Source organism: Dendrobates tinctorius, unplaced genomic scaffold (genome assembly GCF_039654945.1).
Source record: "Dendrobates tinctorius isolate UK_male_01 unplaced genomic scaffold, ASM3965494v1 ptg000093l, whole genome shotgun sequence".
Lineage (NCBI taxonomy): Eukaryota > Metazoa > Chordata > Amphibia > Anura > Dendrobatidae > Dendrobates > Dendrobates tinctorius.
In genome coordinates this window covers 23,264,098-23,840,813 of record NW_027361761.1, presented here as the reverse complement: position 1 = coordinate 23,840,813, position 576,716 = coordinate 23,264,098, and the positions used below count along the sequence as shown (strand labels likewise).

The following is a 576,716-nucleotide window of genomic DNA, read 5'->3' as shown; positions in this document are numbered from 1 at the left end:
CCCGCAACAATACGAGAGTACAAGTGAATATGTGACTTCTAATCAAGTGCTATCTGACCATTTCTAGATCCCGGAAATACAGAACTTTCATAATGACCTGGAAATCTATGATCCTGGCAGAGATCTGCTTTTCACTTGTGATGTGATTTGATTCAAAAGGAAATTTATTTTGAATAAAAGTTACAATTAAAATAATTTAAAACCAAAGAGATAAAATAAATACGTGCGGAAATCATGGTGATAGAGGTCACATCCCACAAAGGGTGTAGGAGTTAAAAAACCCTCCTCCCATCAAAATTTGTATTATCTTAATATATTGAAGTCATCATATTATTATGGCACTGTGTACTTACAATTGCTCATTTTGCCTTTCTACCCAGTAAATTTTTCTCTTTTCCATGACATCACATGATTAAAAACTGACTAGCTGAATCCTTCTAAGCTCTATGTAGAAAAATAAGTCTTTTTTCCCTGCGTGAGTCATCATTAGAACTACAATTCCACATTGTTGCAAAGTCTCTGGCAGGGGGTAAAAGGGAACAGTTGGGTCGGAAGTTGAAGAGTTGGGGGAGCCCTGCCACCAGGAACTTTGCAGTGGTATGTTTAGATTTACTCCATCTGAGAGCAGCAATATGTTGGGGCAGAGACTCTGATGACTCTCAATGTTCCAAAAGTGGATGTTCTCCAGGACCAAAGAAAGCTAGTTAAATCATATAGAAAAAAATGGCAGATGGTTTTTCTACCCAAAGCAAGTATTATGTTTTTTTTTTTAATATGCGTATATTCTATCATTTTGTTTTAATTATAGCCAAATAGAAGATCAAGCTGACAGCAACAGTGTTAGACAGAGGGGAGACTAAGGAGAGAGTACAGTGAGAGTCAAAGAGGGGAGCAAGATGATAGTGAGAGACAGATAGTGAGAGACAGATAAAGTTGACAACACAATAGTGAGAACCAGAGTGGAGATCAAGATGACAGGAAACAGTGGAAGCCAGAGGGTAGGTTGAGGAGACAGTATAGGGAGAGCCAAAGAAGAGATCATGAAGCCAGCAGCAGCACAGTAAGATCCAGGGAGTAGGTTGAGGTGACAGTATAGTGAGAGATAAAGAATCATAGAATAGTAGAGATGGAAGGGTGGCACCCCTGAGGCTCAGTCTCCACAGAGGTACTGCACCTCCTCCTGAGGTGTGGTACCCCACTATCCAGGTAAGGTGGGGACACCTGACCACACTCCAACACCTGCACCCCACACCACAAAGTAGTGAAGCAAAGCACCTTCGGCGGCTCCCTGCTTGGAGTATAGCAAAGCACCCCTTGGTGGCTCCCTGCTCGGAACACGAAACGTGCTGGGAGGTGGGTGGAGTTTAGTTCGCACCAAAAGAGCGGGAAGAGTTCAGTCAGTCAGTCAGTCAGTCTTTCATTCAGTCAGTGAGTGAAGATGTAGAAGGACAGAGTGTGAGACAGAGAAGATCCCCGGGAGAAGGATGGAAGAGGGAAGTGCTGCAGCAGGCCACAGTGATCTGGGTCTGCTGGCACAGGAAAGAGACAGAGAAAGGAAGCTTGATTCTCCATTGGAAAGAAGGATTAGCACGGAACGTGAGGAGAATAAGAAAACAAGGACCAGGGTTAGAGGAGAACCCTTTTCAAGTTCTAAGCGCAAGGCCGGGGTCCGGTCCCCGAGGTTGTATGGATACTAATGGTCCTGCAGCAGACACCGGAGGAATAGAAGGAGTGACCACTTTATTCCCACACAAGACTTGGGGGGCACAACAGCAACATATTAGTCAGCCGGGACTTAATAGCAAGGAGTCCCCGAAGCAGGCTACAGCTGTCTGCCGTACAAGTAGAGTTCATAGGAACATCTGACAGGAGGAACTCCAGTGTAACTCAGTACTAGGAGTACTGTGGGGAAGGTGACTTGATGGACAGACGTGACTGGTAGAAGGAGGGGACGGTTTGTGCACTAGTGACAGAGATTGACAGGTTAGAAAGGTAACAGCAGGGAAAGACAGAAAAGGGGGTGCAGTACCGTGAAATGACCACAAGATGGCAGGGGAGAGTAGTACAGGACTTAACATCAGCTTAGGGCTTAGGAATCCGCTTAGTCATGGGGGGCGGGGAGATAGGAGCCTGGGTGGGAAATTCCCCTGTGAGAGAGGGGATAAATAGAAGTAGGGGGGCTCCAGGAGAGTTTAGTCCCGGGAGGAGCTCAGAAGAAGACGGAGAAAGTGAGAAGAGCTCGGCCAGGGGGACGGACCAAGGAGAGACAGTCAGGGGGGTGGCCCTGACCCGACGGACTGCAGGACAGGCAAGGAGAAGAGGCAGCCAGGGGGGAGACCATGACTCGACGTACCGCAAGACAGATGAGGTCCCGGGGGTACCGATTGGAAGACGACCTCGGGCAGGTGAAGCGCTGGGGGTAGATTGGTCTAGGACAGCCCCCAGTGAAAGATCCGCGAGGTGCGTTACTGCGACTGGAGCTGAAGAATAGGTACCTGGGCCTGGCGATACAGTGGTGTAAAGAAGCTGCGGTGCGTGTTTGGTTGTCGTCAGGAGGACGACAAATAAATCCGGAACTGTTACAAGTGGAAGCTGTCTCCGTCTCATCTTTGCCTCGTCTGGCAAGCAGTGGCCCACCCCCCCTAGCCCGGCCCCCTACCACAGTACTTCACTCAAAGGCGCTATAAGAGGAGATGTTTGGGAAAGGCACATATGTTGGCGGAGTGTTGGAAGGGAGTATTCCATCTGGCCTGGAAGTTGACTGAGTCCCTGACCCGGAGGACACGGCACGGAAGTGGGCACCTGTTTGCAGAACAGACTGTGAGTAAAGCTTTGGAACTACATGCCCAGGTGTCCTCCACTTATTCCTGCGCCAACCTGTCCAGCACCGCTACATCCCTTGCACCTGACACTACATCATCTAAGTGTCACTTCACCTACACAGCCCTGGGACTACAGCCCTGCCTGTGGAGGGCTATAACATCACTGCTGCACCACACCATCTGTCCCAGAGGATCTGTCTGCAGCGTCGGCTTACATCTCTATTGCCGAATACCACAGGTGGCGTCACGAATCACTTATAAACTTTCACTACCATCAGCACACTGAAACAACCCCTTTTACAATGGGCGCCCAGGGCCACGGGCTGGGTCCCAGCTGCCGTGACATCTCCCATTGAAGCTCATCGGGCCTGGTACCGAGTACCCCACAGCCCTGGGTGTGAGGGCGACCCAGAAGGGACCCCCTGGGTCATCATGTTCAACCCCCTGCTCAATGCATGATTCTCTAAACCATCTCAGACAGATGTCTGTCCAGCCTCTGAAGGCTTCCACTGAAGGAGAACTCACCACATCTCATGGCAGCCAGTTCAACTTATTGATCACTCTCATTGTCAAAAAGTTTTTTTTTTAATATCTAACGTCTGTATTTCCTCCCTTTCAGTTTCATTGTATTGCTTCTCGTGTTTCCATGTGCACATGAGAATGATGATCCCTCTACACTGTGACATCCCTTCAGATATTTGTAGACAGCTATTAAGTCTCCTCTCAGTCTTCTTTTTTTCAAGCTAAACATTCCCAGATCCTTTAAACGTTCCCCGTAGGACATACTTTTCAGTAGCTCACCATTCTGGTAGCTCTTCTCTGAACTTGCTCCAGTTTTTCAATGTCTTTTTTTTAAACGTGGTGCTCAGAACTGGGCAAAGTATTCTAGATGAGACCTGACCAAGGGGGAGTAGAGGGGGATAATTACTTCATGTGATCTAGACTGTATGCTTCTGTTAATACAACCTAGAAATTTGTTTGACTTTTTTGCTGCTTTACACTATTTACGTGAGATACAGCAGCATGAATGGTTATGGTTACTGTCCCATGTTTGATCCTGTTCAGTTGCAATCACGTCTGTGTACGTATGTCCTTCTGTAAGTTGTTAGACAGTGATCTGGTACAGGCAGTGAAATCTGGGAGCTACTGATAAAAATGGCATACAACAGCCAGGTTAAATTGAAAAGTTAAAGGGATTGTTTAAGTTTGTGATGAAAGTCTGCAGTCTATGTGCATTGCATGATGTCAAGATTCTACAGTAAGGCTATGTGCACACGTATGCAGAAAATTTCTGCATTAAAACAGGACTCCTTCCCAAAAAACGTGCATTTTTTTGCAAGCGTTTTTTGCGCAAAAAACTCGCGTTTTTTATGTGTTTTTTTTCCGCACGTCCTCAGACACATAGAAAATAGCTAAGAACGCGGAATTTTCCGGAAAAATAATGAGCATGTTGCGTTTTTTACTGCAAAGTGGTTCTTTCGCGGTATCAAAAGCATACATGTGCACAAAAAGTGCGGAATTAATTAAAATGAATGGTAAGCTTCTTTTAAGCGTTTTTGATGCGGTTTATTTGGTAAAACCGCGGAAAAAACGCGAAAAAACGCAACGTGTGAACACAGCCTAAAAATGGATGCTCATGTATATGATATGCATACTTCTGGCCACATTCAGACTAGACGTATGTGACCTCGCTCAGTACTAGAGAATGAAGCGAAGCCGAGTACAGCTAATTGGCATGTGTTCGCATGTATGCAAATCGCATACTTGCCATCATGAACTTCTGCTCTTGGTGCCAGCACCAAAGAATCTGGACAGCAGGCGCAATGCAGGGATTTATTAGTCTACAGTTGTAGGGTTGGTGGGCCGAGCTGGGGGGTGGTCCCTCTCTTACCGCGCAGAGATGTAACAGAGACACGAATGAGGCAAATGTCGGGTACAACAGGTCCAAGTTTATTATCTTGCGTCCGCCTGACGGCCTCTGAAGTACACCGCACTTCACTTATCGGCCCTCCGTTTTCAGGGCCGTTTCCCGCACACCGTACTTTACACCGGGGACGTACATATACGTACCGTCAACTCTTCACCTGTTGACGCTCCGGTCAGATCCGTCACTGTGGCCGCCTTAGGCCCGTAACCAACAGTACTTTTACTGAACAGTCGTCTCTCTCAATACGTAATGCTTTGCCTCGGTGCCTCGTCTATACTGCGGTACTTTCCTGTCAGGATTACCCCCATGACGTTCTCTCTCCTCAGTCCCCCTGGTTTGGTTTTCCTCAGAGTGCACAAACTGTTGTAGTCCTCCTGTCACTTGAGCTCCCCCTGGGGACTGGAACTTTCTGGAACCCTCCTTCAAATTTATACCTTTCCCGGTCCCTGTAACTCCGCCCCCCATGACTAACGGTTTCCTAAGCCCTAAGCTGATGTCAAGTCCTTTGCTCACACTCCTCCCTGCCCTCTAATGGTCAACCCAAGGTACTGCACGTCCACTACACTAGCTGTTTCCCCACTGTAGTAACTGACACCTACCTAAACTGTGCAAACCTTTCCTTCTCCACTCTGACAAGTCCGTCCGTCCATCAGGTCACCTTCCCTACACTCTCCCTTCCTTTGTCTATTGTCTTCGACAATCGTCATCCCTGCCTTTGTCGTTCTGAAGCTTCACCTACACTCTGTTGTCGGACCAGTTGTTGGGCCAAACCCACTACCTGCGGGGGCCGAACCATACTGGGAGCACCATGCTCTGAGTAGCCTACAGCTACTCACCAGCGTGCACGCCACATGACAACGTCTTTCAAACTGGGCTAGGTACACCCATATTCTCTCTTTGGCGCGTACCTTCCCCTACTCTCCCCTTCTGTTACCTTCCACTGTCTGGTACGCCATGATCGAAGCCTCACACCTACCAGATCATTGCCGGCGTCCATCTTTCTCCTTCAGGGTTGTCCGTGGTGTCGGGGACCTGACCTAGGACGGTTGTCTTTTTCACATCTTCCACCTCTTGTACCTTTCTTTCAATTACATGTCATGGTAGGCGTCTCGGTCTCCCAGACCCTATTCACACATAGACCCCTCTTCGGATCTCACACTTCCCGTTGGTCCCTCAGACCTTCCCTCACCCGCACCTGTTGCATTTTACTTTTGCATATTATACATCAAACAACTTTTTATAATTTTTTTTTTTCATTTTCTTTTGCTTTTAAAATCAACATATAACAATAAAACATCACATGATCTCCTTTTCCCCCCCTTCCTTGGACAAGGACACTCCCTCTTCTTGACATCCCCGCTTTGCCAGGCTTACTACCACAAACAAAAAAAAAAAACAAGCTTCTATATTAAAACCCCTTTTTTTTTTTTAACTTCGACGCAAACTGTCCTTGTAATTTTACAAAACATTTCAACGAAACTTCGAAAGTCCAAACCACTTCCTAGTGGCCGGCAGCAAGGGGTCCAACAGCCGTGGAACTCCCGGGGTGTAAGGAGTGTCCGCTACAGTCCTCTTTACGGGGGTTTGCATTCTTCGGGCTCTGCCAGTACTGCCACCGCATAATATCCGCAGGGGCAGTATTCTTTATAATATGACACTAAGTCCCCCTCCTTCAGAGCCCGGCCGTGATTTATGGAGGCCACGTTAACATACACCTTTTGACCAGTCTGATCTCGGATGAAACCATAGCCTTTTGCCACGTTGGTGTACACCAGCCGTCCCTTCAATCTCTTAGCCGCCATACCTGCCTCTCCCTTTTCATGCAGCTGTTTCCAAATCGCTTGCTCCCGTGCCTTCCCCTTAATAACCTCCGCAACCCAAACGGAGGGTACAGTGCAGGCTCTAGAGTCCAATGGGCGGGGCTCCGCCGAAGAAGAGGGCAGGGCAGAGGCAGCCGATGGTTTCTGCGGCCCAGCAGCCACTGGAGCCGAATGGCGGATGGGGGCAGCCGGGTTCTCGGTGGGTGGGGGCACCGGGCCTACCAAATGGGCCGCAGCCGGTTCCAACTCTGGCATAGCCGCGGCCGCAGGGTAGGCCGCACTCGACGTTTCAGCCGGGGCCGGAGTAGTGACCGATTTGACAAATGAGGTCCCTGGTGGCAGGGGAAGCACAACAGCGCCCTCTGGGATCAGGCTCCACTCCGGCGGCACCGTGTGTGGCGTCTCCGGGCGGGGTGGTTCAGGAATGGAGGCCCCGCTCAGTTCAGCAGAGGAAAGGGCCTCCTGTGACCGGACTCTTGGGTGCACAGGCTGTCGCGTGCTGCAGCCGAATGGTGGGGGCGGCTTGCGGAGCCACTGGCGGGCCTGGAGGATCTCTCACCTTCCCCGGCGCCACGGCCTCCGTTACGTCATCACGCAGCTCCTTCCACAGTTTCTGCTCTTCACCCTGCCGTCCGACGCGGCTAGCCTCCAGGCTTAGGGGCTCCGCGGTCAAATTCTCCGCCGGTATTCTGGGTGGCCGCTCCCGCTAATTCCGCACAGGCGCCGCTTCCCAGCTCATCATCCTGCTGCCTGCTCGTGGCTCCGAAGATGTCACTTTCTGGTGGAGCTCAATATCCCGCCGCCATTGCCACTCCAGGCGGCCGATGCCTCGATAGCCGCAACGTCTCATACTGTCCGGTGGGCAGCACTCGAATGGCGCCAGACAGCCGCAGCCAAACTTTTGTTCTGTGCCACTCCCTCTGCTGGGTGGGGCATTGGCAGGCCTTTCCACCGACTTGTCAGGGTCCAGTATGAGGGAGCATCGGCCTCCCGGGACACAGCACTGGTCCCCGGGGTACATAGGAGGGGGGCCCAGTCCATTGAGAACTACAGCAAACACCTGGATGTCTGCTCTGCACTGAAGCATCACCGCCATCTTGCACCAGTCCTGGTACCTCCCCGGATCTTCTGCTGGTGACGCAGATACACCACAGCGCTCCCAAATTGTAATCCACAGGTGGGTAAATTGTAATCCACAGGTATTTGTAATCCAAGCAGCATTGTCCAAGTCTTTCTCCATCCTTTAGGGCAGGCCTGCCGCAGAAGATGACGTATTAGCGGCGTTGATCCTGCCGACTACGCCAAGTGTAGGGTCGGTGGGCCGAGCTGGGGGGTGGTCCTTCTCTTACCGCGCAGAGATGTAACAGAGACACGAATGAGGCAAATGTCGGGTACAACAGGTCCAAGTTTATTTTCTTGCCGTCCGCCTGACGACCTCCGAAGTACACCGCACTTCACTTCACTTATCGGCCCTCCGTTTTCAGGGCCGTTTCCCGCACACCGTACTTTACACCGGGGATGTACATATACGTACCGTCCCCTCTTCACCTGTTGACGCTCCGGTCAGATCCGTCACTGTGGCCGCCTTAGGCCCATAACCAACAGTACTTTTACTGAACAGTCGTCTCTCTCAATTCGGTATGCTTTACCTCGGTGCCTCGTCTATACTGCGGTACTTTCTTGTCAGGACCACCCCCCTGACGTTCTCTCTCCTCAGTCCCCCTGGTTTTGTTTTTCCTCAGAGTGCACAAACTGTCGTAGTCCTCCTGTCACTTGAGCTCCCCCTGGGGACTGGAACTTTCTGGAACCCTCCTTCAAATTTATACCTTTCCCGGTTCCCTGTAACTCCGCCCCCATGACCAACGATTTCCTAAGCCCTAAGCTGATGTCAAGTCCTTTGCTCACACTCCTCCCTGCCATCTAATGGTCAACCCAAGGTACTGCACGTCCACTACACTTTCCTAGCTGTTTCCCCACTGTAGTAACTGACACCTACCTAAACGGTGCAAACCTTTCCTTCTCCACTCTGACAAGTCCGTCCGTCCATCAGGTCACCTTCCCTACACAGTCACACAGAGTGGCTGTAGACTTCCATCACAAATATGGTCAGCATCATTAATTATGGTGCAGCAGAGGTGGCTTACAGAAGTGGAGGACAAGAATTTCACAAATTACTGAGTGGGCAATAAAGGTTATGGACTGTATAGAGATAGAGGAGAGAAAGGAAAAGGATAATGGATAAGCTGTGCATGAACGGGAAATCCTCGCCTCTCTGTCTTTGCTCTGTAGACAGCAGCTGACAGCTGGCAGATGCAAAGCCCCACTGGTACTTAGTATGATCCGTCTCTGCTTCTTTGTTATTAGAGATGGATTTAACCTAACAACAGGCAGTAGACAGCAAGATACAGAGGTGGGAATCTCCTAGTGAACAACACTTGGGGCCATTTTACAGGGGTATGAAAACTTGTCTCCACATAAAGTGCTTCACAATTCTGCATTTGAGCGCACTGGTTGTCACACGGAGAAAAGTTTATTGCAACAGAGACCATTCAGAAATCTTCTGCAATATCTACCTAATAAAAAACTGCAAAAGCTATAACTAAAGTCCCCGTCTCACATAGCGAGATCGCTAGTGAGTTCGCTGCTGCGTCACCGATTTTGTGACGCCACAGCGATCTCGCCTGCGATCTCGCTACGTGTGACACATAGCGGCGATCGGGCCCCTGCTGCGATGTCGCTGATCATGCTCGAATATCCTGGGCCATTTTTTGATCGCTGGTGTCCCGCTGGCCAGCATGCATCGTTGTGTTTGACAGGGACAACGACGAATGACTTCAATACTCCAGGTCTGAGAGACAGGGTCCCAACGACCGTCATATCGTTCCGCATCGTTGCTGCGTCGCTGGTGAGATCTGACTGTTTGCCATCTCACCAGCGACCACGTAGCGACGCACCAGCGATCCCTACTGGGTCATATCGTTGTCGGGATCGCTGGTGCGTCGCCAAGTGTGACGATACACTAAGGTGGAGTCGGAATTCACCGCCTTCATTCTTATCAATGTCCCTCTGAGAGTGATAAACCTTTGTGACAGTGGCCCCCTTAATTACATAAACACATGGACATCAATTGTCCTTTCTTGTATAAGACCAGATCTTATCTAGCGGCTCTCAGCATTGCAGTGACAGCGGGCTGCTATGTGCGGTCCAGTCCTGCCGGTAATGGCAGCCGGCCACAAACAATATTTATCTTCCTGCCTAAACTCCTGCAGCCACAACAAAGATTTCATCCTAGATCACCAGACTTTTATCTACTGTAGGAGGCTTTAAATGACTTTAAACAGAAGTGATTCTGAATTTTATATATAATTTTATTGAGCTTATTTTACGTTCCAAACAGGTCCAAAAATTTGCGCTTATTATCCCCTTCTGGACCGTCCAGTTTTCCATTTTTCACTTTTCCTTTTTACGCTTTTGCTTTTTCCTCATTTTCTTCCAAGAACCATAATTTTTTTTATTTTTCTGTCGACAATATGTATGAGGACTTGATTTTATTTTGCGGGATGAGTTGTAGTTTTTAATGGCACCATTCATATAACATTATCATATTCCTGAAAAATAGGAAAATAAAATTCCAAGTGGGGGGAAATTTAAAAAAAAGCTGCCATTGTTTTTTTCAGATTCCTGGTCAGTATAATTGTAGTGATACAAAACTTGTATCTTTTTTATATTTATAGTTTACATGTAAATAAATCAGAAATTTGTAAAAAGAAAATTTTATTTGTGTCTACGTGGCGCCCCTGAGGGTCCAGTTGCCACAGAGGTACTGCACCTCATCCAGAGGTATGGTATCCCACCCTCAGGTAAGGAGGGAGCACCACCCAGGACTTGCACCAAGCACACACCAGGCTGGCCAGGAAAGGGTGTTGGGGAGTTAGTAGGGAAGGTAGGTAGAAGGGGAGGAGCTTAGGAAGTGGAGTGATTGATGACATCCAATCAGTGACAGTGAGGTGTCAGTTGATGGGCGGAGTGAAGGCTGAGATAAAAGGAAGATTATTCTAGAAAGAGTCAGTTGGTGATGGGACAGCGGAGGTGCAGGACTGACATGGGAAGAGTAAAGGTCAGAAAGAAACATCTAGAAGGAAAGAAGAGAAGGGGTCCTAGGGGCCCGTATCCTGGAAAGGAAGGACCAGGTCGCAGTAAGGGAGCCGTCCCCTAAGTCTAGTGGAGAATACCGAACAAGGCTCAACTAGTAAGCCGGAGGCTGTAGTGACTGTAGTGCGACAGCCAAATCCACAAGCATTCCTCAAAAAGGCAGCCGTAGAGATAAAGGACCCCGGGGCCTGTCCCACGCCGCTGGGCAAGGTCCGAGGCTGCTGTATTGGGGACACTGCTTGTGAAGGCGCAGGGCAGGAGAGAAAGATGTGGAGAGTAGCGCAAAGAGACGGCCAAGAAAGGAGAACATAACGAGGAGTCCTAGGAGTTCTGAAGCGGTGTCACCAATCTACCTGAGAGTTTGCTGGACCCCTCCCCCGGAGGACACAGTGCCAAGTGAGTAAAAACCCAGAAACTGCACCCAACTGTATCCTTCTTGTTATTAGCATCTCACCTGCTTTACACCGCATTCACCATCACCGTCACCAGCTCAACTGCCCTGGGACACAGCTCTCCCCGTAGAGAGCTTCACAATCTCCGCTGCCCTAACACCATCCCAGAGGATCTGCATTGCAGCGTCGGCTACCCTTGCCGAATACCACGGGTGGCGTCACGATTCCCCTTTTCCTATCATTTTCCTATCATCTTCCCCCTCATTGAACATTCATCTTTACTGGACGCCCAGGGCCACGGACCGGGTCACTGCCACCGTGACACATCCCCCTATAAAGAACCTGACTGGCCCAGTACCAAGTAACCTAAGGCCCTGTTAAGTTATAATAATTGGTTAGGTATGTTTTAGAAGGACTGTGAGGTTATGAACAGTGAATAACCCGAAACTTTTAATTATACATAGTTAGCACTTCTTAATGTGCTCCATTTTGATTTTACATCGGGCCTTCGGAAAGTGCCTTAATAGACCACCGAACAAAAACCCATTTGGCGTGGCCGAAAACATGGTCCAACGTAGGGACCAACGATGCCTTGTAGCCCGCGCCTTGTAGCCCGCTCAAGGCCTACATTGGGGGTTTGACACGGGTCCCCCATATAACACCAAAGAAGAAAATACCCCGGCCTGGGATGAACTGAACTTTGTTGCCTTTGGTTAAAAATGTTTTATTGATAGTATTGATATTGTAATGCAAATGATTTAAATGGAGATGTGTATTTAATGTAATTATTTATATTTACTTTAGATATTTATATTTAATATATAGTATTTTATTAATTTATCTTTAAGAAGTATATATTTATAGGATAGTAATTATTTGTAATGTTAAAGAGAAGTGCCTCCCATAAAGGGAAGAAGAGCTACTTGTTTACATGTTTGACTGTTATACCCGCTGTAATGCTGCATTACAGAAAAGTGTTTTTGTATGTTTCTCTAACACCTGTTTTACTCTGTTCCAGCCCGCAGACGTGCTGTGCTTAACGGGGGGGAGGTAATGTGGCACCCCTGAGGGTCCAGTTGCCACAGAGTTACTGCACCTCATCCAGAGGTGTGGTATCCCACCCTCTGGTAAGGAGGGAGCACCACCCAGGACTCCTAACACTTGCACCCAACACACACCAGGCTGGCCAAAAAAGGGTGTTGGGGAGTTAGTAGGGAAGGTAGGTAGAAGGGGAGGAGCTTAGGAAGTGGAGTGATTGAGGACAGTGAAGTGACAGTTGATGGGCGGAGTTAAGGCTGAGGTAAAAGGAAGATTATTCTAGAAAGAGTCAGTTAGTGATGAGACAGCGGAGGAGCAGGACTGACGTGGGGAGAGTAAGGGTCAGAGAGAAACATCTAGAAGGAAAGAAGCTCCTAGGAGAAGAGAGTGCGAAAGCCAACCATGGGGCCCGTATCCTGAAAAGGAAGGACCAGGCCGCAGTAAGGGAGCCGGCCCCTAAGTCTAGTGCAGAATACCGAGCAAGGCTCAACTAGTAAGCCGGAGGCTCTAGTGACTAGTGCGACAGCCAAATCCACAAGCATTCCTTAAAAAGGCAGCCGTAGAGATAAAGGACCCCGAGGCCTGACCCACGTCGATCGGCAATGTCCGAGGATGCTGGATTGGGGACACTGCTTGTGAAGGCGCAGGGCAGGAGAGAAAGAGGTGGAGAGTAGCGCAGAGAGACAGCCAAGAAAGGAGAACATAAAGAGGAGTCCTAGGAGTCCTAAAAAGGTGTAACCAATCTACCTGAGAGTTTGCTGGACCCCTCCCCTGGAGGACACAGTGCCAAGCGGGTCATCGTGTGCACAAGAATTGTGAGTAAAAACCCAGAGACTGCACCCAACTGTATCCTTCGAGTTATTGGCATCTCGCCTGCTTTACACCGCATTCACCGTCACCGGCTCAACTACCCTGGGACACAACTCTGCCCATGGAGAGCTTTACCATCTCTGCTGCCCTAACACCATCCCAGAGGATCTGCATTGCAGCGTCGGCTACCCTTGCCGAATACCACGGGTGGCGTCACGATTCCCCTTTTCCTATCATTTTCCTATCATCTTCCCCCTCATTGAACATCCATCTTTATTGGACGCCCAGGGCCACGGACCGGGTCACTGCCACCGTGACACATCCCCCCTTTAAAGAACCTGACCGACCTGGTACCGAGTAACCTAAGGCCCTGTGGGGGCACTCCATCTCCATATTCTGAGACCTGCAACTTTATAGAGCTTGTTTTTTTGGAGTATTTTTTTAAGTATATATAGAAAAGCAAGGAGGTTGTTCCAACAGGCTCATTCTGTTAGCTGGACTCAGAAAAATGTAATTTGAATATCAAGACAATACAGCCATTACCTATGAAATTATTTACCCTAAATGCAAAGTACAGCAACTTTCTAATAATCTTTATTAAAAAGTTTCCACTATTTTGCTTCGGCCGTGTCTGTAAGTCCTTTATCCATTTGAATGATCTGAAAAAATATCACAATCTATCAAAGCTCATGTTCCTGATTCTGAAGCTCTCTTTGCTCCCTCTTCCTTCTTTATACAGATCTGAAGAGGAGTGGAGAGCAAGTATCTCAGGAAGAGAAGACAAAACAGGCTATAGATTTGCATGAAAGCACATAATGGGACAAAAATGCAGTATTGGAGCTGTACAGTATTGATACACGTGAGCAAGCAAAGACGTCAGCACCCTGGATACACACAGGTCTCACATCCAGCCTATATTGCTGGAAGAGACACACAGAATTCACCTCCGGCATATATTACTGTGAGAGACCCACACAGACCTCACATCCAGCCTATATAACTGGGAGAGATGCACAGACCTTACGTTGAGTGAGCTTATATTACCATGAGAGACAGACACAAACCTCCCCTCCAGGTTATATTACTGTGCGAGACACACACAGAATTCACATTTGTCCTATATTACCAAGAGAGATACACTCAGACCTCACATACAACCTATATTACCATGAGAGACACACACAGACCTCTCATCCATCCTATATTACTGGGAGAGACTCACAGACCTCTCATCCAGACTATGCTACTGGTAGAGACACACACAAACCTCACATCCAGCCTATATTACCGTGAGTGACACACACAAACCTCACATCCAGCATATATTACCATGAGAGACACATACAGACCTCACATCCAGCCTATATTACTGTGAGAGACACGCGCACCTCATATCCAGCCTATATTATCGTGAGAGACTCACACAGACCTCACAGGAAAGATGTATATCTTTGTACCGTGTTAGCCAGTGGATAGAAAAATATTCAGGATTGAGAGTCCTCAGTAGTTGATACCTTTTAATGGCTAACTGAAAAGATGGTAATACATTGCAAGCTTTCGAGACTACTCAGGTCTCTTCATCAGGCCTGATGAAGAGACCTGAGTAGTCTCGAAAGCTTGCAATGTATTACCATCTTTTCAGTTAGCCATTAAAAGGTATCAACTACTGAGGACTCTCAATCCTGAATATTTTACAGACCTCACATGCAGCCTATATTACTATGAAAGACACACACAGACCTCACATCCAGCCTAAATTATGCGAGAGACCCACACAGACCTCACCTCCAGCTTATATCACCATTAGAGATACACACAGACCTCACATCCAGCTCCCTCTTTGACCAGTTACAATCTGGCTTCCGATCGCATCACTCAACTGAAATTGCCCTAACCAAAGTCACCAATGACCTAGTAATCTCCAAGAGCAAGCGACACTACTCTGTTCTTCTTCTGGACCTGTCATCTGCCTTTGACACTGGGAACCCTTTTTCACATGTAAAGCGCTATGGAATAGATGGTGCTATAAAAATGAATAATAATAATAATATTACTATGAGAGACACAAACAGACCTCTCATCCAGCCTATATTATCGTGAGAGACACTCACAGACCTCACATCCAGCTTATATTACCATGAGAGATACGCACAGACCTCACATCCAGCCTTTATTACCGTGAATGACACAAACAGATCTCACATCCAGCCTATATTACTGTGAAAGACATACAAACCTCACATCCAGCTTATATTACCCTTAGAGACACATAGACCTCACCTCCAGCCTATATTACTGTGAAATACACACACAGACCTCACATCCAGCCTATATTACAGTGAGAGACACAAACAAACCTCAAATGCAGCCTATATTACCATGAGAGACTCACACAGACCTCACATGCAGCCTATATTTCCATGAGAGACACACACAGACCTCACATCCAGCCTATATTACTTTGCAAGACACACACAGACCTCACATCCAGCTTATATTACCATGAGAGACACACACAGACCCCACATCCAGCCTATTTTACCGTGAGTGACACACACAGACCTCACATCCAGCTTATATAACCGGGAGAGACACACAGACCTCACATCCAGCCTACATTATTGGGAGAGATGCACAAACCTCACCTCCGGTCTATATTACCGTGAGAGACACACGTAGACCTCACATCCAGCCTATATTACCGTGTTACCGTGAGAGACAAACACAGACTTCACATTTGGCCTATATTATTGGGAGAGATACACAGACCTCACATTGAGCCTATATTACCGAGAGATATTTTATAAACTAAAGGTAACCAATATAAAATCATGTTTTCCATGTTATAGTTTTCCATAACCTTTAACCCCTTCATGACCTTTGATGAATATTTACATCAAAGGTCATGTCCCTGACTTTCATGCAAGCTTCGATGTTGATCCCACATCTTTTCCCGCACTTGGTGGCTGATTTAATCAGCCGTCTAGTGCCTTTAACAGCCACGGATGCAGATAAGCTCCACCCGCGGCTATCAACCAGTTAAATCCCGCTGTCAATCACTGACAGAGGGATTTAACACGCGCCAGACAGAAGCGCGTCACAAATCCCACCTCTTTGATCCCCTGTCATGTGATCGCGAGGAGCCAATGGGTTGTAATGACAGCCAGGGGTCTGCAGAGGACCCTCATTTCTGTCATTGTGAATCTCCTTCATAAGAGATCATGTTTTTTTGGTATACATGGCAGTGCTGAATCCTGTTATGTGTAGCACAAGCGATCGAAAGATTGCAGCTTCAAGTCTCCTAATGGGATTATTGAAGTCAGGAAAAAGATTTTAAAAATATGAAAAAAACCACACAAAAAGTAAAAATTCACCTCCCTTTTTGCACCATTGAAAATAAAACAATTTAAAAAAAGTGCACATATTTTGTATCGCCGCATTCATAAATGTCCAATATATAAAAATATAAAGTAAAGTAATCTGATTGGTAAATGGTGTAACGAGAAAAAAAAATCAAAACACCAGAATTACATTTTTTTGGCCGCTGCAGCACTGCAATAAAATGCAATAAGGGGTGAGCAATACATCATATATACCCCAAAGTGGTATCAATAAAATGTCAGCTCAAGGCGGAAAAAATAAGCCCTCACCCAGCCCCAGATCCCAAAAAATGAAAACGCTACGGGTGTTAACAAATTACGTAATTTTTTTTATCACTTAAATAAAAAAGAACCTATACATGTTTGGTATCTGCATACTCGCACTGGCCTGGGAAATCATATTGGCAGGTCAGTTTTACCATATAGTGAACATGGTAAATTTAAAAAAAAGCAAAAAAAAAAAAACAATTGTGGAATTGCACTTTTTTGCCATTTCACTGCACTTGGAATTTTTGTCCTGCTTTCCAGTTCACTATTTGGTAAAATGAATAATGTGATTAAAAATTACAACTCATCCTGCAACAAACAAGCCCTCATACGGCTATATTGATGGGGAAAAAAAAGTTATGGCTCTGGGAAGAAGGGGAGCAAAGCATTAATGAAAATGCAAAAATGGAAAATTGCAAGGTCATGAAGGGGTTAAATATGCTAAAATAGTCAATGAATCTTACTGGCTGCGGCTAGATGAATGTTTAATTGAATATGCAAGTGGTAATTGGAAACTAAGCTCTACATGGAGCCAAGAGGATGTGAACCATTGATAGTTGTGTTATTTTATTTGTATGTTTACTTTCTCTTTGTAGAATATTTTAGCAGTCACATGACCTGGATTCATTCACCCAGAAAATCCTAATCTAATCCTGTCACTTCAATTTACCATTATGTCTTCCGAATTCTGTTTTGTCCCGGAAACTAGTCAGAAAAGATGAAAAAGGAAAGAAGTCTCAAATGTGTTCAGACTATGGATCCCTGAGTGATACATTCTTTTGGAGACCGCATTCCCTCCCCAGTGTATGAAAAGACAGTGCCTAAATATATACACTTCTTGTTTTGACTTACAAATACTGATGTAAAATATTGACCAAATACTTAATGTGTGAACATGGCGTAAGTCAGATAAACGCTTCAACAGTTCAAGTACATTTTGCTCACTGGAAGCAACAAGCTTGAAGGTTACTAAGTGGTAAGAGGCTTGAGCAGAGCTGAAAAAGTTGGCTTATAAACCAACAAGTTAACATTGGCAAAACTTTTGATTGATTTACTTGTGTCAAGGCTGCAGGCAAATACCTCAGCAGCACTTCCTTCACAAAGACACAAAACAAGTTATATTATACTCACCCAGGGGAGGTCCGGTCTTGGCCTGATGGGTGTTGCGGTCCGGCGCCTCCCATCTTGTGACATCCTCTTCTTTGCTTCCCATCGTGGCTCCGGCGTATTTTACCTGCCCTGTTGAGGGCAGAGTAAAGTACTGCAGTGCGCAGGCGCCGTACCTCTCTGAACTGGTCCGGCACCTGCACAGTGCAGTACTCTGCTCTGCCCTCAACAGCAGTGCGCCGGAGCCACAATGGGAAGCAAAGAAGAGGACATCACGGCTACAGGATGGGAGGCGCCGGACCAGACCGCGACACCCTCCGGACCCGATTCGGACCCGGACCGCCCCTGGGAGAGTATAATATAACTCATTTTTCTTCTCTTTCAGGTTACATCGGAGGCTTATCTACAGCATTACAGAATGCTGTAGATAAGCCCCTAATGGCGGTGCCGGCAGCTGGTAATCCAAAAATGGGGTGACAGATTCCCGTTAAATGTTGACTTCCTATGTTGCAGACATTTTCTGATGACTGACCCTCTCCTCTACTACAGTCTGCCTTGCTGCTTGTTTGTATATGTCTGCTCATTTTAGGAAGTAACATTGGAGAATCTAGATCTCTTTACACACCCAGGTATGTACACGCTGCATTATTTAGCACAGCAACTCAGTTTGGTAACTCTTTAAGGCCTTCTTTCATCACTTCATTCAGTTCCATGTTGACATACTCCTAAGTAAGTTTTCCATGATCAAATTTGCCTAAAGACATAAAAATACTTAATAAAGTAACAAAGCAAACACTCTGACTGGACCGCCATCAGTGTATTACTGCCCTTACTGCTGTATGGGGCCAGGTGAGCAGAAAGAAAGCGAGGGGGCTCGGATGATTTGAATGGGTCTTTCTAAACTGACTGTCCTTAACTCTAACTTCAGAACCAGTCCTGAATCAATAAACTTAGCAGCAGACCCACAGTCAATGAATGTCAATGTTGATAACACCTGTTTCTCGAAGGAAATCATTGTATTTATCAGTACTTAATCAGAGGAAGTAAAAGGTACCTGGGAGTCAGGGTGACCTCCTTGTTAGTCACCCAGATTCAGATGTTCTCCTGATGGTTTGGTGGCTTGAGGATGAGTTGGGCAATTCTTAAGAAAATGTCCAGAGAGACCACAGTATAGACAGAGTCCGAGATCTTGTCTCCGTCACATGAAGACTGGCAACTCTATCCTCGGGTAAATGGACCTGCTCTTGGGAAGTATCATGGGTCGTCCTCCCAGGGCTGTGGGGTATTCGGTACCGGGCCGGAGTCAGCGGGATGTGTCACAGCAGCGGTGACCCGATCCGTGGCCCTGGGCGCCCAATTAATAGGGGAGATTGAATGGTGGAATGTAGTTAATGAAATAGTTCGTGACGCCACCTGTGGTGTTCAGCAAGTGTTAAGCCGACGCTGCATGCAGATCCACTGGGACTGATGGTATGGTGCAGCAAAGGTGTAAAAGCTCCCCACAGGTGAAGCTGTAGTCCCAGGGCAGTGTAGAAGTGGTTAGCTTGGGGATGTAGCAGTGCTGGAAGGGTAGGAAGCAGACAAAGACACAGCGGGGTGCAATTTCTGTACCTTTACTTGATAAATGCAGTCCAGGGTCCTGATTACAGATGGTACTGGAGCAGGCTAGCCTGGAAGCAGCTCAGGGATTCTCTCTCAGCAGATGGGCTGTGCAGTCTCCTTCTTAGCGCTTATTTGAGTGAGGTACTCCTAGTACTGAGTTACACAGAAGTTCCTCCTAATTCTCTTCTACTAGCACTCCTCGTATGGCAGACAGCTGTAGCCGCTATTCCTCTCTTGGCTCACTCCGTGCTGTTGTGCCTTCGAATCTTAGATGGAGGTAGGGCATTTACAGCCTCCAACTCCTCTGGTGTCTGTTGCAGGATCATTAGTATCCGTACAACCGTGGAGACCAGGCTCCAGTTCATGCGCTCTCACTGTGAGGGAGCTCTCTTTCCTCAGCTCAACCTCCAGCTTCTCTCCACACGTCTGCACATGTGGACCTCCTCACACTAACTGACCACTCCTTCCTCTTGGCCCTCAGAGAGCACTCCTCCCTTCAAATCTGGTTCAGAGTCCCCCCTGCTGGCCTGGAGTGGAACTGTGTTCAATGTATAGGTTAACTGCGAGAGAGACCCTTTACTGCTTCCAAGCATGACCTCACCCTCCCTGGAGGAAGGCAAAGTCATTGTGGCGGCCATACTCCTGGGGGCGCCACAATCACATGCGGCCTGCTGTTCAGCATGTCTCTCACGGATTCTGCGGTCCATTCATATGTAAATAAGTACTGAGTCCATATAGACGAAAAAATATAATAAGACGTAAAGAAGAAATTGCTGAAGCACCTTAATCTTTACCATTGTGGACCCACTGTGCAGGTATTTTTTACAGCTATAGCCCCCTGTATGTTATTCTAAGTTGGTCAGTTTGATATTGTGCTTTTTTTCATACATGGTCAGTTTATATATGGTCTTTTTTAGACCTACATGTGACCAACATGTAGCTCTCTATATCACATGCTTATTGGCCCCCCTCAATAGCATAGCACAACGCAGTTTAGCACTTAATAGTGCATTTCCCTACAGTTATTTAATGTAGATATATAGTGCACTATGGGACTTTATTAAATGTTGGCACAGTTTTGAAGTAAAGATTTATATGCAAACAGCAGTTTTGTGTTGCACATATCACTTCATATATTTTTACACTTTCATTTATTATCTGTGGTAGTTTAGTGCAGGATTTTACACGGCTTTTGCAATTTTTTCAGCACTCTAGTCATTATTTTCTGACACATTTGTTTGGCATAATATCTATATGAATTTGCACTTAGCACTGTATAATTGCACATTTTTGTAATTTATTACCTATATCTTTTGTGCTTTATGTTAAATTCTTGAATCTTGCTGATACTATACTTGTGTGCTATAGTTTACATTGGGAAAAAGCCAAATTAACTAATCTATTTTTTACAGTGGGTTGTATCACATTGATATATTAACAAAGTTTGCATTTATAAAATGCTTATGGTGCTTTTTTAGTGTATACAGTGTCAACCTATTTATAAAAAAGTTTTTTTATCAGCAATTTCTTCTTTATGTCTTATTATATTTTTTCGTCTATATGGACTCAGTACTTATTTATATATGATACCGAATGGTCTGCCATTCATTTTTTCGGTAGAGATACGTTACATTTAAGGTATTTTATTTTTATTTATATGTAGTGTTTCCGCTGCTGTGTTTAATAATGGTCCATTCACATATGGCCTGAGTATTGGCCTCTATCAGAGAACAAGGGGCTTCATGGAGAACCAGAGCATCCTTGAGAGTCTCGGAAAGGCCTCTTTGGAACTGGCACCTGAGAGCAGCATCGTTCCATAGAACTTCAGTAGACCACTGGTGGAAATCAGTACAGTAGTCCTCAGCTGTGCGACCCCCCTGTGCCAGGTTCATGATCTTAGCCTCCACGACCTATATTCTGTTGGGCTCATCATATATCAGACCTAAACTGTCAAAAAAGGCATCAACGGAAAATTCTTCTGGGGCTTGTGGGGACAAAGAAAATACCCAGGTCTGAGGACCCCCTCGCAGTAGGGATATGATTATTCCCACCCGCTGGAACTCCTCCCCTGACAACCAGGGGCGCAGGGTAAAAAATAACTTACAGCTCTCCCTGAATACCATAAACTGGTCTTTGTCTGCTGAAAATTTATCAGGGAGGGATATGACAGGTTCGGGAGAGACCAGCTGTACATCAGAGGGTACTTACCTCACAGCTACTGCCGACAGTGAGGCGCTATGGGAGGGCTTCATCAAGTTATTTATCTGACCCTGCAACTGATATTGCGATGACTCCAGACTCTGGCAATCCTTCACCAGATCCTGAGTCACCTGCATCAAATTCGCCACCTGGTCACAAAGCGTGTTAACAGGATCCATACTGGCGAAAAACAAAAACGTAGCGGACAGACGTAACATAGTAACATAGTTATTAAGGTTGAAGAAAGACTTTAAGTCCATCTAGTTCAACCCATATCCTATCCTAACTTGCCCTAACATGTTGATCCAGAGGAAGGAAAAAAAAACCCATGTGGCAAACAGTAAGCTTCACATTGGGGAAAAAAATTCCTTCCCGACTCCACATACGGCAATCAGACTAGCTCCCTGGATCAACGCAACACTAAGGAAACTAGTGTATATACCCTGTAATATTATACTTTTCAAGAAAGGCATCCAGTCCCTTCTTAAATTTTAGTAGGGAATCACTCATTACAACATCATATGGCAGAGAGTTCCATAGTCTCACTGCTCTTACAGTAAAGAATCCGCATCTGTGAGTATGCTTAAACCTTCTTTCCTCCAGACATAGAGGATGCCCCCTTGTCCCTGTCACAGGTCTAAGAGTAAAAAGATCATTAGAAAGGCCTTTGTACTGTCCCCGCATATATTTATACATTGTAATAAGATCACCCCTAAGCCTTCGATTCTCCAAACTAAATAGCCCCAAGTGTAATAACCTGTCTTGGTATTGCAGACCCCCTAGTTCCCTAATAACCTTGGTCGCTCTTCTCTGCACCCGCTCCAGTTCAGCTATGTCTTTCTTATACACCGGAGACCAGAACTGTACACAGTATCCTAAGTGTGGTCGCACTAGTGACTTATATAGAGGTAAAATTATGTTCTCCTCATGAGCATCTATGCCTCTTTTAATGCATCCCATTATTTTATTTGCCTTTGCAGCAGCTGCCTGACACTGGCCATTAAATGCGAGTTTATCGTCCACCCATACACCCAGGTCTTTTTCAGTGACAGTTTTGCCCAGTGTTTTACAATTAAGCACATAATTATACATCTTGTTCGTTCTACCCAAGTGCATGACCTTACATTTATCCCCATTAAAGCTCATTTGTCATTTATCAGCCCAAGCTTCTAGTTTTCATAAATCCTCCTGTAATATAAAATTGTCCTCCTCTGTATTGATTACCCTGCAGAGTTTAGTGTCATCTGCAAATATTGAAATTTTACTCTCTATGCCCCCTACAAGGTCATTAATAAAAATGTTAAAAAGAAGCAGGCCCAAAACTGACCCCTGTGGTACCCCACTGCTAACCGTGACCCAGTCCGAGTGTGCTCCATAAATAACCACCCTTTGTTTCCTATCCCTGAGCCAGCTCTTAACCCACCTACACATATTTTCCCCTATCCCCATTGTTCTCATTTTATGTATCAACCTTTTGTGTGGCACTGTATCAAAAGCTTTTGAAAAGTCCATGTATACCACGTCCACTGCATTCCCTTGGTCTAGTCCTGAACTTACCTCTTCATAAAAGCTTATCAGATTAGTCTAACAGGAACGGTCCCTTGTAAACCCATGTTGATATTAGGTCATGAGGTTATTCTTCTCCAGATACTCCAGTATAGTATCTCTTAGAAAACCCTCCAGGATTTTACCCACAGTTGAGGTTAAACTTACTGGCCTATAATTTCCAAGTTCAGTTTTTGTCCCCTTTTTGAATATTGGCACAACATTTGCTATACGCCAGTCCTGTGGTACAGACCCTGTTATTATGGAGTCTTTAAAGATTAAAAATAATGGTCTATCTATGACTGTGCTTAATTCCTGCAGTACTCGGGGGTGTATCCCATCCGAGCCCGGGGATTTGTCAATTTTAGTGATTTTTAGACGCCGCCGTACTTCCTGCTGGGTTAAGCAGGTGACATTTAAGTCATTCAGCATATTGGCTTTTTCCTCATCCTCATCCACCATTTCACCCAGACTATTTTTAAGGGGACCAACACTATCATTTTTTAGTTTCTTACTATTTATGTAGTTAAAGAATATTTTGGGATTATTTTTACTTTCTCTGGCAATGAGTCTCTCTGTCTCAATCTTTGCTGTCTTGATTTGCTTTTTACAGAATTTATTTAATCTTCTATATTTAGTTAATGCCTCATCACTACCTACTTGCTTTAATTCTCTAAATGCTTTATTTTTATCTCGTATTGCTGCCCTTACAGCTCTATTTAGCCATAGTGGATTCCTCCTATTTCTCCCATGTTTATTCCCATACGGTATATATTGTGCACAGGTCCTATTCATGATGCTAATAAACGTCTCCCATTTTCTTTGTGTATTTTTATGTCTCAGGATATCGTCCCAGTTAATTGCACCAAGATCATCTCTCATCCGTTGGAAATTTGCTTTCCTGAAGTTTAGTGTCCTTGTAACCCCTCTACTATACATCTTATTAAAGGATACATGAAAACTTATTAATTTGTGATCACTATTACCCAAGTGACCCCCAACCCTTACATTTGATATGCGGTCTGGCCTGTTGGTTAATATTAGGTCTAGCAGTGCCCCCCCTCTTGTTGGGTCCTGAACCAGTTGTGAAAGGTAAATGTCTCTCATAGTTGTCAAAAACCTATTACCTTTGCTGGAACTGCAGGTTTCGGTTCCCCAATGTGAGGATATTCTCTGTTGCTTCCATTATTTTTGGAGACTTATAACAAACCCCTATCAGTAATTTATTATTTTTCCCCCCTCCCCTTATCTCTACCCACAGGGACTCTACATTTTCATTAGATTCATATATATATTATCATGAAGGATGGGTTTTAAGGATGATTTTACATACAGTGGGGAAAAAAAGTATTTAGTCAGTCAGCAATAGTGCAAGTTCCACCACTTAAAAAGATGAGAGGCGTCTGTAATTTACATCATAGGTAGACCTCAACTATGGGAGACAAACTGAGAAAAAAAAATCCAGAAAATCACATTGTCTGTTTTTTTTTTTCATTTTATTTGCATATTATGGTGGAAAATAAGTATTTGGTCAGAAACAAAATTTCATCTCAATACTTTGTGATATATCCTTTGTTGGCAATGACAGAGGTCAAACGTTTTCTGTAAGTCTTCACAAGGTTGCCACACACTGTTGTTGGTATGTTGGCCCATTCCTCCATGCAGATCTCCTCTAGAGCAGTGATGTTTTTGGCTTTTCGCTTGGCAACACGGACTTTCAACTCCCTCCAAAGGTTTTCTATAGGGTTGAGATCTGGAGACTGGCTAGGCCACTCCAGGACCTTGAAATGCTTCTTACGAAGCCACTCCTTCGTTGCCCTGGCGGTGTGCTTTGGATCATTGTCATGTTGAGAGACCCAGCCACATTTCATCTTCAATGCCCTTGCTGATGGAAGGAGGTTTGCACTCAAAATCTCACGATACATGGCCCCATTCATTCTTTCATGTACCTGGATCAGTCGTCCTGGCCCCTTTGCAGAGAAACAGCCCCAAAGCATGATGTTTCCACCACCATGCTTTACAGTAGGTATGGTGTTTGATGGATGCAACTCAGTATTCTTTTTCCTCCAAACACGACAAGTTGTGTTTCTACCAAACAGTTCCAGTTTGGTTTCATCAGACCATAGGACATTCTCCCAAAACTCCTCTGGATCATCCAAATGCTCTCTAGCAAACTTCAGACGGGCCCGGACATGTACAGGCTTAAGCAGTGGGACACGTCTGGCACTGCAGGATCTGAGTCCATGGTGGCGTAGTGTGTTACTTATGGTAGGCCTTGTTACATTGGTCCCAGCTCTCTGCAGTTCATTCACTAGGTCCCCCCGCGTGGTTCTGGGATTTTTGCTCACCGTTCTTGTGATCATTCTGACCCCACGGGGTGGGATTTTGCGTGGAGCACCAGATCGAGGGAGATTATCAGTGGTCTTGTATGTCTTCCATTTTCTAATTATTGCTCCCACAGTTGATTTCTTCACTCCAAGCTGGTTGGCTATTGCAGATTCAGTCTTCCCAGCCTGGTGCAGGGCTACAATTTTGTTTCTGGTGTCCTTTGACAGCTCTTTGGTCTTCACCATAGTGGAGTTTGGAGTCAGACTGTTTGAGGGTGTGCACAGGTGTCTTTTTATACTGATAACAAGTTTAAACAGGTGCCATTACTACAGGTAATGAGTGGAGGAAAGAGGAGACTCTTAAAGAAGAAGTTACAGGTCTGTGAGAGCCAGAAATCTTGATTGCTTGTTTCTGACCAAATACTTATTTTCCACCATAATATGCAAATAAAATGAAAAAAAAACAGACAATGTGATTTTCTGGATTTTTTTTCTCAGTTTGTCTCCCATAGTTGAGGTCTACCTATGATGTAAATTACAGACGCCTCTCATCTTTTTAAATGGTGGAACTTGCACTATTGCTGACTGACTAAATACTTTTTTTCCCCACTGTATAAACACACGCCTCCCCCTCGCTTACTTGTACGGTCATTTCTGAACAGACTATAGCCCTGTAAATTAACCGCCCAGTCATGGCTCTCGTCCAGCCATGTTTCAGATATCCCCACCATGTCATAATTATGTTCCAACATTCACTCCAATTCCTCCATCTTGTTGGCGAGGCTTCTGGCATTAGTATACATGCACTTTATGTATCTCTTTGTACCTCTATTCTTTCTTAAATTATTAACTGTTCTAACCCCACCCCCCATGCCACCCCCACCCCCAATTTCATTATTTACGCCCAGGTCTCTATCTGCACTGTCTTCCCCTCCTATAGAAGGAATACCCTCCCCCCGTCCCTAGTTAAACACTCCTCCAACCTTCTAGTCATTTTCTCCCCCAGCACAGCTGCACCCTACCCATTTAGGTGCAGCCCGTCCCTAGCGTAGAACCTGTAGCCAACTGAGAAGTCGGCCCAGTTCTGCAGGAACCCAAACCCCTCCTTCCTACACCAATTCCTGAGACACTTATTATCCTCCCTAATCTCCCGTTGCCTCTCTGGCGTGGCACGTGGTACAGGAAGTATTTCCGAAAATACCACCTTGGAGGTCCTTGCTTTAAGCTTACAGCCTAATTCCCTGAAATCATCTTTAACCCCTTCACCCCCAAGGGTGGTTTGCACGTTCATGACCGGGCCAATTTTTACAATTCTGACCACTGTACCTTTATGAGGTCATAACTCTGGAACGCTTCCATGGATCCCGGTGATTCTGACATTGTTTTCTCGTGACATATTGTACTTCATGTTAGTGGTAAAATTTCATTCAAATAACTTGCGTTTATTTGTGAGAAAAATGGAAATTTGGCGAAAATTTTGAAAATTTTGCAATTTTCCAACTTTGAATTTTTATGCCCTTAAATCACAGAGATATGGCACACAAAAAACTTGATAACGAACATTTCCCACATGTTTACTTTACATCAGCACAATTTTGGAACCAAAATTTTTTTTTGTTAGGAAGTTATAAGGGTTACAAGTTGACCAGCGATTTCTCATTTTTACAACACCATTTTATTTTTAGGACCACATCACATTTGAAGCCACTTTGAGGGGTCTATATGATAGAAAATACCCAAAAGTGACACCATTCTAAAAACTGCACCCCTTAAGGTGCTCAAAACCACATTCAAGAAGTTTATTAACCCTTTAGGTGCGTCACAGGAATTTTTTTGAATATTTAAAAAAAAATGAACATCTAACTTTTTTTCATAAAAAAAATAATTCAGGTTCAATTTTTTTTATTTTACCAAGGGTAACAGGAGAAATTGGACTGCAAAAGTTATTGTGCAATTTGTCCTGAGTACGCAGATACCTGATATGTGGGGGGGAACGACTGTTTCGGCGCATGGCAGAGCTCAGAATGGAAGGAGCGCCGTTTGACTTTTTCAATGCAAAATTGGCTGGAATTCAGATTGGACGCCATGTCACGTTTGGAGAGTCCCTGATGTACCTAAACAGTGGAAACCCCCTACAAGTGACCCCATTTTGGAAACTAGACCCCCCAAGGAACTTATCTAGATATGTGGTGAGAACTTTGAACCCACAAGGGCTTTACAAAAGTTTATAACGTACAGCGGTACAATTAAAAAATCATATTTTTTCCACAAAAATGATCTTTTCACCCCAATTTTTATTTTCCCAAGGGTAACAGGAAAAGTTATTGTGCAATTTGTCCTGAGTACGCTGATACCCCACATGTGGGGGTAAACCACTATTTGGGCGCATGGCAGAGCTCGGAATGGAAGCAGCGCCATTTGACGTTTTTGGCTAGAATTGAGATCGGACACCATGTCGCGTTTGGAAAACCCCTGATGTACCAAAACAGTGGAAACCCCCCACAAATGACAACATTTTGGAAACTAGACCCCCTAAGGAACTTATCTAGATGTGTGGTGAGAACTTTGAACCCCTATGGGCTTCACAGAAGTTTATAACATAAAGCCATACAATTAAAAAATCATATTTTTTCCACAAAAATGATCTTTTCACCCTCAATTCTTATTTTTCCAAGGGTAACAGGACCCTAAAAGTTATTGTGCAATTTGTCCTGAGTACACTGATACCCCACTTGTGGGGGTAAGCCACTATTTGGGCGCATGGCAGAGCTCGGAAGGGAAGCAGCGCCATTTGATGTTTTTGGCTGGAATTGAGATCGGACACCATGTCGCGTTTGGAAAACTCCTGATGTACCAAAACAGTGGAAACCCCCCACAAATGACACCATTTTGGAAACTAGACCCCCTAAGGAACTTATCTAGATGTGTGGTGAGCACTTTGACCCCCCCAGTGCTTCACAGAAGTTTATAACGCCCGGGCGTGAAAATAAAAAATTCGTATTTTTTCCACAAACATGATCTTTTAGTCACCATTTTTTTTATTTTCCCAAGGGTACCAGGAGAAATTGGACCCCAAAAGTTGTTGTCCAATTTGTTCTGAGTATGCTGATACCCCATATGTGGTAGAAAACTACTGTATGGGCACACGTCGGGGCTCGGAAGGGAAGTAGTGACGTTTTGGAATGCAGACTTTGATGGAATGGTCTGCGGGTGTCATGTTGCCTTTGGAGAGCCCCTAATGTACCTAAACAGTGGAAACCCCCCACAAATGACACCATTTTGTAAACTAGACCCCCCAAGGAACTTATCTAGATGTGTGGTGAGCACTTTGAACCCCCAAGTGCTTCACAGAAGTTTATAACACTCGGACGTGAAAATAAAAAAATCATTTTTTTCCACAAAAATGATATTTTTGCCCCCAATTTTTTATTTTAATAAGGGTAACAGGAGAAATTGGACCCCAAAAATTGTTTTGCAATTTGTCCTGAGTAGGCTGATACCCTACATGTGGGGGTAAAACACTGTTTGGGCGCATGGCAGAGCTTGGAAGGGAAGGAGCACCATTTGACTTTTTCAACTCAGAATTGGCTGGAATTGAGATCAGACGCCATGTTGCATTTGGAGAGCCCCTGATGTGCCCAAACAGTGGAAACCCCCAATTCTAACTCCAACCCGAACCCCAACATGCCCCTAGCCCTAATCCTAACCCTAGCCCTAACCCTAGCCCTAACCCTAGCCCTAACCCTACCCTAACCCTAACCCTAGCCCTAACCCTACCCCAACACACCCCTAGCCCTAACCCTGGCCCTAACCCTAATGGAAAAATGGAAATAAATACATTTTTTTTATTTTATTATTTTTCCCTAACTAAGGGGGTGATAACGGGGGGTTTGATTTACTATTTATGGCTGTTTTTATTTTTGGCAGCTGTCGCACGCTAAAAGACGCTTTTTATTGTAAAAATAGTTTTTGCATCACCACATATTGAGAGCTATAATTTTTCCGTATTTTGACTCACCGGGTCATGTGAGGTCTTATTTTTTGCGAGACGAGTTGACGTTTTTATTGGTACCATTTTCGGGCACGTGACATTTTTTGATCACTTTTTATTCCGATTTTTGGGAGGCAGAATGAAGAAAAACCAGCGTTTCATGAATTTCTTTTGGGGGGGTGCGTTTACACCGTTCCGCGTGCGGTAAAATTGATAAAGCGGTTTTATTCTTTGGGTCAGTACGGTTACAGCGATACCTCATTTAGGTCGTTTTTTTATGTTTTTGTCGGTTTTATGCAATGAAAACTATTTTATATAAAAAATAATTATTTTTGCATCGCTTTATTCTGCGAGCTATAACTTTTTTATTTTTTCACTGATGATGCTGTGTGGCGGCTCGTTTTTTGCGGGACAAGATGACGTTTTCAGCGGTACCATGGATATTTATATGCGTCTTTTTGATCGCGTGTTATTACACTTTTGGTTTGGCAGTATGATAATAAATCATTATTTTTTGCTTCGTTTTTTATTTTTATTTTTTAAGGGGTTCGCTAAAGGGTTTAACTAATGGGAAAGTTTTATAGGGCGGGTCGTTACGGACGCGGTGATACCTAATATGTGTACTTTTATTGTTTTTTTTTTTATTATTTCCAAAAAATGGATTTATTGGGGGAATATTTTTTTTTCTTTTTCTAATTTATTTGGCGATTTTTTTTTAATTATTTTTACACTTTTTTTTATTTTTATTTTTACTTTATTAAATAGTCCCAGGTGGGACATCACTGTCCTGTGACAGATCGCTGATCTGTCACATCACAGATCACTGTGACAGATCAGCGATCTGACACAGGCACTGCAGAAGGCTTCCTCATGCCTGCGCTTTGCAGGCACTGAGGAAGCCAGCTTCCTCAGGCCCCCGAAGGCCCCCGTCGCCATCTTGGATTCGGGGGCCTGGAGGAAAGGAGTCCCCCGCAGCAGCGCTGCACATTGCGCTGCCGTGGAGGGCTCAGGGAAGCACGGAGGGAGCCCCCTCCCTGCCGATGCTTCCCTTTAACTCCCGGTACACCGCGATCATGTTTGATCGCGGTGTGCAAGGGGTTAACGTGTCGGGGGGGGTCCGTGACCGCCCCTGACACATTGTGCCGGGTGTCAGCTGTGATAATCAGCTGACACCCGGCCGCGATCAGCGGCGCTCACCACGTGGGCGCCGCTGATCGCGCCCGACGTACTATCCCGTCCATGGGCATAGGGGCCCAGGTCCCATGGACGGGATATACCGTCGGATGTCAGGAAGGGGTTAAGGACCTTCCACCTACCTCTAACTTTATTTGTGCCAATGTGCACCATGACCACTGGATCCTCTCCAGCCCCTTCCAGTAATCTGTCAACCCGATCAGCGATGTGTTGGACTCGAGCACCAGGTAGGCAGCACACCGTTCAACGATCCCTGTCTTTGTGACAGATTGCCCTATCTGTTCCCCTAATAATTGAGTCTCCCACTACCAGAACCTGTCTGGCCTGCCCTGCTCTCCTATTTCCCCCCTTGCTGGAGCAGACACTCCTCCGGCTTTCAGAGGACATGCCTTGCTGCAGCAGTGCTACTCCTGCACTCACACTCCCTTCATCTGCCAACTTAGCAAACTTATTGGGGTGTGCCAGATCAGGACTAGCCTCCCTGGTGCTCTTCCCTCTACCCCACCTTCTAACTGTCACCCAGCTAGCTGCTTCATTGTCCTGCAGCTCCAACCTACCATACCCCCATCATCTATCCCATTGAGCGTAATGTGACTCTAGTCACCTCCCATGGCCAAGCCATGAGTTAGAGTGGTCAAGGAGTCCAAAGTCAGAAGCCAGGAGCGTAATTCATAAACAGAAGGAAGAGACAAAAGCGTAGTAGGGTAACGGTCTGAGGTCAGAGTACCTGGAGGATAATGGATCAGAGCTGAAGGGGTTAAACAGGCAGATAGTCAGAACAAAGTCCAAGGTTAGGCAACAGATCAATCATATAGAACTCAGGGCACAGAGAGCACAGCACAAACCTCACAAGATAAATGTACGTCTGACAGTGGTCTGGGAGAAGCTGTTCAGTTAAATAGGCATGGCATTTACCCAGGATATTGAACCCCTGGAGACAGCCGACGTCTTTCAGTCACAGACTGGCTAGCCGAGCTGTCTATAAACACACCGACAGCTCAGCATGCCCCTGAACCAGACTGGATGCCAATCAAAGTGTTGACAGTTTCAGCACACCCCTGTAGCAGATTGGACAGCCGAGCTGTCAGTAACTGCATCCCAGTAGAGTTGAGCGACTTTTGGTTTTTTAGGGTCGCGTTTCGTTTCGTGAAACCCGACTTTTCCAAAAGTCGGGTCGAGCAAGATCGGCCGATTATAGGGAAAAGTCGGGGTTGTCCCGAAACACGAAACCCAATGTAAGTCAATGGGGAATAAAAGTCGGCAGTGAAAGGAGGACAGGAAACACACCTACAGTGCCCATTTGAATGCCAAAAGCATCAATTCTTCTTACTTAAGCTTGTCAACCTTAATTAACTTCATAATACAAGTTACGCACTGAAAAATGGGGGTTATTTGGCTAAAGTTGTGGGGGGGGAGGGCTGGCTGCAGGTTTTCATGTGCCCTGGGCGAAAGAGCGCCCCTTTAACACATACCACAACTCATCATGCTCCGATACGGCAGATAAATAGCGGTATAGTACAATGAAAAATACCTCACTTTTTACATCTCATGACGAGGCCCATCTATTTCTCCATACAGAATCATTGGTCCCATATAATGTTTGAAACAGTATATGATGAGCTCCACATAATGCTACAGTATATGTTGGTCCCCATGGATGAAGCTCCACTGTCTTATGGGCCCAAATAATGCTCCAAACATAATGGGCCCCATTTCTAATGCTCTAGTGTATAATGGGCCCTGTAAATGCTGCTCCAGTGTCTGATGTCCACCTTTGGAATGTTCCAGTGTATGGTGGGCCCCATCTATCATTCTCCAGAGTATAGTGCTCCCCAAAAATTGCTGTCCCAACATTGAAAACAATCAAATAAGTCTCCTCGCTAGGGAATCCCTGTACTTGTCTGGACAGGTGCTGTAGCTTGCTTAACAGCTCGCCAGCCGTTCTCACGCCCAGTATGGATTGCACGTGATTGCACAAAGGTTAGAAAGGGTACCGTATCCCTGGATAACATGTATGGATAGCGTACACATTCAAAATATATGTCTCAGGAGGCAGGCTCAGACGGTGTCAGGCCCAGTATGGATTGCACGTGATTGCACAAAGGTTAGAAAGGGTACCGTATCCCTGGATAACATGTATGGATAGCATACACATTCAAAATATATGTCTCAGGAGGCAGGCTCAGACGGTGTCAGGCACAGTATGGATTGCACGTGATTGCACAAAGGTTAGAAAGGGTACCGTATCCCCGGATAACATGTATGGATAGCGTACACATTCAAAATATATGTCTCAGGAGGCAGGCTCAGACGGTGTTAGGCCCAGTATGGATTGCACGTGATTGCACAAAGGTTAGAAAGGGTACCGTATCCCTGGATAACATGTATGGATAGCGTACACATTCAAAATATATGTCTCAGGAGGCAGGCTCAGACGGTGTCAGGCACAGTATGGATTGCACGTGATTGCACAAAGGTTAGAAAGGGTACCGTATCCCCGGATAACATGTATGGATAGCGTACACATTCAAAATATATGTCTCAGGAGGCAGGCTCAGACGGTGTCAGGCACAGTATGGATTTGACGGCCCAGATTACACAGCGGAGGAGCAGGGAGAGGTAAAGATTGCAAATGCTGGGGCCCTGCCCAAGCAAGGGGGGCCCACTCGTGGGCGTCGGTACTGGCACTGGGCCCCTCATAGTACAGCGGTGTGTCTGACGGCGGGTGTGCACCACCACCGTCAGAGACACTTGATTGCACTATGAGGGACCCTGTGCCAGTGCCCGCGCCCAAGAGTCGGCCTACCCACCTGTCCAGGGCAACGGCACTCGCACGGTGTCGTGCGGTAGGTGGTGACCCCGGCCATGGGGGGGGAGGCAGCACAGTTAGGGAGTTTTAGAAAGTGGCATATGTTGATGTTGGACATTCAGCTGATGCAAAAGGTGAAATAGGTGAAGTACCAGGAAGAGGTGGACCAAAGCAAGCCATTTTTCTGTCACCCTATGTGTCATCAGGGGAAGGTGGGACAAAATCCTTGGAAACCCATGCGTGGTTCATTTTAATGAAGGTTAGATCATCCACATTTTGGGTTGACAGACGGGTCCTTTTTTCTGTCAGGATTGATCCAGCTGCACTGAAGACTCTTTCCGATAGCACACTTGCAGCTGGGCAAGCGAGCTCCTGTAAGGCATATTGGGCCAATTCAGGCCAGGTGTCCAGTTTAGCGGCCCAATAGTCAAAGGGGAATGACCTGTGTGGGAGAACATCGATATGGGAGGAAAAGTAGTTTGTAACCATAGTTGACAACTGCTGTCTCCTGTCACTTTCCATCGATGCAGTATTACCAGTTGTGTGAGCGGTATCTGAAAAATCAGTCCACAACATTGTCATGAAACCCCTGTCTCCAACGCCACTTCTGCTGTGTGCACCACGAACACCTCTGCCAAGCTGCCCCCGGCCCGTACGGCTCGTGTGAGAACCATCACAGCTGCTGTGTGCTGGGAATGCCTCAAGCAACCGATTTACCAGAGTTGCTTGTTTATTAGCCAATATTAGGTCAAGGTTCTCCTGTGGCATGATGTTTTGTAATTTGCCTTTATAGCGTGGATCCAGGATGCTGGCCAACCAGTAGTCGTCATCGTTCATCATTTTGGCAATGCGGGTGTCCCTTTTTAGGATCCGCAAGGCATAATCTGACATGTGGGCCAATGTTCCCGGTGTCAATGATGCACTGCGAGTGCTGGGTGGAGGAGCACTTTCTGGCAAATCCACATCCCTCCAGTCACGCACAAACCCTGTACCAGACCTTGCCACGCCAACATTTTCACTTGCCCCACGAGATGCATCCTCCTCCCCTAAGTAATCATCCCCATCATCTTCCTCCTCCTCTTCTTCCTCCACCTCGTCCAGGAGAGGTCCCTGAGCAGACAATGGCTGAATGTCATCAAGGATTCCCTCCTCCTCTTCCTCCTCATCAACATTGGCTGCAGACGCCTGCTCCTTAAGGTGCGTCAAAGTTTGCATGAGCAGACGCATAAGTGGGATGCTCATGCTTAGGATGGCGTCGTCTGCGCTTACCAGCCATGTGCATTCCTCAAAACACTGAAGGACTTTACAAAGGTCTTTCAGCTTCGACCACTGCACGCCTGTCAACTCCATGTCTGCTCTCAAAGTGCCTGGCCGTGTATCCTCCCACAAATGCATTATGGCCTGCCTCTGCTCGCACAGCCGCTCCACCATGTGCAGGGTGGAGTTCCACCTTGTTGCAATGTCGATAATGAGGCGGTGGTTGGGAAGGTGGAGCAATCGCTGCAGCTTCTGCATACGAACGGAGTGTACAGGCGACCGGCGGATGTGCGCGCACAGTCTTCGCACCTTCTGGAGCAGGGCTGTTAACTCCGGATAATTTTTGAGGAAGCACTGCACCACCAGGTTCAAAGTGTGAGCCAAGCAAGGTATGTGGCTGAGTTTTGAAAGGGCTATGGCTGCCACAAAATTACGGCCGTTATCACTAACTACCTTGCCTGCCTCAAGATGTACACTGCCCAGCCATGACTCAGTTTGTCGCTTCAAGTACTCGGCCAGCACCTCGGCGGTGTGTCTGTCGCCCAAACACATCATCTGCAACACAGCCTGCTGACGCTTTCCACTAGCTGCTCGATAGGGGGACACATCGTGTGCAACAGTGACAGCTGTTTTCACACTTTTGGACACTAGACACTTGTGGATTGTGTGAGGCCCACTGATATCTGAGCGCTATGTGACAGGCTCGATGGCACAGCTGTGACAAAAGTGACTAGAGGATAAGGGAGATTGGATTGCTTTTAAAAAAGCAGTTTGCGGAGCAGTGGGTAAACAGCAATGCCAGCGTGTCAGGAAGCCTTAAAAGGCAGCCCAACAACCAACACCACTGATACACCACAATATAGCCTCCCCTTGCACTGCACACACAGTGACTTGTGTGTTGTGCAGGCCAAATCGCTAGCAGCAGAAGCAGTTTTTTTGTCTTCTTCCCTGCCTAACGCTCTCCCTACAGAATCAGCAGCAACCTCTCCCTATACTAAGATCGGCAGAAGTAAGATGGCGGTCGGCGTGCACGCCCTTTTATACCCCCTGTGACGCCCACCAAAGCAAGCCAATCACTTGCATGCCCTTCTGAAAGATGGTGGTGACCCGTGCCTAGGTCATCACGTTGCCCACAGTGTCCGTGGATCCTGATTGGCTGAAAAAGAGCGCAAAACAAACTTTTGAAACGCGACTTTGGCGCGTAAGTCGCCGACCTCGTGGCCGACCTCATCCTAGGGTCGGGTTTCGTTTCATGAAACCCGACTTTGCCAAAAGTCGGCGACTTTTGAATTTTTTCGACCCGTTTCGCTCAACTCTACATCCCAGGCACCCTGAGGGGTGGAACCATGACAGTATTATTCAGTCACTATGTGGTGGTAATATGCTGTCTGGTCATGGTTTGGTGGTATTTGCCCCTTGTATGTGGTATTATTTGATCACTATGTGGTGGTAATATGTTGTCTGGTCACTGTGTGACGATATTTGTTCCTTGTATGTGGAACTATTCAGTCAGTATGTTGTGGTAATATGTAGTCTGGTCATGGTGTGGTGCTATTTGTCACTTGTATGTGGTATTATTCAGTCACTCTGTGGTGGTAATATGCTGTCTGGTCATGGTGTGGCGGTATTTGCCCCTTGTATGTGGTATTATTTGATCACTATGTGGTGGTAATATGTTTGGTCACTGAGTAGTTGAGGCGGAGATTCAGTACTGGACCCAGGTAGGTCAAGTGAAGCAGTCGGCAAAGAGTGGGCTTCCAAGACAGGAAAATCATCTTTAAATGGAATTCTGATTTAATAGGGGAGTCCCACTTTAAGATTTGATACGACTTGAACACGTCGTCATGTGCATAGTTTCAGAAAATAATCTTGTGTAATTCTCTCATCATGAAGATGCCAAGAACAGTTATGTATAAATCCATAAAAGATAACATGGCCAAATGCAGATTCGAAAAATTTTATATTTTTTAAAATAAACCAATTTATTCTGTGTTTACTTTGAGATAAGGAATATCTAAGGAATGGAAGAACACTCTTGTTTGTCTGTCAAAAGGAGCGAGAGTTCATTATTGCCATATGACCCATACTGTTATTTCGTTTTGGAAAAATAGAAAAAAAAATTATGGGTATGTTCACATAGAACCCACATCTAAAAAACACTACTAAAATACACATCATTGTCAATGTATTATTGTAAGAAAATGTAGTTTTGGTGCTGTATTGATGGATGTTTCTAGACACATTTTGCAGCGTGGCTTTCGTGCATTTTTATTTATTATATAGGGCATATCACATTTTGCCATGGTGGGGGAGAGGTTGGCATTAGCAGAGATCCTTCACTGTGGGCTACTTCTTCCCATGTATGATGATGACTAATCATAAACAGTAAACCCCAGAGAAGCTCAGAACAGGCTTTCTGGGACACTTGAATAGTGATGAGGTAAGCAGACTGAAGGCCAGCAGTATGCCAGACACACTTCGTGCTAGCCGTCATGCTTGACTAGGTACTAACCATGCAAGGTGCCCATGCTTTTGTATCGGCCCATTTTCCATTTTGTAATTTTTAAAAATTTAAAAGATGAAAATATATTTTTTTTTTTTACCTAAATACAACTGGAATGTGTCATCTGTAACTTTAGTCCTTTTAGAGATCATTTCATTTTCAACGTGCTTAACTGTGCACAATAACAGTAATTTTGACCAGGGGTGCTCAAACTTTTATATGCCACTGTATAGCTATCAGACAGATCTTTCTGCCAGTTGTAACAACCCTGCCGGCATCACTGCATGGCTTCCCATCTCCCTTCTTACTCACCACTCTGGGCCATGCTGAGTTCTGTAATCTGCCGCCTCCTTGCTGTGGACCTCATGTCCTTGCTTGCTGCATACTTCCTGGCTGTGTGCTTAGGGCAGCGACCCTGGCACTTCCTGGTTCTTACAGAGACAGTGTACACCTTCCTAAGGTGTCCCCTGCCAATTGCCTCAGGTACTTAAAGCATCCCCACCCATAGGGTGATGCCTGAGCAACAAACTCTTTCAGTCTGTCTTTGGCTACTGAGTTTCCAGGTCTTGTCCTGCTATTTCTCTTGTCTCCTCCTCCCAGGGAGCATCATACCCTGGCCCATGCCTGTATTCTGTGTCTCTCATTTCCGCCACCCAGGGGGCTGCATACACTGGCCTGAATCCTTGTTCCTGTACCTGTGCCCGTACCTGACTTTGTCTGAACTGAGTCATATACCTGTATTTTTTTGTATCCTTGTCTGTAGCCTTCCCTACTTTGCTGTTTGTAGCCTTGTGTTTTCTCTTGTGACTTTGCTCTGCACTCTGCTCCACATCCTGTGACTTTGCTCTGCACTCTGGTCCGCATCCTGCGACTTTGCTCTGCACTCTACTCGGCATCCTGAGACTTTGCTCTGCACTCTGCTCCGCGTCTTGCAGTTCTGCTCTGCTCTCCATTCTGCACCTTGCAGTTCTGGGCTGCTCTTCGCTCTGCACCTTGCTGTGCTACTCTGCTCTTCACTCCACACCTTATGGTGCTGCTCTGCTCCTCACTCTGCACCTTACGGTGCTGCTCTGCTCCTCACTCTGCACCTTACGGTGCTGCTCTGCCCCTCGATCTGCACCTTACGGTGCTGCTCTGCCCCTCGATCTGCACCTTACGGTGCTGCTCTGCCCCTTGCAGTTCTGCTCTGCTCTTCGCTCCACACCTTGCCGCTCTGCTCTGCACCTTGCGGTTTTGCTCTGCTCCTCATCCTGCAGTTCCTGTCCCTTTAGTCTGTACTGGCTCCTACCGGTTCCTGTCCCTCCAGTCTGAACTGGTTCCTACCTGTTCCCTTATCCCTTTACCCGTTAATGTTCCTGTCCTACCCAAACCAGTTCCAGTCCCGCCAGCTGTACCCGCCTGCCTGCTAAGAGTGCCAGCCGTGCCCACCTGCCTGCCAAAAGTGCCAGCCGTGCACGCCTGCCTGCCAAGAGTGTCAGCTGTGCCTACCAGAAGTGCCCATCTGTACTTGCCCACACGTGTTATTAGCGTTCAGTCCCTCAGTGGGATCAGCTGCCACAGCCAGACACCACCCTGGAGTGGTACCTGGCAGCTACCTGTCGCACAAGCCTGACCTCACCATCAGAGGCTCAAGTGAACACCAAGGTAGCTGTTTAGTCACGCCCCTTCCAGAGTAGACTGGTTTGTGGCACAGTGGGTTCACAATCCCACGCTCATGCCATCCAGTCTGGGCGCGAGCGTTACCTCAGTAATTACTGTCCAGGGGCAGGAGAGTCGAGCTGGGCATGATTGCAAACACTGCTCTGCATTTTGCCAGGCACTGGGGAATACTGAGCCAGTACTCGAGATAGATCCATCTAACTCATGATGACGAGTCATGGCCTTCTTTATGCCAGAAATCTTACTCCAGTCCTTGATTTGAGTAGTATTTATGGCAAAGAGAACAAGGTGCATGTCACTTTTCGGATGCACGTGATTCGTTAAGAGAAGTGCACTACTTAATGAACCAGGAGCTTCTGACTGCAAAACGAGTCATCATCAAGACCAACTCCTGCCTTGATGAATCAGGGCCAGAGTCTGTACATCTCAAAATATTTTCTCATCACTGAGTCTCAGTCTACGTTTTGCATTTTTGTTCTTAAATTAATATTCCCATCCTCATGCCTTTCTCTGTCACCAACGATATTATGCTTGGCTTGGAGGAGAGTCTTCGCTATTAAATTGATAACAGATTACTCTCATACTGAGAATACTCTCATTCCCTGAGCTTAAACTATCTAATTTTGTTTTGATTTTCTGAAATAACGTAAGAGCAGAAGCACTCAGAAGCATTGCTCTCTTCCAATATTGAACGCAGCCTTAGAAGGGTATTCTTAAGTTTAAAATGTATCCCCTATTTGAAGATCCCCAGCTGAATGGAGTGGTTGTCGTTCATGTGCGCTGTCAATCCATAAATTCAAATAGGAGCACCGAATACAGCTGAATGCAGCTCTCCATTATGTCCAGCACAACTATTATGAGTAAATGGAATAACAGTGATGACCATGATCAACCACCACTCCAAAGGGAATAATTTTCAAAATTGAGAATTCCTCTTTAATTTCTAAGAGACCCACTACCCTTACTCCGATGACAGCTTCACACCCCCTTAGCATTCTCTCCAGCAGCTTCATCAGGTTGTCACCTGGAATGGCTTCCAATGAAGAGGTCACCTCAGTAAGAGTTTATTTGTGGAAACACCAGCTTTTCAGAAAGTGTTTAGGACCATCAAGCATGTTTTGCAGAGGCAGTGTTGGTGTTATGGACTGACCTGAGTTGGAGTAGTGGTATTGCAACCACATAGTCAGGAATAGCCAGACGTCAGTAAACAGGAGCAGCAATATAGTTGGGAGGATAAGCAGGTTGTGTTGTCAGGAGATAGCCAGAAGTAGATACACAGTAGCAGCAGTATAATCTTGAGGATAAGTAGCAGGTGGAAACAAGCTTTATTAAAGGCTGGGAGCTCAATAATCTTGCAAGGAAGGAAGTGCAATGCCAATCAGGAACTCAGAGTGAAAACAATTAGGAACGCAGGGTGGAGACAATCAGGAACAACACAGGTACTAATATCTGTGTAAGTTAAGTCATATAAATCAAAGTTGCCACCCAAGAAAGTCCTACATCATGGGGACTAGGTAAGCAAAGTGAACACTTAGAAAATATCTAAAACAGTATTTTTTGTTACAAAATCACAAAAATAACATAACTGTGGTGTAATGACCACTGTGTCCACAAGGGGGCGCTGTGTGGATGCCCCAAGAGATCGGATGAGTGGCAGAATCCTGAAGGATGGTTATGTATCTCAAAGTGGGTGGCTTTGAGATGGAGACTTGTGTATGTGTGATCAGCAATATCATTGCTGAGGTGTTGGTTCTAAGTATAAGGGAGAAGTCTTCAGGTAACTAGAGAGATGGGCGGGTTCTGGTTACCTACAAATCCACCCAGAGGTGTGTCTGATAACACCTATAGTAAAAGGCTATGTGAGTGTGTGAAGGACCTGTGATGAGGTCATAGTCACGTGACCCGGTGGGCATGGCTATAGACCATATAATGTGGCTAGGGTAGGTCACATGTAGTTGAATGCTGGGACCTGATTGGTCCATTTTGGAAGGTCCCGTGAGGAGAAGGATCTCCTCACTAACAGCCTGTGGAGTGGCTGTGTGTGTAATGGCGGCCAGTGTCTGAGAGTCCCTGAGGAGTGAGTGGATTTCTGCAGCCTGGAGAAACAGCCAGGTGGGAACCATGACGTGGGTGAGATAAGGATGAGGCTGAATAGCCTGTATAATGGATGCTATCCTGTAATGCTGTTTATATTGCTGTGGTTTATGATGACCAATAAACCTCATGGACTATTGTGGCTTATGAAAACCCGAGCTGGATCTGATTGTGTGGCTGCCAAGCGAGTGTCCCCCAACCTTAAATGACAGCGCTACTGTTGGAATAATGCATATTGATCTGTATGTATTGCAACAACTACTACTGTACTGTTTGATATATTGTGCATATTGTGAGATTGTTAACAAAGTTCAGTGACAAAAAAAAAAAAAAAAGGAACAGACAGGATGCCCCCTCCTTCTCTTCCCTTCTTGTTGTTGTAATGCTCCCATGCTGCAAGCCACAGCAGATACCAGACTGATCACATTTCATGCTGTAAGCTGTTCAACCTGGATATGAATAAATCTACATTCTGTGTTGCTGACTTTGGATGTTACGCTGATTAATCCGCTGCTAACAGGTTATGGGCCCAGAGTCCTAGAGTCCCAGATCCCCAGAGCACAGAGAAAAGAAAGGAAGGAAGAGAGCAAAGATGGCCACCAGCAGCAGCAACTCCATGAAGTTTACATTACCAAGTCTCACTAACCAGAATTATCAATCCTGGAAATTCAAAGTGAAAATGCTGCTGATAAGAGAAGGTACGTGGAAATACACACAGGAGCCTAAACCTGACCCAGTATCACAGGAGTGGATAGAGATGGATCAGAAAGCACAAAGTACCATATAACTCGGTATAGATGATGATCAGATTGTGCATGTAGCCGCATTACTGCTTAGTAGTCTTCCAGAAAACTATGACACGCTTGTAACTGCTCTAGATGCGCGCCCGGATGATGAGCTTACATTGGAGTATGTCAGAGGGAAGCTCATAGATGAATATAAGTGGAAAGCGGAAGGTGTAAACAGCAGGACATGCGATGCAGAATCTGCTTTACAGACACAAAATCTAAATGATAACAGAAAGCACCTAAAAGAAACACGTGAATGTTTTGTTTGCAAGAAATCAGGACATTTGAAAGCCGACTGCAGAGTCTGGAAAGCTAGAATGAATCAGCTGAAAAAGGAAAGCAGTCTTCAAAGGGTTAAAAGTGCTGTGTCTGCAGAAAATGATTCTGTGAATACTGAAACTGCATTTACTGTCAGTGTAAATACATCAAAGCATGCATGGTGTATAGACTCTGGAGCAACTAGTCACATGACTAATAACAGGGACTTCTTTTCTAAGCTTAACCAAAGTAAGTCAGAGAAAGTGATTATGGCTAATGGTCAGTACATGACTTCACAAGGTATAGGAGATGGTTATATTGATTGTCAAATCTCACCAACACAAAGCAAGAAGATCCCAGTAAAAGATGTGCTCTATTATTATTATTATTTATTGTTATAGCGCCATTTATTCCATGGCGCTTTACATGTAAGGAGGAGTATACATAAAAACAAATACAATAATCTTAAACAATACAAGTCATAACTGGTACAGGAGGAGAGAGGACCCTGCCCGCGAGGGCTCACAATCTTCAAGGGATGGGTGATAATACAGTAGGCGAGGGTAGAGCTGGTCGTGCAGCCTGTTTGGTTGATCGGTGGTTACTGCAGGTTGTAGGTGTCATGTCGGACGCTGTTCACACCACAGCGTCCGGCAGGCAGCGGTAGTTCCATCTCCGTCCACTATAGCCTCAGTGGCGCCGGCTTGATTTTACTCAGGTTATCTGGGGTTAATCTAGCTGGAAATCAGGTGGGATGTTTGGTCACGCCCACGGTCTTTAAATAGTCGTGCTGGCCTGTGGGCGTCGCCGATTATAGCTTGTGTTTTGTGCCAAGTGGTTCCGGTCTGGAGTGGAGGTGTTGGAGAGAGAAATTCATAGCTGGTGTCGTATGATCCGTTGTTACCTTTTCGTCTTCCTATATTTGTGCTTTGTTTTGCCCTGTTCACATTATAGTATTGTCCTGTGTGGTTGTGGCGCGGTGTGGTTTGAGTTCTCCCTGTCTGTCATTACTGTGTGGGTTTTGGTGGTTTGACAACTCACTGGGTGGAGGGTGGAGGGTTCAGCTTAGGGCTGAGCAGGAGATAAGGAGAGGCTGGAGGCTCAGGCATTTGCACCTTTAGCAAAAACCCTGGGTTGAGGGTCAGACAGGGTTTTCCCTAGTTTGAGGGACTCCGCAGGGGCCCGGGTTTTGTCAGCCTCCTTCGACCTAAGCCTCACATAACATTATAATCGGCCCAACATTTTTCCATGGATTCCATGACTTCCATAAACCGCCAGTTGGCGGCGCTGTCCGTACAGGTCACCGAGTTGAAGGGGGCAGTTCAGCAGCAGGGCCTGGTTGTAGCTAATGTACAAGCGGCTTCTGCTGGTGCAGGTGCAGAGCCTAAGATTCCGCTGCCTGAACGATTTTCTGGGGAACGCAGCAAATTTGTCATCTTTCGGGAGGCCTGCAAGTTATACTTTCGCATGCGCCCGGTCTCCTCAGGTAATGAGGCTCAGCGGGTGGGTCTGGTGTTATCATTACTGAGTGGGGACCCCCAAGCATGGGCGTTTTCCTTACCAGCCGACTCTGCTACATTTCATTCGGTTGAGAATGTTTTTTCAGCACTCGGGCTCATTTATGATGACCCCGACAGATTGGCTTTAGCAGAATCTAAGATCCGCGCCCTCCGTCAGGGGGAACGTATGGCGGAAGACTATTGTTCAGAATTTCGCCGTTGGGCAGTAGACACACAGTGGAACGATCCAGCGCTGCGGAGTCAGTTTATTCATGGGGTCTCAGAAAGAGTTAAACAGGCCCTCCTGATGTATGAGACTCCTGCATCGTTAGAATCTGCCATGAGTTTGGTTATCCGTATTGATCGCCGTTTGCGTCAAGGGGCGCAGGAGACGCTGCCTCTGGGGGAAAGCAGGGGTGCCAGTGTGGTTGCTGCAGGTGAGCCCACGGAACCTATGCAAATCGCTGGGGTATCACATGTTAAGCGTCGCGTTCCTGGGTTCAGGAAGCATGGAGCATGTTTTTACTGTGGTAAAAGAGATCATTATGTAAATGCTTGTCCTGTGCTACCAAAGAAAGTCGCACCGGCGGAAAACTGGTAAGCTCAGAGGGTATGGATATCCTCCATGATGGTATCTCAATGTATGCTCCCTGCCAGGGTTATTATTGCGGGCAGAGAGCTACCAATATCAGTGTTTGTGGATAGCGGTTCAGCCACCAATCTCATGGATGAGGAGTTTGCACGCATGGCAGGTTTCAAGATCGAAAAACTCCCTCATCCTATTCGCGTGGTTACCATTAATGCCGCTCCCCTCCCACAGGGGTAGATTACTGAGTTTGTAGCTGAGGTTAAACTCCACATTGGGGTCCTACATTCTGAGTGGGTTACATGTAAGGTACTCAATAATCTCCCAGCACAAATAGTCCTGGGTTTCCCATGGTTGTCTAAGCACAACCCGGTGATTGACTGGAGAACCCAGGACATAGTCCAGTGGAGCAGCTTCTGCCAGGAAAATTGCTTGGCCACATGTGTGTCCGCCGTGAAGTCCAGCCTTCCGGAGGCATTGCTGGATTTTGCGGACGTATTCTCTGAGAGGGGTTGCTCAGAACTACCTCCACATCGAGCCTATGACTGTCAAATTAGGTTAAAACCCGGGGCTAAATTGCCAAAGGCGAGGATGTTTAGTATTTCTGGTCCGGAGAGACAAGCTCTTAAGGACTACATTGCGGAGAGTTTAAGTAAAGGGCACATCCGGCCTTCATCCTCACCTGTAGCAGCGGGGTTTTTCTTTATTAAGAAGAAAGATGGGGGGTTATGCCCGTGTCTGGATTTCCGGGAGTTAAACCAGATTACGGTCCGTGATCCCTACCCGATGCCTCTGATCCCTGATTTGTTCAACCAGGTGGCTGGTGCGAAGTGGTTTTCCAAACTTGACCTCAAGGGGGCATATAACCTCATAAGGGTCCGTCAGGGGGATGAGTGGAAGACGGCATTTAATACCCCTGAGGGTCATTTTGAAAGCCTAGTTATGCCATTTGGGTTGACAACCGCGCCTGCTGTGTTCCAACATTTCATAAATGATGTATTTGCTCATGTGCTGGGGAAATTTGTGATTGTGTACCTGGATGATATCCTTATTTATTCGAGCGACCAGGACACTCATTTAGAGCATGTCAGGCAGGTGTTACAGCTGCTCCGTGAGAATAAGCTCTATGCTAAGCTTGAAAAATGCGTGTTTTTTGTTCAAGAGTTGCCTTTTTTGGGATATATTGTGTCCGCCGCAGGGTTTAAAATGGATGCCGCGAAGGTGCAAGCGGTGCTGCGATGGGAACGGCCTGGTAATCTAAAGGCGCTCCAGCGGTTCCTTGGGTTTGCCAACTATTATAGGAAGTTTATTAAGAATTTCTCTACTATAGCCAAACCGCTCACGGACATGACGAAAAAAGGTACCAATCTCGCTATCTGGTCTGAGGATGCGGTGCGTGCATTTGAGCTTCTGAAGAACCGTTTTGCTTCAGCCCCCATTCTGGTGCAACCGGACGTATCTAAACCTTTTACGGTGGAGGTCGATGCGTCTGAGGTGGGAGTGGGGGCAGTACTGTCACAGGGCTCGTCCTTGAGCAATTTGCGTCCATGCGCCTACTTCTCCAAGAAGCTGTCGCCGGCCGAACGGAATTACGACATCGGCAACAGGGAGTTGTTGGCCATCAAATTGGCTTTTGAGGAATGGCGACACTTCTTGGAGGGGGCAGCCCACCAGGTCACAGTCATCACCGACCATAAAAACCTGCTCTATCTGGAGTCGGCTAAGCGTCTGTCTCCCAGGCAGGCTCGCTGGGCATTGTTTTTTACACGTTTTAACTTTCTGGTGACTTACCGTCCTGGGGCGAAAAACACCAAGGCGGATGCCTTGTCCAGGTGTTTTCCGGGGGGAGAACCTCGGGAAGAGCCGGTACCCATCCTCCAGGAAGGTGTAGTGGTTTCGGCTCTCACGACTGAGGTAGAGGCGGAGATTGCCGAGGCCCAGGAGGAGGTACCACCAGGACTTCCCGCTAATAAGTCGTTCGTACCCCTTCATCTTCATCTTAAAGTGTTGGGGGAACACCACGACTCGGTCCTGGCCGGTCATCCAGGGGTTAGGGGCACCTTGGAACTGGTATCGCGCCGCTTCTGGTGTGGTTTCCTACGTGACAGCTTGCATCACGTGCGCCAGGGCCAAGTCGCCCAGAACCCGTCCTGCTGGCACTCTACAGCCTCTGGGGATACCTAGTAGGCCATGGACAGAAATCTCCATGGACTATATCACAGACTTGCCTGCCTCGGCGGGGAACACGGTCATCCTGGTGGTGGTTGATCGATTTTCGAAGATGGCGCATTTTGTGTCGTTGCCTTCCTTGCCCAACGCGAAGACGTTGGCTCAGGTCTTTGTGCAGGAGGTGGTCAGACTGCACGGAGTTCCGTCGGACATAGTGTCTGATAGGGGTACCCAGTTTGTGGCAAAGTTTTGGAAAGCTTTTTGCTCACGATTGGGGATCAAGTTGTCTCATTCGTCGGCGTTTCATCCGCAGTCAAATGGTCAAACTGAGCGCATGAACCAAAATCTGGAGCAGTATTTGCGATGTTTTGTGTCTGACAACCAAGAGGAGTGGTCGACGTTCCTTCCCTTGGCCGAGTTCGCATTAAATAATCACCGCCAAGAATCATCGGGAGAGTCTCCGTTCTTTTGTGTTTATGGGCACCATCCTCAATTTTGTAGCTTGCATCAGGGGGGCTCTGGGGGCGTCCCAGAGGAGGACCGGTTAGGAGTTCAACTATCATCGGTCTGGAGGAGTGTGAAACAGCGATTGCTGAGCATGAGTGCAAGATACAAACGTGTGGCTGACTCTAGACGTGTGCCAGGTCCGGACCTGTGTGTGGGTGATTGGGTGTGGTTAGCTACTAAAAACATAAAACTCAAAATTCCATCATTGAAATTGGGTCCAAGGTTTATTGGCCCTTTTAAGATTGCTGCCATCATAAACCCGGTTGCTTTTCGGTTGGAGCTTCCTGCGGTATACAAGATACACAACGTGTTTCACAGGTCTTTATTGAAAAAGGTGGTAGGCTCTGTGGACACGACGCCGATGCCACCTCCTGTCATGGTGGATGGCGATTTAGAGTTTGAAGTCTCCAAAGTGGTGGACTCTCGAGTACTGTGCCGTACTCTTCACTATTTGGTGCACTGGCGGGGGTATGGTCCGGAGGAGAGGTCTTGGGTGCCAGCCTCAGACATACATGCGGATAGGCTGGTCAGTTCCTTTCACCGCCGTCATCCGGACAAGCCGGGTCCTATGAGTCTTGAGGGCCCTGGGGTCCCTTGTAGAAGACGGGGTACTGTCATGTCGGACGCTGTTCACACCACAGCGTCCGGCAGGCAGCGGTAGTTCCATCTCCGTCCACTATAGCCTCAGTGGCGCCGGCTTGATTTTACTCAGGTTATCTGGGGTTAATCTAGCTGGAAATCAGGTGGGATGTTTGGTCACGCCCACGGTCTTTAAATAGTCATGCTGGCCTGTGGGCGTCGCCGATTATAGCTTGTGTTTTGTGCCAAGTGGTTCCGGTCTGGAGTGGAGGTGTTGGAGAGAGAAATTCATAGCTGGTGTCGTATGATCCGTTGTTACCTTTTCGTCTTCCTATATTTGTGCTTTGTTTTGCCCTGTTCACATTATAGTATTGTCCTGTATGGTTGCGGCGCGGTGTGGTTTGAGTTCTCCCTGTCTGTCATTACTGTGTGGGTTTTGGTGGTTTGACAACTCACTGGGTGGAGGGTGGAGGGTTCAGCTTAGGGCTGAGCAGGAGATAAGGAGAGGCTGGAGGCTCAGGCATTTGCACCTTTAGCAAAAACCCTGGGTTGAGGGTCAGACAGGGTTTTCCCTAGTTTGAGGGACTCCGCAGGGGCCCGGGTTTTGTCAGCCTCCTTCGACCTAAGCCTCACATAACAGTAGGCTTGTCGGAAGAGGTAGGTCTTCAGGCTCTTTTTGAAGGTTTCGATGGTAGGTGAGAGTCTGATATGTTGTGGTAGAGAGTTTCAGAGTAGGGGTGATGCGCGAGAGAAATCTTGTATGCGATTGTGGGAAGAGGAGATAAGAGGGGAGTAGAGAAGGAGATCTTGTGAGGATCGGAGGTTGCGTGCGGGAAAGTACCGGGAGACGAGGTCACAGATGTATGGAGGAGACAGGTTGTGGATGGCTTTGTATGTCATGGTTAGGGTTTTGTAATGGAGTCTCTGGGCAATTGGGAGCCAGTAAAGGGATTGACAGAGGGGAGAAGCTGGGGAATAGCGGGGGGACAGGTGGATTAGTCGGGCAGCAGAGTTTAGAATAGATTGGAGGGGTGCGAGAGTGTTTGAGGGGAGGCCACAGAGCATGAGGTTGCAGTAGTCAAGGCGAGAGATGATGAGGGCATGGACTAGGGTTTTTGCAGATTCTTGGGTGAGGAATGAACGGATTCGTGAAATATTTTTGAGTTGAAGTCGGCAGGAAGTGGAAAGGGCTTGGATATGTGGTTTGAAGGAGAGATCAGCGTCAAGGATTACTCCGAGGCAGCGAGCTTGTGGGACTGGGGAGAGTGGGCAGTCATTTACTGTAATTGATAGGTTCGTAGGGGGGGTCACGTGAGATGGGGGAAAGATGATGAATTCTGTTTTGTCCATGTTGAGTTTCAGAAATCTAGCGGAGAAGAAGGATGAAATAGTGGACAGTGCTCTATGTGCCTAGTCTTGAGAGTAATTTACTATCTGTGAAGAAACTCACAAAACAAGGAAATGAAGTTACATTTAAGCATGATAGCTGCATCATCTCAAAAGAGGGCCACACACTAGCAGAAGGAAAAATCACAAATGAACTTTACCAGCTTAAATGCAAAGAGTGTGTGTACACTGCTCAGGAAGAAAGGCACAATAACTGAATTCATGTATGGCATAGGCGCCTAGCACACAGAGACCCAGAAGCAATAAGGAAGTTAGTTCAAAAGCAACTAGCTGAGGACATTACAATTTATCTATGTAACCAGATAATGAAATGTACTAGCTGCATCAAAGGGAAAATGTCTAGAAAAGCTTTTCCTAAGAGAAGTACTACAAGAACAGAACAGACACTAGATTTAATACTTACAGATGTCTGTGGTCCAATGAGCAATCAGACTCCTGGGAAGAAGAGATATTTTCTCACATTTATTGATGATCATTCAAGATATACAGTTGTCCATCTGCTTCACAGCAAGAAAGAAGTTCCAGAGAAACTTGAAGTATATCTAGCTGAGGTATATAATAAATTTGGGAGAATGCCAAAGATTCTACGTGCAGATAATGGGACTGAATACACAAGTAATGAGATACAGAGCATTTTAAAGAAAAATGGAATCCTATTTCAGACCACTGTACCGTACAATCCTGAGCAAAATGGTGTCGCGGAAAGAAGGAACCAAACACTTTGTGAAAGTGGAAGAAGTATGTTGTTTGATGCAAATCTGCCCACAGCATATTGGGGTGAAGCAATCATGACAGCTTGCTATCTTCAGAACAGACTACCAGGTAAAGCTACAGAGAAAACTCCATTTGAGCAATGGAACAGCAGAAAACCAAAACTACATCATATAAGAATATTCGGGAGTAAAGCGCTGGGGGGCGTGGTTTGCAGGGGAAGAGAGCAGACGTGCTTTTAGGAGCTCCTGCTTCTCCCCTAATTTAAGCTACTTTAGATTACTGAATTGTGGACATTTGGATCAAAAAGGAAAAAAGAACATGCCTGGAAAAAGAAACAAGAAGAAAAAGGCAGCTCCCTTTGAAAGAAAACCGCAATCTGGACGGAGAAAAACAAGGAAGGTCTCCCGCATGGGCCTTCATCGCACCGGAGATAAACAAGACAACTCTCCACCTAAAGAAGCCGATCCACATGGTATGGGAGCAAGAGTGAATACATTGGGGGTCCAGTCAGCTCATCAAACTTCGGCGCTGGGGTCTCCTGGACTCAGCACGGCTCCAGCGTTGACTGCCGTTCATCTGAAAGAGGACCGGGAGCTTGCTGTGGAGACCATGGCCGCGCAGCTGCAGGGGTATGGTGGTGACGCATCTCCTGCTCAGACTCTGCATGGAGCCGCCGGGTCTTCTCCTCCCGGCGGGCACAGCAAGGATCGTCATCCACGTGGGGCTGCGGGACTGTCATCTCCCGGCGGGCACGGCGGGGTTCCTCGTCCACGTGGAGCCTCCGGATCATCTTCTCCTGGCGGGCGCAGCAATGATCTTCAATCAAGCGGAGCCGCTGGGCCATCTTCTCCTGGCGGGCATAACAGCGATCCTCCTCGTGGAGCCGCCGGACTTTCTCCCGGTGGGTGCAGCAATCAAGCGGCTGATCCACGCAGCTTGGGAGCGGAGGTGGATTCATCTGAGGTCCAGCGGTCCTGCCGCTCAACAGCGGCGAGTCTCCCGGGGTCAGGTGCGGCCCCAGTTGCAGTTACAGGAGGTCGGGGGTTTGCGGCTGGAGCCGCGGCCAAGCAGCAGCGGAGCGGTGGTGAAGGAGCTTGTGTGGATCCGACGCTGCAGATTCCTACTTCATCATCTCCCTTCGGTGGCTCTGTGTGGGGGGAGGCTGGCATTATCAGCAGGTTCAGCGGCGGGGGCTTCCTCTGATTTCAGCGCGGCACCGGCTTCTGTTAATATAAATCAGGAGAAAGCCCTGAATGCCGTGGCTGCGCTGATGGGGGGGGGGGGAAGGAGAACAAAGAGCCTCCTAAGGTATTACCCTATGGATTTGTAAATCTGTCACCCTCCAGATGGCACCCAAATAGTAAATTAAGAATTGAAGCGCCTGAATTTGTGCCTGCTTTAGTAGATATAGCGGGCATAGATGTTAATCAACAGAAAATGGGGAAACCGGCACAGGTCAAGGGATCTCTGCAGGGGTTTGCCAGCATAAATGGAAATCTTGATAATATTGAAGATACTGTACTTCACAGTCTCAGCCAGTTGGTGCGATGAGTAAAATGCCGCTGTCGTTCTATAATGGGATACAGCTCTTTGCCGGATGTGATATAAATCCAACCTTTTATAATAATGAAGGAGGCATTTCACCTGTAGTCACTTCTCTTAGCGCTAATGGGGAATCACATATAAAAAAACTCTGCAATTATATCGGATGTAGTACAGGAGGGACCAGCCTTAACTTCATCAAAAAAGGAGGAAGCTGTGAATCATAATATGGTCAGTGCTGGTACTTCTGATCTCACTTCAGCTACTTGTAATCATTTCCTAAAGAGCTCTTGTTATGACGTATTTGAGGAAACCGATCGATTGATAAAAAGTTTCCTTGAAAAGCTTCACCAAAATCCCTCTTCTATACACATCCCAAATGGGGCTGAAAAACAAAGGGACCAATCAGATATAATAGATGTGTCCGGTGAAACTGGGGAGGAATTAGAAAACTCATCCCTGGAACAATCTACTAAAGGGACAGCCTCTGTCAATAATTTGGAGAGTGATTTTTCTGATTATGTGGACTCGGACGAAGATTCTTCTTTTTGCTCTGTTTATTCGGAGAACTCTTTTATTTGCAAAGTTCAAACTGACGGATCTAATGGGGATCGGGAGAGTTCTGGTGCGACTTATGGGGATCCTATTGCTGGCATTCTGTCATTGGATGATATCTGTGCTTCGGAAGAATATCCTACTGAAAGCTTCTTGGTCAAAATATCCAAAGTATTTTTGAAATCGTTGGCCAATTGGGAGGAACTTTCCAAAGATGAGGGTCACTCACGATTATCACATGATTTTAAGCATACGAAAATAGTCCCTCAAAAAATAGACAAAGTCAAAGTATCAGAAAAAATGATCAAAAAGCTCTTTAAAGACACATTTTCAACAATAACTGGTGACAATGACATAAAATCTGTTAATATCCCCAAATGTACTCCTCAAGAACAGGAATCTGCAACTGAAAATCAAGAAACATCATGATCTAGGGCAGGTCCGGATCACAACGAACTCTCGAGTTCTCTGAGAGATATTCAGAGAGATATCACCTCTTTCTGATGTTCTCTTTCTAATTTTGAAGATTTAAAAAGGAAAAACAACGTGAAGGTCAGGGGCGTCCCTGATTCAATTCATCCATCTCAGTTGAAAGATTATATTTTAACAATGGTTTGTCATCTTTTTCCAGAAGCCAAGGGGAAGAAATTAATTGAAAAGATTTTTAGGATCCGAAGGCCTTCCTCATTACCGTCTATTTTATCCAGCGACGTAATTGTTTCTTTTTACCCCAATTGGGTTAGAAATGCTCTTTTAGGTGTTTCCAAGGAATCGGTTTTCCTCTCTTCACCATACAAGAATCTAATATTCTTTAAGGACTTACCGGTATCCTGAAATACAATGTTAATACGTAAGTCATTTCGTCAAATAACAAAAGAACTCCAGCGGGCTGGTATTAATTATTTTTCGTCACAAGACTCCACACTGCTTGTGAGATTCGCCTCAAAACTGACTGCTATCCGATCCCCGATGGAGGGTACCGACTTTCTAAAAAAGGCTGGCATAATTTCTCATATATCTCCTCCTGATGCTCCTTTCCTACCTACACAAGATGTTCACCTCGATTGCCCCCAGAGGCCATGGACTGCGGAAGAAATACGCTCTCTACCTAAATGTGGACTCTCGGGCTATGTGCCCACGCTAGCGTTTTTAAACGCTCAGGAAAAGGGTTCCCCTTCCCAGAAAACGCGCGTCTTTTTCCGCGCGTTTTTTGAGCGATTTATGACTCGTTTTTGTCGCGTTTTTGACACGCGATTTCTGGGATCATTGGGGAAGGCTAAAAATGCTCAGCAATGCAGGAATTAATGAGCATGCTGCGTTTTTAGCCGCTAAGCGATTCCTGAGCGGTTAGAAACGCATGCATTGGCACAAAAAGCCAAAAACGCATGCTAATTAATTTGATGCATCTTTTAAGCATTTCTGCAGCGTCTGAGCCGGCTCAAACGCTGCAGAAACGCTTAACAAAACGCATCGTGGGCACACAGCCTCAAAGTCAAGCATCCTTACTAATACTGAAAGCGATTTAGTAACTGATCCAGATTCCACTAGTATAGTTTGAAAAAATAAACCGAACTTTCCCTCCATTTGGTCCTTGGGTACTGGTTACTCGGACCAACTGCGACAAGTTTACATATAACTTACATTGAGTCAGCTTGTTGTATAAGCATTTGTTAGTTAGTAATAATTAAGCGATTCCAATACCTTTTATTTAAGCAATAATAAGTGATACTAATACTTTTTTTTGCAGGTATGTACTAATTATGTGTATGCTTGTCTTTAATTTATAGGGGTTTATTTACTCCTAAAAATACTGCAGGATATATTACTGTTAGTTTTGTCTTGTCTCTTCTTTATGGGGTTTGTTCATTCCCAATCATATTGAAGAGACACGACACGTTAGTTATAGTTAGATTTGTACTTCAACTTATTCTCTATATATAACATTACGGATATATTTCCCTCTCCTTCCCTCCTTTTGTTTTGCCCTTTGTATGTCTTAATAAAGCAACTTAAACCCATTCCGAATCCCTTATCCTTCCTTTCTCTTGTCATATGTATGTATAAATGTAACATCTACACTGAATGTTATTGCAAAACATTACTGTTACTTTTAAAACTTTAATAAAGTTATTTGGAAAACGGAAGTAAAGTGCTTGTACATGTTCCCAAAGAAAGGCGAACTAAGTGGGAATCTCACGCTAAGGACGGGATCCTGGTAGGCTACAGTGAAACCCAGAAAGGTTATAGGATTCTACACCCAGAAACAAACAAGGTCACAATAAGTAGAGATGTAGTGATTGATGAGAACTTTGTGTCCCCCAAGTTTTGGGACATCACGCCAGTAGTCCAGCTGAAATCACAATTACAAGACAACAACAAGGAGGATGTAGAGGTCTGGCAGGATTCTTCAACCACTGAAGAGAATCTTGTTTGCAAACTACAAAAATCCCTTTATGGTCTTAAGCAATCAGCAAGAGCATGGAATACCAAGATGAATAAGGTCTTGTTGGAAGAAGGTTTTAAAAGAGGTCAAGCGGATCCATGCTTATACACAAAATATACAGATGGAAAGTGGATGTATATTCTCTTATATGTGGACGATGTGATTGTAGTTCATCAGGAAGACGCAGAAATTGGAAAAATGGCTGAAATTCTGAACCAGCATTTTGAAACGAAAGACCTTGGAAATGTGACATATTATCTAGGAATCCAAATCCAGAGAGAGGAAGATGGAAGTTTTCTTCTAAACCAAAGTGCAAAAATTAATTCGATTCTGAATCAGTTTGGAATGTCAGAAGCCAAAGGTATATCAACCCCAAAGGAACCATCCTACCTGAAGCTGGAAGGAGAAGATGAAAAAAGCTAGTATTGCCCATCGTTACTAGGTATCCCAATTTCTCAAGCATATTCATTGGGTACTTGAAATCAATCAAAAACAGCCGACCTCTTCTAAAGACATAAAGTACATAGTTCTCAAAATAGTCTCTTGGCTTATCATATCATAGCATTGGCCGTCTTTTATTGGAAACCGGTGTCATGCCATCAATATGTTCCCAAATATGGCATACCCGTTTCCCTCTCCTCATCAGGAGTACTATATATTACAGGGTACAATACTGCTATACAGCATAAAACAGAACCACATAGCCTCAGTTATCGCATTTGCTGCGGGTTCTATGGCACATATATAGTATATCAGATAGAAATGTATCATGTGTCCTAATAAAGATATAATCCCGCATACCCTTCATCTATATCAGTAACAAATCTGAATCCACCAGGTATGCATAAATATCTTAGATAGACCGTCTCTTATATAGTGAGACCAATATCTGGACACCAAAGTATTAAATAAAACACGGAACAATCTCACCCAATTAACAGGGGCATTCTCTGATTGATTGCCATCTCTGTGACTAGTGAGCGCGATACCCCTTTCTCCCGACGCGTTTCGTCCAATCTCATCAGGGGAGTCAAGTGGGGTTCATCTGAATGGTGTATCACGCATGGCCGTTCTATACTTCATCTGACATTATGTGTACATACACTCATGCATGCCTCCTTTTAAATGTTAGCGCCGTGGCGTCTCGGGAAGCTGACACTTCCGGTCCCTGATCCACCTCACATCCTGTGTTCAGGTCGCGCGCATCATCAGTGTGTTCGCTCAACAGAGCGCGTCACACGCTGAGAGCGCGTCTACCACCAACTGGGCATGCGCACATAGCGCTGCCCGCTCCAAAGGGAGAATGATATATATACATTATATTATATTATAATGGCGCTATTTAATTGCGGCATCAGACAGCCCCTGTTGCACTACATATGCGCCTATCATTACCATCCATACAACAACAAAATATCATCTCATACTAATTGTGGGAGCCCCTTTAGAGTTTTAATTCTTGGAGATATTACCATATTTTGGAGTATCCCCTACTTCAATCATGTGCAGGAATTCATATATAAGGGATTAGTTCCATGTTTAATCAGGGGTTTTAGTTAGTACAGCTGCAGAATCAACAGACCCCTTCAGAGATATATCAGTTCTAGAAAAACAGGCAGTTATGAAAATTATTGCTATGACAGTACCGACTAACTTTGACCAGATGGGCCTTATTACCACCGAAAAGTGAAAGGTTGTGCCACTACATTCTCCCTATAACAGTTCCTAGACTACCTCTCCCTACCTACCGCGGAGATTGGCACCCTAAGACCTGCGCAGATGGCGTCCCCACTCAACGTTGGCTGTCCCTCACTGCTGACCCTATTAATCCCTTTGCTAGATGAAAGATACAAAGGATAGTTGATCATTAAGGCCCTTTGGATATGTAGTTTGTAACCAGAAGATCCATTTTGTTTCCTTTTGGAGGATTGTTTCTTAGGGTGCCAATCTCCGCGGTAGGTAGGGAGAGGTAGTCTAGGAACTGTTATAGGGAGAATGTAGTGGCACCCCCTTTCACTTTTCGGTGGTAATAAGGCCCATCTGGTCAAAGTGAGTCGGTACTGTCATAGCAATAATTTTCATAACTGCCTGTTTTTCTAGAACTGATATATCTCTGAAGGGGTCTGTTGATTCTGCAGCTGTACTAACTAAAACCCCTGATTAAACATGGAACTAATCCCTTATATATGAATTCCTGCACATGATTGAAGTAGGGGATACTCCAAAATATGGTAATATCTCCAAGAATTAAAACTCTAAAGGGGCTCCCACAATTAGTATGAGATGATATTTTGTTGTTGTATGGATGGTAATGATAGGCGCATATGTAGTGCAACAGGGGCTGTCTGATGCCGCAATTAAATAGCGCCATTATAATATAATATAATGTATATATATCATTCTCCCTTTGGAGGGGGCAGCGCTATGTGCGCATGCCCAGTTGGTGGTAGACGCGCTCTCAGCGTGTGACGCGCTCTGTTGAGCGAGCACACTGATGATGCGCGCGACCTGAACACAGGATGTGAGGTGGATCAGGGACCGGAAATGTCGGCTTCCCGAGACGCCACGGCGCTAACATTTAAAAGGAGGCATGCATGAGTGTATGTACACATAATGTCGGATGAAGTATAGAACGGCCATGCGTGATACACCATTCAGATGAACCCCACTTGACTCCCCTGATGAGATTGGACGAAACGCGTCGGGAGAAAGGGGTATCGCGCTCACTAGTCACGGAGATGGCAATCAATCAGAGAATGCCCCTGTTAATTGGGTGAGATTGTTCCGTGTTTTATTTAATACTTTGGTGTCCAGATATTGGTCTCACTATATAAGAGACGGTCTATCTAAGATATTTATGCATACCTGGTGGATTCAGATTTGTTACTGATATAGATGAAGGGTATGCGGGATTATATCTTTATTAGGACACATGATACATTTCTATCTGATATACTATATATGTGCCATAGAACCCGCAGCAAATGCGATAACTGAGGCTATGTGGTTCTGTTTTATGCTGTATAGCAGTATTGTACCCTGTAATATATAGTACTCCTGATGAGGAGAGGGAAACGGGTATGCCATATTTGGGAACATATTGATGGCATGACACCGGTTTCCAATAAAAGACGGCCAATGCTATGATATGATAAGCCTAGAGACTATTTTGAGAACTATGTACTTTATGTCTTTAGAAGAGGTCGGCTGTTTTTGATTGATTTCAAGTACCCAATGAATATGCTTGAGAAATTGGGATACCTAGTAACGATGGGCAATACTAGCTTTTTTCATTTATGCGTTCTTCTTTGTTGTGTTTAACGTAATTTGAGCACCTTGCACTTTATTTTATATAAACTAATAAAAGGTATATTTTAAATATTCTATCCATTGACTGGTTATACAATTTGGGAAGTGGATATCCTAGTGCTGTATATATAAGGAGAAGATGACCTGTTGCCAAACAATGAGAAATATCGTCAGGCAGTTGGGGGCACTTCTACACATATCAACTATGACTCGACCGGATATCACAACAACAGCTGGAATCCTTTGCAGATATGTGGAAAAGCCATTGCCACGAGCCAGGTTCCAAGAATTGAGGACCACACTGGGACTAAGAGGATAAGTAGTTGTTGAGTGGGGGTGTTGGAATAATGCATATTGATCTGTATGTATTGCAACAACTACTACTGTACTGTTTGATATATTGTGCATATTGTGAGATTGTTAACAAAGTTCAGTGACAAAAAAACCCAAAACAGAGAGGATGCCCCCTCCTTCTCTTCCCTTCTTGTTGTAATGCTCCCATGCTGCAAGCCACAGCAGATACCAGACTGATCACATTTCATGCTGTAAGCTGTTCAACCTGGATATGAATAAATCTACATTCTGTGTTGCTGACTCTGGATGTTACGCTGATTAATCCGCTGCTAACAGCTACCTCACATAACATATAATTATGTTTAAAAACAGGTGCCTCCTGTCTGAGGGACTGAATAATGTGAGACCAATGCATACGGAAACAGTAATCATACGCATCCATGAAGCAAGGCATGAGGCTAAGTAGGCATAAATAAATCCTATAAAAGGGCCAAGATTCATATAAGCAGAGCTACTCCTACTTTTATATATTACAGTAGATAGTGCTAGATAGGACGGTGAGCAATGTGACAGATGCTGGGAAGAAATTACCCACAGTTACAGAGTATTTCAGATGTCAAAATAAGAAATGGTAAAGTGAAAATGCATGTAAACCATAGCTTCACTATCCTCTTTAGGAAGGCCAAATGGCTATTAAAAGTGTCAATGCTAAGACCCCCTGAGGAAGAGTTCACGAAACGCGCATCGGAGTAGAGGGACGCATCACAGACCCTGCTACAGCTCGCACCAGAAAAGCTCTATATCTTAGGTAAACTATTCTTTGCATAATAACATAGCTCATTACCTCTCTTAGCACTGGCATTTTTGGCTAAGAAGACTAGATTTATAAACGTGTAGAGGGGGAATCATATCTCAGGAATCATATAAAGAAGTTACATATTTATGGTAAATGACAGACTCTCTTTAACATAGATAAATAAAAAAAATTACGTCTACTGCAACTTTACTTCTGGTCAACAGATGGCACAAGCATTCAGTTGCTCTTTCTACAAGACCTTTGTTCACTATGTTAAGGTTTGGTGGATTTACAAAAAGCGGTAAATGTTTTAAATGTACGTACCTAGAATGTTTATTGCTGATCATATGCATGTTGTTTTGTAACCCGACCAGGAGACTTTCTTTACATTTCTAGGCTCTATGAGAAAAAAAATTGTAGTTAAATCCCTTTTTTTCTATTGGCACCACTATAGTTCAAGGGTAGTGATGGACAAATCTGAACGTTAAAGTTTGTGTTGTCCACCTAGTGTCTGTGCATGGAATCCCAACTCTGACGTCTCACGGAAGTCTGTGTTACGCTGAATATTGGCATGACTGTGATTGGCTGATGCAGCAAGTGAAAAAAAAATAATATAAAAAAATGTGGTGCCCTCCTTATTTTTAATAATAGGTGCAGGTAAGGCAGGCAGCTGCAAGCTGAAGCCCTCAGCTGTCTGCTTTACCTTAGCTCATTATCAAAAATAGAGAGGCCCGTATTATTAAACAAATAATTAAAAAAAGGTCCTTGTGGTTTGCCTGGCTCTTCCTGCTTGCCCTGGTGCATTGCCAAACGGTAATATTTTGAGGTTGATGTCAGCTGTGTAATGTCTGCTGACATCAAGCCCAGAGACTAGTAATGGGGAACATCTGTCAGACACTATGTACCATTACTATTATGTACCTGACAAATGAATAGTTAAAAACACAGACACACAGGAAAAAAATACTTTACTTGAATAATGGCTTCCCCACTCCGTCATTTACCAATTTATTAATTAAAAATACAGTAAATCCAGGAAGCTCCGACGGTAATTCAAGAGTGAAATGTCTCACGACATCCATCAAATTCTATGGAGTTTCATTCTGAGAAAATTCTAAGAATGAGACTTCATAGTTCACTCCTGTTCAGCAGCAGGCACCGAAATTCGCATACTCCTGTCTGCCACTGGCTGTGGAGTAACCCTATTGAGTCTAGTTCTCAGAATGTCTCCTGTGTGTCTGTGTTTTTTTAACTATTCACTTAAGAGGTTAGTAATGGGGGTGTCTGATAGACGCTGCCCCATTACTACCTCTGGTCTTGATGTCAGAGGACTGAGAAAAACAGCTCCTAGCTGTCTGCTTTCCCTTGACTGGTGATCAAAAATTGGGGGTTCCCACACCATTTTTTCCATTTATTTATTTATTACTCATAAATGCATAAATAAAAAATACTATTAAATAAACAAATGAAAAAAAAGGATTTGGGTGCCCCTTATTTTTATAACCAGCCAAGGGAAAGCAGACAGATGGGTTTCATTATGCTGAGAAGGGCCAAGGATATTGTCCCCTTCCCAGCCTAATAAGACCAGGCCTCAGCCACCCCAGCAATGACTCTTAGCCTCGGCTCTTCCCGATTGTCCTGTTGCAGTGGCAATCGGAGTAAATGAATAGTGGGATTTATGTCAGCTGTGTGATATTGCTGACATAAAGTTCAGAGGTTAGTAAAGGAGAGGCATTTATTAAACACCCCCATTACTAACCCAGTAAGTAAAAAAGAGAAGAAAACACACTGAAAAGAATTCTTTATTTGAGACAAGTTTACCTAAAAAACTCTCCCCAACAATTTCCCTCTTTCCATCATTTATTAAAAAAAAAAAAATAACGAACAGGGTCCAACATAATTCATATGGAGGTCCCACATTGATCCCAGTCTTCATCCAGTCTATGGAACCTTGTTCAGAGAACTCAGCTCCATAGACTGGAGCAGCAGACACTGCCGGGTCTCTCTCTGTACTTTGCGAGAACCTGGCTGCTGTGAACTGAGGTGAAATCAGTGAGGCTACCTCAATTGACAGTGCCTGTTCTTGAAAGGGCAGCGCAAGTGCCGAACTATTGATTGACCACTCATCAGTCCGGCGCTTGCGCTGCCCTCGTGAGAACCGGCCATTGGGAACTGAGGTAATCTTACTGACATCACCTCAGTTCACAGCAGCCAGGTTCTCATGGAGTGCTGCGTGAGACCTGGCAGAGGCTGCTGCTCCAATCTACGGAGCTGAGTTCTCTGAATGGGTGTTTATAGACTGGATAAAGAACACTAGGATCGTCATGGGACCCTCATTTGGATTAGGGCGGACCTTGTAGATAATTATTTTTTTCCAATTAATGGGGGAAAGAGGGAAATTGTTGGGGAGTTATTTTTCAAACTAAGATTTTTTTCTATGTGTTTTTTTTCAAATGAAGATTTTTTTGGTGATGTCTTTTTTTACTTACTGAGTTAGTTATAAGGGTGTCTGATAGATCGTCTCTATTACTTACCCCGGGCTTCTTAACTGAAGTGAAGAAAACTAAGAGCATGGAGGAATAAGAAATGGATTGGACTATTCTGGACTTTTTGGCCCCGATTCATTAGGAATTGCAATTTGTACACCAATTTTAATGATGGATGTTTAAGAATGAGATGCACCAAACTGACTAACAGTCCATTTGTCACCTTCTCAGAACTGTTACTCATGGTCTGGAGTAACATTTCTGGTGCAATGTATTAAGACGTTATTGATGAATTTGTCAGGCCAGCATTCCTGCCACAGCTCCTCCCCAGCTTCGCCCATTTTCTTGGGGCTTCCCGAAACTGTCCTGTCACAGTTTTGTAACTTTAAAGTGTTTTTCAACAGATTTCTGGAGAAAACACTGATAAATCGGATCCTAAATGTATTTTTATTGGTTTACTTTGGGGTCTATTTGATTTGGGGGTCTGGACTGAAGACTATATTAATGTTGGGCTCTTGTTTGGAGTCTATTTTTATTTTCGGGTCTGGGCCATAGAATACTTTTGACATATGGTCTGGTATTTAATTGGGGGGCCTGAATGATTTTGGGGGCCTCCAGTCTGATGTCTGATATTATTTTGGAGTCTCAATTTATTTGTTGTTTTTTAACACAGTATACTAGACATTTATGGCAGCACTGTGTATATTCCGGGCCACATAGAGTGTAGTGTATTCAGCTCAAATGGCAATATTTTATATCTCTGGTGGCACAAATGGATGCATTGTGTATGTCTGGGGATCAAATGCAAGTACAGTATATCTCTGGTGACACATATGGCAGCACAATATATTTCTGGAAGCACATATGGCAGCACTGCATATCTCTGGAAGAACATGTGTAGCAAAGTCAATTTATATTTCTACTTTTCAATATTATGACTTACTAGCTGAAGAGCCTGGCGCTGCCCGGGCATAGTAACTAACTACGGTTAGTATAACAAACTATAATGATTATATCTATATCTATATCTATATATATATATATATATATATATATATATATATATATATATATATATATATATATATATAAAACTGAGCGTATAGCCCCGGCCACTCCGCATAACCACATTCATTATAATATCCCACATCATCCCGTCAGCCAGAGCCACCGGACTACTACCTCTAATATCCCACATCATCCCGTCAGCCAGAGCCACCGGACTACTACCTCTAATATCCCACATCATCCCGTCAGCCAGAGCCACCGGAGTACTACCCCTAATATCCCACATCATCCCGTCAGCCAGAGCCACCGGACTACTACCCCTAATATCCCACATCATCCTGTCAGCCAGAGCCATTGGACTACTACCCCTAATATCCCACATCATCCCGTCAGCCAGAGCCACCGGACTACTACCCCTAATATCCCACATCATCCCATCAGCCAGAGCCACCGGACTACTAGCCCTAATATCCCACATCATCCTGTCAGCCAGAGCCACCGGACTACTACCACTAATATCCCACATCATCTCGTCAGCCACAACTACCGGACTACTACCACTAATATCCCACATCATCCAATCAGCCAGAGCTACCGGACTACTACCCCTAATATCCCACATCATCCAATCAGCCAGCGCTACCGGACTACTACCACTAATATCCCACATCATCCCGTCAGCCAGAGCCACCGGACTACTACCCCTAATATCCCACATCATCCCGTCAGCCAGAGCCACCGGACTACTACCCCTAATATCCCACATCATCCCATCAGCCAGAGCCACCGGACTACTACCCCTAATATCCCACATCATCCCGTCAGCCAGAGCCACCGGACTACTACCCCTAATATCCCACATCATCCCGTCAGCCAGAGCCACCGGACTACTACCCCTAATATCCCACATCATCCCGTCAGCCAGAGCCACCGGACTACTACCCCTAATATCCCACATCATCCCGTCAGCCAGAGCCACCGGACTACTACCCCTAATATCCCACATCATCCCGTCAGCCAGAGCTACCGGACTACTACCCCTAATATCCCACATCACCCCGTCAGCCAGAGCCACCGGACTACTACCCCTAATATCCCACATCATCCCGTCAGCCAGAGCCACCGGACTACTACCCCTAATATCCCACATCATCCCATCAGCCAGAGCCACCGGACTACTACCCCTAATATCCCACATCATCCCGTCAGCCAGAGCCATTGGACTACTACCCCTAATATCCCACATCATCCCGTCAGCCAGAGCCACCGGACTACTACCCCTAATATCCCACATCATCCCGTCAGCCTGGGGTCAGAACCAGATTGCTGAGTGGCATTGCCCTAATTTCCATACCAATGATCCCTTTAATAGAAGCCTGGGGTGAGAATCAGAGCGCTGAGGGATTTACCCTAACTTCCTTACTGGAGATCCCTTTAAGAGAGTCTGGGGTCAGTACCAAAGCGCAGAGTGGATTTTCCCTCACTTCCGTACCGAGGATCCCTTTAAGAAAGCCTGGGATCAGAACCAGAGCGCGGAGTGGATTTGCTCTGACTTCCATACCAATGATCCCTTTAATAGAACCGTGGGATCAGAACCAGAGCGTGGAGTGGATTTGCCCTGACTTCCATACCAATGATCCCTTTAAGAGGGAAGATGTGCCTACGGGATGGAGGATGTTTGATGTGTATATGGGCACAGGAGGGGGGAAAACTGTTGCTCATAGCAATTGAGGCTTGCAAGAGATGTCAAAAGCAATAATAAAGGATTTTGGGGATATGTCAAAAGTAAAAGAAAAGTCAAAGATGCTATAGGATTTTTACAGGATGAAAATGATGAAATGGTAAGACAGGATGTTGAGAAGGCTGAACTTTTAAATTCCTATTTTGCATCTGTTTTCTCTCAGAAAGGAAATGTAACATCAACTGTTATTCACTGTCCTATTAAGGGAATAGAAGAATCCAGGATATCTATAAACAGAAAGATAGTGAGGAAACACTTAGCTAACCTAAATGAATTCAAGTCTCCAGGTCCAGATGAATTACACCCCAGAGTACTGAAGGAGATAGCAGAAGAAATTTTTGAACCCCTCTCCATAATCTTTGAAAATTCTTGGAGAACAGGAGAAGTGCCAGAAGACTGGAGAAGAGCAAATGTTGTTCCTATCTTCAAAAAGGGGAAGAAGGTGGACCCAGGCAACTATAGGCCGGTGAGTCTGACTTCTATACCAGGAAAGATCTTTGAACAAATTATTAAACAACATGTATGTCAATACCTGGATAAGAATGAAGTGATTAAACAGAGTCAGCATGGGTTTGTAACTAATAAGTCATGTCAGACTAACTTAATTTCCTTCTATGACGGTATCACTGATTGGGTGGATCAAGGAAATGCTGTAGATATAGTATATCTTGACTTCAGCAAAGCATTTGACAAAGTCTCTCATACAATCCTTATTGAAAAACTGACTAAGTATGGAATGGACAAGGCAACTGTTAGGTGGGTTCATAACTGGCTTAGTGATCGGACCCAAAGAGTGGTCGTAAATGGCTGCACATCCAGTTGGAAGAATGTCTCAAGTGGGGTACCACAGGGCTCTGTCCTGGGCCCTGTATTGTTCAACATCTTTATCAACGATTTAGATGAAGGAATTGAGGGTAAACTGATTAAATTTGCTGATGACACAAAGCTAGGAGGGATAGCTAATACTAGAGAAGAGAGAGAGAGGATTCAAAAAGATTTAAATAAACTGGAGAAGTGGGCAGCAACTAACAGAATGGTTTTTAACAGGGAGAAATGCAAAGTACTACATCTGGGCAATAAAAATGAAAAAAGCATATATAGAATGGGAGGAATAGGGCTAAGTGACAGCACATGTGAAAAAGACTTGGGTATACTAATAGATCACAGACTGAATATGAGTCAACAGTGTGATGCAGCAGCAAAAAAGGCAAATGCAATTCTAGGATGTATTAACAGAAGCATACAGTCTAGATCACGTGAAGTCATTATTTCCCTCTACTCCTCTTTGGTCAGACCTCATCTGGAATATTGTGTCCAGTTTTGGGCACCACATTTTAAAAAAGACATCAACAAACTGGAGCAAGTTCAGAAAAGAGCGACCAGAATGGTGACCGGTCTGCAAACCCTGTCTTATGAGGAAAGGTTGCAGGATTTGGGAATGTTTAGTTTGCAAAAGAGAAGACTGAGAGGAGACTTAATAGCTGTCTACAAATATCTAAAGGGCTGTCACATTGTAGAAGGATCAACTTTATTCTCATTTGCACAAGGAAAGACTAGAAGCAATGGGATGAAACTGAATGGGAGGAGACACAGATTAGATATTAGAAAAAACTTTTTGACAGTTAGAGTGATCAATGAGTGGAACAGGCTGCCACGAGAAGTGGTGAGTTCTCCTTCAATGGAAGTCTTCAAACAGAGGCTGGACAGACATCTGACTGGGATGATTTAGCGAATCCTGCTTTGAGCAGGGGGTTGGACCAGATGGCCCAGGAGGTCCCTTCCAACTCTACGTTTCTATGATTCTATGATTCTATGATTCAATCACAGCTCAGCTTCTTTTGAACAGCTCTGGTGAAATGAAAGATGCTTCGTGATTGGTTGGTGATACACACACATTCATTTTTATATATACAGATCTGTCCAACGTGCTCTTATTCTTTACATGTGGTTGGCAAATAATCAGAACTTTGTTAGGGGGCTCTGCAAATTCAGCACAGAATTTCGGACTCCCCAATAATCCTTATTTCTTTCCTTCTTGCCTAATTTCCCATTGAATGGATTATTCAATGATGAGAAAAACCGCAGTAGCTGGCAGATATGGCATCTCACCAATACAATGACCACAAATCTGGAACATCCGGTCAGATTTATTTTAGGCTGCGGATATCGGACCCCACAACTTGAAGACTTTATTTTTCTTGCATAATAATTTAAGCGAAGAAAATCTACTAATTACATATTCCCCTGAGAAAACAATTGCTGCGGTCGGACATGGTAAGAATAGACGTATGAGAAACACACAAGTGGAATTATCTGTCCCCATGTTCTCCCATCACATCAAGTATATGGAAAGTGTGTGCAGCAAAAGCAATAAACAGGACTGATGGAAGAGAAAAATTGCATTATTAGTCATTAAAGGTGCTAAATCTGTCTGAATAGAAAAACGGCAAGAAGGGGTAACAAATACCTCTCCCTTCTGTCGAGGGTAGCAAAGTTCAGCAACACAATCCCAATCAGACATGATCTATGTATTCCATGACTTGTCAATATCTGTTTTGCACACTTCTTCATCTTGCCTCTATAATTTAGAAAAAAAAAAGAGAGAAATTGAGAAAATTAAATATGTCAATTCTATTAACCCCCTTTGTGCCACAGCCAATTTTCATTTTTTGCTCCCCTTATTGCAAGAGCCATAACTTTATATTTTTCATCAATATAACATGTGGGGACTTGTTTTATGTTGAAAGTGCTGTAGTTCTAAATTACACCATGTGTTTTATATATATACTAGCTGAAGAGCCTGGCGCTGCCCAGACATAGTAACTAACTATGTTTAGTTATAACAAATTAAGAGGGAAGATGTGCCTACGGGATGGAGGATGTGTGATGGGTATATGGGCACGGGAGGGGGTAATTCATTTGTCATGTGCTCTGTGCTCCTTTTAGGGCGGCAGACAATGGCTGGGAGCTTATGTTCCCAGGAATGCTAGATTTCTCCCACCATGTCAGTGTCTGCTGAGGTGTTGTCAAGTGGGAAAACTGTTGGTCATATCAACCAATCACAGCTCGTTTCTTTTGAACAGCTCTGGTGAAATGAAAGATGCTTCGTGAATGGTTGGTGATACACACATACATACATTCATTTTTATATATAGAGATGATATGGTGAAAAAAAACCAAAAATTTGTGAAAGAAAAATATGGTTTCTATCTCCAAATCCTGAGACCCGTTTATTTTCCCAGTAGTGGTAGTGGGATTCTGCTAATTCACTAAACTGATAGCTAACTCAGAGAACCAGTAAAATGCCAACTGTGCATTCAGGGGGAATAGTGTAAGGGAACAGTATTTGGGGTAAAGTGTGAGGAGACAGTATGGGGGTTGTTGGAAGGTACAGTATGGGGGATGTGTAAGGGGACAGTATGGGGGAAGTAAGAAGTGATAGTAAGGGGAGATGTCTGAGAGGCAGTATGGGGAGGAAGTGTGAGGGGATAGTATGAGGGAAAGTGTAAGTGGACAGTATGGGGAAAGTGTAAGAGGATAGTATGGGGGAAGTGTGGGAAGACAGTATGGTGGAAAGTGTGACGGGACAGTATGGGGGCAGAGGAAGCAGACAGCATGTGGTAGAAACGTGTGAGGGGACCGCATGGGGGAAATAAGTGAGTTGACAGTATAGGAGTAATTATGACGGGACAGTATCAGGAAAGTGTGAAGGTATAGTATGGGGGAGACTGCGAATGGACAGAATGGTGTGGGAAGTATAAGGAGAAAGTATGGGGAGAAGTATAATGGGACAGTATAGTAGGTAAGTGTAAGATGACAGTATGGGTGGGAAAGTATAAGGGGACAGTATGGTAGGGAAAGTGTGAAGGGGCAGCATGGGAGGGAAGTGTTAGGGGACATATGGGAGAAATCTGACAGAACTGTATGGAAAAATAGTGTGAGGTGACATTATAGGGGGGTAGTTTGAGGGTACACTATGGGGAAAGTGAAAGAGGGAAGTATGGTTGTGTGTGAGTGAACAGTATAGAGAATAAACTGTGAGGAGATAGTATGGAAGAAAAAGTGTAAGGTGGCAGTATGGGGAAAAACCAGTGTGAGGGGACATTATGGTGAGAAAGTGTGATGGTACAGTATATTGAAAGTGTGAGGGGAGAGCATTGGGAGGTAGTGTGAGGGGACAGTATGGGTAGAAAAGTTTGAGGGGACACTGATTAAATGTGTGAGGGGATAATTTGGTGAAAAGTTTGAGAGTACAGTATGGGGAAAGCATGAGGGGATAGTTTGGGATAAAGTGTGATGTGACAGTGTGGGGAAAGTTTGAGGGGATGGTATGCGGGAATATGTAAGTGGACAGCATAGTTTGTAAGTATGGGGGAATTAAACTGTGAGGGAACTGTATGGAGACAAGTGTATGAAGACATAGTTTTGGGTGGAAAACTGTGAGGGGGCAGTATAGGGGAAAAGAGCAAGGGGATTTTAAGTGGGAAATGTGAGGAGAAAAGTGTGAGGAGACAGTATGGGGTAGGGAAGTGTGAGTAAGCAAAATGTAAAGACTAGGCAGTGCAGTGTAGGCAATATAGAGGGGAAGCATCAAAGCATAAAGTAAGTCACAGCAATTAAGGTACACTCTGCAGAGAGGGAGAGTGTAAGAAGGGGGCGCACAGTATAGGAACTAGTAGGTATAAGGGGGTCATAATGTGAGGGAATAGTATGGAAAAGCCCCAGCAATAAGGGTGGAAAGCTAATCAGGGCGGCAGTGTGGCAGTCATTGCTAATAAGGGTGGAAAGTGCAGGGGTTATAGCAAAAACACTGGGAGTTATCATAAGGGAGAACTGCAGAAACAATTCTTTATCGGAGACCCTTGAAAGAACACCTTCAATTGTGGTTGAATTGGCAGCATGACCAGTCTGGTTAGATTGTAAAGGTTAAATTTGGTGCTGTAAATGGGTCGCCCTCCCAGGGCCGTGGGGTACTCGGTACCGGGCCAGTATCAGTGGGACATGTCACAGCGGCGGTGACCCGGACCATGGCCCTGGGCGACCAAGTAATATGAAGATGTGAATGGTGGAATGTAATTAGATGAATAGTTTGTGACGCCACCTGTGGTGTTCGGCAAGGGAGGTGTTAAGCCGACGCTGCAGACAGATCCTCCAGGACAGATGGTGTGGTGCAGCAATGATGTTATAGCCCTCCACAGGCAGGGCTGTTGTCCCAGGGCAGTATAGATGTGGAGACACTTAGATGGTGTAGTGTTTGGCGCAGGGGGATGTAGCAGTGCCAGGCGGACGGACGCAGGAAGGAATGGAGGACACCAGGGCATGTAGTTCCAAAGCTTTGCTCACAGTCTGTAGTGCCCGCTTCTGTGCCGTGTCCTCCGGGTCAGGGACTCAGTCAACCTCCAGGCAAGATGGAATGCTCCCTTCCACACTACGCCAACTTATGTGCCTTTTCTGAACGTCTCCCCTATAGCGCCTTTAAGTGTGAAGATCTCCTAGTACTGAGTTACACTGGAGTGCCTCCTGACAGATGTTCCCAAGAACTCTACTTGCACGGCAGACAGCCTGCTTCTGGGAGTCTCTACTCCTAAGTCCAGGATCTCTATCCGTGTTGCTGTTGTGCCCTAAAGTCTTAGATGGGAGTAGTGCATTTACAGCCCACTACTCCACCGGTGTCTGCTGCAGAACCATTAGTGTCCATACAACCTCGGGGACCGGGCCCCGGCCTTGCGCTTAGAACTTCTAGGCAGGGTTCTTCCTCTAACCCACGTCTTCTGTGTTCCCTTTTACTCCTACGTTCCGTACTTGTCTTTCTCTCCTATGGAAGCTCAGGCTTCAGTTCAATGTCTTTCTCGTTCTTTCCTTTCCCGTGCCAGCTGGCTCAGATCACTGAGGCAGCTGCAGCACTCCTTCCTCCATCCCTCTTCTAGGGATCCCCACTCCTCTCCGAGTGTCTTACTCCCTCAGTCTCTCCGTCTGACTGACTGACCTGTAATCCTAAACCATCCCGCTCTTTTATGTATTCTCAACTCCACCCACCTCCCAGCACGTCTAGTGTTCCAAGCAGGGAACCATCAAAGGTGCTCTGCTACTCTCTAAGCAAGGAGTCGCAATGTGGTTTTGCTGAACTACTCTATTGTGTGGGATGAGAGTGATGGAGCATGGTCAGGAGCCTCCAACTTACCTGGATGGTGGGGCACCACACCTTAGGAGAAGGTGCAGTACCTCTGTGGCGACTGAGCCTCAGGGGCGCCACATAAACACATGCACAATGGTCGTACAAAGAGAATTGTAAAGGCTATATGTTCTGAAGAAATGAAGACTGGTGAAGAAGTAATGGTCAGCTTTTCAATTGGCAGCAATGGAAAACTTCATACTTGAGGGAGGTGATATGTAGTGTGGAGCCACACAGGACATAACTGAAAATAGGCTAGTGATGAGGGGTAAAACTAATTATAATTGATTGCAGAATTTCTTTCAGTTGGCTTTTACAAGTTCCTGATGTATCTTTCATGCTCTTCAATTCAACAATTACATCTCAAAAATCTTAAAGCTCTGTGAGCTCCAGGCCTCAAGCAGACCCATTGCATTCGCTCTATGAGCACCTACACTTATTGTAGGAAATGCCCTGTAGATGTGATGTCAGAGATCTTGAAAGTTAAGTTACATTACAGGTATTACTTGTAGGGCATGCACAGAACGCAGACAACTCTACAAATCTTGTTGACATTTCCTGAGATATATTTTAATGTTGAAAGAACCGTCAAGAAGTTGAAAAACGAACTGAGACTCAATCTGCAATTGTAAATTACAGGCGGGAGCATGAAACATGACATGACCGCATATGGCGACTTCAGTTTTACCTTCTCCTCGATACCTCACCGCCTCCTATCATCCCCCTCTTTCCTTTCTCCTGAGAATAAGACACGGTACAATTTAAATTCTTTGGATAATTTTGGCCACAGCGGCCAATTTTATTAACAAACATTAACAATAAACATTAAATAATTCAAAATTATGAGGGGAGGGTTCTTGGAGCTAGAAAGATCTGGCTATAAACTTATTTCCACCATGTTACCCCCAGCCGTCCAGCCCAGCTCGAGGGCACCGTAACTCCCCTTCTGGGAGACCAACCACCATAGCTCCCGAGGTAAAACCCCGTCCAGAGCCCATACCCAAAAGCCAGATCCCCCATACCATTTTAAACTGTCGGGAATGTTACTTCCGAATCCTTCCCCGACCAATCACCGTCAACTCCAAGAACCCCACCCCCCGCCCCACAGCCACTGTGACAACAGCAACAACGACGCCTCGTATAGACCCTGACAAGAATCTATATACCGATCACCTTTTTTTTTTTTTTTTTTTTTTTTTTTAAAACGAACATCCCCTAGCAGTCCCCAACATGCTACCCAAAACAGGGAGGGTGGGTGGGACTTCTCTCCTCTGCTCCTGGCTGGTGAGTGCGGTTTTTCCCGCACTTTTTCCCTAATACAGGCTGCCCCCACCTTAAACCCCTCCCCCGGCCCCCGTCCCGGCCAACCATTTCAAACTGGCACAACACTAGTTCAAACTTCCCGCCCATAGCAGTCATGGGGGGCTTCCCCTAGGCTGTGCCCTTCCCCAGCCCCCTTCTTGACCGCATATGGCGACTTCAGTTTTACCTTCTCCTCGATACCTCACCGCCTCCTATCATCCCCCTCTTTCCTTTCTCCTGAGAATAAGACACGGTACAATTTAAATTCTTTGGATAATTTTGGCCACAGCGGCCAATTTTATTAACAAACATTAACAATAAACATTAAATAATTCAAAATTATGAGGGGAGGGTTCTTGGAGCTAGAAAGATCTGGCTATAAACTTATTTCCACCATGTTACCCCCAGCCGTCCAGCCCAGCTCGAGGGCACCGTAACTCCCCTTCTGGGAGACCAACCACCATAGCTCCCGAGGTAAAACCCCGTCCAGAGCCCATACCCAAAAGCCAGATCCCCCATACCATTTTAAACTGTCGGGAATGTTACTTCCGAATCCTTCCCCGACCAATCACCGTCAACTCCAAGAACCCCACCCCCCGCCAACCACGAACAGCCCTGACCACCTCAGGCTCGTGAGTGCCCCAAAACCACCAAGGCCCTCTCGATCCCCTCCTGTATTGACAGTGCCCATAAATCAATACCAATAGAATTTAAATGAACCCCATCGGCCAACCAAAAATTACCGGCACCTGTCTCCAATTCAAAGTGACGAACACTAATGCCCCCATTCCTGGACACAAACGCCGACACCGCGCGATTCAATTTCACCCTTGCCCTGTTAATCCCTTTCAACGATCTCGCTTGCCTCCACCTCTGTCTGGGTACCACATCCGACCATACCGTCACCACGTTCGGGAACGATGTCCACAACCTCAAAAAATCGGAACGTATGTCCCTAATTAATTCTCTCACCGGCCTGACCCCTAAATCATTGCCCCCCACATGGAAAACAATAATGTCGGGGGTTCTATCCAAGCGAGAGGACTTGGTTAACTCCAGGAGCACCCTGCTCCATACCATTCCTCGGAAACCCAACCAATGGACCAGCACCTGCTCCCTCCCAAAGCCCAATTGCCTACCATCTGGCCTCGCGTCGGCTCTTAGCGCACCCCAATAAACGTAAGAGTGTCCGAATATCCATGCAAGAAAGGGGTCGCCACCTGGAAAAAACACAACAGAATATAGGAAAAACACATCGAGGACATGCAAACCACGCAGCTAACGCCGAACATACAGTAAATACCGATCCGACTGCCACCTGCCAATTCTCCTAATCGCATCAGCCCCCAACCCAAGGCTGTCCGCTTCGGTCGCAGCACCAATTCTAAATGAATGAGACCCATACTTGTCCTGGGGAAGGCCCAACTCTACCAATCCCTTCTTCAAAACCGCAATGAACTGGAACCGAGACAAATAGGTGCCGTCCGCATGGCACAAGAGAGGACCCGTCCTACCCGCCCATACGCCCCAATATGCTTCCAAACAGCCACTAGGGCACATTAATGCCCCATCAACTCGCCCCAAAACTACCCGTCTGCCCCTACCCTGTTGATCAGTTTTTGAACGCCGAATCCAAAAAACAATGCCCCCCGCCCAAAATTCCACATCTTCTGCCAACACCCCTCCCGCCGAAACCCTGCTGCCTGACACCACCTCGCCAATGCGCATTGCCCCAAAAAAGGCCAAAGAAAAAGCCAGCCGAAACAGGGCCAACTCAAAAACTGACGTGCAAATACCCCCAAGGACTCTGCCTAAGCCTTCCAACGTACTAAACGAAATAGGCCTTCGTTTGTCCCCGGCTTTGTTACCCCTCCGAAACCCTTTTAACGCCTGACTCACTAAGAAGCTCTTTGTAACGTCCCCCACCCCTTGCAACTTGAAACCGAAAGCTAAACCCGCTACAAACTTGTTTACCTTAGCAGCAGACCAACCGCTGTCAGCTGCCTTCCCAATTAAAAACAATACCGCCAACATCCTATCCTCATCACTTTCGACCCCACCCCACTCTGCCAACCAACTCTGCCATACTCGCCACGAAGAATCGTAGGCCGACCATGTCTGCTGCGATAAGGATTCCCGAATCAGTCTTCCTGCTCTTCCGTAATCACCTTCCACAGAAAGGAAGGGCATTCCACGCCCGTGGCATCCACTTCTGGCGCCAATTCTCGAAAACGGCCCCACTGAAAACGAGACAAAGAGTCTGCTATTGAATTCGTAACCCCGGGCACATGCACTGCAGAAATCCCTGCGTTCAAATCCAGACAGCGAAGAACCAAAACCCTAACCAATCTAACTACGGGGGGAGAGGAGGCCGACAAACTGTTAATGACCGCTACAACACTCGCGTTGTCGCAATGAAAGCGCACTCTCCTATTTTCGAACATGGGACCCCACACCAAAACAGCTACCACGATAGGAAACAGCTCCAATAGTGCCAAGTTTTTGGTAAGGCCCAACAACTTCCACGCCTGAGGCCACCGCCCCACACTCCACCTACCCTTACATTAGGCGCCGTAACCAAAGCCGTCTGCTGCATCCGTAAATATTTCAAAATCAAAATTGCTCAATGTCTCCTCCTGCATCAGCGACCGCCCATTGTAATTCCGCAAAAACCGCTGCCAAACCATCAAATTGTCCCTATGCTCCTTCGTCAAGTGAACGTAATGGTGCGGAGCCTTCACTCCCGCCGTCGCGCTAGCCAAACGACGAGAAAAAATTCGACCCATAGGCATGATCCTGCAGGCAAAGTTCAATCTCCCCAATAGGGATTGTAATTCCTTGAGGGTCACTTTGCGCAACTTCGAAATCCTGTCTACCTCCTGTTTCAACAATGCCAACTTGTCCTCTGGTAACCGACACTCCATCCTCTCCGAATCGACAACTATGCCCAAAAAACTTATAACAGCCTTAGGGCCTTCCGTCTTCTAAGATGCCAGCGGCACCCCAAAATGCTCCGCCACCCAAACCATGCCTGCCAACGCGTTCCTACACAACGGCGAATCCGGGGGGCCAATAAAAAGAAAATCATCCAGATAATGAATGATCGACTGCATTCCTGTAACATCCCTTACCACCCACTCCAGAAAAGTGCTAAACGTCTCAAACAAGGAACAAGAAATTGCGCAACCCATCGGCAAACACCTATCGAGGTAGAAATTCCCCCTCCAAAAACATCCCAGCAGCGGGATACTATCTGCATGAACCGGTAGTAACCGAAAAGCGGACTCAATGTCTGTCTTTGCCAACAAAGCCCCTGACCCATAACGTCGCACCCACTTAACCGCCGTATCAAAAGAGGTATACTCCACAGAACACAACTCCCTATCGATACCGTCATTAACTGACAAGCCTTTTGGATAAGACAAATGCTGAATCAAACGAAACTTATTCGGCTCCCTCTTAGGCACAACCCCCAACGGGGAAACAATCACGCCCGCAACAGGAGCCGTGGGGAACGGACCGGCCATCCTGCCCAAATCCACTTCCTTTTTTAACTTCTCATCTACTACCTCCGCATGCATTATTGCCGACCGCAAATTTTTAACAGAAAAAGGAACCACATGGCCAGGAGGTGGAATCCTGAAACCGTCAACAAAACCATTCAAAAGCACGCTGGCCTCTGCCCGAGCCGGGTACCTACTTAGAAAGGGGGCCATCTCTTGAACCCTCACCGGGCTCTCCCCCTTGACCGGCACCCACATTTGGCTTTCCTTTCCCTTTCTTAAAACATTTGGAAGCGCCGTGTGAGCTACCGTTGCAGTGGGAGCACACGTGCTTGAACTTGCAGCCCGCCCCGTACTTGCACTGCCCGTCATTAAATTGCCAGCACGCTCCCGACTTCTCTCTTCCTCCCTGGGTTGCCTGAGCACTGCTACCCTGACCTGCTTGCTGACTGCTGCTGCCCCCGCTCCCGTGAAAGGACTGCCCATACCTCACTGGGGCCATCACCTTCAGCCACAGCCCGATATCCTTTTGATCCCACTTTATCTCCGGCCGTACCGCCTTCCTCTGCCTAAACTGCTCGTCGTATCGCAGCCACGCCTGGCCCCCATAAATACGATGCGCCTCCCCGATAGCATCTAAATAACAAAAAAGGCCAGAACAATTATCCGGAGACTTCTCCCCTATGACACTAGCCAAAATAGCGAATGCCTGCATCCAATTCACAAAAGTCTGCGGGATCAGACGCCACCTCCTCTTTTCTTCCTCCTCGTTTTTACTATCGTCCTTCTTCCCCTTATCCAGGTTAAACTTTTCCAACGGCAGCAATGAAAATATCTCCACATACTCGTCCCGCCAAATCTTCTCCTTCACTTCTTTCTTTAAATGGGCCCCCAGCGGCCCCTCAAAGCACACATAAACCTCTCCCTTAGCCCTATCGTCCAGTTTTATCCTATCCCCCTTATCCGTTTCCGTCTGCACTGAAACAGATACTCCTGCCGCAGCTCCTTCATCGCATTCTACCGCGCGTAACACGTCACCACCCGACTCTGTGCCCGAACCGCGACTCACTATCCATGCCCCCGCTGGGGACGGAGCTGCCTCCCCAATTACCCCCCCCTCCAGTCTCCTCAATATTTGCGACATGTTCGCCAAAATGTCCCTTAGCCCCGGCACCTCAGCCCCGCTAGGCCCACTACGCCCCATCCGCTCCCTACCATCTCCCTGCCTGCCCCCATCATCCTGCAATACAGCCCCTGCGGGCGACAAACACGACATGGAGCCATACTCACATAGCTGCGCGGGTGCTGTGTCCCCGCCAGCTGGAAATCCGGAATCCTGACGTCCTCGAAGATCCTGATGCAGGCACCGCTGCTCCAGGCCCCGCCCCTGGCCTCCTCGTCACCAGGGGGGACCCGAGCATGCGATACCCGCCGCTCCCGAGAACTCCCCCTTGAGCGGGACCCGTGACAGTCCCTGGACCCATGCCCGACTGGCCGGTCCGTAGCACCCTCCGGGCGACTCCCGGATAAATGCCCCCAGGTGCCTGATGCCTCGTCTGCTGGATAGGGGCCAGGCAGGGCGACCACGCTAAGTCGCCTCCCGCCCGTCGACCGGTCCGGGCTCCACGTGCTGCTGGGACCAGGCAGGGCGTCCCCGCTGAGCCCCCCCCTGTCCGCCGATCGGTCGGGGCTTCACATGCTGCTGGGACCGGGCAAGCCGTCCTCGTGCTGCCCCCTCCCGACCGCCGCTCTCACTCTATGGACTGCAATGGGGGAAGGCAGGGCGGCAGCATCCGGCACCCTCCCGCCCGCCTCACCTCCGGTCCTTCTGCTGACGGTGGGGCCAGGCAGGGCGCTGCCGCAACGCCCCCTCCTGCCCGCCGCGCCACGTCTGGCGCCCTGGCTGGCAGACGCCCCCGAGCGGTCCTCATCCCCGGGGGCGCCCTCGATCCTGCCTCCCACCGCTGTGTTGCCCGGCGCCGGCCTCGCCGCTGTGAGGGCCTGCCGCGGCCTTCACTCTCCTCCCTGCTGCGCGACTCTTCGGCTCCTGCCCGCGACGTCACTTCCGGTCCGGCCTGCTGTTCCTGTCCTGCTCCCCCACGCTTGCCGCCCGCTCTGACCGGCCGGCTGGGCGGATTCCTGCCGGGACGGGCGCAGGGAGGGGATGCAGCCCCATCTGTTGCGCCGCCCGCAGGGTCCCTGGAGGGGCTCCGCAGCCGCCGCCTGCTGCGGGCTGACACCTCCGGTGACAGCCTTTCGGGGGGACGGGTCCTCCTTCCACGCCGGCTGGTTCCCTGCTCCGCAGCGCTGAGGAGGGAGGAAAGCTGGGTCTGTAGCCATCCTCCCCTCCTGGACCTGGCCACATCCTGCAGCCTGGCGAAAAGTTGCTGCTCGTCGTCCATCGATTCAGGTAGGACTTCTCTCCTCTGCTCCTGGCTGGTGAGTGCGGTTTTTCCCCGCACTTTTTCCCTAATACAGGCTGCCCCCACCTTAAACCCCTCTTCCGGCCCCCGTCCCGGCGAACCATTTCAAACTGGCACAACACTAGTTCAAACTTCCCGCCCATAGCAGTCATGGGGGGCTTCCCCTAGGCTGTGCCCTTCCCCAGCCCCCTTCTGGAAGAATGTTACTGACATAAAGAGCTGCACGTTCATCTTTATTCTTTAACACCAGAGGCCGACATTAGTTGCACAGGGCGCAGCTTCTACTTTTACTGAAAGGCCATTACTGACCCAACTGACCTGGACACTTAGAGCTCAAACACCCTGTTTCGATCCTATAAACTAAACATTTGGACTTTTGATTGCTTTTTTAGGAAAAGCTATGCCATGTAATTTGGGTGTCTTGTGGTAAGATTTGTTTTAGTTGAGCACCACTGTCGTGACACAGCATGAAGTACGTTTTTTAGTGGTAGACCCAGCTTTCAGGAACATCTTTGGGCCACCAGACTGGTGTTGGTCTTTCCTGTCAAAGCACTGTATATTGTGTCTTCACTCCGCTTTCTGTGAACCTGTTTCTTTTTGTGAGCTGAACCTGGGAAACACAAAAGTGCACTCCTGCATTCATGGCGCCTAAGTTAAAGAGTGAATCATAGAATCATAGAATCGTAGAGTTGGAAGGGACCTCCTGGGCCATCTGGTCCAACCCCCTGCTCAAAGCAGGATTCGCTAAATCATCCCAGTCAGATGTCTGTCCAGCCTCTGTTTGAAGGCTTCCATTGAAGGAGAACTCACCACTTCTCGTGGCAGCCTGTTCCACTCATTGATCACTCTAACTGTCAAAAAGTTTTTTCTAATATCTAATCTGTGTCTCCTCCCATTCAGTTTCATCCCATTGCTTCTAGTCTTTCCTTGTGCAAATGAGAATAAAGTTGATCCTTCTACAATGTGACAGCCCTTTAGATATTTGTAGACAGCTATTAAGTCTCCTCTCAGTCTTCTCTTTTGCAAACTAAACATTCCCAAATCCTGCAACCTTTCCTCATAAGACAGGGTTTGCAGACCGGTCACCATTCTGGTCGCTCTTTTCTGAACTTGCTCCAGTTTGTTGATGTCTTTTTTAAAATGTGGTGCCCAAAACTGGACACAATATTCCAGATGAGGTCTGACCAAAGAGGAGTAGAGGGAAATAATGACTTCACGTGATCTAGACGGTATGCTTCTGTTAATACATCCTAGAATTGCATTTGCCTTTTTTTCTGCTGCATCACACTGTTGACTCATATTCAGTCTGTGATCTATTAGTATACCCAAGTCTTTTTCACATGTGCTGTCACTTAGCCCTATTCCTCCCATTCTATATATGCTTTTTTCATTTTTATTGCCCAGATGTAGTACTTTGCATTTCTCCCTGTTAAAAACCATTCTGTTAGTTGCTGCCCACTTCTCCAGTTTATTTAAATCTTTTTGAATCCTCTCTCTCTCTTCTCTAGTATTAGCTATCCCTCCTAGCTTTGTGTCATCAGCAAATTTAATCAGTTTACCCTCAATTCCTTCATCTAAATCGTTGATAAAGATGTTGAACAATACAGGGCCCAGGACAGAGCCCTGTGGTACCCCACTTGAGACATTCTTCCAACTGGATGTGCAGCCATTTACGACCACTCTTTGGGTTCGATCACTAAGCCAGTTATGAATCCACCTAACAGTTGCCTTGTCCATTCCATACTTAGTCATTTTTTCAATAAGGATTGTATGAGAGACTTTGTCAAATGCTTTGCTGAAGTCAAGATATACTATATCTACAGCATTTCCTTGATCCACCCAATCAGTGATACCGTCATAGAAGGAAATTAAGTTAGTCTGACATGACTTATTAGTTATAAACCCATGCTGACTCTGTTTGATCACTTCATTCTTATCCAGGTATTGACATACATGTTGTTTAATAATTTGTTCAAAGATCTTTCCTGGTATAGAAGTCAGACTCACCGGCCTATAGTTGCCTGGGTCCACCTTCTTCCCCTTTTTGAAGATAGGAACAACATTTGCTCTTCTCCAGTCTTCTGGCACTTCTCCTGTTCTCCAAGAATTTTCAAAGATTATGGAGAGGGGTTCAAAAATTTCTTCTGCTATCTCCTTCAGTACTCTGGGGTGTAATTCATCTGGACCTGGAGACTTGAATTCATTTAGGTTAACTAAGTGTTTCCTCACTATCTTTCTGTTTATAGATATCCTGGATTCTTCTATTCCCTTAATAGGACAGTGAATAACAGTTGGTGTTACATTTCCTTTCTGAGAGAAAACAGATGCAAAATAGGAATTTAAAAGTTCAGCCTTCTCAACATCCTGTCTTACCATTTCATCATTTTCATCCTGTAAAAATCCTATAGCATCTTTGACTTTTCTTTTACTTTTGACATATCCCCAAAATCCTTTATTATTGCTTTTGACATCTCTTGCAAGCCTCAATTCATTTTCAGCTTTAGATAATCTGATTTGTGCCCTGCAGGTTCTGCAGACAGCATTATATTCTTCTTTAGATATGCCTCCCTCTTTCCATTTTATAAACATTTTTTTCTTCCTTTTTAGCATGTGCTTAAGTTCTGTGTTCACCCATCCTGGTTTCCTTAAATGCTTCCTATGCTTCCCTCTTTTCGGAATTGTTAACAACTGTGCTTTGAGAATTTCATTTTTCAAGATTTCCCATCCTTCCTGGACATTTTTGTCTTTAAGGATATCCAGCCATTGGATCCCTCCAATTATCTTTCTGAATCCCTTAAAATCTGCCTTTCTGAAATCTAACCTTGACGTCTGAGTCTTCACAGGTCTTCCGCCTCTAGTTATCCAAAATTCTAAAATAGCATGGTCGCTACCTCCTAGGGTTCCAGCCACTTTTACCTCCTCAACCATTTCCTCCCTGTTTATAAGGATTAGATCCAAGGTAGCAGTTCCCCTTGTTTTCTCCCCTACCTTTTGGAAGATAAAGTTGTCAGCAAGAGAGGATAAGAATTTCCTTGACCTGTTAGTTTTGCCTGAGAGAGATTCCCAACAAATGTCTGGATAGTTGAAATCTCCCATGACAACTATGTCATATTTTTTGGAGAACTTGGCCATTTTGATGCATAAAGAGTTCATCCATATCTTCAGCTTGCACAGGTGGCCTGTAGTAAATGCCTACAATGGTGTCCTTTCCATTGTTCTGTCCTTGTATTCTTACCCAAACAGTTTCCACAGAACTCCCAGTCTCTGAAGCTTCAATCTCTGTGCAGATATACGCGTTTCTAACATACAATGCAACACCCCCTCCTCGTTTATCAAGTCTGTTTCTTGCAAATAAGTTGTATCCTTCTAGTCTTGTATTCCAATCATGTGTATTGTCCCACCAAGTTTCAGTGATTCCAATGACATCATATTTCTTTTCCTGTGTTAGTAGTTCCAATTCTCCTTGTTTGTTGCCCATGCTTTGTGCATTAGTATAGAAACATTTTAGTTTGTGATTGGTTTCTCTTTCTCCAATATTTTTATTAATTAGATTCTTTCGTCTTTGTTCTTCCTTTCCACTTCTAATAGCAGAGTTCTCAATAGCATTTGTCAGGTGTATGGCTTTTTCTGGTCTTTTGCTTCCCTTCCCATGTTGTTCTAGGTTAAAGCTCTCCTTACAAGTGTAGCAAGGCGACTTCCAAATACATGCTTTCCAGTCTTCGTAAGGTGCACCCCATCTCTAGCAAGTAGTCCATCGTATAAGTAGTTCACTCCGTGATCCAGAAATCCAAATCGTTGCTGACGGCACCATCGACGTAGCCAGTTGTTCACCTGCAGAATCTTATTCCACCTCCTTGTTCCATGGCCATCCACTGGGAGGATGGAAGAGAAGACCACCTGCGCTCCCAGTTCTTTCACTTTCTTGCCTAAGTCTTCAAAGTCTCTGCAGATGGTTTCCAGGTCGTTTCTTGCGGTGTCAACATGAGTCAACATGACCACCAAGCTATGTGACTAAACCTGTAACCGCAAATATACGTGCCATTGACTATAACATCAGTCATTGCACTTTACCCAGAGCTACTCCTCATCTTCTGTGCTTCTACACCATCTTCAGTGCTAGGTCTTGAGACCTTGAAGGATGTGAACACTTAACACCTTACATGTTAGTGGAGGCTACCTTTAGCTAATAAAATTGCACTTATTTTCAGGCAGCCAATTTTCTTTCATTCATTTTCAGAACCCCTCATATTCCGCTTGCAGCCTGGTTCAAGAGTCAGATGTTCCTCTTGGTACAGAGTCTCTGCAAGTAATGTAGCCTGAATGTGAGATCTGCATGTATCTCCCAGTAATATAGGCTGGATTTAAGCTCTGAGTTTCTCTCTCAGTAATAAAGGCTGAATTTAAGCATTGTGTGAATCTTCCAGTAATAAATGCTGTATGTGAGCTCTGTGTGTCTATCCTAGTAATATAGGCTGCATTTGAGTTGACTCTCCCAGTAATATACAATAAATGTAAGTTCTTTGTATCCAGGGTGCTGTTGTTTTCATTAGCTCATATATAAGCACAGTTTCTGCTCTGTATGTATTTCCTCCCACTTTCGTCTTTATCTACAACTAGCTGAAGAGCCCAGCGCTGACCGGGCACAGTAACTACGGTTAGTTATAACAAATTATAATGATTATATCTATATACAGTATATAAAGCTGAGTGTAGAGCCACACCCACTCTGCATAGCCACATTCACTATAATATCCCACATCATCTCGTCAGCCAGAACCACCGGAATACTACCCCTAATATCCCACAGCATCCCGTCAGCCAGAGCCAACGGACTACAACCCCTAATATCCCACATCATCCCGTCAGCCAGAGCCACCGGACTACTACCCCTAATATCCCACATCATACCGTCAGCCAGAGCCACCGGACTACTACCCCTAATATCCCACATCATCCCGTCAGCCAGAGCCACCGGACTACTACCCCTAATATCCCACATCATCCCGTCAGCCAGAGCCACCGGACTACTCCACCTAATATCCCACATCATCCCGTCAGCCAGAGCCACCAGACAATTACCACTAATATCTCACATCATCGCGTCACAGCTACCGGACTACTACCCCTAATATCCCACATCATCCCGTCAGCCAGAGCCACCGGACTACTACCCCTAATATCCCACATCATACCGTCAGCCAGAGCCACCGGACTACTACCCCTAATATCCCACATCATCCCGTAAGCCAGAGCCACCGGACTACTACCCCTAATATCCCACATCATCCCGTCAGCCAGAGCTACCGGACTACTACCACTAATATCCCACATCATCCTGTCAGCCAGAGCTACCGGACTACTACCCCTAATATCCCACATCATCCCGTCAGTCAGAGCCACCAGACAACTGCCACTAATATCCCACATCATCCCGTCAGTCAGAGCCACCAGATAATTACCACTAATATCCCACATCATCCCGTCACAGCCACCGGACTACTACCCCTAATATCCCGCATCATCCCGTCAGTCAGAGCCACCAGACAACTGCCACTAATATCCCACTACGGGTCCTTAGCTATATAGCTATATTAACTGTCCCGACGTCCCTCGGCGTCCTGGACGATGGTTCTTTGGCGTAGCAGCCGCTGGGCCCAGCCGCTAAGGATCGGTCATAGTCTTTGAGCGTTCCGACGCTCCGGTGAAGCAGGGGCACAACATGCCCCGGAGGAGTTCTTGGACAGATGGGCCGCAGCCCCTGGATAGGGGCAAGCAGCGGCGATGCGGGGTGGCAGTGGCAGGCCACCTGCGCAGCCAGCGGCTGCAACGGGGTGATCCGCGGCGAGCAATGGCCCGGCCCTTGCCACAGACTGGATCAGGACAGTGGTAGCCGGTGGTGGCACTGAACTAGCCGCAGCCACGGGTGGAAGCGAGGCGGCAAGGGCCCAGAGTGACCGCGGGCAGGCCGCAGCCACGGGATGGGGTGAGGCAGCAACGGCCGCTGGTGACCGCGGGCAGGCTGCAGCCGTGGGATGGAGTGAGGCGGCGGCTGCTGGTCGACACGCAGCAGCGGTTCTCAGATGGTCGCCTCGGCGCCGTCCCACTATTGTCCAGGGTGAGTGTCTCTCCTGCCTCTGTTCTCCTTTCTGGCTCCGGTAAGTTGCTTTGGCTCTCAGTCACTCCCACGGTCTCCTGCTCCTTCTGTCCTGTTCTGCTGACTCACTGTGACTCTCATTCCCGGCCCCTTTTATACCGGCTCCTCCCCCAGCCCATCTGTCAGTCTCACCGGTCCGTCCCTGAACTCTGTCCCCCGGAAACAGTATCCCCCGGAACCTAGGTGACGGTCCCCTTGGTTCCGACCCGGACACACGACGGGGACCCTCTCTCCCACACTCCCCCACCCTGTATGCTCGCCAGTCCTCGGGCGAGGGCTTTAATGGCCTCGAGTTAGTCTTTTGAGATGACAGTTCTTGTCGCCATACGAACTGGTCCTGTTCGTAGCGTTCAGGGGGTTTGCCAGCTGCTGACTGCTCGGAGCGTCTAAGTTCGGTTGTGGTGGAGTTTTCTGGGGTGGTGGATGGTGGTACGTTGGTTGATTCTGGTGGGGTGGCTGGGTCCACTGCGATGTCACTACTTGGATGGCCCGCGGATGCGGCTGGGGAGTCCTCCTCATCATCCAGGTCCCAGACCGTTGACAGGGGGTCGGGGACCTGAGGGATCATCTCGGATCTTAGGGGATCAGGGGACGCACAAGGATGTAGCATGTTATGGTGCACAACACGAGTGACAGGTGCGCCATTTTCTTCAGATTGTATTTCATACACAGGCCCATCGGGGCTTATTCGGCGCAACACTCGGTACGACTTCCCTCCCACCGTGGTTCTAACTTGTTTTGGGGGTGTTGATCTAGTACGAGTACCCGGTCCCCAGTTTGAAAGTCAATAGGTGGCGGTAGCGCTCCCCCCTGGTGTTCTAGGTCCTGGAGCTTTGTATGGATGATTCGGTGGAGGGTTTGTAGTCAGTGCCAGTGGCTTCGGACCCAAGAGGATACCCTGGTCCAGGGTTGGGGTTCCTCCGGGGTTAACTCCACTTCTGTGATTCCTTTGCCTTCTCGTCCAAACAGCAGTGAATAAGGGATATAACCGGTCACCCGGTGCACTCGGTTGTTGTAAACCCACACCAGTTCAGGGATATACTTAGGTCAGCGGGCCTTTCGGTCGCTTTCCAGGGTACGCAGCATTTGAATTAGTATCCGATTAAATCGTTCACAGGCTCCGTTCCCCTGCGGGTGGTATGGCGTAGTCCGAGACTTATCGATACCATAGAGATGATTAAATTCTTCCATGACAATTCCTAGGAAGCACGCTCCCTGGTCTGAATGTATTCGTTGCGGGCAGCCGTACATTTGGATGAAGTTTTACAAATCGCATAGGCGGCCGACTCTGCAGTTTGGTCTCGGGTGGGGGTGACCACGGCGAATTTGGTGAAATGATCCACCATAACGAGACAATATTCATACCCCTGGTATACGGAACCTATGGTCAGATAGTCCACCGTAAGGAGCTCGAGGGGAGCTGATGTTACGATTGTTTGCACCAGGGCTCGTTGTGAGGGTGGTTTAGCAAGCTCGCATGGGCGGCAAGTTCGGCAAACTTCTTCCACGGCGGCGTGCAAGCGTGGGTGGTAGACTATCTGCTGTAACCATTGCAAAGTCTTTTGAGCACCAAAGTGAGCCCCTTTTTTGTGGGCTTCATGCGCCAGTTTGCCTAGGTGGGCTCCGGGCACGACCACCTGCCACGTTGTAGCAGACGTCGTCCGGGACACGGCCTTTCGATATAATAGCCCCTTTTTGATGACTAGTTTTTCCCATTGGCGCAACATCAGCAACATGTCCTGGGTCAAAGTCTGTCTCTGTGAACCAGTGGGCAATTTGCCGGTGGCCACCCATCGGCGCAGGAGTCCAATTTCTCCATCTTCCTGCTGCTGTTGGATCCACCTGTCGCGTGGCTGTTCCAGCATCCCCCGTGGGGGTCCAGGATGGGGCGCTCCCTGCACGGCAGAAATAAGAGCGGCGGTGGTGAGGGCAAACGGCGTCTCTTCTCCTTACAATTCGTCGTCTCGATTTTTCCCTGGGGTGGTGTGTCGGATCCTGGAGAGGGCGTCAGCGTGCACGTTTTCAGCCCCTCTCTTGTAGATGATCTTATAGTTGAACTTAGCCATCCAAGCCACCCATCGCTGCTCCAGAGCCCCCAGTTTAGCATTCTCCAAATGGGCTAGCGGGTTGTTGTCAGTCCGCACCACTACTTTGAAGTCGCTCCGTCATTGCCCACACTACCGCGAGGAGCTCGAGCTTAAAGGAGCTGTAATTGTCAGGGTTGCGTTCGGAGTCATGCAGCGACTGGCTACCATAGGCGATCACTTTTTCTCGGCCGTCCTGAACCTGTGACAACACAGCCCCTAGTCCCTGGAGACTCCCGTCGGTATGCAGCATGAACGGTTGCGAGAAATCCGCATACGCCAACACCGGGGCTTCCGAGAGTGCAGCCTTAAGATCTTGAAACACGTCCTCTTGCGGTTGCTGCCACTGGATCTTCCGCCCTTTCGTCCCAGCGTAGGCCACCCCTGGATGGCGGCAACCTTTTCTAGGGATGGTCTAACTCCCTCTGCCGAGACGACATGCCCCAGATATTCGATCTGAGTGCAAAACAGGTGGCATTTCTGGGGTTTTACCTTCAACCCGTACTTCTGCAGCCGGCCGAGCACCTGCCCCAACCGCCGCAGGTGGTCCTCGAAAGTGGCGGAATAGATGATATCATCCAGGTATATCAGCGTGGCTTCGAAGGTAAGATCTCCTAGACATCGCTCCATCAACCGTTGGAAGGTTCCTGTGACGTTGGCCAGTCCGAACGGTATACGATTGAACTCAAACAGCCCCATGGGAAGAATAAATTCCATCTTGGCTCTGTCATCTTCCGACATCGGCACCTGCCAGTACCCACTGGCCAGGTCTAGAGTTGAGAAGTATGTTGCATTCCTAAGGTGGACAGAGACTCTTCTATGCGGGGCAGTGGATAGGAATCTTTGATGGTGCAGGCGTTCAACTTTCGATAGTCCACACAAAAATGCAGGGTGCCATCTTTTTTGCGTACCGACACAATGGGGGCCGCTCAGTGGCTCTGGCTTTCTTGTATGACCCCCTTCCGGAGCATTTGGACTAGGAGGGTTTTCAGCTCCTGGTATAGCTGTGGAGGGATTTGCCGATATCATTCCCGGATGGGGGCCATTCTTGCCGTGGGTATTTCATGCGTGATGGCTGTGGTGCATCCAAAGTCATCCTCGTAGCTGGCGAAGACACTGTAATACTGTCCGAGAAGTGTCTCCACCTGGAGAAGTTGGCCAAGTATCCTCGGGCTGCACCTTCAACTGGACCGCAGGGGCTGGCAGCACCTCCTCCAAATGCCTTACTAGTTTGGCCATTTCAGCTTGGGGCTTCAAGACGATAGCTTGGTCTTCCAGGTTGACGCAGCGCACCAGGATGGTCCCTTCCCGCACCGTGGCCAGGGAGCGAGCTACCAGTATGCCAGGGCGCAGGCACTCTGAGTAGCATGGCTCCACCTGCATCTCCACGCCCTCCAATGGCATTGGGGCGCGGATCGGCAGGGCCACCACCGTCTGCCCTGGGGGAAGCACGAGCAGGGCAGCCACCGGTGCGATGACTTTGCCCAGCGCCTCGCCCTCCTGGCAATCCTGGAGCACTCGCGCCTCCCGTACCAACCGCTGGAAGAACCGCCCTTGGGCCATGCGGAAACCCCACTGGCTCAGGGTCTCTCATGTGGGGTCAACGAGGAGTATATTGCCGAACTCCTGTAGTATGTTGCAGGCATGGTCATTACTTGCGACCCCGTGTCCACTAGGCACCGTACAGCGTGACCCTCGACTTCTGTCCATACTACTGGGCACTTGGCGACCAGATCTTCGGGACTTCCACCACCCCCAAAATCCTTTATTATTGCTTTTGACATCTCTTGCAAGCCTCAATTCATTTTCAGCTTTAGATAATCTGATTTGTGCCCTGCAGGTTCTGCAGACAGCATTATATTCTTCTTTAGATATGCCTCCCTCTTTCCATTTTATAAACATTTTTTTCTTCCTTTTTAGCATGTGCTTAAGTTCTGTGTTCACCCATCCTGGTTTCCTTAAATGCTTCCTATGCTTCCCTCTTTTCGGAATTGTTAACAACTGTGCTTTGAGAATTTCATTTTTCAAGATTTCCCATCCTTCCTGGACATTTTTGTCTTTAAGGATATCCAGCCATTGGATCCCTCCAATTATCTTTCTGAATCCCTTAAAATCTGCCTTTCTGAAATCTAACCTTGACGTCTGAGTCTTCACAGGTCTTCCGCCTCTAGTTATCCAAAATTCTAAAATAGCATGGTCGCTACCTCCTAGGGTTCCAGCCACTTTTACCTCCTCAACCATTTCCTCCCTGTTTATAAGGATTAGATCCAAGGTAGCAGTTCCCCTTGTTTTCTCCCCTACCTTTTGGAAGATAAAGTTGTCAGCAAGAGAGGATAAGAATTTCCTTGACCTGTTAGTTTTGCCTGAGAGAGATTCCCAACAAATGTCTGGATAGTTGAAATCTCCCATGACAACTATGTCATATTTTTTGGAGAACTTGGCCATTTTGATGCATAAAGAGTTCATCCATATCTTCAGCTTGCACAGGTGGCCTGTAGTAAATGCCTACAATGGTGTCCTTTCCATTGTTCTGTCCTTGTATTCTTACCCAAACAGTTTCCACAGAACTCCCAGTCTCTGAAGCTTCAATCTCTGTGCAGATATACGCGTTTCTAACATACAATGCAACACCCCCTCCTCGTTTATCAAGTCTGTTTCTTGCAAATAAGTTGTATCCTTCTAGTCTTGTATTCCAATCATGTGTATTGTCCCACCAAGTTTCAGTGATTCCAATGACATCATATTTCTTTTCCTGTGTTAGTAGTTCCAATTCTCCTTGTTTGTTGCCCATGCTTTGTGCATTAGTATAGAAACATTTTAGTTTGTGATTGGTTTCTCTTTCTCCAATATTTTTATTAATTAGATTCTTTCGTCTTTGTTCTTCCTTTCCACTTCTAATAGCAGAGTTCTCAATAGCATTTGTCAGGTGTATGGCTTTTTCTGGTCTTTTGCTTCCCTTCCCATGTTGTTCTAGGTTAAAGCTCTCCTTACAAGTGTAGCAAGGCGACTTCCAAATACATGCTTTCCAGTCTTCGTAAGGTGCACCCCATCTCTAGCAAGTAGTCCATCGTATAAGTAGTTCACTCCGTGATCCAGAAATCCAAATCGTTGCTGACGGCACCATCGACGTAGCCAGTTGTTCACCTGCAGAATCTTATTCCACCTCCTTGTTCCATGGCCATCCACTGGGAGGATGGAAGAGAAGACCACCTGCGCTCCCAGTTCTTTCACTTTCTTGCCTAAGTCTTCAAAGTCTCTGCAGATGGTTTCCAGGTCGTTTCTTGCGGTGTCAACATGAGTCAACATGACCACCAAGCTATGTGACTAAACCTGTAACCGCAAATATACGTGCCATTGACTATAACATCAGTCATTGCACTTTACCCAGAGCTACTCCTCATCTTCTGTGCTTCTACACCATCTTCAGTGCTAGGTCTTGAGACCTTGAAGGATGTGAACACTTAACACCTTACATGTTAGTGGAGGCTACCTTTAGCTAATAAAATTGCACTTATTTTCAGGCAGCCAATTTTCTTTCATTCATTTTCAGAACCCCTCATATTCCGCTTGCAGCCTGGTTCAAGAGTCAGATGTTCCTCTTGGTACAGAGTCTCTGCAAGTAATGTAGCCTGAATGTGAGATCTGCATGTATCTCCCAGTAATATAGGCTGGATTTAAGCTCTGAGTTTCTCTCTCAGTAATAAAGGCTGAATTTAAGCATTGTGTGAATCTTCCAGTAATAAATGCTGTATGTGAGCTCTGTGTGTCTATCCTAGTAATATAGGCTGCATTTGAGTTGACTCTCCCAGTAATATACAATAAATGTAAGTTCTTTGTATCCAGGGTGCTGTTGTTTTCATTAGCTCATATATAAGCACAGTTTCTGCTCTGTATGTATTTCCTCCCACTTTCGTCTTTATCTACAACTAGCTGAAGAGCCCAGCGCTGACCGGGCACAGTAACTACGGTTAGTTATAACAAATTATAATGATTATATCTATATACAGTATATAAAGCTGAGTGTAGAGCCACACCCACTCTGCATAGCCACATTCACTATAATATCCCACATCATCTCGTCAGCCAGAACCACCGGAATACTACCCCTAATATCCCACAGCATCCCGTCAGCCAGAGCCAACGGACTACAACCCCTAATATCCCACATCATCCCGTCAGCCAGAGCCACCGGACTACTACCCCTAATATCCCACATCATACCGTCAGCCAGAGCCACCGGACTACTACCCCTAATATCCCACATCATCCCGTCAGCCAGAGCCACCGGACTACTACCCCTAATATCCCACATCATCCCGTCAGCCAGAGCCACCGGACTACTCCACCTAATATCCCACATCATCCCGTCAGCCAGAGCCACCAGACAATTACCACTAATATCTCACATCATCGCGTCACAGCTACCGGACTACTACCCCTAATATCCCACATCATCCCGTCAGCCAGAGCCACCGGACTACTACCCCTAATATCCCACATCATACCGTCAGCCAGAGCCACCGGACTACTACCCCTAATATCCCACATCATCCCGTAAGCCAGAGCCACCGGACTACTACCCCTAATATCCCACATCATCCCGTCAGCCAGAGCTACCGGACTACTACCACTAATATCCCACATCATCCTGTCAGCCAGAGCTACCGGACTACTACCCCTAATATCCCACATCATCCCGTCAGTCAGAGCCACCAGACAACTGCCACTAATATCCCACATCATCCCGTCAGTCAGAGCCACCAGATAATTACCACTAATATCCCACATCATCCCGTCACAGCCACCGGACTACTACCCCTAATATCCCGCATCATCCCGTCAGTCAGAGCCACCAGACAACTGCCACTAATATCCCACTACGGGTCCTTAGCTATATAGCTATATTAACTGTCCCGACGTCCCTCGGCGTCCTGGACGATGGTTCTTTGGCGTAGCAGCCGCTGGGCCCAGCCGCTAAGGATCGGTCATAGTCTTTGAGCGTTCCGACGCTCCGGTGAAGCAGGGGCACAACATGCCCCGGAGGAGTTCTTGGACAGATGGGCCGCAGCCCCTGGATAGGGGCAAGCAGCGGCGATGCGGGGTGGCAGTGGCAGGCCACCTGCGCAGCCAGCGGCTGCAACGGGGTGATCCGCGGCGAGCAATGGCCCGGCCCTTGCCACAGACTGGATCAGGACAGTGGTAGCCGGTGGTGGCACTGAACTAGCCGCAGCCACGGGTGGAAGCGAGGCGGCAAGGGCCCAGAGTGACCGCGGGCAGGCCGCAGCCACGGGATGGGGTGAGGCAGCAACGGCCGCTGGTGACCGCGGGCAGGCTGCAGCCGTGGGATGGAGTGAGGCGGCGGCTGCTGGTCGACACGCAGCAGCGGTTCTCAGATGGTCGCCTCGGCGCCGTCCCACTATTGTCCAGGGTGAGTGTCTCTCCTGCCTCTGTTCTCCTTTCTGGCTCCGGTAAGTTGCTTTGGCTCTCAGTCACTCCCACGGTCTCCTGCTCCTTCTGTCCTGTTCTGCTGACTCACTGTGACTCTCATTCCCGGCCCCTTTTATACCGGCTCCTCCCCCAGCCCATCTGTCAGTCTCACCGGTCCGTCCCTGAACTCTGTCCCCCGGAAACAGTATCCCCCGGAACCTAGGTGACGGTCCCCTTGGTTCCGACCCGGACACACGACGGGGACCCTCTCTCCCACACTCCCCCACCCTGTATGCTCGCCAGTCCTCGGGCGAGGGCTTTAATGGCCTCGAGTTAGTCTTTTGAGATGACAGTTCTTGTCGCCATACGAACTGGTCCTGTTCGTAGCGTTCAGGGGGTTTGCCAGCTGCTGACTGCTCGGAGCGTCTAAGTTCGGTTGTGGTGGAGTTTTCTGGGGTGGTGGATGGTGGTACGTTGGTTGATTCTGGTGGGGTGGCTGGGTCCACTGCGATGTCACTACTTGGATGGCCCGCGGATGCGGCTGGGGAGTCCTCCTCATCATCCAGGTCCCAGACCGTTGACAGGGGGTCGGGGACCTGAGGGATCATCTCGGATCTTAGGGGATCAGGGGACGCACAAGGATGTAGCATGTTATGGTGCACAACACGAGTGACAGGTGCGCCATTTTCTTCAGATTGTATTTCATACACAGGCCCATCGGGGCTTATTCGGCGCAACACTCGGTACGACTTCCCTCCCACCGTGGTTCTAACTTGTTTTGGGGGTGTTGATCTAGTACGAGTACCCGGTCCCCAGTTTGAAAGTCAATAGGTGGCGGTAGCGCTCCCCCCTGGTGTTCTAGGTCCTGGAGCTTTGTATGGATGATTCGGTGGAGGGTTTGTAGTCAGTGCCAGTGGCTTCGGACCCAAGAGGATACCCTGGTCCAGGGTTGGGGTTCCTCCGGGGTTAACTCCACTTCTGTGATTCCTTTGCCTTCTCGTCCAAACAGCAGTGAATAAGGGATATAACCGGTCACCCGGTGCACTCGGTTGTTGTAAACCCACACCAGTTCAGGGATATACTTAGGTCAGCGGGCCTTTCGGTCGCTTTCCAGGGTACGCAGCATTTGAATTAGTATCCGATTAAATCGTTCACAGGCTCCGTTCCCCTGCGGGTGGTATGGCGTAGTCCGAGACTTATCGATACCATAGAGATGATTAAATTCTTCCATGACAATTCCTAGGAAGCACGCTCCCTGGTCTGAATGTATTCGTTGCGGGCAGCCGTACATTTGGATGAAGTTTTACAAATCGCATAGGCGGCCGACTCTGCAGTTTGGTCTCGGGTGGGGGTGACCACGGCGAATTTGGTGAAATGATCCACCATAACGAGACAATATTCATACCCCTGGTATACGGAACCTATGGTCAGATAGTCCACCGTAAGGAGCTCGAGGGGAGCTGATGTTACGATTGTTTGCACCAGGGCTCGTTGTGAGGGTGGTTTAGCAAGCTCGCATGGGCGGCAAGTTCGGCAAACTTCTTCCACGGCGGCGTGCAAGCGTGGGTGGTAGACTATCTGCTGTAACCATTGCAAAGTCTTTTGAGCACCAAAGTGAGCCCCTTTTTTGTGGGCTTCATGCGCCAGTTTGCCTAGGTGGGCTCCGGGCACGACCACCTGCCACGTTGTAGCAGACGTCGTCCGGGACACGGCCTTTCGATATAATAGCCCCTTTTTGATGACTAGTTTTTCCCATTGGCGCAACATCAGCAACATGTCCTGGGTCAAAGTCTGTCTCTGTGAACCAGTGGGCAATTTGCCGGTGGCCACCCATCGGCGCAGGAGTCCAATTTCTCCATCTTCCTGCTGCTGTTGGATCCACCTGTCGCGTGGCTGTTCCAGCATCCCCCGTGGGGGTCCAGGATGGGGCGCTCCCTGCACGGCAGAAATAAGAGCGGCGGTGGTGAGGGCAAACGGCGTCTCTTCTCCTTACAATTCGTCGTCTCGATTTTTCCCTGGGGTGGTGTGTCGGATCCTGGAGAGGGCGTCAGCGTGCACGTTTTCAGCCCCTCTCTTGTAGATGATCTTATAGTTGAACTTAGCCATCCAAGCCACCCATCGCTGCTCCAGAGCCCCCAGTTTAGCATTCTCCAAATGGGCTAGCGGGTTGTTGTCAGTCCGCACCACTACTTTGAAGTCGCTCCGTCATTGCCCACACTACCGCGAGGAGCTCGAGCTTAAAGGAGCTGTAATTGTCAGGGTTGCGTTCGGAGTCATGCAGCGACTGGCTACCATAGGCGATCACTTTTTCTCGGCCGTCCTGAACCTGTGACAACACAGCCCCTAGTCCCTGGAGACTCCCGTCGGTATGCAGCATGAACGGTTGCGAGAAATCCGCATACGCCAACACCGGGGCTTCCGAGAGTGCAGCCTTAAGATCTTGAAACACGTCCTCTTGCGGTTGCTGCCACTGGATCTTCCGCCCTTTCGTCCCAGCGTAGGCCACCCCTGGATGGCGGCAACCTTTTCTAGGGATGGTCTAACTCCCTCTGCCGAGACGACATGCCCCAGATATTCGATCTGAGTGCAAAACAGGTGGCATTTCTGGGGTTTTACCTTCAACCCGTACTTCTGCAGCCGGCCGAGCACCTGCCCCAACCGCCGCAGGTGGTCCTCGAAAGTGGCGGAATAGATGATATCATCCAGGTATATCAGCGTGGCTTCGAAGGTAAGATCTCCTAGACATCGCTCCATCAACCGTTGGAAGGTTCCTGTGACGTTGGCCAGTCCGAACGGTATACGATTGAACTCAAACAGCCCCATGGGAAGAATAAATTCCATCTTGGCTCTGTCATCTTCCGACATCGGCACCTGCCAGTACCCACTGGCCAGGTCTAGAGTTGAGAAGTATGTTGCATTCCTAAGGTGGACAGAGACTCTTCTATGCGGGGCAGTGGATAGGAATCTTTGATGGTGCAGGCGTTCAACTTTCGATAGTCCACACAAAAATGCAGGGTGCCATCTTTTTTGCGTACCGACACAATGGGGGCCGCTCAGTGGCTCTGGCTTTCTTGTATGACCCCCTTCCGGAGCATTTGGACTAGGAGGGTTTTCAGCTCCTGGTATAGCTGTGGAGGGATTTGCCGATATCATTCCCGGATGGGGGCCATTCTTGCCGTGGGTATTTCATGCGTGATGGCTGTGGTGCATCCAAAGTCATCCTCGTAGCTGGCGAAGACACTGTAATACTGTCCGAGAAGTGTCTCCACCTGGAGAAGTTGGCCAAGTATCCTCGGGCTGCACCTTCAACTGGACCGCAGGGGCTGGCAGCACCTCCTCCAAATGCCTTACTAGTTTGGCCATTTCAGCTTGGGGCTTCAAGACGATAGCTTGGTCTTCCAGGTTGACGCAGCGCACCAGGATGGTCCCTTCCCGCACCGTGGCCAGGGAGCGAGCTACCAGTATGCCAGGGCGCAGGCACTCTGAGTAGCATGGCTCCACCTGCATCTCCACGCCCTCCAATGGCATTGGGGCGCGGATCGGCAGGGCCACCACCGTCTGCCCTGGGGGAAGCACGAGCAGGGCAGCCACCGGTGCGATGACTTTGCCCAGCGCCTCGCCCTCCTGGCAATCCTGGAGCACTCGCGCCTCCCGTACCAACCGCTGGAAGAACCGCCCTTGGGCCATGCGGAAACCCCACTGGCTCAGGGTCTCTCATGTGGGGTCAACGAGGAGTATATTGCCGAACTCCTGTAGTATGTTGCAGGCATGGTCATTACTTGCGACCCCGTGTCCACTAGGCACCGTACAGCGTGACCCTCGACTTCTGTCCATACTACTGGGCACTTGGCGACCAGATCTTCGGGACTTCCACCACCCCTTGTTGTGGCTTCCGGCTCCGAGCGGCGTCCCCCCTGCCCCGTGCCCTCTAGTTTTAATGTCTGTCGGGGTTGGTATCTCCCATGCTGCGGACACTCTCGTGCGAAGTGGCCCGGTTCTCCACTCATAACACCGGGGCTGCGAGGCCCGGCCACCCCGGGCATTGAAGCCAGGCCGCCAAGGCGTGGGCTCAGTTCTCTTCTTTACTTCGGCCAGCTCATCTCGGATACTCTTCAGCTCCTGTCTCACTTCCTCAATCCACTTGGGCTCTCCGACAGCGTTCACGGAGGCCTCCATGCCCCGGGCCTTCCCCAAGGGGAACGTCACCCCCTGCTCCTGCTCTTGTACCCGGGCCTGACTCCCCACCTCAGAGAAAGCTATACGTGGGTTCACTTGGATCTGCTCCCGCAAGGCCTGTTTTATTAACGGGTCCCCGAGTCCAGTCACTAATAGGTCACGTAGGGTAATGTCGATGGGTCCTACCCCTACTCCATCCTTCCGCTCGCTGGCTATGTATAACTCCTGGAGGACATTCATATACTGGGTGATGGTCTCCCCCTTTCCCTGCATTCGACTGAACAACCGGGTCCTCAACTCTCCCACGTTTGTTGGATCCCCATGGGTTTCTTCCAGAATCCGCAAGACCCTAACAAAGGTGTTGCGGTGTCCCGGGGGTCCTAACATTACTGAATTCCGGGCTTCCCCATCTAACGCCATGAGAGTTACCTCAGCTTCTAAATCAGGGGTCATTGTGTGCATGCGGAAAAGCCCCCGCATGCGCTCTGTCCAGCTCCACAACAAGGTATTGGAGCCGGAAAACCGTGGCAGGTTGCTTAGCACAGCCCCCAAAGAAATTCTGGACAGGGGGCACCCATTATCGGAGGCGCCTGCGGCCCCACTTTGGTCGGGAGTACCGATGTCTAAGCTCGGAGACTGCATCCTGCCGACTACGCCAAGTGTGGTACTAGCAGGTACGCGGGATGCAGTGATGAGACGCGAGACGGTTTTGTGTTTTTGGTAATAACTTTTATAGGTTTGTAGGTAACTATCCGCAGGGGTAGTCTAAGCAACCGAACAAATACAAGAATTGTCCTCGCAGGGACTCAATACAAGCAAACACGGAAATATAAGAACACGACTACGTCCGGCAGATGCCGGTCACTATAGGGCTGCGGTATGGCCGACTACGGGTACTTAGCTATATAGTGTCACTTAACTGTCCCGACGTCCCTCGGCGTCCTGGACGATGGTTCTTTGGCGTAGCAGCTGCTGGGCCCAGCCGCTAAGGATCTGTCGTAGTCTTCGAGTGTTCCGACACTCCGGTGAAGCAGGGGCACAACAGGCCCCGGAGGAGTTCTTGGACAGATGGGCCGCAGCCCCCCTGATAGGGGCAAGCAGCGGCGATGCGGGGTGGCGGTTGGTAGGCCTCCTGCGCAGTCAGCGGCTGCAACGGGGGATCCGCGGCGAGCAACGGCCCGGCCTTTGCCGTGGACTGGAGCGGGACAGTGGTGGCCGGCGACGGCACTGAACTGGCCGCCGCCACGGGTGGAAGCGGGGCGGCTGCGGGCGGCGGGAGACAGGCCGCAGCCATGGGCTGGGATGAGGCGACAACGGCCGCTGGGACCCGCGGGCAGGAGCGAGGCAGCAACAGCCGGTGGTGACCGCGGGCAGGCCGCAGCCGCGGGATGGAGTGAGACGGCGGCGGCCGCCGTTCGACACGGAGCAGCGGTTCTCGGACGGTCGTCTCGGCGCCGTCCCACTGATGTCCAGGGTGAGTGTCTCTTCTGCCTCTGTCCCCCGGAACCTAGGTGACGGTCCCCTTGGTTTCGACCCGGACACTCGGCAGGGACCCTCTCTCCCACAACTACTACCCCTAATATCCCACATCATCCCATCAGCCAGAGCCACCGGACTACTACCTCTAATATCCCACATCATCCTGTCAGCCAGAGCCACCAGACAACTGCCACTAATATCCCACATCATCCCGTCACACTACTACCCATAATATCCCACATCATCCCGCCCACCAGAACCACCGGACTACTACCACTAATATCCCACATCAGCCCATCAGCCAGAGCCACCGGACAACTACCCCTAATATCCCACATCATCCCGTCAGCCAGAGCCACCGGACTACTTCCTCTAATATCCCACATCATCCCATCAGCCAGAGCCACCAGATTACTTCCCCTAATATCCCACATCATCCCATCAGCCAGAGCCACCGGACTACTACCCCTAATATCCCACATCATCCCATCAGTCTGGGGTCAGAACTAGAGCGCTGACTGGAACGGTCCTAACTTCCATACCGGGGAACCCTTTAAGAGGGCCTTGGGTCATAATCCGAGCGCTGAGTGGATTTGCCCCAACTTCCATACCGGGGATCCCTTTAAGAGAGCCTGGGATCAGAACCAGAGCGCTGAGTGGATTTGCCCTTACTTGCATACCAATGATCCCTTTAATAGAACTCTGGGGTCAGAATCAGCGCTGAGGGATTTGCCCTATCTTCCATACAGGAGATCCCTTTAAGAGAGCCTGGGGTCAGTACCAGAGCATTTGAAGACAATTGCCCTGACTTCCATACCGGGGATCCCTTTAAGAGAGGCCTGGGGTCAGAACCAAAGCGCTGGATGGATTTGCCCTGACTTCCATATCGAAGATCCCTTTAAGAAAGGACTGGGGTCAGTACCAAAGCCAAGCGTGGATTTGCCCTAACGTCCATACCAATGATCCCTTTAAGAGACCCTGGGGTCTCTCTCTCCCCTTTTCCAGAGTTCTGTTCCTTTAAATTTCATACACTGGCTGCTACGACGGATACATCCATAAACCGGATCCGGTGCATCAGTTTTTTGCAAATCTGCAACGGATCCGTTTTTTCACTTTTTGACGGTTTAGTATGGAGGGTGTGTGATGGGTATATAGGCATGGGAGGGGGTATTCATTTCTGTCATGTGTTTGCTGCTCCTTTTTTGGGGGGCAGACAATGGTTGGGAGCTTATGTTCCCAGGGATGCTAGATTTCCCCGACCATGTCAGTGTCTGCTGAGGTGTTGTCAAGTGGGAAAACTTGCTCATAGCAACCAATCACAGCTCAGCTTCTTTTATCCAGCTCTGGTGAAATGAGAGATGCTTAGTGATTGGTTGCAAGGAAAACTGTTGCTCATAGCAACCAATCACAGGTCAGCTTCTTTTGAACAGCTCTGGTGAAATGAAAGATGCTTCGTGATTGGTTGGTGATACACACATACATACATTCAGTTTTATATATATATAGATATTTTGTCTCTGCCCTCTCTGAGATTTTGTTGCTTTTCTCTCTCCACTTCAAATCTGGATACAATCCCGTCCTCTACCGCTAACATCAAAAGAGGGAAGGGAGAGAAAGGACAGAGCCATCAGAACCAGGAATAGGTGCCCGGATAGATTTGCATCATTTTTGCAGATTGCCCAGCTAGACAAAGGACTTACAAACAGTCTGCAGCAGCAAATAGGTAGACATTTTTAGAGTGGTTGTCCAGGTTTGGCATGAAAGTCTACAATCACTGAATGTGACTGCAGACTTGTGAATCCTCAAAGCGCGCATTGTTGAGATTCCCGAGTGCCGCGGCTGAGAGCAGGCGGTCATTTAATATGCATACACCGGGCCACATTCCAACTAGATGTGCAGAGCCTCACTCAATGCAAATGAATAGAGCAAGGCTGCACACGGAATTTGACCGGAAGTCTTGTCACTGGCATTGGAGAATCCTGACAGTGCGTACTCCGAGGATTCACAAGTCTGTAGTCATTAAACCTAGACAACACCCTTAAAGAAGACTATGTAGAAAGTTGTTTAGCCTCTGTGCTTCTGTCACTGGGAAACACACTGTGTCGCCCGAGAAGTTGCCCTGACATCTCTGTTGTCCCCTGGCAGATACTACTATCATATAACAAAAACTTAGTAACATAACCAAATACAAGGAGACAAGCCAACATATGTGACCGCTCCTGAGATCAGGAACTGTCTCACATTTCACATAAACTGGAAATAGACCTGATTTTGGTTGAGTTTTTGGCATTGAGGATTTTTTTTACTTACTTCTTTGCTATAGGAGATTACTAGAAGAATACCCGCGGCTTCGCTCGCGGAAAATATGTTAATTTCTTGGTTATGGTAGCTAAAGTAAAATTTTCAGTGTCACAATCCCACTTTAAATTTGTATTATTTTGGCATTTTAGTAATTTGTCGTAACATTGATGTGAACAGCAACATTTTTTTTACTTTCAACATTTTTTATTTATTTGACACACTAAATACATATTATGTAGTATAAACTATTAAAAAATAGTTAAAAAAATAGTTGTTTCAAAAATGAACTTGCCCAATAGATGGTCGTTTTTTTTGTGTGGCATTTTAAAAAACAGTCCTTAGTATTATGACCCTTTAGTATTCGCCTGACACAGATAAGAGATGTAATGCCACTGCTTTCTACAATGCCAGTCTCGCATCAGCTATTGACACGGTTGCCCCTCTCGTTCATGGCAGAATGCGACATACCAACAGACAACCCTGGCACATTAACACCACTAAATAGCTCCGGCGAGTGTCCAGGATTGCAGAGCGGCGCTGGAAGAAAACAAATTCACAAGATGACTTCACCACATTTAAACAGGCAACACTTTTCAAATCTGCCCTCACCTCTGCTAAACAGGCCTACTTCACAACCCTCGTATCTTCCCTATCTTACAACCCAAAACAGTTATTCAAAACTGTTAACTCCCTCCTCCGCCCACCACTGCCTCCTCCAGCCTCCCTTATCTCTGCCGAGGACTTTGCCACACACTTCAAAAACAAGATTGACCAAACAAGGCATGTCTTCATCACTCAACCACCACAACCCCTTTGTATACCAGACCAATGCCCAAACCCCATAACCTCACTCTCCAACATCACTGAAGGGGAGCTTAATCGCCTCTTCTTCAAAATCACACCTCACAACATGTGCACTTGTCCCCATCCCATCCCACCTCCTCCCCAACATCACCACCACAATTATCCCATCCCTAACCCACCTCTTCAACCTATCACTAACGTCCGGTACCTTCCCTTCTGCTTTCAAGCATGCCACAATCACGCCTATCCTTAAAAAGCCAACCGTCGACCAAACCGCTATGTCCAGCTATCGCCCAATATCATTGCTTCCATTTGCTTCCAAACTCCAGGAACAGCATGTCCACGCTGAACTTTCCTCCCACCTATCATCTAACTTGCTCTTTGACAATCTACAATCTGGTTTCCGCCCCCATTACTCCACTGAGACAGCCCTGACCAAAATTACTAACGACCTACTTACAGCCAAATCAAATGGACAATACTCTATACTTCTGCTTCTAGACCTGTCCTCTGCATTTGACACAGTTGACCACTGCCTCCTACTACAGATCCTCTCCTCCTTCGGCATCAAAGGCCTTGCCCTATCCTGGATCTCCTCATACCTTTCCAACCGCACATTCAGCGTCTCCCACTCCCACACCACCTCCTCATCCCACTCTCTCTCTGTTGGAGTCCCCCAAGGCTTTGTTTTAGGACCCCTACTCTTTTCAATCTATACACTTGGTCTGGGGCAACTCATAAAGTCCCACGGATTCCACTACCACCTTTATGCTGATGACACTCAGATCTACCTCTCTGACCCAGACGTCACCTTTCTGCTGTCCAGAATCCCAGAGTGTCTATCAGCCATATCCTCCTTCTTCTCCTCTCGCTTCCTCAAACTCAATGTAGACAAATCTGAACTCATCATCTTTCCTCCATCTCACAGATCTTCTTTACCCGACCTAGCTATAACAATGGAGGGCACTGTACTGTATAAGGAAAGTGCCCCTGACTGTGGTTCCTTTCCTCCCCTCCCCTTCCCTCATGGGTTAATGGAGCTTGCCACCACGTCGTGCTGGGGCGGGGACTTACTGATATAGGGGCCAATGAGATCAGGAAGGGGTTAGCACAGCCCCTTCCTGTATATATATATATTAGTGGGACTGAGGCCACCCTTCCTCTTTCCTCATGATCGGATCCTGAAAGTGCTTGTGTCTAGCGCTGTCCGGTTTGGGAAGTATGGCTGACCCCCTTGTTGAGGCCCTGAGAGCGAGAGTGGAGCAGGAGGGTGAGCACTGGCTACAGTCTCTGGTTGCGGGGCTCAACGCTCACCTTTCCAGCTCCCAGCCGACGGTTTCTGCGCCATTGCCCAGCCCCGTCCCACTGCACTCAGCTACTGACCTTGCTGCCGCCGCGTCGCTACTCCAGGGACAGGCGGCGGTGGCAAGTGTGAGTGGAGGCAGGCGGTCCGCACGGCGCTCCAGCCCTCCATTGCGGCTGTGTGTCGCATCGCCGGTGTCGGCCGCTGTTCCTCGGCGGCGCGTGGCGAGGCGGAAGTCCTCGCCCCCCAACTTCCGGTCCTGTGACACTGTGCGCGGCGGCGTCTGCACGTGCAGGTAGAGCACGCCATATTGCTGCTGAGCTGTGGCGGGAGCTGGAGCTGACCGGGGGTGCGGAGCAGGCGCCCTCAATAGTGGCGGTAGTAGGGTGTGGGTTGGGCGCACCAGTGGGGGAGTTATCTCTTTTGGGGAGAGGGGGATAAGAATGGGAGGGAGGCACAGCGCGTCCTCCTCTGCTTCAGCGGAGGAGCAGGGAGCTGAGCAGCCCATTGTGGCTAGGGGGGGACAGATAATGCCTGTGGGATCACAGGCACTGGTAACGGGGGTCACTCAGGTGTCACCTTCCCCCACTGGTTTGGGTAAGTTCTAATGTGCTTGCTTCTGCCCCACTGGCTAGTGGTGTGCAGGGGGATTTGGGTCAGAGCACGGCTCCAGCTACTGCTGCTGCTGTTGATAGTAGGGAGGTTGCCAGATCTGAGGCTGTAGATGGTCACCCCTTGACGGGGAGGCGGGACAGGCGTAGATGCCAAAGATCCTCCTCTTCTTCCTCTTCTTCCTCATCCTCGTCGCGTCATCGCGGGCACCATGCTTCACAGAGGCGCAAGAAATCTAGGCATGCAGGCTGCAGTGGGTCTTCGCGTGGTCATCGCCGCCCGCGGTCCTCAAGACGTGGCTCTCCATCTTCTGCGTCAGAGGTGTCAAGCACATCTGTGAGTCCCGAGCATGCATGTGGTCCTCCTCCTGCACGTCGGGAGTCGAGTGTTCATTCAAGGACTTTCAGCCTGGTTGAGACGGGTGCATCTCCCGAGGCTACAAGTCGCCGCATCAATAGTCAAGCGGGTTATCCGGGAGCCGGAGTTCCTCCACCTATGGGAGTCCTTCCTCCAACGGTGAATCCGGGTGAGTGTTCCTTGTTTGGTTCTCCAAGTGTGGATACAACAGCGGTAATATCCGTGTTGAGAGCGCTGATCAGGCAATTGCCCCCCACAGCTGGTTCGGAAAAGGAGTGTAATAAGGTGGATTCCCCGCTTGCGGGGGTGTACAAGGATACTATGTTTTGTGGGGTTAGTGCGCTAAGGTCGCACATTGATGAGGATACTAAAAAGAAGATTTGGAATAATGATTATATAGATATTTGGTCGTTGATCTCGGTGGATCAGCACACCGTGGACAAGGAGCGAAGGCCTGTTGAGAGGTTTTCGGAAAGAATGCGCCAGAAGGTGGCGAAGACTATGAATAATTGGTTGCAAGCTTTTTGCGGTACTGGGTTGCATTATGGGGCAGAAGCATCCGGGCCGATGCTCTGAGTTGTTTATTTATCAGGATATGATCTATAACTCATACAAAGCTCATGGGGGGTTAGCGTGGTGGAAGTATGATGAGGAATTTAGGAGGCGTTTGGCTCTCCACCCAGAAATTGGGTGGGGGGTAAAAGCGACTGAGGTTTGGTTGCGTCTTATGATGACGCCGAAACAATATCCCTTTCCAACAGCGGCTGCTGGACAAGGCTCAACAGGTTCCAATTCAGTGGTTGTTCGGAGACCCGGTACCTGTTGGTTGTTCAATGAAGGACACTGTCGATTTTAAGGTCTCTGCAAATTTAGGTACAAGAGTTCATCGTGCGGAGGTTCTTACCCGGCGTCCCGGTGCTCCCGCCCCGCGGGAAAGCTGCCAGTCAAGCCACAGCAAACTGAGAGGAAAGACACCAGTGAACGTGGTCGCGATGGAGCCGTGGCTAGAATGGTATCCTAACAAGGAGGCTGCAGGTCAGCTGCATTTTGGGTTATCAAGTTTTCATCCCGTTTAAATTGCATAGGTCCCCCGGTTTCTCAGCAAATTTAAAGTCTACTCGTGAGCATCCGGATGTTTTGTTGGCAAAGGTGCAGATGGACGTAGCCCTGGGTAGGATGGCGGGTCCGTTTTTATCCCTGCCTTTTCAGGAATTTAGAGTATCACCTTTGGGAGTGGTTCCGAAGAAAGATCCAGGTTCCTTTCATCTGATTCACCATTTATCGCACCCAAAGGGGATGTCTGTGAATGATGGTATTTCTCCCGACGATGCGTCAGTGTCTTACGCATCTTTTGATAGGGCTGTGTCTCTGATTAGGAATGCGGGGGAAGGTGCATGGTTAGCGAAGTCTGATATCGATTCAGCGTTTCGTTTGTTGCCGGTGCATCCTGATTGTTTTCATCTGTTGGGCTGTCAGGTAAAAGGGGAATTTTATTTTGACATGTGCCTTCCCATGGGCTGCTCCATTTCTTGCTATTATTTCAAACTTTTTAGCTCATTTTTGGAGTGGGTAGTGAGATGGGAATCGGGAATCAGATCCGTCACTCACTACCTGGATGACTTCCTGTTTGTCGGAGCGAATGACTCAGATGTATGTGGCAAGCTGCTTTCCACGTTCACGTCAATTGCGCGGAAATTTGGCGTTCCTTTGTCGCCGGAAAAGACCATTGGTCTGGCAAAAATTTTGTCGTTTTTGGGCATCGAAATTGATACGGTAGCAATAGTGTATCATTTTGCCTGCTGACAAGATTCAAAAATTGGTATCGTTGATTGAGGGTTTCATGTCGGTTCGGAAGGTTACTCTTTTGCAGATGCAAGCCCTGTTGGGGTTGTTGGTCTTTGCGAGCAGAGTCATGCCGGTAGGTAGGGTGTTTTCACGACGGCTGTCATTGGCTACGAGAGGAGCTTCTAGCCACAGGGTGCGGGTTACAAGGGCCATGAAGGTGGATTTGGAGGTGTGGCTTTCCTTCTTACGCACATTCAATGGTCACACCTGCTTCATGTTACCGTGCCGGACGGCACAGGGCTTGAATTTGTTTGCAGCAGGGGATGGAGTTGAGGGTTTCATGACAAGATTTGGAAATCGAGTTTGCCGCGAGACTTGGCTGGAATTTTGGGTCAGGTTAGGTTTTGATCATGACAGGACCCTTTGTGAGAATTTTCCAATCGTCGTCTCAATTGAATTGTGGGGTGATTTGTTGTGCAATCAGGAGATTCATTGGAAGACGGTTAACCCTGGGGTGTCTCGCTGTATCAATCACATGCCGTCCAGGTTTCCGCTGGTTTTGGGCCTTCTTCGGCGGCTTGCTCTGATATGTTTGAAATTCAACATTTGGCTTCGGGCTTACCTTGTACAGGGCTGCTAACCTTTCTGATTTTTCTGACTTGCAGGTTTTCATGGATCATGGCCACAATGCTCTTCCGTTCAGTTGCCCGCCGATTCTGTGGGATGTGGTCGGGAACAGTTGATGTTCCTTGTTCGTGCCTCTGTATCACAGTCGTCATGGCGAGCATATGGTAAGGCATGGATGGAATGGTGCCAGCTGGCGGGGCACAGGCCGATTCAGGCGTGTGAGAACTCGAGATTGCAAGTTACGGTTGAGTATTTGTGTCAGTTAAATAGCAAGGGTTTATCGGGTACATCAGCACAGCAGCGTTTGTCGGATGTTGCCTTTCATTTTTAGTTATTGTTACGAAATGTTTTCTTGTTAGGCAGGCTATGAAGGGTTGGAGGAGGGTCCAGCCTAGTAATGAGTGCAGGCGTCCGGTGTCCCTAGCTCTCCTTAGTAGACTCATAGCTATTGCGGATGGAGTGTGCAGTTCCGCGTTTGAAGCAGCTCTGGTGTCTGCTGCTTTTGGTTTAGCGTTTTTTGGGGCCCAAAGGGTTGGGGAGTTGGTTCCGCGTTCAAAGCTTGATTTGGGGTGTGGTTTGCGGTTTGAGGATGTGGTTTTTTTGGAGGGGTCGGTTCGCGTGAGAATTCGTAAATCAAAGACTGATCCGTTGGGTCGGGGTTCATGGGTATTGCTGCATGCTGCCAAATCCGTGATGTGCCCAGTCGCTCTGCTTAAGGCATATGTGGCTATGAGAAAAGGTGGTAATTTTTTTCTTGCGCATGCAGATTTTTCACCTTTAACGAGGTACCAATTTCCGGCTGTGTTTAACAGATGTTTGAAAGGGTTGGGAGTTCCTGTTGGTGAGTATGGCACGCATTCATTCCGCATTGGGGCCGCTACGGAGGCGGCTAAGGAAGGTCTTCCTGATGCTGAAGTTCAGAGGATAGGGAGGTGGAGATCAGCATGCTTTGCTCGTTATATCCGTCCGGATTTGTTGTCTTTCTTTTCCCGCAGATTCCGTCAGACCGACTGTATGGTTGCTGGGACCCTCCTACATTTTCTGGGCTGCACAGCAGGCTGAGTGTCGCCCAGGTGGACGGCATCTTGGTTTTCGGTACATCGCGTTCATGTGGAGAGGCATTAGGGGCTTGCAGTGGCAGCAAGTTTTACCAGAGGTTGTTTCCATCGCAAGAGGAGCTCGGGGACCGATCATTTTGGTTTTACATGCGGGGGGAAATGATCTGTGCTCATATAAGGTGGCGGAGCTTTTAACCATGATGCGGGCTGATATGGAACGCTTTCATAGTTTTTTCCAGGAACTGGTGCTTGTTTGGTCAGAGATTGTCCCGAGGGTGGTGTGGCAAGGGGCCCGTGATGGTAGGGCGGTTGAACGCACAAGGAGGTCAATCAATGCTCGTATTTCTAGGTTTGTGCGCGAGAGGTTCGGTGTGGTCATTCGACACAGACAACTGGAAGGGGAGAACAGTGCCCTGTTAAGGCCTGACGGGGTGCACTTGAACGATATCGGGCTCGATATCTTCTTATCTGGTCTGCAAGATGGCATAGAGCAAGCTTTGCTTTTGATTGGTGGGGGTCGGAGTCCTGTTTAAAAAACAGAATCCTCCGTGGCGGTGAAAGAAGGTTTGGCACAAAGTTACGGCTCGCTTGCTTACTTGCCTGCGAATACAGAGCAGGGCATTTAGCAGCGAGCGTGTTTTAAGAAAAGTTAAGTGCCTCAAAAAAATGGTTGTTTAAGGAAACATTCAATAAAGCTGTGACCGACCTTCACCCATCATTTGGTTTCTGAGTGTGATCTATTATGGTTAAGTGGGGCAGTGGAAATGTTATTAGTGTTTAACCCTGGGTCACAACAGTCTAGAGGGCACTGTACTGTATAAGGAAAGTGCCCCTGACTGCAGTGCCTTTCCTCCCCTCACCTTCCCTCATGGGTTAATGGAGCTTGCCACCACGTCATTCTGGGGCGGGGACTTACTGATATAGGGGCCAATGGGATCAGGAAGGGGTTAGCACAGCCCCTTCCTGTATATATATATTAGTGGGACCGAGGCCGCCCTTCCTCTTTCCTCATGATCGGGATCCTGGAAGTGCTTGTCCTGCCCTCCCTCCCCTTTTGTTATGCTTGTTGACTAATGTTTATTCTGTTCTGTTTATTGTAGTGTTCGAGTCACAGCAGTGAAAGAAGGTTTGGCACAAAGTTACGGCTCGCTGGCTGACTTGCCTGCGAATACAGAGCAGGGCATTTAGCGGCTAGCGTGTTTTAAGAAAAGTTAAGTGCCTCAAAAAAATGGTTGTTTAAGGAAACATTCAATAAAGCTGTGACCGACCTTCACCCATCATTTGGTTTCTGAGTGTGATTTATTATGGTTAAGTGGGGCAGAGGAAATGTTATTGGTGTTTAACCCTGGGTCACAACAGTCTTAATGACATCACACTTTCCCCAGTACCAGAAGTCCGCTGCCTCGGAGTAACCTTTGACTCTGCCCTGTCCTTCAAACCGCACATCCAAGCTCTTTCTACCTCCTGTCGCCTCCAGCTCAAAAATATTTCCAGAATCCGTCCTTTCTTCAACCCTCAATCTACTAAAATGCTTGTGCACGCCCTCATCATCTCCCGCCTCGACTACTGCAACATCCTTTTCTGTGGTCTCCCTGCTAACACCCTCGCACCTCTCCAGTCCATCCTTAACTCTGCAGCCCGACTAATTCATCTCTCTCCTCGCTACTCCTCCGCTTCTCCCCTCTGCAAATCTCTTCACTGGCTCCCATTCCCTCAGCGTACCCAGTTCAAATTACTAATACTGACCTACAAGGCCATCTATAACCTGTCTCCCCTATATGTCTCTGAACTAATCTCCCGATACCTTCCCTCACGTAATCTCCGGTCCTCCCAAGACCTCCTTCTCTCCTTCACACTTATTCGCTCCTCACCCAGCCGCCTCCAAGACTTCTCCCGAATAGCCCCTATTCTCTGGAATTCTTTGCCCCAAGAAGTCCGACTATCAACCACATTTGGATCCTTCAGACGGAACCTGAAAACCCACCTCTTCAAGAAAGCCTACAGCCTGCAATGACCCCGCTGCCTCCTTCTCTCTCACCACTACTGGTGATATCACCTCAACCAACACCGGAACTGCTGCAACCCACCAACCTACTGTCTCCTTCCCCACCGTCCTGTAGCATGTAAGCCTGAAAGGGTAGGGTCCTCTCTCCCCTCTGTATCAGTCTGTCATTGTTAGCTTGTTTACTGTAAGTGATATCTGTAATTTGTATGTAACCTCTTCTCATGTACAGCACCATGGAATCAATGGTGCTATATAAATAAATAATGATAATAATAATAATAAGAAGAAGAAGATGAATAGTAAATACAGAGCAGCCCTCACATAGTATTACTATGACCTGAAGGAGCTCACATCTCAGTAGTGAAAACCACCTCACAGGCAGACTTGTCTAGTTGCCCATAGCAACCAATCAGAGCTCAGCTTTCACTTTACCTCAGCAGCATCAGTGATGAAAGCTCCCTGCATAGTAAGCAATAATGACAATCTTACTGAGGCATTTTTCGCCTGACCAATATTGCTGCTTGGTATGTTTGTCCGTGTGTGGAGGGTGCATCCATCTGTGTGTGTTTGCATGTGTGTGTGGTCCTTGCGTGTGTGTGCGTGTGTGTGTGTGGTGTGCATGTGGTATTTATGGGGTGGTGTGGTATTTGTGGGGTAGTGTTTGTGCTGTGTGTCAAGAGTGGTCTGGTGTTTGTGTGGTTTGATGTAGCATTTGTGTGGTGTTGTGCTTGTGGGTTGGTGTATGTGTGATGTTTGTATGGTGTTTGTGAAATGTTTGTGTGTTGTGGTGCAGCCCGTTTAGCAGCGACTCTTTGATACCATCGCTATAATCCGTCCCTGTCAGTCACAACTGTTGTTTTCCCCTCTGCACTTACGGTCGCCTTCACATTTCTCCATTGTATGTATAGGGCCTAATTTCAGGGGCCCCAATCTCATGATGGGGGGACGCTAGTGAGATGTAACGTGCGCAGTATTCTGCTCCTGTGGGTGGAGAGGGGGACGTACCAAATTTCACCCAAACCGGGTGAGAACTGTGGATTTGCATAGAGTGGGCTACTACAGATATCACATTTCCCCACATTATATGCATAGGGCACCAATTTCATGAAGGGGGGACACTAGCAAGATGTAACGTGTGCTGTATTCTGCTACTATGCATGGAGACGGGGCGTGCCAAATTTCACCCAAATCAGGCGAGAACTGTGGATTTGTATAGAGCAGGCTACTACAGATTTTGAGTTTTATATATATAGATTTGGACATCCCTCTAGAGCTGTGAGCGCGTCACTGATGACATTGATGACACTCGTGCCTGCTGCAAACTATGAGTTAGACATCCGCAGTCGTATGCGCATCTTTGGCACACGTGTTCACTATTTCAGCAGATGTCAGTGCCTGGGCCCACCAGAGAATTCTCCGGTCCTCTGGTGGGCTAGTCTGACCCTAATCAGAACCCATCTACATTGTGTATAGACCCCAGACCCCATATAGACTAAACAGAAAATAGTTCAGTCCCCAATTTATACAGACCTTAGACCAGACCGCACATGTATAAAGACCCCCAGACCAGAGATCTACTTTCTACAGACACCAAATCCCATGTAAGGGGGTGAAGAGCAAGAAGAGTCAGAAGGGGGCTACCTCCCCTGCTCCATGTCCGGAACCACATAGCTGGGCAGCAGGGTTGCCGGGGGGAAGACTTACTGACTCGGACCGACTGCATCATGTGACCGTCAGGAGCAGTGGGGGAAGAGAAGGGACGGTGGACTGGAAGCTGTGCAGGCTAAGGGCACAAAAGCAGAGGGGTGAGAGTCAGAGCAGCGTGAACCTCAGAGAGCAGGCTGCAGCACTACATTCCAGGAGCGAGAGGACTCCCGGTCAGAGTACTGAGACAGAAGGACGTGATATAGATAACGCTGTCTGTGAGTACGTGAACGCGAAAGCCCTGTTGACCAGAGGAGGCTTTCCCCCGGACAATACAGAGACGGTGATACGTACGCACAGCCCCAATGCCCGTGGTGACAGGATAGAGCCCCTGAGTGTGGCTGAGAGACTTAACAGTGTGTGCAGCATTGTTCCTGCGGAGAGACTGTTAGCTTGGCAAACAGAGACTCAGAGCAGGGGAGACTCAGTTTCCACAGCATCCCCCTGCCTCTCGCTTTAACCACGGAGTTCCCATTTCCCCAAGAGAAGAGAGAGACTGCAGAGACTACAAGTGCCGCTGTTGATGGTGCCTACATTGGAGAAGACGACCCTTCAATCAAGGCTTCATCGGACTGATAAGTTGCAAGAATACCCGTTTAACCCTTATTTCCCTGCTGAACTGTTTGATAACCCTGCTTAGCTTAAGTATACCGTCCTCAGCACCTGCACGTTATTACACCTACACAAGTCATGATCAGACCTCCTATTGATAGTATACAGATTCCAAACATCAATACCCACATTAAAAAAATCTACCCACAAATATTTTTTTTTCACTCAATAATTCAGCATCAGACCTCAGATCTGATTAACATTTTATATATATGGCGGTGAGGTGACATGGTTCTTTGATGCTCCTGTATTAATATCAGAGAAGTTGTAGCGCTCATATGGAGCTGTTCTCAGTGATTAATGAATGGTTCCTGCCTCATTACTTATGTCATCACTATGGGACTCGGGGAAGTCTATCTAATCTGCTCTTCCTGTGTGTTTGAATACAATATGCTGTTCCCTATTATCAGCCATTTCAGAAATAAGATGCTGACAGGACGGCTGAGATAGTGTCAGCACCACCATCATTAATTATCACATATCTCCAGTTCATAAAACCTCCAGAAATATTTACATCCCTATGTGCGATGGCGTCAACAGAGGATGTTAAATGGAGGCCGCAGGGTCTTATAGAAATGCAACTTTCTAATATATTCCATATCGCAGTATCTCACTATCTCTGCTTGCTGTATCCTGTGCACACTTCTAACATCTGATGAAAGCCTATGAAATGAATCTCATGCATGCATAGGGGATAATTCATGGATGGGACTAACCCTTTAAGGATTTATGTGGGCTCATTGTATGTAGGGGGCTGTGTGGGGGCTCATATTGTATGTAAAGGGCAATGTGGGGTCCATTCTGTGTGGCGACTGTGTGTGGGCACATATATTGTAGGGGGCTGTGTGGGGGCTCTGTTTGACAAGGACTTCATATATGTTTGCTCTTGGACTCTGTTAGGGTTTTTTTCTTGTGAGATTGATGAAAATATTAATTATATATACAAACTTCCTTCTCACCCCACTGGGGGTGGTCTTTGTTGTCCTTTCTCATTCTTGGATCCTCTACCAGAGGCCTGGGAGTATGAGGGTTCTGCGCAGGATCTTAGTTGTTCCCAGTATTGCGCTTTTCTGGACAGAGAGCTCAGATGTTGCTCCTGGGATCTGTTGTAGCAATTCATCCAACATAGAGGTCACTGCTCCAAGTGCTCCTATCACCACTGGAATCACTGTTGCCTTCACCTTCCACATCTTCTACAGTTCTCCTTTGAGGTCCTGGTATTTCTCCAGCTTCTCATATTCCTTCTTTCTGATGTTGCTGTCACTTGGCACTGCCACATCTATTATCATTGCTGTCTTCTGATCCTTGTCTACTATCACAATGTCTGGTTGGTTAGCCAACACCTGCTTATCCGGCTGGATCTTGACGTCCCACAGGATTTTAGTCCTTTCATTCTCCACCTCTTTCTCTGGGGTCTCCCACCTGGACTTAGGAGGACTTAGCCCATATGCTGTGCAGATGTTCCTGTATACAATTCCCGCTACTTGGTTGTGGCGTTAGGTATACGCTGTTCCTGCTTGCATTTTGCATCCTGCCACTATGTGTTGGACGGTTTCTGAGGTTTCTTTGCATAGTCTGCACCTTGGGTCTTGTCTTGTGTGGTAGATTCCTGCTTCTATATATCTGGTACTTAGTGCTTGCTCTTATGCCGCTATGATTAGTGCCTCTGTGCTGTCTCGGAGTGCATCTTTCTCCAGCCATTGGTAGGATTTCTCCATGTCAGTCACCTCCATTATCTGTCAATGGTATATCCCATGCAGCGGGCTTGTCTTGCCATGGCGCTTCATGTTACTGTTCTTCCTTCCAGAACTGTTGTTGTTGCTGCCTTAGGCTTTCTCTCAGCATCTCATCTTTTGGTGCCATTCTTCTGATGTATTCCTGAATACTCCTTGTTTCATCCGTGATGGCGGCTTGGATGCTTATCAAGCCTCGACCACCCTCCTTTCTGATGGTATACAATCTTTGGGTGCTAGACTAAGGCTATGTGCCCACGTATGCAGAAAATTTCTGCTTCACAACCGGACTCCGTCCCAGAAAACGCGCGTTTTATTTCCGTGCGTTTTTTGCGCGTTTTCTGTGCAAAAACGTGTTTGATGCGTTTTTTTCTGCCCGTCTTCTGACTCAGAAAATAGCTAAATACGCGGACTGTTCCGCAAAACTATTGAGCATGCTGCGTCTTTTACCGCAAAGCGTTTTTTCAAGGAAAAAAGCACATCAATGTGTACAAAAAGTGCGGAAATTCACTTAAAATGAATGGGATGCTTCGTGTATGCGTTTTTGAAGCGTTTTGACCAGGACAAATGCTTCAAAAACGCGAAAAAAGCGCTTATGTGGGCACACAGCCTTGGGGTGGAGACCTCCATGCATTGTGAGGAGCTTTCATGTCTTCACATCTGCAGCTTCCATCTCTTCTTTTGGCCAGCACACTATGCCAGCAGGGTATCTGATAACTGGAAGGGCATATGTATTGATGGCGTGGATTTTATTCTTCCCATTGAGCTGGCTCTTCAGGACCTGTCTTAGCCTTTGATGGTATTTGGATGTTGCTGCTTTCCTTGCCTCCTCATCATGGTTATGGTATCCCTGTGGGATGCCGAGATAATTGTAGCATCCGTACATCTACTACGTTCCCTGCTGGTAATTCCACACCCTACCCTCCGCAAAGCGCCACAGGCTCCACTTTGGCTTTTAATTTCTTGGTTTTCATACTTGCTCCGTAAATATTATTTATTCAGAGGGTGCGGAAAGTATTCAGACCCCTTTAAATTTTTCACTCTTTGCTTCATTGCAGCCATTTGGTAAATTCAAAAAGTTCATTTTTTCGCATTAATGTACACTAGGGTGACCGGATCTCATATGGGGGGGAAAAATGTCAGAATCTTGTTCGTCTGGACCCCACAAAACGATTCCCCTTTCCAGATATTGAGATAGCCAAAATTTGAGCTCGATCAAACGACGTTAACCCGTGCCGCTCGTCGCTCAAAGTTTGAAAAAATCCAAATTGAGGTATTTTAAGATTTAGGTATTTTGCATAGTCTGTTAGACTATAAAGAATGTGACAACAACATTGCAGAAATAGCCCTGACCAAATTTTCGAACCATTTGTGGTATTTGAATGCAGAGTTGGTGGGATTATCGTTTTTTGATCCCACCATTACAGACAATGAAAAGTTGTTAATGGCTAATAAATTGGTCAGTAGCACAGATGAACCATCAGAGCACGCTAACCTACATGAGTTGATAATTTTGCATAGTTATCTAATCTATTCTAGAGCTTTTGTTAAAGTAGTTTTTGAAACGTCAGAATATAATGCTCGGCATTTGCTTACAACTTGCAGGACATATTGCTTTTGTTCTTCATCTTTTGTCAGAAGTTCGTTAAAGTCGGTTACTTCCTACCTCTTTTAATTTTTCTTTCCTAACTTTTGGATTTACAACCCTAGCGTGCTCTGATGGTTCATCTGTGCTACTGAGCAATTTATTAGCCATTAACAACTTTTCATTGTCTGTAATGGTGGGATCAAAAAACGATAATCCCACCAACTCTGCATTCAAATACCACAAATGGTTTGAAAATTTGGTCAGGGCTATTTCTGCAATGTTGTTGTCACATTCTTTATAGTCTAACAGACTATGCAAAATACCTAAAATCTTAAAATACCTCAATTTGGATTTTTTAAAACTTTGAGCGACGAGCGGCACGGGTTAACGTCGTTTGATCGAGCTCAAATTTTGGCTCTCTCAATATCTGGAAAGGGGAATCGTTTTGTGGGGTCCAGACGGACAAAATTCCGACATCGATTTTTTGCGGTCACCCTAATGTACACTCTGCACCCCATCTTGACTGAAAAAAACAGAAATGTAGAAAAAAAATTTCAGTCAAGATGAGGGGTGCAGAGTGTACATTAATGAGCAAAAAATGAACTTTTTTGAATTTACCAAATGGCTGCAATGAAACAAAGAGTGACAAATGTAAAGGGGTCTGAATACTTTCCATACCCACTGTATAATATATATATATATATATATATATATATATATATAAAATATGTGTGTGTATATATATATATATGCGTGTGTATATGTATATATATATATATATATGTGTGTGTGTATACTGTGGCGGCCCCAGGAGTATGGTCGCCACAGTGGCATTGCCTTCCTCCAGGGAGGGTGATGTCAGGCTTGTAAGCAATGAAGGGTCTCTCTAGCAGTTAACCATGTCATGCAACACAGTTCCCACTCCAGGCCAGCAAAGGGAGCTCTGAACCAGAATGGAGGGAGGAGTGCTCTCTGAGGGCCAGGAGGGGAAATGAGGAGTTAGTGTGAGGAGGGCAACAAGTGTAGACGTGTGGAGATAAGCTGGAGGTTGAGCTGAGGAGAGAGAGCTCCCTGCCAGTGATAGCGCATGATCTGGAGCCTGGTCTCCACGGTTGTATGGATACTGAAGGTCCTGCAACAGTAACCAGAGGAATAGGAAGCTGTAAATGCTCTATTCCAAATTAAGACTCGGAGGCACAACAGCGACGGGTGAGCCAAGAGAGATAGAGGGCTACAGCTGTCTGCCATACGAGGTAGTTCTAAGAGAAGATAAGAAGGAGGAACTTCAGTGTAGCACAGTACTGGATGTACCTCAAGCCAGCGCTAGGAAGGAGACTACACAACCCATCTGATAGAGAGATCCCTGAGCTGCTTCCAGGCTAGCCTGCTCCTGTGCCATCTGTAACCAGGACCCTGGACTGTGTTTGCCAAGTAAAGGTAAAGAAACTGCACCCTGTTGTGTCCTTGACTCCTTCCTGCAACATCCTCAGCACTGCTACATCTCTGTGCCAAACACTGCACCCTCTTCCTAAACATTCCGCTACACTGCCCTGGGACCAACAGCCCTACCTATGGAGAGCTACAACATCATTGCTGCACTACACCATCTGTCTCAGAGGATCTGCTTGCAGCGTCGGCTTAACACCTCCCTTGCTGAACACCACAGGTGGCATCACAAATCACTTATAAACTTTATTCCCAACTCAACCCCTTTTGCATGGGCGCCCAGGGCCACAGACAGGGTCACCGCTGCTGTGACAATCCCCTCTGAGATACCGGCTCGGTACCGAGTACTCCACTGCCCTGGGAGGACGACCCATATACCCCTCCGCCCACAAGTATTAACAGCTCTGGCAAAAATTAAGAGACCACAGTTTTATAAAAATCAGCTTATCTACATGCCTGACAGACATTCCATTCCAGTGTCAGTTGAATTCCAACCAGAGAACACCTCATTCTACTTATTGTGCTTCCGATTAGGAGATCACCTGAACCAAATCTTATTTAACGAAGGAAAGTATAAAAAACCCTGCTGTGGTGCTGACAATCCTCTTGCAATAGGACAAGCTGGATGGCAAAACAAGTGCTAGTAATATCCCAAAAGTAATAGGAATGAAAAAATAACTTGTAACCATTCCAAAGGAGTTGAAAAGAAAAGTCTTGAGTGAGGAAAAGAAGGGCTCAATTCTGGCTTTACTAGCATAGTGATACAGTGAGCGTCATTTTGCCTCCATCCTTAAAATTTCTAAGACGGCAGTCCATTACAACAAGGTCAAGCAGCAGACATCGAGGCAACAAAGCTACAGACCAGCAGAGGGCAAAAACGACTCCACTGACCGGGATGACCGTCATCTTATTCGAATGTCGCTCAGCAACTGCAGGATGATATCAAGTGACCTATGAAAGGAATGGCAAATGGCAGCTGGGGTGAAGTGCACGGCAAGAACAGTTCGTAACAGGCTCCTAGAGGGAGGGCTCAAGTCATGTAAAGCTAGAAAAAAACCTTTCATCAATGAGAAGCAAAGGAGAGCCAAGCTGAAGTTTGCCAAAGACTATAAGGATTGGACCATAGAGGACTGAAGTAAGGTAATCCTCTCCGATCAGTCTAATTTTCAGCTTTGCCCAACACCTGGTCATCTAATGGTTAGAGGGAGACCTGGAGAGGCGTACAAGCCACAGTCTCTTGCACCCACTGTGATATTTGGTGGAGGATCGGTGATGATCTGGGGATGCTTCAGCAAGGCTGGAACTGGGCAGGTTAATCTTTGCGAAGGATGTATAAATCAAGCCACATACAAGGTTATCCTGGAAAAACAGTTGATTCCTTCTGCTCAGGCAATGTTCCCCAACTCTGAGGACTGGTTTTTCCAGCAGGACAATACGCCATGCCACACAGCTAGGTCAATGTGTGGATGAAGGACCACCACATCAAATCCCTGTCATGGCCAGCCCTATCTCCAGACCTGAACCCCATTGAAAACCTCTGTAATGTAATCAAGAGGATGATGGATAGTCACAAATCATCAAACAAAGAACTGCTTACATTTTTGTACCAGGAGTGGCATAAGGTCACCCAAAAGCAGTGTGAAAGACTGGTGGAAAGCAGCCAAGACGCCTGAAAGCTGTGATTAACAATCATGGTTATTCCACAAAATATTGACTTCTGAACTCTTCCTGAGTTAAAACATTAGTATTGTTGTTTCTAAATGATTATGATCTTGTTTTCTTTGCATTATTTGAGGTCTGCAAGCACTGCATTTTTTTGTTATTTTGACCATTTCTCATTTTCTGAAAATAAATACAAAATTTAGTGCTTGGAAATTTGGAGACATGTTGTCAGTAGTTTATTGAATAAAAGAACAATTTACATTTTACTCAAAAATATACTTATAAAGAGAAAAATCAGACAAAGTGAAAATTTTGCAGTGGTCTCTTAATTTTTGCCAGAGATGCATATTGTATATAGTTTTATATATCCATTATCTGATCATCTATAGGGGATGCCTGGTCAGTTACAGTAGTTTTCGGGCTACATGGGGGCAGTGGACAAGGAGTGGGGGCGCCATATCATACAACGTAGGATGCCAACTTCCGCTGTCAGGAAGGGAACTGTGAAGGGCAAAACTAGCTCTGATCTCCCTTGATTTCTGCTCTTTTTATCACTGTTTTCTGTGTAATGTGTGTGCATATATGTCAACATGTACTGAGTATATATGTATTTGTGTGTGCCTAATGGGAATGCTCATATTAATATGTGTGTATACATGAGTGCGGCATTATGCCAGACACAAGTTCTGCACTGGTGGCCTTTGCTAATATCTGCACCAGTTTTTGGGATACAGCGCTGTTCTTACACAAAACACCATCTACAGTATTTGCAAACTTACAGGTACTTCAGTGCTGCAGTTTGCGCCTCCATGGAGCGCGCCGTAAGGTTTGCCACTGATCATGGGCAGGAGACTTCACTACATCATTGTCACATAAAGTATTACTGCAGAGAAAAAACACAAACGTGGACAAGACTATATGTGTCTCCAATAAGTGCATGAATATTTTTGAAGGGCTCGAATGGTTTATTTGTAAGAAATGGGAACCGTGTGAAAGTTAAGGGTGCACAGCCCCGGAAGACCCTTCTGTACCCAAGCCAATGTCACCAGCATTCACCAGGAAGGCCGCAGAAGAAAAGACGCTTCCACATCTCTATGTCAGCGACCTGCGCTTCCTCCTCGCCATCCCATCACTCCCATACACCGGCCCAGACTATGGGAAAATAAACTGAAGGCGCAGACTAAGGTTAGAGGGGAGACATGGCGGGGGAGAATGTGTGTGGGAAACATGGATTTGGGTTTTGAGGGACTTTTATGAAAAGCATATGGCTCCAAATTGTTATTGTTTGAAATAACAAAAAATAGGTTCTCCACTCATATACACTATATAAGTGACCTGGGCTAAACTCCAGAATTATTAACAGCACGAACAATATTGGGGCATAAAAAGGCCAAACTAAAAAGCATATTGTGCACATATATATTTTGTTACAAAATAGAAGATGAAAGATAATTAAATGCTGGCAATGTAATTACCGTAGTTATGGCAAAGTGCTGCAGAAATTGCAAGGGTGCATGCATATAATCCAATATGTATATAAAATATATAATCCACAGATAGGTGAAAGCAGCATCAATAAATAAAACCACTTTATTATCTATTGAAACCATTGTCTGATGCACGTTTGGGTTTAATTTAAATTTTCTTTTCTTCTGAGGTGTTGTGGTTGAGGGTGGTTTGATTTTCTTAGATTTATATACAGTATATATTTGTACCAATAAATGACGGCTTCTATGGAAGATTCTGATACTGGAATTCATCTGTATTCAATATATAGTAGCTATATTCCTGTACATAGGGGCAGTTTTAGTGAAGGTATTTTCTTGTACATAGGAGCAGTATTATACAGTGGGTGCGGAAAGTATTCAGACCCCTATAAATTTTTCACTTTTTGTTTCATTGCAGCTATTTGGTAAATTAACCCCTTCACTACCAAGGGTGGTTTGCACGTTAACTCCCGGGCCAATTTTTACAATTCTGACCACTGTCCCTTTATGAGGTAATAACTCTGAAACACTTCCATGGATCCCGGTGATTCTGACACTGTTTTCTCGTGACATATTGTACTTCATGTTAGTGGTAAAATTTCATTCAAATAACTTGCGTTTATTTGTGAAAAAAACAGAAATTTGGCAAAATTTTTTAAAATTTTGCAATATTCCAAATCTGAATTTTTTATGCCCTTAAATCACAGAGATACGGCACACAAAAAACTTGATAAGTAACATTTCCCACATGTTTACTTTACATCAGCACAATTTTGGAACCAAAAATTTTTTTTGTTAGGAAGTTATAAGGGTTAAAAATTGACCAGCGATTTCTCATTTTTGCAACACCATTTTATTTTGAGGGACCACATCACATTTGAAGCCACTTTGAGGGGTCTATATGATAGAAAATACCCAAAAGTGACACCATTCTAAAAACGGCACCCCTTAAGGTTCAAGACCACATTCAAGAAGTTTATTAACCCTTTAGGTGCGTCACAGAAATTTTTTGAATATTTAAAAAAAAATTAACATTTAACTTTTTTTCACAAAAAAAATATTTCAGGTTCAATTTTTTTTATTTTACCAAGGGTAACAGGAGAAATTAGACTGGAAAAGTTATTGTGCAATTTGTCTTGAGTACGCTGATACCCGATATGTGGGGGGGAATCACTGTTTCGGCGCATGGCAGAGCTCAGAAGGGAAGGAGCGCCGTTTTACTTTTTCAATGCAAAAGTGGCTGGAATTCAGATCAGACGCCATGTCGCGTTTGGAGAGCCCCTGATGTGCCTAAACAGTGGAAACCCCCCACAAGTGACCCAATTTTGGAAACTAGACCCCCCAAGGAACTTATCTAGATATGTGGTGAGAACTTTGAACCCACAAGGGCTTCACAGAAGTTTATAACGTACAGCGGTACAATTAAAAAATCATATTTTTTCCACAAAAATGTTCTTTTCACCCCAATTTTCATTTTACCAAGGGTAACAGGACCCTAAAAGTTATTGTGCAATTTGTCCTGAGTACGCTGATACCCCACATGTTGGGGTAAACCACTATTTGGGCGCAAGGCAGAGCTCAGAAGTGAAGGAGCGCCATTTGACGTTTTTGGCTGGAATTGAGATCGGACACCATGTCGCGATTGAAAAACCCCTGATGTACCAAAACAGTGGAAACCCCCCACAAATGATGCCATTTTGGAAACTATACCCCCCAAGGAACTTATCTAGATGTGTGGTGAGAACTTTTAACCCCCAAGGGCTTCACAGAAGTTTATAACGTACAGCGGTACAAATAAAAAATCATATTTTTTCCACAAAAATGATCTTTTCACCCCCAATTTTCATTTTACCAAGGGTAACAGGACCCTAAATGTTATTGTGCAATTTGTCCTGAGTACGCTGATACCCCACATGTGGGGGTAAACCACTATTTTGGCGCATGGCAGAGCTCGGAAGGGAAGCAGCGCCATTTGTCATTTTTGGCTGGAATTGAGATCGGACACCATGTCGCGTTTGGAAAGCCTCTGATGTACCAAAACAGTGGAAACCCCCCACAAATGACACCATTTTGGAAACTAGACCCCCCCAAGGAACTTATCTAGATGTGTGGTGAGAACTTTGAACCCCCCCCCAGTGCTTCACAGAATTTTATAATGCCTGGGCGTGAAAATAAAAAAATCGTATTTTTTCCAAAAACATGATCTTTTAGTCGCCAACTTTTTTATTTTTCCAATGGTACCAGGAGAAATTGGACCCCAAAAGTTGTTGTCCAATTTGTCCTGAGTACGCTGATACTTCATATGTGGGAGAAAACTACTGTATGGGCACACGTCGGGGCTCGGAAGGGAAGTAGTGACGTTTTGGAATGCAGACTTTGATGGAATGGTCTGCGGGTGTCATGTTGCTTTTGGAGAGCCCTTGATGTACCTAAACAGTGGAAACTCCCCACAAGTGACCCCATTTTGGAAACTAGACCCCCTAAGGAACTTACAGTGGGGCAAAAAAGTATTTAGTCAGTCAGCAATAGGGCAAGTTCCACCACTTAAAAAGATGAGAGGCGTCTGTAATTTACATCATAGGTAGACCTCAACTATGGGAGACAAACTGAGAAAAAAAAATCCAGAAAATCACATTGTCTGTTTTTTTTCATTTTATTTGCATATTATGGTGGAAAATAAGTATTTGGTCAGAAACAAGCAATCAAGATTTCAGGCTCTCACAGACCTGTAACTTCTTCTTTAAGAGTCTCCTCTTTCCTCCACTCATTACCTGTAGTAATGGCACCTGTTTAAACTTGTTATCAGTATAAAAAGACACCTGTGCACACCCTCAAACAGTCTGACTCCAAACTCCACTATGGTGAAGACCAAAGAGCTGTCAAAGGACACCAGAAACAAAATTGTAGCCCTGCACCAGGCTGGGAAGACTGAATCTGCAATAGCCAACCAGCTTGGAGTGAAGAAATCAACTGTGAGAGCAATAATTAGAAAATGGAAGACATACAAGACCACTGATAATCTCCCTCGATCTGGTGCTCCACACAAAATCCCACCCCGTGGGGTCAGAATGATCACAAGAACGGTGAGCAAAAATCCCAGAACCACGCGGGGGGACCTAGTGAATGAACTGCAGAGAGCTGGGACCAATGTAACAAGGCCTACCATAAGTAACACACTACGCCACCATGGACTCAGATCCTGCAGTGCCAGACGTGTCCCACTGCTTAAGCCTGTACATGTCCGGGCCCGTCTGAAGTTTGCTAGAGAGCATTTGGATGATCCAGAGGAGTTTTGGGAGAATGTCCTATGGTCTGATGAAACCAAACTGGAACTGTTTGGTAGAAACACAACTTGTCGTGTTTGGAGGAAAAAGAATACTGAGTTGCATCCATCAAACACCATACCTACTGTAAAGCATGGTGGTGGAAACATCATGCTTTGGGGCTGTTTCTCTGCAAAGGGGCCAGGACGACTGATCCGGGTACATGAAAGAATGAATGGGGCCATGTATCGTGAGATTTTGAGTGCAAACCTCCTTCCATCAGCAAGGGCATTGCAGATGAAACGTGGCTGGGTCTTTCAACATGACAATGATCCAAAGCACACCGCCAGGGCAACGAAGGAGTGGCTTCGTAAGAAGCATTTCAAGGTCCTGGAGTGGCCTAGCCAGTCTCCAGATCTCAACCCTATAGAAAACCTTTGGAGGGAGTTGAAAGTCCGTGTTGCCAAGCGAAAAGCCAAAAACATCACTGCTCTAGAGGAGATCTGCATGGAGGAATGGGCCAACATACCAACAACAGTGTGTGGCAACCTTGTGAAGACTTACAGAAAACGTTTGACCTCTGTCATTGCCAACAAAGGATATATCACAAAGTATTGAGATGAAATTTTGTTTCTGACCAAATACTTATTTTCCACCGTAATATGCAAATAAAATGAAAAAAAAACAGACAATGTGATTTTCTGGATTTTTTTTTCTCAGTTTGTTTCCCATAGTTGAGGTCTACCTATGATGTAAATTACAGACGCCTCTCATCTTTTTAAGTGGTGGAACTTGCACTATTGCTGACTGACTAAATACTTTTTTGCCCCACTGTATCTAGATGTGTGGTGAGCACTTTGAACCCCCAAGGGCTTCACAGAAGTTTATAATGCCCGGGCATGAAAATAAAAAAATTGTATTTTTTCCACAAACATGATCAATTAGTCCCCAATTTTTTTATTTTCCCAAGGGTACCAGGAGAAATTGGACCCCAAAAGTTGTTGTCCAATTTGTCCTGAGTACGCTGATACCTCATATGTGGGAGAAAACTACTGTATGGGCACACGTCGGGGCTCGGAAGGGAAGTAGTGACGTCTTGGAATGCAGACTTTGAAGGAATGGTCTGCAGGTGTCATGTTGCTTTTGGAGAGCCCCTGATGTACCTAAACAGTGGAAACCCCCCACAAGTGACCCCATTTTGGAAACTAGACCCCCTAAGGAACTTATTTAGATGTGTGGTGAGCACTTTGAACCCCCAAGAGCTTCACAGAAGTTTATAATGCCCGGGCATGAAAATAAAAAAATCATATATTTTCCACAAACATGATCAATTAGTCCCCAATTTTTTTATTTTCCCAAGGGTACCAGGAGAAACTGGACCCCAAAAGTTGTTGATCAAATTGTCCTGAGTACGCTGATACCCCACATGTGGGAGAAAACTACTGTATGGGCACACGTCGGGGCTCGGAAGGGAAGTAGTGACGTTTTGGAATGCAGACTTTGATGGAATGGTCTGCGGGTGTCGTGTGCGTTTGGAGAGCCCCTGATGTACCTAAACTATTGAAACTCCCCACAAGTGACCCCATTTTGGAAACTAGACCCCCCATGGAACTTATCTAGATGTGTGGTGAGCACTTTGAACCCCCAAGTGCTTCACAGAAGTTTATAACGCCCGGGCGTGAAAATAAAAAAATCATTTTTTTCCACAAAAATGATATTTTTGCCCCCAATTTTTTATTTTCCTAAGGGTAACAGGAGAAATTGGACCCCAAAAGTTGTTTTGCAATTTGTCCTGAGTAGGCTGATACCCTACATGTGGGGGTAAAACACTGTTTGGGCGCATTGCAGTTTGGAAGGAGCACCTTTGACTTTTTCAACGAAGAATTGGCCGGAATTGAGATCAGATGCCATGTTGCATTTGGAGAGCACCTGATGTGCCCAAACAGTGGAAACCCCTAATTCTAACTCCAACCCTAACCCCAACACACCCCTAACGCTAATCCTAGCCCTAATCCTAACCCTAGCCCTAGCCCTAACCCTAGCCCTAACCCTAACCCTAGCCCTAACCCTAGCCCTAATGGGAAAATGGAAATAAATACATTTTTTTTATTTTATTATTTTTCCCTAACTAAGGGGGTGATAACGGGGGGTTTGATTTACTATTTATTGCGGTTTTTATGTTTGGCAGCTGTCATACGCTAAAAGACACTTTTTATTGTAAAAATAGTTTTTGCATCAGCACATATTGAGAGCTATAATTTTTCCATATTTTGACCCACCGAGTCATGTGAGGTCTTATTTTTTGCGGGACGAGTTGACGTTTTTATTGGCACCATTTTTGGGAACGTGACATTTTTTGATCTCTCTTTATTTTGTTTTTTGGGACACAGAATTTACAAAAACCAGCATTTCATGAATTTCTTTTGGGTGGTGCGTTTACGCCATTCTGGGTGCGGTAAAATTTATAAGGCGGTTTTATTCTTCAGGTCAGTACGGTTACAGTGATACCTCATTTAGGTTTTTTTTATGTTTTGGCGCTTTTATGCTATGAAAACAATTTTATATAAAAAATAATTATTTTTGCATCACTTTATTCTGCGAGCTATAACTTTTTAATTTTTTGGCGGATGATGCTGTATTGCAGCTTGTTTTTTGCAGGACAAGATGACGTTTTCAGCGGTACCATGGATATTTATATGCGTCTTTTTGATTGCGCGTTATTGCACTTTTTGTTCGGCGGTATGATAATAAATCATTATTTTTTGCTTGGTTTTTTATTTTTATTTTTTAAGGGGTTCGCTTAAGGGGTTAACTATTGGGACAGTTTTATAGGGCGGGTCGTTACGGACGCGGCGATACCAAATATTTGCACTTTTATTGTTTTTTTTTTATTTCCAAACAATGAATTTATTGGGGAATATTTTTTTTTTTTTTTTAAGCTATTTAGCGATTTTTTTAAAATTATTTTTACACTTTTTTTTTCTACTTTATTACAATGTCCCGGGGGGCATAACTGTCCAGAAGGCTTCCTCATGCCTGCGCTTTGCAGGCACTGAGGAAGCCAGCTTCCTGCATGCCCCCGGAGGTCCCCGCCGCCATATTGGATCCGGGGACCTGCAGGAAAGGAGCCCACCGCAGCAGCGCTGCACATTGCGCTGCCGTGGGGGGCTCAGGGAAGCACGGAGGGAGCCCTCTCCCTGCCGATGCTTCCCTTTAACCCCCGATACACCGCGATTGTGCTTGATCGCGGTGTGCAAGGGGTTAACGTGTCGGGGGCGGTCCGTGGGCACCGCTGATCGCTGTGACGTAATATTCCGTCCATATAATTAGGTCCAGGGTCACATGGATGGAATATTAAGTCCATTGTAGGTAAGGGGTTAAAAAAAGTTCATTTTTTCACATTAATGTACACTCTGCACCCCATCTTGACTGAAAAAAACAGAAATGTAGACATTTTTGCAAATTTATTAAAAAATAAAAACTGAAATATCACATGGTCATAAGTATTCAGACCCTTTGCTCAGACACTCATATTTAAGTCACATGCTGTCCATTTCCTTGTGTGATCTTCCTTGAGATGGTTCTAGTCCTTCATTGGAGTCCAGCTGTGTTTATTCAAACTGATAGGACTTGATTTGTAAAGGCACACAATATATATAAGACCTCACAGCTCACAGTGCATGTCAGACCAAATGAAAATCATTAGGTCAAAGGAACTGGCCAAGGAGCTCAGAGACAGAATTGTGGCAAGGCACAGATCTGGCCAAGGTTGCAAAAGAATTTCTGCAGTACTCAAGGTTCCTAAGAGCACAGTGGCTTCCATAATCCTTAAATGGAAGAAGTTTGGGACCATCAGAAGTCTTCCTAGACCTGGCCATCCAGCCAAACTGACCAATTATGGGTGAAGATCCTTGGTAAGAGAAGTAAAGAAGAACCCCAAGATCACTGTGGCTGAGCTACACAGATGCAGTAGGGAGATGGAAGAAAGTTCCACAAAGTCAACTATCACCTCAGCCCTCCACCAGTCAGGCCTTTATGGCCTCTCCTCAGTGCCAAACATATGAAAGCCCACATAGAGTTTGCTAAAAAAATACATGAAAGACTCCCAGACTATTAGAAATGTTCTTATAATATCCTGAGGATAGGGAATATAAAGAGGACAACGCCACGCAGGATCTAAGCACAGTATTAAAAATGGCACAAATGAAAATACAAAGCTTGTGCGCTTGTAACAAGGGCGACCAGGAGGGTAGTTGTGGCCAGGTTATTTAAAAACACAGTTCACAGACAGAGTCCACTGAGCAAACGGTCAGCGAGCACCCCTGGCCCCTTGTACATAAATAGACGGTACCGACAGAGCTTTTCCCACAGTTTACCTTGTTCTCTCTCCGGCAACGGTAGTCCAGGCGAAATAGAGTCCAATAAGGCAAACTGCTGTCCAAAAGGCAATAACGTTTAATGAACAGGGATGGAATAGAATGAAAAGAGTACAACACTGGATTTCCGGATCTCTCCCTACACTCTCCACAGCCGCACTCACAGCAGCGGCAGCAGCTGAAGATCTGCAGTAGTCCACGTGCTGGGATCTGAGTGCTTAAGACCCCTTCAGTGGGGCCCTTCCAGAGTCCTGGGGCCCGTGTTGCAGTCCTTAGTCCTCTTTAGTCTTCAGGACCACTCTTGTCCTCTAGAGTCCTTTAAGCTCCTCTGACTCCTTGGAGTCCGGGGCAACAGATCTGTCTCATCTGGGAGTCTGGCAGTGCCCCATCTCTTACTGTACGCCTGCCCTGGACCAACATGTCTGGGCTACTGACAGGAAGCAGTAGCTTCCCTCTCCCCTGAGGCTTCAAGTCCAGCCCACAAAGTTAACCATTAGCTGTTCCTACATAACTACAGGCAGCAAATTGACATCACAGATACAAATGTAATTGAAGGGAACAACCACAATACAAGGTATCACAAGTACAGCACATAGATAATACATTAAGAACATATTTATATAAGGTGCACAGAGGGGCCACACTGAGAAGAAGAGGGCACAATTGAGAGGACCGGCCACTTCCTTACACTCCCCCCTTCCATAAACATGGCCGTCCTCAGCCATGGCAAACTGTGTACACGTTACTTCAGAGTATCAGTCCCTCTGCATATGAGTTGATATTCCACAAGAGCCGGTTGGCCCTTTAACATGGGCGGCCAAAGTCTTTAAAGTGGGCCTCACTCAGACTCGACAGTCCTCCTGTGTAGGGGTCCACATGACCCTGGTCCTAATGAGGACAGTCTCCCTTTCCTCCTTGCGGCAGATCACAGGCCCTTTAACGGTGGTGGGCTGCTTTTAGAAACATGAGGTTAGTCCAAGGATTAAAGTGGGGACAAAGTTCAGGAACATACAGTCCAGCAGCCACATCCGGAGTCCACTGTCATCAACCCCCATGGGGTTCTGCTCCCATGATCCAGTAAGGGTAGCACCAACGGGTGCAAACAAAACTGGGAGGAGGGGTTGCCACATTTGACACCATTGTCCTTGGGCGCCATCTAGGGCTTACTGCCCTCTTAGGGACACGGAACAGTCCCTCATATTTGCTGGGTGCAACTGGCACCAACTAACATCAATCCTTAAAGGGGCTGTTCAGTCTGTACACGGCTGCTGAGTTGCATAGTGGGCCGCATGTGGCCCGTGGACCACCACACACACCAGCAATGAGGACCCACTGGAGGAGGAGGAGCCTCCGCTATTCCTCTGGTTCCGCACTCCCTCCAGTGGTGGGCCTGTAGCTTCTTAAGCCTCTGGCTCTGCTGACACATTTGCGGCCGCCTCACTGCCCTGAGGCACCACTCTCTCCTGTGTGGCTGGAGCAACTGCGGCCACAGTAGCTTGCTGTTCCACATCTGGGGTCTCCGGCAGTGGACCAATCTCCCAGTTTGGAGGCTATTTTTATGGCCACTGCGTAGGACCCCCGGGGTCCTTGCTCCTTTACAAATTCCACATAATCCCCTTCCTGAAGGGGGCCATTGAACATGAGGGTGCCAGCTTTTATGTAGACCTTGGCTCCGGTCTCCAACTCCTGCACAAAGCCATAGTCCTTGCTGCAAGTCAAATACCTGATGAGGCTGTGGATCATACAGCCTGCTGAGGTTCCTCCGTCGTGGCGCTGCAGTTCTGCAAGGACGCAGTGCTCCCACTGCCTTTTCTGGCATATCACTTCATGGATCCATTCGGCCTCCATAGACACCTGGGGCTCTTCCACACGCAGGACTCGGTTGTCATCTGGGATGGGTGCAGCCTGGGGAAGTGCGGGTGCCGATGCGGTCAGAGGCGACGATGGATCAGCGGTCAGGGTGCCTCCGATGAGGCTGGCAGAACAGATAGTCGGAACATCTCCAGAGACGACTGCGGAGCCATGGGAGGTAAGAGGACAGCGGGCAGGGGGCCAGTCGAGCAAGGGTCTCTTATGCTGCAGGTGCTGGTAGTCTTCTTGCATGGCCGCCGACATTAGTGATTGCGGACATCATCATCCCCTGCAGAGCCACCTCCAAAGCCTTCCGGACTCCCGAAGGTTCCCGTCAGGGCATCACCAGGCCCCTGTAATCTTCATCGTCCTCAGGGTCCTCCACCAGTGGCTGACTCGGCAGCGGAAACGGGGGTTGCTCCTCCAATTCTTCTGACCACCAGGCCTCAAACTTCAGGCCTGCCTCCACCAGGACCTTAAAACGCCTCCAATCCTGATGGCCAATGCCACCGCGGTAAGACATGCTGCTTCAGTCCATTTCCGCCGGCAATGGCGTCTCTTTCACAGGCATCCTGGCTAGCTCCTTCGAGTGCCTCTGATTCATATGTGGGGTCATTCCTTGCTGCTCCACCCATTTCTCTAGATCAAACTGCAAGGGCGGCAGCTCCATCTTCAGCCGCACCCATTTAAGTCAGGCATCTCTCACAATGGGGTGCAGCCTTCTCTCTTCTGGTGCCAAATTCACTGCATGACACCCACAAAAGGCGGCAATTTCTTCAGCTTTCGCACCAATGGGTGCCATCTTTTTGGCGGTCGGTGCCATTTCTAAGTATGCAACATCAGCCATCCGCAATCCTGTCGCGGTGGGCAACACGTCACAAGTCCCAATTTCAAAGTCACACATCTCAGGATCACTGTCAGCTGATAGCTCCGTCTCTTCCAATTCGGGCAGCACATCACATATTTCAAATTCACAGTCAGTCAGCTGTCATCTCTGTTTCTTCTATGGTGGACAGCATTCCAAAATCATAAGTTTTAAACATTCCGTCCATCATTCCCAGGGTTACAATGCTGTTCAAATCCATCCTGCCGCACTATGCTAAGCGTAACAAGGGCGACTGGAGGGATAGTTACTTAAAGGCATAGCTCACAGACAGAGTCAACTGAGCAAACGTTCAGCGAGCACCCCCGGCCCCTTGTACATAAATAGACGGTACTGGCACAGCTTTTCCCACAGTTTACCTTGTTCTCTCTCCGGCCATGGTAGTCCAGGCGAAATAGAGTCCAATAAGGCCAACTGCTGACCAACAAGGAAAAACGTTTAATGAACAGGGATGGAATAGAATGAAAAGAGTAAAACACTGGATTTCCTGATCTCTCCCTGCACTCTCCACAGCCGCACCCCCAGCAGCTGCAGCAACTGAAGAGCTAAAGTAGTCCACGCACTTAAAACCCCTTCAGCGGGGGCCATTCCAGAGTCCTTGGGCCCGTTTTGCAGTCCTTAGTCCTCTTTAGTCTTCGGGACCACTCTTGAGTCCTCTCGAGTCCTTTTAAGCTCCTCTGAGTCCTAGGAGTCTGGAGCAACAGATTTCTCCCATCTGGGAGTCTGGCAGTGCCCCATCTCTTACTGTATGTCTGCCCTTCACCAACTTGTCTGAGCTACTGACAGGAAGCAGTAGCTTCTCTCTCCCCTGAGGCTGCAAGTCCAGCCCACAAAGTTAACCATTAGCTGTCCCAACATAACTACAGGCAGCAAATTGACATCACAGATACAAATGTAATTGAAGGGAACATCCACAATACAAGGCATCACAGCACAAAGATAATACATTAAGAACATATTTATATAAGATGCACAGGGGGGCCACACTGAGGAGAAGGCGCATCTGAGGGGACCGACCACCTCCTCACGCACTAACCAGATTACAGATGGAAGAAACAGCGTATTGACCCTGTGGGGATCCCAACCAAGGGCCTGGTTACTCAGTCTGCTGCACGGCTTCTGGTCCAAGAGGTGATCCTCAATCGTCCGTAGGGAAAGGTAGGAAAGATGCAAAAAAACAGTCTGGTGCCGGCGTTCCTAAAAATATATCATGTATTAAAATGGCTTGATTAAAAAAGCTTTTTATTCTACATATACCAAGTAAAGTCAACGCATTTCGGCTTGAAAAGAGCAAAAGCCTTCATCAAGTAAATTAAACAACCATACTGAAAAGATAGCCATTTCTTTTTTTTAAAACCTTTTTTTTTGCAAGGGAAAGGGAGAGATGTTTGCTACCAGTGTGGCGCCCCAGAGGGTTCAGTCGCCACAGAGGTACTGCACCTCCTCCTGAGGTGTGGTACCCCACTATCCAGGTAAGGTGGAGACACCTGACCACGCTCCAACACTCACATCCCACACGCACACCAGTAGTGAAGGAGAGTAACCTTTGTGGCTTCCTGCTTGGAACACGAAGAGTGCTGGGAGGTGGGTGGAGCTTAGACTGCACATGAGAGCTGAGAATATTAGGAAAGGGTCAGTCTGTGAGAAAAGATCCCCTGAGAGGGATGGAGTGAAGGAAGTGCTGCAGCAGACTCCTGTGACCTGGAGCTGCTGGCACAGGAAAGAGCCATAGAAAGCCTGATTCTCCAGAAGGAAGATAGTTTAGTACTGAACGTAAGGAGAAGAAGAGAACTAAGGACTAAGGTCAGAGCAGAGCCCTTCCTCAAGTTTGAAGCACATGGCCGAGGTCCGGTCCCCTAAGATGCGTGGATACTAATGTTCCTGCAGCAGAAACAGGAGGAATAGAAGTCGTCACCACTTTATTCCCATCTAAGACTTGGGGGCACAACAGCAACGTGGGTGAGCCGGGACATGATAGCAAGGAGTCCCCGAAGCAGGCTACTGCTGTCTGCCGTACAAGTAGAGTTCTAAGTAAGATCAAGAAGGAGGAACTTGAGTTTAATACACAACTACAAGTGCTTCAGATTAGGCGCTAGTAAGGAGACGTTCAGAGAAGGCACATGTTGGCGGAGTGTTGGAAGGGTGCACTTTACCTTGCCTGGGAGTTGACTGAGCCCCTGACCTGGAGGACACGGCACCGAAGCGGGCATCTGTGTGCACCAGACTGTGAGTAAAGCCTTGGAACTACATGCCCTTGTGTCCTCCACTTATTCTTGCGCCTTACACCCGGCTCTGCTACATCTACTTCTTTACACCATCACCACCAGCTGTCAGGCCAAAGACCAGGGCAGCTACCACGCCATCAACAGCTGCTGAGCTACCACTGCAGGCAGCCATTCCCCAAGCTCAAAAGGAGGACTATGGACCCTATGTGATGCCACCAGGTAGCGGCCATCCTGAAAGTCTTCCCTGGAAGCAGAAAAAGAAGCCCGCTTCCACCACCCCAGGGGGAGAAAAGCATTAAAAATGATTGCAACTAACAACTGTTACCCAGGAGGGTATGGGCACCGTTGTGCCCTCATTTTCTGTGTTTCCCCAGTTCGCCCAGTTGGCACCCATTTTATTGAACTGAGCGGTCATGATCTTGGAGTGATCCAAAAACTTTGTTGTAAATTGTTTGCGCCTCTTAAGGTGCTCTCTCTTGGCTTTACATGAACAGTCTTCCACAAGGACTACCTCAGACCCGAGTTTTACTTCAGCTGCAGAGACACTACAAGAAATCCCGGCTGGGAGCGGTGTCCAGCCCTAGCAAGAATTATTGCTGTCTTACTGTGAAGTATTTTATAATGTGCCTTTTTGAAAATGTTGGTAGCAATGTTTAGCTGCAGTATTAGAAATGGATGTTTGGCAGAAAGTAGTTTAGAAGTAATCTTTAAAAAAAAATGTGAAGTTTTGAATAAAAATTTGAATCCTGGTGACGAACCAGGAGTCAGCGGTTGTCACCTATGGGTCTAGAAGAAACAGCAGAATGTGAAAATGTGAATAATAAAGGAAAATATGTTGCAGCGGCGATAGTAGGCCCTGAACTGGCAGTGAACTTCTTAGCAACGGTTACTGCCAATAGCACTTTAAATTAGGTAAAATGTTACATTATAGGTTGTCTGTTAACTTGTTCTGCAATGCTTAAGAATCAGTGCCTCCCATATTGAGAAGTTTAGTTTAAAAATTGTTTACCTGTTAAAATGCATTTAAAAATTTTTTTTGTATGTTCCTTATGTGTAACACCTTTGTTTCACTTGCTGCCCGCGGATGTGCTGTGTTTAACGGGGGATATATGGTGCCCCTGAGGGTTCAGTCACCACAGAGGTACTGCACCTCCTCCTGAGGTGTTCCAGGTAAGGTGGAGACACCTGACCACGCTCCAACACTCACATCCCACACGCACACCAGTAGTGTAGGAGAGCAACCTTTGTGGCTCCCTGCTTGGAATACGAAGAGTGCTGGGAGGTGGGTGGAGCTTAGACTGCACATGAGAGTGGGAGAATATTAGGAAAGGGTCAGTCTGTGAGAGAAGATCCCCTGAGAGGGATGGAGTGAAGGAAGTGCTGCAGCAGACTCCTGTGACCTGGAGCTGCTGGCACAGGAAAGAGCCATAGAAAGCCTGATTCTTCAGTAGGAAGATAGTTTAGTACGGAATGTAAGGAGAAGAAGAGAACTTAGGACTAGGGTCAGAGCAGAGCCCTTCCTCAAATTTGAAGTTCCTTGGCGCGGTCCGGTCCCCGAGGTAGTATGGATACTGATGTCTCTGCAGCAGAAACCGGAGGAATAGAAGTCGCCACCACTTTATTCCCATCTAAGACTTGGGGGCACAACAGCAACATGGGTGAGTTGGGACATGATAGCAAGGAGTCCCCGAAGCAGGCTACTGCTGTCTGCCGTACAAGTAGAGTTCTAAGTAAGATCAAGAAGGAGGAACTTGAGTTTAATACACAACTACAAGTACTTCAGATTAGGCGCTAGTAAGGAGACGTTCAGAGAAGGCACATGTTGGCGGAGTGTTGGAAGGGTGTACTTTACCTTGCCTTGGAGTTGGCTGAGCCCCTGACCTGGAGGACACGGCACCGAAGCGGGTATCTGTGTGCACCAGACTGTGAGTAAAGCCTTGGAACTACATGCCCTTGTGTCCTCCACTTATTCTTGCGCCTTACACCCGGCTCTGCTACATCTACTTCTTTACACCATCTCCCCACTTGCCAACCTCATCTACACTGCCCTGGGACTACAGCTCCACCTGTGGGGAGCTTCAACATCATTGCTGCACCACACAATCTGTCCCAGAGAAGCAACCCTGCAGCGCTGGTCAAACTGACCAGAAACCACAGGTGGCGTCACGAATCATCTCAACAACTTTATCCCCATCACTCTACCCCTTTTACATTGACCGCCTGAGGCCATGGACCGGGTCACTGCCACTGTGACATCTCCCATTGAAATCAACGGGCCCGACACCGAGTACCCCACGGCCTCTGGGGGTGAGTCACCAGCACCAAAACTACACGTGATTTGCTTACTCCTCTTGATCAGTTAAATTCATTAGTACAGGTGGATAAGGGGTGTTGTACACTTTGAGACAAAAGGAATTTGTATACAAATATGAACCATATATCTTACATGGCTATCTTTTTGCATCTTTCCAGACTATGAGAAATAATTTTCTCTGGTCTGATGAGACGAAGATACAACATTTTGGTGATAATATGTGTGGAGAAAACCAGGCACTTCTCATCACCTGCCCAATATGATCCCAACAGTGAAACATGGTGGTGGCATCATCATGCTATGGGGGTGTTTTTCAGCTGCAGGGACAGGACGACTGGATGCAATTGAAGGAAACATGAATGCGGCCAAGTACAGAGATATCCTGGATGAAAACCTCTTCCAGAGTGCTCTGGACATCAGACTTGACTGAAGGTTCACCTTCCAACAAGACAATGACCCTAAGCACACAGCTAAAATAACAAAGGAGAGGCTTCAGAACAACTCTGTGACCATTCTTGACTGGCCCAGCCAGAGCCCAGACCTAAACCCAATTGAGCATCTCTGGAGAGACCTGAAAATGGCTGTCCACCAATGTTCACCATCCAACCTGACGGAACTGGAGAAGATCTGCAAGGGAAAATGGCAGATGATCCCCAAATCCAGGTGTGAAAAACTTGTTGCATCGTTCCTAAGAAGACTCATGGCTGTAGTAGCTCAAAAGGGTGCTTCTACTCAATACTGAGAAAAGGGTCTGAATACTTATGACCATGTGATATTTCAGTTTTTCTTTTTTAATAAATTTGCAAAAATTTCTGCATTTCTGTTTTTTTCAGTCAAGATGGGGTGCAGAGTGTACATTAATGAGAAAAAAATAAACTTTTTGAATTTACCAAATGCCTGCAATGAAACAAAGAGTGAAAAATTTAAAAGGGTCTGAAAACTTTCCATACCCACTGTAGATCAAGTGGGTCCTGGGTTCCTCTTGATGCATGACAATGCTAGGCCTCATGTGGCTGAAGTGGGACAGCAGTTCCTGCATGATGAAGGCATTCAGATACAAACCAGACAGACCTAAATGCATCTGCACTAATACAGGGTGCAGAGGACTCAAGTAAAATGGCAGCTGCACAAGTGCAATAATACCAAATGAAACAGCCAGCCTACAATCAGGGATTGGCCGTGTGGTACACCAGTGCAGAAGAAATAATCCCCACGTGGCAGTGTTCACACAGGGAATTCAGGGCTTCTGGTTCACAACCTCTTAGTAACACCATATAGGGGGGCTGCCCAGTGCCAACTAGAATGCATCCCGTGTGAACAGAGGCCACAGTTTGCAGAACCATTTGGGCCCAACTGCACCCTGAAAGAAATATAAAAAGTGCACAAAAAACATATCAATATATGTAAGGTATTGGTTGATATTAAGGCCTTAATACGGAAGCTGGCAAACTGCGTCAAAGTTCCTTACACTTGCCAGTGATGAAGGCATTGATGCTATGGACTGGCCGGCCCATTCCCCAGACCTGAATACAATCGAGCACATCTGGGATATCATGTCTTGTCGCCCCACAGACTGTCCAAAAGTTGACTGATGCTTTAATCTAGGTCTGGGAGGAGATACTTCAGGAGAACATCTGCTGCCTCATCAGGGGTATGCCCCGGTGTTGTAGGCAGGGCATACGTGGCGGCCACTCACTCTACTGAGCATCATTTCCTTGTCTTGAGACATAACCTATAATTTGATTTACCACGCTTTTGAGTATCATTCAAAAACCAGACCTACATGGGATTTACATTGATCAAATGGCACTGCCGCAGGCCCTCGTACCGGAGCGTGCGGCTGCATAGAAATACTTGTAGCCGGTCCGAGTGCCGGCGGCAGTGCCAGGTTTCCATGCGAGAGACTCGTGCGAGTATGAGCCCTTAGTCTAGGTACAGATTAGCCTTTGAAAACTTGGGCTATTCCGCCCTGCAATTCGTAGACAAATATCAGACGAGAGCAGTGTCACGGCCCCCGGTCTTGCCATCACGGCCCCCAATCCCCCTGTCATGCTCCCAGGCCGGCGTCCCCGTGCGCGCGGCTATACTTACCTCGCCCGGCAGCCACGCTCCCTCCAACCCCGCCGTCGGCGTCTCTCTCAGTCCAGCCCGCGGCTGGTGACATCACCGCGGGCCTCGCGCATGCGCTGTAGGCCGCGGCCGGCTCTTCACAGCTGAGCTGGTCTCCGGCGGTGCCCTGCCCCGATTGCGCCGCCGGACCAATGAGGGCACAGCGGCAGCCATATCAGGCCGCCCTCCCCTAGTGGAGGCGCCTGACCATGTTTGTTTCTTGCAGCACCTTAGGCCCTGTGCTCTCGCCTGGTATCAGGCTCCCTGCCTAATCTCTGTGTTTGCTTCCAGCCCTGCTCCAAGTCCTGTGTCCGTGCCTGCTCCAAGTCCGGTGTCCGTACCTGTTTCCAATCCTGTGTCCGTGCCTGCTCCAAGTCCGGTGTCCGTACCTGCTCCAGGTCCTGTGTCCGTACCTGCTTCCAATTCTGTGTCCGTACCTGCTTCCAATCCTGTGTCCATGCCTGCTCCAAGTCCGGTGTCCGTACCTGCTCCAAGTCCTGTGTCCGTACCTGCTCCAGTCTTGTGTCCGTGCCTGCTCCAGTCCCGTGTCCGTGCCAGTTCCAGTCCTGTCTCCGTACCTGCTCCAGCTCTGCCTACCCGAGTCCGTACCTGCCGTCAGCCTCAAGCCCTGCCTGCACGGGCCTCTGTCCTGATTCTATTCTAGGCTACCGGTGTCTGTTCCAGCTGTCCTTACGCAGTCCTTCTTCCCGTCTACCGCTCTGTGATCCATTCCGAGCCACCCCTCTTGGTTCCGGCTGCCGTGGCATTCGAGTCTCTGGACTTGCGCCAAACGGTCCCTGTATATGGTTGCTCGTCCGGGGCCCCTCGGTGCCACGGCCCAGAGGGTCCACTCCAGGGAATTCCGCCTTGCCGTGTGCGGTGCTAACAGTACGGTCAGGCCATGGATCCCGCCGGTGTTTCCACTCCCGGTCAAAAGGAGTCCCTCTTTTTACGAGAGAACCAGGGGCGCATCATGTCGGTCATGAAGGCCATGGAGTCCCGCCTGTCCGCTCTTCAGGCGGCCGATCCGGGGAATGCCGCTCAGCTGGCCGGCCTCCAGCAGGAGTTGAGCCAGCAGCGGGACGCTCAGTCCCATATTTTGTCTTATATGGCCTCGGTAGACAGCCGTCTGGGAGATCTCCAGTCTGCCGCCGCGGTCTCGGCCGCCATCCCCAGTCCCGCTCCGTTTCCCTCTCCTCGCCTTGCCAAACCCCCTCGATACGGTGGGGACCCCAAACAGTGTAGAGGGTTCCTAAACCAGTGTGGCTTGCATTTTGAGCTTCAGCCTCATCAGTATCCCTCCGATAGGGCCAAGGTGGCCTTTATCATGTCCCATCTGGAGGGAGAGGCCTTATCCTGGTTAAATCTGCTCTGGGAGAGGGACGATCCCATAGTCTCTAACATCCCAGTTTTCTTGGACACCTTTCGTAAGGTGTTCGATGAGCCCGGACGGGTAGCCTCGCTTACTGAATCACTATTCAACCTCCACCAGGGCACCCTGACAGTTGGTCAATACGCCATTCGGTTCCGCACCATGTCCTCCGAATTGGGTTGGAACAATGCGGCATTGGTCGGGGCCTTTTGGCGTGGGTTGTCGGGCAGAATTAAGGATGCGTTGGCGGGGCGGGATACTCCCACCTCCCTCGAGGACCTCATCTCCCTGGCCACTCGAATAGACCTCCAGTTCCAGGAGTGCGCCCAAGAATCGGCGAGGGACAGGAGGCCCATTAGGCCTGCCCCGACCGCTAACCGGTCCTTTAATCCACACTCGCCTGGTCCTGTACATACTCCGCCCCCTGAGCCCATGCAGGTGGATCGGGTCCGGATGGCTGAGAGACGTCAGAGGGAGAGACGGGAGCAAGGTCTTTGTCTTTATTGAGGGCGGGCATCCCACTTCATCCGCTCTTGTCCTGAGAGACCGGGAAACTCTTCCACCTAGGCCAGGTAAGAGAGGCCTTCCTAGGTGATTATGATTCCTCTCAGGCCCTCACACTTTCTGTTCTTCTACTTTCAGGGGAGAGGCGTGGGTCCGAGGTGGCCTATGTGGATTCGGGCTCAGCAGGCAACTTCATCCGGCGTGAAGTTGTGGACAAATATCGTATTCCCGTGGTCACCCTGAAGAACCCCCGGATTATCGCTTCCGTTGATGGCCGACCGCTACTGGAATCCATCACCGCGGTCACAGAAGAGGTTGTCTTGCAAGTCGGCGCTCTCCACCGTGAAAAAGTAGCCTTCTACGTGTTGCCCGAATTGTCTCATGCCATTCTTCTTGGTCTCCCGTGGTTACGGACCCACCAGCCGGTACTCAACTGGTCAACCGGGGAGGTCTTGCGCTGGGGAGATCCGTGTCATGGTCGCTGTCTGAATCCCATTCATCCAGTGGTTCCCGTCCGCCCACCTCAGAAGCTCTCTGGGCTTCCTTCAGCCTATTGGGCTTATGCAGACGTTTTCGACAAGAAGGAGTCGGAGGTCCTCCCACCTCATCGTCCTTTGACTGCCCGATCGAGCTAATCCCAGGTTCTACTCCTCCCAGGGGCAGGATCTACCCGCTGTCCCCTGCAGAATCCGCAGCCATGTCTGAAAACGTCACGGAGAACCTCGCCAAGGGATTCATTCGGAAGTCTTCGTCGCCTGCAGGCGCCGGGTTCTTCTTTGTTAAAAAGAAAGACGGTTCGCTGCGCCCATGTATCGATTATAGTGGATTGAACAACATCACTATCAAAAACCGGTACCCACTCCCTCTTATCCCGGAGTTGTTTGACCGTCTCAGAGGGGCACGCATCTTCTCCAAATTGGACCTCAGGGGGGCGTACAACCTCATCCGCATCCGTGCCGGCGATGAATGGAAGACCGCCTTTAACACCCGTGACGGTCATTATGAGTACTTAGTGATGCCATTCGGTCTGTGCAATGCCCCAGCGGTGTTCCAGGAGTTCGTCAATGAAATCTTTCGGGATCTCCTGTACTCCTGTGTCGTAGTATACCTGGATGACATCCTGGTCTTCTCCTCAGATCTTCCATCCCAGAGGAGGACTGTCCGCCTTGTTCTTCGGCGTCTTCGAGAGAATCGTCTATATGCCAAGATGGAGAAGTGCCTGTTCGAGCAGACCTCACTGCCTTTTCTGGGCTACATCGTCTCCGATGCCGGGCTGCAGATGGATCCCGAGAGACTGTCCGCCATTCTCAAGTGGCCTCGCCCCGTTGGCTTAAGAGCCATTCAACGTTTTTTGGGGTTCGCCAACTACTATCGGCAGTTCATTCCGCACTTTTACTCACTCTCCAAGCCGATCTCGGCCCTTACCCGAAAGGGGATCTCTGCTAACTCGTGGATACCCGAAGCTGAAGAGGCCTTCCAGTCGCTAAGGCTGTGTGCACACGTAGTGATTTTTAAGCGTTTTTGCCGCGATTTTCGGTGCGAAAACGCTGCGAAAACGCTTAAAAATCGTGTACAGAATGCCTCCCATGCATTCCTATGGTATTCCGCACATGCTGTGCTAATGCTGCGCTTTTTTCCGCGGCGGAATCGCATCGCGGAAAAAATCGCAGCATGCTCATTCTTTTGTGCTGAATCGCAAAGAATTGCCGCGATTCCGCACCCATAGGAATGCATGAGAATCGCTTACTTCCCGCATGTGGCTATGCCCACCATGCGGGAAGTTAAGCATCTCATGTGCAGTTGGTACCCACGGTGTTGAGGAGATGAGACTGTCCTCCAGGCCCTGGGTACCATACCCCTGTAAAAAAAAGAATAAAAAATAAAAAATCGGGGTATATTTACCTTCCGGTGTCCCGCGCTGCATTCCTGGCCTAGCGTTCCCAGTAAATATACCCCGATTTTTTATTTTTTTTTTTAGCATTTTAACATCCTATCTTTTACTATTGATGCCGCATAGGCGGCCTCAATAGTAAAAACCTGGTCACACTTGTCAAACACTATGTTTGACGAGTGTGACCAACCTGTCAATCACTTTCCAAGCGATGCTTCAAATCGCTTGGAAAGTGCTTGAATAACGCACGCGAAAATCGCGGCAAAATCGCGATCATAATCGCGGTGAAATCGCGCGGGAAAAAACGCGATTTCTGGGAAGGAGTCCGGTTTTTAGTGAGCGTTTTAAAACGCTACGTGTGCACATAGCCTAAAACAGGCTTTTTCCACGGCTCCCGTGTTGATCCGTCCTGAGTAGAGTTGAGCGATACCAGCCGATACTTGAAAATATCGGATCGGAATGGATCGGCCGATCTTTAAAAAAAGTATCGGTATCGCCGATTCCGATACCGGGAACCAATGCAAGTCAATGGGGCCAAAATATCGGAATTAAAAAAAACCCTTTCTTTCCTTGTAGGTTAATTCTACATGAAGAAAAACAACTAAGAATAATGTAGAATGTATTGTGGGAGGTGGAGGAGACATTAAAGCCATAGAGGTTTAGCCCAATCAAATGGAATAGCAGGAATTAAACTTTTTTTTTTAAAGATGTTAGGAGTTACAAAGATATTGACTATGTTAGCCTCATTTATATTTTGCCAGACATGTATGTCTTCTTCTTCTACTTCCTTTTATTACATTCTTCTTCTTCTTCTTCTACTTCCTTTTTTTACATTCTTCTTCTTCTTCTTCTACTTCCTTTTTTTACATTCTTCTTCTTCTTCTACTTCCTTTTTTTACATTCTTCTTCTACTTCCTTTTTTTACATTCTTCTTCTTCTTCTTCTACTTCCTTTTTTTACATTCTTCTTCTTCTTCTTCTTCTTCTTCTTCTTCTTCTTCTTCTTCTTCTTCCTTTTCTTACATTCTTCATATTCTTCTTATTCAACAATTATTATTCTACATATTCAGCTTCTTCATCTTCTTCCTATTCTTCTTCATCATATTCTTGTTTGTGTCAGGCATTCCTGTAGTTGTTATCTAGAAAAGTTAGAAGTTTACACCTTCCGTTCTGCCTGTCACAAAAGATTTACAACAGGATTTGTCCGCGTTCAGTTTGGCCTGCAGAAGCAGGCCTTTTCCAGGGGCACCACGAGGAGGAACGGACTCACCCCCATACACTGCTTAGTCTTCTTCTGCTTATAAATAAGATAATATCATTTGCTCAGAGTATTAGTCTTATGCTTAATGTTCTTCTGCTTTGTTTTTTTTATGCTTCTTTGTCTTCTCTCTCTTGTTGTTCTGCATCTTGGTGGTTGTCTTCCTGTTCTTTGTCCTCTTGAACCAGCTGACGGTACTGGCACCCGGAGGGGCAGCAGAAGGAACAAGAGCCAATGGCACTACCGAGGACCAGCTGACGGTGCTGGAACCCGGTTACTAAGCAGGAGGTACCTGTGCTACAAAGCACTACCAAGGACCAGCAGACGTTGCCGGAACTCGGATACCGAGATGGAGGCACCTAGGCCAAAGGCTCTGACGAGAACCAGCTGACGGTGCTGGAACCCGGAGGGGTAGCATAAGCTGCAAGAGCAAATGGAAATAGCGAGGACCAGCTGACAGTGCTGGCACCTGGAGGGGCAGCAGAAGGAATAAGAGCCAATGGCACAACCGAGGACCAGCTGACGGTGCTGGAACCCGGTTACTAAGCAGGAGGTACCTGTGCTACAAAGCACTACCAAGGACCAGCAGACGTTGCCGGAACTCGGATACCGAGATGGAGGCACCTAGGCCAAAGGCTCTGACGAGAACCAGCTGACGGTGCTGGAACCCGGAGGGGTAGCATAAGCTGCAAGAGCAAATGGAAATAGCGAGGACCAGCTGACAGTGCTGGCACCCGGAGGGGCAGCAGAAGGAATAAGAGCCAATGGCACAACCGAGGACCAGCTGATGGTGCTGGAACCCGGTTACTAAGCAGGAGGTACCTGTGCTACAAAGCACTACCAAGGACCAGCAGACGTTGCCGGAACTCGGATACCGAGATGGAGGCACCTAGGCCAAAGGCTCTGACGAGAACCAGCTGACGGTGCTGGAACCCGGAGGGGTAGCATAAGCTGCAAGAGCAAATGGAAATAGCGAGGACCAGCTGACAGTGCTGGCACCCGGAGGGGCAGAAGAAGGAATAACAGCCAATGGCACAACTGAGGACCAGCTGACGGTGCTGGAACCCGGTTACTAAGCAGGAGGTACCTGTGCTACAAAGCACTACCAAGGACCAGCAGACGTTGCCGGAACTCGGATACCGAGATGGAGGCACCTAGGCCAAAGGCTCTGATGAGAACCAGCTGACGGTGCTGGAACCCGGAGGGGTATCAGAAGTTACCCCTGAAAAGCAAAGTTGGCATGCCGCAAGCTGGCCGCAGTTACCGAATCACACAGTCCTACAGGGGGTGCTTGTCCTACTGGCACTATGGAACAAACCTTTCTTACCAGAACCCGCAGTCCACATAGGAAGCACCTAAACTGCTGGCACCCTAGCCTCGGCTAACCCAACCGCAACACGACATGGCAACTTGGGGTGGCAAACTGACATTGACACTTCCCGGAAACAGCAGGCAGGGCTGGAACCAAGCTGGGCAGGAGGGAGTACCCGTGCCAAAGTCAGTTATGAGCAGCAACTGGCGATGTTGGAGCCCAGGACAAGCACTTAGCAGGCTGAGGCCTGATGTGCTGTCAATTGGGAGGCAGCAGGACAGATTGCCATCAAAACAGCAGGGGAACAGCTGACGTTACTGAACCCCACAAACACAGGAGCTAGTGTTTTACTCTGTGAAGACGGTACTTCCGAGCAACAACTGGCTGTGTTGAAGCCCAGGGACAAGCACGGAGCAGGCTTAGGCTGCATTGAAGAAATTTTAAGATCGGTTGTAGACTACTAATTTGAACCAAGCTCCACTTAGGCCTGTGGCTTCACTGATTTTCGTATTTCCCCTGTCCTCCAACCCCGCCAGTTACAGCTCCGAAGTGGCGTCTGCACAATCCACACTTGTTCCTGTGTTACAGGTGTTCAGTCCGGTCAGTTAATCCCCTGATGTGTGTCCGGCAATGTCGCCTGCTCTGTCCACATTCCGATAATGGGAATGTGGACAGAGCAGGCGACATTGCCGGACACACATCAGGGGATTAACTGACCGGACTGAACACCTGTAACACAGGAACAAGTGTGGATTGTGCAGACGCCACTTCGGAGCTGTAACTGGCAGGGTTGGAGGACAGGGGAAATACGAGAGACAGTGGAGCCACAGGCCTAATTGGAGCACGGTTAAAAATCAGTAGTGGTACGACTGTGTAGGCAGCAGGAGACTTTGCCATCCACACAGCAGGGGATCAGCTGACATTACTGAACCCCACTGAGACACGGGAGCAAGTATCTCTTTCCGTGTGGACGGCACTTCCGAACTACAACTGGCTGTGTTGAAGCCCAGGAAATAGGAGGGTGTAGGCAGAGGCCTACTGTATTTTGAATGAGGTGACAGCAGGAGAGACTGCCATCCACACAGCAGGGGATCAGCTGACGTTACTGAACCCCACTGAGACACGGGAGCAAGTATCTCTTTCCGTGTGGACGGCACTTCCGAACTACAACTGGCTGTGTTGAAGCCCAGGAAATAGGAGGGTGTAGGCAGAGGCCTACTGTATTTTGAATGAGGTGACAGCAGGAGAGACTGCCATCCACACAGCAGGGGATCAGCTGACATTACTGAACCCCACTGAGACACGGGAGCAAGTATCTCTTTCCGTGTGGACGGCACTTCCGAACTACAACTGGCTGTGTTGAAGCCCAGGAAATAGGAGGGTGTAGGCAGAGGCCTACTGTATTTTGAATGAGTTTACAGCAGGAGAGACTGCCATCCACACAGCAGGGGATCAGCTGACGTTACTGAACCCCACTGAGACACGGGAGCAAGTGTCTCTTTCCGTGTGGACGGCACTTCCGAACTACAACTGGCTGTGTTGAAGCCCAGGAAATAGGAGGGTGTAGGCAGAGGCCTACTGTATTTTGAAAGAGGTGACAGCAGGAGAGACTGCCATCCACAAAGCAGGGGATCAGCTGACGTTACTGAACCCCACTGAGACACGGGAGCAAGTGTCTCTTTCCGTGTGGACGGCACTTCCGAACTACAACTGGCTGTGTTGAAGCCCAGGAAATAGGAGGGTGTAGGCAGAGGCCTACTGTATTTTGAATGAGGTGACAGCAGGAGAGACTGCCATCCACACAGCAGGGGATCAGCTGACGTTACTGAACCCCACTGAGACACGGGAGCAAGTATCTCTTTCCGTGTGGACGGCACTTCCGAACTACAACTGGCTGTGTTGAAGCCCAGGAAATAGGAGGGTGTAGGCAGAGGCCTACTGTATTTTGAATGAGGTGACAGCAGGAGAGACTGCCATCCACACAGCAGGGGATCAGCTGACATTACTGAACCCCACTGAGACACGGGAGCAAGTATCTCTTTCCGTGTGGACGGCACTTCCGAACTACAACTGGCTGTGTTGAAGCCCAGGAAATAGGAGGGTGTAGGCAGAGGCCTACTGTATTTTGAATGAGTTTACAGCAGGAGAGACTGCCATCCACACAGCAGGGGATCAGCTGACGTTACTGAACCCCACTGAGACACGGGAGCAAGTGTCTCTTTCCGTGTGGACGGCACTTCCGAACTACAACTGGCTGTGTTGAAGCCCAGGAAATAGGAGGGTGTAGGCAGAGGCCTACTGTATTTTGAAAGAGGTGACAGCAGGAGAGACTGCCATCCACAAAGCAGGGGATCAGCTGACGTTACTGAACCCCACTGAGACACGGGAGCAAGTGTCTCTTTCCGTGTGGACGGCACTTCCGAACTACAACTGGCTGTGTTGAAGCCCAGGAAATAGGAGGGTGTAGGCAGAGGCCTACTGTATTTTGAATGAGGTGACAGCAGGAGAGACTGCCATCCACACAGCAGGGGATCAGCTGACATTACTGAACCCCATTGAGACACGGGAGCAAGTATCTCTTTCCGTGTGGACGGCACTTCCGAACTACAACTGGCTGTGTTGAAGCCCAGGAAATAGGAGGGTGTAGGCAGAGGCCTACTGTATTTTGAATGAGGTGACAGCAGGAGAGACTGCCATCCACACAGCAGGGGATCAGCTGACGTTACTGAACCCCACTGAGACACGGGAGCAAGTATCTCTTTCCGTGTGGACGGCACTTCCGAACTACAACTGGCTGTGTTGAAGCCCAGGAAATAGGAGGGTGTAGGCAGAGGCCTACTGTCTTTGTAATGCGGAGACAGCAGGAGAGACTGCCATCTCCACAGCAGGGGAACAGCTGGCAGTGCTGAACCCCACTAACACTTGAACGAATGTGTTTGGCTCTGTGGAGACGACACTTCTGAACACCAACTGACGTTGTTGGAGCCCAGGATTAGGCGAGGAGCAGGCTGGGGCCTACTGGATTTTGGCAGGTGAATGCAGCAGGAGACTTGCCATCTCCACAGCAGGGGAACAGCTGGCAGTGCTGAACCCCACTAACACTTGAACGAATGTGTTTGGCTCTGTGGAGACGACACTTCTGAACACCAACTGACGTTGTTGGAGCTCAGGATTAGGCGAGGAGCAGGCTGGGGCCTACTTGATTTTGGCAGGTGAATGCAGCAGGAGACTTGCCATCTCCACAGCAGGGGAACAGCTGGCAGTGCTGAACCCCACTAACACTTGAACGAATGTGTTTGGCTCTGTGGAGACGACACTTCTGAACACCAACTGACGTTGTTGGAGCCCAGGATTAGGCGAGGAGCAGGCTGGGGCCTACTGGATTTTGGCAGGTGAATGCAGCAGGAGACTTGCCATCTCCACAGCAGGGGAACAGCTGGCAGTGCTGAACCCCACTAACACTTGAACGAATGTGTTTGGCTCTGTGGAGACGACACTTCTGAACACCAACTGACGTTGTTGGAGCTCAGGATTAGGCGAGGAGCAGGCTAGGGCCTACTGGATTTTGGCAGGTGAATGCAGCAGGAGACTTGCCATCTCCACAGCAGGGGAACAGCTGGCAGTGCTGAACCCCACTAACACTTGAACGAATGTGTTTGGCTCTGTGGAGACGACACTTCTGAACACCAACTGACGTTATTGGAGCCCAGGATTAGGCGAGGAGCAGGCTGGGGCCTACTGGATTTTGGCAGGTGAATGCAGCAGGAGACTTGCCATCTCCACAGCAGGGGAACAGCTGGCAGTGCTGAACCCCACTAACACTTGAACGAATGTGTTTGGCTCTGTGGAGACGACACTTCTGAACACCAACTGACGTTGTTGGAGCCCAGGATTAGGCGAGGAGCAGGCTGGGGCCTACTGGATTTTGGCAGGTGAATGCAGCAGGAGACTTGCCATCTCCACAGCAGGGGAACAGCTGGCAGTGCTGAACCCCACTAACACTTGAACGAATGTGTTTGGCTCTGTGGAGACGACACTTCTGAACACCAACTGACGTTGTTGGAGCTCAGGATTAGGCGAGGAGCAGGCTGGGGCCTACTGGATTTTGGCAGGTGAATGCAGCAGGAGACTTGCCATCTCCACAGCAGGGGAACAGCTGGCAGTGCTGAACCCCACTAACACTTGAACGAATGTGTTTGGCTCTGTGGAGACGACACTTCTGAACACCAACTGACGTTGTTGGAGCCCAGGATTAGGCGAGGAGCAGGCTGGGGCCTACTGGATTTTGGCAGGTGAATGCAGCAGGAGACTTGCCATCTCCACAGCAGGGGAACAGCTGGCAGTGCTGAACCCCACTAACACTTGAACGAATGTGTTTGGCTCTGTGGAGACGACACTTCTGAACACCAACTGACGTTGTTGGAGCCCAGGATTAGGCGAGGAGCAGGCTGGGGCCTACTGGATTTTGGCAGGTGAATGCAGCAGGAGACTTGCCATCTCCACAGCAGGGGAACAGCTGGCAGTGCTGAACCCCACTAACACTTGAACGAATGTGTTTGGCTCTGTGGAGACGACACTTCTGAACACCAACTGACGTTGTTGGAGCCCAGGATTAGGCGAGGAGCAGGCTGGGGCCTACTGGATTTTGGCAGGTGAATGCAGCAGGAGACTTGCCATCTCCACAGCAGGGGAACAGCTGACAGTGCTGAACCCCACTAACACTTGAACGAATGTGTTTGGCTCTGTGGAGACGACACTTCTGAACACCAACTGACGTTGTTGGAGCTCAGGATTAGGCGAGGAGCAGGCTGGGGCCTACTTGATTTTGGCAGGTGAATGCAGCAGGAGACTTGCCATCTCCACAGCAGGGGAACAGCTGGCAGTGCTGAACCCCACTAACACTTGAACGAATGTGTTTGGCTCTGTGGAGACGACACTTCTGAACACCAACTGACGTTGTTGGAGCTCAGGATTAGGCGAGGAGCAGGCTGGGGCCTACTGGATTTTGGCAGGTGAATGCAGCAGGAGACTTGCCATCTCCACAGCAGGGGAACAGCTGGCAGTGCTGAACCCCACTAACACTTGAACGAATGTGTTTGGCTCTGTGGAGACGACACTTCTGAACACCAACAGACGCTGTTGGAGCCCAGGATTACGCATGCCGCATGCAGAGGCCAATGGGCATCGGTTTTTATGGAGGTTGTGGACTACTACTGATTCTAACCATGCTCCACTTAGGCCTCTGGCTCCACTGTCTCTACTATTTACCCTGGCCTCCAACCCCGCCAGCTACATCTCTGAAGTGGCGTCAGCACAATCTACACTTGTTCCTGTGTTACTGGTGCTCAGTCCCATCAGTTGATCCCCTGATGTTTGTCCGGCAAGTTCGCCAGCTCTGTCCTCATTCCCACTACTGGTTATGGGAATGTGGACAGAGCAGGAGACCTTGCCGGACACACATCAGGGGATAAACTGATGGGACTGAGCCACAGGAACACAGGAACAAGTGTAGATTGTGCTGACGCCACTTCAGAGATGTAGATGGCGGGGTTGGAGGTCAGGGGAAATAGTAGAGACAGTGGAGCCAGAGACCTAAGTTGGGCACGGTTAAAAATCAGTAGTGGTTTGAATGTTGATGGAGCTGGTGACTCTGCCGTCCACACAGCAGGGGATCAGCTGGCATTACTGAACCCCAGTAACACAGGAGCTAGTGTGTTTCTCTGTGCAGACGACACATCTGAGCGACAACTGGCTGTGTTGAAGCACAGGGATTATAGTTCAGGTGGTAGAAAAATGAACACACCAGCAGACCTGGATACAGTTGCCAACCACTAATTTAGTCTGTAAGAGGAATGGCAAAGTCTTTGGAGATCCAGGCCTTGTTCATTTTCAGAAAAGTCAGCCGGTCAACATTATCGGAAGATAGTCGCGTGCGACGGTCTGTTAGTACACCACCTGCGGCACTAAAGACACGTTCCGATAATACACTGGCAGCAGGGCAAGCCAGCACCTCCAATGCATACTGGCTAAGCTCTGGCCATGTATCCAGCTTAGAGACCCAAAACTTGAAGGGGGAAGAGCCATCTGGGAGTACAGCGACAGGGCAAGACATGTAGTCTGACACCATCTGACGGAAGCGTTGCCTCCTGCTGACTCGAGGCGTCGCTGATGGTGTAGACAATTGTGGTGGACACACAAAACTTTGCCACATTTGGGCCATAGTGGTCTTGCCTTGTGCTGCGGCACTGCCTCTGCTCCCTCTTTGTGCAGAGTTTCCTCCACTGCCTCGACGCACAGAGCTGCTTTGTAAAGCACTAGCAACAATGCTGTCGGGTGGAATGGAAAACATTATGGACTGCACCAGTGACTCTTCGTACTCCCGCATTTTACGCTCCCGGTTCAACGTTGGTATGAGCCTTTGTACGCTGTCCCGGTAGCGAGGATCTAGGAGGGTGTACACCCAATAATCAGCCGAGACGAGAATGTGGGCGATGCGGCGGTCGTTTCTCAGGCACTGCAGCATGAAATCAACCATGTGCTGCAGACTCCCAACTGCCAAAGAACCGCTGTCCCCTGTTTGAGGCGTGACCTCGACCTGCTCTGCATCACCCCACCCTCGCTGTACATACTGAGTAGAGGTTTGTGTACCTCCCTCCTCTGGAGAGATGTCTTCCTCCTCCATCGACTCCTCCTCATCCTCCTCACAAAGTGTCCCCTGCCTAGGCCTTTGTGAGGAAACACGTAGCGCAGACTGTCCAGAAGCAGATGGCATTTGGGACTCCTCATCCTCCACCTCTTCTGAAACCTCATCCCTTAGTGCTTGCAGTGTTTGTTGAAGCAGGCAGATAAGGGGGACAGTCATGCTGACTAGTGCATCATCTGCACTCGCCATCCGCGTGGATTCATCGAAGGCACGCAAAACGAGGCAGATGTCCTTCATAGAGGCCCACTCAATGGTGCTGAAGTGTGAACGGCGCACAGTGCGACTTGTTTGCGCCTGATGCAGCTGGTACTCCATGACTGCTGCCTGCTGCTCACACAACCGCTCCAACATATGTAACGTTGAATTCCACCGGGTGGGTAGGTCACATATGATGCGATGTTCCGGAAGGCCAAATCGTCGCTGCAGAGCAGCGAGGCGCGATCTTGCCGTGCTGGAACGTCGCAAGTGAGCGCACTCTATGCGGACCTTGTGCAACAGTGCATCAAGATCCGGATAGTCCCTCAGAAAGCTCTGCACGACCAAGTTAAGAACATGTGCCAGACATGGGATGTGTGTGAGGTTGCCTAGGCCAAGAGCTGCCACCAGATTTCGGCCATTGTCACACACTACCAAGCCCGGCTGGAGATTCGCTGGCCCAAACCACACATCGCTCTCCAGCTTGATAGCATTCCAGAGCTCCTGCGCTGTGTGGCTTCGATTCCCCAAAGAAATTAATTTGAGTACAGCCTGTTGACGTTTGGCCACGGCTGTGCTCATATCGGTCATAACAGGCTCCTGCTCTGCTGTTTCTGAGGAACTTGAGTAGGAGGAGGAGTCTATGTGTACAGACTGGAGTCCTGCAATCCGTGGCGTTGGAAGAACACGTACAGCGCCACTCTCCAGATCCGTACCCGGCTCCACAACATTGACCCAGTGGGCAGTGAGGGAAAGGTATCGTCCCTGTCCATGGTTACTGGTCCACGCATCGGTGGTCAGGTGGACCTTGCTACTAACGGCGTTTAGTAGCGCATGTTTTATTTTGCCCTCAACATGTTTCTGCAGGGCAGGGACGGCTCGCCTGCTGAAATAAAAGCGGCTGGGCACGTTGTATTGGGGGACTGCCAATGCCATTAAGTCCCGGAAGGTGTCAGTGTCCACCAGCCTGAATGACAGCATTTCAACTGCCAGAAGTTTGGCAATGCCAGCATTCAGAGACTGTGCTCGGGGATGGTTTGCCGAGTAAGGGCGCCTTTTATCCCATGCCTGTGCTACCGATGGCTGTGATGGATGGGAACGTGCTGTTATGGGTGGAATCTGACAGGGTCTCCGGACAACAGTGGCAGAGGTTCTTCCTTGGCGATCCTGTGAGGAAGCCGAACCAGCAGTGTGTGAGCTGGAGGAAGAGGGCCCAACACGAACTGAAGAGGTGGTAGGTGGTGCTGTACGTTGGCCTACGTCTTCAGGGTGTCTCTGCAACTCCAACTCGTGCTTGGTGCGCACATGTTTCCACATATTTGTGGTATTGAGGTTGCTGACATTTCTCCCTCTTTTGACTCTCTGATGACACAGCTTGCATTTGACAAAGCAAATGTCATCTGCAACTGTGTCAAAAAAGGACCACGCACTGCAACTCTTGTGAGCGCCCGGTTTGCCTTTGGAAGGAGGAATGCTCCTAACGGGTGCCGAAGTGGAGGGTACAGGCAACCAAGTCTTCCCCCTCCCTCTGCCTCCTGTTTTGGCCGGTAGGGGAATCTCTTCCTCCGAGCTGCTCCCACCACCTTCCTGTTGCTCACGCCATGATGGGTCAAGGACCTCATCATCTTCCCTCCCCTCTTCAAACAGCTGCTTCTCCGGGGTTGTCTCGCCAGCACCGTACGCACCAGAAAGTGGCAACTGAGTCTCGTCATCATCTGATGCGTACTGAGGTGTGCTGACCATAGGCACTGGCCCACTCGCCTCTTCAGATTCAGAGGGACAAAGAAGTTGCGCATCACTGCATACTCCCTCTTCTTCACATTCAGGAATGCTGCTTGGCTGGCCCCCTCTTTCCAAGCCAACAGATTCCGAGAACAGAAGTAGAGACTGTGATGGCTCCTGTCCATGTCTCTCTGACTGCCTGGGCACTTTGGCAGGTGGTGAAGAGACAGATGGTTGCTCTTCGGGGCTCTGACCCTGAGAGGATGCGGAAGTAATTGAAGTCGATGCGTTAGCTGCCATCCATCCGACAACGGCTTCAATTTGTTCCTCCCGCAGCAGTGGGGTACGTTGAGGTCCTACAAAGCTGCGCATAAAGGACTGTTGCCTGCTAAAACTGGGGGATGCTGATCCACTGGTGCCCACAGCAGGCCCAGAATCCCCACGTCCTCTACCTGTAGAATCCCCACGTCCTCTCCCTGCAGAATCCCCACGTCCTCTCCCTGCTGAAACTCCACGCCCACGCCCACGCCCCCGCGCCTTACTCCCTGCCTTCTTCATCTTGCAAGACTGCTTAAGATAGGCAAAAAAGTACAAAGGGGGGCCTTAGTGTGCTTATTCCTGAACAGCTGGTTACAGGTACAAGAAACACTAATTTTATGAAGTGTGTGTGTGTGGACTAGACTTTAATAGGAGCTGATGTGGCCTACACAAGTTCAAAATGTAGTGTTTGGTGAACTTTTTATGTGGTTTCTTTGTTTGAAACAAACTCAAAGTATGAGAACAAAGAATTGAAACTGATAGTATCACCAACTTTTTGGAGCTATTACAATGCAGGCAGGTAACCTACAATGCAAAAGATGAGGCTCCAAAAAAATTGGGTAATACTAATCTGGCTGCGCCGGCAGGGCACAAGCCAGAAAAAAAGGCTCCTCTATCTACTCCTATATAGTGTTTGCAACCAACCAATGTTGATGGATACGGATGGATGCACACTAATAGGAGAAGAAAAAATGAGCTGCACTCAGAGACAAATATGTGTGAGGCAGTGACGCACGTTGAGCGTCCTACAACCAGACGTAGCTGCAGGACACTCTACTCAGCGTGAGCTGCACTCACACACAGTCAGAGACCTCTCAGACAGCCGTCAACAGTGCAGCTAAGTGGGCACTGGCACTGACAGGCTGCAGAAAGGCTCCGCTGTGTACTCCTATATAGTGTTTGCAACCACCGTAGATGGAGACGGATGGATGCACACTAATAGAAGAAAAAATGAGCTGCACTCAAATAAAAATATGTGTGAGGCAGTGACGCACGCTGAGCGTCCTACAGCCAGACGTAGCTGCAGGACACACTACTCAGCGTGAGCTGCACTCACACACAGTCAGAGACCTCTCAGACAGCCGTGAACAGTGCAGCAAAGTGGACACTAGCACTGAAAGGCTGCAGAAAGGCTCCGCTGTCTACTACTAGTGTTTGCAACCAACGTATATGGATACGGATGGAAGCACACTAGATTGAAATTATTTAAAAAATGCAGCTCAAAAAATAAAAGATGTATGAGGCAGCAGTGATCACACTGGGTGGCCTACAGCCTGACGTGGCTGCAGGACCCACTCCACAGCGTGAGCTGCACTCACACAGCCCTTGCAGACAGCTGTGAACACTGCTGCTAGGGCAAAGAAGGCTACAGTGGTGGTTTATGTAGCCTGGGTAAAGCACTAGATGTTTGGTGGAATCGCTATTTCTAACTGTCCCTCACAGTCTTCTACAGCAGCCTGTCCCTAACTGAATTCACAGCAGAGTGACCAGAAATGGCGGCTGCGGTGGCTTTTATAGTGCATCATGACATCATTTCGGCAGCCAATCACAGCCATGCCAATAGTTAACATGCCTACATGCCTAACAGGATGTGCCCACACTTTGGAGGATTCCCATTGGCTTAATCAAAGCAAGCAGGCTCATAGCATGATGGGAACTTCCTATTCCGATTCCGATCCCGGAATCCGATATGAAAAAAGTATCGGAATTAAGTATCGGAATTCCGATACCGCTAATATCGGCCGATACCCGATACTTGCGGTATCGGAATGCTCAACACTAGTCCTGAGAGCAGCAAGCCTTTCGTGCTGGAGATGGACGCTTCCTCGACTGGCGCCGGGGCTGTCTTATCCCAGAGGACTGGTTCGGGCTGCCTACGCCCTTGTGGATTCTTCTCCAGAGCCTTCTCGCCCGCTGAGTGTAACTATTCGATTGGCGACCGCGAGCTTTTGGCCATCAAATTGGCATTGGAGGAGTGGCGTCACCTTCTGGAAGGAGCAGTTCACCCTTTTGTTGTTTACTCTGACCACAAAAATCTAGCCTACCTCCAGACCGCCCAGAGACTCAATCCTCGACAGGCTAGATGGTCCCTGTTTTTTGCTCGCTTTGATTTCGAGCTGCACTTCCGCCCTGGAGACAGGAACGCTAAAGCCGATGCTCTATCCAGACTCTTTCAACCAACTGAGTCTGGGGAGGAACCTTCCCATGTTATCGAGCCAACGAGGATAATCACAGTGGCTCCGTTGTCTCTGCTTTCTCCACCTCCGGGCAAGACTCTCGTGCCAGAGAACGTCAAGAGGAGAGTTCTTCTGTGGGGGCATTCCTCCAAAGTGGCTGGTCATGCCGGAATTGGGAAGACCCTGGCTCTCATAACACGGTATTATTGGTGGCCCACTCTTCGTCAAGATGTGGCAGACTTCATCGCCTCCTGTTCCTCCTGTGCTAGGAATAAGACACCCCGTCTTTCTCCATTTGGCCTGCTGCTTCCCTTGCCGGTACCGAAGTCGCCTTGGGAGAATATCGCCATGGACTTTATCACGGACCTGCCCCGCTCGTCTGGCTGTACGGTGATTCTTGTGGTGATGGACCGCTTTTCTAAAATGGCGCATTTCATTCCGTTAAGCGGCTTTCCTTCCGCACCGGGATTAGCCAAGATCTTCGTCCATCAGGTTTTCAGACTACATGGTCTACCTCTACGAATTGTCTCTGATCGTGGAGTACAGTTTACGGCTAAATTTTGGAGAGCGCTTTGCAAACTTCTGGATATTTCCTTGGATTTTTCTTCTGCCTATCATCCACAGACCAATGGGCAAGTGGAACGAACTAACCAGACCCTAACTGCATACCTTCGGCATTTTTCCAACGCCCACAAGGATAACTGGGTTGATCTGCTTCCTTGGGCGGAGTTCGCCTACAAAATCATGTCGGCGAACCCTCTACTAAATCGCCCTTTTTTGTGGTATTCGGCAAACATCCTAACATACCTCTTCCTGTCACCCCAAACTCCGAAGTACCGGCAGCCAACTCCCTGTTCCAGGAATTCTCTGAAATCTGGTCTGAGACCAACTCCGCCCTCAAAAGGGCCAGTGAGCGAATGAAGAACCACGCAGACAAGAGGAGGCTGGATCCTCCACCGTTTCACATTGGGGATAAGGTCTGGCTTTCATCCAAGTACATCCGACTAAAACTACCCTCTTACAAGCTGGGTAACCGGTACATAGGTCCTTTTGAGATCCTGGAACGAGTCAACGAAGTCGCCTACAAGTTGAGGTTGCCTGCTTCGCTCCGTATCCCGAACACCTTCCACGTCTCTCTCCTGAAACCTGTGGTCCTGAATCAGTTCCATCCTTCACCTACTCCAGCCCCTCAGCCGGTGGGCTCGGATGACACTTTCGAGGTAAGGGATATTCTCGCCATGAGGAGAGTTAGAGGGAGGACCTTTTTCCTTGTTGACTGGGAGGGTTTTGGTCCTGAGGAGAGATCCTGGGAGCCCCGGGAGAACATCAACGCCCCCCACATTCTCAGGAAATTTTTTGCCAACCGCAGCAGGGGGCGGCTTAAGGGGGAGGGTACTGTCACGGCACCCGGTCTTGCCATCACGGCCCCCGATCCCCCTGTCACGCTCCCAGGCCGGCGTCCCCATGCGCGCAGCTATACTTACCTCGCTCGGCAGCCACGCTCCCTCCAGCCCCGCCGTCGGCGTCTCTCTCCGTCCGGCCCGCGGCTGGTGACGTCACCGCGGGCCTCGCACATGCGCTGTAGGCCGCGGCCAGCTCTTCACAGCTGAGCTGGTCTCCGGCGGTGCCCTGCCCCGATTGCGCCGCCGGACCAATGAGGGCACAGCGGCAGCCATATCAGGCCGCCCTCCCCAAGTGGAGGTGCCTGACCATGTTTGTTTCTTGCAGCACCTTAGGCCCTGTGCTCTCGCCTGGTATCAGGCTCCCTGCCTAATCTCTGTGTTTGCTTCCAGCCCTGCTCCAAGTCCTGTGTCCGTGCCTGCTCCAAGTCCGGTGTCCGTACCTGTTTCCAAACCTGTGTCCGTGCCTGCTCCAAGTCCGGTGTCCGTACCTGCTCCAGGTCCTGTGTCCGTACCTGCTTCCAATTCTGTGTCTGTACCTGCTTCCAATCCTGTGTCCGTGCCTGCTCCAAGTCCGGTGTCCGTACCTGCTCCAAGTCCTGTGTCCGTACCTGCTCCAGTCCTGTGTCCGTGCCTGCTCCAGTCCCGTGTCCGTGCCAGTTCCAGTCCTGTCTCCGTATCTGCTCCAGCTCTGCCTACCCGAGTCCGTACCTGCCGTCAGTCTCAAGCCCTGCCTGCACGGGCCTCTACCTGCTGTCCTGATTCTATTCTAGGCTACTGGTGTCTGTTCCAGCTGTCCTTACGCAGTCCTTCTTCCCGTCTACCGCTCTGTGATCCATTCCGTGCCGCCCCTCTTGGTTCCGGCTGCCGTGGCATTCGAGTCTCTGGACTTGCGCCAAACGGTCCCTGTATAGGGGTCACACCTGGTTGCTCGTCCGGGGCCCCTCGGTGCCACGGCCCAGAGGGTCCACTCCAGGGAATTCCGCCTTGCCGTGTGCGGTGCTAACAAGCAGGAGCTCTCCACTATTTACATGCCCTAGTCTGGAGCCCACATCAAAGGGAGGGAGTCTGATGTCAGCATACTATTACGCCTGATGTCGGAATCGGGTTAAGGAAAAATAAAACTTAACGGTAAGCCTCCCACTCAGCTGTTTCTGTTTCAGTTAATGACTGTATTACAACTTACATACAGTATGACAATGATGATTATTATCACCGGTCTGGTATAATTGGTTACTAGGAATGATCGAATAGCTTTGGATAAATGCTTATCTGAATAGCTATAGCGTTTAGCGAATAGCTGCATCAGATCCCGGATACCTGGAGCGCTCCCGATGATCAGCTGTTCGGCGCCGCAGCTGCATGTGTCACGGCTGTGTGACAGTCACAACACACAGGCTCTCCCTCTCCAAAGCTATTCGATCATTCCTATTGGTTATTCATGCAAATTGCCTCTACACAGGGAAAGAGGACTTGAGCTCTATAGCGCCCCCTTTCGGAAGTAGTGATCCTACTAGTCACAATCAACCCTTTAACGAGTCTTGTAATATGACTTAGGATAAAAGCCAAATCAGATTCTCAATTTGCAGACACTGTGTTTAGGGCTATTGGCCCTCATCAGTGCAAAGCATGAGAACTGATTTGGCTAGGTGAGAAGCTCTGGACTGAGGTCTAAGGGGTAAGGTTTCTCCTTGTGGAGAGTGACATACCAGCTCTGGCAGGCCAAGGTAAGGAGGCTTATTCACCGTGTAGTGCTCCTCTGGGAAATTTAATATGCAAATTGCCTCTTCAAATTATAGATTGTGTTCTATTCTTCTATTGGTTACTCATACACCTGACTATAATCCTACAAAATCCCTGACTTTATACCTGTGTATCTAGAAGACGTGATGACGGTAAAGGGCGAGCGATCGCTGGATACTGCTGGGATTTAGATTTCCCTTTTCTTTATTCACTTTGCATTTTGTTAATTGATACAAATAATCTTCTTACTTTTTTGCAGCCTTTTTTCCACACCCGCCTAACACTTTTGCATAGGACTGTAGCTAGACGGTAGGACAGCAGTGCACTTAGGACTCATGCTCCTCCATCGGCGTCCCCCTCACCGGAGGTGTGGTCTTCCCCTGGATATTAAGGATACAGCAGACCCTGCAGGAATCTGCCAGAGCTTAGCAGGACACACTGCGATCCTGGAGCCGGGATTAGGAGAGGAGACTCGGAAAAGGTAGGAATTCCCCTATCGCGTCTGCAGACGTCGAATTCTACGTTTTCGGCCGCAGATTCTGTTCTTCTTTACATTCTCGGGTAAAATTTATGGAACAGGACAATTTTTTTTTTTTTGCCGCATTTCATCTCCCTGTTATTTTGTGTATGAAGCTGTGAGGACGTCCAGCGACAGGAGTATACAGCACTATACGGCGGAGCGTTGCGTTACCATGTGTTTGCGGGGCAGTTGTTAATCATAGTCCGCAGGGATTGAAACGTTTTCCTATGTGTTTTTCCTCCATTGACACAAATGGGTGCATTGTACGTTTTTCTGTATACTCATGCTGTAAATGTATGGTTGTTCAATAGTGGGGAACTACAAGTCTCAGCACTCTGAGAATAAAATGTGATCTTCTTGTGCACAATATTCTATGAATTCCTCCTATTTGTATAGTAAAGGTCTGGAGTCTTTGAAGGTGCCACTGGGGGACTATAAGTCTCAGCAAATACAGTCAGGTGGGACAAAGCTGGTCTTGCTGGTCAGTCAATGGAAAGTTTTGCTGGGACTTGTGGTTCCTATGTAGACACAGGTTTCTTGACATTATGGTGATATAAAATGGCTTATGGGTACAGTGGAAAAAGAGGTAAAACATTGATTCTTGGGGGTCCGACGCCTGCAGTTTTAGCCCCCCATCTATGAATGATTGCTTGTATTTGTGGCTCGCTCGCCATCTGATGTGGCCACCAGAAGTGATAAGTGGTCAATCACTGGTCCAAGTTACTACAAGTTTGGGAAAAGTGAGAGGGAGCCCCGAAGGTCCTGAACATTGGATCCTGCCACCATTACATGCAACCAAAGCCCATCCTGACGGTCCATGGGGGGGTCCCAATAACTGTACCTCACTAATCAAGGTATCTCCCATCCTAGCTTATATTTCTGGCCAGTGTGGGGCACAAGGCGGCCCCGAGGCAATGAGACAATTTACAGGTGGAGAGAAAGTCTTATTCCAACAGAGAAATTATAAATATTCCAGTAATCAAGCACCTGATGGTTTGGAAATTTTGGAAATCAGTATCCTCAAGTACTCAACACAGTCTTTACATAGGAATTAAGGCACCAATTCATTATTCCATCTGCACCTTTTTTGTCTGTCTCGTTTTTAGCGTTTTCACCTTCACGCTGACTCGTCCGCCTGGTTTTTCATTTTGTTTGCCAATGTCGACGCTTTTGTTTTACACTTCTTTACATCCAATTCATCAATTGCGACTTTAAAAAAAAAAAAAAAAAAAATAGCAAATTTGTGATGCAAATTTTACCCCAGTCTCCACCATTGGAATAATGGACCAGGGTGAGCCGGTGTGAAGAATTTCGCACAAAATTCCTAACAAAGACTCCAAAAAAATTGTGACAAAAATGCAAAATCTATAAAAAGTTATTTTTTTGCCTTCTTTTTTATCCTCTGACAGATTTTGGGGTAAAAAAAAAAATCGATGCACTTTTGATAAACTAGAGCAGATTTTTTTTTTTTTTTGTGGTTTTGTTTTTTATGCCTTTTTATGCCATTTTCACCCATACGGTACACTTTTTTTTTTAATACAGGTACAAAAATACGCAGTCGCAATCTACTCTGAATATTGTGGGTTTTTTTCCCCTGCATGTTCAGATGCCATTTTTCCCATTTTTGTTGCAGAAATCTCTGCATCCGGAAGTAATTTCCATTTAGGTGAATTTTTTTTGTTTTTTTAAGGTTGAAATGGGACATTCTGCAATAAAAGCTGCAGCAATTACGCAACGTGTGAACTTTCCCTTAGATAAAAAAAAAATCGCACAGTCCTTTCACTATGGTTTAAAATGTTGCCTGATAATTTTCAACTGCATGTCGAAATGAAGAGAACCCTACGATTAGGAATTTGCAAAAAAAGTGGCTGCGTTCACACATAGTGGCTGCCGTGCGTTTATTGTGGTGTTTTTAAAAAATGTCAGAAAAAAAAAATTCTTGAAAAACAATGCACCATGACCGCAACGTGTGAACGCAGCCTAAGATGGTTAGTCCACGAAAAACATGATCTCCTATCATCTGTGTATGATGTCAGGGGGTCCACTTAGGCTTTCTGTTGGGATTTTTGGGCACCTGCGGTGGCGCGGGACCACCCCAGATTCCCCCGTCCTCTACCTTCTGGATTGCAGCTGTGTTTGGCTCACATAGTTGATGCTCTTCACATCTAATGTCAGAAACGTGCTGGGACCCTTCCCTTGTGGGCAGGAAATGGAAGTGACTGGCGGGACACCCTGCTGTACAGGAAGGCAGGATATTATGTGCTGAAATCCTCTGTGACCCCTGCGCCGCTCCTATCTGTTCTCTCCATTTCATCATCGTACAGGACAACGTTGGTCACCGTAACATCATACCGCAGAGCTAACATGTATAATTTAATAAACTACTCTCCCAATGTGTCCTGCGGATGGGTGTTGTCCATCTTCGCAATCTGTACTTGGGAGGGAAAAATGAAGCATGGTAAATATAATGCTGCCATATAACTGCAAAATAATAGCACCATATTGTGCAATTAGGCCAAAACCTAAAAGTGAGAGCAGAATACAAGTTCACGTAACAAGAGCATCCATAATACACACAAATGCTCAAAGAGTTAACATCCAGCTGCAGCAGGAGTAAATAACAGCTGATTAGTGGGGGAGTCCTGTGTTGGACCCCCACGATCTATCCTCTGCAAATTATGGCAAGGAGGAGACAACTCACACTGTTGTGCCTTGTGCAGTATTTAATTTTATTTCTATATTTTACAGAGCTTTCACTGTTTAATGTAATGTTAAACCATAATGCCACACAATGCCCAAATACACGACCATACTGCGCATAACTTATGGTGCCTACATATTGGTACTATAAAGTACAAAAGTAACAGTGCCAGTCAGTGCCCAAATAACACCACCATACCATGCCTAAATAGCAGCACTATACAGTGCCCAAATAACACCACCATACCGTGCCTAAATAACAGCGCTATGCAGTGCCCAAATAACACCACCATACCGTGCCTAAATAACAGCGCTATGCAGTGCCCAAATAACCCCACCATGCCATGTCTAAATAGCAGCACTATGCAGTGCCCAAATAACACCACCATACCGTGCCTAAATAACAGCGCTATGCAGTGCCCAAATAACCCCACCATGCCATGTCTAAATAGCAGCACTATGCAGTGCCCAAATAACACCACCATACTGTGCCTAAATAACAGCGCTATGCAGTGCCCAAATAACCCCACCATGCCATGTCTAAATAGCAGCACTATGCAGTGCCCAAATAACACCACCATACTGTGCCTAAATAACAGCACTATGCAGTGCCCAAATAACCCCACCATGCCATGTCTAAATAGCAGCACTATGCAGTGCCCAAATAACACCACCATACTGTGCCTAAATAACAGCGCTATGCAGTGCCCAAATAACCCCACCATGCCATGTCTAAATAGCAGCACTATGCAGTGCCCAAATAACACCACCATACTGTGCCTAAATAAGAGCACTAAGCTGTGCCCAAATAACACCACCATACCGTGCCTAAATAACAGCACTATACAGTGCCCAAATAACACCACCATACTGTGCCTAAATAATAGCGCTATGCAGTGCCCAAATAACCCCACCATGCCATGTCTAAAAAGCAGTACTATGCAGTGCCCAAATAACACCACCATACTGTGCCTAAATAGCAGCGCTATGCAGTGCCCAAATAACCCCACCATGCCATGTCTAAATAGCAGCACTATGCAGTGCCCAAATAACACCACCATACTGTGCCTAAATAACAGCGCTATGCAGTGCCCAAATAACCCCACCATGCCATGTCTAAATAGCAGCACTATGCAGTGCCCAAATAACACCACCATACTGTGCCTAAATAACAGCACTATGCAGTGCCCAAATAACCCCACCATGCCATGTCTAAATAGCAGCACTATGCAGTGCCCAAATAACACCACTATACTGTGCCTAAATAAGAGCACTAAGCTGTGCCCAAATAACACCACCATACCGTGCCTAAATAACAACACTATACAGTGCCCAAATAACACCACCATACTGTGCCTAAATAATAGCGCTATGCAGTGCCCAAATAACCCCACCATGCCGTGTCTAAATAGCAGTACTATGCAGTGCCCAAATAACACCACCATACTGTGCCTAAATAACAGCGCTATGCAGTGCCCAAATAACCCCACCATGCCATGTCTAAATAGCAGCACTATGCAGTGCCCAAATAACACCACCATACCGTACCTAAATAACAGCGCTATGCAGTGCCCAAATAACCCCACCATGCCATGTCTAAATAGCAGCACTATGCAGTGCCCAAATAACACCACCATACTGTGCCTAAATAAGAGCACTAAGCTGTGCCCAAATAACACCACCATGCCATGCCTAAATAACAGCACTAAACAGTGCCCAAATAACACCACCATACCGTGCCTAAATAATAGCGCTATGCAGTGCCCAAATAACCCCACCATGCCATGTCTAAATAGTACTATGCAGTGCCCAAATAACACCACCTTACCGTGCCTAAATAACAGCCCTATACAGTGCCCAAATAACAGCACCAAAACGAGCCTAAATAACAGCGCTATGCAGTGTCCAAATAACACCACCATACTGTGCGTAAATAAGAGCGCTAAGCTGTGCCCAAATAACACCACCGTACCGTGCCTAAATAAGAGCGGTATACAGTGCCCAAATAACACTACCATACAGTGCCTAACTAAGAGCGCTATAGAGTGCCCAAATAACACCACCGTACCGTGGCTAAATAAGAGTGCTATACAGTGCCCAAATAACACTACCATACCGTACCTAAATAACAGCGCTATAAAGTACAAAAATATTACCAGACCATGCCTAAATAAGAGCGGTATACAGTGCCCAAATAACACCATCATACAGTGCCTAACTAAGGGCGCTAAGCTGTGCCCAAATAACACCACCATACTGTGCCTAAATAAGAGTGCTATACAGTGTCCAAATAACACCACCATACCGTACCTAAATAACAGCGCTATATAGTACCCAAGTATCACCAGACCATGCCTAACTAAGAGTGCTATAGAGTGCCCAAATAACACCACCGTACCGTGGCTAAATAAGAGTGCTATACAGTGCCCAAATAACAGCACCATACCGTGCCTAAAAAACAGTGCTATACAATGCCTAATTAGCAGTGGTTTACTGTGATTAAAGAAAAACATCATAAAGTACAGAAGTCTTACAGTGCCCAAATAACACCATCATACCGTACCTAAACAACAGTGCCATAGTAGTGTCATATGGGGAATGAAGAAGACTAGCACAGATTGATAAGTAGCAGTTCCATATATCATATCACTAGCAGCGGCAAGCAATAAATTAACACTACTGCCATAGTATTGGACAGCACGGTCGCTCACTGGTTAGCACTATTACCTTGCAGCGCTGAGGTTCAAATCCCACCGAGGACAACATCTGCAAGGTGTTTGTATGTTCTCCTCATGTGTGTGTCTGGTTTCCTTCCAGACATACTAAGGCCTCTTTCACACATCCGGTTTTCAGCATCAGGCGCGATGCGGCGAAAAGTGTAAAAACCGGATCCGGCGCCGGTTGCCACCGGATCCGGTTTTTCCCCCATTCAGTTTCATTATTGCCGCATCGCGCCGGATACCTATGCGGCGTATCCGGTTTTTGCCTGATCCGGCAAAAACAGCCTGTACGGCGTCTGGAAAAAACGTTCCATGTAACGTTTTTTTGCAGCGCCGGACCGGCTTTTTCCACAGCGCATGCCCGGACTCTGTGAATGTTAACCCCACAAGTGCCCGGCGAGAGAGAGATCTCTCTCTGTCACCCGGACACTTGTGAGAGATCTCTCTCGCCGGGCACTTGTGGGGTTAACACTCACAGTGTCTGGGTGAGAGAGAGAGATCTCTCTGTGGGGTTAACCCCACAAGTGCCCGGCAAGAGAGAGAGATTCTCTTGCCTGGACACTAAGTGTTAACCCCCCATGTCTCTCTATCTCCACCCCCCTCCCCTCCCCTCCCCTCTCCTCCCCTCACCTCCCTTTCAGCAGCTGTCTCATTGGCTGCCTCTGTCCACCTCGTCCTGCGGCTCCTTTAATAATGTCCGAGCCGTATCGTCTCGCCGCACACACATCCGGTGTCACGGCTGCAGGCCGGATCCGGCGGCCCGGCTTTTCGCCGCACGCCGCCGGACCCCACACACCGGATGTGTGAAAGTAGCCTAATACAGAAATTAGATTGTGAGCCACAATGGGGACGGTGATGATGATGGCTGTAGAATATAAGCGAGGTAAGTAAATACAAGGCAGCAGAAGTAGCAGTGCCATTCAGTGCCCAAATAACGCTTCAGCACTGTGCCATGCTGTGCCTAAAGACCACTACCAGAGTGCATGTGCGTGCATGTGTTCACAGCCCTTGCCCCGTGTGTGTGCGTGCTTGCTCTGCCCTCGCCCCATGTGTGCGCGTGCGTATGCTCGGCCCTCGTCCTGTGTGCGCACGGAGCCCTCGCTATGTGTGTGTGTGCGTACGCTCAGGCCTCGCCCCGTGTGTATGCGTGCGTATGCTTGGTCCTCGCCCTGTGTGCGCATGGAGTTCTCGCCCCGTGTGTGTGCGTACGCTCGGCCCTCACGCCGTGTGCGCGCGCAGCCCTCGCCATGTGTGTGTGCACGTTTGGCCCTCGCCCCTTGTGTATGCGTGCGTATGTTTGGTCCTCGCCCTGTGTGCGCACGGAGTCCTCGCCCCGTGTGCGTGCGTGCGTATGCTCGGCCCTCGTCCTGTGTGTGCACGGAGCACTCGCTATGTGTGTATGTGCGTACGCTCAGGCCTCGCCCCGTGTGTATGCGTGCGTATGTTTGGTCCTCGCCCTGTGTGCACACGGAGTCCTCGCCCCATGTGTGTGCGCACACTCGGCCCTCACGCCGTGTGCACGCGCAGCCCTCGCCATGTGTGTGTGCACGTTTGGCCCTCGCCCCTTGTGTATGCGTGCGTATGTTTGGTCCTCGCCCTGTGTGCGCACGGAGTCCTCGCCCCGTGTGTGTGCGTGCGTATGCTCGGCCCTCGTCCTGTGTGTGCATGGAGCCCTCGCTATGTGTGTATGTGCGTACGCTCAGGCCTCGCCCCGTGTGTATGCGTGCGTATGTTTGGTCCTCGCCCTGTGTGCACACGGAGTCCTCGCCCCATGTGTGTGCGCACACTCGGCCCTCACGCCGTGTGCACGCGCAGCCCTCGCCGTGTGTGTGTGCACGTTTGGCCCTCGCCCCTTGTGTGCATTTTTCAAGTTTTGCTCCCTCACATCATGAAGTTTCATTGTTTTTTTTTAGGGTTTGCATCAGTTCATGTAAAGAACATGTCTACAGCTGTGAACATTCGGTTTTCTTTTTATTGTGCAACAAGCACAATATTGTGACATGGAGGAAAAATTCCGCACAATTTTCTCCCGTCTTCGAACTGAAAAATGCAGAAGATTCATAAAGAGGCGAATCAGTGTGCAATACCTTAATAATACTGCCAAACAGTATCAGAATAGTGTGTAGTACAGTTCCTAAATAATACCACTATACAATGCAAAAATGGTGGCATTCGGCTGTAAACAATTGAAAAATTGCAGTCAGCGCTCTAGTTTTCACGGGATACTTCTTCTGAAGCGTGCCCAGTGCCAAGCCATGCCATCTTTCCACAGTAAAGCTTGATGGGTCGCCCTCCCAGGGCTGCGGGGTACTCGGTACCGGGCTGGTGTCAGGGGGATATGTCACAGCAGCAGTGACCCGGACCGTGGCCCTGGGCACCCAAGTCAATGGCGGAATGTATATGTAGTCAATGGAATAGAATAGTTTGTGACGCCACCTGTGGTGCTCGGCAAGGGAGGTGCCAAGCCAACGCTGCAGACAGATCCTCTGGGACAGATGGTAGGATGCAGCAGTGGTGGTATAGCCCTCCACAGGCGGGGCTGATGTCCCAGGGCAGTGTAGTTGTAATGGTTGTGGAAAGGCGCAGGCAGTGTAAAGAATGGTACCCAGATGTAGCGGTGCTGAGCAGGTTGGCGCAGGAATGAATGGATGACACCGAGGCTTGCAGTTCCAAAGCTTTTCTCACAGTCTGCGGTACACAAGGGTGCCTGCCTCCGGGCCGTGTCCTCCGGGTCAGCGACTCAGCCAACCTCCAGGCCAGATGGAAAGCTCCTCTCCAACACTCCGCCAACATGTACCTTTCCTGAACGACTCCTCTATTGCGCCTTAAGGTGTGAAGATCTCCAGTACCGTGGTACTCTGAAGTTCCTCCTGTCAGATGTTCCTAACAATTCTACTCGTATGGCAGACAGCTGTAGCCTCTCTCGGGGACCCCTTTCTCCGGAGTCCTGGCTCTCTATTCAATTGCTGTTGTGCCCCAAGTCTTAGTTGGGAGTAGTGCATTTACAGCCAACTACTCCACCGGTGTCTGCTGCAGAACCATAAGTGTCCATACAACCTCGGGGACCGGGCCCTGGCCTTGCGCTGAGAACCTATAGGCAGGGTTCCTCTTCCAACCCACGTCTCCTCTCTGTACTCCTACTCCTTCGTTCCGCACTGATCTTTCTCTCTTATGGAAGCTTAGGTTGTAGTTCTACGTCTTTCTCCTTCTGTTCCTTTCCCGTGCCAGCTGGCTCAGATCACTGAGGCAGCTGCAGCACTCCTTCCTCCATCCCTTCTTCCAGGGATCCCCACTCCTCCCGAGTGGCTTCCTTCCTCGCTGACCTTCTGTCAGACTGAACCCCTAATCCTACACTTTCCCACTCTTTTATATATCTAAACTCCACCCACCTCCCAGCACATCCAGTGTTCCATGCAGGGAACCACCAGAGGTGCTCTGCTACTCTCTAAGCACTGAGCCGCAATGTGGTTGTGCAGAACTACCCTGTTGTGTGGGGTGCGAGTGTTGGAGCGTGGAAAGGAGTTCCCACCTTACCTGGATGGTGGGGCACCACACCTTAGGAGAAGGTGCTACCTCTGTGGCGACTGAACCTCAGGGGCGCCACACTTGACATCAATGAATTTTGTGGCTCGCTCCTTTCTATCACCGCGGTGGATGTCTCTGCACATTCCTTTTGGGTGTTCTAATCTTCGGTCCTTCCAGTTCACTGTCAGAAGAGCTGTTACTAATCTGCTAATGCCTCTCTACGTGCTCACAGTCCAGGATGATTTATGGCCGATCCTTTGCTGAACACCTTGTAAATTCGCCATTTCCTTTGTGGACAAATTACAGATGGAAGAAAAAAAAATCCAGTAAATGCCGAGCACAAAACTCTCCAGGAACCAGAGACCTCTGTGGAGAAGACAGTGAAGTATGAATCAGTAGATCGGGGGGTGTACAGAACAGACGGCCAAGATGGTCCCCCCACCGCGTGTGCTGCCGTCATAACACTCCCTTGTGAACCATTCACCTCTTTTTCTCGGCAGGTGTTTGCTGGTGTTTAATGTCTACAAAGAGAGAAGTTCTGCTCTGGTTCTCACCACCCAATACAAAAAGGATATAATTAATTTGATTCTTATTTATCTGTGCCCATTTATTTATTGGCTTATGCAGTGCCTTGCAAAAGTCTTCACCCGCCTTGTCATTTTTCTGTGTTTTGCTACCTCACAAACTGGAATTTCAGTTTTTTTAGGGTTTGCATCAGTTCATAAAAAGAACGTGTCTACAACTGTGAACATTTGGTTTGCTTTTTTGTGAAGCAATCAACAAATATGACAAAATAACTGAAAACTCAAGTGCGCATAACTATTCACCACCCCAAAGTCAGTACTTTGTAGAGCCTGCTTTTGCGATTATTTGTCGCCCGCCAGGGCAGTGGGGTACTCGGTACCAGGCCGGTATCTCAGAGGGAAGTATCACAGTAGCGGTGACCCGGTCCGTGGCCCTGGGCGTCCATGTAAAAGGGGTTAAGAGTGGCTGGTTAAAGTTTATAAGTGGATGATACGTGACGCCACCTGTGGTGATCGGCAATGAAGGGGTTAAGCCGACGCTGCAGGCAGATCCTCTGGGACAGATGGCATAAGGCAGCAAGATGTAATAGCTCCCCACAGGTAGAGCTGTGGTCCCAGGGCAGTGGTAATAGGTGTTGAGGAAGAGGGTGTAGTGTCTGGCACAGAGATGTAGCAGTGCTGGAGGATTTGCAGGAAGAAGGCAATGACACAACAGGGTGCAGTTTCCGTTACCTTTACTGTGCTTTGTAAGTGCAGTCCAGGGTCCAGATTACAGATGGAACAGGAGTTGGAAGCCTGGAAGCAACTTAGGAATCTCTCTATGCAGATGGGTTGTGTAGTCTCCTTTCTAGCGCTTATCTGAGGCACTTGCAGTACTGTGTTACACTGAAGTTCCACTCGCTTGTTCTGTTTTAGAACTCCCTCATATGGCAGACAGCTGTAGCCTTCTTCTTCTGGCTCACACGTTGCTGTTGTGCCTCCGAGTCTTATGTGGGAACAGAGCATTTACAGCTTCCTATTCCTCCGGTTTCTGCTGCAGGAACATCAGAATCCGTACAACCTTGGAGCCCGAGCTCCAGACCATGCGCTACAGCTAGAAGTGAGCCTGAACTCTGCTCAATCTTCCAGCTCCTCTCCTCACGTCCACACACGTTTCCCTCCTCACACAAACTCACTAAATTTCCCCTTCCTGCCCCCAGAGAGTAGCTCTCCCCCCAGTTTTGGTTCAGAGCTCCCTCTGCTGGCCTGGAATGAGAACTGTGTAGTGTGTTGTGATTAACTGACAGAGAGACCCTTCATTGCTTCCAAGCATGACATCACACTCCCTAGGAGGAAGGTAATGCCACTGTGGCGACCATACTCCTGGGGGCACCACAATTACATCTGCAAGTCTCTTTGGATAGGTCTCTATGAGTTTTCCACATCTTGCTACTGGGATTTTTGCACATTTCTTAAGGAAAAACTGCTCCAGCTCCTTCAAGCTAGATGGTTTCCTCTGGTGAACAGCAATCTTCAAGTCTGACCACAGATTCTCAATTGGATTAAGGTCTGGGATTTGACTCGGCCACTCCAAAACATATACACATTTCCCCTAAACCACTCGAGTGTTCCTTTAGCAGTATGCTTTGCGTCATTGTCTTGTTAGAAGGTGAACCTCCATCCCAGTCTCAAATCACTATCAGACTGAAACAGGTTTTTCTCAATAATATCCCTGTATTTCACACCATCCTTACTCCCATCAAGTTGGACCATTTTTCTTGTCAATACTAGTGAAAAATATCACACAGCATAATGCTGCCACCATGATGTTTCACTGTGGGGATGGTGTTCTTGGGGTGATGAGCTTTCTTGGTTTGGCACCACACATAGGATTTACCTTGGTTGCCAAAAAGTTTAATTTTGGCCTCATCTGACCACGACACCTTCCTCCATACATTTGGGGAATCTCCCACATGTCTTTTGGCAAACTCAAAACGAGCCGTACCATCTTAATCTGTAAGTAAAGGGTTTTTCTGCCCACTCTTCCATAAAGGCCACCTCTATGGAGTGTATGGCTTATTGTGGTTGTATGGACAGATACTCTGGTCTCTGCTTGGGAATTATGCAACTCCTTCAGGGTTACCTGTGGTCTCTGGGCTGCCTCTGATTAATGCCCTCCTTGCCCGGGCTGAGTGTTTTGATGGGCGGCCCTCTCTTGGCAGGTTTGTTGTGGTAAAAAAACGCACCAAATAGCAGGCAAAGATGCTTACCTGTCTAGGCCTCAAGACAAATGCACTATCAGGGTGCAGCAGACCCAAATAAAGATGGCTACTACACAGGTGCAGTAATACCAATGAGACAGCCAGCCTACAATCAGGGATTGGTTGTTTGGTACAACAGTGCAAACAAATAAAATCTGTATGCAGCACTGTTCACACACAAGGTATGCAGAGCATTTGGCTTACAGCCTATTAATAACGACACATAGCAATATATGTAAGGTATTAGTTAATATTCTGGCCAAAATATGTAAGCTTGCAACCCACGTCAAGGGCCCCCACTTTTTGGAAGTCCTACTTTAACAACAAAACCACAAAAAGAGGACTTGAAAATACTCCAATAATCTAGAAAATAATAATCTAGGCCTAGACAGGTAAGCATCTTTTCCTGTTTTTTTGTGTGTTTATCTAGATTATTGGAGGTTTTTCAAGTCCTCTTTTTGTGGTTTTGTTGTTAGGCCTCTTTCACACTTCAGTTTTTTACAATCAGTCACAATCCGCCAGGTTTTGAAAAAAACGGATCCTCAATTTTCTTTAGAGGATCCGCTTTTTTCCCCCATTGACTTCCATTATTGGCGGATTGTGACGGATTGCCGTCCGTTGCATCCGGTTTTTTTGCGTATCCGCCAAAAGTTCCTGTCCGTTACCATCCTCAAAGATTTCAAAACGGAGCTTGCAACGTTTTTTTCTGTGGCGGATCCTCCAGACACTCATTTAACCCGAAATTCTTTCTGGGTGCCGGACAAAAAAAATTCTCTCTCTCTCTCTCGGCTGCAATTCCTTTAAAATTCTTCATTTGTCGGGTCCGTCAAAAAAACGGACGGGTGCCATCCGTTGTCATCAGTACTAAAACGGATCCGCCATCCGTCCTTTTGGCGGATTTTGACTGATGCAAAAAACTGAAGTGTGAAAGAGGCCTTAGTGTAAGACTTGCAAAAAGTGGGCACAGTCATGGGGAACAGAAAATGGCCTTACCTAGACTCGTCCATCAGAAGCCAGTTAGAGAAGTGTGATCCGTCACTGCTTAGATCACATCTCCTCCAGAGTACAGTGGTAGCAGCTTTACATCACTCCATCCGATCCTCGGCCTTGTGCTTGGTGATGTGCGGTTGCATGCAGCTGCTGGGCCATGAAGCTCCCAGTGGGGGTGCAGTGTTTGTGCCGATGTTATACCAGAGTAGGTCTGGACTCTGTAGTTATGGAGTCAGTTCTGATATGGCCAGCAATGAGTCGGGATCTAAATCCCATTGAACACCTGTGGAGAGATCTTAAAATTCCTGGTGGGAGAAGGCGCCTTCACATACGAGAGACCTGGAGCAGTTTGCAAAAGAAGAGTGGCCCAACATTCCAGCTGAGAGGTGTAGAAGGCTTGTGGATGGTTATAGGAAGCTATTTTTGGGGTTTTATGTGAAAGTTTGTCCAATTTGCCTTTCTTTTGAGCAATTTTCAGGGTGCCAACACTGACGGCCAAGTTTATATATATATATATATATATATATATATATATATATATATATATATATATATATGTGTATCTACAACCCGTCAGGTCAGTTCCCGTCCTGTCTCCCGCCTTCTATGTGGAGTTTACGACTCATTTCCACAGGGTTCTTGGATTATCGGCACTACTTACTTTTTTATTTAGAGGCTCCTTTATTATTTAGGGGCTCCTTTATTATTTAGGGGCTCTATAAACAAATAAGCTACAAAAAAATCTGAAAGAAAGATTGGCTTTTTGGCTGTTTTTGCATGTGTCTGTGGCGGGCAGGTGGCACAGCTCTATCTGAGGACACCATTAGAGAATTCCCCGTTAAACGAAATCTGAACCTTCCAGATGGAAAAATCTGAATATTGTTTATATAAAACAAAGTTTTTTGCTTGTGACATTTTCTAAAGGACTGAGGGAAATTTCATGTGAGATGTGAAGCCATGCGATGTGAGAGCGTCACCAGCCCTTATCTCGTGTGTGCAGTTATGGGGACACAATTCTCCGCCGCTGCCGTCTGTAATGTCAATAGTTTCACAGGGAGATATTGCTGGTTACGTAGAGATTGTCTACCACATATTGTCTACACTTCCGCTCCAGATGAATGCTCTATTTTTATCCCCTCTTTCATTGTATACACCGAGCTGGGACATGGACCCTCCGAAATAAATTTCTCATAAGGTAACGGCCATGGAGAGACCAGATTCATGAATTATGGCAATATTTAGACTTTTTTTTCAGCAAACAGCGCCACCACAGCCTGCAGGCTGTATGTGGTATTGCATCCAAGCTCTATTCTGTTTAAAATAGCTTAGTCTGCAATATTTACTTAAAAAAAAAAAGAAAACAGCCACTTTCTTTTATTTTCTTCATTTTTGAGATTTTTTTTTCCCCCTGCCTTTTTCCAAACCACTGTATCTTGCCATTGAAACAGTCGACCAAGGACTTATTTTTCATAGGACAAGTTGTTGTTTTGAACGACACCATTCATTTTACCTTGTAATGTACTGGAAAAACAGAAAAACAAATCTATAAGGGATGAAATGGTGGGAAAAAAAATCCTCTCTATATCCACTACTGTCAAAATGTACATACACTAAGATTAACGTGCCTTTAAACCATTCTGGACTGCCCATATGATCATGTCATGTGTTTAGAAGCTTTTTTGGCAACATCTGACTTAGAGACACACCTGTGGATGTATTTTAATGCACACCTGAAACACACTGCTTTTTTGTGTAGCATCATGGGAAAGTCTAAAGAAATCAGCCAAGATATCAGAAAGAGAATTGTCTCATTCTCTATAAATTACTGCCTCCTTACCCTGTAAATCATGTAACTACAGATAGTTTTTTTGTCTCATTCTCTAAATTATATAGGAGTAGACAGAACTGTCTCATTGTCTTCCCCGTTAAATCCTGTAACTGCAGCTAGCAGTACTTTACTTTCCCATCCTCTAAATTATATAGGCACAGGCAGTACTGCCTCCTTGGCTTTCCCGGTAAATCATGTAACTACAGTTATTAGTACTTTCCTTTCTCCTCCTCTAAATTATATATGCAGAGACAGTACTGCCTCCTTGTCTTCCCCTTATAAATCATGTAACTACAGATATCTCTAAATTACATAGGCACAGAAAGTACTGCCTCTGTTAGGAGTCAGATTTCTGCCTCTCCTTTGCTGAAATCTAGATCCTCACATTCTGCAGCCTCCTGCTTTTCACCTGCTGTAGAGGAGACTGCAGAGGAGATTGCCTTGCAGCAAGAGGCTAAGTCCTCTACTCCTGCATCTGAGCATGCTCATGGGACGAACTCCCATTGGAGTTCGGGAGTCAGGTGTTCAGGTCCTGTGTCGGATCCCATTGGCTCCTCCCCGAGACCTGGAGATTTCCGGAAGGTCTCGTTCGCTATAAAAAGTGCGCATGGCTGTTCCGCCACGCGCTAGTATAGTCGTACTTGCTGCTGTGTGTATGTGGATGGATGCAAGGACTGATGGATGACTCATTTGAAACCCCCTTCCTTTGATATTACGGCTGTGTGAGGGAATTAGTTATAGCCGGTAGTCAGCGCCAGCGCGACATTGCTCCACTATAGCACCTGCTAGCGTCTAACATCGCGCTTGCGTTACTGCGTTGTTACCTTGCGGCAAGTCTCATGCCGCGCTGCTGTAGCAGTTATTACTTGTGTCTGCAGCTACAGCACAGTTTTCCACGAGAGTACGGTAGGTCTTTGCGGAGTGAGTGCCATCGCTGAGTTCCTGCGCTCTGAACAGGCTCAGCGCTGTTATATTTGCTTTATTGTCTCTGAGCATTTAACAGAGATCCCTTTGTGCACCTTGGTGCTATCTAAACCCTGTGCACATTACCGCCAGATTGCTCTGCGTCACTTAGCTTAGGTTTCTCCATCTACTGCACAATGGACCCCGAGTGGCGAAGGCACTTCATTTATATTTTTTATTTAGTGCATTCCGCCACTCCTAACATTATGCTAGCGCCAGGGTCTGGCTAGTAATGACAGATCAGTAGCAAAAGTGCATACGGCAGCTTGAGAACCGCTTAGTTACCCTTGAGAAGGCTCTCGCCGCTGCACATGCTACTGATGCTGCTGTACAGGCTCTAACTGATGCGGTAGGCCGTATGTCCATGTCCTCCGCCGCGCCGACAGTTACCCGCCTCCCGTTACCCGATAAGTTTTCCAGGGATGGCGCCTCCTGTAGGGGCTTCATCAGCCAGTGCTCAATCCACCTGGAGCTACTGGCCATGCAATTCCCTACGGAACGGGCCGAGGTGGCATTTGTTATTTCCCTACTGTCGGGCAAGGCCTTGGAATGGGCTACGCCTTTGTGGGAGCGTGGTGATCCTGATATTCGGACCGCAGGTCACCTGTTAATGACTATCAAGCAGGTTTTCCTCGGCCCACAGGTCATGCACGACACTTTGCTGCAGTTACTCGCTCTTACTCAGGGATCCCTCTTGGTTAGCCAGTATGCCGTCCGTTTTCGGACACTGGTGTCCGAGTTGGAATGGTCTGATAAGGCCCTTATTCCTGTTTTTTGGCGAGGGCTAGCGGAGCATGTCAAGGATGCTCTCTCTACTAGAGAGATCCCCACTACCTTGGAGGAGCCAATTTCTGTCTCCTCACGCATTGACCTTTGTTTTTCGGAGCGCGGTATGGAGCGTGCTCACTCCAAGCGGAGAGCCAGTCCGGCTCTCAAATTTTTTGAGCCTCTGGAGCTGTCTGAGCCAGAGGTTCTACCCCCAGAGCCCATGGAGGTGTCTTGTACCAGTTTTGATACAGCTGCGGCTCAAGTCTCCATTTGTGGTTGTCATCATGTGTGTGCTGCTTCTCAGGAAGCCAGCTCCCCGCAATGGTCGGACTCTGAGCCGGTCGACGAGACCTTTGTCCCTCCTCACCTTAGGGCTCAGGTTCTCGCCTGGGCACATGCGTCCAATGCGCATAACCATCGGGGCTATATGCAAACTGCGAAACTGTTGGCCGGCGCGCATTGGTGGCCCCATAGGGCTCGGGACATCAAAAAATTTATTCAGGCCTGCGCCTCATGTGCTTAGGATAGCCTTCCTAGGCGGAGAGTGGTGACGGCCGCCGACTCTCGGCGGCGCTCTGTTGCATCGCCCACTCCCGCTATCTCCCAGGTGTCCCTTCTGAATCCTGGTGACCTGGCCTCCACTGATGCCTGCCATGTGTCCCGGTTCACTGTATCACCCACCAGGACACCAAGCTCGCCTTTGGGCGAGTTTGAGCGCTATGCCACTGTAGGGCACAGGCTGTTGGTCTGGAAGGCTCAGGGAGGGGGGGACCCTAGGAGGGGGGTAATGTTAGGAGTCAGATTTCTGCCTCTCCTTTGCTGAAATCTAGATCCTCACATTCTGCAGCCTCCTGCTTTTCACCTGCTGTAGAGGAGACTGCAGAGGAGATTGCCTTGCGGCAACTCTCTCCAGAGGCTAAGTCCTCTACCCCTGCATCTGAGCATGCTCATAGGACGAACTCCCATTGGAGTTCGGGAGTCAGATGTTCAGGTCCTGTGTCAGATCCCATTGGCTCCTCTTGGAGACCTGGATATTTCCGGAAGGTCCCGTTCGCTATAAAAAGTGCGCATGGCTGTTCCGCCATGCGCTAGTATAGTCATACTTGCTGCTGTGTGTATGTGGATGGATGCATGGACTGGTGAATGACTCAATTGAAACCCCCTTCCTTTGATATTACGGCTGTGTGAGGGAATGAGTTATAGCCGGTAGTCAGCGCCAGCGCGACATTGCTCCACTATAGCACCTGCTAGCGTCTAACATCGCGCTTGCGTTACTGCGGTGTTACCTGGCGGCAAGTCTCATGCCGCACTGCTGTAGCAGCTATTATTTGTGTCTGCAGTTGCAGCACAGTTTTCCACGAGAGTACGGTATGTCTTTGCGGAATGAGTGCCGTTTTTAACTACTCCGGTGACCATATGCCGCTCGTGCACCGCTGAGTTCCTGCGCTCTGAACAGGCTGAGTGCTGTTATATTTGCTTTATTGTCTCTGTGCATTTAACAGAGATCCCTTTGTGCATCTGGGTGCTATCTAAACGCTGTGCACATTACCGCCAGATTGCTCTGCGTCACTTAGCTGTGGTTTCTCCATCTAACGCATGGTGGACCCCGAGTGGCGAAGGCACTTCATTTATATTTTTTATTTAGTGCCTTCTGCCACTCCTAACAGCCTCCTTGTCTTCCCTGTAAATCCTGTAACCACAGCTAGCAGTTCTTTCATTTCTTATCATTTAAATTATATAGGCACAGACAGTACTGCTTCCTGGTCTTCCCCTGTAAATCATATAACTAAAGATATCTCTAAATTATATAGACACAGACAGTACTACTGTAATGGGTGTGTCAGAGGCTGCAGACAGTCGCACTGTGTCTAGCTGCAGAAGGTCTCAGCGGTTGGCTTCGCAAACTCCTTCCTAGTCCTTCTGACTTTAGGACCCAGTGGCAACCTCCCTCGGCTCTAGTTGACACACCTGCATAGGGGCGTTTATAACTCCCAGCTGGCTGCTGGGAGTTGCCAGTGATATTTCCATTTCCATGTTAAGGCTTGGAGCTATAACAGTTGGCTAGCTTTCTCTTTGGTGTTTGGTTGACATCTGTCTTCCTCTCTGAGTCTACTCAAGCTAAGTGTTCCCCTTGATTGTGTATCCCTTCTGTCTTTAGTTATAGTGGGGATTGACTAGTGGTATCCTGTCCTTCCCTATGCAGGGCTTACTGCTAGGGTCAGGCAGGGGTTAGGTATCCTACTCGGTGATGGGTGCAGAACCTATATAGGGACGTTAGGGCAAACAGCATGATGTTAGCTCTGCCTAGGGGTCTCCAATCCCCCCTTATCCCTTTGTGTTGCACTTAGTCTTTCCTACACTGTGTGTGACAACTGCCTCCTTGCCTTCTCCTGTAAATCTGTAAATCATATAATTACAGATATCTCTAAATTATATAGGCACAGACAGTGCTGCCTCCATGCCTTCCATTGTAAATCATGCCATTTTACACATAGTAGTACTTTCTTGTCTCATCCTCTTAATTATATGGGTACAGACAGAACTGCTTCATTTTCTCTCCTTACAAAGCAAGTTGTCCTTCAACCTGCTGAGAAACTAGAGAGAAAAATGACTTGGGGTAGTAAATAAAAAAAAAAACAAATTTTTCAGAAACAAGAAATTTCTAGATATAAGGAGATAGGATTTGCTCTCTACATGTAAATGTAAAATGGCACATTTATTTGGTGAGGTGTACAATTTTCTTTCGGTGTAAATGATACTATGATCGGCGTAAAGGACACGTAAAGGACACACGTGGCAGTTTCCAAATTCTTATATCTATAATTGTGAAGAGAACAGACAGGGCTCCGTATGTTTCCGTACTTTGTCGTAGCCATGAGTGTTGCTTCGTGGCAATCACTCAATATAAGATGTACAGTAGTTACCTTTGCCATCAAAAACATAAATGTTAAATCAAAGTCGTCTCGGAAATCCTCTGTTGTGTTAAACATGAGTCATAAAATGAAGATTTCATATCAGCCCAAATTTCAAACATACAAACATAGTAAGGTAAAATAATATACACAAAGTCCACGAAGTAAACAAGGAAAATACGTTAGCAATGCTTCTAAATAAGATGATTGAGTTCAGACTCGGTTAATAATGAGCCAAGTTGTCAAACACTCGCCTGCGGCCGTGTGCTACGCTTGTTATCCTTTTGGCCATCTTCTCTAACGTAGGAAACATCACAGCTCGTCATTAGAGTTGAGCGATACCGTCCGATACTTCAAAGTATCGTATCGGATGGTATCGGCCGATCTTTAAAAAAAGTATCGGTATCGCCGATTCCGATACCGGAAGTCCCATTCAAGTCTATGGGACTTCCGGTATCGGAATAAGAAAAACCCTTTCCTGCCCTTGTACAGCCTCTCTGGGGTCTGTACGGGCCTTTCGGGGGGCTGTGCCGGCCTGCCAGGGGGTCTGTGCAGGCTCCGGTGGTCTGTGCCGGCCTGCCGGTGGTCTGTGCAGGCTCCGGGGGGCTGTGCCGGCCTGCCGGGGGGCTGTGCAGGCTCCGGGGGGCTGTGCCGGCCTGCCGGGGGGCTGTGCCGGCCTGCCGGGGGGCTGTGCCGGCCTGCCGGTGGTCTGTGCAGGCTCCGGGGGTCTGTGCAGGCATCGTCCGATGGGGCTACAAGTCCCATCGGGCGATGCCTGCTACCATGACAGTGATTGACACATTAGCCAATGATGGGACAGTAGTAGTCCCATCATCCGGCTAATGTGTTAAATGTAAAAAAAAAAAAAAAAAAAAAAAATTACATGCTACATACATACAACATGCATACTACATACATGCTACATTCATACTACATACTACATACATGCTACATTCATACTACATAAATACTACATGCAACATACATACTACATATATACTACATGCATGCTACATACATACTGCATGCTACATACATACCACATATATACTACATACATACTACATGCATGCTACATGCATGCTACATGCTACATACATAACACATATATACTACATGCATGCTACATACATACTACATGCTACATACTACATGCATGCTACATACATACTACATGCTACATACTACATATATACTACATGCATGCTACATACATACTACATACATACTACATATATACTACATGCATGCTACATGCTACATACTACATGCATGCTACATACATACTACATGCTACATACTACATATATACTACATGCATGCTACATACATACTACATGCTACATACATACTACATATATACTACATGCATGCTACATACATACTACATGCTACATACATACTACATATATACTACATGCATGCTACATACTACATGCTACATACATACTACATATATACTACATTCATACTACATACTACATATATACTACATACATACTACATACATACTACATACATACTACATGCATGCTACATGCATGCTACATACATACTACATGCATGCTACATACATACTACATACATACTACATGCATACCACATATATACTACATACATACAATACATTCATACAATACATACATAGACATACAGTACATATAACATAGAGTAACATACTTACCAATACTTGTCACATTGTTCCCCGAAGCCATTGTCTATTCCGGGATAAATATTAACATAACAAACCACAAAAATACTCACCCACGATCCGAAGCAGTCCACGAGTGTGTCCCACGACGATCTTGGGTAGAGAACTGCAGCATCAGATGATGCTGCCGTTCTCTACGGGCTGCAGGAATCCAATGACGGAAGGTAGGTATCCTTCCGCACTGTATTCCTCCGCCACTTAAAAAAAAAAAAGTCCCTAGTCTCACTTTATGCCATTGCTGTGTGGGAATTTCCCACACAGCAATGGCATAAAGTGAGACTAGGGACTTTTTTTTTTTTAAGTGGCGGAGGAATACAGTGCGGAAGGATACCTACCTTCCGTCATTGCATTCCTGCAACCCGTAGAGAACGGCAGCATCATCTGATGCTGCAGTTCTCTACCCAAGATCGTCGTGGGACACACTCGTGGACTGCTTCGGATCGTGGGTGAGTATTTTTGTGGTTTGTTATGTTAATATTTATCCCGGAATAGACAATGGCTTCGGGGAACAATGTGACAAGTATTGGTAAGTATGTTACTCTATGTTATATGTACTGTATGTCTATGTATGTATTGTATGAATGTATTGTATGTATGTAGTATATATGTGGTATGTATGTAGCATGTGGTATGTATGTAGCATGCATGTAGTATGTATGTAGCATGCATGTAGTATGTATGTAGCATGCATGTAGTATGTATGTAGCATGCAGTATGTATGTAGTATGTATGTAGTATGTATGTAGCATGCATGTAGTATGTATGTAGTATGTATGTAGCATGCAGTATGTATGTAGCATGTATGTAGTATGTATGTAGTATATATGTAGTATGTATGTAGTATGTATGTAGTATATATGTAGTATGTATGTAGCATGCATGTAGTATGTATGTAGTATGTATGTAGCATGCAGTATGTATGTAGCATGTATGTAGTATGTATGTAGTATATATGTAGTATGTATGTAGCATGCAGTATGTATGTAGCATGTATGTAGTATGTATGTAGTATATATGTAGTATGTATGTAGCATGCATGTAGTATGTATGTAGTATGTATGTAGCATGCAGTATGTATGTAGCATGTATGTAGTATATATGTAGTATGTATGTAGCATGCATGTAGTATGTATGTAGTATGTATGTAGCATGCAGTATGTATGTAGCATGTATGTAGTATATATGTAGTATGTATGTAGCATGCATGTAGTATGTATGTAGCATGCAGTATGTATGTAGTATGTATGTAGTATATATGTAGTATGTATGTAGCATGCATGTAGTATGTATGTAGTATGTATGTAGTATGTATGTAGCATGCATGTAGTATGTATGTAGTATGTATGTAGCATGCAGTATGTATGTAGTATGTATGTAGCATGCAGTATGTATGTAGTATGTATGTAGCATGCAGTATGTATGTAGCATGTATGTAGTATATATGTAGTATGTATGTAGCATGCATGTAGTATGTATGTAGCATGCAGTATGTATGTAGTATGTATGTAGTATATATGTAGTATGTATGTAGCATGCATGTAGTATGTATGTAGTATATATGTAGTATGTATGTAGCATGCATGTAGTATGTATGTAGTATGTATGTAGCATGCAGTATGTATGTAGCATGTATGTAGCATGCATGTAGTATGTATGTAGCATGCATGTAGTATGTATGTAGTATTTTTTTTTTTTTTTTAACATTTAACACATTAACCGGATGATGGGACTACTACTGTCCCATCATTGGCTAATGTGTCAATCACTGTCATGGTAGCAGGCATCGCCCGATGGGACTTGTAGTCCCATCGGACGATGCTTGCACAGACCCCCGGACATCAGCACAGCCCCCCGGCAGGCCGGCACAGCCCCCCGGCAGGCCGGTACAGACCCCCACAGGGTGCACAGACCACCGGCAGGCCGGCACAGCCCCCCGGCAGGCCGGTACATACCCCGGGCAGTCCACACAGCCCCCCGGCAGGCCGGCACAGCCCCCCGGCAGGCCGGCAGAGACCCCCGGAAGGCCCGAAATGACGGCGCATCATGATGCGCACACACCGCGCATCATGATGACGTCAGGCCGTCAATCAACTGAACTTCCGATTCCGATGCCGAATTCCGATATTGAAAAAATATCGGAAGTCGGTATCGGAATTCCGATACAGCAAGTATCGGCCGATACCCGATACTTGCGGTATCGGAATGCTCAACACTACTCGTCATGAATTAGACGAACTGAGTCATTACCCCTTCCCCCACACGGCTCTACCGAGACACACCACCTTTGCGCTAAAATGCCTAAAGACACCAAATTTTGCCGCAACTCTGAGTTGCGCCAAAGTTTTGAGACTTTTCAAAGTTTTAGGCCACTTTTTCGTCATAAATGTCATAAATGTATCGATGAATCGGGGACCAAAGTGTTCTACTTTGTCTTTGTGTGGCTTGGCATTACTTACCATGATATTGAGTGTTCTGCTTTATATACATCGGTTTACTATTTTATTAAGTGTTGTGCTTTGTACATGAGTGTTTCTGCATTGTTTACTATGTCATTGAGTGTTTTGTTTACGTGTGTTTTATCATTGCTTACTATGGTATACACTTTTATGCTTTGTACGTATGTCTCTGCATTGTTCACTATTAGGATATGTTTACATGTATTTTTTTTTTTTTTTGCTGTGCACATGTAAAATGTCAGTTTCTTACAGTATCAGCATAATTAATGAGATATCTGATATCTCATACACACGCTGCTCTTTTTTCCACATGTATTTTTAGCCCTGCTGCTTTTTTGCCAGGACACAGCATGTCAATTCTTTCAGCATTTTTGCAAGGGCTTTTCATCCATTCAATATAAATGCTGCAAAAACGTACGTAAAAACATGACAAAAATTAGCATTTTTCCACTTCAGTGTCGACGAGATCATGGGAAAAGCTTGGCCCCAGGAGAACTTTTTGGCACTTCTGAATGGTGGTCTGCCTTGTTTGTTATTCATAAATGTAATGCAAGGGTGGACAAAATATTGTAAAGCTATAATCATATTTTTGTGTACTGTATACAGATTATACATTGAACTCAATGTTAAACTTGTCTGCAGTGAGCTCCCTCTAGTGGTGGCTGCAGACAGATTAATATTTACATCTATTCCTACGCAGGGATTTTTGAAGCTTTGTATCAGACAGAGTGGTGATCACTATAGCCCATGTAAGATCTTTGAAGCTAAATATATATTTTTTTATAATGTCTCAAATCCTGTACCACGGCCTGCAAAATATGACACACATATATTTTAATATTTTATTATATGTTTATATTTTTATATTTTAATGACATCCTCCTCCTTATTTCTTTACCCACGATGGGAAGACATTCCGCAAGTAACATTTGGTTGTCATCAGTTAAGAAGTTATTTATCTTCCAAAAGTTTTCTCATTTTTTTTGCTCCTTATCTTCTATTTATAAATCACTTAGATTATTTATTGCAGCCATTAAAATGTTCTTAAGCTGCTGTTGGGAAATGTAAAAAAAAAATAAATAATAATCTCGGGAGGTTCAGGGCATGACATGTCTACAAAAGACATTTTAGATTTCAAATGGGGATGTTCTGATTTATGATGGGAAGAATCAATAATACATTCAAAGAGGCTCTTTGCGCTAAGTATTGAGCTTCTAGGTAAAATTAGTGACCCCTCCTACCGACTTCCGCCGTACATGAGCCGGGAAATTCCCGGCAGATAAAGGCTGCGTATTAGGCTGGTGTCACACACGACGTATAAAAAATCTGTCCGTTTTTCATGCCCGAGAATCGCACAAATGTTTCATGAACAGTGATCCCTATGTCATCCGTGTGCAATGCGAGCATGCGATTTTCTCGCATCTAAGCATCCGTGTGACATCAGTATGGCATCCGTATGCCGAGGTTTTCTCCCCAGCTTGCAAAATGGATCCCAATGACAGGTTAAAAAAGAAAAGAAAGAATAGATATATACACATAGAATACATATATATATATATATATATATATATACATACATACATACATACATACATACACTGCTCAAAAAAATAAAGGGAACACTTAAACAACAGAATATAACTCCAAGTAAATCAAACTTCTGTGTTATCAAACTGTCCACTTAGGAAGCAACACTGATTGACAATCAATTTAACATTCTGTTGTGCAAATGGAATAGACAACAGGTGGAAATTATTGGCAATTATCAAGACACCCTCAATAAAGGAGTGGTTCTGCAGGTGGGAACCACAGACCACATCTCAGTACCAATGCTTTCTGGCTGATGTTTTGGTCACTTTTGAATTTTGGTTGTGCTTTCACACTCCTGGTAGTATGAGACAGACTCGACAACCCACCCAAGTGGCTCAGGTAGTGCAGCTCATCCAGGATGACACATCTATGCGAGCTGTGGCAAGAAGGTTTGCTGTGTCTGTCAGCGTAGTGGCAAGAGGCTGGAGGCGCTACCATGAGACAGGCCAGTACACCAGGAGACGTGGAGGGGGCCGTAGGAGGGCAACAACCCAGCAGCAGGACTGCAGGAATAGGAGGAGTACTACCAGAGCCCTGCAAAATGACCTCCAGCAGGCCACAAATGTGCATGTGTCTGCACAAACGGTTAGAAACCGACTCCATGAGGATGGTCTGAGTGCCCGACGTCCAGAGATGGGGGTTGTGCTCACAGCAGGACGCTTAGCACTTGCCACAGAACACCAGGATAGGTAAATTCGCCATTGGCACCCTGGGCTCTTCACAGATGAAAGCAGGTTCACACTGTGCACATGTGACAGACGTGACAGAGTCTGGAGATGCCATGGAGAGCGATCTGCTGCCTGCAACATCCTTCAGCATGACCGGTCTGTCAGTGCGTTGTAATAGTGTGGGGTGGCATTTCTTTGGACGGCTGCACAGCCCTCAATGTGCTCGCCAGAGGTAGCCTGACTGCCATTTGGTACCGAGATGAGATCCTCAGACCCCTTGTGAGACCACATGCTGGTGCTGTTGGCCCTGGGTTCCTCCTAATGCAGGACAATGCCAGACCTCATGTGACTGGAGTTTGTCAGCAGTTCCTGCAAGATGAAAGCGTTGAAGCTATGGACTGGCCCGCCTGTTCCCCAGACCTGAATCTGATTGAGCACATCTTGGACATCATGTCTCGCTCCATCCACCAATGTCACGTTGCACCACAGACTGTCCAGGAGTTGGCTGATGCCTTAGTCCAGGTCTGGGAGGAGATCCCTTAGGAGACCATCCACCGCCTCATCAGGAGCATGCCCAGGCATTGTAGGGAGGTCATACAGACACGTGGAGGCCACACACACTACTGAGCATCTTTTACTTGTCATGAGGCATTTACACTGAAGTTAGATCAGCCTGTAATTTGATTTTCCACTTTGATTTTGAGTATCATTCCAAATCCAGACCTCCTGGGTTATTAATTTTGATTTAAATTGATAATTGTTATGTTTTATTGCTCTAAACACATTCCACTATGTAATGAATAAAAATTTGCAACTGGAATATTTCATTCAGAGATATCTAGGATGTGGTATTATAGTGTTCCCTTTATTTTTGTTAGCAGTGTATATATATATACTGTGTGTGTGTGTATATATATATATATATATATATATTTCATAGACAGATACATAGCAGAATAGCCGATAATTCAATTGCCGGCTTCTGTAAAATCATTACAGAACCCGACATGAAATGACACATGGTTTACATACAGTAAACCATTTCATTTCATTTAGATTTATATGTGTATCGGACTAATAATTAGACTAGTGTGTGTGTAAAATTTGGGACATGTAGGTGTTAAATTATCGGGTACAGTCGTTGAAAAAAATTGCGTGGGCTCCAGCGCAATTTTCTCCGCCAGAGAGGGAAAACCAGTGACTGAGGGCAGTTGAGTGCATACATATATTCTATCTATTCTTTAACCCCTTCACGATCCATGACGCCTATGTAGGCATCATGAAAAGTCGTGCCCAAACGACCCATGACGCCTACGTAGGCGTCATGCTATAAATCGCTCTCCTGCGGGTCGGGTGACCTTTCAGTGACCCTGGTTAGAATTAGGGTTAGGGGTGGAATTAGGGTTAGGGGTGGAATTAGGGTTAGGGCTGGAATTAGGGTTAAGATTAGGAGTGGGTTGGGTTTGGGATTAGGGTAAGGCTTGTGGTTAGGGTTAGAGTTGGGATTAGGTTTAGGGGTGTGTTGGGGTTAGGGTTGTGGTTAGGGTTATGATTAGGGTTGGGTTAGAGTTAGGGGTGTATTGGGGTTAGAGTTGGAGTTGGAATTGAGGGGTTTCGACTGTTTAGGCACATCACGGGGTCTCCGAACGCGACATGGCGCCATGATTTATTCCAGCCAAATTTGCGTTCAAAATGTCAAACAGCACTCCCTCCATTTCGAGCCCCGACGTGTGCCCAAACAGTGGTTTACACCCACATAAGGGGTATCAGCGTACTCAGGAAAAATTGCACAACTTTGGGGGTCTAATTTCTCCTGTTACCCTTGGGAAAATAAAAAATTGGGGGCTAAATAATGATTTCTGTGAAAAAAAAAGATTTTTTATTTTCACGGCTCTGCGTTATAAACTTCTGTGAAGCACTTGAGGGTTCAAAGTGCTCACCACACATCTAGATAAGTTCCTTGGGGGGTCTAGTTTCCAAAATGGGGTCACTTGTGGGGGTTTCCACTGTTTAGGCACATCAGAGGCTCTGCAAATGTAACATGACACCCGCAGACCATTACATGAAGTCGGTATTTCAAAACGTCACTATTTCCCTTCCGAGCCCCGACGTGTGCCCAAACAGTGGTCCCCCCCACATATGGGGTACCAGCGCACTCAGGACAAACTGGACAACAACTTTTGGGGTCCAATTTCTTCTGTTACCATTGTGAAAATAAAAAATAGCGGGCTAAAAATCATTTTTTGAGGAAAAAAAATTATTTTTATTTTCACGGCTGTGTTATACACTTCTGTGAAGCACCTGGGGGTTCAAAGTGCTCACTATGCATATAGATAAGTTCCTTAGGGGGTCTAGTTTCCAAAATGGGGTCATTTGTGGGGGAGTGCCAAAGTGTAGCCAGACAGGGCCTCTCCAAACACGACATGGTGTCCGCTAAGGATTGGAGCTAATTTTTCATTCAAAAAGTCAAATGGCGCTCCTTCCCTTATGAGCCCTGCCGTGCGCCCCAAACAGTGGTTCCCCCTCACATATGGGGTACCAACGTACTCAGGACAAACTTTAGGGGTCCAATTTATCCTGTTACTCTTGTGAAAATAAAAAATAGCGGGCTAAAAATCATTTTTGAGGAAAAAAAATGATTTTTTTATTTTCATGGCTCTGGGTTTATAAACTTCTGTGAAGCACTTGTGGGTTTAAAGTGCTCACCACACATCTAGATAAGCTCCTTGGCGGGTCTAGTTTCCAAAATGGGGTCACTTGTGGGGGCTTTCTACTGTTTAGGCACATCAGGGACTCTGCAAACGCAACATGATGCCCGCAGAACATTCCATCAGTCTGCATTCCAAAATCGCGCTCCTTCCCTTCTGAGCTCTCCCATGCGCCCAAACAGTGGTTCCCCCCACATATGGGGTACCAGTGTACTCTGGACAAATTGCACAACAACTTTTGTGGTCCAATTTCTCCTGTTAGCCTTGTAAAAATAAAAAATAGCGGGCTAAAATATTATTTTTGAGGAAAAAAAATGATTTTTTTATTTTCACTGCTCTGCGTTATAAACTTCTGTAAAGCACTTGTGGGTTCAAAGTGTGCACCACACATCTAGATAAGTTCCTTAGGGGGTCTAGTTTCCAAAATGGTGTCATTTGTGGGGGTTTTTCACTGTTTAGGCACACAGGAGCTCTCCAAACACGACATGGTGTCCGCTAACGATTGGAGCTAATTTTCCATTCAAAAAGTCAAATGGTGCTCGTTCCCTTCCGGGTCCTGCCGTGCGCCCAAACAGTGGTTTATGACCACATATGAGGTATCGGTGTACTCAGGAGAAATTGCCCAATTTTAGGATCCATTTTATCCTGTTGCCCATGTGAAAATGAAAAAACTGAGGTTAAAAGAAAATTTTTGTGAAAAAAAAGTCCTTTTTCTTTACGGATCTATTTGTGAAGCACCTGGGGGTTCAAAGTGCTCACTATGCATCTAGATAAGTTCCTTGGGGGGTCTAGTTTCCAAAATGGGGTCACTTGTGGGGGAGCTCCAATGTTTAGGCACACAGGGACTCTCCAAACGCGACATGGCAACCGCTAAATATTCCAGCATATTTTCCATTCAAAAAGTCAAATGGCGCTCCTTCCCTTCCGGGCCCTGCCGTGCGCCCAAACAGTGGTTTATAACCACATATGAGGTATCGGTGTACTCAGGAGAAATTGCCCAACAAATTTTTGGATCCATTTTATCCTGTTACCCATGTGAAAATGAAAAAATTGATGCTAAAATAAAATTTTTGTTGGAAAAATTATAATGTCCATTTTTTCCTTCCTCTTTGCTTAAGTTGCTGTGAAGCACCTGAAGGGTTAATAATCTTCTTGAATGTAGTTTTGAGTAGCTTGAGGGGTGCAGTTTTTAGAATGGTGTCACTTTTGGGTATTTTCTGCCATATAGACCCCTCAAAGTGACTTCAAATGTGAGGTGGTCCCTAAAAAAAAATGGATTTGTAAATTTTGTTGTAAAAATGAGAAATCACTGGTCAACTTTTAACCCTTATAACTTCCTAACAAAAAAATATTTTGTTTCCAAAATTGTACTGATGTAAAGTAGACATGTGGGATATGTTATTTATTAACTATTTTGTATCACATAACTCTCTGGTTTAACGGAATAAAAATTCAAAATGTGAAAATTGCGAAATTTTCAAAATTTTTGCCAAATTTCCATTTTTTTCACAAATAAATGCAAATATTATCAACCTAAATTTACCACTAACATGAAGCCCAATATGTCACGAAAAAACAATCTCAGAATCGCTAGGATGCGTTGAAGCATTCCTGAGTTATAACCTCATAAAGGGACACTGGTCAGAATTGCCAAAAATGGCCAGGTCATTAAGGTCAAAATAGGCTGGGTCATGAAGGGGTTAATAACATGTCAGTGTGATTTTACAGTATAGGGACATGAATTGCCAGCTTTTCTAAAGGACACCGGTGCGTATTTCTCGCAAGTCACACGAATGGTCCGTGTGTAATCCGTTTTTTTCTCGCACCCATAGACTTGCATTGGCGAGTCTCGGGCGTAATACGGTGCTGCGATTTCACCCACACGTATAATATGTGCGAGAAAAAAACGGATTATGCAAGCTGACCCATAGATTAACATTGGGACGAGTGCTATGCGATTTTTTTTTTTCTCGCGTAGCACTGGTCCGTATTTCTCGCTAGTGTGACTCCGGCCTTACAGCCGGGATCTGCCTCTAACAAGCTCTGCTCCACCCGCCATTATTAACCTGTTAAATGCCCCTGTCAAACTCTGACAATGGCATTTAACAGGCGCCAGCATGGGCGCGCGTCATTCCATTCGCCCATCGGTGCGCCGGTGACATGATCGTGCATCGCCGATGGGTCGCTATGACAGTTTGGGGTCCGCTGAAGTCCCCTCATGCTTGTCTTGTCATTATGGAACTCCCTTGATGCCCTACCTGTGACCGGGCTTCCAAGGAAACCATGACTTTTACTATATACACCAATGCTGTGGAATTGCTGTATATAGGAGAAGCGATCAGACGATCACAGCTTTCAAGTCCCCTAAGGGGACTATTAAAAATAGTTAAAAATAAAAAAAATTGCTGAAAAAAATAGGAAAAAAAAATTAAAAATACATAAAAGTTCAAATCACCTCCCTGTTCCCCTCATAAAAACAAAGATGTTACAAAATGTAAAAATAATACACATATGTGGTATCGCCGAGTTCAGAAAGATCTATTGCAATATAAAAATAATTACCGTAATTCAATCGGTAAACACCGTCGGGAGAAAAAAAAAGAATGACAACAAAAACATTACAGGTCTCGGAAAATGGAAGCACAACCTCCAAAATGGTTTTTTTTTGCGAACTTGTGATTTTTTTTCACCACTAAAATGATAAAAAATAACTGGACATCTTTGGTAATTTTGTAATCGTATTGTCGAGGAGAATCATATTACAAGGTCATGTTCACCACAAAGTGTACATCGTAAAAATAATTCTCAAACAACAATGTCAGAATTGCATTTTTTTTCCCCAATTTCTTACCACATGGAAATTTTTTTCCCGTTTTCTAGTACAAGATGTGATAAAATGAATGGTGTCATTCAAAAGAACGACTCATCCCGCAAAAAACAAGCCCTCATATGTGTATGTGGACAGAACAATAAAGCTGTGTGCCCACGTATGCAGAAATTTCCTGAGAAAAACCGGACTCCATCCCAGGAAATCCACAATTTTTGGGGGGCGTTTTTATTGCGTTTTTATCGCGTTTTTTTTGCACATTTTTTCCGCATTTTTTTTCCAGAGCTTCCTAATACAATGAAATCTGCAGATTTTCTGCAAAATTAATGAACGTGCTGCTTTTTTTCAGCAATGCGTTTTTTTGGCGGAAAAAATGCATCATGGGCACAAAAATTGCTGATTTCATTCTAAATTATAGGATGCTTAATGAATGCGTTTTTTAAACGTTTTTGCAGCGGAAAAACGCAGCAAAAACGCAAAAAATCCTGAACGTGTGCACATAGCCTAAGAGTTATCGCTCTCGAAAGAAGGAGAGACCGAAAAACGTAAATTTGCCCCATCATGAAGAGGTTAAATGACAATACTCTATGTTGCCACTAGGGGAGCTCACTGCAGATTAATTTCTAAAGTTCTCATTTAACCCCTCATGGCAGCAAGAATTTTATCAGATTCCTCTTCCGACAAGAATTTGACAAAGAAAGCTTCTGCATCCCATTTTTCATTGGTGCTGGCTCACCGCTCATTTCAGTAGCTAAGGCCTGTTTCACACTTCCGTTTTTTCGACTTCAGTCAAAATCCGCCAATTTTTGAAAAAAATGAATCCGCCAAAAAAGGGGCAGATCCGTTTTTACCCCCCATAGACTTACATTAGTGGCGGATCTTGACTGACGGTTGTCCGTCCCACCCGTCTTTTGATGGATCCGCCAAGATTTTAGCTTCTCCCGGGCGGATGAGACGGACCCTGTAACAAAACGTTTTTTTCTTTCACGGTCCGCTATTTTGAGCTGCGCATGCCCGGAAGCTTTACTCCGAGAAGAATTTTAACCATGAAATGCCGTTCCGGGAGCGGCGAATCTCTCTTTCTCTCTCTCTCTCCCGCGATCACTTTAAATTTCCAGCACATTTCATCTTCGCTGGATCTGACCAATTTAGCGGCCGCTGACATCCATATGTCACATACCAGAGGCGGATCCGCTACTTTTAATTTAGGCGGCTATAAGCTGTCCGCCAACAACGGAAGTATGAAACAGGCCTAAGCCAGACCCTTTTTCTTTCATGGCCGATGCATAGACAATTCATACACATTGACAAATATTTTTTTTTCTTCCATTGGAAAACCCTTCTTCAAAGAGGTTCAGAAAATAAAAGTAAAACAAGGCTTTTATCCCCCCCCAAAAAAAAAAAAATGGTGCAGCTTATAAGTACAGGAGTACTTGTGTCTCAGCAATATTACAAGGAAATATATATTTTTGTAATTTCCTTTACACCAGACTGTTTCCTGCATGTAAACAAAAATCACATCTAAATTTCGAGAAATCTATATTATGAATTACCTGTATGCCTTGTATCAATTTTCTCTAGTCACATCCAATGCTGCATTAAAGAGAATCTGTTAGCAGTTTTTTGCTATTTAATCTGAGAGCAGTACAATATAGGGCACAAGAGTCTGATTCCATAGATGTGTTGCTTACTAGGCTGTGCATTGTAGTTTCAATACAATCAGTGTTTTATTAGCAGGAGATTATGACTACAGGACTAGATCTCATGTGCAGGCCAGTCCAGCTAATCTTTAACTCCGCCCCCACCACTGATTGGCAGCTTCCTGTGTCAGCAGCTACCAATCAGATGTGTGGGTGGGGTTAAACACAGCTCAGCATTTATAGCAGAGAAAACTGGGATTCTATCAAAACTAAACAAAGCAGTCCAGTAAATGATACGTCACTGGAATCGGGGTCTCTGCCCCTTCATTATGCTGCTCTCAGATTGTATAGCAAAAACCTGCTGACAGATTCCTTTTAAGAATTCTTCTTGCGTATGGTTCACAGTTTTATAATACAATGATTTCTTCTACTCTATATCGGTGTCCTACAATCACAAACAGAATCCTTCTCAATAAAAACTGTTTTTTTTAGGAATTTCTCCTGTCTTTCTTAGTGAGAAGCTGAAACGTAACACCTCTGAGTGGGAGCTATCCGTTTCCTGTCATATTTACACCCATTAAGACGTCTTCCTAGAACAGTCTGTACTGAGAGCGGGTCATGAACTGATAGAAAAGTCATTATTTAGCTGCAATCAAATCCTTTCTAGGTCTTCACCAAGATTTACTCTTAGTGGATGCACCAATCTACGCATGAAAAAAAACTGGATTTTACGGATGCCAAAAATGTACATATTAAAAGGAAATCCAGTAAGAAGTGGAAAATGGGTCCAGCGCCCTCCTACCTAAATTAAAGTCTGATACTTTTGTTCTTAAACTGTTTAGAACTGATATATTCTTTGTTGTGACCATTGATTGTTGCGGTGGAGATATCAACAGGTTGTCAAAGATGCTGTAATACTGATCAAAGATGCCATTATTACATCACTATATGCTTTGCTGCATGAAAAATGGTGTATCATACGTTAAAGCTGACTACTATCTAGCAGATATGCTCCTGGTTTAATCATGCTTTTACAGGATGTGTAAAAGTAGTGGGAAGGAGAAATGTGGCTTATGCTGTGTCTGTGCCGTGCTCCTAAAAATTTTCTAGTGAAAAAAGATTCCAAACACACAACATAGACCTTGCAAACAAACAAAGGAGAATCTGTGAAGCCCAGTAGTGTTTGCATCATAGCTACCTAGTAAGTGGGGGTGAGTAGAATTCATTACTCATAATGCAATAGTGCTGTAGTTAGGACCATAAAGGAGAATGCATAAAGCTCCAGCTTTAATGGCAGTCAGTGTAGCTTGTACCTGGTGAAGGAGACCATCACACCTGCGGGAGAGTGCCCTCCAGGCAAAGATTAACCACACACAAGAGGTGAGGAGTTGCCACACCAGAGTGAGTCAGTAAGCTAATACCTGTATGTGAAAGAGTTTACCCACTCCATGACTGTGAAGAACACAGCTGAGCATAAGGGTTGATGGTGGTATCTATGTGAATGGGTAACTGGAATGTGCAAATTGTCAGACAAGCTACCGCAGTGCATTTCTGCAAAGAAAAGTAACAAAGAAAGGGGCCATGACAGGTACTGAGAGCATGTGCTGTGCTGCATTATGTGGAAAACCTAGATTATGCTAGAATAGAGAAAAAGCTGCTGAAGAGTTTGCCAGCAGGCTATGTAACGTGCCTCAAGCACCAGCTCACAGGTTTTGTAAACACCAACCCTCTGCCCTTGCTAAAGCTGTTGAAGGGAACCTGTCACCAGGTTTTTCCCATATAAAATAAGGCCTGCACCTCATATGCAGCATTTTAGAGTGCTGTATTTACAGTGGGGAAAAAAAGTATTTAGTCAGTCAGCAATAGTGCAAGTTCCACCACTTAAAAAGATGAGAGACGTCTGTAATTTACATCATAGGTAGACCTCAACTATGGGAGACAAACTGAGAAAAAAAAATCCAGAAAATCACATTGTCTGTTTTTTTTTCATTTTATTTGCATATTATGGTGGAAAATAAGTATTTGGTCAGAAACAAGCAATCAAGATTTCTGGCTCTCACAGACCTGTAACTTCTTCTTTAAGAGTCTCCTCTTTCCTCCACTCATTACCTGTAATAATGGCACCTGTTTAAACTTGTTATCAGTATAAAAAGACACCTGTGCACACCCTCAAACAGTCTGACTCCAAACTCCACTATGGTGAAGACCAAAGAGCTGTCAAAGGACACCAGAAACAAAATTGTAGCCCTGCACCAGGCTGGGAAGACTGAATCTGCAATAGCCAACCAGCTTGGAGTGAAGAAATCAACTGTGGGAGCAATAATTAGAAAATGGAAGACATACAAGACCACTGATAATCTCTCTTGATCTGGTGCGCCACGCAAAATCCCACCCCGTGGGGTCAGAATGATCACAAGAACGGTGAGCAAAAATCCCAGAACCACGCGGGGGACCTAGTGAATGAACTGCAGAGAGCTGGGACCAATGTAACAAGGCCTACCATAATTAACACACTACGCCACCATGGACTCAGATCCTGCAGTGCCAGACGTGTCCCACTGCTTAAGCCTGTACATGTCCGGGCCCGTCTGAAGTTTGCTAGAGAGCATTTGGATGATCCAGAGGAGTTTTGGGAGAATGTCCTATGGTCTGATGAAACCAAACTGGAACTGTTTGGTAGAAACACAACTTGTCGTGTTTGGAGGAAAAAGAATACTGAGTTGCATCCATCAAACACCATACCTACTGTAAAGCATGGTGGTGGAAACATCATGCTTTGGGGCTGTTTCTCTGCAAAGGGGCCAGGACGACTGATCCGGGTACATGAAAGAATGAATGGGGCCATGTATCATGAGATTTTGAGTGCAAACCTCCTTCCATCAGCAAGGGCATTGAAGATGAAACGTGGCTGGGTCTTTCAACATGCACACCGCCAGGGCAACGAAGGAGTGGCTTCGTAAGAAGCATTTCAAGGTCCTGGAGTGGCCTATCCAGTCTCCAGATCTCAACCCTATAGAAAACCTTTGGAGGGAGTTGAAAGTCCGTGTTGCCAAGCGAAAAGCCAAAAACATCACAGCTCTAGAGGAGATCTGCATGGAGGAATGGGCCAACATACCAACAACAGTGTGTGGCGACCTTGTGAAGACTTACAAAAACGTTTGACCTCTGTCATTGCCAACAAAGGATATATCACAAAGTATTGAGATGAAATTTTGTTTCTGACCAAATACTTATTTTCCACCATAATATGCAAATAAAATGAAAAAAAAAACAGACAATGTGATTTTCTGGATTTTTTTTTCTCAGTTTGTCTCCCATAGTTGAGGTCTACCTATGATGTAAATTACAGACGCCTCTCATCTTTTTAAGTGGTGGAACTTGCACTATTGCTGACTGACTAAATACTTTTTTTCCCCACTGTATATCCCCAATGCACTCTGCATGACAGTCCAATCCGATGGGTGTAGCTGGTCTTGATCCGGCACCTCCTCTCTTCTTGAGATTGCTAACCTCCGCCTTGCTTCTTGTGGATGATGCATCCTACATTATTCACAGTGTCCTCCATCATGCTCCTGTGCTGGCACACATCTCTCTGTCCTGCTCAGGGCAGAGCAAAGTACTGTAATGCCCATGTGCGGGGAAAGGTCGAATAGAGCGCGGCAGGGTAGAGAGAAGAGCGCCTGCGCGGGAGTGTGATGGAGGACATTGCGTGGATGATGTAGGATGTGACGGTGAGAAGGGTCAGGATGCAGTGACAGACAGGAGGCAGAGCAAGGGTTACAATTTTTAACCGTTTTAATTAAACAGTTGGTTAACTCCTCGCAAGGAGATGAATGTTTAAATGAGGGAATAAACAGTTCAATGGAAAAGGATATGCAGAGTTAATGAACAAGGTAACGCCAGTTCTTTTGTACACTTATCGTGCAAGAAGTTCCTCAGACTGCAGATACTACTTTGAAGTCAGTAGCGCCAACAACAGCTGATGCGTTGCTTGTCCAAGAGGGTCCTGATAGTAACGGCGGTCCGTCTTCTTGGGGCAGCGATCGCTCTCCGACACCTGCTGAGCCCCTAGTCCATAAGCATGTGCATCCAGAACAAACAAGGCCACAGCACTATTAGGGTCAACGTGAGCTGGCAAGTATAAACTGGCAAGGTAGGCCGCAAATGTTTGTCCAGCACTCGGTTTTCTCTATGTGGCACATGCGCTGTACTCACGGTCACGAAGCACACGGCAACTTGCTCTCCGGCAGTCACTGGGCACACCACACCTCTCTCTCTGGAATCTCCGTTGGTGACTGCAGAAGTACACGGATGCGGGCCGGTTGCAATCCTGGTGCTCAAGGGACGGAGCACTCCTCTCTCTGCTGTGTGCTGCCCATTCCCGCCAAGACTAACTACGTCGCGCGCTATGTCTGCTGCTGCTTAGCGTGACTACGACAGCTACCTCGGTCTTCACTGGAGCCTCTGATGGTAAGGTCAGGCTTGTGTGACAGGTAGCTGCCGGGTGCCACTCCAGGGTGTCGTCTGGCTGTGGCTGCTAATCCCACTTGGGGACAGGACACTTGGTTAGGTGCAAGTGACAGGTAGGCTGAGACACAGGGCAAGCAGGCACGGCTTGGAGACACAGGGCAAGCGGGCACGGCTTGGAGACACAGGGCAGGCGGGCATGGCTTGGAGACACAGGACTGGCGGGCACGGCTTGGAGACACAGGACCGGCGGGCATGGCTTGGAGACACAGGACCGGCGGGCATGGCTTGGAGACACAGGACCGGCGGGCGTGGCTTGGGGACACAGGACAGGCGGGCACGGCTTGGGGACACAGGACAGGCGGGCACGGCTTGGGGACACAGGACAGGCGGGCACGGCTTGGGGACACAGGACAGGCGGGCACGGCTTGGGAACAAAGGAGAGGCAGGCACGGCTTGGAGACACAGGACAGGCTGGTGTGGTATGCGAAGAAACAGGTAGTGGGCCTGTTCACACAGCAGGTGCAGGTATCGGTATAGACAGGAAGGAGTGGAATATGAAGGGACAGGTTTGAACCTGTTCACACAGGTGTATGTATGGATACAGGCAGGAGTGCGGAGTAGGCGGAGCCGCAGGAGTGCGGAGTAGGCGGAGCAGCAGGAGTGCAGAGTAGGCGGAGCCGCAGGAGTGCAGAGTAGGCGGAGCCGCAGGAGTGCGGAGTAAAGCTGAACCACAAGGTCTGCGGAGAGAAGCTGCAGCAAGAGGTTCTGCAGCAGCAGAGCAAGCTGAATCACAAGGTCTGTGGAAAGAAGCTGCAGCAAGAGGTTCTGCAGCAGCAGAGTAAGCTGAACTGCAAGGGTGCAGAGCAGTCAGCTGCAAAGGCACAGACAGAGCCGCAAGGCTGCAGAGGCACAGACAGAGCTGCAAGGGTGCAGAGGCACAGACAGGGAGGACACAAGGAAAGACACAGCAGGGAAGGAAGCCACAGAAAAGGAGACAGTACAAGACAAGGTACAGGGACAAAGACTCAAGGACCAGGATATTCTGCCTCCTGGCAGGTGGAAGGACAAGTAAACACAAAGCTAGGACCAAGACACAGAGACCAGGATATGCAGCCACCTGGAGGGCAGACAAAGAATACAAAGCAAGGCTAGGAGTATTCCTCCAGAGAAGGAGATACACAGAACAAGGCCTGGCTTCCTCAGCAGCAAAACACTGAGTTTTAGACATTGCACAGGGGGCAGTGGGTGTGGTGACCCTATATAGTAAAGGGCTCCAGGTGATTGGTCGGAGACAGCTTAGACCAGTGCACCCTAACTGCATAAGAAGCAGAGAGTTCAGGCGCTGCCCCCTATACACACAGTCAGGGAACATGAAGAGAGAAAGCAGGAAAACAGGCATAGCGCATGGAGCTGGCAGCAGACAGAAATCACCGCATGACCTGGAACAGTGAGTAAGTTGGTGTGCGGGGATGGGAGACCATGCAGTGATGCCAGCAGGGTTGTTATATTTTCAAAGATAAGAGTCATGACAATGCACGGACGCCTCTCTTCCTCAAAAGGATAGTTTTGCAGAACAGGCAATGGGGACGTCCATTTTCCTGTACAATGCATCCAATGACAGTAGAGCAGCTAGAAAATGTTGGGTGGGAGGTTCGAGGACTGGGTGGATGGTGGGAATATCTTAGGTCCTCAACATACTGGAGACCCCAGAGTACATGTTTTCTCTGTAGTACAGTACAATTTGCAGTTTATGATGCCAAATCATTGTTACTTGTGATGTTCCCCTTGGACATGTTCACAAAATGGTGAAAAATTTGTCCTAAATATGCAAAATTGTCCAAGCTTCATCTGCTGTGTATTGTCCATAATATATTGACTCTACAATACTACTACATGGACACTTATTACAACATCTGCTTAATGCTTGCACTTTATCACGTGTACAATCCTTAAGTCCAGGAGAAGGTTCCATAGAAAGCTATTGGGTACAATCTGAGCATGCACTCAGAACAAGAATGCAACAAGGGCTACAAGAGCTCTGCTTGAGAATTTCCTCTTTATTAAAACAATTCAGCATTTCCGATAATTGTCAAAAGCCAAAATTCATCTTTACAAAGGTTCCTGAGCGTTTCCATACAGGACCTGGCCCGTACATCAAATGACTTGCTGAGTATCTTATGCAAGGCTTCTCAGAACTTGGCCTTATTCCAAAAGCCGAATATTTAGCTGCCATTGTGCTGCAAGGTTACACATTCCGACTTGTAAGAATGGGGTGTACCGACATGACTAACAAATCCCATAAAGGTCCACAGTTTTACTACGACACAAGCAACACCGCGACACTTCTCATGTGACACCCACTCCTAAAAATATTGCATCGCTACAAACTTGTGCGATTTGTCTCAAGCAAGTGAAAAGTTCCATCAAAAGCCATATGAAACGTTGTAAATTAGAGATAAGGGAGTTAATTCAATCTACGTCAAATTTTTAAGGGGTATCGTTTCTCCTTATGTAGAGTGACATACCGGCTCTGACATGCCAATGTAAGGAGACTTATTGGCTGTGCAAGAGGCAACATGCAAGTCAAATTTTAAGGAATTCATTGAACCCGGCAAATTAAAAAAATATGCAATTTGCTTTGGGTGAATCCTCTACAATACCTCGGTGGTACATGAACCCTACATTCCCATGTTCTACCTTAAAAATACCATAGATGTTGATAATTTTTGGTAAATTTGAGTACATTTTGACGAAAATTGAATAAAATTTTGAGTTAATGTTAGTATCAGGTTTCACTAAATGGAGAAAATACGGTGTTATATGTCGGATGTAAGAATACCAACATCAAAATATTCATAGAAATATGAGCAACAAAAACTAAAATAAGCTACAAAGCAAAGCAAAAATTTCACATATGCTGCATGTTTTTAACAAAGTGATGCTAAAATTGAAGCTGTCATTGGTTGGTTTCACCAAGGCATAGGCATAGAACAAGGTAATTCCACCACTTAACCATTTCTTTTCTTGCAAAAGTGCTGAAAGTGTACATATTGTACATGTACAGCTCGAGGTCAGGTGATGAGCCAACACCATCATCTGCTCTAACATACAGTTTGGTTAATACTTGTCCGGATTGTTTACGGTTGCATAATTAATTGCAACCGTAGCATCTACATTTTAGAGGTGAGGGCTCCTTCTATCACCCCATCACACCAATGCAAAGACCCTCACAGACCTGTCACCATTAAACCCCATTTATGGCTAAAAATTAGAAAATATGCTTTCAGTGGCTTGTGAAAGTATTCACCCTCTTGGCATCAGGACTAAATAGTCTAAGTTGAAGTGAAATAAGAAAAATATAGGCAAAAATTAAATTTATGGGATCAAATAACTACAAATTGGCATGTGCAGATGTATTCACCCCTTTTGCGAGGAATCCAGTTAAAGTTTCTTATGCAAGCAATTACCTTCATAAGTCACATGTTTAGTGACAGGACTTCCCCTGTGTTACATGTCTGTCAGTATACACACCTTTTCTGAAAAGCCACAGAGGCTGCAACACCATTAACAAGAGACATCACTAACCAAACACCATGAAGACCAAGGAGATCTCCAAATAAGTCAGGGACAAAGTTCTTGAGAAGTACAAGTCAGGGTTGGGTTACAGAAAAATATCCAAATCTCTGATGATCCCCCGGTGCACCATCAACTCCAGTATCATCAAATGGAAAGAACATGGCACCACAACAAATCTACAAAGAGAGAGCTGCCCACTAAAACTCTAAGCCCTGGCAAGGAGGACAGTAATGAGAGAGGCAGCACAGAGACCAAAGGTAACCCTGAAGGAGCTGCATAGCTTCCAAGCAAAGACTAGAGCATCTGTCCATACGACCACAATAAGCCGTACACAACATAGAGGTGGCCTTTATGGGAGAGTGGGCAGAAAAAAACTTTACTTACACACAAAAATTGTAAGGTTCATTTTGAGTTTGCCAAAAGACATGTGGGAGACTCCCCAAATGTATGGAGAAAGGGGCTGTGGTTAAATGGGACCAAAATTGAACTTTTTGGCCACCAAGGTAAACGCTATGTCTGGAACCAAACCAACAAAACTCATCACCCCAAAAACACCATCCCCACAGTGAAAAATGATGGCATCAGCAGGATGTCAGGATGTTTTTCAACAGCAGGGACAAGAAAAATGGTCCAAGTCGAGGGGAAGATGGATGGTGCAAAATACAGGGATATTATTGAGCAAAACCTGTTTCAGTCTGTCAGGGATCTGAGACAGGAACAGAGGTTCACCTTCCAACAAGACCATGACCCAAAGCATACTGCTAAAGGAACACTCGAGTGGTATACAGTGGACTAGTCAAAGCCCAGGCACTAATATTCAATTGAAAATATGTGGTCAGACGTGAAGATTGCTGTTCACCAGAGGAAGCCATCTGCCTTGAAGGAGCTGGAGCAGTTTTTCCTTGAAGAATGGGCAAAAATTCCAGTGGCAAGAGGTGGAAAACTCAGAGACTTATCCGAAGCGACTTGCAGCTGTAATTCCCACAAAAGCAGGCTCTACAAAGTACTAACTATAGGTGTGAATAGTTATGCACACTGAAGTTTTCAGCTATTTTGTCCTAATTGTTGTTTGCTTCACAATAAACAGAAAACCAATTGTTCACAGTTGTAGGCATGTTCTGTACATGAACTGATGCAAATTGTAAAAAAAAACAAACATGAAATTCCAGGTTGTGAGGTAGGTAGCAAAACACAAAAAATGCCAAAGGGGTGAATACTTTCACAAGCCAATGTATGTGTCTCGCCACACTGTACAGTATGCATAACAGAAAGTCAGCTGTATTGGTTGATACTCTTTAAGAAATCCTCCAAAAAGGATTTGTAGACCCGTCATACCTCTCACCTACTGACAAAGGTTTCACAGAACTTGCCCATCCTCCTCTTCCTCTAAAGGATTACCACCTCCATAAGAACTAACTGTCCACACACACGCTGACATGAGAGGGACTCTTCTAGGAATTTTAGCTAGTGTGAAAGTTTCCTTTGTGAGCATATTTGCCTCCGAGCAAAAACAGACATAGGCATTAACAATTGTGATATTTTACGAGGTTTATTGGAGGTGACCTTAACCTTGCCCTTGACCGTCTACTTGACACCTCAAGACAGCTTTACTCTATCGCAGCCTCATTTAAGCCACTTACGAAAAATCCTCAGCATTGGATTAATAAAGGTTATTTTTGTGCCTTTTTTTAGCTTCAAATATCCCTTAGCCCTAGTAAAAAGTGTAGACAGCCTTGATAACTCTGGTCAGGAGCTCACGTGACTTCTTTGATCTTAGTAATTTACCCTGAGGTCCTAGACGTGGAGGCTCAACTAGACTCTCCATCAACTTGGCAATGGAGAGACATCCAATTTGAGAAGCTAAAAAGTCAGTTTGTCCAAAGGGAATTCATTAGCACTAAAAGGAACTTTCAAAGTATAAAGAATAAAATCTAATGTTGAAGATCAGTAGCAGAAGAACCAGATAAAAGAATTCCATAAATGAGGGGCGCTGACTTATGGAAGGCTCCTGTGGACACCACTGATATCCTCTTATGAAGTTTCCTAATCTTCAATCTGTTGCAATATGAAGTGCTAAGAATTATGAAGAAACTTCTGCGTAGTTCAGATATTTTTTGGACTTTATTGCCTTCTTCAGTCACGTTTTATTGGGTTCACCCTGTATATAGACAAGGTGTAGGTTATCACAGTAATGATAGTGAAGAATTCTAGTAATGCATGGTATAAACACGCTGTAAACTGTTGCAATGCATATCTGCAAGGTACGTTTTAGAAAGGAACGTGAGACACACGAAAGGATATATACTTATGTCCGGGAAATGAATGTAAAATGAAGACTATTGATTATTTTGTGACCATGGCTTCTGGCAATGGGGAAGATATATTTGGCTGGGTTTCTCGAGTTGTTTTTTCTTTGCCCTAAATCATGATTTTATCACGTTCTTGTGCTTTTTAAGTACATCAAATATGCATGTTAAAAATAATGCATAAATAAGCAAAATGCTGCCTATTCATCGAGTGATTGGATTGTTTATGACGGAACAGAAATCATTGTTCTCAGCAGCACATCGCCGGTGCAAACTGTAGATGTGCTGCTGATAACATGATACTGTATGGTGATCTGTTAGTGATCCATTAGTGATTGTTCTGTTCCCATCATTCTTTCTCAGTTGGTGTAAAGAGACCGGGACACAAGGGTCGAACGACTTCAATATTGTCGATCACACTCGTTTAGCGGCCTGATCTCTGCGCAAGTAAATACAACAAAAATGCTTGTGTGATGTGCAATATTTTAGCATTTGGGACCCCATTTTAAACTTTTGCCTAGGGCCCCACTTTGCCTAAAACCGGCCCTGCCCATAAGTGACCATTTTTCATGCTGCTACTGAATCTCCACTCTCCTATCCTGACTGACAGGTCCTCAACATCTCAAAATCCCTGCTGAGATCTCGCACTGCTCAGGACAAGCAACAAATGTCAGTCAGACTGGGTGAGAAAAAACTGAATACACTTGGACTCATCATGGGTTCTCTCATTCTAATACTAGAGAAAAGAGAGAGGAGATTCAAAAAGATATAAATAAACTGGAGAAGTGGGCAGCAACTAACAGAATGGTTTTTAACAGGGAAAAATGAAATGTACTACATCTGGGCAATAAAAATGAAAAAAGCATATACAGAATGGGAGGAATAGGGCTAAGCAACAGCACATGTGAAAAAGACTTGGGTATACTAATAGATCACAGACTGAATATGAGACAACAGTGTGAAGCAGCAGCAAAAAAGGCAAATGCAATTCTAGGATGTATTAGAATCATAAAATCATAGAATCGTAGAGTTGGAAGGGACCTCCTGGGCCATCTGGTCCAACCCCCTGTGTTGCGAGTTCATTTTTCCCTTCACCATTGAGGTCAGATGAACTGCCTCCTCTGGTGAAGGAAGGTAGTGAGGCTGATTACCAAACACCTGGGCAGCTAGATGATGACTGGGTGGCTGGAATTGAGGACTGGATATAAGGCAGCCAACGCCCTTCTGCCTTGCTGGTGATCCTGCTGGATTCTTGGAGACCAGTCTGATTCCTGCGTCTCAAAGCTAAGTTTTTCTGCTCTGCTTTGTACTCTTCAGTTTTGTTTTTGTTTTGCCTTGTTTTTTGGGAGTTCTGCCATCCCCGGCCGGGGGTGAGCTGAATTCCATTTTTGTCTTTGATCTGTTGATCTTTTGCTCTGTCTTCAGAATATACCTGAGTGCTGATATAGTCTTTTGAAGCCAAGCGACTTCATGGCCTGTTTTTCCTATCAGTTGGTTGGCTCATTTTGGATAGGGTTTTTGCGGATGGCAGACAGCAGCTTTCCTATCCTGTCCTATTTAGTTAGCTTGGGCCCCATCATTTGCTCAACCTATCTTTCTATCTGTGTTAGTGTTTTCATCTTGCTTCACCGTCATTATATGTTGGGGGCTGCCTATTGCTTTGGGGTCTGCTCTGGGGCAGTTTAGTTTTTCCCCCTTCTGTCTTTAGGCTATGTAGTTCTCTGGCTGTGATCGAGGGGTCTAGGGCACCGTAGGAACCCCCCACGGCTACTGCTAGTTGTTGTGGATAGGTTCAGGGGTCTGCAATCCGATAGCTGCCAACCTCTCTGGTTTTTCTGGACTTAGCTAGTATTTTATTTTTTCCTCCTTCGGTGACTCATCATAACACCCCTGCTCAAAGCAGGATTCGCTAAATCATCCCAGTCAGATGTTTGTCCAGCTTCTGTTTGAAGACTTCCATTGAAGGAGAACTCACCACTTCTTGTGTCAGCTTGTTCCACTCATTGATCACTCTGTCAAAAAGTTTTTTCTAATATCTAACAGAAGCATACACTCTAGATCACGTGAAGTCATTATTGCCCTCTACTCCTCTTTGGTCAGACCTCATCTGGAATATTGTGTCCAGTTTTGGGCACCACATTTTAAAAAAAGACATCAACAAACTGGAGCAAGTTCAGAAAAGAGCAACCAGAATGGTGACCGGTCTACAAACCCTGTCTTATGAGGAAAGGTTGCAGGATTTGGGAATGCTTAGCTTGCAAAAGAGAAGACTGAGAGGAGATTTAATAGCTGTCTACAAATATCTCAAGGGCTGTCACACTGTAGAAGGGTCATCTTTATTCTCATTTGCACAAGGAAAGACTAGAAGCAATGGGATGAAACTGAATGGGAGAAGACACAGATTAGATATTAGAAAAAACTTTTTGACAGTTAGAGTGATCAAGGAGTGGAACAGGCTGCCACGAGAAGTGGTGAGCTCTCCTTCAATGGAAGTCTTCAAACAGAGGCTGGACAGACAGCTGTCTGGGATGGTTTAGTGAATCCTGCTTTGAGCAGGGGGTTGGACCAGATGACCCAGGAGGTCCCTTATAACTCTACGATTCTATGATTCTACAGATCAACTGTTTATGAAGGGAAGTTGAGGCAAAGTATTTGAGCCAAAGAGCTCAGGCTGCATTCCCTTTAAGAGTACACCAGATTATATAACAAGAGTAACTTTAAGAGAATCTACATGACTTTCACTGATGTCCATTCACGGCCTAGATTTAGAAGATTCTGTGATTCTAGACACAGGCATTACTGGAATGGTAACGCTCTGTGGTGACCACTTGTTACTTGTCAAGACTTTTCCATTGTTCATATACAGTAGGTTTATAGTCATTTATATGAAATATTTCAAGCATGAATTCATGTTCTTTCCATGACTAAACATCTACTGTGCTGTCTGGTGCTATATTAGGCGCTGGCGCTGGTACAATACACAGTCGGGTTTATAGCGTTTATCTTAGTGGAGTGATGTGTGACGCGTCCTAAATCCTCATGGTCAATCCATCGTCAAGATACTTATATCTCACACCTAAAGTCCCAAATAATGATGGTAAGGTATCAGATATCTACAGTGAAATAACTATCCTTTAAAGGAAACTAGGAATAGCATTGTAGTGACTACAGTCATGAGAAAAACTAAGTACACCCTTTTCGAATTCTATGGTTTATTGGGACTTGATACAAAAATCAACATCTCCTCCTTAGAAGATTTTAAAATCAGGTAACTACGACCTGAGATGACAAATTACACTGTCACTAATTATTGACCAAACATTAGACCAAAATGCAGAAGATATGAGTGAAAAATTAAGTACACCCCATAAATGAATCACTTATAGAACCAGTAAGCAGCCATAACTTGAAGTAATGGTTTTCTGGAAAACTTTATCATTCCCTCACATTGTTGAAGAGGAATTTTGGCCCACTTTTCTTACTTAAGTGCTCCAGACCAGAAAACTGCCAACATTTCTGCTTTTGTAGAGGTGGTCACACTTGCTGATGAACAATAAATCAATGGCACATAATTGCTAGCACCTGACATGCTCGTTTTGGCCTAGTTTTGCTAACTAAATCATGAAAATTTGTCATGTGTTGCTCACATCAGAGGTTGTAGTTAACTAACTCCAAGACAGTTTTAGGACCAGATTTTTTTTATTATGATCTGATATGTAAAACCATAGAATTCAAAAAGGATGTACTTAGTTTTTCCCATGACTGAATGACTTTTTAAGTAGGGAATAACAAAAGTGATTAAATTAAAGATGTCTCCAAGGAGTTAGAAGATGGGCAATAAATTATGTGGTTAACAGAGGCCATGACTCTTCATGGTTGCACACATGTGACGGGCATTGTAAGCTTGATAGTTGCAGGATACCGGAATTCTCAACCTTAAAGACTAATCGTTATTTTAATTTTAACCTAATAAATCAATAATATAGATGAAAATAATTATCTTTTTAATACATCTAAGGGCCCCGTCACACATAGCGATGCACCAGCGATCCCGGCAACGAAATGACCTTGTCAGGATCACTGGTGTGCCTGCCAAACAGGCAGCTTCACCAGCGATCACACCAGTGACACAGGGGTAACAAGTGACGCACGTCGCTTAGCTACCCACTGTGTACCTTAGTTACCAGCGCGCTGGTGCAGGGAGCTGGTAACTAAGGTACACATCGGGTTTCTAAGCGCTGCGTGGTGCTTAGAACCCTCTGTTCACCTTAGTTACCAGCTCCTGCTTGCTGATCGCTGGTCTCCCGCCTGCCACACGCAGCGATGCCTGCTGGCCAGCGGGAGACTAGCGATCAAAAAAATGTCCTGGCCATTCCAGGACGATCAGCGATAACCGGCAGGGGGGCGGTCGCTGGTAAGTGTCACACACAGCGATCTCGCTGGTGAGATCGCTGTTGCGTCACAATACTTGTGTGATGGGGGATTTAGAGAAATCTGCTTTTTTCTCCTCCTGGACTGATCTATCATTATCAATATTCTCAAGTCGCAGGTAAAATCTGTATTCAGTGAAGCCGTATTTTCTCATTACCGAGATAGGAGATGACAGCTGCTACTGATAAGATTCTATTTAGACTGGAGGTGGAGGACTAGGAGGGAAGAGGAGAAGGGAGAAGGATCTCTGCCTCTAGCTCCTCTCTCCTCCTTCTTCCTCTCCCTGGGGTTTCTAAAGACCCTAGAGCATAGTAAGGGGCATTAAATTCACAGAGAATAACTTTTCTTCAAATTGAATTGAAAAAACTCACAAACTTTCAAATTAGAACTTCGCCTGATCCGCTTGTATCGGCTCCACATGAATTCATTTCTAGGTCCCACTGGTCAATAATACAAAACTTGAACCTGCCATAGATTAGTAGCTCCTCATAAAATGGAGTGTACCAGTCGCACTATAACGGTATACAGCGAGATCTTCTCTAACTCACTTCCACTTATAGGGAAGCCTAGATTTTGTCTGATCATTCCCAACGAGTCCATTTGGTTACAGTACCGGAACATACTCAGGACATTTTGTAGGCCATGACGTAGTCAACTACGTGCCACTTGGACACTTTTAGGACTGAGGATCTCACACAATCCATTTTGATTTCAACATGGAAGTATCATACATCTCAAGACTGAGACTCTTAGCCCTGAAGTTATCATGCGTTCCACACAGTTGTTCAGAGTTGGGCTTTCCTCAGGGACTCCCTAAGAGCTGTAGTCTTATACTGCCTTGTACTTCATGGAACTCTCAACTAGTTCTTCTCCAACTTTGGGTCCCTCACAAAACTTGAGTAGACCAATTGTGTAATTTCTACTTTGGCACACCACTGCTCAACCCAGCTTCCAGCCCGGTAATGGACAAGCTCAGGCCAAATCTATCTTGCGTCTCCCATTGGAAGTAGTATTCCTAAAAGCCACTATCAACTCTTTAGCAAGCTTTGCCATATGACTTAGTGTAAGAGCTAAACCAGAATCTCAGTCTGCAGACATGTGTTTCAGGGTGTTTGCCCCTCCTCAGTGCAAATCATGAGATCTGATTTCGCTGTATGAAAGGCCTCTATCGGATGAAGGGGGTAACGTCTCTCCTTTCGGAGAGTGAAATGCCTGACATGCCAGTGTAAGGAGACTTATAGGTCATGCAATGCTCCTCTGGGAAATTCAATATGGAAATTGTGGAAGAGGCGATTTGCATAGGAGATAATAATTAATTGTCCATCCTATGACTAATGTGCCAAACTTCAGGGCAACGGGTGGTGGGGTGCAGTCTAAAATGACCAATTGAGATTGTCCTGCCCGTGATAAGTACAGAGTGTGGAGTTTTGAGAGCGATACGCTTAATACTCCTCCCGTGTGCAGCGTCTCATCATTATAAGGTTTCATGGCATTATTACAGCTCTGTTACATAGTTACCTTTCACAGGAGGTCGCGTCTTGGTTTACAGTCGGCCAGAACCCGTTCTTCGAGTTCGTTATCTCTTGTGTATTGTAAAAAAAAATGAAAAGACAATTGCACGCCTGGACGCATCAGTATTCACATTTATCCATTTATTGCATAGGTCATGGCGCTGTTACTACTTTTACCGACCAGTCAGAATGGAGGAATGATTAACTAGGGCCATACAGAAGATTTGAAAGGCGGTTACTGCAGATCAGGTGAGGGTCTTATTTGCAGCAGATCTTCAAAAAACCTGAAAAATTACATCCCGATCCCCGCTGATCATGGTATATACTAGCGATATACACCTCCCCAAACCATTATAACGTCATCATATTTAAAATAATGCCACTAAGCCATAGGAATAACATACCTGCATAAACCGTGTTCAGCGTAAACTTTGAAAAGATTTTAATCAATATCTCACTCAGCGCATGAACAATTTCCAAGATTTTGACGACACCGAGTTTCCTAGAACTGTATTTTTAATGCATAACACAAAAGTATGATTAATATAACTTTTCAGTTTTACGCAAATTATTTAATGCAAAAATGAATACACCCCACATCAAAAACTACTACATCTAGTATTGTGTATGACCGCCATGATTTTTAAGGACAGCACCAAGTCTTCTAGTCATGGAATGAACAGGTTGGTGACATATTCCAACTTCTTTCATCTTCCATTCTTCAAGAACGATCTCTTTTAGAGCCTGGATGCTTGATGGAGAGTGATTTCCCATAGATGTTTCGGTTGGGGTCATATCAGGAGACACTTGACCACTGAATTACTTTCACCCTTTTCTTCAGAAATGCAACAGATGTGTGTTTTGAATCATTGTCATGTTGTATAAGTGCACGTCTACCGAGGGCACGGAGTGATGGCGGCATCTTCTCATTCAGCATACAGTAGTACATCTGTGAATTCATGATGTCATCAATGAAATATAGCTCCCAACACCAGCAGCACTCAGCAGCCTCACATAAGGACACTGCCACCACCATGTCGTACTGTAGGCACCATGCAATTTTTCTTTGTACTCTTCACTTTTGTGATACTATACATTTCTGCAGCCATCAGTGACAAAAGCATTTGTCTTGGTCTCATCACTCCAAAGTATAGAGTACAAGTAGTCTTCCTATTTTTCAGCATGGACCCTGGCAAATGTAAGCAGCCTTTTTGTGCATGAGCTTTAGTAGCGGCTTCCTCCATGGAAGACCTCCATTCATGCCGTTCCTCTGCAGTGTACACCATAATGTCTCACAGGAAACACTCACCCCGGTTCAGCGTTCTATTTCTTTAGCTACCTGCAGTGAACTTGCATGTCCATTTTCTTCAACTTTTGTCATCAGAAGACCCTCCTGTTAGGTTTTGACTTTCATGGTCGGCCTGGACATCTCTGTGAGATGGTTGGAGTTCCATCTTTTTTACATTTTTGTATCACTTTTGTTCTCAGGTTCTAAGGTCTTGTGACATTTCTCTTCCATGTGGTGCCATTGCTGACAGTATGTGAAAAATGAGGATGAATGAACTCATGGAGATCAACATCCAACACTGCGGAGACACCATCACATGTTTCTCAACGCAGTGATTCTAGAGCAATGCCCTCATCCCTTATGGGAAATATGTAAAAACATGCAAAACACAAGCCGCGGAGACACCATCACATGCTTCTCAACACAAGCAATGACTAGCCAGGTCTTTCCCCGGGAAGGAACACCCACGGGAAGGGCAGTCTCCAATGAAGGAAACCACCTATGCCAAAACATGGTGTCCATCCACAGACAGCTGTTTTGGGGTATTGCCCCTCATCAGTGTGGAGTAGGAAACTGGCCAGTAGGAGCAATACCTAGCAGAAGACTGTGAAAAATGAGGATGAATGAACTCATGGAGATCAACATCCAACACTGCGGAGACACCATCACATGTTTCTCAACGCAGTGATTCTAGAGCAATGCCCCCATCCCTTATGGGAAATATGTAAAAACATGCAAAACACAAGCCGTGGAGACACCATCACATGCTTCTCAACACAAGCAATGACTAGCCATGTCTTTCCCCGGGATGGAACAACCACGGGAAGGGCAGTCTCCAATGAAGGAAACCACCTATGCCAAAACATGGTATCCATCCACAGACAGCTGTTTTGGGGTATTGCTCCTCATCAATGTGGAGTAGGAAACTGGCCAGTAGGAGCAATACCTAGCAGAAGACTGTGAAAAATGAGGATGAATGAACTCATGGAGATCAACATCCAACTCTGTGGAGACACCATCACATGTTTCTCAACGCAGTGATTCTAGAGCACTGCCCCCATCCCTTATGGGAAATATGCAAAACATGCAAAACACAAGCCGCGGAGACACCATCACATGTTTCTCAATGCAAGCAATGACTAGCCAGGTCTTTCCCCGGGAAGGAACAACCACGGGAAGGGCAGTCTCCAATGCAGGAAACCACCTATGCCAAAACATGGTATCCATCCACAGACAGCTGTTTCGGGGTATTGCCCCTCATCAGTGTGGAGTAGGAAACTGGCTAGTAGGAGCAATGCCTAGTAGAAGACTGTGAAAAATGAGGATGAATGAACTCATGGAGATCAACATCCAAAACTGCGGAGACACCATCACATGTTTCTCAATGCAGGGATTCTAGAGCAATGTCCCCATCCCTTATGGGAAATATGTAAAAACATGCAAAACAGAAGCCACGGAGACACCATCACATGTTTCTCAACGCAAGCAATAACATGTGATGGTGTCTCCGCAGTGTTGGATGTTGATCTCCATGAGTTCATTCATCCTCATTTTTCGCAGTCTTCTACTAGGCATTGCTCCTACTGGCTAGTTTCCTACTCCACACTGATGAGGGGCAATACCCCGAAACAGCTGTCTGTGGATGGATACCATGTTTTGGCATAGGTGGTTTCCTTCATTGGAGACTGCCCTTCCCGTGGTTGTTCCTTCTCGGGGAAAGACCTGGCGAGTCATTGCTTGCGTTGAGAAACATGTGATGGTGTCTCCACGGCTTGTGTATTGCTGACAGTATGATATGGGAAGGGATTTTCTTTAAGTAGTGCATTTTCATATTCACCTGTCTGCTGGACACATGTGTAACAAATAATTAGACTAAATTGTTGTTAGTTATGATTTTCTAGTCTAAACTTAAGCTTTGCTCATAGAATCATAGAATCATAGAATCATAGAATCGTAGAGTTGGAAGGGACCTCCTGGGCCATCTGGTCCAACCCCCTGCTCAAAGCAGGATTCGCTAAATCATCCCAGTCAGATGTCTGTCCAGCCTCTGTTTGAAGACTTCCATTGAAGGAGAACTCACCACTTCTCGTGGCAGCCTGTTCCACTCATTGATCACTCTAACTGTCAAAAAGTTTTTTCTAATATCTAATCTGTGTCTCCTCCCATTCAGTTTCATCCCATTGCTTCTAGTCTTTCCTTGTGCAAATGAGAATAAAGTTGATCCTTCTACAATGTGACAGCCCTTTAGATATTTGTAGACAGCTATTAAGTCTCCTCTCAGTCTTCTCTTTTGCAAACTAAACATTCCCAAATCCTGCAACCTTTCCTCATAAGACAGGGTTTGCAGACCGGTCACCATTCTGGTCGCTCTTTTCTGAACTTGCTCCAGTTTGTTGATGTCTTTTTTAAAATGTGGTGCCCAAAACTGGACACAATATTCCAGATGAGGTCTGACCAAAGAGGAGTAGAGGGAAATAATGACTTCACGTGATCTAGACTGTATGCTTCTGTTAATACATCCTAGAATTGCATTTGCCTTTTTTGCTGCTGCATCACACTGTTGACTCATATTCAGTCTGTGATCTATTAGTATACCCAAGTCTTTTTCACATGTGCTGTCACTTAGCCCTATTCCTCCCATTCTATATATGTTTTTTCCATTTTTATTGCCCAGATGTAGTACTTTGCATTTCTCCCTGTTAAAAACCATTCTGTTAGTTGCTGCCCACTTCTCCAGTTTATTTAAATCTTTTTGAATCCTCTCTCTCTCTTCTCTAGTATTAGCTATCCCTCCTAGCTTTGTGTCATCAGCAAATTTAATCAGTTTACCCTCAATTCCTTCATCTAAATCGTTGATAAAGATGTTGAACAATACAGGGCCCAGGACAGAGCCCTGTGGTACCCCACTTGAGACATTCTTCCAACTGGATGTGCAGCCATTTACGACCACTCTTTGGGTCCGATCACTAAGCCAGTTATGAATCCACCTAACAGTTGCCTTGTCCATTCCATACTTAATCATTTTTTCAATAAGGATTGTATGAGAGACTTTGTCAAATGCTTTGCTGAAGTCAAGATATACTATATCTACAGCATTTCCTTGATCCACCCAATCAGTGATACCGTCATAGAAGGAAATTAAGTTAGTCTGACATGACTTATTAGTTACAAACCCATGCTGACTCTGTTTAATCACTTCATTCTTATCCAGGTATTGACATACATGTTGTTTAATAATTTGTTCAAAGATCTTTCCTGGTATAGAAGTCAGACTCACCGGCCTATAGTTACCTGGGTCCACCTTCTTCCCCTTTTTGAAGATAGGAACAACATTTGCTCTTCTCCAGTCTTCTGGCACTTCTCCTGTTCTCCAAGAATTTTCAAAGATTATAGAGAGGGGTTCAAAAATTTCTTCTGCTATCTCCTTCAGTACTCTGGGGTGTAATTCATCTGGACCTGGAGACTTGAATTCATTTAGGCTAGCTAAGTGTTTCCTCACTATCTTTCTGTTTATAGATATCCTGGATTCTTCTATTCCCTTAATAGGACAGTGAATAACAGTTGATGTTACATTTCCTTTCTGAGAGAAAACAGATGCAAAATAGGAATTTAAAAGTTCAGCCTTCTCAACATCCTGTCTTACCATTTCATCATTTTCATCCTGTAAAAATCCTATAGCATCTTTGACTTTTCTTTTACTTTTGACATATCCCCAAAATCCTTTATTATTGCTTTTGACATCTCTTGCAAGCCTCAATTCATTTTCAGCTTTAGATAATCTGATTTGTGCCCTGCAGGTTCTGCACACAGCATTATATTCTTCTTTAGATATGCCTCCCTCTTTCCATTTTATAAACATTTTTTTCTTCCTTTTTAGCATGTGCTTAAGTTCTGTGTTCATCCATCCTGGTTTCCTTAACTGCTTCCTATTCTTCCCTCTTTTCGGAATTGTTAACAACTGTGCTTTGAGAATTTCATTTTTCAAGATTTCCCATCCTTCCTGGACATTTTTGTCTTTAAGGATATCCAGCCATTGGATCCCTCCAATTCTCTTTCTGAATCCCTTAAAATCTGCCTTTCTGAAATCTAACCTTGATGTCTGAGTCTTCACAGGTCTTCCGCCTCTAGTTATCCAAAATTCTAAAATAGCATGGTCGCTACCTCCTAGGGTCCCAGCCACTTTTACCTCCTCAACCATTTCCTCCCTGTTTATAAGGATTAGATCCAAGGTAGCAGTTCCCCTTGTTTTCTCCCTTACCTTTTGGAAGATAAAGTTGTCAGCAAGAGAGGATAAGAATTTACTTGACCTGTTAGTTTTGCCTGAGAGAGATTCCCAACAAATGTCTGGATAGTTGAAATCTCCCATGACAACTATGTCATATTTTTTGGAGAACTTGGCCATTTGATGCATAAAGAGTTCATCCATAGCTTCAGCTTGCACAGGCGGCCTGTAGTAAATGCCTACAATGGTGTCCTTTCCATTGTTCTGTCCTTGTATTCTTACCCAAACAGTTTCCACAGAACTCCCAGTCTCTGAAGCTTCAATCTCTGTGCAGATATACGCGTTTCTAACATACAATGCGACACCCCCTCCTCGTTTATCAAGTCTGTTTCTTGCAAATAAGTTGTATCCTTCTAGTCTTGTATTCCAATCATGTGTATTGTCCCACCAAGTTTCAGTGATTCCAATGACATCATATTTCTTTTCCTGTGTTAGTAGTTCCAATTCTCCTTGTTTGTTGCCCATGCTTTGTGCATTAGTATAGAAACATTTTAGTTTGTGATTGGTTTCTCTTTCTCCAATATTTTTATTAATTAGATTCTTTCGTCTTTGTTCTTCCTTTCCACTTCTAATAGCAGAGTTCTCAATAGCATTTGTCAGGTGTATGGCTTTTTCTGGTCTTTTGCTTCCCTTCCCATGTTGTTCTAGTTTAAAGCTCTCCTTACAGGCTCCTAAGCCTTTCATTGAGATATGCTCATTTTTGCAACATGATCTTGAATAAACTTGTTATGTTACATACATGCGGTCACATGTCAACTAGACGTGCACAGCATCACCCATTACAAGTGAATTGAGCGAGGCTGTACAAGTCTAGTCAGAATGTGTCCAGAAATATAAAAATCACTCACATGACCGGTCGCATCCTGCGCCGGTACCAGAGGGCTGTGAGCATTCACAAGTCTGCAGTCACAAGGTTGTACAACCCTTTAAACAGGTTTTTCTCACCAGCCACACCTGCAAATCATTCATACCCGTCTATTGTGTGCGGACTTCAAATAACATATCCATAATGGTCGATCACTTCATCACGGTAGATCGTGGATTGTCATTCTTCTTATCGGCTGTCGTACGATACTCGAAATAACTTGAAATTTGTTATTTGGAAGTGAGACAATCAAGTGCCTGTAAAGCAACTGATTGGGGAATAGATGTATAGAGTGAAGTTCCCCTTTGGTACCTGCATGGACATATTAATTGCTTGAATAAATTGGGATTAATTTCACCGAACAAGAAGCTGGAATCCCTTCCTTTATTACATTGCTCGTCACACCTGTCAGAGCATATTTCGCTGCTTCTTGGATCTACATATATGGTGAGCAGGCTTTTCCTTTTTACACCTGTCAGAGCATATTTCCCTACGTATTCAGCTCCCCTGTTGTCTGATACCCCTAAATAAAATCCTGAATGTCCAAGAAATAAAAGCTATTTTTGAAAGCATGCCATAAGATGTTGCATTTTCAGTTTGTAAAAAGCCATGTAGGGGACACAGCAAGCATGTGGAAGAAGTTGTTCTGGTCTGATGAGACCAAAGTAGGACTTCTGAGGCTAAAGGCAAAACGTTTTGTGTGGTGGAAAACTAACACTGCACATCACCCTGAAAACACCATCCTCACTGTCACGCATGGTGGTAGCAGCATCATGCTGTGGAGAGACTTTTCTTCAGCAGTGACAGGGAAGCTGGTCAGAGCTGATAGGAAGCTGGATGGAGCTAAATACAGGACAATGATGGAGGAAAGCCTGTTAGAGGCTGTATAAAACTTGAAACCTGGGCGTAAGGTTCCCCTTCCAGCAAGACAACAACTCTAAGCATCCTGCCAGAGCTGCAGTGGATGGTTTACATCAAAGTATATTCATGTGTGTGAACTGCCCAGGCGCAGTCCATACTGAAATCACACTGGGAATCTGCGACAAGATGTGAAAATTGCTGGTCACAATCTCACTGAGCGAGAGCGAGTGTGCAAAGAAAAATAGGTAAAAATGTCACCTGTAGATGTGCAAAGATGGAAGAGAGACTGCAGTAGTAATTGCAGAGAAATGTAGTCCTACAAAGTATTGACTCAGGGGGATAAATACACATTTTCAGATTTATCTTATTAAAATATTTAGAAAGCCCATGTATCATTTCCTTTACACTTCACAAATACTGGCTACTTTGTGTTGGTATTTCACATTCCATGTAAAATACATTTAAGGTTGTGGATGTAACGTCAAAAAACTTCACGGGGTATGAATACTTTTCAAGGCACTGTATATACAGTTAGGTGCATATTCCTAATTCTGCTAAGTTATTGACGTCTTGAGTTTATGCTATAGATGTTTTTTTATCTTGGGTGTCTGTCTGATTTTCATCCCTGGAACCAGTCAGTAAGGTATTTATTCCTCTTTATTGTGCCAGCGTCTGATTTTGCGGCAATTAGTCACATCTCACTATCTTAATTTCAGCATTTAATGTTTTTTTTATCTCCGGTGTGAGTCAACTCTCCGGCTCTCCCCGGCAGAAATGAATTTTTCACCTTGTCTTACTGCAATGTGCGGTGATTAATGTTTTAGAGTTAAAGTAAATGAAGACAAGGAGGAGAAAACAAGGTGGATATGTTAGGAAGTCGGGAAGGTCTGTACTGTAAAGGCCCCGTCTTATATAGCGAGATCGTTGTTGCGTCACTGATTTTGTGACGCAACAGCGACCTCAGCAGCGATCTCACTACATGTGACACATAGCGGCAACCAGACCCCCGCTGCGATATCGCTGATCAAGCTCGAATGTCCCTGGCCATTTTTTGATCGTTGGTGTCCCGCTGGCCAGCATGCATCGCTGTGTTTGACACCACCATAACAACAACGAGCGACCTCGTTGGCGACTCAGAACTTACGCCTATCAAGGTCTGAGTCGTCAGAATAGCTGCTGTGTGACAAGGTCCCAACGACCGCCGAGGTCGTTATACGGATCGCCGTATCATTGCTGCGTCGTTGAGTAGATCTGCCTGTTTGGCAGCTCACCAGCGACCATGTACCGACGTACCAGCGATCCTTACCAGGTCGTATCATTGTCGGGATCACTGGTGCCTTGCTATGTGTAACGGGACCCTAAGCCTAGGGGCACAATCAGCATCTGGATAAGTCTGACTGTAGGAAGAAATGTTACTATTTACAAAAACAAGTCATTATAAGAATTCCATCTATATTTCCGTCCTTCACGTCTAACCTTAGGAACCTGATCACCAAAAATGGAGAAAATGCAACATTTTATTAGTGTTTTTTTTCATGCTAGAAGCTGCCGCTGCTTTCCTCTACTTGCCGGAGGGTCAGATTGTTTCCCAGTTTCTTCTCCCTCGATAAGATGTAAGCCAGGAACATGATAGATTAAATACATGTACCCTTCATACTTTGTCATGGGGCTGACTTTGTCTTGTCTTGTGGTTTTAGTTGCCATTTTTTGCACTAAACTCTTCAACATGGTGGCAAAATTCCTAAAATGAACCTTTTCTCTTTTGTCTTCGGAAAATGTCGCAAGGATTTGAACAAAATACTGCCGTACTCCAAAAACACATGGGGTGGAAGTGGAAAGGGGGGGGGGACTGGAATGGAGCTGCGAAAAATTTTGAAACTTTTTAAAAAGGTTTTGCACATAAGGAATTTACCGAAAACATCTGTAATCACGAAGAAAAAAAAATAGCGCATAAAAAAAAATTCTAAAAAGGCGCACAAAGAATAATTGGGTGCAAACAAAAAAAAAAGAGTTATACACACAAAACAAAATGCAAAAAGTGCAAAGGCAATGATGAATCATAGCCAATGTTTTTTTTTGGTAAATATTTAATTTGCCCGGGCTCGGGGTTAAAGTCTGCAGTCACTTTATGTGCACACAGCTCACATTCAGGATTCTCCGGTGCCTGGAGCGAATGGGCGCATGATTGCAGGTATGCGGTCACGTGCCAACTAGAGGTGAGGGACCTTGCACAATACGAGTAAATTGAGCAAGTCCAGACGCGTCTAGTCAGAATGTGGCTGGAAGTGTGCAAAACGCACCGCGGAATCCTGACAGCGTACACTGTGAGGATTCACAAGTCTACAGTCGCATTATCCTGGACAACCCCTTTAGGCCGGGATCACACACAGCGAGATACGGCCGAGTCTCGCAGGTTAAAACCAAGCTCTGGCACCGACACTCCGGAGCGGAGCGTGCAGCTGCACAGCAATACATGGAGCTGCACGCTGCGCTCCGGAGTGCCGGTGCCAGAGCTTGGTTTTAACCAGCGAGACTCGGCCGTATCTCGCTGTAGTGTGACTCCGGCCTTAATGTTAAACTTTACTGCTTGTATATCAGATTACTGGAGAGAAGGGGGCTTCATTCCCTTTCAATAACATAAGTTAGCAAAGTTGATAAAGATAAAAGTAGTATCATCCATAGCAGAGAGATTTATCTTTGTTGCACAACTTTTCTTTCAGTGAGTCATTGCTTCGTATGATTAATAGGTCAATTATTATTTTTATGATTGAGCATCAAAAACGAATTCTTACTAGATTGAACTATATGAGCAAAATGGACCTGAGGTTTCAAGAAACACATAGTAAAACTTAATATCTTTATTCATTTTGCGGGTTTTGACCACTTTTCGATTGGTTGGAAACCATCAACAAGCAGGGTTACTTAAAATAATAGAATTATTATTATGCTTATACAAAGCTGTAATAGGATCCATCAACAGCAGGCCGGCTGTTGCCTATGGATTTAATTTGGGATTTTTGCTAATTATAAGTTTTGTCATTTCTAAAAAGAACATTAAAACATGACATACAAAATGTTTTAACATATTTTGCGTGTTCGTGAAGTAATGAGCCAGAAAGTATCATGGTGATGATAAGACAATCGGATGCACAGATTACTCACACAGGAACAACATTAGGAACTCGGCAAGAATAACCCATCAATCAACATCAGCTTGTCGCTTGCTTCCTGGAAGGCAAAAGATTCTTCAGATTGCAATAAGTGAAAAAATGTTAATCACACATAGAACTTCACATTCATGTAAAGCAAATTTAGTAATAACTAAACATCCAGAGCTTAAACATGTGCTATAGGGCTGTGGAGTCGGTAAGCCAAACCTGCGACTCCGACTCCTCAATTTCCCTTACACCGACTCCGACTCCTCAATTTCCCTTACACCGACTCCTCAATTTCCCTTACACCGACTCCCACATATATTGCTTATATTTAAGTGAAAATGTATTGTAGTACAATGTGAACATCAGACATTTAATCATTTCTATGATCCAATAATCAAGATATTTAGATAGAACATAATATCTATTTATTGGAATACAACTTTAGAACACAAAAAACTGTAATAAATTGTAAATATGTAATACACTGTATAATATCGATTACATACATACGGTACAGACCAAAGTTTGGACACACCTTCTCATTCAAAGTTGTTTTCTTTATTTTCATGACTATGAAAATTGTAGATTCACTCTGAAGGCATCAAAACTATGAATTAACACATGTGGAATTATATAATTAACAAAAAAGTGTGAAACAACTGAAAATATGTCTTATATTCTAGGTTCTTCAAAGTAGCCACCTTTTGCTTTGATTTCTGCTTTGCACACTCTTGGCATTCTCTTGATGAGCTTCAAGAGGTAGTCACTGGAAATGGTCTTCCAACAGTCTTGAAGGAGTTCCCAGAGATGCTTAGCACTTGTTGGCCCTTTTGCCTTCACTCTGCGATCCAGCTCACCCCAAATCATCTCGATTGGGTTCAGGTCTGGTGTCTGTGGAGGCCAGGTCATTGGGCGTAGCACCCGATCACTCTCCTTCTTGGTCAAATAGCCCTTACACAGCCTGGAGGTGTGTTTGAGGTCATTGTCCTGTTGAAAAATAAATGATGGTCCAACTAAACACAAACTGGATGGAATAGCATGCCGCTGCAAGATGCTGTGGTAGCCATGCTGGTTCAGTATGCCTTCAATTTTGAATAAATCCCCAATAGTGTCACCAGCAAAGCACCCCCACACCATCACACCTCCTCCTCCATGATTCACGGTGGGAACCAGGCATGTAGAGTCCATCCGTTCACCTTTTCTGCGTCGCACAAAGACATGGTGGTTGGAACCAAAGATCTCAAATTTGGACTCATCAGACCAAAGCACAGATTTCCACTGGTCTAATGCCCATTCCTTGTGTTCTTTAGCCCAAACAAGTCTCTTCTGCCTGTTGCCTGTCCTTAGCCGTGGATTCCTAGCAGCTATTTTACCATGAAGGCCTGCTGCACAAAGTCTCCTCTTAACAGTTGTTGTAGAGATGTGTCTGCTGCTAGAACTCTGTGTGGCATTGACCTGGTCTCTAATCCGAGCTGCTGCTAACCTGCGATTTCTGAGGCTGGTGACTCGGATGAACTTATCCTCCGCAGCAGAGGTGACTCTTGGTCTTCCTTTCCTGGGGCGGTCCTCATGTGAGCCAGTTTTTTGTAGCGCTTGATGGTTTTTCCACTGCACTTGGGGACACTTTCAAAGTTTTCCCAATTTTTCGGACTGACTGACCTTCATTTCTTAACCCCTTCACTACCAAGGGTGGTTTGCACGTTAACTACCGGGCCAATTTTTACAATTCTGACCACTGTACCTTTATGAAGTCATAACTCTGGAACGCTTTCATGGATCCTGGTGATTCTGACATTGTTTTCTCGTGACACATTGTACTTCATGTTAGTGGTAAAATTGCATTCAAATAACTTGCGTTTATTTGTGAAAAAAACGGAAATTTGGCGAAAATTTTGAAAATTTCGCAATTTTCCAACTTTGAATTTTTATGCCCTTAAATCACAGCGATACGGCACACAAAAAACTTAATACATAACATTTCCCACATGTTTACTTTACATCAGCACAATTTTGCAACCAAAATTTTTTTTTGCTAGGAAGTTATAAGGGTTAAAAATTGACCAGCGATTTCTCATTTTTGCAACACCATTTTATTTTTAGGGACCACTTCACATTTGAAGCCACTTTGAGGGGTCTATATGATAGAAAATACCCAAAAGTGACACCATTCTAAAAACTGCACCCCTCAAGGTGCTTAAAACCACATTCAAGAAGTTTATTAACCCTTTAGGTGCGTCACAGGAATTTTTTGAATATTAAAAAAAAAATGAACATTTAACTTTTTTTCACAAAAAAAATACTTCAGGTTCAATTTTCTTTATTTTACCAAGGGTAACAGGAGAAATTGGACTGCAAAAGTTATTGTGCAATTTGTCCTGACTACGCTGATACCTGATATGTGGGGGGGAACCACTGTTTCGGCGCATGGCAGAGCTCAGAATGGAAGGAGCGCCGTTTGACTTTTTCAATGCAAAATTGGCTGGAATTCAGATCGGACGCCATGTCACGTTTGGCGAGCCCCTGATGTACCTAAACAGTGGAAACCCCCCCAAGTGACCCCATTTTGGAAACTAGACCCCCCAAGGAACTTATCTAGATATGTGGTGAGAACTTTGAACCCACAAGGGCTTCACAGAAGTTTATAACGTACAGCGGTACAATTAAAAAATCATATTTTTTCCACAAAAATGATCTTTTCACCCACAATTTTTATTTTTCCAAGGGTAACAGGACCCTAAAAGTTATTGTGCAATTTGTCCTGAGTACGCTGATACCCCATATGTGGGTGTAAATGACTATTTGGGCGCATAGCAGAGCTCGGAAGGGAAGCAGCGCCATTTGACGTTTTTGGCTAGAATTGAGATCGGACACCATGTCGCGATTGGAAAACCCCTGATGTACCAAAACAGTGGAAACCCCCCACAAATGACACCATTTTGGAATCTAGACCCCCCAAGGAACTTATCTAGATGTGTGGTGAGAACTTTGAACCCCCAAGGGCTTCACAGAAGTTTATAACGTACAGCAGTACAATTAAAAAATCATATTTTTTCCACAAAAATGATCTTTTCACCCTCAATTCTTATTTTTCCAAAAGTAACAGGACCCTAAAAGATATTGTGCAATTTATCCTGAGTACGCTGATACCCCACATGTGGGTGTAAACCACTATTTGGGCGTATGGCAGAGCTCGGAAGGGAAGCAGCGCCATTTGACGTTTTTGGCTGGAATTGAGATCGGACACCATGTCGCATTAGGAAAGCCCCTGATGTACCAAAACAGTAGAAACCCCCCACAAATGACACCATTTTGGAAACTAGACCCCTCAAGGAACTTATCTAGATGTGTGGTGAGCACTTTGAACCCCCCAGTGCTTCACTGAAGTTTATAACGTCCGGGCGTGAAAATAAAAAAATCGTATTTTTTCCACAAACATGATCTTTTAGTCCCCATTTTTTTATTTTCCCAAGGGTAACAGGAGAAATTGGACCCCAAAAGTTGTTGTCCAATTTGTGCTGAGTACGCTGATACCTCATATGTGGGAGAAAACTACTGTATGGGCACACGTCAGGGCTCGGAAGGGAAGTAGTGACGTTTTGGAATGCAGACTTTGATGGAATGATCTGCGGGTGTCATGTTGCGTTTGGAGAGCCCCTGATGTACCTAAACAGTGGAAACCCCCCACAAGTGACCCCATTTTGGAAACTAGACCCCCTAATGAACTTATCTAGATGTGTGGTGAGCACTTTGAACCCCCCAGTGCTTCACAGAAGTTTATAACGACCGGGCGTGAAAATAAAAAAATCGTATTTTTTCCACAAACATGATCTTTTAGTCCCCATTTTTTTATTTTCCCAAGGGTAACAGGAGAAATTGGACCCCAAAAGTTGTTGTCCAATTTGTCCTGAGTACGCTGATACCTCATATGTGGGAGAAAACTACTGTATGGGCACACGTCGGGGCTCGGAAGGGAAGTAGTGACGTTTTGGAATGCAGACTTTGATGGAATGGTCTGCGGGTGTCATGTTGCGTTTGGAGAGCCCCTGATGTACCTAAACAGTGGAAACCCCCCACAAGTGACCCCATTTTGGAAACTAGACCCCCTAATGAACTTATCTAGATGTGTGGTGAGCACTTTGAACCCCCCAGTGCTTCACAGAAGTTTATAACGACCGGGCGTGAAAATAAAAATATCGTATTTTTTCAACAAACATCATCTTTTAGTCCCCATTTTTTTTATTTTCCCAAGGGTAACAGGAGAAATTGGACCCCAAAAGTTGTTGTCCAATTTGTCCTGAGTACGCTGATATCTCATATGTGGGAGAAAACTACTGTATGGGCACACGTCGGGGCTCGGAAGGGAAGTAGTGACGTTTTGGAATGCAGACTTTGATGGATTGGTATGCGGGTGTCATGTGCATTTGGAGAGCCCCTGATGTACCTAAACTATTGAAACTCCCCACAAGTGACCCCATTTTGGAAACTAGACCCCCCACGGAGCTTATCTAGATGTGTGGAGAGCACTTTGAACCCCCAAGTGCTTCACAGAAGTTTATAACGCCTGGGCGTGAAAATAAAAAAAACATTTTTTTCCGCAAAATTATATTTTTGCCCCCAATTTTTTATTTTCCTAAGGGTAACAGGAGAAATTGGACCCCAAAAGTTGTTGTCCAATTTGTCCTGAGTACGCTGATATCTCATATGTGGGAGAAAACTACTGTATGGGCACACGTCGGGGCTCGGAAGGGAAGTAGTGACGTTTTGGAATGCAGACTTTGATGGATTGGTATGCGGGTGTCATGTGCATTTGGAGAGCCCCTGATGTACCTAAACTATTGAAACTCCCCACAAGTGACCCCATTTTGGAAACTAGACCCCCCACGGAGCTTATCTAGATGTGTGGAGAGCACTTTGAACCCCCAAGTGCTTCACAGAAGTTTATAACGCCTGGGCGTGAAAATAAAAAAAACATTTTTTTCCGCAAAATTATATTTTTGCCCCCAATTTTTTATTTTCCTAAGGGTAACAGGAGAAATTGGACCCCAAAAGTTGTTTTGTAATTTGTCCTGAGTAGGCTGATACCCTACATGTGGGGGTAAAACACTGTTTGGGCACATGGCAGAGCTTGGAAGGGAAGGAGCACCATTTGACTTTTTCAACGCAGAATTGGCTGGAATTGAGATCAGACGCCATGTTGCCTTTGGAGAGCACCTGATGTGCCCAAACAGTGGAAACCCCCAATTATAACTCCAACCCTAACCTCAACACACCCCTAACCCTAATCTGAGCCCTAGCCCTAACCCTATCCCTAACCCTAACCCTAGCCCTAACCCTAGCCCTAACCCTAACCCTAGCCTTAACCCTAGCCCTAACCCTAGCCCTAACCCTAGCCCTAACCCTAGCCCTAACCCTACCCTAACCCTAGCGGGAAAATGGAAATAAATACATTTTCTTTTAGTTTTATTATTTTTCCCTAACTAAGGGGGTGATAACGGGGGGTTTGATTTACTATTTATGGCGGTTTTTATGTTTGGCGGCTGTCGCACGCTAAAAGACACTTTTTATTGTAAAAATAGTTTTTGCATCACCACATATTGTGAGCTATAATTTTTCCGTATTTTGACCCACCGAGTCATGTGAGGTCTTATTTTTTGCGGGACGAGTTGTCGTTTTTATTGGTACCATTTTCGGGCACGTGACATTTTTTGATCGCTTTTTATTCCGATTTTTGGGATGCAGAATGAACAAAAACCAGCTTTTCATGAATTTCTTTTGGGGGGTGCGTTTACACCGTTCCGCGTGCGGTAAAATTGATAACGCGTTTTTATTCTTCGGGTCAGTACGGTTACAGCGATACCTCATTTAGGTCGTTTTTTTATGTTTTGTCGGTTTTTTGCAATGAAAACAATTTTATATAAAAAATAATTATTTTTGTATCGCTTTATTCTGCGAGCTATAACTTTTTTATTTTTTTGCGGATGATGCTGTATGGTGGCTCGTTTTTTGCGGGACAAGATGACGTTTTCAGCGGTACCATGGATATTTATATGCGTCTTTTTGATCGCGCGTTATTACACTTTTTGTTCGGTGGTATGATAATAAATCATTATTTTTTGCTTCGTTTTTTATTTTTATTTTTTAAGGGGTTCGCTAAAGGGGTTAACTAATGGGACAGTTTTATAGGGCAGGTCATTACGGACGCGGCGATACCAAATATGTGTACTTTTATTGTTTTGTTTTTTTTTTATTTTCAAAAAATGGATTTATTGGGGAATATTTTTTTTTTTTTTAACTAATTTATTTAGCGATTTTTTTTAAATTATTTTTAACACTTTTTTTTTTTTTTTTTTAACTTTATTACCTTGTCCCAGGTGGGACATCACTGTCCTGTGACAGATCGCTGATCTGTCACATCACAGATCACTGTGACAGATCAGCGATCTGTCACAGGCACTGCTGCAGACTTCCTCATGCCTGCGCTTTGCAGGCACTGAGGAAGCCAGCTTCCTCAGGCCCCCGAAGGCCCCCGTCGCCATCTTGGATTCGGGGGCCTGGAGGAAGGGAGTCCCCCGCAGCAGCGCTGCACATTGCGCTGCCGTGGGGGGCTCAGGGAAGCAAGGAGGGAGCCCCCTCCCTGCCGATGCTTCCCTTTAACCCCCGGTACACCGCGATCGCGTTTGATCGCGGTGTGCAAGGGGTTAACGTGTCGGGGGCGGTCCGTGACCGCCCCTGACACATTGTGCCGGGTGTCAGCTATGATAATTAGCTGACACTCGGCCGCGATCAGCGGCGCTCACCACGTGGGCGCCGCTGATCGCGATGACGTAATATTCCGTCCATGGTAATTAGGTCCATGGTCACATGGACGGAATATTACGTCAATTGTAGGTAAGGGGTTAAAGTAATGATGGCCACTCGTTTTTCTTTACTTAGCTGCTTTTCTCTTGCCATGATACAAATTCTAACAGTCTATTCAGTAGGACTATCAGCTTTGTATCCACCAGACTTCTGCACAACACAACTGATGGTCCCATCCCCATTTATAAGGCAAGAACTCCCACTTATTAAACCTGACAGGGCACACCTGTGAAGTGAAAACCATTTCCGGTGACTAACTCTTGAAGCTCATCAAGAGAATGCCAAGAGTGTGCAAAGCAGTAATCAAAGCAAAAGGTGGCTACTTTGAAGGACCTGGAATATAAGACACACAGTATTTTCAGTTGTTTAACACTTTTTTGTTAATTATATAATTCCACATGTGTTAATTCATAGTTTTGATGCCTTCAGAGTGAATCTACAATTTTCATAGTCATGAAAATAAAGAAAACGCTTTGATTGAGAAGGTGTGTCCAAACTTTTGGTCTGTACTGTATATATATGTATATATATATATATATATATATACACACACACACATACACACACTATGACTTATCTCAGCTAAGATAAAGCCTAGATCCTCAGGCTACATTCACACTATGGGCGTAGCCAGGATCAAACCTGGGGGGGGGCAGAACCGCATACTGTTCTGCAGAACTTCATACTGCACACCTCAGCTGCTGCAGAACCTCATACTGCACACCCCTACACTTGAAAATAAAGCCTGCACCTTAAGAAGATGTGGTGGTGAATGCAGTCTATTTATTCCAACTATCAATTGATGTTGATGTGTTACTGAAGACGAGCAATTCCTGTCCTGGGCGCCCTTTTGGGCAGCTATGAGGTGTTCCTGACTGGTGCTAAAAAAAAGGAGTGTTAAGGCCCTATTACATTTAGCGATGCACCAGCGATCCGACCCATTCAGGATCGCTGGTGCATCGCTAAATGATCGCTAGTGAGCTGTCACACAGGCAGACCTCACAGCGATGCAGCAGCGACGCAGCGCACGATACTCACCTTTCACACACAGCGATCCTGGCGTCCTCCCTCCCGCCTCCACGCGTCGCTCGTCGTCACAGCAGGAAGCCCCAGCAGGAAGCAGACGACGAGAAATGGAGCCGGACATTCTCGCGCGTTTAGCGATGGACAGCGGGGGAGCCGGTCGGAGGTATCACACATAGCGATATCGCTAGCGATTTGCAACTGAAAAACGTATACTCAAAAAACGCAGGAAAAACGCTGTGTGTGAATGTAGCCTTAGATCAGGAATAGAACAGTCATTTATAGGACATTTCATAACTTTCCCAAATTCCTATGAAAAAATATTCAGCATATTCTGCATTGAACTACTGTACCCAATTTATTATATATTTTAGGAGTCGGAGTCGGTCCATCTTATACCGACTCCAACTCCGACTCCACCAAAATGAGCACCGACTCCGACTCCACAGCCCATTAAACAGAGGTAATTTTGGGTCACCAGGGTGCAAACTAATTTGAGCAATCAAATTATTTTTTGCCCTTACACGCTGTTCACATGATCAAGAATATATAAACATGAATGTATAAGAATATAACGACTATAGTCACATAGCCATCAAGGCCAAAAAAAGACATTAGTTCATCCAGTTCAGCCTATATTCCGTCAGAATAAATCCCCAGATCTACGTCCTTCTAAAGAACCTAACAATAACTGTAAGATACAATATTGTTACGCTCCAGGAAGACATCCAGGCCTCTCTTGAATCCCTCGACTGAGTTCACCATCACCACCTCCTCAGGCAAAGAATTCAAGATTCTCACTGCCCTAACAGTAAAGAATCCTCTTCTATGTTGATGGAAAAACCTTCTCTCCTCCAGACACAGAGAATGCCCCCTTGTGACCATCACCTTCCTAGGTATAAACAGGTCCTCAGAGAGATATTTGTTGTAACAACCCTGTCGACATCACTGCATGGCCTCCCATCCCCCACCTGCCTTACACACCAACTTACTCACTACTCCAGGCCATGCTGTGAGTTCTGTCTTCTGCCAGCTCCATGCTGTATTGCCTCTTGCCTGCTCTCTAATACTTCCTGGCTGTCTGCATAGGGGGCGGCGCCACAACTCTTTGGCTTGTACTGAGTCAGTGTGCACCTGCCTTTTGTGTCCCCGGCCAATTTTCAAGAGGTCTCCAGTACTTAAGACATCCTCACCCATAGGAGGATGCCTGAGCAACACATTTACTCAATTAGTGTCTTGCTACTGAGCTGCCAGGTCCTGTATTTGGTCTTCTCTGGAGGCTTGCTTCCCAGACCTGTATCTGTATCTGTATGTTCTGCCATCCAGGAGACAGTATATCCTGGTCTCTGTGTCCTTGTTCCTAACCTTGTCTCATACCTGTCCTCTCTGCCCTCCAGGAGGCAGTATATCCGGGTCACTGTGTCTTTGTTCATGTACCTTGTCTTGTACCTTTACCTTGTCTTAACTCAGTCCTACCTCTGTCTGTTAGTCTCCTTGTCTGTGGCTTCTGTACTGGTTCCTAGTCAGTACCGGCTTCTCCAGTGTGAACAGGTCAAAACTGTTCCCTCATACCTGTCTTTATTTCCATACTTCCTGAACCAGTTCCTGCACCTCCTGTGTGAACAGGTCTCTACCTTTTCCATACACCACTCTTTCTTGCCTGCATCCCTGTGCCTTCCCAGTCAGTTTCTGCCCCTTGTATCTCAGCCATGCCCCGCCTGCCAGTGTCTCAGCCGTGCCCCGCCTGCCGATGTCTCAGCCGTGCCCACCTGCCAGTGTCTCAGGTGTGCCTGCCTGCCAGTGTCTCAAGCCGTGCCCGCCTGCCAGTGTCTCAAGCCATGTCCGCCTGCCAGTGTCTCAAGCCGTTCCCGCCTGCCAGTGTCTCAAGCTATGCCCGCCTGCTCATCCGAGTATCAGTCGTGCTCACCTGCCTGTCTGCCAGTCGTGCCTGTCACCCGCACCTGCACTAGCGTTCTGTCCCCCCAGTGGGATCAGCAGCCACAGCCAGACACTACCCTGGAGTAGCACCTGGCAGCTACCTGCCGCACAAGCCTAACCTCACCATCAGAGGCTCCACTGAATGCCAAGTTAGCTGCTTAGTTACGCCCCTTCCAGGGTAGTCTGGTTTGTGGCACCGTGGGCCCACATCCCCACACTCGCGCCAACCAGTCAGGGCGCGTGCGTGACATTTGTATTATCCCCTTATATTCTTATACATGGTTATTAGATCGCCCTTCAGCCGCCTTTTTTCTAGACTAAATAATCCTAATTTTGCTAATCTCTCTAGGTCTTGTAGTTCCCCATCCCCTTTACTTGCACTCCTTTGTACTCGCTCTAGTTCCATTATATCCTTCCTGAGCACCGGTGCCCAAAACTGTGCACATGTGCGGCCTAACCACATGTGCAGCCTAACCAGGGATTTGGACAGAGGCAGTATAATGCTCTCATCATGTATATCCAGACCTTTTTTAATGCACCCCATGATCCTGTTTGCCTTGGCAGCTGCTGCCTGGCACTGGCTGCTCCAGGTAAGTTTATCATTAACTAGGATCCCCAAGTCCTTCTCCATGTCAGATTTACCCAAAGGTTTCCTGTTCAGTGTGTAATGGTGATATTGATTCCTTCTTCCCATGTGTATAACCTTACATTTATCATTGTTAAACCACATCTGCCACCTTTCGGCCCAAGTTCCCAACTTATCCAGATCCATCTGTAGCAGAATACTATCTTCTCTTGTATTGACTGCTTTACATAGTTTTATGTCATCTGCAAATATCGATATTTTACTGTGTAAACCTTCTACCAGATCGTTAATAAATATGTTGAAGAGAATAGGTCCAAACACCGACCCTTGCGGTCCCCCACTGGTCACAGCGACCCAGTTAGAGAATATACCATTTATAACCACCCTCTGCTTTCTATCACTAAGCCAGTTACTTACCTATTTACACACATTTTCCCCCAGACCCAGCATTCTCATTCTCTATCATACTGCTCCTATGTACAGGAATATAACTACTATAATATTGCCCCCAATGTACAAGAATATAACTACTATTATACTGCCCCCTAGGTACAAGAATATAACTACTATAATACTGCTCCTATGTACAGGAATATAACTACTATAATACTGCCCCCTATGTACAAGAATATAACTACTACAATACTGCTCCTATGTACAGGAATATAACTACTATAATACTGCCCCTATGTACAAGAATATAACTACTATAATACTGCTCCTATGTACAAGAATATAACTACTATAATACTGCCCCTATGTACAAGAATTTAACTACTATAATACTGCTGTATGTACAAGAATATAACTACTATAATACTGCTGTATGTACAAGAATATAACCACTATAATACTTGCCATTATGTACAAGACTATGTCACAGATGTATCAGAGGCTGCAGACCGTCGCTTTGGTAGTGGAGATTGACTAGCAGTCATCCTGTCCTTCGCAGTGCAGGGCTTATCGCCAGGCTCAGGCAGAGATTAGATATCCTGCTCAGCGATAGGTGCAGAACCTATATAGGGACGATAGGGCAGACAGGGTGATGTTAGATCTGTCTAGGGGTCTCCACTCCCCCTTCACTAGTGTTTGGTTTCCTTTCCTTTATTCCTTCTTGTTGCACTTAGCCTTTCTTACACATGTCACATAATCAACCGTCTTTCACGCTTGCAAAAGAAAAAAAAACAAAAACCTGACACTGGGTTGTTTTTCTCTGGTGTTTTTTCTGTATGGGTTTTTTTGTTTTTTTTGCTGGGTTGATGGATCCTGTTCCTATGGTAGCAGAGCAGCTGCAGAGATTGCCACTGGAGGTGACTGACCTTTGTTCTGAGGTACAGCAGCAATGGCTGCAGGCTCCTATTGTGGGGGACTCTACGTGTAGGCTGGTCCAGCTTGAACCCAAAATTGCCCTCCCAGGATTTCTGTGGGTAGGGACAGCTTTTTTGTGTTTAAAGAGGCATGTAAGTTGTACTTTGAAACTTCGTATTTACTCCTCGGGAGATGAGGAGCAACGAGTAGGAATTGTTATTTAACTGCTGCAGGGGAAACCTCAGTCCTGGGCTTTTTTTTCTACCACAGGATTCTATGTGTCTCTAGTCTGTGGAGGAGTTTTTCAAGGCACTAGCACTTATCTATGATGAGCCTGAACGTATTTCCTTGGCTGAATCCAAGCTGCGTTGCATTCAGCAAGGAAATCGTTCAACAGAGACTTATACCATTGAATTCCACAGGTGATCAACTGATACCAAATGGAATGACCTGGCTCTCAGTAGCCAATTCCTTCCGGGCCTCTCTGAAAGGCTAAAGGACGCATTAGCAGTGTATGAAACTCCTGTGTCACTGGAGGCAGCCACGTTCTTGGCTATTCCGGTGGATAGACACCTGAGGGACAGGTGGGTAAGACGATCTGCTTCTGCTACCTCTTTCCGGGACAAGATCCCGCTGTTGGAGGAAAGGTCCAGGGTTGAACCTATACTTGTGGAGTTAAAGGAACCCATGCAGTTTGGGGGTGCATTCACGCTGTATGTTTCCCTGACATTTGCAAGAAAAAGGATGTATGTTTTATTTTTTTTGGGAAGGGACATTTTATTGGGGCCTGTCCTGTAATTCCAAAGCAAATAGACTCTATTAACCCTTGGTAGCCTTGAGCTTGATAATCGTCTTGAATCTGCAATTCTTGTTTTGTCCTGAGAGCAGAGATGGTGCTAGAGCGCGGGTCTGAAAAAATTTCTGTGTTTGTAGGCAGTGGAGCTGGAGTCAGTATGGTGGATGCTGAGTTTGCTAGAACTCATGGTTTTGTCTGCTCTAACTTGGCTAAACCTATTCCTATTTGAGCCATCAATGCAGTACGACTTGCACAGAGAAGGCTGACGCAAATTCTTAACAACATAAGACTGAAGGTGGGGTCTTTTCATTATGAAGTAATCCCTTGTTATGTCCTGAAGGGTCACCTCACTCCAATGGTTCTTGGTTTGCCCTGGTTGGTGAAGCATAATCCTACTGTGGATTGGCAATCCTGAGAGATTGTAAAGTGAGGAAATTACTGTCATTGTAACTGCCTAAACGTTTCCACTTCTGCTGTATCTACAGGGTCCTTAGTGGCATTTTTGTCTGCCTTTGAGGACCCTGCCCCAATTTTGCAGAAGTGGGTAGGCATTTCATCCTTGTACACTGACCTGGAGGGTGAGATGTTGGAGGCTCAGGGGGACACCCCTACTTCCTGCCCTTCAGGGAGATTGTTTGTGCCATCTACATTGCGCCGCAAAGTAACTAGAGAATATCATGACTCTGTACTTGCTGGCCACCCAGGTAAGGCGGCAACCATGGATTCCTTTCTCATCATTTTTGTTGGCTGCGGTTGCATCGGAATGCGTCTACCTCAAATGTTTGGTCACATTCTAAAGTACCGCATAACCATCCATCTGGTCCTATTTCGCCACTACCTATTCCTAACTGGGTTAGGAGAGACAGGTATACACGTATGACTATCAGTAAACGCATGCCAGGTCCAAACCCGAATGTGAAAAATTCGGTGTGGTTGTCTATCAGGAATTTCAGGTTGGGGGTTCCTTCCTGAAAGTTGGGATACAGATTCATTGGTCCAATGAAGATAACCGCCGTCGTTGGTCCAGCAGCGTTTCGTCTTGAGCTACCTCAGGGTCTTAAGATCTACAACATTTTCCCAGGTCTTTGCTCAAGAGATATGTGGAACTCCTTGAGCCCCCACCCCTACCGTCTCCCCCAATAATGGTTGATAGAAACCTAGAGTTTGAAATTTCGAGGATTGTAGATTCTCGCCTTCAATGTCGTTCCCTACAATACTTGGTGCACTGGAAGGGTTATGGTCGAGAGGAAAGGATGTGGGTTTCTGCATCAGAGGTAAACGCCCCCAGGTTGGTTTGTTCATTCCACACCTCTTATCCTGAGAAACCTGGTTCTGAGTGTCTGGAGGCTACTCGTAGAAGGGGGGTTGTTATGATTGGGTCACCGAGGAGGAAAGCAAGACCAAGCTAAGCCACAGAAAACCAGAGAGGTTGGTAACTAAGCGGATTGCAGACCCCTGATCCTATCCACACAACTAGCAATAGCCGTGGAGCGTACCTACGATGATCCTAGACGCCTCGACACAGCCAGAGAACTAAATAAGCCTAAAGCAAACAAGGGGAAATCTAAACTGCCCCAGAGCAGGCCCCAAAGGAATAGATAGCCCCCCAAACATATATTGTCAGTGAGACAAGATGAAAACACAAACGCAGGTAGGAAAATAGACTGCACAAACGATGGGGCCCACACTAACTAGACAGGACAGGAAAGGAAAGACACTGTCTGCAATCATGCAAAAAAACCCTGCAAAAAAATGCCGATCACGTCTGATAGAAAAATACTGAAGTCACTATACTTCGCTCACTATATCAGCACTCTGGTATATTCTGAAAGCAGAGCAAAAAGAGGCCAATCTAATAAGGGACAAAAACAAGCTGGCACAAGCAGTAACATAAGGATGGAAATTCAGCACAGCCCCAGCTGGAGCTGGCTGAACACACAAAACTGAAATAGACAAAACCAGATCAAATGTGAACAATAGCAAAAGAACACTTAGCTGAGCATGCAGGGACTGAGCTGGAAACTAAGACCTCAGGAGGCAGGAGAAAATCACCAGCAGGGATAGAGGGAGTCGGCTGTCTTAAATCCAGTCAGAAACTCCAGATCTCCAGTCATCCTCCTCATTATCAGGTGGCAGGCCTCTGTTAATTAGATCAGCTCCGATACCTCCAGTAACTACCAGAGGGAGCCCGGAAAGAGAACTCGCAACCCCTCTGTCAATATAACCAGCTCCACTACCTTCACTAGTAACCAGAGGTAGGCCAGAAAGTGAATTCACAACAGGGGGTACTGTCATGGGTGTGTCAGAGGCTGGAGACCGTTGCTCTGCATCTGACTGCAGAAGGTCTCAGCAGTTTGCTTTGCAGACTTCTTCCTTGGCCTTCTGACTTTAGGTCTCAGGGGCAACCTTCTCCGACTCTAGTTGACACACCTGGACCGGGATGTATATAACTCCCAGCTTGCTGCTGGAAGGCGTGGTTGATATTTCTATTTCCAGTTCCCTATTGCAGCTTGGAGCTATAGCCGTAGGCTATCTTCCTCTCTAATGGTTGAAGAACGTCCCTGTTTCTCTCTGAGTCTTCTCAAGCTAAGTGTTCCCCCTTGTTTGTGTATCCCATCTGTCTTTAGTGGTGGTGGAGATTGACTAGCGGTTATCCTGTCCTTCTCGGTGCAGGGCTTATTGCCAGGGTCAGGCAGGGATTAGGTATCCTGCTCGGCGATAGGTTAGGAACCTATAAAGGGACGATAGGGCAGAGGTGTAACGTTAGATCTGTTTATAAGTCTCCACTCCCCCTTCACTAGCGTTTGGTTCCCTTTCCCTTATTCCTTCTTGTTGCACTTAGCCTTTCCTACATATTGCATGACAGAATTTAACTACTATAATACAGCCCCCTATGTACAAGAATATAACTATTATAATACTGCCCCCTATGTGCAAGAATGACTACTAAAAGTTTGCTCCTATGTACAAGAATATAACTACTATAATACTGCCCCTATGTACAATATAACTACTATAATACTGCTCCTATGCACAAGAATATAACTACTATAATACTTCCCCTATGCACAAGAATATAACTACTATAATACTGCCCCTATGTACCAGAATATAACTACTATAATACTGCCCCTATGTACAAGAATATAACTACTATAATACTGCCCCTATGTACAAGAATATAACTACTATAATACTGCTCCTATGTACAAGAATATAACTACTATAATACTGCTCCTATGCACAAGAATATAACTACTATAATACTTCCCCTATGCACAAGAATATAACTACTATAATACTGCCCCTATGTACCAGAATATAACTACTATAATACTGCCCCTATGTACACGAATATATCTACTATAATACTGCCCCTATGTACAAGAATATAACTACTATAATACTGCTCCTATGTACAAGAATATAACTACTATAATACTTCCCCTATGCACAAGAATATAACTACTATAATACTGCTCCTATGTACAGGAATATAACTGCTATAATACTGCCCCATGTACATGAATATTACTATAATACTGCCCCTATGTACAAGAATATAACTACTATAATACTGCCCCTATATACAAGAATATAACTACTATAATACTGCCCCATGTACTATTATCGCATCCTCATAACCACTGTGATACTCTCCCACACAGACATATGGCTACATGTCTCTCTAGAGTCAGCAGTCAGCTTTATGATATGATGATATACGTCGCATTCACTGACCAGCTCTATCTAATAATTCCAGTATTAACTGTTCCTTTCTCTCTTTGTATCTGATGATTCGACAACTTCCCAGAATTTAGTTCTTGTTTTTAGAACAGCAGATTCCAAGAATTTTTTGTCCCCTCTGGGGTTTTGTGCCAAAAAGCTACAGGAGATTTTCTTCAATTTATGAGAAGTCCAAAGTAGGAAACTGGGACTGTTGTCAGGTGTGACTGCATGGAAAATGATGTTGTACGTGAGGCCCATTGTTACATAACTGTGTCACTGTATTGTGTGTTTATGCCTCTTATCCCACCACGGACACTGCCCAGTATCGGCAGACTTTATTTGACATTCCAGCCAGGCATGGGGTTTGAGTTAGTTTGGGTCCCCACCAAACTGCTCGTCATTACTCTGCTTCCTCGATCTTTGCTGTGTCATAGACATTGAACATCACACTGTACACGAAAAAAGGTTTTCAAAATTCACTTGTTTTCAACAAGTGTTAAACATAGTGATTTTAAAAGTGGGTATGGACTATTATCCATTCGCTCCCCCTGTAGTCACAGCAGTGCCTTCACCTCCACTTCCCCTATAGACATGAAGCGATGGCCGGGGGACCACCACAATGCAGGGAGACTACGGTACACGATGAGAAGCAAACAACAAAGAGTTAATTTATTTACAGGCAAGGAATGCAGTGTTAGGAAAGTGTAAACGGGTATGCAATGACATAAAACAATTTACAAAAGTGATAATCTCTAGCTGGGCCATACAAATGGCACGGTGCACCAACTATTACAGATCAGTGTATTCTTTCAAAAGGCAAAACAATACAATAAAGTATGCTGCTACTCTAACTATAGCCTGACTGGCCGCTGCTACTTCGGCCGCACGGCTACCGTGCTCTGTCTATTGCAGCCTATCCTAAGCCCTAAACATGTGCTTACAGGGTTAACACTCACGGTAAAGTTGGTGTCTCAGTTCCTTCCTGGGGGCCAGCTGCAGTTCTCTGCAAGATGATGCAATGTCCTCCCTGGAAGCTCTGTGCAAGGTGGTCTTGTCCTTGTGTGACGATTCCAAACCTGTTCCTAGAAACGATGAACTCCCTCTTCTGAATTCCTTCCTTGTAGATCTTCGTGGCTCCTTGCAGTAACACAGGAAAACCACCTTCGTTATCCCCAGAAGGGTATACACAATCCCACAGGTTCAGTCAGTTCTAAGCGGCACGTTTTTCTCCTCACGTCAGTCTCATGCAGACTCCCAGCTCCAAACACTCACTGGGAAAACAGCCCCTCCCCGTTCCATAGCTGGAAGAGCAAACCAAAGCAGTCTTTTGAAGGGTAGAATAGACTGTACCATCGCATCAGCCAAGGGGGTGCTGTCTCTTAAAGGGGCAGCTTGTCTCTGCTGTCCATAGCAATGTCAGCCCCTTAGAGACACAGCAGTGCCTTCACCTCCAATTCCCCTATAGACACAGCAGTACCTTCACCTCCACTTCCCCTATAGATACAGCAGTGCCTTCACCTCCACTTTGTGGTGCCCCTGAGGCTCAGTCGCCACAGAGGTACTGCACCTTCTCCTAAGGTGTAGTGCCCCACGATCCAGGTAAGGTGGGAACTCCTTTCCATGCTCCAACACTTACACCCCACACACCAGGGTAGTTCTGCACAACCACATTGCGGCTCAGTGCTTAGAGAGTAGCAGAGCACCTGCTTGAAACACTGGACGTGCTGGGAGGTGGGTGGAGTTAGAATACATAAAAGACCGGGAAGGTTTAGAATTAGGGGTCAGTCTGCGAGAGCAGTCCATTAGGGGAGTCCAGGAGGGAAGTCGGAGGAGAGCCACTCGGAGAGGGGTGGGGATCCCTGGAAGAAGGGATGGAGGAAGGAGTGCTGCAGCTGCCTCAGTGACCTGAGCCAGCTGGAACGGGAAAGGAAAGAAGGAAGAAAGACACTGATCTGTAACCTAAGCATCCATAAGAAGGAGAGAATAATACGGAACGAAGGAGAATAGAACAGAGAGGACGTGGTTTGGAAGGAAGCACCCTGCCTATAGGTTCTAAGCGCAAGGCCGGGGCCCGGTCCCCGAGGTTGTATGGACACTTATGGTTCTGCAGCAGACACCGGTGGAGTAGTTGGCTGTAAATGCACTACTCCCATCTAAGACTTGGGGCACAACAGCAATTGGATAGAGAGCCAGGACTCAGGAGAAGGGAGTCCCCGAAGCAGGCTACAACTATCTGCCATACAAGTAGAGTTCTTGGGAACATCTGATGAGAGGAACTCCAGTGTAACTCAGTACTACGAGATCTTCATACTTTAAGGCGTTATAGAGGAGGTGTTCAGAAAGGTACATGTTGGCGGATTGTTGGAGAGGAGCCTACCATCTTGCCTGGAGGTTGACCGAGTCTCTGACCCGGAGGACACGGCCCGAAGGCAGGCACCTGTGTGCCCTACTGACTGTGAGTACAGCTTTGGAACTACAAGCCCCAATGTCCTCCATTCATTATCGCGCCTACACCCTCAGCACCACTACATCTGGGTACCAGCTCCTACACTGCTTGCGCCATTCCTCATCCATTACACCTACACTGCCCTGGGGCTACAGCTCCACCTGTGGGGAGCTTCACCATCTTGGCTGCCACATACCACCAGCCCCAGAGGATCTGCAAGCAGCGTTGACTTAACACCTTACTTGCCGAACACCACATGTGGCGTCACGAACTGTTCATTCAAACTAACTACAATACAAATTCCCCCATTACTTGGGCGCCCAGGGCCACGGACCGGGTCACCGCCGCTGTGACGCATCCCGCTGACACCGGCCCGGTACCGAGTACCCCACAGCCCTGGGAGGACGACCCAACTTCCCCCTACAGACACAGCAGTGCCTTCACCTCCACTTCCCCCTACAGACATAGCAGTGCCTTCACGTCCACTTCCCCCTATAGACACAGCTGTGCCTTCACCTCCACTTCCCCCTATAGACATAGCAGTGCCTTCACCTCCACTTCCCCCTATAGACACAGCTGTGCCTTCACCTCCACTTCCCCCTATAGACACAGCTGTGCCTTCACCTCCACTTCCCCCTACAGACACAGCTGTGCCTTCACCTCCACTTCCCCCTATAGACACAGCAGTGCCTTCACCTCCACTTCCCCCTACAGACACAGCTGTGCCTTCACCTCCACTTCCCCCTACAGACACAGCTGTGCCTTCACCTCCACTTCCCCCTACAGACACAGCTGTGCCTTCACCTCCACTTCCCCCTATAAACACAACAGTACCTTTTTTCTTTCCCTCAGTTGTCACAACAGTATCCTCTCCAGTAGTCATCAGCTTCTCCTTCGATCACAGCAGTTTCCTTCCTTTCCTTTAGTTATCACTACAGTACCCTCTATTTTCTCCTTCACAACAGTGCCTAATCACTCAGTAGTTTCCCACTCTCCCTTTCATCAGAGAAATTCCTCTACCTTCTTTTAGCCTAGTAGTCACAGCAGAGCCACCTTCTTTTCCCTCAGTTTTCACTGTAGTGTTTTCTATTTTGGTTGTCAAACAGTGCCTCATCGTCCAGTAGTTACAGGCTTCTCCTTCCATCACCATAGTGCCTCCCCCTTCAATTCCCTATATAGTCACAGCAGTGCCATCACCTTCTTACCTCTGTACTCACAGAAGTGGCTTCGCCTTCACTTCCCCTGTAGTCAAAGGAGTACCTTCACCCTCTTCCCTCTGTCACAGCAGTGCCTTCAACTTCACTACCTTATGTAGACATAGCGGTTCCTTCATCTTCACTTCCCTCTGTAGTCACAGCAGAGACTTCACCTTCTCTCTGTAGTCACTGCAGTACACTCACCTTCACTTAACCCTGTAGTCACAGAAGTGCCTTCACCTTCTTTATTCTGACTCATGGATATGTAGAACGTATGGTGCCTGGATAGACCTCTCTTTCTGGGCCCCTTCCGTATCGACCTGTACTCACGTTCATACCGATTAATCAGACAGCTTAACTCAGCCACGATCTCATGTAAGAAGACTCCAGGAAAAGAGGGATGCTTTAACTGAAATTCTTGTATTATGATGAAAGCAGCAGGTAAAAAGGAATATTCTTCAGAGGACATGTAAGAAGATGCATACAGATGGAGGGACGATCACAAAATGGAGAATAAAGGAGGGACCAAACATACATCACAGGACTACAGGGAGAGAGTTGGGACAAAATACAGGGAAAGGCAAACTTCTGCCTAGCAACAGATGATGCAACACAAGCAATGCAAATATTAAATGATTTCCCAAGTCGTGGGACATGACATTCTTCCCTCTGTAGATACAGCACTGCAGTTACCTTCACTTCCTCTGTAGTCACAGCAGTGCCTTCACCTTCACTTCCCTCTGTAGTCACAGCAGTGTCTTCACCATCACTTCCCATTGTAGTCACAGCAGTGTCTTCACCCTCTTCCCTCTATAGTCACAGCAGTGCCTTCACCTTCACTTCCCTCTGTAGTCACAGCAGTGTCTTCACCTTCACTTCCCTCTGTAGTCACAGCAGTGCCTTCACCTTCACTTCCCTTTGTAGTCACAGCAGTGTCTTCACCCTCTTCCCTCTGTAGTCACAGCAGTGCCTTCACCTTCACTTCCCTTTGTAGTCACAGCAGTGTCTTCACCCTCTTCCCTCTGTAGTCACAGCAGTGCCTTCACCTTCACTTCCCTCTGTAGTCACAGCAGTGCCTTCACCTTCACTTCCCTCTGTAATCACAGCAGTGTCTTCACCATCACTTCCCTTTGTAGTCATAGCAGTGTCTTCACCCTCTTCCCTCTATAGTCATAGCAGTGCCTTCATCTTCACTTCCCTCTGTAGTCACAGCAATGCCTTCACCTTCACTTCCCTCTGTAATCACAGCAGTGTCTTCACCATCACTTCCCTTTGTAGTCATAGCAGTGTCTTCACCCTCTTCCCTCTGTAGTCACAGCAGTGCCTTCACCTTCACTTCCTCTGTAGACACAGCAGTGCTGTAGTCATAGCAGTGCCTTCACCTTCACTTCCCTCTGTAGTCACAGCAGTGCCTTCACCTTCACTTCCCTCTGTAATCACAGCAGTGTCTTCACCATCACTTCCCTTTGTAGTCATAGCAGTGTCTTCACCCTCTTCCCTCTATAGTCATAGCAGTGCCTTCACCTTCACTTCCCTCTGTAGTCACAGCAATGCCTTCACTTCCCTCTGTAGTCACAGCAGAGACTTCACCTTCTTCTCTCTGTAGTCACTGCAGTACAGTCACCTTCACTAAACCCTGTAGTCACAGAAGTGCATTCACCTTCTTCCCTCTGTAGATACAGCACTGCAGTTACCTTCACTTCTTCTGTAGTCACAGCAGTGCCTTTACTCTCTTCCCTCTGTAGTCACAGCAGTGCCATCACCTTCACTTCCCTCTGTAGTCACAGCAGTGCCTTCATCTTCACTTCCCTCTGTAGTCACAGCAGTGCCTTCACCTTCACTTTCCTCTGTAGTCACAGCAGTACCTTCACCATCACATCCCTTTGTAGTCACAGCAGTGTCTTCACCCTCTTCCCTCTATAGTCACAGCAGTGCCTTTACTCTCTTCCCTCTATAGTCACAGCAGTGCCTTCACCTTCACTTCCCTCTATAGTCACAGCAGTGCCTTCACCTTCACTTCCCTCTGTAGTCACAACAGTGCCTTCACCTTCACTTCCCTCTGTAATCACAGCAGTGTCTTCACCTTCACTTCCCTCTGTAGTCACAGCAGTGCCTTTGTGGGAGGAACGGCCCCCGTAGAGTGTCCGGGCCGGAACCAGAGGAGCCGTCATCTGGGTTCCGGGGGAAACTGTTCCCGGGGGACAGGATTCCAGGACGGACCGTTGTGACTGACAGGTGGGCTGAGGAAGGGACCGGTATAAAGGAGGCGGGGAATCCCCCAGACGATGAGTCAGCAGACCAGGACAGGGAGAGCAGGAGAGCGTGGGAGCGTCTGCCAGCTAGAGCAACTGACCAGCGCCAGGGAGGATGCCGACTGAAGACTCCAGGGGGACGGTATCCAGAGAGCCATCCGAGACTTGTTGCCCCTGCCCAGACCGCGGCCACTGCGGCCATCACAGCTTGCGGCCGCTGCCACAACCTCTCTGCCCTGCCTCCCCTGAGCCCGTGACCGCAGCCTCTTCCCTGCCACCCGCGGCCGCCCTGCCTTCACCAGTGGCCACGGCCAGCACCGCGCCGTCGGCGGCCACGACTGCCACGCTCCGGTCCGCAGCAGGAGCTGGGCCTCTCTTGATCGTGGACTCCCCGTCGCAGCCATTAGCTGCGCAAGTGGCCTGTCACACGCCACTATACACCGCTGCTGCCTGCCCAGGTCCGGGCACTGTAGCCCATCCGTCTAAGGACTCCGCCGGGGCCTGTGGGGCTCCCGTGTCCTCAGCGCGCCAGAGAGCGCGAAGACTACATCACTGTCTCAGCAACTGGGCCCAGCAACTATTTCGCCAAAAGACCACCAGCTCGAACGGCGAGGGACATCTGGACGGCTAAGTAGACTCTAGACTTAAGGACCCGTAGTCGGCCAAACCGCGCCCTATAGTGACCGGCCGTTGCCGGGAGTAGTCGTGCGCTGCGTTATTCTGTTTGCTTGTTTAGAGCCCCTGCGCAGGCAATCTGTGTTACCCCTGTTTCGGTGATCAGGCCGTGACTGAGGAAAGTCCCATAGACGTATTCATAAAAAAGGCACCGTAGTCGTCTCGTGACTCGACACTGCATCCTGCACACCTGCTGGTACTACACCTTCACTTCCCTCTGTAGTCACAGCAGTGCCTTCACCTTCACTTCCCTCTATAGTCACAGCAGAGACTTCACCTTCTCTCTGTAGTCACTGCAGTACACTCACCTTCACTTAACCCTGTAGTCACAGAAGTGCCTTCACCTTCTTTATTCTGACTCATGGATATGTAGAACGTATGGTGCCTGGATAGACCTCTCTTTCTGGGCCCCTTCCGTATCGACCTGTACTCACGTTCATACCGATTAATCAGACAGCTTAACTCAGCCACGATCTCATGTAAGAAGACTCCAGGAAAAGAGGGATGCTTTAACTGAAATTCTTGTATTATGATGAAAGCAGCAGGTAAAAAGGAATATTCTTCAGAGGACATGTAAGAAGATGCATACAGATGGAGGGACGATCACAAAATGGAGAATAAAGGAGGGACCAAACATACATCACAGGACTACAGGGAGAGAGTTGGGAGAAAATACAGGGAAAGGCAAACTTCTGCCTAGCAACAGATGATGCAACACAAGCAATGCAAATATTAAATGATTTCCCAAGTCGTGGGACATGACATTCTTCCCTCTGTAGATACAGCACTGCAGTTACCTTCACTTCCTCTGTAGTCACAGCAGTGCCTTCACCTTCACTTCCCTCTGTAGTCACAGCAGTGTCTTCACCATCACTTCCCATTGTAGTCACAGCAGTGTCTTCACCCTCTTCCCTCTATAGTCACAGCAGTGCCTTCACCTTCACTTCCCTCTGTAGTCACAGCAGTGTCTTCACCTTCACTTCCCTCTGTAGTCACAGCAGTGCCTTCACCTTCACTTCCCTTTGTAGTCACAGCAGTGTCTTCACCCTCTTCCCTCTGTAGTCACAGCAGTGCCTTCACCTTCACTTCCCTTTGTAGTCACAGCAGTGTCTTCACCCTCTTCCCTCTGTAGTCACAGCAGTGCCTTCACCTTCACTTCCCTCTGTAGTCACAGCAGTGCCTTCACCTTCACTTCCCTCTGTAATCACAGCAGTGTCTTCACCATCACTTCCCTTTGTAGTCATAGCAGTGTCTTCACCCTCTTCCCTCTATAGTCATAGCAGTGCCTTCATCTTCACTTCCCTCTGTAGTCACAGCAATGCCTTCACCTTCACTTCCCTCTGTAATCACAGCAGTGTCTTCACCATCACTTCCCTTTGTAGTCATAGCAGTGTCTTCACCCTCTTCCCTCTGTAGTCACAGCAGTGCCTTCACCTTCACTTCCTCTGTAGACACAGCAGTGCTGTAGTCATAGCAGTGCCTTCACCTTCACTTCCCTCTGTAGTCACAGCAGTGCCTTCACCTTCACTTCCCTCTGTAATCACAGCAGTGTCTTCACCATCACTTCCCTTTGTAGTCATAGCAGTGTCTTCACCCTCTTCCCTCTATAGTCATAGCAGTGCCTTCACCTTCACTTCCCTCTGTAGTCACAGCAATGCCTTCACTTCCCTCTGTAGTCACAGCAGAGACTTCACCTTCTTCTCTCTGTAGTCACTGCAGTACAGTCACCTTCACTAAACCCTGTAGTCACAGAAGTGCATTCACCTTCTTCCCTCTGTAGATACAGCACTGCAGTTACCTTCACTTCTTCTGTAGTCACAGCAGTGCCATCACCTTCACTTCCCTCTGTAGTCACAGCAGTGCCTTCATCTTCACTTCCCTCTGTAGTCACAGCAGTGCCTTCACCTTCACTTTCCTCTGTAGTCACAGCAGTACCTTCACCATCACATCCCTTTGTAGTCACAGCAGTGTCTTCACCCTCTTCCCTCTATAGTCACAGCAGTGCCTTTACTCTCTTCCCTCTATAGTCACAGCAGTGCCTTCACCTTCACTTCCCTCTATAGTCACAGCAGTGCCTTCACCTTCACTTCCCTCTGTAGTCACAACAGTGCCTTCACCTTCACTTCCCTCTGTAATCACAGCAGTGTCTTCACCTTCACTTCCCTCTGTAGTCACAGCAGTGCCTTTGTGGGAGGAACGGCCCCCGTAGAGTGTCCGGGCCGGAACCAGAGGAGCCGTCATCTGGGTTCCGGGGGAAACTGTTCCCGGGGGACAGGATTCCAGGACGGACCGTTGTGACTGACAGGTGGGCTGAGGAAGGGACCGGTATAAAGGAGGCGGGGAATCCCCCAGACGATGAGTCAGCAGACCAGGACAGGGAGAGCAGGAGAGCGTGGGAGCGTCTGCCAGCTAGAGCAACTGACCAGCGCCAGGGAGGATGCCGACTGAAGACTCCAGGGGGACGGTATCCAGAGAGCCATCCGAGACTTGTTGCCCCTGCCCAGACCGCGGCCACTGCGGCCATCACAGCTTGCGGCCGCTGCCACAACCTCTCTGCCCTGCCTCCCCTGAGCCCGTGACCGCAGCCTCTTCCCTGCCACCCGCGGCCGCCCTGCCTTCACCAGTGGCCACGGCCAGCACCGCGCCGTCGGCGGCCACGACTGCCACGCTCCGGTCCGCAGCAGGAGCTGGGCCTCTCTTGATCGTGGACTCCCCGTCGCAGCCATTAGCTGCGCAAGTGGCCTGTCACACGCCACTATACACCGCTGCTGCCTGCCCAGGTCCGGGCACTGTAGCCCATCCGTCTAAGGACTCCGCCGGGGCCTGTGGGGCTCCCGTGTCCTCAGCGCGCCAGAGAGCGCGAAGACTACATCACTGTCTCAGCAACTGGGCCCAGCAACTATTTCGCCAAAAGACCACCAGCTCGAACGGCGAGGGACATCTGGACGGCTAAGTAGACTCTAGACTTAAGGACCCGTAGTCGGCCAAACCGCGCCCTATAGTGACCGGCCGTTGCCGGGAGTAGTCGTGCGCTGCGTTATTCTGTTTGCTTGTTTAGAGCCCCTGCGCAGGCAATCTGTGTTACCCCTGTTTCGGTGATCAGGCCGTGACTGAGGAAAGTCCCCTCAAGTCCCATAGACGTATTCATAAAAAAGGCACCGTAGTCGTCTCGTGACTCGACACTGCATCCTGCACACCTGCTGGTACTACACCTTCACTTCCCTCTGTAGTCACAGCAGTGCCTTCACCTTCACTTCCCTCTATAGTCACAGCAGTGCCTTCACCTTCACTTCCCTCTGTAGTCACAGCAGTGTCTTCACCATCACTTCCCATTGTAGTCACAGCAGTGTCTTCACCCTCTTCCCTCTATAGTCACAGCAGTGCCTTCACCTTCACTTCCGTCTGTAGTCACAGCAGTGCCTTCACCTTCACTTCCCTCTGTAGTCACAGCAGTGCCTTCACCTTCACTTCCCTCTGTAGTCACAGCAGTGCCTTCACCTTCACTTCCCTCTGTAGTCACAGCAGTGCCTTCACTTTCACTTCCCTCTGTAGTCACAGCAGTGCCTTCACCTTCACTTCCCTCTGTAGTCACAGCAGTGTCTTCACCTTCACTTCCCTTTGTAGTCACAGCAGTACCTTCACTTCCCTCTGTAGTCACAGCAGTGCCTTCGCCTTCACTTCCCTTTGTAGTCACAGCAGTGTCTTCACCCTCTTCCCTCTATAGTCACAGCAGTGCCTTCACCTTCACTTCCCTCTGTAGTCACAGCAGTGCCTTCACCTTCACTTCCCTTTGTAGTCACAGCAGTGCCTTCACCTTCACTTCCCTTTGTAGTCACAGCAGTGCCTTCACCTTCACTTCCCTCTGTAGTCACAGCAGTGCCTTCACCTTCACTTCCCTTTGTAGTCACAGCAGTGCCTTCACCTTCACTTCCCTCTGTAGTCACAGCAGTGCCTTCACCTTCACTTCCCTCTGTAGTCACAGCAGTGTCTTCACCCTCTTCCTTCTATAGTCACAGCAGTGCCTTCACCCTTTGTAGTCAGAGACGATGGTGGCTTTGGGGTTGTCTTGCAACCAATGGCGCGGGGAACATTTCACGGGTAGAGGGAAGAATGGATTCAATGAAATTTCAACAAATTCTTGATGCAAACATAACACTATCTGTAAAAAGCTGAAGGTGAAAAGAGGATGGCTTCTACAAATGGATAATGATTAGAGTTGAGCGATACCGTCCGATACTTCAAAGTATCGTATCGGATGGTATCGGCCGATCTTTAAAAAAAGTATCGGTATCGCCGATTCCGATACCGGAAGTCCCATTCAAGTCTATGGGACTTCCGGTATCGGAATAAGAAAAACCCTTTCCTGCCCTTGTACAGCCTCTCTGGGGTCTGTACGGGCCTTTCGGGGGGCTGTGCCGGCCTGCCAGGGGGTCTGTGCAGGCTCCGGTGGTCTGTGCCGGCCTGCCGGTGGTCTGTGCAGGCTCCGGGGGGCTGTGCTGGCCTGCCGGGGGGCTGTGCCGGCCTGCCGGGGGGCTGTGCAGGCTCCGGGGGGCTGTGCCGGCCTGCCGGGGGGCTGTGCCGGCCTGCCGGGGGGCTGTGCAGGCTCCGGGGGTCTGTGCAGGCATCGTCCGATGGGACTACAAGTCCCATCGGGCGATGCCTGCTACCATGACAGTGATTGACACATTAGCCAATGATGGGACAGTAGTAGTCCCATCATCCGGCTAATGTGTTAAATGTAAAAAAAAATAAAAAAATTACATGCTACATACATACAACATGCATACTACATACATGCTACATTCATACTACATACTACATACATGCTACATTCATACTACATAAATACTACATGCAACATACATACTACATATATACTACATGCATGCTACATACATACTGCATGCTACATACATACCACATATATACTACATACATACTACATGCATGCTACATGCATGCTACATGCTACATACATAACACATATATACTACATGCATGCTACATACATACTACATGCTACATACTACATGCTACATACATACTACATTTATACTACATGCATGCTACATACATACTACATACATGCTACATACATACTACATATATACTACATACATACTACATGCATGCTACATGCATGCTACATACATACCACATACATAACACATATATACTACATGCATGCTACATACATACTACATGCTACATACATACCATATACATACTACATGCATGCTACATACATACTTCATGCATGCTACATACATACTACATGCTACATACATACTACATATATACTACATGCATGCTACATACATACTACATGCTACATACTACATGCATGCTACATACATACTACATGCATGCTACATACATACTACATGCTACATACATACCACATACATACTACATATATACTACATGCTACATACATACCACATACATACTACATATATACTACATGCATGCTACATACATACTGCATGCTACATGCATGCTACATACATACTACATACATACTACATGCTACATACATACCACATATATACTACATACATACAATACATTCATACAATACATACATAGACATACAGTACATATAACATAGAGTAACATACTTACCAATACTTGTCACATTGTTCCCCGAAGCCATTGTCTTTTCCGGAATAAATATTAACATAACAAACCACAAAAATACTCACCCACGATCCGAAGCAGTCCACGAGTGTGTCCCACGACGATCTTGGGTAGAGAACTGCAGCATCAGCTGTTGCTGCCGTTCTCTACGGGCTGCAGGAATCCAATGACGGAAGGTAGGTATCCTTCCGCACTGTATTCCTCCGCCACTTAAAAAAAAAAAAAGTCCCTAGTCTCACTTTATGCCATTGCTGTGTGGGAAATTCCCACGCAGCAATGGCATAAAGTGAGACTAGGGACTTTTTTTTTTTTAAGTGGCGGAGGAATACAGTGCGGAAGGATACCTACCTTCCGTCATTGGATTCCTGCAGCCCGTAGAGAACGGCAGCATCATCTGATGCTGCAGTTCTCTACCCAAGATCGTCGTGGGACACACTCGTGGACTGCTTCGGATCGTGGGTGAGTATTTTTGTGGTTTGTTATGTTAATATTTATTCCGGAAAAGACAATGGCTTCGGGGAACAATGTGACAAGTATTGGTAAGTATGTTACTCTATGTTATATGTACTGTATGTCTATGTATGTATTGTATGAATGTATTGTATGTATGTAGTATATATGTGGTATGTATGTAGCATGTAGTATGTATGTAGTATGTATGTAGCATGCATGTAGCATGTAGTATGTATGTAGCATGCATGTAGTATATATGTAGTATGTATGTAGCATGCATGTAGTATATATGTAGCATGTATGTAGTATGTATGTGGTATGTATGTAGCATGTAGTATGTATGTAGCATGCATGTAGTATATATGTAGTATGTATGTAGCATGTAGTATGTATGTAGTATGTATGTAGTATGTATGTGGTATGTATGTAGCATGTAGTATGTATGTAGTATGTATGTAGTATGTATGTGGTATGTATGTAGCATGCATGTAGTATATATGTAGTATGTATGTAGTATGTATGTAGTATGTATGTGGTATGTATGTAGCATGTAGTATGTATGTAGCATGCATGTAGTATATATGTAGTATGTGGTATGTATGTAGCATGTAGTATGTATGTAGCATGCATGTAGCATGCATGTAGTATGTATGTAGCATGCATGTAGTATGTATGTAGCATGCATGTAGTATGTATGTAGTATGTATGTAGTATGTATGTAGCATGCAGTATGTATGTAGTATGTATGTAGTATATATGTAGTATGTATGTAGCATGTAGTATGTATGTAGCATGCATGTAGTATGTATGTAGTATGTATGTAGCATGCATGTAGTATGTATGTAGTATGTATGTAGTATGTATGTAGCATGCAGTATGTAGCATGTATGTAGTATGTATGTAGTATATATGTAGTATGTATGTAGCATGCATGTAGTATGTATGTAGCATGTAGTATGTATGTAGCATGCATGTAGTATGTATGTAGTATGTATGTAGTATATATGTAGTATATATGTAGTATGTATGTAGCATGTAGTATGTATGTAGCATGTAGTATGTATGTAGCATGCATGTAGTATGTATGTAGTATGTATGTAGTATATATGTAGTATGTAGTATGTATGTAGCATGCATGTAGTATGTATGTAGTATTTTTTTTTTTTTTTTTAACATTTAACACATTAGCCGGATGATGGGACTACTACTGTCCCATCATTGGCTAATGTGTCAATCACTGTCATGGTAGCAGGCATCGCCCGATGGGACTTGTAGTCCCATCGGACGATGCTTGCACAGACCCCCGGACATCAGCACAGCCCCCCGGCAGGCCGGCACAGCCCCCCGGCAGGCCGGTACAGACCCCCACAGGGTGCACAGACCACCGGCAGGCCGGCACAGCCCCCCGGCAGGCCGGTACAGACCCCGGGCAGTCCACACAGCCCCCCGGCAGGCCGGCACAGCCCCCCGGCAGGCCGGCAGAGACCCCCGGAAGGCCCGAAATGACGGCGCATCATGATGCGCACACACCGCGCATCATGATGACGTCAGGCCGTCAATCAACTGAACTTCCGATTCCGATGCCGAATTCCGATATTGAAAAAATATCGGAAGTCGGTATCGGAATTCCGATACAGCAAGTATCGGCCGATACCCGATACTTGCGGTATCGGAATGCTCAACACTAATAATGATCCTAAACACACATCAAAATACACAGTAGACGCCCTCAAAAGGCGCAAGCTGAAGGTTTTACAATGGCCCTCACAGTCCCCCAATCTGAACATCATGGAAAATCTGTGGCTAGACCTCAAAAATGCAGAGGATGCAAAACGACCCAGGAATCTCACAGAACTGGAGGAATTGTTGAAGGAAGAATGAATGAAAATCCCTCAAACAAGACTTGACAGACTCTTGTCTGGCCACAAAAATGTTTACAAACTGTGATACTTTCAAAAGAGGATGTTATTAGTACTAACCATGCAGGGTGTCCATACATTTGTGGGTCGCCCTCCCAGGGCTGGCGGGGTACTCGGTACCGGGCCCGATGAGCTTCAATGGGAGATGTCACGGCAGCTGGGACCCGGCCCGTGGCCCTGGGCGCCCATTGTAAAAGGGAATGTTCAGCATGCTTATGGTGATGAAAGTTTATGAGTGATTCGTGACGCCACCTGTGGTGTTCGGCAATGAAGATGTTAAGCCGACGCTGGAGACAGATCCTCTGGGACAGATGGTGTGGTGCAGCAATGATGTTATAGCCCTCCACAGGCAGGGCTGTAGTCCCAGGGCAGTGTAGATGAAGTGACACGTAGATGGTGTAGTGTCAGACGCGGGGGATGTAGCAGTGCTGAGGAGGTTGACGCGGGAATAAGTGGAGGACACCAGGGCATGTAGTTCCAAAGCTTTACTCACAATCTGTTGTGGTACAAAGGCCCGCATCTGTGCCGTGTCCTCCGGGTCAGGAGCTCAGCCAACCTCCAGGCAAGATGAAGTCCTCCTTTCCAACACTCCGTCAACATGTGCCTTTTCTGAACGTCTCCCTTATTGCGCCTTTAGTGAAGTACTCACAGTACTGAGTTACACTGGAGTTCCTCCTGTCAGATGTTCCTTTGAACTCTACTTGTACGGCAGACAGCTGTAGCCTGCTTTTGGGACTCCTTACTACCTAGTCCCGACTCACTCATGATGCTGTTGTGCCCCCAAGTCTTGTTTGGGAATAAATTGGTGACAACTTCTATTCCTCTGGTGTCTGCTGCAGGACCATTAGTATTCAGACAACCTCGGGGACCGAACCCCGGCCTTGCACTGTGAACTTGGGAAGGCTTCTCTCTTCCAACCCTAATCCTTAGTTCCCTTCTTCTCCTCACGTTCCGTACTAATCCTTTCCTTCTGATGGAGAGTCAGGCGTTCTATCAGTGTTCCTTTGCAGCACTTCCTTCCATCCATCCCATGTGTGGATGTCCCAGGAGAAAGGATGAATGGCAGAATACTGAATGGCCGTTATGTATCTCAAAGTGGGTGGCTTTGGGATGGAGACTTATGTGTTGATCAGCAGTGATACTGCTGAGGTGTTATTTCAATGTGTAAGGGAGAAGTCTCCAGGTAACTAGAGAGATGGGCTGGCATGGTTACCTACAAACCCACCCAGGGGGTGTGTTTAAAGCACTATTGTAAAGAGTGTGTAAAGGCTTGAAGGACCTGTGATGAGGTCAGAGTCTTGTGACCCGGTGGGCGTGGCTATGGACCATATAATGTGGCCAGGGTAGGTCACATGGGGGTGAATGCTGGGACCCGATTGGTCCAGTGTGGAAGGTCCCGCTGAGATGGGGCTTCCTGCCTGACAGCACATGTGGACACTGTGTTTAATGGCTGCACGTGGCTGAGAGTTCCCAGGGGAGGGAATGAACGTCTGCAGTAAGCTGAAGCAGCCATGAGTGACCCGGACGTGGGTGAGATAAGTGAGGCTAAGAGAGCCTGCATGCTGGACACTGTACAACCTGTGTGACCACAGGGTTTACAGAGTGAAGCTTTGTCATGGACGTTCTGCTGTTTCCAGTTGCTGCTGTAGGTTTATGATGTTGAATAAACCGCATGGACTATGCTTGTTTTATGGAAAACCCATGCTGGATCTAGTTTTGTGGCTGCCAAGTGAGTATCCCCAACCCGAATGACAGCGCTACCTCACAATATATATATATATAATTTGTTTTTGCCTAAAATACAAAGGACATGTGTCATCTTTGCCTTTAGGCCTTTTAGAGATCATTCATCTTTAACCCCTTCCTGACATGAGACGTACTATCCCGTCCACGGTACACGGGCCCGTATGACCGGGGACGGGATAGTACGTCTACCGCGATCAGCGGCGCCCACGTGGTGAGCGCCGCTGATCGCGGCCGGGTGTCAGCTGATTATCACAGCTGACACCCGGCACTACGTGTCAGGGGCGGTCACGGACCGCCCCCGACACGTTAACCCCTTGCACACCGCGATCAAACATGATCGCGGTGTACCGGGGGTTAAAGGGAAGCATCGGCAGGGAGGGGGCTCCCTCCGTGCTTCCCTGAGCCCCCCACGGCAGCGCAATGTGCAGCGCTGCTGCGGGGGGCTCCTTTCCTCCAGGCCCCCGAATCCAAGATGGCGACGGGGGCCTTCGGGGGCCTGGGGAAGCTGGCTTCCTCAGTGCCTGCAAAGCGCAGGCATGAGGAAGCCTTGTGCACTGCCTGTGACAGATTGCTGATCTGTGATGTGACAGATCAGCGATCTGTCACAGGACAGTGATGTCCCACCTGGGACTATGTAATAAAGTAAAAAAAAAATAAAAAAAAAAGTGTAAAATTAAATTTAAAAAAATCGCCAAATAAATTAGTAAAAAAAAAAAAAAATATTCCCCAATAAATTCATTTTTTGAAAATAATAAAAAAAAACAATAAAAGTACACATATTAGTTATCGCCGCGTCCGTAACGACCTGCCCTATAAAACTGTCCCATTAGTTAACCCCTTTAGCGAACCCCTTAAAAAATAAAAATAAAAAACGAAGCAAAAAATAATGATTTATTATCATACCGCCAAACAAAAAGTGCAATAACGCGCGATCAAAAAGACGCATATAAATATCCATGGTACCACTGAAAACGTCATCTTGTCCCGCAAAAAACGAGCCACCACACAGCATTATCAGCGAAAAAATAAAAAAGTTATAACTCGCAGAATAAAGCGATGCAAAAATAATTATTTTTTATATAAAATAGTTTTCATTGCATAAAACCGACAAAAACATAAAAAAACGACCTAAATGAGGTATCGCTGTAACCGTACTGACCCGAAGAATAAAACCGCTTTATCAATTTTACCGCACGCGGAACGGTGTAAACGCACCCCCCCCAAAAGTAATTCATGAAACGCTGGTTTTTGTTCATTCTGCGTCCCAAAAATCGGAATAAAAAGCGATCAAAAAATTTCACGTGCCCGAAAATGGTACCAATAAAAACGTCAACTCGTCCCGCAAAAAATAAGACCTCATATGACTCGGTGGGTCAAAATAAGGAAAAATTATAGCTCTCAGTATGTGGTGATGCAAAAACTATTTTTACAATAAAAAGCGTCTTTTAGCGTGCGACAGCCGCCAAACATAAAAACCGCCATAAATAGTAAATCAAACCCCCCGTTATCACCCCCTTAGTTAGGGAAAAATAATAAAATAAAAAAAATGTATTTATTTCCATTTTTCCATTAGGGTTAGGGCTAGGGTTAGGGCTAGGGGTGTGTTGGGGTAGGGTTGGGGTAGGGTTAGGGCTAGGGTTAGGGCTAGGGCTAGGGCTAGGGTTAGGGGCGTGTTGGGGTTCGGGTTGGAGTTAGAATTGGGGGTTTCCACTGTTTGGGCACATCAGGGGCTCTCCAAATGCAACATGGCGTCTGATCTCAATTCCAGCCAATTCTGAGTTGAAAAAGTCAAATGGTGCTCCTTCCCTTCCAAGCTCTGCTATGCGCCCAAACAGTGTTTTACCCCCACATGTAGGGTAGCAGCCTACTCAGGACAAATTGCAAAACAATTTTTGGGGTCCAATTTCTCCTGTTACCCTTAGGAAAATAAAAAATTGGGGGCAAAAATATCATTTTTGTGGAAAAAAATGATTTTTTTATTTTCACATCCGAGTGTTATAAACTTCTGTGAAGCACTTGGGGGTTCAAAGTGCTCACCACACATCTAGATAAGTTCCGTGGGGGGTCTAGTGTCCAAAATGGGGTCACTTGTGGGGAGTTTCAATAGTTTAGGTACATCAGGGGCTCTCCAAACGCACATGACACCCGCAGACCATTCCATCAAAGTCTGCATTCCAAAACGTCACTGCTTCCCTTCCGAGCCCCGACGTGTGTCCATACAGTAGTTTTCTCCCACATATGGGGTGTCAGCGTACTCAGGACAAATTGGACAACAACTTTTGGGGTCCAATTTCTCCTGGTACCCTTGGGAAAATAAAAAAATGGTGACTAAAAGATCATGTTTGTGGAAAAAATACGAATTTTTTATTTTCACGCCCGGGCGTTGTAAACTTCTGTGAAGCACTGGGGGGGTCAAAGTGCTCACCACACATCTAGATAAGTTCCTTGGGGGGTCTAGTTTACAAAATGGTGTCATTTGTGGGGGGTTTCCACTGTTTAGGTACATTAAGGGCTCTCCAAAGGCAACATGACACCCGCAGACCATTCCATCAAAGTCTGCATTCCAAAACGTCACTACTTCCCTTCCGAGCCCCGATGTGTGCCCATACAGTAGTTTTCTCCCACATATGGGGTGTCAGCGTACTCAGGACAAATTGGACAACAACTTTTGGGGTCCAATTTCTCCTGGTACCCTTGGGAAAATAAAAAAATGGTGACTAAAAGATCATGTTTGTGGAAAAAATACGAATTTTTTATTTTCACGCCCGGGCGTTGTAAACTTCTGTGAAGCACTGGGGGGGTCAAAGTGCTCACCACACATCTAGATAAGTTCCTTGGGGGGTCTAGTTTACAAAATGGTGTCATTTGTGGGGGGTTTCCACTGTTTAGGTACATTAGGGGCTCTCCAAAGGCAACATGACACCCGCAGACCATTCCATCAAAGTCTGCATTCCAAAACGTCACTACTTCCCTTCCGAGCCCCGACGTGTGCCCATACAGTAGTTTTCTCCCACATATGGGGTATCAGCATACTCAGGACAAATTGGACAACAACTTTTGGGGTCCAATTTCTCCTGGTACCCTTGGGAAAATAAAAAAATGGTGACTAAAAGATCATGTTTGTGGAAAAAATACGAATTTTTTATTTTCACGCCCGGGCGTTGTAAACTTCTGTGACGCACTGGGGGGGTCAAAGTGCTCACCACACATCTAGATAAGTTCCTTAGGGGGTCTAGTTTCCAAAATGGTGTCATTTGTGGGGGGGTTCCACTGTTTTAGTACATCAGGAGTTTTCCAAACGCGACATGGTGTCCGATCTCAATTCCAGCCAAAAACGTCAAATGGCGCTGCTTCCCTTCCGAGCTCTGTCATGCGCCCAAATAGTGGTTTACCCCCACATGTGGGGTATCAGCGTACTCAGGACAAATTGCACAATAACTTTTAGGGTCCTGTTACCCTTGGAAAAATAAGAATTGAGGGTGAAAAGATCATTTTTGTGGAAAAAATATGATTTTTTAATTGTATGGCTTTATGTTATAAACTTCTGTGAAGCCCATGGGGGTTCAAAGTCCTCACCACACATCTAGATAAGTACCTTAGGGGGTCTATTTTCCAAAATGGTGTCATTTGTGGGGGGTTTCCACTGTTTTGGTACATCAGGGGTTTTCCAAACGCGACATGGTGTCCGATCTCAATTCCAGCCAAAAACGTCAAATGGCGCTGCTTCCCTTCCGAGCTCTGCCATGCGCCCAAATAGTGGTTTACCCCCACATGTTGGGTATCAGCGTACTCAGGACAAATTGCACAATAACTTTTAGGGTCCTGCTACCCTTGGGAAAATAAAAATTGGGGTGAAAAGATCATTTTTGTGGAAAAAATATGATTTTTTAATTGTACCGCTGTACGTTATAAACTTCTGTAAAGCCCTTGTGGGTTCAAAGTTCTCACCACATATCTAGATAAGTTCCTTGGGGGGTCTAGTTTCTAAAATGGGGTCACTTGTCGGGGGTTTCCACTGTTTAGGTACATCAGGGACTCTCCAAACGTGACATGGCGTCCAATCTGAATTCCAGCCAATTTTGCATTGAAGAAGTCAAACGGCGCTCCTTCCATTCTGAGCTCTGCCATGCGCCGAAACAGTCGTTCCCCCCCACATATCAGGTATCTGCGTACTCAGGACAAATTGCACAATAACTTTTGCAGTTCAATTTCTCCTGTTACCCTTGGTAAAATAAAAAAAATTGAACCTGAAGTATTTTTTTTATGAAAAAAAGTTAGATGTTCATTTTTTTTTAAATATTCAAAAAAATTCCTGTGACGCACCTAAAGGGTTAATAAACTTCTTGAATGTGGTTTTGAGCACCTTAAGGGGTGCAGTTTTTAGAATGGTGTCACTTTTGGGTATTTTCTATCATATAGACCCCTCAAAGTGGCTTCAAATGTGATGTGGTCCTAAAAATAAAATGGTGTTGTAAAAATGAGAAATCGCTGGTCAACTTTTAACCCTTATAACTTCCTAACAAAAAAAAATTTTGGTTCCAAAATTGTGCTGATGTAAAGTAAACATGTGGGAAATGTTAGTTATCAAGTTTTTTGTGTGCCGTATCTCTGTGATTTAAGGGCATAAAAATTCAAAGTTGGAAAATTGCGAAATTTTCAAAATTTTCGCCAAATTTCCGTTTTTCTCACAAATAAACGCAAGTTATTTGAATGAAATTTTACCACTATCATGAAGTACAATATGTCACGAGAAAACAATGTCAGAATCACCGGGATCCATGGAAGCGTTCGAGAGTTATGACCTCATAAAGGTACAGTGGTCAGAATTGTAAAAATTGGCCCGGTCATGAACGTGCAAACCACCCTTGGGGGTGAAGGGGTTAACTTGCATAACTGTTCACAATAACTGTAATTTTGACCAGGGGTGCCCACACTTTCACATGCCACTGTATGACAGTATTATAACCTGATATTGTGACAACACTGCCGCATTTCTCCATTGTTTCCTTTTATCATTTCATGAATTCCTGACTTACATGACTCACAATAATACAGTATCATTATCTGCATAGATATCTAGCGAATCCAGTTTGCTTCTTATTGAAAAATCCCCCACAAGGTGACACTAAGAGAACGTTTCCTGGGTGTGAGATTAGAGATTTCTATATGCAAATCAGGAATTGATGGAATGAAAAAATAGTAGTGAAGAGCAGGATTACTGTCAGAGCTTTGTCCCTGGGCTCATAGGACGCCTAGCCACATAGGAGATGGACGTCGGTGAAAGGTTGTTCTCCTACATACGTTGGATTGTGCCATCTTAGTGTCACATGGTAAGAATTACACAATTCCCCTGAGTACCAAACGGCGCACCCTGAGTGTCATGGATTGTGCTCTTATATGTCAGTGTCCCCGTAGTGTCACCTTCTGCTGGTGTCACACAGTGTCCTCTCAGTGTCATACACTGCCCCCTTAGTGTGACAGTGTCCTCTTAGATGAATACGTGTGACATTATGGGGGCTTTATATGGAGCTAAGTTCCGTACAGTTCCCCTATCGTGCCAAATTGCATCATAGTGCTATATAGTAGAACCTTTGTGTCCAATATTGCACCTTCAGTGCCACATAGTGCCCCCCTAGCATCCCATAATGCCCCCTAGCGTCTCATAGTGCCCTCCAAGTGTCACGCAGTGTCCTCCTAGTATCAGTGTCCTCCTAGTGTAACACAGTTTTGAGGCTTGTCTCTGTGCTGTTTTGTGTATTATAGGTGAGATATTTTGTGGTATGTGAGCAGTAATGGTTTTCTTCTGGCGACTCAACCATGCAGCCCATTTTTCTACAAGTGTCTCTGTAGCGCCCCTGAGGATTCAGTCACCACAGAGGTACTGCACCTCCTCCTGAGGTGTAGTATCCCACTCCCCAGGTAAGATGGTAACATCTGACCAGACTCCAGCACCTACATCCAGCACAGACACCTTAGAACAGCAGATCACACTTTATGGCAGCTGCTTTGGTTCATGAAGGGTGTTGGGTGGTGGGTGGAGCTTAGACACACTAGAGGGGAAAGTTGAGAGGAAGTTAGTCAGTTCCCTGCAGGGGGAAGCAGGGAGAAGACCTCTCTGCAGTTAGACTCCCCTACTGGGGATGGAGAGAGGACGTGTTTGCAGCAGCCTCCTGTAAGCTGGAGCTGCTGTCAAGGAAAAAGAATGAAAGAAGGGTCAGTTGTTCAGAAGGAAGATAGATAAGAACGGAACTTCAGAAGGAGAGAGACTGGGGACTAGGGCCAGTGGAGAGTCGTTTACTAAGTTTAAAGCGCCAAGGCCGGGCGCCGGTGTCCGAGGCTGTGTGTGATACTAATGATCCTACAGCAAAAACCTGAGGAGTAGAAGTTGAGACCACTTTATTCCCACCAAAGACTCGAAGACACAGCAGCAACGTGTGTGAGCCGGGACACGAGTGTATGGAGTCCCTGAAGTAGGCTACCGCTGCCTGTCATACGAGTGGAGTTATAAGTAACATCAAGAAGGAGGAACTTGAGTGTAATTCAGAACTACAAGTACTTCAGGTTAGCGCTAGAAAGGAGACGTTCAGAACAGGCACACGAAAGGGAGTGCTGGAAAGGTTAATTCCATCTGCCTGGGAGTTGGCTGCGCCCCTGATCTGGAGGCTGCGGGCACCTGTCTGTGCCAGAAACGTGAGTAAAAGAATTGGAACTGCACTCAGCTGTGTCATTGCCTTCTTCCTGCGCCAACCTACTCAGCACTGCTAGATCTCTGTGCCTAACACTACACCATCTACCTCAACAGCTATTACTACTGCCCTGGGACTACAGCTCCGCCTGTGGAGAGCTATTCCATCTTTGCTGCCTTATACCATCTGTCCCAGAGGATCTGCACCGCAGCGTCGGCTTAACACCTTCATTGCCGAGCACCACAGGTGGCGTCACGTATCATCTACCTATAAACTTTATTCATCTCCATTCCATCCATTTTACATGGACACCCAGAGCCACGGACCGGGTCACTGCCACCACGACACATCCCTTTGAGACACCGGCCCGGTACCGAGTAATCCCACAGCCCTGGGGGTGATCCACCTCCTTATTGCGCATATTGAAGCAGCCGCACCACTAGTTTTCAGCTGATGTTAGTTGTGGGTTTTTCTTTGCATCTTGAACAATGTTCCTGGCATTTGTCACAGGTGAGGATGTTTCCTTTAGTAGCCAGTCAAACCCCTTTGTGTCAACTTCTGTGCATGTTATTATCAGGTCACAATCACCAGGGTATGTAAACTTTTGATCAGGGTCATTTGGATGTTTTGGGTTGTCATTATGATTTAAAAAGAGGAAACACAGTAGTTTGACAATAAATGGCTTCACCCAACCACTGACCATGAGTGGAGAAAAAAGGCCAAGAAAGCAAAAATTCTGCCGGGGTATGTAAACTTTTGAGCACAACTGTATTTGATCCCATATATTTAATTTTTGCCTATGCCTTTTCTCACTTCATTAACTTCTGTTTAGTGTTGACGCATCACACACAATTGTAACAAAATAGATAACATACCAGGGGGGTGAATACATTCGCAAGCCACTTTATATAGATACAGTAGATACGAGATGGATAGATAGATAATGGATGATATATATGAGATTGATTGGGCCAGGGATGGTCTTGCGGAGGCGCCGCTCATCCCTCCTCTCGTCTGACCTGATCCTCCAGGTACCTATCTTACACCTTCATCTTTTGTGTGGGGCAAAGAACATAAAAGCCAAAAAAACGAGTTCTTCCAGCCGTAGTGAGGCCGTCAGTGTGCAATCATTCCTGGCCCGGCACGTCATCAGGAAGTACTGTCAGTAAAATATGAAGAGGCTTGTAGTCTGTGCTCAGCCCGGTGTCCGACCACACGCCGTGCGAGGACGCTCAGGGTCGCGCATTTCTTCCAGGCGTCTTATGGAATATTGCTAAAAAACCATGCGCCTCCCTCCAGAGCAAGGACCAGGCAAACCCACCTAACCCTGATCACAGGAGGCAGGTCAGTGCTGCGCTTCTCCCGTATGCTTCTGTAGAATGTCAGCGATGTAGCAGAGCTGGGTTTGTTACTATCTCGTACGTTTGTGCTTTTTTTTTTTTATATCAAAGATCCCTAGAAAACTTTAAATGGATTCAGCCCTATGTAAAGTCGCAGGTGTGTGGTCTGCTGAGGTCTTGAGCAGATGACAAGGTCCAATCTACAATAGATGCAGGAGAGTCGGATTTGTCATTGTTATCAAAATTTCCTAACGAGTTAAAATAAGAAGACACTGATGACGAAGCGAAAACCGTGATCCTAATGATGTAGCAGAGCTGAGTTATTCATTATGCTCTTTGGGAGATGATTCCTCTTCTGCATGGCAAACAATATAGTGAGCACCACTACATAGGAAATATACAGATCTAGCAGAGCTGAAATTGCCATTTCCCTTATTCAGGGCTGCGTGCTTAGTTCACCAAGACTCTGCTTTCCTGGCAGTCCTATGTAAGACGCATCCTTTCCTTTTTTTTGTCCAGTTCATTTATTTAGATTTGACTATGATAAGATGAGGATGCCAATGATCCCTCGTGTGTTTTGTACCAAAACGTTATTATCACCTGTACCCAACCAAAACGCTTCTGAGAATATATCCATAACGCGAGTCTCTACTTTTTCTCCAGGAAGTTTGAAATGTAAAAAAAAAAGTGCTCGTCTGACAAAAATATATATAATTCTATTTTTTGTGTGAAGTTCAATCAATTTTTCTGTGTGTTTTTGCAGTCTGCTACCTGAAAACCATCAGCAAGCAGGCTTCTTGCTACTATTCCATCCTTATTTTCATTCTGATTATGGCTTAAGTAAATATCCAGCACAGTTCTGCTACATTATACACTAATATTTCATAAGTGTGATTGATGTAGGAGATACACAGACAGTACTGTATGTGCCTATAAATACACTTTATATAAAAAAGAGACCGATAGGAAGCACTATCTGTGCCTGCAATACACTGTTATCAGTGCCTACAGTGCACTATATAAAAGAAACAGAGGCACTACTACCTGTGCCTACAATATAATGTTTATAAAGAAAGACAGAGAAGTACTATCTGTGCCTACAGTATAAAGCTTATAAAAAAAAGAGGCTGTACTATCTGTGCCTGCTACACATATACTGTATATATATATATATATATATATATATGAACAGAGAGACACTACTATCTGTGCCTACAGTATAATGTTCATAAAAATACAGAGAGGAAGTACTATCTGTGCCTGCAATACACTGTTATCAGTGCCTACAGTGCACTATATAAAAGAAACAGAGGCACTACTACCTGTGCCTACAATATAATGTTTATAAAGAAAGACAGAGAAGCACTATCTGTGCCTACAGTATAAAGCTTATAAAAAAAAGAGGCTGTACTATCTGTGCCTGCTACACATATACTGTATATATATATATATATATATATATATATATATATATATGAACAGAGAGACACTACTATCTGTGCCTACAGTATAATGTTCATAAAAATACAGAGAGGAAGTACTATCTGTGCCTGCAATACACTGTTATCAGTGCCTACAGTGCACTATATAAAAGAAACAGAGGCACTACTACCTGTGCCTACAATATAATGTTTATAAAGAAAGACAGAGAAGTACTATCTGTGCCTACAGTATAAAGCTTATAAAAAAAAAAGAGGCTGTACTATCTGTGCCTGCTACACATATACTGTATATATATATATATATATATATATATATATATATACGAACAGAGAGACACTACTATCTGTGCCTACAGTATAATGTTCATAAAAATACAGAGAGGAAGTACTATCTGTGCCTGCAATACACTGTTATCAGTGCCTACAGTGCACTATATAAAAGAAACAGAGGCACTACTACCTGTGCCTACAATATAATGTTTATAAAGAAAGACAGAGAAGTACTATCTGTGCCTACAGTATAAAGCTTATAAAAAAAGAGGCAGTACTATCTGTGCCTGCTACACACATATATATATATATACGAACAGAGAGACACTACTATCTGTGCCTACAGTATAATGTTCATAAAAATACAGAGAGGAAGTACTATCTGTGCCTGCAATACACTGTTATCAGTGCCTACAGTGCACTATATAAAAGAAACAGAGGCACTACTACCTGTGCCTACAATATAATGTTTATAAAGAAAGACAGAGAAGTACTATCTGTGCCTACAGTATAAAGCTTATAAAAAAAGAGGCAGTACTATCTGTGCCTGCTACACACATATATATATATATACGAACAGAGAGACACTACTATCTGTGCCTACAGTATAATGTTCATAAAAATACAGAGAGGAAGTACTATCTGTGCCTGCAATACACTGCTATCAGTGCCTACAGTGCACTATTTATAAAAGAAATAAAAGAAACAGAGAGGCACTACTATCTGTGCCTACAATCTAATGTTTATAAAAAAAGACAGAGAGGAAGTACTCTCTGTGCCTACAATACAAACAGAATATATATATATATATATATATATATATATATATATATATATGTATAAAGAAACAAATAGGCACTACTATCTGTGCCTATAGTATAACATTTATTAAAAAAAAAGAGAGAGGCAGTACTATCTGTGCCTGCTATACACTTTACATATATAACAAGGAACAGAAAGACACTTTCTGTGCCTACAGTATAATATTTATAAAGAACAGAGGCACTACTATGTGTGTACAATACAATGTTTATAAAAAAAAGACAGAGGGACAGTACTATCTGTGCCTACAATGGACTAGTTATAAATAAAATGAACAGAAAAGCACCACTATCTGGGCCTATAGTATAATGTTTATAAAAAGACAGGTAGTATTATCTTTGCCTACTATACACTGTTTATAAAAGTAGACGGAGATTTAGTACTATATATCTCTTTTTAAACTTCAGTGTCCTTTTTTGGGGTGTCTGGGTAGCTAGACGGTTCAGGTTAATACTATATGGAGACAGAGAGACTGGATAGTTGTGCCTACCATCACTTCTAAAAAGAAAACTAAAAAATACTTGAAATACATGCAAACAAAAGGAGGCAGTACATTAAATACTTGTATCATTTATGAAGAGAGACAGAGAGGGAGTACAGCCTGTGCTTACACAATTTATAATTGGAAACTGGGATATAGCACTATTTGTGCCTGCATAAATTGCTTGGATAGAGGCAGTACACTCCGTGCTCACATAATTTATGTTGAGACAGATATGCAGTAGTATCTCTGCCTACATCATTAATGAAGAGAGGAAGGAAACTACTAACTATGCCTGTGTCAATTACATAGACTGACAGGGAGCTAATATTCTCTGTGCTATCATCATAAAGTACTATCTGTGCCTAAACCAATTGCACAGAGAGAGAAAGCACTATCTCCCTTTAAAATCACAGTGGGAACAAGGAGGTAGAAAGGAAAAGACCATGAGGCAGTAATATCTACATCTAACGTATTTACATAGGGACAGGTAGTACTGCCTTCTAGTCTCTGTAAGTCATTTAGTCATTTACATAGAGAGAAAGGAAGACAGTGCCATCTTTTACAGGATAGTCAGAGATGCAATGCTCTCTATATACATACACCACTTCTGTTATCTGTGTCTGCATGATTTACATGTGGAGATGGAGGGGGACGGGCAGTCTATATATAGTACTATCTGTGCCTACTTGGAGAGACAGAATCAGGGCTATCTGTAGCTATATGGAGACAAGGAGGCAGTACTAGCTGTATACTTATAGAATTTACATTTGAGGGACGTGAAGCCAGTAATATCTGTACCTTCATTGTTTATAGAAAGAGGCCTGGAGGCAGCACTACCAAAGTAGTTAACCAAGACCAATTTAAGAAGGTTTCTAGTTGGGACCAGATTTTTCTACAGAACAAATATGAGCCTTTGAGATCTTCAGGGGAATTTCCCCATGTAGGGGGGTGCAGGCTGCACAATTCTCAGCATTACACTTCAGCCTCTTGTGCAAGTACATCCATGAAGTGATTCCAGGTACTTCCCACCTGCACATTATTAGTCTTAAACTCTCAAATCTAATTCCACAAGTGCCCTGAGCCTCTTCACACCAGGCCAGGGGCTTTGTGCTACTCAGGGCACAGGTGGGGCAAGGGACTCTGACATTGGGTGTCAAGGCAGCAGGTGCTCCAGGCAGGGGAATTTAGACCAGACCAGGTGTCCTGACACAATGCAGCAAACCTCCTACAGTGCATTCCTTATCTGGGCTAAGAGGACTCAGAAATCCATCTGCCCTGTACAAATATTGCCCATGATGGTGCGGACTGGGCACCAAGGACTGATACAAGGCAGGTTCTTGCCTTAAGAAACTCTGCTCGGGGGACTTGGCACAAGACCATTGGGTGCTGGGTAAAGGGGGATATGTCCGCAGCTCCTCTGATCGTAATGTCTGATGAGCCCTTGAATCATCTCACCATCAGGAGAGCTGGAGAAAGAAAGGAGACACCCACCTGAGGACCACTAGATCAAATATACAGACTATTCTGGCACCTTCATGTTTTTGTACACTTTATTTAATTTGCTTCCTCTTTCTTTCTTTCTTTCTTTCTCTCTTTCTTTCTTTTCTTTCCTTCCTTCCTTCCCTTCTTTACTTTCTTTCCCTCCTTCCAAGAAAGTGAAGCAGACTAAGCAAAAGTGCAGGTACAGGCACCAGCCCACAGACTACAGCCCACCACCCTATGGTACATAGAAAAGCCAGAGTAGTGGGCAGAACTCAATACCAAATTCCATGTATAGAAAAAAAAACCTGGTGTATTTATTGGCCCATGTGAACAGGTGGTAACGTTTCAGATCAAGAACAAGTGAGCCCCTATCTATCTATCTATCTATCTATCTATCATCGATCTATTATCTATTTATCTATTATCTATCTATTATCTATATCTCTATCATCTATCTATTATCTATCCATTATCTATCTATCATCTATCGATTATCTATTTATCTATCTATTATCTCTCTATTATCTATCATCTATATATTATCTATTTATCTATTATCTATTACCTATCTATTTATCTATCTATCTATTGCAAAAAAATGGAACAGCACAATACTAATAAGCAGGTGCTCAGGCCTCCTCAGCAAAGCATCCGATACTTGCCCCAGTCCAGATTAAAAAAAAATCTGGATTGGGGCAATCTGAATAGAATTCACATTTTTTTCACCTTAAAAGTCTATGGAGTGCTGCCTTCCTTTTTACTTTTTTATCTATCTATTATCTATCTATCTATCTATCTATCTATCTATCTATCTATCTATCTATCTATCTACCAGTAGAGAGCAGGTGTACAGAGTATTTCTTGCTGTCGAGGACCTGGTATATCAGTGCAAAACAAAAATTGAAAACCTGCAAATATGTAATTCTCCCTTTTGCCTGCTGTGGCGCTGTAGGGATGATGAACATTTGCTACCAGAACAAACTGTGATTGGCTTATTTTTCAGACGCCTCTTACAGGATGCGACTATGTATTCAACGTTTACATGTACAACTCGTTATTATCTGTGATTGGAAAATCTCAAAATATGGTGATCAATAATCCCCTGGGTGCACAGACCTAACATAGGACGGCCTGGAGGGGTAGGAAACTGTCCACTAAAGGAAATACTCTGCCTCCATAGGTTCCTACATGCCCTCCTGCCTCCTGAGATAAGTACCTGCACAATAGTCAGTGACATTGCCCCAAATATGGGAAAATATTGCATTTTCATGAATTTATTAGATGTGGCCAGCAACAGCTCTTAATGGCGTCCTCCACCTACTGCCGGGGCCAATACTCCATGCATTCAAGGTGTATAATCAGCATTGTTAAGGGTTGTTTGTTTTTTTTGGTAAATTGCCCCATGGTCCCTATTGGGGTGCCCTCTTAATTACAATCGTGTGGTGTCGCTTGGTATGATGGGGTGTTCCCACAAGACTGATGAAGCCATTGTCAGTCCCAGCTGCCCGTGAAGCCCCGGCCGCGCTGCCTGTCCATACCCATTTACCCAGGTAACACTCATTTTGGAAATTCTCTTAAACCTGCAGCAATAAATGATGAGAACCTCTCCTAAGGACCATTCTCTGTGTAGTGCTTCTGCTAAGCTTTATATCATGGGGTCATTTTCTAATTTTGTATTTTCCTTCCCAGAAAGGGTCAAAAGAAGGAGAAATGTCCTTTTTGACCTTGACAAAGCTCACATGACCTCAGAGAGGTATATAAAGGTCATATAAATTAATGTACCTTAGATTAAAGTGATCAACCCAGAAAGGGTCAGACCAAGACCCCCATCCTCGCACCACCACTAATCACAGATGTTGGTTTTGCCGCTAGTGTGACCATATGGGGAGCCGGAAATGTGAAATCACCCGTCTGCACACTCTTTATGTGTCCACAGATAAATTCCTTTCCATCTGCATGTCATAAAGCCAATGTAAATCACATTCCTCTTCTTCTTACCATACTTCACACCATCAGATTGCTTTGTATTCATCAGGAGAATCTAGTACATTTCTTTTAGGAAAAATTTTTCCCGCCAGTTGCCTCCCCGCTCCGGACATGTAACGCTTTCAGTCCTGTAGCATACAAAATTAGATAGATTGTTTTTGATTCTTTATTATATTATACATGCAGCCACAGAGTGCCTCAATACCACCATGCTGTGCTCATATAATACCCCACCATACATTGGTGAAGTAATACTGCAATACTGTGCTCAAATGTTAGCCACAGATTACACTATTATATTCACAATACCACTGCCAAGTGAAATCATACCACCATTATGTGCTCACATAATACTACCACTATGTGCTTAAATAATAACATCATAATGTGTATACAGTGGATAATACCACTATTATGTGCTCAAATAATGCACCATGTAGCGGTCAAATAATACCATAATTATGTGCTCAAATAATGCTATACTGCCATAATGTGATAAAATTATACAAACATGCAGTGTTCAAATAATACCACCATAATGTACTCAAATAATACCACCATACAGTGCTCAACTAATACCACCATAATGTACTCTAATAATACCACCATACAGCACTCATGTAATGCCAACATAATGTGCTAAAATGTTCAAATAATACCACCATAATGTTCTCAAATAATACCACCAAACAGAGCTCAAATAATACCATCATAATGTACTCTAATAATACCCCCATACAGCACTCAATCAATACCACCATAATGTGCTTAACCCCTTTACAATGTTCGGCGTAATAATATGCCCACGTTGGAATCCCTCCCTTTGATGTGGGCTCCGGCGCTAAGCCCACATCTTTCCCGGCACATGTCAGCTGTTTTGAACAGCTCACATGTGCCTCTAACAGCTGCAGGTAGAATCGCGATCCACCCATGGCTGTTAACCTGTTAAATGCCGCTGTTAGTCTCTGACAGCGGTATTTAACTCGTGCTTACTGGGAGCGCGGCAGAAATACCGTCCATTGGTGATCCCGTCACGTGATCGCCAGGCACCGATGGGTTGACATGACAACCAGAGGTCTCCAGCAGACCTCTATGGTTGTTATAGCCAGATTGTTATGAGCTCCGCCCAGTGGTCGGCATTCATAGCAAGTGAGCAGTTCTGCTACATACAGGCAATCTGATCATTGCCTGTATGTGGCAAAGCCGATCGGACAACTGCAGCTTCTAGTTTCCCATAGAGACTATTGAAGCATGAAAAAGTAAAAAAAAAAAGTTTTAAAAAATTATCTAAAAAAAATATATATATACAGTAGATATATATGTTCAAATCACCCCACTTTCGCCCCATTGAAAATAAAACAATAAAAAAAATCAAACATGCACATATTTGGTATTTCTGGGTTCAGAATCGCCCGATCTATCAATATAAAAAAAAGAATTAACCCAATCGGTAAACGTCGCAGCGAGAAAAAAATGGTATCAATAAAAATGTCAGCTCGGCGCGCAAAAAAAAGTCCTCATCCAGCCCCAAATCATGAAAAATGGAGATGCTACGGGTCCTGGAAAATGGCGCCAATTTTTTTTTTTTTTACCAAAGTTTGGATTTTTTTTTACCACTTAAATAAATAAGAACAGGAATGTTTGGTATCTGTGAACTCGTAATGACCTGGAGAATCATAATTGCAGGTCAGTTTAAGCATTTAGAGAATATACAAATTCTTTGTAGATGGTGTCCTTGAACCAAGAACCCCAGCACGGCAAAGCTACAGTGCTAACCACTGAGCCACCTTACCATAGAGCACCCATATAATACCACCATTATGTGCTTAAACAATGCCACCATACAGCGCTCGATTAATTCCAATGCAGTGTCCAAATGATTCCACCGCAGTGTTCAGGTCCATTATGTGCTGTAATAATACCGCCATTCAGTGCTATCAACACCATATTGTGCTCAAACAATATCAGCAATCTAATAAATGCTAGGAGACGTCTATACAATGTATGCCTGATCCAGCCGGGGCGGTGGATGCACCCCGTGTGACCCCGCACGTTCTCCACCCTACGCTGTCCATGAGAAGTGACTGTTCTGTGATTGGATGGACACAATGAGCCGAGCGCTGTATTCGGTCCTTCCAGGACAATACTGATTCCATTCACTGTCAGTAAGCAGACGTACTGACAATGATGGGAAAGAGGATCCCACAGTTCGGTGCCGGGCTTTTTATTATGTGTTTGGGTGGGTCCTTCTTATGTTGTTATGGCTTTTTATTGTTTATCGAGACGTGATTGTTGAAGGGACGGATCAAGAGTATTTAATGTCAGGATTACAGGGGACGAGTGACAACACCTGAGCTCCATTTCACGTTGACTCCGGGCCAGACCCATGGCCTCAGGCGCCGGGTACTTTCCTTGACGCGCGCTGGAAACTTTTTTTGTATTTGTTCTTGTGTTTTATGTTGTGTTTTGTTTTCCTTTGGTTTGCTGTTTCGGTTGTGTGCGGCGGGCACTCCGGGGAGGTGGGATCCATTCACTAACTGGCCTTTCACATACCACGCGTCTGTCTAACGTTTCAGCTACATGTAATGGTTTTGTAACAAAAACAATAGTTGTCATGGTAACTGGTATTATAAAATGTATCCTGATCCATGAGTCCGGGCTCAGCAGATGTAGCAGATCCGACTGTGAGATTTCAGTCGTGTTGTGTCCCCCAAAATAGCTCCATGCGTTAGGTCAGTGGTCCTCAGCTTTTCTAAACTTAAGAGACAATTTCAGCTCTGAGAGATTGTCATGAGCCCCATCCAAAGCCCCTCAAGTTGTGACACTCAATGCCCCTCATTACTGGTATAATGACAGCCTTATGACCCCACTAATAAACAGTACAGTTACAGCCGGGGTTCCTACCGTTTGGTATTCGTGCATCATGGCACATCTCTACACTATTGCATCCAGCAATACAAGTTGTAATGCCAAAACAAGGCAGGAGAGGGCAGCATAATATTAAATAATTTACCTCCTCCCAAGGCAAGACGGGGAGTCGGTGTCACAAATGTAATCATGTAAGGAATGGAGAACACACCATATGACATATAACATACATTAGTAACGTTTTTTCTGGTCACAACAAGAGCAGGGGCTATGCATTTTTATGAAGCCTCATTGACTCTGTGACTAATTAGCCATGGAAGCACTGGACGCTCTCAGAGTGCAGCAGCAGATGTCCGCTCCGCATGTCGCATGCAGCACACAGTATTAATACTTGTAGTATTACTGGTCCTGTTACTGCACAGTCTACATGGAGGGTTTGCGTCTGTGTGATGTTTGCTTGCAGTGAATTATATGCTGGGGTTTTGTTTTTGCAGAGTTTTTTTGTATCGTGCCAGTAATGTATTGAATATCCGGTCTGGCCGGTGGAGGTGACGTACGCCGTACGCCAGCATTTAGCCACGCTCCCGTACTCACATTGTCCAAACTTGTAAAGATGTCACTGTTCATTTCATGCATTGTCAGTCGCTGTTATCTAAGCTGCATGCCTGGGAGGTAACAGCATTAAAGGTTATGTATACTTTTGCAACCCTCTTTTTATTGCTCCAGTAGACCTAAAGTAAAAAAAAAAAAAAAAGCAAATAATTTTGATTTGATCCGTCCAAACCTAATGTGTACACAGCTCCCATGCAGAGCTATGTGCCTCTGACGTTAGAGGCCACCAATAAAAAAAAAATGCTTGGATGAGGCTGCACAGATAACGTGTAGGGATACATTGGTCTGCATTGGAGCTGTATACATAAAACGGTAAGAGACGTTTAATCGAACCTACTTGAAGGGTTACTTTAGTTTTAGTTTCAAAATGTTTGAAAGGTTTCAGCTCAGGTTATGGTTCAGCTGAGAAGACCAAAGATGCCCAGATATTGATGTGTCCACCCTTAACGTTACATAAATGTTCTAAAGGACTTCTTATTTTTCACTACATGATTGCACCATGCTAGAAAAAAACAATAATTAAAGCAATTATTATTATTATTATTATTATTATTATAACATCACAACCAGAAGGTGGCCATATGCAAAAAAAACACAAAGCATAAACGTCTCCTGACAGAGAGCTGCAAAAGCAGAATTTCTGTTTGTTTTTTTTTCATATACCTGGTTATCTTGCCACAAAAATCTGACCCGTGCAACTGATTGGCGTCCTGTGTGCTGCTGTGAATAAAGTATAGTAATAAGATCATCTATAACATCTATGGAACTGGGTTGTAGCAATAGTGCCCACTTCTGTGCCTTCATATAGTAATAGTGCCCCCTTCTGTGCCTCCATATAGTGATAGTGCCCTCTTCTGTGCCTCCATATAGTGATAGTGCCCTCTTCTGTGCCTTCACATAGTAATAGCCCCCTGTTCTGTGCCTTCATATAGTGATAGTGCCCTCTTCTGTGCCTTCATATAGTGATAGTGCCCTCTTCCGTGCCTTCATATAGTGATAGTGCCCTCTTCTGTGCCTTCATATAGTGATAGTGCCCCCTTCTGTGCCTTCATATAGTAATAATGCCCTCTTCTGTGTCTCCATATAGTGATAGTCCCTCTTCTGTGTCTCCATATAGTGATAGTGCCCTCTTCTGTGCCTCCATATAGTTATAGTGCCCTTTTCTGTGCCTTCATATAGTGATAGTGCCCTCTTCTGTTCCTTCATTTAGTGATAGTGTCCTCTTCTGTATCTCCATATAGTGATAGTGCCCCTTTCTGTGTCTCCATATAGTGATAATGCCCCCTTCTGTGCCTTCATATACAGTAGTTATAGTGCCCTCTTAGGTGTCTCCATAGACTGATAGTGCCCTCTTCTGTGTCTCCATATAGTGATAGTGCCCTCCTCTGTGCCTTCATATAGTGTAATGCCCTCTTCTGTGCCTTCATATAGTAATAATGCACTCTTCTGTGCCTTCATATAGTGATAGTGCCCTCTTCTGTGCCTTCATATAGTAATAATGCACTCTTCTGTGCCTTCATATAGTGGTAGTGCCCTCTTCTGTGCCTTCATATAGTAATAGTGCCCTCTTCTGTGCCTTCTTATAGTAATAGTGCCCTCTTATGCCTTCATATAGTAACAGTGTCCTCTTCTGTGCCTTCACATAGTAATAGTGCCCTCTTCTGTTCCTTCATATAGTGATAGTGCCCTCTTCTGTGTCTCCATATAGTAATAGTGCCCTCTTATGCCTTCATATAGTGATAGTGCCCCCTTCTGTGCCTTCATATAGTGATAGTACCCTCTTCTGTTCCTTCATATAGTGACAGTGCCCTCTTCTGTGCCTTCTTATAGTAATAGTGCCCTCTTATTTGTCTTCTTATAGTGACAGTGTCCTCTTCTGTGTCTTCATATAGTGACAGTGTCTTCTTCTGTGCCTTCATATAAGGATAGTGCCCTCTTCTGTGCCTTCACATAGTGATAATGTCCTCTTCTGTGCCTTCATATAGTGATAATACCCTCTTCTGTACCTTCATATAGTGACAGTGCCCTCTTCTGTGCCTTCATATAGTGACAGTGCCCTCTTCTGTGCCTTCTTATAGTAATAGTTCCCTCTTATGTGTCTTCATATAGTGACAGTGCCCTATTCTGTGCCTTCTTATAGTAATATTGCCCTCTTATGTGTCTTCATATAGTGATAGTGCCCTCTTCTGTGTCTCCATATAGTGATAGTGCTCCCTTCTCTGCCTTCATATACAGTAGTAATAGTGCCCTCTTCTGTGTCTCTATATAGTGATAGTGCCCTCTTCTGTGCCTTCATATAGTGATAGTGCCCTCTTCTGTGCCTTCATATATTAATAGCGCCCTCTTCTGTGCCTTCATATAGTGATAGTGCCCTCTTCTGTGCCTTCATATAGTAATAGTGCCCTCTTCTGTGCCTTCTAATAGTAATAGTGCCCTCTTCTGTGTCTCCATATAGTGATAGTGCCCTCTTGTGTGCCTTCATATAGTAATAGTGCCTTCTTCTGTACCTTCATGTAGTGATAGTGGCCTCTTCTGTGCCTTCATATAGTGATAGTGCCCTCTTCTGTGTCTCCATATAGTGATAGTGCCCTCTTCTGTGCCTTCATATAGTGATAGTGCCCTCTTCTGTGCCTTCATATAGTGATAGTGCCCCCTTCTGTGCCTTCATATAGTAATAATGCCCTCTTCTGTGTCTCCATATAGTGATAGTGCCCTCTTCTGTGTCTCCATATAGTGATAGTGCCCTCTTCTGTGTCTCCATATAGTGATAGTGCCCTCTTCTGTGCCTCCATATAGTTATAGTGCCCTTTTCTGTGCCTTCATATAGTGATAGTGCCCTCTTCTGTTCCTTCATTTAGTGATAGTGTCCTCTTCTGTGTCTCCATATAGTGATAGTGCCCCTTTCTGTGTCTCCATATAGTGATAATGCCCCCTTCTGTGCCTTCATATACAGTAGTTATAGTGCCCTCTTAGGTGTCTCCATAGACTGATAGTGCCCTCTTCTGTGTCTCCATATAGTGATAGTGCCCTCTTCTGTGTCTCCATATAGTGATAGTGCCCCCTTTTGTGCCTCCATATAGTGATAGTGCCCTCTTCTGTGTCTTCATATAGTGATAGTGCCCTCTTCTGTGCCTTCATATAGTGATAGTGCCCTCTTCTGTGTCTCCATATAGTGATAGTGCCCCCTTTTGTGCCTCCATATAGTGATAGTGCCCTCTTCTGTGTCTTCATATAGTGATAGTGCCCTCTTCTGTGCCTTCATATAGTGATAGTGCCCTCTTCTGTGCCTCCATATAGTGATAGTGCCCTCTTCTGTGTCTCCATATAGTGATAGTGCCCTCTTCTGTCTCCATATAGTGATAGTGCCCTCTTCTGTGCCTCCATATAGTTATAGAGCCCTTTTCTGTGCCTTCATATAGTGATAGTGCCCTCTTCTGTGCCTTCATTTAGTGATAGTGCCCTCCTTTGTGCCTTCATATAGTGTAATGCCCTCTTCTGTGCCTTCATATAGTGATAGTGCCCTCTTCTGTGTCTCCATATAGTGATAGTGCCCCCTTCTGTGTCTCCATATAGTAATAGTGCCCCCTTCTGTGTCTTCATATAGTGATAGTGCCCTCTTCCGTGTCTCCATATAGTGATAGTGCACCCTTCTGTTTCTCCATATAGTGATAGTGCCCCCTTCTGTGTCTCCATATAGTGATAGTGCCCTCTTCTGTGCCTTCATATAGTGATAGTGCCCCCTTCTGTGCCTTCATATAGTGATAGTGCCCCCTTCTGTGTCTCCATATAGTAATAGTGCCGTCTTCTGTGCCTTCATATAGTGATAGTGCCCTCTTCTGTGCCTTCATATAGTAATAGTGCCCTCTTCTGTGCCTTCTTATAGTTACAGTGTATCTTCTGTGTCTCCATATAGTGATAGTGCCCTCTTCTGTGCCTTCATATAGTAATAGTGCCTTCTTCTGTACCTTCCTGTAGTGATAGTGGCCTCTTCTGTGCGTTCATATAGTAATAGTGCCTTCTTCTGTGCCTTCATATAGTGATAGTGCCCTCTTCTGTGCCTTCATATAGTAATAGTGCCCTCTACTGTGCTTTCATATAGTAATTGTGCCCTCTTCTGTGCCTTCATTTAGTATAGTGCCCTCTACTGTGCCTTCATATAGTAATTGTGCCCTCTTCTGTGCCTTCATATAGTAATTGTGCCCTCTTCTGTGCCTCTATATAATAATAGTGCCCTCTACTGTGCCTACATATAGTAATAGTGCCCCGTCTGTGACTTCATATAGTGATAGTGCCCTCCTCTGTGCCTTCATATAGTGTAGTGCCCTCTTCTTTGCCTTCATATAGTGATAGTGCCCTCTTCTGTGCCTTCATATAGTGATAGTGCCCTCTTCTGTGTCTCCATATTGTGACATCGGCGGCTATGCCCGCCAATGCCCCTTCCAGAGCAACGCGCACCGCAGCGCTTCCCTACCTGCGCGCCCCCGTCCGGCCTCGCGCCCGTCGTCCACGCTCCCTCACGGCGGCTCCTGGCTTCCGCTCTCTGTCACGCGCGCGCCTCCTCCCCTCCTCTGTCTCCAGCGGTGGGCGGCGCTGAGGGGTCGGCCTGGCACACGCACTTCCGGGGGCTGGTATATTTCAGGCGTCCTCGCTGTTAGGAGGACGCCTGATGATTGTGTAGCAATCTGGCCCCTACAGTTCTTCTGTAGTTTGTCCTATCTCTGCCCACTCTTCCTGCCTGTCTCTGTGTCTTCCTCCCCGCTCTCCCCAGGCGGTCCAGGTTCTCCGGTTCCTCCATTCCTCGTCCCGTCCCCTGTCTCCAGTTTGCCTTGTTTCCTCCTCTAGCCTTTCCGTATCTAGCCCTTCCCTGAGCCACCTGTCCCTGCTAGTATATTGTCCGCTGCTTCCTTAGGCCTTTTGTTTGTGGAGCCGTCCCTCTTGGTTCCGGCTGTCGCGCCTCCGTCCTCTGTGGTCCTGCCCCAAACGGTCCCTGTATAGGGGTCGGTCTTCACCTGGCGTGCTCGACCCGGGGGCTCCGGATCCGCGATCCAGAGGGTCCACTCTCTGACATAGTTTTCCTCAGCACTACAGTATCATCAGGCCATGGACCCCGCCGGTGCCGCGGCGGCCACTCAAAAGGAACTGCTTTTCCTAAGGGAGAATCAGACCCGTATCATGTCATTCATGAAGTCCATGGACACCCGGCTCTCCGCCTTGCAAACCGCTGACCCAGCGCATGCACCTCTCTTAGTCAGTCTCCAGCAGTAGCTCGCACAGCAGCGCGATGCGCAATCTCACATTTTGGGGTATATGGCGTCCGTGGATGATCGGCTGCTCTCTTTGCAGTCCTCTGCGGCCGCTTCTAACCAAGCCCGGGACGCTGTCTCTTTCCCTCCTCCCCGTCTTGGTAAGCCGCCTAGGTACTGTGGGGACCCAAAATTATGTAGGGGATTTTTAAATCAGTGCAGATTGCACTTTGATCTTCTTCCCCAACAATACCCCACGGACCGTGCCAAGGTGGCCTTTATTATCTCCCATCTAGAAGGGGAGGCGCTGGCTTGGGTGAATCCGTTGTGGGAGAGGGATGACCCGGTGGTGACTAACATCCAGAGTTTTTTGGAAACGTTTCGTAGGGTTTTTGATGAACCCGGACGCCTTGCTTCCTCTACAGAGGCCCTTTTTAACCTCTGCCAGGGGTCCCTTACTGTAGGGCAATACGCCATCCGTTTCCGGACCCTGTCCTCGGAGCTGGGGTGGAATAACGAGGCCCTGGTTGGTGCTTTTTGGAGAGGCCTTTCTTGTAAAATCAAAGACGAGTTGGCCGGGCGTGACCTCCCAACCACCCTGGAGGATCTCATCTCCCTGGCTACCCGTATTGACCTGCGTTTTCAGGAACGCGCTAGAGAGTCAGCCAGGGAGAGGAGGTCCTTTAGGTTATACCAAGCTCCCATTCCGCGCTCCGTTGCCCTTCCTAGTAACTCTGTTCCCGAGCCTATGCAGGTGGATCGCATCAAGCTGTCCGAACAACGCCGTAAGGAGAGGATGACTAAGGGACTCTGCCTATATTGCGGAGGGGCCAATCACTTCGTTCGCACTTGTCCTGAGAGACCGGGAAACGCATCCGCCTAGGCCAGGTAGGAGAGGGCCCCCTAGGTAATCTGACCCCCTCTCTCCCACTTACTCTTTCAGCTCTGCTTATTGCAGGTCGGGGGCGTGGCTCTGTGGAGGCGTATGTGGACTCGGGCGCAGCAGGCAACTTCATCCGCCAGGAGGAGGTTGACAAACTCCAGATTCCCGTGGTCGTCCTAAGTAACCCTCGAGCAATCACCTCCGTCGATGGCAAACCTCTTCCTGGGCTCATTACCACGGTTACCATTGAAGTAAAGCTACAAATTGGCGCACTTCATTCTGAGAAGATTGCCTTCTATGTCCTGCCTCAATTATCCCATGCCATTCTCTTAGGACTTCCTTGGCTTAGGCGGCATGAGCCAGTCATCGACTGGCGCTCCGGAGAGATCCTACGTTGGGGGCACCCCTGCCATGCCAGCTGTTTACGTACCCTGGTTCGTTCCCATCCTCAGCTTAGGCCAACGGACCTCCCCGGCCTTCCTGCTCCATACCACGCCTACGCTGATGTTTTCTGCAAAAAGGAGGCGGATTCCCTGCCTCCGCACCGGCCCTACGACTGCCCCATCGACCTGATTCCTGGAGCGGTTCCTCCCAGGGGTAGAACTTACCCTCTTTCTCCTGCCGAAACCTCTGCCATGACGGAATATATCCAAGAGAATCTGTCCAAGGGGTTTATCCGGAAATCCTCCTCTCCTGCGGGCGCAGGTTTCTTCTTTGTCCGGAAGAAAGACGGATCACTGCGGCCTTGCATTGATTACCGGGGCCTAAACAATATCACCGTAAAAAATCGTTACCCCCTTCCGTTGATTCCTGAGCTCTTTGACCGTCTGAGAGGAGCCCGGATCTTCACGAAGTTGGATCTGCGGGGAGCCTACAATTTGGTCCGGATCCGTGCAGGGGATGAGTGGAAAACGGCCTTCAACACCCGTGACGGGCATTATGAATACCTGGTTATGCCCTTCGGCCTCTGCAACGCCCCCGCTGTATTTCAAGAATTTATCAACGAGGTATTCCGGGATCTACTCTACTCCTGTGTGGTCATCTATCTTGACGACATTCTCGTTTTCTCGCCTGACTTGTCCTCCCATCGCAAAAGCGTACGCTTGGTCTTGCACCGCCTTCGAGAGAACCAACTCTACGCCAAGATCGAGAAATGCCTCTTTGAGCAGTCGTCACTGCCCTTCTTGGGATATGTCGTTACCGATTCCGGCCTAAAGATGGATCCCGAAAAACTCAGTGCGGTACTCAAGTGGCCCCGTCCAGTGGGGATTAAGGCCATCCAGCGATTTCTTGGGTTCGCAAATTATTACCGTCAGTTTGTGCCTCACTTTTCTACGGTTACCAAACCCATCACGGCCTTGACCCGCAAGGGAGTGAAGCCCAACAGCTGGTCCCCTGAAGCTGAAAACGCTTTCCAAGCCCTGAAACGTTCCTTTGCGTCAGCACCCATTTTGCATCGGCCTGTGACCAGCAGGCCCTTCGTCCTGGAAGTGGATGCCTCCTCCACTGGAGCTGGAGCAGTCTTGTCCCAGCAGGCTTCTTCCGGACGGTTGGTCCCTTGCGGCTTCTTTTCTAAAGTCTTCTCACCGGCGGAGTGCAACTACTCCATTGGAGACCGAGAATTACTGGCCATTAAGATGGCTTTGGCTGAATGGCGGTATTTACTCGAGGGGGCTGTACATCCCTTTACCATCCTCACTGACCACAAGAACCTGGCGTACCTACAGTCTGCCCAAAGACTCAATGCCCGGCAGGCCAGATGGGCCCTGTACTTCTCCCGCTTTGACTTCCAGCTTCATTTTCGTCCTGGTAATAGGAACATCAAGGCCGATGCCCTTTCCAGGTCATTACAGTCATCGGAGAAGGAAGAAGTCCCATCCCATATTATCGAGCCCACCAAAATGATCACCGTGGCCCCTGTGAATTTTGCTATTCCTCCGCCCGGTAAGACTTTCGTCCCTCAAAACAGACGTACGGAGGTGTTGGGCTGGGGGCATTCCTCCAAGATTGCAGGGCACGTTGGGTCTAAAAAGACTCTCCTACTGCTGTCTCGGTATTACTGGTGGCCCACGCTTCGCCAGGATGTGATGGACTATGTTGCCTCGTGCACAATCTGTGCCCAGAACAAGGTGGCTAGGACCTTGCCCGCCGGTCTTCTTCACCCATTGCCAGTTCCTGAGGCCCCCTGGCAGCAGATCGCCATGGATTTTGTAACTGATTTACCCCGCTCAGCCGGATGTACCACCATCTTAGTCGTGGCAGATCGTTTTTCCAAAATGGCCCACTTCATTCCCTTACCAGGACTACCATCCGCTCCGAAGTTGGCCGAGATCTTCATCCACCAGATCTTCAGGCTGCATGGTCTTCCTCAGCGGATTCTGTCTGATCGGGGGGTCCAGTTCACCTCCCGCTTCTGGAGGGCTCTCTGCCGGCTTATGGGAACATCCCTCGACTTCTCCTCCGCATACCATCCTCAGACCAACGGGCAAGTGGAGCGAATTAATCAGGTGTTAACCACCTACCTACGTCATTTCGCCAACGCCCATCAGGACAATTGGGTCGCGCTCCTACCTTGGGCTGAATTCTCGCACAACAATCATCCCAGCGAATCTACCACCAAGTCACCTTTTTTTGTGGTAACCGGTCAAAACCCAAGCATTCCGTTACCTTTCTCCACGTCTACAGGAGTACCCGCAGCCGATTCTCTTGCTAAAGAATTCTCGCAGATTTGGAGAGAGACCAGGGACGCGCTCAAGGGTGCCAACAACCGAATCAAGAAGCATGCAGACAAAAGACGGAGGGACGTGCCTCCGTACCATCCAGGTGACAAAGTCTGGCTTTCTACTCGACATATCCGTCTGAGAGTTCCCTCTTATAAGCTGAGTCCTCGGTACATTGGGCCGTTTGAAGTAATTGGACGCATTAATGAGGTGGCTTACAAACTGAGGTTGCCTGCTTCGCTCCGGGTTCCCAACGCCTTCCATGTCTCGCTCTTGAAACCCGTAGTCCTGAATCGGTTCCAACCAGTTTCCATCGTCCCTCCTTCACCTGTCATCTCGGACAACGTCTTCGAGGTCAAAGACATCCTGGCTATGAAAAGAGTCCGGGGTAAGACCCTTTTTCTTATCGATTGGGTGGGTTTTGGTCCCGAGGAACGGTCCTGGGAACCCCGGGAGAATGTCAATGCTCCCCGGACTCTGAAAAGGTTTTTTGCCAATCTCAGTAAGAAGGGACGTAAGGAGAGGGGTACTGTGACATCGGCAGCTATGCCCGCCAATGCCCCTTCCAGAGCAACGCGCACCGCAGCGCTTCCCTACCTGCGCGCCCCCGTCCGGCCTCGCGCCCGTCGTCCACGCTCCCTCACGGCGGCTCCTGGCTTCCGCTCTCTGTCACGCGCGCGCCTCCTCCCCTCCTCTGTCTCCAGCGGTGGGCGGCGCTGAGGGGTCGGCCTGGCACACGCACTTCCGGGGGCTGGTATATTTCAGGCGTCCTCGCTGTTAGGAGGACGCCTGATGATTGTGTAGCAATCTGGCCCCTACAGTTCTTCTGTAGTTTGTCCTATCTCTGCCCACTCTTCCTGCCTGTCTCTGTGTCTTCCTCCCCGCTCTCCCCAGGCGGTCCAGGTTCTCCGGTTCCTCCATTCCTCGTCCCGTCCCCTGTCTCCAGTTTGCCTTGTTTCCTCCTCTAGCCTTTCCGTATCTAGCCCTTCCCTGAGCCACCTGTCCCTGCTAGTATATTGTCCGCTGCTTCCTTAGGCCTTTTGTTTGTGGAGCCGTCCCTCTTGGTTCCGGCTGTCGCGCCTCCGTCCTCTGTGGTCCTGCCCCAAACGGTCCCTGTATAGGGGTCGGTCTTCACCTGGCGTGCTCGACCCGGGGGCTCCGGATCCGCGATCCAGAGGGTCCACTCTCTGACATAGTTTTCCTCAGCACTACACATATAGTGATAGTGCCCTCTTCTGTGCCTCCATATAGTGATAGTGCCCTCTTCTGTGTCTCCATATAGTGATAGTGCCCTCTTCTATGCCTCCATATAGTTATAGTGCCCTTTTCTGTGCCTTATATAGTGATAGTGCCCTCTTCTGTGCCTTCATATAGTGATAGTGCCCCACTCTGTGCCTTCATATATTGTAATGCCCTCTTCTGTGCCTTCATATAGTGATAATGCCCTCTTCTGTGTCTCCATATAGTGATAGTGCCCCTTTCTGTGTCTCCATATAGTAATAGTGCCCCCTTCTGTGTCTTCATATAGTGATAGTGCCCTCTTCTGTGTCTCCATATAGTGATAGTGGACCCTTCTGTGTCTCCATATAGTGATAGTGCCCCCTTCTGTGTCTCCATATAGTGATAGTGCCCTCTCCTGTGCCTTCATATAGTGATAGTGCCCTCTTCTGTGTCTCCATATAGTGATAGTGCCCTCTTCTGTGCCTTCATATAGTGATAGTGCCCCTTCTGTGCCTTCATATAGTAATAATGCCCTCTTCTGTGTCTCCATATAGTGATTGTGCCCTCTTCTGTGTCTCCATATAGTGATAGTGCCCTCTTCTGTGCCTCCATATAGTTATAGTGCCCTCTTCTTTGCCTTCATATAGCGATAGTGCCCTCTTCTGTGCCTTCATATAGTGGTAGTGCCCTCTTCTGTGCCTTCATATAGTAATAGTGCCCTCTTCTGTGCCTTCATATAGTAATAGTGCCCTCTTCTGTGCCTTCATATAGTAATAGTGCCCTCTTCTGTGCCTTCATATAGTGATAGTGCCCTCTTCTGTGCCTTCTTATAGTAATAGTGCCCTCTTATGCCTTCATATAGTGACAGTGTCCTCTTCTGTGCCTTCACATAGTAACAGTGCCTTCTTCTGTTCCTTCATATAGTGATAGTGCCCTCTTCTGTGTCTCCATATAGTAATAGTGCCCTCTTATGCCTTCATATAGTGATAGTGCCCCCTTCTGTGCCTTCATATAGTGATAGTACCCTCTTCTGTTCCTTCATATAGTGACAGTGCCCTCTTCTGTGCCTTCTTATAGTAATAGTGCTCTCTTATGTGTCTTCTTATAGTGACAGTGTCCTCTTCTGTGTCTTCATATAGTGACAGTGTCATCTTCTGTGCCTTCATATAGGGATAGTGCCCTCTTCTGTGCCTTCACATAGTGATAATGTCCTCTTCTGTGCCTTCATATAGTGATAATACCCTCTTCTGTACCTTCATATAGTGACAGTGCCCTCTTCTGTGCCTTCTTATAGTAATAGTTCCCTCTTATGTGTCTTCATATAGTGATAGTACCCTCTTCTGTGCCTTCATATAGTGACAGTGCCCTCATCTGTGCCTTCATATAGTGACAGTGCCCTCTTCTGTGCCTTCTTATAGTAATATTGCCCTCTTATGTGTCTTCATATAGTGATAGTGCCCTCTTCTGTGTCTCCATATAGTGATAGTGCTCCCTTCTGTGCCTTCATATACAGTAGTAATAGTGCCCTCTTCTGTGTCTCTATATAGTGATAGTGCCCTCTTCTGTGCCTTCATATAGTGATAGTGCCCTCTTCTGTGCCTTCATATAATAATAGCGCCCTCTTCTGTGCCTTCATATAGTGATAGTGCCCTCTTCTGTGCCTTCATATAGTGATAGTGCCCTCTTCTGTGCCTTCATATAGTAATAGTGCCCTCTTCTGTGCCTTCATATAGTGACAGTGCCCTCTTCTGTGCCTTCATATAGTGACAGTGCCCTCTTCTGTGTCTTCATATAGTGACAGTGCCCTCTTCTGTGCCTTCATATAGTGACAGTGCCCTCTTCTGTGCCTTCATATAGTGACAGTGCCCTCTTCTGTACCTTCATATAGTGACAGTGTCCTCTTCTGTGTCTCCATATAGTGATAGTGCCCTCTTCTATGCCTTCATATAGTAATAGTGCCTTCTTCTGTACCGTCATGTAGTGAAAGTGGCCTCTTCTGTGCCTTCATATAGTGATAGTGCCCTCTTCTGTGTCTCCATATAGTGATAGTGCCCTCTTCTGTGCCTTCATATAGTGATACTGCCCCCTTCTGTGCCTTCATATAGTAATAATGCCCTCTTCTGTGTCTCCATATAGTGATAGTGCCCTCTTCTGTGTCTCCATATAGTGATAGTGCCCTCTTCTGTGTCTCCATATAGTGATAGTGCCCTCTTCTGCGCCTCCATATAGTTATAGTGCCCTTTTCTGTGCCTTCATTTAGTGATAGTGTCCTCTTCTGTGTCTCCATATAGTGATAGTGCCCCTTTCTGTGTCTCCATATAGTGATAGTGCCCCCTTCTGTGCCTTCATATACAGTAGTTATAGTGCCCTCTTAGGTGTCTCAATAGAGTGATAGTGCCCTCTTCTGTGTCTCCATATAGTGATAGTGCCCTCTTCTGTGTCTCCATATAGTGATAGTGCTCCCTTCTGTGCCTTCATATACAGTAGTAATAGTGCCCTCTTCTGTGTCTCTATATAGTGATAGTGCCCTCTTCTGTGCCTTCATATAGTGATAGTGCCCTCTTCTGTGCCTTCATATAATAATAGCGCCCTCTTCTGTGCCTTCATATAGTGATAGTGCCCTCTTCTGTGCCTTCATATAGTGATAGTGCCCTCTTCTGTGCCTTCATATAGTAATAGCGCCCTCTTCTGTGCCTTCATATAGTGACAGTGCCCTCTTCTGTGTCTTCATATAGTGACAGTGCCCTCTTCTGTGCCTTCATATAGTGACAGTGCCCTCTTCTGTGCCTTCATATAGTGACAGTGCCCTCTTCTGTTCCTTCATATAGTGACAGTGTCCTCTTCTGTGTCTCCATATAGTGATAGTGCCCTCTTCTATGCCTTCATATAGTAATAGTGCCTTCTTCTGTACCGTCATGTAGTGAAAGTGGCCTCTTCTGTGCCTTCATATAGTGATAGTGCCCTCTTCTGTGTCTCCATATAGTGATAGTGCCCTCTTCTGTGCCTTCATATAGTGATACTGCCCCCTTCTGTGCCTTCATATAGTAATAATGCCCTCTTCTGTGTCTCCATATAGTGATAGTGCCCTCTTCTGTGTCTCCATATAGTGATAGTGCCCTCTTCTGCGCCTCCATATAGTTATAGTGCCCTTTTCTGTGCCTTCATTTAGTGATAGTGTCCTCTTCTGTGTCTCCATATAGTGATAGTGCCCCTTTCTGTGTCTCCATATAGTGATAGTGCCCCCTTCTGTGCCTTCATATACAGTAGTTATAGTGCCCTCTTAGGTGTCTCAATAGAGTGATAGTGCCCTCTTCTGTGTCTCCATATAGTGATAGTGCCCCTGTCTGTGCCTTCATATAGTGTAATGCCCTCTTCTGTGCCTTCATATACAGTAGTTATAGTGCCCTCTTCTGTGTCTCCATATAGTGATAGTGTCCTCTTCTGTGTCTCCATATAGTGATAGTGCCCCTTTCTGTGTCTCCATATAGTGATAGTGCCCTCTTCTGTGTCTCCATATAGTTATAGTGCCCCTTTCTGTGCCTTATATAGTGATAGTGCCCTCTTCTGTGCCTTCATATAGTGATAGTGCCCTCCTCTGTGCCTTCATATAGTGTAATGCCCTCTTCTGTGCCTTCATATAGTGATAGTGCCCTCTTCTGTGTCTCCATATAGTGATAGTGCCCCCTTCTGTGTCTCCATATAGTAATAGTGCCCCCTTCTGTGTCTTCATATAGTGATAGTGCCCTCTTCTGTGTCTCCATATAGTGATAGTGCCCCCTTCTGTGTCTCCATATAGTGATAGTGCCCCCTTCTTTGTCTCCATATAGTGATAGTGCCCCCTTCTGTGTCTCCATATAGTGATAGTGCCCCCTTCTGTGTCTCCATATAGTGATAGTGCCCCTTCTGTGTCTCCATATAGTAATAGTGCCCCCTTCTGTGTCTCCATTTAGTGATAGTGCCCTCTTCTGTGCCTTCATATAGTGATAGTGCCCTCTTCTGTGCCTTCATATAGTGATAGTGCCCTCCTCTGTGCCTTCATATAGTGTAATGCCCTCTTCTGTGCCTTCATATAGTGATAGTGCCCTCTTCTGTGTCTCCATATAGTGATAGTGCCCCTTTCTGTGTCTCCATATAGTGATAGTGCCCTCTTTTGTGTCTCCATATAGTGATAGTGCCCCTTTCTGTGCCTTATATAGTGATAGTGCCCTCTTCTGTGCCTTCATATAGTGATAGTGCCCTCCTCTGTGCCTTCATATAGTGTAATGCCCTCTTCTGTGCCTTCATATAGTGATAGTGCCCTCTTCTGTGTCTCCATATAGTGATAGTGCCCCCTTCTGTGTCTCCATATAGTAATAGTGCCCCCTTCTGTGTCTTCATATAGTGATAGTGCCCTCTTCTGTGTCTCCATATAGTGATAGTGCCCCCTTCTGTGTCTCCATATAGTGATAGTGCCCCCTTCTTTGTCTCCATATAGTGATAGTGCCCCCTTCTGTGTCTCCATATAGTGATAGTGCCCCCTTCTGCGTCTCCATATAGTGATAGTGCCCCTTCTGTGTCTCCATATAGTAATAGTGCCCCCTTCTGTGTCTCCATTTAGTGATAGTGCCCTCTTCTGTGCCTTCATATAGTGATAGTGCTCTCTTCTGTGCCTTCATATAGTGATAGTGCCCTCCTCTGTGCCTTCATATAGTGTAATGCCCTCTTCTGTGCCTTCATATAGTGATAGTGCTCCCTTCTGTGTCTCCATATAGTGATAGTGCCCCTTTCTGTGTCTCCATATAGTGATAGTGCCCCTTCTGTGCCTTCATATACAGTAGTTATAGTGCCCTTTTCTGTGTCTCCATATAGTAATAGTGCCCCCTTCTGTGTCTTCATATAGTGATAGTGCCCTCTTCTGTGTCTCCATATAGTGATAGTGCCCCCTTCTGTGTCTCCATATAGTGATAGTGCCCCTTTCTGTGTCTCCATATAGTGATAGTGCCCCTTTCTGTGCCTTCATATAGTGTAATGCCCTCTTCTGTGCCTTCATATACAGTAGTTATAGTGCCCTCTTCTGTCTCCCTATAGTGATAGTGTCCTCTTCTGTGTCTCCATATAGTGATAGTGCCCCTTTCTGTGTCTCCATATAGTGATAGTGCCCCCTTCTGTGCCTTCATATACAGTAGTTATAGTGCCCTCTTCTGTGTCTCCATATAGTGATAGTGCCCTCTTCTGTGTCTCCATATAGTGATAGTTCCCTCTTATGTGTCTCCATATAGTGATAGTGCCCCTTTCTGTGCCTTATATAGTGATAGTGCCCTCTTCTGTGCCTTCATATAGTGATAGTGCCCTCCTCTGTGCCTTCATATAGTGTAATGCCCTCTTCTGTGCCTTCATATAGTGATAGTGCCCTCTTCTGTGTCTCAATATAGTAGTGCCCCCTTCTGTGTCTCCATATAGTAATAGTGCCCCCTTCTGTGTCTTCATATAGTGATAGTGCCCTCTTCTGTGTCTCCATATAGTGATAATGCTCCCTTCTGTGTCTCCATATAGTGATAGTGCCCCCTTCTTTGTCTCCATATAGTGATAGTGCCCCCTTCTGTGTCTCCATATAGTGATAGTGCCCCTTCTCTGTCTCCATATAGTAATAGTGCCCCCTTCTGTGTCTCCATTTAGTGATAGTGCCCTCTTCTGTGCCTTCATATAGTGATAGTGCCCTCTTCTGTGCCTTCATATAGTGATAGTGCCCTCCTCTGTGCCTTCATATAGTGTAATGCCCTCTTCTGTACCTTCATATAGTGATAGTGCCCTCTTCTGTGTCTCCATATAATGATAGTGCCCCCTTCTGTGTCTCCATATAGTAATAGTGCCCCCTTCTGTGACTTCATATAGTGATAGTGCCCTCTTCTGTGTCTCCATATAGTGATAGTGCCCCCTTCTGTGTCTCCACATAGTGATAGTGCCCCCTTCTTTGTCTCCATATAGTGATAGTGCCCCCTTCTGTGTCTCCACATAGTGATAGTGCCCCCTTCTTTGTCTCCATATAGTGATAGTGCCCCCTTCTGTGTCTCCATATAGTGATAGTGCCCCTTCTGTGTCTCCATATAGTAATAGTGCCCCCTTCTGTGTCTCCATTTAGTGATAGTGCCCCTTTCTGTGCCTTATATAGTGATAGTGCCCTCTTCTGTGCCTTCATATAGTGTAATGCCCTCTTCTGTGCCTTCATATAGTGATAGTGCCCTCTTCTGTGCCTTATATAGTGATAGTACCCTCTTCTGTGCCTTCATATAGTGAAAGTGTCCTCTTCTGTGCCTTCATATAGTAATAATGCCCTCTTCTGTGCCTTCATATAGTGAAAGTGTCCTCTTCTGTGCCTTCATATAGTAATAATTCCCTCTTCTATGCCTTCATATAGTGATAGTGCCCTCTTCTGTGCCTTCATATAGTGAAAGTGCCCTCTCATGTGTTTTCTTATAGTAATAGTTCCCACTTTTGTGCCTCCATATAGTAATAGTGCCCCATTCTGTGCCTCTATATAATAGCACCACCTTTCTGTTCAGTCCTATATTGATAGAGCCCTCTTTTGTGCACCCATCTCCATTCCTCCACATAGTAATAGTTCCCCCTTTTCTGTGCACCCATATACTAATAGCGCCCCTTCTGTGCACATATGTAGTAATAGCACCGCTCTCTGTGCCTCCATACAGTTATAGCGCCATACTGGTATCAGCGCCCATGAGGAATGTCTCCTTACTAACCAGTAACCACTGTTCCTAAGGTGGCACCAGCACTAGACGATGCACCTTGTTTACAAGACCACATTGTATCATTAGACACTTTGAAGCATGTTATATACTCACCAGGCCCGCCACTCCTATGACCGCTTCCTTATACTCCTTTTACCACACTATTTTGAGAGATATCGTTATTACAATGCTTAACATTCATGTCGTTAGGTGTCTTAAAACTTGGTCAGCCTGTGTAGTCATTACAGCATGAGTCACTGGGGAGGATTGCCAGGACAATTCTCATTTATGACATTATTTATCAGAAGAACATGACTGCTTCCTCAAAAGAGCGCCACACTTGTCCATGGGCTGCGTCTGGTGATACCGTCCAGCCCCAACAGCTGATTACCCGTGCTCCCATAAGCAGTGAATGCAATGGTGGTCATGCATGCACACAACTACTGCATTCACAAGGGCTGCCAGCTGTGCGGATAATTATGACCGTAATTATCATCATTTTACAATTCCAAGTGAACACAGCCAATGTCTTCATATCAAAATTATGGGCTGTACACATGTATCACTTAAAATCTTAAAGGGAATTTATCAGTGGGATCAACTCTCCTAAGCCATCTACAGTATATGGGCACGTAGGACATAAAAAGTTGAATAAAATTATTCCTTAACATCTGTGATCCAATGTCTTGATCCAGAGAAATCTACGTTTTTCTTAATATGTAAATGATCCGTTAAGATCTATGGGCGGGGCATAGATATTCCCAAGAATCTGCCTCCAGAGATTATTATAAATGAAAGGTGGTGTTTCCAGTGTGAGACATGTAATGACTGACACGTCTCACACCAGTAACGCCCCATTTCATTTAATATAATTTCTGGTGGAAGATTCTTGGGGAGATCTATGTTCGGCCCATAGATCTTAACAGCTCATTTACATATTAAGAAAATGTGGATTTCTCTGGAACAAGACTTCAGATCGCAGATATCGAGGTATCATGTTGTTCAACTTTCCATTACCTACATGCTCATATAGATGGCTTAGGAAGGTTCATACTTACTACTGACAGATTCCCATTAATGATTTATTACGATTTTCCAAAGCATCCGTATAAAATGCAAGTTGTCCGTGATATTTTGATAAGTTTTCCACATTAACAATATTTTTCTAAGAGAACTTTACAAAATTGTGATCCTATTTAGATTTCTTAAAAGTGGCATTTAAGGAAGGGGAGAGAGAACACTTACTGTCATCTGATATTTTCTACATAAATGTGACTCTCATGGACATCGTCCACCACGTCAGCAGAGTGACACACATTCTAGAGGTTCTCATTTTCGTGAAGCTCTACCGAATGTCCGCGTCTTCCATATAGACAGTTCACGGTATGCAGCATTTTCATACGTAGTATTTCTAGTATTTAATCATCTCATGAGAGTGCAAACACTCGGTGCTGTATTCATTCTTCTGCTTACATAACTGTTATGTAATTCTCAAACCACTACACATGAAAGGCGAGCCCGATGAACCACAGGTGACTTCAACAAGGTTCCTTTATTTTTTTATGTTATGACTCATGACCTTTCCCATAACTGTGCATTTGTGCTGTCAACTCTTCTCTCCGTCTACCCTTTATTGCAGCCACTGCCAAACTATGAGGGTCACAGGACCCACAGTTTCACATGACCTGAGGTTTTCCCACATATCACAATTTTTGGCTTATTCTAGACTTGCCAGAATATGGTCATGAGGATGTCTTGTCCCACCAGAAGACCTGGAGTTAGATGGTCACGTCGGGTAATGAATCGCTGGTGTGATTTGAGTTGGATAATAAATTGATTTAGTTTCCTCTGGTGCTGAAGAGGTTAACAAACTTTTATTTGCTGGTCAGAAGCATGCACTTCCATTTCAGTTGCTTCGGATCTTGTTATTACCTCTTCCTATAAAAACTGGTCAGACCTTCTTGTCCCTGCCGGTGAAAGATTTGTCTTCCTGTGCTACGTATTAAAGCTAAGTGGTTGGAGTGGAGTTTTTGTAGTAGTGTTCTTTGGTTTGCTATTGTATATATGTGTTTATTTCCTTGTCCTTGTTCCTATTTAGTTTATTCCTCCCTGTCCCTATCCTCTCCCCTATTGTTGGTTATTACTTTTGTATGATAGAGGTTTTCTATTATCCCTGTTTTGTCTTTGTGTCTTGCTAACCTTACATTTCTGCCCCATGCCTCATGGGTTTGGGGAGGGGACAGATCAGGGTTTAACAGGAGCACAGTAAGATCGGAACCTCAAGCCTCGTAACCTTCAAGAGTGCTCCTGTGACAGGGATAGTTAGAGTCCCAGTTCCAGGAACAGTTTGAGGCCCCCCCTTCCTACCGAAGACCATCACAGCGTGACAAATATTCCATTAAAATTAAACTATACAAACTTTGAATAAATGAATAGTACACAAAAATAAGAAACTTTCTTTAATATTTTAGCAAAGAAGTCAGCTTCTTTTCCCACTTATCAGACATTTCTTACCATCCTGAACTTGTAATCCACTATGAAAACCCCCAGCTCAAATACATCTTACTTAGACAAGACGGACTGCAAGCTCATGTCCATTATATTCTATAGAGAGTGAAGGAAGAGTGAGGAGCAGGGAGAGGAAACAAGCAGAAGGAAACATAGAAAGATAGTGGTGAACTGTCTAACAAGTCTTTTACCTCATCCCAAAGCTGGTTCACATCCAGACAGCCATCAATGCTGCACAATTTCTTCCATATTTCTGTTGCTTGTCTTTCTGTACACAAAAAAGTGAATGAAGAGTAGGATTCCCACTGTTTAACCCCTTAAATACCACAGTCAAAATCAATCACTGCACATATGTGGCTCAAAGGGCGGTGAGTCCTTGCAGAAGTTGTCCTTTGTGGATCTAGAACCCAGGACCTCAGCGCGTCAAAGCAACAGTGCTAACCACTGAGCAATTGAACCACTTTGCTATTCATATGAGTCTTTTGAGTGTTTTTTTCCACTTCTGGTTTTGAAACTTGGTGGGCAATAACAAAGTTCGTGTCACTTCTTTAAAGTGGTTCCTTATAAAAAAAAAATAAATAGATGCTTCAAAACTAGATATTGTCCAATTCATAGGCTGCGAAAAGAAACACTTCAAGAAAAAAAATTCATAACATTTCAAAACTGCTTCCAGAATAAAAAAAGTCTCCAAAATCGTCCCAAAAAAGGAACGTTTCCTCAAGAAGTTTTCACTTGAAAATACTTGTTTTTTGACCGCCTTATGTACAGAGCATAATTTTTTGTTCCATAATGGAACTACAAATACGATCGTTAAAAAAAAAATCAATTAAAGAGAAGAAAAATAAAACTATTTTCTTGCAAAATGCTTTATTCCAGAAATAAACAAATCAATCGGCACAATTGATAATGTCCCAAGGACCCAAACACTTGCCCTGATGAAGCTGCTTGCAGCGATACGCGTACGCCTGCCCCCGCACGCCTCATTTGCTCTCTGCCTCCTCTACTTGCTACCACGATTATAGCAGCCTGATACCTCGCTTCCACTCTCTGGCTCCAAGGTGTATTGCAGCCTGTTTTGTAGGGCATGGACCCTTCTTGCAGTATATTGTTTTTGCTCTGCACTTGTTCAGGTCTTATTAGCTTGTCTATAAGAGCCCATCAGTCATGACTCATCCCTCTTGAAACCTTGTTTCCCTAAAAGAGCCCATCAGTCACGACTCATCCCTCTTGAAACCTTGTTTCCCTATAAGAGCCCATCAGTCACGACTCATCCGTCTTGAAACCTTGTTTCCCTAAAAGAGCCCATCAGTCATGACTCATCCGTCTTGAAACCTTGTTTCCCTATAAGGCTAGTTTCACACTAGCGTTTTTTGCCAGCAGCGCACACCGCCGCTAAGCCCGGCCCCCTGCCCGCCTCCTCCTCCTCCGGTCATCTCCGCCTAGTATTGAACACGTCTGCATGCGATCTGCACACCCTATCTTTAGCATAGGGTGCTCAGACCATGCGCTAGTAGAATTTAGCGTGCGCTGCGCCCTTTTGACGGTACCATGTGCAGATCGCATGCAGCCGTGTTCAATACTAGGCGGAGATGACCGGAGGAGGCGGGCAGGGGGCGGGGCTTAGCGGCGGCGTGCGCTGCTGGCAAAAAAACGCTAGTGTGAAAATAGCCTAAGAGCCCATCAGTCAGGACTCAACCCTCTTGAAACCTTATTGTTTCCCTTGGGGACACCCTGGATCTACACTGTTTTCTAACACTGTTTGCTCACATTTGAGCCTCATATACCTGACTTTACCAGATGCTATTTTATTGTGTGTCTCGGGTTTCGCCATATTTCATTACACCTTGTTGTGATGTGTGTCCATGTAGATTTTCCATGCTGCACACCTATTTGGAACATGTAGGAGGCTCAATATACAATTCTCATGAGCGCATTATCCACTGTGCTTGTTATTCCTATTGCTATTGTATCGCGTCATTTATGTGGATCTTTCACATTGTCATGCACAGGGCTGTGGTTTGTTGTCTTTTATGTGTAATTCTAAATGATTTTACCCATTTTGCGTGCATATGTGTTAATAAAAACGTATCTCTATGGTTCTTCAGGTTGCGCGTCCTATATGTATCGGAGCTTTCTCCTCTTTTAGTCACTAGCCTAAACACACCCTACAAAACATGTAGCACCCATGCATAATTTGTGTCCATGTAATGCTATATAGTGCTCCCTATCGCTCATACATAGCATCAAGGACCCAAACTATTACTTTATAATATTTTTTTGTAATGTAAAGAAAAGAGCCTAAACTCAAATGGCAGAATTGCTGTCTTTTGCTCATCCTACTGTCCAAAATGCAAGATAAAAAAAATGAGCAAAAAATGTACATAAAAAGTCTAGCAACAAAATTAATCCACCATACAGCTCAGTTGATGGAAAAATTAAGTTATTATGGATCTCGAAATGAAAAATACGAAAGAAAAAAGTGTTAAACCCACAACCTAACACAAATGTAAAAAGACAAAATAAGGGAAAAAAAAGCATATAAACTCGGAGGCCCACCATGAATTATAGATAATTAACTGAATCAATAAAAGATAAAAAAAAAATTAGATAAAAATGCTTAAACAAGTCACAATGTTATAATGGATCAAATGTAGGGGGTTTCCTTAAAAAGACAATCGCCCCATAGTTATAATAAGGTCCCATTAATTAGGGAGATAAAATACAAATAAATGACTTCAAGCAATCAATAGACCAATGATTGGAGCTGCAGTATCCTCCTCTTAGCACCATTGCCGAAGCAATAAATAATAAAATCATGTGATAAAATACAGATAACACAATCCAGGCTACGTATTAACATAATAAAGTGTACGGATACAATAAATGCAAAGCACTAAAGTGCAATAAGTCGGTAAACACCATGTAAATAACCTTATATAAAAAATAAGAAAGACATATTCGCCAGAAGACTTGCCACACTCCTCAGGAGGGCTTTAAACTAGAAGAAGAGGGGATGGGAGGAAAAACAGCAGACAAGAACATGCAGCAGAAGGACAAACTAATCAAGGATACTAGATGTGGTAAAGAGGACCCAAGACAGGGTACTCGGAAGAAAGCTAAGAAAAAGGAAGCAAAACTTCTTTCCTGCATGCTGACCAACGCAAGAAGCCTGACCAATAAGATTGAAGATCTGGAGTTGGTAATGTATGAGGAAAAATACCACATGGTTAGACGACAGCTATGACTGGGCGGCTAACTTGCAAGGATATGATTTGTTTAGGAGGGATCGTAAAAAAAGGAAAGGGGGTGGAGTCTGTCTATATATAAAGTCCACTTTAAAGCCACACTAAGAGAAGATATACAAGAGGGAAATGAAGAGGTGGAGTCTCTATGGGTGGAGATACAAGGAGAGAAAAGTAATAAAATCCTCATAGGGGTTTGTTATAAGCCACCAAATATAACAGAAACCACTGACAATGTATTATTGAAACAAATAGACAAAGCAGCAAATCACAATGAGGTGATTATTATGGGGGACTTCAACTACCCCGACATAGACTGGGAAACTGAAACCTGCGTATCTCAGAAAGGAAACCAATATCTGTCAGTGACCAAGGATAATTATCTGTCACCACTTGTGCAGGGCCCAACTAGAGGGACAGCCCTTCTGGACTTAATTTTAAGCAACAGGCCGGATAGAATAACAGAAGTCCGAGTCGCTGGGCACCTAGGGAACAGTGACCACAATATAACACAATTCCACTTGTCCTTCAGTAAGGTGCCCTGGAAGGGGGTTACGAAAACGCTGAATTTCAGGAAAGCAAAGTTTGATCAGCTTAGAGAGGACCTTCGCTGAATTGATTGGGACAATGTCCTCAAAAATAGGAGCACAGAAAATAAATGGGAAATATTTAAATCAGTTTTACACACCCACTGCGAGCTAGCCATACCGTACAGAAATAAAAGGGCTAAGAACAGGAGAACACTAATGTGGCTAAATAAGGATGTAAAAAGGGCAATAAATAACAAGAACAAGGCATTTAGGAAGCTAAAACAAGAAGGCAATGAAGAAACATTAAAAAGTTATAGAGAAAAAAATAAAATGTGTAAAAAAACAAATACATTTAGCAAAAGTGGAAACTGAGAGACTCATTTTCTAAGGAAAGTAAAACAAACCCCAAACTATTCTTTAATTATATAAACAGTAAAAAGATTAAAATTAATAGTGTCGGCCCTTTAAAGAACAATGAGGGTGAAATCATAGAGAGCGATGTGGGAAAAGCAAATGTTTTAAATACTTTTTTCTCAACAGTGTTCACACAGGAAAAGGATTTACCAGGGGAAATGCAGAGTGATAATGTAAACTCCCCATTAAGTATTACCTGCCTAACCCAGGAAGAAGTGCAGAACCGCCTTAGTAAGATTAAAATGGACAAATCACCAGGCCCTGATGGCATTCACCCTCAGGTATTCAGGGAGTTAAGTAATGTGATAGACAGGCCTCTATTCCTTATATTTAAAGACTCTATAGAAACAGGGTCTGTTCCTTTTGATTGGCGGCAAGCAAATGTGGTACCAATATTCAAAAAGGGGTGTAAAAGGGAACCTGGAAACTATAGGCCGGTAAGCTTAACATCTGTTGTGGGTAAAATTTTTGAAGGGTTTCTAAGGGACACCATTATGGAATATCTCAATGTTAATAAATGTTTAACTCCATATCAACATGGATTTATGAAGGATCGCTCCTGTCAAACTAACCTGATCAGCTTCTATGAGGATGTAAGCTCTCAAATGGACCAAGGAGAATCATTGGATGTCATTTATCTCGACTTCTCTAAAGCATTTGACACTGTCCCACATAAAAGATTGGTAAGTAAGATGAGAAAGCTTGGGCTAGGGGAAAATGTGTGTAGCTGGGTAGGTAGCTGGCTTAGTGATAGAAAACAAAGAGTGGTTATTAATGGTGCATACTCAGATTGGGCCAGGGTTACTAGTGGGGGACCACAGGGGTCTGTATTGGGCCACCTACTATTTAATCTATTTATTAATGATCTAGTGGATGGCTTACACAGTAAAATATCAGTATTCGCAGATGATACAAAACTATGTAAGGTAGTTAACACAAAGGAGGACAGTTTGCAACTACAGACAGATTTGAGTAAATTGGAGAATTGGGCTGAAAAATGGCAAATGAGGTTTAACACAGATAAGTGTAAGGTTATGCACATGGGAAGGAGAAACAGATGCTACAATTACCTACTAAATGGGAATCTGCTGGGGAAATCAGACATGGAAAAAGACTTAGGCATCTTAGTCAATAAGAAGCTAAATTGGAGTGCCCAGTGTCAGGCAGCTGCCACCAAAGCAAATAGGGTCATGGGATGCATTAGAAGAGGTCTGGGGACACGAGATGAAAACATAATTCTCCCTCTGTACAAATCACTCGTCAGACCACACTTGGAGTATTGTGTGCAATTTTGGACGCTGGTGCTCAAGAAAGACATTACTGAACTTGAAAGGGTTCAAAGGCGGGCTACTAAAATGATAAATGGAGTTGGTTCACTACAATACCCAGAAAGGTTATCAAAATTAGGTCTATTTACTCTAGAAAAGAGAAGACTTAGGGGAGACTTAATATATATGTACAAGTATATCAGAGGGCAATACAGAGATCTCTCCAATGAACTGTTTGTACCAAGGACTGTGCCAAGAACAAGGGGGCATTCTCTTCGTTTGGAGGAAAGATAATTTCTGCACCAGCATAGAAGAGGGTTCTTCACGGTAAGAGCAGTGAGGCTCTGGAATTCTCTTCCTGAGGAAGTGGTGATGGCCAACTCACTGAATGAATGTAAGAAAGGAATGGATGCTTTTCTTGTGAGTTACAGTATAGAAGGTTATGAATAACAGAATATTATAGGTAGATGGTTGATCCAGCTTAGGGGGAAGGAATTTTTTTCCCTATGGAGAAAATTGGCTTCTACTCTGTGGGTTTTTTGCCTTCCCCAGGATCAACAATGCAGAACAGCTGCACTAAAAATAGGCTGAACTAGATGGACACAAGGTCTTCCTTCAGCCTTCAAAACTATGTTACTATGTTATATGAGTATCACAAACCACAAGAAAAAGGGAGAAAAAGAGTTGAAAGTGGAAAAAGAAAACCGATTGTATGACCCTGATGTAAGACCTGTATGATGGCGAAAAAGTCAAAGATGGATGAATCAGAGCAGGATGAAGAGTCTGACCTCACGCGTATCGCCACCAAGGTTGAGGCTTCCTCAGGGGTATGAAATGCAGCAGAAAAACAAGGTCTTAATTTAATAGTTTTTATGGTTCAAAAGCAGCAAAACAGTAAAGAAAAATGATAAATTTGGTCTCACTATAATGATGTCAACCCTGAGGATACTTTATTACGATACTTACACAGACAAACAAACAAGCAATGACCAAATTTCTTACACTCCCCCGAAGAAAAGTCAAACAGTAGTAAAAGTTATAGATGATATGTACCCTAAAATTGTGCCAATAGTACAAAAAAAAAAACTAGCCTTGCAAAAAAAAAAAAAAAATCAAGCCACAGATATCATCAGAGCACAGTAAAGGGATCTAAACTGTTTTTTTTTTAAAAAAAATTGGTCCAGATTTCAGTGAAAAGCGAAGTTCAGACATTGTGTAATGAGCTCTCCGCGGACGCCCTGCGCGGATCCCTACGCATCACGGAGTTGTACCATTTCTGTAGCTCCCAATTATCAGTGTTTAGTGTTGTCGCTTTCGGTTTCTGATTTTCTATAGATGATTTATCGCTTGCTTGTCCATAAAGAGATAAGTACAGAAGGTTGTGCAGAGGCTCGAAGAAAGCAATGTATGCAAACTGTAACGCGTTTCTTCCACTTTCTTCCTTGATGGTTCAGTGCCGAAACGCGCCGCCCTATGTGTTTGTAATTAAACTATTTATTTGTATGTATTTACCTTTGTTACTATTTATGTTATTTTTGAGCAGCAATTAGAGATTTTCCCAATTTTTTCCAATTTTTTTAAGCTTTGGTTTCTTTTTATTACGGCGGTCTCTGTCTTCGTATGGCTTTTACAGGATGATACTTATCAGACCTCATTCATCATATTTCCAAAGAGAGTAAATAGCGATGAGTGAACGTTCTCGGATACGGTGTTAAGGTGTTCTCCGAGCAGGTCTATTTCTTTGCTAGATGAATTTATGGTCCATAACGAATGTAGAAAAAAAGCTGTGACAAAAAAGAAAATCATAATCTGTGGCAAAGGAACAGATACGGCAATTGCTAATTTATTAGTGGGTCAAAATTGGTTAAAAATAAATTAATGTAAGCATGTTGGAACATATATGTGCAAAATTGTTCCGACATAGTAAAAAAAAACAAAAAAACAATTTGTAACGAAAAAACTACGGTCCATAATTGTGTAATTTCTTCACCCGACTGCTTGTAATTCTGATAGAAATGAATAGATCCTGGATTAATGTTCATTTTATTTCTCTCATTTCTGATTATTCAGCCTTTCCACAAATTAAATATACTATTTTTTTTAAATAAAGCCAAAGTTGTAAAAATATATTTTCCTGTGTTGAGACAACTGAACTTTGTTACTTTTCTTTGCAGGTTCATAGAATGAGGAAAAAGATGCGTCTGCAGTGGATATTTATTTGTTTTCTGCTGACTTGTTGGATAACACCAACAGAAGAGACAGAGGAATCATGGGACCTGTCTTCACTTCTGTCCACTTTGGTGAGTGGAATAGTGACAAGAATGTTTAAGGAAAACCTCTAGTTAAACTTCTTTACTATGGCTCTTTGGAGAAAGCTGCCCTAAATGCACAAAAATAGAACTACTATAATCCTGCTCATATGTACAAGAATATAACTACTATAATACTGCTCGTCTGTACAAGAATATAACTACTATAATACTGCTCCTATATACAAGAATGTAACTACTATAATACTGCCCCTATGTACAAGAATATAACTACTATAATACTGCTCGTCTGTACAAGAATATAACTACTATAATACTGCCCCCTATGTACAAGAATGTAACTACTATAATACTGCCTCTATGTACAAGAATATACCTACTATAATACTGCCCCTATGTACAAGAATATAACTACTATAATACTGCCCCCTATGTACAAGAATGTAACTACTATAATACTGCCTCTATGTACAAGAATATACCTACTATAATACTGCCTCTATGTACAAGAATCTAACTACTATAATACTGACCCCATCTACAAGAATATAACTACTATAATACTGCCCCTATATACAAGAATATAACTACTATAATACTGCTCCTATGTACAAGAATATAACTACTATAATACTGCTCCTATGTACAAGAATATAACTACTATAATACTGCCCCTATGTACAAGAATATAACTACTATAATACTACCCCTATGTACAAGAATATAGCTACTATATTACTGCCTCCTATGTACAAGAATAAAACTACTATAATACTGCTCCTATGTACAAGAATATAGCTACTATAATACTGCCCCTATGTACAAGAATATAACTACTATAATACTACCCCTATGTACAAGAATATAACTACTATAATACTGCTCCTATGTACAAGAATATAACTACTATAATACTGCCCCTATGTACAAGAATATAGCTACTATAATACTGCTCCTATGTACAAGAATAAAGCTACTATAATACTGCTCCTATGTACAAGAATATAACTACTATAATACTGCCCCTATGTACAAGAATATAGCTACTATAATACTGCTCCTATGTACAAGAATGTAACTACTATAATACTGCCCCTATGTACAAGAATATAACTACTATAATACTACCCCTATGTACAAGAATATAACTACTATAATACTGCTCCTATGTACAAGAATATATCTACTATAATACTGCCCCCTATGTACAAGAATATAACTACTATAATACTGCCCCTATGTACAAGAATATAACTACTATAATACTGCTCCTATGTACAAGAATATAGCTACTATAATACTGCCCCTATGTACAAGAATATAATTACTATAATACTGCTCCTATGTACAAGAATATAACTACTATAATACTGCTCCTATGTACAAGAATATATCTACTATAATACTGCCCCCTATGTACAAGAATATAACTACTATAATACTGCCCCTATGTACAAGAATATAACTACTATAATACTGCCCCCTATGTACAAGAATATAACTAATATAATACTGCTCCTATGTACAAGAATGTAACTACTATAATACTGCCCCTATGTACAAGAATATAACTACTATACTACTGCTCCTATGTACAAGAATATAACTACTATAATACTGCTCTTATGTACAAGAATATAACTACTATAATACTGCCCCTATGTACAAGAATATAACTACTATAATACTGCCCCCTATGTACAAGAATATAACTACTATAATACTGCTCTTATGTACAAGAATATATCTACTATAATACTGCCCCTATGTACAAGAATATAACTACTATAATACTGCCCCCTATGTACAAGAATATAACTAATATAATACTGCTCCTATGTACAAGAATGTAACTACTATAATGCTGCCCCTATGTACAAGAATATAACTACTATAATACTGCCCCCTATGTACAAGAATATAACTACTATAATACTGCACCTATGTACAAGAATATAACTACTATAATACTGCCCCCTATGTACAAGAATATAACTACTATAATACTGCCCCCTATGTACAAGAATATAACTTCTATAATACTGCCCCCTATGTACAAGAATATAACTACTATAATACTGCTCCTATGTACAAGAATATAACTACTATAATACTGCTCCTATGTACAAGAATATAACTACTATAATACTGCTCCTGTGTACAAGAATATAACTACTATAATACTGCTCCTATGTACAAGAATATAACTACTATAATACTGCCCCTATGTACAAGAATATAACTACTATAATAATATAACTACTATAATACTGCCCCTATGTACAAGAATATAGCTACTATAATACTGCTCCTATGTACAAGAATATAACTACTATAATACTGCCCCTATGTACAAGAATATAACTACTATAATACTGCCCCTATGTACAAGAATATAACTACTATAATACTACCCCTATGTACAAGAATATAACTACTATAATACTGCTCCTATGTACAAGAATATAACTACTATAATACTGCCCCTATGTACAAGAATATAGCTACTATAATACTGCTCCTATGTACAAGAATATAACTACTATAATACTGCCCCTATGTACAAGAATATAACTACTATAATACTACCCCTATGTACAAGAATATAGCTACTATATTACTGCCTCCTATGTACAAGAATAAAACTACTATAATACTGCTCCTATGTACAAGAATATAGCTACTATAATACTGCCCCTATGTACAAGAATATAACTACTATAATACTACCCCTATGTACAAGAATATAACTACTATAATACTGCTCCTATGTACAAGAATATAACTACTATAATACTGCCCCTATGTACAAGAATATAGCTACTATAATACTGCTCCTATGTACAAGAATAAAGCTACTATAATACTGCTCCTATGTACAAGAATATAACTACTATAATACTGCCCCTATGTACAAGAATATAACTACTATAATACTACCCCTATGTACAAGAATATAACTACTATAATACTGCTCCTATGTACAAGAATATAACTACTATAATACTGCCCCTATGTACAAGAATATAGCTACTATAATACTGCTCCTATGTACAAGAATGTAACTACTATAATACTGCCCCTATGTACAAGAATATAACTACTATAATACTACCCCTATGTACAAGAATATAACTACTATATTACTGCCTCCTATGTACAAGAATAAAACTACTATAATACTGCTCCTATGTACAAGAATATAGCTACTATAATACTGTCCCTATGTACAAGAATATAATTACTATAATACTGCTCCTATGTACAAGAATATAACTACTATAATACTGCTCCTATGTACAAGAATATATCTACTATAATACTGCCCCCTATGTACAAGAATATAACTACTATAATACTGCCCCTATGTACAAGAATATAACTACTATAATACTGCCCCCTATGTACAAGAATATAACTACTATAATACTGCTCCTATGTACAAGAATGTAACTACTATAATACTGCCCCTATGTACAAGAATATAACTACTATACTACTGCTCCTATGTACAAGAATATAACTACTATAATACTGCTCTTATGTACAAGAATATAACTACTATAATACTGCCCCTATGTACAAGAATATAACTACTATAATACTGCCCCCTATGTACAAGAATATAACTACTATAATACTGCTCTTATGTACAAGAATATATCTACTATAATACTGCCCCTATGTACAAGAATATAACTACTATAATACTGCCCCCTATGTACAAGAATATAACTAATATAATACTGCTCCTATGTACAAGAATGTAACTACTATAATGCTGCCCCTATGTACAAGAATATAACTACTATAATACTGCCCCTATATACAAGAATATAACTACTATAATACTGCACCTATGTACAAGAATATAACTACTATAATACTGCCCCCTATGTACAAGAATATAACTACTATAATACTGCCCCCTATGTACAAGAATATAACTTCTATAATACTGCCCCTATGTACAAGAATATAACTACTATAATACTGCCTCTATGTACAGGAATATAACTACTGTAATACTTCATATAGAAATGTGGAAGATATCCAGACTGTTTTCATTTACCGTATGTAAAATTCACCTTCCAAAACTTTTCATGCTCAGAGATCAACTCTTGTTTTCTTCAAAGTAGCTAATTTAATAAACTTCAACAATCGGTTTGGCTCTCTCACTGGAAAGTAGCTGAAACCTCACATTTCTCTTTATAAGGCTAGGAGAATGGTGATACAAAGAATCACTTATACTCGGTGTTTGGTCTAGGTTTGAAGAAATATGTCATATAGCCCCAAGCAAATCCGCAATATTTACCAAGCTATGGAACAAGAAATTTGAGTTTCTTAGCTCTTCACTGCCGGAACTGAATTTTGTTGGTTTTTATCCTTCACTTCCCGCCACCAAGTCTAGAGAGAAGATCATGATAATTTGGTTATCACGCTCTGAGAGTAAATTTAAACTTTGCTATTTGGTTTTGGAATCTGTGTTTGTTATCAGGATATAACTTACCATGGGGAAGATTTGTCAATTTTTCGAGATGTTTGATGACATTTTAGAATTTTGTATATGGGACGTTTTGCAGGTCCCTTATTTATATTGTGTAATATCAAAGCAACCTGGGCTTCCATAAACCCTCAGCAGTGCCACAGGCTGATCACCTCCATGCCACGCCACATTGATGCAGTAATTGATGCCAAAGGAGCCCCGACTATATAATATATGAGTTTCACTTTTTGTATTGAAGAACTGAAATAAATCAAATTTTTGATGATATTCTAATTTTATGAGTCAGTGGGGTAGTCCCAAAGGGCAGAGAGGAAGGCTCCTGCTGCAGCCAGTTGTCCTACAGCTATCCTACAGCTACACACAAGAAAGTAATGAGGAGGAATATTAGGATTATTAATAGGATAATAAGGGATATTTTAGTACATTTTCTGTTTTTAGCATTCCTTTTGGTGGTCTAGTTTATGAAATTATTTTTCTTGTACTTTATTAGGTGTTTCACAGTTAATAGAGAGGGGTCCTCTGTTCAGAACCTTTTTCTGTTGACCAACGTGGAGAGCAGTTACAAAGAACGTCTCCCCCTCCAGAGGATCTGACTTGTCCTGCGTTACATGGGCAATCAAATGATTAACATCGGCACTGTCGCTCATTTACCCCAGTGGAAGCGCTGAGTGTTTTTCATTTTTCAAACTTATCGTTGTGTTTTCATTACAGCTTCACGGAGACCATGAAATCGAATCTGAAACAGTTCTCGAAAGACGTTTGTCAAGAAGAAAGCGTGAAACCAGTAATGTATCATTATTATTACACTTCTGCTAAGAACTGGATGTATTCAAGCTCCGTTATTGCATGTATGCCACAAATAGGTCCCTAATGGGGCAGAGAACTGGCTGCCCAAATCCAGTTATTGCAGTATTGTTTGAGTTTTCTTCTCAGTGATAACCCTTTTAAAAGCATGGATGAAAGGATGATGAGATGATCGGGTCTTAGCATTGTGAGCTATGTATATTCCATGCAGTGGCCACTACAGGAGAAATGTAGTATTACATGGTGGCCACTCCGGCAAAGCGGGAGCCTCTTTCACAGAGCAGCTCTCCATTCTGTATCATTGGTTGATAGAAGATGGGAAAATTACTCTACGGTCTACATATGCCCTAATGGTGCAAATGACAGAGGTTCTTTTTACTGTATGAGACAACCCTTTTACCTGTTGGTAGAACAGTTTCTGTCTTCAGCGCCATTGCTTCTCTTCCTCCCTGCATCATGGTTACCAGAGGGTGGTATGTTCCTAAAAATTGACAATTCGGAGGAGCTGCATGGCCCAACTGCTTGTCAGAAGAGTCTGATCAGGAGCTGGTGGGGAACCAGCCAGTTTCAGAGTAGTGCTTACCATCGCATTCTCATTGCCTGGGAAGCTTGGCACATTAATGACTTAAAAATCTATCAGTGCGCCTCTAAAGCCGGGAAGCATACACCCGGCTGTACGCTAGTGTGCGCGAACACTAATTCAATATTTGTGTTCCTTTCTTTAAGTTAACTTTATTGGTTTTGTCTGATTTTTTTTTTTTTTTTCAACGTGGCCATGATTTTCCTGATTCGGATGTTTTAGTCTCACTGTATATGGATCACCCCCAGGGCTGTGATTTGGGGGGATCACTCGGTACCGGGCCGGTGTCTAGCAAAGGGATGTGTCACGGTGGCGGCGACCCGGTGTGTGGCCCGGGGTGTCCATGTAAAATAGTTGCAATGGAATAGAGTTTGTAGGTAGGTAGTTCGTGAGGCTACATGTGGTATTCGGCAAGGAAGGTGTTAAGCCAATGCTGCGGTGCAGATCCTCTAGGACAGATGGTGGGGCGCAGCAAAGATGTAATAGCTCTCCACAGGCAGAGCTGTAGTCCCAGGGCAGTAGTAATAGGTGTTGAGGTAGAAGGTGTAGTGTTAGGCACAGAGATATAGCAGTGCTGAGTGGGTTGGAGCAGGAAGGAGGCAATGACACAGCTGAGTGCAGTTTCAATTCTTTTACTCACGTTTCTGGCACAGACAGGTGTCCGCTTCAGTGCCGCAGTCTTCAGGTCAGGGACTCAGCCAACTCCCAGGCAGATTTATTTATTTATTTATTTATTTTTATTTTTTTTATATAGCGCTAACATATTCCGCAGCGCTTTACATTTTTTTTTTTTTGCACACATCATCATCACTGTCCCCGATGGGGCTCACAATCTAAATTCCCTATCAGTATGTCTTTAGGCAGATGGATTAACCCTTCCAGCACTCCCTTCCAAATGTGCCTTTTCTGAACGTCTCCTTTCTAGCGCTAATCTGAAGTACTTGTAGTTCTGAATTACACTCAAGTTCCTCCTTCTTGATGTTACTTATACCTCCACTCGTATGACAGGTGGCTGTAGCCTGCTTCAGGGACTCCACACAATCATGTCCCGGCTCACACTACATTGCCACTGTGTCTTCGAGTCTTTGGAGGGAATAAAACGATCACAACTCCTACTCCTCCGGTTTCTGCTGTAGGATCATTAGTATCATACACAGCCTCGGATATTGGCGGCCGGCCTTGGCGCAATGAACTTAGGGAAGGGCTCTGCACCATCCCTCATCCCCAGTCTCTCTCATCCTCACGTTCCATGCTTATCTATCTTCCTTCTATCTTCCTTCTGAACAACTGATCCTTCTCTCTTCCTCTTTCCTTGGTAACAGCTCCAGCTTACAGGAGGCTGCTGCATCTCTTCCTCTCCTTCCCCAGTAGGGGAGTCTGACCTAACTTCCTGTCAGCTTTCCCCTCTTAGTGTTTCTAAACTCCACCCAGCACCCTTCATGAACCAAAGCAGCTGCCCTATAGGGTGCTCTGCTGTTCTAAGGTGTCTGTGCTGGAGTATGGTCAGGTGTTACCATCTTACCTGGGAAGTGGGATACTACACCTCAGGAGAAGGTGTTGTACCTCTGTGGCGACTGAACCCTCGGGGGCGCCATATATTCTCATTATTTTTTTGCACAAGTTGTGCTCCCACATCCTGGTGGAGTCTTTGACTTTGTGCAAAATTTGGCAATCCGTTAGGAAGAATTTACAGCAAAAATCAGCCAAAAAATTTGACCAGACAAAATTGAAATGTCACTTTAAAAAAAAAACAAAAAAACGCAAATGATGAGTCAGGACCAAAGTTTATTGGAAACTTGTAGAACTTTTGATGTGGCGATGTAACTTTATTAATCTCTTCATTTTTGAGTTATCTGAGTATTTATGGCAGCGGATCAGAATCCGCATGTTAGAGCTAGTCATTAGAAAGGTCGTACACGGGTTGCGGCAGAGGTGCTTTCTTCTTTGTATAGTAATGAAAACTACTCAGACAAATATATACAAAAGAAAAGAAGTTAGTGATACACACAAAGCAAATATTGGCCGAGCTGATCACATACTTAGCTGTGTAAACATCCATATAAAACCGAATCAGCAGCAGACGGACAGTAAAGTTACCGGGAAGCCGAGGGTGGTGCATGGATGTAGTAGGGCGGTATATTCAGAGGAAATAAAGGGGAAGAATAAGTATTTACTCATTATCACTGGTGACCCAAATCGGCACCACTTGTCACATCAAAGGGTGAATGTCTGATGATGAGATGAAGGCTCAGTACCTGGGGAAGACATATCACTCAAATATTATATTTACTTAGAGGAGAGATGTAGCTATGGGGTCAGCAGATGAGGGGGGCGAAACTCAAAATTAAGTCCTTTACTCAGTTAATGCAAGATAACAACCGCAGAGGCGCACATTAATTATAGCGGGCACGCCAGCAGTAATAACGTCACTTGAGTGTGCTTTTCAGTAAAAATAACCAAGAGTTCTCTTCCAAAAAAAGCAGTCATTTCCAATTTTCCCCTTTAATAAAAAAGCATGCCTAAACTAAACTAATAAGTCCCCAAGTGTTCCCTTAAAAAAGCAACAATACCCCATTAGTACCCTTGAGAAAGAAATAATGCCCTCTTTATGACCTTTTAAAAATATACTATGCCCCCTTAGTGCCGTCTTCAAAGTAATTGTGTCCCATTTAAAAAATAATTAGCTCTATTGTGCCCCTTAAAGAAGATGTTTAATTGAGTTAAATACTTAGTAAAAATTCTTGAGTTCTTCTGATTCTGTTGCACTTTTCCGTTTTGCGCTGCGTCGCTCCCTTTCAAAGATATTCACTTTTGTTGTTTTTGGAACGCAATATTTGTTGCTTGAAGCTCAACTGGGCATTTCTTCATGGTCTTCTCTGTGGGCGTGTGCTATCACTCCTTCCTTTCAGTCTTCATGGTCTTCTCTGTGGGCATGTGCTATCACTCCTTCCTTCCAGTCTTCATGGTCTTCTCTGTGGGAGTGTGCTATCACTCCTTCCTTCCAGTCTTCATGGTCTTCTCTGTGGGCGTGTGCTATCACTCCTTCCTTGCAGTCTTCATGGTCTTCTCTGTGCGCGTGTGCTATCACTTCTTCCTTCCAGTCTTCATGGTCTTCTCTGTGGGCATGTGCTATCACTCCTTCCTTCAAGTCTTCATGGTCTTCTCTGTAGGCGTGTGCTATCACTCCTTCCATCCAGTCTTCATGGTCTTCTCTGTGGGCGTGTGCTATCACGCCTTCCTTCCAGTCTTCATGGTCTTCTCTGTGGGCGTGTGCTATCACTCCTTCCTTCCAGTCTTCATGGTCTTCTCTGTGGGCGTGTGCTATCACTGCTTCCATCCAGTCTTCATGGTCTTCTCTGTGGGAGTGTGCTATCACTCCTTCCTTCCAGTCTTCATGGTCTTCTCTGTGGGCGTGTGCTATCACTCCTTCCTTCCAGTCTTCATGGTCTTCTCTGTGGGCGTGTGCTATCACTCCTTCCTTCCAGTCTTCATGGTCTTCTCTGTGGGCGTGTGCTATCAAACCTTCCTTCCAGTCTTTATGGTCTTCTCTGTGGGCGTGTGCTATCACTCCTTCCTTCCAGTCTTCATGGTCTTCTCTGTGGGCATGTGCTATCACTCCTTCCTTCCAAATGTTGCTCATCACAGCCCTCAACCTTAAATAATAGTTAACAGTGTTAGATGTTGCTCAGATATGATTGGCAGCATCTGAAAAGGAGGGCTATAAGTGCATACTCACAGAGAAGACGCCAGATGAACCACAGAGCATAGATTTCACATAATGCACTCCAAATGAAACAAACGTGGATATCTCTGAAATGGAGCGACACAGCGTAAAACGGAAAGAAGCAGCAAAATCAGGGGAGCTCAGAGATTTTTGCAATGTATTTAACTCAATTTTTTTAGCAAGTGACAGGTCTCGTTCAAGTGTTCAATACACAATTAAAATTTCCAATTTTGCAACCCTGAAAAAAATAAATACTTATTCTCCCCTTAACGCCACACAAGTACTCTTTTCTACAGTCACCTGCTAGGTGCAGTTGATGCCTGTGCAGAGAGGCTGAAGACCAGAAAGTTACCCCAATGTTGTGTAGACTGGAGACCAGAAACAGACTAGGGCACGGAGCCTATCGCTCCTCAAATTTTCATAATCTTTAGATGTTTCAAAGTTGGATGCTGCTAATTAGAGTTGATCAAAGAGATTCACAGGACTCTAGTATTTCATTCACGCTGGTAGTCTGAGGCTCCTGGACCCGAGTCCTGCAGACCTCTCACTATCTGTGTTGTTTTTGATCAGTAGTCACAATGCAACATCATGCAATGGAATAACGTCACAAGGTTCTTGAATCAGAAGTGGCGCCGAAGTTGGCAGAGGTCATAAGAGGTTCTTAGGGTTCTGATCTGGTAGCCACAGAGCTAAGTGGCTTCTCAATGAGGGTCTTGCAAAATTATGGTGTAACTGGGTTGTTGCAAATATCAGTCAGAGCAAGGGAAGGAGAAGATCACCAAATAACTTTGCAAGTTGCACACTAGTGTTGGAGGTCACCACCAGGAGACCTTTGACGACTCGGATGATTCTTTGACCTAGATGGGTGGTGGTAGTCCTAGAACATGGGTGGGTGAGGGGATGCCCTCTACTGCGAGTCTTGGAAGGCTTTGTGAGTAAATAGGGTAAAATAATTGTAGTTCTATGTTAGAAAACAATTGTGGAAAACCTGCTGCAGACCACAAGTCCCACCATAAGGGACTTTTGGAGAGCACCCATTTATTATTATTATTATTATTATTATTATTATTTATTTATACAGCACCATTGATTCCATGGTGCTGTACATGAGAAGGGGTTACATACAAATTACAGATATCACTTACAGTAAACAAACTAACAATGACAGACTGATACAGAGTGGAGAGAGGACCCTGCCCTTTCGGGCTTACATGCTACGGGATGGTGGGGAAGGAGACAGTAGGTTGGTGGGTTGCAGCAGTTCCGGTGTTGGTTGAGGTGATATCACCGGTAGTGGTGAGAGAGAAGGAGGCAGCGGCGTCATTGCAGGCTGTAGGCTTTCTTGAAGATGTGGGTTTTCAGGTTCCGTCTGAAGGATCCAAATGTGGTTGATAGTCGGACTTGTTGGGGCAAAGAATTCCAGAGAATCGGGGCTATTCGGGAGAAGTCTTGGAGGCGGTTGGGTGAGGAGCGAATAAGTGTTGGGGAGAGAAGGAGGTCTTGGGAGGACCGGAGATTACGTGAGGAAAGGTATCGGGAGATTAGTTCAGAGACATATGGGGGAGACAGGTTCTTCTAGGTCAGTATTAGTAATTTGAACTGGATACGCTGAGGCAATGGGAGCCAGTCAAGAGATTTGCAGAGGGGAGAAGCGGAGTAGTAGCGAGGAGAGAGATGAATTAGTCGGGCGGCAGAGTTAAGGATGGACTGGAGAGGTGTGACGGTGTTAGCAGGGAGACCACAGAAAAGGATGTTGCAGTAGTCAAGGCGGGAGATGATGAGGGCATGCACAAGCATTTTAGTAGATTGAGGGTTGAGGAAAGGATGGATTCTGGAAATATTTTTGAGCTGGAGGCGACAGGAGGTGGAAAGAGCTTGGATGTGCGGTTTGAAGGACAGGGCAGAGTCAAAGGTTACTCCGAGGTAGCGGACTTCTGGTACTGGGGAAAGTGTGATGTCATTAATTGTTATAGCTAGGTCGGGTAAAGAAGATCTGTGAGATGGAGGAAAGATGATGAGTTCAGATTTGTCTACATTGAGTTTGAGGAAGCGAGAGGAGAAGGAGGATATGGCTGATAGACACTCTGGGATTCTGGACAGCAGAGGTGACGTCTGGGCCAGAGAGGTAGATCTGAGTGTCATCAGCATAAAGGTGGTAGTGGAATCCTTGGGACTTTATGAGTTGCCCCAGATCAAGTGTATAGATTGAGAAGAGTAGGGGTCCTAAAACAGAGCCTTGGGGGACTCCAACAGAGAGAGGGTGGGATGAGGAGGTGGTGTGGGAGTGGGAGACGCTGAATGTGCGGTTGGAAAGGTATGAGGAGATCCAGGATAGGGCAAGGCCTTTGATGCCGAAGGAGGAGAGGATCTTTAGTAGGAGGCAGTGGTCAACTGTGTCAAATGCAGAGGACAGGTCTAGAAGCAGGAGTATGTGTGGGTCATGGGGGTTGTGCTGTTTATGGGGGTGAGAGGCTGGATGGGCACTTCCAGAGAGACATAGAGACGCTGGGTGTTGTAGGGAAAGAGGTGGTGGGGTGAGAGATGACGGGTGGAAGCGTTGACTGGTGCAGATATCCAATGCTAGGCTGGCTCACTATTCCATGGTTTATTACACCTTTATGGCCGGGTCTTTATGCGCTTAATGTTCTATTATATTCAGTCAATTTTGCTTAACTTTTTACATAAAAAGTAAAAAAAAATCATGAACAGCAGTTTACAGCAGCACGACACAATAAAAGATAGAAAATCAGGGTGATCATTACCCTTTATAGTCACAGTATGCAGGAGTAAGGGTGTCCAGGAGGATACGGCAGGGAGACTAAAGAATGGATAGCTAAATCCATCCTTTTTTACAAGACATCCATACACTTACAGTGGCTTGTGAAAGTATTCCGCCCCCTTGCCTTTGTCCTACCTCATAACCTGGAATTTCACCACCATGTTTCACTGTTGGGATGTTGTTCTAGGGGTGATGAGCTGTGTCAGTATGGCGCCAGACATAGTGTTTACCTAGGTGACCATAAAGTTCAATTTTGGTCTCATCTGATCACAGCACCTTCCTCTGTACATTTGGGGAGTATCCCACATGTCTTTTGGCAAGCTTAAAATGAACCTTACAATTTTTATGTGTAAGTAAAGGATTTTTTCTGCCCACTCTTCCATAAAGACCACCTCTATGGAGTGTACGGCTTCAGGGACGGTTTTAGACAAAGTGGGGCCCTGTGCATAAGTTTAAAGTGGGGGCCCCAAATGCTGACATATTGCATCGTCACACAGAAACATTTCTGTTGTATTTACAAGCGCCAAGTTCAGGCCGGTAAACAAGCGTGATGAACAGTACTGAAGCCGTTCGACGCTTGTTTCCCGGCCCCTTTAGGGTATGTGCACATGTTCAGCAATTGGCAGCGCTTTGGATGCAGCACATGTCCGCTGCGTCCAAAGCGCTGCCGGCTATTGATCGTAGTTGAATCCGCATGTGTTCATTGAACCGTGTGGAATCCCCACGTCTAATACATTGTATGGGTGAAATTTATCTTGCGGAGACTCACAATCCCATCCACTATGCTGTAACATCTGTACGGCGCACAAGTACGCAGCGTCCAATCCACATCGTTTACTGACCATGTGCACCTACCTTTACTCCGGCTGAGGAAGAATGATTGGTACAGATAGTCCTCAATACAGTATAATGCAGGTCCCATATAGTACATATTGTATAATGCACTCCCCATGGTCCTTGATAGAGTATAATGCAGCCCCCATCAGAGTATACTGCAGCCCCCCTCAGAGTATACTGCAGCCTCCCTCATAGAGTATAATGTAGTCTCATCATAGAGGATAATGCAGCCCCCTCAGAGTATAATGTAGCCCTCTCAGAGTATAATGCAGCCCCCCACACACAGTATAATGCAGCCCCCTCAGAGTATAATGCAGCCCCCTAAAAGTATAATGCAGCTCCCTCAGAGTATAATGCAGCCCCACACGTACAGTATAATGCAGCCCACACAGTATAATGCAACCCCCTACACAGTCTAATGTAGCCCCCCACAAACACACACCGTATAGTGTAGCCCCCTCACACACAGTATAATGTAGCCCCCACACACAGTACAATGCAGCCCCCCACAGTGTAATGCAACCCCTTCAGAGTATAATGCAGCACCCTCAAAGTATAATGCAATGCCCTCAGAGTATAATGCAGCCCCACACACATACACACAGTATAAAGCTGCCCCGTCAGAGTATAATGCAGCCACACACACATTATAATGCAGCCTCCCACACACAGTATAATGCAGCCCCCGCACACACACAGTATAGTGCAGCCCCCCACACACAGTATATTGCAGCCCCCACACAGCATAATGCAGCTCCCCACACACAGTATAATGCAGCCCCCTCACACACAGTATAATGCAGCCCCTCACACACAGTATAGTGCAGCTCCCCACACACACAGTGTAATGCAGTCCCACACACACAGTATTGTGTAGCAGACACACACACTATAATGCATACGCACACACTATAATGCATACTCACACACACACACACACACTCACACACACACTATAATGCATACACTCACAATACTTACCTCTCCTCCTCATTCCCCAGCAGCTCTGGCTTCTGCAGAGCGTCCCATCAGCTCCCCTGCTGGCACATGCTGCTGAGTCAGATGCAGAGGGGGAGTGATGGGAGAGGGAGTGTCACATGACGCTGTCTCCTCCATCACTCTTTTCAACTGTATCGGCATCTATGATGCTAAGTTGAATGCACGATGCGGGGGGTTGGAGGTTGGCGCAGCGCCGGGCCCCTCTTATTGTTAGCGGCATGCCACTGGCAGGGAGCCCCTGGAGGAGCGGGGGCCCTAGACGCCTACCTGGTCTTCCTGCCCCTATCACTGGCCCTGTACGGCTTATTGTGGTCGTATGGACAGATACTCCAGTCTGCATGGGAACTCTGCAGCTCCTCCAGGGTTACCTTTGGTCTCTGTGCTGCCTCTCTGATTAATGCCCTCCTTCCCTAGGCTGAGAGTTTTGGTGGGTGGCCCTCTCTTGGCAGGTTTGCTGTGGCACCATGTTCTTTCCATTTGATGATAATCGATTTGTTGGAGCTCTGAGGGATCAGCAGAGATTGGGATATTTTTTTTAAAACCCAACCCTGACTTGTACTTCTCAACAACTTCGCCCTGACTTGTTTGTTCTTCATGTTGCTTGGTTAGTGGTGCCTCTTATTAATGGTGTTGCAGGCTCCGTGGCCTTTCAGGAACGGTAAAGTGCATATACTGACAGACATATGACACTTAGACTTATGAAGAAAATTCCTTGCTCCAGAATATTTTAGGGCTTCATAACAAAAGGGTGTGTGTGTATATATATACAGTATATACACTCACTGGCCACTTTATTAGGTACACCATGCTAGTAACGGGTTGGACCCCCTTTTGCCTTCAGAACTGCCTCAATTCTTCGTGGCAGAGATTCAACAAGGTGCTGGAAGCATTCCTCAGAGATTTTGGACCATATTGACATGATGGCATCACACAGTTGGCGCAGATTTGTCGGCTGCACATCCCTGATGCGAATCTCCCGTTCCACCACATCCCAAAGATGCTCTATTGGATTGAGATCTGGTGACTGAGGAGGCCATTTGAGTACAGTGAACTCATTGTCATGTTCAAGAAACCAATCTGAGATGAATCGAGCTTTATGACATGGCGCATTATCCTGCTGAAAGTAGCCATCAGATGCCTGTTCTTAGCTGAGAGGAGTGGTACCCAGTGTGGTCTTCTGCTGCTGTAGCCCATCTGCCTCAAAGTTCGACGCACTGTGCGTTCAGAGATGCTCTTCTGCCTACCTTGGTTGTAACGGGTGGCAATTTGAGTCACTGTTGCCTTTCTATCAGCTCGAACCAGTATGCCCATTCTCCTCTGACCTCTGGCATCAACAAGGCATTTCCGGCCACAGAACTGCCGCTCACTGGATTTTTTTTCTTTTTCGGACCATTCTCTGTAAACCCTAGAGATGGTTGTGCGTGAAAATCCCAGTAGATCAGCAGTTTCTGAAATACTCAGACCAGCCCTTCTGGCACCAACAATCATGCCACGTTCAAAGGCACTCAAATCACCTTTGATTGTCTTGACCATGTCTACATGCCTAAATGCACTGAGTTGCCGCCATGTGATTGGCTGATTAGAAATTAAGTCTTAACACACAGTTGGACAGGTGTACCTAATAAAGTGGCCAGTGAGTGTATATATATATATATATATATATATATATATATATATATATATGTATGCACATGACAATTTTTAGTTATTTGATCCCACAAATTTTATTTATCCCTTTATTTTTCTCACTTCACTTAACCAACTTAAGACTACTTAGTGTTGATGCATCACACACAAATTGGATTACTAAAATATTTAAACACAGGTTGCAACAGATAAAAAGCCAAGGGTGAATACTTTTGCAAGCCACTGTATATGTATTTTATGGGGATTCTATGTGATATGCCATCACAAAGTGTCAAGTGTTTGTGAAGTATAAAGGAAATAATACATGGTTTTCCAATTATTTTAAAAAATATTAATATGAATATTGTGACATACATTTGTATTCAGTCGGCTGTAGTTTGATCCCCTTAAATAAAATGCTGAGTGGCCAATTGCCTCCAAAAGTCATATAATTAGTAAATTGAATTGAACTGTGTGTGATTTATTCTCAGTATAACGCCAGCTGTTCTGTGAAAGTCTCATTATGAAAACCAAAGAACACACCAGACAGGTCAGGGATAACGTTATGGAGAAGACTAAAGCAGGGTTAGGATATAAAAAATAGCCCAAGTGGTGAACATCTCACGGAGTACAAGTCAATCTGTCATCCTAAATTGGAAGGAGTATGGCACAACTGCAAATCTACCATGACATGGTCATCCACCCAATAAAATGCATTTAAGTTTGTGGGTGTATTGGGAAAACATGTGGAACAAGTTCACAGGGAATGAATAGTTTTTCAAGGCACTGCAGATAGATCGGTATGAGTTGTAATGTGTCCCTCTATGTATTCTTCTCACCTACAACTATAAAAAGACACAGTGTGATCCGCACGTTACAGAGTGAAGTCACGTGCGTCATGTCACTAATACAATCGCACAATTGCTCATTTGTATTGGAGTTAATCTATTACTACTGATACTTGGCCCTTTGTCTCCAAACAAGACTTACTCATCTAAACAAATATATAATTCACTAAGGGTGGTTTTATTCTGGCACTTCCTTGCCGATCTTGTTGGTGTAGTTCCACTAACCAAAACCATAATCTCATGTAGACAAGGATAGCCGTCACTAAGATTTATTTTCAAGAAGATCATTCACTGCATGTAACATATACAATAGTGTAAGTGATCGATCTGCAAGGCAGCATAGAATGTCCAAAAGAAGGAGGCCAAGCTCCACATTATACATTACAGGCCCCCTAAAACAGCAACCTGGATGTGTAGTCTGGAGACCCCTATAACAGCAGTCTGGATGTGTGGTCTGGAGCCCCCTATAACAGTAGTCTGGATGGATAGTCTGGAGCCCCCAGTAACAGCAATCTGGATGTGTAGTCTGGAACTACCTATAGCAGCAGTCTGGATGTATAGTGTGGGGCCCCCTATAACAGCAGACTGGATGTGTAGTCTGGAGCCCCTTATAACAGCAGTCTGGATGTGTGGTCTGGAGCCCCCTATAACAGTAGTCTGGATGGGTAGTCTGGAGCCCCCAGTAACAGCAATCTGGATGTGTAGTCTGGAACTACCTATAACAGCTGTCTGGATATATAGTGTGGGGCCCCCTATAACAGCAGACTGAATGTATAGTCTGGAGCCCCCTATAACAGCAGTCTGGATGTGTAGTCAGGAGCCCCCTATATCAGCAGTTTGGATGGGTAGTGTGGAGCCCCCTATAACAACAGCCTGGATGTGTAGTTTGGAGCACCCTAAAACAGCAGCCTGGATGTGTAACCTGGAGCCCCCTATAACAGTAGTCTGGTTGTGTAGTCTGGAGCCCCCTATAATAGCAGTATAGATGTGTAGTCTGGAGCCCCCCTATAACAGCAGTCTGGATGTGTAGTTTGGAGCCCCCTAAAACAGCAGTCTGGATGTGTTGTGTTGGAGCCTCCTATAACAGCAGTCTGGATGTGTAGTCTGGAGCCCCCTATAACAGCAGTCTGGATGTGTAGTGTGGAACCCCCTATAACAGCAGTCTGGATGTGTAGTATGGAGCCCCATATAACAGCAGTCTGGATGTGTAGTATGGAGCCCCCTATAACAGCACTCTGATGTGTAGTCTGGAGCCCTCCTATAACCACAGTCTGGATGTGTAGCCTGGAGCCCCCTATAACAGCAGTCTGGATGTGTAGTCTGGAGCCCCCCCATAACAGCAGTCTGGATTTATAGTCTGAAGCCCCCTATAACAGAAGTCTGGATGTGTAGTGTGGAGCCCCCTATAACAGCAGTCTGGATGTGTAATCTGAAGCCCCCTATAACAGCAGTCTGGATGTATAGTGTGGGGCCCCCTATAACAGCAGTCTGGATGTGTAGTCTGGAGCCCCCTGCAACAGCAGTCTGGATGTGAAGTCTGGAGCCCCCTATAACAGCAGTCTGGATGTATAGTGTGGGGGCCCCCTATAACAGCAGACTGGATGTGTAGTCTGGAGCCCCACATAACAGCAGTCTGGATGTGTAGTCTAGAGCCCCCCTATAACAGCAGTCTGGGTGTGTAGTCTGGAACCCCCTACAACAGCAGTCTGGATGTGTGGTCTGGTGCCCCCTATAACTGCAGTCTGGATGTGTAGTCTGGAGCCCCCTATAACAGCAGTCTGGATGTGTAGTCTGGAGCCCCCTATAACAGCAGTCTGGATGTGTGGTCTGGAGCCCCCTATAACAGCAGTCTGGATGTGTGGTCTGGAGCCCCCTATAACAGCAGTCTGGATATGTAGTCTGGAGCCCCCTATAACAGCAGTCTGGATATGTAGTCTGGAGCCCCCTATAACAGTAGTCTAATGTGTAGTCTGGAACCCCCTATAACAGCAGTCTGGATGTGTAGTCTGGAGCCCCCTATAACAGCAGTCTGTGTAGTCTGGAGCCCCCTATAACAGCAGTCTGGATGTATAGTGTGGGGCCCCCTATAACAGCAGTCTGGATGTGTAGTCTGGAGCCCCCTGTAAGAGCAGTCTGGATGTGTAGTCTGGAGCCCCCTATAACAGCAGTCTGGATGTATAGTGTGGGGGCCCCCCATAACAGCAGACTGGATGTGTAGTCTGGAGCCCCCTATAACAGCAGTCTGGATGTGTAGTCTAGAGCCCCCCTATAACAGCAGTCTGGATGTGCAGTCTGGAGCCCCTTATAGCAGCAGTCTGGATGTGTGGTCTGGAGCCCCCTATAACAGCAGTCTGGATGTGTGGTCTGGAGCCCCCTATAACAGCAGTCTGGATATGTAGTCTGGAGCCCCCTATAACAGCAGTCTGGATATGTAGTCTGGAGCCCCCTATAACAGCAGTCTGGATGTGTGGTCTGGAGCCCCCTATAACAGCAGTCTGGATGTGTATTGTGGCGCCCCCTATAACAGCAGTCTGGATGTGTAGTCTGGAGCCCCCTATAACAGCAGTCTGGATGTATAGTGTGGGGGCCCCCTATAACAGCAGACTGGATGTGTAGTCTGGAGCCCCCTGTAACAGCAGTCTGGATGTGTAGTCTGGAGCCCCCTGTAACAGCAGTCTGGATGTGTAGTCTGGAGCCCCCTATAACAGCAGTCTGGATGTATAGTGTGGGGGCCCCCTTTAACAGCAGACTGGATGTGTAGTCTGGAGCCCCCTGTAACAGCAGTCTGGATGTGTAGTCTGGAGCCCCCTATAACAGCAGTCTGGATGTATAGTGTGGGGGCCCCCTATAACAGCAGTCTGGATGTGTAGTCTGGAGCCCCCTATAACAGCAGTCTGGATGTATAGTGTGGGGGCCCCTATAACAGCAGACTGGATGTGTAGTCTGGAGCCCCCTGTAACAGCAGTCTGGATGTGTAGTCTAGAGCCCCCCTGTAACAGCAGTCTGGATGTGTAGTCTGGAGCCCCCTATAACAGCAGTCTGGATGTATAGTGTGGGGGCCCCCTATAACAGCAGACTGGATGTGTAGTCTAGAGCCCCCTATAACAGCAGTCTGGATGTGTAGTCTGGAACCCCCTACAACAGCAGTCTGGATGTGTGGTCTGGAGCCCCCTATAACAGCCGTCTGGATGTGTAGTCTGGAGCCCCCTATAACAGCAGTCTGGATGTGTAGTCTGGAGCCCCCTATAACAGCAGTCTGGATGTGTGGTCTGGAGCCCCCTATAACAGCAGTCTGGATGTGTGGTCTGGAGCCCCCTATAACAGCAGTCTGGATATGTAGTCTGGAGCCCCCTATAACAGCAGTCTGGATATGTAGTCTGGAGCCCCCTATAACAGTAGTCTGATGTGTAGTCTGTAGCCCCCTATAACAGCAGTCTGGATGTGTAGTGTGGCGCCCCCTATAACAGCAGTCTGGATGTGTAGTATGGAGCCCCCTATAACAGCAGTCTGGATGTATAGTGTGGGGGCCCCCCATAACAGCAGACTGGATGTGTAGTCTGGAGCCCCCTATAACAGCAGTCTGAATGTGTAGTCTAGAGCCCCCCTATAACAGCGGTCTGGATGTGTAGTCTGGAACCCCCTACAACAGCAGTCTGGAACCCCCTACAACAGCAGTCTGGATGTGTGGTCTGAAGCCCCCTATAACAGCAGTCTGGATGTGTGGTCTGGAGCCCCCTATAACAGCAGTCTGGATGTGTGGTCTGGAGCCCCCTATAACAGCAGTCTGGATATGTAGTCTGGAGCCCCCTATAACAGCAGTCTGGATATGTAGTCTGGAGCCCCCTATAACAGTAGTCTAATGTGTAGTCTGGAACCCCCTACAACAGCAGTCTGGATGTGTAGTCTGGAGCCCCCTATAACAGCAGTCTGTGTAGTCTGGAGCCCCCTATAACAGCAGTCTGGATGTATAGTGTGGGGCCCCCTATAACAGCAGTCTGGATGTGTAGTCTGGAGCCCCCTGTAAGAGCAGTCTGGATGTGTAGTCTGGAGCCCCCTATAACAGCAGTCTGGATGTATAGTGTGGGGGCCCCCCATAACAGCAGACTGGATGTGTAGTCTGGAGCCCCCTATAACAGCAGTCTGGATGTGCAGTCTGGAGCCCCCTATAACAGCAGTCTGGATGTGTGGTCTGGAGCCCCCTATAACAGCAGTCTGGATGTGTATTGTGGCGCCCCCTATAGCAGCAGTCTGGATGTGTGGTCTGGAGCCCCCTATAACAGCAGTCTGGATGTGTGGTCTGGAGCCCCCTATAACAGCAGTCTGGATATGTAGTCTGGAGCCCCCTATAACAGCAGTCTGGATGTGTGGTCTGGAGCCCCCTATAACAGCAGTCTGGATGTGTATTGTGGCGCCCCCTATAACAGCAGTCTGGATGTGCAGTCTGGAGCCCCCTATAACAGCAGTCTGGATGTATAGTGTGGGGGCCCCCTATAACAGCAGACTGGATGTGTAGTCTGGAGCCCCCTGTAACAGCAGTCTGGATGTGTAGTCTGGAGCCCCCTATAACAGCAGTCTGGATGTATAGTGTGGGGGCCCCCTATAATAGCAGACTGGATGTGTAGTCTGGAGCCCCCTGTAACAGCAGTCTGGATGTGTAGTCTGGAGCCCCCTATAACAGCAGTCTGGATGTATAGTGTGGGGGCCCCCTATAACAGCAGTCTGGATGTGTAGTCTGGAGCCCCCTATAACAGCAGTCTGGATGTATAGTGTGGGGGCCCCCTATAACAGCAGACTGGATGTGTAGTCTGGAGCCCCCTGTAACAGCAGTCTGGATGTGTAGTCTAGAGCCCCCCTGTAACAGCAGTCTGGATGTGTAGTCTGGAGCCCCCTATAACAGCAGTCTGGATGTATAGTGTGGGGGCCCCCTATAACAGCAGACTGGATGTGTAGTCTAGAGCCCCCCTATAACAGCAGTCTGGATGTGTAGTCTGGAACCCCCTACAACAGCAGTCTGGATGTGTGGTCTGGAGCCCCCTATAACAGCAGTCTGGATGTGTAGTCTGGAGTCCCCTATAACAGCAGTCTGGATGTGTAGTCTGGAGCCCCCTATAACAGCAGTCTGGATGTGTGGTCTGGAGCCCCCTATAACAGCAGTCTGGATGTGTGGTCTGGAGCCCCCTATAACAGCAGTCTGGATATGTAGTCTGGAGCCCCCTATAACAGCAGTCTGGATATGTAGTCTGGAGCCCCCTATAACAGTAGTCTGATGTGTAGTCTGGAGCCCCCTATAACAGCAGTCTGGATGTGTGGTCTGGAGCCCCCTATAACAGCAGTCTGGATGTGTAGTGTGGCGCCCCCTATAACAGCAGTCTGGATGTGTAGTATGGAGCCCCCTATAACAGCAGTCTGTGTAGTCTGGTGCCCCCTATAACAGCAGTCTGGATGTGTAGTCTGGAGCCCCCTATAACAGCAGTCTGGATGTATAGTGTGGGGGCCCCCCATGACAGCAGACTGGATGTGTAGTCTGGAGCCCCCTATAACAGCAGTCTGAATGTGTAGTCTAGAGCCCCCCTATAACAGCGGTCTGGATGTGTAGTCTGGAACCCCCTACAACAGCAGTCTGGATGTGTGGTCTGGAGCCCCCTATAACAGTATTCTGGATGTGTAGTCTGGAGCCCCCTATAACAGCAGTCTGGATGTGTAGTCTGGAGCCCCTTATAGCAGCAGTCTGGATGTGTGGTCTGGAGCCCCCTATAACAGCAGTCTGGATGTGTGGTCTGGAGCCCCCTATAACAGCAGTCTGGATGTGTGGTCTGGAGCCCCCTATAACAGCAGTCTGGATGTGTAGTGTGGCGCCCCCTATAACAGCAGTCTGGATGTGTAGTCTGGAGCCCCCTATAACAGCCGTCTGGATGTTTAGTGTGGGGGCCCCCTATAACAGCAGACTGGATGTGTAGTCTGGAGCCCCCTGTAACAGCAGTCTGGATGTGTAGTCTGGAGCCCCCTATAACAGCAGTCTGGATGTATAGTGTGGGGGCCCCCTATAACAGCAGACTGGATGTGTGGTCTGGAGCCCCCTATAACAGCAGTCTGGATGTGTAGTCTAGAGCCCCCCTATAACAACAGTCTGGATGTGTAGTCTGGAACCCCCTACAACAGCAGTCTGGATGTGTGGTCTGGAGCCCCCTATAACAGCAGACTGGATGTGTAGTCTGGAGCCCCCTGTAACAGCAGTCTGGATGTGTAGTCTAGAGCCTCCCTGTAACAGCAGTCTGGATGTGTAGTCTGGAGCCCCCTATAACAGCAGTCTGGATGTATAGTGTGGGGGCCCCCTATAACAGCAGACTGGATGTGTAGAATAGATCCCCCCTATAACAGCAGTCTGGATGTGTAGTCTGGAACCCCCTACAGCAGCAGTCTGGATGTGTGGTCTGGAGCCCCCTATAACAGCAGTCTGGATGTGTAGTCTGGAGCCCCCTATAACAGCAGTCTGGATGTGTAGTCTGGAGCCCCCTATAACAGCAGTCTGGATGTGTGGTCTGGAGCCCCCAATAACAGCAGTCTGGATGTGTGGTCTGGAGCCCCCTATAACAGCAGTCTGGATATGTAGTCTGGAGCCCCCTATAACAGCAGTCTGGATATGTAGTCTGGAGCCCCCTATAACAGTAGTCTGATGTGTAGTCTGGAGCCCCCTATAACAGCAGTCTGGATGTGTGGTCTGGAGCCCCCTATAACAGCAGTCTGGTTGTGTAGTGTGGCGCCCCCTATAACAGCAGTCTGGATGTGTAGTATGGAGCCCCCTATAACAGCAGTCTGTGTAGTCTGGTGCCCCCTATAACAGCAGTCTGGATGTGTAGTCTGGAGCCCCCTATAACAGCAGTCTGGATGTATAGTGTGGGGGCCCCCCATAACAGCAGACTGGATGTGTAGTCTGGAGCCCCCTATAACAGCAGTCTGAATGTGTAGTCTAGAGCCCCCCTATAACAGCGGTCTGGATGTGTAGTCTGGAACCCCCTACAACAGCAGTCTGGATGTGTGGTCTGGAGCCCCCTATAACAGCAGTCTGGATGTGTAGTCTGGAGCCCCCTATAACAGCAGTCTGGATGTGTAGTCTGGAGCCCCTTATAGCAGCAGTCTGGATGTGAGGTCTGGAGCCCCCTATAACAGCAGTCTGGATGTGTAGTCAGGAGCCCCCTATAACAGCAGTCTGGATGTATAGTGTGGGGGCCCCCTATAACAGCAGAAAGGATGTGTAGCCTGGAGCCCCCTGTAACAGCAGTCTGGATGTGTAGTCTGGAGCCCCCTATAACAGCAGTCTGGATGTATAGTGTGGGGGCTCCCTGTAACAGCAGACTGGATGTGTAGTCTGGAGCCCCCTATAATAGCAGTCTGGATGTGTAGTCTAGAGCCCCCCCTATAACAGCAGTCTGGATGTGTAGTCTGGAACCCCCTACAACAGCATTCTGGATGTGTGGTCTGGAGCCCCCTATATCAGCAGTCTGGATGTATAGTGTGGGGGCCCCCTATAACAGCAGACTGGATGTGTAGTCTGGAGCCCCCTGTAACAGCAGTCTGGATGTGTAGTCTGGAGCCCCCTATAACAGCAGCCTGGATGTATAGTGTGGGGGCCCCCTATAACAGCAGACTGGATGTGTAGTCTGGAGCCCCCTATAATAGCAGACTGGATGTGTAGTCTGGAGCCCCCTGTAACAGCAGTCTGGATGTGTAGTCTGGAGCCCCCTATAACAGCAGCCTGGATGTATAGTGTGGGGGCCCCCTATAACAGCAGACTGGATGTGTAGTCTGGAGCCCCCTGTAACAGCAGTCTGAATGTGTAGTCTGGAGCCCCCTATAACAGCAGCCTGGATGTATAGTGTGGGGGCCCCCTATAACAGCAGTCTGGATGTGTAGTCTGGAGCCCCCTATAACAGCAGCCTGGATGTATAGTGTGGGGTCCCCCTATAACAGCAGACTGGATGTGTAGTCTGGAGCCCCCTATAACAGCAGTCTGGATGTGTAGTCTGGAACCCCTATAACAGCAGTCTGGATGTGTGGTCTGGAGCCCCCTATAACAGCAGTCTGGATGTGTGGTCTGGAGCCCCCTATAACAGCAGTCTTAATATGTAGTCTGGAGCCCCCTATAACAGCAGTCTGGATATGTAGTCTGGAGCCCCCTATAACAGTAGTCTGATGTGTAGTCTGGAGCCCCCTATAACAGCAGTCTGGATGTGTGGTCTGGAGCCCCCTATAACAGCAGTCTGGATGTGTAGTGTGGCACCCCCTATAACAGCAGTCTGGATGTTTAGTATGGAGCCCCCTATAACAGCAGTCTGTGTAGTCTGGATATGTAGTCTGGTGCCCCCTATAACAGCAGTCTGTGTAGTCTGGATCCCCCTATAACAGCAGTCTGGATGTGTAGTCTGGAGCCCCCTATAACAGCAGTCTGGATGTGTAGTCTGGAGCCCCCTATAACAGCAGTCTGTGTAGTCTGGAGCCCCCTATAACAGCAGTCTGGATGTGTAGTCTGGAGCCCCCTATAACAGCAGTCTGGATGTGTAGTCTGGAGCCTCCTATAACAGCAGTCTGGATGTGTAGTCTGGAGCCCCCTGTAACAGCAGTCTGGATGTGTAGTCTGGAGCCCCCTATAACAGCAGTCTAGATGTGTAGTCTAGAGCCCCCCTATAACAGCAGTCTGGATGTGTAGTCTGGAACCCCCTACAACAGCAGTCTGGATGTGTGGTCTGGAGCCCCCTATAACAGCAGTCTGGATGTGTGGTCTGGAGCCCCCTATAACAGCAGTCTGGATATGTAGTCTGGAGCCCCCTATAACAGCATTCTGGATATGTAGTCTGGAGCCCCCTATAACAGTAGTCTGATGTGTAGTCTGGAGCCCCCTATAACAGCAGTCTGGATGTGTGGTCTGGAGCCCCCTATAACAGCAGTCTGGATGTGTAGTGTGGCGCCCCCTATAACAGCAGTCTGGATGTGTAGTGTGGCGCCCCCTATAACAGCAGTCTGGATGTGTAGTATGGAGCCCCCTATAACAGCAGTCTGGATTTGTAGTCTGGAGCCCCTATAACAGCAGTCTGGATGTGTAGTCTGGAGCCCCCTATAACAGCAGTCTGGATGTGTAGTCTGGAGCCCTCTATAACAGCAGTCTGTGTAGTCTGGATCCCCCTATAACAGCAGTCTGGATGTGTAGTCTGGAGCCCCCTATAACAGCAGTCTGGATGTGTAGTCTGGAGCCCCCTATAACAGCAGTCTGTGTAGTCTGGAGCCCCCTATAACAGCAGTCTGGATGTGTAGTCTGGAGCCTCCTATAACAGCAGTCTGGATGTGTAGTCTGGAGCCCCCTATAACAGCAGTCTGGATGTGTAGTCTGGAGCCTCCTATAACAGCAGTCTGGATGTGTAGTCTGGAGCCCCCTATAACAGCAGTCTGTGTAGTCTGGAGCCCCCTATAACAGCAGTCTGGATGTGTAGTCTGGAGACCCCTATAACAGCAGTCTGGATGTGTAGTCTGGAGCCTCCTATAACAGCAGTCTGGATGTGTAGTCTGGAGCCCCCTATAACAGCAGTCTGGATGTGAAGTCTGGAGCCCCCTATAACAGCAGTCTGGATGTGTAGTCTGGAGCCTCCTATAACAGCAGTCTGGATGTGTAGTCTGGAGCCCCCTATAACAGCAGTCTGGATGTGTAGTCTGGAGCCTCCTATAACAGCAGTCTGGATGTGTAGTCTGGAGCCTCCTATAACAGCAGTCTGGATGTGTAGTCTGGAGCCCCCTATAACAGCAGTCTGTGTAGTCTGGAGCCCCCTATAACAGCAGTCTGGATGTGTAGTCTGGAGACCCCTATAACAGCAGTCTGGATGTGTAGTCTGGAGCCTCCTATAACAGCAGTCTGGATGTGTAGTCTGGAGCCCCCTATAACAGCAGTCTGGATGTGTAGTCTGGAGCCCCCTATAACAGCAGTCTGGATGTGTAGTCTGGAGCCTCCTATAACAGCAGTCTGGATGTGTAGTCTGGAGCCTCCTATAACAGCAGTCTGGATGTGTAGTCTGGAGCCCCCTATAACAGCAGTCTGGATGTGTAGTCTGGAGCCCCCTATAACAGCAGTCTGGATGTGTAGTCTGGAGCCCCCTATAACAGCAGTCTGGATGTGTAGTCTGGAGCCCCCTATAACAGCAGTCTGGATGTGTAGTCTGGAGCCCCCTATAACAGCAGTCTGGATGTGTAGTCTGGAGCTCTCCCTATAACTGCAGTCTGGATGTGTAGTCTGGAGCCCCCTATAACAGCAGTCTGGATGTGTAGTCTGGAGCCCCCTATAACAGCAGTCTGGATGTGAAGTCTGGAGCCCCCTATAACAGCAGTTTGGATGTGTAGTCTGGAGCCTCCTATAACAGCAGTCTGGATGTGTAGTCTGGAGCCCCCTATAACAGCAGTCTGGATGTGTAGTCTGGAGCCCCCTATAACAGCAGTCTGGATGTGTAGTCTGGAGCCTCCTATAACAGCAGTCTGGATGTGTAGTCTGGAGCCTCCTATAACAGCAGTCTGGATGTGTAGTCTGGAGCCCCCATAACAGCAGTCTGGATGTGTAGTCTGGAGCCCCCTATAACAGCAGTCTGTGTAGTCTGGAGCCCCCTATAACAGCAGTCTGGATGTGTAGTCTGGAGCCCCCTATAACAGCAGTCTGGATGTGTAGTCTGGAGACCCCTATAACAGCAGTCTGGATGTGTAGTCTGGAGCCCCCTATAACAGCAGTCTGGATGTGTAGTCTGGAGCTCTCCCTATAACTGCAGTCTGGATGTGTAGTCTGGAGCCCCCTATAACAGCAGTCTGGATGTGTAGTCTGGAGCCCCCTATAACAGCAGTCTGGATGTGTAGTCTGGAGCCTCCTATAACAGCAGTCTGGATGTGTAGTCTGGAGCCTCCTATAACAGCAGTCTGGATGTGTAGTCTGGAGCCCCCTATAACAGCAGTCTGGATGTGTAGTCTGGAGCCCCCTATAACAGCAGTCTGTGTAGTCTGGAGCCCCCTATAACAGCAGTCTGGATGTGTAGTCTGGAGCCCCCTATAACAGCAGTCTGGATGTGTAGTCTGGAGCCCCCTATAACAGCAGTCTGGATGTGTAGTCTGGAGCCCCCTATAACAGCAGTCTGGATGTGTAGTCTGGAGCTCTCCCTATAACTGCAGTCTGGATGTGTAGTCTGGAGCCTCCTATAACAGCAGTCTGGATGTGTAGTCTGGATCCCCCTATAACAGCAGTCTGGATGTGTAGTCTGGAGCCCCCTATAACAGCAGTCTGGATGTGTAGTCTGGAGCCCCCTATAACAGCAGTCTGTGTAGTCTGGAGCCCCCTATAACAGCAGTCTGGATGTGTAGTCTGGAGCCCCCTATAACAGCAGTCTGGATGTGTAGTCTGGAGCCCCCTATAACAGCAGTCTGGATGTGTAGTCTGGAGCCCCCTATAACAGCAGTCTGGATGTGTAGTCTGGAGCTCTCCCTATAACAGCAGTCTGGATGTGTAGTCTGGAGCCTCCTATAACAGCAGTCTGGATGTGTAGTCTGGATCCCCCTATAACAGCAGTCTGGATGTGTAGTCTGGAGCCCCCTATAACAGCAGTCTGGATGTGTAGTCTGGAGCCCCCTATAACAGCAGTCTGTGTAGTCTGGTGCCCCCTATAACAGCAGTCTGGATTTGTAGTCTGGAGCCCCTATAACAGCAGTCTGGATGTGTAGTATGGAGCCCCCTATAACAGCAGTCTGGATGTGTAGTCTGGTGCCCCCTATAACAGCAGTCTGGATGTGTAGTCTGGAGCCCCCTATAACAGCAGTCTGGATGTGTAGTCTGGAGCCCCCTATAACAGCAGTCTGGATGTGTAGTCTGGAGCCCCCTATGTCGGTGAATATTTTTCCTTCCCTTTCTGGATTGTCCTCGTCTTGTTCTTGCGTCCCCTGTGTTCCTGTGTTGTAGACCCTTAGAGACGACACAGGGGAATGAGTGTCCGGTATTTGGTGTTTCGTCTCCGGCTCGGTACCGGATCCCGCTGCCTGTGGCGGTAGATGACGCCTCACCACGCCTGGTGTTATCGGGATCAGTGCTCGGTGAATGGCGCTCATCGTCTTCTTTCTGACGTCATCACTGCAGATTGGAATCCCATTCCTTAGAAATCATGCAGAAACCTGCGCCGCCGCTCAGCATTATGTGCAGGACGTCGGTGTCAGACCGTTACGGTAGCGGCGCGCTCACACAATGGCGTTACAGATTGTATCTCCGTCTTGTTATTATAGCATCTCCTGACCTTCCAGACACCCGGGGGCGCCGCTCTACTCTGAGTCTACAGAGCTAAAGTCTAACTTCACTTAAAGGGAACCTGTCGGCATGTGCTTACAGACGGCAGCAGAGATCCGGCTGTGCCGGTGCAGGGATCACTGTGCAGATTATACTTCTTATTATAGAGATCCAATGTGTCAGTGATGAGAAAGCTAGAGAGGAAGTCACATGTATATCAGGCTGAAAGTGCGCAGGGGGCGTGTCACAAGTGGCCTAAGTGCAATGACACGCCCCCAGTGCTCTTCCAGCCTGATTTCTTTCTTAAACGTATAGGCAATAATGCTCCCTGGGGAAAATACTATGCAAATTAGGTCTCTACCCAAAGGGAGAAAACTTGCTCTCTAGTGCCACCTATTGGTGGGATCTACCCTATATACCCCCTCTAAAAGATAACACCCCCATCTGCAGGCTGCTGTTTCAGGTTCTTGCCCCTTGTTAGTGCAGGGTTGGGTTCTGATTGACTGGTGAGAACCCTTGGATATTGGTCTAGGGGAAACCGTTTCTCCTTGTGGGGGCTGCCATGAAACTACTCAGCTCTCAAAAAAAGCTGCCTCTGCACTGCCACCTATTGGAGGTCCTATGTGTGACACACATGAATTAGGATAATAGCCAAGCCAAATGGAAGAGACCTCCAAATGCTGGCCACTGTTTCAGGATTTTTGCCCCTCATTAGTGCAGAGTAAGGTTCTGCTTGGCTGGGCGAGAAGCTCAGGATATTCATCTAGGGAGATATGTTTTTCCTTATGGAGGCGGCCAAAGTATCCCTTGCCAATAAGGTATGCAAATTGTCTCTCTAATGCCACCTATTGGAGGAAGCTGCCCTATAAGTCTCATCTAAAAGGAAAATATACCCATGTTCTGGCAGCTATTTCATGTTCCTGCCCCATATCAGTGCAGGGCAGGGATTTAATTGACTGGTGAGAGGCCTTGGATATTTGGACTAGGGGGTAGTATGTTGTCTTTTGGAGATGAAAAAGATCTAGCAATGCTTTCTGGGAAAAAAAGATATGCAAATTAGCCCTCTTACAAGAGGAAGAAAGCTAACTCTATAGCGCCACCTATTGTAAAATGTCACCCTACCAGCCTTGATATGACTTACGATATTGGCCAAACCATAAGTAAGAGACTGCTGTTTTGTTTTTTTTCACCCTCATCAGTGCAGGGTAAGGCAATTGATAGCTGGAAGAGAGGACTTTTAGTAGAGGTCTATGGGGGGATACTCAGTTGTCCTCCTTGTCTGAGCCTGAGCTGCGCTACGACATAGGATGCAATCTGACGACGATGATGATGATGTCTGTGTATATCGTGTTGTTAGCAACAGTTTGCCCCCCTGGCACAGAGATGGGTACAGCTCTCATAAAATCCCCTGCAGCCCCCGCGTCAGACTGCAGTGAATGAAAACACCAATGAATCTCAGCCTGACAAGAGAGCGCTTTACTCAGATTTCAGAAAAAAACTCTTTAGATGTTCTCCAATATTCTGAAGACTCGTTTGCTGTGAAAATCCCAAAAGATGAGTGAGTAAATAAATACAGAACCGTTATTTCAGGAATCTGCAGTAGCCTGCAGTCCACTCTCGGACAGTAAGGCTGTGTGCACACGTTGCGTTTTTTCAATGCAGATTTGTCACAAACCTGAAGGGATTCCTGGTTCCAGCAAAGTGAAAGAGAATCCTGACGTCTCATGCACACGTCGCTTATTTTTTCCCTGCAAATTTGGTGCAGATTTATCAATTCTTTCAGCATTTTACAGAAAAATCTGCACCAAAAATGAATGTAAAAAAGCATGAAGAATGAGCCTATTTTACGCAGCGTTTTTGCAGAAATTTTTGCGCCAAGTACTTCACTTCCCTTATAGAAAACACTCAGCTATGAGAAATGTTAGGTTGGTACAGGTTTTCTAACCCAGGATTTATACATATTCCCCCTGTCGACACTCATTAAAAAGTTCACTTGCCCAAGTTTTATCTAAAGAAAACTAGAATCTTCCCCTGACGTGTCTGGCCCTTCATCTGTTATTCCTCCTGTTACTATTACCTTTGTCAGAGGAATCCGTTAGTGTCGCAAAAGGAAAATGATATCCAGCAATTTATTCATATTTTTCCAGGAGGAATAACAAAGAAACGACACTACAGCAATTGATCCTTATCTAAAAAAGAACAAAAAAAAGCTGGAATCTTCCCCTGACGTGTCTTGCCATTTCTCTGTTATTCCTCCTGGAAGTGTAAGCATATATGAACAACTCGCCGTCAGTAGGATCTGTCAGGTCGGATTTGAATAGTGTCATAGAAGGAGAAGGATAATCAGCAATTAATCAGATATTTCCAGGAGGAATAACAGAGGAGCCGCACAATAGAGATTTCTAAAAGAAAAGCTGATACCTAAAATATTTAAAATGTAAGCTAATTATTCCAATATTGCTACTTTATGGAAAATGCTAGTATTTCTCATTGGAGAGCGGATCCGTCCTCTCTAACATACGCGGTAACAGACAGGACCAAATTAATTAAAGGGGTTAATCTTGCTCTGACAACTGACAAATTCCTAACACTTATTTGTTACATTCCAGCAATGTCATGTTTAATCCTTAACAATGTTGTGTTATAAGGGATCATGAATGTCCTGGATGAGGAAGGGTAATTAGGGTACTTAGTTGTGCAGCCACAGATGTAGTGTTATAAGGGATCATGAATGTCCTGGATGAGACTGGGTAATTAGGGTACTTAGTTGTGCATCAGCAGATGCAGTGTTATAAGGGATCATGAATGTCCTGGATGAGGCTGGGTAATTAGGGTACTTAGTTGTGCAGTCGCCAATGCAAAGTATTATGTGAAATCATGAATGTCCTGGAAGAGACAAGATATTTTGGGTACTTAGCTGTGACGTCGCCGATGCAAAGTATTATAAAGAATCATGAATGTCCTGGATGAGGCAGAGTAATTAGGGTACTTAGTGGTGCAGTTGCGATGGAAAGTATTATAAGGAATCATGAATGTTCTGGATGAGGCAGGGTAATTAGGGTACTTAGTGGTGCAGTCGCCGATGGAAAGTATTATAAGGAATCATGAATGTCCTGGATGAAGCTGGGTAATTAGGGTACTTAGTTGTGCAATCGCCGATGGAAAGTATTATAAGGAGTCATGAATGTCCTGGATGAAGCTGGGTAATTAGGGTACTTAGTTGCGCAGTCGCCGATGGAAAGTATTATAAGGAGTCATGAATGTCCTGGATGAAGCTGGGTAATTAGGGTACTAAGTGGTGCAGTCGCCGATGGAAAGTATTCTAAAGAATCATGAATGTCCTGGATGAAGCTGGGTAATTAGGGTACTTAGTTGTGCAGTCGCCGATGGAAAGCATTATAAGGAGTCATGAATGTCCTGGATGAAGCAGGGTAATTGGGGTACTTAGTTGTGGAGTTACCGATGCAAAATATTATAAGAAATCATGAATGTCCTGGATGAGACATGGTGATTAGAGTACCTAGTTGTGCAGCCGCTGGTGCAAAGTTTTATAAGGAATCCTGTATGTCCAGGATGAGGCAGAGTAATTAGGGTACTTAGTTGTGCAGCCACCGGTGCAGACCACCACTCTGATCCTCTGGTAAAAGGGCTCATAGCAGATCACAGAGTTGGTACAGCCTCTCCCTGTAATCTTACCCCATAAATCCTGAGACATGAGACCGATATACCCGATAACGGAGTGATCAATGTTATTCTCGCGCTTCAGCTCCTTAAAGATTATTACAGATTGCTTTGGGGACATTTTTTATATTTATTTAAATGTATGTTTTTCGGGCTTAAAAAAAATTTTGCAATTCATTTTTATTAAAAAAAATGTGCAGCATTTTCCTGTTAAGACCCATTGTTTGCTTGCACATTGCTGGCTGTTGAATGAGTTAACTGAGTCTCCATCAATGAGCTCGTACTGTTGTGCAGTTACAATGCCTTTCAACGTGTTTTTCTGAGCTCCTCTGTGCTGATAATAATGAAAACATCCACTCTTTATTTTGTCATCTTAAAAATATGTAAATTATAAAATGCACAGCACACGGAGAACTGTTGATGTATTTTGAATCAGTTGGTTCTTAAAGGATATGTTCACCTTATGGGGCATTTTTTTTAATTAATTGCATGCATTTTTGGCTAAAAAATACTTTTTGCCATTGGGTTTCATAAAAAAAAAATTGCACCCTTTGGCTTTTACAGGCTCTTAGTTTGCTATACATTGCTGCCTCCAGAATGAGAGAACTGAGGATACATCAGTGACTCTGTTATCTGTCTTTTTCTGAACTCCTCTGACTACAGAACACATCTAGAGCTGAACTTGGATGTCATAAATAAAAGGAGGTCAGGAAAACTGACAGATAAAAGTGATGCTGTCCAAACTCCCCCATCAAAACGAGCTGACTGAAGGGTACTCAGTTAACTCAGGGGAAAAAAAAGAGACATTTAAGCAAAAGTCAAACGGTGCAAAATTTTTAATGCAAAAAGTATTTGTAGGCCCAAATACAGGCATTTAAATTAAATAAATTGGGTGTGTATATCCCTTTTACATTGTCAATGATCCTTCCCGATCGCTGCCCAGTGTAAACATGCCGAGAGGTCAAATTGCAAATGCACTGTTTATAATATTTGTGCATCGCCATAACACAGATAAGATAACTTAGTTTCACTTGCAGTCCTATGCAAAACTCCTACTAAAATGTCTTGAGTGTGCCAAAAAGGGGGAATTACATTACAGTTGTGCTCAAAAGTTTACATACCCCGCAGGAATTTTTGCTTTCTTGGCCTTATTTCAGAAAGTATGGATGATAACAACAAAACTTTGTCTCCACTCATGGTTCGTGGTTGGGTGAAGCCATTTATTGTCAAACTACTGTGTTTTATCATAATGACAACCCAAAACATCCAAATGACCCTGATCAATAGTTCACATACCCCATTTCTTAATACCGTGTATTGCCCCCTCTAACATCAATGACAGCTTGAAGTCTTTTGTGGTAGTTATGGTTGAGGTTCTTTATTTTCTCAGATTGTGAAGCTGCCCACTCTTCTTGGCAAAAAGCCTCCAGTTCCTGTAAGTTCCTGGGCTGCCTACCATGAACTGCCCGCTTGAGATCTCTTGGAACACCTGAATCAGTTAACTAACAAATGGGTATACTTAGTTGCTCCACCATAACAAAAACCCATGACATTTTATTTTTTTAAAAATTCAACTACTACTGAATGTATATATAACCAAATATTCCACCTAGGATAGGTCACAAAAGCAATATACACTGACCCAACAGGAAAGTTTAGCACAATGTACCCTCTCCACTACATAAAAACAGTAATTTTATTATAATAATATAATAATGGGCCCAGCTCAGAACATAATAGGTCATTATGGACTGCTCCTAATCTGTGTCCCCTGATGAGCCCTGATATCTGGAGGGGGTGAAACGCGTCAGGACGATGCTAATGGCACCGGATTCAGATAAGTAACCTATTATGGTCTGAGCTGGGCATGCGATTTCTTTTATGCTAACTGTGGACTTTCAGATTATGACATAGTATCCCCACATCTAATGGGGACTATGAGCCATTGAGCATGCTTAGATATTTATTGACTGAGTGGCTTTGTACTTTGAGTTTATTTATTTCATGTGCAGTTTATTGCAAAAGCCCATTATTTTGAGGGAAAGCTTTAGAATAGTAATCTTTCCAGGTAGTGGAACTCTTGGCCAATTAGTATTTTATATGGCCCAGTTTGCGGGATAACTACTTGGCGAAGAATACCTCTGATTGAGGGTCAGTCTTTATGGGCATGTTTACAATTGATATGTGCAATAAATAAGTGAGCCATTTTTGAACTCATTGTGTCCTATTTTTGGTAATAGCATTGTCTTCTTTTTAAAAAAAATCCTCATTGTCCACTTAGTCTTCCTCTTTTTTGTTTGGGTGGTGATAGGTTTTGTAAATTTTGTTTTGATCTCATTCCAACAGGATTTTTATATGATGAAATAAAATTACTGTTGTTATGTAGTGGTGAGGGTACATTGTGCTAAACTTTCCTGTTGGGTCAGTGTATATTGCTTTTGCGACCTATCCTAGGTGGCGTTAGTTAAAATATTTGGTTATATATACATTCAGGCTATTAAGGTAGTTGAATTTTTAAAAAAATAAAATTTCATGGGTTTTTGTTATGGTGGAGCCGCTTGAGATCTCCCCAGCGGCTCCACCGCTGTGTTTTGGATTGTTGTCATGTTGGAATGTCCAAGTACATCCCATGTGCAGCTTCCAGGCTGATTATTACAAATTTGCCTCCAGAATTTGCTGATAACGTGCTGCATTCATCTTTCCTTAAACTTTGACCAAATTTCCTGTGCCTTTGTATCTCACACATCCCAAAAACATCAGCGATCCACCTCTGTGCTTTACTGTAGGAATGGTGTTCCTTTCATCATAGGCCTTGTTGACCTCTCTCCAAATGTAACGTTTATGGTTGTGTCAAAAAAGTTAAATTTTGGTCTCACCACTCCAAATTACCTTGTTACAGAAATTTTGAGGCTTGTCTCTGTGCTGTTTTGTGTATTGTAGGCGAGATACTTTGTGGCATTTGCTAAGCAATGACTTTCTTTTAGCGACTCCACTATGCAGACCATTTTTCTTCAAGTGCCTCCTTATTGTGCATCTTGAAACAGTCACACTGCTAGTTTTCAGAGAGCCTAGTATTTAGGCTGATGTTATTTGGGAGTTTTTCTTTGTATCTCAAACAATTTTCCTGGCAGTTGTGGATACAATTTTTGTTGGTCTATTTGACCGTGGTTTTGTTTTTACAGAGCCTCTGATTTTCCATTTGTTAATCACCGTTTGTACGCTGCTGACTGGCATTATCAAATCCTTGGATATCTTTTTGTATCTCTTTCCTATTTTATACAGTTCAACTACCTTTTCCCGTAGATCCCTTGAAAATTCTTTTACATTCCCCATGACTCACAATTCAGAAACATCAGTGGCTGGATGAAAGATGCAAGAGTCTGTCTGGATCCCAGAAACTCACTCAGCTTTTATGCACACACACTGATTACAAGCAAACAGGTCACAGGTGAGGATGTACCCTTAGTAGCCATTCAAACCCATTTGTGTCAACTTCTGTGCATGTTATCAAACCAAAATCACCAGGGCATGTGAACTTTTGATCAGAGTAATATGGATGTTTTGGGTTGTCATTATGATAAACGAAAACACAGTAACACAGTAGTTTGACAATAAATGGCTTCACCCAACCACTAACCATGAGTGGAGGAAAAGGTTTGATGTTATCATTCAAATTATCTGAAAAAAGGCCAAGAAAGCAAAAATTTGCCCGGGGTATGTAAAATTTGGGGCACAACTGTATGTGTGACTGTAGATAGCACCACCTGCTGGTGACTACAAGTAATTGCGTGAGCCTGCACTTGATCAATACCTTAGCCTTAAAGGGGCTGTCGAGAATTGTTTTTAAAACGTTGCTGCTTTCTTTTAAAAAAAAAACAGCGCCCCTTCTATACTCTGGTTGTGTGTGGTATTACAGCTCAGTCTCATTCAGTTACATGGAGCAGAATTTTAATACCAGACACTATAATGTCATATTTGCTTAATCTGACCCTATAGGTACCACTTTGTAGCCGTGTGTAATATGTGTTTAACGTACAGCGCTGCACACATTATATTATAAGTCACCCCGCTTTTTCCTTATTATTGCACAGATATATCGGAGTACACAGTGGATATCGAGATCAGCTTCCCAGACGCTTCGTTTGTAAACCAGATAAAAGAGTTGGTGAAGAACCAGACGTTTCTCATCTCGCTTGGCGTCGGCGATGTCAAAATTGACAGTATAGAGGTGACAACAGGTAAAAAGATCATCTGCGTGCGAGCATAGATATATTATCATCTATAGTCGGGTGCGAATGTATTAAAGTCGTCAGATGAATAAATAGAAGATAGCCTACTTGATGACAGTTTCCAGGTAGTCCACTCAGGAAAAGCAACAAGCGGAAACCTGAGAATGGCAATGAAGATCTGAAAGAAGCTGCAATATATGTGAAAAACCTAAGCAGCACTCCCACCTAGTGGTCACATGGTGGTATGACAGTCTACCCCGTGCTGTATTCCCAAAGTTCTTGGCTTCATCCATTACTATAATACTACTGCAATGAAATAAGCAAGGGTGAATATGGATAATATTGTACATTACGTATTTGTGGAGCCAATAACTGTACTTTAACTCCACTCCTCCAATACAGAAACCGGGGAAATGTAGGCATTCTTAGCTAAAAAATATTTTACACTGAATCTGTCAGTAGGATCATCTATCCCAAGCCATCTATATGGGCACGTAGGTCATAGGAAACTGAATAAAATGATACTTTGATAACTGTGATCCGATGTCTTATTGCAGAGAAATCCACGTTTTTCATAATATGTAAATGAGCCATTAAGATCTATGGGAGGGGCATAGGTCTCAACTGAGAATCTGCCTCCAGGGCTTTTTATAAATGAAAGGCAGCATTACCAGTGTGAGACATTGTACATCAGGAGAGCAGACTGTCAGTCATTACATGTCTCACACTGGTATCTCTCCCTTTCATTTATAAATTCTCGGGGAGATCTATCTCCGGCCTATAGATCTTAACAGCTCATTTACATAGTAAGAAAAATTTGTTTTTCTCTGGAATAAGACATCGGATCATAGATATGAAGGTGTCATTTTATTCAGTTATCAATGACCTGCATGCTCATATAGACGGCTTAGGACAATAGATCCTGCTGATAAATTCCCTTTAAACTCATGTTCTATTAATAATTTTGGACCTTTTATATTCAGCATCCTCTATGCATGACAGTGCAAAACAAAATGCAGAATAAGGTAGTCTGGTCATCCGTCCGTCTGCAATCACTATCTCTCTTCTCCCGAGCTCCTCTAGGCTGATTTTTGATCAACTTTCATCTGGCCACAAATCTGCTTACAATTCCCAGATACCTCATTCTGCAATCTTCTATGCACTGTGATACATAGAGGCTGTAGAAGACAAATAATCCAAAATTTCCAACAAATCCCAAAATATATGCTTCTAGGTAAAAAAATTGGCTTTACTTTGTTATCGTGGACTTCAGATGGGTACCATAAAGGCGATCTCTACAGATTCTGTGGACTCCATGGTAAAGGGGGCTCCTGAGCACAGTCTGATTCTTGCACATCATGCTGTACAATATTCCCGCGAGTGTTCACTGACCATTGTTGCTCTTTTTTTTCTTCTAGCTTGTAACCAAACCGGCAGCGATGTGCATTGTGCCTGTGAGAGTGGCTACCTATGGGACGACGCTGTGTGTAAATCTTATGGCAACTGCCCCGGGTACAGCGCAGGCAACTGTGACTGCATCAAAGGCACGAGTATCCCAGAGCAGTACTGTCAGCCCAAGCCAGGTGAGAAGGCCACGCTCCGATGACTCCACTACGGACCCTTGTGGATAATCGAGCCTTCCTGTTAATTAACCTTTGGTAAAAAAGATTCAGCCGTTTTGCGTATACAGCTCCCATGCATAACTATGTGTCTCCAAGGTTAAAGACTACAAGCGCAGGGGACTTATAGTCCAAAGAATTGAATAGAGTCGGTCAAGCAAATGCACTACTGCTCCATTTACATAGAGGCTTCATAGATTAAAGGGCTGGTTCACCTTTTAAAGACATTTTTTTTTACTTAAATGAATGTATTTGAGGCTAAAAATAAATTTTGCAATTGAGTTTCATTAAAAATGTTTGCTTTCTATAGTCTCCATGGTGCCTATTGCTAGATTCAGAATGAGTCAACCCAGAATCAGTCAGTGAGTTCGTTTCTGATAGTCAATGGGAGGCTTTATAACTCTTATCCATCTTTTTTTTGAGCTCCTCTCAGCGGTTTGATGACCACAGACCACATCAAATTAGATTGTGTGGTGAAACAAAGTCTATAAAAGCCAAAACGGTGCAACATTTGTAATGAAACCTAATTGCAAAAATGATTTTTAGCCTCAAATACATGCACATAAGTAAAAAAAATGTTCCCAGAGGTGGATAGGCAACTCATTTAAGTGATGTCATATACTAGTGAAAGTTCATCACTTACTAAGAAGGGAATACCCTTTATGTACAATACGCACCTGACACATCACTTACTAAGATGGGAATACCCTTTAGGTACAATACGCACCTGACACATCACTTACTAAGATGGGAATACCCTTTAGGTACAATACGCACCTGACACATCACTTACTAAGATGGGAATACCCTTTAAGTACAATACGCACCTGACACATCACTAAGAGGGGAATACCCTTTAGGTACAATACGCACCTGACACATCGCTTACTAAGATGGGAATACCCCTTAACTACAATATGCACCTGACACACCACTTACTAATATGGTAATACCTGTTGTGAGATCATCTGTTCATTCATCTTTTGTGTTCGAGGATCTCCCTCTTTTGGTGAAGGAAGGTAGTGAGGCTGATTTAGATGAAAGAAACCAAACACCTGATCAGGTGGATGGTGACTGGGTAATGGGAACTTCAGACTGGATATAAGGCAGCCGACGCCCTTCTGAGTCGCTGGTGATTTCTCTGCTGGATTCTTGGAGACCAGTCTGATTCCTGCTTCCCAAAGATAAGTTTTTGCTCTGCTATTGAACTTATTAGTTTTGGTTTTGTTTACTTTGTTTTTTGGAGGTCAGCCTTCCCCGGCCGGGGGGTGTGCTGGATTCTTTTTCCTTGATCAGTGTTCTCTTTTGCTCTGCTTCCAGAATATTCTGAGTGCTGATATAGGGTTTGAAGTCTAGTGACTTCAGGGTCCTTTTTGCTTATCAGTTGTGTTGGTAATATTTTTAGCAGGGTTTTCTCAGATGGCAGACAGCAGCTTTTCTGTCCTGTCCTTTTTAGTTAGCTTGAGCCCCATCGTTTGCTCAACTTATCTTTCTAGCTGTGTTAGTGTTGTAATCTTGCTTCACCGTCATTATATGTTGGGGGCTGCCTATTGCTTTGGGGTCTGCTCTGGGGCAGTCAGTTTTTCCCTTTTCTCTCTTTAGGCTTATGTAGATCTCCGGCTGTGACGAGGTGTCTAGGATCACCATAGGAACACTCCACGGCTATTGCTAGTTGTGTGATAGGATTAGGGGTCTGCAATCCGCTAGTTTCCAACCTCTCTGATTTTCTGGGCTGAGCTTGTGTTTTGTTTTTCCTCCTCGGTGACTCAATCATAACAAATACCCCTTAACTACAATACGCACCTGACACATCACTTACTAAGATGGGAATACCCTTTAAGTACAATACGCACCTGACACATCACTTGCTAAGATGGGAATACCCTTTAAGTACAATACGCACCTGACACACCACTTACTAAGATGGGAATACCCTTTAAGTACAATACGCACCTGACACACCACTTACTAAGATGGGAATACCCTTTAGGTACAATACGCACCTGACACATTACTTACTAATATGGGAATACCCCTTAACTACAATACGCACCTGACACATCACTTACTAAGATGGTAATACCCTTTAGGTACAATACTCACCTGACACATCACTTATTAAGATGGGAATACCCTTTAAGTACAATAGACACCTGACTGATTGTGATTGATTGTCCATGATCTTGCGTTTCTTCTGCCTCAGTAATATTCTCCTCCATCTTTACTGAGAACATCATATTTGTTCTTTCCTTCCAGTCTCTATACACATGAGCCTGAGACTCCTGGAAACATTTACAGCGGATCTCAAGGACAACACATCGACCAAATACAAACGCTATAAGGCAGACCTGGATTCTCAGGTACGAGGAGCAGAGCGCTTGTTACTTTGTATCACTGCAGGTAGGACTGATACCTTGTATTATGCGCAGATTTGGGGTCGTCTCTTCTGCCACCTACTGAAAATCGAAGAATGGAAAAAAATCCATCCCAGAAATTATTTAAAAAAAAATCCATTCTTTATTTCTTTATCTTTAAAAAATATCCATAAAAAATACAGGACACATTTTTGTACTAAAATTAATTTTGTAATTTGGTTTTATTGAATATTTTTGCTCCATTTGGCTCTCATAGGCTCTGCATATCTGCTGTCTGTAGATTGAGTCTACTGAGAATCCAGCAGTGAGCTCATTCTGAGTTTAAAAGTGTTGTATCCGTCTTCTTCGGAAGTCCTCGGTTCAGATTTAATCAACTGGACTGAGCTCAGAAAAATAAGATGGATAAATATTTCAAATTCCCTATCGGAACAGCTCACTGGCAAGTTCTCAGCTAACCCGATCATCAGTCAGCAACAACATTTTTAATGAAACCCAATTGCAAAAATTATTTTCAGCCCAAAATACAGGTATTTAAATAAGAGGGGAAAAATATCCTTTTTTTTTAGTTTCTTTATCTTTAAAATCTATCAATTAAAAAAATACAGGGCACATTTTTTACGGCAAAATGCATGTATTTAGTAATTATAATTACTATTATTTATAATAATAATAATGATAATAAAACAATAAATAATTGTTTTATTATTAATAATAAATGTAACGATAATAAATATATTATTATTAAAAAATGTAATAATACAATAATAATAATAATAATATTATTATTAATAATAATGAATGTCTATAATAATAAATGTAACAATAATAATTTTAATATATAACCTAATAATAATGCAATAATAATAATAATAATAATAATAAATATAATATTTAAATTACCGTTGAAATTAACTAGTTATGTAAGTAGACTAATTAACGCAGAGTTTTTATTAACTCTTTGTGTAAACAACATGGCCAGACATGAAAAGACATTACACCGACCCAATGTAGTGGTAAAAAAACCCTTCGAGTTTTGTAGAGGAAATCGCCTCAGTAAATACTCCTTATTTGCGTACTTTTTAGAGGAATTTTTCATTTACTGAAGCCCAGAGCGTTTCTTCAAGAGGAATATATTAGAGATGAACGAATTGCTTAGAGGATTTGAGGCAAATTAAATTAATTTAGAATTTTGTAACCGAACCAGAATATTTTTTTTTTAAATTCCATACTCTCAAATCAAGCAAAAATGTTGCTATTTTCCTTGGTAATGGTTATCCTATCTCCGCAGCTCTCCGACCGTTCCTACGTTGCCTCACTTCCTACTTCCGACTCTTCACACTTCTGAGCCTAAAGCGTCATCATGACATTGCGGGGTAATGCACAGCATGACGTCTTGTGAGGTCGTCACGACTGGAGGCGCAGAAGAGCGAAGGCGACTGAAGAAGGAAGCGAGGCAACGGAGGAATGGACGGAGAGCTGCAGCACCAGGACAGGGAAAGGGTCAAGTATTTCTCTCTAACCCCCCGTTCATTGTACTCTGGGTTCTGCGGAGCACAATAAATGCTTCTTAACAGTCGTGTTGAACAAATCGAGTTTCCCGGCCAAATTGGAGCGATTCTGGCTATTGGAATGTTCGCTCATCATCGGAATGTCGTTTACTTCTGTTGAATAAACAACGACGCTGATTGGTAAATAGTTCTGATCACCGTTTTTGGTACGCAGCTCTAGTGCAGACCCATGAGGGTTGGAAAGTTGGTTTTCCCATAGTCTCCTACAGCATTAAGGTCATGGATATTGCAGATCGGATTGATGATGTTCTTTTTTTTTTTATTTATTTTTCTTTGTGAAATTTCAATTCGAAATTGGAAAAAGTGAAAATTCTGAAACGCAAATTAATTTCTATATTCCAGATTAATAACGCTTATAAAAGCCTGAGCGGGTTCAGATCGGGAAACGTCACCGGCTTCAGGTAAGAGGGGATCCCACTGCTGGCTGTAGTGTCTGTGATGCCCCCTTCATCATCAACTCTCGGACCCCGAAGTCGATCAATTACAAGTTCCAAAAAACCAAAAAGGGTTGTACGGGATTAGAAAATAAGATCGGGCCGTGCCATACTTACTCATAGGCTGCGCCTGCGATTGTAGCTCGGCTCCATTAATAAAATGAGGCTCAGCTGCAATACCGGGATCAGCCTGATGACAAGGGAGGCGCTGTTTAAAAAAAATGTTTTGGCTTAGGTTATATTTTTGTACAGTGTGATTGTTTATTCTTGATTTTAGGAGTGGGAGTGTTGTCGTTGATTACACGCTGGTCACCGAGCCAGCGTCTACTACTGCCATTACGACTGCCAACCGGAACCTGCTAGATAGCTTAGCGGCAACTTACAGTGTGGACCCTGTGATAAAAACCATAATAACTGGTGAGACATTTTCATTTAAAGCCTACATTTTCATTTTAATTAGAAGAATTATTTTTTCTTCTTTTGCCTGGAATTAGCGCCACTATTGGTAACAGGCTGTGCCTGGTATTGCAGCTCATCCCCAAAGTTGTAAAACCTTTTAGGCATGATATAATCTGCCACAGTAAAGAGTAATGCTAACAGTAATTTACTTTATTGGTTGTTTGTCAGTTCTTACTTTTTACATGTTTTCTCCAATCACATCCAGAGCTGTTTCTAGTAACCCTGAAATCCCACAATTCACATCTCTATGGCCCCTCTGTAACTTTTGTGACTTAAGAACATGTGTATTGGTGACTGTCTGCTGTCTGTGTGCAAGAGGAAGGAATACAATGATAGCATTCATATATTCTTTACATAGGTATGAAAGTGCTGCATATGTACAAAGCAGGATAGTGAGTGCAGCTCTGGGGTATAATACAGGAGGTAACTCAGGATCAGTAATGTAATGTATGTACACAGTGACTGCACCAGCAGAATAGTGAGTGCAGCTCTGGAGTATAATACAGGAGGTAACTCAGGATCAGTAATGTAATGTATGTACACAGTGACTGCACCAGCAGAATAGTGAGTGCAGCTCTGAAGTATAATACATGATGTAACTCAGGATCAGTAATGTAATGTATGCACACAGTGACTGCACCAGCAGAATAGTGAGTGCAGCTCTGGAGTATAATACAGGATGTAACTCAGGATCAGTAATGTAATGTATGTACACAGTGACAGCACCAGCAGAATAGTGAGTGCAGCTCTGGAGTATAATACAGGATGTAACTCAGGATCAGTAATGTAATGTATGTACACAGTGACAGCACCAGCAGAATAGTGAGTGCAGCTCTGAAGTATAATACAGGATGTAATTCAGGATCAGTAATGTAATGTATGTACACAGTGACGGTACCAGCAGAATAGTGAGTGCAGCTCTGGAGTATAATACAGGAGGTAACTCAGGATCAGTATTGTAATGCATGAACACAGTGACTCCACCAGCAGAATAGAGAGTGCAGCTCTGGAATATAATACAGGAGGTAACTCAGGATCAGTAATGTAATGTATGTACACAGTGACTGCACCAGCAGAATAGTGAGTGCAGCTCTGAGGTATAATACAGGATGTAACTCAGGATCAGTAATGTAATGTATGTACACAGTGACTGCACCAGCAGAATAGTGAGTGCAGCTCTGGAGTATAATACAGGATGTAACTCAGGATCAGTAATGTAATATATGTACATAGTGACTGCAACAGCAGAATAGTGAGTGCAGCTCTGGAGTATAATACAGGATTTAACTCAGGATCAGTAATGTGATGTATGTAAACAGTGACTGCACCAGCAGAATAGTGAGTGCAGCTCTGGAGTATAATACAGGAGGTAACTCACGATCAGTAATGTATGTACACAGTGACTGCACCAGCAGAATAGTGAGTGCAGCTCTGGAGTATAATACAGGATGTAACTCAGGATCAGTAATGTAATGTATGTACACAGTGACAGCACCAGCAGAATAGTAAGTGCAGCTCTAGAGTATAATACATGATGTAACTCAGGATCAGTAATGTATGTACGCAGTGACTGCACCAGCAGAATAGTGAGTGCGGCTCTGGGGTATAATACAGGATGTAACTCAGGATCAGTAATGTAATGTATGTACACAGTGACTGCACCAGCAGAATAGTGAGTGCAGCTCTGGAGTATAATACAGGATGTAACTCAGGATCAGTAATGTAATGTATGTACACAGTGACTGCACCAGCAGAATAGTGAGTGCAGCTCTGGGGTATAATACAGGATGTAGCTCAGGATCAGTACAGGATCAGTAATGTAATGTATGTACACAGTGACAGCACCAGCAGAATAGTGAGTGCAGCTCTGGAGTGTAATACAGGATGTAGCTCAGGATCAGTAATGTAATGTATGTACACAGTGACTGCACCAGCAGAATAGTGAGTGCAGCTCTGGGGTATAATACATGATGTAACTCAGGATCAGTAATGTAATGTATGTACACAGTGACTGCACCAGCAGAATAGTGAGTGCAGCTCTGGGGTATAATACAGGATGTAACTCAGGATCAGTAATGTAATGTATGTACACAGTGACTGCACCAGCAGAATAGTGAGTGCAGCTCTTGGGTATAATACAGGAGGTAACTCAGGATCAGTAATGTAATGTATGTACACAGTGACTGCACCAGCAGAATAGTGAGCGCAGCTCTGGGGTATAATACAGGAGGTAACTCAGGATCAGTACAGGATCAGTAATGTAATGTATGTACACAGTGACTGCACCAGCAGAATAGTGAGTGCAGCTCTGGGGTATAATACAGGATGTAACTCAGGATCAGTAATATAATGTAGGTACACAGTGACAGCACCAGCAGAATAGTGAGTGCAGCTCTGGAGTATAATACAGGATGTAACTCAGGATCAGTAATGTAATGTATGTACACAGTGACTGCACCAGCAGAATAGTGAGTGCAGCTCTGGGGTATAATACAGGATGTAACTCAGGATCAGTAATGTAATGTATGCACAAAGTGACTGCACCAGCAGAATAGTGAGTGCAGCTCTGGAGTATAATACAGGATGTAACTCAGGATCAGTAATGTAATGTATGTACACAGTGACTGCACCAGCAGAATAGTGAGTGCAGCTCTGGAGTATAATACAGGATGTAACTCAGGATCAGTAATGTATGTACACAGTGACTGCACCAGCAGAATAGTGAGTGCAGCTCTGGGGTATAATACAGGAGGTAACTCAGGATCAGTACAGGATCAGTAATGTAATGTATGTACACAGTGACTGCACCAGCAGAATAGTGAGTGCAGCTCTGGGGTATAATACAGGATGTAACTCAGGATCAGTAATATAATGTATGTACACAGTGACAGCACCGGCAGAATAGTGAGTGCAGCTCTGGGGTATAATACAGGATGTAACTCAGGATCAGTAATATAATGTATGTACACAGTGACTGCACCAGCAGAATAGTGAGTGCAGCTCTGGAGTATAATACAGGATGTAACTCAGGATCAGTAATGTAATGTATGTACACAGTGACTCCACCAGCAGAATAGTGAGTGCAGCTCTGGAGTATAATACAGGATGTAACTCGGGATCCGTACAGCATAAGTGATGTTTGATTATATTGGAAATTGACAATCCTAATACTTTTCTAAAACCTATATTTGTTTTTATCACTACAGACAAGAGTAATATCACAGTCAGTCCCAGCAGTATTTTCATTAAAGACATCGTGGTCCTGAACTGCACTGTGAACATCACCTCGTTCTCAAATGTCTCCTGGTTTCTCAATGACACAGAAGCCATGCCGAGTTCTTCATATACAGCACAGGTGGTCGGCAGCAGCGTACAGTCCATCCTAACCATCAATGGTGCATCACTGAGCTCGGCCGGTAAGAGCTTCCCATCTGTGATATCTATTGGGGGCAGACGTGAGCCCCTCTAACACGTTCAGCAAGTGCTTGCACAGTTGGTGTAAGTGGCAGGAAGGTCTCCATAGTACACCGCATCCTCTGCTCCTGTACTTGACATATGGACTTTTACAGGGAGTGTTGTGGGCATGCTCTGGTACTGTGAGGGGAGAAGGACAGAGGGGCCAAGACCCCATTAGGTCTCCCTTTCTCCAGCTTTTTAGGGCTGTTACCCTTCAAGGTTAGAATCATAGAATCATAGAATCGTAGAGTTGGAAGGGACCTCCTGGGCCATCTGGTCCAACCCCCTGCTCAAAGCAGGATTCGCTAAATCATCCCAGTCAGATGTCTGTCCAGCCTCTGTTTGAAGACTTCCATTGAAGGAGAACTCACCACTTCTCGTGGCAGCCTGTTCCACTCATTGATCACTCTAACTGTCAAAAAGTTTTTTCTAATATCTAATCTGTGTCTCTTCCCATTCAGTTTCATCCCATTGCTTCTAGTCTTTCCTTGTGCAAATGAGAATAAAGTTGATCCTTCTACAATGTGACAGCCCTTTAGATATTTGTAGACAGCTATTAAGTCTCCTCTCAGTCTTCTCTTTTGCAAACTAAACATTCCCAAATCCTGCAACCTTTCCTCATAAGACAGGGTTTGCAGACCGGTCACCATTCTGGTCGCTCTTTTCTGAACTTGCTCCAGTTTGTTGATGTCTTTTTTAAAATGTGGTGCCCAAAACTGGACACAATATTCCAGATGAGGTCTGACCAAAGAGGAGTAGAGGGAAATAATGACTTCACGTGATCTAGACTGTATGCTTCTGTTAATACATCCTAGAATTGCATTTGCCTTTTTTGCTGCTGCATCACACTGTTGACTCATATTCAGTCTGTGATCTATTAGTATACCCAAGTCTTTTTCACATGTGCTGTCACTTAGCCCTATTCCTCCCATTCTATATATGCTTTTTTCATTTTTATTGCCCAGATGTAGTACTTTGCATTTCTCCCTGTTAAAAACCATTCTGTTAGTTGCTGCCCACTTCTCCAGTTTATTTAAATCTTTTTGAATCCTCTCTCTCTCTTCTCTAGTATTAGCTATCCCTCCTAGCTTTGTGTCATCAGCAAATTTAATCAGTTTACCCTCAATTCCTTCATCTAAATCGTTGATAAAGATGTTGAACAATACAGGGCCCAGGACAGAGCCCTGTGGTACCCCACTTGAGACATTCTTCCAACTGGATGTACAGCCATTTACGACCACTCTTTGGGTCCGATCACTAAGCCAGTTATGAATCCACCTAACAGTTGCCTTGTCCATTCCATACTTAGTCATTTTTTCAATAAGGATTGTATGAGAGACTTTGTCAAATGCTTTGCTGAAGTCAAGATATACTATATCTACAGCATTTCCTTGATCCACCCAATCAGTGATACCGTCATAGAAGGAAATTAAGTTAGTCTGACATGACTTATTAGTTAGAAACCTATGCTGACTCTGTTTAATCACTTCATTCTTATCCAGGTATTGACATACATGTTGTTTAATAATTTGTTCAAAGATCTTTCCTGGTATAGAAGTCAGACTCACCGGCCTATAGTTGCCTGGGTCCACCTTCTTCCCCTTTTTGAAGATAGGAACAACATTTGCTCTTCTCCAGTCTTCTGGCACTTCTCCTGTTCTCCAAGAATTTTCAAAGATTATGGAGAGGGGTTCAAAAATTTCTTCTGCTATCTCCTTCAGTACTCTGGGGTGTAATTCATCTGGACCTGGAGACTTGAATTCATTTAGGTTAGCTAAGTGTTTCCTCACTATCTTTCTGTTTATAGATATCCTCGATTCTTCTATTCCATTAATAGGATAGTGAATAACAGTTGATGTTGCATTTCCTTTCTGAGAGAAAACAGATGCAAAATAGGAATTTAAAAGTTCAGCCTTCTCAACATCCTGTCTTACCATTTCATCATTTTCATCCTGTAAAAATCCTATAGCATCTTTGACTTTTCTTTTACTTTTGACATATCCCCAAAATCCTTTATTATTGCTTTTGACATCTCTTGCAAGCCTCAGTTCATTTTCAGCTTTAGCTAATCTGATTTGTGCCCTGCAGGTTCTGCAGACAGCATTATATTCTTCTTTAGATATGCCTCCCTCTTTCCATTTTATAAACATTTTTTTCTTCCTTTTTAGCATGTGCTTAAGTTCTGTGTTCATCCATCCTGGTTTCCTTAAATGCTTCCTATTCTTCCCTCTTTTCGGAATTGTTAACAACTGTGCTTTGAGAATTTCATTTTTCAAGATTTCCCATCCTTCCTGGACATTTTTGTCTTTAAGGATATCCAGCCATTGTATCCCTCCAATTCTCTTTCTGAATCCCTTAAAATCTGCCTTTCTGAAATCTAACCTTGACGTCTGAGTCTTCACAGCTCTTCCACCTCTAGTAATCCAAAATTCTAATATAGCATGGTCGCTACCTCCTAGGGTCCCAGCCACTTTTACCTCCTCAACCATTTCCTCCCTGTTTATAAGGATTAGATCCAAGGTAGCAGTTCCCCTTGTTTTCTCCTTTACCTTTTGGAAGATAAAGTTGTCAGCAAGAGAGGATAAGAATTTCCTTGACCTGTTAGTTTTGCCTGAGAGAGATTCCCAACAAATGTCTGGATAGTTGAAATCTCCCATGACAACTATGTCATATTTTTTGGAGAACTTGGCCATCTGATGCATAAAGAGTTCATCTATATATTCGGCTTGCACAGGTGGCCTGTAGTAAATGCCTACAATGGTGTCCTTTCCATTGTTCCGTCCTTGTATTCTTACCCAAACAGTTTCCACAGAACTCCCAGTCTCTGAAGCTTCAATCTCTGTGCAGATATACGCGTTTCGAACATACAATGCGACACCCCCTCCTCGTTTATCAAGTCTGTTTCTTGCAAATAAGTTGTATCCTTCTAGTCTTGTATTCCAATCATGTGTATTGTCCCACCAAGTTTCAGTGATTCCAATTACATCATATTTCTGTTCCTGTGTTAGTAGTTCCAATTCTCCTTGTTTGTTGCCCATGCTTTGTGCATTAGTATAGAAACATTTTAGTTTGTGATTGGTTTCCAGATTCATTTATTTTTTCTGGACAGCTTCGCAAAAAATCACAGACAGAAAACTTTTTTTTTTTAGGGACGCATTAGATGACCATAATAAATCATTAGGATAACAAGTGATAGTCGCCTGCAGCCCATAAATCCTACATGAAGACGTTTTCTGCATTCACTGTGAACGGCAAAGAAGTGATCAATACAGTCATAAAAATGGGAAAGTCCCTGAAACTCACGGACAAGTCAAAGTAAAAAGTATGCCATTTTTACGGACTGTCCAGGAATGTTTGGCCTGCTGGCCGCCCTGACTCTGCCCCGTGATGATATCGGGCTGCATTTTGACCCTGTACATGGCCACCCATTTCCCTAAAATGCTTGCTCGTCCTGACTGTCCATATTTATCTTTTTGATGCTTGTAGGAACCTATCGCTGCACAGTAGACAACGGCTCAAACTCTTACCCAACGGAGACGACGATCGCTGTTCAACCGCTGGATATTACCATTTTGAACACGAACATTGGCTGTAGCAACGTAGAGATTCCTGTTCTCCAATGCTGCACACAAGGCTCAAGCGGGGACTTTCAAATGACATGTAACAGCGGGAAGGAAGGTGAGTGCTGACAGTCCCATAAATAGACACATATGACGGTATTATTTGGCTCTATGTGGTGGTATTATTTGAGCACTGTAAAGTGATGCAGCTGCACAGTTCTCTCTCTCCATTGCCCGCAGATATGTCACATTGGAGCCTGCAGAGGTAAGTCACCCACCTGACCTCAGGTATACTGGAATAAAATGAGCATCCAGACAAATGAAAATTTGGCACTCTTTAGGGGAAAGTCATCAAAACTTTTAACCTAGAAAACTTCTTTACAAAGTCATAATTTCTTTGTGCAATGTGGAGTTGCGCAAAAGTGTAGTACATTTTTGGTGTTTTCATGCCAGTGTGAAGCAGCTCTGTCAAAATGAATGGAGCTGGGAAAGAGCAAGGGTAAGACAGGGCTTGGCTATGCCTGCACATTAAATTTTGCAAAAGTACCGGATACCCCAGTCACTAATGGAGTACCATTTCTGATCAGGCACATCAAAGGCGGATGACACTGACTGAGGAACATGACCCCGATTGATGAGCATGACCCCGATTGATGAGCATGACCCCGATTGATGAGCATGACACTGATTGAGGAGCATAACACTGATTGAGGAGCATAACACTGATTGAGGAGCATGACACTGATTGAGGAGCATGACCCTGATTGATGATCATGACCCTGTTTGAGGAGTATGACACTGATTGAAGAGCATGACACTGATAAGAGGAGCATGATACTGATTGAGGAGCATAGCACTGATTGATGAGTATGACCCTGATTGATGAGCATGACCCTGATTGATGAGCATGACCCTGATTGATGAGCATGACCCTGATTGATGAGCATGACCCTGATTGAGGAGCATGACCCTGATTGAGGAGCATGACACTAATTGAGGAGCATGACACTAATTGAGGAGCATGACACTGATTGAGGAGTATGACCCTGATTGATGAGCATAACACTGACTGAGGAGCATGACCCTGATAGATGAGCATGACCCTGATTGATGATCATGACCCTGATTGAGGAGCATGACACTGATTGAGGAGTATGACACTGATTGAAGAGCATGACACTGATAAGAGTAGCATGACACTGATTGAGGAGCATAGCACAGATTGAGGAGCATGACCCTGATTGATGAGCATGACCCTGATTTAGGAGCATGACCCTGATTGAGGAGCATGACACCTATTGAGGAGCATGACACTGATAAGAGGAGCATGACACTAATAGAAGAGAATGACATTGATAGAAGAGCATAACACTGATTGAGGAGTATGACCCTGATTGATGAGAATAACACTGATTGAGGAGCTTGACCCTGATTGAGGAGCTTGACCCTGATTGAGGAGCTTGACCCTGATTGAGGAGCATAACACTGATTGAGGAGCATGACCCTGATTGATGAGAATGACACTGATTGAGGAGCATAACACTGATAGAGGAGCATGACACTGATAAGAGGAGCATAGCACTGATTGATGAGAATGACACTGATTGAGGAGCATAACACTGATAGAGGAGCATGGCACTGATTGAGGAGCATAACACTGATTGAGGAGCATAACACTGATTGAGGAGCATAACACTGATTGAGGAGCATAACACTGATTGAGGAGCATAACACTGATTGAGGAGCATGACACTGATTGAGGAGCATGACACTGATAGAGGAGCATGACACTGATAGAGGAGCATGACACTGATAGAGGAGCATGACACTGATAAGAGGAGCATGACACTGATTGAGGAGCATGACCCTGATTGAGGAGCATAACACTGATAGAGGAGCATGGCACTGATTGAAGAGCATGACCCTGATTGAGGAGCATGACACCTATTGAGGAGCATGACACTGATAAGAGGAGCATGACACTAATAGAAGAGAATGACATTGATAGAAGAGCATAACACTGATTGAGGAGTATGACCCTGATTGATGAGAATAACACTGATTGAGGAGCTTGACCCTGATTGAGGAGCTTGACCCTGATTGAGGAGCTTGACCCTGATTGAGGAGCTTGACCCTGATTGAGGAGCTTGACCCTGATTGAGGAGCATAACACTGATTGAGGAGCATGACCCTGATTGATGAGAATGACACTGATTGAGGAGCATAACACTGATAGAGGAGCATGACACTGATAAGAGGAGCATGACACTGATAAGAGGAGCATAGCACTGATTGATGAGAATGACACTGATTGAGGAGCATAACACTGATAGAGGAGCATGGCACTGATTGAGGAGCATAACACTGATTGAGGAGCATAACACTGATTGAGGAGCATAACACTGATTGAGGAGCATAACACTGATTGAGGAGCATGACACTGATAGAGGAGCATGACACTGATAGAGGAGCATGACACTGATAAGAGGAGCATGACACTGATTGAGGAGCATGACCCTGATTGAGGAGCATAACACTGATAGAGGAGCATGGCACTGATTGAGGAGCATAACACTGATTGAGGAGCATGACCCTGATTGATGAGAATGACACTGATTGAGGAGCATAATACTGAGTGAGGAGTATGACCCTGATTGATGAGAATGACACTGATTGAGGAGCATGACACGGATTGAGGAGCATGACACTGATAGAGGAGCATGGCACTGATAGAGGAGCATGACACTGATAGAGGAATAGAGGAGCATGACACTGATAGAGGAACATGACACTGATTGAAGAGCATGACACTGATTGAGGTGCATGACACTGATACAATGCACCAAATTAATGAACCTCCTAATGAATTTGGCGCATTGTACTCCTGCTTAGCCTTCATTAACATTGACATATGATTTTGGAATGAGGGGCCATCTTTTTGAACTTTAATCTCCCCTAAGAATACCCCTATGTCACTCATTCTAAGTAGCTGAGGTCCAGCACCTGCTATCAGAGATGCAGGAGGCTGTTGGTCGACCATATTGCGTCTCTGTATGGCCATAGCAGTGGCTTAGTGACAGCTCCAGGGGGTCACTTGGTGGATAATATCAGCTCCATTGCCTATATACTGTACATTTACTGTATTGGCGCCAGGTGATAATGGGCGCCAGTTTTTCACACTGAAGATGCCGGACATTTTTACAATTGTCTCGATTGCTTTTTATTATATCATTTGCCCCCTCAGAATCCTTCTTTTTTTTCTATTTAGCAGGGATTGTAAGAAATAGCCCTCTATGTAAAACGTTCCTAGTTGCGGTGAATGAAACGACCTGTGCCCGGTTAAAGACAGGCAGCTACGACTGCACATGTTACACAACAAACGGGGCAAACGAGACGCGCAACGTCAAGGTGATATATCAGGCTAATTGTAAGTATTATCCGAATTTATGGAGCAGAAAACTCATAAACTGCCATGCTAGGGTGTAGAGAGAGGGAGGAGGTGAGCTTTCCCCATTATCTATCGCCAAGGGCTGACACTGACAGTGAAGGGCACCGATGCAGGGTTCTATACCCAGCTCTTGTCAGATCCAACCTGCATGGACCCACGCACTTTATATGCATATTCACATTAGGCCCTGTTGTGAGCTCATTTTCAGGTTTGCCTCTGGCTTCTGGTGAGGGTTATGGAGCTGGCTGTGCTGACAGAGGAGTAGTGAGTTCTCTATCTGGACTCCCTCTGTTGGTGAAGGGAGGTAATGAAGCTGATCTAAGTGGCAGAGACCGGCCACCTGAGGAAGAGGACTGCGATTGGACATCAGGAGTTTCTGATTGGATTTAAGGCAGCCGACTCCCTAGTTTCTTGCTGGTGATTTTTCCTGACTGTGGCTCCTGGTTTCCAGTTTGGTTCCTGCCTTCTTAAAGCTAAGTTTTCTCTGCTATTGTTCATATGAGTTTTTGTCTGGTTTACTTAGTTTTGGTGTTCAGCCAACCCTGGCTGGGACTGGGCTGAATCCCCATTTTGTCTCTGATCAGTTGATCTTTTTTGCTCTGTCTTCAGAATATACCTGAGTGCTGATATAGTGTTTTGAAGTCTAGCGACTTCAGGGCCGTTTTCTAACAGACGTGTTGGACATTTTTTTTGGCAGGGTTTTTTGCGTGATTGCAGACAGCAGCTTTTCTTTCCTGTCCTTTCTAGTTAGTGAGGGCCCCATCGTTTGCTCAGCCTATCTTTCTATCTGTGTCTGTGTTTTCATCTTGTTTCACCGACAACACATGTTTGGGGCTGTCTATTGCTTTGGGGTCTGCTCTGAGGCAGTTTAGATTTTCCCTTTCTTTCTTTAGGCTTATTTAGTTCTCCAGACATGACAAGGCGTCTAGGACCACCGTAGGTACGCTCCACGGCTACTGCTAGTTGTTGTGGATAGGATCAGGGGTCTGCAATCTGCTAGTTACCAACCTCTCCGGTGTTCTGGGCTTAGCTTGCTTTTTGTTTTTTCCTCCTCGGTGACTCATTCATAACAAGGCCCAATGGAATAAGATCTGCACATGCTAGTACATCCTGCATTGAGGAATGCAAGTCGTTACAATTACAGGGATATCCGTATGTCCATGTTATTTACTGGTTTGTGACATTTATTTCTAAAACGCGTATAGACAATGTGATTATTATAATTAATTGTTTTTCACAATAGTTTAATACTTTCGTAGGGACAAAAAATAACAGACTTGTATTTTACCTCCAATGTACAGGTCTATAGAGATACACAGGTATATAGATCTGTATATCTCTGTACGAGAACAATATGCCTATAAAGGAAAACAATGCAGCTGATCCATCTGCACAGGCGCTATCTCAATGCCTCTTTTCCTTAGCATCCAGTTTTCATTTTTCCAGAGCAGTTTATCCCTTTCCTGACATAAGGCGTCCTATGTCAGACAAAGATGTAGGGAGCGCGGTCTAAGGCTGGTTTCACATTCGCGCTTTTTATAACACAGATGTCACATGTCTGGTACGGAGGGGGCTCAGGACCTTAGGCTGGTTTCACATTCGCGCTTTTTAAGCGCACGCACGGCCGGGGGTAGCTCCGCCCCCGAGCCGGCTCTCTGCCCGGCGTGCCCGCCCCTTCCTTGTAGCGCCGCCTCCTAGCGCACAGCGGCGTCTGCGATCGGCGCACCCTATCTTTAGCATAGGGTGCGCAGATCGTGCGCAGGCCGTGCGCTAGTTGCACTTTTGACGGTGCGCCGTGCGCGCCAAAATCCGAAAAGTTTGATTTTGGCGCGCACGGCACCGTCAAAAGTGCGCAGCGCAGGTCAAAGCGCAACTAGCGCACGGCCTGCGCACGATCTGCGCACCCTATGCTAAAGATAGGGTGCGCCGATCGCAGGCGCCGCTGTGCGCTAGGAGGCGGCGCTACAAGGAAGGGGCGGGCACGCCGGGCAGAGAGCCGGCTCGGGGGCGGAGCTACCCCCGGCCGTGCGTGCGCTTAAAAAGCGCGAATGTGAAACCAGCCTAAGGTCCTGAGCCCCCTCCGTACCAGACATGTGACATCTGTGTTATACAGCCACTAACAGCAGCAACCAGAGGGAGCTCCAATTGTCGCTGCTTAACCACTTAAATGCCAAGGCCGGTCCTGATGGGTCGTGTGCAATAACTATTCTTATTTTTTTTCTATTAGTTGGAGCCTCCTTGACTTCAAAGAACAATATATCAGAAGGAAAAGAACTGACCGTAGAGTGTAATTGTAACACCACCAATGTGAAATCCATCACCTGGTTCTTTAGCAATACCAACATTCCTTCCATGTACTACACATATAATCGGGACAACTGCTCCTCTAAGCTGACGATCCCAAGTAATGTGACTACAGTGGCCTGGGATGGTGAGTATCAATATACAGTACATATCAATGTTCTATCTATCTATCTATTATCTATCCCATATCTATCTATCTATTATCAATCTACTATCTAGTAATAATAATAATCTTTATTTATATAGCGCCAACATATTCCGCAGCGCTTTACAGTTTAACAGTTTCAAAACACAACAGTCATAAGTAACAACGTTAACAATACAATAATTAAAGTAAAATAAGCCGCCCCTGCTCGTGAGAGCTTACAATCTACAATGAGGTGGGGGAGATACAGAGTACAGGTGTGTATTTACAATGGTGTACTTACAATGATGGTCCAGCCATCTTGAGGGAGTGAAGGATGGATGGAGATAGTGAATGGGCTACACACGCACACTTACACATAGAATGACTTTGATTAGTGAACGTGATAGGCCGCTCTGAACAAATGTGTTTTGAGGGAGCGCCTGAAACTATGCAAATTGTGGATAGTCCTAATTTCTAGGGGTAGAGCATTCCAGAGGATTGACGCAGCGCGGGATAAATCTTGGAGTCAGGAGTGGGAGGTGCGGATTAGTGCGGAGGTTAGTCGAAAGTCGTTTGCAGAGCGCAGCGGTCAGTTAGGCTGATAGACAGAAATAAGGGAGGAGATGTAGGGGGGTGCTGCACTGTGGAGAGCTTTGTGGGTGAGAACAAGTACTTTGAATTGGATCCTATAATGAATGGGCAGCCAATGTAAGGATTGGCGAAGAGCGGATGCGTCCGAGTACCGATTAGTCAGATAGATGACCCTGGCTGCTGCATTAAGGATGGACTGAAGAGGGGAAAGTCGAGTAACGGGGAGACCAATTAATAGAGTGTTGCAGTAGTCCAGGTGGGAGTGGATCAATGCTACAATGAGAGTTTTTGTTGTTTCCATGGTGAGAAACGGGCGGATTCTAGAAATGTTCTTTAGGTGTAAGCGGCAAGAGCGGGCAAGAGATTGTATATGGGATGTGAAGGAGAGATTGGTGTCAAGCATAACACCCAGACAGCGCGCCTGCTGACGGGGTGTTATTGTGGTACCACCCACGGAGAGGGAAATGTCAGATTTAGGGAGGTTAGTAGACTGCGGGAGCAGAAGAAGTTCAGTTTTTGAGAGGTTGAGTTTCAGATAGAGAGTGGACATGATGTTGGAGACTGCGGACAGACAGTCACTGGCGTTCTGTAGTATAGAGGGGGTAAGGTCGGGGGATAATGTGTATAGTTGTGTGTCATCAGCATAAAGATGGTGCTGAAAGCCAAATCTGCTGATGGTCTGTCCAATTGGGGCCGTATAGAGAGAGAAGAGAAGGGGGCCAAGGACTGAGCCCTGAGGTACCCCGACTATCTATCTATGTAACTATTATCTATCTATTATCTATTTCATATCTTTCTCTTATCACTATTACGTATATTGATCTATGTAATATACACACGTGGTCAAAATTCTTCGTACCCCATGTGTAATGAGAGAAAAACCCACAATGGTCATAGAAATAATAAATAAAAAATCTATGAAAATGAACAAATGAAAGTCAGACCTTAAAAAAAAAAATAAAACTCATGTAATAGGCCTCGACAGAAATGATGGTACCCTTAGGCTATGTGCCCACGTAGCGTTTAACAGGCAGAATATTCCTGAGCGGAAACACACACCCTCCTCCCGGGAAAACGCATGCGTTTTATGAAGCGCTTTTGTTAAGCGTTTTCCTATGCGTTTTTGCAATACAATTGAATGTATGCGGAATGAACATGCTGCGTTTTTTTCCACTTAGCGTTTCCGCAGCGGAAAAAAACGCACCATTAACACAACATGTGTGTTTTCCATTATAATTACATTGGATGCTTTTCTTAAGCCTTCCCGCAGCAGAAACGCGCGTCTAAAAGAGCTGCGGAAACGCTTAAAAAATGCAACGTGGGCACACAGCTTTAAGTTAATATTTTGTTGCACAACCTTTTGAGGCAATCACTGCAATCAAACGATTCCTGCAACTGTCACTGAGACTTCTGCACCTTTCGACAGGTATTTTGAAAAGCAATGTCTGACTTTCATTTGTTCATTTTCATAGATTTTTTATTTATTATTACTTTTGTCAAATTCAAGTTATTTCTGTCACCATTGTGGGTTTTTCTGTCATTAAACGAGGGGTACCAACAATTTTGACCACGTGTGTATGTAACTGATCTCTCTATATCCCACTTAGTAATCCATCTTTCTGTCGTTCTTTCTCGTGGCGTTTGTACTTGCAGAATTTATTTCCGCCATATTGAATGGGTTTCCAGTGTAAAATTCCTTCCTCTCATTTCCATGTTTCCCGGCCCTGGACTATTCTCGTTAGGTCTTCTACAGAGCAGTGCTCCCAATAACCACTAACCCCTGATCGTCACCCGGCTTGTAATACTTGTGTTTTATTTTTCAGGAAATTACCAGTGCTCCGTGGACATAGGCAGTGCTGGCGTTGTGTCGGCAAGCAAAGTAATAACGATTGTCAGACTCGCCAAGCCGTCTCAGATCAGCCGGAGCCCGGTGGTCGGGAGCTTCCAGTGTAAACAGAGTATTAGTTTTTCATGCTGTATAAGTGATGTGACCGGTTACAATAAAACAGCTACGGTTTTGGAAATTTTTACAACATCAGGAAACCATCTGCACACGATAGGTAATAACGAACTGCGATATTGGAGTTTTGTGGGGGGAAAAAATAAGTGTTTAGAAAAATCTCAACATTTTGACCAAATTGAATTCTGTGCTAGAAACTACCATTCTGTATAACAGAAAGACATTTTCAACCTCTCCCATCAACAAAAAAAAAAAATTCTGTAACACATCTCAGGCAGATGTCTGTCCAGCTTCTGTTTGAAGACTTCCATTGGAGGAGAACTCACCACATAACAGCTGCTTATTGTATAATTAGTGGGGGACTGATACCACCATGGATCCCAAAAGCAAGGCTTTGTGTTCCTGTGAACAGTTGTGTCCGTAAAGGTCTGAGTTGAAAATAAAGTAACTCCATGAAGAGGAAAAAAAATGAAATATCAGAATTGCCATTTTTTGGGGAGTAAAATGCCATAAAAAGTGACTGTAAGATCCTACGTACCGGAAAATAATAACAATAAAAACTACAGCATGACCCACGCAAAAAAAAAAAATAAAAAAACAGCCGTCACACCGTTATATAGATGGGAAAAAGTTCTAAAAATTTGCTGGATTCAGAACACGGCAACATAAATCTTTTTCTTTTACAAGTTTGAACCACTAAAACCTAAAAAAATAAATATTATAAGTTTGCAATCTCCGTAATTGTACTAACGTGGAGAATCATTTTACCAGATTATTTTTTTTACAGTAAAAACAAAAACCCAAAAATCAGTGGTGGAATTGCAATTTTTTTTCCATTTTTCAGTACATTCTATGGTAAAATAAATAATTTCGTTCAAAACTACAACTCATCTTTCAAGAACAAAAAACCCTCATGCATCCATGTTGATGGCAATAATGTAAAAAAGCATATTAAAAAATTATATATATAAAAAAGTATTTTTTTAGTAAAGCAAAGGACACAACCACAGCGCCCGGTGGACTGTATTACAATATGTCCGGGTCCATCAGGCGCTTCTGGTGTCGTCATGTGAACCATTCATCAGAGTTTGAATTATTTATTTTTTTTGCCTTTGATGAAACAAAAAAAATGGATTTTTACAGTACAGTGCATGACTCAGGATTTTCTTGTATACCGGATGTAAACCATCTTTTCTCCTCTTTCTTCACAGCTATGCCATTGTCTACTACAGGACAGTGCTTTAGGGCTTTGTACGCTCCCACTACTTCTGCCGAATGTGTGGATTTCGTTGCTTATTGCACTCTTACTAATCAGATTTTTGATACCGTCTCAAGCGAAAATATGACCCTAAAATATGTGACAGGTATGATATTTGTATTATTTAGGGGAGGTGATAGGACCTTACCAAGAAAACATTCATTGCGTGTAGGGGAAAGGTGAAATAGAAATCTGTATAGGAAAGGGTTCTTTACGGTTAGAGCATTCCAAGTAATGCCGGATACTATAGCAATAAATAGGTCTGGATGCCTTTAACTAAAGAGGGTTATGATTAATTTGGACATAGTTCATGTATAATTAATTGAGAAAGGTAGGACTTGGTGGATCAGTAAATTGATTTAATGCAAATCAAATTCATGTTGAATTTTTAGAAATTATTTGAAGTTGGTTAAATTTGAACAAAATGCAGTTTGCTTCTCCTACAGGGGCTACACATTGAAGAAGATAGCATCAGACCAAGATGAATCACGTGCCATCAGCCAGACATTTAGTTAGCACACAGTGTAACACAGCTAATCTGGAGAGACACAGCCTGTATAAAAGCAGAGGCAGGGAATGCAGCGACCATTTTTTTGTGGTGAATCTGGATAGTGAAAGAACGTCACAGCTGAGCCATAGAGATTGGGAGATAAAGCCAAAAAAACACAGAAGAAATAGGACAGATAGTGTGTGGCAGCAGCACAGAACTGAAGATTAGAGTGTGAATAAAATATAAAGACTTAATTGAGAAGGAGAAAAAAAATTAGGAAAGTCACTTTCTGTAAGGCAGAAGGAGGGAGGGACACATAATTGGCAGCTGCTGCTTACCTGATCAGTGTGGTTATAGATCTGCTGTAATTCAATCATACATACACATATATTAATACAGATATTTTGGCAAAATTTTGCAAAACTGGCTAACTTGAGTTTCAAAAAATTGGTTGATCTCAAGACCAAGGCCTAGTTAGTTAAAGTGACTTTCCAGGAAGACTCTCAACTGTGTGCAATCCATTAATAACTAAGAGCCACTGATAGTATACATACGGTAAAGGAAGCATACTTGCCAGTAGGGATGGTTATGTCTCATCCTGGAACACCCCAACTTGAGTGAGACCACCCAAATTCAGGACTGTTGTAACAAAGGATCCACTTGCCTTTAAGGCTTTTTTGATGTGGAGTAGGATGCAATGGGACTATGCTTTAATAAAGCCTTTATACAGTATGGGTTATAGGAAACCCCTCTCTAGCCCTAGATGTATGAAGGACCCTTTTACATTCTCTTATAGATCCAAAGTGCACATCACCTTATGTCGGAGGCATAGGTTCTGTTACCGTTGTTTCCTGTCAAGAAGAGGATTCAAAGTTAACGGGAATGAAGAATTTCACCTGTGTGATGACTGATATTGGCGCCATATGGAATCTTACCTACTACGGCTGCGTGTCCGCAGCTCTGGACAACATTAAAAATCAACTGGACGTAAGTCTACCAACATTCATACCAGGACAGACACCGCAGAATTGCCGACCGTCTACAGATTCCTAAACAGTCCAAAAAAATTGGGCACTATATTCATATTTGCTCATAAAAAAACCCCAAAACATTATTTAGTGATTTTTTTTGAAGTTGGGGAACCTCATGCAGATTATGATGGTAATCATCATTGTTCTACAGTTAATAATGAATGCAGATAATATTTTCATTTCAGAGTGATAAGCTGTAGACAAATGGCATGTCATTGATAATCGTAATGATTTATTATGGTGTTCTAATATGTCCATAAAAAATGTTGTCTGGCCGACAGCTGAGCTAAGCATGCGAGCAACGGGAGAGCAGTAATTCACTGCCATGCGCCCCCAGTCACGTGCTCGCCAACGTCAGCTACTGGCCTCTAAGTGTCCGGCAGTGTGTATTGCAGCGCACAGACTCGGAGGGTCCCCTGCATTGCAATGCACTTCAGCTGAATGTACATCTGAGGACGCACATCCAGTTGATGATTCTGCTGACGTCGGCGGGACCCCCACTCGCACAGGCCTAGTTACGGTAACTACCTCTGCATCCGCCATTGTTATGCCCCTGACAGTACACAATTTAAGACATTTCCACTACTCATCTGCAGGTCACCGCTCAGTAACATGGCCCCCTGCATCTGACACTGATCCTCTGCATCTGACACTGATCCATAGAATCATAGAATCATAGAATCGTAGAGTTGGAAGGGACCTCCTGGGCCATCTGGTCCAACCCCCTGCTCAAAGCAGGATTCGCTAAATCATCCCAGTCAGATGTCTGTCCAGCCTCTGTTTGAAGACTTCCATTGAAGGAGAACTCACCACTTCTCGTGGCAGCCTGTTCCACTCATTGATCACTCTAACTGTCAAAAAGTTTTTTCTAATATCTAATCTGTGTCTCCTCCCATTCAGTTTCATCCCATTGCTTCTAGTCTTTCCTTGTGCAAATGAGAATAAAGTTGATCCTTCTACAATGTGACAGCCCTTTAGATATTTGTAGACAACAATTAAGTCTCCTCTCAGTCTTCTCTTTTGCAAACTAAACATTCCCAAATCCTGCAACCTTTCCTCATAAGACAGGGTTTGCAGACCGGTCACCATTCTGGTCGCTCTTTTCTGAACTTGCTCCAGTTTGTTGATGTCTTTTTTAAAATGTGGTGCCCAAAACTGGACACAATATTCCAGATGAGGTCTGACCAAAGAGGAGTAGAGGGAAATAATGACTTCACGTGATCTAGACTGTATGCTTCTGTTAATACATCCTAGAACTGCATTTGCCTTTTTTGCTGCTGCATCACACTGTTGACTCATATTCAGTCTGTGATCTATTAGTATACCCAAGTCTTTTTCACATGTGCTGTCACTTAGCCCTATTCCTCCCATTCTATATATGCTTTTTTCATTTTTATTGCCCAGATGTAGTACTTTGCATTTCTCCCTGTTAAAAACCATTCTGTTAGTTACTGCCCACTTCTCCAGTTTATTTAAATCTTTTTGAATCCTCTCTCTCTCTTCTCTAGTATTAGCTATCCCTCCTAGCTTTGTGTCATCAGCAAATTTAATCAGTTTACCCTCAATTCCTTCATCTAAATCGTTGATAAAGATGTTGAACAATACAGGGCCCAGGACAGAGCCCTGTGGTACCCCACTTGAGACATTCTTCCAACTGGATGTGCAGCCATTTACGACCACTCTTTGGGTCCGATCACTAAGCCAGCTATGAATCCACCTAACAGTTGCCTTGTCCATTCCATACTTAGTCATTTTTTCAATAAGGATTGTATGAGAGACTTTGTCAAATGCTTTGCTGAAGTCAAGATATACTATATCTACAGCATTTCCTTGATCCACCCAATCAGTGATACCGTCATCGAAGGAAATTAAGTTAGTCTGACATGACTTATTAGTTACAAACCCATGCTGACTCTGTTTGATCACTTCATTCTTATCCAGGTATTGACTTACATGTTGTTTAATAATTTGTTCAAAGATCTTTCCTGGTATAGAAGTCAGACTCACTGGCCTATAGTTGCCTGGGTCCACCTTCTTCCCCTTTTTGAAGATAGGAACAACAGTTGCTCTTCTCCAGTCTTCTGGCACTTCTCCTGTTCTCCAAGAATTTTCAAAGATTATGGAGAGTGGTTCAGAAATTTCTTCTGCTATCTCCTTCAGTACTCTGGGGTGTAATTCATCTGGACCTGGAGACTTGAATTCATTTAGGTTAGCTAAGTGTTTCCTCACTATCTTTCTGTTTATAGATATCCTGGATTCTTCTATTCCCTTAATAGGACAGTGAATAACAGTTGGTGTTACATTTCCTTTCTGAGAGAAAACAGATGCAAAATAGGAATTTAAAAGTTCAGCCTTCTCAACATCCTGTCTTACCATTTCATCATTTTCATCCTGTAAAAATCCTATAGCATCTTTGACTTTTCTTTTACTTTTGACATATCCCCAAAATCCTTTATTATTGCTTTTGACATCTCTTGCAAGCCTCAATTCATTTTCAGCTTTAGATAATCTGATTTGTGCCCTGCAGATTCTGCAGACAGCATTATATTCTTCTTTAGATATGCCTCCCTCTTTCCATTTTATAAACATTTTTTTCTTCCTTTTTAGCATGTGCTTAAGTTCTGTGTTCACCCATCCTGGTTTCCTTAAATGCTTCCTATTCTTCCCTCTTTTCGGAATTGTTAACAACTGTGCTTTGAGAATTTCATTTTTCAAGATTTCCCATCCTTCCTGGACATTTTTGTCTTTAAGGATATCCAGCCATTGGATCCCTCCAATTATCTTTCTGAATCCCTTAAAATCTGCCTTTCTGAAATCTAACCTTGACGTCTGAGTCTTCACAGGTCTTCCGCCTCTAGTTATCCAAAATTCTAAAATAGCATGGTCGCTACCTCCTAGGGTTCCAGCCACTTTTACCTCCTCAACCATTTCCTCCCTGTTTATGAGGATTAGATCCAAGGTAGCAGTTCCCCTTGTTTTCTCCCCTACCTTTTGGAAGATAAAGTTGTCAGCAAGAGAGGATAAGAATTTCCTTGACCTGTTAGTTTTGCCTGAGAGAGATTCCCAACAAATGTCTGGATAGTTGAAATCTCCCATGACAGGTATGTCATATTTTTTGGAGAACTTGGCCATTTGATGCATAAAGAGTTCATCCATATCTTCAGCTTGCACAGGCGGCCTGTAGTAAATGCCTACAATGGTGTCCTTTCCATTGTTCTGTCCTTGTATTCTTACCCAAACAGTTTCCACAGAACTCCCAGTCTCTGAAGCTTCAATCTCTGTGCAGATATATGCGTTTCTAACATACAATGCAACACCCCCTCCTCGTTTATCAAGTCTGTTTCTTGCAAATAAGTTGTATCCTTCTAGTCTTGTATTCCAATCATGTGTATCGTCCCACCAAGTTTCAGTGATTCCAATGACATCATATTTCTTTTCCTGTGTTAGTAGTTCCAATTCTCCTTGTTTGTTGCCCATGCTTTGTGCATTAGTATAGAAACATTTTAGTTTGTGATTGGTTTCTCTTTCTCCAATATTGTTATTAATTAGATTCTTTCGTCTTTGTTCTTCCTTTCCACTTCTATTAGCAGAGTTCTCAATAGCATTTGTCAGGTGTATGGCTTTTTCTGGTCTTTTGCTTCCCTTCCCATGTTGTTCTAGTTTAAAGCTCTCCTTACAAGTGTAGCAAGGCGACTTCCAAATACATGCTTTCCAGTCTTCATAAGGTGCACCCCATCTCTAGCAAGTAGTCCATCGTATAAGTAGTTCACTCCGTGATCCAGAAATCCAAATCGTTGCTGACTGCACCATCGACGTAGCCAGTTGTTCACCTGCAGAATCTTATTCCACCTCCTTGTTCCATGGCCATCCACTGGGAGGATGGAAGAGAAGACCACCTGCGCTCCCAGTTCTTTCACTTTCTTGCCTAAGTCTTCAAAGTCTCTGCAGATGGTTTCCAGGTCGTTTCTTGCTGTGTCATTTGTCCCCACATGTAGTAGCAGGAATGGGTAGTCATCTGTAGGTCTGAAGAGTCCTGATATCCTGTCAGACACATCTTTAATTTTTGCACCTGGAAGACAGCACATTTCTCTTGAAGTTATATCTGGTCTGCAGATAGCGGCCTCTGTTCCTCTCAACAGGGAATCCCCCATGACCACCACTCTCCGTTTCTTCTTCACAACATTTTTCTTTCTCCATCCAGGAGGACTCTGAAGGCGTACAAGGTTGCTGTTTGTTGGCAAAGTCTTATCCTGATGTATTTCTTCATCATTTTCCTGCGTGAGAGCCTGGTACTGGTTTCTGAGCAGTATGGGTGCTGACTGCCTCCTGATCCTCCTGCTTCTCTGGGTCACATGTCTCCATTCCTCTGTTTCTTCAGGTGCACTTCGAATTTCTTCTCTTTCTGTAACATGAAGAGATAATTCTGCTCTGTCCAAGAACTCTTCACCTTCCTTAATGATCTTCAACGTAGCCAACCTCTCTTCGAGATTTTGCAACTTTTCCTCCAACAGGGACACAAGCTTGCATTTGTGGCATGTGAAGTTTGGCTTTTCCACTGGTAAGTCTGTGAACATGTAGAAAGAAATGCAGCTCACCAAATGGCTCCTGGCCTCTTCCATCTTGAGATTTCTTAAAAACGATGAAAGATGAGCCAATCTCATCGGCGCGCGGTTTTTCCGATTTCCTCTTTTCAGCTGCAACGGCCAAAACCCAGTGATCGTTGAGCTCGCGGAGACTCTTCACTTATCCCAGAAGGCACTGGGAATATGCAAATGATCTCCTCAAGACTCTTCCCCTGGTTTTCCGATTTCCTCTTTTCAGCTGCAACGGCCAAAACCCAGTGATCGTTGAGCTCGCGGAGACTCTTCACTTATCCCAGAAGGCACTGGGAATATGCAAATGATCTCCTCAAGACTCTTCCCCTGGTTTTCCGATTTCCTCTTTTCAGCTGCAACGGCCAAAACCCAGTGATCGTTGAGCTCGCGGAGACTCTTCACTTATCCCAGAAGGCACTGGGAATATGCAAATGATCTCCTCAAGACTCTTCCCCTGGTTTTCCGATTTCCTCTTTTCAGCTGCAACGGCCAAAACCCAGTGATCGTTGAGCTCGCGGAGACTCTTCACTTATCCCAGAAGGCACTGGGAATATGCAAATGATCTCCTCAAGACTCTTCCCCTGGTTTTCCGATTTCCTCTTTTCAGCTGCAACGGCCAAAACCCAGTGATCGTTGAGCTCGCGGAGACTCTTCACTTATCCCAGAAGGCACTGGGAATATGCAAATGATCTCCTCAAGACTCAAGACTCTTCCCCTGGTTTTCTTCATCCTCTGCATCTGACACTGATCCTCTACATCTGACACCGACTCTCTGCATTTGAGGCCGGGATCAGACTTGCGAGAAATTAAGACAAGTCTCGCATGTCAATACCCGGCACTGCCGCCGTCACTCAGATCGGAGCGTTCAGCTACATAGAAATACATGCAGCTGAACGCTCCGATCCAAGTACCGGTGGCAGTGCTGGGTATTGACATGCGAGACTCGTCCGAGTTTCTCGCAAGTCTGACACAGACACTCTGCACCTGACACAAGCCCTCTGCAACTGGCACAGGCTCTCTGCAAATGACACAGGCTGTCAGTAATTGAGACAGATCCTCAATAGACACAGACTCTCTGCATATGATACAAGCCTTCTGCAACTGACACAGGCCCTCAATAACTGACACTGCAACTGAAACTGAAAGGAAAGAAACCAATCCCTAAACAGAACTCTGTCTGCCACTTGCGTCCTTTGCCCAGCCTCTGTCGGTCTCTGTCTGCCACTTACATTCTTTGCCCAGCCTCTGTTGGTCTCTGTCTGCCACTTACATCATTTGCCCAGCCTCTGTCGGTCTCTGTCTGCCACTTACGTTCTTTGCCCAGTCTCTGTCGGTCTCTGTCTGCCACTTACATCATTTGCCCAGCCTCTGTCGGTCTCTGTCTGCCACTTACATTCTTTGCCCAGCCTCTGTTGGTCTCTGTCTGCCACTTACATCATTTGCCCAGCCTCTGTCGGTCTCTGTCTGCCACTTACGTTCTTTGCCCAGTCTCTGTCGGTCTCTGTCTGTCACTTACATCATTTGCCCAGCCTCTGTCGGTCTCTGTCTGCCACTTACATCATTTGCCCAGCCTCTGTCGGTCTCTGTCTGCCACTTACGTTCTTTGCCCAGCCTCTGTCGGTCTCTGTCTGCCACTTACATCATTTGCCCAGCCTCTGTCGGTCTCTGTCTGCCACTTACGTTCTTTGCCCAGCCTCTGTCGGTCTCTGTCTGCCACTTACATCATTTGCCCAGCCTCTGTCGGTCTCTGTCTGCCACTTACGTTCTTTGCCCAGCCTCTGTCGGTCTCTGTCTGCCACTTACATCATTTGCCCAGCCTCTGTCGGTCTCTGTCTGCCACTTACGTCCTTTGCCCAGCCTCTGTCGGTCTCTGTGTGTCACTTACGTCCTTTGCCCAGCCTCTGTCGGTCTCTGTGTGTCACTTACGTCCTTTGCCCAGCCTCTGTCGGTCTCTGTCTGTCACTTACATCATTTGCCCAGCCTCTGTCGGTCTCTGTGTGTCACTTATGTTCTTTGCCCAGCCTCTGTCGGTCTCTGTCTGCCACTTACATCATTTGCCCAGCCTCTGTCGGTCTCTGTGTGTCACTTATGTTCTTTGCCCAGTCTCTGTCGGTCTCTGTCTGTCACTTACATCATTTGCCCAGCCTCTGTCGGTCTCTGTGTGTCACTTATGTTCTTTGCCCAGCCTCTGTCGGTCTCTGTCTGCCACTTACATCATTTGCCCAGCCTCTGTCGGTCTCTGTCTGCCACTTACGTTCTTTGCCCAGTCTCTGTCGGTCTCTGTCTGTCACTTACATCATTTGCCCAGCCTCTGTCGGTCTCTGTCTGCCACTTACATCATTTGCCCAGCCTCTGTCGGTCTCTGTCTGCCACTTACGTTCTTTGCCCAGCCTCTGTCGGTCTCTGTCTGCCACTTACATCATTTGCCCAGCCTCTGTCGGTCTCTGTCTGCCACTTACGTTCTTTGCCCAGCCTCTGTCGGTCTCTGTCTGCCACTTACGTTCTTTGCCCAGCCTCTGTCGGTCTCTGTCTGCCACTTACATCATTTGCCCAGCCTCTGTCGGTCTCTGTCTGCCACTTACGTCCTTTGCCCAGCCTCTGTCGGTCTCTGTGTGTCACTTACGTCCTTTGCCCAGCCTCTGTCGGTCTCTGTGTGTCACTTACGTCCTTTGCCCAGCCTCTGTCGGTCTCTGTCTGTCACTTACATCATTTGCCCAGCCTCTGTCGGTCTCTGTGTGTCACTTATGTTCTTTGCCCAGCCTCTGTCGGTCTCTGTCTGCCACTTACATCATTTGCCCAGCCTCTGTCGGTCTCTGTGTGTCACTTATGTTCTTTGCCCAGTCTCTGTCGGTCTCTGTCTGTCACTTACATCATTTGCCCAGCCTCTGTCGGTCTCTGTGTGTCACTTATGTTCTTTGCCCAGCCTCTGTCGGTCTCTGTCTGTCACTTACATCATTTGCCCAGCCTCTGTCGGTCTCTGTGTGTCACTTATGTTCTTTGCCCAGCCTCTGTCGGTCTCTGTCTGTCACTTACATCATTTGCCCAGCCTCTGTCGGTCTCTGTGTGTCACTTATGTTCTTTGCCCAGTCTCTGTCGGTCTCTGTCTGTCACTTACATCATTTGCCCAGCCTCTGTCGGTCTCTGTCTGTCACTTACATCATTTGCCCAGCCTCTGTCGGTCTCTGTCTGTCACTTACATCATTTGCCCAGCCTCTGTCGGTCTCTCTAGCAACAAACTTTTAACTCCTTAATGCCGCAGCATTAGCAAGACTCACAGGCACACACACAAAATGCCTACCTACAGTATTTAATGTAATGTAATTATTTTCCTTACATGCTCTATTTAAAAATTCCCTACCTTTCTCTCTCTAATCTATCTAATTTTTTTTTACCAACTTCCTGTTTAATGACATTTTGTTTGAGTATCCCAGCATGCACTGGGGATTTTCAAACAAGACGTCATCAGTGTACAGAGGCTACAGTCACTGCCACAGCATCTGACCCACCCTGAATCAAAGTGCCATCAGTGATATCACTGTGGGGCCATGGCTGGTCTCTACTATTCCTGCTTGCCGGGTTCTCCCTTACAATGCACACTGACAGTGCACTCTCTTGCTCGTCACTTTTCATCAGAGCTGGCGAGGGAGCGCACTGTCACTATGCATTAAAAAGAACATTGCACAGTGACAAGATCCTACTGAGCAGTTGTTGGAATTGACAACCAAGACAACCAACACATGCTCAGTACAGCAGGTACTGGCCCAGCCCCTGAAACGGACGTCACTGATTACGCTTCATTTCAAGGTGGGGACAGAGGCTGCGACAGTGATGTCTCTTTTGAGTATCCGAACATGCACTGAGGATTTTCAAATGAAATCTCATCAAACAGGGAGTTGACAAAAAAATTAATAAATACAGCAGTTACAGTAGAGAGGGAATAGTAGGGAACTTTGTATTAAAGTATAGTAGAAAACCAATTAAATTATTACTTTGTATAGATACACATTTGGGATTAAATCAGTGCTAGTTTCAGACCACCCCTTTAAATCATAGACAAATGCTCTGAACATAAGTCTGTTTGAGTGCTAATAACACACAAATCTCATAGACGAGCGGACCTGTGTATGTTCGGGTTTGAGCGAACGTTATTCTAAAGTTTGGTTCAGATACCAGAACTCTGCCCAAACTTGAACCCTATACCCAAACCCTATACAAGTCAATGAGGACTGGAACTTGGGTGCTGAAAAATCATTATAGTAAGGGCTAGGGGGCTGCAACATTTTCTCTCTCTCGCACTAAAACAGACTTTACCAAGAAGTCCTTGTTCGGAGTTCATCACCGTGTCTGGTACGATCCCCGAACTTTACAGTTCAGGTTCGCTCATCTCACAGTCATCAATCTATGTTGTCTCTTTAGACCTTGACAAGTCCCACATCTAGAGACTCGGTTCCCCTCGTCCTTGGGAATCTAAGTTCTGCCGTAATTGCAGAGAAGGAAGCAATAACAACATCGGCCAATGATATAACACTCGTGGTCAACTTATTACAAAGAGTGGAAACTGCCATGGACAAGGTGGAGACATCTGTGATGACGGTAAGACTTTACCACACGGTTCCTTTTCGATAGATTGTGCTGATTTATTATGTCTGTATTATTCGGTACTTCTGAGCTGTACTCGAATGAAGCAGTGCACCAATTCCCTGCACAGCTGGTGGGCCAGGAGAACTTCTGCACAGTGCCATGATCTTTTAAAAGTCTCTGTCACAGGAGCGTATAACGCGTGCTCTCCGATGTTTAATTCAAATAGCACCCGGCCCATTGTTATACTATGGGGCAGTGCGGATCTGCTATTTTTTTCTCATGCTGATTCAGCAGGGAAAAAAAAAACGCAGCACGCTGCGAGTGGCTTCAGAATTCAGATCACGCGCACCTACTCAAGTCTATGGGTGCGTGTGAAAATTCAGACTACACTTGAATATCAAACTAAAACCAAAGATATTCAGAGTGCTGACTATTTTTATTATTATAGTACACATCCAAATAAAAGATACTAAAAACAATACATTGTCACAAGAATTTTATTTGTATCTCACAATTTTTTATATAAAAATATAATTAAAAACCAATGCACAAATGGTGTGCAGGGGGCACGAAGAGACACAATATGGCCAACAAGAAAACACACATAGCATTCAGTAAATGTTAGAAAGTCAGTGATATGATCCAAATCAATATATATAATGAAAATAAAGTACATATATATTCACCCAAATATGCAGAAAACATACAGTGTTTGAGCCGAGTGTCATTAGCATATTCAGCCCAAATCTCTCACATGAGAGACCCTGGCCTAATCGTAAAATCGGTGGAAGCTCCAAGAAGTTAGACCCTCACCAAACATAAACTATTGGCATATCCAAATCTGTGCTCAGAATACCCCTTTAGTCAAAAATTAGAGCTCTCATAGGACGCAGGAATAGAGACAAGCGGATTTGCTGAGATTCGAATTTGGCAAATCACAAGGATTTTATAGGGAAATTTGATTCACGGTGAATTTGTTCTCTGCTAATTGCATGTTCCTTATTATGTTTTGGGGTCTCACTAAACCCCAGAGCATAATAAAATTAGGGTGAATAAAAAAAAGGATGCTCACCTCACTGCTTACTTGTCCCGCTACCCTCGCAGCCGTTCCTCGGCACCTGTTTTTCTTCTTAACGCCGTCACAAACATTCTGTTCAGATTCTTCACTCCGGGTCCTGGCTTCCAATTTGACAAGGCCTCTGACTGATATCATTGTTCACCATGTTGTCACTTTGGTGATGCGCATAGTAGCGCTGTGACATCACGATGTTTGCTGCGTTGGTGTGGCGCACATTGAAGGCCAAAGCCATGTTCAACTGGAAGCCAGGGCATAGAGAGACAATTCAGACGAAAGTACACGCCACAAAAGAAGGAGAAAAGAAGAGGCGCCAAGGAGTGGACAGTGGGTGGCAGGTGCAGTGGCACAGATGAGTGGTATTATTTTTTTGAGGTAAAGGAAGGCCTCAATTGGCCACCATTTTGCTAAATTTTATGCAGAGCAAAATTTTTCTCTAATATATTTCCTGCAGTGTTTCAGAGAAAAACATCATTTAAAAACCTCCAAGGACTAAGCAGTGCTGGAGACTAGTCAGACGGGTGGGTCTGCTCCCAGCTCCTTTCCTGGGATCGACAGTTCTCGGCCTACATGCGCTTATAGGCAGAGACCTGTCAATCCAGAGCAGCGGGCAGGGAGCAGCCGGCGGGTACCCGCCTGTCCAGCTAGTCTCCTGTGCAGCTCGGTCCCCGGAGGATTTTAAAGTAAGTTTTTCTCTAAAACAGATTGTTTCAGAGTCAGAGATATGTGACCATCAATATTTAATCTGTCTGACCTATGGCAGCAATGCTTTGGTGAGCACCATCATGTCTTCATTGGATACATTAGCTTAGTGCCACATTTACATTGGTGACTAGCATTGTGTTTAAGTCCAATCTAAGTTGGCAACCTCATGGCAAATGCGTTCGCAGTTCGTGTGGTTGATTCCTACCAATTAATGACTTATACTAAGGATGTCGCTCTTCATTTCCCCTAATAAGGATAGACCCTCAACGTTTATGCTCCTGGTGACAGTCCTTTTGGAACGGTATCCTTCTGAGTTTCCCAAAATTGGGACCTCTTGCTCCAAATACCTAGTTTGATCACACATTGTGTATGACTCTCGATTTGTCATTAACTTTATTATTTCTTTTTAACTTTCAGAATTTTCTCCAGACGGTCAACATCGTCGTGGAGAACACAACCACTTGGAATCAGGTTCCCCACAGGGTCCAACAGAGTTCAAATCTTCTTCAATCTGTGGAGCAATTTGCAGAGAAGCTATCAATCTCCGGACCGGTCAATATTAATAACAGCAATGTTCAACTATTCGGCAACATTATAAATAACTTGAACGATTATACGGCAAATTTCAACTTTAGCCATACGAACAACTTAACGGGAAATATTTTAATTAATAAAACGGCCCTACGAGATTTCTCAGAAAATTCCACCGTTGTTAGCGTTGCCTATTCTACATTGAAGGACATTTTAGGCTCAACTGGCAATAACTCTTCCACACTAGGGGTCATCAATGGTCTGGTCATGACAACGACGGTGACGGGCAACTACACCAACTTCCAGATTGGGATGGACTTCAAAAAGAGCAACGACAAGTTGAATAAAACTTTGTGCGTGTTTTGGAATTTTAACATCCAGGACTGGGACAGTACAGGCTGCCAGGCTAAGAACAATAGTGACAGCACGATGGTCACATGTGTCTGTGATCACTTGACTTCATTCTCCATCCTTATGTCCTACGACTACAATATTAGTCCAGAAGAAGAATTAATATTGACATATATTTCCTATATCGGGTTGGGCATCTCCATCTTAAGTCTGGTCATCTGCATCATAATTGAGGCTACAGTCTGGAAGTCTGTGACTAAGAACAAGACCTCCTACTTGCGTCACGTCTGCATCATGAACATTGCTGTGTCGCTGCTGATGGCAGACATCTGGTTTATCATTGGTAGTGCTGTGTCTGACTATGGAAACGTAGATGCTTGTGTGGCAGCAACTTTTTTCACGCATCTCTTCTACCTGTGTACCTTTTTTTGGATGTTAACCATGGGGCTCATCCTCTTCTATCGTCTCATGTGTGTGTTCCATGACTTAAGCAAGACGATCATGATGGGGATCGCATTCTTCTTGGGTTACGGATGTCCTATCATTATTTCAGTGATAACGGTGGCGGTCACCCAACCCAGCAAAACGTACACCTACGGTAAAGCATGCTGGCTCAACATGAAAGAGAGCAAGGCATTTCTTGCTTTTATTATACCAGCGCTAACCATTTTACTGGTAAATTTCATCACCTTGTTTGTGGTGATCATAAAAGTCCTCCGGCCTTCTGTAGGCGACAAGCCGAAAAAAGAAGAGAAGAGCTCCTTAAATCATATCGCAAAATGTATATTGATCCTGACTCCACTTCTCGGACTCACTTGGGGCTTTGGAATAGGAGTAATGATCAACGGCAGCGTGGTAATACGTGGGATCTTTTCGGCACTGAATGCGCTCCAGGTAAGGAGAAAGTGGTCTCTCACATTTCTCCAAAAAGAGTTGCCCCATAGACAACTTTATCACCGTTTCACTATATAGAGGTATGATGGCTAGGGGTCCCACTGCTGGGACCCTTATTGTTCCTGGAAACAGTTTTCCTAAAGTCCCATATGTGAATGAATTAATGAACATGTGCAAACACCAAAAGACAGTGATGACCGGAGAGGTGGTCGCATATGCTCACTACTTCCCCATTCACACAGAGGATTTTGACCCCCCTGTTCTCGGGAGCAATTAGGGTTCTAGCAGTGGTCTTGTAATATTGGGGTTCCAGTGTTTGGACCCCCAGAGATCTTACATTTATCAGCTATCGTGTGGACGACACATTATGTAGCCACTAATTAACAATAGTTTAATGACATCGTGGACGGAATGTTACAAATCTCTGTAATCTGCTTTTGTTTTGTCTTTTAGGGATTATTTATTTTGCTATTTGGATGTTTGATGGACAAAAAGGTAAAATGAAAAACATATCTACAGTGATTTTTATACATATCCTTGCCGATCACATCGACATCTTTACGATATGTATTACCAATTTCTAAATGTCAGTATGGCATTTAATAGCGTGAGCCCTGCAAAAACAGTTGTCCGTTTGGTAAAACTCCAGTGGGCCAGGCTTAGATCCTAATGGTACATCATGGGATTACCACGTTTGGAGGTGTCTTTGGAGCCAATACATCTTCACTAGGGTCTACTCCTATCACTGCATTATATATTTTCCTCCTAGTCATTTATCCTTATTGTCCCAAGTTAACGTAGTCTAAAATTGGTTTCCGAATTGTTGCAGAACCAATTTTAATGACCAGTCTGGAAATTTTAGCCCAAAGCTAGGACTTCATCAATGACTACTACTACTACCAGTTGCCGTTGAGATTCCACCTTTTTGATTTTATTGTTTATCAGCAGCAGTCAAGGCCGATCCATAGAAGACGATATATAGGTCCTTGTTGACTTGAATATTAACCATTCATAGGTCAACTTGCTGTTGGCACCAACAGAAATTATTTCTCCCCCTTTGATAGTGATATGGCATGACCCATACCTCAAAAACCCGTGTGTCCATAAATTCCCTTCATGGTTGTCAGTCATGAGGCTTATACTCATATACTGCAAACCATGTCCTATGAGGAATGGTTAAAGGATCTGGGAGTGTTTAGTTTGCAAAAAAGAAGGCTAAGAGGAGACTTAATAGCTGTCTACAAATATCTGACAGGATGTCACCTTGTAGAAGGATCACATTTATTTTCATTTACACATGGAAACACGAGAAGCAATGGAATGAGACTGTAAGGGAGAAGATACAGATTAGACATTAGAAAAAACTTTTTGACAGTTAGAGTGATCAATGAGTGGAACATGCTGCCAAAGAGGTGGTGAGTTCTCCTTCAATGGAAGTCTTCACACTGACAGACATCTGTCTGAGATGGTTTAGTGAGTCCTGCATTGAGCAGGGTTTGGACCCTAGAGGTTCCTTCCAACTCTGACATTCTGTGATTTCTAATGTTATATCCTGGAATAGTCATCGAACCACTAGTACAATATTCTAACACCAAATCTCTCTCTCTCATATCGAAAAATCCAGGTGCGAGACGCCTTACTCAGCAGATTTTCGGTCTCCAGATGGTCTTCACAGCAGACAAAGGTATGAAAACTTTCCACATGACAAAAAAAAATTGGCAATTAAATTTTCATAGCAATGAACGTTAGTAAGTCATCACCTCCAACCACTGTTATAGGTAATTGGACTTACAGGTTGTCCCATCTGGCTTCCTTTGGCCATAACAGTTAACGGCATATGGATGACAACTGAGAAGAAATAGTCCCGTTCCGGGATGAGAATGGGACGGATTTTTTTTTATATGCTAGTGTGAGCGTACACTAAAAAAATCTATTCTAAAGTTTCCCCTATACTTTGCAATGTTAAACACTTACAGCACACGCACGGCACATGGATGACACATGTATGTTACCCATGTGCTGTTCGTGTTTTTCATGGACCCATAGACTTGTATACATCCTTGTCATCCGTGCTTCTGGTAAAAATACGGACACGTCTCCATGTAGATGCCTTGACACACGGACATGTGTGCAGCACCCTAGATTGGTGTCCGTGAAAAAAATGGATGCCATGCGTACCGGAAACACAGACATGTGAAGGGGGCCTAACATAAAGTACAATGTGTCACAAAAAAATAAAACCTCTAAATCACTGGGATATGTTGAAACTTTCCAGAGTTATTGCCACATAGAGTGACACTGGACAGATTTTTAAAAAATGTAGCTTGGTCACTAAAGGGGTTAATGATTTCTGAATGTTTGCTGTATTTTCAGACATCCAATCTCAGTTCTTCAGATCCTGTGTTTTCAAAAGGGGTTATCAATTTGTTTGCCAAAAGAGGTGAGTAATAAATAGCCCCCCCAAAAAAGCGCCAAAATAGCCCCCTACCTTTTTTTGTTTATACATCTCCTGTGCAAACCTGTGTGTCTCCATGGCAACAGACTACAAACAAGCCCTGTGTAGTCTGGTCTTGTAGTCATGCTTCAGTATTGCTTTTCATTAAATTAACCCTGGAGACACATTGGACTTATATAAATTTTCAACTATGCAAGACTATTTAATAAATTGCTTCATTTTTTTTTTGTTTGTTTTTAGATGCAAAAAGACAATAAAAACATGGTAACGAAGGTGGGCATGGGTTTTAAATTTAAAGATGGCAGATATTGGCATCTTTATATTTATGTTGGTAATATAATTATATATCACTATAAATATAATTATATTTACCTCCTATATGTAATATAAATGATCAATAGGGAAATAGACAGATGTAGTAAAGGTTATAATGACTCACAATTCACCATCTAGGTAATTTCACTTAAAGGGAACCTATCAGCTCCTTCTCACCACCTTTCAATCTGATCACATCTATGTGTAGGTGAAAAGAACGCAAGTGAACCCATCCATAGACGTTATATGAAAATGAAGCTGGAAGTGCTCTGGGTGGGGCAGAGCTCTTCCGCTGCCTCAATTCTCAACTCCCCCCTCAGCCTAACTCCGCCTTCCTCTAGGTGACTGACAGTTAGCGCTGCTGCAGTATTTCAGTCACCTGGCGAAGATAGGCTGAGAAAAGAGGCAGGAACTGAGAGAGCGGAAGTTCTCTGTCCCGCCCAGAGCACTTGCAGTGACATCTAATCAGCTTTGGGGAGTGAGCGATAGAAGATCTGATCTAACCGATTCCCCATAAAAGGAATTTTTTAACATTACACAAGACAATGGCAAGATAGATGTTGAATTTTTTTGCCCCATGAAATCCCAATTATCTGAGTCAGGATAACCTTTGTGAGATCTGTAGCTCGCTAAATGGAGTAGATAAAGAGATTGATTGATTGATTTGTAGTTGAATTATATTGTATATTAGATATGAAAATTATGGATAAACTGATATTAGACATGAGACAGAAGGTAAGTAGATATAGTGTATCTGATCTAATTGATTAGAGTTAATTTATAATTTATGATAGAGTAAATAATGTAGAATTAGATGCAGTAAATAGAAAATTGACAACTTATAAATTATGAGATTGATTAACTGGTAGATGAGATTGATTAAATGCTAGTATGTACGTACAGTATGTCTATATATATAAAAATGAGTGTGTGTGTGTGTGTATCGACGATGATGTCATAAAGGTTGCCATGGCGAAGATGATGGCATAATGGTTGCCATGGCAAAGATGTATCCTGATTTTAAAATGTATGATGTCATTAACTGCCCACTGCCCCTCATTGATCACTATTCCTTTAAATATTTGTTCCCTGTCTAATGTCTGTACACTGCCACGTGAGGAAGACAGCTTCTGTCTGTCGAAACGCGTTGTGGATATTTATTAACGGACTGTAATTTTTTACTTCTAACACCCTTACAGTGTGTGTGCTCCTTTAGACCGGGTTCATTTCTAGCATGGCAAAGATGATGTCATAATGGGCTTATGGGCACAGAACTATGGGATGGCGGATATGTATGATGGGTTTATGGGCTCGGGACTATGGGATGGAGGATGTGTGATGGGTATATGGGCACGGGCCTATGGGATGGAGGATATGTATGATGGGTATATGGGCACGGGCCTATGGGATGGAGGATATGTATGATGGGTATTTGGGCACGGGACTATGGGATGGTGGATATGTATGATGGGTACATGGGCTCGGGACTATGGGATGGTGGATATGTATGATGGGTACATGGGCATGGGACTATGGGATGGAGGATATCTATGATGGGTATATGGGCACTGGACTATGGTATGGAGAATTTGTATGATGGGTCTATGGGCACAAGACTATGGGATGGAGGATGTGTGATGGGTATATGGGCACGGAACTATGGGATGGAGGATATCTATGACGGATATATGGGCATGGGAATATGGGATGGAGAATTTGTGTGATGGGTCTATGGGCACAGCATTATGGGATGGAGGATGTGTGATGGGTATATAGGCCCTGGACTATGGGATGGAGAATATGTATGATGGGTATATGGGAACGGGACTATGGGATGGCGGATATGTATGATGGGTATATGGGCTCGGGACTATGGGATGGAGGCTATGTATGATGGGTATATGGGCTTGGGACTATGAGATGGAGGATATCTATGATGGGTATATGGGAACGGGACTATGGGAAGGAGAATTTGTATGTTGGGTCTATGGGCACAGGTCTATGGGATGGAGGATGTGTGATGGATTTATGGGCACTGGACTGTGGGATGGAAGATATGTATGATGGGTATATGGGAACGGGGCTATGGGATGGCGTATATGTATGAAGGGTATGTGGGCATGGAACTATGGGATGGAGGCAATGTATGATGTGGATATTGGCACGGGACTATGGGATGGAGGATTTGTATGATGGGTATATGGGAACGGGACTATGGGATGGGGGATATGTATGATGGGTATATGGGCACGGGACTATGGGATGGAGGATTTGTGATGGGTATATGGGCACTGGACTATGGGATGGAGGATATGTATGATGGGTATATGGGCACGGGCCTATGGGATGGAGGATATGTATGATGGGTATATGGGCACGGGCCTATGGGATGGAGGATATGTATGATGGGTATTTGGGCACGGGACTATGGGATGGTGGATATGTATGATGGGTACATGGGCTCGGGACTATGGGATGGTGGATATGTATGATGGGTACATGGGCATGGGACTATGGGATGGAGGATATCTATGATGGGTATATGGGCACTGGACTATGGTATGGAGAATTTGTATGATGGGTCTATGGGCACAAGACTATGGGATGGAGGATGTGTGATGGGTATATGGGCACGGAACTATGGGATGGAGGATATCTATGACGGATATATGGGCATGGGAATATGGGATGGAGGATTTGTGTGATGGGTATATGGGCACTGGACTATGGTATGGAGAATTTGTATGATGGGTATATGGGCACGGAACTATGGGATGGAGGATATATGATGGGTATATGGGCACGGGACTATGGGATGGAGGATATCTATGACGGATATATGGGCATGGGAATATGGGATGGAGGATTTGTGTGATGGGTCTATGGGCACAGCATTATGGGATGGAGGATGTGTGATGGGTATATAGGCCCTGGACTATGGGATGGAGAATATGTATGATGGGTATATGGGAACGGGACTATGGGATGGCGGATATGTATGATGGGTATATGGGCTCGGGACTATGGGATGGAGGCTATGTATGATGGGTATATGGGCTTGGGACTATGAGATGGAGGATATCTATGATGGGTATATGGGAACGGGACTATGGGAAGGAGAATTTGTATGTTGGGTCTATGGGCACAGGTCTATGGGATGGAGGATGTGTGATGGATTTATCGGCACTGGACTGTGGGATGGAAGATATGTATGATGGGTATATGGGAACGGGGCTATGGGATGGCGTATATGTATGATGGGTATGTGGGCATGGAACTATGGGATGGAGGCAATGTATGATGTGGATATTGGCACGGGACTATGGGATGGAGGATTTGTATGATGGGTATATGGGAACGGGACTATGGGATGGGGGATATGTATGATGGGTATATGGGCACGGGACTATGGGATGGAGGATTTGTGATGGGTATATGGGCACTGGACTATGGGATGGAGGATATGTATGATGGGTATATGGGCACTGGACTATGGGATAGAGGATATGTATGATGGGTATATGGGCACTGGACTATGGGATAGAGGATATGTATGATGGGTATATGGGCACAGGACTATGGGATTGAGGATTTGTGATGGGTATATGGGCACTGGACTATGGGATGGAGGATATGTATGATGGGTATATGGGCACTGGACTATGGGATAGAGGATATGTATGATGGGTATATGGGCACTGGACTATGGGATAGAGGATATGTATGATGGGTATATGGGCACAGGACTATGGGATTGAGGATTTGTGATGGGTATATGGGTATTGGACTATGGGATGGAGGATATGTATGATGGGTATATGGGCACTGGACTATGGGACGGAGGATAATCATTATTATTTGTTATAGCTAACCACAGTTAGTTACTATGCCCGGGCAACGCCGGGCTCTTCAGGAAAAAGAAAAAGCAAAGCAGCACCAATCTACCAATGCCAGTACAAGCCTCCCGATCCACTGGCCATCAGAGACCAGAAGAGTTGCAAATATGGAAGCAGCTAATCATTTAATAAAATCATCACTAAATATTCCTTCTGTTCTTAAGGGATGGCTCTTAACACTGGGCCATGCACAAGTGATGCTAAGTGTTAGGCTGTGTTCACACACAGCGTTTTTTTCGCGTTTTTCCCGCGGATTTACCAAAAAATCAGCTCAAAAAACGCTTAAGTGAAGCTTCCCATTCATTTTAATGCATTTTGCACTTTTTGTGCATATTGATGCGTTTTTTTACACGAAAAAAACGCTTTGCAGTAAAAAACGCAGCATGCTCATTAATTTTGCGGAAAATTCTGCATTTCTAGCTATTTTCTATGTGTCTGGGGACGCGCGGCAAAAACGCACAAAAAACGCACATTTTCTGGGAAGGAGTCCGGTTTTTATACAGAAATTTTCTGCATACGTGTGCACATAGCCTTAGGGCGCAGTCAGACGGCTGTATAAAACGGACGACGATCGCATCGCAGTTCATGGACTGGTCGGCGGCTCTCATCACCCAAGTGTGACAGCATGTATTACTATGCAGCTGTCACGCTCGGGTGAGGAGAAACACCAGCCAGTCCGACCATTGCAATGCAATCATCATTCTTGTTATACGGCCGTTTGACTGCACCCTTAGAGCCGAAACATGGCATACCTTGGCTTTGGGTATGGATTCATATTTTTCTACGTTTTTATTGAAGGAAGTGCTGCCTTCGCTTTTGCTAATTAAAGTTAATTGATGATTGATATTTATTAAATTGATTAACTAATTAGATACATGGATAGATCTGAGATTCTGAGATAGATAATAGATAGATAATTATAGATAGATGATCGATAATAGATAGATAATATATACATGAGAGAGATGGTAGAGGGATAGATGGTAGGGGGATGGATGGTAGGGGGATGGATGGTAGAGGGATGGATGGTAGGGGGATGGATGGTGGAGGGATGGATGGTAGAGGGATAGATGGTAGGGGGATGGATGGTGGAGGGATGCATGGTGGAGGGATGGATGGTAGAGGGATGGATGGTAGATGGATAGATGGTAGATGGATGAATGGTAGAGGGATGGATGGTGGAGGGATGCATGGTGGAGGGATGGATGGTAGAGGGATGGATGGTAGATGGATAGATGGTAGATGGATGAATGGTAGAGGGATGGATGGTAGGGGGATGGATGGTAGGGGGATGGATGGTGGAGGGATGGATGGTGGAGGGATGGATGGTGGAGGGATGGATGGTAGAGGGATGGATGGTAGAGGGATGGATGGTAGAGGGATGGATGGTAGAGGGATGGATTTAGACACATCTGATAAATCTCCCTTTTCTCTCAGGTGTTTACAACATTTCCTCGGCCCAGGCCAGCTCCTCCAGTGAGATGTCAAACTCCTATTCCCTCCTCACCTGATTGCAGAGCTGCTCCATTATCATCCGGTCTGTTCAGTCTACTGTATGCACTTTACACCGTCTCGGCGATGCTGTCACTCTCAGTGTGTTGTAGCCGGACTCACTGTGGCACATTTACCATGTTGATAAACTCGTGCAGCCGCCTCACCACGGCATCTGCTTCTGCTACAAGTTTTCCTGTTTATTCCAGCGTAGAGGAAAACATGACTTAAGCTTGGAACGTTTTGTCACATATCATTGATAATCCAGACTGACGATTCACATGGACGCAGTGACTTCATGCGGAATTCATGCTATACTGTATCTGATCTTATTATATTACTCTATAGGCTGCAACCAGTCTGTAAGGACACAGCGTCGTCACTGAGAACACAACCTTCTTCCTTTACTGGGACAAGGTAGCGTCAGTGAGCAGGCTGCCTATCAATTTCTATCAGGACTCGGTGACATCAATGGACATGCAGGCCAAAAAATTCACATGAGCATGGTGACATTACTGAGGAGGCGCCTTATGCACAAGATGTGGCGACATAAATGGAAATGCAATCCCCACAGTTCAAGAGAGTATTATGACATCACTGAGAAAATAGCCTATTAATGCAAAGAAATGGTGACATCAATGAGAATTCAACCCCCATAATTTAAATGAGCCTTGTGACATCACTGAAAAGGCATAACAATGCGCCGACTATGGTGACATCAATGGGTCTGTAACCCAAGGTATACAGCATAACATCAGGTTGCCTATTAATGCGAAAAGACACAATGACATAATGGTGACATCACTGAGAGGGCATCCTATCAATGTACAGGACATGGTGACATCACTGAGAGGGCATCCTATCAATGCACAGGGCATGGTGACATCACTGAGAGGGCTTCCTATCAATGCACAGGACATGGTGACATCACTGAGAGGGCATCCTATCAATGTACAGGACATGGTGACATCACTGAGAGGGCATCCTATCAATGTACAGGACATGGTGACATCACTGAGAGGGCATCCTATCGGTGCACAGAGCATGGTGACATCACTGAGAGGGCTTCCTATCAATGCACAGGACATGGTGACATCACTGAGAGGGCATCCTATCAATGCACAGGGCAACGTGACATCACTGAGAGGGCATCCTATCAATGTACAGGACATGGTGACATCACTGAGAGGGCTTCCTATCAATGTAGAGGGCACAGTGACATCACTGAGAGGGCTTCCTATCAATGCACAGGACATGGTGACATCACTGAGAGGGCTTCCTATCAATGCACAGGACGAGGTGACATCACTGAGAGGGCATCCTATCAATTTACAGGGCATGGTGACATCACTGAGAGGGCATCCTATCAATGCACAGGACATGGTGACATCACTGAGAGGGCTTCCTATCAATGCACAGGGCAACGTGACATCACTGAGAGGGCTTCCTATCAATGCACAGGACGAGGTGACATCACTGAGAGGGCATCCTATCAATTTACAGGGCATGGTGACATCACTGAGAGCGCATCCTATCAATGCACAGGACGAGGTGACATCACTGAGAGGGCATCCTATCAATGTACAGGGCACAGTGACATCACTAGGAGGGCTTCCTACCAATGTACAGGGCAAAGTGACATCACTGAGAGGGCATCCTATCAATGTACAGGGCACAGTGACATCACTGGGAGGGCTTCCTATCAATGTACAGGGCAAAGTGACATCACTGGGAGGGCTTCCTATCAATGTACAGGGCATGGAGACATCACTGAGAGGGCTTCCTATCAATGTACAGGGCATAGAGACATCACTGAGAGGGCTTCCTATCAATGTACAGGGTATGGAGACATCACTGAGAGGGCATCCTATCAATGTACAGGGCAAAGTGACATCACTGAGAGGGCATCCTATCAATGTACAGGGGATGGAGACATCACTGAGAGGGCTTCCTATTAATGTACAGGGGATGGAGACATCACTGAGAGGGCGTCCTACCAATGTACAGGGCATGGAGACATCACTAAGAGGGCATCCTATCAATGTACAGGGCATGGAGACATCACTGAGAGGGCTTCCTATTAATGTACAGGGCATGGAGACATCACTGAGAGGGCTTCCTATCAATGTATAGGGCATGGAGACATCACTGAGAGGGCTTCCTATCAATGTATAGGGCATGGAGACATCACTGAGAGGGCTTCCTACCAATGTACAGGGCATGGAGACATCACTGAGAGGGCATTCTATCAATGTACAGGGCACAGTGACATCACTGAGAGGGCTTCCTATCAATGTACAGGGGATGGAGACATCACTGAGAGGGCTTCCTACCAATGTACAGGGCATGGAGACATCACTGAGAGGGCATTCTATCAATGTACAGGGCACAGTGACATCACTGAGAGGGCTTCCTATTAATGTACAGGGGATGGAGACATCACTGAGAGGGCGTCCTACCAATGTACAGGGCATGGAGACATCACTGAGAGGTCTTCCTATCAATGTACAGGGCATGGAGACATCACTGAGAGGGCTTCCTATCAATGTACAGGGTATGGAGACATCACTGAGAGGGCTTCCTATCAATGTACAGGGTATGGAGACATCACTGAGAGGGCTTCCTATTAATGTACAGGGCATGGAGACATCACTGAGAGGGCTTCCTATCAATGTATAGGGCATGGAGACATCACTGAGAGGGCTTCCTATTAATGTACAGGGCATGGAGACATCACTGAGAGGGCTTCCTATCAATGTACAGGGCATTGAGACATCACTGAGAGGGCATTCTATCAATGTACAGGGCACAGTGACATCACTGAGAGGGCTTCCTATCAATGTACAGGGCATGGAGACATCACTGAGAGGGCTTCCTATTAATGTACAGGGCATGGAGACATCACTGAGAGGGCTTCCTACCAATGTACAGGGCATGGAGACATCACTGAGAGGGCATTCTATCAATGTACAGGGCACAGTGACATCACTGAGAGGGCTTCCTATCAATGTACAGGGCATGGAGACATCACTGAGAGGGCTTCCTATTAATGTACAGGGCATGGAGACATCACTGAGAGGGCTTCCTATCGATGTATAGGGCATGGAGACATCACTGAGAGGGCTTCCTACCAATGTACAGGGCATGGAGACATCACTGAGAGGGCATTCTATCAATGTACAGGGAACAGTGACATCACTGAGAGGGCTTCCTATCAATGTACAGGGCATGGAGACATCACTGAGAGGGCTTCCTACCAATGTACAGGGCATGGAGACATCACTAAGAGGGCTTCCTATCAATGTACAGGGCACAGTGACATCACTGAGAGGGCTTCCTATTAATGTACAGGGCATGGAGACATCACTGAGAGGGCTTCCTATCAATGTATAGGGCATGGAGACATCACTGAGAGGGCTTCCTATCAATGTACAGGGGATGGAGACATCACTGAGAGGGCTTCCTATCAATGTACAGGGTATGGAGGCATCACTGAGAGGGCTTCCTATCAATGTATAGGGCATGGAGACATCACTGAGAGGGCTTCCTATCAATGTACAGGGCACAGTGACATCACTGAGAGGTCTTCCTATCAATGTACAGGGCATGGAGACATCACTGAGAGGGCTTCCTATCAATGTATAGGGCATGGAGACATCACTGAGAGGGCTTCCTATCAATGTACAGGGGATGGAGACATCACTGAGAGGGCTTCCTATCAATGTACAGGGTATGGAGACATCACTGAGAGGGCTTCCTATCAATGTATAGGGCATGGAGACATCACTGAGAGGGCTTCCTATTAATGTACAGGGCATGGAGACATCACTGAGAGGGCTTCCTATCAATGTATAGGGCATGGAGACATCACTGAGAGGGCTTCCTACCAATGTACAGGGCACAGTGACATCACTGAGAGGGCTTCCGATCAATGTACAGGGGATGGAGACATCACTGAGAGGGCTTCCTATCAATGTACAGGGCATGGAGACATCACTGAGAGGGCTTCCTATCAATGTACAGGGGATGGAGACATCACTGAGAGGGCTTCCTATCAATGTACAGGGTATGGAGACATCACTGAGAGGGCTTCCTATCAATGTACAGGGCACAGTGACATCACTGAGAGGGCTTCCGATCAATGTACAGGGCATGGAGACATCACTGAGAGGGCTTCCTATTAATGTACAGGGCATGGAGACATCACTGAGAGGGCTTCCTATCAATGTATAGGGCATGGAGACATCACTGAGAGGGCTTCCTACCAATGTACAGGGCACAGTGACATCACTGAGAGGGCTTCCGATCAATGTACAGGGGATGGAGACATCACTGAGAGGGCTTCCTATCAATGTATAGGGCATGGAGACATCACTGAGAGGGCTTCCTACCAATGTACAGGGCACAGTGACATCACTGAGAGGGCTTCCTATCAATGTACAGGGCATGGAGACATCACTGAGAGGGCTTCCTATTAATGTACAGGGCATGGAGACATCACTGAGAGGGCTTCCTACCAATGTACAGGGCACAGTGACATCACTGAGAGGGCTTCCTATCAATGTATAGGGCATGGAGACATCACTGAGAGGGCTTCCTACCAATGTACAGGGCACAGTGACATCACTGAGAGGGCTTCCGATCAATGTACAGGGGATGGAGACATCACTGAGAGGGCTTCCTATCAATGTACAGGGGATGGAGACATCACTGAGAGGGCTTCCTATCAATGTACAGGGGATGGAGACATCACTGAGAGGGCTTCCTATCAATGTACAGGGTATGGAGACATCACTGAGAGGGCTTCCTATCAATGTACAGGGCACAGTGACATCACTGAGAGGGCGTCCTATCAATGTACAGGGGATGGAGACATCACTGAGAGGGCTTCCTATCAATGTACAGGGTATGGAGACATCACTGAGAGGGCTTCCGATCAATGTACAGGGCACAGTGACATCACTGAGAGGGCTTCCTATCAATGTACAGGGCATGGAGACATCACTGAGAGGGCTTCCTATTAATGTACAGGGCATGGAGACATCACTGAGAGGGCTTCCTATCAATGTATAGGGCATGGAGACATCACTGAGAGGGCTTCCTACCAATGTACAGGGCATGGAGACATCACTGAGAGGGCTTCCTATCAATGTACAGGGCATGGAGACATCACTGAGAGGGCTTCCTATTAATGTACAGGGCATGGAGACATCACTGAGAGGGCTTCCTATCAATGTACAGGGGATGGAGACATCACTGAGAGGGCATCCTATCAATGTACAGGGTATGGAGACATCACTGAGAGGGCTTCCTATCAATGTACAGGGCACAGTGACATCACTGAGAGGGCTTCCGATCAATGTACAGGGCACAGTGACATCACTGAGAGGGCTTCCTATCAATGTACAGGGTATGGAGACATCACTGAGAGGGCTTCCTATCAATGTACAGGGCATGGAGACATCACTGAGAGGGCTTCCTATTAATGTACAGGGCATGGAGACATCACTGAGAGGGCTTCCTATCAATGTATAGGGCATGGAGACATCACTGAGAGGGCTTCCTAGTAATGTACAGGGCATGGAGACATCACTGAGAGGGCATCCTATCAATGTACAGGGCATGGAGACATCACTGAGAGGGCATCCTATCAATGTACAGGGCATGGAGACATCACTGAGAGGGCATTCTATCAATGTACAGGGCACAGTGACATCACTGAGAGGGCTTCCTATCAATGTACAGGGTATGGAGACATCACTGAGAGGGCTCCTATCAATGTAAAGGGCACAGTGACATCACTGAGAGGGCTTCCTATTAATGTACAAGGCATGGAGACATCACTGAGAGGGCTTCCTACCAATGTACAGGGCATGGAGACATCACTGAGAGGGCTTCCTACCAATGTACAGGGCATGGTGACATCACTGAGAGGGCTTCCTACCAATGTACAGGGCATGGAGACATCACTGACAGGGCTTCCTACCAATGTACAGGGCATGGAGACATCACTGAGAGGGCATCCTATCAATGTACAGGGTATGGAGACATCACTGAGAGGGCTTCCTATCAATGTACAGGGCACAGTGACATCACTGAGAGGGCTTCCGATCAATGTACAGGGCACAGTGACATCACTGAGAGGGCTTCCTATCAATGTACAGGGTATGGAGACATCACTGAGAGGGCTTCCTATCAATGTACAGGGCATGGAGACATCACTGAGAGGGCTTCCTATTAATGTACAGGGCATGGAGACATCACTGAGAGGGCTTCCTATCAATGTATAGGGCATGGAGACATCACTGAGAGGGCTTCCTAGTAATGTACAGGGCATGGAGACATCACTGAGAGGGCATCCTATCAATGTACAGGGCATGGAGACATCACTGAGAGGGCATCCTATCAATGTACAGGGCATGGAGACATCACTGAGAGGGCATTCTATCAATGTACAGGGCACAGTGACATCACTGAGAGGGCTTCCTATCAATGTACAGGGTATGGAGACATCACTGAGAGGGCTCCTATCAATGTAAAGGGCACAGTGACATCACTGAGAGGGCTTCCTATTAATGTACAAGGCATGGAGACATCACTGAGAGGGCTTCCTACCAATGTACAGGGCATGGAGACATCACTGAGAGGGCTTCCTACCAATGTACAGGGCATGGTGACATCACTGAGAGGGCTTCCTACCAATGTACAGGGGATGGAGACATCACTGAGAGGGCTTCCTATCAATGTACAGGGCATGGAGACATCACTGAGAGGGCTTCCTATCAATGTACAGGGCATGGTGACATCACTGAGAGGGCTTCCTACCAATGTACAGGGGATGGAGACATCACTGAGAGGGCATCCTACCAATGTACAGGGGATGGAGACATCACTGAGAGGGCTTCCTATCAATGTACAAGGCATGGAGACATCACTGAGAGGGCTTCCTACCAATGTACAGGGCATGGAGACATCACTGAGAGGGCTTCCTACCAATGTACAGGGCATGGAGACATCACTGAGAGGGCTTCCTACCAATGTACAGGGCATGGAGACATCACTGAGAGGGCTTCCTACCAATGTACAGGGCATGGTGACATCACTGAGAGGGCTTCCTACCAATGTACAGGGCATGGAGACATCACTGAGAGGGCTTCCGACCAATGTACAGGGCATGGAGACATCACTGAGAGGGCTTCCTATCAATGTACAGGGCATGGAGACATCACTGAGAGGGCTTCCTATCAATGCACAGGGCATGGAGACATCACTGAGAGGGTTTTCTATCAATGTACAGGGCATGGAGACATCACTGAGAGGGCGTCCTATCAATGTACAGGGCATGGTGACATCACTGAGAGGGCTTCCTACCAATGTACAGGGCATGGAGACATCACTGAGAGGGCGTCCTATCAATGCACAGGGCATGGAGACATCACTGAGAGGGCGTCCTATCAATGTACAGGGCATGGAGACATCACTGAGGGCATCCTATCAATGTACAGGGCACAGTGACATCACTGAGAGGGCTTCCTATCAATGCACAGGGCATGGAGACATCACTGAGAGGGCTTCCTATTAATGCACAGGGCATGGAGACATCACTGAGAGGGCGTCCTATCAATGTACAGGGCATGGAGACATCACTGAGAGGGCTTCCTATCAATGCACAGGGCATGGAGACATCACTGAGAGGGCGTCCTATCAATGTACAGGGCATGGAGACATCACTGAGGGCATCCTATCAATGTACAGGGCACAGTGACATCACTGAGAGGGCTTCCTATCAATGCACAGGGCATGGAGACATCACTGAGAGGGCTTCCTATCAATGTACAGGGCATGGTGACATCACTGAGAGGGCGTCCTATCAATGTACAGGGCATGGAGACATCACTGAGAGGGCATCCTATTAATGTACAGGGCATGGAGACATCACTGAGAGGGCTACCTATCAATGCACAGGGCATGGAGACATCACTGAGAGGGTTTTCTATCAATGTACAGGGCATGGAGACATCACTGAGAGGGCGTCCTATCAATGTACAGGGCATGGAGACATCACTGAGAGGGCTTCCTATTAATGTACAGGGCATGGAGACATCACTGAGAGGGCATCCTATCAATGTACAGGGCACAGTGACATCACTGAGAGGTCTTCCTATCAATGTACAGGGCATGGAGACATCACTGAGAGGGCTTCCTATCAATGCACAGGGCATGAAGACATCAGTGAGAGGGTTTTCTATCAATGTACAGGGCATGGAGACATCACTGAGAGGGCTTCCTATTAATGTACAGGGCATGGAGACATCACTGAGAGGGCTTCCTATCAATGTACAGGGCGTGGAGACATCACTGAGAGGGCTTCCTATCAATGTACAGGGCATGGAGACATCACTGAGAGGGCTTCCTACCAATGTACAGGGCATGGTGACATCACTGAGAGGGCTTCCTACCAATGTACAGGGGATGGAGACATCACTGAGAGGGCTCCTATCAATGTACAGGGCATAGTGACATCACTGAGAGGTCTTCCTATCAATGTACAGGGCATGGAGACATCACTGAGAGGTCTTCCTATCAATGTACAGGGCATGGAGACATCACTGAGAGGTCTTCCTATCAATGTACAGGGCATGGAGACATCACTGAGAGGGCTTCCTATCAATGCACAGGCCACGTGACAATAACTGGAAAGAAGCAGAATTCTAGACTGGACTTATGACATCACTGGTAATGTAGCTTGTCAGTTACGAGGGAACTAATGACATCACTGGGAGTTTAACAAATGAATTATACCAGGATTTTGTCACATTTCTGAAAACATAACCAAATGATATTGATCATTGAGGTCACTAGGAAAGTAGCAAGTAAATACTCATGGATTTCTTATTTTAGGTTCCTTTTATATTTCCACCAAGTCACAAATCCCTGCTATAAATAATGAGCCAACTAGCAATTTTTGTGGGATTGTGGAAATTATTTTTCACCCCATCCACATCTATACCTCATAGTCCAACACAATCTAGGCCTATAGGACAACCAGACCTTGACTATAATTAGTGGGTTAACTTCAGGCATGTCCGCCCCAATGCAAAATCTCCAACAGGGCCTCTAACTATCTCCAGGCTTTGATGAACTTGGCCTTCTCGTATGATCCACAGAAAATTTTTGGGACTCCCTAAACTACAGAGTTGGTTGCTCTGCCGACACTAGAGTTTCACCCCTGACTTAAGATCCTACTGTTTCAGAAGGATTTTCTCAACCCCCTACAGGACCCTCCTACAGTCTTCACCTTTGAACTTGCCATTCTCTCCTCACCCACATTGGTTCCCAATATTATGTAGGTCCACCTACAATACGACTTGACACTATCAGTCACAGACCACAGAAGATTAGATGTTAGCTCACCATCCTCTCCTGAAATCCATCTTTAGGTTGTACTAAACAAGGCAATTAATTTGTCTTTATGTCCATGGTGAATATTAGTTCCAACAGGGGACCTTGATCCTGGAGCTCCTCATAGGCCTTTCCATGACGTCTCACTACCCATGGTCTACTAGTCAAATCCAGATACTTTCCAGTTAATCTCTGCCTCACAACAGAAAGAAAAGGTGCCACCATCTGTGGGAAAGGTCTCAGCTACCAAGCGCAGACCAACGTTTTGTCACTTTCTCAAACCAGTTGCACCCTTGTCTACCTAATTACCCTGCTCAATGACAACAAAACCTTCACAATTTCTGGGCTCCATCTCGACCTCTCCCATTAGGGCATTATTAAGCTTCATGCCCTCAGCGACCATGAGGTTCTTCCGCGGTCATGCTGGGACTTTCTTTAAACCTTCTGGAAACTTCTTATACTTTTGCCAAATTACAGCAGCACTCACACAAGTGACATAATGTTCTTCCTTCTCTGGACTCTGAAAAACAGAACATGTGCATCGAGCAACAAAACATATGCATGTATGTACACAGTACAAATAAATAAAACCTCTCAGCCATCTGTAGTCCTTAAAGAAGACCTGTCACTTGCCATAATAATGTAATTGCCACTGTTCTCCTAGATCCAGTGTTGTTTTTCTTTTGTTCCTGTGCCTCTCCATTCCGTTGATATGTCTTACTCTTCCCGGTATAGAAACAGGGAATGGTCCTCAAGAAGATACCCACAGAGAAGTTTTATGACCATGCCCATTTGGCTAATGGAACTAAATTTACAGACAGGGAAGACGAGGCCATATCTAAGGAACAGCGAGGCATAGGAACGAAAGAAAACATTGCTGGATTCAGAACAGTGGCATTTACACCAAGGGAAAAAAATTTACATATTTATTACCAGTGACAAGTCCTCTTTAAAGGAGCAAGCAATATAACCAAAAAGTATGCCCAGAGCAGTCCATATCCCGCAAACGCACCTCTTACATACTGTATAAATGAACTTATTTTAAGGGCACCTGTGCTGGGACGTTTGCACTCCTGATACAAGTAATCTAGTAGCTTTTCCATATCTGTCATGATTCCCTTGTAAAGCAGATCTCTATATAGATTTCTTCACTGTATAATATGACGTTATTCTCGCTGTATTATAAATATTGTATGACACACACTGTTTTTTTTATTACCACTTTAACTTATTTATTTCATGTGTGTTTAATGCAAAGAATGTCAGTTCAATATCAATTGTAATATAAGACTGTAGTCTGCATCCTGTATCTCTGAAGCTGCTGTTAACTACAACTTCCAGCATGGCCAGGGGTAATAGCAGGATTTTTGTAGGAGGCTTCCAAGTGCATTGGTGCCTAACAAAGAGATGGTAAAATGATTTTGCATTCATTACATTATGCATTTTACCTAGGGTGGCTTAGAGGTAATCCTATTGGCCTAGAGTGAGTTAGTGGCTAATACCTGCAAAATCTGGTAGTCTAAGAAAATGAAGGGGTTAATATTGAAATATATCATGCATGGCAGTTTAGGGTGGTAATAGGTTAAAATCGAATATCCATGCAGGTCTAGAAGGGCTAATATGATATAATTATAGTTTTTATATACTTAGGTCAAAATTCATTTGCCCTAGAGTTACATGATGAAATTCTGTCTGCCTGCAACTGCCACTAGATGGAGCTCACTGCAAAGAAATGTATAAAACTTTCAATAATTGAGCTACACCTAGTAGCCTCAATTGGAGTTTTTTTTTTTATTTATTTCAATATTTTCTCTTGAATTGCTCAGAGGGAAAGTTTCCAGATAACTCTAAGGGCATGCTGGGAGATGTAGTTTATAACAGCCAGAGATCCATAGGTTGTCTACTACTGATGTAATATATTGTTTAATCTTAAATTCCACTATCTGTTTTCCTACAAAATGTTTATTAAAATAAAGAATTTAATACAAAAAAAATAACAGATGTTTATTGTTTTCCATGTCCAGGTTTACATTTTATATGTATGTGTTGGATTTAAGTGTTATTAGAAAAATTTACACTGAACAACCTTATACATTCACTTCTATTGGAGGACAAACAAGGAAAAACTGTGCAGCTTAAATGTTACAAGAATGTCATCATACAAGTGCAACCGCCGATGTTCAAGGGTTTAGGATTAGAAAATATAAGGGCTTTCCTTCTCTGTGGCTGTATGTGGTATTGACGGCTCTGTCTCATTCATTTGAATACAATGCATGCATTACCAGACACAACCATGGACAGGAGGGGCGACATTTCTGGGAATCAAAAAGCATTTTTTTATTCCAATCTCATTCACCTGCTTAGAGAATGATGAATATAATAAGGACAACACTGGTCTTGATTGATCAGTCCCAATGTGTAAAGGAAAACGTGTGAAACAAACCAGAATGTGTGCGAAACCTTGGATTCCTCCTAGTTCCCCCTTTTGCTCTGATTACAGCTTTATACTGTTTATGCTGGGCACTTGGTGCTTTTCCTTCACTCAGCCTCCATCTCATTCCGAACCACCTTTATTACGATGAGGTTGGATGATTGTGAGGATTGCGTCATCTGAAGGGACGCTGTGTCTCTCTCTTTCTTGGTCAGGTAGATATGACAGATAAATGCTGCACTGTTGATTTAGAATCATCCAGCAACTATAGGGGTTAAAATTGTTATAGCAGACAGGGAGGGGTTAACTCAACCCCAGGGGATATTGGGAAAGTTGTTATTGTGTCCTGGACATCCAAGAGTAAGGTGGGTGCTAGAGAGTCTCCTGTCAGTCTGAAGTCAGACAAGCTGTATAGACCAGTTCTTCCTGGGAAGCGATTGCTATAATCATAGAAACAGTCAGGAGCATTTCTATAACCTCAAGACAGAAGTGAAAGAGCTATAGCACCAGACTCATCCCCCTCCTCCTCACCTCACTGCATGAACAACGTACAGTTCTGCTCAGGTTAAGATAACTTTTCTTCACACAGGGTATCTGTAAAAAGACTTTCCTATATCTTGATGAAGCATTGAATGAAGAGAAGTGATTCTGTGTGATGAAAAGAAGCTTGAATAAAACCCAAGTGAAAAACTTCAGTTCAGAACTGCGTCCTAGCTGTGTGCCTGTAAACCGTTACCTTCCATCTACTGTGAAGAATTATAATTAATGGTCGCCCGGAGTAAGATTTCCCCAGAATTCCAACAAGAACTTGTGTTTCCTTTGTATCGCCTACATATACAGAGTGGTGTGCATGCAACAAAGAGCCTGGAGAAGTGTCTGTTTTGGGTCATTATCCTTATGATGGTCCCACTAAGTGCAAACCAGATGGATGGCATGTTGTTATGGAACGTTGTGGTGGCCTTACTGAATAAGTGAGCCATGAATTTGGAATAAATCATCAACAATGTCATCAGCAAAGTGCCCCTACACCATCACACCTCCCCTCCATGTTTCTCTTTGGGCATGACATATTTAGAGACCGTCCACTCATCCAGTGTCTAGTTGCTTTACCTAGAAGAATGCAGAATATCAAGTTACCCAGCCAACTCTGGTTAACTCTGCTTTTCATGAGATTGACAGAGTTTCTAGATCAATCATTCATTGCCTTCTATACGAATGCCATTCCTACAGGTGTACCCTGCGCCGGCTGGTCGTGGAGTATGCCATATTCACAATGTAGGGTGCTAAACGCACAAATGCTATTTACACAGCGTGGCCGAATTAACACTATGTAACAGACATGATTTGCAGGACCCTTTTCCAGTAGCCACATCAATAGTGAGTGCTGGAGAGGACTCGTGCGAACCTCCTTCTACTTGTCGGCATCCTGAGCTCCTTGTTTGAGCTGTCCTGATGTGATGTCATGTTTGCATTAATTACATCACACTGTGCCTAGAAATCAGAAGAGGCGCTGTTAATGCCGGCAGATGCGAGAAGGTTAGCAGGGCTCCCATCCATCATAGCCATTGGATCTGATGATCAATTATGTGAGTGGAGCACAATGGTACAGGACAAATGTTTTCCATAGCTTGCCTGCTCTCAATGTACAGTAAATAAGTCTTTCCTATATTGATGGTGGCACCTTCCTTACGCATTTTATAAGGAAAAATTCCCCTGAAATAAATAAATCATGCTCGGGTTCTTGGGTTCCACTACTCGTTGTAAGAAACACCTCCAAGTGTCGAGAAACAGAAGATATCTGGTGTATTTTACGTCCTTCACAAAACTGGACAAACCGGCTCCAACTAGGAGAGAAAAAGAACGAGGAGGCCCCGGAAAAGGATGGTAAAAAAATCTCACATCAGCATTACTGGTTTGAAAATTAGCTATACAAAAAATCCTGACCAGCACCTCCCAAGTGTGAATAGGTGCAAGCTGTAAAGACTGCAAAATATGTATAAAGAAGCACAGCAGCACCCTGTGAATGCCAAGACATATAGTGTCAATGGAAATAGCAACTTCCAACCGCATTGTCCCTCAGCAAGATGTACTTACAAAAAAAGTGAAGGTTCTTATCGCATAAATTGGCCAATTACATCCTGTAGTCACTACATCTACCACCTATTCACAAGTCCTCAATAGCAGATTATATAGTAATGTAGCCATGAATCTATATTCTTACATCTGCTTGCTATCAACATGGAGAAAATGGCGTGCCAATGGAAACTTCATGAATGTTCTTTGGAAGATAATTTGAGAACATTGTTATGGGCAGACTAAATGAACCAGCTGGGTCAGTAAATAAAGAACCATTATCCCCAAAAACTAAATCCAGTAAACCAATCTCTAAATAAAGGAGTTAAAGACAAATGTTCCAAGGAATATGCCATTCCATGCGCTCATTGATCCCCACCGAGACAATTTCACGGGGTTCCAATGGGTTGCATGGCATCCAGTGGACAGTTGAAGACTCCCATGTCTGCTTCTGGGTAGGCCAAAAAAATATTCAAGTCCAACACGTCTAATATATAAAGCTCAAGTGTGTGTATGTATGCGTGTATGTCCGGGATTGGCCATCGCAGCTACAGCCACAAAATTTGGCACAGTCACACGTCTGGACCCCGAGAGCGTCCTAGGCTATGTTGTGAGGTGAAATTTTAACCCCGCGCGTTCCAATTCACCAAACAATTTTGCCCCTATCTACATAATGGGGAAAAAGTGTGATGTCATAATGGTTGACTATGGGATAGAGGATGTGTGATGGGTATATGGGCACTAGACTATGGGATGGCGGATATGTATGATGGGTATATGGGCATGGGACTATGGGATGGAGGATGTTGAATGGGTATATGGGCATGGACTATGGGATAGAGGATGTGTGATGGGTATATGGGCACTTGACTATGGGATGGAGGATATGTATGATGGGCATATGGGCACAGGCCTATGGGATCGTGGATTTGTATGATGGGTATATGGGCACGGGACTATGGGATGGAGGATAATTATAATTTGCTATAACTAACCACAGTTAGTTACTATGCCCAGGCAGCGCCGGGTGTTATGAATCGGTCACCGAGGAGGATAAAACCTAAAAATGCTAAGCCCAGAAAAACCAGAGAGGTTGGTAACTATGCAGATTGCAGATCCCTGATCCTACCACACAACTAGCAGCAGCCGTGGAGCGTGCCTACGATGAACCTAGACGCCACGTCACGGCCGGAGGACTAAATAAGCCTAAAGCAAGAAAAGGGAAAACTAACTGCCCCAGAGCAGACCCCAAAGGAATAGACAGCCCCCACACATGTATTGACGGTGAAACAAGATGAAAACACAAACACAGGTAGGAAAATAGGCTGAGCAAACGATGGGGACCAAACTAACTAGAAAAGAGAGGAAAGGAAAGACACTGTCCGCAATCTGTAAAAAACCCTACAAAAATAATGTCCAACACTTCTGATAGCAAAATTAACCCTGAAGTCACTAGACTTGTCCCACTATATCAGCACTCTGAGATATTCTGAGACAGAGCAAAAAGAGGCCAATCTAATAAGGGACAAAAAGCAAATTGGCAAATACAGATAAATTAGAGATGGGAAATTCAGCACAGCCCAAGCCGGGGCTGGCTGACCGACCACAAAAAACTGAATAGACCAACAAAATCAAGTGTGAACATTAACAGAGAAACTTAGCTTAAGCTGACTGGAACAGAGCTGAGAACCAAGACCTGACAAGCAGAAGGAATCACCAGCAACTGAATAGGACGTCGGCTGTCTTAAATCCAATCTGAGTCTCCTGAGGTCCAATCGTCATCCTCATTCTCAGGTGGCAGATCTCAACCGATCAAATCAGCCTCACTACCTCCTGTTACCACCAGAGACCCTACAACTGGTGAACCAGAGAATGAACTCACAACAGCCGGGCTCTTCAGCTAGTTAAAATATAAAATCATTAAACCCTAAACATTAGAAAGTAAAAACAGCATAGAAACTCTGAAATTGCCACATTTTGGTTGACAGCATATAGATAGATAGATAGTTAGATAGATATACAGATGCATCTCACAAAATTAGAATATCATCAAAAAGTTAATTTTAGTTCTGCAATACAAAAAGTGAACTTCACATATTAGAGTCATTACAGAGTGATGTACTTCATGTGTTTATTTATGTTAATGTTGTTGATTATGGCTTACAGCCAATGAAAACCCAAAAGTCATTATCTCAGTAAATTAGAATAATTAACAAAAACACCTGCAAAGGCTTCATAAGTGTTTAAAAAGGTCCCTTAGACTGTTTCAGTATCTCCACAATCATAGGGAAGACTGCTGACTTGACAGATATCCAGAAGGCAGTCACTGACACACTCCACAAGGAGGGTAAGCCACAAAAGGTCATGGCTGAAGAAGCTGGCTGTTCACAGAGTGCTGTAACCAAGCATATTAATGGAAATTTGAGTGGAAGGAAAAAGTGTGGTAGAAAAAGGTGTACAAGCAACCAAGATAACCGCAGCCTTGAAAGGATTGTTAAGAAAAGGCCATTCAAAATTTTGGGGTAGTGTCATGATCCAGGCCGGGTTTTGTATCCTGTCTCTTTCCTTTTCTGATCATGTCATGAGTTAACTTTTCTCTGCCTCCTTCTGGCGTCAGGCTGACTATTTCTCTCCACTGCATCCTGCAGGCGGTGTCAGTTATAGTTTCTGCCTACGGCGTGTGTAGCTGACTCTGCTTGCCCTGATGCGTCCTGCTGCTTAGGCTAACTGTACTCGTGTCTGTTTATTCCCCTCTTCCCGTCCTGAATCTGTGTTCCCCTTTCGTGTATGGACTCCCTGGTACTTGACTTGGCTTGGACTCTGACCTGCTCTTTTGTCTATTGTCTTTGGCATATCTGCTTCTGACCAGTACTGACCCTTTTGGCTTGTTTCTGACTCTGTGTTTGCTTATTCCTTTCTTACTGCGCTCCAGACTAATATCGACCCAGCTTGTTTGACTATTCTACTGCCACCTGGTGCTGCGCTGCAGGTCTGGTCTTGTTGTGTGCAGTCCTCCCTCCACTCTATTGCCATCTAGTGGAGCTTGCTTCTACCTGAATTGCAGCAGCATGACAGGGAGATTCACAAGGAGTGGACTGCTGCTGGAGTCATTGCTTCCAGAGCCACCACACACAGACGTATCCAGGATATGGGCTACAAGTGTCACATTCCTTGTGTCAAGCCACTCATGACCACTAGACAACGCCAGAAGCATCTTACCTGGGCCAAGGAGAAAAAGAACTGGACTGTTGCTCAGTGATCCAAGGTGATGTTTTCAGATTAAAGTAAATTTTGCATTTCATTTGGAAATCAAGGTCCCAGAGTCTGAAGGAAGAGTGGAGAGGCCACAATCCAAAGTCAAGGTGCAAGTGTCTAATATAGAAAAAATCAGCCAACAGCACTTCAATATTTGGATGTAAGTTCAAGGTCCAATGGCCCAATTGGAGAACAAACTGTCAGAATAAGAAAAGAACATTCCATCCGGGTGATTAAGAATTTCATGAAGACTTTATTCTGCCATGATGCAACGTTTTGACCCTGACGGGTCTTTGCCAAGCATACACATTTCATAAAATGTCAGTCTTATATAGTGTGGTGGCACAAGCACACCAATCACTTACAAGATACCGCCCACTTTCATCATATACAAAATATACAAATAATAAAACATTCATTACTTCAAAAATCACATTTACCTTTTAAAACTACTAACAATAGATATAAAGATTCTCAAAATTAGAAAGAAATAACATACAAAAATTACAACTTGTATCAAGCATCCAATCAAATGATACAACTAGGCCTGTTGTTATAGAAACCACAGTCCAATCAAGACTTCACCCATTGTTTATTGATGCTTATAACCAATCCTCATTCGTTCCCCCATTTGCACCAAAAACGCTAAGATCTGTAGCAAATCACAATCGCCAACAACATTGTGTCATTTCTAACAACAGATATTATTCGTCACTCTCCATGTGATATCCTGCGCGTATTGCGCGTGCGCACTAAAGCGCTGACATGAACCCGACATCACCTGACGTCTAACATGCTCTTTGTACAGTCATGGCCAAAAGTTTTGAGAATGACACAAATATTAATTTTTACAAAGTCTACTGCTTCATTTTTTCCAATGGCAATTTGCATATACTCCAGAATGTTATAAAGAGTGATCAGCTTAACAGCAATTACTTACAAAGTCAATATTTGCCTAGAAAATGAACTTTATCCCCCAAGACACATTTCAACATCATTGCAGCCCTGCCTTAAAAGGATCAGCTAACATCGTTTCAGTGATTGCTCCATTAACACAGGTGTGGGTGTTGATGAGGACAGGGCTGGAGATCAATCGGTCATGATTAAGTAAGAATGACACCACTGGACACTTTAAAAGGAGGCTGGTGCTTGGCATCATTGTTTCTCTTCTGTTAACCATGGTTATCTCTAAAGAAACACGTGCAGTCATCATTGCACTGCACAAAAATGGCCTAACAGGGAAGAGTATCGCAGCTAGAAAGATTGCACCTCAGTCAACAATCTATCGCATCATCAAGAACTTCAAGGAGAGAGGTTCCCTTGTTGCCAAAAAGGCTCCAGGGCGCCCAAGAAAGACCATCAAGCGCCAGGACCGTCTCTTAAATGTGTTTCAGCTGCGGGATCGGGCTACCAGCAGTGCAGAGCTTGCTCAGGAATGGCAGCAGGCAGGTGTGAGTGCATCTGCACGCACTGTGAGGCGGAGACTCTTGGAGCAAGACCTGGTCTCAAGGAGGGCAGCAAAGAAGCCACTTCTCTCCAGAAAAAACATCATGGACAGACTGATATTCTGCAAGAGGTACAGGGAGTGGACTGCTGAGGACTGGGGTAAAGTCATTTTCTCTGATGAATCCCCTTTTCGATTGTTTGGGACATCTGGAAAACGGCTTATTCGGAGAAGACGAGGTGAGCGCTACCACCAGTCTTGTCTCATGCCAACTGTCAAGCATCCTGAAACCATTCATGTGTGGGGTTGCTTCTCAGCCAAGGGAATGGGCTCTCTCTCAGGCTTGCCTAAAAACACAGCCATGAATAAAGAATGGTACCAGAATGTCCTCCAAGAGCAACTTCTCCCAACCGTCCAAGAGCAGTTTGGCGATCAACAATGCCTTTTTCAACATGATGGAGCACCTTGCCATAAAGCAAAGGTGATAACTAAATGGCTCAGGGAACAAAACATAGAGATTTTGGGACCATGGCCTGGAAACTCCCCAGATCTTAATCCCATTGAGAACTTGTGGTCAATCATCAAGAGACGGGTGGACAAACAAAAACCTTCAAATTCAGACAAAATAAAAGCATTGATTTTGCAAGAATGGACTGCTATCAGTCAGGATTTGATCCAGAAGTTGATTGAGAGCATGCCAGGGAGAATTGCTGAGGTCCTGAAGAAGAAGGGTCAACACTGCAAATATTGACTTGCTGCATTAACTCATTCTAACTGTCAATATAACCTTTTGTTACTCATAATATGATTGCAATTATATTTCTGTATGTGATAAAAACATCTGACAAACACACATAAAAACCAGAGGCCAGCAGATCATGTGAAAATATAATATTTGTGTCATTCTCAAAACTTTTGGCCATGACTGTATAAACTCCTGCGTATACCACTCATGCGCACTAAAGCGCCGACGTCAGAGAACAGCAACCTGACTAAGTCACATGACTGCTCTCCGACACGGCCATCTGAATATCAATGCATTCTAAGAGAGCAAAGAAAGCCCAGCGTTTCTATCGTGATATAATCACATGACCATATCCATATTGTACTAATCTCTCTATTTCCCATATGTGAAGTTAATACAGCTTAAGCTACAAGAAAAGCATTTTATAATGCACAAATAACTCATTTAAAGGTTAGTCTATTAGGATGCAAAAAACATTTTTTATTTATTAAAAAATAATTTTTTAACCCTATATCCGCAAATGACTCTGTGGAGAGAAAAGAAGACATGGGGTAATATATGAATAAACAAAATATCTTGCCAGGTCTTCATCCAAGGTTCCAAATCCCAATGTTAGCTCCTCACTCCCCATTGTCTGCGAAGATATCTAGAAAATAAACAAAAAAAGAAAGAAAAAAAATACAAAAAAATAATAAAAATTAAAATTAAAAGAAAAAAGAAAGAAAAAGAAAAGAAACCATATACAGTACCTCAGAAGACACCCTAAAAAAGGGGGGGGGGGAGAAAGGGGCAAGAAAAGGAAAAGAGGAAAGGGAAAGGGGAGGAAAAAGGAAAGAAGAGAAAAAAAGGGGGGAGGGGAAAAAAAGGGGAGGGGGAGAGGAGAAGAAGAAAAAAATCATGATGTACAAATTTGCAAATTTTAATCCAAGTTCAATTCTCTTTAATATAGTGCATCAAGAGTGGAAATCCATCTCAACTCTTTTTTCTTTAAAATCTTTAATCTATCTCCACCCCTCCTTTGTTCCGGTACACCGTCTATCACCCTAAATCTAAGCTAGTTCGCAGAATGCCTAAGCTCACAAAAATGCTTTGATGCAGGCAGATCCAATAATTTAGTCCTAATTGTGCTCTTGTGCTTGCTTATTCTAGACTTAACTTCCATTGTTGCCTCTCCCACATACATCAGCCCACGAGGGCATACCAATAGATAAATTACAAAACTCGAGGTCCATGTATACCTATCTCTAATATGATATATTTTACCAGTATGGGGATGGAAAAAGCAGTCACCTTTTAACATATTGCTACAGCACGCACAACTCAGGCAGGGAAAATTTCCCTGTCTGGGAGGACACAAAGTGGTCTGAATTGAATTCTTAAAAGATCCCACATCTGACTTCAACAATTCATCCTTTAAATTTCTACCCCTTCTGTATGAAAGAATAGGAAAAGAAGCGAAATCTGGTATGGATGGTAAACCTTTCTGGAGTAAACCCCAATTTCATCTCAAAATGTTGCCAATCTGCCTACTGGCAGGACCATAGGTAGAAACAAAAGGTACCCGTTTAGAGGCAGAATTAACTCTTTTCTCAAATACTGCCTCCCTTGATGTATTTCTTACCTTTTCTTTATATCTTGTAACCTCTTTTTTCGGATATCCTCTCATAGTAAACTTCACATCTCATCTAGTCTACAATCCACTCTCTCTTCATCCGATACTATCCTCCAGGCCCGAAGCAATTGACTCCAAGGGAGGGAGTCCACCATTCTCCTAGGATGATTGCTACTATATAGGAGTAAATTATTTCTATCGGTGTCCTTGACCAATAAGTCTGTACCCAAAAGTCCATCTTTTTTATATACCATTGTATCCAAAAATTGAATCCTTTCAGAAGAACTATTCAAAGTGAACATCTACATGGCGGTATTCGAGGACCAGCATGTGTACAAGTCCATCTATTGGCGCCACGTCCGAGCCTGGTGGCGCTACATCGACGATATTTTTATCATCTGGGAAGGTGGGTATGAGGATCTCCTTTGTCTCCAAAGAGAGATTAATGAGGTCTTTGTTGAACTGAAATTCACTTTGAGTAGTTCTTCTGAAATTTTTGGATACAATGGTATAGAGCTATCAATTAGCAGGTGGTTGAATCACTTCCTGGAACAACTCATTAAAAAAAGTATGCGTATAGAACCCATGTGCGTACGACTGTTCTTAGCGTACTCATGTGTTCCCATAGACATTAATTCACATATTTGTCTTATTTTTGCCGCTTCCAAAAATCTAACATGGTGCGTTCGCCGGACCCCGCCACACACCGAACAACAATGCATGCGTACACTGACGCATGCAAACTGATGCAAATGCATGCCCCTGCGTACACCATGTTAAAGATATAAAAACATGACATTCACGGATTGCTGCAGATGAAACGCTGCGCAAACAGACGCAAATGTGAAACCAGCCTAAAAGAGAAATCAGGTCACAGGCGAAGAGTCGAAGTCCAGGAAGGGAAGAAAGTCAGGCTGGGTCAGGCACAGAGGGATCAGTCTTAAACAGGCAATAGCAAGTGTACGATTGACACTGGATGGAGGAGCTAGCATGCTTAAGTAGAGGACTAATCAAGTGAAATGAACACAGATGATTGCAGCACAGACCCAGCACTACCAAAACAGATCGACAGCCTCTACACAAAGTAACATAGCAGACAGGAACAGATCGTGACAGAAAGTCATTACAGACGCCCCTCTCACATGGCAGCCGGAGACTTGGTGAATGCCCCCCCATCCCTACATTACTGCCATCTTCATGCTCCTATGAAGCCCAGGCAAGTTCATAGGTGATTGTCACTTCATCTACATATTGAAATACTATGGTATTACTGCATAAAGTACAAGCGATCAAACAATCACAGGTCTAAGTCCCCTAAAGGGTCTAAAGAATAAAGCAAAAAATAAAAAATTAGAAAAGTTTGGGTCACCATATTTTAACAGTTCAAAAATAAAGAAATACAAATAAAATTAAAAATAAAATAAAGAAAAGAACATCTGGTATCGGCACTTCATAAAAGTCCGATATGAAATGAATTAACCTATATTAGTTAAAGGCACAAAGAGAAAAAAAAATCAAAAGGTCTGGATTCCTTTTTATTTCAGTCTCCACTTCAGTAAAAATGCAATAACAAACTACCAAAATGGTAACGATAGAAACAACAAAAAACATATAAAAATAAAACAAACGTCTTAGAATATGGCGGCACATGCAAAAAAAAAAAAAAAAAAAAATTTGACAAAAGTTCAGAATTTTTTTTCAACCCTAAAATAGAATGTAAAAAACATAGACATTTGGTATCACCGTAATCACATTGACCAGGATAATCATGTGATGGGGACAATTTTTTTGCCGCATAATGATGGTCATTGAAAACGAACTCCAAAAATGAATGGCTGAATTGCTGGTGTTTTTTTTCACTATTTCACCCCACTTAGAATAACTGTTTTTCTGTTTTTCAAGACACAAAATAAATGGAGTCGCTGAAAACTACATATTGTGGAAGAAAACAAAACCTCATACAGCTATGTTGATGGAAAAAAAAAAAACAAAGCTGTAGCTCTTGGAAAAAAAATTAAGAAAAAACAAAAGCATAAGAAAACCTAAAATTGACAAGTTACGAGGGGGTTGAATGAATTTTTTTTCAAGTGCATATTGTATGATTAGCAACTTAGCAAATAGTCTGAATTAAAAAAAAATAAAACTATTCTGTTTTATGTATACAGCTCCACTGCAGACAGAAAACCATTTATTGTATATGTTCCATTTCCCAACTTTACTTCTGTGTGTAAAATTGGAAACAACGGGACATACAGTGGGTACGGAAAGTATTCGGACCCCTTTAAATTTTTAACTCTGTTTTATTGCAGCCAGTTGGTAAATTCAATAAAGTTCATTTTTTTCTCATTAATGTTCACTCTGCACCCCATCTTGACTGATAAAAAAAAACAGAAATGTAGAAATTTTTGCAAATTTATTAAAAAAGAAAAACTGAAATATCACATGGTCATAAGTATTCAGACTAGAGATCAGCGGATCAATTCTCAGAGAATCGAGTTTGAGTCGAATTTTCTGAAATTTAAAGTTTCACATGATTGAGAAGAGTGTAAGCTCTTATGGACAGCAAGGTCTTCTCTCTTTATCCTGTAGAGTGTATGCTCTTATGGTTAGTGGGATCCTCTCTCTCTCCTGTAGAGTGTAAGCTCTTATGGTCAGCGGGGTCCTCTGTCTCTCCTGTAGATTGTAAGCTCTTATGGTCAGTGGGGTCCTCTCTCTCCTGTAGAGTGTAAGCTCTTATGGTCAGTGGGGTCCTCTCTCTCTCCTGTAGAGTGTAAGCTCTTATGGTCAGCGGGGTCCTCTCTCTCTCCTGTAGAGTGTAAGCTCTTATGGTCAGCGAGGTCCTCTCTCTCTCCAGTAGAGTGTAAGCTCTTATGGTCAGCGGGGTCCTCTCTCTCTCCTGTAGAGTGTTAGCTCTTATGGTCAGTGGGGTCCTCTCTCTCTCTCCTGTAGATTGTAAGCTCTTATGGTCAGCGGGGTCCTTTCTCCTGTAGAGTGTAAACTCTTATGGTCAGCGGGGTCCTCTCTTTGATGTAGAGTGCAAGCTCTTATGGTCAGCAGGAAATAAAGCAGCACTCTGTTGTGCTATAGCATGCAAACATGAAATATGAAAATTGAATTGCATTACTGCATTAGAAATATGAAAAATTAAGAATGCATAGCGCATAAATTGGCCAATTCATGTGTACCTGGCAGCCACGATAAGGCGATTCTCGTTGCCAGGACCTAATGCCAATCCTCTCTTAGACTGAAGTCTACATCTCTATGGGAGCCTAATGTGAATCCTCTCTTAGACTGTAGTCAATATCTCTGTGGAGGGTTAGCATCCTGCTGTAATTAAAAACGCCAGAGTTCTGCTTTATTTGTTCGACTGCATATGAGTTGCCTACTCTTAGTAAGCACCTGTCCAGACCTAATTTATGTTTGGATGTGACAGTCAGTCTTTTAATATTTGTATGCATTAGCCTTCTGACTGAGCACTTCGCCCCTTGGCCTTAGGCATTTTTAATTACAGCAGGATCCTACCCCTCCACTCTAGTAAGCGCCTGTTGAGACCTAATTTATGTTTGGATGTGACGGTCAGTCTTTTGATAATCTTATGGTCAACATGGTCCTCTCTCTCCTGTAGAGTTAAAGCTCTTATGGTAAGCAGTGTCCTCTCTCTCTCCTATAGAGTGTAACTCTTGTAGTCAGAGGGGTTCTCTTGCTCTCCTGTAGAGTGTAAGCTCTTATCGTCATCAGGATCCTCTCTCTCTCCTGTAGAGTGTAAACTCTTATGGTCAGCGGGGTCCTCTCTCTGATGTAGAGTGCAAGCTCTTATGGTCAGCAGGAAATAAAACAGCACTCTGTTGTGCTATAGCATGCAAACATGAAATATGAAAATTGAATTGCATTACTGCATTAGAAATATGAAAAATTAAGAATGCATAGCGCATAAATTGGCCAATTCATGTGTACCTGGCAGCCACGATAAGGCGATTCTCGTTGCCAGGACCTAATGCCAATCCTCTCTTAGACTGAAGTCTACATCTCTATGGGAGCCTAATGTGAATCCTCTCTTAGACTGTAGTCAATATCTCTGTGGAGGGTTAGCATCCTGCTGTAATTAAAAACGCCAGAGTTCTGCTTTATTTGTTTGACTGCATATGAGTTGCCTACTCTTAGTAAGCACCTGTCCAGACCTAATTTATGTTTGGATGTGACAGTCAGTCTTTTAATATTTGTATGCATTAGCCTTCTGACTGAGCACTTCGCCCCTTGGCCTTAGGCATTTTTAATTACAGCAGGATCCTACCCCTCCACTCTAGTAAGCGCCTGTTGAGACCTAATTTATGTTTGGATGTGATGGTCAGTCTTTTGATAATCTTATGGTCAACATGGTCCTCTCTTTCCTGTAGAGTGAAAGCTCTTATGGTAAGCAGTGTCCTCTCTCTCCTGTAGAGTGTAACTCTTGTAGTCAGAGGGGCTCTCTTGCTCTCCTGTAGAGTGTAAGCTCTTATGGTCATCAGGATCCTCTCTCTCTCCTGTAGAGTGTAAGCTCTTATGGTCAGCGGGGTCCTCTCTCTCACCTGTAGAGCGCAAGATCTTATAGTAAGCAGGGTCCTCTCTCTTCTGTCAAGTGTAAGCTCTTATGATCATCAGGGTCTTCTCTCTCTCCTGTAGAGTGTAAGCTCTTATGATCATCAGGGTCTTCTCTCTCTCCTGTAGAGTGTAAGCTCTTATGGTCAGCGGGGTCCTCTCTCTCACCTGTAGAGTGCAAGCTCTTATAGTAAGCAGGGTCCTCTCTCTTCTGTCGAGTGTAAGCTCTTATGATCATCAGGGTCCTCTCTCTCCTGTAGAGTGTAAGCTCTTATGGTCAGTGGGGTCCTCTCTCTTTCCGATAGAGTGTAATCTCTTATGGTCAGCGGGGTTCTCACTCTCTCTCTCCTGTAAAGTGTAAGCTCTTACAATCAATTGGGTCCTCTCTCTCTTGCCTGTGAAGTGTAAGCTCTTATGGTAAGTTCTCTCTCCTCTTCTAACCAAGTATATTTTACAAACAATTACAAGCTTTCTAGTATTGAAATCCAAGAAAATTTATTAGCCGCAGAAAAATTTGGCAAATTTGAATTCAAAAGATCCGCTCATATCTACTATTCACCTATATGGTAGAGACTTCCACTAAATAGAAGTTCACAGAATAATAATCAAACTGATTGGAAAGTCCAAATGTGATGGGTCTGGATTTTTTTATATTTTGTTTTAGCACTTGGAATGTCACCTGTAATACATAGCACGTAAGTGATAGCATCTACCGATGGTAAGATAGGAGGAAATCGGCTACAGGGTAAATACTTCACAAGATGTGAGGAATCAGGAAATACACACTGCTAAATATCAAAATATCACCTCTACAGAGCAAACTGGCCAGGAAGAACCTACGGAGAAGACCAAGAGCCACAACATAATGAAGTAACATAGAAAAGTGAGTATTGATTCATTGTGCAATATTGATTCTTAATAGATAGAGAGATAAGCAGATTTGCAAAAGTTTTGCAAAGTTACGGTATTCAATTTCCTTTCGTTTGCATAGAAACCTGAAACATATATATATATAGAGGGAGAGAGAAGAAGGAAAGTTAGCAAAGATATTCTGTTTTAAATATATATGAAGTTGCAATCAAAATAATTCACCTCTTATTGAAGACTTGGTTTATTAGCAAAATCTACAAACTTTCTACAATAAACTAATGAAAAAAAGAACAATGTAAACATCTGAACACAACTACTATAAGAAGTGGTTTCTCTAAATTCACGTCAAAATGTCATATTTACGGACTTCTGGAGTCTCAGAATTATTCACCCCTTAATTGCAAGCATCTTTAGTACTTAGTTGAGCTCCTCTGGCTGTAGACATTATGCATAGCCAACGTCCAGGTGGGCACTTGGACCACGAGCATCGGTGCAGCAGGTTGGTGAGTAGAGGGACTGGAAACCATAGGTAGACAGGTGGAATGCCTGGAAATGAAGGCAGGTGGAGGACATCAGGAAACTGCAGGCAAGTAGAGGATGTCAGGAAACCGCAGGCGAGAAGGAGGAGTGCAGGAAACAGGCAAGAAGGTGAAGTGCAGGAAACCACAGACAGTCAGAGGACACCAGGAAACTGAGGCAACCTGCAAACCCTGCACTAGAAAGTTAAATGGACCGGGTCAGATGGAGCAGAGTCCAGACCAGAGACAGGTGTGTAACACCAGAATTATCCAGGACTTCTTCTGAAACCAAGCCTTGGTGGACTGTGAGGTGTACTTGAGATTATATGCCAGTTGGAAGTTCCAATGACACCCAAGCTTCAGCTCACTCACAGAAGGTCTGATGTTTTCTCCATAAATGTATTGATATTTGCTAGAATCCATCTTGCCTTTCACAAGCTGCAGGTTTCCAATGGCAGAGAAAACAAAGCAGCCCCAGAGCATCACTGAGCCACCGGCATAATTTACTGTAGTCATCACCTAGCCGTCATCATGTGTTTAGTAGGTGCCTTACTATGCAAGCTTAAACCTCAGTGCTGCTGTCAGTAGCTCTTTCTTCAGATGTTTCACAGTCACTAGGGGGAATTTTTCCACCTGCCACCTGAGGAATCTGGTGGCAGCCGGTGACAGCATCCTCTTTGTCACATGTCCAGTTAGTGTAGCTGGTGTTCCTATGACTATGAACTTGTAAACTCTGCTTCCAGTTGTATCTATAGGAACATTCACTGTCTTTGAGTCTTCTTAAATCCTTGTCCTTGTTTGAGCAATGCAATGATCTCTTCATGGGATTGTCAAGGCTTGGGGGCTCAAGTCTGAAGTCACTCTATGTCATAGTGTGCACGCGGTGAGGATTCTCCGCGAATATGTGATTTGCATACATATGGTCACGTACCGACTAGACATGAACAGCCTCCCTCAATGCAAGTGTATTGAGCAAAGCCAGACTTGTTGGAAAGTGTCCAGAAGTATGCAAATATCATACATGCAATCACATGACTGCCCGCTCCTGGAGCCTTCACCAGAGAATCCCGACGGTGCGCACTGTGCAAACTGTGCAGATTCACAAGACTGCAGACTTGAGTTCCCAAGCCTGGAAAAATTTTTGGTCCACTCTTTTGACAACTCTAGAATATTAGTGACCTACAGGCCATTGCCCATGATAAATGGGCTAAAGATAAGTGTACACTGCATTTGTGGAGTTAGTCTACACTGTATGTTTGAGAACTTTCCCAATGTATACTGTAACATTGCCATATGCCACCATTCACCAGACAGAGGTCAAAAGCATGTTCATTTGGCCTATGACCAGTATGTGCCTGCGTACTGTTTGTTTAGCTGTATAGGAAAGCATAGCAGATGGCTCTTTCCTGTACAGATGGCCACTGCAGAGTAAAGTATACTATGTGGGTCCGTTTGGTGGACACATGCATTGAATTCCACCCAAGACAGTGACTACTGTTGGGCACATATTTTCTGAGTGTATGCGTCCAAGATCGGCAACAAATGCAATGAGCTTTTAGCTGATACTTTAGTACCCAATTTTGTGGGTCTATTCTTTCCTGAATACGAAGACACTCCATATGTGGTCAGAAACTGAAGGAGCGCTACTTGATTTTTGTAGGACAATTTTGACTGTAATATATTGTGGATGCCATGTCACATGTGTAGAGCCCCCAAGGTGCCAAAACAGCAGAAATCACCCACAACTGATCCCATTTTAGAAACTAGACGCCTCAAGGAAATCATCTAGGAGTGTACTGATCATTTTGGAACCACAGGTGCTTCACAAAAGTTTACAATATTGGGATACAAAAATGAAAATTTTCCTTCTTTTCACGAAAACATTTGTTTAGCTCAAATTTTTCATTTTCACAAGGCTGACCGGAGAAAATGGACCACACAATTTGTTGTGCAATTTCTCCTGATTACTCCTATATCCCATATGTGGTTGGAAACTAAGGCTTGCGCGCCCGGCAGGGCTCGGAAGGGAAGGAGTGCCATTTAACTATTCTACACCAATTTTGGTACCTTAAATAGATTGTGGACATCATGTCACATTAGCATAGCCCTCAAGATGCAAAAACAACAGAGAAACCCCATGCATGTTTTGTAACGCAATTTCTCCTGTGGACACCAATACCTCATCTGTGGTCAGAAACTACTGTTTGTGCACAAGTCAGGGCTCAGAGGGGAAGATTTTACTGAAATGGTTTGTTGGTGTCCCGGAACCGAAAGGGCTCTGCTATTGTGACATAATAGCAGAATCCATAAAAAAGCCCCCATTTTACATACTACACCCCTCCGTGAATTCATCTAGATGTGTAGATTTTTTTTTACTGTGTTTAAAAAATGTCACAGATTTGTTGCCTGGGTCGTTCGAAACGCTAACCAAAGATACAAAATACGGTATGCATTTTTTTTTTTTGTATAATTTTTTTTTTTACATAAGAAATGAAGTTTTAATGGCAAAACATTTTTCTGCTATTTTTTCATACTTTTTTCTTTTCTTTTTTCCATTTTTACAATTGTTCTAACTTTTTCAAGTTTTTTTTTTACTTAGTTCCTGTGTGACACTTATAAATACACTGCTCAAAAAAAATAAAGGGAACACAAACAACAGAATATAACTCCAAGTAAATCAAACTTCTGTGAAATCAAACTGTCCACTTAGGAAGCAACACTGACTGACAATCAATTTCACATGCTGCTGTGCAAATGGAATAGACAACAGCTGGAAATTATTGGCAATTATCAAGACACCCTCAATAAAGGAGTGGTTCTGCAGGTGGGGACCACAGACCACAGCTCAGTACCAAGGCTTTCTGGCTGATGTTTTGGTCACTTTTTAATGTTGGTTGTTCTTTCACACTCGTGGTAGCATGAGACTGACTCTACAACCCACACAAGTGGCTAAGGTAGTGCAGCTCATCCAGGATGGCTAATCAAAGTGATAATAGATAGAAACCAAAAAGAGGAAATACCGAACAAAGGTCAGAAAATAAAAGGACAATTAAAATTAACTCCTTACTGCCATTGGACATTATTGTACGTCCAAAGGCAGTACCCCTCGCTTTGATGAGGGCTCCGGCGGTGAGCCCACATCAAAGCCGCTACATGTCAGTTGTTTTGAACAGCTGACATGTACCCGCAATAGGCACGAGTGGAATAGTAATCCGCCCCGCAGCTATCAACTAGTTAAATGCCTCTGTCAAACGCTGACAGTGGCATTTAACGCGCACTTCCGGCCATCGGCCAGAAATACGCGCACCGCTGACCCCCGTCACATGATCGGGGGTCATCGGTGCATCGGCATAACAACCAGAGGTCTCCTTGAGACCTCTATGGTTGTTGTTGCCAGATTGCTATGAGCGCTACCCTGTGGTCGGCGCTCATAGCAATGCTGTCATTCTGCTACATATAGATCTGCTCATTGCCTCTGTGTAACAGAGCCGATAAAGGTATGGCAGCTTATAGCTTCCCATGGAGGCTATTGAAGCATGCCAAAATTAAAAAAAAAAGTTTTTAAAAATATGAAAAAAAAGAAAAAAAAAGAAAAAAGTTTAAATCACCCCCCTTTCGCCCCATTCAAACTAAAACAATAAAAAAAAAATCCCACATACACATATTTGGTATTGCCACATTCAGAATCGCCTGATCTATCAATAAAAAAAAGATTAACCCGATTGCTAAACGGCGTAGCGGGAAAGAAATCCAAACGCCAGAATTATGTTTTTTTTGGTCGCCGCAATATTGCATTAAAATGCAATAACAGGCGATCAAAAGAACGTATTTGCACAAATGTGGTATCATTAAAAGTGACAGCTCAGCACGCAAAAATAAGCCCTCACCCGACCCGAGATCACGAAAATGGAGACACAACGGGTATCGGAAAAGGGCGCAATTTTTTTTTAGCAAACTTTATCACCACTTAGATAAAAAAGAACCTAGACACCTGTTTGGTGTCTATGAAATCGTAATGACCTGGAGAATCATAATGGCAGGTCAGTTTTAGCATTTAGTGAACCTAGCAAAAAAGCCAAGCAAAAAACAAGTGTGTCATTGCACTTTTTTTTGCAATTTCACCGCACTTGGAATTTTTTTCCCGTTTTCGAGTACATTACATGCTAAAACCAATGATGTCGTTCAAAAGTACAACTTGTCCTGCAAAAAATAAGCCCTCACATGGCCATATTGATGGAAAAATATAAAAGTTATGACTCTGGGAAGTAGGGGAGCGAAAAACGAAAATGAAAAACAGAAAAAAGCTCTGGTCATTCAGGGGTTAAGGACCCCTTGCATGTAATAGTGAATGGAGGAACAAATCAATTTATATTGCAGAGATATAACCAATATGGCCACCAGAGAATAAAATAAATTGAGCCATCCTATAAATCAAGGGGCAATGCGATACCTGGGTGTAGTGGTTACGGTGCGGAGCACACCCCGACGCGCGTTTCCGAACCTTGTCCTTTGTCAGATAATAGACAGATAATAGATAGATAGATAGATAGACAGATAATAGATAGATGATAGATAATATAGATAATACATATATGATAAATAGATAATAGATAGATAGATAATAGATAGATAATAGATGATAGATAATAGATAGATAAATAGATATATAGATGGATAATAGATGATAGATAGATAATAGATAGAGATATTGGATGGATAGAAAAGATGAAAAAACACCAGTTTTTTTACTCACACTTCAAAGAGTTATGCTAAAAGCAGCAAAGTGGCATTAAACACCCCTGGTAGTGTAAGGAGGTAAAAAACCAATAAAGTAAAAAAATATATATTTATGTCACTGTGCTAAATGGATATACAACAACAGACACAAATATTGGAAAAATGAAAAATAACCAAAAAATAAAATAAAAATACATGAAGAAAAAACAACAAAAAACAAAACCAGAAAATGAGGACACCAAAGACAGCACAGAACTGAAAATCAAGGTGCCTATATAAAAGTGAAGGACAGTTATGCAATTGTTAGCTGGTCTTCAGTGTGCCTCCTGCAAATCATATCATATCCCGAGTTTTTCCAGTTTTTTGTCAAGGAGTTCATGTTCTTTATTTTTCATATGTTGCAGAGCATTGTTAGTAATGCTTGAGACCTCTTCTATGGCCGGGATCACACATGCGAGAAACTCAGCCGCATCTCGCATGTTAATACCCGGCACTAGAGTTGAGCGACTTTTGGTTTTTTAGGGTCGCGTTTCGTTTCGTGAAACCCGACTTTTCCAAAAGTCGGGTCGAGCAAGATCGTCCGATTATAGGGAAAAGTCGGGGTCGTCCCGAAACACGAAACCCAATGTAAGTCAATGGGGAATAAAAGTCGGCAGTGAGAGGAGGACAGGAAACACACCTACAGTGCCCATTTGAATGCCAAAAGCATCAATTCTTCTTACTTAAGCTTGTCAACCTTAATTAACTTCATAATACAAGTTACGCACTGAAAAATGGGGGTTATTTGGCTAAAGTTGTGGGGGGGGAGGGCTGGCTGCAGGTTTTCATGTGCCCTGGGCGAAAGAGCGCCCCTTTAACACATACCACAACTCATCATGCTCCGATACGGCAGATAAATAGCGGTATAGTACAATGAAAAATACTTCACTTTTTACATCTCATGACGAGGCCCATCTATTTCTCCATACAGAATCATTGGTCCCATATAATGTTTGAAACAGTATATGATGAGCTCCACATAATGCTACAGTATATGTTGGTCCCCATGGATGAAGCTCCACTGTCTTATGGGCCCAAATAATGCTCCAAACATAATGGGCCCCATTTCTAATGCTCTAGTGTATAATGGGCCCTGTAAATGCTGCTCCAGTGTCTGATGTCCACCTTTGGAATGTTCCAATGTATGGTGGGCCCCATCTATCATTCTCCAGAGTATAGTGCTCCCCAAAAATTGCTCTCCCAACATTGAAAACAATCAAATAAGTCTCCTCGCTAGGGAATCCCTGTACTTGTCTGGACAGGTGCTGTAGCTTGCTTAACAGCTCGCCAGCCGTTCTCACGCCCAGTATGGATTGCACGTGATTGCACAAAGGTTAGAAAGGGTACCGTATCCCTGGATAACATGTATGGATAGCGTACACATTCAAAATATATGTCTCAGGAGGCAGGCTCAGACGGTGTCAGGCCCAGTATGGATTGCACGTGATTGCACAAAGGTTAGAAAGGGTACCGTATCCCTGGATAACATGTATGGATAGCGTACACATTCAAAATATATGTCTCAGGAGGCAGGCTCAGACGGTGTCAGGCACAGTATGGATTGCACGTGATTGCACAAAGGTTAGAAAGGGTACCGTATCCCCGGATAACATGTATGGATAGCGTACACATTCAAAATATATGTCTCAGGAGGCAGGCTCAGACGGTGTTAGGCCCAGTATGGATTGCACGTGATTGCACAAAGGTTAGAAAGGGTACCGTATCCCCGGATAACATGTATGGATAGCGTACACATTCAAAATATATGTCTCAGGAGGCAGGCTCAGACGGTGTTAGGCCCAGTATGGATTGCACGTGATTGCACAAAGGTTAGAAAGGGTACCGTATCCCCGGATAACATGTATGGATAGCGTACACATTCAAAATATATGTCTCAGGAGGCAGGCTCAGACAGTGTTAGGCCCAGTATGGATTGCACGTGATTGCACAAAGGTTAGAAAGGGTACCGTATCCCTGGATAACATGTATGGATAGCGTACACATTCAAAATATGTGTCTCAGGAGGCAGGCTCAGACGGTGTCAGGCACAGTATGGATTGCACGTGATTGCACAAAGGTTAGAAAGGGTACCGTATCCCCGGATAACATGTATGGATAGCGTACACATTCAAAATATATGTCTCAGGAGGCAGGCTCAGACGGTGTCAGGCACAGTATGGATTTGACGGCCCAGATTACACAGCGGAGGAGCAGGGAGAGGTAAAGATTGCAAATGCTGGGGCCCTGCCCAAGCAAGGGGGGCCCACTCGTGGGCGTCGGTACTGGCACTGGGCCCCTCATAGTACAGCGGTGTGTCTGACGGCGGGTGTGCACCACCACCGTCAGAGACACTTGATTGCACTATGAGGGACCCTGTGCCAGTGCCCGCGCCCAAGAGTCGGCCTACCCACCTGTCCAGGGCAACGGCACTCGCACAGTGTCGTGCGGTAGGTGGTGACCCCGGCCATGGGGGGGGAGGCAGCACAGTTAGGGAGTTTTAGAAAGTGGCATATGTTGATGTTGGACATTCAGCTGATGCAAAAGGCGAAATAGGTGAAGTACCAGGAAGAGGTGGACCAAAGCAAGCCATTTTTCTGTCACCCTATGTGTCATCAGGGGAAGGTGGGACAAAATCCTTGGAAACCCATGCGTGGTTCATTTTAATGAAGGTTAGATCATCCACATTTTGGGTTGACAGACGGGTCCTTTTTTCTGTCAGGATTGATCCAGCTGCACTGAAGACTCTTTCCGATAGCACACTTGCAGCTGGGCAAGCGAGCTCCTGTAAGGCATATTGGGCCAATTCAGGCCAGGTGTCCAGTTTAGCGGCCCAATAGTCAAAGGGGAATGACCTGTGTGGGAGAACATCGATATGGGAGGAAAAGTAGTTTGTAACCATAGTTGACAACTGCTGTCTCCTGTCACTTTCCATCGATGCAGTATTACCAGTTGTGTGAGCGGTATTTGAAAAATCAGTCCACAACATTGTCATGAAACCCCTGTCTCCAACGCCACTTCTGCTGTGTGCACCACGAACACCTCTGCCAAGCTGCCCCCGGCCCGTACGGCTCGTGTGAGAACCATCACCGCTGCTGTGTGCTGGGAATGCCTCAAGCAACCGATTTACCAGAGTTGCTTGTTTATTAGCCAATATTAGGTCAAGGTTCTCCTGTGGCATGATGTTTTGTAATTTGCCTTTATAGCATGGATCCAGGATGCTGGCCAACCAGTAGTCGTCATCGTTCATCATTTTGGCAATGCGGGGGTCCCTTTTTAGGATCCGCAAGGCATAATCTGACATGTGGGCCAATGTTCCCGGTGTCAATGATGCACTGCGAGTGCTGGGTGGAGGAGCACTTTCTGGCAAATCCACATCCCTCCAGTCACGCACAAACCCTGTACCAGACCTTGCCACGCCAACATTTTCACTTGCCCCACGAGATGCATCCTCCTCCCCTAAGTAATCATCCCCATCATCCTCCTCCTCCTCCTCTTCTTCCTCCACCTCGTCCAGGAGAGGTCCCTGAGCAGACAATGGCTGAATGTCATCAAGGATTCCCTCCTCCTCTTCCTCCTCATCAACATTGGCTGCAGACGCCTGCTCCTTAAGGTGCGTCAAAGTTTGCATGAGCAGACGCATAAGTGGGATGCTCATGCTTAGGATGGCGTCGTCTGCGCTTACCAGCCGTGTGCATTCCTCAAAACACTGAAGGACTTTACAAAGGTCTTTCAGCTTCGACCACTGCACGCCTGTCAACTCCATGTCTGCTCTCAAAGTGCCTGGCCGTGTATCCTCCCACAAATGCATTATGGCCTGCCTCTGCTCGCACAGCCGCTCCACCATGTGCAGGGTGGAGTTCCACCTTGTTGCAATGTCGATAATGAGGCGGTGGTTGGGAAGGTGGAGCAATCGCTGCTGCTTCTGCATACGAACGGAGTGTACAGGCGACCGGCGGATGTGCGCGCACAGTCTTCGCACCTTCTGGAGCAGGGCTGTTAACTCCGGATAATTTTTGAGGAAGCACTGCACCACCAGGTTCAAGGTGTGAGCCAAGCAAGGTATGTGGCTGAGTTTTGAAAGGGCTATGGCTGCCACAAAATTACGGCCGTTATCACTAACTACCTTGCCTGTCTCAAGATGTACACTGCCCAGCCATGACTCAGTTTGTCGCTTCAAGTACTCGGCCAGCACCTCGGCGGTGTGTCTGTCGCCCAAACACATCATCTGCAACACAGCCTGCTGACGCTTTCCACTAGCTGCTCGATAGGGGGACACATCGTGTGCAACAGTGGCAGCTGCAGATGGAGTGCTCGTACGACTGCGCTCTGTGGACGAGCTTTCGCTTCTGGAGGAGGAGGAGGAGGAGGAGGAGGGTCGAACGCCTACAGCCAACTGTTTCCTATACCGTGGGCTAGGCAGCACTGTCCCACCACCGCTGTCCCCTGTGGACCCTGCATCCACCACATTAACCCAGTGCGCAGTGATGGACACGTAACGGCCCTGGCCATGCCGACTGGACCATGCATCAGTTGTGAGGTGCACCTTTCCGCTCACTGACTGCTTGAGTGCATGGACAATGCGGTCTTTCACATGATGGTGGAGGGCTGGGATGGCTTTGCGAGAGAAGTGGCGACTGGGTAGGTCATAGCGTGGTACTGCATAGGCCATGAGTTCGCGGAAAGCTGTGCTTTCCACCAACCGAAAGGGCATCATCTCAAACGAGATTAGTTTGGCAATGTGGGCGTTCAAACCCAGTGTACGCGGATGAGAGACTGAGTACTTTCTTGACCTACTCATAGTGTCTGGGAGGGTGAGCTGGACTTGAGAGCTGCATATGGTGGAAGTAGCGGTGGACAGGGCGGACTGAGAGAGGGTTGATGATGGTGATGGAGTTGGTGTTCTTTCTGATGGCCTAGAATCAGTCTTTCGTTGATATAACAGTGGGATTCCCTGACTGCTGTGGTCTTGCAACGACACCTCAACATTTGCTGCTGTGCTAACCGGTGGGCTTACAGTGGGGGAAACAATGTAGCGTTGCTGACTACCTTCGTTGTGATCAGTTGCACATGTGGCACTTGAGGTTTGGTGTTGTGTCCACGCTTGCAAGTGCATGCTGGTTAAATGTCTAAGCATGCAACTGGTATTCAAATTTTTCAGATTTTTCCCTCGGCTAAAGGTCTTTGCGCACTTCTTACAGATAACCTTGGCCTGATCATGAGGATTTTGTTCAAAAAAGTGCCACACTGCACTCATCCTACTTTGGCAGACATTTTGCGGCCTAGCACGCTGTGATCTTTTGACCCTCTAGACAAGCTGTCCAGCAACTCTTTTGATGTTTGGAACCTGTCTTTGGAGTGCTCCGGGCCTGCCAGATAACAGCTGTTGCGATGTCGATGTCTGCTGTGGATGCTCCTCATCTGAGCTATTGGAAGCAGCACCCTCTTCCCCCAATGGATGCCAATCTGGGTCAACAACTGGGTCATCCATCACCTCCTCTTCTATGTCATGTGCACTTTTCTCTGTGTCACCGTGTATGGTGGTATAGTGTGCGGGAAGGGGAACCTGAGTCTCATCAGGGTCAAAATCTGGCTCTGTACACTGCGAGGACAATGTAGTGCTCTGAGTGAATGTACCAGCAGAATCATCCATCAGCGGCTGTGCATCAGTGCACTCCATGTCAGATTCATCTTGGCCTGGGTAATTCACCATTTCACTTGATAATCCAGGCATGGTATGTGAAAACAGCTCCATGGAGTAATCAGTAGTATGGCCTGCGTCATCCTTCAATCTTGGTTGGGGTGAAGGACACAAGGAAAGGTGTGGTTCATGAACATGAGCCTCCAATGACGACTCAGTGCTTTTACTTTTTACAACTGAAGAAGAGGAGGCGATAGAGCTGGAGGCTGAGTCAGCAATGTAAGACAAAACTTTTTCCTGATGCTCTGCCTTTAAAAGCGGTTTGCCAACTCCTAGAAAACTAAGCGTTCGAGGCCTTATGTAGCCAGACGATGACGCAGGGTCAGCACCTCCTGCATTCGGTCCTATTTTGCTCTTGCCACTACCATCAGATCCACCACCAACACCATCATTACCAGCTGCCAACCCCCGCCCAATTCCACGGCCTCTTCCACCAGCCTTCCTCATTTTTGGTAGAAATGTAGACAAAATCCAACAAACTATATAGTAATGTAAAACAAGGTACAAGGTGTCTATAGGACAGGGGAGATTTAGAATTTCTGCACACACTTGTGGACAGTGGACACTTTTGGATTGTGTGAGGCCCACTGATATCTGAGCGCTATGTGACAGGCTCGATGGCACAGCTGCCTGTGACCAAAGTGACGAGAGGATAATGGAGATTTTGAATCTCTGCGCACACTTTTGGACACTGGACACTTGTGGATTGTGTGAGGCCCACTGATATCTGAGCGCTATGTGACAGGCTCGATGGCACAGCTGCCTGTGACCAAAGTGACGAGAGGATAATGGAGATTTTGAATCTCTGCGCACACTTTTGGACACTGGACACTTGTGGATTGTGTGAGGCCCACTGATATCTGAGCCCTATGTGACACGCTCGATGGCACAGCTGCCTGTGACCAAAGTGACGAGAGGATAATGGAGATTTTGAATCTCTGCGCACACTTTTGGACACTGGACACTTGTGGATTGTGTGAGGCCCACTGATATCTGAGCGCTAAGTGACAGGCTAGATGGCACAGCTGCCTGTGACCAAAGTGACGAGAGGATAATGGAGATTTTGAATCTCTGCGCACACTTTTGGACACTGGACACTTGTGGATTGTGTGAGGCCCACTGATATCTGAGCGCTATGTGACACGCTCGATGGCACAGCTGCCTGTGACCAAAGTGACGAGAGGATAATGGAGATTTTGAATCTCTGCGCACACTTTTGGACACTGGACACTTGTGGATTGTGTGAGGCCCACTGATATCTGAGCGCTATGTGACACGCTCGATGGCACAGCTGCCTGTGACCAAAGTGACGAGAGGATAATGGAGATTTTGAATCTCTGCGCACACTTTTGGACACTGGACACTTGTGGATTGTGTGAGGCCCACTGATATCTGAGCGCTATGTGACACGCTCGATGGCACAGCTGCCTGTGACCAAAGTGACGAGAGGATAATGGAGATTTTGAATCTCTGCGCACACTTTTGGACACTGGACACTTGTGGATTGTGTGAGGCCCACTGATATCTGAGCGCTATGTGACACGCTCGATGGCACAGCTGCCTGTGACCAAAGTGACGAGAGGATAGTGGAGATTTTGAATCTCTGCGCACACTTTTGGACACTGGACACTTGTGGATTGTGTGAGGCCCACTGATATCTGAGCGCTATGTGACAGGCTCGATGGCACAGCTGTGACAAAAGTGACTAGAGGATAAGGGAGATTGGATTGCTTTTAAAAAAGCAGTTTGCGGAGCAGTGGGTAAACAGCAATGCCAGCGTGTCAGGAAGCCTTAAAAGGCAGCCCAACAACCAACACCACTGATACACCACAATATAGCCTCCCCTTGCACTGCACACACAGTGACTTGTGTGTTGTGCAGGCCAAATCGCTAGCAGCAGAAGCGGTTTTTTTGTCTTCTTCCCTGCCTAACGCTCTCCCTACAGAATCAGCAGCAACCTCTCCCTATACTAAGATCGGCAGAAGTAAGATGGCGGTCGGCGTGCACGCCCTTTTATACCCCCTGTGACGCCCACCAAAGCAAGCCAATCACTTGCATGCCCTTCTGAAAGATGGTGGTGACCCGTGCCTAGGTCATCACGTTGCCCACAGTGTCCGTGGATCCTGATTGGCTGAAAAAGAGCGCAAAACAAACTTTTGAAACGCGACTTTGGCGCGTAAGTCGCCGACCTCGTGGCCGACCTCATCCTAGGGTCGGGTTTCGTTTCATGAAACCCAACTTTGCCAAAAGTCGGCGACTTTTGAATTTTTTCGACCCGTTTCGCTCAACTCTACCCGGCACTGCCGCCGACTCTCGTATCGGAGCGTCCTGCCGCACAGCAATACATGGAGCCGCACGCTCTGCTCCCGAGTGACGGCGGCAGTGCCGGGTATTAACATGTGAGACTCTTCTGAGTTTCTCGCATGTGTGATCCCGGCCTATATGTTGAAATGGTTGAAGTCTATTGAAAAGATCTCTGTTAATGCGATCCATTTTGCGCACATTATCTCCTCTTTTATGAATAATGAATAGAACACTTTTTTTTTCCCATTCTTGTTCAATAGTGGGGTTTCCAAAGTGACCTGCCAGATTGTTTTGGATAATCCTTTTGGAATCTGTTTTAAGTAGTGATTCAATAAGGCTGCTTCCCATATATCTTTCATTTCTGAGAATAGAGATTTTTCTAATTCTCTTAGCATGACTCTCACATGTTGCATATTGTCAAGACAGTGTTTCTCGGCTATATTAATACTTTTGCGAACATTTTGAATGCGTGTTCCAAGATTCCATGATTTTCAATTTGTTGATTTTTTTTCTTTTTCATATCATATCCCCTTTTAACCCTTAATACACTACAACAAGAGGCTACAGAAATCATATGTTTAATTCTATGTGCACCAAACAGGTTTTCTTCTGTTGTCCCCTTTTTTAATTTTACCTTAACGCTGCTTACCTTGCGGAATATATTTTACAACCTGGTTGGTTTGTAGCTCTTTCCTCATTTAATGCACATCCTATGTTTAGGCTTCTGCTTAATTGATTGATTAGAATTTCTCTTGATATGAGTTGCAGGAGGCACACTGAAGACGAGCTAACTATTGCATAACTGCCCGTCACTTTTATATAGGCACCTTGATTTTCAGTTCTGTGCTGTCTTCGGTGACCTCATTTTCTGGTTTCATTTTTTGTTGCCGTTTCCTCATTTTTTTTTATTTTATTTTTGGTTATTTTTCGATTTTCCAATATTTTTGTCTATTGTTACATATCCATTTAGTGCAGTGACAAATATATTTTTTACTTTCATGGGATGGATTGACAGATAGATAAAAGATAGATAGATAATAGATAGACTATAGATAGATATATTATAGATAGATATATAATAGATAGATATTCTGCCACTGATATACGTGGGTGAGATGTGTCTGAGGGATGTGAACACGGTTCTCTGTGTAAGCAATGACAGGTAGCGTTACTCTCCAACTCGTGCTTCTATTTCTGATGAGCTGCACGTGACTAGTCTGGAAGGATGATGCATTGATGAATTCAACAGGTTTTATTCACACTACCTTGATGAGATGAAGTGAGAAACCAGGGATGATGAAGGGATGAAGACAGTGTCAGACTGAACAACATTGGGCTTTATCCCCCACTGAAGAGCCCCTTAGCAACTGAAAAGTTTGCACTATGAACTCTCCTTAAGGAGAAGTCTGAGCCCACCGGAGGATTCTCCGGTTCTCTGGTGGGCCAGTCCAACCCTGGATGAAGATGAGGTAGAACTTAGTACTGCACGTTAGAAGCACGAAGTTAGGAGTAACAAGAGAATCCTTTCTCCGGTCCTGTAGCATGTGTTATCCAAAATGGCACTGACTACAAGAAGGAAGTGAGATAAAGATGGAAGGATTTGCAGAAAGGAATTATGGGTAAAGCCCAGTAATACTTCAACAACATAATATAACTACGGCCAGTAGATGGCAGCAAAGTACACAAATACAATAGATAGAATTAAACTATATATATATATATATATCTCAGATAATGTCCTGCGATGACTGAAAGTCTTTGCAAAAGATTTAGCTTACAGCCCAATAGAATAGATAATAGATAGAAAAATAGACATTGAAGACAAGAAATAGAGCAGCACAAAAATACAAAAGAGAGTCCAGGTGCAACGCTCCCAAAGGCATGTACCAAACCTTTATGATGCTAAAAATCCAGAAAGGAGGAACAGCACACCGTTTTTTTCAGGGTTAAATGAGAGCTGTTTATTTAGCCCATAAGTGCAACGTTTCGGTGCAAGTGGCGAACCTTTTTCCAGCCACTTGAAGCGGTGTGCTGTTCCTGCTTTCTGGATTTTTTAGAAAAATAGATAGATGATAGATATATACTGTAGATAGTAGATAGGTGGATAATAAATATATGATAGATAGATATATACATGGATAATAGATAAATAGATAGATAGTAGATGGGTAATATATAAATAGATAGATAATAGATAATAGTAACTTAGTAACGTAGTAACATAGTTATTAAGGTTGAAGGGAGACTTTAAGTCCATCTAGATCAACCCATATCCTATCCTAACTTGCCCTAACATGTTGATCCAGAGGAAGGCAAAAAAACCCATGTGGCAAACAGTAAGCTTCACATTGGGGGAAAAAATTCCTTCCCGACTCCACATACGGCAATCAGACCAGCTCCCTGGATCAACGCAATATTAAGGAAACTAGTGTATATACCATGTAATATTATACTTTTCAAGAATGGCATCCAGTCCCTTCTTAAATTTTAGTAGGGAATCACTCATTGCAACATGAGTTTGCTGACCCCCACTGACGCAAGGACTGCACGTATTGCCAGGGCTGCCACTAGGAATTTTGGGGCCCCTTGAGACTCCACCCTGGCTCCATCTCAGCCCCATCTCCATCCCTCGAACTGTCCATAGTCCTCCTGCTCTCACTTGGAAAAACTCCACTTCTCACCAATCACACATTAAGGCCACATGCACAAATTCAGTATTTGGTGAGTTTTTTTACCCCAGTATTTGTAAGCCAAAACCAGGAGTGGGTGAAAAATGCAGAAGTGGTGCAAATGTTTCTATTATGATTTTCCTCTGACCGTTCCACTCCTGGTATTTGCTTACAAATACTGGGGTAAAAAAATCACCAAATACTGAATGTGTGCATGTAGCCTAACAGTTCCTATCACCAGATCACACATATAGCCAGCAGCTTTTGTTTTTGCCAAAAGTTTTTTAAGCCACCACCACGACAAGGTAGACTCCTCTGGCTGAGCTCTACTCTACTCTAACCTTTTAAAAATTTGTTAAAAGATCCAATGCAATTTAGGTATACTTTTATTTATTTTCAGTTTTTAAAATGACCAATAATATCACACCGAAAGGGACAAATATCACCACACCATGTCCAGACACAATATTACCACCAAATATTGACCTATAATATCCACATACAAGGAACAAATACAGCCACACTACGACCAGGCCACATATTACCACCACAGTGACCGAATAATAACACATACAAGGGACAAATATCACCACACCATGATCATACCACATATTACCACCACATGGTGACTGAATACTACAAAACTGATCATTAATAAAAAAAGCACAATACAGTGTACAGGTAATACAGTGATCACTGGTGACATTGTACACAGAAACTCTGTATATAGTGTATAGTGTCAGTGTACAGGTAACACACTGACTCACCAGTGACATCTCTAAGTGAAGTCCTTCATCTTCATCCAGCACAGACCGCCATCACATCTTCCAGCCAGATCTTGTCTCTGCACTTAATAACACAGTTATCTAGAGCTCCATTTGCAGAACACATTACTTATTTTTTTCCCAACTTCTACACTACACCAGATGAAGAAAAAAAGGTGACATAGCTCTGCACAGTAACAGGACCGACACCTTTTTAAAACAGTATCCTCAAAAAAATAAAATATATCACTGCAGTAATAATATCCCTTAATTAGCCCCTATGGTAATAATATCCCCCATCCTGGCTCCAGCCATATGTTCTCCCATCCTGCCCTCATGAGTATCCATTCTGCCCACATATGATCTCCCAGTCCTGCCCCATCTATCCCATGATCCTGTCCCATCTGTCCCATGATCCTGACCCATCTGTCACAAGATTCTGACCCATCTATCAAAAGATCCTGCCCCATGATTCTACCCCATCTGTCTCCATCATATCCATCCTGCCCCATGATCCTGCCCCACCTGTGTCCATCCTGTCCCATGACCCTGCCCCATCTACTCCATCCTGCCACATATTCCTGCCCCATCTGTCTCCATCCTGCCCCATATTCCTGCCCCATTTGTCTCCATCCATCGCCCGTGTCTCCATCCTGCACCATGTGTCTCCCATCCTGCCCTGTCTCCATTCTCTCCGTGTCTCCATTCTCCCCCATGTCTCCATTCTCCCCTGTGTCTTCATTCTCCCCCGTGGCAAATGACAATGACATCATACATCGGCAACGTATGCGCTGATGTCAGCTGCCAGCCTCCGATTGGCTGGCGGCTTTTAACTATTGCCGTGTGGATCTCGGACGCAGGTTCAATTTCTGCATCGGCAGAAGCCTGCCCCTGGGGTCCAATGACCAGAAGAGACGGGACCCGATGCGGGCCCCCTCTGATCATCGGGCCCCATACACCAGTCAGGGCAAGAATGCCCTGATGGTGGCCCTGTGTAGCGCTACCGTTTTGTTGTGCTGTTTTGCCCAGAAGGCCATGTTTATTTTGTGCTTAAACCTTAGTTTATGCTGTAACTAATAAATTAAGTGTATCCTTAAACACACAGTGTTCCCGTGACTACCTCTGCGTGCAGCTGAGTGAGCCGATCTACATAGATAGATAGATAGATAGATAGATAGATAGATAGATACAGTTGTGCTCAAAAGTTTACATACCCCAGTAGAATTTTTGGATTCTTGGCATTTTTTCAGAGAATATAAATGATAACACCAACACTTTTTCTCCACTCATGGTTAGTGGTTGGGTGAAGCCATTTATTGTCAAACTACTGAGTTTTCTCTTTTTAAATCATAATAACAATCCAATGTAAAATCAAAACCATGGTCATGTAGACTAACAAAAACTTTGTCCACAACTGCCAGGACTCTCTGAAAATTAGCACCGTGGCTGATTCAAGATGCACAATAAGGAGGCACTTGAAGAAAAATGGACTGCATGGTCGAATTGCCAGAAGAAAGCTGTGGAGGAAAGACCAGTTCCTCCCACATCACCAATGTGACGTAACTACACAGGCACAGCTCTCCGGCGCCCCCTTTGTCTCTCAGGTCAGTAAGGAAATTGCACCTAGAGCAAATGGCCGCCGGGGAGGATGTCCTGTTACCCGCTGGGTATTCTAAGATTCGTAATCAGAGTAAAAGCATCAGCCCAAGATTAATTTTATGGTTTAATTGCCTTAAGGGTGCACTAGATAATTACAGAAATATACAGTAAGCTATACAATGGAATTACAATGGATTTGCAGTCAGAGTAAAATATAACAATAAGGGTACAAGACTTAGAGATATTAAGCTGGAGGTCAATTTTTCCAGATTGAAGGTTGCATGTGGGTGCCGGGAGCTCTGCAGTCCACAGATACAAGAATCTTAGTTGCCGGACAGACCCCAAAGCACGAGCCACTGCTCCCCTTGGCAGATCTGTCCCCAGTTCCTTCTTAGATCATCATCGTCTGGTTCTTCTGTGAGAGAGTGAGTGTCTCTGCCATGTGCTGGAAGTTCTTAAGTATGCTGGGCTCCTCCTCCTGTGTCAGAGAGTGGGCTAATAATCTCCACCCTTTAGCTCCCTGCAGAAAGGGGGTAACTTTCTACAGCATGATTGGATCAGGACACGAGAGATACCAGTGAATGCGGTTTGTTTTGCCTGTCGTGTGGAGAGCAAACATGGCCCCATTGGGTTGCTGTGGAGGGCCAATCTCTATATCTCAGGTCCCAGAGCCGTTACCGACTCAGGAGTCGCACTGCCAGATGCGCGATTTCCTCATGGTCACACGGATATTTTTTATGAGTCTTTAACTCGAAAGGTGTGCTCATAATCCATGATCCTAGGATGGAGTCGAAGCGGCTGGGAGAGACAATAGATGTTTATTTCTGTGTCCAGCTGACAGGTATATTCTAATTGAAGCCCCCAGGCACCTTCCTGCCCCATGCTGGCATGGCTCCTACTCAAACTTTGAAGTTCTGCTTTGGCTTTATCTCATCATACTAAAAGACCTTGCTATTCACCATTGGAGCACTAAATCCTGTTTTCTTCAATATGCTTACAGGCCCTGGTGGGGTAGGAGCAGTTAACTCCTTTAAAAAAAGCCATTGCTGCTCAAATGTCACAAAGCATCTTGCCTACAATACGCAAAACAGCACAGAGACAAGTCTCAAAACTTCTGGAACAAGGTAATTTGGTGTGATGAGACTAAAATTGAACTTTTTGGCCACAACCATAAACATTATATTTGGAGAGAGGTCAACAAGGCCTATGATGAAAGGAACATCATTCCTACAGTAAAGCACAGAGGTGGATTGCTGATGTTTTGGGGATGTGTGATCTACAAAGGTACAGGAAACTTGGTCAAAGCTGGAGGAAAGATGAATGCAACACGTTATCAGCAAATTCTATAGGCAAATTTGCAATCATCAGCCCGGAAGCTGCGCATGTGATGTACTTGGACGTTCCAACATCACAACGATCCAATACACAAGGCCAATTCGACCTGTCAATGGCTACAGCAGAACAAAGTGAAGGTTCTGGATTGACCACCTCAGTCTCCTGATCTCAATATCATTGAGCCACTCTGGGGAGATCTCAAGCTCACAGTCCATGCTAGACAGCCCAGGAATTTCCAGGAACTGGAGGCTTTTTGCCAAGAAGAGTGGACAGCTATTTTGATCAGTGTTGTGACATCGGCGGTCGTGCCCACCGCCGTCCCATCTGCAGCGGGGCCCGCCGCTGCCTCCTCTTACCCAGCCACGTCCTGCCGCGCTGTTCCCAGCTCTCGCGCGCCCCCACCTCCTTCCTCTCGGTCAGCTGAGGTGCCGCGCATGCGCCCTGCGGCTTCCTTAACCCGGCGGTGGGCGTCTCCAATGGGCAGGTCTGCCAATCACTTCCTAACAGGGCATATATCAGGCGTCTCCTATAATGGGAAGACGCCTGGTTATCGTGTGTTATTTCCTGCGCTAATCTGGCCGCCTATAGAGTATCTGTTGTCCTTTCCCCTGTCCTGTTGTCCCTCCTGTCCCTGCCTCGGGCGTCCCTGCCTAACGTGTTCTATCACCTGCCATCCTGCCTTGCCTCTGGTTCCCCTGTCTTAGTCTCTTCTGATCTCCGTCTCGTGTCCCTCCTCCAGTGTAAGTCCCGGACTCTACCCGGGTTCTCCTGCCTGCTGGCTGTTTCTTTTGGTCTCTGGTGCTAACCCGCTCCATACCTTCCTCCGCGCTTACTGCATGGAGTCCTGTGTCCTAGTCCTGTTTCCTCCTCTCAGTATCCGCTGTTGGTTCCTTCTACACCGGCCTTCGTCCAGTCCTCCTTGCCTCTGTACCTTGGGCCCTGTCTGGTATCCTGGTCCAGCCCGTAGCTTAACCCAGTCCTTCGAGCCGCCCCTCTTGGTTCTAGCTGTCGCGGTGTCTGACTCCTGCGGGCCTGCCCCTAACGGTTCCTGTATAGGGGTCAGTTCCACCTGGCGCGCTCGCCCTCGGGGGCCTCAGTTCCGCGACCCAGACGGTCCACTCTTTGACGCTGCCAATCCCTGAAGCGTCACAAGTGTCATTTGGATGTTTTGGGTTGTCATTATGATTTAAAAAGAGAAAACACAGTAGTTTAACAATTAATGGCTTCACCCAACCACTAACCATAAGTAGAGAAAAAGGTTTGGCATTCTCATTCATAGTCTCTGAAAAGAGGCCATGAAAGCAAAAATTCTGCCGGGGTGTGTAAACTTTTTTACCATAAACTAGTTAGGTATATAAACTATTGAGCACAACTGTAGATAGAAGGATAAGATAGGTACATAGATAAAAGATGGATATGAAAATAAATAGATGGATGGACAGATAGATAGAAAGGAATCCAAAATGTGTTTAAAAATATTGCGCTAAAAAGGCTCCTTCTTACCGTACTTTCTATTGTGACGCTTTATTCCAGCTTCTCATCCACAATGACGCCTTTCTCACCAATTCCATACTTATTCATTATTCATCTTTCCTTGCACATTTCCCTGGCAGCAAAGACTGAAGATCTGGAAGGTTTTTCGTATCCAGCTGTAAGTGATCATCACAAATTATTCCAATAGCAGCTTTGTAAGGTTTATTACATCCTCCTGCTCACCCCTTTTGGGGCCCCGCGTGCACCCGAAGGCCCCCAAATACCACTGTAGGCTGAAATCTAGCAGTGTGCGGTAGTATTACATGAAGAATTGAATTACAAGGTTAAGTGGTGACTATATGGCAGTAATATCAGCATTATGCGAGCGTTTTACGTATTATTGGAGTCACAACATTTTGCACAATTAATAGAGATATTATCTATAATGTGTAAGGAAATATTATATTGGCATTGTAAGGTATTATTCGGTCATTGGATGATAGAATTCATTGAATACTAGATTGTGGTTTTATTTGGAACTGGTAAATCGGTATTATGCGTTTTGGCAATATATGTTAGTATTATTTTGGTAGTATGTGATATATTTTTAGGTATTGTTTTGCATTATTATTGGTCTCCAAATAGTTGTATTACATGGGCATTGTGTGGAAGTATAATTTGCCACTATCAGACAGGATTTGGGTAAAAAGCTAAGTGCTATATTCCTCAATTACTTGGAGGTTGAAAATGGGGGAAACAGGACCCCCATTCTTGTGAGTGGCGCAGGTCACAGCAGCGAGGTCCCTGTAATGAGACACTTATCACATTTTTGGTGAATAGATGATAGACATCGATTCTGGGAAAACACCTATGACTTATTTTGCTCTGTGCATTTCCCCTGCAGGGAGAATGCATTCCTTAAATTGTGGCATTTTTCAATACTTCCTCGAAATCGCAAAACCAGTATGCAAATTCTTTTTTAGAAATTCAATAAAAAACTAAGGGATTCTTTTTTTTGCAAGAAATAATATTTCACTTTTTTTATCGCGCTTGGATATTGATCTGTGGGTTTTCGGCGCCCCATCAATATTACGCCCTACGTCTTGGAACACCCTATTAATATCATATGATATATAATAAATATCTGAATACATACATGAATAAATTAACTTTTTCTTAGAATTTCAGGATCGACAACCCCGGATTATTGGTTCGACATAAACGTGCAGGTAAGTAATGAATTTAGCGCATCTTACTCCAGCGCACATCAAGACTGGAGTATAAAACATCAGACTTTATGACTTAGGGTGTTAGTTTTTTTAAGGCTCTCTGTATACTCCAGACTTTGTTGTTGTCACAAATCATAGATCCATCCATGATTTGTAGCAAAGGGCTTAGCTTATACAAGGAGGGCAATTATTCCTTGAGTTCCAGTCATTTATGGACCTCCTTTATCCCCTAAATAGTCCATCCATGTTACCTTTATTCCGTGTTGATAATAATGGACGCTCACTGCATAAGGATTAATACAACTCCTGTTAAACTCAATGATTAGTCAGTAAACAGTGAAGTTGTAGGAGTTGTAATGGAAACACAAGTATGTGATTTTACAGGTAATTTTGTTTTTTTTCCCTGCAATGATCTGGGGTGGTATTTCCAGTAATAGGAACCACCCCCTAGATTGTCCCCTACATTGCGCAGGGGTGGGGTTTCCAGCACTAAGTACCACTCATAGGTTTTCTCCTACACTGTTTAGAGGTGGAATTTCCAGTACTAAGAAGCTCACCTTAAGTTTTCTCCCGCACTGCTCAGGGGTGGCATTTCCAGGACTATAGACTATCAGGAAGTTTCCTCCTACACTGCTCACGGGTGGGATCTTTGCACTTGGAACCACCCCTAGTTTTTCTCATGAACTGCTCTGAAATGTGATTTCAAACATTAAGGACCATGATATAGATTTTCTCCAGTACTGCTCAGGGGTGGCGTTTCCAGTGTTAAGGAACACCCCATTTTTTCCTGCAGTTATCAGGGCTAAAATTTCCATCACTAAGGATCACCCCATAGATTTTCTCCTGCATTGCTCAGGGGTCTGGATTCCATCACTAAGGATCACCCCATAGATTTTCTCCTGCATTGCTCAGGGGTCTGGATTCCATCACTAAGGATCACCCCATAGATTTTCTCCTGCACTACTCAGGGGTGGGGTTTCCATCACTAATGATCACCCCATAGATTTTCTCCTGCATTGCTCAGGGGTCTGGATTCCATCACTAAGGATCACCCCATAGATTTTCTCCTGCACTGCTCAGGGGTCTGGATTCCATCACTAAGGATCACCCCATAGATTTTCTCCTGCACTGCTCTGGAGTGGGGTTTCCATCACTAATGATCACCCCATGGAGTTTTTTCCTGCACTGCTCAAGGGTGGAGTTTCCATCACTAATCATCACATATAGATTATCTCCTGCACTGCTCAGGGGTGTAGTTTCCATCACTAAGGATCACCCCATAGATTTTCTCCTGCACTGCTCAGGGGTCTGGATTCCATCACTAAGGATCACCCCATAGATTTTCTCCTGCACTGCTCAGGGGTGGGGTTTCCATCACTAATGATCACCCCATAGATTATCTCCTGCACTGCTCAGGGGTGGGGTTTCCATCACTAATGATCACCCCATAGATTATCTCCTGCACTGCTCAGAGTGGTAGTTTTTATCACTAAGGATCACCCCATAGATTTTTTCCTGCACTGCTCATGGGTGGAGTTCCCATTACTTATGATCACCCCATAGATTTTCTCCTGCACTGCTCAGGGGTGGAGTTCCCATTACTGATGCTCACCTCATAGATTTTTTCCTGCACTGCTCAGGGGTGGAGTTCCCATTACTAATGATCACCCCATAGATTTTCTCCTGCATTGCTCAGGGGTCTGGATTCCATCACTAAGGATCACCCCATAGATTTTCTCCTGCACTGCTCAGGGGTCTGGATTCCATCACTAAGGATCACCCCATAGATTTTCTCCTGCACTGCTCTGGAGTGGGGTTTCCATCACTAATGATCACCCCATGGAGTTTTTTCCTGCACTGCTCAAGGGTGGAGTTTCCATCACTAATCATCACCATATAGATTATCTCCTGCACTGCTCAGGGGTGTAGTTTCCATCACTAAGGATCACACCATAGATTTTCTCCTGCACTGCTCAGGGGTCTGGATTCCATCACTAAGGATCACCCCATAGATTTTCTCCTGCACTGCTCAGGGGTGGGGTTTCCATCACTAATGATCACCCCATAGATTATCTCCTGCACTGCTCAGGGGTGGGGTTTCCATCACTAATGATCACCCCATAGATTATCTCCTGCACTGCTCAGAGTTGTAGTTTTTATCACTAAGGATCACCCCATAGATTTTTTCCTGCACTGCTCATGGGTGGAGTTCCCATTACTTATGATCACCCCATAGATTTTCTCCTGCACTGCTCAGGGGTGGAGTTCCCATTACTGATGCTCACCTCATAGATTTTTTCCTGCACTGCTCAGGGGTGGAGTTCCCATTACTAATGATCACCCCATAGATTTTCTCCTGCACTGCTCAGAGGTGGGGTTTCCAGTACTAAAGATCACCCCTAGGTTTCAACCTGCACTGCTCAGGGATAGCGTTTCCAGAATTAAATATAACCCTTCGGTTTACCAATGGTTTTTAGTCCAGTGTTTTGCTTAACTCTGTGTTGCATTTATTGTGTCCCCATGTAAACTATTTGTGTTCTTACAGCCGCAGCAACAAATTATGAAGTTGACATTGAAATAAGTTATCCAGATGCCAGTATGGCAAAAGGCATTTCAGATTTCCTCACGTCAAAAATAAACACTTTAAATCTGGGGAGCAATACTAATTTATCAAGTATTGATATCGCTCCAGGTGAGTTCGATCAATGCTCCTTAATGCGAGTTTATGAACAATACCTTGTATTTACACACATCCCCAAGATCCCTCCTAAATGAAGGGTTCCCATATTTCAGTAGTGGTAAGCAGAAATGTCTCCAGTGCTCGAATTACTACAATGTGTAAGCGCTGGCAAAAAGAAAAAACATCAGCCTGTATAAATACAAGAGGATAGTCTACACTACTGTAGATACAACTGCAAAAAACCCTCCACTCTCAGACAGATTAGCTCTGTACACACATATCGGCCAACAGTCTTGCGAGCCAAAAAAGGGGGTGGGGTGTGCATAAACCACTCTTCCCCCTTTTTTGGCTTGGGTTATGGGACTACCAACTGTCGTCATAATGCTAGGAAAATTCCATAACCCAATCCAACAAGGTATACAACCTTGGCCAAAAAGTGTCCCGTTTAAGAACATTGGTAAGTGTAAATAATTAGTTTGGTGCAACTCATGATTTCAGCCAAAAAAAACAACCCACATTCAGGGCCAGCAACACCAATGACACCCAGGCTTGAACTTGGAACATCTACCATTCATTGTACATACATACCCTTCCATATATAATGTGGATATCAATTTTTTTTATACAGCCAGTACCGAAGCCTATCTGAAACAGTTTAACCTCTTGGATGCCGCTGTAAATTGTGACCCTAGCATCTAAGTGGTTTGAAATGGGTGAAGATTTCTGTTAAAGTTACAATTGATCCCTTATGACTGCAGGATGCCGATGGCAACCTCATGGTAATGGGGGGGATGTAATAAAAGACCCTGTGTTTCCCATATTTATCAAGCTTTTCCTGTGGTTGAGCGTCATATGAGAAAGGTAATATTACAATACACTCCAGTGTTACAGTATTCCAGTGTATTATATAAGTCATCAAGTGATCAGGATCCCTAGAGGAACCAATAAAAAATGTGAAAAAAACGTATACCATACATATTTTTTAATCATTGCTTATATCACTACACTTTTTCCAAGAAATAAATAAAATCTAAAAAAAAATAAAAAAAATACATAAAGTAATTAGTATTGCAATATGAGTACCTTTCCAAACGAAAAAACATATTATAACATTTATCCCATATAGTAAACAGTGAAATAAATAAAATGAAATGGCAGAATTCACTTCAGTTTCTCAAAAAGAAACTAAAGAGAGATCAGACAGATATATGGATCCCAAAATAATAATAATGAAAACTACAGATCTACCAACCAAAAAAAATAAATTAAGAAAAAAATTAAGAAAAAATCTATAGCAAAGAGGAGCTCACTAGGACTCTGCCTCCTTAAGTCCACAAAAACCTGCGGCCGACCCTGACCACAATTATGACGTTCTACCTTGTATATGTGACTAATTTCTCTTTTTCTATTTTTCAGGCTGCAGTCTGAGTGGATCATTAGCTACCTGTAGCTGCAGCAAGTGGTACGACTGTATTGGGACTCTGGGAGCATGTACAGATACTGAGTGCATATGTACCACCACACTTCCGCTTCAGAAATACTGCATACGTAAGGCAAACATCACATCAGTAATTTATCTTTTATTTTACCCTCTCCACACATTTCAGCTGGCTAAGAGATAATCGTCACAAGCCGTGTCCTGGAGTGAGGTTCTTTATATACTAAGGAAAACTGCAAACTAAAGTTATGAAAGCATCGAAACTAGACTAAGGGGGATCCGTGACCAAACTCCGCATAACTTTGCTTCTATAACTATATTTTTTATACATATTTTTACAGATTTATTATTCTGTCTGCAGTATATTGTTAAGGAGCGGTTAACAGTAATTGTATGAGGTCAAAATAGCTTTTGTTAAACTTTAGCTACATAGGAAAGACCCTTCATATCACAACAGTACAAATAAATCTGTTCTACAGTGTGAGGACCACAATATGGCCCCATATCATAGACATCTTAGTGAGAGGTGCATGTGATTGACAAAGCTGTTGAGTGGAGTTAGGCCTAAAGGTCAACGCTGACCATGTTATGAGGGATTATGACGTCTGGCTTCGTAGATCCTCATTGCTAGCATAACTCCTCTTACACCAAATGTTATTCTGGCCCGCCCTTGATAAGTATGACATGTGAGTGTAAATTTTTGTATGAGTAACTTTAGTTGTATGCGCATAAACGAAAATGATAATAGACAAGTGGCCTGCAGGAAAATACACCCCACAACACAAGACAGGATAACACAAAGGGCCGAAGGGTTGCTTGGGACCTTTGTAAATTTAAGACAATTGCCTGTGGTTCTACCTTCTTAGGATTGTGGCGTCACATACTGGGACAAAAGTCTTAGTCAATGGATTCAGACATTTTTGTCCTACTGCCCCAGTGTCTAACATCAGGCCCATCGCCCCCAGTGTATAACATACGGCACCATTGCTCCTGATGTAGATTATCTGGACCACCCTCCCTCTGGTGTATAACATCGAGCTCCTCAACACCAGGGTATAACATCCAGCCCCTCGTCCCTGGTGTATAACATATGGCTCCATTGCTCCTGATGTATATTATCCGGACCCCTCTCGCCCTGATTTATAACATCCATCCGCTCGACACGAAGGTATAACATCCGGCCGGCCTCTAGCCCCGAAGGTAAAACGTCCGGCCCTATAGCCCCCCCTATGTCTAACAGCTGGCCCCAAATGCCCTCAGTCTATAACATCTGGCCCCATAGCCTCCCAGTGTATAGCATATGGCCCCATAGCCTCCCAGTGCATAACATCGGCCCCATAGCCTCCCAGTGCATAACATCGGCCCCATAGCCTCCCAGTGTATAACATCTGCCCCATAGCCTCCCAGAGTATAACATATGGCCCATAGCCTACCAGTGTATAACATATGGCCCCATAGCCTCCCAGAGTATAACATCTGCCCCATAGCCTACCAGTGTATAACATATGGCCCCATAGCCTACAAGTGCATAACTTCTGCCCCATAGCCTCCCAGTGTATAACATCTAGCTCCATAGCCTCCCAGTGCACAACATCGGCCCCATAGCCTCCCAGTGTATAACATCTGCCCCATAGCCTCCCAGAGTATAACATATGGCCCCATAACCTACCAGTGTATAACATATGGCCCCATAGCCTACCAGTGCATAACATCTGCCCCATAGCCTCCCAGTGTATAACATCTGGCCCCATAGCCTCCCAGTGTATAACATCTGCCCCATAGCCTCCCAGTGTATAACATATGGCCCAATAGCCTCCCAGTGCATAACATCTGCTCCATAGCCTCCCAGTGTATAACATCTGGCCCCATCACCTGTGAGAGATATAATTGAGAAGTGGAAGGAATCGAAGCAACTGAGCAGCGAAGTGGAGACCATGGAACGTTACTCCATAATTGCAGAGTCGAGATCTCCTCTGGTATTAACATCAGCACAAAAACTGCACCCCCAACTGAACCTACATGGCCGGGCAACTGCATGCAGCCTTACATCACCAAGCACAATGTCGAGCGTCGGATGGAGTAGTGTAAAGCCACCACCACTGTAATCTGGAGGAAACATGTTCTGTGAAGTGACAGATAACAAATCTCTATCTGGAGTCTAATGGAGAAGTCTGTGCTTGGTGACTACAGGAGAACATTACCGCCTGACTGCATTGTGCTCACTGTACAATTTGGTGAAGGAGGATTAATGCTATGGACTTATTATCAGTGCTCGGCATGAGTTCCAGTAATGGAAATCTTAAAGCTTTAGCACAAGATATTTTGGACAATTGTAGATTTCTGCTTTGTAAGAACAGTTTGAGAAAGGCCCTTTTCTGTTCCCCATTACTGTACTCAGTGGTCAAGGTCTACGTTGGCATGGTTGGGGACATTTAGTGTGGAAGAACATGATCGGCCACACAGAGCATGGACCTCAGCCCCATCTAACACTTATAGGATGAACTAGAACAGAGACGTTGAGCCTGGCCTCTCCCCAACATCAGTGTCTGACCTGATCTCTTTATCGCGAAGAGATAATAATTGTGCCCAGTGCACTAGGTCCATACAGACATAATTTGAGAAGTTTGTTAGAAGAACCTGACCGTTCACACACAGTCCAGTTGACAACCGCCATCCAACACCCCTGGGATGAACTAGATTGAAGATTGTGAGCCCGGCCTCTCCCCAACATCAGGATCTGACCTCACAAATGCTCTTCTGGTTGAGGGGGCAAAAATTTCCAGAGACATCTCAAAAACGCTCCCAGGAGATTGGAAGATATTTTTGCTCCATATTAATGTCTATGGATGTAGAATGCACTAATTTTACAAATCATTTTTGCAAGCTTGTGTTATAAAGTATTCTAATTTACTGAGATAATGACTTTTGGGTTTTCATTGGCTTTAAGCCATAATCATCAACATTAACAGAAACAAACACGTGAAATAGATCACTCTGTGTTTAATGACGCTATATAATATATGAGTTTCACTTTTTCTATTAAAGAACTGAAATAAATTAACTTTGTAATGATATGCTAATTTTGTGAGATGCACCTGTACATGTGCTCTACTCCCCCACCTCTCCCTGGGCTGTGCACCATTTTATACCCAGCTTCCCATAGGTTTTAACCACTTTCCGACATCGGGCGTAATAGTATGCCAATGTCTGACTCCCTCCCTTTCATGTGGGCTCGGGCGCTGAGCCCACATCTTTCCCTGCACATGTCAGCTGTTTTGAACAGCTGACATGTGCCTCTAACTGCTGCTGGTGGAATCGCGATCCACTTGCGGCTGTTAAATGCCGCTGACAATCTCTGACAGCGGCATTTAACATGTGCTTCCGGCAAGCACGCCGGAAATCCCGCCCATCAGTGACCCCATCACATGATCGTGGGTCACAGATGGTTTGGCATGACAACCAGAGGTCTCCAGCAGACCTCTATGGTTGTCATAGCCAGATTGCAATGAGCGACCCCCGGTGGTCGGCGTTCATAGCAAGTGAGCATTTCTGATACATACAGGCAATTTGACCATCGCCTATATGTAGCAGAGCCGATTGGACAAGTGCAACTTCTAGTAGCATGCAAAACGTAAAAAAAAAGTTTAAAAACATTAAAAGAATAAAAAAGTTCAAATAACCCCCTTCAAAATAAAACAATAAAAAAAACCTTGAACATACACATATTTGGTATCGACGCATTCACAATCGCCCACTCTTATCAATAAAAAGAATTAACCTGATCGCTAAATGGCGTAATGATAAAAAATTGAATTATGGTTTTTTTGGTGTCCGCAACATTGCATTAAAATGCAATAACACGTGATCAAAAGATCGTATCTGCACCGAAATAGTATCATTAAAACGTCAACTCGGCATACAAAAATTTTTGGAATTTTTTTTCACCACTTATATGAAAAAGAACCTAGACATGTGTGGTGTCTATGAACTCATAATAAACTGTAGAATCATAATGGCAGGTCAGTTTTAGCATTTAGGGAACATGGTAAGAAAAAAAAAACTAAAAAACAACTGTGGGATTGCACTTTTTCCGGATTTTTTTCCCGTTTTTCAGTACACTATAGCCTGTGATTTCCGCAGCAGGCGCTGGTTGACAGCAAATTTCATATTTTACATTTCTCACATCACTTTGGGCCCATTACCTTTTAAAATGGTGGATGTAATCTTTAACGGGGAAAGGAGTTGTTGTTTTCTTCATGCAGATGATAGGCAACCATTGTGAAGACGATCAGGAGCAGCTCCTAACACTTCAAGAATTCACATCGGGATTCCTGTCTCTTGGGCCAAAAAGTGCCACCATGAGATTTAGAACATTTTTTGCCTTACTCCCAATGAAAAACACAATCCAATGAAGACACAAACATCTTTTCTTATAGTTATGATGCAAGACATCTTTCGTTAAAGATCATGAAAATATTCTCTTTGTTGCCTTTGCAGAAAGACCCAACATCACAGTGGCTCCAGACAAACTATTCATCGGAGACACGGCAACGATTACGTGCAGCTTCAGCGATGGATCCAATATTTCCTGGTACCATAACTCCAAGAACATTTCTAATAATCCAAGGTATTCCACTAACTTTACTAAACAAGGACTCGTAACTTTATGTGAGCTGAAGATAAAGAATCTTCTGGATTCCGATAGAGGTGAGTACAACCGGCAGCTTATAGATGTCACCACCATTACCTTTTTGGCAAATTTCATTGCAAACTCGATATCTGACAATAAAAGTTGGTAAAGCTTTAAAATTCTGAAGTGTTGAAATACATATTGCATTCACATTGTGGTCAAACATAGACACATATAAACACCACCCAACAGAGTATCACAAAGTTGCTAAACTTACGCTTCACATTTCAGTATATGTCTAGTGTAAGTATCTGTATTACTTTGGCACCAAAAAAAATAATCCCTTCATCAGAAAGCCAGGATGTTCTTCTGAAAAATACAATATGGTAAGTCAAAAAGATGAAATTTCAGAAAGCCTCCATAGATTACCGTACATCTTATTCCTACTTGCCGACTTTCTAGAATGTACAAAAATTCAAAAATCTTTATACAATTACCAATATAAATTAAACGACATTAAGGCCGGAGTTACACTAGAGAGGAATACGGACGAGTGCTATGGAAGAAAAAATCCCATAGCACACGGACCGCTGTTAATCTATGGGGCAGCTTCCATCATCCGTTTTTTTTCTCGTCCATATTATATGTGCGAGTGAAATCGCAACATGCTGCGATTTGCACCGCATATCAGCTGAGACTCGACAATTCAAGTCTATGGGTGCGACAAAAACTCTCACAACACATGGACCATCAGTGTGACTTGCGAGAAATAAGCACCGGTGTCCTTTGAAAATCCGGCAATTCATGTGCGCTGTACAGTAACATCACACTGACAGCTTACAATAGGATAGAATAGATATATACACACAGTAAAGGTGTGTATATATATGTAAGTGACACACATTTATATCTGCCCTCAGTCACTGGATTTCCCTCTATGGCGCAGAAAATTGCATGGGGGCCAGTTTTTTCCATGAATACATTCTTTTAGTAAATAAATACAGGTCCCACATTATACACACACATACTACTAACAGTATTAGATACTGACACATATAAATCTAACTGATCTGCATGGGTTTACTGTATGTAAACCATGTCTCCTATCCTGTCAGGTTCTGCAATGATTTTACAGAAGCCGACAAATGAATTATCGGCTATTCTGCTATCTATCTCTGTATGAAATATAAAGACATATATACACACCTGGTCAAAATTGTTGGTACCCCTCGTTTAATGACAGAAAAACCCAAAATGGTGACAGAAATAACATGAATCTGACAAAAGTAATAATAAATCAAAAATCTATGAAAATGAACAAATGAAAGTCAGACATTGCTTTTCAGCCATGCTTCCACAGAAATTAAGAAAAAAAAACCTCATGAAATAGACCTGGACAGAAATAATGGTTCCCTTAACTTAATATTTTATTGCACAACCTTTTGAGGCAATCACTGCAATCAAACGATTCCTGTAACTGTCTATGACACTTCTGCACCTCTCGACAGGTATTTTGGCCCACTCCTCAAGAGCAAACTGCTCCAGTTGTCTCGTGTTTGAAGGTTGCCTTTTCCAGATGGCATGTTTCAGCTCTTTCCAAAGATGCTCCATAGGATTTAGGTCAGGGCTCATAGAAGGCCACTTCAGAATAGTCCAATGTTTTCTTCTTAACCATTCTTGGGTGTTTTTAGCTTTGTGGTTTGGGTCATTATCCTGATGCAATACCTGTGACTGAGACCAAGCTTTCTGACACTGGGCAGCACATTTCTCTCTAGAATCCCTTGATAGTCTTGATATACTGCATATATGTTTAGATGAATATTTGAGGCCATAGATCAGTTAAATGTCCATTTTGCAAATCTGTGAGAAAATAACAGCATACATGTAGTGGGGTGGTTCTGTTATGGACAGTAAGGAACACGCTGCCACTTTAAGAGACAGCACCCCCTTGTCTGGTGTGATGGAATGTTCTGCTCCCCCATGCAATAGACTGTGTTTATAGACTGCCCTGTGCTGTGGGGAGGGGTTGAGCCTGAAGAGTGTGTGAGCTGCAAGCTGCTGCAGAGAACGTCTGTGCTTGTACAGTTGTGGCCAAAAGTATTGACACCCCTGCAATTCTGTCAGATACTCAGTTTCTTCCTGAAAATGATTGCAAACACAAATTCTTTGGTATTATTATCTTCATTTAATTTGTCTTAAATGAAAAAACACAAAAAGAATTGTCCTAAAGCCAAATTGGATATAATTCCACACCAAACATAAAAAGAGGGTGGACAAAAGTATTGGCACTGTTCGAAAAATCATGTGATGCTTCTCTAATTTGTGCAATTAACAGCACCTGTAACTTACCTGTGGCACCTAACAGGTGTTGGCAATAACTAAATCACACTTGCAGCCAGTTGACATGGATTAAGGTTGACTCATCCTCTGTCCTGTGTCCTTGTGTGTACCACATTGAGCATGGAGAAAAGAAAGAAGACCAAAGAACTGTCTGAGGACTTGAGAAACCAAATTGTGAGGAAGCATGAGCAATCTCAAGGCTACAAGTCCATCTCCAAAGACCTGAATGTTCCTGTGTCTACCGTGCGCAGTGTCATCAAGAAGTTTAAAGCCCATGGCACAGTGGCTAACCTCCCTAGATGTGGACGGAAAAGAAAAATTGACAAGAGATTTCAACGCAAGATGTTGGATAAAGAACCTCGACTAACATCCAAACAAGTTCAAGCTGCCCTGCAGTCCGAGGGTACAACAGTGTCAACCCGTACTATCCGTCGGCGTCTGAATGAAAAGGGACTGTATGGTAGGAGACCCAGGAAGACCCCACTTCTTACCCCGAGACATAAAGCCAGGCTGGAGTTTGCCAAAACTTACCTGAAAAAGCCTAAAACGTTTTGGAAGAATGTTCTCTGGTCAGATGTGACAAAAGTAGAGCTTTTTGGGCAAAGGCATCAACATAGAGTCTACAGGAGAAAAAAAGAGGCATTCAAAGAAAAGAGCACGGTCCCTACAGTCAAACATGGCGGAGGTTCCCTGATGTTTTGGGGTTGCTTTGCTGCCTCTGGCACTGGACTGCTTGACCGTGTGCATGGCATTATGAAGTCTGAAGACTACCAACAAATATTGCAGCATAATGTAGGGCCCAGTGTGAGAAAGCTGGGTCTCCCTCAGAGGTCATGGGTCTTCAAGCAGGACAATGACCCAAAACACACTTCAAAAAGCACTAGAAAATGGTTTGAGAGAAAGCACTGGAGACTTCTAAGGTGGCCAGCAATGAGTCCAGACCTGAATCCCATAGAACACCTGTGGAGAGATCTAAAAATGGCAGTTTGGAGAAGGCACCCTTCAAATATCAGGGACATGGAGCAGTTTGCCAAAGAAAAATGGTCTAAAATTCCAGCAGAGCATTGTAATAAACTCATTGATGGTTACCGGAAGCGGTTGGTCGCAGTTATTTTGGCTAAAGGTTGTGCAACCAAGTATTAGGCTGAGGGTGCCAATACTTTTGTCTGGCTCATTTTTGGAGTTTTGTGTGAAATGATCAATGTTTTGCTTTTTGCTTCATTCTCTTTTGTGTTTTTTCATTTAAGACAAATTAAATGAAGATAATAATACCAAAGAATTTGTGTTTGGAATCATTTTCAGGAAGAAACTGAGTATTATCTGGCACAATTGCAGGGGTGTCAATACTTTTGGCCACAATTGTAGCTGTGAGAGAGGTCCCACAGCCTGGGACAGATTGGACTCGTGAAATTGGACAGACTTTTCGGGTGTAGCAAGGGTGGCCATACTAGACTGTTGGGGGACCCCGGGACTGGACCTGAGTCCCCAACATCACCGTGAGTTTGTTCCCGTTTGTGCACATGTCAGGGCCTAGTGTAGGCTTCAACAGACAGAACATGGCAGCTGTGTGGCCTGTTTAGTAGAGGCCGGGGAGGCTATACGTAGAGTAGCCTCATTCTTTGCTTATTGTTTGGATTTGCCTGTGTGATATATATTTTGATCCTGTAATAGTTGGAGCACCGTGCTATTTGACGGCCCAGCTAAAGAATACAACTCTTGTAAATTATCTTTTGCCATTGCATACCCCTGTTTGCACCTTTCTCATCCACTTCATTCCTTGCCTTCCAATAAGTTTACCCTTTGTTGTTTGCACCCCATCTTGTGTACGGTAGTCTCCCTGCACCGCGGTGGTTCCCCCGGCCATCGCTTCATACGCATGCCATACAGATGTCACACAGATACTTAGATGTGAGGAAATCGCATCCTCACATTACAAACGGATTACATACATACATACATTCACAAAACATTGATGTGACTCTCGTCCGTCAAAATCGGACCTATTTTTTTCTACGTTAAGTGTGACTCCAGCCTAAATAGCATAAAAACAAAGGAGATGACAACACATGCTATGCAGAATACGAAAGACACTGTGCAAAGACGATCATTTGTAAGGCATATGATATTAGAGAACCCCTTTAAAGGGTCCACTGTTGCAAATCTAACTCTGAGTAAATATACTTTTGGGTTACCCTCCCTAAAATATGTTATTTATATAAGTACTCCCTGGCCTGCTTGCGGACATAGGGTTCAGACTAATGCTACTACAGCTTCATTCCTGACATCCGTCCCTTCTGATCTACAATACAGGTTCAGGACAGCCTCCAGCATCACTCTGCATTATCTCGGCATCTCAAGCATTTGACACTTTTACAATACTCCTCTGCACTTTATATATTATGCTGCTTTCTGAAGTGTTTAACAGGATATTTGTCATTTGTTAGTAGGTTACTGCTGCTACACTATTTAGCTTTACCCATTTCTCTAATATCATATGCCTTACAAATGATCTTCTTTGCACAGCGCCTTTCGGATTCTGCATAGCTCCTTTGTTTTTATGCTATTTAATGTGTTTTTTTAATTTATATTGGTAATTAAATAAACAATTATGAATTTTTGTATGTATTTTTGGTTTTGGAGGATCCTTTCTCTTTTTCTTGTTTTTTCAGCTCTTACGGTCCTCTGTAGCATTATGATTATTATATAGGGCACCATAGGCTCTTAACTTTCTAGAGTGGCCTTCCAATTGCAGAAGCGCGTGATAATTTTTCATATCTCCTTTTCGTGCCCCTGCCATTTGGTAGACAAATTCTGCTTTCTATCAGATATCAGGAGACTTCTCAACACCAGGAAGATTTGTCAGCTTCCCTGGGAGTATTTCAAGGGAACCTCTTGGACATTCTGGGAGAGATACCAACTAAGATTTTATTTCTGGGGATTACAAATTAGTAATACTTTTTAGGTGTAAACAGTGGCATAGCGTGGGGTAGTAAAAGTCCTAGGGATGCAAAATTTTAAAAGAAAAACAAAGACGGTCTCAGTGGCGTCTCCAGCACCAAAAATCCAGGGCAGTGCACATACTTTTGTCTCTGAGACGAGCTCCACTTTGAACTACATCAGTATTGATATGGTGCCAATATACTGTAGTTAGATCCTGTGGTGCCCTTTGGCGGTAGACACAATGATGTCTCTGCATTGCACCACCTGCACCAATCCCATCTCTCTGTATGAAGGAAAGAAGATTACTCCATCACTCTGAATGGGTAAGTGCAAACTTTATTTTTTGGCGTGAAGTGGGACATAGATGGCAATATTAACTTTGTTGGGTACACTAAGGGGCATCATCACTTTTTAAGTGGGCATTAATACTTTCTAAAGGAGAAACTCAAGAGCCATTATTCTTTGCAAGAGGACACACAGGAGGGGTAATTTTTAGTGGGTTAGGGAGTTGCGATGCTGAGTCACTTCTCGCGGACAAGCCGTGAGTTGGGATAGTCACGGAGTCCGAGGTCAAAAGCCAGGAAGGTACTTTATAAAAAAAGGGAGGGACAAAGGCGTGGTCAGGTAACAGTCCGAGGTCAAAGTACCAGGAGGATAGCTGATCAGAGCAAAGGGGTTAAATAGATTTAGGGCCAAAAGAAGTCCAAGGTCAGATAACAAAAGATCATCAAGCAAAACATTGAGCACAGAGAAAGCCAACCACACTTTGCTAAAGTTATGTCTGGCAGAGGTCTGGGACTAACAGCCCAGCTAAGTACTTTGGCAAGGAACACCTGGAGACAGCCCAGCACCTCCCAGTCTCAGACTGGACGGCCAAGCTGTCAATCAAAACACCAGACTGGATGCTGAGCTGTCAAACAAAGTGCTGACAGCTTCAGCATGCACCTGTACCAGATTGGACAGCTGAGCCATCAGTAACTGCATCCCTAACACACTGACGGGTGAAATCATAAAGGAGCACAACTTTTGCCTTGTCCATGGTGCTGGTGTCCTATCTTACACCACTTTTACAGTCAATTTATTACTACTTATGTTCCTTTTTCTTTACCATTATAAATTAATGATCAGTAATTCCTCTTTAATACCCCCTACAGGTACTTACAACTGTTCTTCTACTATAAATGGGACAACACAAAACACAGGCACCGTTCTCAATATTTCCAATGTTAACATTGTTGCATCAAGTAATATTGATACCTTCTGTGATAACTCTAAGTGGACTATCTATTGCTGCAGTGACAACTTTGCCCTGTTTAATGTGACATGGCAGACTGATGGTGCAGCAGGTAAGTTACAACCTACGTCAAATGTTGGGTCACTTAGCAAATCTACATTCAACGTGTTTTCTTTTCCCATTGAACGTCTCAAGCTAAATTCAGAATCTGTCAGGTTTTCTGTTACCGAAGATCAGTGCATTGTGAGAAATTAAATGATATAGATCAGCTGTTTCTGTAGATCAGATGTGACAACAGGAAACAGATAACCTGCAGTATATTTTCACAAGCAACCAGAAGTATTTTGAAATTAAAGGATTAATTAATTTGAATGGATAATATATTTAAAAAGAAGCAAAACTGTTTACGATAAGTTTATTTAAATATTGATCAGACTTTGCAGTGTTATAATATACTCCATTACCTTATCTTACTTCCCTTTTTTTTTCCAAAACTCAATACTGAAAGTGCTGTTTCCTCTGCCTTGTTCATGCACTCAGAGTAGCTGTTTTGAACTGCAGGTCAGACAGATATCTATACTCACGTGTGTCAGCTTCTCTGCTCCTCTCCAGCATCCTCAGACAGTTTGTAAATAGTGTTTGAGCTTGGGGGACAGGAGCAATAAAGCTGACATGTAAGGGAGGGCCAGGACCGTGGTCGTTACCTGTACTCTGGTGGCAGCTGCGCCCAGCCCTTCCCCTACATGAAACAATACTATGCTCCTCGGCATAACTGCATCTCCAGTCCCATCTTCATCCAGGCACATCCCAAGCCATAACGGTCCCTCTTCTAGGCGACTCACATTAAGGGAGACACAGTCCGTGACAACTTTAACACTTTCTTTACTTCGGATTTCGCACGATATATCCACAGTTGGTGCATCATCACATTTACTTGCTACTGATCTTTCCCTTGCTTGCTGTCACTTCTGTGCAGTACACACCCGGACCGTACTAGACTGCTTCCAAGTTCCTTCCAGGTCTGACCTCACTACAATGATATTTCCCTCAGCCTGTTTCTCCCCAGTACTGAATTCATCAGTCACTACGCTTGGTGACCCCCGGTGAAGCATCCAGCTCGTCAGTACCGATCTTGTCAAAGTACCAACTCCTTTCATCTCTTTAGTCCAGCCATCTTCTGCCCTAAAAGCATTGGCCCAGGCGGTAAGATGCCACATCTTCTTTATCCTGTTCTGACGCACTGCTAAGACCTACAGTGGCCATGGGTAATGTGGACAATAACCACTTAACGTTACGTGATTTCCAAGCTGTCTGGGCTTATAGCTCATGTGGACTGTTGGGTGCCCTGGCCCCGTCTGTCTTAACTTTCTACAAGCTCCCCTTTTAGTACCCGGCAGCCCCTTCTATAATTAACCCTCTATGAACCTCCTAACAGGTCCCACTAGTATACCCCCACCTAGTGGCCTGCATCATAATTACAACAACTACCCAGTCTATGGGGAAACTATATACTAAGAGTGCCCTCCTCTAATGTCCCAATAAAGGATGCACCAGCTTTCCCTAGCTACACATACACAAATGACATACAATATACAAGCAGTTTTTATCCTACAAGAACATGAGACAACATATACACTTGTCCATACAATGGTAACACATTAAAGTGGCAGTACCATAAATAATGAGCGGTAAATACATAATTATACATGTAGCAGTACCGCAGGCAATAATCATAGAGGCATGTTTGTAAACATTAAAGATAGGCAAACAATCAGAGGGAAGGGAGGCATAAGAGACATCATACTCCACTCCCTTACATTCACACAAGAGCCCCAATTTTTGTTAGAACTGCAGTTTATACTAGTGTGAGGGGTTGACTCGCTGCACTGCGTCACAAGGGTAGACACAGGAACAGTCGTAGTAGAATTTCACCTGCTGGTTTATTTTTGACAGCATAAACCTTCGCAGGATTAAGAAAATAAACAGTCTTTCTGGCAAAAAGTTAAAACAAAGATAAAGTCTCTCAGCGTCCTTTTACTGCAGACTTCACTGCAGATAATGCACACTGCATCCTTAGCTCCTATGGGAGCCATGTGGGAGTTCCACCTCTCTCCCAACACCCACCCAGACTGAACCACAGGTCCAGGTATATATCACATGGTCTAGTCATGTGATCATGACATCACTACAGGTTCTTATAAACCTGAAGGTCCTGCAGGGAAAATGGGTATGGTGAGCAAAATCCCACCCTCACTGTGGGTGCTCACATGAAACCGGCCCATTAAACTCTGTACTGACCTCTCAGCACCTAGTGTGCTGGAAACACAAAAACATTCCGGCTTCACGTCACTGACCACTGCATGCCCAGTGACACAAACCTTCCCTTCCTCCACAAAGCCAGTGACTCTGTCACACTAGATATTCTAAGTGCATGAACAAGGCAGATAAAACAGCACGCTCAGAGTGTAGTTTGGGAGAAAAAGGAAGAAGAAATGGTAATGAAGTATGGTATATCATAAATATTCATAACTTTGCAAACACTGATCAATATTTAAATTTAAAATAGTTTAGTTACTTTTAATGAACTATATATATATAGTATATATACACTCACTGGCCACTTTATTAGGTACACCATGCTAGTAAGGGGTTGGACCCCCTTTTGCCTTCAGAACTGCCTCAATTCTTCGTGGCAGAGATTCAACAAGGTGCTGGAAGCATTCCTCAGAGATTTTGGACCATATTGACATGATGGCATCACACAGTTGGCGCAGATTTGTCGGCTGCACATCCCTGATGCGAATCTCCCGTTCCACCACATCCCAAAGATGAAGATCTATTGGATTGAGATCTGGTGACTGAGGAGGCCATTTGAGTACAGTAAACTCATTGTCATGTTCAAGAAACCAATCTGAGATGATTCGAGCTTTATGACATGGCGCATTATCCTGCTGAAAGTAGCCATCAGATGTTGGGTACATTGTGGTCATAAAGGGATGGACATGGTCAGCAACAATACTCAGGTAGGCTGTGGCGTTGCAACGATGCTCAATTGGTACCAAGGGGCCCAAAGAGTGCCCAGAAAAAATTCCCCACACCATGACACCACCACCACCAGCCTGAACCGTTGATACAAGGCAGGATGGATCCATGCTTTCATGTTGTTTATGCCAAATTCTGACCCTACCATCCGAATGTCGCAGCAGAAATCAAGACTCATCAGACCAGGCAACGTTTTTGCAATCTTCTACTGTCCAATTTCGATGAGCTTGTGCAAATTGTAGCCTCAGTTTCCTGTTCTTAGCTGAGAGGAGTGGTACCCAGTGCGGTCTTCTGCTGCTGTAGCCCATCTGCCTCAAAGTTCGACGCACTGTGCGTTCAGAGATGCTCTTCTGCCTACCTTGGTTGTAACGGGTGGCAATTTGAGTCACTGTTGCCTTTCTATCAGCTCGAACCAGTCTGCCCATTCTCCTCTGACCTCTGGCATCAACATGGCATTTCCGGCCACAGAACTGCCGCTCACTGGATTTTTTTTCTTTTTCGGACCATTCTCTGTAAACCCTAGAGATGGTTGTGCGTGAAAATCCCAGTAGATCAGCAGTTTCTGAAATTCTCAGACCAGCCCTTCTGGCACCAACAATCATGCCACGTTCAAAGGCACTCAAATCACCTTTCTTCCCCATACTGATGCTCGGTTTGAACTGCAGGAGATTGTCTTGACCATGTCTACATGCCTAAATGCACTGAGTTGCCGCCATGTGATTGGCTGATTAGAAATTAAGTCTTAACACACAGTTGGACAGGTGTACCTAATAAAGTGGCCAGTGAGTGTATATATATATATATACAGTGGGGAAAAAAAGTATTTAGTCAGTCAGCAATAGTGCAAGTTCCACCACTTAAAAAGATGAGAGGCGTCTGTAATTTACATCATAGGTAGACCTCAACTATGGGAGACAAACTGAGAAAAAAAATCCAGAAAATCACATTGTCTGTTTTGTTTTCATTTTATTTGCATATTATGGTGGAAAATAAGTATTTGGTCAGAACAAAATTTCATCTCAATACTTTGTGATATATCCTTTGTTGGCAATGACAGAGGTCAAACGTTTTCTGTAAGTCTTCACAAGGTTGCCACACACTGTTGTTGGTATGTTGGCCCATTCCTCCATGCAGATCTCCTCTAGAGCAGTGATGTTTTTGGCTTTTCGCTTGGCAACACGGACTTTCAACTCCCTCCAAAGGTTTTCTATAGGGTTGAGATCTGGAGACTGGCTAGGCCACTCCAGGACCTTGAAATGCTTCTTACGAAGCCACTCCTTCGTTGCCCTGGCAGTGTGCTTTGGATCATTGTCATGTTGAAAGACCCAGCCACGTTTCATCTTCAATGCCCTTGCTGATGGAAGGAGGTTTGCACTCAAAATCTCACGATACATGGCCCCATTCATTCTTTCATGTACCCGGATCAGTCGTCCTGGCCCCTTTGCAGAGAAACAGCCCCAAAGCATGATGTTTCCACCACCATGCTTTACAGTCGGTATGGTGTTTGATGGATGCAACTCAGTATTCTTTTTCCTCCAAACACGACAAGTTGTGTTTCTACCAAACAGTTCCAGTTTGGTTTCATCAGACCATAGGACATTCTCCCAAAACTCCTCTGGATCATCCAAATGCTCTCTAGCAAACTTCAGACGGGCCCGGACATGTACAGGCTTAAGCAGTGGGACACGTCTGGCACTGCAGGATCTGAGTCCATGGTGGCGTAGTGTGTTACTTATGGTAGGCCTTGTTACATTGGTCCCAGCTCTCTGCAGTTCATTCACTAGGTCCCCCCGCGTGGTTCTGGGATTTTTGCTCACCGTTCTTGTGATCATTCTGACCCCACGGGGTGGGATTTTGCGTGGAGCACTAGATCGAGGGAGATTATCAGTGGTCTTGTATGTCTTCCATTTTCTAATTATTGCTCCCACAGTTGATTTCTTCACTCCAAGCTGGTTGGCTATTGTAGATTCAGTCTTCCCAGCCTGGTTCAGGGCTACAATTTTGTTTCTGGTGTCCTTTGACAGCTCTTTGGTCTTCACCATAGTGGAGTTTGGAGTCAGACTGTTTGAGGGTGTGCACAGGTGTCTTTTTATACCGATAACAAGTTTAAACAGGTGCCATTACTACAGGTAATGAGTGGAGGAAAGAGGAGACTCTTAAAGAAGAAGTTACAGGTCTGTGAGAGCCAGAAATCTTGATTGCTTGTTTCTGACCAAATACTTATTTTCCACCATAATATGCAAATAAAATGAAAACAAAACAGACAATGTGATTTTCTGGATTTTTTTTTCTCAGTTTGTCTCCCATAGTTGAGGTCTACCTATGATGTAAATTACAGATGCCTCTCATCTTTTTAAGTGGTGGAACTTGCACTATTGCTGACTGACTAAATACTTTTTTTCCCCACTGTATATACATACAGATTTGCTCAGAAGTTTACATACCCCGGCAGAATTTTTGCTTTCTTGGCCTTTTTCCAGAGAATATGTATGATAACACCAAAACTTTTTCTCCACTCATGGTTAGTGGTTTAGTGGTTGGGTGAAGCCATTTATTGTCAAACTGCTGTGTTTTCTCTTTTTAAATCATAATGACAACCCAAAACATCCAAATGACCCTGATCAAAAGTTCACATACCCCATTTCTTAATACCATGTATCGCCTCCTCTAACATCAATGACAGCTTGAAGTCTTTTGTGGTAGTTGTGGATGAGGTCCTTTATTTTCTCAGATGGTAAAGCTGCCCACTCTTCTTGACAAAAAGCCTCCAGTTTCTGTAAATTTCTGGGCTGTCTAGCATAAACTGCGTGCTTGAGAGCTCCCCAGAGTGGCTCAATAATATTGAGATCAGGAAAATGAGATGGCCACTCCAGAACCTTCACTTTGTTCTGCTGTAGACTTGGTCTTTTGGATTGTTGTCATGCTGGAATGTCCAAGTACGTCCCATGCACAGCTTCGGGGTTGATGATTGCAAATTTGTCTCCAGTATTTGCTGATAACATGCTGCATTCATCTTTCCTTCAACTTTGACCAAGTTTCCTGTGCCTTTGTAGCTCACACTTCCCCAAAATATCAGTGATCCACTTCCATGCTTTACAGTAGGAATGATGTTCCTTTCATCATAGGCCTTTTTGACCTCTCTCCAAATGTAACGTTTATGGTTATGGCCAAAAAAATCAATTTTGGTCTCATCATTCCAAATTACCTTGTTCCAGAAGTTTTGAGGCTTGTCTCTGTGCTGTTTTGAGTATTGTAGGTGAGATGCTTTGTGGCATTTGCTCAGTAATGGCTTTCTTCTGGCGACTCGACCATGCAGCTCATTTTTCTTCAAGTGCCTCCTTGTTATGCATCTTGAAACAGCCACACCGCTAGTTTTCAGAGAGTCCAGTATTTCAGCTGATGTTATTTGTGGGTTTTTCTTTGCATCCTGAACAATTTTCCTGGCAGTTGTGGACAAAATTTTTGTTGGTCTACCTGACCATGGTTTTGTTTTTACAGAGCCCCTGATTTTCCATTTGTTAATCACAGTTTGAATGCTGCTGACTGGCATTATCAATTCCTTGGATATCTTTTTGTATCCCTTTCCTGTTTTATACAGTTCAACTACCTTTTCCAGTAGATCCGATAACAATTCTTTTGCTTTCCCCATGGCTCACAATCCAGAAATGTCAATGGCTGGAAGAAAGATGAAAAAGTGTCTGGATCCCAGAAACTCACTCAGCTTTTATGCACACACACTGATTACAAGCAATCAGGTCACAGGTGAGGATGTTACCTTTAGTAGCCATTCAAACCCATTTGTGTCAACTTCTGTGCATGTTATCAGGCCAAAATCACCAGGGTATGTGAACTTTTGATCAAGGCCATTTGGATGTTTTGGGTTGTCATTATGATTTAAAAAGAGAAAAAACACAGTAGTTTGACAATAAATGGCTTCACTCAACCACTATCCATGTGGGGAGAAAAAGTTTTGCTGTTATAATTCATATTCTCTGAAAAAAGACCAAGAAAGGAAATTATACAATAATGCAATGTATGTACACAGTGATTCCACCAGCAGAATAGTGAGTGCTCTGGAGTATAATACAGGATGTAACTCAGGATCAGTACAGGATCAGTAATGTATGTACACAGTGACTCCACTGTGGGAGAAGGGGCCCCCGTCGAGTGTCCAGGCCGGAACCAAGGGGACCGTCATTTAGGTTCCGGGGCAGGTTGTTTCCGGGGGACAGAGTTCAGGGTCGGACCGTGGAGACTGACAGATGGGCTGGGGGAGGAGCCGATATAAAAGGGGAGGAGAACGCTAGTCACAGTGAGTCAGCAGAATGGTGACGAAGGAGCTGGAGACCGTGGGAGTGTGCGAGAGCCAGAGCGACATACAGAGGCCAGAGAGGAGGACAGAAGCAAGAGGGACACTTCCACTGGACAGCAGAGGGATGGCGCCGAGTCGGCCGTCAGCAAACCGCTGCTCCGCTTTAACCCACGGCCTGCCCGCGGATACCTGCGGCTGCTGCCTCCTCACTCCAGCCCGCGCCTGCTGCCTGCCCGCGGTCACCCACAGCTATTACCGCCTCACTCCAGCCCACGGCTGCGGCCTACCCCATGCCACCCGCAGCCGCCCCGCTCCCGACCGCGACTGCGGCCAGTTCATTGCAGACGGCAGCCACTAGTTCCCCGCTCCAGTCCGTGGCAAGGGCAGGGCCGTCGCCCGCCGCGAACCCCCTGTTACAGCCGCTGCTGCGCCGGTGGCTTGCCAATCACCACCCCACTTCGCGACCGCTTACTCCTGTCCGAGGATTGCTGCCTATCTCTCCAAGAACTCTTCAGGGGCCTGTTGTGCCGCTGCTTCACCTGAACGTCAGAACGCTCGAAGACTTTGCCAGTTCTTCAGCAGCTGGGCCCAGCGGCTGCTACGCCGAAGAACCATCACCCAGGACGCCGAAGACGTCGGGACGGATAAGTGACATTATATAACTAAGGACCTGTAGTCGGCCATACCGTGGCCCTATAGTGACCCGCCGTTACCGGAGTAGTCATATATATCCATGCTTGCTTGTGTTGAGTCCCTGCGAGGACAATCCCTGTTACCTGTTTGGTTGCTTAGACTAGTCACCTGATCTATACTTATAAAAAGTAATTACCAAAAGCATAAAGTCTCGCATCTCGTCACTGCATCCCGCGTACCTGCCGGTACCACATTTGGCGCAATCGGCAGGATGCAGTCTCCGAGCGTAGACAGCGGCACACCCGACCAAGTCGGGGCAGTAGGTGAAGCAGGTAACCATCCAGCATTTCTTTAGGGGCTATGCTAAGCAACCTGCCATGGTTTTCGGGCTCCAATACCATGCTGTGGAGCTGGACCGAGCGCATGCGAGTGCTCTTCCGCATGCATCCGATGACCCCTAACTTAGAAGCCGAGGTGGCTCTCATGGCCTTAGATGGGGAGGCCCGGAATTCAGTAATTTTGAGGCCCCCGGGACACCGTAACACCTATGCTAGGGTCTTGCGGATTCTGGAAGAAACCCATGGGGATCCAACCAATGTGGGAGAGTTGAGGACCCGGTTGTTCAGTCGAATACAGGGAGAGGGGGAGACCATCACCCAGTATATGAATGTCCTCCAAGAGCTATACACCGCCATCGAATGGAAGGACGGTGTATGGGTAGGACCCATCGACATTACCCTACGTGACCTGTTAGTGACTGGACTCCGAGACCCGTTAATCAAGCAGGCATTGCAGGAGCAGGTCCGGATGAACCCACGTATAACCTTCTCTGAGGTGGGGAGTCAGGCATGAGTACGAGAGCAGGAGCAGGGAATGACGGTCCCCGTGGGAAAGGTCCGGGACATGTCGGCTTCCATAAGCGCTGTTGAAGAACCCCAGTGGATCGAAGAGATGAGACATGAGCTGAAGAACATCAGAGGCGAGTTGGCCGAAGTGAAATGGAGAACCGAGTCCACAACTGGGCGGCCTGGTTTCAATGCTCGGAGTGGCTGTACCTCGCAGTCCCGGTGTTATGAGTGCGGGGAACCGGGCCACTTCGCACAAGAGTGTCTACGGCGTGGAAGATACCCACACTGACGGCCATTAAACTAGAGGGCTCCAGGCAGGGGGGACGCCGCTCGGAGCCAGAAGCCACAACGAGGGGTGGTGGAAGTCCCGAAAACCTGGTCGCAAAATGTCCAGTGGTATGGGCAGAGGTCGAGGGCCGTGCCGTACGGTGCCTAGTGTACACGGGGTCGCAAGTGACGACCATGCTCGCAACTTATTTTCGGCAGCATTTCCCTGAAGCAGCAAGGCCACAGTGGAGATCCATGATAAGACTGGTAGCCACTAACCAACTTCCAGTACCTGTCGCCGGAGTGGTATGGCTACAATTGACGCTGTGTGGTAAATCCCTCGGCCGCCGGGGAGTGGTCCTGACCCAAGGAGAAACTAACCACCATCATCCAGTTATCCTGGGCATGAATGTACTGTGGGAGTTTGGCAATCTACTCCTCAATGACCCCACTCAAGAGACCCTAAACCAGTGTGGTTCCCGCACAGCCCAAGGGCAGGTCTTCCAGCAGCTGGTGCGGGAGGCGCGAGTACTCCAGGACTGCCAGGAGGGGGAGGCGCTGGGCAAAGTCATCGCGCCTGCGGCTCCCCTGCTCGTGCTCCCCCCAGGCAGACAGTGGTGGCCCTGCCAATCCGTGCCCCGATCCCATTGGAGGGCGTGGAGATGCAGGTAGAGCCATGCTTCTCGGAACACCTGCACCCTGACATACTGATAGTTCGCTTCCTGGCCACAGTGTGAGAAGGGACCGTCCTGGTGCGCTGCATTAACCTGGAAGACCAAGATATCATCTTGAAGCCCCGGGCCAAAGTGGCCAAGTTAGTAAGGCCTTTGGAGGAGGTGCTGCCAGCCCTGGCAGTCCAGTTAAAGGTGCAACCCGAGGATCCATGGGCAGTAACGATACGAACCATACAGACTGCCGAATCCTCGAGCCAGGAGAAGGGTCGAACATCCTGGAAAGAATGCGGGCCGAACACTCCGTACTGACATGAGCCCAGCTTCTCCAGGTAGAAACCCTTCTTGGACAGTATTACGAAGTATTCGCTAGCCATGAGGATGATTTTGGGTGTACCACGGCCATCACACATGGAATCCCCACGGCAGGAACGGCCCCAATCCGGGAAAAATATCGGCAAATTCCTCCACAGCTATATCAGGAGGTGAAAACTCTACTAGCGCAAATGCTCTGGAAAGGGGTCATACGAGAAAGCCAGAGCCCCTGGGCGGCTCCCATCGTGCTGGTCCGCAAAAAGGATGGTACCCTCCGGTTCTGTGTGGATTATCGGAAGCTGAACGCCAGCACCATTAAGGACTCGTATCCGCTGCCCCGCATAGAAGAGTCTCTGTCCGCCTTGGGAAAAGCAACGTACTTCTCTACTCTAGGCCTGGCCAGTGGGTACTGGCAGGTGCCAATGTCGGAGGAAGACAGAGCCAAGACGGCATTTATTTTCCCTATGGGACTGTTTGAATTCAACCGAATGTCGTTTGGTCTTGCCAACACCCCGGGAACTTTCCAGCGATTGATGGAGCGGTGTCTAGGAGATCTCAACTTCGAAGCCACTCTGATATACCTGGATGATATCATCATCTATTCTGCCATGTTTGAGGACCACCTGCGGCGGTTGGGGCATGTGCTCGGCCGGCTGCAGAAGTACGGGTTGAAGGTAAAGCCCCAGAAATGCCACCTGTTTCGCACCCAGATCGAATATCTGGGGCACGTAGTCTCAGCTGAGGGCATTCGGCCGTCCCTGGAAAAAGTTGCCGCCATCCAGGAGTGGCCTACCCCCGAGACAGTGAAAGACATGCGGGCCTTCCTGGGGTTGGCCGGCTATTACCGTCGGTTCGTGAAGAATTTTGCACGCTGAGCCCGAGCCCTGCAGGACCTGCTAAAGGGGGCTCCTGCTGGGGCGATTGGATGGAAAATTCAATGGCAGCAACCGCAAGAAGACGCGTTTCAAGACCTTAAGGCTGCACTCTCAGGAGCCCCGGTGTTAGCGTATGCCGATTTCTCTCAACCGTTCATACTGCACACTGACGGGAGCCTCCAGGGACTAGGGGCTGTGTTGTCACAAGTTCAGGATGGTCGAGAGAAAGTGATCGCCTATGGTAGCCGATCGCTGCATGAGTCCGAGCGTAACCCTGACAATTACAGCTCCTTTAAGCTCTAGCTCCTCGCGGTAGTGTGGGCCATGACGGAGCGGTTCGCAGAGTACCTGGCGGGATCCGAGGTAGTAGTGTGGACGGACAACAACCTGCTAGCCCATCTGGAAAATGCCAAATTGGGAGCCCTGGAGCAACGGTGGGTGGCTCGAATGGCCAAGTTCAATTATAAGATCATCTATAAAAGAGGGGCCGAAAATGTACATGCTGACGCCCTTTCCAGAATTTGGCATACAATTCCAGGGAAAAGTTGGGACAACGAATTGGAAGGGGAAGAGACGCCGTTCGCCCTCACCCACGCCGTGATTACAGCAGGCGCACAGAAGGCATCCCATTCAGGACCCTCACGGGGGATGCTGGAGCAACCACAGGACAAATGGATGCAACAGCAGCAGGAAGATGGAGAAATTGGGCTCCTGCGCCGATGGGTGACCACCGGCAAACTGCCCACTGATTCACAGAGACAGACTCTGACACAAGACATGTTGTTGATGTTGTGCCAATGGGAAAAATTCGCCATCAAGAAAGGGCTATTGTACCGTAAAGCAGTGTCCCGGACGACGTCTGCTAGAACTTGGCAGGTGGTCGTGCCCGGAGCCCTAATAGCCGAACTGGCTAGGGAAGCCCATGAAAAGGGGGCTCACTTTGGTGCTCAAAAGACTTTGCAATGGTTGCAACAGATCGTTTACCATCCGCGCTTGTACGCTGCCGTGGAAGAAGTTTGCTGGACCTGCCGCCCATGTGAGCTCTCCAAACCAACCGCACAACGAGCCCTGGTGCAAACAATAGTGACATCAGCTCCCCTTGAGCTCCTAACGGTGGACTATTTAACCATACGTCCCGCATACCAGGGTTATGAACATTGTCTCGTGATGGTGGATCATTTCACTAAGTTCGCCGTGGTCACCCCCACCCGAGACCAAACTGCGGAGTTGGCCGCCTATGCAATTTGTAAAAACTTCATCCAAGTATACGGCTGCCCGCAACGAATACACTCAGACCAGGGAGCGTGCTTCTTAGGAAAAGTCATGGAAGAATTACATCAACTCTATGGTATTGACAAGACCAGAACTACGCCCTATCATCCGCAGGGAAACGGAGCCTGTGAGCGATTCAATTGGACATTAATCCAAATGTTGCGCACCCTGGAGAGTGACCGAAAGGCCCGCTGGCCTGAGTATGTCCCAGAGCTGGTGTGAGTTTATAACAACCGGGTGCATCGAGTGACCGGGTACACCCCTTACACGCTGCTATTTGGACGAGAAGGCAAAGGAATCACGGAAGTGGAACTAAACCCGGAAGAACCCCAACCTTGGACCGGAGTATTATCATGGGTCCGAAACCACCCGCACAAGCTGCAAACCCTCCACCGAATCATCCATACAAAACTTCAGGACCTGGAGCACCCGGGGGGAGCGCTGCCTCCACTCACTGACTTCCGAACAGGAGATCGAGTACTCGTTCTAGATCAGCGTCCCCAAAACAAGTTAGACCCACGGTGGGAGGAAAACCCTTATCGAGTGTTGCGCCGAGTAAGCCCCGATGGACCTGTGTACGAAATACAATCTGAGGACGGCGTACCTCTCACTCGTACCGTGCACCGTAATATGTTACGCCCATGTGCATCCTCCGACCCCACGCGACCCGAGCCTATCCCTCAGGTCCCCGACCCTCAGCCAATGGTCTGGGACCTAGATGACGAAGAGGACTGCCCAGCCATATCAGCGGGCCCTCCAAGTAGGGACATAGCAGTAGACTCAGTCGGCCCACCAGAGTCGACCAGCCCACCATTCTCCACCACCCCAGAAGGCTCCACCACAGTTGAACTCAGACGCTCCGAGCGGTCACCAGCTGGCAAACCCCCCGAACGATACAAACAGGACCAGTTCATATGGCGACAAGAACTGTCATCTCCAAAGACCACTACAAGCCGACTAAGGCCCTCGCCAGAAGACTGGCAATCATACAGGATGGGGGAGTGTGGGAGAAGGGGCCCCGTCGAGTGTCCAGGCCGGAACCAAGGGGACCGTCATTTAGGTTTCGGGGAAGATTGTTTCCGGGGGACAGAGTTCAGGGCCAGACCGTGGAGACTGCAGATGGGCTGGGGCAGGAGCCGATATAAAAGGGGAGGAGAACGCTAGTCACAATGAGTCAGCAGAACAGGGAAGGAGGAGCTGGAGACCGTGGGAGTGTCCGAGAGCAAGAGCGACGTACAGAGGCCAGAGAGGAGGACAGAAGCAAGAGGGACACTTACACTGGACAGCAGAGGGAAGGCGCCTAGTCGGCCGTCAGCGAACCGCTGCTAGGCTTCAACCCGCCGCCTGCCCGCGGATACCTGCGGCTGCTGCCGCCTCACTCCAGCCTGCGCCTGCGGCCTGCCCGCGGTCACCCGCAGCCATTACCGCCTCACTCCAGCCGGCGGCTGCGGCCTACCCGACGCCGCCCGCAGCCGTCCCGCTCCCGACCGCGGCTGCGGCCAGTTCATTGCAGACGGCAGCCACTAGTTCCCCGCTCCAATCCGTGGCAAGGGCCATCGCCCGCCGTGGACCCCCTGTTACAGCTGCTGGCTGTGCCGGTGGCTTGCCAATCGCCACCCCGCTTCGCGACCGCTTACTCCCGTCCGGGGATTGCGGCCCATCTCTCCAAGAACTCTTCCGGGGCCTGTTGTGCCACTGCTTCGCTTGGGCGTCGAAGACTTCGCCAGTTCTTCAGCAGATGGGCCAAGCGGCTGCTACGCCGAAGAACCATCACCCAGGATGCCGAAGATGTCGGGACGGATAAGTGACATTATATAACTAAGGACCTGTAGTCGGCCATACCGCGGCCCTATAGTGACCGGCCGTTGCCGGAGTAGTCGTGTTCATACTGTATATATCCGTGTTTGCTTGTGTTGAGTCCCTGCGAGGACAATCCCTGTTACCTGTTTGGTTGCACCTGATCTATACTTATAAAAAGTAATTACCAAAAGCATAAAGTCTCGCGTCTCGTCACTGCATCCCGCGTACCTGCCGGTACCACACCACCAGCAGAATAGTGAGTGCAGCTCTGGAGTATAATACAGGATGTAACTCAGGATCAGTACAGGATCAGTAATGTACTGTATGTACACAGTGACTCCACCAGCAGAATAGTGAGTGCAGCTCTGGAGTAAAATACAGGATGTAACTCAGTATCAGTACATGATCAGTAATGTAATGTATGTACACAGTGACTGCACCAGCAGAATAGTGAGTGCAGCTCTGGGGTATAATACAGGATTAACTTAAAATCAGTACAGGATCAATATGTTATGGTATATGCACCATAACTCAAATTTGGAAGTAAGTTAATTATATGTTAAATACATGTTGTGTAAGGCTGGTTTCACATTTGCGTCTGCTTGCGCAGCGATTTATCTGCAGCCATCCGTATGCTTCTTGTTTGCCTATCTTTAATATGGTGTACGCAGGGACATGCGTTTCGCGGTGCGGCGATGTCCGGCGAACGCGACCTGTTGCATTTTATGTCGGGTGAAAAATCCGTCAAATATGCGCAGGCATGTACATGCGGATGAGTGCATAAAAAACGCATGTGTACGCAAGGACATGCGTACGCATGCGTTTGAAATGCATGCGTTTTTCACATAATCATGTCCGGGAAATGAGACACGCCTATTTGGTGTGGCTTGTACCAAGGAAATTCTCGGAACGCATGCGCTAAAAAAAACCGCAAATGCAGCTTTTTTTGCCGTCATGCGTAAGCTGATGCGGATAAAAAACGCTGCGCAAACATGCGTTTGTGTGCGTTTTGACATGCTTTTGCGCATGCAGACGATATGCTGCGCACACAAACGCTAATGTAAACCTAGCCTAAGCTATAACATATTCTCAATGTGTTTCAGTGGAAACATAAAAAAGGAGAGCAAATTACCTGATCTTCACTCTAATAATGTACATAATTTCCCATCCTATTGAAAAACTCTTTGTTTGGGGGTGGGGTAGGACTGCTCTAATATCCCCTTGATTCCAGGTATGCTTCTCTCATTATTCATGGATGGCTCCTACTGTTACTTAAATTTGAAAATAGACTCCTGTCCTGCACGTGCAGGAAAAAATAGTATTCTCGCCGAGGAATTATACCAAAAAATGCTGATCAAGAAATGTTATACAGCTGTCAAAATGCTTCGGGTAGCAGTGCTCTTTGCTTGTGTACTATAGCATAAGGGTAATATATTTTCTAATAAAATATGGCTGCTCATTCATAATTCTCCTCTTATTATCTATCACAGGAACAGAAAGCCGCAATTCTACCTGTATCATGCACACAGTGACTGCAGACAGTGCACAATGTCCATCTGCTCAGAAGCACACTTGTACATTTAAAAAAAATGAAGGCGCAACGGATTCAAAAACAATTACTATTAACTATATAGGAAAAGGTAATAAATCACAAGAACCTATCTACAGTATGTATCTAATCTACAGTGGCTTGCAAAAGTATTTACCTCTCTTGACATTTTTCTTGTTTTGCTACCTCACAATTTGGAATTTACCGTAATTGTTTTTTGTGAGGATTTGCATCAGTTCATGTACAGAACTTACCTACAATTGTGAACATTTTTTTTTATTGTGACGTAAACAACAAATAGGGCAAAATAAGTAAAAACTTCAGTGTGCATAATCCCCTAAGGTCAGTACTTTGTAGAGCCTCCTTTTGCGGCAATTACAGTTGCAGGTCACTTTGGATAAGTCTCTATGAGTGTGATGGTGTGATATGTTATGTGGATGCCATTTTTTGTATATTCCTATTTTTAACAATTCCAGTTATTTTCATAGTGTTTTTCTTATTACATTGTAAGTCTACAGCCTCACTGTATCTGTCTCTTGATGACCCCCTGTAGTGCATTATTCCCTAAGGCCTTTTGTTCTCCTCTGGGAGGCAACTTGTTTGACTACCCCTGGACAAGGAAGGGGGTGGGGGGAAGAACAGCAGCTGGACAGGTCAGTTCCGGTAGAGACAAGATGATGAAAAGGCTGCATTTCAGAGAGAAGGATCCATTTTTATCCTCTGGATGCTAGAGTTTTGAATTCTCGTTTCCCTGGACATTTTATCCTGATACTGGACTGCATTCTTATTCTGGACTATCTTATCCTTTGTGTGGTGGACTGAATATGGACCTTTTCGTATTTTTGCCTGAATAAAGGTCTTGGAATTGTTCACTCTTCGCTTGCTCTGTTGATTGTGTGATACCAGAGAAGGACCCCGTGACAACTGGTGGCAGCAGTGGGATCAACAGAGCATCACCCAATGGAGAACCACCCACAGAGTGAGTACAGAAATTGGACTGTATGCAGTTTAAAGGAGAGAGCCAGAGACCTGGGCCTGAACTACCAGGGACTGACTAAAGAGGCCTTAATCGATCTACTGGTGGGCGCTAGCCCGGCCACCTCCTCCCAGATGTCTGAAGGACGAGCACTGGAGACAGGGATCCCCATCCAGAAAAGCCAGTGGTTGGTGTGGTATGAAGAAGAGATGGCGGTTCTGGGCCCCGGCGTCTCTCAGGAGTACAAGGAGGAGGCTGCCCGCCGGGCACAGCGGAGACAGGAAGCAATGGAGCTGGAAAAAGGGAGTAACTCAATGTGGAGTGTAACCCCAACAATCCGGGAGCCTGTACGGATCACCCGGACAGAGTTTAAGCCATTTGATGAGGCTTCCGGAGATGTGGAGGGGTTCTTCAAAGACTTTGAGCAGCAGTGTGCTGTGATGGAGGTGCCCCACTCTAGCTGGATGCGTTTGTTAGTGGGGCTCCTGAACGGAAGCTTGGCGGAGGCTTACCGAATCATTGATGCACTGCGGAATCGGGATTATAACATTGTAAAGTGGACTATCCTGGATTACCATGCTATCACCCCAGACTCATATAGGGCCAAGTTCCGAGATCTCCCATGCACCACGGGGGGATCGTTTAGGATGTATGCACATAAGATGTCCGAGGCATGTCGGAGATGGCTGGAAGCAGAAAACGCCTTTACTGTGAAAGATGTTATACAGGCGTTCCTTATAGAACAATTTCTTGCCAAGTGCCTTGCAGAGGTACGGGAATGGGTCCGGGAGCGCACGCCATGTACCGTGGATAGAGCTGCAGCCCTGGCCGATGAAGCCCTTACTATCCGGCCGCAATGGAGGAGGCTTCTGGACAATGAACCACGGCCTGCTCCCGCGCCCCGTCCCCCTCCAATTATATCTGCCCTTCCACCTAGTCGCAAGCCGATGACAATCACGCCTCACAATCCTAGGCCCCAACAGTTCCGACCACGACCTGGGGGTATCACAGAGAGGAGGTGTTATGGGTGTGGGCAACCTGGACATTTGCAGTCTGGCTGTCCCTCCAGGATTCGGAGGGAGCCCCACGCAGCCCCACCTCGTCCAGTGCATCTTGTACATTCCACCACACCTGAGGAAGAGCTACCACCACCCCCACCAGAGTGGACCACCGACCACGGCACCATAGACACCCCTCCTGGAGTGTACGGACTACGGCCTCTGTCCTTTAGCTACTCAGAGCAACGGCAACGCCACCTGCAGGATGTCTTTATTGATCGATACAAAGTGTCAGGATTTAGAGACACGGGGGCATTCTTGACTATCGCTGACCCCCGTGTGGTTCTGATAGGGAGAGAGTTAAATTAACCCTTCACGGTTGAGCCAGTGATTTCCAAATTATTCCAGTGTTGCTAGCAACTCAAATGACCACACGGAGACGGGGTCTCTGTACGGGAGGATCGAGGCAGATCACCAAGCCCCTTTATTTTAGTCACATCTTTTATAATCTTTTGCTTAATTATGCAAGGTTCTCAAGTACCAATAGCATCATTTCACTTTATAAGCCAATAATATTGCAAGAAAACCGGAAACTACATATATGTCCGTATCCAAATAGAAAGTAGTATAATGGCATATTCAGAGCAATACACTCCCCCCCCCCAGCCCCTTATCTTGCACCTGATGGAAACAGTCTGGTTTCATGACAGGCCATGCCAATTATAAAAATTTATCTTGCAGTAACAAAAATGAAGAAACGAAACCTTCACAGAAATGGAGAAGCGAAACTTAAGCTCTGATTTTAGTATTAACCCTTCACAGTTCGACCCGAGGCAATTTACCAGGGTCCGGGAATTCCCATTGTCCTGGTGGGCGGTGCCCGCAAATATATACAGCGAGCTTCTGTGCGTTTGGATTATGGTTGTGGAGAAAAACTGTGTTGGATTGGAGTTATGGGAGGACTTCCTGCAGATATCCTCCTTGGGAACGACATTGGGGAGTTACAGTGCTAATTTGTGGGAGCAGTCACCCGACTACAGGCCCTTCAAGCACTACGTCATCCGGACCCCACCGGGGAGCAACCACCTCGAACCGCATCAGAGTCGGTAAGCAATACTTTCGCTGCTTCCACATTGGGAGAGTCTTGGGACAGAGAGGAGTTTAGGAGAGAAATAGAGGGTGACACTACCTTAGCAGCCCTTAGGCGAAAGGCAGAAACTGGGCACATGGGAGATAATGGGGATGGCTTCACTCGAGAAAACGGACTGTATTATGGTGTAACAAAGGGCAGTGACCAGGGCAACCCTGACGCAACGACCAGGCAACTCATTGTCCCTCAGAAGTACAGGGCACAGCTACTTCAACTGGCCCATGATATCCCCTTGGCTGGGCATCAAGGGAGAAAAAGGACTGAAAAGAGACTCACCCAAAGTTTTTACTGGCCGGGCGTCTCGCAGTCGGTAGCCCATTATTGCCGCACCTGTGATGTGTGCCAGCGAATGCGGCATCCAGGAGCTCGACATAAGGTACCCCTGCAATCCCTGCCCATAATTGAGGAACCATTTCAACATGTAGCCGTCGACATCATAGGTCCTCTGGCCCACCCCAGCAGGTCGGGGAAAAAATATATCCTGACCGTGGTGGACTATGCCACTAGGTATCCTGAAGCTGTGGCCCTGTCCAGTATTACAGCAGTAAAGGTAGCCGAGGCCCTTGTTACCATCTTTACCCGGGTAGGGTTTCCTAGTGAAATATTGTCGGATCAAGGCACTCAGTTCATGTCAGATCTGGTCCAGTCCCTATGGCATACCTGTGGTGTTCAAACCATTCGCACCACCCCATACCACCCGCAGACCAACGGACTATGTGAACGCTTTAATGGAACCCTAAAAAATATGCTGAGGGCTTTTGTTGACGTTGAAAAAGACTGGGAAAAGTACCTGCCACATCTCCTCTTCGCCTATCGGGAGGTTCCCCAAGAGTCCACAGGGTTCTCTCCCTTCGAACTACTGTTTAGCCGGAAGGTCCGTGGGCCTCTCACTCTTCTGAAAGAACATTTGGAGGGAGACATCTCTGATACCGGAATGCCCATCGTTCCCTATGTTCTAGAGCTCAGAGACCGTCTCGCCCAGCTAGCTACCTTCGCTAAAGAACATCAGCGAATGGCCCAGTCCAGACAAAAAACCTGGTATGACCGTAATGCCAGGAACCGGGAATTTATGGAAGGACAGCAAGTGCTCATGATTACTGCTTCCCCTGCCAACAAGCTTCAAGCAGTGTGAGAAGGCCCTTATCAGGTTGTCAAGAAAATTAATGACACTAACTATGTTATTGCCCTGGACTCTAGTGGTCGACGACAGAAAACCGTCCACATTAGCATGCTGAAAGACTACCACGACCGATCTCTGCCTGTTCTAGCTGTCTGCCACCCCCCTAGTGATACCGCCGACAACGAGTATCTCCCAGATCTCCTCCAGGTTGCCCAAGCGGGAGGATAACTGGAACAAGTGCCCCTGGGCTCCCATTTATCGGATATACAAAAGGACGATATTGTCGCCGTACTAAGGCCCGAGGGCTGCTGCTTTCTCCTCAAAGCCGGGGAAGACTACCCTCACCAGTCACCATGTGGAAACCCCCGGACAACGCCCCATCCAGCAGGCTGCCTACCGGGTTCCAGAGGCTGTTCAAGACATGATAAAGAACGAACTGGAGGAGATGAAACAACTGGGAGTTATTCAGCCATCTCACAGTTCTTGGGCCTCTCCTGTCGTCCTGGTCCCCAAGAAGGATGGTACAACACGATTCTGCGTTGATTACAGACGACTAAATGATTCCACCACGAGTGATGCTTATCCCATGCCCAGGATTGATGACCTATTGGATCGTCTGGCCAGTGCCCAATTTGTGACCACATTAGACTTGAGCAAGGGGTACTGGCAGATACCCCTAACGGAGGACGCTCGGGAGCACTCAGCCTTCATTACTCCATTTGGGCTTTATGAGTTCCTGGGAATGCCCTTTGGGATGAAAACTGCCCCCGCTACTTTCCAGAGACTGGTGGATCGACTTTTACAACAATGTCAGGACTTTGCCTGTGCTTACTTAGACGACATCGCCATTTTTAGCACAACCTGGGAGGAACATCTTAAACACTTGGGCATAGTGCTGGACTGTATCCTTACTGCAGGACTGACCATTCGCCCTGATAAGTGCCAAATAGGGATGGCTGAGGTGCAGTACCTCGGGCATAGAGTAGGGGGTGGGACACTAAGGCCTGAGCCTGCCAAGGTGGAAGCCATTAGCAACTGGTGTAGACCCCAGACTAAAAAGCAGGTACTTGCGTTTTTAGGAACTGCGGGTTACTATCGCAAATTTGTTTCTAATTTCAGCACCTTGGCCAAGCCCCTAACCGTCCAGACCCGCAAGAACATGCCTAGGAATGTGACGTGGACGACGGCATGCGAGGATGCCTTTTAAGCGTTAAAGACTGCCCTCGTCACTGCTCCTTTCTTGGCTGCCCCGGATTATAAACGCAGGTTCCTCGTGCAGACAGATGCATCCACCTTTGGGATTGGGGCAGTACTTAGCCAAGTGAACGCCGCCGGAGAAGAACATCCTGTTGCTTTTGCCAGTCGGAAACTACTGGATCGGGAAGTTGCCTTTGCCACTATTGAAAAGGAGTGCCTTGCCATCGTATGGGCGCTAAAAAAATTGTAGCCCTACTTGTATGGCAGAGACTTTACAATTGTTACAGACCACAACCCCCTCACATGGCTGAATCGCGTATCAGGGGACAATGGAAGATTGCTGCGGTGGAGCTTGTACTTACAACCCTACAGCTTCTCCATCCAATACAAGCGAGGAAGCCAACACCAGAACGCCGATGGACTGTCTCGACAAGAAGAACCATAGGCTCCCCAGGCCGACCTACCCCTGCCACTGTACAAGGAATTATAAATAACTGAGCAATGTGGACTAAAGTGAGCAGGCCAGAGGTCTGTGTAGACCTCATGGCGTGCTCACTTATTATGGGGGGGAGGAGAGGTTGTGATGGTGTGATATGTTATGTGGATGCCATTTTTTGTATATTCCTATTTTTAACAATTCCAGTTATTTTCATAGTGTTTTTCTTATTACATTGTAAGTCTACAGCCTCACTGTATCTGTCTCTTGATGACCCCCTGTAGTGCATTAATCCCTAAGGCCTTTTGTTCTCCTCTGGGAGGCAACTTGTTTGACAAGGAAGGGGGTGGGGGGAAGAACAGCAGCTGGACAGGTCAGTTCCGGTAGAGACAAGATGGTGAAAAGGCTGCATTTCAAAGAGAAGGATCCATTTTTATCTTCTGGATGCTAGAGTTTTGAATTCTCGTTTCCCTGGACATTTTATCCTGATACTGGACTGCATTCTTATTCTGGACTATCTTATCCTTTGTGTGGTGGACTGAATATGGACCTTTTCGTATTTTTGCCTGAATAAAGGTCTTGGAATTGTTCACTCTTCGCTTGCTCTGTTGATTGTGTGATACCAGAGAAGGACCCCGTGACAATGAGCTTTCCACATTTTGCTACTCGGATTTTTGCCCATTCTTGAAGGCAAAACTGTTCCAGTTTTTTCAAGTGAGATGGTTTCTTTTGGTGAACAGCAATCTTCAAGTCTGACCACAGATTCTCAATTGAATTAAGGTCTGGGCTTTGACTAGGTCACAAAAAAAAATTACATATTTCCTCTTAAACCACTCGAGTGTTGCTTTAGCAGTATGCTTTGGGTCATTGCCTTGTTGGAAGCTGAACCTCCATCCCAGTCTCAAATCACTGACAGACTGAAACAGGTTTTGCTGAAGAATATCCCCGTATTTCACACCATCCATCTTCCCTACAACTTGGACCATTTTCCCTGTCCCTGCTGCCGAAAAATGGTGTTCTTGGGGTGATGAGTTGTATCAGTTTGGCTCCAGACATAGCGTCTGGTGGTCAAAAAGTTCTATTTTGGTCTCATATGACCACAGCATCTCCCTCCGTACACTTGGGCAATCTCCCACATGTCTTTGGCAAACTCAAAATGAGCATTACAATTTTTCTGTGTAAGTGTAGGGGAGAGTGCCCCGGAAAAAGGGCCTGCCGTGTGTCTGGGTCCTAACTAGGGGGGCTGTCACCCGGGTTCCCAGGGAGTACGTTCCCGGGGGGAATGATTGCAGGCCAGGACCGACATTCGATCAGGAAACGTGGGGGCGGGTCAAAGAAGGGGGTGGGGCGACTATAAAATGAGCTGTGGAAACCAGCAGGACTCACTCGTCGGGGAGAGAGACGAGGGAGACGAGAGACAGGAGAAAGGAGTCTAAGTGGCATCCAGGAGGGAGAGTGAGTCAGCACTTTCGACACAGGGGAGACAGGGGCTCACCTGACGAGGAAAGCGGACGGCGCTGAGCAGCACGAGGATATCAAGAGAGACCAGTGGCCTGTACAGCGAGACCCGTGGCCGCCACTGCCTCGCTCCATATGGCTAACTGAAAAGATGGTAACACATTGCAAGCTTTCGAGACTACTCAGTTCTCTTCATCAGGCATAGACTAATACAAAATCTGAAGAGTCACATATTTATGCACAATACAGCACAGAAAAAATGCAATAGATGAGACAAGTGACGTGAAGCAGAATTATGATTATGGGAGAGGGAGAAACATAAATATTGGACCAGTTCATAGATAAGAAGTCCGGATGTTTTATTGTCCTCTGATTGGGGTCTCCTAATGTGTTGTGATGCCCCCACAAGGTCTTAGGAGCAAATTGCTTAATTGATGTAAAAAGACATAAATCCATGCGACACATTCATTCCAGCATTGAGAGTGTCAAAGGTCATCATAAATTTATACTCACAGACTCTTCTCTCTCTCTGAGATGTGAAGTTACCTTTCAATACCAGTAATTTCATATCCCTGGTGCTGTGGTCCATCATACAAAAATGTTTTGCCACAGGTAGATCCATTCTTTTTTCTCTTATTGTGTGACGATGAGCATTCATCCTTGTTCTAAGCTTTTTCCCTGTCTCCCCCACATACAGACCCCCAGTTGGACATTTAGTACAAATAATTAAGTACACCACATTAGATGTAATGCAGCTGAAAGTACCTGGGATCTTGTAGTCCTGATATGAATTGGGGATCTTTATCTTGTCCGTGGTCATTATAGATGGACAGGTTTTACATTTTTCTGGTTGCAAGGAAAGGTTCCTCCAGCTGTTGGAGAGGACAGGGAGCTTCTGACAATGATGCTTCTTAGATTTGGGGGCTGCCTAAAGCACAGTAGTTTGGGGTCTGGAAAAATGGATTCTAATCGGGCATCTTTTTGTAGTAAAGGTTGTAATTTCCATGCAGCTCCCCTTAGCACTTCCAGATTTGGGTTGTAGGTGATTACTAGAGGCACCCGGTTATTTTCTTCTTTAGCTTTGTAATGTAGCAGGTGATTCCTTGACATTCTGGTGGCTCTTGTAATTTGGTTTTCAATTGTTCTTGGATGGTAGCCCTGATTCAAAAATGTCTTTTTGAGGCGACCAAGGTGTTTGTCTCTATCCATGGGGTTGGAACATATACGATTGTATCTGATGGCTTGGCTATAGATAATAGAGTTATTTATGTGTTGTATGATGGACCACAACACCAGGGATATGAAATTACTGGTATTGAAATGTAACTTCACATCTCAGAGAGAGAGAAGAGTCTGTGAGTATAAATTGATGACGACCTTTGACACTCTCAATGCTGGAATGAATGTGTCGCATGGATTTATGTCTTTTTACATCAATTAAGGAATTTGCTCCTAAGACCTTGTGGGGGCATCACAACACATTAGGAGACCCCAATCAGAGGACAATAAAACATCCGGACTTCTCATCTATGAACTGGTCCAATATTTATGTTTCTCCCTCTCCCATAATCATAATTCTGCTTCACGTCACTTGTCTCATCTATTGCATTTTTTCTGTGCTGTATTGTGCATAAATATGTGACTCTTCAGATTTTGTATTAGTCTATGCCTGATGAAGAGAACTGAGTAGTCTCGAAAGCTTGCAATGTGTTACCATCTTTTCAGTTAGCCATTAAAAGGTATCAACCACTGAGGACTCTCAATTCTGAATATTTTTCTATCTACTGGCTAACACGGTACAAAGATATACATCTTTCCTGTATGAAAATTGTGGTACTGTGTTATTTCTGTTTGATGATAATGGATTTGTTGGTGCTCAGGCATATCATCAGAGATTGGGATATTTTTTTATAACCCAACCTTGACTTGTACTTCTCAACAACTTTGTCCCTTACTTGTTTGGAGATCTCCTTGGTCTTCATGGTGTTGTTTGGAGATCTCCTTGATCTTCATGGTGTTGTTTGGAGATGTCCTTGGTCTTCATGGTGTTGTTTGGAGATCTCCTTGGCCTTCACGGTGATGTTTGGTTAGTGGTGCCTCTTGTTAATGGTGTTGCAGCCTCTGTGGCCTTTCAGAAAAGTGTATATACTGACAGACATGTGGCATTTAGATTGCACTCAGGTGAACTTCCTTTCACTAGGCATGCAACTTATGAAGTTAATTGCTTGTGGATCACCGCCAGAGCAGGTGTGGGGATTACTCGGTACTGGGTTGGTGTCTCAAAGGGATGTGTCATGGTGGTGGTGACCCGGTCCATGGCCCTGGGTGTCCATGTAAAATAGGTGGAAAGGAATAAAGTTTATAGGTAGGTAGTGCGTGACGCCACCTGTGGTACTCGGCAAGGAAGGTGTTAAGCCGACGCGGCGGTGCAGATCCTCTGGGACAGATGGTGGGGCACAGCAAAGATGTAATAGCTCTCCACAGGTAGAGCTGTAGTCCCAGGGCAGTAGATGTAGCTGTTGAGGTAGACGGTGTAGTGTTAGGCACAGAGATGTAGCAGTGCTGAGTAGGTTGCGCAGGAAGAAGGGAATGACACAGCTGAATGTAGTTCCAATTCTTTTACTCACGTTTCTGACACAGACAGGTGCCCGCTTCAATGCTGCAGTCTTCAGGTCCAGGACTCAGCCAACTCCCAGGCAGATGGATTAACTGTTCCAGCATTCCCTTCCAAATGTGCCTTTTCTGAATGGCTCCTTTCTAGCGTTAATCTGAAGTACTTGTAGTTCTGATTTACACTCAAGTTCCTCCTTCTTGATGTTACTTAAACTCCACTCGTATGACAGGTGGCTGTAGCCTGCTTCAGGGACTCCATACAATCATGCCCTGGCTCACACACGTTGCTGCTGTGTCTTCGAGTCTTTGGTGGGAATAAAGTGTTCTCAACTTCTATTCCTCCGGTTTCTGCTGTAGGATCATTAGTATCACAGACAGCCTCGGATACCGGCGCCCGGCCTTGGCGCAATGAACTTAGGGAAGGGCTCTGCACTAGCCCTCGTCCCCAGTCTCTCTCCTCCTCACGTTCTGTTCTTATCTATCTCCCTTCTGAACAACTGATCTTTCTTTCTTCCTCTTTCCTTGCAAGCAGCTCCATCTCACAGGAGGCTGCTGCATCTACGTCCTTTCCCTCCTTCCCCCGTAGGGGAGACTGACCTAACTTCCTGTAAGCTTTCCCCTCTAATGTTTCTAAGCTCCACCCACCACCCAGCACCCTTCATAAACCAAAGCAGCTGCCATAAAGGGTGCTCTGCTGTTCTAAGGTGTCTGTGCTGGATGTAGGTGCTGGAGTATGGTCAGGTGTTACCATCTTACCTGGGGAGTGGGCTACTACACCTCAGGAGGAGGTGCAGTACCTCTGTGGTGACTGAACCCTGAGGGGCGCCACATACCCCTCCGTTAACCGCAGCACATCTGTGGGCTGTAAACAAATGAGAATACAAGAAGATGTTACTGGAACATACAAATTTTTGCTTTTTAATTTAACAATATAAAACAGCTTCTCTTAAGGAGAGGACTAAAGCTTCAACGTTACTGAGCATATTAATAATAACCTATGTCCTAATACTATCTAATTCTCATCATAAAGTGCTACTGGGGCCACCGCTTTTGCCTACCAGGTTCACCACCAGATCTGGACATTCTTGGTCCCTGTAACAACACCCTTCTTTGTTACCTCATTCATCCTATCATAGCCTTAATACTATATACCTTACAAATATATCAAAACATTCCTATCTTACTTATAAGACATTCTTGAGTGACAACCACCAAACTAAGGTTATCCACTGCTATAAACATTCTTAATTAACTATCTATACACATATATCTATCTATCTATCAAAAGTGCTTATATTTTCTTCATCCTACAGTAAAAGGTTTTTGGTTATCAAAAAGTTATCAAAAATTCTACACTTATCAAACATTCTATACTTAACATACATATTACAGTTATATTAACATTTTTATTGATTACAATAAGATACGATGATCAGCAATGATAAATGGCAGATATTCTCCCAGCCGATGTATCTTCTACTGTCCTTGTAGTGTGTGGAGGACCCGCTCCAAACCTCCAACGTTGCTCCTGGCTGGGCTGCAGGACATGCCAGTCTTCCCGCTTAGATCCTGTCTTCGGCCACACCCAACGGGTTTTTGTTCAGGTCTGTAATTTTTTGGCGCAATGATGGATTCTTATCTGTCCTAAAGATATATGTAAAACCAAGAGGGAGCACCTTAATAGGCACTAACTATATACAAATGGAGTGTCCGGATCATTCAGTGTTCATGATCTCCATAGTTTATATTTACTTATCCTAATTTGCCAAAAAGGAGCAATTTGCCAAAACCCACCTGGGGTTTAAACTATTTGCAAAAAAAGTTTTAAAGTGTACTGTTCACACTGATGGGAAAACCCTCCTGGGTAACTATGTGCAAAAAGACTCACTGGAGAATCAGTTCAGTCATCCTGATTAGCATTGCCTTAAGCATCAGGTTTTGGTTGCTTCCAGGGCATTACTTGTGTATCCTTCTTGGTAGGGTAAAACAAACTAATATTGTCTGCTAAGAGTTGCTGGAGAGCTTCAGACAACTGATCTGTAGTAAAGGTTGCCAGCCTTGGTTCTACAGGAACAATTTGTGAAGTTGCAGCCTGTACTGGGGTTGCCGCTGTTGCCCCCTGCTGCTTGGACAAGATTGGTTCCAAGCTTTGCTTTAGTGTCCCCTGGTGGGCAGGCGAGAATTGGGGTTTTAGTCACGTCTGGTAATTGTGCTGTTGCAGGTTCTTGTGTGTCATGCGCCCCCTGCTGGGCAATTAACTTGGAGGGGTTTCCTGTGGATGTTGAGGGAATTCCATCCCCTGTCTCCTAGATGGTGTGTAAAGGACACATAGTCCCCCTCATACAAATCACGCTCCGGGTGTCCGTGGACTAGATGGGCCTCCATGTCCCGCCGGTTTACAAACAGATCAGGACCCCTCCTGGAGTCCTGGATGAATCCGAATCCCCGGTCATTGTCAAACCGGAGGACCAGTCCCCACCCCATAGGGTTGCGGTGCTCGAGCTGCCCCCTCCTGACTTGTTGTTTGTGGAAGAGGTCCCGCTCCGCCAGGGCCTGCTTCTGCTGCTGACGCTCCCTCTCCTCCTGTTCAAATTTGAGGATCTGCTGCCTGAAGAACTCCTCCGTTGTCAAGGGGAACACTCTGGCTTCAGCTCCCTTCACTGCCTTGCTGTGGACCTCTAGCCTGCTACCACCGGTGGTATGGGCCTACACGATGGGAGCGGGTTCTAGTACACCCCCCGGGCGCCATCCTCCGGTCCCAAGTTACATCTAATATGGCCTGACCAGCTTTCGGGGTTGGTGGCGTTGCGATGGGGCCTAGCGGGGCCTCCCATGTCCCAGGGGTGTCGGATGTACCTGCTCCTCCAGGGCCACAGTCTTCTTCTTCAGCCTCCGGTGATGGGGAGACTGGCAGGGCAGCGGGTACCGATGACAGTGGTACCGGGGAAGTGCTGGTGGGTACCGATGGTGAGGGTACCTAGGTGGTAACTGTAGGTACCGGTGGTGAAGGTACCAAGGTTGTGGACTCCTCCTGGGCAGCCTAGCGCTGCCTTTCCAACAGCCTGCTTGCCCTGGAGTTTCCTGTGCAGCTCCGTGATTTCCTCCTCCAGCTGCAACAGGTTAAGGTGCGGTGAGCGTCCAGAGCCTGATTCCCCGGAGCCAGGAGACACTGACTCTTCTCTGCTGTGCTCCACAGACCTCCTGCTGCTCACCATCATGGCCTCCTGGTAATGTGGCTTCCTCTTCTCTTCCGCTCCTTTTCCCGCCGTTCTCTCCACCCCCGAAGGGTGGTGTCTTTTTCCTTTGCCGCCATACCAGGCTAAGATCTGGACCCCTCTCTTGGTCGGCCATGACGCAGTAGCATAGAAGTACAGGCAGGGGAGGTTCATGTCGTTTCGCGCTCTTTCTTGGGTGCCGCCCACAACGGCAAACCTTACTTCACTGCCATGACGGCCATCTTTACAGTCAAAGTCACAGTTCAATAAATCGATTCCTTTGCACATTTCAGGTTTAACATTTCTCAAATCAGTCAAATCTTCGGCACACAGGACCCGGTGGCACGGGGCTTTGTAATCCTGTTTCTGACACCAAAATGGATCACCCCCAGGGCAGGTGTGGGGATTACTCGGTACCGATCCAGTGTCTCAAAGGGATGTGTCACGGTGGTGGTGACCCGGTCCATGGCCCTGGGTGTCCATGTAAAATAGGTGGAATGGAATAAAGTTTATAGGTAGGTAGTTCGTGACGCCACCTGTGGTACTCGGCAAGGAAGGTGTTAAGCCAACGCTGTGGTGCAGATCCTCTGGGACAGATGGTGGGGCACAGCAAAGATGCAATAGCTCTCCACAGGTAGAGCTGTAGTCCAAGGGCAGTAGCTGTAGGTGTTGAGGTAGATGGTGTAGTGTTAGGCACAGAGATGTAGCAGTGCTGAGTAGGTTGCGCAGGAAGAAGGCAATGACACAGCTGAATGCAGTTCCAATTCTTTTACTCACGTTTCTGGCACAGACAGGTGCCCGCTTTAATGCTGCAGCCTTCAGGTCAGGGACTCATAGAATCATAGAATCATAGAATCGTAGAGTTGGAAGGGACCTCATGGGCCATCTGGTCGAACCCCCTGCTCAAAGCAGGATTCTCTAAATCATCCCAGTCAGATGTTTGTCCAGCCTCTGTTTGAAGACTTCCATTGAAGGAGAACTCACCACTTCTCATGGCAGCCTGTTCCACTCATTGATCACTCTAACTGTCAAAAAGTTTTTTCTAATATCTAATCTGTGTCTCCTCCCATTCAGTTTCATCCCATTGCTTCTATTCTTTCCTTGTGCAAATGAGAATAAAGATGATCCTTCTACAATGTGACAGCCCTTTAGATATTTGTAGACAGCTATTAAGTCTCCTCTCAGTCTTCTCTTTTGCAAACTAAACATTCCCAAATCCTGCAACCTTTCCTCATAAGACAGGGTTTGCAGACCGGTCACCATTCTGGTCGCTCTTTTCTGAACTTGCTCCAGTTTGTTGATGTCTTTTTTAAAATGTGGTGCCCAAAACTGGACACAATATTCCAGATGAGGTCTGACCAAAGAGGAGTAGAGGGAAATAATGACTTCACGTGATCTAGACTGTATGCTTCTGTTAATACATCCTAGAATTGCATTTGCCTTTTTTGCTGCTGCATCACACTGTTGACTCATATTCAGTCTGTGATCTATAAGTGTACCCAAGTCTTTTTCACATGTGCTGTTGCTTGGCCCTATTCCTCCCATTCTGTATATGCTTTCTTCATTTTTATTGCCCAGATGTAGTACTTTGCATTTTTCCCTGTTAAAAACCATTCTGTTAGTTGCTGACCACTGCTCCAGTTTATTTATATCTTTTTGAATCCTCTCTCTCTTCTCTAGTATTAGCTATTCCTCCTAGCTTTGTGTCATCAGCAAATTTAATCAGTTTACCCTCAATTTCTTCATCTAAATCGTTGATAAAGATGTTGAACAATACAGGGTCCAGGACAGAGCCCTGTGGTACCCCACTTGAGACATTTTTCCAACTGTATGTGCAGCCATTTACGACCACTCTTTGGGTCCGATCACTAAGCCAGTTATGAATCCACCTTACAGTTGCCTTGTCCATTCCATACTTAGTCATTTTTTCAATAAGGATTGTATGAGATACTTTGTCAAATGCTTTGCTGAAGTCAAGATATACTATATCTACAGCATTTCCTTGATCCACCCAATCAGTGATTCCGTCATAGAAGGAAATTAAGTTAGTCTGACATGACTTATTAGTTGCAAACCCATGCAGACTCTGTTTAATCACTTCATTCTTATCCAGGTACTGACATACATGTTGTTTAATAATTTGTTCAAAGATCTTTCCTGGTATAGAAGTCAGACTCACTGGCCTATAGTTGCCTGGGTCCACCTTCTTCCCTTTTTGAAGATAGGAACAACATTTGCTCTTCTCCAGTCTTCTGGGACTTCTCCTGTTCTCCAAAATTTTTCAAAGATTATGGAGAGGTTTTCAAAAAGTTCTTCTGCTATCTCCTTCAGTACTCTGGGGTGTAATTCATCTGGACCTGGAGACTTGAATTCATTTAGGTTAGCTAAGTGTTTCCTCACTATCTTTCTGTTTATAGATATCCTGGATTCTTCTATTCCCTTAATAGGACAGTGAAGAACAGTTGATGTTACATGTCCTTTCTGAGAGAAAACAGATGCAAAATAGGAATTTAAAAGTTCGGCCTTCTCAACATCCTGTCTTACCATTTCATCATTTTCATCCTATAGCATCTTTGACTTTTCTTTTACTTTTGACATATCCCCAAAATCCTTTATTATTGCTTTTGACATCTCTTACAAGCCTCAATTCTTTGTCAGCTTTAGCTAATCTGATTTGTGCCCTGCAGGTTCTGCTGACAGCATTATATTCTTCTTTAGATATGCCTCCCTCTTTCCATTTTATAAACATTTTTTTCTTCTTTTTTAGCATGTGCTTAAGTTCTGTGTTCATCCATCCTGGTTTCCTTAAATGCTTCCTATTCTTCCCTCTTTTCGAAATTGTTAACAATTGTGCTTTGAGAATTTCATTTTTCAAGATTTTCCATCCTTCCTGGACATTTTTGTCTTTAAGGATATCCAGCCATTGGATCCCTCCAATTCTCTTTCTGAATCCCTTAAAATCTGCCTTTCTGAAATCTAACCTTGACGTCTGAGTCTTCACAGGTCTTCCTCCTCTAGTTATCCAAAATTCTAAAATAGCATGGTCGCTACCTCCTAGGGTCCCAGCCAATTTTACCTCCTCAACCATTTCCTCCCTGTTTATGAGGATTAGATCCAAGGTAGCAGTTCCCCTTGTTTTCTCCCCTACCTTTTGGAAGATAAAGTCAGCAAGAGAGGATAAGAATTTCCTTGACCTGTTAGTTTTGCCTGAGAGAGATTCCCAACAAATGTCTGGATAGTTGAAATCTCCCATGACAACTATGTCATATTTTTTGGAGAACTTGGCCATGTGATGCATAAAGAGTTCATCCATATCTTCAGCTTGCACAGGCGGCCTGTAGTAAATGCCTACAATGGTGTCCTTTCCATTGTTCTGTCGTTGTATTTTGTATTCTTACCCAAACAGTTTCCACAGAACTCCCAGTCTCTGAAGCTTCAATCTCTGTGCAGATATACGTGTTTCTAACATGCAATGCGACACCTCCTCCTCGTTTATCAAGTCTGTTTCTTGCAAATAAGTTGTATCCTTCTAGCCTTGTATTCCAATCATGTGTATTGTCCCACCAAGTTTCAGTGATTCCAATGACATCATATTTCTTTTCCTGTGTTAGTAGTTCCAGTTCTCCTTGTTTGTTACCCATGCTTTGTGCATTAGTATAGAAACATTTTAGTTTGTGATTGGTTTCTCTTTCTCCAATATTTTTATTAGATTCTTTCGTCTTTGTTCTTCCTTTCCACTTCTATTAGCAGAGTTCTCAATAGCATTTGTCAGGTGTATGGCTTTTTCTGGTCTTTTGCTTCCCTTCCCATGTTGTTCTAGTTTAAAGCTCTCCTTACAAGTGTAGCAAGGCGACTTCCAAATACATGCTTTCCAGTCTTCGTAAGGTGCACCCCATCTCTAGCAAGTAGTCCATCGTATAGGACGGCACCATCGACGTAGTCAGTTGTTCACCTGCAGAATCTTATTCCACCTCCTTGTTCCATGGCCATCCACTGGGAGGATGGAAGAGAAGACCACCTGCGCTCCCAGTTCTTTCACTTTCTTGCCTAAGTTTTCAAAGTCTCTGCAGGTGGTTTCCAGGTCGTTTCTTGCAGTGTCATTTGTCCCCACATGTAGTAGCAGGAATGGGTAGTCATCTGGAGGTCTGAAGAGTCCTGATATCCTGTCAGACACATCTTTAATTTTTGCACCTGGAAGACAGCACATTTCTCTTGAAGTTATATCCGGTCTGCAGATAGCGGCTCCTGTTCCTCTCAACAAGGAATCCCCCATGACCACCACTCTCCGTTTCTTCTTCACAACATTTTTCTTTCTCCATCCAAGAGGACTCTGAGGGCGTACAAGGTTGCTGTTTGTGGGCAAAGTCTTATCCTGATGTATTTCTTTATCGTTTTCCTGCGTGAAAGCCTGGTACTGGTTGCTGAGAAGTATGGGTGCTGACTGCCTCCTGATCCTCTTGATTCTCTGTGTCACATGTCTCCATTCCTCTGTTTCTTCAGGTGCACTTTGAATTTCTTCTCTTTCTGTAACATGAAGAGATAATTCTGCTCTGTCTAAGAACTCTTCACCTTCCTTAATGATCTTCAACGTAGCTAACCTCTCTTCGAGATTTTGCAACTTTCCCTCCAACAGGGATACAAGCTTGCATTTGTGTCATGTGAAGTTTGGCTTTTCCACTGGTAAATCTGTGAAAATGTAGCAAGAAATGCAGCTCACCAAATGGCTCCTGGCCTCTTCCATATTGAGATTTCTTAAATCAGCCAACTCCCAGGCAGATGGATTAACTCTTCCAGCACTCCCTTCCAAATGTGCCTTTTCTGAACGTCTCCTTTCTAGCGCTAATCTGAAGTACTTGTAGTTCTGAATTACACTCAAGTTCCTCCTTCTTGATGTTACTTAAACTCCACTCGTATGACAGGCGGCTGTAGCCTGCTTCGGGAACTCCACACAATCATGTCCCGGCTCACACACGTTGCTGCTGTGTCTTCGAGTCTTTGGTGGAAATAAAGTGGTCTCAACTACTATTCCTGCGGTTTCCGCTGTAGTATCATTAGTATCACACACAGCCTCAGCCTTGGCGCAATGAACATAGGGAAGGGCTCTGCACTAGCCCTTGTCCACAGGCTCTCTCCTCCTCACGTATTGTTCTTATCTATCTTTCCTTTGAACAACTGATCCTTCTTTCTTCCTCTTTCCTTGCAAGCAGCTCCAGCTCACAGGAGGCTGCTGCATCTACATCCTTTCCCTCCTTCCCCCGTAGGGGAGACTGACCTAACTTCCTGTCAGCTTTCCCCTCTAGTGTTTCTAAGCTCCACCCACCACCCAGCACCCTTCATGAACCAAAGCAGCTGCCATAAAGGGTGCTCTGCTGTTCTAAGGTGTCTGTGCTGGATGTAGGTGCTGGAGTATGGTCAGGTGTTACCATCTTACCTGGGGAGTGGGCTACTACACCTCAGGAGGAGGTGCAGTACCTCTGTGGTGACTGAACCCTGAGGGGCGCCACATACCCCTCCGTTAACCGCAGCACGTCTGTGGGCTGTAAACAAATGAGAATACAAGAAGATGTTACTGGAACATACAAATTTTTGCTTTTTAATTTAACAATATAAAACAGCTTCTCTTAAGGAGAGGACTAAAGCTTGAACGTTACTGAGCATATTAATAATAACCTATGTCCTAATACTATCTAATTCTCATCATAAAGTGCTACTGGGGCAACCGCTTTTGCCTACCAGGTTCACCACCAGATCTGGACATTCTTGGTCCCTGTAACAACACCCTTCTTTGTTACCTCATTCATCCTATCATAGCCTTAATACTATATACCTTACAAATATATCAAAACATTCCTATCTTACTTATAAGACATTCTTGAGTGACAACCACCAAACTAAGGTTATCCACTGCTATAAACATTCTTAATTAACTATCTATACACATATATCTATCTATCTATCAAAAGTGCTTATGTTTTCTTCATCCTACAGTAAAAGGTTTTTGGTTATCAAAAAGTTATCAAAAATTCTACACTTATCAAACATTCTATACTTAACATACATATTACAGTTATATTAACATTTTTATTGATTACAATAAGATACGATGATCAGCAATGATAAATGGCAGATATTCTCCCAGCTGATGTATCTTCTACTGTCCTTGTAGTGTGTGGAGGACCCGCTCCAAACCTCCAACGTTGCTCCTGGCTGGGCTGCAGGACATGCCAGTCTTCCCACTTAGATCCTGTCTTCGGCCACACCCAACGGGTTTTTGTTCAGGTCTGTAATTTTTTGGCGCAATGATGGATTCTTATCTGTCCTAATGATATATGTAAAACCAAGAGGGAGCACCTTAATAGGCACTAACTATATACAAATGGAGTGTCATGCTGTTTGATCTTATCAATGCTCCCGCTATATTTCAGAATTTCATCAACTTGGTATTCTCGGATCTCATTGGTCATTTTGTTGTTATCTACTTAGATGATATTTTGATATACTCCTCCGACAGGCATTCTCATCTGGAACATGTACGAACTGTTCTCCAAAGACTGAGAGAAAATCATCTGTTTGCCAAATTGGAGAAATGTGTATTTTGTGTTCAAGAATTGTCTTCTTTGGGATTAATTGTATCCTCTGAGGATTTTCGCATGGACCCCAGGAAGGTACAGGCCATTGCGGATTGGGTGCCACCCCGAGACATTAAGGGTCTTCAGCGCTTCTTGGGGTTCGCCAATTATTACCGCAAATTTATCAGGGGGTTTTCGCAGGTGGTCAAACCACTCACGGATCTAACATGCAAAGGTGCAGATGTGAGAAATTGGTCCTCGCTCGCAAAAAGAGGCCTTTGCGACTCTGAAAAAATGTTTTATGTCTGCTCCTGTGTTGGTACAGCCAGATCCGTCCAAACCATTTGTGGTGGAGGTGGATGCCTCCGAGGTGGGGGTGGGGTCAGTGTTGTCCCAAGGGCCTGCCACTCTTACCAACGTCAGGCCATGTGCTTTCTTTTCCAGGAAGTTCTCTGCTGCTGAAAGAAATTATGATGTAGGCAATAGAGAGCTTCTTGCGGTCAAGTTGGCGTTTGAGGAGTGGAGGCACTTTTTGGAGGGGGCCAGTCACCCGGTTACTGTGATCACTGATCACAAAAATTTGTCATACATTGAGTCTGCTAAAAGACTAACGCCTAGACAGGCTCATTGGTCGCTTTTTTTTTCTCGTTTCCAGTTTACTATTGCATTCCGTCCAGGGTCAAAGAATGTCAATGCTGACGCCTTATCTCACAGTTTTCATCCTGTGTCTGCCCCTGAGCCACCGTCCTCCATTCTGCACCCTGGGGTGGTGTTAGCAGGGATCTCATCTGAATTGGAACGGGAAATTGAGAGGGCCCAGTCGTTGGCTCCTGCGGCCAAGCCAGGGGGCAAGTTGTTTGTCCCGGAGCAACTTTGCCTTAAGCTCTTGCAAGAGTTCCATGAATCCAAGCTGTGTGCTCACCCTGGTATATCAGCCATGCGACTGGCAGTGGCTAGGATCTTCTGGTGGCCTACCCTTGGTTCTGATATAAAGAAATTCATTTCTGGTTGTGGGGTCTGCGCTCATTCTAAAAGCTCTCATAGCCAGCCGGCAGGGGGAGCTGATGCCCTTGGCAGTTCCCGAAAGACCATGGACCCACCTGTCCATGGATTTTATTGCCAATCTTCCCTCTTCCAGGGGTAATACGGTGGTATGGGTAGTGGTGGACAGATTTTCAAAGCAGGCTCATTTTGTACCCCTGTCCGCATTACCTTCTGCTGAGACCTTATCCAGGTTGTTTGTGCAGCATGTGGTCCGCTTGCATTGGGTACCCCTGAATGTGGTGTCTGATCGTGGTGTGCAGTTTGTGGCTAAGTTTTGGCGTGCTTTCTGCAAAAAATTAGGATATCTCTGTCCTTTTCGTCTGCATACCATCCCGAGAGTAATGGTCAGACGGAACGCACTAATCAGTCTCTGGAACAGATCCTCAGATGTCTGACTTCTGCTAGACAGAATGATTGGTGTGATAAACTGCCGTTGGCTGAATTTGCCTTCAATAGTCGTGTGAGTCAATCCACTGGTATGTCCCCTTTCTTGAGCAACTATGGGTTCAGTCCTCATTTTGGCGGGTTTTCTCGTCTAGATTCGGGGTGTCCCGGGGCTAAGGACTCTGTTCAGCGGTTAAAAGATACATGGGCAGAAGTCCAGCAGCATATATCTAGGTCTCAAGGCAGGTATAAGTTTTTTGCGAACAGGAAACGAACACCCGGTCCCATGTTTCAGGTTGGAGAGAACGTTTGGCTCTCCACGCGAAACATTAAGTTAAAGATTCCGTCAGCCAAGTTGGGCCCCAAATTCATTGGCCCGTACAAGATTGTGGAAAAAATCAACCCAGTGGCATACAGGCTGTGCCTTCCACCCTCTTTCAAGATCCCTAACGTCTTCCATAGATCTCTATTGAAACCGTTTGAAGCAGTCCGGGGAGAATCCGAGTCCGCTGCTCCTCCGGTTTTGGTTGAGGGACATGTGGAATATGAGATTGGTCACATCGTAGATTCCAGGTTGGTATGGCGGTCAGTACAGTGCCTAGTTCATTGGAAGGGGTATGGGCCGGAGGACAGGTCCTGGGTGCCGAACCGGTTGATGCATGCGGATCGCCTGGTTCGGGCTTTCCATGCTAGGTACCCGGGCAAGCCTGGGGGTCCAGAGGCCCCCCGTTGAGAGGGGGGTACTGTCATAATACCAGTGCTGGTGGACCTGCACAACTGGGGTTAATGTTTTGATCTCAGTGCAGACTCTTACCTGCACACCTGGGACTTATTATGGTGGCCTCTCATTGGTTCTGGGAAAGCTACTTATAGCCTCAGGAAGCTCCCATCCCTGTCAGTTATACTTTCGCCCTTGGCATAGTGTGGTGACCCCTGAGTGTGTTTGTGCTGTGTTCTGGTTGCTTGATACTCTGTGTACAACTCGGTCTGTTCTCTGGATATTGCTTGTTGGATTCTGCTTGGTACCTTCTATGTCTGTTTGGTTTTGACCCCTGCTTGGCCCCGACTATCCATTCTGTCTCATCCCTGGTACTTTTCTGCTATCTCTGTGTATGACCTCCGTTTTGCCTGGCTCTGAGTATTTCTGCTTAGTGTCCTGCCATCTCTGGAAGCAGGATGCTAAGCCCTGCCCCTTGCAGTCACATGACCGTAGGTCCTTCACTGCTTGCTAAACTTCAGTGTCCCCAGGTCCTGTGTGTACTCTCCGGCTGTACCTGGCCCCGGGTCCCCCTACAGTGCGGGTGAGTCCCTGCTCAGCGGAGGCTACACGCCGGCGCTGACAGTACCCTGACATTTTGTTTCATGTTACCCGATCCGACCAAAGTCGCTCAACTCTACTCCTGGCCACATTCCGACTCTATATGCTCAGCGTTGTACCATTTACTTTTATTGACCGAGTTCATATACATCTAATCAGCACGTGACCGCACATATGCAAATCGCATATTTGCAGTCAAGTGATTGCCCTCTCCCGCAGCCGATAACCCTGAATGTGTGCAGTGTGCAAGCTGTAAGGATTCACAAGTCTGCAGTCACATACTGTGATTGCAGACTTTAACACGCATGCCTGGATAATCCCTTCAAGGGAGAATTTGTAGATCTTTCATTTGTCTTTTTCCTCTCAGCTGATTGATTCCCACACACTCCAGCAAAGTTGAAAGTACAGGGAAACAAAGTGTTCGGGGGCGTAATTATATTAGAAAAGAACTCTTGAACTAAAAAAATGGGGGATGTACTCCCTTATAGTGATAATGGAGGTGGCAGGTGCACCTAAACCTTATAATGGGCTTGAAAAGGACCTATACCCAGGTCAAAAGTATTTTTTTTTTTTATTTTGCCACACGGTTCCAGAGATATGGGCCTTTTTATGTAATGTTCACGTTTATACTGTTTACTAAGAAGGTGTGGCTTAAAGAGTAATTATGCAGAGCAAACTAAAGACATGCCCTAGAGGATTGTGTAAGCCATGCTGACTTTGTACAGACCATAGAGATTATTAGCACTAATTGGAAATGCTCATATCTATGGTACTGCATGGTGGATGTAAAAAAAAAAAAAAACGCAAAAACACCCCAAAATACTAAAGGCAGCAGCGGGAATAAATTAAGAGGTCCTCTGTAAATTATACCCTATCAATCTGGGTTTTATGACATTGATCTCAGCACTGACGGGCAGTAAAGTCACATGAAGGGAACCTATCTCCTACAATATTGTCAACTTGTCGGAAACGTATCTGTAATAGTACAGGATAAATATGCACTTACATTTCCAAAACTTTTTTTTTCTTTTTGCTTGTCTCTTTACAGCCAACATAAACTTTCCAAACGTGCCGCCTTCCTCTGCGTACGGATCGCTAACTATAACTTGTAACACTGATATCGCTGTAGATAACATCACATTGATAAAGGAAAATAACGTTCTAAAAGGACCAACTACACAGAGCGTGTCTTACACAATAGACAAAACGACAACGAGGTGGTCAGGTAAGTACAAACATCAACTTATCTACAACCAATAATATAAAACCACTGGGTGATGTTTGAATTCTATGGTTCTACTTAGAACATAATTTTAAAAAATTAATCTGTTCCTTAGAAGGTCTTCAAAGTAGGTAACTACAACTTCAGATGAATAACAACACATGACAAATTATAGTGACGAGCTAAAGGGTGTTTTGAACTTTTGACTTTCAGGCTTCATATCTACCATCCACTACTGGTTTGAACGTGAGATTACCATCATTTTATAGACAATCGTCTTGGCTATCTCATACATAAATCTGACTTACAACTATTTACCAAATGATTAGTTATGCAGATTCATGTCATGTCACTGCATTGTTACTGTTTTGCTCCTAAAAATCTAAATTTTTATTATTTTGCTAGTATTTGTAAATCCTCCTTTGGCTTTCAACACTGCCTGAATACTTCTGGGCATTTTCTTGATCAGATTCAAGTATGTCTCAACCTAAATCTGACCTCAGGTCTCTTCTACAAGTTCCAAAAGTTAGTGTATACAGCTTCTTTTTCAACTCTACCCACAAGTGTTTGATTGGATTGAGGTCTGGGGACTGTGGGGGCCAATCCAGCACCTCTACTTCATTTTCATTGAACCATGTATTCTCCAGTCTTGACGTATGCTTCGTGTTGTTGTCCTGCTGGAACACTATGTTGTCCTTTTCATACCCATAGAACTCGAGTGTCCAAAGTAATTCATCTTGTAGGATACACACATATAGCTCCGCATTGAGACCACTAGAGATGGGCGAACCCGTACAGTAAAGTTCTTCGTTCATACCGAACACCTACTGTTCAGGCACGGACACCGAACACGGACTTCACCAGAAAATCTGCGTTACTGATCGGGTTCAGCTGCCCAAACACCAGGTGTCATGTGCATGGCAGCGCGGCAAACACTGCTTCTGATAGGCAGTGAAATCATCCCCGCCGGACAGAGAGTCGCGGTTCCCATGTGAGCGCTCAGCTGTGATCGGAGTTATAAAGTTTACCTCCGTTCACTGGTGTCAGCTGATAGGACTACTGATCCCATCATCGGACACCTGCTTCTGCTAATTACAGTGAGAGCAGGAGCAGCGGATGGGAGTATTCATCAGACACTCCAGCTCTGTAAATAAAATCATTTTTAAAAAACGGCGTGGGTTCCCCTGTATTTTTGCTAACCAGCCAGGCAAAACTCACAGCTGGAGCCTGCAACCCTCAGCTGTCAGCTTCAGCAAGGCTAGTTATCAAGAATAGAGAGGTCCCCACGCTGTTTTTTTAATTTAAAAAAACGGCATGGGGTCCCCCCCATTTTTGACAACCAGCCTTGCTAAAGCAGACAGCTGGGGGCTGGTATTCTCAGGCTGGTAAGGGGCCATGGATATTAGACCCCCAGCCTAAAAAATGGCAGCCTGCAGCTGCCCAGAAAAGGCACCTATGTTACATGCGCCAATTCTGGCGCTTTTCCCAGCTCTTCCTCCTTGCCTTGAGGCAGTGGTAAGTGGGGTGAGAGTTGGGGAGGTTGATGTCACCTTTGTATTGTCAGGTCACATCAAGCCCACGGCTTAGTAATGGAGAGGTGTCTATAAGACACCTCTCCATTACTATTCCGATTGTTGTATGGTAAATTCTGATGAGCGTCAGCTTATGCTGAGTCGTTTTCCTTTTCAGAGTGGACCCTCTGGACCGTGGCACCCACCCACCTAAGGCGAGCTGACCTAGTGAGAATCCACCCCTTATACAGGGAGTGTCAGGGGCAAGACCAAGGGGGTGAGCCACCACAGCAGCTGGACAAGACGGCCGGCTCAGGAAGACACTATTGAGTGTCTGGCAACAGGACGGACAGGATACGAAACACAAAGCGAAGTCGCAGGGTTTCTTCTGCAAAACGTGTTTACACACTTTATTCAGGTGCAAGGCATAAACAGGGAATCAAGTGCAGGGCATAAATGGTGAAACACGTCAAGGTGCGTGCACGGGCACGCCAAATGTTCCAGACATAACACGTGCAGAAAACATACCAGGGTCCAGGGCAGGGTACGTGTTAGGGTTCACACCAGAGTTCCTAGGAAGGATGCGTGCTAGGACACGCTAGAGTTCTAGGCAGGGTGCGTGCTTAGGAGACACGCCAGGGTCCAAGGCAGGGTGCGTGCGTAGGAGACTAGCCAGGGTCCAAGACATGGTACGTGCAAGATGGTAGACAAAGGCACGCTGGCATCGGACTCCGGACATCTGGCAACGATCGACATGATCAGGGCATCAGGCTGCGGACATCAGCTCCGGACATCAGGCCGCAGACATCAGGCTTACGATCTCTGGCAGCGATCGGCAGGTTCCGGGCATCCGGCAGGCAAACCAGAGTTCCATGCAAGGACACAAGACAGGTTAGCAACACGATGCGTGTTAAGGAACACGCCAGGGTCAGACTCAAGGACGGAGGCCTGCGCGTGCAGAGGGACACGCCAGGGTCAGGCAAGACAGAGCCCTGCGCGTGCAGAGAGGCACGCCAGGGTCAGGCGAGGCAGAGTCCTGCGCGTGCAGAGAGGCACGCCAGGGTCAGGCGAGGCAGAGTCCTGCGCGTGCAGAGAGGCACGCCAGGGTCAGGCGAGGCAGAGTCCTGCGCGTGCAGAGAGGCACGCCAAGGTCAGGCGAGGCAGAGTCCTGCACGTGCAGAGAGCCACACCAGGGTCAGGCGAGGCAGAGTCCTGCGCGTGCAGAGAGGCACGCCAGGGTCAGGCGAGGCAGAGTCCTACGCGTGCAGAGAGGCACGTCAGGATTCAAGGACAGGGATAGGGCCTGTGCATGCAAGAGGGCACGACAGGGGACATGGCAAAGCCTGCGCGTACTTTTACAGAAGCACGGGGAGGAATGCCATGGGCAGGCGAGGGCCTGCGCGTGTTTTAGAGAGCACGGAGAGCACAGTGCGGAAACAGCATGAAGTGCAAGGGAGCACAGAGAGCACGGCTGGGGCACTGGCTAGCTGATCGGGCTGCGGCACTGACAAACGGGCAAGACTCCAGCGAACCCGGCTGAGGCATAGCAGGCGACACAGCTGTCACTGACTGACGAGCACGGCTGAGGCACAAGCAGGCGGGCACGGCTATGGCGGGCACGACTGAGGAACAAACAGGAGGCTAGGAAGGCCAGGCGCATGCAAAGGGCACATGAAGCAGCAAAGCAAGGCAAGAAGAGAAACAGGGCAGAGTAAGACCAGAGTATGGAACACGGAACGGAAGCATAGCCAGAAACACGGAACAAGAACAGAGCAGGAACAGGGCTAGCAGCGGAGCGCAGGCCAAAGTCCAGAGCCGGGCCAAAGTAAAGCCTTGGGACTAGCCAGGGAACGTGCTAGAGAGCACCCTAGAACAGAGGGCAGGAATAGCAGACAGAGAACAGAGAGGAAACACAAGGCAGAGCATAGCGAAGACAAGACATGGCAGAAACAGGCAAGGCAGAGAATAACAGATGGACTACAAGTCCAAGCAGGACAAGGACGAACATGGCACAACGGACAAACATAAGACAACGCATGGGACAAGAGACGGAGTACGAGCACGGAGCGTGCAGAGACGCATGACAGAGCAAAGTGCAAGGGCACAGAATAGAGGGAGCGACCCAGCAGACCAAGCAGCCATGCAGGGAAGCAACACAATACTCAGGCCCTGAGCATAGGAAGGGGCGGTCTGATATAGGGCATTAACACCTCCACTTCCGGGTCAGGACCAGGGGAGAACTTCCAGTTCAGATCCTCCAGGATCACAGAGAGCGGTCACATGATCAGGGGTTTCAGACATGCAGAGATGATTGCAGAACCAGACAATGATGGAACCTAGGAAGGGTCACATGATCAGGGGTTTCAGACATGCAGAGACGATTGCAGAACCAGACAATGCTGAAACCCAGGAAAGGTCACATGATCAGGGGTTTCAGACATGCAGAGATGATCACAGAAGGCAGAACAGAAACGCAGGCATCTTGCAGCCCAACAGTCATGAGGTGAGTGTGCACACTGCTCTAGGGAACATGCAGGATAGCAGACATGAGATGTGCGTGCACACCGCTCCAGGGGTCATGAGGCAAAACAGACATGGCGGACATGACAGACATGGCGAGCATGACATAAATAAAGGCACAGCCAGAATAAAGTCCTTTCATTGAAAGAATGACACAGACTCCTTCAATAATCTTAATTAAACCATACTTATGACCTCGCCTAATTCCACTGAAGCCCTCGATCTCCAGTAATAAAACTAAAATAAAAAACAATATATCATAACTGTCCGTCGTTCTGTCCCACACCGTAATCCATGTCTGGGGGATAAACAGTTTTCAACCTGGACGGTGACAAGATGCGACCGTCTAGGCTGATAACCACTGGTGAATGAGCTGCTGCGAGAGCAGCCTCAGTGACCGGTGGTGACATCATCGAGGTTACGTCGGGTCACTGAGGCTCCGTTCCCAGCTGGGCTGAACTGCAGTGACCTCGTAGAGATCCCCGCTAGCAGCGTGAGAGTTATCAAAAATAGGGGGACCCCACGACGTTTTTTTAATTGTTTATTTAAATAATTTAAAAAAACAGCTTGGGGGCCCCTCTATTCTTGATAACTAGCCTTGCTGAAGCTGACGGTTGCAGCCCCCAGCTGTGAGTTTTGTCTGACTGGTTAGCAAAAGTACAGGGGAACCCACTCCATTTTTAAAAAAAATATATTTATTTACAGTGCAGGAGCGGCTGATGAATACTCGCATCCACCGCTTCTGCTCTCACTATAATTAGCGGCAGCAGGTGTCGGATGATGGGATCAGTAGTTCCATCAGCTGACACCAGTGACTGGAGGTAAGCTTTATACCTCCGATCACAGCTGAGCGCTCACACTGTCTTTTGACAGCGTGGGAACCGCGGCTCTCTGACCAGCGGGGATGATTTCACCGCCGATCAGAAGCAGTGTTTGTCGCGCTGTCATGCACATGACAGCATGGCAAACACTGGATGTTTGGGCCCCCCATTCAAGTGAATGGGGTCGGGGTTGGGGTCCGGGTTGGGGTTGGGGTCCGTGCACTGTCCTGGTACCCGAACATTTTGTAACTGTTCAGCCGAACCCGCTGGACCTGAACATCCAGATTTCCGCCCATCTCTAGAGACCACCATTGATCCTGGTCAAGTATCCAATGCCTTTGGCTGTGAAAGAACCTCATATCATAAGGCTTCCTCCACTGAACTTGACAGTTCCTTCAATTTCTCGATCCGATATCCCCTTTTTCCTTGTTTTTTCCAGACCCATTTGCATCCATCAGAGCCTAGTCTATTGATTTTATATAATCACTCCAAATCACCCGTTTCCAATCCTCTACTATCCACTTTTCATACTTTTTTGCAAACTTGAGCAGACGCTTCGTATGACGATATTGAAGTTTTGACTTCTTCACCTTTTTTCGGGCTACCATTGCAGACTTGTGTAATGTGCTTTGCATGGTGCTTGCATGGACGTCTGTGATCTATTACAAAGCATACAAGCCACCTCCATTGGTCGCACCAGAACTTATAGACCTTGTGATGAGCCCACTTGTTGATTCCAACATTTGCCTGGATGTCCACATCTTGGCTTTTGAATGGATGGATGGACTTCATTTTGAGTTCTTCTAACTGTCATGGCACTAACACGATGCAGTTCGGCAATTTTCTTGACAGAAAGACTGCTATCGATGAGCTGGATGATGCTCTTTCTCTATTATTGGGAAATTTTCTTAATGGCTGCTCCTCAATTTGAACCAGTGACTTTTTGCTTAGGAATCAACCAACTAACACACTGAGATATTACAGAATGTGAGAACAGGTTGTATTTTATAGTATAGATGTTGTATTTTATAGTATAGATGAAGAAAAAGGAGCAAACCAGTGGCAATGCAGTGACATGACAACAATCTGCATAAATAATCATATGCTAAATAGTTACAGGTCAAATTTATGTATGAGATAACCATGATGATTGTCTATAAAATGATGGTAGTCTCATGTTCAAAGCTGTAGTGGATGGTGAGATATGGAGCCATCCTGTTATATGCTCCCCCATTCTGGTATATGATTGCCCATCCTGTTATATTGCCCCCATCTTGGTATATGGCCCCCATCTTGGCATATGATCGCCCATCATGGTATATGCTCGCCCATCCTGGTATATGGCCATCTTGTTATATGGCCCCCATCTTGGTATATGATTGCCCATCCTGGTATATGCTCGTCCATCCTGGTATATCGCCCCTATCTTGGTATATGGCCCCAATCTTGGTATATGCTCCTCCCATCCTGGTATATGCTCGCCCTTCCTGGTATATGGCCCCCATCTTGGTATATGGCCCCCATCCTGGTATATGCTCGCCCATCATGGTATACGTTCGCCCATCCTGGTATATGGCCATCTTGGTATATGGCCCCCATCTTGGTACATGCACCTGGGTCGCCCTCGCACACCCAGGGCAGCGGGGTACTCGGTACTGGGCCGGTGTCAGGCGGGAATGTGTCACAGCAGCGGTGACCTGGTCCGTGGCCCTGGGTGCCCAGTATCAATGGCGGTGATGTAGTTAATGGTAGAATAGTTTGTGACGCCACCCGTGGTGTTTGGCAAGTAAGGTGTTGAGCCAACGCTGCATGCAGATCCGCTGGGACTGATGGTGTGGTGCAGCAGAGATGGTATAGCTCCCCACAGGTGGAGCTGTAGTCCCAGGGCAGTGTAGGTGCAATGGATGAGGAGAGGCGCAGAATGGTATGGAGGCTGGTACCCAGGTGTAGTGGTGCGGGAATAACTGGAGGACACCAGAGCATGCGGTTCCAAAGCTTTACTCACTGTTTGCAGTTCACTCAACTGCCTGCCTCCGTACCGTGTTCTCCAGGTCAGGGCTCCAGCCAACCTCCAGGCAGGATAGGATTCTCCTTTCCACACTCCACCAAAATGTACCTTACTGAACGACTCCTCCAACGCGCCTTTAGGTGCGAAGCACTCCAGTACTTAGTTACCCTGGAATGCCTCTCTCTAGGGATTCCTAGTCTTTACTTGTATGACAGACAGCCGTAGCCTGCTTCTGGGACTCCACTCTGCATCCCGGCTCTCTATTCAGTTGCTGTTGTGTCCCAAGTCTATGATGGGAGCAAGGCGTTAGCGGCTCACTACTCCTCCAGTGTCTGTTGCCGGACATAAAGATCCAATCAACCTTGGGGACCGGGCCCCGGCCTTTGCGCTCTCTGGACTGGAAGGGTTCTCTCTCTTTCTCAACCTTCTTCCCACCGTCCTTCTATTCTCCTTCGCTCCGATCTGTTCTATCTCTCTTATGGAATCTGTAATCTCCAGTCTACGTCTCTTTCTCTGGTCTTTCTCCTTCTCTTCCTTCCCTAGGGAGCTCGTTCCACTAAGACCAGTCCTCAGCCTCTCCTGACTGACTGCCTTCCTCCGCCTTGAGCTCCTCTCAGGCTGACCTGCTGTCAGCCTGCTCTCTCTCTCTGGGACTCACCCCAGACTGACCTGAAATCCTACACCTTCCCTCTCTTTTATATCTAACTCCACCCGCCTCCCCAGCACCTCTCATGTTCCGAAGCCAGGGACCACAAAAGGCACCCTATGACCTTTCCAGCATAAAGCATGGATGGGTCCCTGCTGAACTATCCTGTGTGTGGGGTGCAGGTGTTGAAATGCAGAAAGGAGTCCCCAGCCTACCTGGATGGTGGGGCACTACACCTTAGGAGAAGGTGCAGTACCTCTGTGGCGACTGAAGCCTCAGGGGCGCCACATACCCCCCGTTAAACACAGCACGTCCGCGGGCTGCAAGACAACAAAAGGTACAATACAGGAACACACAAAAATTTTAAATGCTATTTAACTATACTTATCTAATCTTCCTAATGTAGGAGGCACATTTCTTAAACGTTACAAACAGGCTAACTTCCTATCTTAGTATGAAAAATTTTCTTAAGTGCAATTCTTAATTCCAAGTGCTATACTCAACACATTTTCTTTATTACATTTTCTATCAATTATTCTCTTTTTCTTTCTTTCTTCTACTGGACGCAAGACACTGACCATCTACTCTTGGCCTGTCACCTGTCACTTTCAATTCTTCAGTCTTTATTCAATTCTCACATTCTATCTCAAACTTTTCTAATTCTCTGTATCAAATATTCTATAAAAGACATTTACTTTTCACAAGACACAACATTATCAAATACGTTATCATAAAACATTCAAAGATTCTTGCAAAGTGCTGAACACTGCTCCCAGCCAGGCTTTCTTGCAGTGTCCCTTGAGGTAGACGTCATTCTTCGAAAAGTGTCCATGCAAAAACATTATCTTCGCAAAGTGTCTTTTTTATGTAAAACCAAGAAAGGGCACCTAAAGAGGTGCAACTATTTACAATAAAAGTTTTTGGATCAATCAGCATCTATGATCTCCACAGTTTCATTTCAAAAACAACGCTGCCAATCAAAAACTGGGCAACCTGATGAACAAAAAGGCAAAGGCACAACTAGTGCAACAAACCCTCCTACAAGATTTAAATTTTTAGTGCTAGTCCCCTCTTGGGGTTGGTATCCCGGTCTCAGACCAGATCTAGCACGACCTGGCCAGCAGCTGTGATCGTGGTGCACCCCAGGGCCTTCCCAGTTGTCAGGACATCAGACGTACCTGAGGCCTCCTGGCGGTGTGGGCTCTGCTCCAGTGCAGCGGTGACAGGTACCGGTGGCAAGGGTACCAAGTTCAGGGGCGCCGGTGGTGTAGGCCCCTCCGGGGCGTGCGGACTGCTCAGTCTCCATAAGGCCTCCTGCCTCAGTCGCAGGCGGCACGACAGCTGGGCGATTCCATCCTCCAGCTGCTGGCGGTTCATCGCAGAGACGGGGTCGGAGTCTTCAGCCATGGAGCCAGGGAGATCTCTTTACCCGCGCTCCGCATGCCTCCTTCCCTCACTCTCCAAAATGGCGTTCTGGCCTTCTTCCTCTTGCTCCGCACTTCTGCTCGCCACTGGCTTTCTCTGTCCCTCCTTCCGGGGGCGGCGTCTTCTTCCAGTGCCTCCATACCAAGCCAGTATGCGAACCCCTCAGGGGGTGGGCCATGCATCGGTCACATAGTAATTCAGGCAGGGACGGCCCAAGACTCTTCGCGGTCTTTTCTTAGGACCTCCCATCTCTTCACGCCCTTCTTCTCCGCGCCAGAGGCCATTTCAAATGTCCATTTTACAGTCTATTAAATTTGGTCTTCTGCACATTTTCAAAAGTTGTAAATCCAAGGCACACAGAACCCGATGGCATCGGGTCTCGTCATTTTGTTTGTGACGCCAAAATTGGGTCGCCCTCGCACACCAAGGTCAGCGGGTACTCGGTACTGGGCCAGTGTCAGGCGGGAATGTGTCACAGCAGCGGTGACCCAGTCCGTGGCCCTGGGCGCCCAATATCAATGGCGGTGATGTAGTTAATGGTAGATTAGTTCGTGACACCACCCGTGGTGTTTGGCAGGTAAGGTGTTGAGCCAACGCTGCATGCAGATCTGCTGGGACTGTTGGTGTGGTGCAGCAGACATGGTATAGCTCCCCACAGGTGGAGCTGTAGTCCCAGGGCAGTGTAGGTGCAATGGATGAGGAGAGGCGCAGAATGGTATGGAGGCTGGTACCCAGGTGTAGTGGTGCGGGAATAACTGGAGGAGACCAGAGCATGCGGTTCCAAAGCTTTACTCACTGTTTGCAGTTCACTCAACTGCCTGCCTCCGTACCGTGTTCTCCAGGTCAGGGCTCCAGCCAACCTCCAGGCAGGATAGGATTCTCCCTTCCACACTCCGCCAACATGTACCTTACTGAACGACTCCTCCAATGCGCCTTTAGGTGTGAAGCACTCCAGTACTTAGTTACCCTGGAATGCCTCTCTCTAGGGGTTCCTAGTCTTTACTTGTATGACAGCCAGCTGTATCCAGCTTCGGGGACTCCACTCTGCGTCCCGGCTCTCTATTCAGTTGCTGTTGTGTCTCAAGCCTATGATGGGAGCAAGGCGTTAGCGGCTCACTATTCCTCCGGTGTCTGTTGCCGGACATAAAGATCCAATCAACCTTGGGGACCGGGCCCCGGCCTTTGCGCTCTCTGGACTGGAAGGGTTCTCTCTCTTTCTCAACCTTCTTCCCACCGTCCTTCTATTCTCCTTCGTTCCGATCTGTTCTATCTCTTATGGAATCTGTAGTCTCCAGTCTACCTCTCTTTCTCTGGTCTTTCTCCTTCTCTTCCTTCCCTAGGGAGCGCGTTCCACTAAGACCAGTCCTCAGCCTCTCCTGACTGACTGCCTTCCTCCGCCTTGAGCTCCTCTCAGGCTGACCTGCTGTCAGCCTGCTCTCTCATTCTCTGGGACTCACCCCAGACTGACCTGAAATCCTACACCTTCCCTCTCTTTTATATCTAACTCCACCTGCCTCCCCAGCACCTCTCGTGTTACGAAGCCAGGGACCACAAAAGCACCCTATGACCTTTCCAGCATAAAGCATGGATGGGTCCCTGCTGAACTATCCTGTGTGTGGGGTGCAGGTGTTGGAATGCAGAAAGGAGTTCCCAGCCTACCTGGATGGTGGGGCACTACACCTTAGGAGAAGGTGCAGGACCTCTGTAGCGACTGAAGCCTCAGGGGCGCCACACTCCTCCATCCTGGTATGTGCTCCTCCCATCCTGGTGTATGCTCCTCCCATCCTGGTATATCCTCGCCCATCCTGGTATATGGCCCCCATCCTGGTATGTGCTCCCCCATCCTGGTATATGCTCGCCCATCCTATTATATCCAGACAGAAGGACTCATCTCTGGTTAAATTATAGATATAATAAATGCAATTGTTTGTGGTCCCCTTCTTTTATGTGCAAATTTATTACATACATTCATATGTTTCTATCCCTCTGTATTTTTCTAAAAAGGTGATTTCATGTGTAAGGTGTACCAAAGTAGTCTGACAACTTCAAAGAATATAACAGTGAAAGTTGCAGCATTACCTCAGCCTGAAGCGATACAGGTGTCCCCCCCTCAATATGTGACATGTGAAAATCCAGCAACGCTGACGTGCTGCGTATTTGATGAAAATTATGAAAACTATGCAGTATATTTCTACAATGGCTCCAAAATACTTGGTAAGAAATCTGAGTACAGAGGTAATACAAGGAAAAATAGACAGAAAGCTGATGGATAGTTAGATAGATAGATAAATAGCTAGATAAAGTGGGTACAGAAAGTATTCAGACCCCTTTAAATTTCTCACTCTTTGTTTCATTGCAGCCATTTGGTAAATTCGAAAAAGTTCATTTTCTTCTCATTAATGTGCACTCTGCACCCCACCATGACTGAAAAACCCCAGAAATCTAGAAATTTTTGCAAATGTATTAAAAAAGAAAATCTGAAGTATCTCATGGTCAGAAGTATTCAGACCCTATTCTCACTCATATTTAAGTCACATGCTGTCCATTTCCTCGTGATCCTCCTTGAGATGGTTCTACTCCTTCATTGGAGTCGAGTTGTCTTTAATTAAACTGATAGGACTTGATTTGTAAAGGCGCACACCTGTCTATATACAGTTGTGGCCAAAAGTATTGACACCCCTGCAATTCTGTCAGATAATACTCAGTTTCTTCCTGAAAATGATTGCAAACACAAATTCTTTGGTATTATTATCTTCATTTAATTTGTCTTAAATGAAAAAACACAAAAGAGAATGAAGCAAAAAGCAAAACATTGATCATTTCACACAAAACTCCAAAAATGGGCCAGACAAAAGTGTTGGCACCCTCAGCCTAATACTTGATTGCACAACCTTTAGCCAAAATAACTGCGACCGACCGCTTCCGGTAACCATCAATGAGTTTCTTACAATGCTCTGCTGGAATTTTAGACCATTCTTCTTTGGCAAACTGCTCCAGGTCCCTGATATTTGAAGGGTGCCTTTTCCAAACCGCCATTTTTAGATCTCTCCACAGGTGTTCTATGGGATTCAGGTCTGGACTCATTGCTGGCCACCTTAGAAGTCTCCAGTGCTTTCTCTCAAACCATTTTCTAGTGCTTTTTGAAGTGTGTTTTGGGTCATTGTCCTGCTTGAAGACCCATGACCTCTGAGGGAGACCCAGCTTTCTCACACTGGGCCCTACATTATGCTGCAAAATTTGTTGGTAGTCTTCTGACTTCATAATGCCATGCACACGGTCAAGCAGTCCAGTGCCAGAGGCAGCAAAGCAACCCCAAAACATCAGGGAACCTCCGCCATGTTTGACTGTAGGGACCGTGTTCTTTTCTTTGAATACCTCTTTTTTTCTCCTGTAAACTCTATGTTGATGCCTTTGCCCAAAAAGCTATACTTTTGTCTCATCTGACCAGAGAACATTCTTCCAAAACGTTTTAGGCTTTTTCAGGTAAGTTTTGGCAAACTCCAGCCTGGCTTTTTTATGTCTCGGGGTAAGAAGTGGGGTCTTCCTGGGTCTCCTACCATACAGTCCCTTTTCATTCAGATGCCGACGGATAGTACGGGTTGACACTGTGGTACCCTAGGCCTGCAGGGCAGCTTGAACTTGTTTGGATGTTAGTCGAGGTTCTTTATCCAACAATCTTGTGTTGAAATCTCTTGTCAATTTTTCTTTGCCGTCCACATCTAGGGAGGTTAGCCACAGTGCCATGGGCTTTACACTTCTTGATGACACTGCGCACGGTAGACACAGGAACATTCAGGTCTTTGGAGATGGACTTGTAGCCTTGAGATTGCTCATGCTTCCTCACAATTTGGTTTCTCAAGTCCTCAGACAGTTCTTTGGTCTTCTTTCTTTTCTCCATGCTCAATGTGGTACACACAAGAATACAGGACAGAGGTTGAGTCAACTTTAATCCATGTCAACTGGCTGCAAGTGTGATTTAGTTAATGCCAACACATGATTTTTCGAACAGTGCCAATACTTTTGTCCACCCTCTTTTTTATGTTTGGTGTGGAATTATATCCAATTTGGCTTTAGGACAATTCTTTTTGTGTTTTTTCATTTAAGACAAATTAAATGAAGATAATAATACCAAAGAATTTGTGTTTGCAATCATTTTCAGGAAGAAACTGAGTATTATCTGACAGAATTGCAGGGGTGTCAATACTTTTGGCCACAACTGTAAGACCTCACAGCTCACAGTGCATGTTAGACCAAATGAGAATCATGAGGTTAAAGGAACTGGCCAAGGAGCTCAGAGACAGAATTGTGGCAAGGTGCAGATCTAGCCAAGGTTACAAAAGAATTTCTGCAGTACTCAAGGTTCCCAAGAGCACTGTGGCCTCCATAATCCTTAAATGGAAGAAGTTTGGGATCACCAGAAGTCTTCCTAGACCTGGCCGTCCAGCCAAACAGCAATCGTGGGAAAAGAGCCTTGGTGAGAGAGGTAAAGAAGAACCCCAAGATCACTGTGGTTGAGCTCCACAGATGCAGTAGGGAGATGGGAGAAAGTTAAACAAAGTCAACTATCACTGCAGCCCTCCACCAGTCATGCCTTTACGGTGGAGTGGCCCGACAGAAGCCTCTCCTCAGTGCAAGATATATGAAAGCCCGCATAGAGTTTGCTAAAAAAAACACATGAAGGACTCCCACACTATGAGACATAAGATTCTCCAGTCTGATGAGACGAAGATAGACCTTTTTGGTGATAATTCTAAGCGGTATGTGTGGAGAAAACCAGGCAATGCTCATCACCTGCCCAATACAATCCCAGCAGAGAAACATGGTGGTGGCAACAGCATCATGCTATGGGGGTGTTTTTCAGCTGCAGAGACAGGACGACTGGTTGCAATTGAAGGAAAGATGAATGCAGCCAAGTACAGAGATATCCTGGATGAAAACCTCTTCCAGAGTGCTCTGGACCTCAGACTTGGCCGAAGGTTCACCTTCCAAGACAATGACCCTAAGCACACAGCTAAAATAGCAAAGGAGTGGCTTCAGAACAACTCTGTGACCGTTCTTGACAGGCCCAGCCAGAGCCCTGACCTAAACCCAATTGAGCATCTCTGGAGAGACCTGAAAATGGCTGTCCACCAACGATCACCATCCAACCTGACGGAACTGGAGAGGATCTGCAAGAAAGAATGGCAGAGGATCCCCAAATCCAGGTGTGAAAAACTTGTTGCATCATTCCCAAGAAGACTCATGGCTATACTAGCTCAAAGGGTGCTTCTACTCACTACTGAGCAAAGGGACTGAATACTTATGACCATGTGATATTTCAGTTTTTTTTTTTTTAATACATTTGCAAACGTTTCTACATCTGTTTTTTTCAGGCAAGATGGGGTGCAGAGTGTTCATAAATGAGAAAAAAATGAACTTTTTTGAATTTACCAAATGGCTGCAATGAAACAAAGAGTGAAAAATTTAAAGGGGTCTGAATACTTTCCATACCCACTGTAGATAGATAGATGATAGACAGATAGATAGTGTCACGCTCGCGCCTTGGCTGAATGGCGCGAGCCGGGGGGTTGTGGCCCCACTGTGCCACAAACCAGAATACCCTGGAAGAGGCGTAACTACGGCAGCTACCTTGGTCTTCACTGGAGCCTCTGATGGTGAGGTCAGGCTTGTGCGGCAGGTAGCTGCCGGGTGCCACTCCAGGGTGGTGTCTGGCTGTGGCTGCTGATCCCACTCGGGAACAGGACACCTGGACAGGTGTGAGTGACAAGCAGGCTAGACAGGCAGGCAGGTAGACACGACAGGCACGGCTGAGACACAGGACAGGCGGGCACGGCTTGGAGACGCAGGACAGGTGGGCACGGCTTGGAGACGCAGGACAGGCAGGCACAGCTTGGAGACATAGGACATGGCGGGCACGGCTTGGAGACACAGGACAGGCAGGCACGGCTTGGAGACACAGGACAGGCAGGCACGGCTTGGAGACACAGGACAGGTGGGCATGGCTTGGAGACACAGGACAGGTGGGCATGGCTTGGAGACACAGGAGAGGCGGGCACGGCTTGGAGACACAGGACAGGCGGGCATGGCTTGGAGACACAGGACAGGCGGGCACAGCTTGGAGACACAGGACAGGCGGGCATGGCTTGGAGACACAGGACAGGCAGGCAAGGCTTGGATACACAGGACAGGCGGGCACGGCTTGGAGACACAGGACAGGCGGGCACGGCTAGGAGACACAGGACAGGCGGGCACGGCTTGGAGACACAGGACAGATTGGCGTGGTATGAGAAGGGGCAGGTACGGACCTGTTCACACGGCAGGTGTAGGCAGGAGGGAGTGGTGTATGAGAGAACAGGTTTGGACCTGTTCACACAAGAGGTGCAGGTATGGATATAGGCAGGAAGGAGTAGAATATGAAGGAACAGGTTTGGACCTGTTCACAAAGGAGGTGCAGGTAGGCAGAGCCGCAGGAGTGCGGGGCAGGCAGAGCCACAAGAGTGCGGAGCAGGCAGAGCCGCAGGAGTGCGGAGCAGGCAGAGCCGCAGGAGTGCGGAGCAGGCAGAGCCGCAGGAGTGCGGAGCAGGCAGAGCCGCAGGAGTGCGGAGCAGGCAGACAGAGCGGCTAGAGTGCAGATGCACAGATAAAGCTGCGAGGGTGCAGATGCACAAATAAAGCTGTGAGGGTGCACAAGCACAGATAAAGCAGCGAGGGTGCAGATGCACAGATAAAGCTGGGAGGACACAAGGAAAGACACGGCAGTGAAGGAACCACAAACAAGGAGACTGACAGACAGACAGACAGAGGTAAGACTGAGTTCAGACAGAGACACCGGGACAAAGACACAGGGACCAGGATATTCTGCCTCCTGTCAGGTGGACAGAGAACAGACAAGGCACTGGGAAACAAGACTCAAGGACCAGGATATTCTGCCTCCTGGCAGGCAGACAGGATACAAAGCGAGACAAAGAGTATTCCTACAGAGAAGGAGATACACTGAACAGGGCCTGGCTTCCTCAGCAGCAAGATACTAACTGAGTATAGACATTGCACAGGCAAAGGTCAGTGGGTGTGGCGAAACTAAATAGTCAAGGGCTCTAGGTGATTGGTAAGGGACAGATTACACAGGTGCACCTTGACTGCATAAGAAACAGAGAGTTCAGGCGCCGCCCCCTATACACACAGTCTGGAAACATGGAGAGCAGAGGCACAGAGCTGGCAACAGACAGAATTCACAGCATGGCTTGAAGCAGAAAGTAAGTTGGTGTGCGGGGGATGGGAGGCCATGCAGTGATGCCAGCAGGGTTGTTACAGATAGATAATAGATAGATAGTTAATAGATAGATAATCGGGAGATAAATAATAGATGATACATAGATAGATAGATGATAGATAATAGATAGTACATGCATGTACTATCTATTATCAATCTATCTCACTGACTGCAAACTATATGAAACCTGCAGAAATAACCATAATAAAACCCTTTGTTACAATAATGTAATGCATTTTGTTCTAGGCACCAAGACTTTACGCGTGGGAAATATGGACTGCTTCAATTACACACAGTCGATTGATTGTAAGGTTGATTCCATCTCTGTATATTGCACAGTCACCAATGATTTGAGTGCCAGCGTCAATAGTACCAGGCCTATGACAATACACCGGATAACAAGTAAGATAATGATTACCGAGAGGGAAGAAAGAGAAAGGGAAGCGATGGAGGGGCTGGTTCCATTGTAAATCAGTATGTGGGGGAGTATTGACAAAGCTATGTTCTGTGCACTAGGGAGGGGCTGCCCTTAACTCATCTTCTGATTACATTGAATGGATACACAGCACATAGTTATAAAGATTGGGGAAGCCAACAAAACAACTCCCATATCTCATACAAAGTGAAAAATGCCAGATAAGCCCCCCTCGTCCTTCCACCACTTTCCCCAACAGAACAAGGTTCCATCAACTGCCCATTGTATTATAATGGTGATCGTCCTCCAAGTCCATATGTAAGTGGGTGAAGAGGAAGAAAAGCCTAAAAGGGGTTACCTCTCCTGCTCCGTGTCCAGATCCACCTAGCCAGACAGCAGTGTTGCTGGGGGGAAGACTTTCTGGCCCGGACCGACTGAACCATGTGACCGTGGGGGGCAGTGACCAAAGGAAAGGGGCAGTGGACAGGAAGCTGTGCAGGGTGAGGGAGCAAAAGCAGAGTTAGTCAGACAGAGAGCAGAGTGCGCGGGACAGAGAGCAAGCTGCAGCACCGTGCTCCCAGAGAGAGAGAGAACTGCCCGTCAAAGGACTGAGACTGAAGGACAAGGCATTGAAAGCGCCGTATGTGAGTACGTGGACTTGGTAGTCTCCATGACTAGAGGAGATTTCCCCCCTGACAGTGCAGAGACAATGACACGAGCGCGCAGTCCTGGGGACTGCAGTGACAAGCTGGAACCCCTGAGTGTGGTAAAGAGACTTCATAGTGTGCGCAGCATCGTTCCTGCAGAGAGACAGATGGGGCATCATACAGACACTCAGAGCAGTGGAGACTCAGTTTTGCATCGTCTCCCTGCTCCTTGCTTTAATCCCTGGAGGCCCCAACTTCATACAGAGTAGAGACTTTAGAGACTGCAATCGCCGCTGTTGTCGGTGCCAACGTGGGAGAAGTAGACTCTTCAATCAAGCTTTCCCCGGACTGATAAGTTATGATTATTTGAGTTTAACCGTTTCAATGCTGCATAACTGTTTTTTTGCTTTCTTCAGTTCCATTGTGCTGCTTTACCGTTTTACACTGTCACATTTAACCCCCTACTGCTCCTCCCTGAGTGGAGAGAAAAATCCCTATAAATAAACCTTTAACTCTTGGTCTGTCTTGGATCCGTGGCGACATCCTCAGTATCTGCAGTTTATTACACATACGTAGACATATACCAAATGGCCACTTTATTAGAAACACCTGCTCTTTCATGAATGCCCTCTAAGATTAGATACGTGATGCCACACTGCAGCACAAAATCAGATGAACTAGTTTTTTGTGTACCACTTTCAGAGAGAATTGACATTAGAACATTGGAGTGCCTTCCATCAAGGCCTACACATTGGTGCTAGACTATCCAGGACTAGTTTTTGCTAGACTGGAAACCCTATGGCGTTTTCTCGTGCCTCGGTGTGGGGAGTTTACCGAGAGAAGTCTGATCGAACAAAGACACCCAACTAAATAAGATTCTATGGACTGAAATGTAATGAGGATGTGAAGAATCTTTATAATGAAGGGATCAGAAGAGAATGTGAAGGATTGCTATGATTAAGGGATCAGAGGAGAAAGTGAAAGTGTTGTGCGTTCATTTTCCCCTTCACTACTGAGGCCCGAGGAACTCCCTCTTCTGGTAAAGAAAGGTAGTGAGCCTGATTATCAAACACCTGAGGCTGATGAGGATGACTGGCTGAGTGGAGTTACTGACTGGATATAAGGCTGCCGACGCCCTTCTGCCCTGCGGGTGATTTCTCTGTGGGATCCTTGGAGACCAGTCTGAATTCCTGCTCCTCTAAAGCTAAGTTTGCTGCTCGGCTTTTTGCATTTGTGCTTTGACTTTGTTTTGCTTTGTTTTTCTGGATTTCTGCCATTCCCTGCTGGGGTGTGCTGAATTCCTTTAGCTCTGTCTTCTGAAAATACCTGAGTGCTGATTTAGTTTTTGAAGCCTAGCTGCTTCAGGGTCTTTTTCATATCAGCTTGTTGGCTTATGTCTTTGATAGGGTTTTTGCAGATTGCAGACAGCAGCCTTCCTGTCCTTTCCTATCTAGGTAGTTTTGGGCCCCGGCTTTGCTCAGTCTATCTTTCTGTCTGTGTTAGTGTTTTCATCTTGCTTCACCGTCATTATATGTTGGGGGCTGCCTATTGCTTTGAGGTCTGCTCTGGGGCAGTTTAGATTTCCCCTTTCTTTCTTTAGGCCTATTTAATTCTCCGGCTGTGATCGAGGGGTCTAGGGCATCGTAGGAACCCCCCACGGCTACTGCTAGTTGTGTTGATAGGTTCAGGGGTCTGCAATCTGATAGTTGCCAACTTCTCTGGTTTTCTGGACTTAGCTTGTATTTCTGTTTTTGCCTCCTACGGTGACTCAATCATAACATGAAAGATTCTTATGATTAAGTGATGAGATGAGAATGTGAAGAATTGTTACGAGGAAGGGATCAGACAAAAATGTGAAGAATTGTTATAGGGAAGAGATGAGAGGAGAATGAGAGGAATTGTTATGATGAAGGTATTAGAGGTGGATGTGAATGAAGAATTGTTTTGATGAAAATATCTCAGAAAGATGTGAAGATTCATTCTGATGAAGGAATCAAAGCAGTGTGTGAATAATTGTTATGAAGAGATCAGATGAGTAAGCGAAGAAGTATTATGATGAAGGGATCAGAGGAAGATGTGAAGATTCGCTAAAGTGAAAGTATCAGAGGAGGATGTAAAAAATCCTTCTGATAAAGGATCAGGAGATAAAGTGGGGAATCATTCTCATAAACAGGAGGTGCATATTCAAGACCACCATAGATGAATACTACTCTGGTAATCAGCTAACATAACGGAACCTACTGCTCATCACTTCTCTGTAGAAATAGACAATAATAGTGAACAATCAGTTCCAAAGCCATTATTATCTGAGAGTAAAAGAGGCAACTCGAGTACAAAAAAAAGCCAAGAACGTGGAAAAACATTGCTTGGTTGCGTGAATCCAGGTTTCTGTTGCATCAGGAGGGTCAGATTTTGGCACAAGCCTCCTGTCAGATGTCCAGCGTTTAGGCTAGAGGATGAGGAAAAATGGTGTGGCTGAGATGGGGGGTGTAATATGAGACTTGATTGGACATGAGATGGGTGGTAGTGGGGATCCACTGGCGAAGGCTTCTAGTCATTGAGGTTAACCCAACTTGTTTTAAACTTTTTGAAACTCCCTGACACAGATGTTTGTTGCTCTGTTTAGGTAACACATGCCCAACAAAGGATAATCGTCCTGAAACACCGGTTGGATTTAACTATTCTGTGCCGTGCCAGAACACCGACTCATCTCAACTAGGCAACAAAATTTATCCCTGTAATAAGGATGGCTGGGGTAATGAAATTAATGAATGTTATTCGGCCAAGATATTTACACAGCTGCTGGCTGTCCAGGTATGAACTGCTACATTTTTGTCATTAAGAGATATGCAATAATTATATCCAAGTCACTGTATATAATGACACCTGCTCCATCCTCCAAAAGTAGATTCTAGAGGTGTTCTGTATATTATGGGTCATAAACTCCCAGCTATTGGCTGGGGACACTTTAGGACAGCATGCTCTGGTGCTTTAAGAGGGTGGGACCGAGTGTGTGTAGTAATGGCAGGTACGCGGGATGCAGTGATGTGGCGGGAGACGGGGTGAACTTTAAGATGTAACTTTTATATAAATATATAGATGCCTATAGGGGCTATCTCGAGCAACCAAACAAGCTAACAGCAGCTATCCTCGCAGGGATCAACACAAGAATACACTAGTAACTAGTGTTGAGCATTCCGATACCGCAAGTATCGGGTATCGGCCGATATTAGCTGTATCGGAATTCCGATACTTAGTTCCGATACTTTTTTCATATCGAATACCGGAATCGGAAGTTCCCATAATGCTAGGAGCCTGCTCGATTTGATTCAGCCAATGGGGATCCTCAGAAGTGTGGGCATATCCTGTTAGGCATGTAGGCATGTTAACTACTGGCATGGCTGTGATTGGCTGCTGAAATGATGTCATGATGCACTACAAAAAGCGCTGCAGCCGCCATTTCTGGTCACTCTGCTGAGAATTCAGTTAGGGACAGGCTGCTGTTGAAGACTGTGAGGGACAGTTAGAAATAGCGATTCCACAAAACATATAGTGCTTAACCCAGGCTACATAAACCACCACTGTAGCTTGCTTTTCCCTAGCAGCGCTGTTTTCACAGCTGTCTGCAAGGGCTGTGTGAGTGCAGACCCACGCTGTGTAGTGTGTCCTGCAGGCACGTCTGCTTGTAGGCCGGCCAGCGTGTGTCTCTGCCTCATACACATTTTTCTTTTATTGCTGCTTTTTTTTTCTCCTGTATAGTGTGCTTCCATACGTATCCATATACGTTGGTTGCAAACACTAAAGGAGTGGACAGCGGAGCCTTTCAGTGCTATAGCCCATTTCTCTGCACTGTTTTTGGCTGTCTGATAGGTCTCTCTGTGTGTGAGTGCAGCTCATGTTGCAGTGATTTCTACAGCCACCGCTAGCTGTAGTCCGCTCAGCGTGCGTCACTGCCTCATACATAGTCCTTTTTTTGCAGCTAATTTAGCCAGATTTTTGCTCCTATATTAGTGTGCTTCCAACCGCATCCATTGTCATTGGTTGGTTGCAAACACTATATTGGATTAGATAGAGGAGCCTTTTTGCTGGCTTGTGCCCTTCAGGGCCAGCCAGGCTAGTATCACCCTATTTTTTGGAGCCTCATTAATTGCATTGTAGGTTAGCTTCCTGCATTGTAATCGCTCCAAAAAGTTTGTGATACTATAGCTTTCAAACTTTGGTCACATCCTTTCCTTTCCCCCCACCCAAAAAAAAGGAAATAAAGTTCACCAAACACTCCACTTTACAGTTGTCTAGGCCACATTAGATCATATTAAAGTGTAGTACACACACTCTTAGCCAAATTAGTGTTTCTTATACTGGTTAGCAGGTGTTCAGGAATAAGAACACTAAGCCACCCCTTTTTTACTTTTCTGCCTATCTTTATCAGTCTACCAAAATGAAGAAGGCAGGGAGTAAGGCACGTGGTCGTGGCCGTGGAGTTTTATCAGGGAGAGGACGGGGGGATTCAGCAGGGAGAGGACGTGGGGATTCGGTATCTGCTGCGGCCACCAGTGACCCGGCATCCCCCACTTTTACCAGGCAACAGTCCTTCATGCGCAGCTTTGTAGGACCTCGCCGTACCCCACTGCTGCGTGACGAACAAATTGAAGCCGTTGTCAGATGGATGGCAGCTAACGCATCCATTTCAATGACTTCCGCATCCTCCCAAGGCCAGAGCACTGAAGAGCAACCATCTGTCTCTTCACCACCTGCCAAATTGCCCAGGCAGTCTGAGAGCCCTGGACAGGAGCCATCTCAATCTTTACTTCTGTTCTCAGAATCTGTTGGCTTGGAAAGAGGTGGCCAGCCAAGCAGCGTTCTAGAGCGTGAAGAAGAGGGAGTATGCAGTGATGCGCAACTACTTTGTCCCTCTGAATCTGAAGAGGCGATTGGGACAGTGCCTATGGTCAGCACACCTCAGTATGCATCAGATGATGATGAGACTCAGTTGCCAATTTCTGGTGCGTACGGTGCTGGCGAGACAACCCAGGACCAGCCGGTGCTTGAAGAGGGGAGTGGAGATGATGAGGTCCTTGACCCATCATGGTGTCAGCCACAGGAAGGTGGTGGGAGCAGCTCTGAGGAAGAGATTCCCCGAGCGGCCAAAAGAGGAGGGAGAGGGCGGGGGCAGACTTGGTTGCCTGTAGCCTCCACTTTGGCACCCGTGAGGAGCAATCCTCTTCCAAAACACAAAACGGGCGCTCCCAGGACTTTCAGTGCGTGGTCTTTTTTTGACACAGTTGCAGATGACATTTGCTTTGTCAAATGCAAACTGTGTCATCAGAAAGTGAAACGAGGGAAAAATGTGACCAACCTCAATACCACAAATATGTGGAAACATGTGCGTACCAAGCACGAGGTGGAGTTACACAGACACACTGAAGATGTAGCCCAACCTTCAGCAGCACCTACCACCTCTTCAGCTCGTGTTGGGGCCTCTTCCTCCAGCTCACACACAGCTGGTTCGGCTTCCTCACTGGAACGCCATGGAAGAACCACTGCCACTGTTGTCCAGAGACCCAGTGAAATTCCACCCACTGAACCACGTTCGCAGTCATCAGCACACTCCCAGGCCACTCACCAGCAATCGGTAGCACAGGCATGGGAGAAAAAGCGGCCATACTCGGCAAACCATCCCCGAGCACTGGCTCTGAATGCCGGCATTGCCAAACTACTGGCCCTTGAGATGCTGTCATTCAGGCTGGTGGAGACTGACACCTTCCGGAACTTTATATCATTGGCAGTTCCACAATACAATGTGCCCAGCCGCTTTTATTTCAGCAGGCAAGCTGTCCCTGCCCTGCAAAAGCATGTGGAGGGAAAAATTAAAAATGCGCTACTAAATGCCGTCAGTAGCAAGGTCCACCTGACCACCGATGCGTGGACCAGTAGCCATGGACAGGGACGATACCTTTCCCTCACTGCCCATTGGGTCAATGTTGTGGAGCCGGGTACAGATCTGGAGAGTGGCTCTGTACGTATTCTGCCAACTCCAAGGATTGCAGGAATGCAGTCTGTACATATTGAGTCCTCCTCCTACTCTAGTTCCTCGGAATCAGCACTGCGTGAGCCTGTTAGGCCAGATATGAGCACAGGTGTGGCCAAACTTCAACAGGCCGTCCTTAAATTAATTTCTTTGGGGAATCGGAGCCACACAGCACAGGAGCTCTGGAATGTCATCAAGCAGGAGAGCGATGTGTGGTTTGTGCCAGCGAATCTCCAGCCAGGTTTGGTAGTGAGTGACAATGGCCGAAATCTAGTGGCAGCTCTGGGCCTAGGCAACCTCACTCACATACCATGTCTGGCACACGTGCTCAATTTGGTCGTGCAGAGCTTTCTGAGGGACTATCCGGATCTTGATGCACTGCTGCACAAGGTTCGCCTAGAGTGTGCTCACTTGCGGCGTTCCAGCATGGCAAGATCGCGCATTGCATCTCTGCAACGCCGATTCCGCCTGCCAGAACATCGCATCATATGTGACCTCCCCACCAGGTGGAATTCAACGTTACATATGTTGGAGCGGTTGTGTGAGCAGCAGGCAGCAGTAATGGAGTACCAGCTGCATCAGGCGCAAACACGTCGCACTGTGCGCCGGACACACTTCACCACCACTGAGTGGGCCACTATGAGGGACATCTGCCAAGTTTTGCGTGCCTTTGATGACTCCACACGGATGGCCAGTGCAGATGATGCACTAATCAGCATGACTGTCCCCCTCATCTGTCTGCTTCAAAAAACCTTACAAGCACTAAGTGAGGAGGTTTTTGAATAGGTCGAGGATGAGCAGTCAGAAATGCCATCTGCTTCTGGCAAGTCTGCGCAACGTGCTTCCACACAAAGGCCCAGGCAGGGGACACTTAGTGAGGAGAATGACGAGGAGTCAATGGAGGAGGAGGAACACATCTCTCCAGAGGAGGGAGGTACACAAGGCTCTAGTAGTCAGTGTGTACAGCGAGGGTGGGGTGATGCTGAGCAGGCAGAGATGCTGCCTCAAGCTGGGGACAGCGTTTCCGGTCCAGTTGGCAGTCTGCAGCACATGGTTGATTTCATGCTGCAGTGCTTGTTAAATGACCGCCGCATCACCAACATTCTCCACACAGCTGATTATTGGGTGTACACCCTCCTAGATCCTCGCTACCGGGACAACTTACAAAGCCTCATACCACAGTTGAACCGGGAGCGAAAAATGCGGGAGTACCAAGAAACACTTGTGCAGGCCATCATGTTCTCCATTCCCCCCACAAGTGTTGCTGGTAGTGCTTTTCAAAGCAGCCATGTGGGTAGAGGCAGTGGAGGAAGCTCTGCACAAAGAGGTAGCAGAGGCAGTGCCGCAGGACAAGGCAAGGCCAGTATGGCCCAAATGTGGAAAAGTTTTGTGGGACCGCCACAAGTGGCTACACCATCACAGACGGCTCCAGTCAGCAGCAGGCAACGTTTCCGTCAGATGGTGACAGACTACTTGTCGTGCCCTGTTAGTGTTCTCCCAGACGGCTCTTCCCCGTTCAAGTATTGGGTCTCTAAGCTGGATACATGGCCAGAGCTTAGCCAGTATGCATTGGAGGTGCTGGCTTGCCCTGCTGCCAGTGTATTATCGGAACGTGTCTTTAGTGCTGCAGGTGGTGTGGTAACAGACCGTCGCACGCGACTATCCGCCGATAATGTTGACCGGCTTACTTTTGTGAAAATGAATAAGGCCTGGATCTCACCTGAATTTGCCAGTCCTCTTCCAGAATAAATAATTGGCTGGCAACAGGATCCAGGTCTCCTGTTGTGTTCATGTTTCTATGACCTGAACTTTATTTCCTGGGCTACAGCAACGCCCGTTGTTGCTCAGAAGTGCTTTCCGCACAGACAAAACACTCGCTCATGTGTAAGTGGGGTTCGGTAACGTCAGCTGATCCCCTGCTGTGTGTACGGCAAACTCTCCTGCTGCCTACAACTTCTGACTACCTCTGATTTAATATGTTCTCTGATTTGCCCTCTGTCTCCACTCTGTTTTGAGTATTTCCTCCGGCCTACAACACTGCCTGTTTCTGCTCTCAAGTGCCGTCTGCACAATCCACACTTGTTCCTGTGTTACCTGGGTCCTGTAACATCTGCTCATCTCCAGAGTTGAGCACGGCAATGTCTCCTGCTTTGTCTACATTCCCACTACTTGTAAGTGCTGTCCACACTCAGATTTACACCTGGCTCCAAGTAGGCCTCGGCCTACTACCTCATTTTCCCTGGGCTCCGACAACGCCAGTTGGTGCTCGGAAGTGCTGTCCACACAGAAAAACACACTCGTTCATGTGAAAGTGGGGTTCGGTAACGTCAGCTGATCCCCTGCTGTGTGGAGGGCAAACTGCTGCTGCCTCCAAATTTTAGCTACTTCAGATTTAAACATTCTCTGATTTGTCCTCTGTCTCCACTCTGTCTCTAGTATTTCCCCTGACCTCCAACACCGCCAGTTCCTGCTCACAGTTGCCGTCCACGCATTCCACACGTGTTCCTGTGTTACTGGGGTTCTGTTACGTCAGCAGATTCCCCAATGTGTGTCCGCCACTGTCTCCTGCGCTGTCCACCTTCCCACTGCAAGCGGTGGGAATGTGGACAGAGCAGGAGACATTGGCAGACAAACATCAGGGGATCTGCTGACATTACAGAACACCAGTAACACAGGAACACGTGTGGATTGGGCAGACGGCTACTGTACACATAAACTGGCGGTGTTGGTAGTCACGTGAAATCCTGGAAACAGAGTGGAGACAGATGCCTAATTGGAGCACGTTGACAGTCTGTTGTAGCCTACAAACAATCTAAAACTGCCACCAAGTAGGCCTCGGCCTGCACCCTGGTTCTCCCTGGGCTCCAACAACGCTAGTTGGTGCTCAGAAGTGCTGTCCACACAGAAAAACACACTCGTTCATGTGAAAGTGGGGGTCAGTAACGTCAGCTGATCCCCTGCTGTGTGGAGGGCAAAGTGTCCTGCTCCCTCCAAAGTCAAAATACCTCAGCTTTACACCTGGCTCCTAGTAGGCCTCGGCCTGCACCATGATTGTCCCTGGTTTCCAACAACGCTAGTTGGTGCTCGGAAGTGCTGTCCACACAGAAAAACACACTCGTTCATGTGAAAGTGGGGTTCGGTAACGTCAGCTGATCCCCTGCTGTGTGGAGGGCAAAGTGTCCTGCTCCCTCCAAAGTCAAAATACCTCAGCTTTACACCTGGCTCCTAGTAGGCCTCGGCCTGCACCTTGATTGTCCCTGGGCTCCAACACCGCCAGTTGGTGCTCGGAAGTGCTGTCCACACAGAAAAACACACTTGTTCATGTGAAAGTGGGGTTCAGTAACGTCAGCTGATCCCCTGCTGTGTGGAGGGCAAACTGCTGCTGCCTCCAAATTGTAACTACTTCAGATTTAAACATTCTCTGATTTGGCCTCTGTCTCCACTCTGTCTCTAGTATTTCCCCTGACCTCCAAAACCGCCAGTTCCTGCTCACAGTTGCCGTCCACGCATTCCACACGTGTTCCTGTGTTACTGGGGTTCTGTAACGTCAGCAGATCCACCAATATGTGTCCGCCACTGTCTCCTGCGCTGTCCACCTTCCCACTGCAAGCGGTGGGAATGTGGACAGAGCAGGAGACATTGGCAGACAAACATCAGGGGATCTGCTGACATTACAGAACACCAGTAACACAGGAACACGTGTGGATTGGGCAGACGGCTACTGTACGCATAAACTGGCGGTGTTGGTAGTCACTAGAGTTGAGCGAAACGGGTCGAAAAAATTCAAAAGTCGCCGACTTTTGGCAAAGTCGGGTTTCATGAAACGAAACCCGACCCTAGGATGAGGTCGGCCACGAGGTCGGCGACTTACGCGCCAAAGTCGCGTTTCAAAAGTTTGTTTTGCACTCCTTTTCAGCCAATCAGGATCCACGGACACTGTGGGCAACGTGATGACATAGGCACGGGTCACCACCATCTTTCAGAAGGGCATGCAAGTGATTGGCTTGCTTTGGTGGGCGTCACAGGGGGTATAAAAGGGCGTGCACGCCGACCGCCATCTTACTTCTGCCGATCTCAGTATAGGGAGAGGTTGCTGCTGATTCTGTAGGGAGAGCGTTAGGCAGGGAAGAAGACCAAAAAACTGCTTCTGCTGCTAGCGATTTGGCCTGCACAACACACCAGTCACTGTGTGTGCAGTGCAAGGGGAGGCTATATAGTGGTGTATCAGTGGTGTTGGTTGTTGGGCTGCCTTCTAAGGCTTCCTGACAGGCTGGCATTGCTGTTTACCCACTGCTCCGCAAACTGCTTTTTTAAAAGCAATCCAATCTCCCTTATCCTCTAGTCACTTTGGTCACAGCTGTGCCATCGAGCCTGTCACATAGCGCTCAGATATTCATTGGGCCTCAAACTGCTTTTTTAAAAGCAATCCCAATTTTTTTTTTTTGTCCTGCTGAGAAGAAAAAAAAACTGCTTCTGCTGCTGATAGCAATTTGGCCTGCACAACACACCAGTCACTGTGTGCAGTGCAAGGGGAGGCTATATAGTGGTGTATCAGTGGTGTTGGTTGTTGGGCTGCCTTTTAAGGCAATCCAAAAGTGTCCAGTGTCCAAAAGTGTGTGCAGAGATTCAAAATCTCACTTATTCTCTAGTCACTTAGGTCACAGCTGTGCCATCGAGCCTGTCACATAGCGCTCAGATATTCATTGGGCCTCACACAATCCAAAAGTGTCCAGTGTCCAAAAGTGTGTGCAGAGATTCAAAATCTCACTTATTCTCTAGTCACTTAGGTCACAGCTGTGCCATCGAGCTTGTCACATAGCGCTCAGATATTCATTGGGCCTCACACAATCCAAAAGTGTCCAGTATCCAAAAGTGTTTGCAGAGATTCAAACTCTCACTTATCCTCTAGTCACTTAGGTCACAGCTGTGCCATCGAGCTTGTCACATAGCGCTCAGATATTCATTGGGCCTCACACAATCCAAAAGTGTCCAGTGTCCAAAAGTGTGTGCAGAGATTCAAACTCTCACTTATCCTCTAGTCACTTAGGTCACAGCTGTGCCATCGAGCTTGTCACATAGCGCTCAGATATTCATTGGGCCTCACACAATCCAAAAGTGTCCAGTGTCCAAAAGTGTGTGCAGAGATTCAAACTCTCACTTATCCTCTAGTCACTTAGGTCACAGCTGTGCCATCGAGCTTGTCACATAGCGCTCAGATATTCATTGGGCCTCACACAATCCAAAAGTGTCCAGTGTCCAAAAGTGTGTGCAGAGATTCAAACTCTCACTTATCCTCTAGTCACTTAGGTCACAGCTGTGCCATCGAGCTTGTCACATAGCGCTCAGATATTCATTAGGCCTCACACAATCCAAAAGTGTCCAGTGTCCAAAAGTGTGTGCAGAGATTCAAAATCTCACTTATTCTCTAGTCACTTAGGTCACAGCTGTGCCATCGAGCCTGTCACATAGCGCTCAGATATTCATTGGGCCTCACACAATCCAAAAGTGTCCAGTGTCCAAAAGTGTGTGCAGAGATTCAAAATCTCACTTATTCTCTAGTCACTTAGGTCACAGCTGTGCCATCGAGCTTGTCACATAGCGCTCAGATATTCATTGGGCCACCTGCAAGCGGTGGGAATGTGGACAGAGCAGGAGACATTGGCAGACAAACATCAGGGGATCTGCTGACATTACAGAACACCAGTAACACAGGAACACTTGTGGATTGGGCAGACGGCTACTGTACGCATAAACTGGCGGTGTTGGTAGTCACTAGAGTTGAGCGAAACAGGTCGAAAAAATTCAAAAGTCGCCGACTTTTGGCAAAGTCGGGTTTCATGAAACGAAACCCGACCCTAGGATGAGGTCGGCCACGAGGTCGGCGACTTACGCGCCAAAGTCGCGTTTCAAAAGTTTGTTTTGCACTCTTTTTCAGCCAATCAGGATCCACGGACACTGTGGGCAACGTTATGACATAGGCACGGGTCACCACCATCTTTCAGAAGGGCATGCAAGTGATTGGCTTGCTTTGGTGGGCGTCACAGGGGGTATAAAAGGGCGTGCACGCCGACCGCCATCTTACTTCTGCCGATCTCAGTATAGGGAGAGGTTGCTGCTGATTCTGTAGGGAGAGCGTTAGGCAGGGAAGAAGACCAAAAAACTGCTTCTGCTGCTAGCGATTTGGCCTGCACAACACACCAGTCACTGTGTGTGCAGTGCAAGGGGAGGCTATATAGTGGTGTATCAGTGGTGTTGGTTGTTGGGCTGCCTTCTAAGGCTTCCTGACAGGCTGGCATTGCTGTTTACCCACTGCTCCGCAAACTGCTTTTTTAAAAGCAATCCAATCTCCCTTATCATCTAGTCACTTTGGTCACAGCTGTGCCATCGAGCCTGTCACATAGCGCTCAGATATTCATTGGGCCTCAAACTGCTTTTTTAAAAGCAATCCCAATTTTTTTTTTTTGTCCTGCTGAGAAGAAAAAAAAACTGCTTCTGCTGCTGATAGCAATTTGGCCTGCACAACACACCAGTCACTGTGTGCAGTGCAAGGGGAGGCTATATAGTGGTGTATCAGTGGTGTTGGTTGTTGGGCTGCCTTTTAAGGCAATCCAAAAGTGTCCAGTGTCCAAAAGTGTGTGCAGAGATTCAAAATCTCACTTATTCTCTAGTCACTTAGGTCACAGCTGTGCCATCGAGCCTGTCACATAGCGCTCAGATATTCATTGGGCCTCACACAATCCAAAAGTGTCCAGTGTCCAAAAGTGTGTGCAGAGATTCAAAATCTCACTTATTCTCTAGTCACTTAGGTCACAGCTGTGCCATCGAGCTTGTCACATAGCGCTCAGATATTCATTGGGCCTCACACAATCCAAAAGTGTCCAGTGTCCAAAAGTGTGTGCAGAGATTCAAACTCTCACTTATCCTCTAGTCACTTAGGTCACAGCTGTGCCATCGAGCTTGTCACATAGCGCTCAGATATTCATTGGGCCTCACACAATCCAAAAGTGTCCAGTGTCCAAAAGTGTGTGCAGAGATTCAAAATCTCACTTATTCTCTAGTCACTTAGGTCACAGCTGTGCCATCGAGCCTGTCACATAGCGCTCAGATATTCATTGGGCCTCACACAATCCAAAAGTGTCCAGTGTCCAAAAGTGTGTGCAGAGATTCAAAATCTCACTTATTCTCTAGTCACTTAGGTCACAGCTGTGCCATCGAGCTTGTCACATAGCGCTCAGATATTCATTGGGCCTCACACAATCCAAAAGTGTCCAGTGTCCAAAAGTGTGTGCAGAGATTCAAACTCTCACTTATCCTCTAGTCACTTAGGTCACAGCTGTGCCATCGAGCTTGTCACATAGCGCTCAGATATTCATTGGGCCTCACACAATCCAAAAGTGTCCAGTGTCCAAAAGTGTGTGCAGAGATTCAAACTCTCACTTATCCTCTAGTCACTTAGGTCACAGCTGTGCCATCGAGCTTGTCACATAGCGCTCAGATATTCATTGGGCCTCACACAATCCAAAAGTGTCCAGTGTCCAAAAGTGTGTGCAGAGATTCAAAATCTCACTTATTCTCTAGTCACTTAGGTCACAGCTGTGCCATCGAGCCTGTCACATAGCGCTCAGATATTCATTGGGCCTCACACAATCCAAAAGTGTCCAGTGTCCAAAAGTGTGTGCAGAGATTCAAAATCTCACTTATTCTCTAGTCACTTAGGTCACAGCTGTGCCATCGAGCTTGTCACATAGCGCTCAGATATTCATTGGGCCTCACACAATCCAAAAGTGTCCAGTGTCCAAAAGTGTGTGCAGAGATTCAAACTCTCACTTATCCTCTAGTCACTTAGGTCACAGCTGTGCCATCGAGCTTGTCACATAGCGCTCAGATATTCATTGGGCCTCACACAATCCAAAAGTGTCCAGTGTCCAAAAGTGTGTGCAGAGATTCAAACTCTCACTTATCCTCTAGTCACTTAGGTCACAGCTGTGCCATCGAGCTTGTCACATAGCGCTCAGATATTCATTGGGCCTCACACAATCCAATAGTGTCCAGTGTCCAAAAGTGTGTGCAGAGATTCAAAATCTCACTTATTCTCTAGTCACTTAGGTCACAGCTGTGCCATCGAGCTTGTCACATAGCGCTCAGATATTCATTGGGCCTCACACAATCCAAAAGTGTCCAGTGTCCAAAAGTGTGTGCAGAGATTCAAACTCTCACTTATCCTCTAGTCACTTAGGTCACAGGTGTGCCATCGAGCTTGTCACATAGCGCTCAGATATTCATTGGGCCTCACACAATCCAAAAGTGTCCAGTGTCCAAAAGTGTGTGCAGAGATTCAAACTCTCACTTATCCTCTAGTCACTTAGGTCACAGCTGTGCCATCGAGCTTGTCACATAGCGCTCAGATATTCATTGGGCCTCACACAATCCAAAAGTGTCCCGTGTCCAAAAGTGTGTGCAGAGATTCAAAATCTCACTTATTCTCTAGTCACTTAGGTCACAGCTGTGCCATCGAGCCTGTCACATAGCGCTCAGATATCAGTGGGCCTCACACAATCCAAAAGTGTCCAGTGTCCAAAAGTGTGTGCAGAGATTCAAAATCTCACTTATTCTCTAGTCACTTAGGTCACAGCTGTGCCATCGAGCCTGTCACATAGCGCTCAGATATCAGTGGGCCTCACACAATCCAAAAGTGTCCAATGTCCAAAAGTGTGTGCAGAAATTCAAAATCTCCCCTGTCCTATAGACACCTTGTTTTACATACTATATAGTTTGTTGGATTTTGTCTACATTTCTACCAAAAATGAGGAAGGCTGGTGGAAGAGGCCGTGGAATTGGGCGGGGGTTGGCAGCTGGTAGTGATGGTGTTGGTGGTGGATCTGATGGTAGTGGCAAGAGCAAAATAGGACCGAATGCAGGAGGTGTTGAGCCTGCGTCATCGTCTGGCTACATAAGGCCTCGAACGCTTAGTTTTCTAGGAGTTGGCAAACCGCTTTTAAAGCCAGAGCATCAGGAAAAAGTTTTGTCTTACATTGCTGACTCAGCCTCCAGCTCTATCGCCTCCTCTTCTTCAGTTGTAAAAAGTAAAAGCACTGAGTCATCATTGGAGGCTCATGTTCATGAACCACACCTTTCCTTGTGTCCTTCACCCCAACCAAGATTGAAGGATGACACAGGCCATACTACTGATTACTCCATGGAGCTGTTTTCACATACCATGCCTGGATTATCAAGTGAAATGGTGAATTACCCAGGCCAAGGTGAATCTGACATGGAGTGCACTGATGCACAGCCGCTGATGGATGATTCTGCTGGTACATTCACTCAGAGCACTACATTGTCCTCGCAGTGTACAGAGCCAGATTCTGACCCTGATGAGACTCAGGTGCCCCTTCCCGCACACTATACCACCATACACGGTGACACAGAGGAAGGTGCACATGACATAGAAGAGGAGGTGATGGATGACCCAGTTGTTGACCCAGATTGGCATCCATTGGGGGAAGAGGGTGCTGCTTCCAATAGCTCAGATGAGGAGCATCCACAGCAGACATCGACATCGCAACAGCTGTTATCTGGCAGGCCCGGAGCACTCCAAAGACAGGTTCCAAACATGAAAAGAGTTGCTGGACAGCTTGTCCAGAGGGTCAAAAGATCACAGCGTGCTAGGCCGCAAAATGTCTGCCAAAGTAGGAAGAGTGCAGTGTGGCACTTTTTTGAACAAAATCCTCATGATCAGGCCAAGGTTATCTGTAAGAAGTGCGCAAAGACCTTTAGCTGAGGGAAAAATCTGAAAAATTTGAATACCAGTTGCATGCTTAGACATTTAACCAGCATGCACTTGCAAGCGTGGACACAACACCAAACCTCAAGTGACACATGTGCAACTGATCACAACGAAGGTAGTCAGCAACGCTACATTGTTTCCCCCACTGTAAGCCCACCGGTTAGCACAGCAGCAAATGTTGAGGTGTCGTTGCAAGGCCACAGCTGTCAGGGAATCCCACTGTTATATCAACGAAAGACTGATTCTAGGCCATCAGAAAGAACACCAACTCCATCACCATCATCAACCCTCTCTCAGTCCGCCCTGTCCACCGCTACTTCCACCATATGCAGCTCTCAAGTCCAGCTCACCCTCCCAGACACTATGAGTAGGTCAAGAAAGTACTCAGTCTCTCATCCGCGTACACTGGGTTTGAACGCCCACATTGCCAAACTAATCTCGTTTGAGATGATGCCCTTTCGGTTGGTGGAAAGCACAGCTTTCCGCGAACTCATGGCCTATGCAGTACCACGCTATGACCTACCCAGTCGCCACTTCTTCTCTCGCAAAGCCATCCCAGCCCTCCACCATCATGTGAAAGACCGCATTGTCCATGCACTCAAGCAGTCAGTGAGCGGAAAGGTGCACCTCACAACTGATGCATGGTCCAGTCGGCATGGCCAGGGCCGTTACGTGTCCATCACTGCGCACTGGGTTAATGTGGTGGATGCAGGGTCCACAGGGGACAGCGGTGGTGGGACAGTGCTGCCTAGCCCACGGTATAGGAAACAGTTGGCTGTAGGCGTTCGACCCTCCTCCTCCTCCACCTCCTCCAGAAGCTAAAGCTCGTCCACAGAGCGCAGTCGTACGAGCACTCCATCTGCTGCTGCCACTGTTGCACACGATGTGTCCCCCTATCGAGCAGCTAGTGGAAAGCGTCAGCAGGCTGTGTTGCAGATGATGTGTTTGGGCGACAGACACACCGCCGAGGTGCTGGCCGAGTACTTGAAGCGACAAACTGAGTCATGGCTGGGCAGTGTACATCTTGAGGCAGGCAAGGTAGTTAGTGATAACGGCCGTAATTTTGTGGCAGCCATAGCCCTTTCAAAACTCAGCCACATACCTTGCTTGGCTCACACCTTGAACCTGGTGGTGCAGTGCTTCCTCAAAAATTATCCGGAGTTAACAGCCCTGCTCTAGAAGGTGCGAAGACTGTGCGCGCACATCCGCTGGTCGCCTGTACACTCCGTTCGTATGAAGAAGCTGCAGCGATTGCTCCACCTTCCCAACCACCGCCTCATTATCGACATTGCAACAAGGTGGAACTCCACCCTGCACATGGTGGAGCGGCTGTGCGAGCAGAGGCAGGCCATAATGCATTTGTGGGAGGATACACGGCCAGGCACTTTGAGAGCAGACATGGAGTTGACAGGTGTGCAGTGGTCGAAGCTGAAAGACCTTTGTAAAGTCCTTCAGTGTTTTGAGGAATGCACACGGCTGGTAAGCGCAGACGACGCCATCCTAAGCATGAGCATCCCACTTATGCGTCTGCTCATGCAAACTTTGACGCACCTTAAGGAGCAGGCGTCTGCAGCCAATGTTGATGAGGAGGAAGAGGAGGAGGGAATCCTTGATGACATTCAGCCATTGTCTGCTCAGGGACCTCTCCTGGACGAGGTGGAGGAAGAAGAGGAGGAGGAGGAGGATGATGGGGATGATTACTTAGGGGAGGAGGATGCATCTCGTGGGGCAAGTGAAAATGTTGGCGTGGCAAGGTCTGGTACAGGGTTTGTGCGTGACTGGAGGGATGTGGATTTGCCAGAAAGTGCTCCTCCACCCAGCACTCGCAGTGCATCATTGACACCGCGAACATTGGCCCACATGTCAGATTATGCCTTGCAGATCCTAAAAAGGGACCCCCGCATTGCCAAAATGATGAACGATGACGACTACTGGTTGGCCAGCATCCTGGATCCACGCTATAAAGGCAAATTACAAAACATCATGCCACAGGAGAACCTTGACCTAATATTGGCTAATAAACAAGCAACTCTGGTAAATCGGTTGCTTGAGGCATTCCCAGCACACAGCAGCGGTGATGGTTCTCACACGAGCCATACGGGCCGGAGGCAGCTTGGCAGAGGAGTTCGTGGTGCACACAGCAGAAGTGGCGTTGGAGACAGGGGTTTCATGACAATGTTGTGGACTGATTTTTCAAATACCGCTCACACAACTGGTAATACTGCATCGATGGAAAGTGACAGGAGACAGCAGTTGTCAACTATGGTAACAAACTACTTTTCCTCCCATATCGATGTTCTCCCACACAGGTCATTCCCCTTTGACTATTGGGCCGCTAAACTGGACACCTGGCCTGAATTGGCACAATATGCCTTACAGGAGCTCGCTTGCCCGGCTGCAAGTGTGCTATCGGAAAGAGTCTTCAGTGCAGCTGGATCAATCCTGACAGAAAAAAGGACCCGTCTGTCAACCCAAAATGTGGATGATCTAACCTTCATTAAAATGAACCACGCATGGGTTTCCAAGGATTTTGTCCCACCTTCCCCTGATGACACATAGGGTGACAGAAAAATGGCTTGCTTTGGTCCACCTCTTCCTGGTACTTCACCTATTTCGCCTTTTGCATCAGCTGAATGTCCAACATCAACATATGCCACTTTCTAAAACTCCCTAACTGTGCTGCCTCCCCCCCCATGGCCGGGGTCACCACCTACCGCACGACACCGTGCGAGTGCCGTTGCCCTGGACAGGTGGGTAGGCCGACTCTTGGGCGCGGGCACTGGCACAGGGTCCCTCATAGTGCAATCAAGTGTCTCTGACGGTGGTGGTGCACACCCGCCGTCAGACACACCGCTGTACTATGAGGGGCCCAGTGCCAGTACCGACGCCCACGAGTGGGCCCCCCTTGCTTCGGCAGGGCCCCAGCATTTGCAATCTTTACCTCTCCCTGCTCCTCCGCTGTGTAATCTGGGCCGTCAAATCCATACTGTGCCTGACACCGTCTGAGCCTGCCTCCTGAGACATATATTTTGAATGTGTACGCTATCCATACATGTTATCCAGGGATACGGTACCCTTTCTAACCTTTGTGCAATCACGTGCAATCCATACTGGGCCTAACACCGTCTGAGCCTGCCTCATGCTGTATAGACATATATTTTGAATGTGTACGCTATCCATACATGTTATCCAGGGATACGGTACCCTTTCTAACCTTTGTGCAATCACGTGCAATCCATACTGGGCCTAACACCGTCTGAGCCTGCCTCATGCTGTATAGACATATATTTTGAATGTGTACGCTATCCATACATGTTATCCAGGGATACGGTACCCTTTCTAACCTTTGTGCAATCACGTGCAATCCATACTGGGCCTAACACCGTCTGAGCCTGCCTCCTGAGACATATATTTTGAATGTGTACGCTATCCATACATGTTATCCAGGGATACGGTACCCTTTCTAACCTTTGTGCAATCACGTGCAATCCATACTGGGCCTAACACCGTCTGAGCCTGCCTCCTGAGACATATATTTTGAATGTGTACGCCATCCATACTTGTTATCCAGGGATATGGTACCCTTTCTAACCTTTGTGCAATCACGTGCAATCCATACTGGGCCTAACACCGTCTGAGCCTGCCTCATGCTGTATAGACATATATTTTGAATGTGTACGCTATCCATACATGTTATCCAGGGATACGGTACCCTTTCTAACCTTTGTGCAATCACGTGCAATCCATACTGGGCCTAACACCGTCTGAGCCTGCCTCCTGAGACATATATTTTGAATGTGTACGCTATCCATACATGTTATCCAGGGATACGGTACCCTTTCTAACCTTTGTGCAATCACGTGCAATCCATACTGGGCCTAACACCGTGTGAGCCTGCCTCATGCTGTATAGACATATATTGTGAATGTGTACGCTATCCATACATGTTATCCGGGGATACGGTACCCTTTCTAACCTTTGTGCAATCACGTGCAATCCATACTGGGCCTAACACCGTCTGAGCCTGCCTCCTGAGACATATATTTTGAATGTGTACACTATCCATACATGTTATCCAGGGATACGGTACCCTTTCTAACCTTTGTGCAATCACGTGCAATCCATACTGGGCCTAACACTGTCTGAGCCTGCCTCATGCTGTATAGACATATATTTTGAATGTGTACGCTATCCATACATGTTATCCGGGGATACGGTACCCTTTCTAACCTTTGTGCAATCACGTGCAATCCATACTGGGCCTAACACCATCTGAGCCTGCCTCATGCTGTATAGACATATATTTTGAATGTGTACGCTATCCATACATGTTATCCGGGGATACGGTACCCTTTCTAACCTTTGTGCAATCACGTGCAATCCATACTGGGCCTAACACCGTCTGAGCCTGCCTCCTGAGACATATATTTTGAATGTGTACGCTATCCATACATGTTATCTGGGGATACGGTACCCTTTCTCACCTTTGTGCAATCACGTGTAATCCATACTGGGCGTGAGAAAAGCTGGCGAGCTGTTAAGCAAGCTACAGCACCTGTCCAGACAAGTACAGGGATTCCCTAGCGAGGAGACTTATTTGATTGTTTTCAATGCTGGGACAGCAATTTTTGGGGAGCACTATACTCTGGAGAATGATAGATGGGGCCCACCATACACTGGAACATTCCAAAGGTGGACATCAGACACTGGAGCAGCATGTTACAGGGCCCATTATACACTAGAGCATTAGAAATGGGGCCCATTATGTTTGGAGCATTATTTGGGCCCATAAGACAGTGGAGCTTCATCCATGGGGACCAACATATACTGTAGCATTATGTGGAGCTCATCATATACTGTTTCAAACATTATATGGGACCAATGATTCTGTATGGAGAAATAGATGGGCCTCGTCATGAGATGTAAAAAGTGAGGTATTTTTCATTGTACTATACCGCTATTTATCTGCCGTATCGGAGCATGATGAGTTGTGGTATGTGTTAAAGGGGCGCTCTTTCGCCCAGGGCACATGAAAACCTGCAGCCAGCCCTCCCCCCCCCACAACTTTAGCCAAATAACCCCCATTTTTCAGTGCGTAACTTGTATTATGAAGTTAATTAAGGTTGACAAGCTTAAGTAAGAAGAATTGATGCTTTTGGCATTCAAATGGGCACTGTAGGTGTGTTTCCTGTCCTCCTCTCACTGCCGACTTTTATTCCCCATTGACTTACATTGGGTTTCGTGTTTCGGGACGACCCCGACTTTTCCCTATAATCGGACGATCTTGCTCGACCCGACTTTTGGAAAAGTCGGGTTTCACGAAACGAAACGCGACCCTAAAAAATCAAAAGTCGCTCAACTCTAGTAGTCACGTGAAATCCTGGAAACAGAGTGGAGACAGATGCCTAATTGGAGCACGTTGACAGTCTGTTGTAGCCTACAAACAATCTAAAACTGCCACCAAGTAGGCCTCGGCCTGCACCCTGGTTCTCCCTGGGCTCCAACAAAGCTAGTTGGTGCTCAGAAGTGCTGTCCACACAGAAAAACACACTCGTTCATGTGAAAGTGGGGGTCAGTAACGTCAGCTGATCCCCTGCTGTGTGGAGGGCAAAGTGTCCTGCTCCCTCCAAAGTCAAAATACCTCAGCTTTACACCTGGCTCCTAGTAGGCCTCGGCCTGCACCATGAATGTCCCTGGGCTCCAACACCGCCAGTTGGTGCTCGGAACTGCTGTCCACACAGAAAAACACACTCGTTCATGTGAAAGTGGGGTTCAGTAACGTCAGCTGCTCCCCTGCTGTGTGGAGGGCAAACTGCTGCTGCCTCCAAATTTTAGCTACTTCAGATTTAAACATTCTCTGATTTGGCCTCTGTCTCCACTCTGTCTCTAGTATTTCCCCTGACCTCCAACACTGCCAGTTCCTGCTCACAGTTGCCGTCCACGCATTCCACACGTGTTCCTGTGTTACTGGGGTTCTGTTACGTCAGCAGATCCCCCAATGTGTGTCCGCCACTGTCTCCTGTGCTGTCCACCTTCCCACTGCAAGCGGTGGGAATGTGGACAGAGCAGGAGACATTGGCAGACAAACATCAGGGGATCTGCTGACATTACAGAACACCAGTAACACAGGAACACGTGTGGATTGGGCAGACGGCTACTGTACGCATAAACTGGCGGTGTTGGTAGTCATGTGAAATCCTGGAAACAGAGTGGAGACAGATGCCTAATTGGAGCACGTTGACAGTCTGTTGTAGCCTACAAACAATCTAAAACTGCCACCAAGTAGGCCTCGGCCTGCACCCTGGTTCTCCCTGGGCTCCAACAACGCTAGTTGGTGCTCAGAAGTGCTGTCCACACAGAAAAACACACTCGTTCATGTGAAAGTGGGGGTCAGTAACGTCAGCTGATCCCCTGCTGTGTGGAGGGCAAAGTGTCCTGCTCCCTCCAAAGTCAAAATACCTCAGCTTTACACCTGGCTCCTAGTAGGCCTCGGCCTGCACCATGATTGTCCCTGGGTTCCAACAACTCTAGTTGGTGCTCGGAAGTGCTGTCCACACAAAAAAACACACTCGTTCATGTGAAAGTGGGGTTCGGTAACGTCAGCTGATCCCCTGCTGTGTGGAGGGCAAAGTGTCCTGCTCCCTCCAAAGTCAAAATACCTCAGCTTTACACCTGGCTCCTAGTAGGCCTCGGCCTGCACCATGATTGTCCCTGGGCTCCAACATCGCCAGTTGGTGCTCGGAAGTGCTGTCCACACAGAAAAACACACTTGTTCATGTGAAAGTGGGGTTCAGTAACGTCAGCTGATCCCCTGCTGTGTGGAGGGCAAACTGCTGCTGCCTCCAAATTGTAACTACTTCAGATTTAAACATTCTCTGATTTGGCCTCTGTCTCCACTCTGTCTCTAGTATTTCCCCTGACCTCCAACACCGCCAGTTCCTGCTCACAGTTGCCGTCCACGCATTCCACACTTGTTCCTGTGTTCCTGGAGTTCTTTAACGTGAGCTGATCCCCCAATGTGTGTCCGTCACTGTCTCCTGCGCTGTCCACCTTCCCACTGCAAGTGGTGGGAATGTGGACAGAGCAGGAGACATTGGCAGACAAACATCAGGGGATCTGCTGACATTACAGAACACCAGTAACACAGGAACACGTGTGGATTGGGCAGACGGCTACTGTACGCATTAACTGGCGGTGTTGGTAGTCACGTGAAATCCTGGAAACAGAGTGGAGACAGTTGCCTAATTGGAGCACGTTGACAGTCTGTTGTAGCCTACAAACAATCTAAAACTGCCACCAAGTAGGCCTCGGCCTGCACCCTGGTTCTCCCTGGGCTCCAACAACGCTAGTTGGTGCTCAGAAGTGCTGTCCACACAGAAAAACACACTCGTTCATGTGAAAGTGGGGGTCAGTAACGTCAGCTGATCCCCTGCTGTGTGGAGGGCAAAGTGTCCTGCTCCCTCCAAAGTCAAAATACCTCAGCTTTACACCTGGCTCCTAGTAGGCCTCGGCCTGCACCATGATTGTCCCTGGGCTCCAACACCGCCAGTTGGTGCTCGGAAGTGCTGTCCACACAGAAAAACACACTCGTTCATGTGAAAGTGAGGTTCAGTAACGTCAGCTGCTCCCCTGCTGTGTGGAGGGCAAACTGCTGCTGCCTCCAAATTGTAACTACTTCAGATTTAAACATTCTCTGATTTGGCCTCTGTCTCCACTCTGTCTCTAGTATTTCCCCTGACCTCCAACTCCGCCAGTTCCTGCTCACAGTTGCCGTCCACGCATTCCACACTTGTTCCTGTGTTCCTGGTGTTCTGTAACGTGAGCTGATCCCCCAATGTGTGTCCGCCACTGTCTCCTGCGCTGTCCACCTTCCCACTGCAAGTGGTGGGAATGTGGACAGAGCAGGAGACATTGGCAGACAAACATCAGGGGATCTGCTGACATTACAGAACACCAGTAACACAGGAACACGTGTGGATTGGGCAGACGGCTACTGTACGCATAAACTGGCGGTGTTGGTAGTCATGTGAAATCCTGGAAACAGAGTGGAGACAGATGCCTAATTGGAGCACGTTGACAGTCTGTTGTAGCCTACAAACAATCTAAAACTGCCACCAAGTAGGCCTCGGCCTGCACCCTGGTTCTCCCTGGGCTCCAACAACGCTAGTTGGTGCTCAGAAGTGCTGTCCACACAGAAAAACACACTCGTTCATGTGAAAGTGGGGGTCAGTAACGTCAGCTGATCCCCTGCTGTGTGGAGGGCAAAGTGTCCTCCTCCCTCCAAAGTCAAAATACCTCAGCTTTACACCTGGCTCCTAGTAGGCCTCGGCCTGCACCATGATTGTCCCTGGGTTCCAACAACGCTAGTTGGTGCTCGGAAGTGCTGTCCACGCAGAAAAACACACTCGTTCATGTGAAAGTGGGGTTCGGTAACGTCAGCTGATCCCCTGCTGTGTGGAGGGCAAAGTGTCCTGCTCCCTCCAAAGTCAAAATACCTCAGCTTTACACCTGGCTCCTAGTAGGCCTCGGCCTGCACCATGATTGTCCCTGGCCTCCAACACCACCAGTTGGTGCTCGGAAGTGCTGTCCACACAGAAAAACACACTCGTTCATGTGAAAGTGGGGTTCAGTAACGTCAGCTGATCCCCTGCTGTGTGGAGGGCAAACTGCTGCTGCCTCCAAATTGTAACTACTTCAGATTTAAACATTCTCTGATTTGGCCTCTGTCTCCACTCTGTCTCTAGTATTTCCCCTGACCTCCAAAACCGCCAGTTCCTGCTCACAGTTGCCGTCCACGCATTCCACACGTGTTCCTGTGTTACTGGGGTTCTGTAACGTCAGCAGATCCCCCAATATGTGTCCGCCACTGTCTCCTGTGCTGTCCACCTTCCCACTGCAAGCGGTGGGAATGTGGACAGAGCAGGAGACAGTGGCAGACACACATCAGGGGATCTGCTGACATTACAGAATCCCAGTAACACAGCAACACGTGTGGATTGGGCAGACGGCTGCTGTACGCATAAACTGGCGGTGTTGGTGGTCACGTGAAATCCTGGAAACAGAGTGGAGACAGATGCCTAATTGGAGCACGTTGACAGTCTGTTGTAGCCTACAAACAATCTAAAACTACCACCAAGTAGGCCTCGGCCTACACCATGATTGTCCCTGGGCTCCAACAACGCCAGTTGGTGCTCGGCAGTGTCTTTGGCACGGGGACTCCCTGTTGCCCAGCCTGGTTCCAGCACGCCTGCTGTTTCCGGGTAGTGTCAAGGTCACTATGCCACCAATCCGTTGTCCTGTCGTCTTGCGGCCGGGTTAGCCGACTCTACGGTGCCTGCAGTTTAGGTGACTCCTATGTGGGCTGCGGGAACTGGCACTGAAGGCTGGATCCGTAGTGCCAATGGGACATGGACCCCCTGTAGGACTGTGGGTTTCGGTAACTGCGGCCAGCTTGCGGCCTGGCTACTTTGCTTTCAATGGGTACCTTCTGCTACCCACCCGGGTTCCAGCACTGTCTGCTGGTTCTCGCCAGAGCCTTTGGCCTAGGTGCCTCCATCTCGGTATCTGAGGTCCAGCACCGTCAGCTAGTCCTTGGTAGTGCTTTCTAGCACAGGTACCTCCTGCCTAGTAACCATGGTCCAGCACCGTCAGCTGTTCCTCGGTAGTGCCATTGGCTCTTGTAGCTTTTGCTACCCATCTGGGTTCCAGCACCGTCACCTGGTTCTCGGCAGTGTCTTTGGCACGGGGACTCCTTGTTGCCCAGCCTGGTTCCAGCACGCCTGCTGTTTCCGGGTAGTGTCAAGGTCACTATGCCACCAATCCGTTGTCCTGTCGTCTTGCGGCCGGGTTAGCCGACTCTACGGTGCCTGCAGTTTAGGTGACTCCTATGTGGGCTGCGGGAACTGGCACTGAAGGCTGGATCCGTAGTGCCAATGGGACATGGACCCCCTGTAGGACTGTGGGTTTCGGTAACTGCGGCCAGCTTGCGGCCTGGCTACTTTGCTTTCAATGGGTACCTTCTGCTACCCACCCGGTTTCCAGCACTGTCTGCTGGTTCTCGCCACAGCCTTTGGCCTAGGTGCCTCCATCTCGGTATCCGAAGTCCAGCACCGTCAGCTGGTCCTTGGTAGTGCTTTTTAGCACAGGTACCTTCTGCTTAGTAACCGTGGTCCAGCACCGTCAGTTGGTCCTCGGTAGTGCCATTGGCTCTTGTTCCTTCTGCTACCCATCCGGGTGCCAGCACTGTCTGCTGGTTCTCGCCACAGCCTTTGGCCTAGGTGCCTCCATCTCGGTATCCGAGGTCCAGCACCGTCAGCTGGTCCTTGGTAGGGCTTTTTAGCACAGGTACCTTCTGCTTAGTAACCGTGGTCCAGCACCGTCAGTTGGTCCTCGGTAGTGCCATTGGCTCTTGTTCCTTCTGCTACCCATCCGGGTGCCAGCACTGTCTGCTGGTTCTCGCCACAGCCTTTGGCCTAGGTGCCTCCATCTCGGTATCCGAGGTCCAGCACCGTCAGCTGGTCCTTGGTAGTGCTTTTTAGCACAGGTACCTTCTGCTTAGTAACCGTGGTCCAGCACCGTCAGTTGGTCCTCGGTAGTGCCATTGGCTCTTGTTCCTTCTGCTACCCATCCGGGTGCCAGCACTGTCTGCTGGTTCTCGCCACAGCCTTTGGCCTAGGTGCCTCCATCTCGGTATCCGAGGTCCAGCACCGTCAGCTGGTCCTTGGTAGTGCTTTTTAGCACAGGTACCTTCTGCTTAGTAACCGTGGTCCAGCACCGTCAGTTGGTCCTCGGTAGTGCCATTGGCTCTTGTTCCTTCTGCTACCCATCCGGGTGCCAGCACTGTCTGCTGGTTCTCGCCACAGCCTTTGGCCTAGGTGCCTCCATCTCGGTATCCGAGGTCCAGCACCGTCAGCTGGTCCTTGGTAGTGCTTTTTAGCACAGGTACCTTCTGCTTAGTAACCGTGGTCCAGCACCGTCAGTTGGTCCTCGGTAGTGCCATTGGCTCTTGTTCCTTCTGCTACCCATCCGGGTGACAGCACTGTCTGCTGGTTCTCGCCACAGCCTTTGGCCTAGGTGCCTCCATCTCGGTATCCGAGGTCCAGCACCGTCAGCTGGTCCTTGGTAGTGCTTTTTAGCACAGGTACCTTCTGCTTAGTAACCGTGGTCCAGCACCGTCAGTTGGTCCTCGGTAGTGCCATTGGCTCTTGTTCCTTCTGCTACCCATCCGGTGCCAGCACTGTCTGCTGGTTCTCGCCAGTTTCTCAGCCTTCTTGTACCTTCTGCTACATTTCCAAGATCAAGCTTTTTGAAATTGTCTTTGGTAATCCTTATTGATCTCCATGACGATGACCCTGATGATGACGACCCTGAAGACCACACCAAAGAAGACCAGAAATATGACCCTAAATAATAAGACCAAGAGGACAAAGAACATGAAGACAACCACCAAGATACAGAACAAAAGACAGAAGAACAAGAAGCAGAAGAAGCAAAAGCAGAAGAACAGAAAGCAGAAGAACATTAAGCATAAGACAAAAAATCAGCATAGAAGAAATCAAAATTATAAGCAGAAGAAGACTAAGCAGTAAATGGGGGTGAGTCCGTTCCTCCTCGTGGTGCCCCTGGAAAATGCCTGCTGCTGCAGGCCAAACTGAACGCGGACAAATCCTGTTGTAAATCTTTTGTGACAGGCAGAACGTAAGGTGTAATCTTATAACTTTTATAGATAAGTACTACAGGAATGCCTGTCACCATAAGAAAATGAAGAAAAAGAAGAATAGGAAGAAGATGAAGAAATAGCATATGAAAATTAATAATAGCTAAATAAGAAGAATATGAAGAATGGAAAAAAAAAACTAATGGGAAGAAGGTGAAGAAGAAGAAGATGAATAAGGTGAAGAAAAAGTTGATGAAAAAAATGCTACTGCTGCGGATCATGAAGGAGAAAGTGTGGGAGAAGTACAAAAGAAGGTGAAGAGCATGGAAGTTGCGAAACATACATATCTGACTAAATATAAAAAAGTTAACATAGTCAATATCTTTTTAACTCCGAACGTCTTGAAAAAAAAAATTGGAATTAATGCTATGCCATGTGATTTGAATAAACCACTATGCTTTTAATGTCTCCTCCACCTCCCACAATACATTCTACATGATTCTTATTTGTTTTCAATTATGTAGAATTAGCCAACAAGGAAATAAAGGGCCTTTTTTTAATTCCGATACCGGAAGTCCCATTGACTTGAATGGGACTTCCGGTATCGGAATCGGCGATACCCGATATTTTTTTCGTATCGGGCGATACCATCCAATACAATATTTTTGGGTATCGAACGGTATCGCTCAACACCACTAGTAACTCAAATACGACTAACCTGGCAAAGACCGGTCACTATAGGGCCACGGTATGGCCGACTACGGGTCCATTATGTTAACTACAACGTGTCACTTATCCTCTCTGACGTCCAGCAGAGCGATGGTTGATGAGGCTTCGGCGTATCAGCCACTGGGCCCAGCCGACGAGGATTTTTCAGAGACTTTGAGTGTTCCTATGCCCCGGCGGAGTGGGGGCACAGCAGGCCCCTGAAGAGTTCTTCTGCGTCGCACCTCCCAGCAGAGGTGGGACGGCGTTGCCTGGGGACCGGACGTGTAGGCCGCAGCCACCAGCTGGGAACGGGCAGCGGCAGCCACTGGGGGCTCAAACTGCGGGCTGGAGTGGAGCTGCGGCGGCAGCGGGTGGCAGCGGATGGGCCGCACCCGCGAGGTGGAGTTGGGCGGCGGCGGCCGCAGGCGGCAGCGGATGGGCCATGCCCGAGGGCTGGAGTTGGGCAGTGGCAGCCGCAGGTGGCAACGGACGGACCGCACCCGCGGGGTGGGGTCGGATGGCGGCGGCTGTGGGCGGCAGCGGACAGGCTGCACCCGCAGGGTGGAGAGGGGCGGTGGCGGTCACGGGCGGCAGCGGACAGGCGGCACCCGCGGGGTGGAGTCAGGCGATGGCGGGCGGCAGTGGACAGGCCGCACCCACGGGGTGGAATCGGGCGGTGGCGGCCGCAGGGAGCGCGGGCAGGCGGTCGGTGTCTCTCCATTGGACAGCTCATCTTCTGTCAGCGGTGAATCTCCCTTCAGTCTCTCCCGTCGCTGCTCTGCTGGCGTCCTCAGCCCCTTCTATAGTAGCTCCTCCCCCAGCCTTTCTAGAAGTCTCTGCGGTCCATCCCCTAATTGTGTCTCCCTAGGGGCCTTGGTGACGGCCCCCTTGGTTCCGGCCTCGATACACAGCGAGGACTCCTCCTCCTACATGCGCGCCTTAAGCACAGTGTCTGGGGAACTGTGAGCAGTGTGCAGACCCAGGGCAGCAACAGCAGGAGTGTGGGGCTGCGACGGTGACTGATTTGGAGGCGTCTCAGCAGGGGAGGGAGGAAGAGTACAGAGACACTGACGTTACAAATGTTACTGACAGAAGGAGTTACCAAAACAACACCCCATTTTCTGACATCTCTTTCTACTCTGCACCTATTTGCTGAAGTTTTATAGAGGTTATCGATTATCTGAGCAACCCTTTTTAAATTAAATATAATTATAAAAAACCGCAACATACTCCCAGACCGGTGCTATTCCTGCAATGTCGACGCCGGTTCTCCTGGGCCTCCCATCATATTGTGATAGCTGCTTCTCTTTTCTCTCACAGTGGCATTTGACCGATGATGGCAAGTTGTGATTTTTTTTGCTATACATAGCAGTTCAGGTGAACTGCTATGTATAGCACAAGCGATCACATGATCACAGCTTCAATTCCCCTAAGGCAGTGATGGCGAACCTTTATGAGACCGAGTGCCCAAACTGCAACCTAAAACCCAATTATTTATGATGAGTGCCAACACGTGCCAAATGCCCCATCATAATCCCCTTCATGCAGAATTATGCCCCATCATGATCCCCTTCATGCAGAATTATTCCCCATCATGATCCCATTCATGCAGAAATATGCCCCATCATGATCCCCTTCATGCAGAATTATGCCCCATCATGATCCCCTTCATGTAGAAATGCCCCATCATGATCCCCTTCATGCAAAATTATGCCCCATCATGATCCCCTTCATGTAGAAATGCCCCATCATGATCCCCTTCATGCAGAAATATGCCCGATCATGATCCCCTTCAAGCAGAATTATGCCCCATCATGATCCCATTCTTGTAGTAATATGCCCCATCATGATCCCCTTCATGTAGAAATATGCCCCATCATGATCCCCTTCATGCAAAAATGCCCCATCATGATCCCATTCATGCAGAATTAGGCCCCATCATGATCCACTTCATGCAGAAATATGCCCGATCATGATCCCCTTCATGCAGAAATATGTCCCATCATGATCCCCTTCATGTAGAAATGCCCCATCATGATCCCCTTCTTGTAGTAATATGCCCCATCATGATCCCCTTCATGTAGAAATATGCCTCATCATGATCCCCTTCATGTAGAAATATGCCTCATCATGATCCCCTTCATGTAGAAATATGCCCCTTCATGCAAAAATGCCCCATCATGATCCCATTCATGCAGAATTATGCCCCATCATGATCCCCTTCATGCAGAAATTGCCCATTCCACCACCTCCATCATTTCCTCCTCCCCATCATTACCCTCTCCCCATCACTCCCATCATTGTCCCTCTTCCCATCACTCCCATCATTGTCCCTCTCCCCATCACTGCCATCATTGTCCCTCTACCCATCATTGTCCCTCTCCCCATCACTGGCCCTGTCCCCATCACTCCCATCATTGTCCCTCTCCCCATCACTGGCCCTGTCCCCATCACTCCCATCATTGTCCCTCTCCCCATCACTGCCATCATTGTCCCTCTACCCATCATCTTCCCTCTCCCTATGGCTGGCCCTCTCCCCATCACTCCCATCATTGTCCCTTTCCCCATCACCGCCATCACTGGCCCTCTCCCCATCACTCCCATCATTGTCCCTCTTCCCATCACTCCCATCATTGTCCCTCTCCCCATCACTGCCATCATTGTCCCTCTACCCATCATTGTCCCTCTCCCTATCACTGGCCCTGTCCCCATCACTCCCATCATTGTCCCTCTGCCCATCACTGGCCCTGTCCCCATCACTCCCATCATTGTCCCTCTCCCCATCACTGCCATCATTGTCCCTCTACCCATCATCTTCCCTCTCCCTATCGCTGGCCCTCTCCCCATCACTCCCATCATTGTCCCTTTCCCCATCACCGCCATCACTGGCCCTCTCCCCATCACTCCCATCATTGACCCTCTCCCCATCACTCCCATCATTGTCCCTCTCCCCATCACTGGCCCTGTCCCCATCACTCCCATCATTGTCCCTCTCCCCATCACTGCCATCATTGTCCCTCTCCCCATCACTGGCCCTGTCCCCATCACTCCCGTCATTGTCCCTCTCCCCATCACTGCCATCATTGTCCCTCTACCCATCATCTTCCCTCTCCCCATCACTGGCCCTGTCCCCATCACTCCCGTCATTGTCCCTCTCCCCATCACTCCCATCATTGTCCCTTTCCCCATCACCGCCATCACTGGCCCTCTCCCCATCACTCCCATCATTGTCCCTCTCCCCATCACTCCCATCATTGTCCCTCTCCCCATCACTGGCCCTGTCCCCATCACTCCCATCATTGTCCCTCTCCCCATCACTCCCATCATTGTCCCTCTCCCCATCACTGGCCCTGTCCCCATCACTCCCATCATTGTCCCTCTCCCCATCACTGCCATCATTGTCTCTCTCCCCATCACTGGCCCTGTCCCCATCACTCCCATCATTGTCCCTCTCCTTATCACTCCCATCATTGTCCCTCTCCCCATCACTGGCCCGCTCCACACACACAGGGCCACACTCACGATACACACACACACATCAGCGGCACACCAGCGGCCACACTCACCTCTCTGCGGTCTCCATGTGCCGGCAGCGTCCTTCCTGTCACTTCCTCACACACAGTGAAAGGCGCGGCCGCGGCTGGATGACATCATCATTCAGCTCCACGGCCGCGCCGCTCAATGTGTGTGAGGAAGCTGCAGCTCCGGAGCAGTGAGCCTTGGCCGCATGCCATCTGAGAGGGCTCTACGTGCCCTGTCTGGCATGCGTGCCATAGGTTCGCCATCACTGCCCTAAGGGAACTATTAAATACAGTAAACAGTCAACAAAAAAAGTTTTAAAACATATGAAAATAATAAAAAAACACAAAAGATAAAATCATTCCTCCACTTGCCCCATTAAAAATAAAACAATAAAAAAATAATAAAAATACACATAAAATAAATTAATCCTGTGCAACGAAAAAAAAATCAGAACTCCAGAATAAGTTTGCTTTTGGCGGCCACAAAAAGAGGCGATGAAAACATCATATTTACCCCGAGATGGTATTAAAAAAAAGTCAGCTCAGGGCGCAAAAAATAAGCCCTCACAGCCCCATATCCCTAAAAAAGAAAAACGTTACGAATTTCCAAATTCTTTTTCACAACTTATATATAAAAAAAACTTTACATATTTTGTGCCTGCATAATTAAATTGCCAGGTAAGTTTTACAAAATAGTGAACATGGTAAATAAAAAACCCAAAACTCAAGTGTGAAATTGCACTTTTTTTGCAATTTCAACGTACTTGGAATTTTTTTTCCCCATTTTTCAATACCCTGTGTGGTAGAATAAATGGGTTCATTCCAAAGTACCACAACAAAACAAGCCCTCATTCAATGTCCAAATATAATTCACACATAATAGCTGAAAAGGGAGAGTACCAATCCACAGTCTGCCATGTCAGTGCCCGACGCACGTTTCGACATTGCTTCTTCTCAGGGGCGGGTGTTGAAAGTTGGCCATATGCACTGACACACCGGCTATAATGGGCGCATGAGTCCTCCATGTGCAGTCTGTGGTGCACATGGAGAGCACATGTCTGTATAACATGCTTGTCTGAGTGGGCCTAAGGTCAAGACATCATCTGAGTCCTTGGCTGCTGTATATCAGTGCTGGGCGATGACGTCAAAACCGCAGCAAACTTGTACAAAAGAGCCCTGGTGCTGGCAAAAAAAACATACTAGAAGTTTGTTATGGGGTCAGAAATATGTCAGGGTAGAATTTAGTACAGACTGGCAGCTAACTTTTCATTGACCACCGCTTGACTTCAGCAATGTAAGGTGCCTGAAGTTTGGGACCCTCATTATTGCTTGTTTCTATGATTTGTTTCTGTAACCTTCCTTTTTGTATTTATCTTCAAATAAAGGATGTAGTAATGAGTCCAAATGTGCAAGGAAACCTGCCAGACATTCTTAAAAATATAACAAATGTGGCGAAAGAGGAAAAAGGAAATATTGCAAATTCATCAAAAAATATAGACGTCATGGTCGAAATAATATCTACCATTGCAAGCCAGAATGTTACCGTTACTACGGAAATGATGACAGTAAGTGGAGCATTGTTTTTTTTTTCTTCTTTTTTTAATTGTCTTTTACAATTTTCTAGTTTCTACAGTATTTTTTAACCCCTTTACCCCCATGCCTGTTTTCACCTTCATGACCGGGCCAAATTTTACAAATCTAACCAGTGTCACTTTATGCGGTAATAACTCTGGAACGCTTCAGATCCCACTGATTCTGAGAAAAAATTATCGTGACATATTGCATTTCATGATTGTGGTAAAATTTCATACATATGACTTCCGTTTCTATGTGAGAAAATTGGAAATTTGCGGAAAATTTGGAAAATTTTGCAATTTTCAAACTTTTAATTTTTATGCCCTTAAATCAGAGGTGTAGATCACTCAAAATAGTTAGTAAATACCATTTCCCACGTGTCTATTTATATCAGCACAATTTTTGAAACATAATTTTTTTTTTGTTATGAAGTTATAAGGGTTAAAAGCAATTTCTCATTTTTCCAACAAATTTTGCAAAACCAATTTTTAGGGACCACATGACATTTGAAGTGACTTTCAGGGGCGTCTATAGCAGAAAATACTAAAAAAAAGTGCTCAAAACCACATTCTAGAAGTTTATTAACCCTTCGGTTACTTCACAGGAATTTTAGGAATGTGAAATGAAAAAATGAACATTTAACTTTTTGTTACAAACATTTTACTGTAGACCAAAAATTTATTTTCGCAAGAGTAAAAGGAAAAAATGGACCCCAAAATTTGTTGTGTAATTTCTCCTGAGCATGACGATACGCCATATGTGGGAGAAGACCACTGTTGCACTCGGAAGGGAAGGAGTAAAATTTGCTGGATTAATTAGCAGACACTATGTGACGTTTGGAGAGCCCCTAATGCGCCTAAAAAGTGGAAACCGCCCAAAAGTGACACTATTTTGGAAATTAGACCCCTCAGGGAACGTATCTATATGTGTGTTCAGCACCTTGAACCCCTAGGTGCTTCACAGAAGTTTATAACATTGAGACGTAACATTTTCCACACAAAAATTATTTTTAGCCTCAAATTTTGCATTTTCACAAGGTTAGGCCGGTTTCACATTTGTGCTTTATAGCGCAGCGACGGCCTGCGCACGGCCGCTGCTAAGCCCCGCCCCCTGCCGGCTCCCTGCCCGCCCCATCCAGTCATCGCCGCCTACTAGCGCACATGGACGCTTGCGATCTGCGCACCGTATCTTTAGCATAGGGTGCGCAGATCGTGCGCTGGCCGTGCGCTAGCAGGATTTTGCCGTGCGCTGCGCACTTTTTAAGGTGCGCCGAACGCAGCATGTTGCATTTCGGCGCGCACGGCGCACCTTCGAAAGTGCGCAGCGCACGGCAAAATCCTGCTAGCGCACGGCCAGCGCACGATCTGCGCACCCTATGCTAAAGATAGGGTGCGCAGATCGCAAGCGTCCATGTGCGCTAATAGGCGGCGATGACCGGATGGGGCGGGCAGGGAGCCGGCAGGGGGTGGGGCTTAGCGGCGGCCGTGCACAGGCCGTCTCGGCGCCATAAAGCGCAAATGTGATGTAGAGATGGGCCGAGCTGGAGGGTGGTACCTCTTATTACCGCGCAGAGACGAAACAGAGACAAGATGGAGACAGATTCTGGGTACAACAGGTCCAAGCTTTATTCACTCGCTGTCCGCCTGACAGCCTCACAGCACTCCGCAATTTTCCTCAAGGCTCTCCGGTTACAATACACCACAGAACACAGTACTTTCGCCAGGGACGTATATATACGTACTGTCCCTTTACTTTTGTTGACGCTTTTGACAGGTCCGTCACTGTGGCCACTTTAGGCCCGTAAACCAACAGTAATTTCACTGGTCACAACGTCTTTCTTAACACGGTATCCGTAACCTCTGTGCCTCGTCGATATAACCTCTGTGTCTCGTCTATATTGCGGTATTCCTGTCAGGACCACCCCCCTGACGTTCTCTCTCCTCAGTCCCCCTGGTTTGGATTCTCCTCACAGCGCACAGACTGTCACAGTCCTCCTGTCACTGGAGCTCCCCCTGGGGACTCGAACCTTCTGGAACCTTCCCTCAGTATTTATAGCACTCCCGGTCCCCTGTCACTGTAACTCCACCCCCCATGACCAACGGTTTCTAAAGCCCTAAGCTGATGTCAAGTCCTTTGCTGACACTCCTCCCTGCCATCTAATGGTCAACCCAAGGTACTGCACGTCCACTACACTTTCTCAGCTGTTTCCCCACTGTAGTAACTGACACCTGGTCTAAACTGTGCAAACCTATCTTTCTCTATACTGACACGTCCGTCCGTCCATCATGTCACCTTCCCTTCTCTCTCCCTTCCTTTGTCTATTGTCGTCCTCGACAATTCGTAAACCCTGCCTTCGTCGTTCTGAAGCTTCACCTACACTCTGTTGTCGGACCAGCTGTTGGGCCAATCCCACTTCCTGCGGGGGCCAAACCAAACTGGGAGCACCATGCTCTGAGCAGCCTACTGCTACTCACCAGCGCGCACGCCACATGACAACGTCTTTCAAATTGGGCTAGGTACACCCATATTCTCTCTATGGCGTGTAACTTCCCCTACTCTCCCCTACTGTCACCTTCCACTATTCGGTACGCCATGATCGAGGTCTCACACCTACGAGATCATTACCAGCGCCCGCCTTCCTCCTTCAGGGGTGTCTGTGGTGTCGGGGACCTGACCTAGGACGGCTGTCTTTCTCACATCTTCCATCTTTTACCTTTCTTTCAGTAACATGTCATGGTCGGCGTCTTGGTCTCCCAGACCTTCTCAACACATAGACCCCTTCCGGATCTCACATTTCCCTTTGGTCCCTCAGACCTTGCCCGGACCTGTTGCATTTACTTGTGCATATTATACAACAGAATAAATAACTTTACAATATCACAAGTACCCCATTTTTTATATATTTTTTTTCATTTACCTTTTGCTTCTAAAACAAACATATAACACGAACATTGCATGTCTTCTCCCCCCCCCTTCCTTGGACATGGACACTCCCTCTCTTCTACGTATCCCCGCTCTGTCAGGCTAACAAGTAAACATGGACTATCCTGTAAGAGGAACATAGAAAAACAGAAATAAAAATCACAGATAAACATTTTTTAAAAAAAAAATCTGACCGCGAACTGTCCTTTTGACCTGCACAACGGTGCAACGAACTCCTGACAGTTCAATCCACCTTCTGGTGGTCAGTAGTAAGGGCCCCGCAGCCGTGGAACCCCTGGGGAAACCAAGAGTGTCCATCCAAGTCCTTTTCATGGGGGTTCGCTTTCCTCAGACTCCGCCAGTACTGCTACCGCGTAATATCCGCGGGGACAGTATTCCTTATAGTAGGAGACGGAGTCCCCTTCTTTCAGAGCCCGACCATGCCGTATGGAGGCCACATTCACATACACCTTCTGGCCGGTCGTGTAACGGATGAAGCCGTACCCCCTGTCGACGTTGGTGTATACCAGCTGTCCCCGTGATCTCTGCACCGCCATGCCAGCCTCCCCCTTTGAGTGGAGCAGGTTCCATACCTCCTGCTCCCGAGCTTTCTTCTGTTTGATCACCTCCGCGACCCAAACGGAGGGTGCCGCGCCAGTCCCAGAGTCCGATGGGCGGGACTTCGCTGGAAAAGCGCGTGGGGCAGAGGCGGCCGATGATATCTGCGGCCCAGCAGCCGCTGGGGCCAGGTGGCAAATGGGGACAGCCGGGTCCTTAAGGGCTGGAGTCACAGGGCCTGCTAAGTCGGCCGCAGCCGGCTCCAGCGCCGGCTTAACCGCGGCCTCAGGACAGGCCGCATCCACTACTTCCAATGGAGCCGGAGTAACGGCCGGTTCCAACGATGCAGCTGCTATCAGCAGGGGGAACGCAGCAGCGTCTTCTTTGGGTGAGCTCCGCACTGGTGGCTCCGGGCGGGGTAGCTCGGGGACTTGAGCAGGGGCCTCGCTCAGCTCTGCATACACCACCGGGCCCGATGTACCTAGGCCTTCCAGAGCGCAGGGGGCAGCGTGCTGCGGCAGAATGGTGGGGGCCGCTTGCGGAGGCACTGGTGGGGCCGGGGGTACTCACCTTCCCCGGCGCTGCGGCCTCCATCACATCAACACGCGGCTTCCCCCCGCAGCCTCCGTCCCTCGCTCCACTGTCCTGTGGGCCTTTCCCCCAGACTCGGGGGCTCCGCTGAGAAGTCCTCTGTCGATATTGGTGGCGGCCGCTCTCGCTGACTCCGCTCAGGCTCCCCAGCTCAGCATCCCGCTACCTGCCCGTGGTCCTGAGGGCGACTTCTGGCACAGCTCCATCTCCCGCCGCCATTGCCACTCCAGGCGCCCGTGGCCTCCTGGCACTTATCATTTCCCCCAGGAGTATGTTGGAGGGGGCCCCAGTCCATCTGGAACCATGTCAAACACCCGGACCTCTCTCCTGCGTTGGAGTAATACCGCCATCTTGGGCAGAATCAGCTGCTGCCTTGGATCCTCTGCAGCAACGCAGATCCACCACAGTGTCCCAATTTGTAATCCACAGGTCAGTAATTGGTTGTCCACAGGTGTTTATAATCCAAAATAGAGCAGCGCAAGTTTTTCTCAGTCCTTCAGACGCAGGCGTGCCGCAGAAGATAGCGTATTAGCGGCGGCGATCCTGCCGACTACGCCAAATGTAGAGGTGGGCCGAGCTGGGGGGTGGTCCCTCTTCTTACCGTGCAGAGATGAAACAGAGACAAGATGGAGACAGATTCTGGGTGCAACAGGTCCAAGCTTTATTCACTCGCTGTCCGACTGACAGCCTAACAGCACTCCGCAATTTTCCTCAAGGCTCTCCGGTTACAATACACCAAAGAACACCGCACTTTCGCCAGGGACGTATATATACGTACCGTCCCTTTACTCTTGTTGACGCTTTTGACAGGTCCATCACTGTGGCCGCCTTAGGCCCGTAAACCAACAGTAATTTCACTGGTCACAACATCTTTCTTAACGCGGTATCCGTAACCTCTGTGCCTCGTCGATATAACCTCTGTGTCTCGTCTATTTTGCGGTATTCCTGTCAGGACCACCCCCCTGACGTTCTCTCTCCTCAGTCCCCCTGGTTTGGATTCTCCTCACAGCGCACAGACTGTCACAGTCCTCCTGTCACTGGTGCTCCCCCTGGGGACTCGAACCTTCTGGAACCCTCCCTCAGTATTTATAGCACTCCCGGTCCCCTGTCACTGTAACTCCGCCCCCCATGACCAACGGTTTCTAAAGCCCTAAGCTGATGTCAAGTCCTTTGCTCACGCTCCTCCCTGCCATCTAATGGTCAACCCAAGGTACTGCACGTCCACTACACTTTCCTAGCTGTTTCCCCACTGTAGTAACTGACACCTGTCTAAACTGTGCAAACCTATCTTTCTCTATACTGACACGTCCGTCCGTCCATCAGGTCACCTTCCCTACAGTGAAACCAGCCTTAACAGGAGAAATTGCAGCATATAATTTGTTGTGAATTTCTCTTGAGTACACAGATACCCCATATGTGGGGGTGAAATACTGTTTACCGTTTAGGCTCACGGCAGGGCTCAGAAAAGAAAGTGATGTTTTGGAATACAGACTTTGATGGAATGGTCTGCCGGTGTCATGTCTGGTTTCAAGAGCCCCTGATGTGCCTAAACAGTGGAAAACCCCCCACAAGTGACACCATTTTGGTAGCTAGATCCCTCAAGGATTGTATGTAGATGTGTAGTGAGCACCTTGAACCTCCAGATGCTTCACAAAAGTTTATAATGTAGAGCAGTGAAAAGAAAACAAACAATTTTTCCCACAAAAATGTTATTTTAGCCTCAATTTTTTTCTTTTCACCAGGATAGCAGGAGAAAATGGACCTAAAAATGTGTTGTGCAAGTTCTCCTGAGTACATCAATACCCCATATGTGGTCTGAAAACTACTTTGAGGCACAGTGCAAAGTTCCGAAGGGAAGAAGTGCCATATTGCACTTCAGATTTTGCTGGACTGAACGCCCACCATATGTGACCCCATTTTACAAACTACACCTCTCATTGAATTCATCTATGGGTGCAATGATCATATTGACACCACAAGTGGATCACAGAATTTTATTCCATTGGGCAGTGTAGAAAAAATAACTATATTTTTACCACCAAAAGCACTCACATCAGGGTTTCTCTTTAATTCTTCATGTGATGTAATTCAGATGAAACCCCTGAGGGAGGCATTCACTATAATGAGGCAGCAGAGTTACTCTGGACTCCCTCTGGCCTCTATTCAGAGGTGTACTTTTTATTCAGAGGTGCAGAAAACTGTGACAGACCACGCTTTTATGCATCCATATCCATACAGACTGTTTACAGGTCAGACAGCATCCACAGAGCCTCCATCTGAATCATTATAGGGAATCTTACGCCGGGGCCGGGGGTTTCATCTGAATCACATATTTTAGAGATATACACGGAGACCCTGGTGGAAGCGCTCAGCACAGAGCACAGGATAAATGCACGCCGAGCCTTACTGTGATCTTTGGGAGACAAAATGAAAAAAATTAGGTGAAGAATTGGTTTTATTATGCTGTTCCTCATGCAGTATAAGTGATTAGGCGACTTTATTCTTTGAGTGGTGCAATTACAGCGATACCAGATTTATATCGGATTTTTATGTTCGGCTTCTGTCAAAAGATGCTTTTTATTGCAAAAAATAGTTTTTTCATCACCATATTTTGAAAGCTATAATTTTTTCATATTTGTGCTGACAGTCATGTGATGGCATGTTTATTGTGGGACAAGTTGACGTTTTTATTTTTCGGCTCATGACATTTTTTGATCGCTTTCTATTCCGATTTTTGAGAAGTAGAATAATCAAAAAACAACAATGCAGGCATTCTTTTATGCGCTTTTTTTTTTTACTGCTGTTCCCCGTGTGGTAAAATTAATAAGGCAGTTTTATTCTTTCGGTCAGTACGATTACAGAGATACCCCATTTTTATGTTTTGTTGCTGTTAAACAATATAAACTATTTTATAGAAAAAAATTATTATTTTTGCATTGCTTTATTATGTGACATATAGCTTTTATTTTTGCGGGAAACGATGATCGTTTCAGCGGTACCATTTTTATTAACATTTGTCTTATTGATTGCATTTTATTCCACTTTTTGTTTGGCGGTATAATGGTAAAGCATCATTTTTTGCCTTTTTTTATGGTGTTCATGAAAGGGGTTAACTAATGGGACAGTTTTATTGGTCGGGTCGTTCTGCACTATTTATTTATGGATACAATATATACATTTTTTTTAATTGTTTTGTTATTTTTAAAAAAACTCTTTTTACAACTTTTTTTTTTACTATTTTTTTCTACTTTTGTACTTAGTCCCACTATAGGACTGACTTTCTGCATTTTGATCACAGTTTTAAGGTACAGCAATGCTTCAGCATTGCTATACCTTATCGCCTGTCAGCAATTAAGACAGAAGTTAGTTAGATCATGCACTGCGTTTGATCTAACTTCCTAGTGCATGGTGATCCGGATGTTGTCCTGACACCATTGGGAAGCCATGACAACAGTCGGGACCCTTCATGACGTCACGAGGTCTCTGATCCAATTTCAGAGGGGCTTTCTTCTTCGTGCGAGTTTGATCGCAGCATTTAGGGGGTTAAAGTTCCGGGAGCAGTGCTGGACCGCTCCTGGCACTGAGAGCCTTGTGTCAGTTGTCAGTATCAGCTAACGCCGGGAGGCGATCGCCAGCATACAGCCCCCTTTTTTTGTACAAGTAAAATCAATTTATTTTCTCTCTCACAAGCATGTTTTTGTTCATATCCTAGAACTTTATCGAGACTGTAGATATTGTGGTGGATAATGTCAATACTTGGAAAAACGCCTCAAGCAATAGTTCTACCGTTCTGGAGTCCGTGGAATCATTTGCGAAGAATCTTCAATTCAATGACACCCATGTCACCATAAATGCAACCACATCCAACGTTCAACTCTTTGGCAAAGTAGTGGATAAAGACAGCGGGTATAATGGGAGTTTTTTCTTCGCCAATCTAAGTAGTAGCGTTGCGATTGAAAATGTCCCCTTAGTAGGGAATTCTACCACAGTGATCTCCATAGCTTACTCTACCATGAATAAACTCTTGCCGCAAACCAAAACAATGAAGATCAATACCTTGGTCATGTCAACGGTCATAAGTGATTTCTCAAGCAAAAGCATTGATTCAAATAATTTTAACATCACCATGATATTCCGCAAGGATAATACAAGTCTGAAGAAAACAAACTGTGTTTGGCTAGACGGCCAGTCTTGGAACAGTAGTGGATGCTCGGCTTTGAAGTCTGATGATGACAATGTGGTGAAATGTACATGCGACCACTTGACCTCATTTTCAGCCCTAATGGGAGATGAGTCTGATGAACGTCTGGATATAATTACATACATTGGAGTTGCAATATCCATTTTAAGTCTAGTTATCACACTGATTATTGAAGCAGTAGTATGGAGATCAGTCATCAAAAACAAGACCTCTTACATGCGTCACATTTGCCTAGTCAATATTGCCTTGACGCTTTTAATTGCTGATATTTGGTTTGTGATCGGTGCCGCACTGGAAAACTCTCCAAAGTCAGATGCATGCAAAGCTACAACGTTCTTCACCTTCTACTTCTACTTGGCCTTGTTCTTCTGGATGTTGGTCCTTGGACTTATTCTCTTTTATCGTTTGATCTACCTCCTGCATGACCTAAGTAGACGAATCATGGTGATAATAGCTTTCACCTTAGGGTACGGTTGTCCTCTCTTGATTTCCGTTATAACTGTGGCATCTACAGCTCCGAGCGACAGTTTCACGAGTGATAAATTCTGCTGGTTGGCACGAAAATCAGAAACATACTTGGCCTTTGTCATCCCGGTTTCATTCATTGTGCTTATCAATTTTGTAATCTTGATTGTGGTTATCGTAAAGTTACTGAGGCCGACAATTGGAGAACGACCCGGCCAAGAAGAAAGGCAAAATTTTGTTGTCATTGCAAAAAGTATTGCCGTCCTAACACCACTTCTAGGAACCACTTGGGCACTTGGTGTTGTTTTTGCCTTTGAGTCTCCAACTGATAAAGTTAAGAATAAAGTTCTAGCGGCAATATTTTCAGCCCTCAACTCTTTTCAGGTAAATTCTATTATTCTAAATTGATACGGTCATGGCTTGTCTTTTCATATTATCACCGGATGAAAAACCCCACTAAACACTTATAAATGTATTAGAGATGCATTAAAAAAATATCTAAGTCGTCACATTATCTTTAACGATGCAGGAGAGGAATGGTGCTCATTTTAAGGCCCTCACACACATTAGACTAATGTTGGTTGGACCTGCCGATATTGACGGGTTCAGCCAATGGTTTAATGTGTATGGGGGCACCAGTCAACTGATGGTCAGGGGAGATGTCAATCTGTGATCTCCAATTTTGGCCAGCCAATTGCATTGTTCTCCCTGAGATAAGCCACCGGCCGACATGGCAGCTTTCTCATAGAGGACACTTGAGCACTCCTTTTTATGGGAGAGTCAGCCGAGATGGCTGTTGGCCGAGCGGCCGGCCAAAGCATTGTTCAGCTGACAGCCATCTAATGTGCATGGTCAGCTTTAATCTCCCCCTGTTACCCTTATCTCGCCAGGATAATACTCTAATGAACCTTTTCACCATAATGGGAAATGTGTCAGGATGAGATTCAATGGATACGTTATTTTATATTTTGTGCATGCATATTTAGTATTAGATGCATGCCTATGCAGCATTAGCAGAAAAATATTTCCAGTTTGTCAAGGAGCGCTTCCAGCTGATTCATTAATTACTCCGAGTATTTCAAGGAATATCCAGAAAAAGAAGGGGGTGCAGATCTAAGTGCAGAGTTTTAATTATGTCAGATAGAAATAAAAAATTCTTCTCACCTTTTTGGTGTCTTGTTGCTCAGCGTATAACCCTGTGTTTGGGTACTGGAGTAATCGTCTGGATCTGCTGGCCTGCAGCTCAAAACAGGTGGAACGAACTACCTTGTAGGAGATTCGTCAGAGAATGCAGAAAAGGATTTCCAGTTTGTCAAGGAGCGCTTCCAGCTGATTCATTAATTACTCTGAATATTTAAAGGAATATCCAGTTTATTATTAGACATAAAAACACAACGCGTTTCGGCTATACATAAAATTAGCCTTCAACAGGTAAAATCATATATATCTTTAAAAGACACATTTATATAGGGAAAAAAAAGGTTCCACCCTTCAATCAATTATCATCAATTAAAAACACATGCACACCTCTCCAAACTGTTGGGAGGCTAGTTGTAGGTGGAATCTATTACTTGGAATCTAATAAAAAAAAAAAAAAAACATTTCTATGTGTTTTTTTTTTTTCTTCCCTCCTTCCCTCTTCCTTCCCTTCATTCTCTTTTTTCCTGTCTTTTCTCCCTTCTCTTCTCATTATATACTGTATATATATATATATACTTCTTCCATGTTTAAAATTAATAAAATTAATAAGGTTATTTATCGTTTAGCATCCATACTAAAGAATTTAAGATCAAAAAATAAACCAACCATAAGACCTGTTAACCAAAGAAAACCAGACAAGGTGTACTTAATTAATAACCTTTATTATACAGGTGGTTACATAAAAAACAAATAAAAGCAAAGTGCATGTATAGGAACGATTTTACAAAATTGGAAGATAAAATTGGACCCAATTACATATAATTCATATTCTAATATGCATACCTCATATATTATAAAGTGAAATTTTTTTTTCAAAAATAGTATAATGTGCAATGAAAAAGTGCAAGTGCATGCAAAAATAAAACACAACCATTTAATATATCACTGCCATGAGGAGTGCAGTGTGCAATCTGCAAAAAAACCCAAAGTGTTGCTATATCATATTCTCAAAAAGAAAAAAGATTGAAAAAGACCACTGGTAACTTAATAAATTGCTGCTGAAAAAAGAGCAATGTGCATATACAAAAAACAACCATATATTGTATATAATAAAAATTATATAACTGACTCAAAATAATCACTGCCATATAAAGTGCAGTGTGCATGTGCAAACTTTAACAATGCGCATTTATATAGAACAACACAGTGACTCTTTTTATAAAGTGCAAGAAAAATATATATAGAGGATTGCAAAAAATGGATCCTATACCTTTAAGGGTCACCATGTCCCTGTAACGCGATCCCTGACGCGCGTTTTGGAATCCTTCCTTCATCAGGGGTATATAAATGCAAACAGAAAAAATGTCAGTGTTGCTATAACATAGCAGATAAACAACAACAAACAGTCTCCTACAGCACAGGTGAAATATTTCAAATAGAACAATTTCTGACATGTACGAGCAACTTTGTAATATATGTCATCAATTGTGACTGTGGCCTCCAATATGTGGAGAGGACCACACAAATGGGTCTGAACCCAATTGAATGGCCACAGCCACAATGCCAAAGTCGGTCTCCTTACTCACAGTCTATCAAGACACCTCCTGCTAACACATAAAAAAGAATTCAATGTGACCCTGACACCGGTTGAACAGATTGCTGGAGATGTTTCGAACAGGATACAACAGTTAAATAAGAAAGAGGCCTTCTGGATATACAGATTGAGGACTCTGTATCCAGATGGCCTCAATGATAAGCTAGAAAATATATAGTACTGTTGTCTTAAGTCTAAAAAGATTCTTTGATATATTCATTACTGGTTTCTTGTTGGTTCGCTTTGAATCCCCCTTAAGAATGTGATCATATGCCATTTCTGATGAGATGTTTCCTCTAGTATATAATAATGATTGGTGTGGAACACAAATATCCCCGGCTAGAAATCAATATATAGATCGGCTAGAAGTATATATATAATGAGAAGAGAAGGGATAAAAGAAAGGAAAAAAGAGAATGAAAGGGAAGGAAGAGGGAAAGAGGGAAGAAAAAAAAAAAGACCACATAGATAATGGTTTTTTTTATTTTCCCCTATATAAATGTGTCTTTTAAAGATATATATGATTTTACCTGATGAAGGCTAATTCTATGTATAGCCGAAACGTGTTGTGTTTTTATGTCTAATAATAAACTGGATATTCCTTTAAATATTCGGAGTAATTAATGAATCAGCCGGAAGCGCTCCTCGACAAACTGGAAATCCTTTTCTGTATGCAGCATTAGAAAATTTATGGATGTTGTTATTTGCACATACTTGAACTTTTTTTGCACATTTTTTTCCATTAGTCTTTTGTTGCAGCTAACGCACAAGCAGGGCCACCACATCATACAGATGGGAAAAAAGTATTTAGTCAGCCACCAATTGTGCAAGTTCTCCCACTTAAAATGATGAGAGAGGCCTGTAATTGACATCATAGGTAGACCACAACTATGAGAGTCAAAATGAGAAAACAAATCCAGAAAATCACCTTGTCTGATTTTCAAGATTTATTTTGCAGATTATGGTGGAAAATAAGTATTTGGTCATTAACAAAAGTTCATCTCAATATTTTGTCATATATCCTTTGTTGGCAATGACAGAGGTCAATCGTTTCCTTAAGTCTTCACAAGTTTAGCACACACTGCTGGTGGCATGTTGGCCCCTTCCTCCATGCAGATCTCCTCTAGAGCAGTGATGTTTTGCGCCTGTTGCTGGGCAACCTGGATTTTCAAATCCCTCCAAAGGTTTTCTATGGGGTTGAGATCTGAAGACTGGCTAGGCCACTCCAGGACCTTCATATCCTTATTATTATTATGCATTTATATAGCGCCATTTATTCCATGGCGCTATACATGTGAAAAGGGGAACTATAGACAAGTATAATAAACATGTGTAAGACAAGGGACACAAGTACATAAGGAGAGGGGACCCTGCCCACGAGGGCTCACAGCCTTACAAAGCCACTCCTTCATTGCCCTGGCGGTGTGCTTGGGATCATTATCATGCTGATCCACCTTTCATCTTCAATTCCCTTGCTGATGGAAGGAGGTTTGTAATCAAAATCTCACAATACATGGCTCCATAAATTCTTTCATGTACATGGATCAGTCGTCCTGGTCCCTTTGCAAAGAAACATCCCAAAGCATGATGTTGCCACCCCCATGCTTCACAGTAGGTATGGTGTTCTTTGGATGCAACTCAGAATTCTGTCTCCTCCACCCACTATGAGTTTTGTTTCTACCAAACAGTTCTACTTTGGTTTCATCAGACCATATGACATTCTCCCAATACTCTTCTGGATAATCCAAATGCTCTCTAGCAAAACTTCAGATGGGCCGAGACATGTACTGGCTTAAACAGGGGGACACATCTGGCACTGCAGGATCTGAATCCCTGGTGGTGTAGTGTGTTACTGATGGTAGCCTTTGTTACGGTGGTCCCAGCTCTATGCAGGTCATTCACTAGGTCCCCACCGTGTGGTTCTGGGATCTTTGCTCACTGTTCTTGTGATCATTTTCACCCAACCGGGTGAGATCTTGCGTGGAGCCCCAGATCGAGGGAGATTATCAGTGGTCTTGTATGTCTTCCATTTTCTTATTATTGCTCCCATAATTGATTTCATCACACCAAGCTGCTTGCCTATTGCAGATTCAGTCTTCCCAGCCTGGTGCAGGGCTACAATTTTGTTTCTGGTGTTCTTCGACAGCTCTTTGGTCTTCTCCATAGTGGAGTTTGGAGTGTGACTGAGGTTGTGGACAGGTGTCTTTTATACTGATAACAAGTTCAAACAGCTGCCATTACTACAGGTAATGAGTGGAGGACAGAGGAGCCTCTTAAAGAAGAAGTTACAGGCCTGTGAGAGCCAGAAATCTTGCATGTTTTTAGGTGACCAAATACTAACTTTCCATCATAAGTTGAAAAATAAATCTTGCCAAATCAGACAAGGTGATTTTCTGGATTTGTTTTCTCATTTTGACTCTCATAGTTGTGGTCTACCTATGATGTCAGTTACAGGCCTCTCTCATCTTTTTAAGTGGGAGAACTTGCACAATTTGGTGGCTGACTAAATGCTGTATGTCTCCATGAGGGTGCCAACATCTGCAGCAAAGCAGTGTCATGTGATAGGGAAAAGTAGGGAAAGTATTTTGTGAAGTGTTTACTTGACATCTCTAGCCCTATCTACCTAGCAAGGCATGATAATAATAGTTTTTATTGGCACTTGCGCATTTACTATCTCATATGTCATTATGGCTAACTTAGTGAGATTGAGTTTTGGGTTATATACCTCTTAACTTAAATCTTTTGACCTTTTTCCCCCCGCCCTTTATGCCCTATATATGTTTAAAGGCACGTACACCAAACTCTACCCGTATAGATATTTTTAAGAACCTTTTATTTGTTGTTTTTTTTAATATTATTAATGCATGTCTAATAAAATTACATGTTTTGTTGGGGTTTTTGTCTAGATTCTTATGGCCACCTTTTGATATACATTTTTATTTAGTGCTTTTCATATTATCACCAATGTTTTATTCCACATTGTACAACTTTGCAATACATGCACTTAGAAATGTAATTTGGAAAGACTTCAGCCTACCTGCTGCCCACTCCTTAGATCTCAAAATGAGGTCAAACCCCAAACCAGACCCCTAAATTAATTTAACCCTCAGGCTTGACTCCTAAATTAATGTAGACTTCAGACCAAACCCGAATCTTAATACAGACTTCAGACCTCTAAAAAATTTTAGGCTGCAGAGTAGACCCTAAAAAAAATATAATGACCTCGATCAGACCCCTAAAATAATCAGGCCATATCTAAACAGCAATACAGCACTCAGACCAGATCCCTAAACTTAATACACACTGCATATCAGACCCCTAAAAAAATTACGATCTTGAACAGACCTAAAAATTAATACATAACCCAAAACGGGTTCCTACTCAAACCCATCCATTACTTACCTCTTCTTGCTCCACTCACAAGGTCCGGACAGCAGTCAGCATCAAGATGTTCACTGTTGTTGAAGGTCTGGTAAGTGATGCTGGCATTTAGCTGTTCAATTCCATTCGTAAGATCCAATAGATAAGAAGGAATTTAGAAGAAAAATAAAACACTATAGTGAGGTTTGAGGGGGTGATAGCAAGCCATTTATGCATAATTGTCTGCTGGGAAAAAAATATTCAAGTCTTCTAGGGAATTCCTGAAAAATACCGATTGTACTTCCCAGGATATAAGTTGCATCAGTTCTGTACAGATACTGAAGAGAAAGGGGAATACAATGAGCTAAAAAAAAATTATTAGCCCAAAAATGGTGTAAATCAATAGGCGTAATATAATATATACTGTTCCATAGAGAGCCTATACTTTTTGGAAATCTGATTTATTTTTCAAATTAATTGCACATAAAGTGAATGCAATGCCAGCCCTACTCATATTTGCATTTTATTTCAGGGTTTGTTCATTTTGATATCTACTGTCTTTTTGGACCAGAACGTAAGTAGTGACTTCACTCAAACACATCAGACGAGCAAACATCCCACAAGCACAGAGCACATATCACACAAGTACAGTGCACACATCAGTCATAGAGATGAGCGACTTTGCCTTTTTTCGGGTCGAGTCGGGTTTCATGAAACCCGACTTTCTCAAAAGTTGGGTCGAACGAAATCAGCCGACTATAGGGAAAAAGTCGGAGGCCGACTGACACACGAAACCCAATGCAAGTCAATTGGGAAGCAAAGTCGGCAGGCAGGGAGTGGAGGACAGTGAACACACCTACAGTGCCCATTTCAATGCCAACAACATCAATTCTTATTACTGAAGCTTGTCAACCTTAATTTACTTACTAATAATAGTTACGCATTGAAAACTGGGGGTTATTAGGCTACAGTTGTGGGGGGGTAGGGCTGGTGCCTGGTTTTCGTGTGCCCCGGGCCAAAGAGTGTCAGTGCGCCCCTTTAACACATACCACAATTCATGATGCTCCGATACGGCAGAGAAATTTAGGAATAGTACAATGAAAAATACTTCACTGCTTACTTGACATGACTGATCTATTTTAAATTGTACAATAGCTCAAAAAAAGGACAGTATATTACTCCATACAGTATTATCGCCACCACATTGTGCGCCATACAGAATACAGAATAATGAGCCCCATATATTTCTCCATACAGAATAATTGGTCCCATATAATATTCCATATGGTATATGATGAGCTCCACATAATGCTACAGTATATGATGGTCCCCATGGATGATGCTCCAGTGTGTTATGGGCCCAAATAATGCTCCACATATAATGGGCCCCATTTCTAATGCTCCAGTGTATAATGGGCCCTGTAAATGCTGCTCCAGTGTCTGATGTCCCCAATCTGGAATGCTCCAGTATATGATGGGCCTCATGGATGATGCTCCAGTGTATGATGCGCCCTAATAATGCTCAATATATAATGGGCTCCATTTGTAATGCTCCAGTGTATAAAGGGTCACGCAAATGCTGCTCCAGTGTCTGATGTCCCCCATTTGGAATGCTCCAGTATATGATGGGCCTCATGGATGATGCTCCAGTGTATGATGGGCCCTAATAATGTACAATATATAATGGGCACCATTTGTAATGCTCCAGTGTATAAAGGGCCCTGTAAATGCTGCTCCAGTGTCTGATGTCCCCCATTTGGAATGCTCCAGTATATGATGGACCTCATGGATGATGCTCCAGTGTATAATGGGCCCTAATAATGCTCAATATATAATGGGCTCCATTTGTAATGCTCCAGTGTATAAAGGGCCCCGTAAATGCTGCTCCAGTGTCTGATGTCCCCCATTTGGAATGCTCCAGTATATGATGGGCCCCATTTTTAATTAACCCAGGCATGGTATGTGAAAAGAGCTCCATGGAGTAATCTGAAGTGTGTGCTGCCGCATCCTTCACTTATGGTGTGGGTGAAGGATACAAGGAAAATGGTTGCTCCTGACCAGAAGCCTGCACTTACAACTCAGTGCTTGCATTTTTGTAAACTTCAGAAGAGGAGGCGATAGAGCTGGAGGCTGTTTCAGCAATGAAAGCCAAAAACAGTTCCTGATGCTCCGACTTTAAAAGCAGCCTGCCTACTCCCAGAAAACGGAGCCTTACAGGCCTTCCAGAGCTACACCATGACACCATACATCAACACCTCCTGCCTTAGCTGCTATTGTGTTTTTGGCACTACCAGCAGATGCATCACCACCATCAGTACCAGGTGGCCCCCCACACCCACGTACGCATCCTCTTCCACCATACTTCATGTTTTAGAAAATTGACCCAAAATACCAGCAGATATATGGTACTGTATCAGAAGCGTACAGCTCTATACAGTCTAGGGATAACAGTAAATCTCCGTATATATTTTGTGAGTCATACACAGACACTCATAGGCTCAGTATGGATTACCCAATAAAATAAAAAGGTGAAAAAGGGTACATTATCACCAGATACAAGGTATATATAGTATAGTGTAAACATTCTGAATCTCCATATACATTTCAGGAGGCAGACACAAACGCTGTCAGGCCCAGTATGGACTACACAAGAATAAGAAAAGCTGTAAATGGGTAATGTAACACAAGCGTACAACTGTATACAGTGTTGGCCAAATTTGAAATCTCGGTATATATTTCCGGAGTCACCCTCAGACGCTCACTCAGTCTGGGTTCGACCATAAAAAAAAATGTTGTTAAAAAGGTACTGGATAACCAGATAGCAAGTATATATATTATAGGGTACAATTGAAATCTCCATATACATAGTCCCGTAGTCAGTCTCAGACGCTCACTCAGTATGGATTTGACCGTAATACTAAATGTCGAACAAAGGTACTGTATAACAAGATACAAGCTGTATCGAGTATAGGGTAAAAATTGGTATCTCCAGTTCACCATATATATAGAAGGCGTAAGCCACACACACTCACACACGCTCACTCACTATGGATGATACCGTAATACAAAATTTGGAACAAAGGTACTGTATCAGCACATACCAGGTGTATCCAGTCTAGGGGTAATTGTAAATTTCCATCTATACTTCTGGAGTCATACAGACACTCACAGGCTCAGTATGTATTACACCAGAATTTAACAAGTAGAAAAAGGGAAAGGTAGTCGAAGCATACAACAGTATACAGTGTTGTGGTACTTTTAAATCTTCGTATATATTTCAATCTCAATAAGCCAGTCCAGACTCTCCGCTACTGGAAACTACATGGATACAAGTACAGACGGAAAGTCGAGTGTTAGCAGAAATTTGGGAAAACCTCCCAGTAGATGTTGCAGAGGCGATGCAGACCCTCAATTACTGTGTCTGTGGAGACAGCGAAAACGGTTCTTTGTGAAGAAAGGATTGCTTTATCGCAGTAGCGCGGATCACATCACCGTTACTTGTCTCCATCAAACTGTGATCACAGGGAGAGATGTAGACATGGTCCTTACTGCCTATCATGATGTGTCTGGTCATTTTGGAGTGCCAAAGACAGAAGCCACAGGCCGTAGGCGATTCTATTGGATTGGCATCAGAGGATACATTGAAAAATGGCAGGAATGTCACATGTCTTTGACTATCACAACTAAGAAAGGTGATCATAAACCATCACTGCATCTGCTTGTAAGTTGACGTCCATTACAAATGGTAGCCATTGACCATCTGAAGGTAGAGGGCCAGCAGGAAAGGGCATAGCTACATCTTAACCATCATCGATCAATACACCAAATTTCTAGTGGCCGTCCCTGTGAAGGATTTAACTGCCCTGACTACACAGCGGTGGAGCAGGGAGAGGTAAGAATTGTAACTTGCAAGTACTGTGGCCATGACCAAGTAGGGGGGGGCACACTCGTGGTCGACGGTACTGGCACAGGACCCCTCATAGTACGCTGGTGCGTCTGACGGCAAGTGGGCCCCCCCACCGTCAGAGACACTGTATTGTACTATGAGGGGCCCTGTGCCAGTGCCGTCGGCCATCTGTGGGCCCATCCACCTGTTCAGAGCAACGGCACTTGCCCGGGTGCGCCAGGTGTTGACCGCAGCCATTGGGGGGGTGGGCAGCCCACTTAGGGAGGTTTAAAAAATGGCATATGTTGATGTGTTGGCTGGACATTCAGCTGCTGCAAAGGGTGGAATTGGGCAAGTCCGAGGAAGAGGAGGACAAAAGCGAGGCAGTTTTCTGGGAACCTATGTGTCATCGGGAAGGTGGGACAAAATCCTTTGCAACCCATGCATGGTTCATTTTAATGAAGGTTAGATCATCAACATTTTGGGTAGACAGACGGGTCCTTTTTTCTGTCAGGATCAGGATTGATCCAGCAGCATTGCAGACTCTTTCAGATAACACACTAGCAGCAGGGCAAGCGAGCTCCTGTAAGGCATATTGGGCCTATTCAGACCAGGCGTCCAGTTTAGAGGCCCAATAGTCAAAGAGGAATGACCTGTGAGGGAGAACATCGATATGGGAGAAAAAGTAGTTTGTAACCATAGTTGACAACTGCTGTCTCCTGTCACTTTCCATCGATGCAGTATTACCAGTTGTGTGAGCGGTACTTGAGAAATCATTCCACAACATGGTCATTAAACCCCTGTCTCCAACGCCACTTCGGCTGTGTGCACCACGAACACCTCTTCCATTGTGCCCACTACGGCTCGTGGGAGAAACAGCACCGCTGCTGTGTGCTGGGAAAGCCCAGGGCCGCATCATCCATGAGCCAAGGTGAGATATCAGCTCAGGCGGCAGAGATTCTCTGAAGAGAGGGGGCGGCAGAACAGAGTTGTCCCCCTGCAATCAGATAAGCTGAGGGCGCCATGCTCCTGGCTGCAGTGCTGTTTGTGGTGAATGATTGGTGAGTCAGTGAGTCACTTCTTGTGTTTGTGTCACTGTGTGAGTGCGAAGATAAGAACCAGAGAGAGAGCTGCCTGGCCCGGCTGGCTGTGATCAAGATCTAGGAGGAGAGAGGGAGGAGGACTCGGAGGCTGCCTGTCTCTCTATATACTTTTGTTTCACTTTCATTTGACAATTCGCTCTCTGCCTCCTTTGTGTCCTCCCGCTGCAGCCAGGGAGTGTGATGAGATGATTGGTGATCAGTCACTCTACCTCTATATGTGTTCATCACATGTCCTGTCCCAAACTCCCAGTGCAGACTGCAGATTACTGAAGAAGAACTTGGAGAACAGAGATCGAGATATAATACCCACATACATACATAGATTTATAAGACAGCGGGCATGTTGCTGGGGAGTAATAGTGGAACCACACACTGAAATGGCAATGTTGGGTATAGGTACATTAGTAGAGGGAGGAAACACAAGGAGTTCAGTCTTTGACAGGTTCAGTTTCAGATATAGTGAGGACATGATGTTAGACACAGCGTTTAGACAATCGCCGGTGTTTTCTAGAAAGGCTGGCGTGATGTCAGGAGAGGAAGCGTATAATTGGGTGCCATCAGCATAGAGATGGTACTGGAACCCAAATCTACTGATTGTTTGACCAATAGGGGCAGTATACTTTATATTCTATGAGGAGGGCTACCCCAACCACTGCTACATAATTAAGACGTGTACTACCTTATATTATACCCTGATATTAGTGCGTTTTACCGCACAATTGGTGGTCTTGTATTTATTTCTATGTAGCTACATAGCGGGCCCCAAGAATGATTTTCTCTGGTGGGCCTAAGGTGCTCCAGTCCAACGCTGCATGTCACAAAAGTACTGATCACACATCACACAAACACATGTCACACAAGCACTGAGCACACATCACACAAGCACATGTCACACAAGCACTGAGCACATATCACACAAGCACTGAGCACACATCACACAAGCACGTGTCACACAAGCACTGAGTACACATCACACAAGCACATGTCACACACAAGCACATGTCACACAAGCACTGAGTACATATCACACAAGCACTGAGCACACATCACTCAAGCACGTGTCACACAAGCACTGAGCACACATCACACAAGCACATGTCACACAAGCACTGAGCACATATCACACAAGCACTGAGCACACTTCACACAAGCACGTGTCACATAAGCACTGAGCACACATCACACAAGCACGTGTCACACAAGCACTGAGTACACATCACACAAGCACATGTCACACACAAGCACATGTCACACAAGCACTGAGCACATATCACACAAGCACTGAGCACACATCACACAAGCACATGTCACATAACCACTGATCACACATTACACAAGTACATGTCAAACAGGCACTGAGCACATATCACTCAAGCACGTGTCACACAAGCACTGAGCACACATCACACAAGCACATGTCACACAAAGCACTGCTTACACATCATACAAGCACATCACACAAGCACTGCTCACACATCACACAAGCATATGTCACGCAAGCACTGAGCACACATCACGCAAGCACATCACGCAAGCACTGAGCACACATCACACAAGCACTGAGCACACAAGCACATGTCACACAAGCACAGAGCAAAATCACACAAGCACTAAGCTCACAAGCACTGAGCACACATCACACAAGCACAAAGCTCACAAGCACTGAGCACACATCACAAGCACACGTCACACAAACACTGATCACACATAGGGAGAGCACAGCAAGTATACCAGACAAACACATTACATAAGCACAAAGTAAACATCATAATCATCAGGCAAGCACAACACAGATATGTGACAAGAATATTGCACACATCAGACACATCTGTAAATACCAAGTGGTGCGCAGAAGTTGCCACTCCAGTTTGGTAGTGTCAAGGAAAGGAAAGTTTGTGATGCCAGGGTGTTTAGGATAGGTGAGAGAGTGTAACCAACAGGGATGGGGGGTGACCCGCTTCTTGCCGCCGACAGACACAAGACTGAAACAGAGGTTGTATTCAACAGGTCGTTTTTATTGGCCGCCTGACGACCACCGCAATTCACCACAGGGATTTCACACTTCTCTTGTACACAGACCCGGGTACCTTCACTTCTTTATTATTATCGTCGTGGCGTCCTTTGTGGTTTTTCTCACTGTGGCTGCCCTAGGCCCATCCACCACAGCGCTTTACCAATCCAAGTACGCTGTCCGTTTGGCACCCCCAGACCGTCTTTGTCTGCGGCTACAGTCCTCTGGGCCACCCCCCCGTGACCGCCTCAACTGTCAGTCCTCTCTGGAGCCTTTATACCGTCTCTATCTCTGCAGTAGAACCTCCTCTCAAGTGTGCTCCCCTCACTGACTGTATCTTCCAGAACCTTCCCTCAACCTTTTATACTCCCAGTCCTGGTAGCTCCGCCCAATATCACCTGACAGTTTCTTTGACCAATGGCAGTTATGCAGTCCCACTCTTACACTCTCCACTGCCCTCTAGTGGTCAAACTATAATACGGCACCTTTTTCTTTATCTCAGCGCTTTCACAACTGTGCTGCGCCATCCCTCTGCCTCTCGCTACAGGCAGATCTGTCCATCATTTCAACCTCCCTACACTCTCCCTTTCTTTATCCATTGTCGTCCTCGACAATCTTGTCTATTTCTCCAGGAGTGTACCTTCCACCTTTCTCATTTTCTGTGCCCCCTTTTCCATTCGGACCACCATAACCAAGGCCCTAACCTATCAGGTCATCGTCAGTGTCCTTCTATTCTTCTGGGGATACGTGGTACTGGGGGTCTGACTTGTGGACCACTGTCTGTCTACATTCTACCTGACTCGTCGTCCTGCCAACTTAAATACGTCATGGTCGGCATACTCCAAGTACCCGGGACCTGTTGAACACACATTTTTTTTTATAACACTTCAACATTTTAAATTTACTCCACATCTTACCACATTTAATGCAATACATTTTTTTCAAAACATTTTTTTTTAGCCTTTTACTTTTTTATTTTTAAACAAAACAATACACTCTTTAAAATGTTAACCATATAAGGACAGGGGTGCTCCCCCTTCCTTTATAAAAAAACACTCCCACTAGGCATCCCTGCTGCACCAGGAGGAGGATATTCTTTCCCGTGGGGACGTGGAACAGTCCCCTCATTATGCAACGGTGCACTGCAGTCCCAGCAGTCCATTGTAATAGGCGCTCTGGGCCACTTCCTGGCGGCCGATGTTTCGCCAAACAGGAGACTCCACAGCCGTGGGGTCTCTTGGATGCTTGTAGTATCCCTGGGCCTCGAGTGTCCCTGATGCTCGAGACCCAGGAGTCCTCGTCTCTTTATGGGGGCTTGTACCTCTCAGGGTAGGCGATGATGGCTACCGCATAGTAGCCGCGGGGGCAATATTCTTTGTAATAGGAGACTAGGTCTCCCTCCCACGGAACCCGGCCATGCTTAATTGAGGTCACATTTAGATAAATTTTATAGCCGGTGGTGAGGCCTCAAATAAAACCGTAGCCCTTGCCGGTATCTATATACACCAGCCGCCCGTATGACCGAGGAGTAGACATGGCGGCCTCCCCCTTCTCATGGAGCAATGCCCACACTTCCGGTTCCTTGGCCTTCTTCTTCTCAATGATCTCCGCAACCCAAGCAGAGGGTCTGGTATAGGCCGCAGAGTCCGGTGGGCGGGCCGCAACCGAGAGTGGAGCAGAAGCGGTTGCAGACATTGGGAGCAGGCCGCAACCGGAGTAGCGGACGGGGCAGAAACGGCCACAGGTGTCATCGGGTAGGCTGTGGAGTCGGCCGCAGTCGGGATCAAGGCGGCCGTGGGCTCCGGTGAGTAGGCCGCAACCGAGGGCGCGGTGACCTGCGGCGGGCCCGAAGTGACGGCAGGCTCCGATGAACAGGCTGCGGCTGGAAGACAGATCACGGCAGGGGCAGCCGCAGGTTGGTTCCGCACCGGCGCCGCCGGGCGGATCGGGATGGTTGTCAAGAGCCGTGAAGTCATCCAAGGCAGTAGTCACTGAAGAGCGGGAGGTCGGCTGGGGAGGTTGAGGGCCGGCGGGCTGTTTTGTACACTGGGCATGGGTGCGGGATCTGCTTGCGATGCCGCCGGCTGGGCCTGGGGAACGCTCACCTTCCACGGCGTCGTGGCTCCCAGCAGGCTTTCCCGCAGCTCCTCCAATAGCCATGGATCTTCACCCTGCCATCCGGCAGGGCCGGCCTCCAGGCCCGATGGCTCCGCGGAAAGAACTTGTGCAGCTTCTTCCAACGACTGTTGCAACAAGGTACGGGGTATCGAGAATGGCTCCCAGGGGCAGGTCTCCCAGCGGGTTTCAACCTCCTGACGCCATTTCTACTCCAGGCGTCCGAGGCCACTGCAACTGCAGTGTCGCATATCGGCCGAGTTCCCAAAGCTCAATGGCGCCAAGCAGCTACACCCAGTCTCTTCACCTGGGCCACTTCTGCTCGGGGGTGGGGCATTGGTCGGCCTCTCCACCCATTTTCCAAGGTCCAGCATGGGAGGGCGGCTGTCTTCTGATAAGGCCGCTCCCCAAGGGGCGGATGCGACATAGTCCTAGATTGTCCAGTATGGCTGGAAACTCCCGTGTCTCTTCCTGACGCTGAAATGCCACATCCATTTTGACAGGACACTTTTCTGCTCCGGTTTCACTTATTGACAGCCAGCAATCCGAAGCACAGTCCCAAATTGTAATCCACAGGAAAAATAAAATTCTTCACCCCATACAGCTTGGGGTCCTTTAGTATATGCTGGCAGGCTTGCCACTGAAGGTGTTGTATTTGCGGCAATTAACCTGCCGACTACGCCAAATGTAGGATAGGTGAGAGAGTGTAACCAACAGGGATGGGGGGTGACCCGCTTCTTGCCACCGACAGACACGAGACTGAGATAGAGGTTGCATTCAATAGGTCCGTTTTTATTGGCCGCCTTTCTGACGACCACCGCAATTCACCACAGGGATTTCACACTTCTCTTGTACACAGACCCGGGTACCTTCACTTCTTTATTATTATCGTCGTGGCGTCCTTTGTGGTTTTTCTCACTGTGGCTGCCCTAGGCCCATCCACCACAGCGCTTTACCAATCCAAGTACGCCATCCGTTTGGCACCCCCAGACCGTCTTCATCTGCAGCTACTGTACTCTGGGCCACCCCCCGTGACCGCCTCCACTGTCAGTTCTCTCTGGAGCCTTTATACCGTCTCTATCTCTGCAGCAGAACCTCCTTTCAAGTGTGCTCCCCTCACTGACTGGACCTTCCAGAACGTTCCCTCAACCTTCTATACTCCCAGTCCTGGTAGCTCCGCCCACTATCACCTGACAGCTTCTTTGACTAATGGCAGTTATGCAGTCCCACTCTTACACTCTCCACTGCCCTCTAATGGTCAAACTATAATACGGCACCCTTTTTCTTTATCTCAGCGCTTTCACAACTACGCTGCGCCATCCCTCTGCCTCTCGCTACAGGCAGATCTGTCCGTCAGTTCAACCTCCCTACAGGTGCACTTAATTAATCTTTGCTTCCTGGTAGTGTGGTGCAATGTGGAGCACTCCGAATAGTCCAGAAAACAGGGATGGCACAGGTATTTGCAAATATTTACTTGTAAGAATACACATGCATATCCAGTTTATTCTTATGCAGCAAACAGAGTTACTATCCAGTGAGGTCCTTCATAGAAAAGGCACTGGTGCAGTTATTATTAGTGTGCATTTATATAGCGCCATTTGTTCCATGGCGCTTTACATGTGAAAAGGGGAAATATAGACAAGTATAATAAACATGTGAAAGACAAGGGACACACAAGTACATAAGGAGAGGGGACCCTGCCCACGAGGGCTCATTTGGTTCACTGATTCTTCTGCTTCTTTTATCTGCATGTAAACACAATCCTTGTCCACACAACCCTCTGCAGCTTGGTTCCTGATATATAGGAGCTATGGCCACTCTCCTACCTGCTCCCTCATATATAGGAGCTATGGCTGCTCTCCTACCTGCTCCCTCATATATAGGAGCTATGGCTGCTCTCCTACCTGCTCCCTCATATATAGGAGCTATAGCCGCTCTCCTACCTGCTCCCTGATATATAGGAGCTATGGCCGCTCTCCTACCTGCTCCCTCATATATAGGAGCTATAGCCGCTCTCCTACCTGCTCACTCATATATAGGAGCTATGGCTACTCTCCTACCTGCTCCCTCATATATAGCAGCTATGGCTACTCTCCTACCTGCTCCCTCATATATAGGAGCTATAGCCGCTCTCCTACCTGCTCCCTCATATATAGGAGCTATGGCTACTCTCCTACCTGCTCCCTCATATATAGGAGCTATGGCTACTCTCCTACCTGCTCCCTCATATATAGGAGCTATGGCCACTCTCCTACCTGCTCCCTCATATATAGGAGCTATGGCTACTCTCCTACCTGCTCCCTCATATATAGGAGCTATGGCCACTCTCCTACCTGCTCCCTCATATATAGCAGCTATGGCTACTCTCCTACCTGCTCCCTCATATATAGGAGCTATAGCCGCTCTCCTACCTGCTCCCTCATATATAGGAGCTATGGCTACTCTCCTACCTGCTCCCTCATATATAGGAGCTATGGCCACTCTCCTACCTGCTCCATCATATATAGTAGCTATGGCTGCTCTCCTACCTGCTCCCTCATATATAGGAGCTATGGCCACTCTCCTACCTGCTCCATCATATATAGGAGCTATGGCCACTCTCCTACCTGCTCCCTCATATATAGGAGCTATGGCCGCTCTCCTACATGCTCCCTCATATATAGGAGCTATGGCCGCTCTCCTACCTGCTCCCTCATATATAGGAGCTATGGTCGCTCTCCTACCTGCTCTCTCATATATAGGAGCTATGGCTGCTCTCCTACCTGCTCCCTCATATATAGGAGCTATGGCTGCTCTCCTACCTGCTCTCTCATATATAGGAGTTATGACCGCTCTCCTACCTGCTCCCTCATATATAGGAGCTATGGCCACTCTCCTACCTGCTCCCTCATATATAGGAGCTATGGCCGCTCTCCTACCTGCTCTCTCATATATAGGAGCTATGGCCGCTCTCCTACCTGCTCCCTCATATATAGGAGCTATGGCCGCTCTCCTACCTGCTCTCTCATATATAGGAGCTATGGCCGCTCTCCTACCTGCTCCCTCATATATAGGAGCTATGGCCGCTCTCCTACCTGCTCCCTCATATATAGGAGCTATGGCCGCTCTCCTACCTGCTCCCTCATATATAGGAGCTATGGCCGCTCTCCTACCTGCTCCCTCATATATAGGAGCTATGGCCGCTCTCCTACCTGCTCCCTCATATATAGGAGCTATGGCCGCTCTCCTACCTGCTCCCTCAGATATAGGAGCTATGGCCGCTCTCCTACCTGCTCCCTCATATATAGGAGCTATGGCCGCTCTCCTACCTGCTCCCTCATATATAGGAGCTATGGCCGCTCTCCTACCTGCTCCCTCATATATAGGGGCTATGGCCGCTCTCCTACCTGCTCCCTCATATATAGGAGCTATGGCCGCTCTCCTACCTGCTCCCTCATATATAGGAGCTATGGCCGCTCTCCTACCTGCTCCCTCATATATAGGAGCTATGGCCGCTCTCCTACCTGCTCCCTCATATATAGGAGCTATGGCCGCTCTCCTACCTGCTCCCTCATATATAGGAGCTATGGCCGCTCTCCTACCTGCTCCCTCATATATAGGAGCTATGGCCGCTCTCCTACCTGCTCCCTCATATATAGGAGCTATGGCCGCTCTCCTACCTGCTCCCTCAGATATAGGAGCTATGGCCGCTCTCCTACCTGCTCCCTCATATATAGGAGCTATGGCCGCTCTCCTACCTGCTCCCTCATATATAGGAGCTATGGCCGCACTCCTACCTGCTCCCTCATATATAGGAGCTATAGCCGCTCTCCTACCTGCTCCCTCATATATAGGAGCTATGGCCGCTCTCCTACCTGCTCCCTCATATATAGGAGCTATGGCCGCTCTCCTACCTGCTCCCTCATATATAGGAGCTATAGCCGCTCTCATACATGCTCCCTCATATATAGGAGCTATGGCTGCTCTCCTACCTGCTCCCTCATATATAGGAGCTATAGCCGCTCTCCTACCTGCTCCCTCATATATAGGAGCTATGGCCGCTCTCCTACCTGCTCCCTCATATATAGGAGCTATGGCCGCTCTCCTACCTGTTCCCTCATATATAGGAGCTATAGCCGCTCTCCTACCTGCTCCCTCATATATAGGAGCTATGGCCGCTCTCCTACCTGCTCCCTCATATATAGGAGCTATAGCCGCTCTCCTACCTGCTCCCTCATATATAGGAGCTATGGCCGCTCTCCTACCTGTTCCCTCATATATAGGAGCTATGGCCGCTCTCATACATGCTCCCTCATATATAGGAGCTATGGCTGCTCTCCTACCTGCTCCCTCATATATAGGAGCTATAGCCGCTCTCCTACCTGCTCCCTCATATATAAGAGCTATAGCCGCTCTCCTACCTGCTCCCTCATATATAGGAGCTATGGCCGCTCTCCTACCTGCTCCCTCATATATAGGAGCTATAGCCGCTCTCCTACCTGCTCCCTCATATATAGGAGCTATGGCTGCTTTCCTACCTGTTCCCTCATATACAGTGGGGAAAAAAAGTAGTTCTCCCACTTAAAAAGATGAGAGAGACCTGTAAGTGACATCATAGGTAGACCACAACTATGAGAGTCAAAATTAGAAAACAAATCCAGAAAATCACCTCGTCTGATTTGGCAAGATTTATTTTGCATATTATGGTGGAAAATAAGTATTCGGTCACCTAAAAACATGCAAGATTTCTGGCTCTCACAAACCTGTAACTTCTTCTTTAAGAGTCTCCTCTTTCCTCCACTCATTACCTGTAGTAATGGCAGCTGTTTGAGCTTGTTATCAGTATAAAAGACACCTGTCCACAACCTCAAACAGTCTGACTCCAAACCCCACTATGGTGAAGACCAAAGAGCTGTCGAAGGACACCAGAAACAAAATTGTAGCCCTGCACCAGGCTGGGAAGACTGAATCTGCAATAGGCAAGCAGCTTGGTGTGATGGCATCAACTGTTGGAGCAATAATAAGAAAATGGAAGACATACAAGACCACTGATAATCTTCCTCGATCTGGTGCTCCACGCAAAATTTCACCCCGTGGGGTCAAAATAGGAAGCTCCATCAGTATTACCCCCATCCCAGGCTATAAACATCTGCACCCAGCTGTCGGCTTTCCCTCTGCTGGTTGCAAAAATTGCATGGGAGCCAATGCCATTTTTTTCCCTAAATACATGTCCAGTAAGTTGCACACACACTGTACTAATTGTATTTGTCACTGACATCTGTATATCTACCTATTTTATTTGTATTTACTGTATATAATCCATCTCTTCTATCCTGTCGGCTCCTGCAGGGATTTTACAGAACCTGGCAGATGAATTACCGACTTTTCTTCTATCTATCTCTCTATGCAATATACTGTAAATACATATGTATATGTGTGTGTCACTGACTCACTGACATGTGACTCTGTGATTATACTGTACGCGGCAGATGACTTGCCGGCTATTTTTAATCTATCTATCTAATATATATATATATATGTGTGTATGTTTTGGAGAATATTTAGTTTTAAAACGTTGTGTAAAGGACAGAGAACTGCTACATGTAAAAGCTCATGTTAAAATCGGATTGCATATGCATGTCATGCGGATGTTCCTTTAAAAATCGCATGACACTCATCCGTTTTTTCGGTCCTGCTGAAATGGCACCGGAGGTGAGTACAAGGCCACATGCACACATTGAGTATTTGGTGATTTTTTTACCCCAGTATTTGTAAGCCAAAACCAGGAGTGGGTGATAAATGCAGAAGTGGTGCAAATGTTTCTATTAGGGCTCATACTCACTGGAGAGAAAATCAGTCGAGTGCAGTCTGATTAAAAATCGGATTGCACTCTGATCAATGTTAGTCAATGGGTGACATCTCACTTGCGATTTTTTTCCCATCCGAAATCGGACTGCGAAAAAAATCGCAGCATGCCACGATTTGCTGCGATTTTCAGGTGAAAATCGCCAATGCAAGTCAATGGGTGCATGTAAAAATCTGACAGCACTCGCACCATGCGAGTGTTGTCCCATTTATATGCACCGGTGTCCTTTGAAAAAAGACGGCAATTCATGTGCGGCTACTGTACAATCACACTGACAGCTCAGAATAGATAGTATAGATATATACACATAGAATACATAGATCTATACATGTCAGTGACACCAACACATGCATATGTTTTTATAATAGATAGATAGATAGTAGAAAAGCCGGTAATTCATATGCGGCTATGCAGTAAAATCACACTGACATGTTCTAATTCAAAAGATATAATACATGTATACACATAGAATAGGTGTATATACTGTATATATATATATATATATATATATATATATAATAGAGAGATACATAGTAGATTGGGTGATAATTCATTTGTCGGGTTTAGTAAAATCACACTGACAGCTCTCAAAACACTAGATATACCATATACACATAGAATACATATATATACTGTATATACACGTCACTGACACACACACACACATATATATATCTAATACATAATATATATACATTATATATGTAATATATATCATATATATGATATATATCTAAAATAAATATAAATACTGTATATATAATATATATACTGTATATATATATGCAATATATAAAGAATATATATACATATAAAAATATATGTAATATATTTCAAAGATATATGTAAATAATATATATATACACATAAAATAATATATATATTTTATATATAGTATATATAATATGTATATCCAATATATATATATATATATATATATATATGTATATATAAAATATATATGGAATAAATATACATAAGATATATATATATATATACATAAAATAATATATATATAATATATTGAAGACATAGCTATATATAGCTATATAGCTATATACACATATAATATATATCTAATATATTATATATATAATATATATTATATTTAATATATAAATATATTATATATATATATACAGTGTATATATACATATCATATATATAATATAGATATAATAAAAATATAATATATATCATATATATATATATATATATATGTTAGTGACAAATACAATTAGTCTAGAGTTGTTTCTAAATTGTGGACATGTATTTCATTAATAAATGATTTTTTCAAGGAACAAAATGGTGTGGGGTCCCCCTATAATTTAGAGACCGCAACACTATACTAATTGTATTTGTCAATTACATCTATCTCTATCTCTCTCTCTCTAGTAAAGGGTTAAAAAACACAAAGACATTAATTAAAAAGTCTTTTAATGAAATAAAGACACCAAGTTTTTGACCAATTTTTATTACTGCGCTATTCCAAAGTGAAACCATGATCTGCAAAAAAAATAACATAACAAAATCAACAATATCCTTACCTCTCCGCCGTTCAGTCATGTCCCACGCTGTAATTCTTCACAAGGGGTTAAATAGTTTACAATGAGGACCGATGCTAATGTAACCAGCCCCACTGTAAACTACTTCAGAATGACTTAGTTCAGCTCTGCGCAACCTCCCTGGCTGCCCGGAGATGAACTAATAAGCATGGGAAAGTTTCTGACTTTTTTCCCACGCTCATCAGTTCACCTCAGGTCAGCCGGGGACTATATGTAAACCATGTGTCATTTCATGTCGGGTTTTGCAATTATTTTACAAAAGCCGACAAATGAATTACCGGCAATTCTCAGCAAAAAATCTTAGGCACTAATTGATGCAATAATTTTTATTCATATTCTCAATATGGTGTACGCTTGGCGTAAGCAAAAAATCAACGTTTCAGCCATGCAAGGCCTTGATCACGATTTATAGACAATTAATGTTCGAAGAGAAAAATCCTCAGTTCAAGTTTAATATACCTCTTATAGTGAAAGCGAAAGTGATGAGAAACTATGTCTCAGGGAAATGTGTGCCGCCAGCTCATCAAGCACAGATTTCCAGTGGTCTAATGTCCATTCCTTGTGTTCTTTAGCCCAAACACGTCTCTTCTGCTTGTTGCCTGTCCTTAGCAGTGGTTTCCTAGCAGCTCTTTTACCATCAAGGCCTGCTGCACAAAGTCTCCTCTTAACAGTTGTTGTAGAGATGTGTCTGCTGCTAGAACTCTGTGTGGCATTGACCTAGTCTCTAATCTGAGCTGCTGTTAACCTGTGATTTCTGAGGCTGGTGACTCGGATGAACTTATCCTCCGCAGCGGAGGTGACTCTTGGTCTTCCTTTCCTGGGGCAGTCCTCATGTGAGCCAGTTTCTTTGTAGCGCTTGATGGTTTTTGCCACTGCACTTGGGGACACTTTCAAAGTTATCCCAATTTTTCGGACTGACTGACTTTCATTTCTTAAAGTAATGATGGCCACTCGTTTTTCTTAGCTGCTTTTTTCTTGCCATAATACAAATTCTAACAGTCTATTCAGTAGGACTATCAGCTGTGTATCCACCAGACTTCTGCACAACACAACTGCTGGTCCCAACCCCATTTATAAGGCAAGAAATCCCACTTATTAAACCTGGCAGGGCACACCTGTGAAGTGAAAACCACTTCCGGTGACTACCTCTTGAAGCTTATCAAGAGAATGCCAAGAGTGTGCAAAGTAGTAATCAAAGCAAAAGGTGGCTACTTTGAAGAACCTAGAATATACAGTAAGACATATTTTCAGTTGTTTCACACTTTTTTGTTAACTATATAATTCCACATCCTCCAGAGTGAATCTACAATTTTCATAGTCATGAAAATAAAGAAAACTCTTTGAATGAGAAGGTGTGTCTAAACTTTTGGTCTGTACTGTGTATATATATACATATATATGTGTGTGTTTTGAAGAATTTTTTTCTTTTTTTAAACGATGTGTACAGTGTTGGTTTACTATACTATTTTAACATGAGTTTTTACATGGAGAGAACTGATCTATGTAAAACCTTATGTTAAAATCGCATTGCACACGGATTGCATACGCATGTCATACAGATGTCATATGGAAAAATCGCACGGAAATCGCATGACACTCGCATAGCCGTTTTTTTGGTCCTGAAATCGGACCTTTTTTTAAGCGCAAATGGGGATGAGCCCTTATACTTTTCCACTGACCGTTGCACTCCTGGTTTTGGTTTACAAATACTGGGGTTAAAAACTCACCAAATACTCAATGTGTGCACATGGCCTTATACACTGTGTGCAGAATTATTAGGCAAGTTGTATTTGAAAGGATTCTTTCTATTATTGAACAACTATGTTCTCAATCAACCCAAAAGACTCATAAATATCAAAGCTTAATATTTTTGGAAGTTGGAGTGGGTTTTTTTTTTTAGATTTGGCTATCTTAGGAGGATATCTGTTTTTCAGGTAACTATTACTGTGCAGAATTATTAGGCAACTTAATAAAAACTAAATATATACCCATCTCACTTGTTTATTTTCACCAGGTAAACCAATAGAGCAACACAAAATTTAGAAATAAAGATTTCTGACATTCAAAAAACAAAAAAAAAATCACTGACCAATATAGCCACCTTTCTTTACGATGACACTCAAAAGCCTTCCATCCATGGATTCTGTCAGTTGCTTGATCTGTTTACGATCAACATTGCGTGCCGCAGCCACCACAGCCTCCCAGACACTGTTCCGAGAGGTGTACTGTTTTCCCTCCCTGTAGATCTCACATTTTATGAGGGACCACTGGTTCTCTATGGGGTTCAGATCAGGTGAACAAGGGGGCCATGTCATTATTTTTCCTTCTTGTAGACCTTTACTGGCCAGTCACGCTGTGGAGTATTTGGATGCATGTGGAGGAGCATTGTCCTGCATGAAAATCACGCTTTTCTTGAACGATGCCGACTTCTTCCTGTACCACTGCTTGAAGAAGGTGTCTTCCAGAAACTGGCAGTAGGTCTGGGAGTTGAGCTTCACTCCATCCTCAACCCGAAAAGGTCCCACAAGTTCATCTTTGATGATACCAGCCCATACCAGTACCCCACCTCCACCTTGCTGGCGTCTGAGTCAGAGTGGAGCTCTCTGCCCTTTACTCATCCAGCCTCGGGTCCATCCATCTGCCCCATCAAGAGTCGCTCTCATTTCATCAGTCCATAAAACCTTAGAAAAATCAGTCTTAAGATATTTCTTGGCCCAGTCTTGACGTTTTATTTTATGGTTCTTGTTCAAAGGTGGTCGTTTTCCAGCCTTCCTTATCTTTGCCATGTCCCTGAGTATGGCACATCTTGTGCTTTTTGTTACTCCAGTAACGTTGCAGCTCTGAAATATGGCAAAACTGGTGGCAAATGGCATCTTGGCCGCTTCACACTTGATTTTCCTCAATTCATGGGCAGTTATTTTGCACCTTTTTTTATCAACACGCTTCTTGCGACCCCGTTGGCTATTTGCCATGAAACGCTTGATTGTTCGGTGATCACGCTTCAAAAGTTTGGCAATTTCAAGACAGCTGCATCCCTCTGCAAGATATCTCACAATTTTTGACTTTTCAGAGTCCGTCAAATCTTTCTTCAGACCCATTTTGCCAAAGGAAAGGAAGTTGCCTAATAATTAAGCACACCTTATATAGAGGGTGTTGATGTCATTAGACCACACCCCTCCTCATTACAGAGATGCAAATCACCTGATTTACATAATTGGCAGTTGGCTTTCAAGCCTATACAGATTTGAGTAGGACAACATGTATAAAAAGGATGATGTGATCAAAATACTCATTTGCCTAATAATTCTGCACACAGTGTACTCACCTCCGGTGCCATTTCAGCAGACTTGAGCTGGAACAGTGTTGGCACCGGTGGTGAGCATAGGTGTTATTATTTTAAATTGGGGGCGGGACATAGGGATTAAATAGTGATCATATGTCTCCCGCTCTTTGGGACATGTATACAAATTTGTGATTGCAAAAATGTTGTAGCGTCCAAGAACCCAATAATATTCATGTTTCATTATGTCTAGGTAAGAAAAGCAGTGAGAAGCAGCATTTCCGCATCCTACTGGAGCACGCTGCGTTCTAAAGTACAGGTGAGCCAATACTACCATAAAGACGGAATTGATAAGGGGGGTTTTCCATTACCCCATCAGTATGAGATGAGTAATCAATTCTTAAGTCCGGGCAATCTCTTTAAATGGAAGGCTGTAAAAGAAGTTGGCTTGTAAAGACCAGACCAATGAACGGGGTCCTATTAAAGAGTATGGACGTCATATTGCAGTGGGGGGGAAACTGAGCTGCTCAGGACCACCCGCTGTATGCCAGAGGACAAGGCATGAGACATAACCCTTTAAGTCCATAGCTACAATACTATCACATCAGAAAACTAAATGTGAAAACTGTAGCGACGCGGCTACTGAAAGGGGATCCATCACCGCCCCGAACATATCTGTTTCAGTAAATACTTGTATTTCCCATTAAGGGTAGGTTCACACTAGGCGTTTTTTTCATAGTTTTTTCTGCAGTAAAGCCTGATCTCTTGGCAGGAAAGAAGCTGCAGAAAAAAGCATGTTTCTCTTGTGTTTTTTTGCGGCGTTTTTGGCATGCTAGATTTGTTTCCTTTTGCATGCTGATAACGTTTAGCATTGAAAAAACATTTTCTATTCCATAGAATCTGGTTTTGGTCGAAAAGACACAGAAAAACCCCATACCTGCGTTTTTTATGTGTTTTTTCAGCGTTTTTTCACTACCCTTTCAAGTCAATGGGTGAAAAGCGCTGAAAGAAGTGACATGCTTGAGGTAAAGAAAACATGCAAAGCACAAAATACTGATGACAACAAATATAAGCCGGGTGCATGAGATTTCTGAAATGTCATGGGCTTTGCTGGTTCTGTAAAACACAGCTGAAAATTTGCATTAAAAAACGCATTAAAAAACTACTGAAAAAACGCCCAATGTGAACTTAGCCTAAATAAAAATAATTAATTCCCATTAAATAAATAAAATCCTATTTTTGGGTTGTGATGTGCCATACCTCTGCCACCTCCTCTTTTAGATATTTCGAGAAAATTTGACAACTGGGAGTTACCATCCCCTTTCTCAAAGAGGCGAGTCTGAATCTATCAGCACTGATTAGTCAGGCCGGGGTGACAGTGTTCAGAGACACATCCCTTACTAGGAACACCCATTTGTCAATTTATTCACAAATAAGTTTCCAGGAACTATAACGGAGGAATGGCACAGTGGAGAAAGGATGATCCACAATTGATAAATCATAGGAAATACCAGTATATACTAAAACAGACATATATAGAGGGCTGACGAGATCTCTCTAAAGGGGTTTCCTGAAATAAATAAGCCTTTTTCAAAAGAAAATTACTTAAAAACTCAGCTGATCTTTGTGGTTATGTCCGCTGAGGTTCCTTTCGACCAGCTGATAGCGCCATAGAGAAATATGGGCAGTCATGGATTTATGTAGTAAATATAAGTTAACACTGTTCCTATAACTTCCTGATTGCTGGGTGCTAGGACCCCCAGTGTTCCTGAAAGAGGGGGCTCTGGAACTCGGGAAGCAGGCTCTGCCAAGCCCCATCTTGTTTGTAGCGAAGGTATGGATATTTGATCTCCTCTCCATTTATTAGCCTTGGGACTGCTGGAGAAAACCTAGCCCCATTCTCAGGGTTGTTTGAGGTGCCAGTGTTTGAACCCCAATGATCAAAAAGATACCCCCTTATCCATTAGATGGAGGAAACTAACAATCTTGGCAAGAACCGTATAAGCGCCATGTTAAGTCCTCAGTGCAGAAGCTGCTCCTTCCAGGGTCTTCTGCCCCTTCCAGGATCTTCTGCCCCTTCCAGGGTCTTCTGCCCCTTCCAGGATCTTCTGCCCCTTCCAGGATCTTCTGCTCTTTCCAGGATCTTCTGCCCCTTCCAGGGTCTTCTGCCCCTTCCAGGATCTTCTTCCCCTTCCAGGATCTTCTGCTCTTTCCAGGATCTTCTGCTCCTTCCAGGATCTTCTGCCCCTTCCAGGATCTTCTGCTCTTTCCAGGGTCTTCTGCTCCTTCCAGGATCTTCTGCTCTTTCCAGGGTCTTCTGCTCCTTCCAGGATCTTCTGCCCCTTCCAGGATCTTCTGCCCCTTCCAGGATCTTCTGCTCTTTCCAGGATCTTCTGCTCCTTCCAGGATCTTCTGCCCATATGGCTTAATAGAACATATGGGCAGGCAAATCATACCCCATAACAACTGGACATATATTGACTTTTTTTTTTGTTGTATAGACGTCATCCTCGAATTCAACTGCATTTTCAAAACCAAACAGGAGGCGCATCTTCAGCAAAAAAGGTTAGTAACAAAAATGAATCAGATGTCATATCCACAAGGACGCCATTGGGAGGCATGTCTGTTTGTGGCATAAACTACAGGTCCTCGGTTTTTCAAATTTCCCTAAACCCCTGCCGTGTTATCTACTGTTTATACAATACATCTAAATAAATTCAAATCTCAGCCCTTATTGCAATCAGCAGGATGGAGACGGAGCCATTTTTAGCTTTTTGGATTACATTTTTTTCTTTTCACTTTCAAGAATTATGCCTTTTTTTAAAAAAACTTTCATGGAGATTTGAGGGCTTGTTTTTTTTTGCACAGCGAGTTTTCAATGATGTCATTCATTCTTACCATATAATGCACTGGAAAAACGGGGGGAAAAATGTAAAGTGCGATGGAATTCCATCGTTGTGTTAGGTTATGTTTCTCCATGTTCACTGTGTAGTAAAATCGACCTGGTAACTTTGTTCTAAGGGCTAAAACAATAAATGGTTTATTTAGCTTGCTTAAAATTTTTTTTAAAAAGTTGATATTCAGTTGTCATATACTTAGAGTATAACTTTTATATTCTTCAATTGAGATTCACCAGAGCATGACTAGAGTATGATGGGCCCCAATGCAAGATTTGGACTGGACCGTCCCCATCATTAATATATATGTTATTATTTATTATAGCGCCATTTATTCCATGGCGCTTTACATTATGTATGTATATACTGCTCAAAACAAAGGGGAAACTTGAACAACACAATGTAACTCCAAGTCAATCACACTTCTGTGAAATCAACTTATCCAGTTATGAAGCAAGACTGATTTCGAATCAGTTTCTACTGCTGTTGTGCAAATAGAACAGACAACAGGTAGTAATGATCAGCAATTAGCAGGAGAACTCCTATAAAAGGAGTGGTTCTGCAGGGGGTGACCACAGACCATTTCTCTGTTCTCATAATTTTTGGCTGTTGTTTCGGTCACTTTAGCATTTTGTCATTGCTTTCACCCCTAGAGGTTTTGTACAGTAGCATGAGGCGGTGTCTACAGCCCACAGAAGTTGCTCCGGTAGTGCAGTTTTCCAGGATGGCACATCAATGCAAGCTGTGGCAAGAAGGGTAGCTGTGTCTGTCAGCACAGTGTCCAGAGCATTGAGCAGATACCAGGAGACAGGCCAGTACACCAGGAAACATGGAGGGGCCCATAGGAGCGCAACAACCCAGCAGAAGACCGCTACCTCCTACTTTGTGCAAGGAGGAACAGGAGAAGCAGTGCCAGACTCCATGAGGGTGGTATGAGGGACCGATGTACACAAGTGGTTGTTGTGCTTACAACACAACACCGTGCAGTGCAATTGGCATTTGCCAGAGAACACTAAAATTGGAAGATTCGACATTGGTGTCCTGTGCTATTCACTGTTGAGACCAGGTTCACACTGAGGACACGTGACAGACATGACAGACTGGAGACGCCGTGGAGAGCGATCTGCTATCTACAACATACTCCAGCATGACCAGTTTGGTAGTGGGTCAGTAATGGTGTGGGGGGGCATTTCTTGGGAAGGCTGCACACCCCTCCATGTGCTAGCCGGAGGTATCTTTACTGCCATTAGGTACCAGGATGAGATCCTCAGACCCATTGTGAGATCATATGCGGGTGCACTGGGTCCTGGGTTCCTCCTGATGCATGACAGTGCTAGACCTCATGTGGCTGAAGTGTGTCAGAAGTTCCTGCAAGATCAAGGCATTGATGCTATGGACCTGAAACCAATCAAGCTCATTTGGGACATTAAGTCTTGTTCTATCCACTAACGCCACGTTGCACCACAGACTGTCCAGTAGTTGACTAATGCTTTAATCCAGGTCTGGGAGGAGATCCCTCAGGAGAACATCCACCGCCTCATCAGCAGCACGCCCCGACATTATAGGGAGGTCATACAGGCACATGCACCCCTATGTCATCTACCGACTTCTGATTGGCCGTCAGCGTGTAGTGCTGCACATGAACAAAAAGGGTCTGTGTGCTGCAGTACACTCCAGCTGAATGTGCGTCCGACGACACACAGCCAGCTGAAGTATTTGCTGGCGTTGGCGGGTCCCTCGCCCTCCGGGTCCAGTTGGGCTGGTGACCACTTCGACCGCGGTAGTTATGCCCATGACCAGAGCTTGATTTTTATCGGATGAGCTGTACTTTTTATTGCCACTTTGGGGTCTATATTAGTTTTTGATCTATTTTTATTCCATTTTTTGTGAGGAGGTGAAGTAACAAAATAGAAAACATTCTGTTATTTTGATTATTTTTCTGCTTCATCTTTATCCGTATGGGACAAATATTTTAATATCTTATTGGTACTGACAATTCCTCAGCAGCGATCCCAAATATGCTAGTTCTTTGTTTTTTAGATTTTAATATTTCCATTGGAAAAAAGGGCAGAGATTTATAGTATTTATCATTGATTTTCAATAATCGATTCTACCTAACGTAAAGTATTAGTGAGGAGAAGCTGTAATACTTATACATTAGTAAGAAGGAGGACCTGTAATACTTATATATTAGTAAGGAGGAGGACCTGTAATACTTATATATTAGTAAGGAGGAGGACCTGTAATACTTATATATTAGTAAGGAGGAGGACCTGTAATACTTGTATATTAGTAAGGAGGAGGACCTGTAATACTTATATATTAGTAAGGAGGAGGACCTGTAATGCTCATATATTAGTAAGGAGGAGGACCTGTAATACTTATATATTAGTAAGGAGGAGGACCTGTAATACTTATATATTAGTAAGGAGGAGGACCTGTAATGCTCATATATTAGTAAGGAGGAGGACCTGTAATACTTATATATTAGTAAGGAGGAGGACCTGTAATACTTATATATTGGTAAGGAGGATGACCTGTAATACTTATATATTAGTAAGAAGGAGGACCTGTAATACTTATACATTAGTAAGGAGGAGAAGCTGTAATACTTATACATTAGTAAGGAGGAGGACCTGTAATACTTATATATTGGTAAGGAGGATGACCTGTAATACTCATATATTAGTAAGAAGGAGGACCTGTAATACTTATATATTAGTAAGGAGGAGGACCTGTAATACTCATATATTAGTAAGGAGGAGGACCTGTAATACTTATATATTAGTAAGGAGGAGGACCTGTAATACTTATATATTAGTAAGGAGGAGGACCTGTAATACTTATATATTAGTAAGGAGGAGGACCTGTAATACTTATATATTAGTAAGGAGGAGGACCTGTAATACTTATATATTGGTAAGGAGGAGGACCTGTAATACTCATATATTGGTAAGAAGGAGAACCTGTAATACTCATATATTAGTAAGGAGGAGGACCTGTAATACTCATATATTAGTAAGGAGGAGGACCTGTAATACTTATATATTAGTAAGGAGGAGGACCTGTAATACTCATATATTAGTAAGGAGGAGGACCTGTAATACTTATATATTAGTAAGGAGGAGGACCTGTAATACTTATATATTAGTAAGGAGGAGGACCTGTAATACTCATATATTAGTAAGAAGGAGAACCTGTAATACTCGTATATTAGTAAGGAGGAGGACCTGTAATACTCATATATTAGTAAGGAGGAGGACCTGTAATACTCATATATTAGTAAGGAGGAGGACCTGTAATACTTATATATTAGTAAGGAGGAGGACCTGTAATACTCATATATTAGTAAGGAGGAGGACCTGTAATACTTACATATATTATTAAGGAGGAGTACCTGTAATACTTATATATTAGTGAGGAGGACCTGTAATACTTATATATTAGTAAGGAGGAGGACCTGTAATACTTATATATTAGTAAGGAGGAGGACCTGTAATACTCATATATTAGTAAGAAGGAGAACCTGTAATACTCATATATTAGTAAGGAGGAGGACCTGTAATACTCATATATTAGTAAGGAGGAGGACCTGTAATACTCATATATTAGTAAGGAGGAGGACCTGTAATACTTATATATTAGTAAGGAGGAGGACCTGTAATACTCATATATTAGTAAGGAGGAGGACCTGTAATACTTACATATATTAGTAAGGAGGAGTACCTGTAATACTTATATATTAGTGAGGAGGACCTGTAATACTTATATATTAGTAAGGAGGAGGAACTGTAATACTTATATATTAATAAGGAGGAGGACCTGTAATACTTATATATTAGTAAGGAGGAGTACCTGTAATACTTATATATTAGTAAGGAGGAGAACCTGTAATACTTATATATTAGTAAGGAGGAGAAGCTGTAATGCTTATATATTGGTAAGGAGGAGAACCTGTAATACTTATATATTAGTAAGGAGGAGGACCTGTAATACTTATATATTAGTAAGGAGGAGGACCTGTAATACTTATATATTAGTAAGGAGGAGAAGCTGTAATGCTTATATATTAGTAAGGAGGAGGACCTGTAATACTTATATATTAGTAAGGAGGAGGACCTGTAATACTTATATATTAGTAAGGAGGAGGACCTGGAATACTCATATATTAGTAAGAAGGAGTACCTGTAATACTCATATATTAGTAAGGAGGAGGACCTGTAATACTCATATATTAGTAAGGAGGAGGACCTGTAATACTTATATATTAGTAAGGAGGAGGAGGACCTGTAATACTTATATATTAGTAAGGAGGAGGACCTGTAATACTCATATACTGTATTAGTAAGAAGGAGAACCTGTAATACTCATATATTAGTAAGGAGGAGGACCTGTAATACTCATATATTAGTAAGGAGGAGGACCTGTAATACTTATATATTAGTGAGGAGGACCTGTAATACTTATATATTAGTAAGGAGGAGGACCTGTAATACTTATATATTAATAAGGAGGAGGACCTGTAATACTTATATATTAGTAAGGAGGAGGACCTGTAATACTTATATATTAGTAAGAAGGAGAAGCTGTAATGCTTATATATTGGTAAGGAGGAGAACCTGTAATACTTATATATTAGTAAGGAGGAGGACCTGTAATACTTATATATTAGTAAAGAGGAGGACCTGTAATACTTATATATTAGTAAGGAGGAGCACCTGTAATACTCATATATTAGTAAGGAGGAGGACCTGTAATACTCATATATTAGTAAGGAGGAGGACCTGTAATACTTATATATTAATAAGGAGGAGGACCTGTAATACTCATATATTAGTAAGGAGGAGGACCTGTAATACTTATATATTAGTAAGGAGGAGGACCTGTAATACTCATATATTAGTAAGGAGGAGTACCTGTAATACTTATATATTAGTAAGGAGGAGAACCTGTAATACTTATATATTAGTAAGGAGGAGAAGCTGTAATGCTTATATATTGGTAAGGAGGAGAACCTGTAATACTTATATATTAGTAAGGAGGAGGACCTGTAATACTTATATATTAGTAAGGAGGAGGACCTGTAATACTTATATATTAGTAAGGAGGAGGACCTGTAATACTTATATATTAGTAAGGAGGAGGACCTGTAATACTCATATATTAGTAAGAAGGAGAACCTGTAATACTCATATATTAGTAAGGAGGAGGACCTGTAATACTCATATATTAGTAAGGAGGAGGACCTGTAATACTTATATATTAGTAAGGAGGAGGACCTGTAATACTTATATATTAGTAAGGAGGAGGACCTGTAATACTCATATACTGTATTAGTAAGAAGGAGAACCTGTAATACTCATATATTAGTAAGGAGGAGGACCTGTAATACTCATATATTAGTAAGGAGGAGGACCTGTAATACTCATATATTAGTAAGGAGGAGGACCTGTAATACTTATATATTAGTAAGGAGGAGGACCTGTAATACTCATATATTAGTAAGGAGGAGGACCTGTAATACTTATATATATTAGTAAGGAGGAGTACCTGTAATACTTATATATTAGTGAGGAGGACCTGTAATACTTATATATTAGTAAGGAGGAGGACCTGTAATGCTTATATATTAATAAGGAGGAGGACCTGTAATACTTATATATTAGTAAGGAGGAGGACCTGTAATACTTATATATTAGTAAGGAGGAGCACCTGTAATACTCATATATTAGTAAGGAGGAGGACCTGTAATACTCATATATTAGTAAGGAGGAGGACCTGTAATACTCATATATTAGTAAGGAGGAGGACCTGTAATACTTATATATATTAGTAAGGAGGAGTACCTGTAATACTTATATATTAGTAAGGAGGAGGACCTGTAATGCTTATATATTAATAAGGAGGAGGACCTGTAATACTTATATATTAGTAAGGAGGAGGACCTGTAATACTTATATATTAGTAAGAAGGAGAAGCTGTAATGCTTATATATTGGTAAGGAGGAGAACCTGTAATACTTATATATTAGTAAGGAGGAGGACCTGTAATACTTATATATTAGTAAGGAGGAGGACCTGTAATACTTATATATTAGTAAGGAGGAGCACCTGTAATACTCATATATTAGTAAGGAGGAGGACCTGTAATACTCATATATTAGTAAGGAGGAGGACCTGTAATACTTATATATATTAGTAAGGAGGAGTACCTGTAATACTTATATATTAGTGAGGAGGACCTGTAATACTTATATATTAGTAAGGAGGAGGACCTGTAATACTTATATATTAGTAAGGAGGAGCACCTGTAATACTCATATATTAGTAAGGAGGAGGACCTGTAATACTTATATATTAGTAAGAAGGAGAAGCTGTAATGCTTATATATTGGTAAGGAGGAGAACCTGTAATACTTATATATTAGTAAGGAGGAGGACCTGTAATACTTATATATTAGTAAGGAGGAGGACCTGTAATACTCATATATTAGTAAGGAGGAGCACCTGTAATACTCATATATTAGTAAGGAGGAGGACCTGTAATACTCATATATTAGTAAGGAGGAGGACCTGTAATACTTATATATTAATAAGGAGGAGAACCTGTAATACTTATATATTAGTAAGGAGGAGGACCTGTAATACTTATATATTAGTAAGGAGGAGTACCTGTAATACTTATATATTAGTAAGGAGGAGTACCTGTAATACTTATATATTAGTAAGGAGGAGAACCTGTAATACTTATATATTAGTAAGGAGGAGAAGCTGTAATGCTTATATATTGGTAAGGAGGAGAACCTGTAATACTTATATATTAGTAAGGAGGAGGACCTGTAATACTTATATATTAGTAAGGAGGAGGACCTGTAATACTTATATATTAGTAAGGAAGAGAAGCTGTAATGCTTATATATTAGTAAGGAGGAGGACCTTTAATACTTATATATTAGTAAGGAGGAGGACCTGTAATACTTATATATTAGTAAAGAGGAGGACCTGTAATACTCATATATTAGTAAGAATGAGAACCTGTAATACTCATATATTAGTAAGGAGGAGGACCTGTAATACTCATATATTAGTAAGGAGGAGGACCTGTAATACTTATATATTAGTAAGGAGGAGGACCTGTAATACTTATATATTAGTAAGGAGGAGGACCTGTAATACTCATATACTGTATTAGTAAGAAGGAGAACCTGTAATACTCATATATTAGTAAGGAGGAGGACCTGTAATACTCATATATTAGTAAGGAGGAGGACCTGTAATACTCATATATTAGTAAGGAGGAGGACCTGTAATACTTATATATTAGTAAGGAGGAGGACCTGTAATACTCATATATTAGTAAGGAGGAGGACCTGTAATACTTATATATATTAGTAAGGAGGAGTACCTGTAATACTTATATATTAGTGAGGAGGACTTTTAATACTTATATATTAGTAAGGAGGAGGACCTGTAATACTTATATATTAGTAAGAAGGAGAAGCTGTAATGCTTATATATTAATAAGGAGGAGGACCTGTAATACTTATATATTAGTAAGGAGGAGGACCTGTAATACTTATATATATTAGTAAGGAGGAGGACCTGTAATACTTATATATTAGTGAGGAGGAGGACCTGTAATACTTATATATTAGTAAGGAGGAGGACCTGTAATACTTCTATATTAGTAAGGAGGAGGACCTGTAATACTCATATATTAGTAAGGAAGAGGACCTGTAATACTTATATATTAGTAAGGAGGAGGACCTGTAATACTTATATATTAGTAAGGAGGAGGACCTGTAATACTTATATATTAGTAAGGAGGAGGACCTGTAATACTTATATATTAGTAAGGAGGAGGACCTGTAATACTCATATATTAGTAAGGAGGAGGACCTGTAATACTCATATATTAGTAAGGAGGAGAAGCTGTAATGCTTCTAAATGTATGGTATGTACCACAAGTGATAAGTGTATCATGTGGGTGGGTGGATGGATAGATAGATAGAGATTACAAATACAGTAGATTTTTAGATAGAAGCTGTGGTTGCTCTGTCCTAAATTTAAATGTTGAAATAAACCGAATATTTGTTGAATGTTATTGAAAAAGATAATTTCACATGACAGATTTAAAGGGAAAGCATTAGATTTAAAGGGAAGGACATAAAGTATTTGTTTTTATTTTTACACATATTCAATTTAACAAATAAAAAAAATATATATATATCTGGAAAAACCCGTCTAACGTCAGGTAACAGCACCCAGAAAGCCATCACTGCTGCCGCACCTCACCCCGCTCTGCCTGAGGCATGATCTCCATCCCACACTTATCTCAGTTTTACCTTACCCAGAAAATACACCTGTCACAGTTCAAGAATTTCCGCTGTCGCCCCCTGATCGCTCACTCTCTGTAACTGTCAGAAATTTATGTTGTGATTATTTATGACCTTATTATAGAAATCAAAAGTCAATGCTAATGTATGAGCCGCATAAATTACGTTATCAGCAATGATTTTGCTTTTTTTTTTTGTTGTGTTTTTATGACCTTTTTGTCTTTAACGGTTTATTTTTTTTTTCCTTTTACAGGAGGCTATGATTTATACTCGGCGCAGTCCTCATCCAATGACGCTTCAACAAACTCGTATTCTATGCTTTCTTAGGACACATGGACCCCGATTCATTATTTGGGGGGGTTTTAAGTAATTTTTTTTTACCTTGTCTTTCGTTTTGCACTGTCAGATTTTGCACCAAGTTAATTATAATGCGAGGACAATGTTCGATGAATTGGCGCAAACTCAAAGACGTTTATTTTTTTCTGCTTCTTTGCACTTTTTTTAATGAAAACAAATCTTTCAGCAAGCTTTAAAATGTCAGAGTTTAGTCTGCGCAAAACAAATTAGACAGATTTTATACTCCACTAGAGTACTAGATTAGAATTACGCAAAAAAAAGTTGCGATGTTTCAAAAAGTCGCAAACTGTGCATTAGTCTTAATGCTGAAACATAACAAAGAAACATACAATACCAGGTAAAGTTATTAAAAAAAGTTGTAAATTCAAAAAATGCCTAACTAAAAAAAGTCATTATTAAAATTATTTTTACTCAGAAATAAGGCAGAAAAACAATGACAAATCGGTCCCATGATGTCTTATTTTTATAAATTGCAGCTGTTAACGGGAACCTGTCAGCAGATTGGGAAAAATACTGACAGGCTCCAAAATAACAATTAACTATGTTTTGCTATAAAAAATAAAAAGCTGGGCTTTGCATGTCCACTCTTTGCCGCCAGAGATGAACAATAAATGTTGATCTGCCTGCAACTACCACTAGGGGGAGCTCAGGAGCTTACTGCATACTGTGCTATCATGGAATTCAATGTGTAAACAGTATACAGGAAAAGACTAACCTACACTAGGGGTGACCAAGGACATAGCAAATTTTATCATTTGAATTTGTGTCTTTGGATGGAAAAAATATGAATATATAAAAATGTTCGACCTACGAATAACATGGCGTTTAAAGGTGGAAGATCACTTTAAACGAGAAGCAAAACATGGCAAGAATCTATACAAGCGATTCAGGGTAAGACACTAGACTGGAAACTTCCTTTGGTAAAAGGTTTAGTTGCAATGCTAGTGTAATAATACGGCCAGGGGTTAGACTCACCAGCACATCCAATACACCTTTACGACACTTGATACGGTACCAGCAATACATTTTCTTCAGCTTTCCCTAGCTTCTTCAGCTACACAAGAATGGACCACAAAGTAACAGCGGGACGAGGAGCCTGATGAAAATGGTACTTCAACCTATCTCCCTGGAACTGACTTCAGACCAGACACGGAAATAATCATCTACTAGGTCGTCCACCCCCTTTTGGTTATCCTGCCCATGCACTCGCTGGTGGCCCACTCAACTACTTCTTCTGCACCCAGGCTTCTGCTGACACTTCATTAGTAACTTCTTCACTGACCTCTTCTCTACGTTGCTGAAGATACCATACTTCACTTCTTTGCTCTGATAATTCTCCCACATCTACTCTGGATGGCTAGGTATTCTACTTCACACTTTGTGTGGCAGCTACACAGCTCAGGAACAGGACATCTGAGCAGCACCAGGGGTCTACCTCCGACTGACTAATCTCCTGCAGCTCAGGCCCCAAGGCCACCTGAGCACACAGGGGTCTACCCCCGACTGACTATAACCAGGAAATCTTTCCAACTAATTCCCGGCTACCACTC

General features: G+C 45.6%; 2 protein-coding genes and 1 long non-coding RNA gene across 7 annotated transcripts; 2 read left to right on the top strand and 1 right to left on the bottom strand.

Annotated features, from left to right (window-relative positions):
- The first annotated feature begins 155,419 nt into the window (after nucleotides 1–155,419).
- LOC141098613 (adhesion G protein-coupled receptor F5-like) lies at nucleotides 155,420–386,485 on the top strand. 5 transcript variants are annotated; one of them, XM_073586582.1, is made up of 22 exons: nucleotides 255,282–255,628; nucleotides 292,519–292,644; nucleotides 297,833–297,905; nucleotides 329,380–329,526; nucleotides 330,936–331,100; nucleotides 333,393–333,496; nucleotides 335,422–335,480; nucleotides 335,791–335,930; nucleotides 339,179–339,388; nucleotides 342,915–343,106; nucleotides 346,257–346,415; nucleotides 348,664–348,867; nucleotides 351,282–351,518; nucleotides 352,630–352,782; nucleotides 353,963–354,153; nucleotides 363,209–363,385; nucleotides 365,571–366,929; nucleotides 367,383–367,424; nucleotides 368,554–368,613; nucleotides 369,303–369,369; nucleotides 369,625–369,648; nucleotides 375,033–386,485. In XM_073586582.1, exons 2-21 carry the CDS (start codon nucleotides 292,528–292,530, stop codon nucleotides 369,639–369,641), a joined length of 3,873 nt encoding a protein of 1,290 aa, XP_073442683.1. In that variant the 5' UTR covers nucleotides 255,282–255,628; nucleotides 292,519–292,527; the 3' UTR covers nucleotides 369,642–369,648; nucleotides 375,033–386,485. The 5 variants fall into 5 exon arrangements, with proteins under 5 accessions (XP_073442680.1, XP_073442683.1, XP_073442682.1 ...); XM_073586581.1 differs by having other exon boundaries at nucleotides 369,625–369,657; XM_073586579.1 differs by lacking the exons at nucleotides 255,282–255,628; nucleotides 369,625–369,648 and adding an exon at nucleotides 155,420–155,476.
- Nucleotides 226,310–263,251, bottom strand: LOC141098614 (uncharacterized). Its single transcript, XR_012234299.1, has 3 exons — nucleotides 263,104–263,251; nucleotides 262,123–262,238; nucleotides 226,310–226,453 (listed from the first exon to the last, which is right to left on the bottom strand). It is a non-coding gene; the product is annotated as an uncharacterized lncRNA (long non-coding RNA).
- A 36,217-nt stretch (nucleotides 386,486–422,702) lies between the features above and the next one.
- Nucleotides 422,703–575,222, top strand: LOC141098612 (adhesion G protein-coupled receptor F5-like). Its single transcript, XM_073586577.1, has 17 exons — nucleotides 422,703–422,807; nucleotides 423,810–423,858; nucleotides 426,404–426,550; nucleotides 427,955–428,086; nucleotides 432,474–432,683; nucleotides 439,041–439,232; nucleotides 454,646–454,795; nucleotides 478,231–478,407; nucleotides 489,340–489,549; nucleotides 494,852–495,007; nucleotides 498,294–498,481; nucleotides 528,753–528,932; nucleotides 536,726–538,063; nucleotides 544,306–544,347; nucleotides 563,832–563,897; nucleotides 566,080–566,143; nucleotides 575,063–575,222. The coding sequence occupies exons 1-17, from the start codon at nucleotides 422,703–422,705 to the stop codon at nucleotides 575,134–575,136; spliced, it is 3,480 nt and encodes a 1,159-aa protein (XP_073442678.1). The 3' UTR covers nucleotides 575,137–575,222.
- Nucleotides 575,223–576,716: the final 1,494 nt, after the last annotated feature.

Coding starts and splice junctions, on each gene's coding strand:
- LOC141098613 (XM_073586579.1), top strand. CDS start 292,528: ATGAGGAAAAAGATGCGTCTGCAGTGGATATTTATTTGTTTTCTGCTG. Junction 335,931..339,178: donor GATAAAAACCATAATAACTG/GTGAGACATTTT, acceptor TTATCACTACAG/ACAAGAGTAATATCACAGTC. Junction 369,370..375,032: donor CAATTTGTTTGCCAAAAGAG/GTGAGTAATAAA, acceptor CTTTTCTCTCAG/GTGTTTACAACATTTCCTCG.
- LOC141098612 (XM_073586577.1), top strand. CDS start 422,703: ATGACGCCTTTCTCACCAATTCCATACTTATTCATTATTCATCTTTCC. Junction 489,550..494,851: donor CAATGGCTCCAAAATACTTG/GTAAGAAATCTG, acceptor ATTTTGTTCTAG/GCACCAAGACTTTACGCGTG. Junction 498,482..528,752: donor CACAGCTGCTGGCTGTCCAG/GTATGAACTGCT, acceptor CTTCAAATAAAG/GATGTAGTAATGAGTCCAAA.